The 570,458-nt window shown below is 48.0% G+C and overlaps 11 protein-coding genes, 1 long non-coding RNA gene and 1 other non-coding gene across 43 annotated transcripts in view; 8 read left to right on the top strand and 5 right to left on the bottom strand.

The window, feature by feature from the left end:
* Positions 1–27,087, bottom strand: part of ACOT11 (acyl-CoA thioesterase 11) — a 44,570-nt gene extending 17,483 nt beyond the window's left edge. The window contains exons 1-3 of one of the 2 annotated variants that reach the window (XM_007164398.3): positions 26,975–27,087; positions 2,870–3,071; positions 1,812–1,881 (exon numbers count right to left, since the gene is read on the bottom strand). In XM_007164398.3, coding sequence (XP_007164460.1) covers positions 1,812–1,881; positions 2,870–3,071; positions 26,975–27,007 — 305 coding nt within the window. In that variant the 5' untranslated portion in view covers positions 27,008–27,087. Of the gene's footprint in view, positions 1–1,811; positions 1,882–2,869; positions 3,072–21,430; positions 21,504–26,974 lie in introns of those variants that run through there. The other variant, XM_007164399.3, reaches the window with a different exon arrangement.
* Positions 17,260–17,366, top strand: LOC114236567 (U6 spliceosomal RNA). The gene has a single exon (XR_003622491.1). It is a non-coding gene; the product is annotated as a U6 spliceosomal RNA (small nuclear RNA).
* Positions 27,088–32,821: 5,734 nt separating the features above from the next.
* Positions 32,822–34,502, top strand: LOC130704583 (uncharacterized). The gene is made up of 2 exons (XR_009004980.1): positions 32,822–33,070; positions 33,789–34,502. It is a non-coding gene; the product is annotated as an uncharacterized LOC130704583 (long non-coding RNA).
* A 78,235-nt stretch (positions 34,503–112,737) lies between these two features.
* LOC103000103 (transcription and mRNA export factor ENY2-like) lies at positions 112,738–113,049 on the bottom strand. Its single transcript, XM_057529662.1, has one exon. The coding sequence runs from the start codon at positions 113,047–113,049 to the stop codon at positions 112,744–112,746; it is 306 nt and encodes a 101-aa protein (XP_057385645.1). The 3' UTR covers positions 112,738–112,743.
* A 5,138-nt stretch (positions 113,050–118,187) lies between these two features.
* Positions 118,188–283,154, top strand: SSBP3 (single stranded DNA binding protein 3). Of its 7 annotated transcripts, none has more exons than XM_057540889.1 (18): positions 118,192–118,668; positions 119,688–119,760; positions 119,983–120,044; positions 122,646–122,730; positions 232,742–232,831; positions 255,510–255,590; positions 256,482–256,541; positions 260,718–260,784; positions 260,896–260,972; positions 269,133–269,221; positions 269,904–269,952; positions 270,587–270,622; positions 271,091–271,145; positions 272,490–272,560; positions 279,980–280,058; positions 280,296–280,324; positions 280,440–280,541; positions 281,393–283,154. In XM_057540889.1, exons 1-18 carry the CDS (start codon positions 118,613–118,615, stop codon positions 281,420–281,422), a joined length of 1,191 nt encoding a protein of 396 aa, XP_057396872.1. In that variant the 5' UTR covers positions 118,192–118,612; the 3' UTR covers positions 281,423–283,154. The 7 variants fall into 7 exon arrangements, with proteins under 7 accessions (XP_057396880.1, XP_057396872.1, XP_057396875.1 ...); XM_057540892.1 differs by having other exon boundaries at positions 118,194–118,668; positions 269,157–269,221; XM_057540902.1 differs by lacking the exon at positions 255,510–255,590 and having other exon boundaries at positions 118,194–118,668.
* Positions 283,155–283,231: 77 nt separating this feature from the next.
* Positions 283,232–312,756, bottom strand: MRPL37 (mitochondrial ribosomal protein L37). Of its 2 annotated transcripts, none has more exons than XM_007164406.3 (7): positions 312,351–312,756; positions 308,994–309,177; positions 308,784–308,899; positions 299,457–299,642; positions 296,993–297,150; positions 293,683–293,886; positions 283,232–284,511 (listed from the first exon to the last, which is right to left on the bottom strand). In XM_007164406.3, exons 1-7 carry the CDS (start codon positions 312,694–312,696, stop codon positions 284,500–284,502), a joined length of 1,206 nt encoding a protein of 401 aa, XP_007164468.1. In that variant the 5' UTR covers positions 312,697–312,756; the 3' UTR covers positions 283,232–284,499. The 2 variants fall into 2 exon arrangements, with proteins under 2 accessions (XP_007164468.1, XP_007164467.1); XM_007164405.2 differs by lacking the exon at positions 283,232–284,511 and adding an exon at positions 291,580–291,802.
* Positions 312,757–312,864: 108 nt separating this feature from the next.
* Positions 312,865–339,321, top strand: LOC103000848 (NADH-cytochrome b5 reductase-like). 3 transcript variants are annotated; one of them, XR_009009741.1, is made up of 8 exons: positions 312,865–312,920; positions 317,914–318,189; positions 319,111–319,259; positions 322,285–322,372; positions 326,136–326,240; positions 330,060–330,263; positions 334,059–334,371; positions 339,075–339,321. XR_009009741.1 is itself a non-coding variant. In XM_007164407.2 (7 exons), exons 2-7 carry the CDS (start codon positions 317,998–318,000, stop codon positions 334,260–334,262), a joined length of 942 nt encoding a protein of 313 aa, XP_007164469.1. In that variant the 5' UTR covers positions 312,865–312,920; positions 317,914–317,997; the 3' UTR covers positions 334,263–339,321. The 3 variants fall into 3 exon arrangements, 2 of the variants coding, with proteins under 2 accessions (XP_007164469.1, XP_007164470.1); XM_007164407.2 differs by having other exon boundaries at positions 334,059–339,321; XM_007164408.2 differs by lacking the exons at positions 334,059–334,371; positions 339,075–339,321 and adding an exon at positions 330,439–333,351.
* A 7,566-nt stretch (positions 339,322–346,887) lies between these two features.
* On the top strand, positions 346,888–366,957 carry CDCP2 (CUB domain containing protein 2). Its single transcript, XM_028163099.2, has 6 exons — positions 346,888–346,966; positions 354,863–355,210; positions 358,116–358,451; positions 359,477–359,830; positions 363,288–363,466; positions 366,631–366,957. Exons 1-6 carry the CDS (start codon positions 346,888–346,890, stop codon positions 366,955–366,957), a joined length of 1,623 nt encoding a protein of 540 aa, XP_028018900.2.
* A 45,090-nt stretch (positions 366,958–412,047) lies between these two features.
* TCEANC2 (transcription elongation factor A N-terminal and central domain containing 2) lies at positions 412,048–449,610 on the bottom strand. 3 transcript variants are annotated; one of them, XM_007164412.2, is made up of 5 exons: positions 449,432–449,610; positions 448,637–448,780; positions 435,458–435,599; positions 421,102–421,295; positions 412,048–412,984 (listed from the first exon to the last, which is right to left on the bottom strand). In XM_007164412.2, exons 2-5 carry the CDS (start codon positions 448,736–448,738, stop codon positions 412,796–412,798), a joined length of 627 nt encoding a protein of 208 aa, XP_007164474.1. In that variant the 5' UTR covers positions 448,739–448,780; positions 449,432–449,610; the 3' UTR covers positions 412,048–412,795. The 3 variants fall into 3 exon arrangements, with proteins under 3 accessions (XP_007164474.1, XP_007164472.1, XP_057401949.1); XM_007164410.2 differs by having other exon boundaries at positions 449,387–449,608; XM_057545966.1 differs by lacking the exon at positions 449,432–449,610 and adding an exon at positions 443,438–443,584 and having other exon boundaries at positions 448,637–448,772.
* A 195-nt stretch (positions 449,611–449,805) lies between these two features.
* Positions 449,806–475,259, top strand: TMEM59 (transmembrane protein 59). Of its 4 annotated transcripts, none has more exons than XM_007164413.2 (9): positions 449,806–450,151; positions 454,106–454,138; positions 455,157–455,262; positions 456,692–456,786; positions 459,395–459,547; positions 461,143–461,224; positions 462,104–462,188; positions 465,190–465,298; positions 474,621–475,259. In XM_007164413.2, the coding sequence occupies exons 1-9, from the start codon at positions 449,960–449,962 to the stop codon at positions 474,774–474,776; spliced, it is 1,011 nt and encodes a 336-aa protein (XP_007164475.2). In that variant the 5' UTR covers positions 449,806–449,959; the 3' UTR covers positions 474,777–475,259. The 4 variants fall into 4 exon arrangements, with proteins under 4 accessions (XP_007164475.2, XP_028018975.2, XP_007164477.2 ...); XM_028163174.2 differs by having other exon boundaries at positions 449,807–450,151; positions 462,107–462,188; XM_007164415.2 differs by lacking the exon at positions 454,106–454,138 and having other exon boundaries at positions 449,808–450,151; positions 462,107–462,188.
* Positions 475,260–484,870: 9,611 nt separating this feature from the next.
* Positions 484,871–494,842, top strand: LDLRAD1 (low density lipoprotein receptor class A domain containing 1). Its single transcript, XM_007164416.2, has 6 exons — positions 484,871–485,005; positions 485,514–485,565; positions 488,182–488,310; positions 490,361–490,498; positions 492,260–492,388; positions 493,599–494,842. The coding sequence occupies exons 1-6, from the start codon at positions 484,985–484,987 to the stop codon at positions 493,745–493,747; spliced, it is 618 nt and encodes a 205-aa protein (XP_007164478.1). The 5' UTR covers positions 484,871–484,984; the 3' UTR covers positions 493,748–494,842.
* Positions 494,843–518,217: 23,375 nt separating this feature from the next.
* Positions 518,218–536,243, bottom strand: LRRC42 (leucine rich repeat containing 42). Of its 2 annotated transcripts, none has more exons than XM_028164081.2 (8): positions 536,014–536,243; positions 530,686–531,172; positions 526,633–526,764; positions 525,113–525,231; positions 523,786–523,874; positions 523,500–523,613; positions 520,079–520,151; positions 518,218–518,714 (listed from the first exon to the last, which is right to left on the bottom strand). In XM_028164081.2, the coding sequence occupies exons 2-8, from the start codon at positions 531,156–531,158 to the stop codon at positions 518,440–518,442; spliced, it is 1,275 nt and encodes a 424-aa protein (XP_028019882.2). In that variant the 5' UTR covers positions 531,159–531,172; positions 536,014–536,243; the 3' UTR covers positions 518,218–518,439. The 2 variants fall into 2 exon arrangements, with proteins under 2 accessions (XP_028019882.2, XP_007164479.2); XM_007164417.3 differs by having other exon boundaries at positions 520,079–520,163; positions 536,014–536,241.
* Positions 536,244–536,703: 460 nt separating this feature from the next.
* On the top strand, positions 536,704–570,219 carry IFT25 (intraflagellar transport 25). 15 transcript variants are annotated; one of them, XM_057549128.1, is made up of 9 exons: positions 536,725–536,837; positions 537,488–537,565; positions 546,534–546,622; positions 551,209–551,279; positions 551,990–552,102; positions 563,235–563,341; positions 564,956–565,024; positions 567,880–567,923; positions 569,129–570,006. In XM_057549128.1, exons 5-9 carry the CDS (start codon positions 552,005–552,007, stop codon positions 569,297–569,299), a joined length of 489 nt encoding a protein of 162 aa, XP_057405111.1. In that variant the 5' UTR covers positions 536,725–536,837; positions 537,488–537,565; positions 546,534–546,622; positions 551,209–551,279; positions 551,990–552,004; the 3' UTR covers positions 569,300–570,006. The 15 variants fall into 15 exon arrangements, with proteins under 15 accessions (XP_057405137.1, XP_057405129.1, XP_057405099.1 ...); XM_057549109.1 differs by lacking the exons at positions 536,725–536,837; positions 546,534–546,622 and adding exons at positions 536,846–536,999; positions 549,799–549,901; XM_057549154.1 differs by lacking the exon at positions 537,488–537,565 and having other exon boundaries at positions 536,704–536,796.
* Positions 570,220–570,458: the final 239 nt, after the last annotated feature.

Below are 570,458 nucleotides of genomic sequence, written 5' to 3'. Positions count from 1 at the left end.
GGAGCCAGCTCAAACACCTCCTCCAGGAAGCCACCCTTGACTACTCTCTGTGCCACTCACTATACCCACACCCAGACATATAGGCAATGAGGCCTGTTTGTTACGAACAAGGGCTCTGGGGCCAGACTGCCTGGCTCGTAGTATATCCTGGGTTCTCCACCAGCTGTATGACTCTAAGCAAGTTACTTCACTTCTCTGGGCCTCCGTTTCCTCACCTGTAAAATGAGGGTACTAATAGCCACGACCTCATAGGGTTGTTCTGAGGACTTAAGTTAATTAAAAAGACATTACAAATAACGCATCAGTATTGGCTCATTGTGACAGAAGTACCATACGAATGTAAGATGTTAATAATAGGGAATCTCGGCGTGGGGTATATGGGAACTCTGTACTATCTACAGTGTTTTTGTAAATCAAAAACTATTCTAAAATAAAAGATATTTAGAAAGAGTATTACAAAGCACCCATATGCAGAGATCATTATTAGCCTGGAATTCACTGCTTTGAATTGAAATTATGTTTCTATATCTGCCTCCCTGCAGTCTGGGAGCTCCTGGGGCACAGGGACTATGTTCCAGTTGACTTTGTGGACCCCAAACCCAGCATGGACCCTGGTCCACAAGCAGTGATGAATGACTAAATAAGTGAATACAGGGACCAGCCAAACTTTTCCCCTAACCACAACTCATGGGGCACCAGGAAGTCCTAAATAAGTCCTTGGCACTTGATGTCCTAGGCACTGATAGTTTAAGAGCAGACCTGGAGGCCAAAGCACTGTATGCAGCCCTGAAGCCTGTCCTGGGCAGAGAGCTCAACATGCTCCCTGGGTCCCAGCAAAGCTGTGCAGAGGCAAAGCTCAGCACAGTGTAATGAAGAGTCTTCTAACCAGTACAGACAGTTAAAAGAAATAAAAATAAAAAAACCCCCGGCTTCCCTGGTGGCGCAGTGGTTGAGAGTCTGCCTGCTAATGCAGGGGACACGGGTTCGAGCCCTGGTCTGGGAAGATCCCACGTGCCGCGGAGCAGCTGGGCCCGTGAGCCACAACTACTGAGCCTGCGCGTCTGGAGCCTGTGCCCCGCAATGGGAGGGGTCGCGATAGTGAAAGGCCCGCGCACCGCGATGAAGAGCGGTCCCCGCACCGCGATGAAGAGTGGCCCCCACTTGCCGCAACTAGAGAAAGCCCTCGCATGAACCGAAGACCCAACACAGCCAAAAATAAATAAATAAAGTAGCTATAAAATTAAAAAAAAAAAAAAATGTTAGCTGTTAAAAAAAAAAAAACCCCGAAAACCCAAAAAAACCAGGAGGTAATGAGTTCCTCATCCCTGGGGGTACATGAGCAGAGGCTGAATGGTCCAAACTTCTGGGTCAGGCTCTGCCAAGGCACCTTATCTAGGGACCTCCCTACAGTCTGATGACCAATGACCCACAGAGAATGTCCAAGCTCAAAAAGGCATTCACTGATCAAGTCTAACCCCTTCCATTTTGAAGATAAGAAAACTGAGGACCAGAGAAAGAGACTGCCTTCCCCAAAGTCACACAGCACCCCACGATGCTGCCTCAGCAGCACCCAACTCCAAGCCTGGCTGAGGGAGCTGCCAGCCACAGGGCAGCTTCTAGCCCATCGCTGTCCCAGAGACCTTGCAGACGGGTCACTGCTCACCAAAGTCTGCCCCCTCTCTATCTGCAGAGGCCCTCAGTCAGCTGAGGCAGGTTCCAGGCAGCACACAGGCTGAGCAGGCAGTCGATGGGGGAAGGGCTCTGGGCTCGTGGTGGGGAGACCAGAAGGAAGGGCAGGAGGGGCCACTTACCTAATCGTGTGCTCAAAATAGATATCGTCCATGGAGGCTGTGACACAGGGGCAGCCAGCATGCCTCTCCGCTGGCGTCAGGAGAAGAAAGCACGTGTTAGCAGCCTCCCCGTGACCCAGGCCTCTGATCAAACCTCAGACCGCCTAGCTAAGGCCTGCCTCCTCGCCCGTGCTCCCACCCTTCTTTACTTTCCTCACCGTGATGACGACACCCTGACCCTGTCTTACATATCTGGGTTTTGTCTGTCTAGTGCCTCTCCCTCCTGCTAGACTGCATGTCACTTGAGGGCAAGGATTTTTGCCTGTCTTGTTCACTGCTGTGCCCCAGTCCTGGAGCAGCGCCTGGCATGCAGGAGATACTCAATAAGCAGCTGTCAAGCACCTGTCGAATGAATGAATGATCACACCATGCTATTCTACTTCCTGACCTCCTAGAGTGCCCGTACCCCTGTCCAGTCAACCTCACCCACCTCTGTCTCCTTGCTTGAGTCATTCTTTCTCTGAGGACTGTGCTCCCAGGCCTTAGTCCTTCTAGAATCCCTTCTCTGCCCCCAGGGCTGGGGCAGAGCCTCTGGTCTGTTCTCCCAGAGCCCTGCTTCCACCTCCCTTTCCCAGCTCCCATCAGACAGTGCCGGGGGGCAGTCAGTCTCCTGTCTGGCCCCCCCATCAGACTGTGAACTCTCTGTGGGCTGGAGAATACTGGGGCACCCAAGGCAACGAAATGAGCTCAATCCAGCTCCACTCAACTCTACTCAATGCCACAGGCTTTGCTCACAGCCAGTCCCAGAGCAGCCACATTGAAGGCCGCGCTGTGTCAGAGCAGGGACCTTAGGTTATAGTACTCAGAGCTCTGGGGGCCTCCGGGCAAGAGGCTGGGCCCGAGCAGAGAATGGAGAACTTGAAGAGGGCATCGCAGGCAGGTGGAGCAGCCTGAGCAAAGGCTGGGATGAGGGAGGAGGGTGGCACCTGGGGACGGCAACCGTCTCTGAAAACTGGGGCCCCTCCTCTGGGTGTGTGGTGCCGGGGCTGGGAGGGCAGCTGTGCCGGGCGCGGCCTCACCGGACAGGCAGGCGGTGGTGTCAATCCACTTGAGCAGCTGCCCGACACTCAGCTCGCCGCGCTGGTTGGTGTGGCAGGGCAGCACCAGCTGGCTCATCTGCACCTCCGTGGGGTTCCGGTAGCCCTCGCCTTCTGCCATGTTGTTCCCAGTGTGTGAGGCCGACTTCCGGGATGCACGGTTGGAGAACACGGAGGCCAGGCCCTGGGGAAAAGACGAGGCGGTCAGCTCACAGCAGGGTCTCCCAGATCTGCCAGTCCCAGAGACCCCAGGGCCACCCACCATAAGACCCCAACTCCAAGAGTGGCCACAACCTTCCAGCCCAGGGTCTCAGACCCCCAGGGGCTCTCTGGATGCCCTTATGCCCAGCTTCCTTTTGGCCAACAATTCCGTGTTAACATAACCTTGGACCCGAAGGAGGGAGCTGGGAGAGAGGGATGGAGCAGAGAATTAATTCAGCTGGTGGGCCAGCTTATTCAAGTTTTGCCTCAGATTCTCCTTCATTCTGGAAAGATTCCCCCTCACTCTTCAGGGAGGCCTAGTGAGCCCTACAGCAGTCAAGCCTGGGGATTTGCTCCTATTTCATCCTATAAGAGCCCCTTCCTTGGGCTCCTCATTCTTCAGATGACATCAGTAGCAGCATCTCTGCTGGGTGCTCATCCGTCATCAGCTCTACTGACCGGGAGGGCTCTGGGCGGTCACTGACCAGCTGGCTGATCCAGACCGGGGCTGGAACAGCTGCCAGCTGGAGAACCAGCAGAGAAAGTCCTCAAACTCATGAGTTAGAGGAGGAGTTTCGGCCCAGGGCCCAGCTTGTCTCACTCGCCAGGCAGCAGAGGTGGGGCGTGCCTAGCAGTCCCCTGGATGGGGTGGGATGAGGAAGGGGAGCCAAACTGCCCTCCTATCTCTCTCGCCTGCTTTCTCTCATCACACTGTGAACAGAGGTGGGGAAACCTGCCTGCGTGAGAAAAATGACAGAAGGGACAGGCATAGGGGTTCCAATTTTCATGGCCAATGCCAATTGTGGTGATAAGTCACCGCTAACATTTATAAAGTGCTTATTAAGTATCAGATACTCGTGTAAGCACTTTACAAGTACTAATTCAAATTTTATCCATACAACAAACCTCTGAAAGAGGTACATTATTATCCTCATTTCAAAGATGAGGAAACTGGGACTTCCCTGGCGGTCCAGTGGTTAAGACTTCGCCTTCCAATGCAGGGGGTACGGGTTCAATCCCTGGTCGGGGTTGGGGGGGGCCTCGTAGCCAAAAAACCAAAGCATAAAACAGAAGCAATATTGTAACAAATTCAATAAAAAAAAAAAAAAAAAGATGAGGAAACTGAAGCCCAAGTAAGTGCCAAGCCCAGCTGTGACCCACAGAATCTTAGGTCCTACCCACCACACTACACTGCCTGCAGGACCTCCTGGGGCCCGAGATGAGGAATCTAGGGCCCTGGATGCAGATTCAGCAGCAAAGAGTGCTATGACCCGATGTTGACCCTGCCACTGCTGCAGGATGGGGGCAGTGACGGCTCGGGGTAAGGATGGGTCTCATTCTGGCAGTCTATACCCTTTGGATAACTCCCTTCACAAGGATCCTGTAGCTAATTCAGCAAAGTCAAAACACACGGAGTTGGGCTTCCCTGGTGGCGCAGTGGTTGAGAATCTGCCTGCCAATGCAGGGGACACGGGTTCGAGCCCTGGTCTGGGAAGATCCCACATGCCGGGGAGCAACTGGGCCCGTGAGCCACAACTACTGAGCCTGCACATCTGGAGCCTGTGCTCCGCAACAAGAGAGGCCCGCACACCACGATGAAGAGTGACCCCCGCTTGCCGCAACTAGAGAAAGCCCTCGCACAGAAATGAAGACCCAACACAGCTAAAATAAATAAATAAATAAATTTATTAAAAAAAAAAAAAAAAAAAAACACGGAGTTAAATGTTTAGGTCACTGACCCCCTAAGAGGTAGAACTGGGATTTGAACCAAGCCAGTCTGACCCAGAACAGCTTGTGGGTTCCCAGACAGGCAGCTCATTCCCAAGAGTCCCTGGGTACCAGGCTCAGAGCTAGGGACCAAAAGGAGAGAGAGGAGGGCAGTTGCGCCAGGAGCTCGCAGCCTGGGTGGGGGCCTGCGGGTGCCAGGCTGCCAGGCTGTTGCAGGCAGCTCCCAGGCCGCTGCAGTCCAAGCATCAGGACCCGTCACCATGGTAACCACTGCCAAGGCATTTCCGGCCTGGTGTGCATTGGGGGCCTGCTTGGATGTGGATGCGGGTGGCTGGCTTTCTGGGTGTGGGAGACGGTAGAGGAAGGAGGCAGGCAGACTCCGTTCACCCACACTCTTCCCCACCCCTCCCATGGCTAGAGGTTCTGGGCAGAACATTCCAGAAAGAAGCCCTGGAGAAAGCTAGGGCAATGCGGGAGGCAAAATGCAGAGGGTAAGGGGGCAGAAGAAAAGCAGAGCATGTGGAGTTTCTGGGCAGTTCTGTATGTGCACACAGGGAAAGCCCCCAGCACAATGTCCCTGCTTTATAAGCCTATTCTCATCTACTGCCTCACTGGATCCTCACGAGGCAGGCAGAGGGTGAAAACCGTTTATCCCATTTTACAGATGAGGAAAGTGTGGATGGAAAAAGCCCTAGACCAGCAGTCAGGACATCTGAATTCCAATCCTCTCTGCTTCCCACCTAACCAATACCCACTCCTACCAGCCTCTTATTTCCTGTTGTGCAAAACAAAAGTCCCATCCATTGGAGTCTACATGCCTGGAGGCAGGATCTTTGCCTTACCCATTTGTTCATTCATTCATTCACTCATTCATTCACCGAGCACCTCCTCTGTATTGGATTCTCCCCCAAACACTGAGCATATAAGAGAAATTGTGCCAATCCTTTGCGAAGCTCCTACTCTAGTGCTCATGCTTAGAAGTACCTGGCACAGGGACTTCCCTGGCGGTGCAGTGGTTAAGAATCCGCCTGCCAATGCAGGGGACACAGGTTCGATCCCTGGTCTGGGAAGATCCCACATGCCACAGAGCAACTAAGCCCGTGCGCCACAAATACGGAGCCTGCGCTCTAGAGCCCGTGAGCCACAACTACTGAGCCCACGTGCTGCAACTACTGAAGCCCGCGCGCCTAGAGCCCGTGCTTCGCAACAAGAGAAACCACAGCAATAAGAAGCCCACGCACCGCAACAAAGTGTAGCCCTCGCTCGCCGCAACTAGAGAAAGCCCGTGCGCAGCAGCGAAGACCCAGCGCAGCCAAAAATCAATCAATAAATGAATTAAATTTTAAAAAAAAGAAGTACTTGGCACACAGTTGGACCTCATCAAAGGTTTGTAAAGGAATGTCTAGAGGCAGACTTGAGTTCAAATCCTAGCCCTGCCCCTCAGGTGCTATGTGATCCTGAGCAAGCCCCTCCCCTCCTGAACCTCATCTGTCACTCACCAGGCAGGGGCAGGGGGAGACTGCCAGTCCCCAAGATATCCCACCCTTGATTCCCGGATTCTGGGATCTAATCCTGCAGGGCTCTGGCATGGCCAGCTGAGCTTTCCAGTGAGGAAGCTAAGGAGCCCGGTTACCTGTCAGGCAGGAAATACTGTACTCCGAGCAGGGCTGAGCTCCCACCCCACTCCCCCCCAGGCAAGCTAAGGAACAAGCCCCACTGTGCTGTGCTCCCACTTCCCTCAAAGAGAGGAGTGCAGAGCCCCTGGGCTGGAGCATGGGCAGGGAGGCAAAGCACAGCCTCTCAGACTCCAATTCCTTCCTTGGGCTCCAAGGCAGTCTGCCACGTCAGGGCAGGCAAGGCCAGGCCTCCTTCTAATCCCATGGTGGGCAGGCATCCAGCCCGGGAGGCAGGGGCGTGTATGGCCCAGGCAGGGTTTTGCCAATAAGGCTCCAGAGCCGAGCCATTCCTCTCAGGGCCAGTCACGGGGAGAGCAGAGGCCCTGGTCAGAGTTAGGGCCTGGGGCAGCCAGGCAGGCTGAGCCAAGACAGCTGACAGGGAGGACAGAGCCTGCACGAAGGTGGGGAGGGCATCTAAGGGCCAGGGACATGTGCTCTCAGACAGTAGCCATGCCAGGCGCTGGCTTCCAGCCGTAACAGACCCGGCCAGATTCGATAATCCCAGACTAGGCCCCAGCTGGCTACACTGTGGTCTCTGTGTCCCTTCTCCTCAGCCAGAGTCGTGTGACAGAACTGCTGGGTCAGAGCAAGAAAGGCCACTTTGCTCAATCCCTTCACACCTGGGGAAACTGAGGCACACAGAGGGAAAGGCTGGTCCTGGTAAAGCCCCCTCGGCCAGGGCTCCTTCTGGGCAATTTGACAACAGCCCATACTACAGACTTAATCTGGATTTCCTCCCTCCCCCAAGTAGCCAAGTCTCAGTGACCCAACCTCCTTAAACTCTCAGGCTAGCCCCCCTGCCCTGATGTGCTCAGGCCCCCGCACTGCTCACTCACTGGGTTATTTCCACAGCCAGTCCACAGGCCTCCAGTAGCTCTCCACCTCCTTCCAGGCCTCTATGCAACACCGGAAGGATCTTTCCAAAACCCAAAGCCACCAACTAGACAACCACAACCTACAGCATCCTGCCTTGCAGGGAGGCTGGACCCAGTCCTTGCAACTGGGACTTCGTTCTGTGCCTTAGGACCACACAGACTTTTCTGAAGAGCAAGCCTGAGCAGGCAGGTACCATGCTCAAGACTCCTCGATGGCTTCCTACCGCTCTCAGGATCGAGGCCCTACTCTGTAGCTCCTGCCACTGTCCCCGCCTCTGCTCTCCCAGCTCCAGACCACACTCGGTTCCTCAGAGCACACTCTCACCCCACCTCCGTTCCTCTGCCACATGGGCACTGCCTCTGCCTAGGATCCCTTCACCTGCGCTACCTGCCAAGTGACTGCTTCCTCCTCCTCCCTCTTCAGCACCTCCCCCCGCCTTTTCCCCAGGGAGAGTTAGGGCCTCCCTGGCCCCCACAGCCTTACTGTCTTCATACGGCACTGACCGAGCTGTGCAGTCACTGTTTCAGAGCCACCTGCCCCAGCAGACAGGCATTCCCACAGGACAGGGATGGAGTCAGGCCTGGCACAGAGCAGGTGCCAAATAAACGCCTATGGGAGGGGAGAAGGGTGATGACAAGGGCGGCCTAGGAGCTGAGACTTGATGACGAGGACCATCTGAGGTACAGGGAGGACTGCAGAACAGCAGGAAGGGGAAGCAGGAACAGCAGGGACTCCAGGGACGGGAGTGGCCGGGGCAAAGGGAAGCAGGTGGGGAAAGTACTAGGTACCTGTTTGGGTGCAGACAGAGGGAGGGGCCAAGGAGTCCCCAGAAACCAAGGAAGACCCCTGGAGAAGGGCGTGGCCTCCAATGATTAGCGCAAAAATGTAGAGACCAGCCAGCAGAGACATCTTAGTGCCTTCAAGAACCATCTTGAAGGACTTCCCTGGTGGCTCAGTGGCTAAGAGTGTGCCTGCCAATGCAGGGGGCACAGGTTCGAGCCCTGGTCCGGGAAGATCCCACATGCCGCGGAGCAACTAAGCCCGTGCACCACAACTACCGAGCCTGCGCTCTACAGCCTGAGAGCCACAACTATTGAGCCCACACACCGCAACTACTGAAGCCCACACGCTCTAGGGCCTGCGTGCCACAACTACTGAGCCCGCGTGCTGCAACTACTGAAGCCCACACGCCTAGAGCCTGTGCTCCACAAAAAGAGAAGCCACCGCAATGAGAAGCTTGCACACCACAACAAAGAGTAGGCCCCGCTCACTACAACTAGAGAAGGCCCGCGCACAGCAACAAAGACCCAAAGCACCCAAAAACAAAAAAGAATCATCTCAAAGAACAGGCCTAGAGCAGGGGAGGCCCACCTACCCTGGAGGGGAGGAGCTGGCCTGGGTGACCGCTCAGCTCACCCACCATGACACGGGGCTGCCCTTGGGCATCAGCCTGGCCTGGACCCAAGTCCGGCTCCACAACTAACTTGTGTGACTTCAGGCAGGCTGCTCAGCCTACCTCTGCGGACTACCTACAGTTCCCTCAACTGTAAAAATGGGATTATAATACCTACATCCAGGGTCATCGTGGGGATGAAATTAAACAAGATCAAGTGTTCAAAGCTCCTAGCACACGCCTGCCACGTGGCTCACATTTATTGAGCACTTAGGTTAGCATTATAAACTGAGTTTGGGCTTCCTACAGAAATATAGCTGGGAGACACCTAAACAGAGCTCAAACCAGACTGTCTACCTAGTATTTTCTCATGTATGAGTTCACCAGAACCTCATGGCAACCCCATGAGGAGGCAAGACCGGTAGCCGGTTTGAGAGGTTCTGTGAGAACTCAAAAAGCCAGCAATAGTGGTGCAGGGATTCAAGTGCAGGGTGCAAGATCCTGCACAGCCCTGCCCGCCCCCCCACTCTCCCGCCTGGCCTCTCCCCGGGGGGTGGGAACTGGAAGGCAGGCAGGCAGCAGGGAGAAGTGCCTTGGCCCACCGCCAGCCAGGCCTCATGAAAACCAGGCACCCCTGCAGTGTGAGGGAGCTGCCTAAGCTGGTGCCCTGTCTCCACAGAGGTGGCTCCAGGCTCTCAGAGTGACCAGCCGCCTCCCAGTGGTTTTCCCACCAGCAAGGCAGGAGCATCTGTCAACCTCCCTAACACCCCTTCAAGTCTATTCCCTGTCTTCTTCCCAAAAAAGGCTCTGAGGCAGCCTGCACATGCACACAGACTGCACACACACAGGGGTCCAAAATGCAAACAGAGCTAAGGAACAAAATAAGGGAGGAGCGATTATGTTAGGAATCCAGGTGCACAAAGATGCTGCCATAGAGAACTGCATGTGGCCTTGAGATTCCTGGTAGACAAGGCTATAAAGGACAGTAGTGAAAACCAAACTCTCGGGTAAAAAGAGGATGCACTCGTCCGTGATGCCAGCTTGAGGACTGGGAGGACGTCGGTGGCCTGTTCCATAGGCTTTTGATAGTCATACAAATCAGATCATACCTTCATTCTAGAAGATAAATAATGGTCTCCAGTGCCCTATGCACACATCCTCATTTTACTTCTAGCTACAGGGTGTGTTGGCACTTGACATTTTTCAAGATTTGGGGGTGAGGAAGGTAGAGAATTAAACCATTATTTTTTACTAAGCACCTCCTATATTCCATTCATTTGGTTAGCACTTATTGAACACCTACTATGGACCAAGTTCTATGCTAGAAGCTTCCATACGTATTATTTCAGTAATTCTCATATCTATTCTACAACGCACTGTTATTCTACCCATTTTACTGATGAGGAAACCAAGGCTGAGAGCCAGTGCATTGCTTCTGAACACCTGAGAAGTGACGGAGTTTAAGACAATCCCAGGGCAGTTCCCTGGTGGCCTAGTGGTTAGGATTCTGGGCTTTCACTGCTGTCACCCAGGTTCAATCCCTGGTCAGGGAACTGAGATTCTGCAAGCCATGCAGCACGACCCAAAACAAACAAACAAACAATCCCAGACCTACCAGCCAAAGCCCACATTTATATCTCTATAGCACTTCCATAGGCCTCGGAGATGGAGAAGATGGAAGAAATTCTTCCATCCGAAACTCAGAGAGGGGACGCAAACTACCCCACGTCATACAGCCGGTCAGTGACGGAGGAGAGAACAGAGGCCAGTGCCCTGAGTCCCCACCCAGAGCCCACAGCCTGGGGTAGCCTGCTCAGGCGGTGGGCACTCCCCTTCTGACAGCCAGCTCTTGTGCTCTCCCAGTGTGGACAGAGGGGGATAGGAGGGTCTCCAACCTTCTCATCTTGCCCTGACCCTAAAGCTGTCAAAGAAGGGAAGTGGGGTTGGGGGCATAATTGAAATTCTGAGCTAAGCCTGCCTCCTTTGGAGGCAGAGCTTCATGAGGCATTTCCAGTTCAGTGCCTTCCTATAAAACTGAATATAAGTGGAATTTGTATCAGCTCATCACCCCCAGGAGACGTTGGATGAGTTATTTTACCTTTCTGTGCCTCGGTTTCCTCATCTGTCAAATGGAGCATTTAACTAGAGAGTCTCCAAGACTCTTTTCAACCATGAAAGTGTTTGGCTTATGGGAGGACTTCCTTGACAAGACCCACGAGGCCCCCGGCAGATCGCCGGCCACGCCTCCAGTCTTGATCACACCCGTACCACCAGCCACACTGGCCATCTCTCAGTTCCTCATACCCATCAGGCCACTGCCCACTTCTGGACTCTTCTCACGGCAATCCCTCTGCCTGGTGCACTCTTCCCTCTCCTCTCCACCTCCGTAAGGCCTTCTCATCCCGCAGCTCCATTCTCTCTCCCCCCATCCTCATGCTCCTGGCCCCGTGGACCTCTGCTCTAAATGCTCTCCATTGTGACAACATTCATTTAATTGTGGGAGTATTTGGTGGACATCGGATGCGAAGATCCACCAGGTAGGAGCCCTCTCTCTTTACACCTGGTGTCCACCGGGCCCAGCACAGAGTCTGGCTCACCATGGACCAAATGAATGAGTTTGTTCAGAGGGTCTCCAATTCCCACTGATGTCACCCTATGTAGGCAGGGAGAATACAGGCCATGAGGTCAGGAGAAGTTCTCCACTAGAGGCCCTGCCCCCTCACCCCATTCTTTTTTTTTTTTTTTTTCTTTTTTTGGCCACGCTGCAAGGTGTGTGGGACCTTAGTTCCCCGACCAGGGATCGAACCCGTGCCCCCTGCAGTGGATGCGCGGAGTCAACCACTGGACCACCAGAGAAGTCCTTTTTCTCCCTCTCTTTTTTCCCCCCTTCACCCCATCCTAGAACAGAGAGACTGAACATCACCTGCCTCCATCCATGCCCCGAGGGTAAAAATAGCTTGTCTGAAATCTGATACCTACCCTCAGCTGGATCATCTGGAGAATTCCTCCTGCCCCACTGAAGAGCCAGCCAGGGGCCAGAGAGGGCAGGGAGGGCATTTCCTGAATGCTTAACCATTCCTATCTCATCTGATCCACAGGAAACATTTGAGGTGTTATCATTGGCAAGGTACACAGGGGACCCACAGAAGTCCCAAGTCCAAGGTCCCCCAGCTCTAAACCACAGAGCCGCGGCTTAAGTGCAGGCCTCCTGCCTCTATCTACAAGGTAGCTCTTGCCTCATCACCACAAGACTGAAAAGGGCTTAGAGATTGAATACAACTGCCTGCTGGTATGGACGGGGAAACTGAGGCAGTGGGTGCCATCCAAGGTCTTAAGTGAAAGGGCCTGAAGTGGGGCAGACCTTGAGTAAGTAATTGAGAAGATGAGGACAATCCCCACCCCATCTCCATCCAAGACTAGTGAGGGTTAAAGGAGATCCCGAAACTGAGGGCACCCGACTAACTGTGAAGTGCTGCCAGATGTGAGGGAGGCTGGAGATGACGAAGCAGTTGGGCAGGACCAGACTTGTCTTTCCCCCAGCAGCCTTCTCACTCCTGGAAACCAGAATGTGGAGATGGGAGGAAATGTATAGAAAGTGCCTTGTAAACCACAGTGGCTCAGGCCTCCTTTTATTCCAGCACTTCTTGAGTCTGCGAAGGGCCTGCCCACAGGGACAGGACAGCCCGAGTGGATCCCCTCCTGCACAGAGCAAGACAGGGGTTACCTGGGAGACACTGCTACACAGAGCGGGCGCAGCAGGGGCCTGAAAACAAGGCGGAACCTGCAGGGACTGGCTGTGTGGGACCGGGATTCAAAGTAGCCTCATCCTCAGTTCTGCTTCTCTGCATTGTTTGGGCACTGTCCCCACAGAGTGTTGCAGAACTATGACCGATGGGACGTGAGCAAGTTTTTAAATCTCTCTGGCCCCAGCTTCCTCGTTTATAAAATTGAAAGGGTAGGTATGCAGGTGAGAATGAAAACAATCGTGCTCCCTTGTTTAATTATTAATATGTGCCAGGTGTGGTGCTAAGCATTTTCTGTGCCTTTTCTCTTTCAATCCTCACACAGCCCTAATAGTCAAATGTTGTTATTATTCCCATTTTACAGATGGGAAAACAGAGGCTCTGAAAGGGTATGGTGCACGCGCGTGTGCGCGCGCACACACACACACACACACACACACAATCACACAGCCAGTAAAGGGCAGAGTTGGGACTTGAACCCAAGTCTGTTTAACTCAAGGGCTGAGTCTGCTTGGGCACTTTGCTGTAAATGCCTCTCTCTTGTCTGACAGGCAGGATAGTTATGGCTGCATCCCAGGCATTAGTGCCAGGCACAGGCCCTTCCTTACCCACACATGCCAGGCAGGGCCCTCAGGGAAGCTCTCCTCCCCATCGACCCTCACATCCTCTGCAGGAAACAGTGGTGGTATCAGGACCTCCTCCCGGCACAGTCCAGGGGCCAGGCACTTGTCCTACTGGATGCTCAAGGCCAGCAGCCTGTGAGGGAGTGAGGTGCCACCACCAGTGCAGAAACTGCAAGCTGTCTGTCAGCTGAAAACTGTACTTTCTAAATCCTTAACTTTGGGGAGTGGGAGGAAACCTCATGGACAGCTAGACAGGACCCTCTCAGACGCAGGCATGTCCAGCTACCCCTGCCCCTCCACCACTGACAGCTGCCTCCCTGCAGCTTCCTTCCTTGGAGCTGTGTGCCACCTCCCACCCCCTACCTCCAGCAGACGCCAGAAAGGGGCAGGAGGGGTCTGCACACAGGCAGTCTGACCCCAAGTGTGACTGGCCCCCACTATGTGGCATCTCAGGCAGGCCCCTCTGATAGTATCCAGCATGGAACCCACATTCAGGGGCAACCCCCTGCCATGGGAGCCCCTGGCAGTGGGGTGAGCCCTTCAGGATCCGTGAAGAATAGGGCCAGCCTCTCTCTTCATCAGAGCCCTTCATGCCCTGCCTGCCAGACAGCCAAGGCTGCTGCCTGACACCACATCTGAGTCACCATGGCAACGGGTGGCCAGGCGATGGGCCAGGTCCGGCCATCCTGCAAGCAAGTCCATTTACCTTGGAGCTGGAAACAGTTACAGGGACCACTTGTCCCCTCCAGGAGAGCACGGGGGAGAGGGAGAGAGAAAGAGAAGAGGGGAGGGGGGAGGAGAAAGGGGTTACAGAGAGAGAAAGAGGAAAAGAAGGGAAAGAGAGAAAGGGAATAGAAAAACCATGAGGTCAAAGAATAGACACTGGTAGGGAACAGAGCAAGTGGAAGAGAGGACACACACACACACACACACACACACACACACACACACACACATACCCCAGAGAGAGAAGTGAGGGAGGCAGGAAAGGGCCCCCTCCCAAACTACCCCACTGCTCACATTCCTCAGGCTGGAGCTGCTCTCAGCCCTTTGGGATTCTGGCCACAGCTGGGACTTCCTGCCCCAGGAAGCTGGCAGCCCCGTGGCCCCCTGGAGGCCCCAGTCGCTGCTCCAGTCCCTGCAGTCCCCTCCACTGAGGGATGGTGTCTGCCCTCCCCAGCAGGTGGGGCCCCTGCCCCAACCCCTCAGGCAGCACCTACGGGCTCAGTCCCCTGCTTGGTCCCCACACTCCCCCAAGGCCCCAGCTGGTCACCGGTCACCAGTTCTCCTGTCCTCTCGCCCAGCTCCCCTCCCCTCATACAACACACCAACTTCTTTCCTCCAAAGTGTTCAAGAAATCATTCCTAAGCAGAGCAGAGTGGCGAGAGTGGGTGTGACTTCACCACAGAACGCATTTCCTTTACTCCACAGGAAGAGTGGGCCTCAGGAGGCCCAGCAAGGGGACACCAACCCTCGAGGAGCCGCTTCCAAGGCCCCGAGTCGCCAGGTGGAAGGCTGGGACCCAGAGCTGGGCCTGGCCTGCTCCCTGGCAGGGGCTGCTGAGCTGAGCAGATGCGCCAGTGGTTCTCTGCTGGGCACTCACCATGTTCCAGGGCCTTCCTCGGCCTCAAGCTCTCTGGCTGCAAGATGACCTTATCATTCCTGCCCTAGTCCCACTCCCACCCCCATGTGCCCTAAACTGTCTCAGAGGAATCTGAACCCACAAGAAAGTCTTGCTGAAGAGGTGATGAGCAGGGCAGACAGAGAAGAAAGAAAAACAGGAAGGCATAGGGGGCTGGCAAGCGGGACACAGCCTGCATTGGAATCCTGGCACCGCCTCTGTCTCCCTGGATAAACTTAGTCACTTACTTAAGCCACTCTGACCTCATTTTCCACATCTGTAACATGGGAATAATAATATCATAGTGAGTATTCAATGAGATTATATACAAAGTGTCTAGACCAGGATCTGACCTGTAGAAAATGCTTGAAAAGTGTCAGCTCTCCATGTTGTTAAAAAGCCAAAGCATTGGGACTTCCCTGGTGGTCCAGTGGGTGAGTCTCCGGCTCCCAATGGAGGGGGCCCGGGTTCAATCCCTGGTTGGGGAACTAGACCCTGCATGCATGCCGCAACTAAGAGTTGCATGCCGCAACTAAGAAACCCACGTGCCGCAACTAAGAAGCCCGCATGCTGCAACTAAAAGGTCCTGCATGCTGCAATGAAGATCCCGCGTGCTGCAGCTAAGACCCGGTGCAGCCTAAATAAATAAAAATAAATCTTTAAAAAAAGAAAAAAAAGCTGAAGCATTTATATCATTCTTTTAGATTCCATACAATACATAAATAGACTCATAGACATAGAAAACAAACTTATGGTTACCAAAGGGGAAAGGGTGGGGGGGGAGGGATAACTTAGGAATTCGGGATGAACAGATACACACTACTATATATAAAATAGATAAACAACAAGGACCTACTATATAGCACGGGGAACTATATTCAATATCTTGTGATAACCTATAATGGAAAAGAATCTCAAAGAATACATATATACATATACACACAAGAATACATAGATATACATACATATATATATATATATATATATATATATATATATATATATATATCACTGAGTCACTTTGCTATACACCTGAAACTAACACAACATTGTAAATCAACTATACTTCAATTAAAAAAAAAAAAGCCAAGGCATCGTTGAAGGACACAGGAAATCATCCTAACCAGGAAGGGCCTGCACTGGTCCCAGGGGTAAGAGATCCCCGCCGTGACTGGCCAGGCGGCCCTGGCAGAGCCCACGTCAAGCTTGAGGACAAGGACCCAGGCTTCGGGTGGACAAGAGAGCTGCGGGAAGCTCCCAGTGGTGGCAGACAGGACTTTCTACCCAGTTCCAGGACAGACACTTCCAGGTAAACACGCCAACTGTCTACCACCAGGGCTTCATTTCATCCATGGATCAAGATGTTGAACAGGCTGGAGTCTGTGGTACTCCAAGGAGGCCTCCCACGGATGATCACTCACAGTCTAGCCAGACTCAGCAACTTCTCATCTCCCTGGCCCCTGAAAGGCTCAAGACGCCTCACTAAGGAAACGGCTTCTTGGAATAGAAGGCAGTGATCGCAAGAAACCAGCTCGGGTTCACAGGGAACAAGGCATTCCAGGCACAAGGGAAGAGCTCACTGGGGCAGGAATAGACATATTTTGCATTTGCACAGATCCAGAACATTGTGGGTGCTCAGTAGACATGAGTTAAATTGAACCTGGGAGCTGTCTCCCATGGAGTCCCACATTTGTCTGCTCTGTTCAACTTTTGGCCAAAGGGCTTGAATGAAGACACACCTGGTCATGGATGGCCACCTGAAAGGTTGCAACTTTTAAACATAAAACCAAGCAGATAAAAATGAACATGATTCACACTGTCAGGCTGCATTTAAGTTTTTCTGTTGCCATCACTTTGTTCTAAGCTATATGTGTGCTGGCGTGGCTCTAGCTTAATGGTTGTTTATGCAAAAATGGCCTCATGGTTTCCCCTAACCACAAGCACAACAGTGGCAACTCCTGCTGCATCCAAACAGGGCCCTGTGGTTGCTGAAGGCCTCTGCGGAGGTGAGGGGTGCGGACGTGCTTAGGGCAGGAGTGATTGGGTGGCAGGGAAGAGACAGCCTCTAGCTGGGGCACGGCAGGCAGTGTGAGGCCCAGCTCTGTAAGGGGGAGGCAGAGGGGACAGGGAGTGGCACAGGACGGACAGCCAGGCAGTAGGGGGGACAGCGAGGGGGCCAGGCTACTTGTGGCTTGGGTGACAGCCCTCTGGCTGCAAATGTGAGGGCTGGCGGGGTCAGAGGACAGGAGGGTCCTGGTAAGGAATAAAACCAAGACCAAACAGGAGTGGACAAGGTTAGAAAGAGGCTAATTCTGGCCAGGGATCAACATCAACCTTTTTAAAGACCCAGACTCTCCACTCATGAATAGACAATAAACAAAGGAACGAGATTGTTCTAGAGTAAAAAGTGCTATAAGCAGAAAAACAGTAGGCACTATTCACAATAGCCAAGACATGGAAGCAACCTGACTGTCCATCGACAAAGGAATGGATTAAAAAAGATGTGGTACTGTGCTCGCTTCAGCAGCACATATACTAAAATTGGAATGATACAAAGAAGATTAGCATGGCCCCTGTGCGAGGATGACATGCAAATTCGTGAAGAGTTCCATATTTTTCCAGCAAAACATTGTGAAGCAACTGTACCCCAATAAAAATTAATTTTAAAAAAAGAAGATATGGTACATATATACAATGGAATGTTAGCCATAAAAAGGAAAAAAAGAATGCCATTTGCAGCACCATGGATGGACCTAGAGATTATCATACTAAGTGAAGTAAGTCAGACAGAGAAGGACAAATATCATGATGTCACTTATATGTAGAATCTAAAAAAAAAAAATGATACAAATGAACTTATTTACAAAACAGAAATAGACTCACAGACATAGAAAACAAACCTACGGTTACCCAACAGGGATGGGGGAGGGGGTGGGGATAAACTAGGAGTTTTGGATTAACATATACACACTACTATATATAAAATAAACAACAAGGTCCTACTGTATAGCACAGGGAACTAAATTCAATATCTTGTAATAATTTGTAATGGAAAAGAATCTGAAAAAGAATATATATATACGTATAACAATCACTTTGCTGTATACCTGAAAGTAACACAACATTGTAAATTAACTATACTTCAATTTAAAAGAATTTTTTAGAAAGAAGAAAAACAGCATATGTGATAGAGAGAGAAGGTGGTGGACCTGAAGGAACTAATTTAGGTTGAGTAATCAAGGAGACTCGTGGCCAAGATCTGAATGAATGACAAGCAGGAGCGATTGGGCCAGGTTCTGGGGGCACAGGGTCCCAGGCAGGGGAGCAGAGGGTGCAAAGAGTGCAAGGAGGAACGGGAACAAGCTTGGCTGCCAGAGGAACAGGGCAGTGTCAGGGAGAAGAGAAGAGACCGGGAAGAGTCCTATGTCATAGGGAAGAGTCCTATGTCACCCAAGGCCTAAGGTCTCAGGGGAGTTTGGATTTTACTCGAGGTGTGATGGGAAAAATTGAAGTCGATGAGTGGGGAGAGAGTGATCTGACCTGCATTTTAAGATCACTCTGCTGGGGACTTCCCTGGTGGCGCAGTGGTTAAGAATCCACCTGCCAATGCAGGGGACATGGGTTCGAGTCCTGGTCCAGTAAGATCCCACATGCCGCGGAGCAACTAAGCCCTTGCGCCACAACTACTGAGCCTGCGCCCCTGGAGCCCGTGCTTCGTGACAAGAGAAGCCACGGCAATGCGAAGCCCAGGGACCTCAACGAAGAGTAACCCCCGCTCGCTGCAGCTAGAGAGAGCCCGCGCGTGGCAACGAAGACCCAACACAGCCAAAAAATAAATAGAATTAGTAATATAAATAAATAAATAAATAACATATCTTTAAAAAATAAAAAAGATCACTCTGCTGTTGTGTGGGGGCGGATTGCAGGGTGAGAGAGAAGAAGCAGCGAGACTCCTCCGTGGGCCACTGCAGTCCGAAGAGAGATGATGGACCCAGGAGTATTTGGGAGGTGGAGCCAGCACAACGTGCTGAAGTCTTCCATGTGTGAGAGTGAGAGAACAGGAGGTCGTGGGGAGGATCCAGACTTTGGACAAATGGCTGGTAGATGGTGGTGATGGTTACTGAGTTGGGAGAGACCAGGGGAGAAATAAGTAGGGGTGGAATCAAAAATTTTTGAGATCCTATGAAACACTTAAAGAGAGATGTCAAGGAGGATGAATGTTCAAGTTTGGAGCCCGCTGGAGAAGAGGCTGCACCTGGGGACATGAGATTACTTGGGCTTTTAAGATCCACAGGACTCTGCAACCTTGTGGTCGGTCAAAGGTGGCTGTCAATTCTTTACTACTCCTCCCTAGACCCCAGGTTGGGTCTAATCCCCTCCTCTTGAATCTGGATCCCCCTTAGTGACATTTCAACTGGTGACTTTTTTTTTTATATGTGTTGGGTCTTTGTTGCTACATGTGGGCTTTCTTCTAGTTGCGGTGAGCAGGAGCTACTCTTCGTTGCAGTGCGTGGGCTTCTCATTGCGGTGGCTTCTCTTGTTGCGGAGCATGGGCTCTAGACACGCGGGCTTCAGTAGTTGCAGCATGCGGGCCCAGTAGTTGCAGCACCCAGGGCTTAGAGCGCATGGGCTTCAGCAGTTGTGGCACACGGGTTTAGTTGCTCCATGGCATGTGGGATCTTCCTGGACCAGGGATCGAACTCGTGTCCCCTGCATTGGCAGGCAGATTCTCAACCACTGTGCCACCAGGGAAGTCCTCAACTGGTGGCTTCTGAGACCAGATCATGAGAAGCCTGGCAGCTTCCACCCAGGCCTCTTGGAACTCTTGCTCTGGTGGAGCCCACTGCCAGGTGGGAAGTCTGACCTCCCACTGAGACCTTCATATGGAAAAGGCCCCATGTGGCTGCTCAGAATGACAGTCCCAGCTAGAACCAACCTTCCGGCCATTCCCACCAAGGGGCCAAATACTAGTGAAGCCATGGTGGACTCCATAGTCTAGCCCATCCACTGGCTGAACACCACCAAGTAACCTCCATCAACACCACATAGAGCAGAAGAGTCACCCAGCCAAGCCCTGCCCAAATCCCTGACCCACAAAAATCTCAAGATAAAATAAAACGGTTCTTGTTTTAAGCCACTAAGTTTGGGGATAGTTTGTCACACAGTCATAGTAATAGAACAGACATCATCCAAGGAGAGAGCAAAAGAGGTCGGCTGGGAAGGAGACGCCTGCAAGGGAGCCAGAGAAGGAGCCCTGAGGTGGGAGGAGCACCAGGTCTGGGAGGATCTCCAGGAGGAGGGGCGCCTGCGGGTCCAGGGTCAGAGAAGCTCTAAGGGGGCGGGAGGAAGGGCAAGAGAAGAGCCCATTAGAGTATATCAGGAAAAGGACGAGAGGAAAGAAGTGGAAGCAGGGACCACAGAAAACTCTTTCAGATTCTTGTGGGAATGGGGAAACGAGGGAGTATCTGGGAGGGGACATGGGGACAAGGGAGGGGTTTTGTTTGCCTAGAGGCAGGGGAACAAAGAGCTCATTTGTCTGCTAATGGGACAGAGCCAGTTGTGTGCCTGAGAGCCGCCTACAGCACAGCACGGGGACTGCCCAAGAATTGCTCTCCCAGAAGCTCAGAAAATCCCATTTTAGAAATCTATGGCTGCCATTTACTGTGCACCTACTATGTGCCAGGCCTAGTCCTTGGGGGTCCTTTAATTCTCAAGTCCGCCCCGAAGCAGGAGTCCTCATTTTACGGTTGAGGAAAAGGAAACTCAGGGAACAGGGAAAGATCCACTCAAAGACACATGACCAGTAAAAGGCAGAGCAGAGACTGGACGTGGGCTCTTCTGACTCCAGAGCCTGGCAGGGGTGCTGCAGGGGGACACCAGTCCTAGAGGGAGATCAGATCCCCCAGCCCATGGGACTTATGAGACAGAGCCTGGCACTTGGGAGACCCTCCATCGGTTTCCTCCCTGCTCTCCTGCCTTCCAGGTGATACGGAGAAAGAGCTGGAGGGGAGTGGTCCCTGGCCAGTCCATCCCCCACTGGGCTGTGGGGATCTCACCACCACCCACCATCACCATCCCCCCACGCCTCTGCAGAGGGCCTAGCAGGCACAGAAGTCCCTCCCAGTCTCCTGTTTGCCTCCCTGAGAACCAGTCTGAGCAGGGGTGAGACACATCCTCTCTTAGTCTTGCAGCCTGAAAGCTCTACTTTTATCTTCCAAAGTAAGGGCAGGTGGGTGGGGACCAGGTAATCTCAGTCCCAGGAGGCCCTCAGGGTAGGGGTGGAGGAAGCAATGCTGTACTTGCCCCTTCCCTTGCCCCAAAGTCATTCAGTCCTTGGGCCCCTTCCTCTCCCCAGGCCCATGTGTCCCACGTACCCCACTGCTCTCAAAGCCTGTAGGCAGGCCATCCAATCTCTATGTAAATGCATCATGACACTAACCTCCTTGGCACAAAGCAGGCTCAAATGACAGGGACCATTATTACCCCCGTGTCCACATGTTTCGGATGAGGAAACTGAGGCTGGGAAAAGGTAGCCGCTAGCCACTAGCCCAGAACGAGCCGGAGACTTCTGACTCCAGACCACCATCCCTCCCACAGTTCTGGGGGCAGTATCCCCAGAGAAGGAGAGGAGCTGGGTCTCTCCATACCCTCCCTAAGGGATCAAATGGAAATTGAGACTCACCTGGTTTGGCTCAGCCCTGGAGTGTGCTGGAAATCTGAGGCTGCTTTAGGAAGACTTGAAGGCCACTCCCCTTCCAGATCTCTGACCGGATTCCAGGCCTGGGAGCAGGGCCACACCTGGCTGGGCCGCACCCCCAGGGCGGATCACAGCCTGTTCTACAGGTGGAGTTCAGCACTGCCACCAGCAGTGAGCATACCATTCCAAGCGATGGGCCTCCCTGCGGCACCGCAGAGGCGCTGCCAGACAGCCTGCTGACTCCCTGGACTTCTGAACAACCAGACAAGGTAAAGCACGTACAACCACTTTCTAGACTGTAAAGTGGGTGTACATATGAGGAGATAAACTCCTTGAAGACAGGAGCCAGGCCCATATCTCTCTAGAGTCCCAGGGCCTCACTATATATATATATATATTTTTTTTTTTTTCCAGCTCTACTGAGATATGGTTGACAAATAAAAGTTGTACACATTCAGGTTGCAAAACACAATGTTTTAATATACGTATATATCGTGAAATGATTACCACAATCAAGCTAATCAACACATCCATCACCTCTCAGTTACCCGTTTTTGGGGAGAGTGGTGAGGATGCTTGAGACCCACATTCTTAGCAAATTTCCAGTACATAAGACATTATTGTTAACTACAGTCACCATGCTGTATTTTAGGTCTCCAGAACTTATTCATCTTATAACTGAAAGTTTGTACCCTTTGACCAACATCTCCCCTTTCCCACCCCCCATCACCCCACTATACTTTTTTGAGCACCTACTATGTTCCAGGCATTTATATACATTATATAATGGCTTCATATCCATAATACCATTTAATCCTCACCAAACCCTGTGAGGGACAACTATCCCTCTTGCACAGAAAAGGGAACTGAAACCGGGCTATCTGAGGGCCACGTTGCTCTGGGTGGTAGAGCTGGGATTTTGCTTTTCTCACTACCACAGTTCTTTCTACTCATTCACTAGGCTTCCTCTCCAGAAGAGGTGCTTAATACTTAATGTCTACTGCCATTAATTAGTTAATGTCTGATTTGCTGAGAGAAGATTATTACTATTGAAGAAGGCCCAAGCAGGATACATGTGTTACATGGGCAAGGGGGCCAGGGAGAGACACCTCAGGGGGTTACTGCCAAATGCTCTCCCTCTTCCTTGCGGAAAGAGCTTTTCCCAAATCTCACACACAGGTGCCTCTGCCGGGACCATGCTTCCTAACCTGGAAAAGTTTTCAAGGCTGAGCTACCCCATCACCTCTTCCAGGGAGACTGCCCTGTCCCCTAGGCTATGAGGGGCCACCTCTGGGCTTCCCTCTCTCACAGCCTGGCCACACTGTGCTGTCATCATTGGTTTTTACCACTCTCTGTCTCCCCATCAGCTTGGGGGAACCTGAGGACAGGTCCAGTCTGACTCATCCCTGTGTCCCCAAAATGCCGGGCTCTGATCCTTTCCATCACTGCCCTTGTGCCACCTCCTACCCACAAGGAGGCTGCTTGTGGGAGTGGCAGGAACACACAGGTCTGCAGCCAGGGAGCTGGCAGAGGACCCAGCCGGCAGCACCATCTGTCCCTGGAGGCACAGGACAGAGCAGGCACAAGGCAGAGGTGTCAGTTCCTCGGCTCAGCCAGGTCAGCCCAGGACAAAGCCCAGCTGTAGCTTAGGGTCAGACGAGACTTCGAATTCTCTAACTAGCTCAAAGTGACTCAGTGCCAGAGCCTTGGTTTTCTTAGCTGTAAAGCTAGCTGGATACCAGCAGCCTTGCAGAGCTGTTGGGAAGTTTAAACACACCTGACACTCCGTAGGTGCTCAACAAAAAGCTAACATTTACCATCTCATCCGACCCACTGACCCTGTCATTAACCCACTGAGGAAACTGAAGTCCAGATGAGACAGAAATAAAAGAACCAATATTTACTGTGGCCAGTTATGTGCCAGGATCCACACTCCTCCAATGTCTTTAACAAGACCTGCAGGAACAGACCTGGTTCACAGATGAGGAAACAGGTCTACAGGGAGTGAAGTGTGTGAGCGTCTCTAAGGCAGTTATCTGGACTCTTACCACTGTCCAGCTCGGACCCACTGGACCAGGCACAGGTGAAGGGCAGGGGTGCAGCCTCCCCTCGGCCCTAGGAGGTAGAGGCAGGAGGTCAGCCCTGAATCTGCATTGTCAGTGTGTGAAGGTGGGCAGAGGAGGCTGGCATGGGGTGAGTCTGGGTGTGAGATCGAGGCCACTTTCTCGGTGGCCAAGACAAGGGCTGGAAAAGGGGTCCCAACCTAGCAGGTAGGGGTTCCGAGTCTCTCGCCAGTGGTACAAGCCCAGGCACATCCTCTCCCTTCTCTGTGCCTTGTCTGCACCAGGGCGCTGATCCTATGGCCCACCTCCCTATTGTGAGGGGTCAGAGGTGGATGGGAAAGCAGTGGGGACCCTCATGGCGCTGGAGGAGAGGAACTCTGATGATGTGTTTCCCCGGGTTCCTGAGCTCAGTGTGCAGGGACTGCACACCTTGGCACCAAGACTGGGGACCAGAGGGCCCCCAAGGAGTGCACAGTCTGGTGGGCAGAGCAATAGGGCCCACAGCACTCCAAACCCCAAACCCTGCCTCCGGGGTCCAGGCCCCCAGCCTGCAGCATGTCGTAACCATGTCTCAGCCCCTTCCAGCTGCTCTGCCCTCACTCACTCCACTCTAAGCCACGCCAGCCTTCGTTCGGCAGCTCAGATGCACCAGGCTCCCCCCACCTTGGAGCCCATAAATGAATACTATTCCCTCTGCCTGGAACGCTCTTCCCCCATCTCCTCCCATGGCTGCCTCCTTCTCAGCCACTGTGTCTCCGCTCAGTTGTCACCTGGTCACAGAGCTCTCTTGTGACCTCTCTCATTATTCTCTAACAGTTCTCTGTTCTCCAGACAGCCTGAGTTTAATCTCAGCAGTGCCACTTACTAGCTGTGTGACCTTGGGCAAGTTACTTAACCTCTCTGTCTCAGTTTCATCTTTAATATGGGCATGGTACCACTATCTACTTCACAGAGTTGTTATAAGGAATATATGAATTAATGCATGCTTGGCACATAGCTAGCATTTATATGACATTTATTATTAATATTCACAGCTCTTATCACAGATTTTCATTGTATGTTTCTTTGACTACCTTTTCACTGCGTCTCCCTCATTAGCTGTCAGCTCCACACAATAGCCTGGGCCCATCACAGAGTACTCAGCGCTGACACAGGCTAATCCCTGTAGAGGGAACAACTGAGGCCAGTATAACATCCCGAGGAAACACCATTAATTCTGGGAGCAGCAGGATGGGGGTTTGAAGGGGAATGATGGCTGAGCCAGGTTTTGAAGGATGAAGATGAGTCCTCCAGACTAAGAACACCAAGGCTATCTGCCCATGGCTGAGACTAAGGTTCAAATGTGGCTCCCAAATAGGCTGAAGCTAAGTGTCTGAGTCTCATCTCCTCCTCCAGGAAGACTTCTGGGACTCTTTCAGCCCCCTCTGAGCTCCCATGGCCGCTCATTTGTTCACAAGTTTTTGTGCTCCTGCTACATGAGAGGCACATTATTTTACGTCTAGGGGTCTCCCTTCCTCCACCACACAGCAGGGTCCTTGAGGGAGCTGGGCCCCTACTTTTCACTGTCAGGACCAACCTCAAGGTGGTGCACAAACCCTTCACAAACATCCAGACCCCCAGGATGTCAAGGCTGATGGGGACCTCAGAGAACAACCAGGGATGGGGAGCGCCTGGCCCAAGGTTACTTGTCAATGATGGGGTGAAGATGAGATTCTAATCCAGAGGTGGCCAAATGGTATGCCCTAAGCCTCCCCGCACTCTGAACTAGACCCTGACTGAGGCTGGTGCCGGCAGGGTGGGGAGCAGCACCTCCAGCTGTCCTCGGGTTCAAGGTGAAGCAGGGGGATCGCCACAGGGGGTCAGGAACAACGTGTAAATCTGTGGGTGCGTGAACACGTGCACAGATGCTCACACCTGTTTCTGACCTTCCACCACCCTGTTGGCAGCACTACCCGGGTGCAGAGCTTCTCAGGGGGAAGTGGGACAAACAGCTCCATCCTCATTCCCAGAGTAAATGAAGTTCCTGGGCCCCCTTGAGAGCTGCCCGGACCAGGCTAGAACTCAGGCAGAGGTTCCCAGCCTCCCAGCCTCCCAGCCTCCCACAGGGTACCAGCCCAGGAGTGCGGGACTCAGTGCCCAGTACAGACTGACAGCTTGCGTGGGGAAGGAGAAGGGTCCCCACTGAGAGAAACAGGACAGGTGACCCTTCCAGCACCACCACACAGGCACTCAATGCTCCTGCAACCTCCCCCCCCCAACCCCAGCCTGGCAGGAGACTCACCACCTCATTCATTCACTCATTCACTCACATGTGCTGAGTGCTTGCTGGGTTACCCAGTGATGGGTGAAAGCAAGAACCATCCGACTCCAAAATGCTCACTGTCTGCAGTGCCATGGGATACTGACAAGGGCCCCCAAACCCTGTAAAGCAGGGCATGTGGGTTATCTGAGGCCCTCCTTTAACCCGATTTTCTTTATCCCCAGTGAAGAGTTTGGTGGGTGGGTTTGCTTGCTTTTCATTAACAGCAGCTTTGGTAACAACCCAGAAAATGGTCTCCTCCTGTATTCCAGGGGAATTTGGAGAGTTCAGGAGGAAACAAGGGGAGTCCAAGGAGATCTGCCATGTAGGCAATGATCCAAACGTGGTGATCAAGGCCAGTTATACAGATAGAGGGAGGGGGTGGAGAAGAGATGTCTTTATTTGCCCCTGCCCCTTTTAAAAGGCTTTTCCCAAAAATGTCTTCAGAGGATGGTAGCTCTACACCCAGCATTGCACATCTGCCAGTCTGTCCTGAACGCTTCTCCATTCCCCAGATCAAAGGCTCCCGACAGGGACCACTGAGCACTTGGGTCTGTCTGGTGCCTCAGCATCTAATGTCAGCTCCAAAGTCCCTGTTAAGAGGTTCCAGGAAAACGTTCTCTGCGAGGTCACCTTGCAGAACACCTTTCCAACAGCCCTCATTTGGTCCTGCACGTGCTGTCGCAAAGAGGTCATTGTCCCCAAGAACCCTGGCTTCAGCCTGTCACACTCACTCACACGCACATCCCTAGCCTGTATCTTCTAGCAGCTCTATGGCCCTCAAGCCCTGCATTCTAAGAGTTAAACACTACAGAGCCACAGAGCTCAGCCGTCAGGCAGAAACCGGCACAGAACTCCATGGGGAGAGACACACACCCCCAGAATAGAATTCCAGACGCAAAGAACTTGCCGAAGATGATTCCACTCAACATAGCCAGCCCTCCTAACGGCCCCTGGGGCTTGTTTGGGGATTGTTGCTTATAATAAACCAGCCCAGGAGTTCTGTGATTTCTCCTTGCAAAGACAGCTAGAAAATGGCCCATGGAAAATGAGAGAGAAGATGTAGGACTTCTGACTTAAAATGGAAACTTCAGTTCTCTTTTGGGATCCCCAGCCCCCAATCCCCTCCCCTCTGCCCCCAACCCGCCCCCAGCCCACCCTCCATACCCGTCGCAGGTGATTTCCGACATTCTGGATCATTGCTGCCGACACCCCGCTAGCTGCTCGCACCCTCCTCGGAGAGACACTGGTCACCTGAGCGACAGCCCCGCTCCAGCTCCAAATGAAGCCGGTCCGCCTCTCCTTGCACTCCTCCTCCCCGGCTCCCGCCCCTCCTGAGCCAGCCGTTATCAGTTATCAACGTGTCCCGACCTTTCCTCAGACTGCCCTCGGGCCCCCCTTCCCCTAGCGCCCCGCACGGAGGCTCCTGTGCCAGCCCGCCTGCCTGCCCAGTGCAGAGCAAGGAGGGAGGCTGCCAGCTGGGCCACAGCCATGTCAGGGGGCCCTACGCCCGCCCACTGCACACCCAGCCGGACACTCACTGCACCTCCAGCCACAGCCAAACTTCGTCACCCCCCCACCCCCGCCACTTCCAGCCCCTGACATCCTCCCCACAGGGACTCTGGCTCTGGGATGGCTCCCGGCCCCAGCCAGCGACACTGGCAAAACAGGCACCGGCTTTCCATCCATCCACAAGGGGTCAGGCTGGAAGGTGGCAGGAGTGTGGGGAGCTGCCAGCAGCCTCCCAGAGAGATACCAGACCCACCTGCTCGGACTCTTCACCCTTGAGGTGCCGCCCAACGCTCCAGCCCACCAGCATCCAGCAGCTGCTGGCCAGCGATGGGGCACACCCCCTCACTTCCTTAAAATAGGTGGCGTGACTTTTCTAAAAGTGACACCTGCCAAATTCCACCCATCCGCTCCACAGAGTTCATCCCCCTGGGCTCCCACCCCAGCCCCTAAAAGACTAAAAGGCCATCAGGACTTTCCCTTCTCCCTGCAAGGCACATCGTGAGGCAGCTTTGACACTCACATTGGATTTCTCATGACAGGGCAATAAAATCAAGTGCTTGGTGTTTAAGAAAAGAAGGAGGGGGCTTCCCTGGTGGCGCAGTGGTTGAGAGTCTGCCTGCCAATGCAGGGGACACGGGTTCGAGCCCTGGTCCGGGAAGATCCCACATGCCGCGGAGCAAGTGGGCCCGTGAGCCACAACTACTGAACCTGCGCGTCTGGAGCCTGTGCTCTGCAACAAGAGAGGCCGCGATGGTGAGAGGCCCGCGCACCGCAATGAAGAGTGGCCCCCACTTGCCACAACTAGAGAGAGCCCTCGCACAGAAACGAAGACCCCGCACAGCCATAAATAAATATATAAATAAATAAAAATTAAAAAAAAAAAAAAAGAAAAGAAGGAGGGGAGTGGAATGCAGGCAGGGGAGCTGGGACAGACAAGTATATGGCGAATAATAATGAGTACTTCGCAATAACCCAGCACCCACTGTGTGCCAGGCCTCACCATGTCCTCATTCCACCCCCACCTGAAGGTCGCTTGGAGAGGGTAGGTGAGGTGCCCCAGGTGGCACAGCTACTGAGTGCAGAGCTGTGCTGGAACAGAGGTCAGTCCAATTCTGAGGCCTCTGCCCTTTCCTCTGCCCCTCTAGTTCACTCACCACATCCCTAATAATGTCTCCTCCTGGGCCTAAGACAACTGGTTTCCGGGCCTGTTTCTTTCACTAATGTGCTATGTGACTTTGGGCAAGTTTTCTCCTCTCTCTGGGCCGCCCTGTTCTAGGAGTCAAGGACTCTAATGTCCATCACTGTGAGCTCAGGCCTTACCTTCAAAGAGTTTATGGTCCGTCAGTACTTCAGTGTCTACAAATGCAAAATTAAAGTCACGCCTTAAAAATGGCAAGATGATCCAAGGATGGCACTGAGGATTGGGGCAAGCTGGGAGGCTTTGTGGAGGAGGTAGTGCTAGAGCCGGACTGAAGACTGAATAGGCTGACAAGAGGGGTGAGGTGGGAGGCCTAATGGGAACAGAACAGGATGCAGTCATAGGCAGTGAGGGCCCTCATCTTTCAGGAAAAAGCTGGGAGTCTATCGTGGAGGACCTTGAATGCCAGGCAACAGGGTTTAGGCATCAAGGAGCCTCTGAGGTTGAAGAACACGCTCAGTATGACAAAAGCCATGTGAGGTGAAGAGGACAGGTGTCATGAGACCTTTCTGGACAGGTAAGAAAACTGGCCTAGAAAGGGGATAGCTTAAGTCACTGGATCCCCAATCTCACTGGGTAAGGCAAGCAGTCAGGACAATTTCAGGGTCTTCACTATGCAGATGAGGGGATAGAAACCCAGAGAGCTTCTGGTCCCCAACCCTACCCTCTCTCCAGAGCTGTCTGGACTCAGACTCACTGGACTCAGTCTAGTGTCCCTGTCTTACAGATGAACACATTGAGACACAGGGATGAAAAGTGAGCCAACCAAAGTCAAAGAGCAAGGAAGTTGTCTAGAATCACCACTCCTGACCTCAAGTCTAGAGTCCTGTCCACCCCACACCACAACAAGGCATAAAATATGAAAGACAGCATTCAGTTAGACTTACGAGAAGACTTCCAGCAAGGCTGAATCAAGATACTATCAGGAGCTAGACCTTTCTACAGAGGCCCCTCCGGCCCACAAAGGTCTCCCTTCCCTTTTCTATTTATTACAGAATTGACTCTTGTGTCTCTTTAGCAGCTCTGTTTGGTCTGTTACTCCAATGAATATTTCCAAATATTCTCCCCTTTCCAACTCACTTGGGAGCCCCCTGACGGCTGATATCACATCTTACTCATCTCTGTGCCTATCCCACGAGCCCCCAGACCAGGGCCCTATATGCAGAAGGCATGAAACACACCTGATGAATCATAGTCGTGGAAAGGCGAATCCAGAAGAGGTCTTAAGTGATAGCTAGTCAATGGTTCTCCAACTTCAGCCTGCATCAGAATCACCCAGAGGGCTTTTTTTTTTTTTTTTTTTGGCTGCTCCTCGAGGCATGAGGAATCTTACTTCCCTGACCAGGGATCAAACCAGCACCCCCTGTGGTGGAAGCGCAGAGTCTTAACCACTGGACTGACAGGGAAGCCCCAGAGGGCTTATTAAAATACAGATTTCTAGGCCCTACCTCCAGCAGAGCTGCAGTAGAGCCCAAGAATTTGCAACAAGATCCCAAGTGATACTGATGCTGCTGGTCCAGGGACCACACTTTGAGAACCAGTGAGCTAGGTCAGTCCTCCCATTGTAAGCTGGGGAAAATGAGGCCCAGAGGTTTTAAAGGCAGCAGCTGACAGTATATCACTATACTGTATATCACTGTATCATCATCATCATAATCACTGTCATCGTCATCATTGTCATTTTAGCCCTGTCATTATAGCCCTTCTCACCTGCCCAGCACTGTACAAGCACTTCATGTTTGTTACCATCTCTGGGCCTCACCCTAAGAGGACAGTATTATGATTAATATTCTCCTGCAAAGGAAAGAACAGAGGCAGAGTCATCTGTCCAAAGTCACACAATTGGTAATAGTTAGCACCACAACTTGCACTCTGATCTAGGTCCAGAGCCCAGAAGCTTAACCACCACTCTACATAACCTCTTACAGCTTATGCTGACCAAGGAATTATCTAGAGGTTCTCAAATCCAGCAGGCTCATTTCTGGTGAGGGATGAGCTTGTGGTGCCCTCAGCCCAAAGGTCTGGTTCTCGAGTGGTCCATGTCTGGAGGAACATTGCCTCTTAAGCCCCATGAACCCAGAGTGTTTTCTCACTCAAACACTTCTTTTCCCACATTACATCCTTCATCTGGCCCCACCGATGGGGCCTTCCTGGCTGGAGGACAAATATCTGCATTAATTCTTCAGGTCCATGTCCCAGCTCTACCTCCCACTCAGTGACAAAACACAATAAAACAATCTCCATTCCTACTCCACGATGATACTGGGTTGTCACTGTCAGGTGTGGGTCTGCTCCCCCATCAGACTGGGAGCTCACAGGGGCAGAGACCTCATCTGTGTCATCTGAGTCCTCAGCACAGGATCTGCCCAGACCAAGGGTTTAGTGACTAAGTGATGAATGAATGAATGAATGGATGATTGGGTATAGGGGCAAATGAGGGAATAAACGAGTGAATAAATGAGCAAACTCCCAGGAATTCCCTCTGCTGGACCTTCTAGCCTTCCCATAGGACCACAGACTCTCTAGGTGGGAGGGGACCTCTGACATCATCCACTCCAACTCCCGCTTTCAGCACTGTCCTAGCCGAACCCTTCCAGGGGCCAGAACCTGCAGCTCTCCCATCTCCACACACATACCTAGTGTCCCAGCCTCCATTAACACACCTCTAAGATTGAAGAACTCACTCCATCTAAGGTTGCCTGTACGATTAAAGAGCTCTAATATCCACAAGGATGTTACCATTATCCTTAGCCATGAGGATAAGGCCATTACCTCATGACCAAGGCTCTGTGTCACCCAGAACAAGGCTGCTCCCCTAGCCTGTGACAGCTGGCAGAGACATGGGAGCACATGGCCTGTCCTCTACTGGCCCTAGTCTCCCTGTCCAGACTTCTTTTTTTTTTTTAATTTTTAAAATTAAAAAAAAAATTTTTGGCTGCACCGCACAGCATGTGGGATCTTAGCTCCGTGACCAGGGATCGAACTCAAGTCCCCTGCAGTGGAAGCATGGAGTCTGAACCACTGAACCGCCAGGGAAGTCCCAGACTTATTTCTTCTAATCCTCTCAAGTCATAAACAAAGCTTCCCACTGTTCCCTCACACATCTGGATTTTCCTTTGTTCCTGCTATTCCATCTACCTTGATGCCCTCTAATAACTCAACATCCAAACCCTCCCCCCAGTCAGGGCCCGGCTCAAATGGCATCACCTCCAGGAAGTCTTCTGGGCTCCTCCTAAGTGGAAATTACATCCTCCTCCTCTGTATCTTCACTCCCCACACATAAACACACAGCCGCAGTTCAGAGCTCTTTATTTCTCTCTCACATTGCTTTTTCTCTTAAATTGGACTGACTTGTGCTCATTTCTCCTTCTTGACCTTGAACAAGCAGGTAGAAGGGATGGTGTTGGTTCCTCAGAGTATCCTGCCCCTCTCCCACCAAACACTCAGCTACTGGAACACAGTAGATGCTCAGTAAGTGTCTAGAGAATGAGGGAGTGAGTAATGGAATGGGAAAGAACAAGGGAATGTGTGAGTGAATGGAAGTAAATCCACGTGTAAATGAATGATCAAATGAGTGAATGAAAGAATGTCGTCATGCTCTCCTGTTCTCCAAGCTAAGACTCTCAGTTCCTTCTGGGGGCCCCTTGGGCTTGGCATGGCAGAATAAAGGAAGTTGTGGGATAAATGGAGAGGGGGCAGAAGGGAGGAACAAAGGAAGTAGGTAGTGATACCAGCAAGAGAGGAAGTAGAGATGACTTCATCGTTGCTTCAAGGCCAGGTCCCCCCTTAGAACCACAGCCATTTATGGGGAAGCCGGGCAAGGAGAGCAGTGAGAGAAGCCCAGTGAATGGTCCAGAGGGGAGAAGATACAGCATGGTGGGGATGGAGAGGAGGGAATGCCTACAAGTCATGGAGGCCAGATTCAGGATGTGTGAGCAGAGTACTGGACTTGCCCAGCCAGCCCTGAACTCCCTCCTGCCTAGCGGCTCGAGTGTGCTCTCCCTCTCTCTCTCTCACCACCTCCTCCTGCAGGAGTTGAACCCCCTCCTTGGCCCAGCTGCTGGGGGTCTGAACCCAGTCCGACTTCCAGGATTGGACCCTTGCCAGGGAGCGGCTCACCCACGGGCTGGTGCTCCCCCCACCCCATGCCTGGCCTGAGTGAGTCAGCATTGGCTGCACCCTCTGGGCTCTGAGTCTTGTGGCCCTAGGCACTGCCAAGGGCCAGCCTCCTCATCCTCGTGAGAGGCCTGCCCATCCCAGCTCAAATCCCAGGATGCCTCATGCCCCAGCCTGCCCACGCAAGAGAGCTGCCAGGCACCGCCTGGCTTATCCGGAGCCCGCTCCTGGGGTAGAGGCACGTCTGCCTGGAGAGGCTGCTGGAGTCGAGGAAGAGCCAGCAGCAGGAGGATCTCAAGGAATTCGGCCCTTCCGAGATGGGGAGGTGGGGGCGGGCCTGCGGGCGGCACGGGTCTTACCCAAGTGGTGGGGCGCTCAGGACTCAACAGCTCGCAGAGCCGAGGCCGGGGAGCCTGCTGGGGACGTCGGAGAAGCAGGTCCGTGGGGCGAGGCTCAGCGACTGGGCATCCGAGGTCCCAGAGCAGACCCTGATGGGGGAGGCTGCGGGAGGCTGGAGGGAGGCGCAGGAAGCGGGCAGAGGCACAGGCAGGAGCGGCCCAGGCCAGTTCCCAGACGAGTCTTGTCCCCTCCCCTCCCCTCCCCTCGCCAGCGCCGGTGAGGCGGCCCCGGGCGGCCGCGGCCGAGCAGAGGGCCAGGGCTGCAGGACCGGCGCCAGACACTCCGCGCCGCGGGGCGGCAGAGGCGGAAACGCCGGTGGCGGGACCTGACAGGCTAGAGGTGGAGCCAGGCGGGCGGCGGGGTGCAAAAGCTGTCTCCCTGCCACTGCTAAACCAGCCCCTCAGTCTTGAAAAGTAATACCTGCTACTCGTTCACACCTCATTGAGCACCTACTATGTGCCAAACACGGAGCTGGGTGCTGGGATGAGGTTTTGAGCAGGACACACTGGCCTTGGCCTTATGGACAGTGATAGAAAAAAATGAGAATGTACAGTTCAGAAGAGAACAAAGAAAATGAATACCACCGATGCTCTCTTCACTCAGAGAGAATCACTGTTAGTATTTTCCGGGTATGTGCTTCCAGCTACACTAGAGCTGAAAGAGGAAAATATGCTGACAGGGAGAGGTGGGGACTCCCCTCCCCCTCCCCCATGTGTAAGTACATATGTTATGTTATATAATATGATGTGATTGCAGGCATGAAGGAGCCGCCTAGAAGAATCTCCGTCAGTATTCACATTTGGGATACAGGCTCATTGGCAGACTTGGAAGAAACCTGACAGAGGATGCTGGTGGTCCCTGAAAGACAACTGTCACAGGAAGAGGAACTTGGTCCACACCAGGACCAGAGAGTGGGAAGGATCAGTCATTCCAGACACCTCACAGGGGCTGGTGGTTGAACTCACCCTGCCCCAGACTCTCTCAACACAGAGAGTTACCATGCTGAGCTCACCACACCTGGGGCCCAAGCAGCCCTCCGGTGGGGACCCCTGGCTGGATAACAAGATGGGGGACTTCCCTCATCACTTTGCTCTCGGAGCACCCTAAGGTGTGAGCGTCAGGACAGGAATGGTGGGCACCCCATGCATGGGGCTTTGGCAGCAGCCTGGGCAATAACACAGGCCAACCTCTGGCTCTGCTAGAGGCATTAATGCAGGAGCCTCAACTCAGCAGAGGCCCCAGGTGCCAACAACAGCAAATGACTTCGAGACTGCTTTCCAAGTGCAGTAGACACATTAGGGAACACCCAGAAACATATGGGACAGGTGGACTTTGCAGGGAAAGGGAATTCCCACACAGGCAGGATGGCTCTGGGCTGACATAAACCGTGGTTTAATTTTAATGAGACATTATTTGTAACCAAATGGTGAATCCTGGAGATATTCAGGTTATCTAAAAAAAAAATAAAAAGTGACCGTATTGGATATACTGTTTTGTAATCTGCTTTTTTTTCTTTCAACAATTATCATAAACATCTTTCCATAATTTTTATTGCTACATAGTATTTCTTTCCTTATGGGTCTACTCAAATTTATTGTTTTTAATCACTTTAAAAAAATTTTTTTTAATTTTTTGTCTGCGTTGGGTCTTCGCTGCTCCGCGCGGGCTTTCTTTAGTTGCGTCGAGTGGGGGCTACTCTTCGTTGCGGCGCACAGGCTTCTCATTGCGGCGGCTTCTCTAGTTGCAGAGCACAGGCTCTAGGTGCGCGGGCTCCAGTAGTCGTGGCTCTTGGGCTCTAGAGCGCAGGCTCGGTAGTTGTGGCGCACGGGCTTAGTTGCTCTGCGGCATGTGGGATCTTCCCGGACCAGGGCTCTAACCTGCATTCCCTGCATTGGCAGGCAGATTCTTAATCACTGCACCACCAGGGAAGTCCCTACTCAAATTTATTTAACTAATCTCTTCCTGCTTGCTTTTGTAAGCTTTATTGAAATATCATTACATACAATAAACTGCACATATTTGAAGTATACAACTTGATGAGTTTTGTCATATATGTAATGTATATATATTTATGACAACATCACTACAATCAAGGTAATGAACATATTCATCACCCCCGAAGTTTCCTGATGGCCCTTTATAATCTCTCCCTTCTGCCTCACACTGCCCCTCCCCCACACTCCCCAGGCACCCAATAATCTGCCTCTGTCCCTCTAGATTAGTTTGCATTTTCCAGAATTCTGTATAAATGGAATCATATACTATGTGTTCTTTTTTGTCTGGCTTCATTCACTTGGCATAATTATTTTGCAGTGAATATATACTGTTGCACACATCAGTAATTTGTTCCTTTTTATTGCTGAGTAGAATGTTATCTTATGGATGTACCACAATTTGGTTATTCATCTACTTATTGATGGACTTTGAGTTGTCTCTAGGTACTGACTATTATACAGATAAAGCTGGTATGGACATTCATGTTCAAATCTAGGTGTGCACATATACTTTCATTTCTCTTAGGTATTTACCTAGGAGTGGAATAGCCAGGTCACATGATAGATGTAGGTTTAACACTTTTTTAAACTGCCAAAATTTTTCCAAAACAGTGGTATCATTTCACATTCCCACCAGTAGTGTATGAGAATTCCAGTTCCTCTATATCTTCACCAGCATTGATTTGGTCAGTCAGTTTAATCTTAGTCACTTCAGTGGATTCATAGCAGTATATCACTGTGTGTTTGAGTTCTATTTTCCTGTTCATTGATGTTGTTAAGGATCTTTTTGTATTTGTATTTGCCACAATCTTTGTATCTTCTTTGGTAAAATGTCTATTCAAATCTTTCCCCCTTTTAAAAAAATTGGATTGCTTGTCTTATTATTGAGTTATAGGAGTTCTTTGTATATCCAAAAGAATTGAAAGTAGGCTCTCCAAAAGATATTTGTACACACATGTTCACAGCAGCATTATTCACAAAAAGCAAAATGTAGAAGCAACCCAAATATCCATCGACTGATAAATGGATAAACAAGAAGTGGTATATACATACAATGAAATATTAATCAGCCTTAAAAAGGAAGGAAATTCTGACACGTGCTACAACATGGATGAACCTTGAAGACATTATGATTAGTGAAATAAGCCAGACACAAAAAGACAAATACTGTATGATTCCACTCTATGAGGTACCTAGAGTAGTCAAATCCATAGAAACAAAGTAGAATGGTGGTTGCCAAGGGCTGGGGAAGGGGGAAATGAGTTGTTCTACTGAGTGTAGTGTTTCAGTTTTGCAAGAAGAAAAGTTCTGGAGATTGGTTGCACAACAATGTGACTATAATTAACATTACTGAACACTTAAAAATTGTGAAGCTGGGGAATTCCCTGGCCGTCCAGTGGTTAGGACTCTGCACTTTCACTGCCGAGTTTGGGGGTTCAGTCCCTGGTCAGGGAACTAAGATCACGCAAACAGCGTGGTGTGGCAAAAAAAAAAAAAAAATCATGAAGTTGGTAAATTTTGTTACGTATATTTTACCACAGTTAAAAAATGTTTTAGGGGCTTCCCTGGTGGCGCAGTGGTTGAGAATCTGCCTGCCAATGCAGGGGACACGGGTTCGAGCCCTGGTCTGGGAAGATCCCACATGCCGAGGAGCAACTAGGCCCGTGAGCCACAATGACTGAGCCTGCGCATCTGGAGCCTGTGCTCCGCAACAAGAGAGGCCGCGATAGTGAGAGGCCTGCGCACCGTGATGAAGAGTGGCCCCCGCTTGCCACAACTAGAGAAAGCCCTCGCACAGAAACGAAGACCCAACACAGCCAAAAATAATAAATAAATAAATAAATAAATTTATTTAAAAAAAAAAAAAAGTTTTAAATAAGAGTTCTTCACATATCTAATAAATACAGTCAGCTGCTCCATATCTGTGAATTCTGCACCCGAAGACTCAACCAACTGCAGATCAAAACTATTCAAAAAAATTCCAGAAAGTTCCAAAAAGCAAAACTTGAATTTGCTGCCTGCTGGCAACTATTTACGTAGCATTTATATTGTATTAGGTATTATAAGTCATCTAAAGATGATTTAAAGTATATGGGGGGATGTGCCGAAATGTAAAATACTACGCCATTTTATATAAGGGACTTGAGCATCCACAAATCTTGGTAACCGCAGGAGTTCTGGAACCGGTGCTCTGAGGATACTGAGGAGGACCATATTGTCAATTGTCTTTTATATCTGTCTATTGCTAAAATTTCACATGTGCTGATGCTCCTCCTTTCCAGCCTTTTCATTATTGTGGGTTTGTACCTTTTTATTTCCTTTACTGGCATTTTAATGGACTCGTTAATGAGGGGACATTTTAATTTATTTATTTATTTTATTTATTTTTGGCTGTGTTGGGTCTTTGTTTCTGTGCAAGGGCTTTCTCTAGTTGCGGCGAGCGGGGGCCACTCTTCATCGCGGTGCGCGGGCCTCTCACTGTCGCGTCCTCTCTTGTTGCGGAGCACGGGCTCCAGACGCGCAGGTTCAGTAATTGTGGCTCACGGGCCCAGTTGCTCCGCAGCATGTGGGATCTTCCCAGACCAGGGCTCGAACCCGTGTCCCCTGCATTGGCAGGCAGATTCTCAACCGCTGCGCCACAAGGGAAGCCCGAGGGGACATTTTAAAAATAAATTAAAATGGTCAGTCCACCATCTCAAACCCTGAGTTAGTAATAATATTATTAAAATATCCTAAGATTATGTTTTTGTTGTCTTAAAAAAACATGGCATTACACTGTTGTTTCCATTTGAGCTGACAGCCAACAGAAACTCCTAGCCCTATCTGAATCCCTATTAATCTCTGCATTCTGTTTATAAGGTTGATAGCTGGGCACAGACCATAGGACTTTACTTTTATTTCTTCATGTTGGATTTGTCTGGCTTCTAGTCCAGGACCTATTTGTCTTTGATTAACTTGTTTGTTTTTTAATAACTCTCAGATGTGCAGAACTGGATTAATGATAATACTTGGCTCAAGACACCATGGCTATCTTTTATACTTATTTATTATTCATTTATTCTTCATTTGTTCATCCATTTATTTATTTTTTAATTAATAGACTATTTTTTGAGCAGTTTCAGATTTACAAAAATATTGAGCGAAAAGTACAAAGAATTCCCACCTGCCCCCTCCCTCCCTCAGTTTTTTTCCCCATTACTAACATCCTGCATTAGCAGAACAAGTTGATGAGCTAATGCTGATAAATTATTATTGACTAAATTCCACAGTTTACATTAGGGGTCACTCTTTGTGTTGTACATTCTGTGGGTTTTGACAAACATCCATTTGTTTGTTTGTTTACTTATTTATTTACTTTAAGACTTCTTGGGGACTTCCCTGGTGGCACAGTGGATAAGGCTCCGCACTCCCAATGCAAGGGGTCTGGGTTCGATCCCTGGTCAGGGAACTAGATCCCACATGCATGCCACAGCTAAGGAGCTGGCAAGCCGCAACTAAGGAGCCCACCTGCCACAACTAAGACCCGGCTCAACCAAATAAATAAATAAAAAGACTTCTTAAGAGCAGTTTTAGGTTTACAACAAAATTGAGAGGGAGGTACAGAGATTTCCCATATACCCCTATCCCCACACATGCATAGCCCCCTCCATTATCAACATCACTCACCAGAATGTACCATTCTAGTAATGTACCATTTTTACCAAGGATGAACCTCCATTGACATATCATAATCACCCAAAGTCCATTGTTTACCTTAGGGTTCACTCTTGGTGTTGTACATTCTATGGGTTTGGACAAAAGTATGATGACATATATCCATCATTAAAATATCATACAGAATATTTTCACTATCCTAAAAATCCTCTGTGCTCTGCCTATTCATCTCCCTACTCCCCAGCCCTGGCAGCCACTGTTTTTTATTGCCTCCATAGTTTTGCCTTTCCTAGGATGTCATATAGTTGGAACCATACAGTACATAGCCTTTTCAGATTGGCTTCTTTCACTTAGTAATGTACATTTAAGGTTCCTCCATGTCCTTCATGACTTGATAGCTCATTTCTTTGCAGTGCTAAATAATATTCCATTGTCTGGATGTACCACAGTTTATTTATCCACTCACCTACTGAGGGACATCTTGGCTGCTTCCAAGTTTTGGCTATTATGAATAAAGCTGCTATAAACATCAATGTGCAGGTTTTTGTGTGAACATAAGTGTTCAACTCCTTTGAGCAAATACCAAGGAGCATGATTGCTGAATTATGCAGTAAGAGTGTGTTTAGTATTGTAAGAAACCAAACTGTCTTCCACAGTGGCTGTACCATTTTGCATCCCCACCAGCAACTGATGAGTGTTCCTGTTGCTCCACATCCTCCCCAATATTTGATGTTGTCAGTGTTTTGGATTTTGCCAAATCCAAAAAAGTCCTTGGATTTGCCATTCTAATAGATGTGCAGTAGTATCTTGTTGTTTTAATTTGCATTTCCCTGATGACATATGATGTGGAGATTCTTTTCACATGCTTATTTGCCATCTGTATTTCTTCTTTGGTGAGATGTCTGTTAAGATCTTTGTCCCATTTTTTAATGAGATTGTTTTCTTATTGTTGAATTTTAAGAACTCTTTGTATATTTTGGATAAGTCCTTTATCAGATGTGTCTTTGGCAAATATTTTCTCCCAGTCTGTGGCTTGTCTTCTAATTCTCACCAATTTATTTTTAATAATATAATCAAGACCTGTGAACCCACCACCCAAATTTTAGAACATTAGTGATAACTTTCATCTATCTATATTGTCCTCCTCATCCCATGTCCCTCCCCAGCTCAGGGAATCACTATCCTGAATTTTTTTTTATTAATTAATTAATTTATTTTTAGCTGCACTGGTGCTGCATGCGGGCTTTCTCTAGTTGGGCCGAGTGGGGGCTACTCTTCGTTGCAGTGTGCAGGCTTCTCATTGCGGTGGCTTCTCTTGTTGTGGAGCATGGGCTCTAGGCACGCGGGCTTCAGTAGTTGTGTCACGTGGGCTCAGTAGTTGTGGCTCACAGGCTTAGTTGCTCTGTGGCATGGGGGATCTTCCCGGACCCAGGGATCAAACCTGTGTCCCCAGCATTGGCAGGCGGATTCTTAACCACTGCACCACCAGGGAAGTCCCTATCCTGAATTTTGTATTTATCATTCCCTTGCTTGGAGGAGGAGGTTTGTTGTTATTTTTCTATTACAGATTGCTGTTATGAATATTCTCCTACATGACTCCTGGTGCAATACAAGGAGTATATACCTAGGAGTGGGTATATACCTACTAGAATTGCTGGGGTATAGGGTATGAAAATGTCCAAAGTTACAAAATAATAATAACTTGTTTTTCAAAGTGGTTGTATCAATTTGTGTACTCACAAGTGACATGTAAGCAATCCCACGATCCACACTCACTCCAATCGTCAGGCTTCTGATTTTGGCCAATCAAATGTTGTAAAATGACATTTTGTTGTCTTGACTTTTGTTTCCATGATTACTAGTAAGTTGAGCATCTCTTCAGTTGTTTATTGGCCATACATGTTTCCTTCTCTAAGAAATGCCTAGCCATATATTTCTTTCCCATTTTTTGATTGGGCTTGTTTCTCTTTCTTACCAATTTTGCATGTTCTTGATACTTATCTTTTAGCTACTATATGTATTGAAAATATGTTCTTGTGTTTGTAGTACTTTACTTCCTTCAAGATTTCTTTTGAGAAAAAGGAGTTCTGCGTTTTAATATAGTCAAATATATCAGTGTTTTATGGTTAGTGCTTTTTTAAAATTTTTTTAAAATTTATTATTTTTAAAAATTTATTTAATTAATTTATTTTTTAAAGTTTTATTTATTGTATTTATTTATTTATTTTTGACTGCATTGGGTCTTTGTTGCTGCGTGCAGGCTTTCTCTAGTTGCGGCGAGCAGGGGCTACTCTTTGTTGCAGTGCACAGGCTTCTCACTGCGGTGGCTTCTCTTGTTGAGGAGCACAGGCTCTAGGCGTGCGGGCTTCAGTAGTTGTGGCACGCAGGCTCAGTAGTTGTGGCTCACGGGCTCTAGAGCACAGGCTCATTAGTTGTGGCACATGGGCTCAGTTGCTCCATGGCATGTGGGATCTTCCCGGACCAGGGTTCGAACCCATGACCCCTGCTTTGGCAGGCGGATTCTTAACCATTGCACCACCAGGGAAGTCCCATGGTTAGTGCTTTTGAGGTCTCTTTAAAAAACTACCCCAAAGTCAGAATGATGTTCACTTACATTTTCTTCTCAATGTTTCAAAGTGTTGCTTTGGACCTTTAAGTACTTAACTCATTTGAAATTGACTTTTTGGTAAGAAGTTGGGTATGAATTGTTTCATTTTTCCATATCAACAACTAAGTTGTCCACTTCCATTTATTGAATAGCCCCTCTTTCCCCCCTGGGGAAACTGAGGCCAGAGAGATTCAGCAATTTGCCCAAGATCACACAGCCTGTAAGTGTCAAAGCCAGGATTCAAAGCCAGGCAGTCTGGCTCTGGAATCTGCCATAGTTTGAACCACCTGGTAACTGCCTTTTGCTTCCATCATGCAGATTAAATGCAGAGTTCTATGTCAGGCTCTCAATTCTATTACACTGGTCAATTTGTCCATTCCTGAGCCTACCCACACTGTTTTAACTATTAGAGCTTTATAACAAATACTGATACCTGGTAGGGCAAGTCTACCCACCTTATTTTTCTTCAGAAAGGGCTTGGCTGTTTTTTGGATCTTTATCTATATCTATATCTATCTATATCTATCTATCTATCTATATCTCAAATTCCATAGAAATCCCTGTTGGAACGTTAGAGTTGCGTTAAATATATTTATATATTAATATATTGACTTGGGGACAAATGATACCCTTATCAATGTTAAGTCTTTGCATTTAAGTAGTTTTTAATGTCCCTTGGTTAAGTGTTAAAATTTTTTTCCATGTTAGTCTTACACATCTTTTTTTCCTTAGACACTTTATTCCTTAGATACCTCTCTTGCTACTAGGGTCTTTCTTATTACATTTTCTTAACCTGGGGTCCATGGTCACCAAGGCATGCATGGCTGAGCTCCAGGAGCTCTGTAAATCTTCTGAAACTGTATATGCATTTTGTGGATGTACATAACTTCCATCAGATTCCCAAACAACCATTGCAAAAAGTTCTAAATGCTTCTTATGTGCCAGGAACTCCCCTGAGCACTTTACAAGTCCCACAACCACCCTGGGAAATAGATGCGGTTATTCCCCCATTTTACGGATAAGGACACTAATTCTCAGAGAGGTTAAGTACTTTGCCTGAAGTCACACAGCTAAGAAATTAACGGCCAGCATTCAAACCCAGTCTGTCCGACCTGAAAGCTATACACTGAACCTCCGTAATCTGTAACTTCCAAAGAGGTTGAGGACTTCTGCTCCAGGCTAAGGTACTTGGTCCCCCTGGGATCCTGTCTGTCCATCTATAAAATGGGTAGATGAGGGTTACTGCTCCACCTAATTCTCAGGGCTGTTTGGAGAGACAACTGAGGCCATGGATGGGAAAGAGGCTCTGTAAACCGCAAAGTGCAGCACATGAGGCAGCAGGGATAGTAGAGAAGGCAGGGACTCAGACATCTCTCCCACCACCACTGTCACCTTCCCAGGTGGCCTCTTCCCACGAGATGGAGGACACCCCGGCTGAGCTGGGGAGGGGCTGTCCTGCCTGAGCACCCACTCTGCACCAGGCCCTCTGCTGAGGTGGGGATGCAGAATCAGATGTGATCCCATGGTGGGGAGGTCCGACCATAACAGGTGATGACAAGTGGTGAAAGTGCCGTGGCAGAGTTAGGCCTGGGGGGTGACATAATCACAGAGAGGTGCCTGGTCTAGCCTGGGGGAGCCAGGGAAAGCTTCCTGGTGGAAGTGACTATGAGCTGTCCTTGTACCACCCTGGCCAGGTGCCCTCCTCTAGATGACCATCCCCTGGCTTCCCTTAGGGCCCCCTCCACTGGCCCCTTTGGAGCAGCCATGTCAGCTTCTGAAGATGCTCATTCATGGTGCCACGTCTCTGCCTAGGCCCCCTCAGGGACCTCCGCCACTCTTACCACAAAATCCATAGCCCTCCCCGTGGCCTCTCCATCAGGCACCTGCCCCCACTTCCTGGCCTCACCCTGACACTCTTCACACCCCAACCCCACTGATTTTTTGCAGACTTACCAGCTCTTCCTGCCTCCTGACCTTAGTGCCTAGAGCACCCCTCCTCCACTCTCTCCCTGGAGGGCTCATTCTCATCCCTTGGGTCCCAGCTTAAATGACACCTCCTCAGAAACACGTTTTCTGACCACCCCATCTAAAGAAGGTCTTCCCTGGGCTTTCTAGTCTCTGTCTCAACCCCTAGTTGATTTCTTTCATAGCTCTTATTATAATTCCCAATTATTTTGTCCATTTGTTTTTCTCTCTTCTCTCCCTCCAATTCCTTCCCATTACAAATGCGTCATGAGGGCAGGGGTCATGCCTGCCTATTCTTGGTAGTCTCCTCCGTGCCTAGCTCCAGCAGGCACTCAATAAATTTTGTTGGATGAATGAATGACTTAGTAAACAAATAAATGAATCAACTGGATCTTAAAAGATCTAGAGCTGTGCTGTCCAATACAATAGCCACGAACCACTTGTGGCTATTTAAATGTAAATAAATTAAAAGTGAATAAATTTAAAATCCAATTCCTCAGTTGCATTAGTCACATTTCAAGTGCTCAATCTCTACATGTGGCTCGTGGCTACTGTATGGGGTATTTCCATCATTTCAGAAAGTTCTATTGGACCGCGCTGCTCTGGACGACCTGAAAGGCAGAGAAGGTGGACAAGGGCATTTGGAGCAGAGGGCACAGCATGTACCCAGACCTACAGGTGAGAGAGAGTATGGTGACGCCGTGCTCTGGAATGAAGAAGGGGGCACATGGCTCCATCTTTGCACAACCCTGTTTGCTGTTAGAAAGTTTGGCTTAAAGTAGAGAAGAAAGTCAGAACTGGGAGAGTCCTAAGAGACAGCTGGTCCCATCCATTCCTCTTGGAAGTGGAGACTGTGGCCCAGAGAGAAGAGACTTACCCAGGGTCACAGAGAAAGTCACATGGATGGGGCAGGAACCCCAGGCCTCCTGACTCCCAGTGCCTTAGGAGTCAGTTTCCCCTGACCAAGTTCATGGACCCCTCTCCCCTCCTTCCTGGCCCCTCTCCCCCACCACAGCCAGGCCACTGAGCCTGGAGAGCACCCCAGGCCCGTCCTGGTCCTTGGCACTCACACTGGCTGCTTTTATTCCTCCTTAAAACATCACGAACCCTCCCCCTGCCCCCCCCCCAGCGTCTGACCCCTAGAAATTTTAGACATCCCAAGGAGAATAGCTGCTTATAACCATTTGCTAATTACGTGTATGGATGTCAATTAATTCATTTAGCTAATTACCCACTCGATGGGCACCACGCACCAAAGAACTGTAAAAGACAGGCATATGGTGAGAGAGGGGGGCGACGGTGCTCACTCAGCATGCAGGGGCGGGGGAGGGAGGGCGCCAAGGCTGCAGCAGCTCCCCACCCCCAGATGAGAGGAGGGAGGCAGCTTAATGGCTGGGGGGACAGAACTGCTGCTGCTGCTGCCATAAAGCATACTTAACGGCTTTCCACTAATAGTGCTGGGAAAACACACGCGCGCACCCACACACACTCATGCACACAGAGAAGCACACGTTCGTATATGCACATTTCTGTTTACACACACACTTACGTGCTCACAAACACAGCATGCACATACCCATAAGCACAGTACACATGCACACACGTGGACACACACACACACACGGACACGTGGGGTCATGTGGAATCAATGCACAGACATTTTCTTCAAGTCCTACCTTCATTGGAGGCTGGAGGGTGGGAATTCTCTCTTATTGCACCCAACTTTAATGGTAAGCACTGTGCTCAGCCCTTCCACATAAGTTATTTCATTTAACCTTCACATAACCCCACAAAGAATGAGTTATCTTCACTTCACAGATGAGGAAACTGAGGCTCAGAGAAGCCAAGACACTTGCCCAAGGCCACACAGCTGGTAAGTAGCAAAGGTGAGGCTAATTCCTACACCTCCATGACACATGCAGCAGGGGTCAGGGGAAGGGAAAGGGGGGTTTTCTTTCTTTTTAATATATATTTTTAAAATTTATTTATTCTTTTAAATTTGTTTATTTATTTATTTATTTTGGCTGCTCCGGGCCTTAGTTGCAGCATGTGGGATCTTTAGTTGCAGCATGCAGGATCTTTCAGCTGTGGCATGCAGACTTCTTAGTTGTGGCGTGCATGCTGGATCTAGTTCCCTGACCAGGGACTGAACCCTGGCCCCCTGAATTGGGAGCACCGAGTCTTACTGGACCACCAGAGAAGTCCCAGGCAAGGGGGTTTTCATCTGTTTGCAATTGGTGGAAACAACCAATTGTTTCTTGGGAAAACAACCTCTTTTAGGGGGACCAACTGCTTAAGGAGTGAGGAGAACATTTGTGCCACAAAGATGAGAAGAAAAATTGAACACTGATGAGAAAGAGCATTGATGGGAGGAGAGGGAGGCACACACTTGGGACTCTACCACAAATGTCATTCTCACTGGGAAAGGGATCTCCTGTCATCCTCGGCTTCGTCCCATGAGTCTGCTCTGAGGCCACCTCTGTGCCAAGCCTGGCATTCGGGACACAAGGTAAAGATCTGAGCTCACAGCTCGGTGAGGCAGACAGAGGGACATAGGCTGTCACCAGAAGAGCAAGCATTCAACCTGGCTGTCTGGATCAAGAGCCCAAACTTTCCCCATGTTCCACGCTCCCTCTTTCTTCCTGCATTCCAGGGGCTGGGCCCAAAAGCGTAAGATGAACCCCTTGACTCCCTGCAAAGGACTCTCGCCTCCTCTCTCAGGCCTTCTCCCTGAGGTCCTGCCCTGGCCCTTCACACCCTTCGTCATGCTAATAATGATGGCAGGGTTTGGCCTACCCCACAAAACAAGAATGAAAGTTCCTCTGATTTTAGGGAAAAACAAGAAAATTCTCCAACACCCCTCTTCCAGCGTCTCCGTTTACCAATTCTCATGTCCATTGACCAAAGTAATAATAGGAGACCACAGTTAGGTGATTCATTTATCTACCTATTCGATAAACACTTCAGAGAATTCCTCTGGGCTAGGACTGTATGGTTTCAAACACTCTTTTAAGCCAACAAATAAACAAAAACTTGCAGCTTCTGCAATTTCTATCAGTTAAAAGTCCTTCTGTTAGGGCTTCCCTGGTGGCGCAGTGGTTAAGAATCTGCCTGCCAAGGCAGGGGACACGGGTTCAAGCCCTTGTCTGGGAAGATCCCGCATGCCACGGAGCAACTAAGCCCGTGCACCACAACTACTGAGCCTGTGCGCCACAACTACTGAAGCTCAAGTGCCTAGAGCCTGTGCTTTGCAACAAGAGAAGCCACCGCAGTGAGAAGCCTGCGCACCGCAACAAAGAGTAACCCCCGCTCGCCGCAACTAGAGAAAACCCGCGTGCGGCAACGAAGACCCAACGCAGCCAAAAATAAATAAATAAAATATAAAATAAAATAAATTTTTTTAAAATGGTTAAAAAAAAGTCTTTCTGTTGCAAGTGACAGAAAATCCAACACAAACAAATTTCAGCAGAGGGAATATATTGTCTCGGATACAGAGAAGGCAAGGGGTACCACAGCTTCAGGCACAGCTTGATTCAGGGGTTCAAGCAACATCATTAGGACCTGCCTCTCTTTGTCTCTTGTTCTTAGTCTATCCCGTGTGTGTGCTGGCTTTGTTCTAAAGCTGCACTTGGTAATAAGCTTCTCTTCCTCTCAGATTCTAGTCCACCAGGAAAGAGAAGCTTTTCCAAGAGCTCCTACAGAAGCACTGGGATTGGCTGTGCTTGGATGGGCTCAGGCACGCCTGTCTCTGAACCAGTCTCCACAGCCAGCAGGATGCCATGCTCAGATTGGCTGGATCCGGGGGTGGAGCTCCAGCCAAACCTCTTGAACAGAGTGGGGACAGGTAGAGCCCCAAATGTTGCCAGAAGAAGGGGGAATGGACAGAGGATTATGAGGCAAGCTACCAATACCCACTACAATGTTCTTATAAGCCAAGGGTCACCAACCCCTGGGCCACGGACCGGTACCAGTCCACGGTCTGTTAGGAACTGGGCCACACAGCAGGAGGTGAGTGGCAGACGAGCAAGCAAAACTTCATCTGTATTTACAGCCATTCCCCATCGCTCGCATTACTGCCTGAGCTCCACCTCAAGTCAACATCATGGTAAATTGTATAATTATTTCATTATATATTATAATGTAATAATAGTAGAAATAAAGTGCACAATAAATGTATTGCACTTGAATCATCCCGAAACCATCCCCCGCCCCCCCTCAGTGGAAAAATGGTCTTCCACGAAACCAGTCCCCGGTGCCAAAAAGGCTGGGGACCGCCGTTCTAAGCATTCAAGGTCGGAAGGGTAGGAAGTATCAGCCTCGTTTTGGAGCTAAGGAAACTGAGGCTGAGAAAGGAGATAAGCCTAATAAAAATTATCCAGTGAGTAAGGGATTGAGCCGGGATTTGAACCAATTCCTCTCCCTTCCTCCTTGAGCCCTTCCCCCACAGACAAGCACCCGGCAGCACTCTCCAGGCATCCAGTCTTCAATGAATCACCTTCCCCAGTTCTGCTGTCCACCAATCAGGAGTCTGGGCCACCAGGGCCTCCTGACTGCCTGGGAAAGGCCTCCAGGCTGGGGACTCCGTGAGAGGCGCCTGCTCCATCCATGGGGGGCCCCCATGCCCCTTTGCACTCACTCCAGGACAGGCAGCAAGCCTCAGCGCAACTCTCCCCAGGCTTCTCTCTGCCCAGATGTGGTAGGGGACAGTCCAGGAGGGCCCAGGAGCAGCCCCAGACAAGGAAGGACCAATGGGAGGTGGAGGATAAATGCCAACTTCCTGGCCCCATGGTGGCACGACAAAGTGGGGCCTGTTCTGGCCATAACACGCCCTTTCCTGGCTGCCTTCCCCGCCCTGTCTCACTCCCCTGCTCCCCTCCCTGCTTCCTGGGGTCACCTCTCAAACAGGCTTGCCTTCGAACCCTGGTCTCAGGATCTGCTTATGGGAAAATACAACTTAAGTTACCCCCATTCTTCTATAAAATAAGGGTACAGGACGCCTGAGGGGGTTTGGCTAAATCAATGATTGTCAAATGTTTTTAGTAGAATGCTTTTTCAAATGCTCTTCTTCTCTGTCTGGCTTTCATCCCTCTCCCCCTCCTAAAATCCAGGCCTCTCCCTGCGCCACCCCTCGCCCCACTGAGTTTCAGGTGTCCCACAACCCTTTTTTTTCATGTGGGATCTTAGTTCCCCGACCAGGGATGGAACCCGTGCCCCCTGCAGTGGAAGCGCGGAGTCCTAACCACTGGACCGCCAGGGACATCCCTCCCACAACTGCTTTTGAGTCTTGTGAATCTCTCAGCCCCTGGCATCTTCTCAGTCAAAGGCATTTTCTTCTCTGCCAGGTCATGTGCTGAGGGGAGGCGGAAACTTTGGATCCCTTGGTGAGGGAGGGCCAGAGGGAAGGCCTGGAAACCATTACAGTTCACTCCCTCCCCGAGCATCTAAAAAATCACACAAATTCCACACCTCAAAAACTGGCTTCTTGTCGAAAACCCTCACTGTGTCTACATATTCTTTCTGATAATATAACTCTGGCCTAAGTATGCTACAAGAACTCTCATGCCACTCACTGTGGAAACCTGTACAAAATCCTCTTACATTACCCTGGAGAGTGCCATGCTGAAGGGTCCAGGCTGGTTTCTCCCCCAGCTTCCTGAGGGGATGGGAGAGCTCTATCTTTCTGTCTCGTTTAATCGTCCTCCCCACCCTCTCCCTCTCAAGGATCATCTTGCCATCTTCCTAGGGAGTATTTGGAGATAGAAGTTATCCGTTATCATATGCTGTGTAGCCAATCACACCAAACTTGGTGACCCAACACAATACTTTATTATGCTCCCAAATTCTCTGGGTTAAGATTTCGGGACGCTGGGCCATTCTCACTTGGGTCTCCCACGTGGCTGCAGTCATCTGAAGGCTTGACCAGGTCCAAGGATCCACTTTGGAGGTGACCTGCTGCTCCCGCGGCTGGCCGGGAGTGCTGGCTGTTGGCCCAGGGCCTCAGCTCTGCCCCATGTGGGCTTCTCCACGGGCTGCTCGAGTGTTCTCACGGCCCGGCAGCTGGCTTCCCCAGAGCAGAAGAGCCAAGAACCCAAGGCAGAAGTTGCAATGCCTGTTGTGAACCAGTCTCGGGAGCCACATGGTCACTTTCATCTTATTCTGTTGGCCACATGGGGCCAGCCCGGATTCAGTGTGGAAAGAACCGCACAGGAGGTATGGGTCAGCAGGCCATCTTGGAGGCTGGCTACCACAGGATGCTTCACTGGAGGCCTGTCCACCCCCGGGCAGTCTACACTGCCTGCTCCCTGAGTTCTGCTCCCGCCCCGATGCACCCCTCCCTCCACAACCAGCACCCTGAGTCCCCGGACCACGAGACTGTGGTGTCTAGTAATGTGTACTCAGGCAGCAGAGGCACACGGGCCAGAGCAGGAAATGTCTCCAAAGCCCACGTCAGGCATCGCTGTCATGACACTCACCAGCCACTCCCCTCGGCGTTCCTCTCTCAGGCCATGCTCCTCTTACAAGCCCACTGGGCTCCTGCGGGCAGGGAGGGGAGCCCCGTCATCACCTGCTGCCCTGTGGGGACCAGAAGCCCCAGGAGGGCCAGAAGGAAGACTCAGTTTACTGCTGGGGAGGCAAGATTGGGGAACGGGGTGGGGGGGAGCACCTACCTTCCCCTACTTGTTGGCAAGATGATCCCCCTCTCATCCCCCCAACAACCACCGGAAAAAATGAGAGAATCTGCCCCAGAGGCTGCCTGCATTCCACCTGAGGAGATCCCGAACAAGAACTTCCCAGAATGTGATCCAGGGAACCTGTGAGCAGAATACAGGGTTGCTTTATGCCACTTAGTTATGGGATAATTTGATATGCAGCGTCAAACAGCCCGCTCCCCGCGTCTCCAAAGACACTGCATTTTAAAGCAGTGATTCTGCCCCAGGCTAACCAGGTCCGCGGATGTCAGGCTCCTTGCAATCGTATCAATCAGATGGAGCACCCCTCCTCCCACGCAATATGGAACAAGCGAGAGGAGTGGAGAGGGAAGCCAAGAGTGTTCGTTCCAACACACCTTCAACCTCAGCTGCAAGGGGAAGTGCAGACAGGAGGAGACACTCCTGCAGCCCACGCCCACACACCTGGGCCTTGTTTTTCTCCACCCCTGTGCCCAGCTGCCCATGCACAACCCCAATTCCTGTTGCTTTTTCAAGCAATTGAGCCCTTCCTCCTCTCCCCTCCACCCCTATGCCCCCCCACCCGCCACCCAGGCCTCGAGCCAGCATCTGCAAATACGCAGGGCCTGGCTAAACGAGAGCCTTCCATTCAGCTTCTGCTCTTGGCAACACAACGAACCAGCAGAAGCTGGGACATTACAGCTTGTTCCTGAGCTTACTGAATGAAAGTGGCAGACTACCCTAGGAACCAGCCCTGGCAGTGGGGTGAGGGGGATAGGCTGGGGGGCCACAGGTTGGTGGGAGGGGGTAGGAATTTTCTATTCCTTGAGTTTGACCACACCTGGAAGGAATAGCATCAAACTATTTTTCAGCCCAAAAGGGGATTTCTTGGGAGGTCACCAGGATAGCCCACGGAGCAGGTAGAATCTTGGCAGGGGCCCTGGGAACCAGAACATAAGCCAAACTTTCAAGAATGAGGATGTCTGGGGAACGGGATCGTGGAAGACATACTTCCTCCATATTGTTTGGATTTCTTTCTCAGTAATCATGTATAATCAACAAAAATAACACTTTCATTTAGAGAGAGAAAAGGTTTGAAGCAAAAGGAGTGGGACTCCCAGAGCCCCACAACCTGTGCCCCGACTCAGCCCCCATCACAGGGCCTTGGGGCACCTCCACTGCCTGATTGCTCAAGATCCCCCAGCTCAGATCTACTGTCAAATGCTAGAATCTGGACCTGTTTGGGGTCTGGGCCCAGCCTCACCTGCCCTGACCTGGCCCAGGATGGCAGCCAGAACCTCGGGGCCCCACCAGCACCTCACATATACAGACCTGGGCCCCACTGCTGATCTGCCTACTGACAAATGATCCTGCCCTTCCCACGAGCTGTGACTCCTGAGCCCATCCATCAGCTGCCCAGCCGGTGCAATCGGAGTTTAATGATGTCATGACAGGAGTGATTACAATTGTTAATTACCTTTCAGCCATCAGCAGCTTCTGCAGGCCCTCAGCCCTGTGGCCGCTACCATGGCCACCTTGTGCCTGCACAAACCTCTCCTGGCCTCATCGACCACCCTGCTGTGTTCCCAAAGGCCCTGGGATATGGGGATGGGCAATTCAGAGGAGGATTTCAAGGCACCAACGTGTCCCCCAGACCCTGGCACTCCGAAGGCCTGAGTGCCTTCCTCGCTGGTTTAACTTATCAGGGTCCTGAAGCGAAACACTGACCACATCACTATCTGCTCACGGTCAAGGGCTCCTCACTGCCGCAGCATAAAGTCTAAACCCCTTAGCTTGGCATTTAAAATGTTCCACGAAGGAAGGTTCCTGCCTTCCCCTAGTTCCACCTCCCATTACTCAGCTCCACACACCCCACTCATAGAGCTGCCAGCCACGCTGCATACTTTGCCAACCCCAGGCCTTTGCCCACGCTGTCCCTTCCACCCGGAAAGTCCTTCACCCATGGCTCCATGCATTCAATTCCTACCTGTTCTTCCGGGCCTGCCTCATGCTAACTCTGCAAGATATGGCCCAGATCCTCCCTCCCGCCCCAGGCCCCAACCCCAAGTAATTTTGGCCTCCTGGGATCTTCAGAAGCACTTCGCCTGACCTTCCTTCCCCACACATCAACTCCCCGGTGTAAGCGAGGTATGTGTCCATGTCCTGTCTCTCCCACAGCAGTGAGCACCTCAGCACCCAGCACAGGGCCTGGCATGGAGTAAGGGCTCAGAATCAATAGATGGGTCTTAGAGCTGGCCCAGGAGGGAGGAAATAAAAATGGCCCAGAGAAGGAGGCAGCATGTGCCACTGCTTCCTCTTCAGGGGCGCTGTGCCCACGTCCAGGCCATCACCACCTAACACAGGAGTAATGGGCCCCTCACTGGTCTCTCCGTAGCCCACCTCCACCTCCAGCAGCCAAAGCAAGCCTTCAGCTGTGAATCAGCTTCTGCTACTTCTTGGCTTGAACAACCCCTCGAGGATAAGTCCCTTAGTTTAGCCTTCAAGGACCTTCATGGCCATAGCAGGTACTTTTAGTGCTGCCTGAACAGCTCACTGCCGCCCCTCTCCTCTGAAGACTACACCTCCACACACAGGCCAAGGCCATGACCACCATGTGTGTCCCTCACACCCTCTCCCCCAGTCACAGGTGACAGGGCCCCACTGGACCTACCTGGTCCAAACTCAGCCAATTAGATTCTCTCTCTTCCCCTGGGAACTGAAAGGTGTATAAGTGCTTCAGAGCCCAGATAAGGGAGGTTTTCGTCCACTTGGAGCCCAGAGAGGACGAATGAAAGGGAGGAGCATGAGGAAGGGGCAGATGAGGGGTTCAGAGAGACAAAAAGATTCCAGGAGGCTTTGTAGACCGTGCCCATCCCTCCCCCAGACCCAGTTCCATTGGGTTCCAGCAGAGGCTCCCATCTCCTTAAGTACTGTCCTTTTCTCTCACGCTGGATTCTGTTAAATGTGTAAAAGATGGAGGAAAGTTTGCTCATCCAGACATGTACAGTTTGGAACAAACATCATATGTATTTGGAAGAAATACTCTGAAAAGCCATCCAGGGAGCAGTGGGGATAGGGGTGGTGGGGAGGTTGCCCCCTGAGCGGCAGGTGAGAGCATCTTGCTGCTTCTAGATGCAGTCTGCAGTAGGGGTTCCAGAGGACCAACCATCTCCATTTCAACCCCAGCCCTGCCACTCACTCACGGTGTAGGACTGGACCAGCTCTCTCTAGCTTCAGTTTCCTCATCTGTAAAACGGGCATGCTGATAATAACAGTGCCTACCTCAAGGGGGTTTTGTGAGGATTAAGTTAATATGTGGAAAGCACATGGTAGTGTCTGTTTAGGGCAAACACCGAGTGTTAGCAAAAGTGGGAGACGGTGTGGCTATAAAGTGCCTGGAGTCCTGAGGTAAACTCAGGTGTGCAAATTTAAGCCAGGATCTGGGGCACAGGTGAGTTTGAGAAAAAAAAGAGCTTAAAGTGGATTATTCGCCACCGCTTTGCTGGGGGTGTCCTGGGCACAAAGCTGCCCAAGTCCCTGCTCTCACAGAGCTTCCATTCTAGAAGGGGACAGGCAATCAACAAAGGCCCTGCAGATGAAGACTACAAAGACAACAGAAGCCAGGAAGGTTGGGGGGGGGGTGGCTGGAGGGCTTCCCTGGATCAGGCGGGGACTGAAAAAGGACTAACCACTCCAGGCACCGGCCATGCAGAGGGAAGCCGGCGAGGAGGGAACAGTAGTACCAAGGCTGGCGAAGGTGAGCAAGCCGTCTGTGAGAGGGCAAGACGGGGCAGTGCCCCCGGGCAGGCAGCCGGGCAGGGGCACGGGGAACAGAACATCAAGTATGGATTCTGTTAGGCTCTTTGCTATAAAGCATGACCAGAAACAGCCTTGTCCATCTCTGCCTTAACCTTCAGTCCATCCCACTTGCTTATGAACAATTTCGGGCAGTTCAGTTCTCTTTCAGGAAGTAGGGGAGGTTCTGAATTGAGCGAGGGACAAAAACCAAGGCAACAGGGGCAAGGTACCCAGTAGTGGGGCAGGCCCCTCCAAGACTCTCTTCCTCCAAACTCAGCCCTTCCTAAAAAGGGTCCACAAAATCCCATATTCACCCAGAGCCCAAGTCTGGTTAACCTGCTGCAAGAAAGAAGCTGAGAGAACTCACCTTTGTCCTGTCTTCAGCAGGTCTGCTCCCTCAGTGACCTCTAGTGAGGAGAGGCAGGGGCACTGGTTTGGGAGTCCAGCAGACTGGGTGTCAGTCTTTGCTTGGCCACTTGTGTGCCAGATGCCTGGGCAAGTCTCTCAACTGCCCTGCTGTGGAAAATTGGGGTGACAGTTCCTGGGGAAGATGAGCGGGCCTTGCACACCATGCCAGAAGGTATCCACCTCAAAAGACCCATGCTAGTCGTCCTATTTTCCCTCCTAGGGGACAGAGCCAGTGGGAGAGCATCTTCTCCAATCTGAAGAGCAGTGATAGCTACCCCTTGATGAGTGCCTTCTGGATACCAGACACATGCTAAAGAAAAAATATAGCAATAAACACGTTAAAGAAAAAAAAAAAAAGAATGAGTGCCAAGTGGAACAGTTTTACCACTGAGCGGGTCACCCAATCTGGCAGAGTCCAGGCTCTGAGGGATTCCGACTTTGGTGAAGGAGAAACGAATCAGGTTTTTGGGGGTTTTTTTAAAATAAATTTATTTATTTTATTTATTTTTGGCTGTGTTGGGTCTTCGTTGCTGCACACGGGCTTTCTCTAGTTGTGGCGAGCGGGGCTACTCTTCATTGCAGTGCACGGGCTTCTCATTGTGGTGGCTTCTCTTGTTGTGGAGCACGGGCTCTAGGTGAACAGGCATCAGTAGTTGTGGCACATGGGCTCAGTAGTTGTGGCTTGCGGGCTCTAGAGCACAGGCTTAGTAGTTGTGGCACACAGGCTTTGTTGCTCTGTGGCATGCGGGATCTTCCCGGACCAGGGCTCGAACCTGTGTCCCCTGCATTGGCAGGCAGATTCTTAACCATTGCACCACCAGGGAAGTCCAGGAATCAGGTTTCTTAAAGTCAAATACCAAGCACTGCTTGCCCTGCTTGAGGAAAGCAAAGCCTCTGAGCTGCCTGCAGCATGGGCTTGTCAGCAGGCATTTGCTGTGTGTGAGGGGCCCATCTCAGGATCATGGCATCTGCTGTGCACGGGGCATACCGGGTCCGGGTTATGTGGCCCAGTAGGTCTGCCCCACTGTTTGCAGGCCAGGTGGCCAAGGCAAGGTTTATCACCCTGTACACAGCTCTTCATGCATTATCACTGATCCTCAGTGATAACCCCACAAAACACAGCTTCTTATCCCCATATTAAAATGGGAAATTGAGGCCCAGAGAGGTCAGGGATTCCCCCCTAAGGTCACAGGGGGGCTTAGATTTGAACCTAGATCTGTCTGGCTGCAAAGTACGTAACTGTCACATCAAGCCACAGAAATGCCAGCTCTGTAGGGATGACAAGCAGACAGTAGGCAGGCTAAGCTCAGAATCCTCAGAAGTTTGAGGAAGAGGGGCAGGCAGGGAGGAACCGGGCCAGAATGCTGGAGCCAGAGCTCCCTCCCAGGCCCCTGGGTCGCTGGGAGGCTGCACCAGGCTGGCCCAGGGAGAAATGTTGGATTGCTCCCAGACTGCACCAGCCTCCCGCCTCCCCTCAGCACGCCCCGCACCAGGGGGTGATTTTTCAACCCAGACTTTCCAACCTCACCCCTCCCCGGGTGGCCAGACGCCCAGACCCGCACAGCCCACCGCCAGCCACCCCTGCCTCCCTCCTGGAGCGGCTGGAATCCCGCAGTCACTCTGCAGACACCCCCTGGTGGAAACAGCTCATTATGGGATGGGGTAAATGCGCTAGAACATTAGCTTAATAAATCAAGCGCCTCCGGAGCCCCGCAGCTGCCCCCGGGCAAGGAGGGCCCCTGTCCTCCCCCCTCCCCCCCGCCCTCCTCCATCCTCCCTCCCCCCTCCCCCTCCCCCATCCCCCCATCCCCCCCGCCCCCCATCCCCCCACCCCCTGCCCCGGCGCCCACCCCCACAGGGTTGGAGGAGGAGGAGCCGAGAAGCCTGGGTGAGCAGAGGGCTTGGGAGCTCGGTGATTCTGGGTTTGAATCCCGGGGCTGCCACTTGGTAGCCTGAAACCCAGAACCAGGGAGGGCCTCCTGGAGCCTCAGTGTCATCATCTGGACAATGAGGCAGTAACGGGCCCTACTGATGGAGGGCTTCTATGAGTGGTGCCCTCCATAACTCACTGCAGCTGCGTGAGATCCAAGAGGCCATTTCATTTTTCAGAATGGTGAGATTTAGAGCACGTGGCCGGGTTATTTCCAGTCCTGCCAACCCTCTGCCCAAGGTCACTACCAACCCCCTGGCACCCACCTCTGCCCATAGAGGGTACTCTACAATGAAGAGAGACCTGCAAGGTAACCAGGTCCTGCAGGGTGGCTGGACCTGCAGAGCAACAGGCATCACCTCCTGGGTGCCCAGCAGCCTGGCCACCCTACCAACTCCACCCCCTCCCAGACAAGGAAACCCCAACCAATGGTATAGGGACTGCCAGGGACCAGGAGCCCCAGGTTTCCTGTAGACTGCTGCCCCTGTGTCCCTGCTACACACCAAGGCCTTTGCAGTCTCTGCTCCCCGCCACAATCCTGGGGCAGTTCAAGGGCTGGCCCCAGCTGCCTTCCCTTCTAGTCCTAGCTCAGATGTTAACCCACTTAGGGCCTTCAGAGAATCCCTCCCCTCCCTGGGCCTCAGTTTCCTTCTCCGTGCAAGGCTTAGCCTAGAGGATCCTAAGAAGGCTCCTGCTTGCCACTCCCCTCTCCTACCTGCTGGTCTAGGCAGGGAAGGCAACACCAGAGCTCCTTAGCAAGGAAAACCCACTGTCTAGAGAGCTAATTCCTCCTGCTCTCTGTGGGGTGAAGAGAGGGCTAGAGCCGAAAAAAAAAAAAATTCAATTACTAGACCATCTATTTGTCAACTCCTCCCTCCCCATTGACTTAATTTTCTCCAGCCAGACCCAGAGTCAGAGGAGGCAGAAGGAGTGAGCCCGCAGGCCCAACAAAGGAGGGAGAAAAGAGAGCTGCAACTGCAACAGGGAGGGGGAAGAGGAAGCCCGCAAATGGACACAGGGATTGGCCTAGTGGATGCACATCAAGCCAGGAAGCCTCATTTGGGCCAAGAACAAACAAGCAGCACCAGAGATGAGGAATAATATTCCTGTGTGTCTAGCCCTGCCCAGGGACTCAGAGCAGCACTGCTTCCTCCAGGGAGCCTTCCCAGATCTCCCAGTCTGGGTTAGGAGCCTCCCTGGGCTCCCACATCCCCTTTGGTTCCCCCAACACCATGCTGATATGGTCTGTTAACTTTCATTTATACAACAAATATCTGTGGAGCATAGTACATTCCGGGCTAACTGCTGGGGATAGAGCAGAAAACAGAAACTACAGTCTACCAGGAAAGACTGATAATAAAATAAGTATAAACCCATTTGGATTATCTATTGCTGTGTAACAAATCATATCAAACCTTCCTGGCTTAAAATAACAGCAATCGTTGTCTTCCCTCTCGTGATTTCTGTGGGCAAGGAATTTGGAAAGGGTACAGCTGAGCTGTCCTGGCTCAGGGTCCCCCATGTGATGTAGTTAGACAGCAGCTGAAGATGGAACAGCAGAGGGCTGAGCAGCTGGGGGATAGCCAAGCACCCTTCTCTGGACTTCTCCACGTGATCCCTCCATGTAAAGAGCTTGGGCTTCCTCACAGCATGGCAGTTTTAGGGCAGTCATGGTAGCTGGCTTGCACCACAATGAATTCTCCAAGAGAACAAAGCAGACATGCTTGGCATTTTTATGACCTAGCCTTAGTCATAAAAATAGTGTCACTTTTTTTTTTTTAGATTTAAAATTTATTTATTTATTTATTTTTGGCTGCGTTGGGTCTTCGTTGCCATGCATGGGCTTTCTCTAGTTGTGACGAGTGAGGGTTACTCTTCATTGCGGTGCGCGGTCTTCTCCTTGCGGTGGCTTCTCTTGTCGCGGAGCACAGGCTCTAGGCACATGGGCTTCGGTAGTGGGCTCAGTATTGCAGCATGCATGCAAGCTCTAGAGCACAGGCTCAGTAGTTGTAGCGCACAAGCTTAGTTGCTCAGTGGCATATGGGATCTTCCCGGACCAGGGATCAAACCTGTGTCCCCTGCATTCATTGGCAGGCAGATTCTTATCCACTGCGCAACCAGGGAAGTCCCCAATAGTGTCACTTCTGCCACACTCTGTTGGTCAAGGCAGTCATCAAGGTCCACGCAGGTTCAAAGAAAGGACACACAGACCCCGTCTCTTGATTTGATAGGAGGAGGGTCAAAGTCATATTAAAAGAGGAGCATATGGGAGGGGATTATATTATTGGAATCATTTTTGGAAAATACAATCTGCTGGGGCTTCCCTGGTGGTGCAGTGGCTGGGAATCCACCTGCCAATGCAGGGGACACGGGTTTGAGCCCTGGTCCAGGAAGATCCCACATGCCACGGAGCAACTAAGTCCGTGTGCCACAACTACTGAAGGCCGTGCACAGCAACGAAGACCCAACGCAGCCAAAAATAAATAAATAAAATTAAAAAAAAAAAAAAAGAAAATACAATCTGCTACAAAACCCTCTTCGAATTAAATAAGATCGCCTCCCACCCTCCATTCACCCTTGGAAGTTAACTCCTCCACATTTCACATTTCTGCACATTACCCAGGGACTGACTTGTATTTCCATGATTACCCAATTCCAAATTCTTGCTTTGGCTGTATTTGCTCAGTTTTTGGACTATCTCACTGGCCTGTGGGTGCAGACTTTTGTCATAAGCCATGAAACTTGGCCAGAAACTAACCCCCTGCCTCCATTTCCACAAAACACTCAGCTACAGCAAATGAGGAGGTGGTGGGCTTTGCTAAGGGTTAAGGAGACCGAGGAGTAGTTCCAGTGACTTGAAATTGAATATTAGACATCCCTGCTCATAACTGAGATTTATGCTTGGGCCTCTTGACTCTACAGACCTCATCCCATCTCTTATCTCCTCTCCCCTCTTTTTTTTTTTTTTTTTCTGCCACACCGCGCAGCTTGCAGGATCTTAGTTCCCAGACCAGGGACTGAACCTGGGTCCCAGCAGTGAAAGCCCAGAATCCTAACCACTAAGCCACCAGGGACTTCCCTTCTCCTCTCCCCTCTTCCCTCTTCCTCAGCCCTTCCTCACAACTCCATCCCCTTCCTCACAACTCCATCCCCCTCCCAAATTTTCCCCAGGTAAGCTAAGCTGTTCTCCAAGACCCCTTGCCCTAAACTTGGCCCCAGGCATCCTTTTGGAGGCCCAAAGGGCCTTCCATTTTCAGAGCGGCCTTCCCTAGAAGGTAGCTGTGGATTCCATGCTGCAGTGATAAATTTTTCCTCCATTACCCAAGCCAGGACCATCAAGAGGGACAGGGGCTCTAACGGGGAAGGACTTTATATGCAGCATCTCATTTAATCTTTGGAATAAGTCTCTTCTGCCCAGTCTGCTTCCCTCACTGCACCATGAGTCCTTAGAAGCAAGAGCAGCACAAGTCGTTTGGGTCCTTGGAGCCCAAACAGGGTAAGCACTCAGGGAAGACTTATGAAATGACAGCAATTCGATGGCAACGCCACCCGGGACCAAGGGCAATGGTTTGCCAGAGCTCAGGCCCCTCATGCCAACCTGACCTCCCCATCCCCAGAGGACAGACCTGCTCTGAGGCAGGTGCTGTAGGCTGTCCTCAATGCTGGTTGTGGAGCCCCTGACAGGAAGACAGACCAGGAAACCCAGCAGAAAAATGTGCAAAGGACACAAGTAATTTCCAGAAAGAGAAGCCCAAATGGCCGACAAGTGCGTGAAGAGCTGCTTATACGCGCTAACAATGCAAGAAACACAAATGAAAGTGTTAGCACCTTACATTCATCATAGAGGCAAAAATTAGAATGGTGGGTAACACCAAGTGCTGGCAGGCATGCAGGACGTAGATGCTCTCACATGCTGCTGGTGGGTCATCCTAGAAAGCAGCCTAACAATAGTAAAGTTAAGTAGGCGTGTGTCCCGTAAGGTAGCAACTGTACCCCCGGTGCACCCCCGGGTATGCCAGGGAAATGCTCACACAGGTCCACAAGGGACTCATCCATGATGTATACAAGGGTGTTTGTCAAGGAATTATTTATAAGAGGGAGAAATTCAAGGCAGTGTAGGTGTCCATCACCAGGGGGTAATGAATGAATAAAATGGGGTGGATGTATGCTCAGAAAGCTATAGAGTAACAGGAAGCAACAAAGAGCTCTTCAAACATGTAGTGTTGAGTATGTGTGTGGGGGGGAATGAAAGATACAGAATGAGACCTCTGGCACCCAAAACAATGCTACAAATTTTACAAAGATACATGTATATTTAGGGTCATATATGGAATTCACTGGAGTGGGTGCTCATGGAAAGAAGAGACTGGGGGAGGGGACTGAGAATAGAGGGTGATCAGAAGGGAAAAACCCAACACATGTTCTGTATTTACTGTGAGCCAGGCCCAGTATTCAGAGCTGTGTATGTATCATCTCATTTTATCTTTGGAATATTCTATGAGATAGGTACTATTAATAGCACCATTTTTTTCAGATGGGAAAACTGAGGCTTAGAGAGATCGTTAATATTGTCCAAGGTCACACCGCTGTGGAAGTGAGTAGAAGGGCCAGGTTTGGACCCCAGGCCTTGGCCATAGTGTTCACCTCCTCCCTGCCCTGCCTGCCTTCACCCCAGTCCACGCTCTGCTGAACTCTGAATTCAGCTCCGTGAGTCTGGCCCTGCTCCTCCACCTGGTGCTGTGGCCTTGGGGCGTGCACTAGGCTGCTGGCATTCAAACCCCAGCTTCCTTCAGACCCTGCCTTTCTTCTGTGTGTCTCCATACCCTGGGACTCCCCCTCCCCCCAGTTCTGGCCCCTCCAAATCCAGCCTCACATGAGCCAGCAAGCAACACCCCTCGCCCCCCTCCCCCAAGAATGGATTCATTCCTCCAAGAAAAGCTCAGGTCAGCACTCTCTAGAAGCCAATGGCTCCTACTGCCTGTACACTGAGTCCAGCTCTATCCGGGTGTTCAAAGCCCTCCACAGTCGGACCCCGCTCACCTGGGAGCCTCATCCCCCATTATTCCCCTACATGCTTCTGACGCTGGCTCCACATGGGACCAAGCTTCTGACCTTGACGTGCCATGGCCTTTCACACCCACCTTGAATGTCTTCGCTCAGCCCTTCTCTGCCAGTGGGACCCCGCAATCTGTAGGAACCACCTTCTCCTGGTAAGCCTTCCTGGGGCCTCCTGATGGCTTAGTGGACTAGAGTGATGGCAGACCAACAGGGCTTAGAGAGAGACCACATGGCCCTGCCTCTCACCAACTGTGTCCTCCCTCTATCTCTTTTGTAATAACAACAACAACAACAAAACATTTCTCAGAGTCTTTTCAGACATGACAAATATGTGCTCTGGCTGCTTTCTTTTTTATTTTTAAAAATTGATGTGGGGCTTCCCTGGTGGCGCAGTGGTTGAGAATCTGCCTGCTAATGCAGGGGACACGGGTTCGAGCCCTGGTCTGGGAAGATCCCACATGCCACGGAGCAGCTGGGCCCGTGAGCCACAACTGCTGAGCCTGCGCGTCTGGAGCCTGTGCCCCGCGACGGGAGGGGCCGCGATAGAGAAAGGCCCGCGCACCGCGATGAAGAGCGGTCCCCGCACCGCGATGAAGAGTGGCCCCCGCTTGCCGCAACTGGAGAAAGCCCTCGCACGAACCGAAGACCCAACACAGCCAAAAATAAATAAATAAATAAATAAAATCAAGTAAAACTTTAAAAAAAAAAAAAAAATTGATGTGTAACTTACATGTACAGATTTTAACTTCAAAAAATTCAATGAGTTTTGACAAATACCTTCATCAGTTTGATAGTCAGTTTCCCTCCCTGAGTCACAGTTTCCCCATCTACAAAATGGGGTAATGTCAACCTTATAGGGTTGTAGTAAGAGGGAACAGTAATATGACAAGTGGCCAGCACAGTGCCTGGAACACAGCAGGCAGTCAGTAAATGTCTGTTACTACTGTTCTTCACAAGCAGCTTGTACCCAGTCTTCAACCACAAAAACTTAAATGAGCATCTATTCTGTGCCCTGGGGATGTATGACCTAGAGACCCAGGGGAAATCAGAAATGGAGGCTACCAGCCTCCTATGGATTATTAAACTATACTGAGATGGGTGCTGTGATAAAAAAAAAAAAAAAAAGCACAAGGGACAATGGGGTTTGAAAGGAGGAACCCAGTTCAGTTTTGGGGATCAAATAGGGCTTCCCAGATGGAGTAATGCCTGAGTGGCATCTTGAAAAAGTTAACAATTGGACTTCCCTGGCGGTCCAGCGGTTAAGACTCCACGCTTCCACTGCAGGGGGCACTGGTTTGATCCCTGGTCAGGGAACTAGGATCCTGCATGCCGCATGGCCAAAAAAAGAAAAAGTTAACAGTTGAACGAAGATATGATTCCAGGCAGAGCCAATGGTATGGGCACTGCTCTGATGGTTGGACGGAACACAGTGTATTGGGGGGACTGCAAGTAACTCAATGGGCTGGAGTAATGGGAGTGTGAGAGTTGGGCTGAGATGAGTTGGAGAGGCCAGCAAAGGCCTTGAATGCCACGCAAAGGAGAGGGCTTGCCCCTCAGGACACCCAGGAGCCAACAAAGAGGTTAAGAGCAGGGCCACTAGGTGTGTATTTTAGAAAGTCCTCACTGTGCCTTCTTCATTCTGCCTTGACCCGGTTTATTCTTTATCTACCTCAGTCTACAAGCTCCTTGAAGGCAAGAACCATATCTGATTTTTCTTTAGATCCTTTCTAGAATGAGGCAGGTAAATAAAAATAGTCATTTCTGCATTCCCAGGGCCTGGTTTCAAAAGGGAGGGTGTTCGCAACGTGCAGTCCAGCCCAGGGCTCAGAAGCCTCTTGGGGCTCCCCAGATACTGCACGTGGAAATCACGGCTCCTTAGGCCAGCACACAAGGACCATCTGGATCTGGCTTCCTCTCCAGCCACATCTCTCCCCACTGCCCTCTCTCCTTACATTTCAGCTACACCATCTTCAGTTTCATTAAGGGTCATGCTCTCTCAAGACTTGTGCTTGCCTGGGACTTCCCTGGTGGTCCAGTGGGTAAGACTCCATGCTCCCAATGCAGGGGGCCCGGGTTCGATCCCTGGTCAGGGAACTAGATCCCACATGCATGCCGCAACTAAGAGTCCACACGCAGCAACTGAGACCTGGCACAGCCAAAATAAATAATTAAAAAAAAAAAAGACTTGTGCTTGCCCATGCTGTTGCCTGTTCATGCCTCTCCCTGGACTGTCTTCTCCCTTTGCCTCTGTGTATCTGACCAATTCCTACTTCTCCCTTGGGACTTAGCACAGGCGTCACCTCTTTCAGGGAGCTTTCCCTGATTTCCCCCCAGGTTGGGTGAGGGTTCTCTTAAGACCCCAACAGTCATTATACCACTGTGCTTCTGTGTGCTCTCTGCAGCGAAGGGTGGTCTTGTTCACCTCAGTATCCCCAAAGCCTGGCAGGACCTGACAGTGACAGCCTGTGCAAGCCCAAGGAGCAGGGCAGGCTCCGGAAGTCACATGCAGTATCGCTAGGACACAAAAGATGCTCAAAATGAGACTGTCAAGGTGGGAAGGCCCAGATCACAGAGGGTCTCACCAGCCTGGGGTTGATCCCCAGGGCAACGGAAGGCAGGGCATGGACTAAAGCAGGGGAGGATGTACTTTGTGGCTCAGAAGGCATAGTGCAGGGGACAGTGTGGAGGAAGGCTCAGAGGGGCCAGTTTAGAGCTCCCTGTAGACCAGCAGGCCGGTAGATTAAGGTGGTGGCTGAGGGACGGGGAGAGAGAACAACTGGGAGAAAGGACCAGACTTGGTGCCTGATTGTTCGTGGGTGACAAGGGAGAGGAAGGAGTGGAAATGACTCCTGGTGCAGCTCCCCTCATCTCTAGGGAGAGAGGAAGGAGGCTAGCAGCCAGCTCGGACACCAGTCACCTTGGACACAAATAACCCCCAAGGACCCTGCCCCCGCTGCGCCGAGCTGCAGCCTCTGACAGTGCCCCCCCTCACCCTATTTTCCCAAGGGGTTGACTGGACCCTCTGCTGGCTCCTTGCCCACCGTTCCCTCCCGAAGTCTGCTCTGTGCCTGCCTGGAGGGGAGGGGCGGCCCCAGAGGCCCTGCTGGGAGGGAGGACATCCAGCTGAGGAAACCAGCCCAGCAGACCCCCAACTGAGGAGCAAGGGAGAGCCAAGAAGAGAGGGCGTGACAGACAAAAGAGGAGGAGTAGTACAGCGGCACCAAACACCGGAGACACAAGATGCCTTCCTGATCCTCTTGCCCACCCCCCATTTTAGAGATGGGGAAACTGAGGCCCAGAGATGGCAACAGTTTAGGAGCCTAGAACTCAAGTTTCAGCAGACCCACACTCTTCTGTTGGAACCCCTCGGCCTGGAGCAGCCACCTCCACCCTAGTCTGGGTATAGAGCACCACAGCCAACCCCTCAAGTGGAGGGCTGGCCAGCTAGCTGAGCCTATGATTCAGTCCCCCTGAAGTCCCCATGGTATAGAGGGCTGGACTGAAAGACAGGGGGCTTGAGTTCTCACTCTGCTGTAGGACTGATTTCTCATCTGTAAAATGCCCTATTCTGCTTCTGATAAACCTCTCTACAAGGAGCCACTGAGGGATGAAGGAAGACTTTGTGAATCCAAAAAAGCCGCAGAACCCCAGGAGGATTGGGCAAAAACCCATGTCCCTTAGCAAGTTGCTCCCCTCTCCTGGACTCACTTTCCCCAACTGCTCAAAGGGTGCTAGATTCATTGATCTTAAAGGTCCAATCCATCACTGGAAGCCGGTAGGATGCACCCACTGTCTGCCAAAGTTTTAAATTCTAGAGCCAACATAAAACCTCACGCACGACCGCAGAACTGGCGTTTGGAAGCCCTCTTCAGGCCTGTCACGGGTCACCGGGGGAATCACTGCCACCCCTGCCCAGGTACTACTGGCTCCGTCCTCAAGGCCCCTCGCCACCCCGGCTGCAAACCTACTGCGGTGGCCCCTAGGGGGCAGTGTTGCCCCGAACTTGGGCCGCCGCGGCTGCTGCCCCCGCCCCAACGGGCGCCGGGAGAATACTCGAGTTCTGGGAATGTTTGACACCCCCCAGCATACACACCGCCCCCCGCTGCCAGCCTCAGCCCCGGGGGCTCCCGCGCCGCTTGCAGCCCCGGTGCGGACTAGCTGCTGGCTCTCCCACCTCTCCCAGCAGAATACACTTCGCAAGGACAGGGCTTTTATTTTTGTTTCCTCGCAGGAGTGGGGGGTGGGGGGGCAGGTATTGGTCTCAGGCTGCTCGCGCGGACTAGGATGTCTCTGTGCTCAGAGATCCGAGGGAGAAATTTGTGGGGAAAGGGGGCTTGTTCTCCCAAGAACCTGTCAGCTGCTTCCCCCGTCAACCACGTATCCCTTTGATAAGGGGTTGGCGGGCATCCACCTCCTCCCGCAAGATCCTTCTGCAAGGATCCCCCAACCCCGCCAGGAAGCAGCCCGAGGCGGAGGGTCGGGGCTGCAGGGTCCGATGTCCCCGACCCCACCGCTAGCTTCGCCTTCCCCAGCTCAAGCCCAGGGCCAGGGGCCGGGACACAGCCCGCGTCTGAGGCGCTAGGTTTGGGGGGGTGACTTCTGCTGCTAAGTACCCCCACCCCCCAGCCCCAGCTGTGAGCAGCAAAGTCAGGGTCTGGAGTGGAGACGGTAAAGGGGAAACGCAGGGAAAACCCCATTCAAGTTTGGTCCAACGGTTTAATGGAGGTGGGGGGGGAGTAGGAAGAATTTAAAAGCCCCGAACCCACGAAGCAGACTTTTTAAAAAATTATAATTGAAAACATCTCGAAGTAAGGGCCGCCAGAAGCGGGCCAGCTCCCCCTCGCCGCCCCATCCCCCTCTCCTGCTCCCCGGAGTCCGATGAAGTCATGATAAGTAGGCTGCAAAAAAAAGGGGGGGGGCTTGGAGGGGCTGGGGGCACCGGGGTCCCAGGCTGGGGCCCTGCGCGGACACAGTTTGGATACTATGGTTACGCGATCCGACCCAAACAGCGAAGGCGGACAACAATAGCGGCCGCCAGAGGAGGAAATTCCTTCCGGGGTGGACGGCGCGGGGGGAGGGGCGCCTGGCTGGAACGCCGAGGCGGCGGCTCGGCCAATCAGCGCGCGGCCACCGGCGGTTTCAAGGTGCCCCGCGCCGCGCGCCCCCACCCCCTCCCACCCCAACCCCCCCCCCCCCCCCCGCGCGCTCCGCTCGGGCGCTGGAATTGCTGAGACGTTTCCCTGCACGCGCCCGGGTAACCCTGCGGGGGCTGCTGCCCAGGCCAACCCCCTACCCAGCCCTTCTCCTCGCCCCCCTTCGGAGCCCACCGCCCTGGGAAGGCTGAGCGTTCCGCTGCTTGAGTTGCTTGCAGCTGAGGGAGGTGGGGGAAAAAAATCCCTCCAAACTACCCCTTTCTGTGGGGTTGGTTCTGCACAAGCCTGTTTTCTATTTTAAAGCATAGAAAAGAAAAAATGAGAGAGGGAGAAAGGAGAGAGAGAGAACGGGGAGAGCGAAGATCCACCCCAACTCAAGAAGCCTGGGAGGCTCTGACCCCTGCCTGCCTGGCCGCAGGGGCTGTTACATAAGTTGGGTTATTGATATTGGCGGCCCTGGCCGGGCATCTGGCATGCAGAGGTCCAAGGGCAAAGCTGGCATTTAGAAAAGCCCCCCTCCTGTTACTGTTACCTGCTTTATACTGGACCAGAGGAACCAGGGGCTCCTCTCAGCTGGCGTCTGGGTTATTTATGTGGTGCCCATGAGGTGACCGTGCCCGCTTCTCCCCCCACCTACCAGGGGGATTCTGTGCCCAAGTCCCCCTCCTTTAGAAGCCCCGGGCTGGCTCCCGAGCCTCTTTCCCCGCCGACAGGCCCTCCGCGGTGCCTCCTGCTCTCCTGCCAGCTACCCAAAGCCGGTATCCTGGGCGCTACGAGCACCGAGCTGGTCCCGTTCCTTTTTTAAACTGCACCAGGTTTCTGCTTTCTGGTGCCTCCTGAGCTCGGAGCAGCACTCGGATGAGGAGAAGATGCCTTCTTATTCATTGCCTACTGAGAGATTCACTTCTCTGGAAGGCTCTAACGCTTAAAAAGTATTTGCCTCTCTCCCCCACTGTCTCTCTCCTTCTCTTCATATATAATGGGGATAGCCCTAATCCTCCAGTTCCTCGCGTGTCTCTTTATAAATAAATAATGAGATTTTATTAATTATGCACGTATAGTATCTGCAAGCAGATTGCTCTGTCTCTTGATGCTTAATAATATTTTTTTAAAAAAAGGAAAAACCCTCCACACTGAAGCTGGGTATTTTGGTGTTTGGTTTTTTTTTTTTCCTCCCTGCAAGCAAAAACTTCAAGGGGCCATATGTCCTCCAAGGAGGGGAGAGGAAGGCAGAAGTTGGGGAGTGCATGGGGTAAGAAAGGGAGGGATTAAAGGGGGTCCCTTTGCAGATTTTCAAGGCAGCTGAAGGCGAATTTCACCTAGCCTGCTCATGTTTGTGATTGAGCTGCTGGTCTGAAAACATACCAAGGTTCGCCTGGGCGTTTGTGTGCTAGGCTGGATGGGCAGCTGTTAATAGTAAACAGGAAACCAGCAAGAAGAGAGCTGGCTGCAGCCCAGTCCCTCTCCCAATTCCGTGCCCCTCCTCAGAGCCCCCAAACCCCTGAGCTCTCAAAACACATTGGGTTTCTGAGCACTTGTGCATCAGTTTTTTCCTGGGTGCCCAACACAATTCCTGGCACATAGTAAGGGCTCAACAAATATTTGCACGTTGAACAAATGGAGCTTGGAGAAAATAGCCGGGTGGGAAATGGTTGCAAAGTGGCCAGGGGCTAGGTCTTGGGGCAGTATTCCTTGAAGGCATAAAATTTGGGACTTTAGTCCCCAGACAATGGGGGAGGGGCTCACCCCTCCAGATTTCTGGTCCAGGAAGTGACAGAGCAGAGCTGAGCATTAAAAAACTAATCTGAGCGCGGGAGACCGGAGAGAGGTGCAAAGATACAGGCGTCATTAGGCGGAGTCAGTATGGCTAGAGAGAAAAGGATACAGGGGTAGCCTCCTACCTTTAGCACATGGAGATGAGGGACTGGGAGGGGTCAGAGGTGAGCTTTGATTCAAAACATTCTGGTTCCAGTTCTGAACAGCAAGTCTGTATAGAAATAGAGATTTGAAGGGTGCAGAGATGAAATGCAAGGACTGCTATAGAAGAGTCACCTTAGACTGAAATTTTAAAAACAGAAAAAAATAGAGACCCCAGAGGAGGCACATATAATTAATTGCCCATCAGGTTGTTTGTCCAGAGAATTATCATTTGGGACCCAGAGACCCCAAGAGGATCAGGGGCTAGTCGGGGGTCCCACAGCAAGACCATGGCCCAGCTATCATATCACTCCACATTTTTTGTCTCCTTCTCAAGTAATTTGCACTACACGCACCTCATAGGAGAGAAACAGTTTTCTCACCCAGCCCAGGGCAGACCAAGCTTCGCGACAAAAGGGTTAATTAAACTGGGTGTGTGTTGCGCAAGTTCAAAAATATTTTATTTTCAAGGGAGAAGTTCTGGATGCCATTTCTCCTGCCTGTGAGAGGTCTATATATCGCCAAGGAGTTAAAACATAAAAATAAAATTGTGCTGGCTGAGGTTACCACAAAGCTATCAAGCTGGGTCTTGTTCCCGGAGTCCTGGCATCTGCTGTGTAATTTGGGGAGCACTGACTCTCCCAACCATGGGTGGGGGCGGCTGTCTGACTCCTCTCTTTGTATCCTCCTAATTAAAAGGGACCAGGATCCCTTACCACATGTGTGAAAGGACGTCTCTTGCACCAAGGAAAGGCGAGGAGATGCAGATGCTATGGGCACTTGAGATTTGGGGAGGGGGTACCCGGATCCAGCATGAACCCACCCCACCACCTCCCACCCATACCCCTGGACCGGATGTGTCATGACCTGCTGTGTGACCTGGACCAAGGCTCTCAGTTTTCCCACAAATTAAGTTGAGGAAGGGAGAGGAGGTTGGTTGAAGATCAAGGATCCTTCTCGCTCTCTGCTTCTAAGATATGGGTCCAACAGGACCTCAGGGCTATCTTCCCTCGTGGTCTGTTGGGATGGAACCTCTGCCCCCATGCAGTCAACATGCCTGTATCCTGCCCCCGGTTCCAGTTGTGGGCCAAGGTCCAAAAACACAAACCACCTTTAGACCACAAAGGTTCCCAAATTGTAGACATGCCCAAGCTCCAATAGACAGTGTCTCCCGCACGCAAATGCAGCAAAACCCTAGGTTCAGACACCATCTACGCTGATAGGTCACCAAGCGCAGCTCACCTGGGATGCACATAAGCCCTCTACGACATCCCAGGCTAGTGTTTGTCCAGCCCCTGCTTGAATGCGTCACATGACAAGGAACGCACTATCCCTTGTGAACCCAGCACAGTACACCACTTACTGCTTCTGTCCACCACGAGGTCCTGCTAGGATTTCAAAGCCAGCATGTACCAGGATTGAGTTCTTGATGTTGTCCTCGATAGGCCTGGTCCTCTTGCACTTCCTCCCACGTATCCTGGCACAGGCAACTGGCACCACAAAGTAAAAACTTAGGACTTCTTCCTGATTTCTCGCTCCCCCTCCAATGAGTCAGTCCCCAAGTCCTGACATTCAGCCTTCTTACTGTCTCTCCAGTCAGTCCCACCTCCTCATCCCCACTGCCTCCTCATCACTCATCTGTATGGTAGCAGCTGATTCCTAGCTGGTCTCCCTGTCTCCTGTTTAGTCCCATCCAAATTACCCTCCATGCTGCCTACCAGCGGGCTCTTTCTAAACCCTTAACCTGAATATGACACTCCTCTGCTTATAAATAAATGATGACTTGAGTTGCCCACATGACCAAACTCCAAAATTCCTTAGTACAGTATTCAAAGGCCTTTCTCGATGTGGTACAGACACAACGCGATCCCATCGCCCACTCCTCCCGGCAAATTTACCTCACAACGCAGCCACACCGAATGGCGTGCTGTTCCCTGAAAACACTTTGATCTTTCATGCCGGTGTCTTTGTCCATGCAGTGCCCTCCCCCTAGGACACCCCTCTCAGCATTGAAGAAAGAGATGAAAAGTACAGGGTCCCGGCCCTAGAGGAACCCACATTCTAGAGCTGCACTATCTGCTATGATAACCACTCACCATGCGGACCGATTGAGCCTATGAAATGTGGCTAATTCAAATGGAGGTGAGCAGTAAGTGCAAAATACACACCAGATTTCAAAGACGTATTACAGAAATAATAATAGTAATGTAAAGTAGCTTGTTAATAATTTGTTTATGTTGATTCCATGTTTATCATATTTTTGATATTTGGGGATTCATAAAATATATTAGTAAAAGTAATTCCATCTGTTTCTTTTTTTTTTTTTTTTTTTTTTGGCTGTGTTGGGTCCTTGTTTCTGTGCAAGGGCTTTCTCTAGTTGTGGCAAGCGGGGGCCACTCTTCATCGCAGTGTGCAGGCCTCTCACTATCGCGGCCTCTCTTGTTGCGGAGCACAGGCTCCAGACGCGCAGGCTCAGTAGTTGTGGCTCACGGGCCTAGTTGCTCCGCGGCATGTGGGATCCTCCCAGACCAGGGCTCGAACCCGTGTCCCCTGCATTGACAGGCAGATTCTCAACCACTGCGCCACCAGGGAAGCCCTCCATCTGTTTCTTTTTACTTTTTACAACGTGGTTACTAAAGAATTTAAAAGTACTGGTGTGCCTCCCATTTGTGACTTGAGGGGTATGTCTGCGAGACAATGCAGCCAAGAGTACAGACGTGGAAATCAGTGGTTCGAATGATGATGTTGGGGAGTGACGATGGGGGGAAACACAGAGTGCTAGAGGCCAAGGTGAAGGCAGCGCCCCCCCATCTGATGGTGGTGAGTTTAGGCTTGCCAGCACGGCCGTGTCCTCAGACAGCACCTGGTCCAGCTGGCACACAAGGACAAGTGCTGGCAGAAGCAAGTGCAGAAAGGGAGGTAAGGAGTACATCCAGAGCTCACTCAGCTCCCACCCAGGCACTTTCTCTGGAAGCCATCCCTGACCCCCCTGTCCCATGCCCCAGCCTGGGTGAGTGCTCCTGAGGGCTCCCACAGCCCTTCTGCTTCCTTCCCAGTCACAGCACTGAGCAGTCTGCGCTGTCATCACCTCTGATGCTTGTGACCATCTGCCCACCCTCCCCGCTCAGGCCTGAGGGCGGGCGGCACCTCACGTCCTCACAGTGGTGTCCCAGGGCTTGGCACAGGGGGGACCTCAGTGAATGTTTGTTGAAAGTTGAATGAATTCCTTCGTTCAACAAACATCCATTGACCCTGAGCGACCTTTCCAACTACATCCTTCCACAACCCCACACATCCTGAAACGTGCCTTCCACCAACCAACCGAATGAACCCACGTTGCTGCCCAGAACAGTGACGGTGCTGGGTTTCACTGAGCACCGACCATGGTTACAGTACTTATGCAGGTTATCCTGTTTCATTTTCTCTATAATCCTGTGAGATAGATTCCCTATATCCCCATTTTTGTACAGGTGAGGAACTTGAAGCTTAGAGAAGTGAGGTGACTTGCCCAAGGCCAAGGTCACATGGTAGGTCTGGATGGAGCTGACTTTCACAAATCCACCCTCCAATTCCCAGGCCTATGGCCTAAGACAGGGCTCATGCAGGGTTTTCCTGGGACTATCCCGGTAGACTGCTCTTCACCGTCTCCCTTTACTTGCTTTCTCCTCCTTCTCCCTCTATGTCTCCAGCCTGTGAGAAGGCTGCGTTTAATGCAGACACCAGCAGTAGGGAGAGCCCCTACCCCACACCCTGTGCAGGGGAAGTGCCTCCCCCCAAAGGCCGCCCAGGGCTGAGCACCCCGCCCCCAGCTGAGGAAGGGAGGAGGGAGAGAAAGAGAAACCCACCGGGGCCTCTGGGGCACAGCCCTGAGGAGCCCCGGTGTTTGGTTTCAATTAGGAGGACAAATTCCAGGAAGCCAGGCCAGTGCTGGGGGCGGGGGGGTGCTCAGAGCAGGGTTCAGAATGAGGAGGCCCCTGGAATCTGGCCGCAGGAAGAGGCTCCCTTAGGGTGAGGGGCCCGCTGGGGAAGAAGCCTGGCCCCCAGGGCCCGGTTGAGGTCCCAGTTCATGGCTACCAACTTGCGGTGTGCTGTCAGGCGGGTGGAGAACATGGGTCAGGTGCCTGGCACCCAGTAGGCTCTCGTGGGCCCAGGAAGTGGGGGCCAGCAGTGCTTCTGTTCATGCTTACACTGTTCTACAAGTTCCACCTCTGGGCGTGGGGAAGGGTGCCCAGTGGTTGACAATGCAATCTGCTGCGTGGCAAGCTGAGGGTTGGGCCCTGGGGCCCCCAGATGACTGCAGCTGAGAGCTCGTGCACAGTCCAGGAGCGACAGGTACAAATAACTGCCGTGCCACGTGGCCAACATCAGAACAGCACCAAAAGCAAGGCTCTGGAGGCTCAGAGGAGAATGGAAGATCCAAGAGGGAAGGAGCCTCATCTGTCCTGTTTATGCTGGTGTCCCCGGCCCCTAGCATCACGTCGGGCACAGAGAAAGCACCCAATAGATAGTCATTGAATTCATGGATGAACTCTTCTGGGAAATTTCAGGGAAAGCTTCTTAGAAGAGGAGTGCATCTAAGCAGGGTTTTAAGAAATGAATCAAAGCTTGGAGTGCAAGAAAGGGAAAAAGGGCATTCCAAGCAAAGGAAATAGCTGATGCAGAGATGAGGCAGCAGGGAGCACGTGGCAAAGTGTTCATTGATTCACTCATTCAGCAAATATTGATGTGGACGGACCTAGAGTCTGTCATACAGAGTGAAGTAAGTCAGAAAGAGAAAAACAAATACCGTATGCTAACACACATATATGGAATCTAAAATAAATAAATAAATAAATAAATAATGGTTCTGAAGAACCTAGGGACAGGACAGGAATAAAGACGCAGACGTAGAGAATGGACTCGAGGACAGGGGGAGGGGGAAGGGTAAGCTGGGATGAAATGAGAGAGTGGCATGGACATATATACACTACCAAGTGTAAAATAGATGGCTAGTGGGAAGCAGTCGCATAGCACAGGGAGATCAGCTTGGTGCCTTGTGTCCACCTAGAGGGGTGGGATAGGGAGGGTGGGAGGGAGACGCAAGAGGGAGGAGATATGGGGATATATGTATATGTATACGTATAGCTGATTCACTTTGTTATACAGCAGAAACTAACACACCATTGTAAAGCAATTATACTCCAATAAAGATGTTAAAAAAAAAAAAACAAATATTGATGGTGCGCCTGTGACGGTCCAGGCACTGTGCTCTGCAGATGGCTGTGGCTAGACTGGAAGGGGATGAGCTGTAGGAGGAGGCAGGGGCCAGACCGCAGTGGTAGGAGTGGGGGTGGGCTTGTGTGTTTTATAAGGGAGTCAGGACTCTGCCCTGTAAGGTATGGGCGGTGCGGGGGTGGTGCTGAGGGGGTTGATATCTTCTGGAAGAAATCATGGTAATATAGGACTAGAGCATGGGAGGGGTCCTACCATGCAGATGCGGAGCCTGACGCTCTGAGCTATGTTGGCACTTGCTCAGGGACAGCTAGGTAGGCAGTAGCAGAGCCGGGCCTCTGGAGTCCCACAGCCCAGGGCTCAGCCTCCTGTACCAGGTCTCTCAGCTCTCCCCCAGTCCAGCCCCACCCTCAGTCAAAATCCTGGGTCTCTGGCTCCAGGTGGCTAACTCCCTTTCTGGGTACCTCTCCTCCTCTCTCTGGACCAAAGGGCTTGGACTAAGGTAGAGTCTTCCAAAGTGTGGGTCAGGTCCACCCAGTGGGATGGGGGATGAGGTCAGGGAGGACGCAGACCTGGCCACAGACCATGGAACCTCAGCTCATTTCAGGAAAGTTACTCCTTTTTGATTCTTGCTCCTGACTAAGTCAAGGAGAAGGAGAAAAGCCCATTTTGAGGCTGGAATGTCTTTAAGGCCTCTCTGATGCTTGCTAACCTCCCTTCATAGCAAAGAGAGAGGCTACCTAGCAAGCAAAAGTTATCTAAGCTAGAACTGCTTTGTTTTCATTTAATTAATTCTTGTATTTACCTTCTGTTTTTGGAAAGCCAAAACAGAGTACAAATAGTTTCTTTTGTTAAAGTTTGGTAAAAGTGAGTTAATTTAAGCAGATGAGGTAAGAAGATACAGCAAAAATCATGGAGGCGGTACTAATGACCAGGCTTTAGGGACATCCTGGCTGGGGCACCTCTGACTCTTCAGTTCTGACATCAGACATTTTTCTAGGAAACTTAGAGTTTGGGTGCTGCAGCCTGCGGGATCACGGACCAGGGATCAAAACCGCACCCCCTGCAGTGGAAGAGCGCAGTCTTAACCACTGGACCACAAGGGAAGTCCCCGTTCATCTTTTTTACTTTTTATTTTTTAAATATAAACATATATATATATATATATATATATATTTATTTATTTGGCTGCGTCCGGTCTTGGTTGCAGCACGCGGGATCTTTCGTTGCAGTGTGCAGGCTCTTCATTGCGGTGCGCAGGTTTCTCTCTAGTTGTGGCACACGAGCTCTAGAGCGCAGGCTCAGTAGTTGTGGCGCGCGGACTTAGTTGCCCCACGGCATGTGGGATCTTAGTTCCCTGACCAGGGATTGAACCCGCGTTCTCCGCACTGGAAGGCGGATTCTCAACCACTGGACCACCAGGGAAGTCCCCATCTTTTTTAAAAAGGGGGAGAATGGGACTTTCCTGCAGGTCCAGTGGTTAAGACTCCATACCCCCAATGCAGGGGGCACAGGTTCGATTCCTGGTCAGGGAATTAAGATCCCACATGTCGTGTGTGTGTGGCCAAAAAAAATTAAAAATATAAAAAGGAAAATGTAGGAATTTCACTGGGCATTTCACAATGGAATTAACTCTGTTTACCAAGGAATTTCCCTCAGCACACTTCAATGCCCCCTGCAACACTCTGACCATGCCCTCCGTGAAGGTGGGGATGAGGAAGGTAGCCAATCCTGAGCCATTGTCAATGTCCTTCTCCTGATTCTGGGGGTGCTCTAAGGAGGGGACTGTCTTTCTGTGTGCCCCATCTACCTGGCTGATTCCTACTCCCCTGCTGGGGAGCCCTTTCTCAATCCCCCCAGTATCCTCCAACCTGAGTCAGGGCCTCCTGTGGAATTCCAGCTTCCTTAGCATCCCAGGCACCCTAAGTCATCATTGCCTGTGTGTGTGCCTACTGTCCCATAGATGGGGAGACAGTGCCTATGTTGTCTCTACATCCCAGCGCCCAGCACAAGGTCTGTAAAAGCAGATGCTCAATAAAGCTTTGCTGAATTGAAGAGGGTACTTTTTAGTGTGCATGGTGCTGACATTAGTTCCAATCTCTCTGGGACCTTTCATGGGATTACTTTTCCTCTGTTGAGTCTCCTAAAGGGAAAGCTGCCTGTGAAGAGTAGTGAGAGGCAGGGGAAAGGTCAAGATCTAACATCAGATAGAGGCGCGTTCAAATCCTACTTTGCTGTTCAACTGATTTAGCTGAATCAGCGTATTGTTAAAGGGGATCCTAATCCCCACCACAGAGGAAGATAGGGCATGATGAATACAGGAAACAATGTGAGAAGAGCAACATCCACGGGTCAGGGACACACTTGCTTATTAAAACATGGAAGTGTTAGAACTGTAGAAAGTGCAGAAAGCCCAGACATCTGGGGGAACTCATTCTGCCCAAGGGACTGAAGCAGGGAAAGCTCTCTACTTGAGGGGACTTTTGAGTTGGGCTTTAAAGGATGAATACGAGTTCCCCCATGAGTTTGAGTTCCTCAAACAGGAAATTGAGACGAAAAGGCAGAGTGTCACATAAGGAGAGCACTCCCAGCCTCTACATGGAACTGCAGCAAGAAGAATTTTAGTTAAGAAGAAGAAAGGACTTCTCACTCCAGAGCTTGGGGACAATTCTAGTCCAGATTTGACTAAAGGTGTAAAGTGGCCCAAGAAGGGTCAAGGGCCCCTTCATCATAAGTCAAAGGCCAACTTGTCCATCCCCCTATGGCTAAGCCACCCAATTACTTTGTCCCTAAACCTGCTTCCTTTGTGCTAGAAGGGAGTCCCTCCTTAAGTGAGGAGGGGAAGAAGAAGGAGGCTCCCCTCTGATTCCTGGGTTTATAGCCAACAGTCTGGGCCCAGGGCCAAGCAGCCCCCTTCCCTCCCTCTCCAAAAGCCTGATCCCCACCCTGCCTAGCTCCTTCATTTCTCCCTGCAGCCTTGATCCAGGGCAGTGATACCAAATTGGAAAATAAGCCCCCTCTCCTGGGCCGGGGAGGGACAGAAGGAGGCAGGGCCCATTTTCTAGGTCAGAACGCCTTGTCCTTGCCCTTCCTCCCCCAGCCCATGTTTTTCAAAACTAGACCTTGGGGAGAGAGGGAGAGGGGAGAGTGTGGATGCTTTTGTGTGTGTGACTGAGTGTGTATGTCTGTGTGGAGAGAGGGAGAGGGAGGGACAGAGAACAGAGCCTGGGAGTGTGTGTGTGGCTGTGTGACTGCGCGACTACATGCAAGAGAGACCGGGGTGTATGTGTGTGTGTGTGTGTGTGTGTGTGTGACTCCATCAGCAAGCTCTACCTTAAAGGCACAGACCCTGCCTCTGCCCTGCTCCACTCCACCTCCACCCCAGCCAGAAACACCTCCCACCACCATCAGCTGGGAACCAGAGCCGGCCAGTCCCCAGTGACTCCTGCCTGAGAGAAGAGAAGCAAGCCCCACGCCTTGGCTGAGGCTTTGAGAGCTCAAAAACGGGTCCTACAGGAGGAAGAAGAGAGGGGCTTTATCCCTAAGGAAAGGAGGGCCTCCCAGAGGACTAGGGGCTGGTGTGGGCAGGAGGCCCAGCTCTGGGCCGAGACTGCCCGGTTGAGGGTCCCAGCTCTTCACTTACTAAGGGCGGGGTGGGTGGAAGGAGGCCACAACCTCCACACTCTTTCACAGGGCGGGGACTCAGAACAGAGCTGTGCAGCAGTCCCAGACGGAGACCATGGGCGTATGGGTGGTGGCAGGACACCCTCGAGGGCAGGCGAGAAGGCCCCCTCTCAGGTCAGGCAGCCTTCCTGCCATCTTGGCAGCTGGAGCGTGCAGAACCAAGAGCAGGGGTGTTTGTTTTCCTCCCACAGCCACCTGCCCCTCCCCCCATGCTCACACAGGGTTTTGGCTCCAAGGCAGGAGGTGATGGGTGGAGCACTGAGAGGCTAAGACCTGGTTTCTCATTCTGCCTTAGCCTCCGACTCCTTGCCTGAATCTGGACAGGTCCCCTACCCTCTCTGGGCAGCCGCTGCCTGCTCTGTATAATGCAGACATTGGGTTCAGAGAATCTACCAGCTCTTCTGGCTCTGACATTCCCTGGTTCTGGGTCCTATGACGGGCGTCATGCGATGAGAACATGTCTCCATTGGAAGAGGATCAGAAATTACCCAGCCCTGAATCCTCCAGGCCCTTTCCCAGAGCCACAAAAAAGTAGGGTGCGCTTAAGTGTCCGTGAAAGTCTCCTGGTCCATCTCCTCCATTTCACAGGGGAGGAAACTGAGGCTGGGAGGTGGAGGATGAAGGTAATGATTTGCCCGAGATGTACAGGGACTGGGAGCCCAAGCCAGGACTGGAGCCCTGGTCCCCTGGTCAAAGGGGGTTCCTCCAGCTACTCCGCAGACCCCGAGTCGCCAAAGAGGCAGCAGGAGCCGGGAGGTCGGGAGGTCGGGAGGAGGAGGAGCAGCTGGGGGTGCGCCCAGCCGCCCCGGCCCCGCGGGCCCCTTCCGGCCCCTCCCCCAGCCTGCGCACCGTCCTGCCACCTGCTCCCCCGCCCGCCGGGAGGGGCTGCCGCCCCCCCCGTCCCCATGGCAACGCGCGCCCCGGGCCGGCCGCCCTGGCCTCTTTGCCGCCGCGCAGCCCATCTGGCCCCAAGCCCTCCCCAGCTGGGTCGCCTGAGGCCTCGGCCGCCCGGGGACCCTCACAACACCCCAGGGGCCCGAGACCAGGGCTGGAGCGCCAGCACTCATACTACCTATGCCAGCACCTGGTCTGGCTGCTGGGTTCATCCTGATGGGTCAGAAGCCACCCTGCCCTGCAGGACCTCACATTCCAGAGAGAACCCTCCCCAAAATATCCACCCAGTGTGGCAGGAGACAGCCACGGGATTAGAGGACGGCTTTCTGGAGCCAGCCACCCTGGGCTCAAATCCCCAGGTAGTGTGACCCTAAGCAATTTACTCAACCTTTTCCCCATCTGAAAAATGGAGGTGATCAAAAAAGGGTGGTGTTGAGGGTTAAATGGTTCAATAAAGAAAAATACATGGAGTTAGCACTCAGTAACTATCAGCTGTTATTATTACTGCAGGTGGCAAGTGCAGCAAGAGAGAGCTGGAGCCCAGAGTAAGGGGCCTAACCCAGCCGGGGGAGGGGGGCAGGGATGGGCAGCATGGGTGGCTTCCCAGAGGAGGCCGTGCTGGTTGGAATCTTAGGAAGTAGCAGTTAGCCAGGAAGCAAAAGGGAAGAGGGACCAGCAACAGCAAAGACAGAGAGGTGAAAAATAGCAAAGAGGAGAGTGGGCATGGGGGACGGGGGACTTATGAAGCCCCTCAGTGTTGCTAGAGAGTATAGAAGAGCTTGGCTTTTCGTCTTAAGGGCACTAAGACAGGAGCCACTGAGGAGTCTGAACAGAAGCATGACATGTCCCTTGTTTTCTTAGACATCACTCTGGCTGCCATACATTCAATGGCTTGGAGGGGCCAGTGGTCCTTTTGAGAGATGGTGAGGCCTGAACAAGGGGAGATGCAAGGTCAATGGAAGGTGGGGACCTATTCATGGCTGTTAAGGAAGTAGACATGGCAGGATGGTGACCTGTGGACCGATATAGCTAGACAGGGCAGAGTTAAGGATGGCCATGGACACTCAGGCAGTTGCTTTGGGCACTGGGAGGGCAGCAGGGCCAGAAGAGGGGCAGGTCTGGGGTTGGGGAGGAAGATGATGGGCTGTGAGTGTGGAACAAGGGCGCAGGAGGTACTGCCCAGCTTGAGAACATTTGATTTGGGAGCCAAGACACCTGGGCTGGAGAGACCAGCATGGGAGACATCAGTGCCTGGATGGTAACAAAGAGGCAGCAGGGGGTAAGGACCCTCACCAGGCCACATCCTCTTGCACAGAGAAGAGGACTTTTGCTTCATGATTGAATTCTAAGCTTTGTTTCCCTGGGACCAAGTAGAATCTGACCAAAAGGAATTCAGAATTTTGACCCAAATTCTATGTGTGCCATTATCTCTTTCTGAGGTTGTGGGGTTTGGGAGGGGCAAGAGAGTCCAAGGAGATAGCATGTTGTGCTGAGCTGTCCCAGCTCTGTCGTATAGCAGCTGTGAGGTCTTAGGCAAGTCTCCTTGCCAGCTGGGTTTCCTCCTAGTTACCTCCCTTGCAGGGTTATTGTGAGAATTAAACAAGTTTCTGGACACAAAGCTCCCGGCATGGCCTCTGGCCATCCTTGTTAAACATGCAAATTCCGGGAACTTCTCTAAGACCCAGGAATATGAATTTCCATGGGGGAGGGAGGGTGGGTCTGGGAATCGGCAGGCAAAACTGGCCCATCATTGGATCAAAGCTTCTAACTACCACCCTGGGACTTCCTTGGCAATGGTCCCTCCATAGGGCAGTCCACCCCTAACACTTGCGGCCTGGGGCAAGAGCTCAAATGGCAGGCCACCTGCCAGGTTCCTCCTTCTCTCCCCACCTGCTTCCTCCCTTCTGCAAGAGTCCTTGTGTTCAGACCTGGGGACTCAGCCCCATGTCCAAGCTCGCAGGGGCACCTCCCCTCCACCCCCGCAAACAGGTTCTTTGTCCACCCCACAGGCCTAGGGTTGCATACACCTGCGGCACAGTCCACTGGGAGGACAGACCCAGGTCCTGGGAGTGGGCTCAGGATGCTTCGGGCAGGGAATTCCAGATCCCAGGTGGGCATGTCCCCTTGGCCCCAAGTACACCTCACCTTGCAGGGAGGAGTGGGGCTGGAGGAAGGCAGAGGGGAACCCTACATAACAGGGTTCAGAGCAGAGGCCGAGCTGCCCAGGTCTGTGGGCTCCCCTGCCTCAGTTTCTATCAGCCTTTCCCACCAAGGCCCTCTGGCCAGGCCAGTGGTTCCCAGCAGCCAGATCATGGAGGCTACAGTCATTTGTCCATCTGCCTGCTCCCTGCCCAGCTGAGGTCACCTCAGACTTTGCTTCCAGCCTCTGCTGACCCTGAGAAGTATGGGGTTCTGAGGCCTCCCACATAGCTACCTTGTGGGGCATCACAGCCTGTACATGACCAGTCCCTGGCTTGTCATGGGAGGTTCTATTATTGTTCTCCTTTATTTAAAAAAAAAAATTTTTTTTTAAATTTTTACTTATTTGGCTGCATCGGGCTTTAGTTGTGGCACAAGGGATCTTCGTTGTGGCCTGTGGGATCTTTTCAAGTTGCGGTGCATGGGCTCTTCGTTGCAGTGCGCAGGCTTCTCTAGTTGTGGCACATGGGCTCTAAAGCGCACGGGCTCAGTAGTTATGGTGCGCGGGCTTAGTTGCCCTGCAGCATGTGGGATCTTAGTTCCCCAACCAGGGATCAAACCCTCATCCCTTGCATTGGAAGGTGGATGCTTAACCACTGGGCCACCAGGGAAGTCCCTGTTCTCCTTTAAAAATGAGGAAACAGAGGCTCAGAGAAGGCAAAGGAGCAATTAGTATTATAGAGCACCTACTGAATGCCAAGCGTGAGGTAGGTGTTTTGAAGACATGACCACCCAATGCCCCTGTCAGAATTATCCCCAATTTACAGGAGAGGACACTGTGGCTCAGGAAAGAGAGGTAACCAGCCCAGGGTCACCCAGTTGGTAGGAGGCAGAGTGAGAATTCAGACTCAAACTGGTCAGACCCCTGAGCCCAGACCCCAGGGATACATAGTAGGCCTTCAGTAAGTCTTCCCAAGAGGAGCTAAGGTTGATTGGAAACCTGGGCCTGCAGTCTCCTGTGAGGGCCACGGAATGTGAGGAATGTCCACCCCCAGGTCCAGGCCCTGGGCAAAGTGACCTCTGGGGAGATAAAGTCGAATTCCAGTACTCAGGAGACCAGCAGAGGCAGAGCTGGGAGAGCTGGGGTGGTACTGCCAGGGACCAGGGCCAGCTGCAGCCGGGCACCAGCCCCCTGAGCCAGTAGTTACAACTGGGGCATGTGATGGGGGACACTGCTATACCCCTGCCCCTGCTGTTACCTCAGTTGGAATCTCCTTTCTCCCACTTTGCCAATGACACCTCAGTCACTATGCCTCTAACCCTGTCCCCAACTGTCACCTAAGCATTTCTACTTGGAGGGCCCTGGGGAATCTCAGCCATAACTGTCCATAACTAAACTCACTGTGCTCCTTGACTTCTTCCCACCATCCTCCCTGGCAATGCCACCTCCCTGGCCCAGCTTGGTTGCTCAGATGTCAGGGTGCTAGCCTTGCCTCTTCCTTCTCCTCCTCACTCCATCCAAACTCAATTTCCTAACCTCTCTACCCTCTCCTCACTGACTCTGGCCTCCAGTCTCAGACCCTCCAACCCGACTCCCTGTGGCAGTCAGTGCAGAGTTGCCAGATACAGAAAATAAAAATATAGGACTCTCAGTTAACTTAGAATTTCAGATAAACAATGAATAATCTTTTTAGTATAAGTATGTCGAAAATATTGCATGGGACCTATTTATACTAGAAACAATCTATTTGTTGCTTATCTGAAATTCTGAAATTTACCAGGCATCTTGTATTTTACCTGGCAACCCTAAGCCAGCGTGTACTTCACCACTTAAAACTCTCCAGTTGTGTCCTGGGGGCAGAGAATGGAGAAAACTCCCATGTTTGGAGCATTTTTTCCCCACTGGTCCTTCTCTGACAACCTTCAGCTACCTTTCAATTTTCAGAAGTCACCTCCTCCAGGAAGCCTTCCAAAGAGTTGTAGACTGTGTTAGGGGCTGCTCTGTGCAATTAGAGGCTCCCATACTTCCCTTATCAGAGCCCTAAGTGCACTGCTGTCTCCCATCAGAGGTCCATGAGACCAGCACCTTGTCCTTTTGTTCACGGTGTTCCCCAGCCCCTAGCACCATGTGTGGCCCCAAGAATAACTGCTGTGGAACCCTAGCTAAGCCCACTGCCTTCTCTGGGCCTCAGTCTCTCTAGCCAGATGAGACAAGTTCCTCTAAAACGGCCTGTGAGGCTCCTCCTGGCTCTGATGCCTGCCCATTTTGGCCACCCTGCACTTTGACCCTGGAGATCATGGGCAGGGGTGGCGTAGAGGGCAACTCTGAACTCAGTTGGGAAGACCTGAAGACCAGCCCCAGCTCTGCCTGTTTGCCGCTTCAGGCAAGTTCCCCACCCTCTCTCAGCCTGACTTTTCTCCTCTGCCAGGCTCTAGGGAGGAGGGGGGTGTGGAGATCACACCGCCTGCCTGTAGGGTTGTTAGGATGTTGAAGTCAGAGAGGTCAGAGAGGTAAGGCCTGCAGCACAGAGCCAAAGCCGGCACTTTGGAGGCCCTCAAAGAACACCAGGTGCCTGCCTGCTCTTCCCATTCAACTGGAAGGCCTAAATGCCCAGGAGGGACTCAGGCAGTGGGGGCCGCAGGAGCTCCAGGGGGAGGAGGGAGGGAGAAGCTGGGTTGGGAGCATTCAGGCAAGACTTTAAATCTGGTCTTCAATTTATTTATTTATTTATTTTTAAAGGGCCTGAGCATCTTCCCTGAAAGACTCAGAAATCAATCCAGCCCAGCAGAGGGGGCAAGCTGAAGTCAATCAATCTCCCACTCCTTTGTGGGTAGGGGGTAATTTTTCAGCCTAAGTGGAAGGCAGGGAACATGTGGGTGTAGGGGGAGCAGACTTGGGAGACCTGGGTCCAGGGAGGCACCAAGGTGGGGGGCTTTCGCAGCCTTAGAGCTCCCCCAGTCTCCTCTGGGCTCCCCAGGCCACCCCAAATAAACATGCACTTGACTGAGAACAGGGTGCTCACCTGCTTCAAGACAAGCTCACCCCCCAACCCCACTCCAGTCCCCTTTTGAGCGGTGGACCCATGAGGTGGGGAATTGCTGGCAGGCCCCGGGGCCACCCAGCTCTAGGACCCGCTCTTCTAGTGCTTGGGCAGGGCCTTCCCAAGGACACTTTGGGGCAAGGAGGGGGACGCTCCCTTCCAGGACAGTCTGGGGTTCTGGGGGGTGAGACGGCAGCGAGTAACTCAAGAGCTATGAGCCCCCATTAAATGAATTCTTGCCTCTGAACAGGAACCTTAAGACTCTCTCATGCCACCTCCTTCTCCTCCTCCTGCTCCTGCTCCCCTGCCATGTCTCCCAGCCTCTGCTGAACTAGCTTCCTGTGGCCCATCAATCAGGCCTGATCTGATCTCAAGACCAGAGAGGCAAGAGGAGGCAGGGAGGGAGGAAGAAAGGAAGGGAAGGAGGGAGTTGGCCTCCAGGGAAGCCCGGTCAGCGCAGCTCACCATTGCCGCCACGGTCTCCTAGGGCTCCAACCACCCAACGTGGCAGAACCTATTGTACAGGGGAGCAAACTCAGCCTCCAGGAGCCTCGACATTGTGACAGACACACAGCTGATAAGGAGCCAACCTTCAGCCTAAGTTTCCAAGGTGAAACCCAGGTGCTTCAACTGACCCCAAGGAAGAAGAGAGGCTCCCACATCCTGAGGCTGTGAGGCTTAGGTCTTTCGGGTCTGAAGCCAGTCTGAGCAGGCAGGAGGGCTGGACTGGCCAGTCCCTGTCCCAAACAGGCTCGGTGACCTGAGGCAAGTTACTTCACATTTCGGAAGATCCCTTTGTCCAGTTAAAATGTGTCCTGGAGTGACCTTTGCCCTCAAGGGAAAGGGGAGAGGTTCCTGGGCTTTGGAACTAGACTTGATTTCAAATCCTGGTTCTGCTCTTTCCTAGTTGAGTGGCCAGGGACAAATCACTGCCCTCCTTGACCATCACTTCCCACCCCTGTGAGATGGGGTGATGAGACCATTACATGGGGTCTTTGGAACATTGGGAGAGCACAGTGCTTGGCACCTTTGAGGGCTCCACAGCTGGTGGGCGAGGGGTGGAGAGAACCCAGTGAGAAAGCCTAGTGACTGTGATGTGTGGGACCCAGGCCTACCAAGTTCCCACCTCAGGCAAGTGGCTTTCCCCGCACAAGAGGCCAAAGCACTCTTGGACCTGGGAGGGCAGACTAGAGACTCATTTGTCTGACCTTTCACGCTCTTGGACCCTCAGAGAACCTACCCAGTCCTGGCCAGTACACATCCATCCTGCTCTGTTCTTCCCCATGCTGGCCCAGGCTCTAGTCCCACCCTACCCCCAGAACAAAAGGGACATTTGACATTCTTTGTCCTGTGCAGACTCATTCTCTGAGTGTAGGACCTACCAGGCCTTGCAGCTGGGACCTGCCGCCTCCCAACTTCCCCCAAGTCCTCCCCCCTCCCCCCCAGTCCTGGCCCAGCTCTCCCAAGAGTCTAGAGGAGAGGGAGGGAGGGAGGGAGGGTCCTTAAAGGAGCAGTCTGCTCTCAGAAAGTATTCCCCATGCCCACCACCAGAACTGGCAGGAAGGAAACCAAGTGGGGGAGGGGGACAGGAGAGGTGTCCAAGGAGATTACCGGCATGTGACTTGTTTGGGATTGGGGTGGGGGCTAAACTGGGGCTAAAACCTGCTCTTCTCTGGGCTCCCACCCAAGGGCTCTTTTCATTAACAGTTTTTTTAGTATCTTTTAAAGGAAATGGCCCCAACCCTGCCTTGATTTGCTGTGTGACCTTGGGTGAGTTCCTTTCCCTCTCTGGGCCTTGGTCTCCCTTGTATAAAAGAAGAGAAGGAACTGGAGGATCTCTCACATGAGAGATTTCCTTAGCCAGACCCTGGCCAGGTGCTGGGATACCAGAGACAAGTCATGCCGCCAGAATCTAGTCCTAGGATTCCCCCGGAAAGAGTCACAAAATGACTTTTAAGGTAAAAGCAATATGTTTCCATGAAAGTAGGATCACCCACCCCCCCATCCCCACTGCCAAATGGTAGAGGAGAACTAGCATCCCTTCCCTCAAATTGATACAGTCCTGTACGACCTCCAAAGCTACCCCCACCCCTTCATCTATCAATAGTCTTGAGAGACAAACAAACCGAATAGTGTTCTCCTTTTACAGAAAATAAGGCACACAGAGGACAGGCCCCAACCCGCCCTGAGAGCTGGTGTCTGGAAGTGATGCCTGAGCACGGAGCCCAGTGGGGAGAGATGGGCGATGATATTCTGGTCGAGGGACCCAATGAGCAAGGGAGAGGCACTGACACAACTTGCTGTGGTTCCTTTGGCTGGAGCTCGGGGTTTGCCAGAGGAGAGCAGAAAGAGGAGGCTGGAGGGTCTTGGCTGCCTGGCTTAGGAGTTTGTCCTCTGGGTGCTGAGTAGCTAAGGGGGGATTTTATGCCAGGCGGTATTTGCTCACCGCTGCTGTAGTAAAGGGAATGTATGGTGGGGGCCCAGACAGAGACCAAGGGACAGCTGCACACACAGGTACCTTCTGACAAAGGGGCCCGAGGAGCCTCAACACGCCATGGGGGAGGAGGAATGGAGCAATTCCTCCCGGGAAAGAGGGGAAGTGAGTGGGGAGATGAAGCAGGGGAGAGGAAATGAAAGATTAAGCGCATAAAGGCCATAAAGCTCAGAAACGTCCAGGCTGGATGGATTCCCGGTTTATAGATACATTTATGTTCTAGGATGCCCAGCCAGGCCTGATACCCCTGCAAGAGCAGCCACCCAGGGAGGCAAGGGGACACGGGGCTGGAGGAGACCCCTCATGCCGCTGTGCTCCTCTCTTGCCCCCTCCCCTTCACCTACCTCCAGCTCCTCCAGGCTGGCTGACAGCCCAGCTGGAAGCAATTGTGGGAGCCTCCAGCCTGGAGAGCTGCATCCCACAAAGGGCCCTGGGAAATAGCAGCCCGCACCCCAGACGGCCTGCAGCCCCCTCCCCCCCTGCAGCCCCCTGCCCGGAAATTTAAAACAACTGCTCTACACAGTCTTAAATCCTCCAGGAAGGAGCTGGAGTTGGCAGGAGGGAAGCATGAGGCTGGCCAGGGCCCTGCGTGGAACTCCCTCTCTCTCTGCTCCCACCCTGAATTCCCCCGAAAGACTACCTCCCACCTGCCCCACCCCGCCACAAAGTCTTGCCATGGACTTCCCAGGTCCCGGGTTTCCTATGCTGGTGTTCACTGCAGGGCACCGCAGCTGCAGCCTGTCGGAATCACCAAGTAGGCTGTGAGCACCCAGAGAACAGAATGGTCCTGAGCCTGCTTGCCCCCAGCACCGGGTCTACCACAGAGCGAATGCACAGTGTATACATGCAGAATGAACAGATGAAGCCACCATGTGACCTTGAGCCATTGCTTGGCTCTTTGGGACTCAATTTCCTCATCTATCAGATGGGCACGAGAACTTTTTAACCCAGTCTACTTTCCAGAGTTGTGAGAGTTCAGTGAGAATCTTTGTGCAAGTATTTTATGAACCGCGAAGCTGATGAGTCACAATGATTCAATTCTTGCCTTGCTGGCCTCAATTTGCTCATCTGTAAAATGCGGGCCTGAGTTAAGTGCTAGCTAGGGTCTCTCCCAGCTTTGATATGATATTCTGAGACTTTCGCCAGTGATGAGGATGCCCAAACTTTCTTAGGTTCCTGAAATATCAGCTGAGTGGTAGGGGAAGGGAAGAGGGTGAGGTGACAGGGAAAGAGCCCTGCCTAGGGTTTAGAAGGGCACTATTTTAGTTCCAGCTTGGGCCCTGACTTGCTGTATGATCTTCTCTGGGCCTTAGTTTACTTCTCTGTAAAATGGGTGTGAGTGGACACAGGATGCCTGAAGTGACCTCTAGCACTCAAGTTCTATGATGACAGGACATTATCCAGAGGACAGTGGGGAGCTACTGATGGGCTTTGAGCAGGACAGTGGCATATACGAAGAGTCGTATTTCAGAGCACTCACTCTGGCAGTGGTATGGTTTATGCGTAGAAGGATGAGGAGTCTGGAGTCTGAAGACCTGGAAGGGGGCTACTGCCTTTGCACAGGCAGCAGAATATAGCAGCCTCCATGCCTTTCCTCATGCCATGCCCCAGGCCTGGGCTGCCCTGCCTCTTCCCAATATCTCCTGCTTTTTAAAACTCACCCATCTTTAAGACACAGTTCAAGGACCACCTTGTCTATGAGGGCTTCTCAGATTATCTCTGATGCAGTTAATGAACTCCTCCTCTGCCATCCAGTTTCCTAGCTTTGTGTACCTTCAGCATGGGATGAGTTTGAATTATTGGTGTGTGTGCATTTGTGTACATGCATGTGTGTGCACTCTTGCCTGGGCTGTGAGCTCCTGAGGTCAGGGTGGGTGCCCCGTCCCTTCCCATATCATCTCCAGCACCCATCACCTGGCTTGGCCCAGAGGAGGTGCTCAGCACATGCAGAGGACTGAGGATGCCAGAACATTCTACTCCTTGAGTCCACCTACAGGGTAGGACACTGGGCTTCAGCCCCAGCTTAACTGCTAACAACCCTGTGACCATGGGCCAGTCACTTCTCCTCTCTGGATAAGGGTCCCTTTTGGCCACATGGGAATTATCTCCATTGTTCATTCTCAAGTCAGGACTCTGAAGGGAGAGACCATCCTTGGGCTTCTTCCCTGGCACCTCCCCTCACTCAGCATTTCCTTTTCTGTGCCCTGGATTACAGTGAGCTGTTACAAGTATGACTCCCACTGGAACATGAGCTCACTGAGAACCTCACCCCTGGGTCCTGTACAGTGCTCTCTGCTCGCTCAGGAGATGCTCAACAAGTCTGTATAAATGTCCACTCCTTGGTCCCAAGAGAGGGTGCATAGTAGGATCTCCATAAACAGTGATGTGAGATCAAATGTGCACCTTTGCAAGAGGCCAGCAGCCTTCACTGCCCAAGCCCCGCTGCAGCCCTGCCTCTGTCCACCCACCCTCCTGCCCAGCCATCCACCTGAGAGGTGTGGGAAAAGGGTGCTGTCAGGAGATGGATCTTTAGCCAGCACTGCTCTGCCCCAGGCAAGCCCTGCTCGAAACTCAGCCAGAAACCCCCTCCCACTCCCCCGCCCCCATGGGCTGGGACAGACCTCAGCCAGCAGGCCTCCCAGCTTTGATCAATACAGGGCAAGCAGCCAAGACGGCTGCAGGCTCCATCCTCCCAGGAGGCCCCAAGCTCAGCCGGGGTCACATGGGGGAGGGGGCTGCAGCCTGGCTCAGGGACTCTGGGGGGTGGGGCGGGGCAGGGCAGGGGAGAGCAGGAAAGGCAGGCATCACTCACAGAATCATTCATTCCTTCACCCACTCACTCGTCTGCCCACATATGTTCAGTCCACAAATATTTAGTGGGCATCAACTATGCACCAGGCACTGTCATCGGCACATGGGGACACCGTGAGGACAAGACAGCAGCTTTTGTGGAAATGAATGTTCTAGTGGGGAAGAGAGACAACAGATGAATGAACAAAAATAAGAGGTAGTTTCAAAAGGTGATAAAAATAAAATAGGGTAGGGTGACAGATCGGGGCAGCATTGCCCATGTTGGCCAGGGAGGATGCTTAGCTGAAACCGGAATGCTGGTGAGATGCCCACCAGGTGGCTCAGATCAGACTCCCGGAAGCAGATGCCGAGATGGAGATTTGCACGCAGGCAGCTTGTTGGGTTGCTCAAGGCTGGACACCTATGGGCCAGGGAGGGATGCAGTGCAGAGTCAAGGGAGAAGCTGGGCTACGCTGCAGTCACAGCAAAGGCCTCCGCTCACCCCCATGGATCAAGGAGCAAGGCTAGCCTTTAAGAGTTGTCCCAGCTCCAGGCAACCAGGACAGGCCTTTGTACCCTCACACCGACCAGCCATTGGGTAGCTGCCCCCAGGAAGGGGCAAGACTTTGAGCAAGCCAGCTGTCTTCAGCAGAGAGTCATTACCGGAGTTTCAACTGCCAGCTGCTGCCAGCAACACTCTCAGCAGCTGGGGGAATGAGGACCTCAGCCCCGAAGGGAGACATGGGGGGCACACCTCAGTATCCACTAGGCGGGCCAAGATCTGGAGGAAGAACATTCCAGACAGAGGGCACAAGTGCAAACTCCCTGAGGCGGAAGCGAGCTTAGCCTGACTGAGGCACAGAAAGAAGTCCAGCGTGGCCAGAGTGTGCCTGAGTGAAGGGGGCGTCACAGGACAGCAGTCAGAGAGGCAGGCAAAGGCCAGTCCAGAAGGGCCTTGTGAACCATGGGACTTTATCCTAAGTGTAAAGGGTCACCCCGGGAGGGCTTTAAGAAGAGAGCGATCTGATAATTACCTATTAACACTACCCAGGCTTCTGGGTGGAGAAGGGGAGGGGAGGGAGGTGGGCGGGGAGAGCAGTTGGGAAGCTGTGGGAGGGTCCAGGTGAGAGCCGCTGGTGGTATAACTGTGACGGGCAGGAGTAAGCTACTCGCCAGGACTGGACAGAGCTGGGAAACTTCCAGAAACCTCTGGGGGGCGGGGGGTGGGGTCTGAGCAATGGAAGTGTTGCAACTCAGAAGTGTTGCTATTGGAACAAGATAAAGCCACTACTCATCTATTCATTTATCTAAAATATGTATTGATTGGGCATCTGCTCTTTGCTGGGGACTGTGCTAGGAGCTGGGATGACAGCAGTGAAAAGTACAGCCGTGGTTCTGACCTCACGACGCTTCCCGTCTGCAGGGGGTGGGGGGGATGAGTAGAAGCCAAACAAGGAGCTAATTGCTGTTGGGATCAGTGCTCTGAAGAAAAATCTGGATTTCCTCCTGTAAGCAACGGGGAGACATTGATGAACACTGATGCTTTAAACTTTTTTATGTTTTTTTTTTTTTAGTCTACTTACGAACAGTAGATTGTCCAAATCTTAAGTGCACTTCTTAATGAATTATAACCACCACTCAGATCAAGATTCAGAACATTTCCAGTGCCCAGAAGGCTCTTTCATGTGCCCTCCCAGCCATATCACCTACAGAGTAACCACTATTTTGATCTCTGTCACCACATATTCATTTTGTCCATTTTGGAACTCCATATAAATGGAATCATATAGTATGTACTTGTTTGTGCCTGGCTTCTTTTGCCCAACATTATGTCCAAGGGATTCATAAGTGTTGCTACATGTAGCAATTGCCTGTTCTTTCTCATGGCTATATAATATTTCACTCTCTATATATGTACCTGTATATACACACACTATATTTTATTTATCTATTCTACTGTTAATAGACATTTGGGTCATTTCCAGTTTTTGGTTATTATAAATAATGCTATGAATATTCTTTTTTAAAAAATAAATTTATTTCTGGCTGCGGTGGATCTTCGTTACTGTGCGCGGGCTTTCTCTAGTTGCAGTGAGCAGGGGCTACTCTTTGTTGCAGTGCGTGGGCTTCTCATTGCGGTAGCTTCTGTTGTTGCGGACCACGAGCTCTAGGCGCGCGAGCTTCAGGACTTGTGGCACTCAGGCTCAGTAGTTGTGGCGTGGGATTAGTTGCTCCGAGGCATGTGGGATCTGCCCGGACCAGGGCTCGAACCCGTGTCCCCTGCATTGGCAGGCAGATTCTTAACCACTATGCCACCAGGGAAGTCCTAGCACCAGTTGTTTTTTTTAATACCCCTTTTCTTCTAATGAATTGTCATGGCCCTTTTGTCATAAATCAAGTGTTCATGTATGTATAAGCCTATTTCTGAGTTCTCTGTTCTGTATCATTGGTCTGCTTGTCTACTCTGTGCCAATACTATATTGTGTTAACTTTTTAAGTTTTATAATGAGTTTTTATGTATGGTAGTCTAAGTCCTCAAGTTCTGTTCTTCTCCAAAATTGCACTGTCTGTTTAAGTTCTTTGCATTTTCATATAAATTTTAGAATCAGTGTTAACTTTTAAAAGCTGTTAAATTTTTTATTGGAATTACATTGAATCTACAGGTCAGTTTGAGAAGAATCAGCACCTTAACAATACTGAAATCCCCAGCTATTCACCTGACAACTCTCTATTCCTTTAAACTCCATCTGACCCTCGGGCCAACTTAGATGCTGCTCCTTCTGAACTTTCATTGTACTTTCTATATATTTAGGTATACTGATATTGTGTATAAACTTAGTAGACTGCATAGTAAACTAGATGATTAGATGTCTGTATCTTCCTTAAGAGGTGATCCCTTTTTTTTTTTTTTGGCCGTGCAACATGACTTGTGGGATCGTAGTTCCCTGACCAGGGATTGAACCCAGGCCCTCAGCGGTGAGAGCATGGAGTCCTAACCACTGGATCACCACAGAATTCCCCAAGAGGTGATCTCTTGGGCTACCAAGCCATCTTTGTATCCTAATACTTAGTGAAATGCATAGTATATGGTAAGTGTTTAATATAAGGTTAAACACCTTATACTGAATGAATGAATGAATGGCTGGATAGAATCCAAGTCACTTTACGTCTCAGAGGTTGTCACTTTAATCTCTGCCATTGCCTTCACTCCTAATTCTGCAATCTGACCAGTTCATCAAAGTAAGGAATGAAGTTGGAGACAGAGCAGGTGGACAGCTCAACCATTCAATGCCACAGCTAAAGATAGAACTCAAACTGTATACCCTACTGTCACTGAGTTAGTGAGAGCATCTCCATATATGGACCTCATATTAAAAATGGGGTGATCCCCTGGCACTTTCCATGGCAGTTCTTAGCAATAAAGCTACTTATCATTGATATGAGAATTATTCCTATTTGAATGCCTCATAGGAATAGGAATGAAACATTCACTGTCCCCTTGCTGTAGTCCTATCACCACAATAAAAAAAAAAAAGTACTAAGTCTTCCAATCTATGAACATGGTATATCCCTCCATTTATTTAGGTCTTCTTTTACTTTCTGAAGTACTAATTTAAAGTTTCAGAGTAAAGGCTTTGCACATATTTTATTGCATTTATTCTTAGGTATTTGATGCTTTTTGATGTTATTATAAATTATATTTTCAAATTTCTTTTTTTTTTAATTTTTTGATTTTTTATTTTTGGCTGTGTTGCATCTTCATTGCTGCACGCAGGCTTTCTCTAGTTGCAGCGAGCAGGGGCTACTCTTCATTGCGGTGCACGGGCTTCTCACTGCGGTGGCTTCTCTTTTTGCACAGCACGGGCTCTAGGCACACGGGCTTCAGTAGTTGTGGCACGTGGGCTCAGTAGTTGTGGCTTGCGGGCTCTAGAGCACAGGCTCAGAAGTTGTGGCACACGGGCTTAGTTGCTCCACGGCATGTGGGATCTTCCTGGACCAGGGCTCGAACCCGTGTACCCTGCCTTGGCAGGCAGATTCTTAACCACTGCACCACCAGGGAAGCCCCTATATTTTCAAATTTCATTTTCTAATTGTTTGTTGCTACTGTAGAAAAATATAATTATTTTTGTATATTGTCCTGTATCTAGCAACTTTGCTAAATTTTTTTTAATAAATTTATAAATTCATTTGTTTATTTACTTATTTATGGCTACCTTGGGTCTTCATTGCTGCATGTGGGCTTTCTCTAGTTGCGTCGAGTGGGGGCTACTCTTTGTTGCGGTGCGTGGACTTCTCATTACAGTGGCTTCTCTTGTTGCAGAGCATGGGCTCTAGGCGCGCGGGCTTCAGTAGTTGTGGTGCACAGGCTTAGTTGCTCTGCAGCATGTGGGATCTTCCCGGACCAGGAATCGAACCCATGTCCCCTGCATTGGCAGGCTGATTCTTAACCACTGTGCCAGCAGGGAAGACCTCCCTTTTGGTGTTTTTTAAAATGCTTATTGAATTCACTGAAATACAAAAAGTACCTTAAGAAGCTAACTCCCCAGGGTGAAGCAAAGTCCGTGTGAGTAGTTGGGCAGAATTAGCAACACCCAGGCCTCCCAGGGATGGTTACACCATGCACATGTGAAGCCACTGGCAGGAATGCAGACACCTCCCTTTTTACATGGAATGGACTATTTTTCTAGAAGTACTAGGGTAGGGTGGTGGCCACATATCTTACTCTGCCCCTTCAGCTTTCATTCCCCTTCTTTGGTGGCAAAACCCGCTTTACCTTTCGGAGGAACTCTCTCCGTCTTCCTCTTGGTTCTGATGAGGCTGACCTCACGCTGCCTGGCTGATCAGAGCATTCTATGGCCTTTGAGCACAGGGATGGGGGCCTGAGGTGGTCACTTGATCCACAACAGGCCAATGAGAGGAAAATCTGGGATTCTTGGCAGAGCTACCAGAAGGGAATGCTGCTTTTTCGTGGGACTTACCAAGCTGGAAACATCAATGGCCATCTTGGAGGCTTTTTAGGGAGAGCCTGTCTGAGAATGAAGCTGACACCAAAGGAAGAAAAGCCAAGAGTTAGAAACACATGCTAATGGTGGTGTTTGAGGACCTGGACCCAGCCAAGCCTGCTGCCAGAGCCACCCCTGGGCTTTTCAGCTACATGAGCCAAAAAATTCCCTGCTTTGCTTAAGCCACTTCGAGTTAGGTTGCTGTCAAATCCAGAATAAGTCACTAGGTGTGGGAATCTTTTTATTTCTCAAAAGTCACATTAGGAAAAAGCAATTAAAGTGGTGATAGTGGGGGTCACCACAGAGACCCTCTGGGTGCCTGTGGAACAGGGCTGGGCAGAAGATTTACTTTCTTCATATCTGTCCAGTTTTATATCTTTAATTTTTTGACAATTAGAATGTATTTTCTGTTTATCTTTTTTTGTTTGTTTTTTGGCCATGTTGCACAGGTTGTGGGATCTTAGTTCCCTGACCAGGGATTGAACCCGGGGCCCCAGCAGTGGACGCATGGAGTCCTAACGACTGGACTGCCAGGGAATTCCCTGTATTTTCTGTTTAAAAAATTGAATTGTTTACATTCAAGCCATATAGCTTGTTGTTGAAAGAACAACAGTAATAGTTTGCTCACTTACCTAAACACATTTCCTTATTTCCAAGTTATATTATGCCATTTTAGAAAATTTGAAAATACCAAAATATTGTAAAGAAGAAGAATCAAAGCATCTGTAACCCTGCTATGGTTGCATTTTAAGATATTTCTTTTTGGTCTTTAATTACTTTTCATGTTTTGTTGTTATTCAGTCTTATTTAATCCCCATAGCAACCCCATGAGATAAGAACCACAAGTGCCCCATTTTGCAGAGGATAAAACTGACACTTAGGGACTTCCCTGGTGGTGCAGTGGTTATGAATCCGCCTGCCAATGCAGGGGACACGGGTTCGAGCCCTGGCCCGGGAAGATCCCACATGCCGCAGAGCAACTAGGCCCGAGAGCCACAACTACTGAACCTGCGCTCTAGAGCCTGCGCGCCACAACTACTGAGCCTGCACTCTAGAGACTGCAAGCCACAACTACTGAGCTCACGCGCCACAACTACTGAGGCCTGCGTGCCTAGAGCCTGTGCTCCGCAACAAGAGAAGCCACCACAATGAGAAGCCTGCCCACCGCAACGAAGAGTAGCCCCTGCTCACCACAACTATAGAAAGCCCGCGCAGCAATGAAGACCCAACACAGCCAAATATAAAAAACAAACAAACAAACAAAAAACTGACACTTAGAGAGGATAAGTGACTTGCTCACTTATTCAGAGCTACTAACTGGTGGATACATAACACACAGACACACACCTCACACACACATAATTTGGGAAAAAAATTGTCTCATACTATATAAGTAGTTTAGATTTTATGTTTTTCACTTAAAGTTATATTAGAAACATTCCCCATGACATTGAGTATTTCTTTAAAACATGATTGTTAATGGCTGCAAAATATTCTCTGGTATGGCTGAAGCATTATTACTTTTATCTCATCATAACCTCTGGCTATTACAACTGTTTCAATGTTTCTTTCTTATTCATTTTGTTGTGATAAACTCTCTAGTATGTGAAAGCTGGCTTCTCTGGTTATCTGTTCAAGTTAATTCCCAGAAGCAGACTTACTGGGTCAAGGAACAGGAATTGTCTGCCACCCTGCCCTCCAGAAGGGCTGTTCCCAGCGACAGTCCCAGCAGCATCCGTGAGAGTGTCCTGGCCACCACATCCTCACTAGCACGAGTCACTATTTTACTCACCTGCCCACCCACCCCACATTTCCATGACATAACAAGTGTCCACATTTGCACTTACCCTTCTTGTGTAGAATGTGAAAGGTCTCGGATACCAACAGGACAGCAGGCTTCAGAATTTCCTATTACTTTTGTCTTTATCACCTGCAGTTTGGTCACAGGTCCTCACTCCAAACCTCTCCTCTAAGTTGGAAATAGAAGACTCTCTCTTGGTTAAGAAAATCCAAACATGATTAAACAAATGGAAGAAGTAGTTGGGAATATACAAGACCATGAAGAGAGCAAGTTGCTAGCAAAGTGTGCGCTCAGGAATGAACACATCTAAATTAAATTCCAGATAGAATCAAGATTTTAACATAGGGACTTCCCTGGTGGTGCAGTAGATAAGACTCCACGCTCCCAATGCAGGGGGCCTGGGTTCGATCCCTGGTCAGGGAACTAGATCCCACATGCATGCCGCAACTAAGAGTTCACATGCCACAACTAAGGAGCCCATGTGCTGCAACTAAGGAGGCTGCAAGCCGCAACTAAGGAGCCCGCCTGCCGCAACTAAGACCTGGTGCAACCAAATAAATAAATAAATAAATATTTTTTAAAAAGATTTTAACATAAATGATGAAATCGAAAAAGTGCTAGAGGAAAACATGGATGAATTATTTCATAACCTAGGGAGGGCAAAGACTTTCAGGCATGACACTAACCTAGAAGCTGTTAGAGAAAAAAATAATAAATTTGAGAACATAAAAAATTAAAATTTCCATGTGGCAAAAACTCTGTAAACAAAGTCAAAAGACAATTAATATACATTATATATATATATAATATATATATATGCACTATTATAACTTATTTATAAACAAAAGTCTAATTTCATTAAAATATAAATAATTTTAATAATTTAATGACTAACAGACATAAAAGTAAATAAAGGATATGAACAAGCTGTTTGCATAAAAACAAAAACAAATGGTTAATAAACACAGTAAAAAGATGAGCCCCTTACTTATAATTCAATTAATTAATGCAAATTAAAACAATGAGATACCAGATTGTCAAGATAGTCAATGAGATCCCAATGAGATATCAGATCATCAAGATGAAAAAGGTGGCTAGAATGTTGACAAGGAGGAAAGCTAATGGAACGTTCATACACACTTAGCAACTATATAAATGGGCATAGTAATTTTGGAGGGTAATTTGTTCCCCTATGCTACGCAATACTATGAAGCTGTTAAAAATAATGAGATGTCCCTATATGTAATATGAAAAGATGTCTAGGATATATTGCTAAGAGAAGAAAGCAAGCTACAGAATAGTATACATAACATGAATTCACTTGTTAGAAATTGAAAGGATATACACATAATTTGTGTTTAGAGGTATATAGAGATATTTGGCAGGATACACAAGAAACTTCTACCTATTAGCTGTTACGGTTAACTGAGGGGGTTTAGGTGGGAGGAAAGGACAATGAGGGCTTTTACTTTTCACTTTTTCTGTACTATTTGAACTATTTTTTACATCACACATACGTTTTATTTAAAATATGTAAAACATGCACACGGGAATATTATTTCCCAAATTAAATCCTCAATGGCTTCCTTTTTCCTGTAGAATCAAGTACGACCCTCCTAGCTAACTCCCACCATTACTCTTCACCGTGTCCCCTGTGCAACATGCTGCTTTACACCTCTGTGATTTTGCTGTGCTGATTGCTTGTCTCCCATTCCCTGTTCCCCCATCATCTGCCTGGAAACTCCTCCTCATCCTTTAAGACCCACGCAAGCACTTCCTCCTCTGGGCAGTCTTTCCAGATTTCCCATAATAAAATACTCATTTCCTTGTGATACATTACACATCCCTTCATTTTAGATCTTATAATTTCCTATTAAACTTTATATTTGTGTCTGTCAGCTTTATTAGACACGGGGACCTAATATCTAAGCTTAGTTCATGTTTATAGACTGAAAAAATGAACACACCACTTGGAGTGTCTCTATTCCAAGACTCCTAAGTCTTTACTTGCTGTTCTCTCCCTGCCTTTTCGTCATGGTTCCCTAAAAGTGATACCTGGTCAGTGACCATCAGTACTATCTCTGCTGAAGAAAGCTGGCTTAATGTATATGCAAAGCACACACACACACACACACACACACACACACACACACACACACACACACAATTCATATGTTTTAATTTCAGTGTGATTCCATCCTGTGCCCATAAACTCATGGAGCCCCCCACCCAGGGCCGACACCTTGGTCTAAGCAGGCCCTCTCTCAGTTGTGGTACATTAAGGACCCTCTTTTAGCCTGGGAGCACATCCAGCCAGGGCTGTTGATGAGTCATAGTTATGTCTTTGCTGTTCTCAGACAGGAGTATGGGTGAGAAAGGCAAGAGTGTGTGAACCCCTCCCTTTAGGAGTCCAAGTGCTCTCTTGGATTCAGGGAGGACAATGATGGGGGGGAGCACCCTCAGAAGACATGCCTCAGCCCTCCAACTTTACCAAGGGACTTTTCAAGAAACACCACAGGAAAATGTTTTGTTATTTGCTCTATGACAGTATTTGAGTTTGCTCTCTGTGATGTCACATGTTGCAACCATTCGCATTTTTTTCATCTTAAGCAACAGAAATAGACAAACGTGAGCCTGAAAGGAGTCCACTGGTAGGCTATGATGTGGCATGCAGGTGGACCATCAGGCCTTGGAGAGGACACCGTGGGTATAGTTCTGGAGATCCCGGCAGCAGGAGCCAGCAGACAGCCTTCCGAGGTGTGTATCAGACATCTCTCTGCCTGGCTCACATCCTCTCAGGCTCCCTTCTACTGCCACTGTGGTCTTCTCTGCAAGGGTTTTGACCCAATTTGCACTGACAGTGCTTCGTCTCAAAATGAGATGCGCCCAAGCCTCTCACTTCCTGCCCCAAGCTTCTCTCAGGCTGCCACTTGTGGTGCCTGTGGGACCTTGCTGGGCACGCACTCAGGGGCCACCCAGGGATGCAGGGGTGAACATCTTTACCCAGTAGGGTCAGGAGTCAATGGACACGGGTGTCTCCCTCTACCCCCCTTGCAGGCTGTTCTGAGACTCACGTTCCACTCCTCAGAAGGTTCCAGTGGACTGGAGTATCCAACGTGATAACCTTTGGGTTAGATTTCTCTTCCCAATTCCTCTCTCCTGCTCCTTGGAATCACTTCCCAAATATACTTCCTGCACAAAAGCTCTGCTCAGGCTCTAAGTTCAGGGGAGCCCAGACTATGACAAAATCTCATATTGGGGGATGGATGATTGATTTCTTTGCTTGAGACAGGTCAAGGTTCAGATTCCAAAGGAAGCATTTAATTGTCCAGGCTTAGCTCATGGTCCATCCTTTGGTCAGAATGATGGCAGTTCCCCAAGACTCTATCCAGTGGTGGAGGGATAGTTTCCCAAAGCCAATCAAGATGGTTATCAGAAGAAAGGCGAGAGATGACCTTTAGTAAGCTTGCCTACACTACTAGTATCTTGAGGCACCATGTACATACCATGTCTAAACCGAGCTCTTAACAAAGCTTGGAAACACCCATACAAACCTTCTTCTGGCATTGCCTTCTCAGTACATGGTATCACCATCCTCCCAGACGCCCAAGCCTGAGCCCTGGGAGGTTGCCTCATCCCCTCTCTCATCCCCACACAGCCAGTTCATCACCCAGCCTGGTACCCAACTCTGCCTCCTTACTGTGTCTTGACTTTCTCCTGCTCTCCAACCATCTCACTGCCATTGCCCAATCATCTCTTCCCATCTGCATAAGTCTTCCAACTGATCTCCCTACCCTAACACTCTCTCTCTCTCTCTTTCTATCTCTCTCTCTCTTTCTATCTCTCTCCCTCCTGCAAATTGTTCTTACCTATTAGAGTGATTTTCCTATGATACAGATTTGAACACATCACTTCACTGCTAAAAACTCTTGGCCAGCTCCCCACTGCCCTCAGGATGAAGTCTTGGAAACCTCATGGCATAATCTTGTCATGACCTGGCCCTACTGGCCTCTCCGTTGTCAGCCCTTGCCATTCCCCCTTCCCATACAGCTTCCCCTGCAGCCACACTGAACTACAAGCCACTCTCTCTCATCTAGTCCTGGTGCCTAGAATGCTCTTCTGCAATAGTTAGCATTCTTTCAGCTGCGAGTAACAGAACACCTTGACTCAAACTGGCTTAAACAATCAGGAAATGCCTCTCTCACTTGGCATGGAGGCAAGATGGGTCCTAGGCACTATACAATTAGCAGCTCAAAAATGTGGAGGAGTCAGCTCTTTCGGCCTCATTCCTCTGCCACCCTTGGGAGTAGATTCATTCTAAAATAGAATCCTCTCCAGGTTGGAAGAAGATGGCAGTAGATTTATACTTCACTCCTAGACATGACAACATCAACAGGAAGAAAGAGACCATGCTGAGTGTCTCTTTATTAGGCAGTTGGAAATTCTTCTTAGGAGCCCCCTAGCAGACTCCCCCTCACCTCACATTGTTCAGGATTGGAAACATGCCCATTTCTAAGCCAATCACCAGCAACAGAAATGAGGTTATAATTGGTGGAAGAGACAGGGGTAGGGGTCAACCTCCATGACTACAACACCTCCCCACTTAATGTGTCTGGCCAATTTATTTCAAAACTCAACTCAAGGGGCTCCCCTGGTGGCGCAGTGGTTGGGAGTCCACCTGCCAATGCAGGGGACATGGGTTCGAGCCCTGGTCTGGGAGGATCCCACATGCCATGGAGCAACTAAGCCCATGCACCACAACTGCTGAGCCTGCGTGCCACAAATACTGAGCCTGCATGCTGCAACTACTGAAGCCCACGCGCCTGGAGCCCGTGCTCCGCAACAAGAGAGGTCACTGCAGTGAGAGGCCCACGCACCGCAATGGAGAGTAGCCCCCGCTCACCACAACTCAACCACAGCAATGAAGACCCAACGCAGCCAAAAATAAATAAATAAAAAATAAATAATTTTTAAAAAAAACAAAAAAACAAAAAAACAAAACTCAACTGAAGTGTTATCTCCTCTGGAAAGTCACCAAATAGAAACATTCTTCCTCTTATGTGTCTGTCACCACCACCACCACCACTGCTACCATCCTCACCCTCAGACTGTAAGCTCTTTCACAGCAAAAAGCGAGTTCTTATTTACTCTGTATCCCCAGTGCCTAGCTCAGAGCTGGCATAGGAAAACCTCAATTCGTTTGTTGAATATTTCTGTAATTTAAAAAACTCTATTCTTTTTTTCTTTTTTTTTTGCCATACCATCCGGCTTGCGGGATCTTAGTTCCCCGACCAGGGATTGAACCCAGGCCCATGGCAGTGACAGCACAGAGTCCTAACCACTGGACCGCCAGGGAACTCCCCAAAACTCTATTCTTTAAATCAAAACGTATTTTACCATATATTCTCTCTACAACCAAATTTTTCCATTTAACAATACATTATAAAAATCTTTCCATCATATTATATTGTCTTTTAAAATAGCTACATAGTATTTCATAGTATTGACACACTACCACAAATTATTTAACCAACCCCTATGAGTCTTTGGTCATTTAGATTGCTTCCAGTTTTTCTGCATTAGAAACAATGTTGTGGTAAACTTCCTTTCACATAGATCTTAGCCACTAAGATAAATCCCATAGTTCCCTATGATAAATCCCCACAAGTGGTGTGTGGTCTAAAAAAACAAATAGTTGCAAATTCTTTGATACTCCTCCTATCAAGTTCTCCCACCTGAAATCTGGGAGAACTTGTGCAGCTTTAACCACTAGAATTCAGCAAAAGTGATGCTATTTGACTTCTGAGGCCAGGTCATAAAGATTCATGCAGCTGGGCTTCCCTGGTGGCGCAGTGGTTAAGAATCCGCCGGCCAATGCGGGGTACACGGGTTAGAGCCCTGGTCCGGGAAGATCCCACATGCCACAGAGCAACTAAGCCCATGCGCCACAACTACTGAGCCTGCGCTCTAGAGCTTGCGTGCCACAACTACTGAGCCCACGCTCCCAGAGCCCGTACTCTGCAACAAGAGAAGTCACCGCAATGAGAAGCCCATGCACCGCAACGAAGAGTAGCCCCCACTCACCGCAAGTAGAGAAAGCCCGCGCGCAACAACGACGACCCAAGGCAGCCAAAAAAACAAAGATTCATGCAGCTTCCACCTCGGATTTTTGGAAAGCACCCTCTCAAGACTCTCCCGTTTGAAACCCAGGTGACATATGGTGAAATGCCCAAGTCACACAGAGAGGCCACAACAATCCTAGTCGAACCTAACTTTTGAGTCATCCTAGCCTAGGCACCAGATGTGTGAGCGAAGAAGCATATGGAAGATTCTAGCCCCAGTTGTTGGGGTCTTGCTAGCTGAGTCCCCAGACACCATGGAACAGAGGATGGCCATCCTTACTGTGCCCTGCCCAAGGTGCACAGAATCCCTGAATATGATAAAACAGCTGTTGTTTACACCACTAAGTTTAAGGTTGTTGGTTATACAACAATAGTACCCAGAAAACTGGAAATTCCTCTTCTAAAGAGCATACACATTTTAAAACTTTTGATTCTTTATTAAATACTCAATAAAATTTTACAACTCAGTGGAAGAACACTTTTGCTTCCTTTGAGAAAGTGCCTCCATGACACAGGGGGGCATATGTATATCTGGGTTGATATCTTGAGCAACTACACCAACATGCTTTTGATTGGGTTCTCTGGAAACCAACTGACCCTGACTTTGAGAGTTGTAGCTCAAGGTTTATTGGAAAGTGCTCTTGGAAGATATGCCTGTAAGGAAGGTAGGAAGGCAGGATTGGTCACAGGTATAAGCTGACTTGCAATGTGGCTGTAATTGAGGCCTCAGCTGATCCTACAGAGAGCCTTGGAGCTGGGATGGCCCTTCAGAGGTGTCCCAAATTGAAGCGAGGTAGCTGGGCACGGCAGCTCCACATTAGCCATCCCTGGGAGGGGGCAGACCATTGGGCGAGGACCCCTGCAGCAGTATTCCAAGCAGCTTAGGATGGGTGGGTCAGCCTTAAAGAAGAGATCTAGGTGGGGACCAGAGTGTCCACTACAGAGTGTCCCCTTGCACTGTCCTGATCCATTTGCTTCCGTGAAGTTTGACCCATTTGGGAATCACTTCTCCAAGATTCCAGTTGGGTTTGTTTCCTGGGAAACTTGAAAGAGAAGGGTTAGTAGGGTGAACTACAGCACCAGCTGTGGAAGTTGATCTCAAGACTACAACTGATCCTAGCGATCACTATTCTACCACCTGATCTGGATTCTCCTCACCTGCTAATATCTCTTCTGGTCTAGGCAACTTTCCTGGTGGAGACCCAGACCCTCAACCATAAAGGGTCTGAACCCCATCTTACCACACTCTGCCTGGCTTGCTCATGTACCACGAAAGCCAGGCATGTAGTACACAGGACGCCCCTGTGGATCACCTGAGCATGACACAGATTCTCCTCTGCTCCTACTGCTTAGCCATACCTCCTCCGGATGACCAGGGTCAATCACCTCTGCCAGGATGGGGATTCCTCTCCTTGCTGATGATCTTTAGGTCAAGGAGTTCAAAATAATCAGGCATCAGCCATATTTGAAGTTCATTGTAACACTTCCTGTGTCCCCTGATGGAAATGTTACCCCATTTGGGACCTCTAGACCCTAAGAGCAGGACTAAGAAGTTCTACTTGAAGGGGAAGGGGGGAGGGTGTCACTTTGGGTGAAGTAGTTCCCTGCAGCCAAAGTCAGTTCCCAGGGAGGAATGCTGTTGTGAGCTGTTGGCAGCCAAAATTCCCAGAAGCTGAGGGATGAGTGCATTGGTCCTGGAGAGGACATCTCAGTGAAGCACCATCACAGTATCCACTGCAACATCTGAGATTCATTCTCCTTCCCAGAAAATGGGAATAACAATGGCTTATTGGCAAGGGTACTGGTGAGGAAATAATACTATATATGTTAAAAATACCAGATTGTACTCAACAAAAGTAGTTTCTATCCCCTTGTGTCAAGAGCTCCATAAGTGATGTTTCCCTTTTTGCCTTGGCCAGTGAGGAGCTTATAGCTTTATCTGGTACTCAGTCCCAGCAGATGTATCATTCATTTTTATTCTCTTTTTATTTCCCTGGTCCTGCTTTCTTTTCTCTCTTTAATTAACCTCAAACACAATCTCTTTGTTGCAAGTTTTTTGAACTGGAATCATCTTTGCAAAGTGGCAGAGGATAAATAAATGCCTAGTAGAGAAACTTGCTGCTCTGAAGACAGTTCTTTCTCAAGAAGTGACAGTGCCTCACCTACAACACCGCCCCAGCACCTTGCTCAAACCTAGCCAAGCACTTTGCTACTGGGTCTTTGATTTGTTTTGGCATCTGCCAGCCAACTAGTACCTAGGCGTGGGAATCCCTTCACTTAGAGGGTGACTCACAGCTCTGACAAGTTGAAAAAAATTTTTTAAATGGGGGAATTAGTGTTATCAGGCACTTCCATCAGCCAAAGTCACTGCTGGTAATCTCTATTCCCACTCTCTTTCCAGAAGGAACCCTCCATTCACCCGCAGATGGCTCAGTTAGCAGTCCCATGCTGCTCTCGGAATTGACCTATGTAGAGAGTAGAATGGGGCATATGTGGCCCAGATGTTGTGACTGAGCTGGGTCCTCCCATCCAGGCTATCCATTGGGTTTGAACCCAGCCCCAAGGCATTTGGGGGGCTCCGTCCAGGAGTCTGTAGGCTCCAGGTGTGCCTGGCCTTGTTTTCTGCCATGACATCCTTTCACTGTCTCCCAGGATAATTCTTGTAAGCAAACGCCTCCATCTCTTCCCTCCCTCCGTAAGAGGCCTCGGAGGAGTGCCAGTGGGGTGCCACACCTACTATTCTTGTTTCCATGTCACTATACAAGATGAACCACATTCATGAATAACACTTCCCTGGAACTCACATCAGAAGACACCCTTTTGCTAAAGGACTTCACATGTTCCATTGCTCCTGGCTCCTGGCTCTCCCCACCGCTCTCCCACTATTTGTGGTTCTATGTCAAGTTCAAGAGCTTGGGGTGTCCTGGATGGGCCTGGGTATTTAGCCTCCCAGAGCAGGGGTTTTGCTCCTATAACTTGCTTCCTCTTGCAATCACATCGTTGCCTGGCGACAGTGGGCACCTGAGCTTGTTCAGGGAAGACTTATGGGCTAGGGCTCAACTTCTAAATTTTGGGTGATGATGCCAAGAAAATGGCTGAAGTCAGGATACCCAGGTTCCAGTCCTCACCCTGCCTCCTGCCTGCTGGGTCACCTGGTAAATCACTCCTTCTCTCCAAACCCAGCTTCCTTCCCCGGAAATGGGTGAAATAACACCCGCTTTTAGAACAGCTGAGACAGTCAATGAGCTAACATTTGGAAAACTAGTATCATCTAATAGTTCCTGATCACACACCAGGACAGGTACTTGGCCAAGCACTTATAGCTATTATCTCATTTAATCCTCCAACAAACCTAAAGAGTTGGTGTGACAACTTCTATTTTACAGACAAGGAACCCCAGGCTTACAGAAGGTCAATGACACAGCAGTAAGGGGCAGAACGAGGCCTCACACTTAGGCCTCTCTGACCCCAAAGTTAGAGCTCTTAACCACATAAGACCGGCCTTTACTCCCAGCACAGCACATTTCATATATCTTTACTCCATTTTTTTTTTTTTTTGGCATATCCTGTGTCCTAAGAGAGAAGTGAAAATGGTATTTACTGAGCATGTACTATATGTGAAGTGCTTTATATACTTTACTCTAAATCTCACCCAAAAAGGATGGTAGCCTGACCCCCATTCTCCAGATGAGGAAACAGAGACTCAGAGAGGTCAAGTAGTTTGCCCAAGGCCACACAGAGAAGAAGGGGTAGAGCTGAGGTTGAACCAGATCTATTGTGGGACTCCACATGGTGTTCCACCATCACATCCCACTAGCTTTCAATTAGGGGCTGTCTACAAGGCTGGTTACCTAGGGGTATACAGCCTCTTTCTCTGAACCCACCACATACTGTCCCCTCATGCTTCTAGGGGCCTAAAACACCTCTTCCTGGGGCAAAACCGTTGTCTTCCCCCAGGCCCCCAAGAAGAAAGTTTTAGACAGGCCTCTGAAGAAGGCTGATGGTGACTAGGGTCACACAGGGCAGTAAGTGGTTGCCTCAGAACCTTTCCCTACAGCGGATTACTGGGAGGGGCAGTCTTTTGGCCCTGGGAGGGTCTCACTGGTCAGGAGGGGCGCTGGGCAGAGGAAGACAGTGACTCAGGAGCCAGCTGAAGGCATTAGAAACATCTTGCTGACTTCCCAGTTTTGCTGTCAGCTGCCCCAGTGCCTGGTCCTGTTTATAATGGTAATTGGGGGTGGGGGGAATGTGTGTAGGCAGCTATCTGAGGGTTGAAGCTGAAGGCTTAAAGTTAGACTTCCTAAACCCACATCAACCTAGGAAACATTTACAGGAAAGAATGCCACAGATGGTTTTGTGTGTGTGTGTGTGTGTGTGGGAGAGAGAGAGAGAGAGAGGGAGGGAGAGGGAGACCGGCAGCAACTGCGAGGCAGAACAGGGAGAGTGGGAGAGAGGGAATGAGAGAAACTGAGCAAAAGAGATAGACAAAGACAGAAAAAGAGAGAGAGAAGCAGAAGTTAAAAGAAACACAACAGCTGGGCCAAGAGAGGACAGAGAGGAGGGAAAGATAAGCAGCAAGGGAGAGAGAGAGAGAGAAAAAAAACCCAACAGACATATAAAAAGATAATTCATTCGACAAATGTTTGCTGAGCACCTACTACATGCCAGGTGCTGCCTTAGGCATTGTGGATGCAACAATGGACAAAACAAAAAACTCTGTCCTCGTGGGTCTCTCTAGTGGGAGAATAGAGAAACCCAGAGAGACAGGTAAAAACCCAGAGAAGCCCACAGAAAGACCAAGAGGCAACTGTATGGAGAGACCCAGAGACAGAAGAGGCACAGAGGATAGGAGTGCAGAGATGGAGAGAGCAGTGGACCTCAAGACAGAGACAGAGCAGAGGGACATGAAGGTGTAGGCTGGGAGTGCGGGTGGACGGACAGCATTCCAAGGGTGGAGAGGGCACAGCCCGGTGGACAGTGCCGAGAAGCCTTTCTCCTGCTAGCCTGCTCTGTGCTCCCCCTCACCCCTCCCAGTGTGCTTGGGGGCAGGTCCCCAGCCCTCAGTGAGCAGGAAGCAGATCTCGGGTTCCAGTGACATCAGCCTTGGAGACTGCGGGCTGCTCTAGGGTCAGGATCCCAGTCTGACCCTGAGATGCCCAACAAGCACGTGTGGACTTCAGGTACTATCTTCTCATTATACGGATGGATGGGTGAACTGAGGCCCAGGCTAATGAGGCAGGAGGGCTGCTGGGCTTCCTGGGTTGGGGGCAGCGCTAGACAAAGGACAGAGTGCTGACCTGGGAGCCAGGGCCCCGTTTTTGAGTCTGGCTCTGCCCGTGATGCCTGGCTCTCCTCCTCACAGAGCGGTGGAGGGTGGGCTGCTACCACCGTGGAGTCTATGAATCATGTGAGAGTAAGTTTTGGAAGAGACCCGTGTTTGAAAGCCGGGACTTTGACAGTTGCTGATGTCTGTTTCCGTGGAAACGGAGCTCAGAATGGGAGAATGAGCTGGAGAGCTCTGCTCTGAGTGTCCCAGATAGCTGGGGAAGAGGGCAGCCACCACACCCTCCTTCCTCTGTGGGCTCTGGAGTCCTCAGCGCCCCAGGGGCTGACCCCACGGGAGGGGTGGCTCCCAGGGACATTGACTGAATGCTCACTGGGTGCCCCGGCCCGGAGCCATGAATGACTCGGATGAGGAAAGCCTGTGGTCTACACAGCACTCACCCTCAGGATGGACGTATTCTGTCTGAGCACAGATCCTTCGTTCACTCAACGCACATGTAAGCTAGGTCCTGGGCAGCACAAAGGTGAACAGGACACAATCATTGGCTTCCTTCAGGGTCCCTGGGTGCCTACGCTGGGCCCCGAGTTCCCAGGTGCTCACAAAGTCAATGCAGAAGGTCCCAAAGCTCCCCGGTGCCCTCTCCTTGCACCATGCCACCCCCTCAAACTCCCGAACCAACTGTGGCACTCTGACCTGTTAGCTGTCCTAGGCGTCACGCTGCTCCCTTGCCTGGGATCCCTTTACCACTGCTGGGCTGCCTAGCAAACTCCTATTCAACCTTCAAAGCCCCAGCTCCAAGCTTACCTCCTCTGCAAAGCCCCCTCCACTAGACGGTGAGTACCTCGAGGGCGCAGGCCCAGTCTCCTCATCTCATTCCCAGAGAGGTTCCCATCTGTGTTGGCTGCTACCTTACCATCTTCTTAGGGACTTTGCTCTAACATCATCCTGGACATCTACTCAGGACCTCTGGCCTCTCCCTCTCTACTCCATCCTTCCAATCAGCATTTACACAGGTCTAGTCTCTCCTGTCTTCAACCCAAACACAGCAAAGCTCCTTACCCTGAAGTGCTAATCTGTCTCTTACCCCCTCACAGCCAAACTTCTTGAAAGAGTAGTCTGCACTGATTGTCTCTGCTCCCACGTGTTCATTGCCATGATCTGGCTTCTGCCCCCATTGCTCCCCTAAAACTGCTCTCACCAGCCCACCATGCCCTCTGCAGAGCGCTGTCTGAAAGCCATGTTCATGCACTCTGCTACTCAACCACTGTCAGGCATTCAACATCCTCCTTGCAGCACTGTCTTCCCTGGCACCCCTCCCCAGGCTTCTTCCCCACTGGCCCCTCTGGACAGGCCTCCTCCGCCTCCTTCACAAGCTCCTCTTCCATCAGACCTGCAGGTGCTCCTCAGAGCTCCATCTCCAGCTTCTCCCTGAGAGCGCTTGTCCACTCCCATTAGGGTCCAAGGAAGGCCACCTCCTCCAGGCCACCTTCCCTGACCCCCCAGACCAGCTTAGCACCACTGCAATATGTAAAATGCCTGTATCCTCCGTCGTGACACTTGTCATGTTGTATCATAAGTACCAGTGGAGTTGTCTGCTGCCCCCATAGACTGCAAAGTCCCGGGGATCACGTCTACCCCTGGTGCCCAGGACACTGGTGAGCGATGGGCTGCAGAGGGAGACAGGAGCCAGATCGTGAAGGACCTTGAACTTTTTTACTGAGGACTTTGGGCTTCATCCTGCAGGAGATGAAGATCTTTAAGAGAAAGAGTTTTAAGCACTGAGGAGTCTTAAGCAGGAGCGTGCCATGGCCACACCTGTGCCTTAAACGCATCCCTCTGGCTGTCAAGGAGAGGGCGGATGGTTGGGGGAGAGTCTGAAGGCAGGGAGATCCACTGGGGGCTGTAATCCGGGGCTGGACTGCAGTGATGACAGAGCAGGGAGGGGCTGGGGGGAGCGGACAGAACGTGGGGTGCTTATTAGATACAGCTGACCAACCCTGGTGTTGGCTGGAGGTGAGGAAGAAAAGAAGCAGAGATCCACTCAGGTTTCTGGCCCAGGTAACTGGCTAGGTGCTGGTGTGGTGTACAGGAATAGGGACTGAACAGGAATCAGATCGGGAGAAAGAAGGAGTGCAGTTCTGGATACTTGGACTTTGAGGCACCTGAGGAACATCCAGGTGGGAATGCCTTGTAACTACACAGACACGGTGCTGAGAAAAAGCTCTGGGCCAGATTCAAGAGTCATCATCATGGAGGTCAGGTGTGGTCCATGCCATGTGCATGGCTGAACTTGCCCAGCGAGAAAGAGGTCAAGGACAGAGCCTGAGAGATGCTCATTTGCGGTAGACTGTGTTACTGTTTAGCAAACATCCACCCCCTTTCTGTGGGAGGCATACTCTTCCCTTCCCTACTGAGGTTGGGGTTGGCCATGTGACTTGGGAGCAGATGCGATGCTTGCATGGGTTGGCTTGGCCCCTGGTGCTCTTTTCACCCACTCTAAAAAAACATGCCAGGCAGCCTCTGCCCCTCAGCCTGGGTCCGGGCAGGGGAGACCCACGGAGCAGGTTCGAACTGCACCCTGAAGCAGAGCCATCCAGTTGACTGCGGACCTGTGGGTGAGAAATAAACGGCTTTTATTATAAGCCACTGAGATAAGGGGGCTCTTTGTTATGTAACATTGGATTAGCAATAGCCTGACTAATAAAATTTTAAGAGGAGGCTGGAGAAAAAAGAATCCTTCAGAGGATAACAGGAGCAACAGTCAGAGGGGAAGGAAGGAAATCAGGAGAGAGCTGCATTCCTGAAACTGTGGTAGGAACGGGTTTCAGGAGCATCAGGACTGCTGATGCTCCGACGTCCGCACTGTTTGCACCACGCCTGTTCTTCCTGACAGGTTATGCTTGGGTCACCTTAGCTACCCTTCCAGGCCTGAATCTAAATTCCAGATATTGATGACTCTCCGAACTACATCTTCAGGGCAGGCTGCTCTCCAGGGCTCCAGGCTCATTACCTACCTGTCTCCTGGATGTCTCCATCTGGACATCCAATGGGCTTTTCAAACTCATCACATCCAAGACTGACCTCTTCATACTCCCCACCCACAGACCTGCTCCCCAACCTGGACTCCCTGACTGGCAGCCCCGTCACCCACGCCAGAAGCATAGGAGTCATCCTTAGCACCCTCACATCCTGCTACCCAGCCCAGGAGATTCCCATCCACCAGCTTCTCTCTACCTCGCTGGCCCAGCATCCCTCACCGCCACCAGCTTCTCTCTACCTCGCTGGCCCAGCATCCCTCACCGCAGCTGCCGCTGGGTCCCTCACTGCATTCCATGCTTGGCTCTTCCACAATGGCCCCCTGAGGGCTCTTTCTGAAGCACAAATAGGTCACCCCCTGGTTAAAGCCCCTGTCGGCAGGACAAAGACCAAACTTCTTAGCGTGACACCCAAGGCCCTGAATGGTCCAGCGTCAGCTGAATGAATTAATGAATGTCATCCCTTCTGTCTGAAACACATCCTACACCTGCCCCCACTGCCTAACTCCCACTCAACCTTGGCCCCCTCCAGACAGCTTTCTCTGACCACCTCCCACTTCATCCCCCCCCTCCACACGCGCACACACACACACACTGGGCTAGCTTAAATGCCTCCCACCATTTTTTTTTTTTTTTTTTTTTTTTTTTGCCTGCGTTGGGTCTTCGCTGCTGCTCAAGGGCTTTCTCTAGCTGTGGCGAGCGGGGGCTACTCTTCGTTGCGGTGCGAGGGCTTCTCATTGCAGTGGCTTCTCGTTGCGGAGCACGGGCTCTAGGTGCGCAGGCTTCAGTAGCTGCGGTGCGTGGGCTCAGTAGTTGTGGAGTGCGGACTTTGCTGCTCTGCAGCATGTGGGATCTTCCCCGACCAGGGACTGAACCCATGTCACTGCAGGCAGATTCTTAACCACTGTGCCACCAGGGAAGTCCCGCCTCCACCCTTTTTGGTGCCCCTTTTGAGGCCTCATGATATCTTGTATTGGACCCCTCTTGTGCCCTGCCTCATAGCTCTCAGCCCAGTTTTTTTCCTCTCTCTTTTTTTTCATTGTGGTAAATATACATAACATAGTATTTGCCAATTTTAACCATTTTAAGTGTACAGTTTAGTGGCATTAAGTATATTCATATTGTTGTGTAATCATCATCACCAGAAATTTTTCATCTTCCCCAAATAAAACTCTGTACCCATTAGACAACAACTCCCATCCCTCCTCCGCCAACCCTGGCAACCACAGTTCTAGTTTCCGTGTTTATGATTTTGACTACTATAGGTACCTCATATGAGTGAATTCATACATTTGTCCTTTTGTGTCTGCTTATTTCACACAGCATAATGTCTTCAAGGTTCATCCATGTTGTAGCATGTGTAAGATTTTGTATTACTTTTTCAAGGCGGAATAATATTCCATTGATTGGATATACCACATTTTGTTTTTCTGTTCATCTGTTGATGGACATTTGAGTTGTTTCCATCTTTTAGCTATTGTGAATAATGCTGCTATGATCATTGGTGTAAAAATGTCTGAGTCCTGCTTTCAATTCTTTTGGGTATATATCTAGAGGTGGAATTGGTGGGTCATATGGTAATTCTGTGTGCAATTTTTTGAGGAATCACCATACTGTTTTCCATCGTGGCTGCGCAGTTTTACATTCCCACCAACAGTGCTCAAGGGTTCCAATTTCCCTGCATGCTTGCCAACAGTTGATATTTTCTTTTTCTTCCTTCTTCTATAACAGGCATCATGATGGGTGTGAAAGTGGTCAGCCCATTTTGACTCCAGCCATTGCCTCGCTTCCTGAAGTATTACCTCACAGTACCTCCCCTCAGCTGTGGGAAAGAGCTCTTGTTTTCTGCTCTGGGGATTCTCTGATACCATGGCAAGAGACATCTGCTGAACGGCTGGGCATTCTGCTCCTGCCACGAGGACTAGCTATCAATAACTCCACCTGGCCGGCTCCTCTCTGCTGCAGAGACGTCCCTTCCCAGCCTGGAACATTCTCCCTTTGGTGGTTCACTCTCACACAGCCTTTAGAATTCAAACGTCACCTCCACAGAGAAGGCCTCCCTGACTACTAACCCTTCCCCCATGGGATCATTCTCTACTTGGCACAGTTTGTCAGAACGTGTTTACCTGTGTGCCTATGGAATTAACCCTGTCTTTCCCGCTGGGCTGTAAGCTCCAGGAGGAGACCATGATCATCTTATTCACCACTGTATTCTCAGCACCTACCACGATGCCCAGCCCATGCCAGATGTTCAGGAAGCGTTTGTTAAGTGAATTATTTTATTCAACATTTAACACATTTTTATTGAGAATCTGTTCTAAAAGTGGGGATAAAACTCCCATGCACAGTGCTTAAATTCTAATGAGGGAAATAGGTAAGAAAAAAATAAACCTATGTCAGGTGGTAATGGTTGCTATGGAGAAAAATAGAACAGGATAAGGAGGGGGGGCGGGAGCCATTCCACAGAGGTGCATTAGGGAGGGTTCCAGCGATGTTTGATCAAGGACCTACAGGCAGTAAAGGAACGAGGGAAGCCTTGATCTGGGGGAAAGTGTCCCAGGCAAAGGGAATAGCAGGAGCAGAGGTATGGCAGGTGAGTGAAAACAGAGGCATGCTGGTCCGAGGCAGGGTAGAGGAGGCAAGGAGGAACCCTGTCACGGGACTGGACAGTTTTACTTTCAGAAATAAAACCACAAAACAACACAATCTAATTCAATCTTTTGTTTTTTAAATTTATTTATTTATTTTTGGCTGCGTTGGGTCTTCGCCGCTGCGTGCAGGCTTTCTCTAGTTGCAGCGAGCAGGGGCTACTCTTCGTTGCGGTGCGCGGGCTTCTCATTGCGGTGGCTTCTCTTGTTGAGGAGCACAGGCTCTAGACGTGCAGGCTTCAGTAGTTGTGGCTCGCGGGCTCTAGAGCTCAGGCTCAGTAGTTGTGGTGCACGGGCTTAGTTGCTCCGCGGCATGTGGGATCTTCCTGGACCAGGGCTTGAACCTGTGTCCCCTGCATTGGCAGGCGGATTCTCAACCACTGCGGCACCAGGGAAGCCCTCTAATTCAATCTTAAAGGCTGGCATGCTGAGCAAGGAATGTTCTTATTCTTTGTAGGAGCTCCTTCTTTACACTGTCAGGTACCAGGGCTCTGCCTTTTGGTGTGATTTCAGCCACCAAGTCATCAACAGTAACGTGTTCTAGTCCTTTTTCTTTAATTACCTCTTTACAGTGTGCCTTCAACTGATCCGTCCAACCACATTCAATTAATTTAGCTCTCAGCAACTCTTTGAGGCATTCTCTTTCTCCAGTTTCTATCAACTTTTGGTTAATCGTTGCTCTCATCTGCGCATCTTTGTTTATCTTACTAACCACCATCACCGCGGGTGAGGGCCGTCCCTTCCCAGGGACGAAATGACCCTTATGCTGACGACCGTTGCCTACCACACTCTTCAGCTGCCCGGACCTAGACCCTCCATGGATCCTTCTCCTTGAATTCACGAGAATGAACTCCAGGCTGGGGCACTCTGGACAGGAGGTGAGGGAGGTGTAGCAGGAACCGGGGAAGGGGCAGAGTGTCAGCGTCCTCGCCCTAGCCACCCCTGGCATGAACTTGCTTTGTATATTTTTGTACTTCCCAGTGTCCCTGGCTCAGGGCTCAGCACATAGTAGGTACTTTCTAGACAGAACTAAACCCATCCAAGAAATTGCCTAAAACCCATTTTGCTACAAGGTGGCTCAGGACATCAGAAGGCGTCATCAGAATATGTAAAAACACATTTGATTTTAAACGTAAATCCTCTTCCTTCTTCCTGAGAACCTCTCTGTTTGCTGGCTCTGCTATGCTAATAACATCAGGAGTAATCATCTTTTTCAAGTTACAAAACGGTAACCCAATTACTACCTCCTCGGAGCCTCCACACAACCTTCACAGTAGTGACTCTCCATTGTCCAAGGGTGTCAGAACCGTGGGCTCGGCCAACACTGACGGACAGCCCAGCAAGTGATTTCCCCATCAGTTCCCTCATTTAACATCCTCATTTCACAGACAGACTCAGAGAGAGAATATCATCTGCCCAAGGTCCACCAGCGAGGCCCTGAGCCAGGCTGAAGCCAAGTCTCCAGGCCCTGGATTTTGCACTCCTCCCATGGAAGCCCCCGACGCCCTTGAGGAAACTTCTGCTAAAACTGGGGCTGACCAGCCTGGGCCTGAGCCTCCCTGGGCAGAGTAACCCAAGGTACTGACCCGAGGTGCCTCCTCAAAATCCCAGGACCCAGCGGGGAGGAAGGGGATGGGCTGCATGCTCAGCATCCATTCGAACGTCCCTGGGCGGGGTGTGGAGGACAGTGCGGCAGCCCCCAGACTCCCAGCAGCTGTGGGGAACACAGAAACAGAGCTGCAAACCAGGGAGAGGAAAAGGGATCCTCTGGCATTCTTGGCAAGCACAACCTCCTGGGTTGAGCCCATGGACCTGAAGCCTCATTCCTTTAAGTGCCACCTTCTGGAGGCCTGGCCCCCGCCAACCTGATCCCAGAGCCCAGGATTTCTGCCCCCCCCAGTTTCTGGCACCTGAGTGAAGGAGTGGTCACCTTAGCCTAAGCTTGTAATTCACCTCTCCTTCCCCTCTTCCACCCCACCTGCCTGTCCCTCCACATTCTGGTCACTCAGTTACTCACTTGTTCTGTTCCTTTCACCACTGTTGCTGTGCACTGGAGGTCCACAGGTGAATGATGATCATTCCCTGACCCAGAGGAGAGGCGCTCACATTCCCTTGGGGGAAATGCACACAGGACCACACCCATGCACAGAGGCCAACAGCAATAGGTCATGGTCAGGGAGAGGCAGAGGAGCCACCAGGGGATCCCTAGCCCAGACCAGGAGCCCAGAGATGGCTTCCTGGGAAGGCTTTCCCAGGCTGGATTTTAGAATATTAGAAGTCTGTCACAGGAAGAGCCTTTAGGGCAGAGGATTTCACACCAGTGTAAGCAACATGGCGTAAGGATTTCTGCCTTAGATTATTACCCAGTGCCTAGAACAGTGCTTGGTACATAGTAGATGCTCAATAAACATGCCCTAAGAGAAAAAAAAGGAAGGGAAGGAAAGAGGGAAGAAGGGAGGGAGGGAGGAATAGAGAGGGAGAGGAAGAAAGAATGAGTATAGGGTGGGTGTGTAAAATAGCTTGGTGTATTCTGGGAACTGAAAGTATAGTAGTTGCAAGCTGCTATAGTTTAGGCGGTGGGGCTGAGCTGGGGGTGTGGCCTTATCTAATCTTATTGTTGTTGGTGTGCATTTCTTATTTCCTTACCTGTCCCAGAGCTACTTTGGGGATGAGCTCACTTTTTCCTTTCTTGTTCCCCGTAGCCCCTGGTATGTACATTGAGTGCTAACTGCACACAGGTACTGAACCTGTGCTGGGTGCTGGAGACACACAGATGACTCAGAGTTAGTTCCTGCCCTCCCAGCCCCCCAACCACCTCTGGCTGGGGAGACAGACAGTAAACAAATAGCCACAACAATGGGCAGAATGAATGGAGAGCTATTCTGGAGGTTCAAGCAAAATGAGACCAAGCAGAGGGTTAGAGGGATGGGTTTTACTCCAGGAGCGAAAAGCCGGGAGGTTTTTATGGAGGAGGCATTGGAGGGAATGCAAGCCTTAAAGAATGAGCAAAGAAGGGGGCTGGGGTGGGAGGCACTCCAGGCCAGAAGATGTGTGGGGGAGGGTGGGGAAGGTGGGGATTGGGGGATCCAGTGGGGAAAGATAGCCTGGGGGAATGGATGGGGGACTTGGGGTAAGCGAAGAGAGAGCGACTGCGCCCTAATTTCCCAGGTCTGCCCACCTATCAAGTTAGTCCCTCGGCTTCTCCAGAGAAAGTGCCATTCTGGGGTAGGGTGTTTGCTTCTGATCTGACTGCATTTTGGATCATTGTGCTAGCAACTGCACACCTAGTTGGGGCTGCTCAGTGGTCCTACTTCCTGGGAACCCATCAGCTCCCCTCTCTCCAGCAGGCTGGGAGGTTATGGCACCCTCCCTTCTCGCTCTGCCTGGGCCCTCCCACTATCTCTTTTTGGTCCACCATGAACCTACCAACATTCTGTGTCAAGCCCCAGCAAAGGGAAGACCACAAGGACAGAGAGCCTGGCACAGGTTCCCCAAATGCATGCCACACCTGATCTGAAAGGAGGTGCTCGTCCTTTTTTCAGGGTGGGGTGTGGGGAAAGAAAACTATAGAAAGGAAATCTTAGCAACATAGAACATCAGACTCTCAAGAGATATTAAAGATCCCCCTTCCCATTTGACAGATGAGGAAAATGATGCACAAACAGATATACCTGTGCTGCAGCCCTAACTCTGACACAGCATGGCCAAGTTGGTAGAGACTGTGATGCAGTAGGGCCAGAGAAGGGCAGTGTTTTCCTTTAGCTGGGACCTAACCCACACTCATGACACTCATAATTTGTGGACCTTGCAGACCCAAGATGAGTCAGGCTTCTTGTGAGTCAGTCTGTTGACAAGCCATTCCTGGCCATTCCTAGCCCATCAAAAATAGAAGTCCAGGGGAAGGGTATGAGCAGGCCGATTTAATTAGTGTGGGCTCTAAGGTACCTTAAGTTAGCCCTATTAAATTAAACCGCCTGGGGGAAAAAAATAACTGTAATTATTTCCTTCTCTCCCCTATCGTTGTATTTCAACTCCCTCCCAACCTCCATGCTTCTCTCATTCACAAAACAACCTTTAAACTGGGAGCTAGCACAGACAACCAGAGACTAGGGTTCACTGTTTTCCTTTTTCTGCAACCTTCCCCTTCCAGCGCTAGGTCCCAACAGAGAACACAGTGCGCCCAGAAGCGTCGGTAGGGCCTGGCTGTATTCTAATTTAGGGAGGCTGCTACACTGAGCAGAACATTATTCCAAAATTGCACGCAGAGTCTCCTTCCTGAACCAATGCAGATCTGTTTGCTGCGGGGCATTTCTTTTTAAAGCCCCTTTTTCTCTCTTCGACAAATCAAAATAAGCAAACTTTAATGGTAGTGAATTATACTTGATTTTGTTGAATCTAGTTCTGAGTTTTCCTACTTGAAATGTGTTTCCCCAGGACACTGACCTATCCTTTAATTGTTTGGTGCGAGGCATGTTAGGGGGAGGGGCGTTACTTGTTTATTGGAACAGCGCTGTTAAAAAAAAAAAAAAATCAACCTAGGCTAACAGTTTCAAGGCTCCCCTAAAGATGTATCCAAACAGGCAGCCAATCAGCGCTTACACAGCTTTTTCTGCTTGACTCTTTTAAAGAGACAGTGCCGACAGTGTTTTATCACATTTAAAGAGAACCGCGCTCTAAAAACAGTCTGAAAATGGGGGAGTCTTCTCGTTTGGCTGGTTTCTTGTCTTAAAGAGCCTCTAATGAGGGACACTCAGTGTGTCCTCGGGTTCTCGCCGTGGGCAGAAAGGAGTCAGCAGCAAATAGCTGGGTCACTCTGCTAGCCCCCCCCCCAATTTCCCATTGTACACCTGGGTCACTGACAATGGAAGCTTCCCCTCCCCCCACGCCTGACTCTAGTCCCCCGCTCCCCAATTTAGCTCCATTAATTTGAAGTTCGCAGATTTCTCTGGCGCGCATTCCGCGTAGCGGGGCGCCCAGGTGACGCCCCCCTACCCCGGAATGGCACCATCTCTCGTGGAGAAGCCGAGGGGCTAACTTGCTAGGGCGGGCAGACCTTGTAAATTTGGGAGCAATCACTCTCCGTTCTCTTAGGCAAAGTCCTCAGTCCCTTCCCCCAGGCTCCCCAAAGCAGTCCAAGGGCCATTTTCGCGCGACTCCACTTTGGGGTTTTCCAAAGTATTTTAATGATCTAGTAAAGGAGCAGCCTCGCGCTTCGGCGGCGGCTCGAGCCGCCCAGTTCTCAGCGTGGAGCCCCGGGCCCGGCGCTCCGAAGCCAGACTGGGCGAGAGGGAGGACCGGGGGCGGGGCGGCCAAGGGGGGGGACGAGTGGGAGTCTGGGGAGGGGGCCGAGGTCGGAGCCCAAGGGGAGGGCAGGCGAGGGGGAGGGGGAGATAAGAGCTGGGCTGGCGCAGGGTTGAGGCTGGGGGAGGTGAGGGGCAGATAAGGGAAAGGGACGTGGCGGGGGGGAGCCGGCGGTGCTCCGCTCAGGGGTCCGCGCCCCCTCCCCTCCGACTACGCCGCAGCGCCCCCCCCCGCTCCCCAGCGGTCCACGCCGTGGAGAGCGCCCGTCGGACCCCCTTCTCGCGGGGGCCGGGGGACTAGAGCTCCCCTGTCCCGATTCGTGTCCCCTCCCCACATCTAGAGAAAACAGAGGATCGCGCCCCCGGACACCCCCCCCCCGCCCCCCACAGTTGGCCCGCAAGAGCAAGGATAGCGGCTCCTCAGTGGCGGCCGCAGCGGGGACTGCCGCGGTCGGGCGCTGACAGGGCGTCCCTCCCGGGCCGCCCCGGCCCCGCCCCCGCACGCCGATTGGCCGAGGCGCCTATCAATCGCGGGACGTTGACGCCCGCCTTGCTCCCTCGCCCGGGTAGCCACGTTCGGTTGAGCTCCAAGTAGACCAGCGGCAGCGGCGGCGACGGCGGCGGTGCCGGAGGCGCTGAGGGAGGCGCAGGCGGAGCCGGGCGGGCGCGCGAGCGAGCCAGTGGGCAGCCGGGCCGGCGGGAGAGCGGCGGCGGCGGCGGCACCGGCACCCCAGGCCGAGCCGGCGCGGGAGGAGTTCCAGGGCGATGGGGCCGCGGCCGGGGCTGACGCTTTGACAGCTGGAAAGAGCGCGGAGCCAGCGCCTGGGGGGGAGGGAGGGGAGCGCGGCGAGGAGAGCGCGAGCGAGTGAGCGAGCGAACGCCGGGGAGGGGGCCGGGAGCGAGGGGGCAGCTCGGGAGCAGCCGGAGCGGTAGCGGCGGCGGCGGCGGCGGCGAGGCTCGGCGCCCTCTTCTCTGCAAACCATGTTTGCCAAAGGCAAAGGCTCGGCGGTGCCCTCGGACGGGCAGGCTCGGGAAAAGTAAGCCCTATTTTCCAAGTGGCGGCCGCGCCGCTGCCGGGCTGCGGGCGGGTGGTGGGAGGCAGGTGGGCGGGCGGGGGCTGCTGAGCCCCGGGCCCCGGCGCCGCCTGCTTGGCCCCTTCCCGAGGCCGCGGCAGGCGGCGTGGGAGAGCCCATTGTTGGGAGCCGGCGGAGGTTGGGGCGTCTGGGGGCGCCGCCAGGGGAGGGGGCACTTGGTGGCCTTGGGGCGTGCCGGGCGCGGGGGCCCGCGGTGAGGGGTGGACGAGGTCCCGCGAGCGAGCCTGGGCGCTCGCTCCAGCCGGGGCGCTCGCCGCGGTGACGGCACTTTGCCCACCGGGCGCGGGCAGGGGGCGCGTGGCTTTTGCAGCCCCGAAGGCTCCTTTTGTCCGCCCGCGGCGTGAGGAGTGCGTGCCGGGGGCTTTGTTCGGCCGGGAGCGCTCTCCCTTCCCTGCCCTTGGCCTCGCCGCCGGCCCCGCGCCCTCCGGGGCGCCGGGCTGGGCAGGGACGGCGGCGCCGGCTTGGCCCTAGGCTTGGGGGACAGTTGTTTTGGGGGGAGGTGGTGAGGGCGGCGCTTTGCTGCCCTCTCCAGAGCTCGCGGAGCACCCCAGAGTCCAGGACTGAGTCTCCCCGGACCCTCAAACGTGGGGAGAGGGTGGATTGGTGGCAAGGAGTGGATCGGGAAAAGGAGCGAGGCTCGGGGGTCGGGTGACTTGCGAGTTTGAGAGACCTAGGTGGGTTTGGTCCCGACAGTACTTGGAAGTTCAAGTTCGGGGGCTGTTCTTCAGCCCCCGCGGCTTGAAGTAAACGCGTTTCCTGATACCCACCTCGTAACTGCTGGCACTCGTGGCCCTAGGCAGGACCGAGCTAGCTGCTCACCTCTGGTCGGGGCCACAATGGGACAGCACGGACAGGGTTGGAGGACAGGCTTGGAGGCCGACTGGCAAGGTCCAGGAGCTTGCACCCGGTGTGGTCTGACGCCTTCCCTCTCTCTCTCTCTCTGCCCGCTACCCACTTTCCAGGTTAGCTTTATACGTCTACGAATATTTACTGCACGTAGGAGCACAGAAATCTGCACAGACCTTCTTGTCGGAGGTGAGTGGAACTCCCCCCATCATCCAATTTCTTGACACTCCTCCTCCTCACTATTCTTAAAGCCTTTGTTTTCTGGAGCAGCCACTGTGGCCACCATTTTGAATTTTTATCACCTTTTGGCATTTATTGTTAGTTGGTCTTCACAGCCTTTTGGCTCTGGGAAGCCCCTAGCCCACCCCTTCTCTCTGCTCCTCTAAGCTGTCTCTGCTCTCTCCTTTCTAGATTCGATGGGAAAAAAACATCACGTTGGGAGAACCGCCTGGATTTTTGCACTCGTGGTGGTGGTAAGTTTGTGTGATAGTTTTGTGTGTGTGTTTGTTTTGTTCTGAGCCCCTGGCTCCAAGTGAACAAAGATGGGAGGTCTGGAGCGGGTCCCTCCATGCCTTAGTCTCCAGCGTTGCATAGAACAGGGTGCCACGGGGCCCTCAGGACTGGCGAAGGAGGAAAAGGGCATACGAGGTCGGTGCCTAAGTTTCTGCCTCCTCTTTGCCCACTGTTGAGAACCCTAGTAATCGTGCCTGGTGTTTGGATAGAAACTCCTTACTTTTACATCTCACTCTGAAGCGCTAGGCATGGGCTTGAAAAAAAAACCTGCATGGGTTTTTGTCAATTCTGCACGTTGCTTTAATTAGAGGGAGTGGGGGTGGGGCGGATGGAGGGGTACCAGGTCTGTTTTACAACTGGCCTGCCCCTTCCTTTTTCTTCTGTGAGCTCAAAACCTTGAGAGAGAAATCCATGGGGACCTTTTCCAGGCACCCTGAGAAAGAGCAAGAAGGGGCTGCCACTTCCTTTAAAGATACTGATTTAGACTGACTGGACCTTCTATTCCCCCCTACCCCACCACCACCACCACTCTAAGTATCCCTAAAACCACCAAGTTTCGTTTTACTGAGAATCTGGCAGAGTGCCTGTAGTGGGTAGATGGGGGCTCTTCTCTTGTCCGTGACCCTCTCCCAGGCCCCTGGGCCCTGTCCGGGTGGGACCACCGCCGGTCTGCTCCCGGTTTGCAGCCCGCAGGAGGGAGGCTTAGGGTCAGCGGGAAGCAGTTGCTGTGAGTGTAAGACTTGGGTGTTTTGTGAGACCGATTGGTGGAGTCTTTGACATCCTTTTCAAAAGGAAAAGAGAGCAGAGTGGTTTTTGATATTTTGGTGAAGTTCAGGAAAACGGAGTGCCCTGTCTTGGGATCTTAGTGCGTTTACCTGACCGCCAGCTCGATGGGGTAACTGTTTCAAGTGTCTTTGAAATGCACGGGGATGAAGTGTCTGTTCTAACTTGCACGGAGAAAATGAGGTTTTAATTGCTTTTGCCAACCTCGGAACTGCGGAGTTGGAGGCATTCGGTGTGGTGTAAGGATTCTGTCTGTAGGAGTGGGTGGTAGGTTTTCTGGGGCGGTTTTTGGAGAGGAGTGTGGGGTTGGAGCTGGCAGGTCTGTCCATCGTGGATTTTGCAGAAATTTAGGCTTTTGAGTAAAAGTTACTCAGAAGGGACTGGGGAGTTTGTAGTGTTCGAAATTTTTAGTGTGTGGAGGAAGTTAGTCAGATGTGTGCAGCCTCAGAGCACAGAAAGAAATGTTCTTGAGCCTCCCTCTGCAGTCAGCAGAAGTCCCCGATTATCCTGTTCTAGCCTTAATCCCCCGCAACTTCTCCAGCCTTATCTCAGCTCCGGGAACTAAGAGCGTGTCATGCTGGGCTCAGGCAGTGGTGGCTCTGTGATTTGACACCGACCGTGGCTTTTGGGGTGGCAGGAAGTGGTGGAGCTGATCTGAAGAGGGCCAGGCTGCGTTCTTCACACACCTGGAGTGAGGTGCTTGTCTGGTGACTGGCAGAGCTGGCAGTTGAGATGGTTTCTTCTGTGCTGGCTGTTTGTGATGGTGACAGGAGCACTGGTCTGGTAGTCATAGACTTCCGCTCTGGTGCACATTTTACCCTTCAAGCGGGTTCCTATCCCTGGGCCTTGGGCTCCTGACCTGGAGAGGGTTTCTAAGGCCCCTTGTTGATACCAGTGACTACCCTGTGTTTGTATAGGGTTTTACTGGTTGACAGAGGATTTGTATGTTTTCACATAATGCAAAGTGTTGGGGTGACCGTACAAGAATCATGGAGGGGGGTTAGGCAGGGAAATCCGCCCTCCTCCTTTTGCTGGGCAGGTGGTTGTCTGAGGAGGGCTCTGTTTCAACGTGAAAGAACGAGATACTTGGTTATCCATAACATAACCTTTGGCTAATTGATATATGTTCTTTGGTGGGCAGGGGAGGAATGGTTTCTATATTACCTTGGGCGAGGGCCTGGTTGAGAGTCGGGTGAGCTGGCAGGAGATGGGGGTGTGGGCTCTGGGATTAAGAACCTGTAGATTCCCTTTATTGCCAGAGTCACCCAGTTTGCTGTGCATATGAGTCATAATCCTGACTTTGACAATTTAACCTTTTTATGAAATGCAGCCATTTTGGGTGGAGGTGGGAGGTGGTAACAGGAGCACAGATGAGACAGGCATGGATTCTCATCCAGATTCCTGTCTGTCCCATCTGGGCATCAGTGGGTGGGTTACACTAACCTGCTTGAGCTTCAGTTGCCCCATGTATAACATGGGGATAAAATCACCTGCCTTACGGCGCTGTGGTAGTTACAGGCAGTGTCATGGGCGTGAGGCATCTAGCACATAGTAGGTGTCTGATGGATGAGAGCTATTACTGTTAGTGCAAATGTCAGGCTGTCAGAAGAGGTTGCGTCTATTTTGTTGTTAACGCTGAGTATGCCCAATGAAGGCTGGGAAGGTGGGATTGAGCCTTGGGGAGACGTGGTGTTGTTAGCACCGTGCATTGTACACTTGCTGTTGGGCACACAAGTAATAATTAGTAACCTGATCTTATTTTATTTTTCAACTTGCAGCGTATTTTGGGACCTTTACTGTGCAGCTCCTGAAAGGCGAGACACTTGTGAACATTCAAGTGAAGCAAAAGCCTTTCATGATTACGTGAGTAACAAATTTTTAATCCTGGCGATAATTGCAGGGTTGGATAACTCGAACTTCTTTAGTACCAAAAGCAAATACACAGCCGACTGGCAGTGGTCTTTGTTTTCTCCTTGCCTTTCTTTTTGTCCTGCCCACCTCCCTGCTGCCCTCGCCCCGTACTCTCCTCCAGCAGCGGTCTAACTTGGTGAATGGTATTTCATAATGTTATAATTATGCAAAAGAGTGGAGATACCTATCTGGAGAATTAAATGGCGTTTTGCAGGACTCAACCATGTGGGGTTTATGTTCTGATTGGGCGGTCACCTGGGAGGATGGTGGGGCTGAGCCTCTTTGGTGCTGGTTTATGAAGAAGTTGACCACAACCAAGAAAAATAAAAAGTAAATATGCAACTTCTGTTTTGGAGTAGAAGGGTGTTTGAGTGAGAATTTGGTGAAATAGATTCTTAGGTTACTTTCCAGGGAGCGATATTCCAAATTATGTTTTTGGAAGGGGGGAGCGTGTGTGTGTTTATGGGAGGGGGGCTTGTGTTGTGTCCATTAAGACAGTGTGTACTTTGAGGTCCTTGGCTGGTCCATAAACCTGTTTTGAAAATGTTCTTGTGAAGATAGTTTCATCACATTGTAGTGCTTTCTACTCTATCATTCATTCTCCCTGGGTGAGTTTCTTAAGATTAATGAAATGCTTATAAGAGAGATGTCTGCCACATGTCCATATCCCACCAAGGTCCCCTTAAAAAAAAAAATTGGACTCCAGTTGGGGTGGAGTCAGACGTATGATCAGATGAAACAGATTAGGATCTTCTGGGGGGGGATGGAAGGGGAAGTGTCTGAAGATCTTCCCAGCCTCCTTTGCTTCCTGTTGGTCTTGTAGAAGGTTAAGTGTGTGTGTGTGCCTGTATGTGTGCACACACATGTGCACTTAAGAGGTGATTTATTGGATTTTGCAGTTCTGCATGAGGTGGGAAGAAATGGTCCCAAAGCTCTAGGGCATGGAAGTTGGTGTTTTGAATGTCATCAGAGCCCACCCACTTGGCCAGGCCATCTGCATCCCCTGCATGCAGTTTGAAACTGGCCTGGGAGACCAGAACCCATTTGGTTGAGTTTCACAAGTGGTCAGATCCCATGCCACAAGTATCTTTCTGGTGAAAATTTTTCCTTGTAATATGAGGACTTAGAGACTCCCCTGGGGGCTCCCTGGTTTTGAGAATATTCAGTGCAATGAAATTTTGCTATGACTGTAAGGTTAATACCCTTGGAGTGGAATGCTGAGGAAATTGACCAGTTCTTGTGCCCTCTCCAGGGCTGAAAAAGAGAAGCTGCTGAATGGTACTTATGGCCTGGTGAACTTTTAGTAGTAAAAGGTGAGAGGGCTGGTTCACTTGTTATGTGGTTCTTCTGGGAAAATCGGTGGTGATGATCACAGGGTTTCCTGGGGTAGAGGCTAAGAGTTACATTAGCCGTATAAAAATAGTTGGTGAATTTGACTTTTCTACCTAGTAAAAATCGTGTGTGTGTGTTTTAACCTGTGGACGGCCAATTCCTGTGTGGCCTGTATTTGACAGCTATGCAAATGGTTTCATTTTAGAGTGGGGCGGGGGCTGTGCCTATTTCCAGTCACTCTCTTGATATAGGATGTCTGTGCTAACTTTCAGAGAAGTTAATAATTTGTAACTAAGTTTGGCTCTCTAGTACATAACGTGAGACTCTCTTTGGCAATTTGTGGTTTGGTCCGCCATCTTGGAACAGTATGGTGGTAGTGAAAGTTTGCATGGGTTTTCTTTCAGTAATTTGCTGAGGAAGGGCAGCAGAATTGTGTAGAGATTGTTGAGGTTGGTGTAGACATTTAGAAGAAGCTACCAAGAGCTGAAGTCACAGTGACTGAGGCCCAGGATTCACAGATCTTGGGATCAAAACCCTTTCTCCTGGTTTGGGATCCACTTGGTGTCATGTGGCCTGAGAGTCAGGTCATGTGAAAGGAGGGATGGAGTGATGAATGGGGATGGGGAGGGAACGTCTCTATTGTGAAGGAGTTAAGGGGGGTGGGTATTGAGTTGCAGGGGTGAAGGAGAAGCAATGGGAAAATGAAAAAATATTTAAGAAAATGAAGAAAAGGAACCCTCTTTTCTCTTTGACCTCCTCAAACTTTCATGTGTTCTCTCCATTCTCATGGCTACTATCTTGTTCACCCTCATCTTTTTTGCTAGAGTTATTGCTGAAGCCTCTTTCTGGATTCCCTTCCTTTTGTCTGGGGTGAATGCCTCTCTTATCCGTCACATCCTGTCCACTTTTCAGCTGCTTTGTGGAGGACTTTGGTGATAGTTTGCTGTACACTCTGATCACTCCTTCATCTCGGTGTCTATACAAACCACCTGTACAAAGCCTTTGTTGGTGGCTTTCCATATGCTGGGCCCCTGTGCTGGGCACTCTAGGTTCAGGCTCTCATTTCAAGCTGCCAGTGGCCCTGGGAGAGAAGACATGTTGCTAACTCCATTTTGCAGATGAAGAAACTGAGGCACAGAGAGGTTATCATAGCTGTGAGAATTAGGATCCAAACTCAGGTCATAACTGACTCCAGAATCTGTGTTCCTAACACTGCCAAGACTTGGCCGCACAGGTCCATGGCAAATGTCACCCGTTTGCACCTATTCCTGCTAACTTCTCGTTCAGGTTTGTCTTTCTAACCACAGCTTATTCATTTTTTCCATGCCAGAGACCATTCGTCTAAGAGCTGTTCATTTCTGTAGCTCCCACAATACCTTGCACATAGTAGGCACGCATGCTAAATGAATGAAGGTGTTAAGGAACTATGGGTAAGAAAAAATACTCATTTTTGGGCATTTTGGTAATTTGGATAGCCAGAATATTGGAAGATGTTCTTTTAGTGACTCGTTTTTGCTGGGTCATCTTGAGTCAGGTGATTTTAATGTGGGTTGACTAGTTACCTTAATTCCTTTTTAGAAGATAAAGTGGAGTGTAAATAAGAACATGCGGTAACTGGCCTTCTGTTTTCAATCAAGGAGATTCAAAGATTCTCATGGTTTGTCCGTGCAGCTCAGGTATACCTGCCTGGGCCTCAGTGGGTAGTGGGTAGTGAGTGTGTGTGGGGCATAGGTGAGGAGGGACTCCTGTGGCGCTGGGAAGGTCCTCATCCGGGAAGATCCTGGTCTCAGCTCTCCTAGAGAAATGAATTTGTGTTCCTGGCAAGTGGTCTCCCCTTCCTGGTGGTGGGTCAGTCCAAGCCAAGCTACAGGGCCGGGAATGAACCAGGTGACTCAGCGGAGAGGGGGTTTAAATTTTCTTTGAATTGGTGAGTTTTTATTTGAGTCACAGTCTATTTTCCTCCACACACCTGGAAACTTCAGTTTGCTTGGCTCATTGTGTATAAGCCGGAGCACCCTGATGTGGACCACACGTAATGAAGAGCGATGCAGGGTTTGGTACCCAGAATGTACTTTTCTGAGAAATTGGTTTACCTGAAGTCAGAAGAGCCCAGAGGCCATAGGAGGAGGCTCGCAGGGACCCTGCCTGTGGTTTCCTTGCTGTTCCCCTCCGGCCAGAGCAGAGGTTCTCTGCTCTTGGGTCCCTTGGGTTCTCTTAGATGCCGACGTCTGTCTGGTCCTGGCCTTTTGTGGAGTGGACAGTCCCGCCTACTAGCTCAGTACTTCTGAGTTGAAGGTGCTGGAGAGCAGTGACCCTCACATTGCTGTACTTTTCAAAACGCTTTTTCAGTACATGGTTGTGGTTTGGCTTCACAGCTGCCTGTTGGTCGGGTTTTATTATTTAATCTCACCCCCATTTTACAGATGAGGAAACTGAGTTCTCGAGTTTAGATGGCTTGTCTGAGGGCATGTAGCCAGGAGGTGGCAGAGCTGGGACTAGACCCCCACTCTTCCAAATTCCACCTCTGAGCTTTTTCAACCCTCATTTGATACAGAATTCCTGCAAAACAGAGGGAAGATATTATCATTTGACCCAAAGTGTGCCCATGTATAGTCACTGAAGAAATAAATTTAGCAGAGAATTAAACTGAAGCCCCTGAGAGGTGAATTGCAGAGTCACTGGCAGAGGTGGGACCTGGCCTCTGAGAAGGGGTTTTGTTATGGTGCGGTGGCTCTTTTGGCAGGGAAAATGTGGTAAAATCTATGGCCTTTCCTTCCAGAAAACGCATGTATCCCCACTGGGGAGACTTTGTACATGATTTCAGGAGGTTCATGGCTGCTGTCCCCTCTGTGATCCTCAGTGAAGAATGTGGGGTGCCAAGTCGTTGTGGAGTCCCATGACCTTGGCGAGTCGTGGGCCTCAGTTTCCCTGCTCTGAAGACCTGCGGTCCCTTTCAGGTCAGCCTCAGTGGGGCTGGCTCTCTTACCCCTGTGCTCCCCCCAGCAGGACTCAGCTGACCCCCCCTCCACTCCCAGCTGTGAGCCTGTGTCTCCAGGCGGGTTGGTTAAAGTCGGAAAGTGCCCCAGAGTCCTGGGCGTGGATGGGAGCTGAGGTATTTGTGGCTCTGTGGCAGGGGTCCAGCGTCCTTGGTGGGTTTGAAATAGCAAAGTGATATTTGAGAGGGCTCTCCTTGGATGTGCTGAGCTAAGGTTCCTGCCAGGCAGGGAGCGTCCCCGCCTGCCAGAACCCTTTGGGGGCAGGGGTGTGAGAGGGTGGCAGCGTGGGCAGGAGCGGGAGGAGAAGGCCGCAGCTGGGCTCTGAGGAGCTGGGGGCGTGCTCTCCCCCGCGATAAGCCGTCCTAGCTATCTGCCCAGAGGTCCTGGCAAGTTCACGGCGTTGCCTTTGGCTCTGACCCTTGGCACCCTTGTGTGGCAGATTATAAAAACAAAACATACACACGGTTGTTTCTCCCCCCCCCGCAACCCCCCTCATTGGAGCTCAGACTGTGTGTTGTGGCCTTTCTTCGGGCTTCCACCCTGTTTGCTACAGCTCCTCTTAACCCCAGAGGCTGCCAGCCTCCTCTATCGGTAGCTAATTAAACACTAAATGAGTAACTGGAATTGCTTTTTTGCCAGAACCCGGGCAGTGTGGCCATCTTAATGGGTTTCAAGTGGCGGCAAGACCCCAAATTGCAAATCCTTGCCCTTTATTTCAAGATGGGAGGTGGGGCGGGGGGAGCAGGGGGGACCCAAACAAAGTTTTTGGCAGTGGTCACTTCATTTGAACTCCAAGACCAGCCGTGCGCTCCAGTCTGTGCATAATGCCATCTTTGTTAGCTAAGCCTTTGCAGACTTGGACCAAGAGTTAGCTGTGTGCCATTCTCCGCTCTGAGGGAGCTGGGAGACACCCAGCTCGATTTTCCAAGGCAAGCTGCTTCTGTAGCGGGGACCTCGGGCCAGAACCTCCTCGCCCCTTCTCTTGACCTTCCCGCCTCTGTGGGTGAGTGTGTGTGTGTGAGCTTAAGAGGGAGCGGTGGAGGGGAGGTGTGTGTGCTTGAGGGCCTGTCAGCCAAGATAACAGAAATGTTACACTAGCTGTAGCCTTTATAATAGTGTCTGGGGTTTAGAGTATTTAGAAAAATTAATCTTTTTTAGCTTGGTAATAATTCTGACCACGGCACAAGTGCATTAGACGATTCACATAAACTTCTTTAATACATGTTGCTGGGAGCTTACAGAAAATAGACAATAATGATTGTTTGTTTTTGATTCGCCAGGGTAATGGGGTTTTTTGTAGCCTTGGCAAGATGAGTTTTAGGAATGTTTCTCTCCCATGTTATGCTTTTTTTCCCCCCCTTGGGCCCTGAATCCTCTGGATTTTGAAGGGTTTGTGTTCTGACTGGTGGCTGGGATGCACCTCTGAGTTCCAGTTCCTGCTCTGTCATTTCCTGGAAGGGTGGACTTTTGGAGCCTTGGTTTTCCCATCTGTAAAACGGGGAAATGGTGAATCCTTTATGGGTTTGTTGTGAGGGTTAAGTTGGATTATATATGTAAAATGATTGTCTCTCTGTGGCCAGTGCTTGGTGAGTTTGTTTCCTCTCTTTTTTATATCCCCAAAGTTTTCCCCAGAACCTTTTAATATGATGGCGATAACAGCATGTTTTTCTGGAAGAGCAAGTTGACCCTAGGGAACTGGATACATTAATTTCCCGATGATGCCCTCCGGTGCCTGGGCTCCTCTGATGTGTCATGGAGTCCTCCCCCAAATACCAGTGTCTTGTCTCTCCACCCCCCAGACCCCTGCCAGGGCCAGAGCAGGCGGTCCTGGCATAGGCTGGCACTGATAAATGCTCCCCTGAGACGTCTGTGCCCCTTATCTGTGTCGGACAGAGTGGTCCTGTCCCACTCCCGTGTGTGGCTTCCGCATGGCTGAATGGGAAGAGCTTGCAGCTTGGCACGTGCAGAAACCTAGATGCAAATTTCGGCTTCACATCCCTTGTCAGCTGCGGGGGGTCGCCACTTTTCAAGGTCCGTTCTCTTGACTGTAAGGTGGGCACAAGGGTCATACTTGCTCAGCCCACTGTGGGGGTAACTGTGAGAAAGGCATGGAAAACTGTCCAGGGAAGGTTACCTGTGCAGGGCAGTGCTGTGTCAGTGTTTGCAGGGATGACCAGCCTCAAAAGCCCCGCAGTTGGGGTCTTGTCTTTGTCCTCTTTGGTGCATACGTTGCTCTGGCCGGCCGCGGGCCTCACTTGACCTTTGGATTGAGTGAGGAGTCCCTAAAAGGGCCCTTAAGGAGAAGGTGAGGAAGGGGTGTGTCAGCCATCGCATGTCCACAGGAAGCTGTTTCTGGGTGCCCGAGGCCTTGGTCAGCTGGCCCCCAGACCAGGAGCAGAAGACACTGCCAAGTTTTGAGGTATTGATTCAGTCCAATTACTGAGTGCCCGCTCTGCTCTGTGTCCAGTGGAGGAGACAGATGCTGCCCAGGATGCGCTGCGTGTGCTTAAAAAGCCTTCTCTTTGGAGAGACCAGGATGCAGAGCATCACAACTGGTTGTGGGAGTAGGTAAACAGCCCCATTCCCATGTGGTGGCCGGGAAGGGTATTTAATGTAGTGTGTGTAGTAGCAGGGTTGCAGGTGGTAGAATTGGAGGTCACGTCTTACAAGGAGGTACCCTGAGGCCCAGAGGGGAAAGATGCCCCACCTGAAGTCATCAGTAGGACTCAAACCTGTAAACCGTATCAGATTCCATAACTCTTTCCTTTGCCTTATGCTGTCTTGCTGCACTTACAAGCTGTGTGAACTTGGGCACCTTAATTAACCTCTCTGTGCTTCAGTTTCCTCAGGTGGAAAATGGGGTTAATAAAGTATACCTGCCTCATGAGGTTGTTACAAGGATTGAATGAGTTTATGCACGCACACACACATTAAACACGCACACACACGCGCACACACACACACACACAATACATATTGTGTCTGGTACAGCATAAGTGTCATAAATGTGTGCTATTGTTCTTTTTTTTTTTTTTTTTTTTTTTAATTTTGGCCATGCCACGCGGCTTGCAGGATCTCGGTTCCCTGACCAGGGATTGAACCTGGGCCACGTCAGTGAGAGCACCGAATCCTAACCAGTAGACCACCAGGGAACCCCCTGTGCTCTCATTCTTATTATCTCATTTCAGGCCTGGTATGAGTCCTGGCTTTCTGATGGCCGAAAGGGGGGGCAGCAGCAGAACAATGCTGGTGTGAGAGGTGTGCTCCTGGGATACGTGACCCACCTGTTGGTTGATTAGCACTCTGGACCCCTGGGTTTGAATCCACCTTCTTCAGGCAGCCGCGAGTGACTGGGGGTGGGGTTCACACATGCAGCCTCCAAACCAACCCCGCTGCTCGTGAGGATGAAGTGCTGACGCGTGGACGCTCCTGGCCAGCACCGGCCTGTGGTGTTCAGTCATTGTCGGTTCCCTCCTCTTGTAGCCGTTTCCCTTGCTCTGGGAATCTGGAACTTCCCCAGGCCCCTGTGACCCATCCCTGGTGTTTCTCCTTGATACTTGAGATGGGTTTTTTGCTCCAGCCCTGCTGTAGAGCACATGCCAACCTGGAATGTGGCTGCTCTACCAGGCCTGCCAGGACCGCCCCCAGGGGAACACCCACCTTTTCTTCTGTCTTCCCCCCGGGAACTCTGTGACTTTTACTCATTTGCTCTTTGCTGCCTGGAAGTAGAGTGATGGGGGTCAACGTTGTATCTCTTCCTTACCCTCTTCTAGATTGAAAGCTCCTGAGGGCAGGAGCCCTTATCTCCACCCCCTTTCTGCTGCCCCTGCTCCTCGGGCCTGTTGCAGAGTTTTGAGTAAATCCTGAGGGTGGTGAGCTAGGCTCTGGGCCTTGAAAAGCGAGAAGGGTTTGATCCCTGCCCAGGGATCAAGTATGTTAAATATGCGTTTTAATGGAGATGGACAAGTGGTGAATGGTAACTGTGAGTTGTGACCCGTTAGTGCTTTGTGAAATCAACTTAGTGGGTCACGAACTGGCAATTACAAAAAAAAAAAAAACTCTGGGGCTTCCCTGGCCGTCCAGTGGTTAAGACTCCGCACTTCCACTGCAGGGGGCATGGGTTCGATCCCTGGTCAGGGAACTAAGATCCTGCATGCCGAGCAGAGCAGCGCAACCAAAAAAATCAAAACAAAACAGAACAAAAAAAGAAATTCTGTGTTGCAAAGAGTAAACATAAGCATTGTTTCGGGAAACTTCTGTTTTCAGCAATTTATGGGTGCCTATAAGCAAACATGTGCCCTGGGTTTTCAATGTAAAATTTGCCTTGTTGCGGGTCTCAGTCTAAACTTTGAAAGCCGCTTACCCAGAAAAGGCTGAAGTTGAATCTTGGTTCTTATAGACTGTGTGACTTTGGCCAAGTGGCAAGCGATTGCTGACCTCAGTTTCCTGATGGGTAATAAGGAGGGAGTCATTCCCACCTCTGAGGGTTCTTGGGAGAATTGATTCCCTGCCGTGCTTCCAGGGTGGCGCCTGGTGGTTCCTGGGGACCTTTGCCTTTGGTGTTTGCTGCTGCCATATTCTTAGTTCATGGAGCCTGTGAGAGGTGCCCAGCAGTTGCTTGCTGAGTGCTGAACAAGCAGTGGCTCCCACTTGAAGTCCGTCGCTTCTTTCTGCTGGGTGGCAGCTCCCTCTGTCTGTCTGCAGTTGAGGTGGTGGCGGGGGGGTGGGTGGTGGTGGTCTCCAGCCCCTTGTGGTGGTTGTTGTCTGAACATCTGCAGGGCTCAGGCTCTGGTCACAGCAAGAATCTTGAGAATAGGTCTCAGGACATCCTGTCTGACCCAGGTTGGCCCAGCCTTCCAAATTCCCTGTCCCCTCCTGGTGACAGCTGTTTGCACAGCTCCGAGGCGGGCTTTGTGTCCCCCGCTCTTTGTGTGTTTGGGTGAAGCGCCTGACATTTCACTTCTGTTTTACAGTCCTCTGACCTTAAGAAGCACAGCTGCTCCCTGGGGCCCCCGTCTGAGGCTTTCCTCTGATCCTTCTCTCCCAGTCACAAAAGGCTGTTTGAGAGAGCAGGCTCTGGGGTGGCAGCCCTCCCCGCTGCCCGGGATGCTGGCTGCAGCTTTGCGAGTTCTTGGGATGGACAGAGTGTGGCTTTGCACACTGGCCCAGGATAGCAGTCGGCTGGTGGGCAGTTATTCCTGTGAGCCTGCTGCATGCGTGGCCCTGTGCTGGTTGGTGATGGGACTAAGGCAGTGTCATGGACAGCACAGAGGATTTGGACTTGGATAACCGGGGTTCAGGTTCTGTTTCTTTCAGGTGGCCTTGGGTAAGTCATTTGGCCTCTCTGAGACTTGGTTTATCTGTGATAACAAATGATGTGAAACAAGGCTTGGTTTGTTTGTTTGTTTTTTTTTCCTCTCAAGCTCTTTTTTGAAGCCAGGTGAGAGCAGATAAGAATGGTTTGTAAACTGTGGTCTATTTCAAATGTGAACAAATCATCAAATCATAGAACGTATATCAAGAAAGAGCCTCTCAATTTACAGAGGGGGAAACTGAGGCTTGGGGTAGAGTGGTAACAAATCTGTGACTGGATGGGCCCCTGATATCCGTGGCAGCCACTGACTTTAGAAAACCTGCACCTGGGAGGTTGGCGCCTGGGTCTGCCTCTGTGCCATTCGGTAGGAGTTTGCAGCTTTCTTTGGGAGATGTCGTGGGCTTCCCGTGGCTTTGGCCGTGTGGCCAGTGCTGAGGGGGCAGACGGCCCAGTGGGCAGGCCTGGTGCCGGGCGTGTGCACGCGGCCGCTCTGTTCTGTCTTTTAGAAGGCTTCCAGGAGAAAATGTTATCCTCTCTCTGGAGGCCCTTCCTCTTGGCAGTGCCCACTGGTGTTACACGAGCGGTTCTGGCCACAGCTCTGGGCGCAGGTTTCCCTGCGGGTCTCCGGGCTGCGGAGCCACTTCAAAAGGGGATTTTACAGCATGACAGGGAATTTCAGCCACCGTGTTATCTCCGAATTGGCCAATTGATGGTTTCAGCAGAGCATTTCAGCATCGGGGAAGCCAATACAATTTGAGTTAGTCGTGATGGCTGCCACTTTAAATACCGCAGTGAGTTTCTGTCAGCGGGCTAACGCACAGCACAGGGCATCGCAGAAAACCTGATCACTGGAGTGCTTCAGTCGATTCTGACCCCAAGCTACGGAAAATGAACTTAAATCTAGTGGGCTGTCGCCACATACTTCTTCGGCATTATTTTGCTAGCAGCATCTTTGTCAAAGGGAACTGGAAGGGAAAAGAGCAGGTACAGATCACCGTGTTTGCCTGTGGCCACACCCGATTTGAGGGAGCGAAGATCTTCCAGGGGGAGTGAGCCGCTGGGAGTTGGGGTGGTGGTTTCCTGGTGAGGGATGAGTTACTAAACTACAGCGTCGTGCTTTAATAATGATGACTCTCTAGCGAAGGAGACTGGTGTTTATTGAGCACTTACTATGTGCCAAGTTTTTATTTTTTTTCAAAGTGTTCTTATTCAATTCTCACCCTATTCAGGCTGGGTAGGGGACAGGACATTCTTCCCGTTTCGTGAAGGAAGAATTGATAACAACGAACAATTATTGAGTGCTAACTGTATGTCAGGCACCTTTCTAAGTGCTTTGGGTTTTATCTCATGTTGTCCTCAAAGCAGCCCCGTGGGTCAAGTTCTGTTTTTTTTTTTTTTTTCTTTTAATTATTATTATTATTGTTTTTGGCCGTGCTGTGTGGCATGAGGGATTTTAGTTTCCCGACCAGGGATCGAACCTGTGTCCCCTGCAGTGGAAGCACGGAGTCCTAACCACTGGACCACCAGGGAAGTCCCTAAGTTCTGTTTTTATTCCTATTTTGTAGAAAAGGGAACTGAGGCACTAGAGGGATTCAGGAATGTTGAAGGTGTACTTAAACTAAAGTGCTCTGCACTGCTATACCATGCTGTTTCCCTAAGAGTTAATACCAGATTTGGCATCTTTGCTGCTTAAGTAATTGGTGACCCACTGCCCAGCCCTGGTGGGTCTAGGTGGCAGGACTAGGTGGGAGTGGTCCCAAGGGGGCAGATGACCTGAAGCCCTGTCTGTGGGTTGTGTGGTTCCTTATCAGTGCTGTGCTTCCCAGAGGCAGAGGGGCTGGGCTGGTTTTCAGTGACCTCACCCAGGAAGGAGATATTTTGCTTCAGGCTCATCATATACCTTAAGGAAGAGTTTCCCCATCTCTTCACTTGTAAGGCTCCCTTTTATTAATCCCCTGCCACCCCATGTGGACTCCATGCTTGAAAATATTTCATTTACAAATAGATTATATACATTGTTACGATTAATTTTACTGAAGACGTAGGAAAAACAAGAGCTATATAGTTGCTGATTAGAGCATTTCATCAGCTCAGAAAAAATTGGGAATTCGGGATTTATTTCAGTTGAGGTAGACCCGATTTTGGTGTTGAATTAAAAAAAAAAAATCAGCCCGACTCCAGAGTCCCTGAAGTTTTTGAGGGACCTGGTTGGAGTCCTCAGGCTGGGAACCTCTGACTTAACGTCTGTGCTTCCCCCACCTACCTAGCAGTGTAGGTGGCTCCTTCTAGCTGTGTTCTAGAATGGCCAGAGTTGGGCTCTGGTGGAAGAAAGGCCCTCACGTTCTCCCCTGAGAGTCAGGAGGGTCAGAGGTCAGAGTTTGCTCTTAGGTCATCTACCAAAGTGCAGGCAAGGCTTCCCTGTGAGGGAAAATGTGGGTTGGAAAATGGACACCACAGGTGTAAGCTCCTGGGTGGAGAGCTCCCACCTCTGGAGGATGCTCCAGAGGCCCCATCCCTACACTCAAGTACCATGTTCCCTGCTGTTCTGAGCTGGCATCCAGTGGAGGAGATGGATCACTGGACTGTGAGTCCAGAAATCGTTCTTCTCAACCAAGCTTCCCCACTTATTAACTGTAACCTTTGACTGGCCATTGTCTTCTTTCTGGGCCTCAGTTTCCCCATTTGTAGCATGGGGACAGGGAGGGATACAGAAGCGATTTCTGATGTAGCAGGGACCAGCCTTTATTGCACACTTACCCTGGGTTAGGCGCCGTGCATGGGCATCCCGTCTAGTCCTGTAACTCTACAAGGCAGGGGCTGTTTTTATCCCACTCCTTGGATGAGTAAACTTGAGGCTCCAAGAAGTGAAGTCATTAGCCTTGGTTATGAAGTCATTAAATAACGGAGCCCGATTTGAACCCAGGGCCCCATTCCTAGTCTTTGAGCCACACCGTTATTTTAATAAACTTTAAGATGACTTTGAGAGATGAGGAACCTTGGGGAAAAAAAATGTTCTTAGAAAGAATTGAATCATTTCTGTAGAAACCCGTAAACGTGTGTCTTTAAAAAAAAAAAAAAAAAGAAGATGTTAGTGACAGTTTGCTTCCCAGTGATATGAATGCAGATAAACCTATTTTGACTGTTAACTTATTTTGTTGCTTAAAAGCCAGTGACATGTAGCGTTGAATTTATTTTTCTTCACAGTGTTTAAGTGTTTGCCCCTTCTTGAGTGACGTGTGTGAATCTGGGAATTGCCTGTACTTTGGGGATCGAGGCCGCTGCTTGCACTTCAGGATTTTGCCTTAAGAGGGGTGACTCGGGGGAGGATTTGTGCGGGCGCAGGGTGGAGCCGAGAAGTGGCTTCCAGCCACGTGCTTACCTGAGTTTCAGGGTGCTGTTGGAGCCAGAGCTCACTCCGAAGTTGGGGTCACGGTGGAGAGCTGATCGCAGGAGTCTCTGTGACTAGAAGCCTAAATATTTATTCTGTTCTGTCCCTAATGAAAACAAATTGTCAACAGTTGTTCAGTAACTGACTAAATTAAAATCTGTAATTAGTCAATTGGATTAAAGAGTTGGCACAACCTGATTGTATCATGCTGGTTAGGTTATTAAGAGAAAGGGTGTGATTTTTAATTACTGAATGCTAATTTTGACAGTTTCAAAGAGAAACAGACGTGTTTCTCCCCCTTTTCCTAATTTTGAATGGTTTGGAAAGTAAAGACACTCGATGTGTAAATTATGTTTTTTTGAAGGAAAATAATCCGAGAAGGCCCTTCTGTAGAGTAGAGGGATTTTAGTTAAGAGGCCACATTGGATTTGGTTGAAAGGGTTAGTTGGAAATCCTTCCTTTCTTGAAGGAAGGATGGCCCGGCGTTTGGCAGCTTTGCTTTTGCTTTGAATGAGAAGTTGGATTTCACATTCAAGCAATTCAGTCATTGAGTTAGAGTTCTTTTTAGTGTCTCTCCCAGTCTCTCACCTCAAGGGGGTTTTCTGACCAGCGTCCTGGAGGCGAGAGGCAATAGGAGACAGAATCCAGTGAGGACACTACTGTGTGTATGAAGCACAGTGGGATGGCATAGACACCACCAGCACATGTGAATAACATCGTCAGACTTCTTATAAAGTATTTTCTGATATGCTGAGCAACCCAGTGGGAGGGACAGGAGGAATGAAAGTTCTTACTGCCCTCCTTTACAACTGAGGCAAGTTGAGAGCTGGGACAGGAGGTGCCCAGGTGTGGAGGGTCCAGGCAGGAATGGGCTGGGGGCTGGTGGGGGAGGAGGGATGCCAGCAGACGGGCAGCAAGGGAATTCCGTTAGGTAGTGGTTGGGGACAGACAGAGGCCAGAGAGGAGAGGGACTTCTTGCCGGGGAGGAAGATGGGATCAGAAAGTAGGGCCTGTTTATGGATTTCAAGGCACAGAAAGCCAGCCAGAGAGTTGAGGACGAATTGGGTAGGCCAGTTTTAAAATGGAGCAAGTTCTTCTTCCTGTTTTGTTTTTCTGGGGGATGCTGTGTTGTTGCCTCCGCTGCGAGGCTGGAATATGGGTTGTAAGCAGCCTCGGAACTGGGAGTGAGGTCTGAGCTGCTTCCAGCCACAGACCCCAATGTATAGCCTGGATCCCCTCATCTGCAGAGGGGCCCTCCCTTCTCCCCCGCTACCCACCAGCTCCTGGGAGTTCACGACATGGTCTGCTCTGTAAGATGCTAGGCCTGTGGGTCACGTTAATTGGAGAACCTCAAGCCTCAGAGGAGGTCTAGGGATTACTGCAGGAAGGCCACCCAGCCCTCGCTTCTCCTTCCCCAAGTTCTGGGGGCAGCGAGAGGGTAACCTCGGCCGCTGGGCTGCCAGCTCCTTGCAGCCCTTCGGGCAACCTCCCTGTCCTGGGGAAAGCTGCCCTAGACCCTGTGCGTCCAGGAGCCACACAAATGGTGTCATCGGTATTGAAGCACAGGCTCGACTTTCTGCTGGCTGGGTTTTCCATGATCCTTTTTGGAAGTACCAGTTAAAATGGCCTTTTTCAAGCACCAATTTTCAAGATTTAGTATTAGAGCTGCTGGTGATTTAGAATGAGTCATTTTTTCTTTTTGTTTTTAAAGGAAGCAATTTTGCTTTTTGTGTGTGATGGATATATGGCAGGGATGTTGGGAACCAGGGTGCAGAGAACTGGGTAAAGCCACCTGGGTTCAAATCCCTACCTGGGCCTTTACCACAGTGTGACCTGTGCCAGTTGCTTTATTTCTGAGCCTCAGTGTCCTCATCTGTAAAATGGAGATTGCACTCAACTTGCAGTACTGTTTTGAGGCAGTGGTGCAGAGTGCCCTAGAAGATGCCCGGTAAGTATTTCTGGAATGCCTGAATGAGAGACTGAAAGGTAGCCAGAGTTCTTGGGAAGGTATCCCTTCTTAGGGAGCTGTGCTGGGTATGTTTAGATGCATGAGTAAATGAGAGGAACAGAATAAAAAGCAGGAAGTATTTACAAGTGGTGGATTGGTGTGTGTTCTGAATTTGGAATTTCTCTTTCAGACTCAGGATCCACAGCCAAGGTTAAAGAGGTGGGTGTGTGTGTGTGTGTGTATGGGGGAGTGGGTTGTAGCAAATAGAAGAAAGGAAGTGACAGTGCTGGGAGAGAGTTTATTTTAAAAGCTTCCCCACTGATAGATTTGTAGCTCTGGGTAAAGAGGGAAGCTTGTAAAACTTGATTCATTTTCTTCCCGAAGTCTGTTTTTGGTGGGGACTGGGGGTGAGGATGGAGCTTCCAAATGCTTTTAAGTTAGAAGTGTTTGTGTGTCTCCAGTGCACACCATGTGCAGGGCCAGAGCCGTGTTCTCACCCCTGCTCCCTGCCCCCAGACCATCTTTCCCTTCCCGGAACGGAGTGCCGGTTGCGGGGCTGTGCTCTGGTCTCATCTAGGGATGAGCGAGGACTTCCTGCACTTGCGATGACTTCCTACTTCCTTCCTGGCCTACGCTGTCCAGAACAGATCGGATTCACTCTTCTCTTTGGATTAGGAAACACGCCCTCCCCCGTCCTTGCCCAGGCTTGCTGTGGAGACATGGACGGGCAGCTGGGGTGACCATTGGACAGTGAGGAGCTAGGGTGTGTCCTAAACTGTAGGTCTATGTGAGCTGTTCAGGAATGAGAAGCTCCTGCTCCCAAGAAGCCACTGCAGAAATGGAAAGGTGGTCAACAGGGAGAGCTGAGGAGGTGGTGGACCTTGTATGTTGGAAAAAAAATTGGGGTAGTTTGGAATGTTTCTGTGTTTGAAAATAAAAATTATGACTGTGTATTTCTGTCATTAGGGTGGAGTGTGAACCCTGAGACTTAGATACGAAATGTTGCCAGGCTATAGTTAAGGAAAGGAAGGGCCAGGCTTCCTACCTCAGGGCCTTTGCACAGGCGTTCTCCCTGCTTGGAGCACCTCTCTCCGTTCTCTCTCTCCCTGGGGGATCCCTATTCATTGTTCACGTCTCAGTTTAGATGTCACCTGTTTTTTTTTTTTTTAATATTTATTTGGTTGAGCTGGGTGTCAGTTGCAGCAGGTAGGCTCCTTAGTTTCGGCACATGGGCTCCTTAGTTGTGGCATGCAGACTCTTATTTGCGGCATGCATGTGGGATCTAGTTCCCTGACCAGGAATCGAACCTGGGCCCCCTGCATTGGGAGCGTGGAGTCTTTTTTTTTTTTTTTTTAATCTTTATTGGAGTATAATTGCTTTACAATGTTGTGTTAGTTTCTGTTGTACAACAGGTGAATCAGCTGTAAGTATACATGTATCCCCATATGCCCTCCCTCTTGAGCCTCCCTCCCACCCTCCCAACCCCACCCCTCTAGGTGGTCACAGAGCATTGAGCTGATCTCCCTGTGCTATGCGGCTGCTTCCCACTAGCCATCCATTTTACATTTGGTAGTGTATATATGTCAGTGCTACTCTCTCACTTCGTCCCGGCTTCCCCTTCCCCCCATGTCCTCAAGTCTGTTCTCTACGTCTGCGTCTTTATTCCTGCCCTGCCACTAGGTTCATCGGAACCATTTTTTTTTAGATTCCATATATGTGTGTTAGCATACGGTATTTGTTTTTTGGGAGCGTGGAGTCTTATCCACTGCGCCACCAGGGAAGTCCCTGACATCACCTAACTTTAAGAAAATTCTCACAATCATCTTTGAGCCCATGGGGTAGGACCTGTAAACTCGGGGGCTTGACACCTGCTGGCTTTGATACCCAGTTCATATTTGTGGACTGAAAGAGTGACCAGGAAGAACCCCCGCTTCCCAGGGCCCTGTCTCTGTGTTTGAACAGCTCCCTGAAGCCTCAGTGCCCTCAGAACATGTCCAAGTGTGGCTGCCTGTTTTGAGCCCTGGCCTTGGCATTTGCCTTTCTTTTTTTTTTTTTGGCCACACCGTGTGGCATGCGGGATCTTATTTCCCCGACCAGGAATCAAACCTGTGCCTCCTGCATTGGCAACGTGGAGTCTTAACCACTGGACTGCCAGCGAAGTCCCTGCCTGTCTTTTCCGAAATAGGTTTTTGACGTTGATGGAGCCTTAGACGTGAAGTGTCCTCAGAGATGTGTGCGAAAATGACCGGTATTGAATTATCCCAACTTTTGCCAACTTCTGATGCCTCTCAGGCTGAAAGCCCTGTGACTCTACTCGCCCAGTTTTTGCATTTTGTGAAGAGGATTGAGGAGTGGGTGGGCAGGGGTGTGGTCTGGAATCCTGAACAGTGTTAACTCAGCTGGAGTCTTAGGGGGATGTTAACCCCGGATGATGGGAAACAGCCTGGTTCTGATTCCTCTAACTCCCCCTGCTTATCTGTGCAGGAATATTTTATGATTTGACCCCCTGTAATTCAGGGTTGGTAGCGATTTAATCAGCCCACACAAGTCTACAGTTGACCTTTGCATTATCTGAGAAGACTTGTGTTTGCTTAGCCGCGGAGGATAAACAAGATTCCAGGGGGCGGCTCAAGACTTGGGCTGTGGTTTTTTGTGCAGCAGCAGTGTGGCTTCTAATTGCGAGTGGCTCTTATCTGTGCTTCGGGGAAGGTCTGGCCACACCCTGGCAGGGGCGGGGTGGGGGGAGTGCTTCTTTGGTTCCAAGCTGGCCATTGAGGCTTTTCCTAGGACATGAAATGCTCACTCCCTTTAAATCACCCCTTTCTAGTAAGGCTATCGTAAGCATATCAGTTCAGGAGAACACTTTATCCAGAATCCACTGAGGGGTCAGTGCACATACCTGTTTTTCCCAGGTATTCATCCGGTCAGTCTAGTCTTTCCTTTGAATAGCTGGTGCCGCTGAGATATGGCTCCAGACAAAAGGACATGGGCACATTCTTTGTCCTCAGGGAGCTTACAGACTCTTCTTCCCTTTTATCTGGGGCTCGTGTGTTTTAAGATGCTAACCGAGCATCTTTAAATGGGAGACACATCCTGCAGGTTCAGATGGGCTTTTCCCCCAAGAAGGCACCGGAATGCATTCTAGCCTCCCCTCGGCTGCCGCTGCTGCCCCCGACCGGAAAACAGCCAGGTGGACCCTTGTCTCCACCTGCCCCAGGCCCCTGGCTGTCGTGCCGGCCGGCTCTGTGATTTTTGGACTGGTCGCTTGAAGATAACTTGAGTGTTTGCTTCTTTGTCTGTAAAGTGATGGTAAAGGAGACCTTCGTGGTCCGGGCGTCTAGTGTGTGGCTGCACGGAGCCAAGCCATCCAGGACCTCGTCAAGGTGTGGCTAAGAGTTTGGAGAAAGTGATGATTTGATTGCACCTTGGAGACAGGAGAGGAGATGGAACAAAAATGTTCTTGTACGGCTGTTACTCTAGTGAAAATTTTTTAAGAATTGGTTACTGGAAACACAAATCCGCAAGGACATAAACTAAAAGAATGAAGGGTACGCTGGTTTTAAGGAAGCTTTTCAGGGGTCTACATTCTCTCCGACCTGAGTTAAATTTCCTAGGCTTTACCAAAAACACAATCCCTCTCCGTGCGGTTGGGGGCTGGGCATTGCAGCCAGGCCCAGGCCACCTCCGAGGCACAGGTGCCTGCCACAGTGCCACCCTTTCCGGTGAGTCAGTGAGTTTATCCTGGAATATCCCGCCCTGGGGAGGGCCAGGGTCACGGGCTGGGGCCACTCTGGGCCGCCGTTTCTCAGGAAGCCGTGTTGGCCCCATCCAGAACTGCTTCTCAGACTCGAGATACACATGGCTTCTTTCCTACTCCCTTTTTTCTTCCTGAAAATGTTTTTTAACTCGGAGCATGTGTCACCGCAGAGTTCTTTTCACGAGGACAAAAGCTGGTTCTGATCCAGAGCCGATTGTGGCCTGATCCTTGGTCTGATTATTTGGCGGGGCAGTTGCTGGGGCTTGACCAGGGTGTAAGTGGGACTCGAGCGTTGGGCCGGTGGGTGGGGAGAGGTGAGGAGGAACCATGGGGAGGAGCTGCCGTGACAGTGAAGGGAAGGGTCGGGGGAGGGGTGATTTAGCCTGTCCAGGCCACAGATAGCGCCACTCCCCTCCGGAACAGCAGCATCTGCTGCTCTGGCTGAGGATCTGCCCCTGACCCTGACGCAGGAGCCACGGCCACCACCAGCTTGGCCGTCCAGCCCAGCCCACACAGGAGGGAGGAACCTGGAGCAGCTCTCCCAGCCTCTCTCTTGTTGATTGCCCCGGCTCCCTTCTTCCTCTTCTGGGTACAGGCTCTACCACTCCTCAAGCCCCATTGTCCCCACTTCGAGCCTAGGAATGTCCCTCCCCAGGCCCCAACAAATGTGTGAGCCCCCAGTGCCTGGCACCCAGTCGGTACTCGTACAAGTCTTGGTTTAAAACAGCGTGCGTGAAGGACTTGACGCGTTATGAGTGATGGTCTTTTGGGAGGGCGGGGACCGTACCGCCACGTGTCGTGCCTGGCGCGTCGCAGGTCCTCCACTCTTTGGGTGAATGGAGTGGTGTCCAGAGAAGCAGGGCTCTGGCGTGGGCAGCAGCACGGAGGGAAGGAGCCAAGCTTGTTTGCGTAGGAGGGCTGTGGTCTCTGGAGGGGGCTGCTCCAGTGGCTCCTGGCTCTCTCCTCCTGTCCCTCCAGACAGCCTCCTGGCCTCACCCTTTTAACGGCCCCTTGGTTGGCTGGTTGGCTTGGCCTCCGTGTGGATGTCAGATCTGCTTTGTTAATGTAAAATGCGAGGGCGTCTTGTCTCTCCCTTACTAAAATCAAAATCAAACCCAAATTGAAATAAAACAAATCAGGAGCTGCAAGGAAGACAGCCCTGAGGTTTCCCTGACTGTGGCACTGAGAGCCAGACATTCAGGGTCTTTCTGGTCTGACCTTGCCCGCGTTTCAGATTTTGCCATCTTTATTGCAGACCTCGCCTTGGTGCTTGGCACGTTCACCGTCACTACAGATTAATCATTACAACCTCCCAGTGAGGTAGGCAGTGGTGTAAAGGGGAAAAACCCGAAAGGACCAAGCATGCGGGATTTTAGAAAGCATCTGAGGGTGCAGAGGGGCCCCGGGGTGTGTGTTGCTGGTGAAAGCCCCCGCAGACTAGAAAAGCCGGCACCTTGCTCCTGCCATCTTGCTCCTGTAGAGAGAGTATCACGTCTGTCACTGGCTGACACTTTGAGGGTTTTTCTTTTCTCCAAATAAATAATTCTTTGTCTCTCTTCAGGGTGGCAGATCAGGGCTGGAGAGAGGCAGCCGATCAAAGGCAGCCTTGCTGACTTTGAACAAGTGGGCTGAGGAGGGGGTCTGGACAGGGCGGGGAGGGGGACGATGACGAGGAAAACCAACACACCGCAGAGGCAGGAGGGGTGACACCTGAAGCCACCACCTCCTAAAACCTGTGATCCTGCATTTCTTGCCTGGGGATGTGTGAGTGAAATATTAGGCTCAGTGGAGAGTTCCTTCCTCAGAGGAGAAAGCAGGCTCCCTTTTCCTGTCCCTTTGTCTCTTGTCCCCTTTGTCCCAGCCCTCCAGCTCTGAGGCCTCCCCTCCCCTCCCCTCCCCTCGCCCCCCCCACCAGGTTCCTTCCTTTGTGCCCCCGCCACTCACCATCGAAACTTAACTCGGGCCTCCAGCCGCCTGAGGCCCCTACCTCCTCTGCTCCCCATGAAACAAAAGTAGCTGGTAGGTCCTGGCTTGGCTGTCATCACGAGGACTCAAAGGAACCAGGCAGGGGCCCCGGCCCCCAAAGGTGGTGGTTAGTTTTGAAGGTTGCCACTGGCTGTTGGCAGCCCCTTCAGAGGGAGCAGTGTTATTGGGGGCACCTGCTGCCCTAGTTAGAGCGGTCTGGGGCTGCAGCTGTAGCTGGGGGACCCTCTTCCGTGGTGAAGCCCCTCTTTCTCCTGCTCTGAGTGGCCTTGGGCCTTTTCACTCATGAGTTCCGTGTGCAGCCCCTAGAAATAAGGACATGCTGAGCTCTAAAAGAGCCAAACCTACACTTCTGGGTACGGAAACACCCACCTTTGTTAAAAGATTGTGTTAATCATCTTTAAGCAAGCGTTAGCAATCACCTGGGGGGGGTTAAGCAAAGATTGGGGGAGAAAAACTGAACGTTGGGGAAAAACTCTGTCCATTAACTTAATTTGCTGAGTATATGGGAAAGGGTGGGCTTGATTTCATTTTTCATGATGCAAATGGGAACTTCTGCGCTTGGTTTCTAACCTGATGGCTTCCTGGGTGGTGTGGCCCAGCGCAGGAGAGAGAGAGGGAGAGGGGCCTGAGGCCTGCAGAGGGGGTCGCTGGAGTCTGTGTGCATCTGTGAGGCAGAGCAGAACTGTGGCTGGTCAGTGTGGCTTCATTGTTGCTGGCATGGTTCTCCCTACTTAGAATATTGGAGTTCCTAATTTAATTACACGTGTTTAAAATATGTCCTAGAAGATAATGCGTAAATTTAGAAATATTGTATTCTGCCCTCAACTTGCATAAAAATTATTTTTCTAAGTTTTCACATGCATTTTTGGCATCAGTGTCCTAAATGCTGTCACCAAAGCCACTTTTTATCTTCTGACCCACCTTTCTAATGTGTATCATCCACACTCCATCTAAGTTGTTTGAGATAACATGTTTTCAAATTTACTTATGATTTCTGTCGCTAGGAATTTTATCCGAAAGCCACAGGGACCCATGATAAAGTTAAGACAGTTGAATTTGTAAGATTTGTCTCCTAAGTTTCTATTGCTGGAAATGCTCCAGCAGATAGGAGACCCCTGTTCTGATGCTGGAGAGTGGGAGGGGGACACCCTTCCTGAGCGTCCCTGTGTGACCCTGATATTTCTCTGAGCCCCAGCGTCCTCCTCTGTAAAAAACAGAGGATAACAGTGCCTAAGGCTCTCTTCTCAGGGTTAAGTACGTGAGGAACTCAGGACAGTGCCCTGTATACAGCAAGCACTCAGCAGACGCATCGTTGGAGGTTGGACTGGTTGGAGCACTCTGGCCCTTCCGGTTTGTAGAGTGACTTTGAGGGCTTATCAGGCGAGGCCTGGGGGCAGCCCTTGTGGGGAAAGCCGGGACGGACCATCGTGTGTTTTGGGAGTGGGAACTTGCCAGGGGAAAAGGAAAGGGGTTGCAGTTTCAGCTGATGAGAACCCAGTAATGGGGTGAGGTGAGGCCTGTGGACCCCTCTAATCGTCCCTGTGTCCTGTCCTCTGGCATTCCCAGAGTGGAATGTTTTAAAAGTCCTTGGTTTGGGGCCCCTGTGCCCAGGAGGTAAGAGAAGCCTTTACCAGTCTGTAGTTGGGACTCAGAAAACATTTAGGCTTTGTCTTTTAAAGATCTTTATTTCAAAGCTGGCAAAAGCTTAGCTGGAGGTGTAACAGGCGCTGGGTTCTGTGTGTGCCCACAGATGTCTGTCATCATGGTTGTGGTCATTGTTTGCCATCTTGGGGCTGCGGGTGACAGATGACACTCACATCCCCCAGTTCTTGGTTGGGATGGAAACTCCTGGGATGGACAGTGGCCTCGGTGTGTGTGTCATGCGTGCCCAGGTTTACAGGGCAGATTTGCATCGCCGTTTGTCAATAAGTCCTGCTTTGAATATCCACCTCTGATGCTCCGCTGGTGGAGGAGCTGGGATTCCCAATTTAGACGCTGACGGTAATCTGAAACTGAAACAATCAGAAGTGTGTATCTCATGAAAAAAAGAGCAGGGGGGTTAACAGCTCGGGCCGGAAGTTGTCACCTGGCTGCGACTTCCCAGGTGGATGGCAGGGGTCCAGACTGAGCTCATGTGGAGGGTGCCACCTTGAAGCCAGTTTTCCCTCTTCAGATTATTGTATTTCGTTGGGAGAATTGGCGAAACGAAACGGAAACGGGCAGTGTGTTTAGTTACTTTGCGAAGCTTTGAGCGATGCATCCCTTCTTCCATTTGTGAACTCGATCCCTGGGTTAGCTGTTCCTGGCCCCAAAGTGAGAAAATAGAATGGAGAAAGAGGCTGGCAAGGGTAAAATCAGGGTAAACTTAATTTCAAAAGACTAAAGGTCTTACAGGAGGGGGTGGGGGGCAGGAGCCTGTTTCTTTTCTGAATGGGTAAGGCCTCAGGGTCCCTGTGTGTGTGTGTGTGTGAGAGAGAGAGAGAGAGAGAGAGAGAGAGAGGGGAGGGAGGGAGAGAGAGAGGGAGGGAGGGAGGGAGGGAGGGAGGGAGGGAGGGAGAGAGAGAGAGAGAGAGAGAGAGAGAGAGAGAGACTGACAGACAGCAGAGACAAACCTAGAGACCCAGAGCGGGGTGGGGGGGGGGGGGAGGTGCCTAGGAGTGGTGGATGGCTCAGGCTGGGGGAGGGGTCACTATTTGCATAACTGATTGTTGCTCTTGGGGATTGTGATGGGGGATGGGAGGCTAGCACAAAGGCGCTTTCCTCCCTCTCCCCTCCCTGACCCCTCCTTTCCCCGCCCTGCTTCTTTCCCTTTTCTTCCCCTCCATCCCCTCCCCTGCCCCTTCCCATGCCAGGCCCCTGAGCCTGGTCAGCACCACCTGTGCCCCCATTAATGGCACAGGGTTGGCCTTGCTCTTGTTGCCCAGTGGACAAGGTTTTACTGCCCGGTCTCCAGTTGCGGGCAGGGCTACCGCAGCCGCCTGTCAAGTTAAGATAAAGTCCAAAAGGAAGGCCTCTGGCTGTGCGCGTCTCTCTTTTAAGGCTGGTACTTTATAAAAACGGTTTCTGTGTGAGCTCTCAAGTTCTTGCCCCCATCATCTTTTCTGCCTAGAGGCTGGAGGCTTTTGGAGGGAGACCATGTCTGGTGTCCCCTCACATAAAGTGGTTTTCCGGGGCTATTTCCTGTGACCCACAGCTTGATACTTGCTGGAAAGGAAGGGGGCTGGTAACTGGGCTGGCCCGTAGCAGCTTCAACCAAGCCTCAGGGAATCCCACAGAGATGAGGTAGAGACCCGTGTACCAGCGTGGACGTGAGACTCACCCCTGCAGACCCTAAACAGTAATATCTGGTGGGTCCATCACGCATCTTTGCTAAAGCAGTAAACGAATGGGCGCATGTGGTGTGACCCCAAACAAAAATACATACTACCTAGCAGTTTGTCATCCACTTCTGGGCTTTTTTTTTTTTTTTTTTTTTTTAAATTATTTATTTATTTATGGCTGCGTTGGGTCTTCGTTTCTGTGCGAGGGCTTTCTCTAGTTGCGGCAAGTGGGGGCCACTCTTCATCGCGGTGCGCGGGCATCTCACTATCGCAGCCTCTCTTATTGCGGAACACAGGCTCCAGATGCGCAGGCTCAGCAATTGTGGCTCACGGGCCTAGTCGCTCCGCGGCATGTGGGATCTTCCCAGACCAGGGCTCGAACCCGTGTCCCCTGCATTGGCAGGCAGATTCTCAACCACTGCGCCACCAGGGAAGCCCTGGGCTTTTCTGTTTAGCATGTCTGTGTATCAAGTGCCGTCTCCCTGTCCGGGCCTCAGTTTCCCCATCAGTAACATGGTGGTGATATTTCTTGGTCAGGCTGTCATGAGACTCAACTGAGATGCCCCATGATGATTATTGCCACAATGCTGAGCACATTGAGCCCTCCAGGCTCTGACCAGAGGGTCCTGCCCATTATCTGGGGACATAGGGACAGAAGCAGGCCCTGAACAAGTAGAGAACCACGTGGCAGAAAGCGGTTGGGCAGTGCGGGAAGATGACTTGAAGGGGCAGGCCAGGCCAGCATCCTCTGCCCCCCTGTTTGTTTTGCCATAGGACAAGGTTATCTGTTGTGAGGTCAGACTCCTAGGTTGTACTGAGGAGGTAGGTACCGTATTGCCATTGACATCTCCCCGGGGGTGCCCCCTCCCCCACCCCACGATTGATCTTTGTATTTATGCTCAGGCTGTGGTCCTTTCACACAGTGAGGACTGAAAACGTTTTAAAGCAAGTTCATGCCTTAGCTGCCAGTTAGCTCCCTGACACCCCAAGTTGGGTTGGGTGGGGATGGTATTTGAGCCATCAGCTTCAAATCCCTCTGGGTTCCTGGGGGGCTGGGGCTGTGTGCTTGGTATTCCTGGCAGGTCCCCTGCGGGGAGTGTGGGGTTGCTTGGCATCCTTGATGCCAGGCCGGGTGGAGGATGGAGGAGAGGGATGGGGAAGCTTGCTCCACATGGTACAGCTTCACTGACTGCTTGGTTTCTCTGAGCCGCAGCTTCTTTACCTGTGAGGTGGGGAGAATGTAAGTATCCATTGCAGGATGGGTTGAGGGTGGTTGGTGAACAAATTTCACTCTGGAAAACGTTAGGTATTTGGCATTGATAATCCTGGAAAGGCTTGGACAGGTCAAGAACTGATGGGTGGGAGGGGTAGGGACAGTGGTGCTTGAAGGAATTGATGACGCTGCCCTTTGTGGCTTGCCGATGGGATTAATAACAAAGGTCACTGGGATGAGACAGCTTTCCCAGGGTGTTTGCTCAGAGGGGCCATCTTCCTGGAGCCCATGCCGCCTGGTGAGTAGCTGTAGGAGTGGGGGGGTCAGGCCTGCCAGCCACCTGGCTGCTCTGGCCACTGGCTCCACACACCCCATGTGCTGCCCACCACCCGATGCCTGCACACATTCCTGCTCCCCTGCCTCTTAGCTGCTCCTAGAAAGCTGCTTGGACGGCTTGGCACTCTCCGAAGGTGGGCTCCCAGCCCCATGCCCATTGGCCCTTTGAGCCCTTCAGGCAGCTTTTCTTGGGAACTTCCCGGGTGCCGGCTCTCAGGGGAGGCATCAGTAATAGCCTGTCTTTCCTGTTGAGTAGGCTTACAGTCTAGTAGAGATGACAGAATGAAAGCAATGGTTGCTCCAGCTCCAGTGGTCCCAAATCCCACACAGCCCAGAACTGGCTCAGCCCAGGGTACTCAGCCTGGACACCTTGGTGTGTAGCCCCTGGGTATAAATAGGCTGGTGGGGGAGGGGGTCTGCTGAGCTAAGGTGCTGAGAGGCATTCCTGTTTTTTAAAAACACTTGCCAGGCCATCTAAATCCATCCAGGGCACCCCCAGAGGCCTGATTGACTGGATTCCCTTAACCCTTCCCAGCTCTATAACCAGAATCATGGAGAGCAGCACCTGCTTTTTATAGAAGTGGAAACTGAGGCCCAGGCAGGGAAGAGGCTGCCTTGAGTGACGGAAAGGGGCCCCAGAGGCTGTTGAAAATTTCCCTTCAGCCCTTAGCAGCGGGCTGGTAGGTCTCACCTTGCTCCCAAGGCCGTTACCATTAGCAACCAACTTCCCCTGTTGGTTCTGGGGGCCCTCGAGGGGAAGAGGGAAGAAGGTGGAAGCCAGGCTGTCAGTCAGGTGACATTTGAGTGTCTGTGTCAGTGGGTTAGGGCTGGTGACACTGGGCGGAGGGCTGGGGCATACCAGAGTCATCCAGTGCACAGGCGAGGTCTTGCTACTAATTGTTCCCGGTACTGGGGAAATTACATGCAGGGACGCCTTGCTTTGTGCAAAAAGATGCCTTCCTCCCCACTCCCCCCCACCCCCACCTTATACACACAAAAGAAATTTGAAGAGAAGCAAAGACAAAGTAAAGGCTAAAAGTAAGGTCTCCTTGGGTCAGGCAGACTTTGCTCTTGTCCTAGCCCAGCTGGTCTCCAGCTTTGTGGCCTTGCATTAATTGCTTGGCCCCTCTGAGCCTCCGTTTACTCATCCATAAAACAAGGATCAAGGCACGGGTGTCCATTAGCAGTGCTTAGCACTGCCTGACACCCCTGAGCCCTCAGTAAGGGGTTGCTGCTCTAAGAATTGGCAACCTGTGGTGGGTGGGTTACCGTTTATTGAGTGACATCTAGGTCCTGCCAGAGGCTTGACACCCAGGGGATTCAAAGCTGGGTGAGGATCAGGTTGGTTGTCGTCCAGAAGGGCAGACAGATCAATTGACGATTGAATAGGCAGGTCATGGTCAGTGCTGGGAAGGGGACACAGGCAGAATCTGAAGGCAGCCCAGAAAGGGGTGTTGCTGGCTGTTTCAGGGGCTGGGAGGGCTTCCTGGAGGGGACGTTGCAGCTGGGCCTCAAAGAAGACAAAGAGGAGAAAGTGGAGAGGAGGGCCTCCGAGGCAGCCGCAGAGCTTCGTCTTGGAAGATGTGGACAGTGGACGTTGATAGCAGCTGACATTTCTTCAGCTCTTAGTCTGTGCTGGGCCCTGGTCTGAGTGCTTTGCATGTGTGAAGTAATTTAATTCCCATAACGGACATTGTGAGGCAGATATGATCCCATTTTGTAGTTCAAAAACTGGGCCATAGGGAAGTTAAAAACGTTTTCCAGGCTCACACAGCATGGAAGACCTAGTGTTCAACCCCTGAGACGCAGGCTCCAGAGAGCCCACACACAGGCTGCTTGAGTCACTGCCTTGCCCTACAGGACCCAGGACTGGTTGTTGGGAGATAGATGCTTGTTAGCTAGTGGTATGACCCACTAGTTGGGCAGGTTGAGGAGTCCCCCACCTCAGTTTCTTTATCTGTACAATGAGAATCACCCATGTCCGTGAAATGAGATGCGGTTCTTGGGTAGAGTGTGCTCTGTGGGCTGCATTCGCCGTCAGCCCCAGCTGCTTGAGCAGGCCGTGGTTGCAAGGTAGCTGATATTCAGTCTTCAGGCAGCCCCTGCCGGCTGTCCTTGTTCGGGAGCCTGTGGGACTGGGGCAGGATTAGATGGAACGTGGGCAGAGTGCCCAGTACAACACTGGGAGGCCATAGCCCCTGGAAGCAGTAGTCATTTTCATGATTCTGTCTTATCTCTTCATATTAGTAATTACTATTGATGGTCCGCTCATCAGTCCTGTGGCGTGATTTTAGCCACACTTTATAGAAGAGGAAATAGCTTGGTGGGTGAATAACGCCTCCAAAGTCACAGTAATTGGCAGACACGCTGAGACTCCAAATTGGGCGTGTCGCACCCCTGTCCTGTGCTCCTGTGGTACATCACGGGAAGGCTCCAGCAAAACAGGGCTTCCTCGGAGATGGCCTTCCAGAGCACGCTAGTTGTGTAAAGTGAAGCATGCTCATGGCACGTGGTGTGCACACACGCTCTTTCTCTCACTTGGGCGCTTGAGCTCGTGAGAGTGTCTCTGCTCCACCAGCAGCACAGAGATCCTGTGAGCCGGTGTGTGAGCACGCCCTAAACCCAGTCCGGACCCTGGGCTACTGAGTCTTCCAAGAACAGGCTGCTCCGGCCCAGAGAGTGCGGTGTTGACCTGCAGGGCGGCCCGTGTGGTTATAAAAACAAAGCAGTGGGAGAAGTGTCCATAGCTTAGGGGTTGCCTGGAGACCCCCACCCCCCACCCCCGGCCCTCTGGTGTGCCCCTGTGGGTGGTCTTCTGGCAGCCCCATCAGTGCTCTCCTCCCACCCCACCCTGCTGGGAGGAGGTGGTTGGTCCCATCGGCTTGCAAACTGGGCCCTGTGGCCTTGCGTGTTCCCGTCTCGGGCCCTGTGTGCCCACAGCCCTGTGCCAAGCAGCAGTGGGAAGAACCGGTGAAGACACAGGGATCCCAGCATCCCTTTGTCCCGTGTGACACAGCAGAGAACCAGGCCCTGAGCCCGTTCCCAAGGGGAGATTCCAGGCTCGCCTCCCTGAGGGCTGCCACCGCTTGCAGCCAGCACGCGCTCCTGCTAATTCTCTGTTGATTTAGAAGCCTCTTCAGGATCGTGTAGTGCCTCGGGGCCACTCTTGTGGAGAGGAGCTGTAATCCCTTAAATATAATAATCCCCTGCGCTGGACATGTTTAAGAACAGCCTCCTATACGTGAGCCCGTTGGCACCCTCCCTCCAGCAGTCTTCCGGGGGCGATGGACCAGGCTTGTTATCCAATGTTATTGATGGAAAGGCAGGTAGGTGGCTTTTGTGACTTTCCAGAGTCACAGGTCCAAGTATATGATGAAGCTAAGAGTCAAAATCCAACCTGAAGGGACTTCCCTGGTGGCACAGTGGTTAAGAATCCGCCTGCCAATGCAGGGGACACGGGTTCGAGCCCTGGTCCGGGAACATCCCACATGCCGCGGACCAACTAAGCCTGTGCCCCACAGCTACTGAGCCTGCGCTCTAGAGCCCGTGAGCCACAACTACTGAGCCCACGTGCCTAGAACCCGTGCTCCCCAACAAGAGAAGCCACTGCAATAAGAAGCTTGCACACCACAACAAAGAGTAGCCCCCGCTCGCCGCAACTAGAGAAAGCCCGCGCGCATCAACGAAGACCCAACGCAGCCAAAAATAAATAAATTAATAAATAAAAATTAAAAAAAAAAAATCCAACCTGAAGGCTAGTCCTGGCATCCAGGACAGACGGCAGATGCTTGGCACACAGGCCGACGCTCCTCACTCACGTCAGATGTTGCAAGTGGATCACAGTAACTCTCTTCCTTCCGACCCGGGTTCAGAATTCTTTCCAATACAGCATTCTAGTCAGTCATCATCAGTCAAACAACATCAGCATGCGAGATGAGTTCCTTGTGTCACACTCCAGGCTGGAAGTTGGCCAGTGATGTCGTGCGAGTTTCCTGGCTGTTCGAGTTTCCAGATAGGTGAAAGTTGGATGCAGAGCATCACTGAATTCCATTTGGAAGCCCCGTACCTGTCTGACAGAGCCAAGCACCAGCTTCCAGGAGGGCCTTGGAGGATCTCGTAGGGTGTGTGGTGTCTGACTGGAGAAGAGCTGCTTGAATTGGAGTGCCCGCTGGCCAGCCAGAAGCGAATGGACGGGGGGACGGGCCAATTGCCGAAATGTGATTGAACCCTCTTCGTTGGAGGAAGCACGAATGCCCTTCTCTTCCAGACACGCTGAGTTCCACTCCACATTTTGATTTATCTTCGGATGTTCCCAGGATGACCTTTCAAACCACACAAGACCCTCCTAGGATGTGGCGATCCCGAGCAGTAGAGGAATGAGAAAGTCGGGGTGTGTGTGGCTGGCATGGCGTTGCAGGTACCATCCGTGGGAATCCTATCTCGGCGAAAATGACAAGGTCAAGTTGTGAGACAGGTGGGCGAGTCTGAGTTCTAATCCTGTTCTGGTGATCTTCACGTACCAGGTTTGAGCTTTAGGTTGAGTTTGAAGTCCTCATTCAAGTTGAACCTTGGATTCTGCAGCTGCCCTTGTATAGCTGGACCATGAGCACAGGTGACCGCAGTGCTTCTTCTCCTCAGCCTTTCCCCCACGCTGAGTCACAGAAACTGTGCGCCACGGTCACCTAACTAGTGGCTCTCTTGTTTTGATCGTGTAAGTCTTCAAACGTTAGCCGATTTCTTGCTGTCAGCCTCCACATGGATATTCTTGACCTTGGTTTTCAAGATGCCTTTTCATCCATCCACTTAGTTGCACAGTCCCTCTCATCTCCCCCAGCAGTGTCACCACTGTTCGCTGCCTTCCTGCCCATAGGCAGGCTCCTTGGTTCATCCCCAACCCTAAACGCGCAGAGCCTCTTTTGCAGTAAGTTCAGCTCAAACCCTCGCCTTTTCCAGATAGCCTGGCTTGGCTCGGCCCCTCCCTTTGAGAGGACTTTTTCCCACCTGAAATACAGATTTAAAGAAAGTCAACTGTAATGGTTAGAGGGACCTTACAGGACATAGGCTTCAGGAGTTTTTAACTTACCTTCTTTTTCTTTTTAGCTGGAGAGCCCTTTCTTTAAATGAAATCTTAGGTGGAAGGCCAAATAATAAAACAGAAGAACAGAGCCATCTAGCAGTTTAAGGGGAGTGGGGTGCAAAGGGTCCTGCCTGCTGAGCTTCCCACCTTTATGCCTCCCCCTGTGGCCCCCGTGGCCCTCTGATTTAGTCCAGCTCCCAGATGGAGAGGTTGTGCCCAGGATAAGGAGATGACTTGGCTGAAGATTCCCCAGGAAGTGAGAGGCATGGGGGTCCCCAGGCCTCCCAGCCACATCCAGGGTGCTGTCAAGCTGTCAGCCTTCCCCAGCTCTGTAGTGCGATGTTCAGACATGTTTCAGTAAAGCGTCTGCAGCGGATCTTGTGGGAAATGCAGGGTTCAGCAGTTTCTCTAATGTAGGGCTTCTCAAGAGTTTGCAGTGCGTTAGGATGCATTGCAGATCTCAGAAGTGGGATAGGATATAGAGGGTGGATAAACAGTGTAAAATATGACGAGTCTGACAGTTATTTGACCATAGGACCTCATCTTGTTGAGGAATCCTAAAACTTTCATAAATAGTGCAGGCTGGGAGATGACTGGGTTGTGAGTTAGTCCCCGAATTTTTTTGAGATAACGGACAACTGTGGGTCCAGTCGGCACTCACGTTTTCCTGGGCTGTATCTCCATCCTTTAGAGCCGTCTGTCTGTCTTCACTAAGCACCTGTTTTGTTGGGTGAAGGGCTCCTGTAAGCCTTTGCCCTTCCGTGTCATTAGATAGTTTCCATCTTTTTCAGTGATCACCAAGTATTCTGCTTCTTGGATGTGACATAATTTATCAGTCCCTCACTGTGGAACGTTAAGATTGTTTCCAGTTTTCTCATACTGTAAACAACATCGTGGTGAACACCCTTGTGGCTAAGTGTTTGTGCACATATATGTGATGACGTTCTTAGATGTGGAGTGGTTGGGTCGTACGGTATATACAGCACACTTTAGAAACAAAAACCTGGGGACTTCCCTGGTGGTCCAGTGGGTAAGGCTCCGTGCTCCCAATGCAGGGGGCCCGGGTTCGATCCCTGGTCGGGGAACTAGATCCCGCATGTATGCCGCAAGTAAGAGTTCGCATGCTGCAACTGAGTCCACATGCCACAACTACCAAGCCCATATGCCGCAACAAAGATCCCGCCTGCCACAACTAAGACCTGGCACAGCCTAAATAAATAAATATTTAAAAAACAAAAAACAAACAAACAAAAAAAACAAAAGCCTGTCATAACTGCCAGCACATTGCTTCACAAGCTGAGTTTCACCCCCCGGCTTTGTCTCTGGTGAAGTTACTCATGAGTGCCTTTGGAAGGGACCTGCTGCAGAGGTGGCCTAGCCCAGGAGCCAGTGCTTGGGAAGTCAGAGCCGGCCTCCTGTCGTTGGCTGTGCTGCGCTGTCTGGCCCGTCTGGCACTGGAAGGCTGGGATCAAGCTCGTTCTTTGTGCTCTCACCCTTCCGATGTTGTCTCCGGGGCATGGCTCTGTGGGGACTTCATACATATTAATTGATTTAGATTTAGATGCTTTTCCCTGTGTAAGAGCTCGGTAGTGGAGACCCATTTATCTGAATGCTTTTTACATCCCTGAAACCTTGCATGAGAGGCGCAGATTGGACTGCAGAGACAATGGGGCATCGGAGACCTCACTTGCAAGGTTTCTGTCGCCACTTTTATTGCCTGAATCTTGCCTGACTCCGAAGTGAGGGCTGGTGTTCTCAGAAGGGGAGTCTTGGGGGTGGGGATTTATGGGCAGGAGTGGTTGGTGGCATTCTTTTTTTCTTCCTTTCTTTTGCCCAAGTAGATCATTTTGGAGAGGGACCGACTCATGGATATAGATTAGGAATAGACTAGGATTAACCCTTCACAACCAGGGGGAGGCAGCCATACTCTGGCCTCCTGTGACCGAGTGCCGGAGCAGGACTTCAAGTGAAGCCTCATGGAAATCCAGGGGTAAATTGGGTCCCTCTCCCTTTCTGCACAGGGATTCAAGACTCCAAGAGGTTTAGAAACTTGAACAGGGTCCCTCCGCTGTAAGGAGAGGGGTGGTATTGGGACTGGAAGCCACGTTTGTCTGAATCCAAAGCCGGTTCTTTTTTTGGGGGGGGGGGAGGGCGCTGAGCCGCATGGCTTGGGGGATCCTAGTTCCCCGATTCCCCGACCAGGGGTCGAACCTGGGCCCACGGCGGTGAAAGCGTGGAGTCCTCACCACCGGACTGCCAGGAAATTCCCCCAAGCCAGTTCTTATCATGCTTTTTATCCAGGAAAATCGAACACTTCTAAAGTTTTATTAGAATTAAATCTGAATGGTTTCAAGGTCTTTTATTTATTTATGAATAAACTATAAATAAGCTATAAATGTCATCAGAGAGGTATTAGCGACACTTGGAGCTCCAGCCTCCAGGAAAGAGCAGTTAACCCACAAAGGGAATTCGGGAAGGCATTCTGGAGGAAGTGCCCTCCAAGAAGGAGGGGTGGGGACATTAGTAATGTTATTTAGCTCTCGCTTTGTTCCATGCAGTGTTCTCAGTGCTCCATGTAAATTAAGTCATTTAACCTACACCAGTAACTATGAGGTCAGAACTAGAATTAGTTTCCTAGATGAGGAAATTGAGGCAGAGAGAGGTTAAGTAACCTGCTCAAGGTTACACAGCAGTAAATGTCTAAGCCGGGATTTGAGCATAGGCATTCCATGCTCTTAACAGCTGGGTTGCACAGCCCACCGGATTTCAAGGAGACTGTGGCCAGAGCAGTGTAGGAACAGTGTGAACGAGGCTGGGGAGCGAGACAGCTGTTGGCAGATCTGGGAAACAGCAGGGTGTGCAGGCGCATGGGAGTGGTGGTTCATGATGCGGTTGGATGGGGTGATCGCAAGCAGATCAGGAGGCACCCAGAGTTCCCAGTACCTGTCATCGTTGGGCCTCATCCCACCCTAGCTCTGTCACTTGAGTGGAGGGCACCTGCCCTCCCTGGCATCCTCCATGGCAGTGGCTACTCCCAACGCCTGGCTTCCTCCCACAGGCCACTCGGGAGCTTACAGGCAAGCCTTGGGGTGCGCAGTTCCTGAGCTGTTGTCTTTCACTTCAAGTTCTCAGATAGAAGAGTAGCTATTATCGGCATTTTGGTTATTGCTTTTTTGAAAGTAATTTAAGGAAATCTTAACTCCAGACCTGTCTTTCCACTAGCCATTGCACACACGCACGCACACGTATGAAAACATGCCTTGCCTTCCTTTAGGGTGCCATGTTGGTGACACGACAGAGCATGTCCTCACCTCTTGTACCCGCGGCTGCCACGGCGCTTTCAGCATTGTGTGTGATGCCCTTGCACTTTGACTGCTTCACCGCACAGCACAACGGAGCCTCTGTCGACGTGCCAGCTAATTAATTTTAACTTTGTGATGTCGCCCCATCTCCATGCACCGTTCACATTGTCTGGTGTTTTCCTGGTGCAGATTCGAGGAAAGGTCTGGAAACGGAGGATGTGGATTCTGACCCTCCCTCTGGGCCCCTCCTCCCTCCTGCCCCTTCTGTGAGGGGACCCAGGGGGGTCCTTTCCATCTGCGTTTGCCTCTCTGCCTGATTTTCCACAGCTGTTTTGGGGGAAATGCTGGGCACTCCTTTTGGGAGAGGTCTTAATTACTGGGGAGTGTTAAAATTGAGCACAAACCTCACTAATTTGGTCTCTACAAGGGCTGAGTTGTGTGAGAACCAGGAAAAAACTGAAATTGCAGACAACTGGTTAAAAAAAAAAAAAAAGGCTATTTGGGTTTGGTACTGCCAAGTTCACTGTCTACGGGGAGGCGGAGTGCCTGGGCTGGATTTGTAATTAGCATATGTGCTTCGGGTATGTGGAAGGGGTATTTCTTAAGGGCTTAAAATAGTCTGTCCTATTGGATATTAATTTGCTTAGTGCATCCCATGTTGTCGTCCGCCCCTCCCCATTTTTCACATTTCTGATGTTAAGCTTGGGTCAAGCATTAATATTTGTTTGTAGGATTTGGTTTTCTATTTATATTTTTCCCTGCTGCTGGTATTTTGTTTTGAGAAGGCTCACACTTTACTTTGTGTTAAATGGAGTCTGGGCTGAAGGGCAGGTGGGACCTGTCTGTCCAGCAGTTGGACCCTGGCAGGTACCTCCTCCTCTCCAGGCCTCAATTTCTACATCTGTAAAGTGGGGATGCTGGACTAGCTGTCTTCATTCTTTAAATCCCGTCTACTACTATATCCTTTATAATGGAGTGCATTTGACTCTGGAGTAGGGCTCAGCAAACTGTTTCTGTAAAGGGCCGGATAGTAAATATTTCAGGCTTTGTAGATTGTATGGTCGCTGGCACCACCACTCAGTTCTGCGTTGTAGCACAAAAGCAGGCACAGACAACGCAGAAATGAATAGGTGTGGCTGTGTTCCAATAAAACTTTATTTACAGATATAGGTGGTGGGCCAGATTTGGCTCATGGACCTTAGCTTGCCAACCCCGGCTCTGACGTGTTCTCTTTGGATGCTATAACATCTTCTCATACACCAGGCTAGTCTGTAGGAAAGAAGTACTTGAATTAAGGACTGACCGCTTGAGCCTTCCTGAGGGCCGACCTTGCCAGGAACCTGGTCTGTCGCCCGTGTTTCCTCTTCTGATAGCTGGGGAGGTGGCCCATCCAGACATCTCTAGAGAGGAGGTGTGCCTACCTCTATGCAAATCTCCGTTTCCTGAAGGATTGTTAAGATTTGGTAAATCCCAGGTTAAATCCGATTAAGGAAACTATTACAAAATAATATACCTTTCCTTGTGATATACCTGTACAGTGGGGGGGAAAAAAATCAAACCTTGTTTTTTGCTCTTGTCAATGTTGTGGTTTTATTGACATTAAAAAAAATTGGTGGTGCACAAGGTGGTTTCAGGGACAATTGTACTGTGCTCTCCCCCACATAACCAACATAACTTCTTGGTTTTTTTTTTTGTTTTTTTTTTTTTAATTTATTTATTTTTGGCTGTGTTGGGTCTTCGTTGCTGTGTGTGGGCTTTCTCTAGTTGTGGCGAGCGGGGGCTACTCTTCATTGTGGTGCGCGGGCTTCTCATTGCGGGGGCTTCTCTTGTTGCGGAGCACGGGCTCTAGGCGCATGGGCTTCAGTAGTTGTGGCACTTGGGCTCAGTAGTTGTGGCTCGTGGGCTCTAGAGCGCAGGCTCAGTAGCTGTGGCGCACAGGCTTAGTTGCTCCGCGGCATGTGGGATCTTCCCGGACCAGGGCTCGAACCCGTGTACCCTGCATTGGCAGGCGGATTCTTAAACACTGCACCACCAGGGAAGCCCCAACTTCTTGGTTTTTTAAGAGGCTGTTTCTTTGAGAGCCAGAGAAGACTGGTTAGTGGGGGGGAAAGGAGTCTAAATAAAGGTTATCCCTCTTCTTTGTAACTGTTCAGTGTGGTATCAGATGGCTGATCTGGTAGCAGGATTGTCTCTCATTTCCTTGAGTTGTGCTAAATACTTTTCTTCCAGGTGAAGAAATGCTCATTATTCACATTATTGCTGAAGGCCCTGTGTGTCCTCCTTTGTGTTGGGGAGAAGGAACACTTATCCCCTTTTCCCAGATTGGTAAAACAAGGCAGCATGCAGTTAAGAGGTTTGCAGTTCTGGATTGAAAATCTCACTGTGATAAGCAAAGTGTCTTTATCATTTTCCCTGTGGAAACAGAACCGTGACTTAGCAAACAGTTTCTGGGCGTTCAGGGGTGCTGTGCTGGCGGGGGCTTCCTAAGGCCTGGTGCCTCCCTTCCCAGGAATGCCCTCCAGAGAGTGGTATATCCTGAAGGTGGTGGCTGGGAGGATTATGCCACACCCCTCTTTCCAGACTCCCCGTGTAAATATGCAGTCTAAGTAAAACAACAGTGTGCTATGCAAACCCACTTTGAGACAATTCCCTCTGTCCCACCACCCCCATCCAATAAGATTAAGACCCCTGGGAAGCGTACAGCTCTTGTAAATATGAGGTATTGCTGTTATCTGGGGGAGAGAATGAGGGGAAAAAAAATTCACCACACTAAAAGCACTACTAACCTCCGGGGCAGCCTAACATGTGGCTGAGATGTTCTGACGAATGTTTGGACAGCTTAAGAAGATAAACTAGAACTTAAAGAAATAAAACCCCCTATCTGGTCTATGAAAAATTAGAGTTGGGGGCCTGCTATTTCCTGAAGCTTTCAAGGCCAGGAGCTTATGGGGTAGGAAACCTACCATTCCCGATGGAATAACCTCTTCCCTGGATCTCTGGAGCCTGTGCCTGTGCAGGGGCCACCTAGAGGAGCAGGGGTGGGGTGGAGCTTCCACCTGTTGGGTCCTCACTCACCAAGTGGACGGCCACTCTTTGTGGCCTTAAGAGGGGGAGGGGTGGGTCTGAGCCCAGATGCCCCTCCCCCATTCATTAGCTAAGTCACTCTTTCCACAAAGCAACCCCTGGTGACCCCCACTCTTTGCCAGGTTGTTTTGGGGACATGAGGACTGTCGGTGTAGAGAGTCTGCACGCCTTGGCCATGAGGAAGTTTGTTCTTTTATAGGTTTTTAAGTTTTTTTTAAATTAATTTATTTTTGGCTGCGTTGGGTCTTCGTTGCTGTGCGCGGGCTTTTCTAGTTGCGTTGAGCGTGGGTGGGGGGCAGGGGCTACTCTTCGTTGCGGTGCGCAGGCTTCTCCTTGTGGTGGCTTCTCTTGTTGCGGAGCACGGGCTCTAGGTGCGCGGGCTTCAGTAGTTGTGGCATGTGGGCTCAGTAGTTGTGGCTCGTGGGCTCTAGAGCGCAGGCTCAGTAGTTGTGGCGCATGGGCTTAGTTGCTCCGTGGCATGTGAGATCTTCCTGGACCAGGGCTCGAACCTGTGTCCCCTGCATTGGCAGGTGGATTTTTAACCACTGCGCCACCAGGGAAATTCCTAGGAAGTTTGTTCTTACTTGAGCAACTCCTTGGTGCTGGGAGTGTCTAGGGGATGCAGTGCTGGCAGTAACCTCCTGGTGTGCTCCTGGGAGCTCCTGGTGTAGAGTGAGGAAATGAGTGAGTAGTGAGAAAAGAGAGAGGGTTTTTTCCTCACTAGGATATTTTTGTGGATGTGTTTATTTGTGGTCTGCTCTTCTTGTCCTTACCGTGGAGATGAAGACCTGGATGAAGATGATTTAAATAAAATGCCAGCCTGCGAATGATAAGATGTAAATTCTAAATTTTGCCTTAAGCCACCCGAGAAACCTTTGTCAGGCCTTGAGCCCTTTTCTTTCCTGATCTCTTTTAATTATTCCCACCCCCCCCCCCCCCACCGCCCAAGTCCCTGTCCAGGAGAACTTCTCATTGCACCCTCTCTTAGTGAGGAAGGGAGAACTGAACCCATGGTGGGGGGGATGGTAACACCTCCCAGTCAGGGAGCGTTAAAAATGAGGCGTTTCACTTTTTAATGATAACACACATTCCTGGCAGCATCACTGTGGTGTGGTGGTCCTGAATGCATCCGGTGTGTCCAGAAGGGTCAGTTATCTTGATTTTGGCTGTCACTTCTGCTGCTCATAGATGCTGTGTTGATATATACCCCTGATGAGGGCCTTGATTGTTTGCCTGGCTGCCAGGCTGTGGGGAGGAGGGTGGAGCGGCCCCTGCTCTGTGAGAACAGGTTCCATACCGCCTCTCTGAGGCCACGCTGGGACCAAAGCTATCCTAGAGGCTCTTCCTAAATGCCACACCTCCTGGGAGGGCCTAGCTCTACTGGGGGCAGCAGTCAGTCTCTGCTTTTCCCTTGCTGGCCACCAGTGTGGGTTGAATTGCAGCTTCAGAAGGGCTCTTGTCTTCTTTTTCAGGGTGTTCCATTTTTCAAATGTTTCTCCTTCTCTCCTTTAAACTTCTGTCTGTTCAGTCTTCTGAGAAGGGAGCAAAAAGCTCAAGATGAACTGTTATATAAAAATTTATGTCTTCATCATTAGGACAGGTCAAGTTACAGATCATGAATCTTTGAATAATGATATTTTGTGGACTGGTCTTGATCATCCTTTGTCTTGAATTGGCTTCTCCCATTGAGGGTAGAAGTAAATTGTAAGGTTTAGAGCTGGAAGTGACATGGGTGCCTCTTTATGGGAGGGTTTGTAGAGCCTCGCTCTCTGCTAACCTTAACCCTTGCAAGGTGCTTTTCTATGCATTATCATCGTGTAATCCAGGCTGCAACCTGCAGAGGTACCTAGGCATGGCCCCCGTTTTGCAGAAGAGGAAGTTGAGGCTCAGGGAAATTCAGTGACATCCCTAAGGTTTCCGTATCCTAAGCTGAGCTGGGACTTGAAATATTTGGGCTCTAAAGCCTGTGCTTTTTCTGTGGGACCACACTGCCTCCTAGCTTCCTCCCTTGTGGAAACATGGGGTGTGAGGGGAGGTGGGGGCGAGGACCCAGGCAGGCTTTCTCTGATCAAAGCCATTCCTAGGCCAGCTTACCTGGATCAGAGACTTTCAAACGCATTAGAACTGGCTGGGGACCCCTGAGCCCCTCTAGCGCTGTCATTTTATGGTTGAGAAAAGGCGGCCTAGAGAGAAAAGTGAGTTGTCAGGATCATACAGTGGATATACTTGCTGATTCTTTTTAGATACTTGAGTGCATACCGAGCGCCAGTATTATACCACATCGTTGAGGATAAAGCAGTGAACAAAACAGACAAAAATTCCTACCCTTTTGAAGCTCAAACTGAGCGTTCCACATCCCCACACCACAACTCTTCTCCCCAAGCTTCTAGATAGCTAGCTCCTTTATCCCGCCATGGACTCGGGGAAGGCAAAATAATTTTAGTTTAATATTTTGAGCTGAATGCAAAGAGATGGGTGAATCAGCTGGAGAAAAGAAGTTATGTAATTGCTTCCAAAACAAGAGAAAAAGAGATACTTGGATTACTTATTCGTTTACAGAGCACAAGTTGTGTGCTGGGCCCTGTTCTAGGTCCTGAGAATTCAGCAAGTAAACAAAGCTCTGCAGGAGTTGCCACTTAGGATAATGCACTTGATTCTCTTGGAGACCCGGTAGTGGTCGGAGGTCCCCCTTTGCCTGCGTGGTGATCACTGATTTGTGATCTGAACATTTCCCCAGGGTAGGCGGTGAGTGCTTGCTGTGGTCTGCCGTCCATGTCAATAGGCCAGGCTGGGTGCTGCTGGTGTGGGAGGACCGGGGCCAGCTCGTCCTCCTAGGATGATGAATGCTGACCCACTACATTTCTTACATAGGGTCTGCTGTCCGAACTTGTTTTCTGATCTGATTCTCTGCTCCACAGAAGCGGCGTAAACATTTGAGTCTTTACATAATGGAGCTTTTCTTACTTATCCAGCATCTCCGTCACCACCTGCAGCTTTTGCCACAAAAACACAGTGACCTCTGCAGCCGGGAAGAAGTGTGGGTGGAGTTTGACCGAGGATATTGGGGAAACCTTCTGTTTATCAAAAGCCCTCCTGCAGGTTAGTGAGAGGCAGGCAGAACATTTCCATATCCCCTTAGGAGTCCTATACTCTTTTTTTTTTTTTTTTAAAGGAAAAGCTATTTTAAAACATGAAGGACTTGAATGATCCCCTTTGTATTTTTCTGCCATCAGCATTTTATCAGTTGATAACCTTTAAAGTCCCTTCTGAACATGAGAGTCTTTTTGGCTTAGGTTTCCTCTAGAGCCTCTGCTTCGCCTCCAGTGACGGGGAACTCATTACCTGACAGGACAGCACATTTCAGTTTTAGACGGTTAGAATGTTAGAAGTCTGTATTCTCGGTATTACCACCGTCAAGTGGAAAGACTTCCTCTTCCTTATGACAGCTTTTTCTGGGGGTTAATTATAGCAACTCATTCATGTTCTCTGTTCTTCCCATAAAACTCCTCCGCCTCCACCAATGGGTTTCCATTTAAAATAGCTCCTGTTCTGTTTTGGAAGGCATCTCGCCTGGCTTCTGGTTTGCCAGTGTTCTTCTGAAAGCGTAGCTTCCAGAACTGACCTCCAACCCCTATGCTTTGGCTGGGCACCCTCGAAGTATCTGCAGTTGGCAAGAGGGAAAAGTGTGGCAGGGGCCGAAGATGCTCTTGAGTCAGGAGCTGGCTGTGATCCGCTTTACTCTGTGGTAGGTATTAAGTACGTTCCCAGGCCTGTTTCCTGCTCCCAAATGCCAACAACTCTGCCTCTTAAGTGAGGTTTAGTTTAATCCCCAACCTTACCTAAATGTTGCTTCTATTATTATTCAGAGCCGTGGGTAGAGTTTGCCTGTGTCGTTGAGCACATGGGTGGGGACGTACTAGTGGGATGCCGGCTCTGCTTGGAATCCTCCTCCTGCATCCTTTGTTCCCGGAGCCCTGTCCAGCTCGGATGGTACTGTTCTCCTGTTGTTGTTTATTAGGATGTCTTTAGAGATCAGACTAGACAACCTCCTCAGTTTACCAGCAGGGGAAACCGAGGCCCAGAGGGTCAAAATCCACCTGTCCCTATTCTCCTGTCACACGGCAGGTTAGCCTTTGTGGCTGGAAGCCAGGCTTGTCTCTTTCGCTGGTGCTCTCTCTGCCCTGCAGTGAACCCCCAGCTGCACTCCCTAAAAAATTGGGGCTTTAGTTTAGCAGTTGTAGAATTGCTTATGAAGCTTCTGGTTGGTTAACAGTGGGACTGGGATGTGCACAGAAGCCCTGAGACTCTACCCTTGTTTTCCTCTCCACCTGAGCTTGGCGTGCTGACCAGGCCTTAGGGGCACACATAATGAGAATCCAAGAGTTCAGGGTATCCATTATATACCGAGGGCCTACCGTGCACGAGGCGGGAGTGGAGAGCTGTCAGAGCACGACAGTGAGCTGCCAGATAAGAGGTGCTCCTTGAGGGCAGACAGGTGTGTGAGTCTTCGTTTTTGAATGCACTGTGCCCGGCACATAGTAAGTGCCCAATAAGGATTTGTTGAATGAACCAAAGGTTTTGTATAAATGAGACCAAACAATGCATAAGCTTGGTGGCAGCCTTCCCATCTGGTTGGTTAAAATGGAAAAAACAGATTCCTTTTTCTCTTGCAAATGTTCTTGGAGCTCCTGCCCGGTCCTGGACGCTACAGAGGGATATAAAGGTGCGGTCACAGCCCTGCCCTCGAGTAGGTTAGGGAAGGAGACCCTAAGATAAGGACTGTCCCATGCCTAGATGGTACAGGAGGTCCTCTGTAAGCGCTGGTTGCCCACCGGCCTTGGCTGTGGAGGGTCCTCCCTTGAGGGTCCCTCCCCAGCTGCTTTTATCAGTGTCGCATGTGTAACATGGTGCCCAGATAGGTGCCTGTTAAGCGTGCAGCCTGATGCTAATACTCCAGTTGAAGCTGCGCCCTCCCTCTCCCCAAGGGCAGGGCCCACCCTCACCCCCACCCCCACCCCCACCCCCACCCCATGGCCTCTCCTCGGCTCCTCTTTAACCCAACTGACCTCTCTGCATACAGAAGGGCTGGGTGACCTGTGAACATGCTAATAAAAGTCATCACTCCTCTCCGGGCGCCAGGCCGTTTGTGGTACGTCTCGTTAATTACTTGGCAGAGAGAACATTAGGACTTTAATTCGCTGGACTGGCCTTCCTCCCAGGTGTCCCCCTGCACGGGTGAGAGGTGGAGGTGGCCAGGCCAGCCAAGCAGCAGGGGGTGCGGTGGTGGGAGGGTGTGCGGGGTTGAAGTTGCTCCTTTTTCTCTGCTAATAGTGTCGGCACCGTCTCCCTCTCCCCCCAACCTTACTGAAGCATGGCCCATCCTGCCCTGCGTCCCCCTGCCCCATTCTCAGTGGATCCCGAGCCCTCTGTTGGGAGCAGGGCTGTGAGCTGTGTGCGGCCCAGCGGCCTCGTTTATCAAGGGCCTGCTGCCGGGGGGGTGGGGGGAGGCACCGTGCCAGGCTCTCTGGGGACATGCTGGTGGGCCGCCCCCCTGCCACCACTGCCAGGGCTTTCGCTGGAGCCCCGTTTGCCCCTGAACCTTCCTCGCTCCCTGGCTGCCTGCTTCCTTTCCTCCCCTCCTCCTGCCCTCTTTGGCATCTTTTGCCTCTCCTCTCTGCCTCCCCTCCTTCCCAGAGGCCCTTTCTTGGTCCTTCGGGGAGCCACACAGGCCTCCCGCTGGTCCGTCCCTAGGCCAGTCAGTCAGGAGCCTGTGCTCCCACCAGGAGGCCCATTCGCTCCCCCCAACTCCCCCCTGCCCCCAAGAAGGTGAGGTGTGAACTGGTGGGCTTCACCCCCAGTGGTGAAGCCATGGCCAGCGTTTTTCTGCCTCTGGGTGGTGGTATTCAGTGTCCCCCGTCAAATCCGAGAGGCCGAGGAAAGTCGTTTTAAAGATATATTCTTGAAAGACCCCAGGAACTTTGGTCCCTGAGCACAGAGAGGGCTGAGTGGTTGGCGGGGAGGAAGACTTCCTGTGAAATGGAGAGAGAGTACGGGGCAGTTCAGGGGGGCCCCCGGGCACACCTCGCAGGGCTTGCAGATGTGGGGGTCAGAGCGGGAGAAGCCGGCTCCCCTGAGCCCCAGCGCGTGGCCTGGCCTGGCGTCCGTGTCCCTCAGAGCCCGCACTGCACCCCCGAGCTGTGTGTGGGGTTGGGGGCTGGGGAGGGCTTGTTTGGCAGCAGGCGCCTATCAGACAACTGGAAAGTGCCAGTGCTTGCCCGGCCATCTGTCCCCGTCCGCCTGGCTCCTGGCCGCCTTCTGCCTACCCCAGAAGGCCCGCAGTCGTCTGCCGGCGAGGCCGCGGAGACTGGCCGGGAGGGGCAGGCGGAGGCCCATCTTGCCTTTGTTTATTCCCATCTAATTTTCGGCTCCTGCGCTTTGGACGATTTGCCAGGTGCATGAAAAGTTTGCTGCGCGACCGCATCGCGACGGTTTTGTGGCGTGGAGGTGGACAGGAAAGGTGGATGTGTGCCGCGCTTCCTTTCCACGGTTTGTCTGTTGGCTTAACTGGGGACCTTCGCCCCACACCCGCACCCCTTCCACTCCTGCTGCTGTTTTTCTTTTTTCTTGCTTTAATTTGTAAAAGCGCAGCCTAGAGCAGGCCAACTCTCCCGCCATTTGGGTTCATCCGCACACCACCCTCTCCAAGCTAGTTAAAGGGTTAAAAATTATGGGGAAGTTCAGCCGGCACTTGCAAGATATGGTTGCCGTGGCAACAGGCCTTCTAATCTGGTAGGTGACCTGAAAGACTGGAGAAGATGTAGGGGTTGGTTTGGCATTTCATTATTTCATGAGGCTGCCTCTCCAGCTGGTTTCTCTGCTGAGCTTAAAGCTTGCTGTTCCTGCCACTAGAATTACTGGCACATTCCAAAACAACAGTGTTGATGGCACGAGCAGTGCATTAATGGGGGTCTGGCCAGGCCGGGTGGGCAGAGGAGAGGGAGCTGGGTTCCAGGAGCCCTAACATGGGACTGTGTCCCTCACACAAAGAGGGGGGTGTGGGTAAAAGGGTGTGCACTCAGGTTCGCTTTCTGCACACAATAGCTGCCTTCTTGAAACACCACCGTGTAAACTGAATCCTGTTTTTTAGTGCCCTGAGAGGGACTGACTTTTTAGGAGGATTTTAGGAGAACTTCTTTAGTTTGCCAAGAATCCTCCTTAGATTTGGGGGGGGGGGGGCGCTGTTTAAAGTAGGGGGAGACTCCCATTGCAATTTCTACACTTGATGCCCTCCTCTTTTATTTACCTTCAGCTGGATGTTGTCCAGAAATTTGGTTCAGTTCAGCACATTAGCTGCGTGTCTGCTGTGGACCCGGCCCCGTGCCTGGAGCAGAGAGGCGCAGGACGGAATACCTAGTTTCATTCATTCACTCGGCAAATGTTGGTTGGATGCCACATTTGGGAGAAGGGGCAGCTCAGATCACTGTCCTGGCGTGAGGGGCTCCAGGTGTGTGAGGGGCTTCTGCCTACCTTGCCCCTTACTTTTAGAGGGACCTTGTATCGAGGACAGGGAGGGGTTTTTTAGCTTGGAAAGGCATGAGGCATTCACATTTCTCAGCCCACCTTTCTCCGAGGGGTCTGCTCTGTTTGTCCCCTTTTCCTCTTGCCTGTAATTACACGGAAATCCATGGGCCCGATAAATGGCACGTGTAGATGGCGTATTCAGAAGTCCAGACCTTCCTAAACACAGAACATGCAGAGTTCTGTGTTAGCCTATGCCCAGGTTCTGAGGGATTGACAATTGGTGGCTCCCTGGGTTTCTCGCTTCTCCGGATTTCTCCCTTCTGGAGAGGTTGAGGGTTCCTGGGATTTGTGAGGGAATTTTATGTGACTTACTCCCTCTTCCCATCGCAGTCGTGAGCTCTCTGAAGAGAGGTGTGTGGGTTAAAGGCCCAGTGGACAGTTTGGAGGATCACTGCTTCCACTTCATAGATGCAGAAGCAGAGGACCAGAGAGGCGAGAGTGTGTCTATTTTCGGGGCTCTGGGATCCCAGGCAAGGACTTGCCCCACACTGTACCGTGCCCTCGATGGGCTGCCCACCCATGTGTGTGCAGGTGCATGGGAAAGGTTGGGCCAGAATGTGATTCTTGATGGGCGGGAGTTTGGGGGATTAGGAGGTGCACCTACACTGTAGATGGCAAAGGGACACGCCCCCTTGTAAGACCAGGGGTGTCCATGGACAGCAGGATGCACTGGCTGCGGGCTTCAGCTTTCTGGGTTCAGAGGATGGGGCTGGGGGCAGTGGGATGGAAGATTCAGCCCTTGCTGGCCAGCCTGGCCTGGCGTTGGGACACACCAGTGTTCTTGGGAGGGGACATGGTCTGCCACCTACAGCTGAGACACATGGTCCAGCTCATCTTCTGGTCCCCTCTGCACCACAGTCTCCTGTCTGTAAAACACAGGAATTAACCTCATCATCCTCGGCCCCTTGGGTCCCTCGGTCCATTTCCGTGGATGGAAAAAGCATCTTGGCCAAGTCTCTCTCCTCTGCTGTACCTCAGACTGGCTTCTCAATGTAGAATGTGGCTTTAGGGCTTTGTCTAGTTTTTATCTGTAATTTCATCTGATTCAATACATTTCAATAAGGGTTTGTTGAGTGTCATCTCCTTTGTCTTTGAGCTGTAGCATAGGGGAGAATGGGGGTCAGCCCATACCTTGGGGGCATCGTCGGGACCTTGCCCATTTTTGTTGACTTACACGGGGCCTGGGAGAGGGTGGCTGGAATTGGGTTCCAACTCTGCGTGTAGTTCACTTGGATCCTCCAAACTCTAGTTTTCCTATGGGGAGAGATCTTCTTGGCTTGGGGTGGTGGTGGCGGCGAGTGTAGCAAGTACACAGGGCCTTTACAAGTGGAAGCATCTCAGAACAGCTAAAAGGAGAGGTCTTCAAGGTTGAAGCCTCTGGGATTGGGCTAGCTCTGCGTGTGTGTGTGTGTGTGTGTGTGTGTGTGTGTGTGTGTGTGTGTGTAAGTCACGGGGTGGAGTGGGGTGGGGGGAGGGGTGGCTTGAGCTGAAGATTTCTGGGACCTTTAGGATGTAAAAGTAAAGGTGACCTGCATCTTTCCCATTTTGGCTTAGATTTTGGCCCAGAGTTCTTCCTCTCACAATGGGCCTGATTTCTATGGAAGGAATGGATCTGCCCTGTTCTAATTAGAGGGCCGAGGTCTCATTAGATGCAAAATAGATAAAACAAACTGTGTATTCCACTCCAAAGTTGGTCGAGGCCCTCGGAGAACTGCCTTCCCCATTGCGGGCGTGTGGGGGGAACCTTAGTGGATTCCTTACAGATGAGGAAACCAAGGGCCACATGGGATGGTCGACCACGTGGGGATGCATTACCTGCAGGGCCGCCAGCAAAACCTGGGGCTCCTGAGGGTCAGCTCCTCACTCTCACCCAAATCTCAAGTTTCTCCTGCAGTTCTAGGGTTTGCCATTCAGAGAGTGCCCCTCAGAGTCTGCTTATGTTTTGTGGGGGTGGGTGGGTTTTGTGCTCTGCTGTGGGGGGTCCTGGTTGAGCCTCATGGGCTTTGTTGAGGTTCTTCTACCATTAGTCATCCTCTGTTTCATTTTTTAATTTTATTTATTTATTTTCTAAAATTAATTAATTTAGTTTTGGCTGTGTTGGGTCTTCGTTGCTGCGTGTGGGCTTTCTCTAGTTGTGGCGAGCAGGGACTCCTCTTTGTTGCGGTGCGCGGGCTTCTCATTGCAGTGGCTTCTCTTGTTGGAGAGCATGGGCTCTAGGCGCGCGGGCTTCAGTAGTTGTGGCTTGCGGGCTCTAGAGTGCAGGCTCAGTAGTTGTGGCGCACGGGCTTAGTTGCTCCGCGGCGTGTGGGATCTTCCCAGACCAGGGATCGAACCTGTGTCTCCTGTATTGGCAGGAGGATTCTTAACCACTGCACCACCAGGGAAGTCCCAGGCAGATTCTTAACCACTGCACCACCAGAGAAGTCCCCATCCTCCGTTTTAGAGTAGGAAAAATTGACAAAGAATTTACCCCCGTATTGAAATTCAGAGCAGTTACACTGTCCGCACATTTCTGTTAACAGTAATAATAGTAGTGAGTACAATGCTGATCATGGTAGATGCTTGGATGGTGAAAAAGAGGAGTGAAATGCAGCTGCTTCCTGCTACGGATCCTAGCGAGATGAGACTCATCAGATGGTAGCCACCCACATTTTATGTTTGCCTTGTTGTGTTAACGTTGCCATAGTAAGGCACGACATGGGTGACTTTCTACTCTAGAGAGTGGGAGGTGAGGGGAAGGGAGGAAAGGGTTTGGAGAAGATATGGAGCCTCAGAGGAAGTGGGGGAGACCTGGTGGGACAGTTTCTGACAAAGGTTCCCTAGGGATGTTTTGCGGAAGTTTGACTTCTTTTCACTGTGTCACTTGAAGAAGCCACCTTACTTACCAGCCGAGAAATTTGGACCCATTTGGCTTTTCTGGAGGATGTCACTTCCTAGGGTAACAAGTTAATTCCTTGCTAGGGGAACTAGGGCTTGAACCAGTTCCCTTCAGGCTTCCTAAGGTGTCCTGTGCTAGTTCTGAAGCTTTGGGCTTTGATGAGCAAAGTCGTGTCTCTAGGCCTTTGGTCCTTTTATGTACCTTGAGCCCTGTCTAGCCCAAGGCTGTGCAGAGGCTACTTGATGTGTTTTGTCTTTCATAATAAGGAAGACTGTTAGTTTGCTGGGAGTTCCCACTGCTTGGCTCACCCGGAGTTCCTTGTGGAGAATAAACTTGATGTTTGCATGGATGGGTGGGTGGATAGATAGATTGGGTGGATGGGTGAGTGGGTGGCGGGCTGGGTAGAGGAGCAGTGCTCATCCAGGCTGGGTTGAGTCAGGAGTCCTTCTAAAATGCCACGTTTTGTTTGAGGACTTCTCTACAGCTGAGTGTACGGGCAGCAAGCAGGTCCCGAATCTCACGAGGGTCCAGCACAGTTTCTGATCATTCCCTTAGGGTATCTGCTGGAGATTCCTTCCTAATGCCCTGGTCCGTTGAGGAACCCTGTCTTACATGAATATCCCACATGCCAAAGGAGTATGGAACGATGAAGGAGGACTGGTTTTAAAGCTTAATTTATATTTAAATTATTACAGCATTGCTCTTGAGATCTGTGAATTTTAGCATTTGTAGCTTCAACAATTCACAAGTGACAGGAGTAATTTGTAACCTCCCTGAGCATAACTTTGATTCTTGGCCCGAGAGAGGCAGGTGGGCTCATGAGTCGCAGAGCTGGTGGGGAAGTCTGGTGCTCTGTCCGGCGCCCACAGCTCTTGGGTTCTGGTTGTTTCATGCGTGGTCTAATTTCATCCTGACAGTAACCCTGGGAATCGGGCATAATTGCTGTGGTTTTACACCTGAGAAAACTGAAGAAATTATGTGTCCCGTACATGCTCATTTTGAAAAGGAGAAGGAAGAAAAAGTTACCTGTCTCTCCACCACCAAGACTAACTTTGTGCTAACTTTTTGGGGGAGTATCTCCTTTCAGGCTCTTTTCCTCCTCTTTCACTTAGCATTTTTGCATAATCATGTTCCAGTCAGAAAATTCTCATTGCGAAAAGTAACATTTAAGAAGCTGTGTAGGCTCTGTTTCTGTTTCCAGTCTCTGAGTCATTTTTGGTGTTGGCGTGGTTTTTAGAGGGTCTCTGTGTGGGGCTGTCTCCGTGCCCCTGGGCTGAGCTCACCGGGGAGCCGGGGAGCTGGAGTGTTCCTTTCTGCTCAGCGTCCCTGGCTCAGGCATGCAGACCCAAGCAGGGCCCTTTGTGTCTAAAGCAGTAGTTGATTGGAGTGCTAATGAATCAATTAGAAAATTACTTGCTGCTGAGATCCTCAGCCAAAGGAGGGTTGTGCACAGTCTCCGAAAACCATGGAAGGCCATACGCCTATAAATCTCTCTTGGCTGTGGCCCTCGTAAATCGCATCCCAGCCTTTCTTGGACCTGTTAATCACTTGAGAAAAATGGGACTACTACTGCTTTGCAGGGCTGCCTTTTGCTTGGCATGGTTTTCTAGCTGGTACTTCTGTCCATTCTTCCACGGGTGAGAAAGAGAAGACTAGAGTCCCTAGGAACAGCGTTTGTTCCGCACTTTTAAAAAAGAATCGTTTAGGGGCCATTCTCATGTTCTTACCTGGAGTCCCCTACACCAACCCTTTGGGAGGTACTGTTGCTCTAATATATATGCCCATTTTTAGGAATGGCAGAACTGGAGCTCAGAGAGGCTTAAGCATCTGGTCCTCCAGTCACACGCTCGAGGAAGGCAGTGGATCAGCCTGTACACTGTCCCTCGGTCATAAAGCCTTTTTCACATGGATGCCCCCTGAGTCATACATCTGAGTGGGTCTTAATGGCCCCAGGTTGGGAGTGGCATGTGGGGCACAGCCAGCAGGGATGGATATGGTAAAGGCCTTCCCGGTGAATTACCCAGGGTTGGGGTTTGGTAAGGTTTAATCTGGGGCAGATCTAGAGTTGGAGTGACAGGCAGCAGCCACGGCGGAAGGGCCCCTGGGTGGGTGATGTACCAGGGGGTTCCAGACGGCACCATTTTGTGTTATGTGTTCCAGGACACTCACCAGATATGTTTGAACCTGAAATGGAGATGGGTAAAGGAGAGGGAGGTTAAAGTGGATGACGTGGCCATGAATCCTGACTGAAGTGGAGCCATCTCTAGATTTTGATATGTTTTTCTGGCCCTCACTTTATGAATACAATGAAGGCAGCACTAACCTTTACCTGGTTTCTCCAAGAGGAGCTGGCATGCTTCTTCAGAGGCAGTGCAGTGCTGGGCTCCCTTTCTAATTTGGCTTCACTGGGAGGGAACCACTGGGCACCAGGGCCTTTTGTTCCTGACTGGGGGGCAGGACTGCTTGTTTACAACCTCATATTCTGTCCTTTCATCGCCAGGATGTTCAATGTGTCATGGCAGTTCTGATGCTTCTGCCTTGGATAGCCAGCAGTTTTTTCATTCGTATAACAAACATCTGAGTGCCTACCATGTGGCAGGCACCGTTGTAGGCACTGTGAGCACGGTGGGGAACAGCACAGTTGACATCCCTGTCTCTCCTCGTGGGGCTGACGTTCTAGTGGATGGTACAGAAATCTGTTGTGGACCTTGGGTCTCGAGCTGATTTGGAAGATAGGACTGTAATAATTCTAATCTCTCCTTCATAGTGGCTCTTTTTTTATACCCCACATTGTGCGGGGCATCTTAGGTTTGCCATCATGTTCCATCCTCAGATGAGCTCTTTTAAGGCAGGTATTGTCACCCCATTTTTGCAGATGAGGCCTCAGAGAGCACATAGCAGGTGCTCGATAAATCCTTGTTGGCCAGCTGAATGGCGTGCGGTTTGCAGATAGTGGAGCTGGGTTTCTAGCCCAGCCCAAGTTCTCAACAAGTTGTCGGGCTGCCTTTCCAGTGCTGCACCTGTCCCGTGAGGCTGGCTTTATTTTGTGGACTGGCTTTGAGTGTGAGTGCCAGAGCCCAGGAAGATTGTGGTACAAGGTCTTGGTGTGGTCTCTAACCAACTAGATCTGTATTATCGATCATCGCTGCCACTGCCACTGCTGGAGGATGCTTTGTTTCTGGTGGTTTTATAGAAGTGGAGGTGAGATTTAGAGGCCACTTGCTTCCCCGGCGACTGCTGTCAGTCTCCTGCCCTCTCCACTTGAGGCACATTGGTACTGCCATGTGAGCTGTGAGTGTGGTAGGGGATTGAGACTGGGATGCGCCTGCCCCGATGCCCCAGGACCCCAGGTGACTCTTCTCCTTAAGCGGGCACAGGTGAGGCAACGTGTGGAACCTTGGGCCCCGTTCATCTGCCCAGCCAACTCTTTGGCCACCTGATGTTGACTTGGCCCCCTCAAGTTCCAGGTATTGGAAATACAAAACAAATAAAGCCCAGCTTCTGGACGGAAGCGGGTTGGCTTTCTCTTTGGGGAAGCTCAAAGCGCAACAGCTGTGTGGGTAGACTGCTCTCCGGGTGTTAACCTGCTTGGCAGGCTGTTGGAGTAGAAAGTTCCAACAGGCGTCAGGCGAGTGGGGGAGGCATGTGGCTGGCCATGGGGAGCAGGGGAGATGGGCTACCTCCTTCGCCTCTTGTCTGTGCCCTTGACCTTCAGGCTCTGTTCTGAACTTTCTCCTTTTCTCTCTCCGTTTCTGCTGACTCTGCTAATTTCCACTTACCTTCCACCCCCTCCCCACATCTTCTCTATATTTCCTAACACCTTGTGCATTGCCTCAGACACTCCTTGGCTGTTCTCAGTTGACAGGGCAAGGGGCAGAGTCCACCACCAAGTAAAGGTCACCTTGTGTCACTGTGACCCAGCCTGGGAATGGGGACTCTGACCTGTCCCAGATGATGTTGGTGGAAAGTCAAGGGTGGTTGCACAGTTGTCAAGGTGGCTCACATTACCCTGAACTGGGAGCAGTGCAGAGAAGGAGGAGAGGGGTGGGTAAGGGCGTAGCTGGAGGTTGGCGGGTTGGAAATAATTCAGGGTGTATAAGTTTCCTAGGCTGCAGTAACAGACTGTCACAAATGGGGTGGCTTTAAACAGCAGAAATTTATCCTCTTGCAGTTCTGGAGGCTAGAAGTCCAGAATCAAGGTGTCGGCAGGGCCACGTTCCCTCTCAAGTCCCTGGGGGACAGTCTGTTCTGTGCCTTTCTCTTATTTTCTGGTGTTGCTGGCACTCCTTCGTGTTCCTTGGCTTGCATCTCTCCGATCTCTGCCTCTGTCATCCCATGGCGTTCTCCCTGTGTGTCTCTGTGACTAAATTTCCCTTATTTTATAAAGACACCACCAGTCATTGGATTAGGGCCCACCCTAACCCAGTACAACCTCGTCCTAACTTGATTACATCTGCAAAGGATCTACAGACTTAGAACATAGTAGTTGATGGTTTGACTTACAATTTTTTGACTTTACAACGGTGGCAAAGCGATATGAATTCAGTAAAAAACCGTACTTCAGATTTTGAATTTTGATCTTTTCCCAGGCTAGTGATGGGAGGTAGATCTTCTCTTGTGATGCTGGGGCAGCGGCAGTGGACGCAGCTCCCAGTCAGCCCAGCAACCACAAGGGTGAGCAAGATAACGCTGACCGCAGTTCCATTTTTGGACCACCACTCTCTTTTTCACTCTCAGTACAGTATTCAGTATGTTACATGAATTAGCTTTTCAACACTTCATTTTAAAATAGGCTGTGTGTGAGGTGATTTTGCCCAACTGTAGGCTGAAGTAGGTGTTCTGAGCACGTTTAAGGTAGGCGAGGCTAAGCTCTGATGTTCAGTAGGTTTGGGGTATTAACTGCATTTCTACTTAATGATATTCTCGTAACCCCATTGTAAGTCGAGGATGATCTGTATTTCCAAATAAGGTCACGTTCATAGGTACTGGGGGTTAGGACTTGAACATATCTTTTAGGTGGACACAATTCAACCCACAATACAAGGCGACAGTGCCTGTATCCAGAGGAGGTATTCAAATTCCTATTTTAAGGGGCCTTAAAGATCCTAATCGACTCTGTAATTTCAGCCAGTCCAGTAAATTTATGTAAGGAATCCACTATGTGCCAGGTTCCGGGCTTGGCCCTGCACAGAGATGAGATGCCTCCTGGCCCTTATGGTGAGAGGCTACTTCTGTGGAAACCAGGGTTTTTAAAAGAAAGCTTAAAGGAAATGTTCATGCAAGTGCCTCGGGGATGACCTTAGAAACACCGACAAGCTTTTCCTTCCGGCCCTATTAATTTTGAGGCCAGCTCGATCAAGCCAGGACTTACTCTCCCTGCCCTCTGGCAGAAGGAGATGGGGAAGGTGGCCGGGAACCCGTGGATCTGGAGGCCTCTTTCTGTGCTTTCGTTTCTTCCCTGCCAGTGAGGGTGGGACTTAGAAGGTCTTTGAAGTGTGCTTCTTGGCGTTGGCTGTTCAGGCAGCCTTGGGAGCTAGGAATGGTTTTATTGGAATGGCAAATGCTGGGCAGGGTCAATAAGGAAGTTTTTTAATAGTGGTTCCTGTGTTTTTGCTGTGGATACACGTGGGTCAGCATCTGATGGCTCAGGCCGGTGCCTTGTCTTCCCTCACAGAAGTTTCCGATTCAGGCAGAAGGATCTGACACTGAGTCTGAAAATTCTTCCCATGACTTTACAATCTCCCTGGTCTGAGAAGGATTTCCACACAGGCAACAAGAGTGGAGCAGAAAGCATTTGTAGCTATTGTGTTGGTGAAAACCAATGTAATGTAAATAGGAAGTCTGGATTATATGTATCCTCAAGACGCTGGGACTGAAAACCACATGCACCAAAAGAAATTTACAGTTGTGCACGGTTCAGAGCGCTGTCTGCTGTAGAGGGCTCAGGTGGTAGGGGTACGTGTTCTGTTCTCCATCCCTCCCCTCCTTGACCTGCCCTCCCCCAACCAAAAAAAAGAGAGAAAAATTAATTAGGCATTTCCCCCAATTCTGTCACCTCTTTACCAGACCATCACCTCTCAGAATATGTGAGGTCAACTAGATCTACCATCCGTTCTAGCCATCATTACAGAGAGGCAGAACTCTTTATGTGTCCCTGAATGACCACACCACAGAGGACCCAAGGAAGTATCTGGAATATGCTTTAGTCTCCCCACTCGCCCCCCAGAATGATACCTTTCCCATTCCCAGAGGGGGCCTTTAGGAACCTGCTTTGGGCAGAAGCATAAGTATTTATTAGGCCAAGCCTGATTGTGTGCTTTACCTAGGTAGCTTTTTAAGTAGATTAGTTTCATGTCTTATTTACAAAAAAGTTCATGGATGTATGTTCATTGTGAAGGGAATTAGATAGTAAACATAAAATTCTGGCACTTCTACTCTCCAAAGATTAATGTTGTTAAAGCCCTGATCTATATCCTGTTGATGTGGCTTATTTCCTAAACATGTCCCTGCCCTCAGGAGGTAATATCTGTCCACTTGGCTGATTCAGCCTATCACCTAACCAGAGGTACCTCTTGAGACTCTAGATGGTGGATCTTGAGATTCTAGAACCTGTGTAGCATGTGGCTTCCCTTCCAGGGGGCTTGCCCACACACCTAACTGCCTGTGGTTCTCCCGACTCTTTTCTCTGGTTGGGAGCTCTTGTAACTGATGTTGCCAAGAACTACTTTCTTTCCCTTGGGGGGAGGGAAATGGGGTGTAATCCTTGCTCCAAATCCTAGAGTCTAGGACTGCCAGGTGGACCTCATGTGTCGAGCAGACAAGCTTGTATGGAGCTATGGTTTTTAACCTTTACGGGCCCACGGAACCCTGTGAGACTGATAAACTCTGGTGCCCTCCGGTACTGCACGTTCACATGTACAAACGACTGTGCATAATAGGCCCAGGGGTTTGCAGACCCTTTGAAACCCATCTCTGAGGCCCTTCAGAGGCAGACATGCCACCCCCCCCACCCCGCCCGCCGCTGGCTGACATGGCCTCTCGGTGTCCGTTTCGCCTTCTGTAGGACAGTGGCAACAATAGTTACCCGACAGTTATGCGGTTGTGACAAGGACTGTGGTGGTTCTAGCTGCTCACATTCGGTTCTTTCCCCAGTGCTCACCGTGACCCAGTGAGGGAAGTCTTACCAACCCCATTTCAGAGATGAGAAAACGGAGGCTCAGATAGGTAAAGCCATGTGCCTAGGGTCATAAAGTGAGAGTCAGGGTTGGAACCCCGGCTGTGTGGCTTTAGAACGAGTGCCGAACGCCTGATTCGCATCAAGGTACGTAGTAGGTGCTCAGTAAAGGGTATCAACGATATTAAAAGCGGCAGAGGGTTAGGGCACAGCCAACCTGTTGGTAGTGGGGCTCCCCCTCCCCCACGGCCCCCACCTGTCCTAAGTATCCTCCCGATGCAGGATCCGGGCTCCGGGGTTTGTGGGGCGGGCGGAGGCGAGCGTAGATCCGCCAATCCTGGGAAATGTGTAAAATCCTGTTCCTGAAAACCGGCCGGGTTCTCAGAGTGTCCCGGCTGGCATGTTTTGCCAGTCACGAAACATGATCCATACGCTGTATTTTAGGACTCCCCATCTGTCAGCATTGGGGAGGGCTTTCACTTGACGGAGCTCAAAGCCTGCCAGCTCACCCGGGGCGGGTGGGGGGTGGGGGGGTGGGGAGAGGTGGGCAGGAAGGATCTGTGACAGCCAGTGGATATGTTCCTCCAGGGAGGGTGCCGTCTACCTGGTTGGGGGGCCGGGAGCCCGAGAGAAGGGGTGGGGCGTCCTTGGGTGCCTTGGCCAGCAGCCTCGCAGATCCCTTTTCCCATTATTCACTCCTTTTTTAGACAGATCCCCACTTGTTCCTTAAGCAAATTGAGGTACGGGGGGTTAAGGCTCTTGTCCAGACTTTGAAGCTGCTAAGAGACCAAGCTGAGATTGAGCTGAAGTCTTTAGGTTCTGTCCAGTGCTCTCTGTTAGCCGAGGCTCTCCTCCTGTTTCCTGGGTTCTCCGGCTCTGGGTGGTGCAGGGCTGGGTGGGAGATGCTCCCTGGGAGAGGGAGGCAGTGAGGAGAGGGAGGGGGTAAGCCTTGCTCTCAGGCCCACCTGGCGGGGCGTACTCCAGGCCTGCCCCCCGCCCCACCCCTCCGGCCTGCTGGTGGTAGAGGAAAAAAACACTAAGAGGGCTATTGATCCACCCTCTCCTCTGAGGGAGGGCCGCAGCACATTCAAGCTTTCTTTTTAAAAATGCATTAACCTGACCGTAAGCAGGCCCCAGTTTAAAAATAAATAAAAGTAAGACAAGAAGCAAAACAATTGGGAATGGGGACAGGAAAAGGGTGTTTGAAGAGGGTCCTTCTCCATGTCTGTGCCAGTTCCAGGCTGGGATGCCATGCCTGGATTTTGGAGCTCGGGACTGCCCTGCTTTGCTGTGCCCTGGACCATCTGCATCTCTCCTGGTGACATCTGTGCAGAGGAAATTTCCCCAAATCCAGAGGTTCCAGGAAACCCTTTGGGGGTGAGGCAGGCTGGAGTGTGGAGGCAATCCATGTTTGAAAGCCTGCCTTGCCAGCCCCCGATCTGGGCAGTTTGGTCTCTGTTTTGGCCCTCAAGCCACACTGGCCTTCTCTTGGTTTCTCAGAAGTGCCTTTGCACGTGCTGTTCTCTCTGCCTGCTGCCTGGAAGGGGTGTCCATCTCTTGCCTTTCTCCCTGGGCTGCAGGTTAGCACCTGCACTCATCTTTCAGATCTCAGCCTAAAGGGCACCTCTTGACCCTGGTGGGTCAGGCCTCCTGTTATATACCCCCGAGTCTCCCAGTACTTTCCCACTGTAGCTCTTACCACAAGCATAATAAAAGAATTAACTTACATTTTACAGCATTTAGTAATGAAGCTTGAGGAAAGCAGGGACTGGTCTGTCCTGTTTGCTAAGTATTCACTGTCCAGCTTGGCACTGAAAAGGAGCAGTAAATCCTCACGGAATGGGTGGATGGTGGGTCAGGGTCTATTCCATTTGGCTCATAGATACGGTTTGGGTGAGGGTAGAAGGAATAAACGTTGTAATCAAAATTCGCTGCGATTTTCTAATGTTTCCAGAGGTGTGGGCCCACTTTCAGGTCAGGATATGGTTTCAGAGTGGAGCCCCCAACCCTTGAAAGGAGGAGACTTCTGCCAACAGAGCAGTAGTTAGGGTGCAGGGTCCCCGAGCTGGTGTCCCTCAAAGGTTGCCCGTTCTCTTGGTGGGTGGGAAGACGTGGGGTCAGAGAACAGAAACCACTTGGCTAGGATCACACAGCAGAGCCTGTGAAGGCTTTTACTTGGGCCCCGGTTTAATTGTTAAAAGGTGATTAATCAAGCACCAACTACCTACTGGGCAGGCATCGTTTTACTGCCCCGTGTGGTGACACCAGTTCGTGGAAGAGGAAATGGAGGCTCGGTGAACTTTGGTACCTGCTTCAGAACACAGCAGAGGCAGCATTGGAACTCAAGTCTTTCTGATTTCATAGCCCGGTGCCTCCCAGTGAGCGGGGGTTGGAGACAGCCTTGGGTCTTGGATTGGTTCTGGTGGGGACCCCCTGCCTCCTACTAGCCAGGGGAGTTGTGACCACTTGTAGGAGCCTCCGTTGCTTCCAGCCATCTGGGCTCAGGGGAACGATGGTTCCCGGAGAACCCCCTCTCCTCCTCCACCTGGCTCACCTCCTTTTTCTGTGTCCTCCCTCTCCTCTGCTGAGGAAGCCTCAGAAATTCCTCTCTCCTCCTACCAGTCGCCATTTCCCTGGGAAGCCACTGGGGATCCTGGGAAGGTTCTGAGGGTGATAAAGCAGAATTTGCACCATTCCGGGAGTAACTTTCCATCATTTGTGGCTAAAAATAAAACGTGTCCTTGCTCCTCACTGCTTGTAGGCTTTCTTATGGGGTTTCAGTGGGAGCCACTTTTCCGTTTGTCCCCTTTCCCCATTGACTCTCGGCGGGTGTGGGGCTTCCCACAATTTGGGGACATGGGTGGGCTTGATGCCACTCATCGCCTCTGAGAGCAGCGCCCCTGGGGCCTTTCTGAGGAAGCGCTCTGCTTCTCTGTGGCAGCAAACAGCCGCATGGTCGGGCGGGCCCTCTGGCACACGGGCGGCCACCCGGGGAGGTCTACTCCCTTGGCAAATATTACCACAGCCGAAGAGACAAGCCACCTTTCGAGGATTTTCTTTGTGTAGCCTGCTTCTTTTTGATATCAGGAATGCACAGAGGCAAGAGAGATAAATTAATTTGTTCAATTAATTTTGTAAATATTGACCGAGCAGAAGTTTTATGCCAGTCACATGTCAGGGACCCAAGGGCTTACCAACAAGCAACATGACACAGTCCCTTCCTTGAAGGCACTTATCCTCAGGGTCGGGGGAGAAAGATGTGAGCTTTCAGACAGAACTAGAGCAGGGGAGACACAGAGTCCTGCTCCCCTCACCACCCTTTCTTCTAGAATTCACTTACGATGTGTGCCTGAGTGGGGAGCTAAAAGCTGAACCGTACATTGTGCCTTTCGCTTTTTTTAAGACACTTGCAATTCCCCTCTCCCCCAGTAAATACTTTTTTGTGTGTGTTTACTATGTGCTGGGGCTGGGCACCCTGCTAGAACTTCACTTGTTTTTATTTCACTGGACTCAACGTGCTTGTGTAATTACTACTATTGTCCTTATTTTCCAGTTGGTGAAACTAAGACCCAGAAAGGTGAATTAACTTGCTTAAGATCCCACAGCTAAAATGTTGCAGAGCCTGGATTCAAATGTAAGCAGATTAATTCCAGAGCTCACTCTCCTAACCGCTAGCTGTATAGACACGTCCTCACTGAGAACGTCTGTCGGCTAAACATCCACTATCTGCCCAGCATGAAGTACTCTAAATAGATGCTTTCTCTTTAAAAATCTTCATTATGCTTTCTATTTGGTCTTTAATATTCCTAGTAACCCTGTGGGATGAGAGAGCACTCCCTAACCCCAATCTGCACACCCCCCTTTAATCCAAGGTCTCTGTAGAGGGCACTGTACTTAAGAGGCTGGAATTAAACCATGTTGTCTTAATCCAGAGCCTCTGGGTGAGAGAAGGGCCCTGAAATCATTCTGCAAACTGTAAAGTGCCCCATGAAATGAAGGTCACGGGAGAAAAGGTATGTGTGTAGAACACTGACTTGTAACACCAACCTCACGTGTCATACTTGGGGATTTCTAGCACGGTTGTCACGGTCTGGTTTCAGGTACCTGTGAAAAATTATGGTAATTAAAATGTAATTTGGAATCCCCAGTTGGCTCCCAGCAGCTGGTCCAGATGTAGGAGGCTGGGGCTGTCTGTGCTGGAACAAGCTGAGGCTTGTTAGGGGTGTCACTTTGTTCTGCCCTTTGTGTTGCTGGGTAGAAGGGTGGGGGCACAAGATACAGGAGCTATTTTTACACCATTCACGTCATGTTCAGTATTACTGGATGTTTGTGGTTGGGTCCCTGTTTAGCCTCAGCCGGGAAGCGAGAACTCCCTTGGCTGCCTGGGTCTGTATGGAAACTCAAGCTCATGCCCCTTGGGTACATATATTTCTCTAAAGGCTGTGCCGTCACCCTGGGTAGTTTGGAGTTGTCTTCTTAGGTTTAGATTTTCCAGGGCTCTTCAGACTCCTTCCTGGAGTGGAGGGGGCAGCATAGGTAAGAGACCATAGGCTTATCCCCTCCCTTATTGATTCAACAGATGGTTTTCCAGTTTGAGGTACATGCTAGATCTTTTTCAGGTACTTGCAAAGTGAAGTCAAATAAAGTATTATCCCTCAAGGGTTTTATTTTATTTTTTAAAAAATTTTATTTATTTTTATTTATCGATTGATTTTTTTTTTTGGCTGCGTTGGGTCTTTTGCTGTGCGCGGGCTTTCTCTAGTTGCGGCGAGCGGGGGCTACTCTTCGTTATGGTGCGTGGGCTTCTTATTGCTGTGGCCTCTCTTGTTGCGGAGCACAGGCTCTAGGCGCACAGGCTTCAGTAGTTGCAGCACGCGGGCTCGGTAGTTGTGGCTCATGGGCTCTAGAGCGCAGGCTCAGTATTTGTGGCACACGGGCTTAGTTGCTCCGCGGCATGTGGGATCTTCCCGGGCCAGGGCTCGAACCCGTGTCCCCTTCATTGGCAGGCGGATTCCCTACCACTGTGCTACCAGGGAAGTCCCCCTCAAGGGTTTATAGTCTGGTTGGGGAAATGGAAGATAAACGTTTGCTTTAGCTTATGCAAGCCGAGCATATGTGCCAGGTTCTGTTGGAGGTCCTGCAGATCCAGTGCTATCATAGTAGGGGGAACAGGGCCGGTGGGAACACAGAAGAGGGGCGCCCAGATCACACGCATGGTCAGAGACAGCTTCCTGGAGGAGGTGATGAGTTGCAGGAGTTGACCTAATGCGTTGGGTTTCACGTGTGTACATGGGTTTATTTGCTGTTGAGCTTCATTTGTACAGTCGGTTCCTCAGTACCTGCGGGGGTTGGTTCCAGGATCCCATGGATTTGGTGGATGCCAAAATCCATGGATGCTCAAGTCCCTTATATAAAAGGGCCTAGTACAGTTGGCCCTCTGTATCCACAGGTTCCATTTCCGCAGATTCAGCCAACCTGCGTATCGCGCGGATGAGGAACCTGTGCCTGTGGAGGGCCGAGGGTATACATATGTGACATTATGGTTATAGTCATTGTATCTTATTCAGTTGAGGTCCTGGAATTTTATTTTTATGCCCAAAGGGCTCGCTGCCTTTGAAAAGCACTGTATGTCACCTAAGCCCTTGTTGCTTCAGAGGTCAGAGATGGGAGGTCAGCCTCAGCCCCGCAAAGCCTGCCCTTGAAGTCTCTGCCTCCTCTGGCCTCTTGGCACTTCCTGCCCCTCTTCCTCTTAAAAGGGCAGGCCAGAGTGGGTTATTGCACAGCAGGGGTCAAGACACCCAGGTCCACAAACCCTGGGCCCTGGCCTGGCTGGCGCACAAGGCCTTGAGTATGCATGCCAGGGACGGGCATCGGGTCCTACCTGCGTATCCTGCTGATTGGGGTTTGTGGCCCTGGGGGAGGAGGGTGGTTGGTGGATCTCACTGTTTAGACCAGCTGTGGGGTCTGTCGCAAAGTGGAAGTACCAAGAAGCAGAGTGCTCACCTGAGGCTGCTTCAGAGCAGGGCTCACACCTGGAGTTTGCAGAATATGTCCTGGTTCAGTGCTCTCTCCACTTCCACTCTGTACGTATGCATTCATTCATCTAACATAGGTTCCTGCATCGCATCTCTCCTCTGCCACGCCCAGGGCGGGGTGTTGAGGAAGCCAGTGAATTAGGTACAGCCCTGCCTCTGGGGTAGCTGACAGTTCTGGGTGGTCCCCGCCCAGGTGGCCACAGGGGCCTGACCCGACATGTGCCTTCTGGGACCCTCTGCAAATAGCTGGAATGTCTGGAGTGTTCCCACCATCCTTGTGAGCCACATGCTGACACTGCAGCATGCCAGGCCCTGTCCTTGGCGTGGGATTATTTGCAGTTAGTATTCCAAATGTCAAGTTCCCCTTGACTTGAGCTGAGCAGACGAAACAAAATGGCAGGCAGATTAGAAGGGGCTTGAGAAGCCTTTTAGGATTTGAAAACCTTACTTTGTTGACTTTGAAAAGCTGCTGAACCGGGCTGCTCTGCAGAGGTGGGGGCGTCTGTCAGGTGCCCACTGTCTTCCTGGGCCTGGGAGGGCCTGGCCAGTGCTGCTCTCTCCTTCAGGTACTTGGGAGCTGGGCGGTGCCCACTGAGCTTGCACAGCAATTGAGTCCAGTCCCTTTTCCTTAGTGAGAGCAGAGGGGAGGAGGGTGGGAGGTGAGGAGCTAGAGTCTCTGAGGTTTCAGAAGGGGTTTGAGTGGGTCCCCCAAAGTAGGGGGGGCATGTCAGTCAGTATCTGTTTAAACTCGTGTTTGCGTTGCCTGATGTTGAGACTGGTAGGTAAGAAGGGAAGTAGATGGCCTGCCATATTATAGTCCCTCTGAATGGATGGTGAGAGGTTTAAAAAGCTAATGCTCACCAAAGGTGCAGAAGTACCTGGCTGGGACCTGGAGTGTCATTGCCTTCTTTCTACAGATGTGCAGAAAGATGTGGTAGCTGAAGCTCAGAGAGGTTAAGTAATTTGTGCGAAGCCACACAGGAAGTGGTAAAGCTGGAATTTGAGTAGTCTCTCTGGCTCCAGTGCCCATGCTTGTCCCATGACATCACATTGACTCCTCCCTTCTCGTGAGACTCATTTCTCCTGCCCTTCCCCCAACTGCTTCCTTTTCCTGCCTGCATTCTCCAGGAATCCCTCTGTGGGTGCTGCCTCATCCAGCCTGGGAGAAGTAGTAAGAGCTGAAAGTTTGAGAGAGAACCCCGCCCCCAACTGCTTTTCCGCCACATTCCAGGGGACAGAGTGCTTGTCTTCCTGGATCTTACGTGCATACTTGGCTCCTGGGGACAGGCAGAGATGAGGCTCACGCCTTGTCGGCCCTCTCAAGGTCCCAGGAAGGGTTTGTGAATTGATGCGTCTGGGATCGGGGAGATGGACTTTAAGCGGTGTGAAGCTTCTGTAGTCTGTGGTGGGCAAGTTTTAAGGCTGGCCTGACACATGGCCTTGAACCCCACCCTTAAATTGGCCTCTGTTTCCTGCAGCCATTGCGGGCTGATTGCATAAATGTTCTCGCATGGTGCACAGTTGCCTGGCCCCAGAGTCTGGAAGGTGGTTTTTGCCCTTTCTCTCCTTTTGCTTTGCCCACGTATGCGTGAGTGCCTTTTATTCCTAAGAAACGCAGCTTTCTCAGTCCCCATCCTGGAAATATTGCTGGAATGCAATAAATCTGATTGTGTTTATGTTGAAGAAATGAAACACATTACTGTGTGGGGAGGAATGCAGGAGATGCCTTGCAAGGGGGCCGTGTTTATTGACAGCAGTTTGCACATGTGGCTTTATTTTTGAAAGCATGGTTACCCCTCCTCCCCCCACTTCCTTGATAGAACCCTGGTAATAAGAGCTGTCTCATGTATCCGGGTGTTGGGGTGTTGGACAAACAGAGGGCAGAGCTGGCCAAGACCTTCCCAGCTGTGGCTGTCACCTTCTTAGTTCTGAGAGTCTGACTTCTTTGGACCCTGTCATTTCTCGGGATTTTCAGCTCTTCCAGGGACAGCGCCTCTGTGCTGGTTGAGTCAGAGCTGATTAGTGAATCTTCCCGCTCCCATTCCAGCTTGGAAACAACAGGATGAAATTTAATAGGCATAAATGTAAAGTCCCATAGGTGGGTTAAAAAAAAAACAAACCCAACTTCACAGGCACAGGATGAGGAAGCTTCATTTGAATGGCGAGCAAGAAAGTGACCCTCGAACGTACCAGTCAGTCAGTTCTGTGTGCCAGCAGTTGGCCATCACTGAAAGAAAGTGACGCAGACTCGCTGAATGAGGATTGTGTCCATAAGGAGAAGGATGATGTTGTTAATAATTCATAATAATAGCTAGGTGCTTTACACGCATTATCATTCCATCTTTAAATCCATCCTTTGAGGTAAGTCAGAGGATCTTCTTTTTTCGGAAGAGGAAAAAAGAAGTTACACTGTGCCCAGTGTTACACTGCAAAAAAGTGGCAGAATCAGCTGGAACCCAGAGCCTGTGCTATTTTGAGTGAAGTAGAGGGTCAGTAGATGGTGGAGACTCTGAATGAAGAAACGCTGAAGGAAATGATGGCATTTAGCTTGAAGGCAGTTTTAATAACGTCTGACTTTTGTATGGTCCTTGCTGTGTGCCAGGCACAATTCTAAACAGTTGATGGATGTGTGTGTGTGTGTGTGTGTGTATGTGCATATATATATATATACCTCAACTCCATTATTATTTCTGTTTTACAGAGGAGGAAACTGAAACACAGAGAAGTTAAGTGAGTTGCCCAAGATGATATAGCTTCTAAGTGGCTGAGCTGGGAATCAGAGCCAACTAGCATGGATAAGTGTTCTTAATTTTTAAACCATGCAGGCTTGGGGAGACTGGCTGGGGTGGGGAGAGAGCCGACTGTCCTCTTTGTTCTTTGCGGCAGACTATCTGCAGGATGCTGGCTGCTGTGTTTGGATCCAGGGCAGACCAGGGCCTACGGGTGAGTGTGTAAATGCGAGAGGGTCAGCTCTCCTAAATCTGGACACCAGGTGCCTGTGGAGTAGGCCCTTTGAGGGGAGGCAGTGAGCTCCCTGCTGCCGGTGACTCCTCATCCGTTGGGGCTCCTGCAGAGGCGAGAGGGTGGAGGAGACCACCTGTGTGGGGGACGAGAGACACCCCACCAGGGCCCACCCATGTAGCTGTCTGGCTCCCAGCCTTTTGTTGAGGACAAGCCCAGCTTTCCTGGCACGTCCCCCACCCCAGGCAGTGGTGTGTCCCTGTGGACCGCTGGAGGGGAAGTGACCGGGTGTCTGCCAGGTCCAGCCTGCCCTATTAGGAAGCCCCGGCTGTCAAGCCCAGCAGAATTGCTGACGGAGGCACCGGGAACAATGCTGCGTGGGAGGAGGTGTGTGCATGCGTTTGCTCGCCTCCTGACCTGTGTGCCAGCAGTGACACACTTTATTTGTCCCCTCTGGTCCCCTGTGGGCACTCAGCCGGGCTCTCTGATGCTTTTGACTCCCACTTGGGCTCCTGGTCCAGCTGCAGCTTTGGCTGCAGGCAGGGAAGCCAGTCAGCTGGCCCTAGTCCCTCCTGATGCCAGGGGAGCTGGGGGCACTGGCTCTGGTTTGTCCTGATTCCAGGGAAGTTGGGAGCACCCCTTCGGCTTACATGGTCTCCTCAGAGCACTTCCCAAGGAGGCCTGGGAGCCTGGCACCTCCTTGTCAGGTCAGGGAATGGAGGCACGGAGAAGCGGAGTGACTTATTGGACGCCACATAACCAGCGAGTATGGCTGAAGCTATAATCAGGTCCTGGTGACTTGAAACAGGGATCATTTGGCTGATGAGAAAACAAGGCCCAGATTTGCAGCTTGACCTGGCCAAGGCATCTCAGGTCATCAGTGACAGAGCCAGAGCTAGGACCCAGGTCTCCTGCCCCCAAATACCGTGTCCTCCCTACTCTGCAGCCCCCTCCTCCACTTTTGGTTTCCTGGCATCTCATTTCTGCTGGTGCTTCTCCTGCAGGGCTGGTACAGTGACTGTGACTGCCACACAGGTTTCCTCTCCCCCACTGCTTCCATTGCCTTCTTTGACTGCCAGTGTCTGATTATCCCAGTTGTCACTTCCTTTGCCTCCTAGGACTGGTAGCAGCAGCTGGCTTATAGGAATTTAGCCAAGTGGAGGGAGCGTAGCCTTAGCCAGGCAGCTTTGGGATCCAATCCCAGCTCTTCTACTTGTGAGCTGTGTGACCTTAGGCAAGTTGCTTAACATTTCTGAACCCTGGTTTCTCATCTGGGAGTTAAGATGATTTGGACTAGATAACCTCCAGTGGCCTTCCAGTCCTGCAGGTCTTTGACTAGTGATTTTCATGAAAGTGAGTGTGACCCACATGGACCTGCGTTTGGAGGCTCTTGGGAAGGGCAGGTGACATAGACTAGCGGGATAAGGCCTGTGTTGGGAGGCACAGGGCATGCATGCGTTTAGAATTCTGGCTTCACTGGAGGCTGTTGCCTTGGCTTTGGGTGCTGGTGGGTGATCGGGGCAAGGGACCCCGCCATTCTTTGTCCCTTCTTTGCTACTTCTTTCTCTGCATGCATGCTGTGGGCATGGACACTGTTTGTCCTTGGTGGTGACCACTCAGAGTAGAGAGGTTGCCAGAGGAGGGTTGGCCAGCTGATTGGCATGGCCTGGGCCAGCCGGGCACAGGCAGGTGTCAAATCCTGCAGCCTTTCACCTGGATTGAATGCCGCTGGATTTTGTCGTGAGAGGAACTCAAGCCCTGTTATTAGGCCCAAGAGATCTCTACTCCACATTAGATCACAGGTGTGAGGTGCAGGGAGGGGTGTCAGCGTAAAACCAGAAGCCTTTGGCCTTTCGTCACTGTGTTCAGTCTTGCAATTGTGTTGGCTGTTTACATGGTTTTCATTCTTTGGTTTTTGCCTTGGCTGTGAAGTTGTACTATTTTCTGAATTAATCCTGTTTCATGTAACCTGAACCCAAGTATCTGGCCATGAAGGGCAAGTTTTTTTCTCCTCTTCCTTAACAAAGGATATCCTAGACTGCAGCATCTGGAAATGATTTGGCATCTGGTTTAAGTATGTGTGCGTGCATGCACACACTTCTAGAATATAACATGCCCTTACCCACATAATACGCCTTTGTCTCTCCATATACCTGTGTTTCTTTCTATGTAGATGACTTTACATATGGAGGTCATTATATCGGGACATATGCTTACGTGTGTATACATGTATAAACCTTTATTTCTACTTAGAATGAGGAAATTTTCAAGGGCTTGATGTGTGTTGTGCGGTGCAAGGGCACTTGCACTGATGGATGTATTTTTCTTTGAGAGGTTTAATAAACCATTTAGCACTGCCTTCATGACTGTAATGAGCTGTTTCCGCATTATTCCTAGGCTCTGCCTTAACAGGCCTCCCAAAACCCCGTCCCCACTATAGTGTGGCGGCCCCCACCCAGAGTTGGGTGCTCTAGAGAGATGGCATGGTTCAAGGTGCCCCTTGTTGACCATCTCTTAATGGTATCTCTTCGCTGCCTGGTGTTGGCGTGGATGGGAGCCTGTCCTGGGGATTTCTGGGCCCGTTGTGTCCCTCAGATTTGGGCTCAGGGAAGGAATGTTTTGACGGCACAAGGTTGGAGCTGTGGGTTGTATTGAGATTGGGCTGCGTCAGCAGGTAGAGCCTGTGTCCTCACCTCGAGGGTGATAGGCAGGGGGCTCTGAGTACCTCTGTCCAATCTGGTGGAGGATGGCCAGGGGAGGCAAGTGAGATGACGGTGGAGAGAGAGGACACCCCCCTCACTCCCCCATGGACTAGGGTTTGTCCTTGCTCCCTTTTGCCCCAAGGGACTGCTGGGAGGCTGATTTATAGTAACATCTTAGACTCAATGCCAGGAAGACTGTGGTAACCACAAGGGTGAATAAAACAGGAATGGGCCTTGGAGTAGGCAGGTGGAGGTGAGCGAGGCCGGGTGGATGATGCCTGGGGCGTGTTATTAACTCGTCTCTGAACTGCAGGTTAAGGTGGGGGGGGTGTAAGGTAAAGTGGGGTTGGTAACAGTCCCTCATGGTCACCCTCTAGTCCTCTTTCCCCTGGCACTAGTGCCCCCTGGGGTAGCCTCCCTCCGTGGTGGCAGCAGTTCCATTTATCGATTTTTGCTTTTTTTCTGGTGACAGTGGAGTTTGGCCCAGGTCTCCCTCTGGCTCAGGTCTGATGAGAGCCCTTGAGAGCACTTTCTTATGCATTTTCAGTCCTGCCCTCTCTGCTTTGGGGACTGCCTAAGGGGAGAATAATGCAGGTCTCTTTCCTCCTTCTGCTCAAGGCTCTGGGTCGGGGGTGGGGGTATTAGGGGCCAAATGATTCCTAAGCCAGGATACTTTCATAACAGGCCATGCCATGCATCATTGTGTCAGGGCAGCAGGTAAACCCGGATTGTTTGGGATGTACAGCTCTTTAGTGAATGTCGAAGGTTCTCCCCGCAGCTTATGGAACATTTGACCAAAATCCACCTGAAAAGCAATCCAGGGTTCCTCTCCCTTGCCCACCCCAGCCCTAGCAGCCTGACGGGAACTGTGAGGTGAGGAGGGCCTTCCCCCAGGTCTCAGGGAGAGGTGCACCTGTGTTGTGTACAGCATTTGCTGCCGTGGCATCCAGATTCTAAGAAGCTGGGGGCTCCCTGCTTGGGATGGTGCCTCGGAACAATTGATGGGGAGCTGGTTCCCTGAATTGGGTCTGGAAAATGTCCATTTCTGGTGAACCCTCACAGAGCCTATGGTTTCCTTGAGGCTTTGTTCAGCTCCCCTGTAGCGTGGGGCCTGGGCTGAGCCTCAGGGCCCCCGGGGGAGGCAGAGGCCCTTGACAATGGGCCATGTGTGATTGCAAGCCCCAGCCTGGCCGGCCAGCCTGCCACCTCCAAAACATAACTCAATATTGATTGTGCAGGAGGCCCAGACTCAGTCATATACAGTAATCCTCGCTCTTTGAAGGGAGAAAGGAAGTGGATTTGTCCCTGGTACAACATGCCTTGAAAAATGAATCTTGATTTAAGATTCACCTTTTTGCAGCATATTTTAAAATGTCAGAGAGATAAATATGCAGGTTTCCTAATGTGTCTGCCTTGAACAGCCTTTAAAAAAAAAAAGTCTATCATTCATCCTCAGGGTCACAGGTGTGTTCAAACCGCCCCCCCCACCTCCCCCGCTCCTGCCTTTGATGGTGTGGTGTGTCCATCTCTCTTCCATGAGCAGAATTTTGTTTGGGCCTCAAAGTCCCTTTGTCCCAAAAGTCCAGGAGATACATTTGTTTCCCCAGTTTAAAGGTGTACAGAGAGTTTCCAAAATATTTTTTGGAACTTTCTGTTGGACCTGTGAAACAGGCACTGGCTTCTAGCTACTTAATCTATCAGGGGACCCTTTTCACTTCCCAACCCACCAGCCAGAGGAGCCAAAGAGGGAAAATGCATGCTCCAGCCCCTGCCCTCTGAGATGGGCATGCACCGGCTACTGTGGCAGTAGAACTGAGGAAGGTGGGCCTGGTGTGAGGGGAGCCCCATTCTTGTGGTGGTGCCTTTGGCCAGCACTTCACTTCCATGGTTGGGGTAATGGCGCCTTCTAAGCTCAGTTCAGATTTGGAAGGGCTTTGGGCCACAGGTGAGGGAGATGCTGCTGGAAGGTGAATCGGTCGTGGGGTTTATATCCTGTTGTCATTGTGTGTGGCTTTTAGCAAGATACCCTGGCAGCCCCGCTGGTGATTTTTGTCCCAGAAGGAATTAGAGGAACCCCAGGGTTTTTCAAGATGTGAGTGTGGATGTCAAGACATTGTTAGGCTGGCTGAGGAACTTAGAAACCTCAGTGGCCAATGCAGCCTTGTGCCTGGGGGAGAGCTGCCAGGGGAGCTTGTGGTTTGACAGGTAAGTCATGAAAGGTTAGGCCTGGAAGGAACCTGGAGGGGTCTCTCTACTCTAGCTCCTGCCATTATGTAGATGAGGAAATGGAGGCCCAGAGAGGGCCAGTGACTTGGCCAAGGTCACACAGAAGATCAGCTGCCAAGCCAGAACCAGAGCCCAGCCCAGCCCAGGTATCCTGACCCCAGTCTGATGCTTTTCATCACCTTGATTTACTATCTCAGGTGGGCCTCACTGGTGACTCAGAGGTCCTGACTGCAGCACGTGAACAGAGCTTGGCCAGACACCGGGCTCATGCAGGGCCGCCTGCCCTATTCTGGGTCAGTGGGTTAGATTTCTGAGGACTGTCCCTTTGGCATTGAGGACCTTGCCTGTGCTCATTGTTCCCCTGCTGGGTCCCCAGTGTGTTGCTGTCAGGGTGCAGGGAGAGAGGATGGGAGGGTGGGAGGCATCTTCCTGCATGGGATCTGCCTGGATATGAGGTCGAGGTGGCTGTGGAACAGAAGGGGGAGACCCTGGGGTAAAAGCCCCCATTCTCCCTCTCAGTCCCTCTAGTTGCTCTTCCTGTTCCCTGAAAACCATTTTGAGGATCATAACATTCATCATGAGCTTTATTATGGGCGACTCTTCTTCATGTTTAAAAATAAACGCTGGCATACAGAACTATATTTGGTATATGGAAGTCTTTTGCATATAAATGTGCTTAAAGGACAACTGCTTTATTGAAGAAGCAGAGTGAGCCCCAGCTAGCGGGGCACGTGGGGGGTGGGTGCTGAAGGGACCCGGACCGAGGTCTGCCTTGCTCAGGACATTTGGGTTGTAGCCTTCAGTCCTGTTGAATCTGCCGTCCTTTCCCCGGGGACAATTGCAAAACAGGATAACTGGTACTTAAAAATTCATAGAAAATGTTCTTATCACAACGTCATAATTGTTATGACTCAGAAAAGTAGAATTGCCAATCTACTCTGCCTGTCTGCCCTCACTTTTGTTGCCTACCGAGTCCCCAGCAGCAGCTGCAGAATCATAAAGAGAGAGAGGGAGAGAGAGAAAGGAAGAAAGAAAGAAATCCAGGGCAATGCTTTATTTATGTTAACGGCTACATTTGACTTGAAAATTCCGTCCCCTGAGCCTTGAGGTCAGCACATTACGGAGTGATTGATGGCTGTCAGGAGCGGGCAGGGCGGCAGATTGCAAAGGGGAAGTGGACAGATGATGCCCTGGCTTTCGAGGGCTTAGCAGAACCCAGGCCTTGAAAGGAACTCGGTGGAAAACAAAGCAGATGGAGAACTCTGCCTTGGCCCCTGCCTTTTCCTTTATTCTCTCTTTCCTTTTTCTTCCCTTTTCTGTTGAACGTTAGGAAGTAGGGGGGGCACCTCACTCCATCAGCACATGCCAGGAGTATCGCTTTTGGGTGTTACGCCAGGTAGGATCCTAGAGAGGCCGGACCCAAGAGGGCGCCCCCATTCGAAGCAGGTGTCTGCTTAAAAACCACCAGGCTCTTCCATCACGTCACCCGTTGTTAAAAGCCCCGTAAGCATCCCCCACCTTCTCCTTGGCCCCATCTTCTGAATCTGAAAACCAAACAGGGAGGACCAACTCTTGGGGCAAATCGTTCCCACCATACGATCTGGGCTACTGAGGATTATGTTTCCAGAGGGCTTCCCGGCTAATCCTTGTGTGTTTTCACCAGTAGAAACAAATGGTATCAGACTCCCAGGCCTGTTTACAGATGGGGAGACACGGGAATGATGGAGGAGCTTTGAATTTTAAACATTAGCTAATGAAATTGCAGACGGGGGCACTGGGTGGAACGGCCTGGGTATTCCCGTGGAACGTTTCTCCGTCAGCTGTGAGGGAGAGGCCGGCCGGGCTTGCTCTTGTGCTCCACAAACATTTATGAAGCCCCTTCCCTGTGCCAAGAGCTGCGTGAAGTAAGAGCTCTCGGAGTCCTGCCCTGGGGTGTCCCAGCTCCGTCAAATAGAGAACACAGCCTCTGTGATGGGGACTGCGGGAGGAGAGGCACAGCTCAGGATGCCGGGGACTTTCTGCAGGGAGGAGGGCGCTGCTGACACCTCCCGAGGAGGAGGGAAGGGAGCCTGACCTGGCTAAAAAAGGGAAGGCACTGGGGAGGGGAGGGCATTCCGGGCAGATGCTGATGGGGGAGGTGCTGGGGGAGTCGGAGGTGGGCCTGGAGCACTTGTGTCTCCGCTCTAGAGGCCCCGGCAGGATGACGGGAGGCTGGAGTTCGTCATTTCCCCTGCCTGCGCCTTCCCCTCTCATTGCTGCTCCTGTGCCGTTGTGTCAGAGACAGGACTGTCTGTTCATTCATCCGCTAATTGTTTTGATAAGAGACTCTAATTATCCACTGCGATCATCAGATTACCCTGAGCTCCAGGAGGGAGATTTGAGTTTGAGCTGCTGTGGCAGCCACCAGCAGCACCATCTCCACTGAAAGGGACCCCGCGGTAGCACCTGACCCACTGTGCCGCTTCCCAGTCAGTGCCTGCAAAGCCATCGCATGAAGGGGTCACAGGTGCCCGGGGATGGGCCCTGGAAATCCACCCGAAAGCTCAACCTCTGATGTCAAGCAGGACTTCCCCTTGGATTATCTTTGCCACTGTGTTAAGTCCACAGATAAGAGGTTTGGTTCTGGGGATTTCAAAACAAGGTTGAGGAGTGTGGAGAAAACCAGAGAAGCAGCAGTAATGCCTCTAATGAATTGACATCAGCAGTCAAGACAAATTCAAATGCCTTTTTGGACCGTTCGATTAAGTTCTACTTACATGTGATTTTGGTATAAAGAGAGCAATAGGCAAAAAACAACCAGGAAGGCAGATTATAAATTAATCCAATCATTGAATCCTCCAGCAAAGGTAATGGGGAATGATGGCATCGTAATTGATCTGATACGGACTCTTACATCAGTGGGAGCTGCAAAGTAAGGGAGCATCACGAGTGATGGTGAGTGACCCATGGGAAGATTTGGTAAGGTATGTGTGACCTTACCCCACAGGGCTTGTCAGAGGGGAGGGGCCCACCCTCGGGGCCCACCCTGGGGGCCCACCCTCAGCTCCCGTGTTCAGGCAGTGTCTGTAGATCCCAGAGGGGCTGGAGAGCCTGGTGATACTTGAGCTAGAAAAACATGTTTCCATCCTGCCTTCTCTCCATGAGATCAGAGGCTGGCCTGGGCTGTGGGGTCTGGCTGGGATTTGGAGGGGCGGGCGGGGTGCCGTTGCCTACGTAAAGTTAGGTCCTGGCCTGAAAGAGTGGCTGCCGTGTGTGCTGGTGTCCGGGGCGTTCGTTGTCTTCCCACTGATACAGTGGAGCTGCAGTAGGTGATCACTCAGTTCCCTTTTGGCTCTACGCTCTGAAGCTCCTTTATTCTTGAAACCCCTCTCCCACCAAGGCAAAAAAGGCAGAGAACTTCAGTCCAGCTCTCATTGGTTCCACAGTGCCTGCCGTCTGCTCCGACGTACTTTCCTACATCCTGGAAGAGCGGGCACTCTCCCTTTGTCTTCATATTTGGGTCTCAGCTAGCTGGGAAGTTTGGCAACACGTCAGGCCATATATCTTGAAAACTACCCTCCAGAAACTACCTCGTTTAGCAGATTTACTGACGTATTGGGCCTGCCTGTTCTCGAGGGCTGCCATCCTAAATCACAGCAGGTCCACTGGACTTGGACGCCTCAACGCAGAACTTTTCAAAAAAAGTTCAGGCAGGATATATCACTGCCCCATTAACTCCCTGCCATTAAGCTACTCCTCCTAAAAACCTGAAGTTTTCCCAAAAGGACTGGAACGTGGTGAAAAACGGACCCATTTGGTAAATTCTGTAAATCAGGCTGGTTTTCTCCTCTCCTCACTCCCCAGCAGGCCTGCCTCGATCGCCTTGGTGATGGGATACCTGGGATGCCACGTGGGCGGGTGAAGCTGCAGCCTCGAGGGGTTTCTGGGGAGTGTCCTGGGGATGGACAGCACTCTTCAGGGGTTGCTGCTCTTTAGGCCACCCTGACCTGTGGAATCCCTGAGTGAAGTGTTCTCTGGGTGAGGCTTGGGGCCGCCATCAGGAACGGTTACAGAAACTTGCAGTGGGCCCCTAGTGAGGGCACAGAGGCTTAGCTGAGCTCAGTCTTGCTGAGGGGATGGGACCCTGTCAAGGACTGTCTGGGAGGGGCAGACCCGTTCACTGATTCATCCCTGATTGCTGAAGAGGGCCCTAAAGGCTAGTGAGAGTCTGTCCACACTTTTTTTTTTTTTTTTTTAACATATATATGTATCTGGTTTTTTTTTTTCAAATTCTTTTCCCGTTTAGGTTATTGCAGAATATTGAGCAGAGTTCCCTGTGCTATACAGTAGGTCTTTGTTGGTCCATCCACACTTCTGGTTCCTATGACTAGACGCTTCCTCCTTTTGGAAGAAGATGATATCCATGAGCTGGGGCTTTGGAGCCCACTGACCTGGGTTTGAATGCCAGCTTTCTTGGTCAGTAACCTCAGGAATTCAGGGGCATTTGAAAAAGAAAAGATACGTGACTTGGAAGTGAGGGGGCCAGGGCTGAGCAAAAGGAAGACAAGGAACAGCCTCCAAGTCCCCCGTCTCCCCCTCCTCCATCCTGCATCTATAAAATGGGGATGAAGCTTATTCTGCAAGCATGCTTGAGGATTATATGAGTCAATTCTTGTAAAATGTTTAAGATAATACCTGGCGCAATGCTGGCTTTCTGTAAATGATACTCTGAAAATCTGATGGGGGGCACACAGCATACCTGCTGCACCCCACTTGCTCATCCTGCTGAGATGGGCCCATGGCAGCCTGAAGGAGGAAGTCCTCTATTTTGCTAAGTCCCCACTGCCCTCCCCCCAGTCTTTGCAGTCTCACTGTACAGGTAGAAGAAGCAGAGCTGGAATGTCTCCGTAGGTCAGGGCCTTCCCTGGCTCCTTCCAGAGTCAGTCCTTTTCACCTGGAGAACAGGTGAGAATTCTGTGAATTCAGTGTATGTCTCTGCTGTCACTGGAATCCTGGCTTCTGGAATCCAAGACGGAGCTTTCCCCCCAAGCACCTGCTGCCTCTGCAGGCTTTTCTCCCTGCCCTCTGCTTGCCTGAAGGCAGATAGCGTGGCTGTGAGGCCAGGACCAGTCCTCTCCTGCCTGTTGGGACAGGGTCTGGAGAGCAGGCCAGGACAGGAGGCTGGAACACCCCCTTCTCCAGGGAAGAGGGGGAGCCTCATTCCAGCAGGACACCTTGGCATCCCGCCCTGCTGGAGGAACTGGTTTCCAGGGCCTGACTCCCAGCCCCACCTGCTGTAGGGGTCCTGGGGGCTGGGGCCACGGATCTGGTCTGTGTTTCTTGGAGTAGTTTACTTTTTCCTCCCCCTTTGGCGAAAGTACCTATTATCTGTGCATCTCCTGGCCTTTTGCAAAGCTAATTAAGCCCTAGAGGCAGAGTTTTGGGGCCTAGATTTTTTTTCTTTCCCAACTAAAGAGTTATTTTAGGTGCTCTGGGAGCTTAATTGACTTGCTCAAGGGCTGATCATTGGATCCGGGGGCTGGGATGGGGGAGGGTAAAGGACCCAGAACCTTTCCCCTCTGACAGCCACCCTCCTGCCTCCTGAATGTCCTAATAATTCAAATATCCCTGTCATCTCTTTGTCCCGGTAGCCTGGAGTCACCTCCTGAGTTCCTTGAAATTCTTAGGCTAGAGTTCAGTGAACACACTGTGGAGTGTAAGTCATTATTTATCAGTATTGTCCCGGAAGGCAGGGATCTTCTGTGTTTTTATTCCCAGTGCCCCAGTAAGGTATCTGGTGCAGTTTTGGAGGAAACCAGTGATTGTGTGGGGTGTGTGCCCTATGACAGGTGCTGCGTTGGACTTTCAAAGCCACCTGATAATGCCAGTTGACCTGGAGGCATAAGTGGGTTGTTGGTTTTACCTGAACCTGGCTGAGTTGATTGGAGTGCTGAGGTTGGGGGTGGGGTATGGACAGCTGACTTGTTGCTTGGATGGAGCCCATAGCTTCTTCCTCTGTTCATCCTGGGAGGAAGAGCCTTGTCTTCTGCATCTGTTTAGTGGACACCCTGCTTGACTTGGCCTGGCTCTTACCTTTCGGTATTCGGTAGGTGCCGTCTTACATTTATGTGCCAGATGCATTATTAGATGGTGGTGATAAGAACGAGCTACATTGTGGGCGGGCCCTTGAGGGGCTTGCCTCCTGGCCCAGGGGCAGCGGCTTAGTGTGGACCTGGATCAGAGAAGCCTGGCCCCTGTCCACGCTGGTGGCTGCTGGCCGTGGCTGCTCGCGCACGTACACCTCAACCCACTGATGCGTTCTCCTTGCCTCGTGCTGCTTAAGATCTCAAGTCCACAAGATTCTTTAGCCCTCGTCAACACTGTTTACCACCCCCTATCACCGGAACTGTGTATTACTCTTTCTTGCCCAGTCCACCTGTCCCGGCAGCCAGGGACATGGGGGTAGAGCAGAGACACGTGACCAGACCAGCGCCTTCTTGTGCAGTGATCTTAAAAACTGCTCCTTGGGAAGGCTGCAGCGAGGGCCACACCTGTGGAGCTGTGCCCTCTCCCTTCCCCACCTGCAGCCTTGGATGTCAGGTGGACCTACTAAGTTTTTGGTCCTGGAGCTTTGGAAGGGGCACGGTAGAGCAGTTGGCATTCCATTTTTCTAGCCCCTTTCCTGACCAGCTTTCTGTTTTTTTTTTTTTTTTTTTTTTTTTTTTTTTTTTTTAATAATTTATTTATTTATTTATTTATGGCTGTATTGGGTCTTCGTTTCTGTGCGAGGGCTTTCTCTAGTTGTGGCAAGCGGGGGCCACTCTTCATCGCAATGCGCGGGCCTCTCACTATCGCGGCCTCTCTTGTTGCGGAGCACAGGCTCCAGTCACGCAGGCTCAGTAGTTGTGGCTCACGGGCCTAGTTGCTCCGCGGCATGTGGGATCTTCCCAGACCAGGGCTCGAACCCGTGTCCCCTGCATTAGCAGGCAGATTCTCAACCACTGCGCCACCAGGGAAGCCCCCAGCTTTCTGTTTTTATGTCCAAGCTATCAAGCAATGCATAAAACTTTATGGTTTTACTTTCTTCCTTGCTTACCTAACCCCCTCACTTTATAGACCAAAGGGCTCAGATCTCCTCTCTCCCCGAGTCCTCCACTGTGAGGGCCGTTCTATCTATTTGTACCTTGGTGGACTTCAGCTCCCTTTAACTTATCCTGCCCTGAATGATCAGAACAGCACAGAGTAGACACTCCAGGATGTTTGAATGAATGAAGGAGTCTAGTCTGCTGTCCTCGAAGGGCTCATTGTGTGCAAGTCATCGTGCTGAAGTGGTACACATCCTTCATTTGATGTGGTCAGCAGCTCTCAAGGGTTGGCATCGATTCCGCTGTTTTGCACAGGAGGAAGAGGCTGGGGCTCAGGCAGGTGAAGACCCTTGCAAGCCCCTGGCCCAAGGGCTACGCTGCAGTATCTGTGGGATACTTCGGTAATGCAGTGAGAGCTTTCAGGATGGAAGCCCCTGGACGGAAGCCAGGGATGGACACCATCCAGCCACTTGACCTCAGGCAAGTGAGGTCCTGCTTGAGTTCTCAGTTTCCTCATCTGGAAACTGGAGGCACTGGGATGAATAGGGACTGCCAAGTGTCGCCAGAGTTCTCTCCGAAATGCCCATCTGGCTCTGCTACACCTGTGTCTGTATATCTCAAGGAATCTCTGTCTCCTCTGCTTCAGGATGAAGCAGACTCCCCCTTAATCACGGCATCCCTCATCTCTCAGGCATGAACAGAGGGGCTCCTTGGAGTTCCCTGAATATTGCACATTCCCTCACACCACGGTACCTTTGCACATGCAGTCCCCTCTGCCCAGGATGCCCGATGCTCCTTCTGCTTGCTTGGAGGGCAAGTGTCCCTTGACAACTGGGCTCTAGGTTCTCTTCCCAGCAAACCTTTTCTGCCGCCTCAAGGTAGAGTAAGCTGCTCATTTTTTTGTACTTCATTCATTCCACAAATTCACTGGTTGAATGCCTCCTGTATGCCAGGTGTGGTGCTAGTTGCTAGAGTTACCGAGACAGCCTCTGGAGCTTACCTCTGTGGATAGAAGGTATTTATCTGTTTGTCTCCCCCACCCAGTTTCCTTGAAGTTGGGGCCCATCTCTGTGTCTCTGCCCCAGATTCTTAGCATCTGAATGATGCTCAAGATCCTGACTGACTACCCAGCAACTCGGGTGTTAACTCTAAAACCTGTTTGGTGTTGTCTTTGGCTTCTTTGAAGTCGGACCTCTCCCCTCCTCTGTCTTTTTTTTTTTTTTTTTTTTTTTGGCAGTGCCAGCATTTCTAACCTCAGAAATGGGCTCTTCTTCCACATAACTTTTACTTGGTGCTTTTCCCCCCCCAGAGTCACTGGTATTTGCATTGACTCTCTCCTCCCCTGGACTGGAAGCCCCTGGAGGCCAGGGGCACGGCTGAGTCACCTTGAAGTCCCGCTCCCACCCACCTGCCTGGGGTGAAGCAGGTACCCAGCGCATGGGTGGATGGCAGGAGACAGGGGTTGTTGCATTGCAGAGGCGTCTGGGAACTGAGGGAGCGCCCCCTTCTCCTGTCAGAGCCTGAAAAATTGTGAGGTCTCTCCAGACTCTTGAGTTTGAGACCAGTTTCCCCAGCATTAGTCTTTGTGGTTGGCTCAGTCTTTGGACCTCCCAGACCACCTGCCTCCTTCAAAGAGAAGGGCCAACAAAAGAACAATAAAAATACCGGAAGCAGCATGTCTTAGCTGCCTGCCACCACGCCCACGTGCCCCCCCCGCCCCCGCCAGCGTTCTTCAGGACCCTGTTTTACAAGCTAATAAATTGATGCAGAACCTGCTTTTGGCCATTTTTCCTGGAGGTGGTCATTGTCCCTTTGGAAAGCTGGCGCCTGCCTGGAGGGTTGATCATTAACAAACTCAGGCACGGTCTGGGTGGTAAAGGCAGTAACACAGAGAGTGGGCTTGCCCTGGGAGGGGGAATGTTAAGGACCTTTCCAACAGTTGGGCTAAGAGTGGGTTCCAAGCAGTTATAAGGTTCAGTAGGAAGCTGAGCCATGAGGCAGTGCCCTCCTTCCAGGAGAACCCCTGTTAGGGGGAAGACCTCGAGGGTTCCCCTGCCCTGCTTTTTACCTCCCTTCCTCCCCAACAAAAGCACATCTGCGTACCTACATGGTGGCTGGTGTAGACCTGGCTGGGAGCTACACACGGGTTTACAGTCCCGTTCCTGGAGGAGCTTTTGACGATTAAACAGTCGCCATGTGGGGGGACATGGGCTTTATCTCTGATCTAGTTGCACTCAAGTCCAACTCATTACTTAGAAGCTCTGTGAGATGGAAGTCGGCTCATCTCTGAGCCTCAGTTTTCCCATCTAGAGGTTGGGGATGAGGATGTAGTCCCTGCTTCTCCTGCTTGTTATAAGGATTAGAAAAAATGCAGGTAGAAGCACTTGACACAGACTCGGTGCTAATACTGGTTGGTCCCCTGCTCTTCTCCATTGAGCATGGTCTGCAGCAGCCAGTGTGGTGATGAAAACCTAGAACACTAAGGATTCTGCCACAGAATTGCAGCGTTTGCAAGCCTCAGTTGGCTCATCTATAAAATGGAAATACTCATCAGGTTGCTGAGGGGAGAAAATGAAATCATGGGAGGAAGGTGCTGGGTATATCCTGGGACAGGAGATATATATATATATGTGTATATATATACACACACACACTTCCCATCACTCCCTCAATAAGTTTTAAGGATATATTAACTGGTGTGTAGGTCAGGTTGGTGCAAATAGTATAATAGTCTAGAAGATTTTTGCAGTAGGAGAGCAGAGGAGGGGGGAAGATTCCTGACTGGGGGTAGGGGATCTGGAGAGACTTCTGGGAGGTCGTGCCACCTGCTTCATCAGAAGGAGACCTGGTGGGCGGGGGAAGGCTAGGGATGTGGTCCTTTCCCAGCATCCTGTTCCTTTAAGCCTGGGCTTCCAGCTTCTCCACCAGGAGGTGAGACTCTGCAGAGAGCTGCTTGGAAAGCTTCATCTTCCCCCTCCCCCAAACTCTGGGGGTGTGAAGATGAACTGGTGTAACTATAGCTTGGTGTTTTGGTGTCTGTGAGAAAAGCAGAATTGGCTCAAGCTGCTTTCTCAGTTAAGGGGATTTAAGAAGAAAAAAAAAAATTAATCCAACCCTGGTGATCAATCTGACACCTTCCCTTTGAGCCCCAGATGGCTGATTGGTGTAGAAAGTTGGCCACTGCTGCTGTTGGGGAACGGAATGGTGTCTCTGTCTCTCTATATTGAAAATGATGGCTCTCTGTACGTGCTTGCACACTATTTATAAAGCCTGCCTGCCTGGTTTGGTTTTTTGGAGGGTATTTCAATATTCCCAGAAGGATCCTGTTGGTTAAATGTCATTCTTGGAGGTGTCATGTTAACAGGGCTTGAAACCAGGTTCGTTTGCCATGGTTCAGAGTCTCCCCCACCTCTTCTCCCCTTGCTGAAGTCCCCAGCCAGCCTGGAGATGAGGTAGATGGCTCGGAGCAGGATGGAGACCCAGGTTTTGCTCTCCTCCTACCTTAGGTCTGATGCCCCTTGTCTTTTAAAGACAACTTTAGTGGAAGTTTGGAAAGTGAAAGGAAAACATTCACTCTACCATTATCTTATCACAACTTCTAGACTTGGACAAAACGCTCTCCCGGTCTGCACATGTGTTTGTGGTCTGCTGCTTTTTCTTTTGATAAGCGTGTTTCCAGTTATTCCTAATTATCCTCTGATGGCTGCATAGGCTTTATTTAACCATTCCTCTATTACTGGATATTCCTTCCTGTTCTCCCCCTCCCCACCCCACCATTGTATATATAACACTGCAATGAACATCTTTGCATTTCATTTTGGATGATTTCCTTGGAATAAATTCCCAGAAGGGAAATTACTAGGTCAGAAAGTATGGACCGCTCCTTTCTAGATCCTTGTGTCACTTTGCCAGATTATTTTCAAAAGGATCATCTTCATGTATACTGATGCTCGAACAGATATAAATGGGTATTCTAACTGCATTTTTACTTGTATTGGGGATTATAAAACAAGTTTTTAAAGGAAGGTCTTTTTTTGCTCTAGATGAAAAATGTTATAACCCGGACTTTTCTACTTTTTGTACCAGCCACCAAGTCCAACTGCGGTGTGCTTCTCGTAGTGCCAAGGGGAGCATGGTGAGTGAGTCCTTTCTGTTCCCTGACTGCCAGGGACTCACAGCCGCCCAAGAGAGGAGAGACAGGTGGCCGGTGGGAACAAAGGTAGAGCAAGGCGCGATCTCGCGCTGCTGCCTGAGCTGCCTGTGCTCTCAGAGACTGAGGAAGACCAGGAGAGCCATGGCCCTGAGGAATGGGCACAGCCGGTGCTTGCTCTGTACAAGAAGGCTCTGGGAGTGCCCTGGTTCATCATTTTGTTCAACAGTGTGTATGGGGCCTCCTGGGCACCAGGCTTAGTGGGGATAGGGAGATGGATAAGAGCCAGCAGTCTCTCCAGGCAGACAGAATTTCACAGGGAGTTTCTATATGATGTGACAGATGGCTGGAGAGGGTGCCATGGATGATCAGGGCCGGAGTGACAAGCACTGCCGTTCTTTTGTTCTTCAGATTTTTGACTCCCTTCTCCCTTTCCTGAGCACTGGGGGCTTCCCTTACTTAACCAGCAAGGAAGGTTGGGCAAGTCAGCAAGTATCCCCTCCTCGTCCAGTGCTTGTACCCAGCTGGCTTTCGACCACATGGAATTTCCATGCTGGGAAGGGACGTCGGAAGCCAGCACCCCAGTCCCTGCTGGGGTGCTTGCTACCTAACTAGGCTCACTCCACAGACTTTTTCTCCAGAGCCCTTGGAGGTCCTTTTTAGGAAGGATCTCAAGAAAAATGTAAGGTCATAGAATATTTGTCCTGGGAAGCAGGGTTAGAGGTTTCAGACCCAAGGGCCACGTCTCTTGGTCACACTGTGATGTATAGAAGTGTGCTTATGTCCTTTTCCTTGTGGGTCTGTGAAGTGGGAAGTCCTTTATTCTTTCTGCTTCTCCGCAGAGTTTGTGCTGCATGGTGGGTCCTCAGAAGAGCTCACACATTGGGTTGGTGTGGTTTGTCATTGTGTGGTCACCCTCCCCTGCCCCCGGCAGAGAACCAAGTGATCCCATCTCTCCTTGCGGACTGGGTCTAGGGTTACATGTTGGGGGTGGGTGCTCTTTGGGTTCCTGGGAAGAGCCCTAGGATAGGAGGGGAAACCTGGGTGCTGGTCCTAACCCTGCTACTTATTAACTGGATGGCAAGGCCCCTCCCAGCCCCCATTTTCCATCTTGGCCCTTCTGGTACCTTCCAGGCCTGAAAAGTAAAAATCTCAGAGTTTGTGCTTACCAGCTGCCTGAGGTTTGGGAAAGCTTAGCTATCTTGACCCTTAAGTAGCATCCACTTAAGACCTCTGCACAGAGGTGATGGGCAGTCTGCAGCCATCGGGGAGAGGGGGCCCTCTAGGCCTCAGCATGTTCGTATAGGACCCCGGGGGACTTGACTGTGGATGTTAGGAAGCAGCACACAGCAGGCTTTGGTGTGGTCATCTTCCCCCTCCCCCCACCTTCCCCAAGTTCCTGGCTGTGGAGCAGGGAACCTGAGGCAGGAGAGAACTGCACAACCTGCAGATTGTGCTGGGAGAACGGAGGGTCATAGGACCCTGCTCCCAGCTGCCTTCCATTGTCTGATGTGGCAGTGACCATAGCGCGCCACCCCCCCCATCCTTTTGAGAATAAACATATCAACAGGATTGATTACCCGATTGGTCCCTGGGCAGCTGGCTCTGGCCTGTATCTGGAGCCGATTTCTCCGCTGTCACACACCTATTGTCTTGGATCGTTCACTTCCACAAATCAGAGGTTGGCTTCACCGCCCTAACCCTACCACGACCCCCAGATGCTTGTTTGTCAGTCGAATGAACACTTCCTGCTCAATGTAGGGAAAAAAAAAAAAAAAAAGCCTGAAGCACACAAGGGCAGCCCTCACGTTCCCCCCCTCTACTCTGATGCAGACAGGATGTTCCCATCCCAGCCCCTCCCAGGCCTCTGCCCGCCCTGGGCCTGCCTCTCTAAAGTGGATTCAACGGGCAGGAGTTTCCAGGAAACTGGACCATCACCCCCCACCCCCCCACCCCCACCGGAGGGGCAGCTTGGAGGGGAGGAGACACCCAGGGACTTCAGCTGTGTGCTGTACCCAGGTGGGACCAGCAGGTCGTGAGCCCTGGCACCCCCCTGGCATGGGGGTTGGTCTGTCTGAACACTGGGTTCAGGATCTAGGACAATAAGATGGGACAGCCTTAAGGGCCCAGGGACGGTTGTCTCTCGCCTTTGGGCTCCGGGTGGGGTCTGTGAAGGAGTGCATGGAAGGGGTTCTCTGGTCCTCTATGAAATCCTGCCATTCTTCACGGCTTATCGTGAGCGTCACCCTCCTTGTGAACGGAAGCCCCCTCTGACCACTTGCCCCAAGCACTCTCCCTTTCCTTTGAAATACTGCAAAGTTCAGAGCTGGTGCTGTGTGCTGGAGCCCTTTTTCCTGTGGGCCGCTGCTTTGTTGCACAAGAATGAGAAAGGCCAATTGGCCAGTGAGTGCTGGAGAGAGGCAGTTGGGTTTAGGCTAAGATAGACGTGTACCGGAGCCTCCACCAGCTGTGGGGAGGCCTGGCTGCTGTAGATGTGAGGCCACAGAACCCTGGGCTTTGGTAGAGTAACACAAGGAGTGTTTCTTTGTGCCGTCTTCTTGCTTTTTCATAGTGATGATAATTTGGCTCGTTCTCTAGCTGTCGATGGATGCACAGGGTAGTGGGGCTGGGGGCAGAAGGGCTCAGTGCAGTGGGGCTGCTTTCCTGAGCCCGCTGACGTGTAGCTCCCTCCCTGAGAAACCGCTGTGACGGTGGTGGTGACACGGCCAGCTGTCGTCACATCTTCCCTTGTGGGCTGCCTGTCTGGCTCACGTGCTTCTGATGAGGGCCCTATGAGGTAGGCGTGGTAGACTCGATGGGGCTCTTGTTGGTACGGTCCTTTATAGTTGTACAAGGCCTTTGCTCCTCCTGTCCTTCGTGAGCCCCATAACAGTCCCACAGATTAGGCAGGGTGCTTGTCTTCCTTCACTCGGGCCCCGCGTCCCCCAGGGCGTGGGAGTCTAGTGGGGGTTGGAGCCGGCTTTGCCCTCCAGGTTCTCCACACCACCTCGCTGCCCTCTGGCTTTTGTTGAGGAGCAGAGTGTGCTTCCGGCTCGGCCCTTCCCGTGGGCATTTCCAGCCTAAGAGGACCTTGGTCCTCACTCAGAGCTGTGGGTGGGTTTCTGCCTTGAGCCCAGGCTGCCCGGGGCCAGACTGTCACTCTGCTGCCCCCTTCTGGGGTGGCCCGTTCTCTCCCCGTGCCTGTCTCCACCTTGCGTGGCGGGAGCAGGGGGAGAAATCTGTCACTGGTGGGTGTCGGTGAAACAGACCCCGGCATGTGTGGCTTGGAAGACCTCAAACTGCTCTAGACCCTGGAGAGATGAGGGTGGGGACCTGGCTCCTTCCAGCTGCCATCAGCCCTCAGTGCAGAGACCCAGACACGCAGACGGCAGGCAGGCTCACCGTCTCCCTCAGCTCTCCTCGTCCTGTAAAGTGCAGTTGTTCCCCTGCCCATCACGTGTTGTAGGCATTTCAGTTGTCTGACAGACCAAACAGTGAAAATACCGGAAGGGGGGACCTATCCTCTTCCCAGGAGTAAGAGAGGCAGGGCCCAGTCCCCGGCCTTCCGACTCCCATCCCGGGACACTGCCCACCCCAGCCCTGCTTTTCCACTTAGCTCTCATTCTCCCTGTGGTCTGGACTAGTACTTTGCAGATCGCATCAGGGAACCACTTACCCCAATTAAAACAGCCAGGGTGGGAGCAGGAGGAAATGGGCTGGGGTGTGTTGGGGATGTTTTAGCTAATGCAGGGAGTGCTTTTTAAAAGGCAGGTAGAAAACTTTTTCCTCTTTCTAGATCAATTAAAGACCCTTCTTAAAATTAACCCCTGGAAGGTGTGTCAGTGGGCTCTGTTTTCCTATGTATACCCAACTCTGTGCAAACTAATCCCCCCGCCAAAACCTCCATACTCTCAATGCCTTTAGAAATTTCTGTGAAAGGTGACCAAGTGTTTTTTAAAAGAGCTCCCCCTCTGCGATAAATGCCAGGTAGTGACTGAGCCCGCTCCCACCCCCCCCCCCCCCCACCCCGGGGAGAGAGAAGAAAGCCTGGCTGAGTGTTGAAGAACTGGCGGAGAGAGGGTGGGAGGCTGGCTGGGCCTCCCTGAAGTCCCCGCGGCCTGCTGGCAGCAGCAGGCATGGAGACGGGCATCTCATCAGAGCCGGGCAGATGGCGTTCACCTGCTCGGGATGCGCTCCCTGGTGCTGGGGCCCTTGGAGTTGCCGGGATAATAACAGACAGCAGCTGCCAGCTCTGGGCCAAGGTCTGCGGGCATTCAAAGGCTGGGAAGTGTGCGGGGAGAGGGAGCGGCTCCCTTGCTCGGGGCCTCCCCACCCGCACGGCTCGCCTTTTGTTTTGAGATTTGTACCCCCCTCCCTCCCGCATCAACATCCGAGCAACAAGAGCGTTTTAATAGAGGACAGTTCTGTTTTGGAAACGACAAGAAAGCGCCTTGTCGAGTGTGACCTGGCCTCTCCTTTGTCCGGCCTCCCCTGCTTTGTGTGCGCCTGCAATGGGTTTTGTTCCAAGGGGCAAAGGAGTTGGACATGGATTTGGTGTGTTCCTGGGGTTTTCTTTCTTTTTCCTTTCTTGGCAGCAGCTAAGGCTTTTGGTTATTTCTGAGCATAGGGCATTTGGGGAGTTGGGGATTTTCGGGACCACTCCAGGGTCTTTGAGTTACCGTGTGGTGTCAGGAACAGTGAGCGGCAGAGAAGACAACTTTCTGACCACCTGGCGTTTTCTCAGCCCATTGTGTACGTGTGTAAGGGACAAGTAATTTCTCACAGCGCGGTCGGCCTGAAATCCTAGTAGCAACATTTCCCAAAATGTCAGTGGAACTCAAGGCTGACTGTTTTGAGAACCACCTTCGTTTCCCTTCTCTATCTGCACGGAGAAAGGATGCTAGTGTTTCCTTGGTTACCTGGTTACGACGTCTTGGTTAAAGTCTGTGCAGGCCAGCGTTGACTCCATCTGGCGTGTCACGGCAGCAGCATCCACTCTCATTAGGCTACTTGCAAAAATGTGTATTGTTTGGGGGCCGCTCAGCTTGATGGGGTCTGGTAGAAATTTTATAACCTTCCTCAAGACAGAGCTCACGCCTCACTCCTTCAGGCCGAGACTGGAAGGCAGGTTTGCCAAGCAAACTAGTGGTGTTGATAAGATGAGGAAATCTGCTTGATGATCTTTGGCTGCTCAGAATCAATGTGTTCTGTGTGCTTACGTGCACTGTGTGTGCCTCATACAGTCTATCAAAAGTGCGGTATAACTGTGTTACAGTGGTAATCAGACCAGCCATTCATCTCCTATCCCTAATTATTCCAGATCAGTGGAATTTTTCTTTTACAAGCCACTGGCAGAGATTGCCTTTTTCTCAGATATTCTCTTATTTATTTATTTATTTTTTGGCCGCACTGTGCAGCTTGCGGGATCTTAGTTCCCTGACCAGGGATCGGACCCGGGCCCCTGGCAGTGAGAGTGCGGAGTCCTAACCACTGGACTGCCAGGAAATTCCCTTTCTTATGTATTCTTAATTTTCAGAATGGACCTAGCAGTGAATCCCTGCCCTCCTGATCAGTGGCCTAGCCTACTCTTCTGTTAATTATTGATGAGCAACTCTGGTGAGGGGCTTGGGAGTTGTTTGTTTGGGGAGGGTGGAGATGTGCTTTCAAATATTGCTTAGTTTACTCTTTTTTTAAAATTAATTAATTTTATTTTTGGTTGCGTTGGGTCTTCGTTGCTGTGCGCAGGCTTTCTCTAGTTGTGGCGAGCAGGGGCTACTCTTCATTGTGGTGCGCGGGCTTCGCATTGCGGTGGCTTCTCTTGTTGCAGAGCATGGGATCTAGGCACGCGGGCTTCAGTAGTTGCAGCACGTGGGCTCAGTAGTTGTGGCTCGTGGGCTCTAGAGCACAGGCTCAGTAGTTGTGGCTCGCGGGCTCTAGAGCACAGGCTCAGTAGTTGTGGCGTACGGGCTTAGTTGCTCCGCGGCATGTGGGATCTTCCCGGACCAGGGCTCGAACCCGTGTCGCCTGCATTGGTAGGTGGATTCTTAACCACTGCGCCACCAGGGAAGTCCCTGCTTAGTTTATTCTATAAACTAGGGATTCAAAGATAAATGAAGACAGGGTCTCTGCCCTCAAGGGTCAAGCCCACCATCAAGTAAAGGCAGACAGCACTGAACGCAGTACAGTGGTGTAGGTTCCATGCAGGGTCCGGGCCAGGCTACGTCGGGCAGGGAGGATGGGGAAGGTTGGTTCTGCAGGGTCGGGGGAGAGGTGGGGTTGGTATAAAGATTGGTGGAGAAGGTAATTACTTAGGAGTTGAGAGTGGGTGTTTGCTGAGCAGCCAGGACGGTGGGGAGGCAATGTGCCCTCGATTCTGGAGCTGGAAGAGCAGGAGGAGAATGTGATGGGAGTGTAGGGTACCCTGAGGTAGCAGGGCCTGTGTGGCTTCTTAAAGCCTGGGCTTCATTCATCCTGGGCACTGTGGGGACAGGGAACGGCTGGAATCCTATCTGAGTCTTCATTGTTTCACCATTAGAGTCCCGAGGTTGAGTGTCAAGGTCAGTAACGGTGGTGGGCCCCAGTGGAAAAACCTGTGGGTGTCAGGTAGACGCCAGCTCTGCCAGCTACCACCGTGTGATCCTCAGTAAGCTAAGCCTCAGTTTCCTGCTCTGTGGAATGGATCTTCTAAAGTATTTATCAATATATCTTGAGGTTGGTGGGAAGGTTGATAAAGAGAAGTGATCATAAGTGCTTGGCACTTGGAAGCACCAAATAAACGTGTACCATGATTATCATCTATGTAATGATACTACCAGTAACAGCTCCTAAGAAATGTCAGGGTGCTAGCCTCACTCTGCCCATCCAGCGTCTTTCCCATTCATCCTAGGGATAGCCCAGGTCAGGGGTGAACATGGTTGGGTGAGGCCTTGATGTGACTGTGGCACTCTCCTTCTGTTACACAGCCTGGTTTCGAATAACCTGATGTTTGCCGATAATGAGCCTGGTGTCCTGGCCTGAAACTCTATGCCTGTTTGGACCTGTAGCTTTCTCCCAGTCCTCCAGTGGATGCGCTCTGTGACACATGGCCGACACCGGGCTGGGGCTTATCACGCCAAGGTGTGCATTATCGTTTTCCTCCCATTCTTTCCCTTAGCACTGCCTCCTTGGGAAGGCTCCTTGGGTTCTATGCAAGCAAGACTTGGTCCTGTCCTGGGAGGGCTTCCCATTCCAGGAGGAGGAGTAAGAAAGGAACCCAGGAGCTGCCAGACTGGACAAAAGGGTGCCAGGAGTTGAGGACAGGATGGGAGCGGGGAATCCATTCAAGTAGGGGGGAGTCTGGAGAGGCTGCTGAGGAACGTAGCGTTTCCAAGGACCTTGAAGGTTAGGGAGTTTGCACACATGCGGAGGATGGGAGGGTATCTTGGTAGAAGATAAAGATAGATGGAAGAGAGGAAACAGCTAGCAGGTAAGGGTGACTGGGCTTGGGACAAAACTGGGAGAGAAAAAACAAGGTCTGCTAGATGGAGAACCAGATAGTAATGACCCTCTTTGCGCCCTAAAACCAAGTGAGAGTTTCCTTCTGTCTATGGTGCATCTTTTATAAAAATATCCAAACTTGAGACCCCTTGCTGCTTCTCTGTGTCTCCCAATTGCCTAGCCTGCAAAGGAAGCCAGTGGCCTCCGGCTTGAAGCTTTCTTCCATTTTTAGGAACCTTCCATCAGCCTGTGCTTGCTCACTAAGGTAACTTTCTGCTCTCCTAACTAGATCTAATTTGCTGTTCCTCAGCCGTGACATCTGATAATAGAAATTTGACTCTTTATTGAATGCCTATTGTGTGCTGCCCACCGTGCTAGGCAGTTGCTGTGACCCCATTGACTAGGGAAGGAAGGCATTTGGGGGACCAGTGACACTGGGAAGGGAAGGGCCTGGGTCTGTGCTGGGTAATTCACATTTACTGAATCTCTTGGTTCCTCATAAGGACCCTGTGGAGTAAGGTAGCAGTTCCCTTCTTACTCGGTAAACAGCCTGAAGTCTCTCAGCTTGCAAACGTAATCAAAGCTGGGATATGTTACCTCTAGCTGTGCTCCCGTTGCCACACCTCCCCCTAGATGCACTCAGCCCTGTTCTCTGCCCTGTCTTTCTCCTGTCGTGTACGTGCTAGCCTAAGAGTCCTCCACTGAGAGCGGCACCAGGTCCCACGCATCCTCGCCCCTTCACGGTGGTGGTGTTACGGGTTTTTCTGTGTCGCCTTCTCAGCAGCTGCTGTAGTGGACCAAGGCTCATCTCAGCAGAGGACAGCTCGGGCCCAGGGGTTGTTCCCATGAAGTGAGGACCAGTCTGTTCTCTGAGAGCATCCCCAAGCTCAACCTTCAGCCTGTACCAACAGTATTCCCTATTAGCAGAAAATCCTGGGGTCTGGCTCCAGCGACCCCTCGGCACTCTGCTTTTCCAACTCTGCCCCGGCTGCCCTCTTGCCGCCTGCCCCCTGTGCATGTGACCTTTGCACATGCTGGACCTTCTGCCTGGAATGATCTGGTTTTCTGGAGCCCCACCTGCTGCACCCTTTGCCTGCCCCTACTTCCCAAACCCTCATTCAGGGCCCTCTTCCTCTGAAAGGCCTCTTCAGCACCCCTGTGGCCCACATGTCTGGTGCTCAGTTGGAATGTGTGTTTCTTGGTCCTCAGGAGAGACCCGCTCTAGAGCTCTTTAGCTCAGGAAGTTGAGGCATTGCTGCTGTTTTCTGGAAGGCAGCTAGGTGGGTGACTGGTTCTAGGCCCCTGGAGTCACATGGAGTCATTGTTCCCAGCTCCCAGCTCCTCACGGTAAACAGCTTGGCTGCCTGTTCTTCTTAGCAGAAGGCCCAGGTCAGAGTCCTGCCCACTTCCCATGCCTTCTGTCATTTGGCTCCCACATACCCCAGCACGCCCTCCCCCAGTTATATTTAGATCTCACCCCTGCCCAGGCATCCTGCACAGGCTCAGGGTCCCCCTGCCCCCACCCCAAGCTTCCCCCTGCCCTGTCTTCTTCTTTCTCCTTTTCTCTTGTCTACATCGTCATTCATTCAGCAAACATCTTGGAGTCAGTGCTGTCCCATAGAAATAGAATGGGAGCCACAGATGTCGTCTTAAATGTTCTGGTAGGCACATAAAAAAGGTAAAAAGAAACAGATGAAATTAATTTTAAGAATATATTTAGTCATAAGCAAACATGTCCAAAATATCGTCATTTTAAGAAGTGATCAGTATAAAAATTATTGGACTTATTTTACATACTTTCTTCTCATACCAAGTCTTTGGGATCTGGTCCATATTTTACACATCTCAGTTTGAACTGCCCACGTTTCAAGTACTCAGTAGCCCCTTGGGGCTGGGGCTTCCACGCTAGACCTGTGGGTGTGGGGAGTTAAGAGCACGAGGTTTGTAGAGTGGTGGGCTTGTTTTATGTTGTCTCTTGACTCTGCCGTTTATTAGCATTGTGGCCTTGGAGGATGACGTCCCCTCTCTGAGCTGGTTATCTGCAAAAGCATGCACCCTCACCTCATGGGGTTGTCGGAAGAACTGAATGAGACAGTGCGTGCACGGGCTCAGCACAGCGCCCAGCACATAGTATTGGTGATTGTTTATGTTGGAACAATGACCCCTTGAGTGACTACCAGGGGCTGGCTTGGTGCCAGGACCTACCCCCTGGCCACTGGGCTGACCATCAAGGTGGTCGATATCGAACTGCCTACACAGGGGCCATGAGGGGCAGAGAGATGGGCCCACTCAGGACAGGAGCTAGCAGGAGCATAGAGGAGGGAGTTGGTAATCAGGAGAGGCTTCCTGGTGGAGGCGCCACCACCCCAAGCTTACCTTCTGTTCCTTGGCCTCCAGAGCCCTCTGTGACAACACTGGCGCCCCTGCAGCTCCTGTTTGCTAACTCTTTGTCCTGTGTAATTAGTGCGGTGTGCCTCCCTCTTGTCTCTAATTCTGTTGTACAGCATGTACTTTATTATATCAGGGTATAATACTGTGAGGCTGGCAGTTATCTTGTTCACTAATTGTTTCACGTGTCTGTCTCGTCTGCCCTGCCAGATTACCTGCTCCTTCTGAGCAGCCTGCGCTGTCTTCGTGGCTTTTGTCTCCCCAGCCAGGGAGGGCTGGGCATCAGGGACCAGGTTCGAGTCCTGCATCTACCACGCTGATTTGGCCTGTGGCTGCAGACAAGTCACTCTCCCTCCTTTTACAAACAAGCAGGGTAACACGGGGATATTTAAGCCCCATTCAGCCCTAACATCCTCTGATTTAGTGGGTATCCCTCCACTGGTTGATCTTGAATGTGCTCACAGTGGTGCACTGTCCTCCTTTGCTTAACAAGTAAATATGGAGCATCCACGAAGTGCCAGGTGTTGGGAAGATCATGATGAATGAGACAGATTTCTACCCTCAGGATGCTTCCGGTTTAGAGAAGGGAACAGATGTAAAGGAGTAAAAATGTCCATATTATATTTAATCAGAGTTTTGATCTGTATTCGTTTAGAAGATCTGAATACATTTTGCAGAGCCTTGCCCCGTACTATGCACTGGAGGTGCCCTCATGCGTACCGGCTGGAGGGGAGAACAGACACACGGACACATGCACAGGAAGATGTCATCACGCACGTGGGAAGGGTCGGGGGCACCAGGCTAGAAGAATGGGGGCGGGGGGCTCCTGGGGGGGTTTTGCGCCTCCTGTCCAGAGTCCTAAGAGTCGCAGAATCCAGAGTGAAAAGCACAAAGTCGGTGCCTCCTTGCTTCCCGTGGAAGCGTCCTAAGGCTGGGGTGTTTTGCCGCCGCCTTGCATGTATGATTTGGGGGAGGCTCGGAAAGGGCTCTAAACCCAAACCAGATGAAGGCGTTGCCTACGGGTGCCTGGGAGCTGGGGACGGCCCCGGGAGCATGTGGCTGGGTTACCCTTTATAATTACAACACTGTGGTGAAGGCCCTGGAACCCGGGGTGACGGCGGCTGGGGGATGCCGGCTTCCCATCTGCTTGGCCTCCTTTGGCTCTGAATGGATTAGTTCTGTTTGGGTTGGAGCTTACTGTTGTGTGTGTTTTTCATCCCCCTCCCGTTTGTCCTCTCTCCCTGGCCTGAGCGCCCGCTCAGAGCTGCGAGGGTCCCGGCATGGAAGGGAGAATTGTGAAGTGGCCATTATTCAAACAAGAAAGGGAATAATTGGAGTTTGTGTTCTTTGGGGCTTCTTTGGAAACTGGGATGTGGCTGGGGGCGGCTGGGAGTGAGGCCTCGGGAAAGTGAGAAGGTGGGAGCGGCCGTCGAAACTGGGGTATGGTATGGTCTGTGTGAATGACCCCACCTGGTATGGGGTGCCCCTCAGGTTAGTTGGTGCTGGGAAAGCAAAGTTGATCTGGTGTTCTTGCAAGTGGGGTGTCTTGAGTGGGCTCTAATTCATACCAGGCGATCCTGGTGAGGCTTCTGTTGCAGGCAGCTGTTGGCAGAGAATGGGTCCTATGGGCTGTGTGATGTGGTAAGAGACTCCGTGTGGGCCTGCCACTGACCTCGTCAAGGGACCTCTGTCTGAGCCTGTCTTCCCAGTCTGTCAAGTGGGAATTGTGATTCCTATCATGCAGGCTTGTTCAGGGGGGGATGTAGGTCAGTGTGTAAGATACCCAGCGCCACCCGGCAGACCAGAGAAGTGTTCGGTAGAGCCTAGGAGTGCCCATGTCTTCATGCCACTCCGGGGACACAGGGCACATGGGGGTGTTGGTAGTGCCCGTGGACGCTGCTGGGTTTCTCATTGGGCTCAGGAAGCTTTTGCAGGTAAAGCAGGCTTGTGGGGAACCAGCGCTGGTTTTACCTCCTCTTTGAAATAGAAGGGCCGTCCCTCTTGTCGGGGTCCCTCAGTCTCTGCTAGGAGCCCTGCTGTGGAATGGGTGTTTTGGAGAGAGGGACTGGGGAAGGCAGGGGAAGCAGCCGTGGTCTCGGCCTCTTGGAGTCCACGATTCTAGCTTAGAATCAAAATTTTACACATGTAGAGCAATTAGAGAAAAATAACAGATGGGGTCTGATCAGATGTCACCGCCCCAGACTGCCCCACACCCCAGCAGAAATAATCCTCCTTTCTCTGGGATCTCGGAGCTGGGTGCAGGCCTGCGTGGTATCCTGTGTTGCGTTGGTATGTAATTGGTCGTTCGTGCCATTAATGGTACAGCAGCACATGTTTCTTGAGTGCTTCACGTGCCAGGTCCTGTCCTCAGTCCTTCCTCCTGTTTTGGTTAAGCACCTGCTCAGGACACTTGGGCCAGTGTCTCCGCTTGGGGCTTCCAGGCTGCCCAGTGCGTTCCCTGCTGCTAGGCTCCAGAGCCCCTGAGCCGGCTCTTCCCGTGCTGCCTCTCGACCTGTCTGATGCCCCTCTTTCTTGGATGTTTCATCCTGGTAGCCATCTCCTGAGTTGGGTCTTGCTGTAGGAGCTTTTGGCCGACCTGGAGGAGTCGATGAAGACCCTGGCCAGCCACCGGTCCAGCACTGCTAACCAGCGGTGTGATGTCGACGCTCCCCTATCCTCCTCGGGCCTTCCTTCTCCTGACTTTAAAAAGCTGGAATTGGAGTAAACCATGTCTCTGGTGTTGGTTCTGAGACTTCAAGTTTCTTTTGGAAGTTGTGTTGGCCTGGAAATGCCTTTGGTGTGCCGGACCCTTAGCTGGGTATGGAGATGCCTAAGAGGCCATCTGCCTTCTGGAATCTGATGGTCTAGTGAGAAAGCCGGATGTAAGCAGATGATGATGGTGCTGCATGGGGCCCCGTCACTGCATGTCCCAAGAGAAGTCTCTCCTGGCTCGACCCAGAGGGCTTCCTGGGCGCAGTGGCATTTTGTGTGGGTCCCCAAGAGAAAAAAAGAAGCAGAAGATGATGACTGAAAGGGAAGAGTGTGATGAGAGCATTCCAGGGTAAGGGAATAGTCTGTATAAACGCTTGGAAGGTTGACATGGGACCAGTGCCTGCAGTGTGCTAGCCTACCCCCATGACTGCTGCCTTTGTTTCCAGGGGTTGGAGGATCATGCAGGGCAGGGTGGCTCCGTTCTTGGCAAGTGGAGTGGGAAATGCCAGTGTCTTAAAGCGAGTTCCAGAGGGGGTAGGGATGGGTGTGTTGGGTGTGCCCCCAGGCATCTCCCTTGGACAGGGCATCTGTGCTCATCCAGCTTGGAACCTGCACGGAGTCCCTTCCCTTCTAAGATCTCGTCTTCCCTGTTAAACATTAATAATAACTGACCACTAAGACTGAGCCCCCAACACACTCTGGGCGGTTATCGCCTGTGTGTGTGTGTCTCCACGCCTGTCCTTGACCCAGCATGGCACCCAGAACAGAGCAGAGTACGTGCGCGTGTGTGTGTGTGTGTGTGTGTGTGTTTTGTTGTTGCTACTTTGGAGCCACTGCAGAATTTCTCATCACTGCCAAGTTACTTCCTCGGGATATATTTAGATAGCGCGAGATGAGCGAGAAGTGGGCGATGTGTATTTGCACAGGGATGTTTGCACACGTTGACCGTGGTGTTTTTGGAGCCGATGTCCAAGAGCTGGCTCCTTGCTCAGCCCTCCTCACATACTTGTCGGGGAAGGGCTGTGTGTACCTCCTCTCAGGGAGACGGGATGGGTGGGGTAAGGGTGGGGGGCAGGACAAGCCTTCTCTGCCAGAGGAGCCATGTGGACCCCAAACCCCAGGCCTCTGCTCTCTCCCTCCCATTGTGAATGAAGTCGGGGTCGAGAGCTGCAGAACGAATGGGGGATGGCAGCTGTGAGGCCTGCACTCTGCCCAGAAGGGCTGCTGTCTCCTGACGTTATTGCGCCCTGATAAGATGAAGACAATTACTTGGTGGTTTGTATTTATTGCGAGTCGTGGAGACAGCGCCGGCTCTCCAGGGTGGGGTAGGCAGGTCTGGCCCTGCACCCCTGCTCTAAGTGCTTTCTCCCACTTCCTTCCCTCCTGCCCCCTTTGCAGTGTGCCCTTCTCCTTTCAGTCCGAGTGTGTGCCATCGGCATGGCAGCATGGCATGGTAGGGCCCAGAGGGGTCCGACTGCAGCTGGGGGCCTTGGGTCCAGAGTGGTCCTCTCGGACCTCCCCAGACCTGATCAGCTTACAGTGGGGCGGGGCAGTGCTCTTCTGTTATTAAATTCAGAGCCATGGTCTGCATGATGGAGGCAGCTTTAATGAGATTAGAAAGCTTAACCGAGAGGCCAATTAAATCTGGGCCCATACCTGTTTGGGCGGCTGTCTAAGCCCCGACCTGCATCCAGAGGCTTCCTGCAGGCCTCCTGGGAGCCTAGCTGGGGAGGGTGAGGGGCAGAAGAGGCTGCCCATCTGGCTAGGCACCCCCAGACCGGGGGCTGGTCAGGGCGGAGGCCGGACCCAGGAGGGATCTTCTGGGACATCTGATCCAGGAGCTCCCCAAAGCTGGATCCCTACCGCCTCGGGAGAGCAGCGGCTGCGTTGTTGAGAGTCCCCAGGTGATTTTTTTTTGGCTGTGCCACATGGCATGTGGGATCTTAGTTCCCTGACCAGGGATCGAACCCGCACCCCTTGCCGTGGAAGCACGGGGGTCTTAACCACTGGACCGCCAGGGAAGTTTCCCCCCAAGGTGATTTTGATATGCAGCCAGGTTTGGGAACCAGGAGTCGAATCCACCCCTGTTGTTTTATAGGTGAGGGGAAGGGACTCATGGGGGCAACCAGCCAGTGACTCCTAGCCACAAGCCTTTGTCACTATAGTGTCCTCCCTTCCTTTCCAGCCCCTTGGATTGTCTGGGGGCAGGGGATGCAGTTGCCCTTCCATTCATACCCAGTTTCCTGTTTGTTTCTTCACACTCCTGTGTCAGGTAGGCCAGGCAGGGAATGGTGACTTCCCATTTCACAGATGGGCACGTTAAGGTTGAAGAAACCTGCCTCACACTGGTGCCAGCACTGGAGGGCCTGATTGTAGGGTTAAAGTCTTTCCTTTCCATGACTGAAGTCTTCCTTCTGGTTCCCACTGGAGGGAGTATGGTATGTAGGTGTGTGATGACTGGACCCAGCCAGGAAGAAGCGTGACCTTGTAAAGACACTTAACCGTTGTGGTCTTCATCGGCAAGATAGGTCGGATAGGAAACAAAGGAGCAGGCTATTGGGAGGATTAAGTGAGACCAGCCTCCTTTGGCGCCTACGTAGTGTGGTGGGTTACTTCTGTTCCTGGGAAGCAGAACCAGCAAGCTTGGGGGGGCAGAGATGGGAGCACTGAGAGGCTCTACAAGTAAGCAGTTCCCACCTGGTCCCTACAGGGCATGGGCCTTCCTCAGTGGAGAAAAAGTGGAGAGGAGGGTTTAGAAGGAGTGTCCATTCAACAAAGTAATTATTGAGCACCTGATGGATGTAGGCCTGGCACTGTTCTGGGGGAAGCAGAAACTTTACTTTCACAAACTCTGTGAAGCAGGGCGTATTATTCCCATTTTCTAGATAAGACTGCCAAGGTATGACGTCTTGGGAGACCCAGGTCTTAGACCTTTCCTGCCCTCCACCCAGGTCCGTGGGCCCGAGGCTGTGTCTATTAGCAGAGGGGCTGGGGGACTTCTTCCTGTTCTAAGGTTCTAGATTCACATTTTCTGGAGGCCTGTGGATTACCCAAATCTGATTAAAAACTCCTTTCTTCAGTGGAGAAGACCAGACAGACCACAGCCTCAAACGCAATTAGACAAAAGTAGAAGAAAACCAGACTCTTTTAGACCAGATTTGCAGCAGAGTGGAAAGCTTGGTCATCATCCTTTAAGGATGGTCCTGCCATGTCTATGTGACTTAACACCTTTCAAGCTAGGAACAGAACTAAGATTCATATTCAACCCTTTTCCAAGGTTTCCGTGTTTCTCTTCTCCAGTGATTGCTTGAGAAGAGAAACATGAAAACTTTTAAAAGATAAGGCCCCTCTTTGTCCCTTTTGACATTTGGGTTTATGAGAGTATGTTCTGTTCTTTAAAGTTGCATCTTTATAAAGGAGAAAAACAAGAAGAAATTTCCCAGAAGAGCCAGACCTAGCCTTGTCCAGAAGCTCTCTCACAGCCCCGAGTCATTCAGTGGTTATTGATTATTAGACATAATAAATATTTGGATTCTACTTTTTGGAACCAGTAGTCCTTCAGGGAGATAGCCTTTGTCCATGTAATAAGGCCAAGTAGATAGTGTTGGAGGAGTCACAGAGTTTCACGTGGACTTGGAAGAAGAAAAAATCATCCTGCCCGGTACCCAGGGCAGCATGAGGGATGGATGGATTGGAATGGCAGACACCAGCAGGGAGGTGGGCATTTTGGGTGGAGGGATGGCATGTGCAAAGGCTGGGGACCAGCATGTGCTTCTCATGGCTGAAGCTTGGGGAACAAGAAAAGAGAGAGGTTGGGATGGGAGGAAGAGAGAGGCTGAGATGAGATCATAGCCCTTCCATTATCTCCTTGTTTGCATTAACTCATGCCAACCCCAGTAGAGGTATTGTCTTGTATTGGGGGAGAGCATCTCAAGACAGAAGTGAAGTGTCTGCCTCTGAATTAGCCAGGGAGCTGGGGAGCTGAAGCTCCTCCCCTGGGTCCAGTGCTCTGTTCACTTTACCATGGCAGCCCTTGGTTAGGAGTTCATTGGTATTGAATGTTCTATTGGATGCCTTGTTGAGACAGTTGCAGGTGGAAGCAGGTATCTTCTAACATGGAGTTCTAGCTCACGAACCTACTCAGGGACTTTCATGCTTGCTCTGGGCTGGGAAGCAGGGACATTTGAGCTGGGCGTGGGTAGGTGACTAGGAGTTCTATAGGCAGATAAAGGGAAGGTGGTGGAGGAGCTTGTTGAGCAGAGAAAGTAAAAGTAGCACAAACAGTGTCCTGCGGGGGTGGGGGGGCGGGCGGCGCTGAGACTTGATTGGTGAGGAGCTGGAGCCATTCTCAGGACATGGTAAGCACAGAACAGGGGTGCAGCCAGAGGTCCCTGTAGGCTTAGAGAGCCTGGTCTTTGCCCACCCTCCCCCCCTTCTCTCTGCCTCTTACCCTTCTCTTTTCTCTGCCCGGTCAAGTGAGGGATTGAATCAAGGAGGAGGAGGAGGAGGGGGAGGAGGAGGGGGAGGAGGAGGAGGAGGAGGAGGAGGAGGAGGAGGAGGAAGACGCATTCCTACTGAGTGAGCTCAGGGCTTGCTCTGTGGCTTGTCTCTGATTCCAAGAACCATGTCTTTTTTAAACCTGTGGCTTGGAGGGTCCAGCTGTGAAGGAAAGTCGTCACATTGGCAGAGGATTCCTCTGTCTGTGGGGTGCATTTTCTAGGACACAGAGAAAGGCATCTCAGGGTGAGAACTCTGCCTTGATGTCTTCCTCACCTTCTGCCCAGGCCCAGGAGGGGCCCCTCCCACCTCTGCCTGTCCCCAAGCCCTGAGGTAGTAGGCCAGTTCTCTGGCCCCTCTAAGAAGCCTGTGGAAAAAGTGGCTCCCTGGGCCAGCGGAGCAGACATCTGCCTTCAGGGAGGCTGAGAACCGGAGCATCCAACCTGTCTGAGAATAAATAGCTGGCTCTGCTTTGGAGATGGAAGGGAGGCTTGACCCAGAGGGCTGGGAGAGGTGGCTAGATCTCAGCAACTCATAAAGACCATGCAGTCCCCTCAGCTGCACCCAGCCCGCTGGGCCCAGGCTTGGCTTCCTTCCTAAGTGGGAATGATAGACAATGGCAGTTTAGCTCCTAGAGGCCACCCTACTCCCTCACATTGCTTTTGTCCTTCTTGGAACTACAGATGCTTTGCCCAGATGTTAACCTAAGCTGTCTCCACAGCTGTCTTGGGAGGGGAGGTATAATGATGATCTCATTTTACTGACCTGACTCTAGGAGAAGTGGCCACCCAAGTCATTTGCCAGAAAGACCGAGCAGCACCTGCGCCCAGGTTTTCTGAACACCCAAAGCTTGGGTTTTACAGGCAGAGGAAACGGCCTGTTCTAAGATGTGTGTGGGGATGGTGGGGTGCGCGCATGTGTGTGTGTGTGGGTGTGGGTGTGTGATCGTTTGGAGAGGAGAAGGTAATTGTATGGATGTAGCCAAATGGTAAGTTAGTTGCTGACTGAGTTAGCTAGTCTTGCAGTTTGACCTTGTGGACATGGCGACTATTCTTGATAAGCAGGATTTCTGCAAGAACTTGATTCATCCAAAAAATATTTACTGAGCCAGCACCTTCTCTATGCTGTGCACACCATTCCGGCCCCCGTCCCTGCAAAGACAGTTGGCTAATTTAATAAGGAATTAACAGTCAGATGTGACACGTGCAGTGATGAGGAACACATAAAGGATGAAGAGGTATCGCCCAGGGGGAGAGAGTGCAGGAGAGTGTTCCAGAGAGAGGGGCCGGCCTGTGCGGTGGGGTGGTTGAGCATATTCATCAAGTGACTTTGGGTGAAAGAAAGGCCTTGTAAGCTAGAGAGTACTAAATATATGTGAATAGTAATAGGTTATTCTTTTTCTAATGGGGCTTAAAGGATCTAATTTGTTGGACCCTGATGAAGGTCTCTGTATAAAGACCTTCCTTTGTGCTTTCAATACCGTATGGATTGATGGGGGGAGTTGGGGGTGGACCACTGTGGGAAATCTCGTGTATGTTTCAGAAGCCAAGTTTGGGTCAGAAGTCTCAGTAGATAAAGTCCCCTGGCCCCTCCGAAACCTTTGACTAGTCAGGTCATCTCTGGTCCTTCCAGGCTGGGCTCCTGGCCCTACCCCCTTATCAGTGTTCTCACTAGGATCCAAAAGGCTGAGTGTGCCCTTGCACGCTCTGGTCCCATTTTGGGGGACGCTAACAAGAAAGCCCTGCCTTGTGTGCCTGGTAGACACTCAACAAATATCTGTGGACCTCTTTGTGATGACCTCCGAAGGGCAGCCCCACCTTGCCCTGCAGCGCTCCGGCCAGGCCTCAACAGGCCGCAGAAACCCGCTCTGCCAGCCGGCCTGTGTCAAGGACTGAAGTAGCGTGCGTCTTAGTTCATTCAGGACCTACCTCTTTAGCCCCTCTGCATCACTTTTGGAGCAAATTAAACAGTCCACCACCCTTAGTGGGCCTCCTGCAAGCTTGCCAGGGTAGGCTCTGTTCTAGAATGCCACCAGGCAGCGTGGGGTATGAATTGTCTTTGAGGGGCTGATACCTGTAATCACAGAATTTGAGTCAGTCAGACTGGCTGTGTTTGGTTCCTTAGGGACACTGAGTTCCAGAGGTATTACCGTTCCTGCCTCAGAGACAGAGAGAGACACGTGCACACACAGACGTGTCCAGGATCTGTGACCTCGTGAATCCTCTTGTTGGGGGTGTTAACAGTTCTGTAAATGCCCGTCCTGGCTCCCTCGTCTCAACACCACTCCCTATGTTTGTTCAGAGCCCCGGGGACTGGGAGCAGGGCAGGACACGGGTACTTTTCTCCGGTCTCATCCAGTGCAGCAAACCTTCATTGTGCACCTACTGGGTGCCTGGCCTTGTCCTGGGAAGACTTCCTGTACCTGCTGCATTTAGGTTTGAAGGGCAGGTAGGGCAGCAGGGGAAACCATAGGGAAGGCAGGAGCCTTCACAGAAGGAAGGGAGCGCTAGGCGTGTGTTGATGGCACAGCCAACCCGTCAGCATCACAGGGGGCCAGGGCAGTGGGTGGGGAGTAGAAGGGACTGAGTTCTGTCGTCTCATTCCTCGTGTAGCCTCAGGGCTCACCCACCTTAACCCTGTCGTTTTATAAATGAGGTACCTGGGGCTCCGAGAAGGGGGCGGGGGTTGCCCTGTTCTCATTCACCTAGCTAGTTTTTGGGGCGTTATCATTGAGGCCGAACTGTAGTGCCGTTTTGTGTGAGCTAAAGAATTTGATAGAGGGGAAGCAGTGTGGGCTTTGAAGTCAGGTAGACCTGGGTTCAGATCCCAGGACTGCTAACTTCCTGGCCTGCTGTGGACCCATGGGCAGATCAGCTCTCTGAGCTTCGGTTTTCTTTTCTGTAACATAGGGATGATAATGCCACCTGCCCCCTGGGACTTTGAGGGGATCAGAGATAAGTACAAAAGGGCCAGGCATTAGGAGTTGCGTGTTACTGTCAGCTGTTGCTGTCCTGTCACTCCTGTGGGCAGTACAGGGAGAGAGGGAAGGTGTGGCCAGAGCATGCCATCTCCGGAGGAGTAGAGCCCTGGCTGGGGCCCTCTCCCTGGCTTCCCCCTGTCCTGGAGGGCCGAGCCACAGGCCCAGCTGTTGCAACCCAGTTGCTGGTGACCTTGCCTGGCAGATGCCCAGGAGCCCTCCAGATGAGCTTCTCCACCTTCTGCCTCTTGGGCAGCACTGACACCTGAGCTGGAGGCAGGCTGGCACCCGGATTGCAGGCAGGAGAGCCTGTCCCCCATGTGACAGCTGGGCATGGAGGGCTGCCCAAGTGGACAGCGGCAGACTCTAAGTGCCCAGCTTCTCGTGGCATTGTTTGGTCCAGTTTCCTTTGTGTTTTGACCTACATCATTCCTTATTTGCTAAACCCTCTGAGCAGGCAGCAGTAATAAATCAATTAATGACTCCAATGAGTCGTTCAGTGGCTGACAAAATAACAGTAAGGCCAACAGCTTGCATCTCTCCAGCAGTACCAAAGGACCCTGTTTGACCGGCATGGGGGACGAAACAGAGACTGTTAGCTAAATTAGCGCAATTAGTGCTCGCTTTAAAGGCTTAGGCGGCATCTGCTCAGCGCTGAGCCCGTGCGCCTACAGACCTTCCTGGCCCGTCAAGAGAGCCCAAGGATTCCCGGCTGCTTCGTTTACACACCCCTCCCCAGCCAAGTGTAAACTTCCCCACTTTGAGGTCAGGGGACCCGGGTGAACTTTTCAGACTGTGCACCTTGTCCTGTCAGGACAGAGGCTGAGCCGAGGGAGGGTGACCCTGTCCCCGCTGAATCTGGTGCTAGCTGAGCAAAGTGTGGGTCCCCATTCTTGAAAGGTGTTCCAGGGGCCATACCTTTAACGATTTCTCTTAAACTTAAAAAAAGAAAGTTTCTGAAGTGGGTGGTTTTTTTGTTCTCTGCACACCTCAGTCCTGGCAGGATTAAGTTGTCATTGGAACTGAGCATGTGTGCAGGCCCATGCCAGGGAATTTTCCACTTTGCAGAAGCAACTGCCAGTGTTCTTGTTAAGGAGCTGTCACTGGCCTACTATGACATGTTTGCAGTTGTAAGAGGCTCCTTTAAGACAGTGGGAAGTGTGTGTGTGTGTGTGTGTGTGTGTGTGTGTGTGTGTTTTGCTAATGGTGTAAACCAGGGCCTGAAGCTCATCTCTCTTTAAGAAGAAAATCAGCGTTGTACAAACAGCGTGCTGTTGATCCACTCCTCACTGTTCATTTGCAGGGGGGACCTATAGCCCTTAATCTCCCTTGTCTCACGTGTACACGCCTAGGACCTGCGCCTTCTGCCACGCAGCCCAGCTGGGGAGGTGTTTGCACACGGGGGAGGGCACTCTGGCTGGCATCCGCAGCATAACCAGGTATTAATTACATGGGGCTCCACCTCTCACACAAGCGATGCCCTCTGATCCAATTCCAAGAAGAAGCTGAGTGCTTCCTGGGATGGATGGGGAGGGCCCGGTGGGATGGTGGCCATGATCTTCTCAGCACAGAGAAGCCAGCTCCTCTTCCTCTTGGAAATGTTCCCACTGGGGTGCCTTTGTTTCATTTTTTAAAAAAGTAGAGAGAGGTCGCTCCTCAGAAGACTGGGTTCTGTCGAGCCGAGGATGTTGTCTTCTGATGGCCCTGACCCTTTCCATGCTCTGGCCTGCCCCATGTTCATGGAATCGTAAAAAGCAAACGTGCCTGTCTTCCACCTGGTGCTGTGTCGCTGGCTCAGGAGTTTGAGCCCCTTATCTGAGGAGTCATATTCAGGTTCCCCACACCCCTGCCCAGGGTAGAGACCCCCCCCCCCCCCCTTAATAGACGATGATGAAGGGCTCAGAAAGGTAAAGTGAGGTGCCCGTGTACCCCGGCTGCTGGAGAATGGAGGGGCTGGGCCTAGAGCCTGGACCTCTCCCCCCACCCCTTTGGGCAGCATCTTTAAGCGTCAGTTTCAAAACAGACCAGAGAAGCCGGAACACGGCTAAAAGGTCTGGGCTTGACTTCCAGTTCTGCCTGGTCAGAGCTGAGTGACCTTGGACAAGTCCCTGAGCCTCTGTTTTCTCATCTGTAGTCCCTGCCGGGTTGTTGGGAGAATGGGGATGAGCTGCACCAAGGTTAGCTGGCGAGCTGGGTGGGCAGCTGGCCCCCCTTCTTCTGAAGAGCCTCCCTCTGGGGGAGGGGAAGTGGGTAAGCCCCACGCCCACCCCGTCAATGAGATGGAGTGGAGCTCTGGGGAGGGCAGAGGCCTGGCGGGATATATGCTCTGAAGGAGAAGCTGTCAGAAGGCCTGGTTCCAGGGGAGGGCTAAGATGACAGCAGTAATCTCTCACCTCTCTATCACCTCCTGCATCTCCGAGGCTTGCCGTCCTTTAAGGCCCTGGCTTGAGTGCCACCTCTTCCATAAAGCCTCCCTGATCCCCCTAATCCCCGCCTCGCGGCGCCTGCCCGGAGCACCTTCCCACGTCCCTCAGTTCTCTCGCGGAGACTCATTTCATCCCTTAGACCTTAAGGGCAGAGCCGAGCCTCTGTCATCTCCCACCCCGGCAGGCACAGTGCATCCCTGGCGGCCCAGGAGCCAGTGTCTGCTGAACGCATGGACATGTATAAAGCACTCGTAACCTTTTTAAACTCTCCACCTCCCTTGTTTCTCCTTCTCTTCCCAGGGTAATTTGCCTATTAGATCCAACAGACTCTTCACCGAGATCTTGCATTCCTACACACACGCGTGCACACATACACACACACACACACCCTTAGTGGAGGCCAGCTCAGTGAAATACTTGCCGGAAGGAGCAGAGTTAGAAGGCCAGTCTACTTTGGGAAGAGAAAAACATGTGGATGATCTCAGATATAGAGAATGCCTTGTGCTTACCTTATGTTTGTAATGATGTCTGTCGTTTCTTTTCATAAGCATCAAAAAGCACACAGAACTCTCCTTGAGAACTGCAGGGGTTGGTGGCAGAGTGAGGGGGGGTGCATTATTTGGGTTTCTCAGGCCGAAATTGGGGGTGGAGGGACAGAGAGACTAAAGTTAGAACACTTAGGATAATGCACTTCTCTGGGCCTGTTTTCTTACCGGTAAACAGCAGTGACACCTTCCCAGGGATGTTGAGGAGTAAATTGTACCCCCCTCCTTCTCTCCTGGTCTCTGGGATCAGGATAAAAAGGCGTTTGCTTCTCTCTGACCTCTCTGCGTTCCTGCATCCATCCTCTCTGCCCAGGGGAGACAGAAGTGAGATGAGGACTTTGGGGAAGAAGCTCTGGTGTCAGGACAGCCCTCACTTGGGCCTGATGGCCTGGCTGTGCGAGCTGGGGCTTTTGTCACCCTTTCTCAGGTTGCTTGGCTGAGAGCTCAGTGTGATGCCCACTTGGTTCACTGTAGCAGCAGGACCTCAGCCGCCTCGCTTGGAGCTGAGCAGAGGCCCGGGGGCAGGGCTAGCAGGAAGGCTAGCCCTAGTCACACAGCAGGTGGTTTGCAGCCTGAGCTGGAACCCTGATCCCAGGATCCTCTGTCCAGGGCTCTTTCCTCTCCTAATAATCCCCAGAAAACGCCAGGCGGTGCTGGGTAGTGTGGCTCTCCCCTTTTCAGAGGGAGGCTGAGGCAGTCCCCATGGCTCTGTTGTGGCCGAGTAGAGATGAAACCCAGGTACTCTGACCTTGAGTGCGCTTGTGCTCTGTCCCCGCTGAGCCACCCCGAGGTGGCGTGGCCCACTGCTTCCTGTGCTTTCTGTGGCTCGGAGCATCTACCTCTGGACCCAGGGCCATCCCGCGGCAACGGGAGAGACGCCCATTCCTTCGTGCACGTGATGACCCCCTGGCTATTTGGACCCTGTGTCGCTCACTCCCGTGTGTCATCCGAACCTATTTTTAATGCCAGCTGGTTCTGTCTCTTCACGTAGCAACAGCTCTGTGTTTTCTCACACATTCCCTTCTGTGGTCTGCACACAAAACCAAGAGACCTCTTCCTTACCTTTCCCCTTTTGACCTTGCTTCTGTCCGTCTTGGCCTTTCCGTCTGGGTGATGAGATTCCCTCCATTCCCTCAGCTACATCTTCAGTCAGTTGATACTGCTAAAATTCCCTCTAGGAAACTTGGCCCAGAGGGCCCCAGGTCACTCCAATATTTTGCACAGAATGCTGAAGGCTCTGTCTTGATGACACGTGTGTAAGCATCCCTCCTTCCCCGGGACATGAGCATCCCTCAAAGGGCCTCATTTCTCAGTGCAGGAGTGCCCCCGCCCCTCCGAGATTCCTCCACTGCCCAGCTGCGAGCACACAGCCACACACCACACACCACGTGCCTCTGGTGTCCTGAGTGCTTGGCCACGTGGCCTGTGTTGAGTTTCAGTCAAGGAAGGCTACACTTGGTGGTTTCACATGTGGGCCCCGTGCTGCTACATGCCTGAGTATTGGGGTGGGGCGAGGAGGGAGGGGATTTGCAGAACAAAGTTCCATTTTGCAGCCTTGTAAACCAGTCAGGAGGGGTTGGCCGACCTGGCAGGAGTCCCGCCGTTCACTCTGAGCATGTTTTTATTCGGTTTTCCAGGAGTTTCATGTGCATAGAACTACTTTAAAAAGAGAATAAAAACGGGTGGGGGGATTCCCATGCTAGTTTGTGAGTGAGGCTAACTGGGGGTCTCAGGGTAAGGCTGGAAGGTAATATCTTGTAGGGAACATCCCCCAGGTCTCCCCTTCTTGAAGGAAGCATGAATGTTTGTCACCTACCACAAGATACTACAAGATCTGAGGTGGGAGGCTCCTGGGAGCTTGTCACTTGGTCCCTCTGGACTGACCCTGTTGTTGTTCCTTGAGCCGCAGGGGACTCCTTGCTACGGAATGAGGAAAAGGCCCAGCACCACATCCAGGACTTGCCAATTCCATTCATTTGTGGAGCCTTGGGTACTCTGGTGGTGGTGGGTGGGTTGTCAGTGGTGCATTGGGATGCCTGGCACGGGGTAAGATGGGGTCAGGTGGGATTCTCAGAAGTCCTGGGCCTCTTCTGCTGGGAACTCTTCCCTGTTGCCTAGAGCAGCAAGTCCAGATTCCCTAGCACAGCTTTCAAGCCTCCTCCCAGTAGCTCAGATCCCGAGGCCCCAGGTTTGAGCCCTGCATCTCTACGGGGGGGAAGGGTGGGTGGGGGGAGAATGTGCTTATTCTGGCTGGCGCACACCTCCAGGGGAGGTGTCTGGATCTCCCCTCACTATTGACAACCATATTTGGATGGCAGGGGAGGCCTGTAGGTGGAGTGGCATGTGTGAAACCAGCTGACGTGTGTCTGGAGCACACAAACAAGGCTGAGGGGCTGCAGGGAACCCCTAAGCCCCGGTGGCTGTGTAACCGCCCTGGGATCATAAAGAAACCCTACTCTTTAGGGAGAAAGTTGTAGGATGAGCCCTCCTTGGAAGTCTCCCTGGCTGTGAACAAAAATAAAATACTTCACAGGGAGGAGAATTTTCACAGCTTCAGGCAGATGTCTGAAGGCACCTCAGGCTTTCCAAGTGGACAGTATCCCGGAGGCTTGGAGGAGGCAGCTGGCTGGAGTGGGCCACACCGCTCAGTGCAAGGCCTGTTTTCTATTTAGAAAAGAATTTTAGTTAGTTTTTAAAAAATGCCTGAGTTACCAAACTGCGTGCCCTATTTGATTCTGCTTTTTTTAGTCCATGTATGCACGTATGCATATATGGGTAAAGGTTGGTGAGGGGGGCTCCTAGGGGGTGCGGTTGGTGCAGGGGAGAGCCCAAGTGTCATCAGCTGTTATCTGCAGGCTTCAGTAACAATAGGTTTCTAGGCGGTTTTTAAGTTTTGACCTCTGAGTGTTCTATAATGAACGGAGAAGAGTTGAAATTCAGGGTCTTCCTGTTCATGCAGGAGCTGCAGTTTCCAGTCCCTGCCCACCCTGGGTGTATGGACTGGGCTGGGGAGAGCACCTTGGAAGAAGAGCCCTAGAGGTCACCTTCTCTAATTCCACCATCCGACACGTGGAAAGACTGAGGCCCAGAGAGAGAAGGGACTTGCCCACAGGCTCCCAGCCAGGACCCGAGCCCATGCAGGTGGTCTCTGGCTTCTGACTCCTTCCTCCCCTGCTCCAGTGGGGAGTTCCATCCTGGGCACCTACCGCAGCCCCGATGTGTAGGCCTCAGTGAATGTCACGGGGTTTGGGTTTGGGTTTTGTGTTTTTAGAGAAAACTCACATGAGACGCTTTGCTGAGTGCTTTAATGGAGTTCTAACTCCAAGTTGGAAACCGCAGGGAGAGGCCAATTCCTAGCAATCCGGAAAAGCCTGGCTTCAGATGTCCAGGTTTGAGCCGGTCTTTGACTAATAAAAAGTTGTAATCATTTATTGAACACCTGCTGTATGCCTCACATTGTGCTGGGTCTTAGAGATGGGTAAAACAGCCCCTGCAGTTGAGGAGTGGGGTGAGGGCAGTGTCATGTTGATGGATGTGGAGGGGGGGCCCTTGGATTGGGTTTTATGTGCAAGAATTATTTCTTAACCCTTTTGTCACCCTATGACACTGGTTGCTGCTTTCATTCTGTTCTTTGTCCTTTTCTGCTCTTTTGAAAGTTTTCCATTAGGAGCACACGTTCACTTCAAAATCAAAGAATAGCAATGATTGTCATACTCTAGGACACAGGGTTAAGCACTGCAGAGCTACTTAATTTTACAGCTGGAAGAGCCTTTAGAGGATAAGGATAAGTTATCTCCTCAGCTTCCTGACACTTGAGTCACCATTAACATGAGCTTCCTTTCATTGGAGGATAGCAAAAGTCCATTCTCCACCCAGATGTCAATGAATTATACTATCCATTTACTAGAACCATGGTTATTCCAGCCCTGACATTCAAAGGACCACGGGCTCACTCCTGATTTCGTAGGAAAATGAGATCTTGGCGTGAGGGAGCCTAGTAAGTCATGAGCCCAGGTTCAAGTTTTCATTTAAGAGGTTTTTAAAAAATTGTTAAGATATCCATATGTTATATCCTTAATATATAAAGAGCTCTTATATATCACTAAGGAAAAAAGTCAAATAACTAAATAGCAAAGGACATGAATGATTTGCCATTTGTTTTACTAAATGGCCAGTGTAAACCGTTTCAAAAGGTTAGTGATCCAAAAGATTAAGTCAAAATACCAAAGAGATCAAAGAGATAAGATTTTGTACCTACTAAGTTAGCAAACACGAATGCAATGCCCTGTTAATTAAATTGGTTGAATAATGATATTAGGCTCATTGAAAAATCATGTTTTCTTTGGCCATTTAACGAGAGGGGGACAAGTGCTTATGACATTATTTAACAAAATACAGTGACTAATTTTCTTTTTACTTTGCTATGTTTTATAATAGGCAAGTGTTTTATATTAAACGATAAATGCTAATTTAAAGAACTGAGTTGCTGAAGCTTTCCAGATCTTTCTTTAAAAACAAAGCATAGTTTCTGAGCTGAAGGCTGAGGAAGAGTAGATGTGGACTCTCAGGAGGACAAGTAGAAAAAGGCCGCCTTCAGCCTGCTCTCCATATAGATATTTGTTTTCTTATCTGTAAAGTCGGGGTTCTTATGTCTGCCTCAGAAGGCCGCCTGGGGGTTCAGGGAGAGGTGGTGTGAAAATACCCTGCTCGTTTCTGAGCATCATGCCAGATGGCCCCCGCCATCCACCCCGCCCAGGGTTGGGCCATCCACTCCATCCTTCTCACACTGTTGTCAGGAGCTCCATCTTCTCCATCCTCACCCTGAGAACAAGTCAGTGCCACATTTGCCAAACAAAACATTTAGTCAGGGCAAGAGAGGGTTTTGGTTTTCCCAGATGTATCGCCTACACTCACCCGCCTTTCTGATCATTGCCATTGGTCCAGTCACCATGCTTGACTGGTGACTTCAACAAAGATGTGAATAATTGGAGAAAGATCACATCCTGGGAGGATCACATCCTGCCTCTGTTTGGGAAAGGTGTCAGTTCTCCAAATTTTTATATATATAAGAACTCTTTTCTTTTGGTAGGAAGATGACTTTTATAAACAATAGGAAGTTTGGGGGGATAAGTAAATAAAAATAAACAAGAAAACTTCCACTAAAGAATTGAAGGAGATAATAAAATACATTGTAAAACTCTGTTCATTAGAATGGACAGAATTTTAAAAGCTCAGAAACAGACCCATGCCTGTGTAGGAATTTTTGTCTCTGATTTCAAATGATTGGGAAAAATTGTACTGAGCCAACTGACTGAGGGGTAAAATCCGTATTCTTTACCAAAATAAGTTCCTGAAGGATTAAAGAGTTAAATGTAAAACCGATCTCTGAAAAAACTTGAAGAAAATATAGGAGGATGTTTACCTCCCCCTATTTAAAAAAAAAAACTTTTCTGCTTCTGCTGCTGAGGAGTAATCGTTGGCTGTAAATCATGAAAAGTTGCATTTTCACAGAACCACCAACCACAAACAAACAATGCAGCTAATGGATAACCTGGCACATTCCCCCAGGCGACCCTCATCCTGGATAGTCCTGGGGCAGGGGCTCGGCCTGGGTAGGTGTGGCTTCTCCTCCAAGCTGAGGAGGTGGGAAGGGGAAGACCTGATCCTGGTGTTCTGGGGTGTTCGTAACACATTACAGGATAGTTGGCAGAATCTCTTTACAGGGAGTGTTGCTCTTCTGTACGCAGGATCATTTTGAAAGGTTGGGCCGGAGTAGCCAGCCCCATCCCACCCTGTTTTTTACCTGGGGTCTGTTAAAACAGCCACTGTGGGCCTGCTGAATCCTCTTTGCTTCCACATTACCAGCTTTCCTGGTTTACAAAACACAGCCCATCCCATTGCTTAATCCTCCCCAACCCTTATGAGGAGGCAGGACCACAGTGACAGGAAACGAGTGCAGAAGGGCTGAGTGGCTTGCCATCGTCGTCCCTTGCTAGTACAGGCAACAGTGCTTGAACCCCAATGTATTGATTCCCGGGGCTGTCTGTTTTCTTGCTGCATGCAGTGTGTTTGGGGGATTCACACATTCCCTTATTCCCTTCCACCCAAGTTGGAAGTTAGGCGTTCTGGGTCCTGTTTTCTGGCTGAGGAAGGGACAAGAGAAGTGACTCCTTCAAGGTGTTGATGGCAGGCTGCATTCGTTTCGTTTCCTGACCCCAAGGGGCTCGCTCTCGTCCCAGAGAACCAGTCAGACCCCTGGGAGATGATTGGTGATTCAGAGGCTCAGTCCTGGTGGGGTGTGGGAACATTCGAGGTTGGAGGTGGGTTTCCTGCAGGAGGAGCCCCTGGGAGGTGTAGAGTCGGTGGGGAGGAGCAGGGCCCAGGTGGGCCAGTCAGGCCTGGGGCTTCCTGATCAGCCTCACCCTCCCATGTGAGCACAGGGCCAGGCACAGACATGCCGGCCACGTGAACAGGTGGGACACAGATTGTCTGGAAGGAGGCCAGGCTGGGAAGAGCAACGTCTGTTCACCCCGGGAGGCATTTGTTGAGGCAGATGTACCAGGTAAATGCCAGAATAGCAGCATTTAAAAGGAAAAGTAACGACAGTCTCCCCATCGTGCAGCCTACCCCATCTACGGCACCCAGGACCCAGACGGTGCCAGAAACATGCCTGTCTGCCCCCACCCTCTCTGGGGACGTTTCCCAGCTGGGCTGTCTGTTTATTCACTAAGTCGTGCGTATTTATTGATCTTCTCCTCTGTACAACATGCCAGCCTCTTGGAGAGGGCACAGGCATTTATGAAGCACCTCGCCTGCCCTGAAGGAGCTTCGTAAAGCAGCCGAGGGGGAAGCCAGGGCATCCTTGGTCAATAACAGCTACTGCTGCTCGGCAGCGTGTGTGCACGTGGTGGACATTGTCCTCCCATTTTAGAGATGAGGAAATCGAGGCTCAGAGAGTTCATCCCTCGCCCACTGAGTGACACACCTGGGAAGGTGGTGTTTGGCGGGGGGGGGCGGTCTGTGGAGGATGTGGGTGGATGGGGGTGGGGTGGGGGTGGGAACTCCCCATCTCTCGATGTGGGTGCGGCCTCTCACTTTCCACCTTCTCTTCCCCACAGAGCGCAGCCGCCGCCCCGAGCCCCGTGCTTGGCAACATTCCCCCCAACGATGGGATGCCGGGAGGCCCCATCCCGCCAGGTTTCTTTCAGGTACGTGCTGGGCCCTCCATCCTTTGCTCCTTTCACTCCAGGCCAGGCCCCGGGCAGGCGGGAGGGAGGGAGAGAGAGAGAAGTAAGTGGTAGCTCAGTTTGCCATGGTCTAAATACAGTTGCTTTATGCTGGTTCAGACCCTTCCCATCCCATCCCTCTCTCCACCCCTTCCAAAAACCGAGGAGGGGAGAAAAGAAAGATGGAGAGCAGACACCCTCCTGCATGTGCTGTGTCACTTCTGCCGGAGTTTGTTTTCTTCACACCAGCTTCGCACTCACGACACAGCCCGCCCCTGGTCGGGGCTGCGGCGGGCTGCTTCCAAGTCCGTGTAGAGCTGTCTTTTAACAAAAGGCTTTTTTTTCTTTTTTAAACAAGTAAACTGTTCTTTGTTTCTGTTTTGTTGCTGCTGTCGTTGTCACTGTTTACTTTGCCTGTCCAAAAACTACAAACCTTAGGCGTAATCTAAAAAAAAACAAAAAACCCACCATCCTGGCAGGTCTGGGAATCCTTTCCCTCTGGTTAACCACTTGATTTTTTCCGAGTGTGATCACAGACGGCGTCCCACAAGCATCTGTGCCCATGCTCTGCCCGCCAAGGCAGGAGCAGCTCTCATGTGGGTTGAGAGCCTGGTCTTCTCTGAAAGACACCTTGTTGGGCTGTCTGGGTGCGGGGTCTGGGGAGATGGCTTTCTGATTTGCTGGGGTGGGTGCACCTGCCTCACCCTCACCCTGCCTCCTCCTCCATCTCTGCTGTCCCCTCCGGGAACTCGTTGGATTTAAACCAGACTGAGACTGGGAAAGGCCGTCAGAGAGAAATCGGCATCTGGGGCCAGAAGGAACTTTTATGATGAAGCTCTTGAGTGTGACATTCTTTTCAACCTGTCTGCGGCCGGGTTTGAGAATCTGCCTGAGTTCCCCACACCTTTTGAAAGGTTAGCTCTTCCAGATAAGAGTATGGAAAGAGTTGTTGTCTAGAAGAGAAGGCAGAGATTTCTCTGTGTAGCTCATGAATTCAAAACTGGAACCAGTGAGGCAAAGTCTGAGGAGCCTTTGGCTTGGTGACAGCCAGAATTTCACGCCGTGTGCATCTCGCCGTGAGCCGTGGGCCACAGGAGGCAGGGGCTCCCTGGCACTGGAGGTATCTTAGCGAAAATGGGACAGGCACCTCTAGGGAATGTTAACATGACTTCCTCCCAGGATAGGAGGTGACCTGGAAGACACTTCTGCTTTGCAAGGTCTCACATTATGGTTGATGTTAACTCCCAGGAGAGGAGGGTTAGGACATGCTGCTTACCAGCCAAGAAAGGGAATCAGTGAAATATGGGTGTTCTCCAACAGAAACAGCAGGTCGCCTACCAAGATGGCGGTGAGAGGAGTGAGAGGGATTTAGGGATGGAAACTCAAGGCACTGGATGGCCATGCATGTGTCTATATGCATTCCTAGCATACGGTCCACACTGGGACCTTGTCCCAGGGATGGAAATGGGTGTATAGGCTTCAGGTTGGACCAGACCAGGCATTGCCTCAGGTGAGGCTTGGGGTAAGGGCACAGACATTGGGTAGAGGGACCAGACTTCGAAGAGAGAGTGAGACGTTCAAAGCCTTGGAAACCCATGAACCCAAGAGAGACAGGAGCCTGACAGGCTTCTCCCTTTTCCCCAGAGGAGAAACCCAAGGGGCTACTGCCTGAGAGGGTCATCCATGCCAAGGGGCAGCCGCCTTCCTGGCCACTGCAGACGGGTGTTCTGCACCCAGCTGGTGGTCTTTCCCGTGGTGTTCTCTCTGGTTGGGACTTCTTTCCCAGGCTCACATATCCTCACCAGTGATGCCATGGCTGCCCTTCACACAGTGCGGATGTGGCTTTCCTGCCTAGTGGGCAGAGCTCACCCAGGTACCAGGCTCCACCTGTGTGCATCCCTCTTGAGGCTGCTTGCTGGCATCTGGGTGCCCAGTGCAGGCCACTGTGGCAGGAGAGGTGGACAACAGCCAGCTGTATTTTTTTTAAATAGGCCGTCGTCGTCTTCTTTGGCCTGAGTCTGGGGCAAGGAGAGGTCTGCCTGATATGTGGGCAGCTCCCAACTTCCTGCTTTGGTACAATTGTCCATGGTTAAGGCCTAATTCCAGACATACTTCTTAGGCCCTCCCATGTGACATTCAGGGGTGTGTGGTCAGAAAGCCCAGACTGATTCCTGTCCTTATTAAGCCACTACCAGCTACCATCAAACAGAGGTAACTCTCGGATCCGCCCCCTTTTTTTTAAAAAAAATATTTATTTATTTGGCTGTGTCGGGTCTCAGTTGCAGCACGTGGGATCTTCATTGCAGCATGCAGGATCTTCTGTTGCGGCGTGCGGGCTCATCGCTGTGGGGTGTGGGCTTCTCTAGTTGTGGCGCGTCGGCTCCACAGCATGTGGGCTCAGTGGTTGTGGCACGCACAGACTCTCTAGTTGTGGCGCACAGGCTCAGTAGTTGTGGCGCGCGGGCTTAGTTGCCGCGCAGCATGTGGGTTCTTAGTTCCCCGACCTGGGATCAAACCTGCATCCCCTGCATTAGAAGGCGGATTCTTAACCACTGGTCTGCCAGGGAAGTTCCTGGACCCACCCTCTTGACTTGAGGTCTTCTCTGATCCCCAGTTAGGGTGAACCATCAAGAGCTTGCTGGATCATTGAGCAGGGGGCTGTGTCCCAGCCTCTCTGCTTCCTGGGTGACTTTGGCTAGACCCCTACCCCTATTCCCACCCCAAGGGGCATCATTTCTCCATCAGTCAGATGAAGGTGGATGAGGTCCTTCCTGGTCAGGGTGCTGAACTGCTCGGGCTGGGTCACTGTTGCGGGGAAAGGATATCTCTCTGGAAGGAGGTAGTGGCTGCCCATTTCCGGAGCAGGCCGGCTCCCAACAGGAGTATTAGCTATTGATTGCTGGCCCTGACCCTCGCGCACCTTGCAGGCGGCCACTCTGATATTAGAAGGGAAATAGAGATGGTATCATGGTTTTATCTCCTGCCAACAATTGCACTTCTTCCCCTACTTGGTCACGGCCTGGCAGGCAGCTCTGCTGCAGGAGGGACTTTGCACCAAGGAGCCAGCCTGGGTTGGCTGATCCAGCTTTGGCCAAACCCTGCCCCAGGGTGGCCAACCTGGTTTTCTGGTCAGGACTCCAACCCTAGTTGGTGCTAAATTTAGTTGAGGACTCCAAGGTGGGTGTGAGGGACCAGCTTTTCACCCCCACTCCTGGCCCCTTAGAAAGCAACACAGAGGACTTCCTGCCTCAGGCCTCTGACTGTCAGGCTGCGAGGCTCCACTTGGGGTCAGAAGGTTTGGCCATCTTCACATTAGGTCCCATCTGTTTGCTCTTCCTTATTCGGTGTTGGGGTTTCCGAGGTGGACAGTGCCCGTGGTCCTGTGGCATGAGATGTGTTTGGAAGCAAGCTGAGGGCTGAGGGGGTGATGGTTTGGGACCTGACCTAACCACACCTCTCTGTTGGGGAATATTGTGGGGTTCTATGGGTCATGGGAGACCGTAGCAAGGACATTCTAATTCTTTGTGTTCCTTACAAAAAGACCGCCTCAATCTTGGCATCCCCAGCACCTGGTGTGCACTGGGGACCCAGGAAATGTTTGAACTGAGTTTGTGTTGCTCGTGTTACTAGGAGTGGAGCCCAACCGGCCCCCAAGCTCTAGGTCCAGCATTCTGACCAGGCTAGGCGGGTCCAGGGGTGGTGGTGTGGAGAGTGGGGAAGGACTTGGAGTTCTGGAGCCTGAGGACACATGTTCTAGCCCCCTGCTTGTCCATGTACTTGCTGAGTGACCTTGGGCAAGTTGCTCCCCATCTCTGGGCCCCAGTTTCTTCAGCAGTAGACAGAGCAGGGTGGACCATATGGTCTCTGAGGGCCCTTCCCACTTGGATTTTCTGCTTTGGATCCAGATGGATTTTACATAATCAAGCAGTGGCATTTTTTTTTCACGCAGCTGAAGTCAGTTGGGCTGCACATCTGGCAAACTTAGCTTGGCTTTGGCCAGGCCTACTGGTCTGGGTGGGTCCCCAGCTCCTTGGCCTTAAGGTGGTTTGAAGGGAGGCGCCGTCCAATGAGGATTTCTAGGTCCAGAGCTGGAGAACTGCAGGAGGGCAGGGGGTCACGGAGAAGGGAGCATTGGGTACAGGCTGTTTTTGTTCTTGTTTTGTTTTAAATTCCAATAATTGTTTTCAGTTATGAAGTGTTTTTAGACATGCAGCCTGCTTTCATTCTGATCACAGCGTTTCTGCAGAGGAGGCATGGCTGATTGGGAAAGTGAGACTCAGAAAGGTGAATGACCTGCCCAAAGTTATCAACCGAGGGCTGGAATCAGAGCCTAAACCCAGCTTCCTGGTTCCTGATCCTCGTGTTCTTCCACAGCAGTCAGGGTCCTAATGTAGATACATGTCTGATTGTCTAGGAGAAGAAGAGAGAATAGAGAACAAGAGAAAAGGGGAAAAATAATGGAAGGAGAAGGAGAAACTCTAGCCATCTTCTCTTAAAAGTAGCCACGGCTTCCCTGGTGGCGCAGTGGTTGAGAATCTGCCTACCAATGCAGGGGACACAGGTTCGAGCCCTGGTCTGGGAAGATCCCACATGCCACGGAGCAACTAGGCCCGTGAGCCACAACTACTGAGCCTGCGCATCTGTAGCCTGTGCTCCGCAACAAGAGAGGCCGCGATAGTGAGAGGCCCGCGCACCGCGATGAAGAGTGGCCGCCGCTTGCCACAACTAGAGAAAGTCCTCGCACAGAAACGAAGACCCAACACAGCCAAAAAAAAATAAATAAATAAATAATTTTTTTAAAAAAGTAGCCAATGTTTCCATTCAAATGCCAGCAGAAGTCATAGGTCTACAGACTGTGCCTTCTCTGGAAAAGACAGCCCTGGGGGACCCAGCTCCCTTTGCCAAGCTCAGCCCGTCCTGCTCTGAACATGCCCAGATACTTTCCGCCACGGTGGGGGACATGTAGGGCTTGACATGTCCCCCGTTCCAGTGAGTCCTCATTTCTGCTGGCCCAGCCCACCCACCTTTGAAGGAGGTAGAGGTCTGCCCCAGAGAACCCCTCCCCGTCAGTTACAGGGGGGAGAGAGAAGAAGAAACAAATGATGTGTATAGCCCAGGAAGCAGAGAAATGATCCAGAAATAAGAGGGAGAGAGGTACACATGACCTTGGTCCTTTGCTATTGAGATTATAGGATACACTTCTCTGCTTATCTCCCACTGGAGTAGCTGGGATTTCTCTGGGAGAGAAGCAGCCTGAGGAGGGCTCTGATGACTGACTTGAAGTATCTGAAGTTCTGCCATGTATAAGATATTCAGCCCTGCCTCTGTGAGGTCAGCCCGTAGATCGCAGATCCTTCTGAGAAAAAGAGAGGGAGACCACTTGAAGTCTTTGTAGGGAAGACATTTCTACCACCTGCTAATTTAATGATGAAGTAGTGAGCTCCTTGACACTGGTGGTAACCAAACAGAGACTAGATGCCCAGCAGAGAGCCTTGAGGACTGTGAGCCTTGGGGTGGGGTGATGTGTTTCCAGGGAAGATCAAAGCCCAGCAAATGAGAACATGCCGGCAGCAGCAGCTCGGGCAGTTCGCAAGAGCTGGGCCGTTTCCTGCCTTCCTGTCCAGCGGGAAGCAGGCAGCAGCAGAGTGAGCTGACATTCTTCCTGCCAGAAAGCTGCTGCAACAGGAAGGACTACTCTGTGCTGATGAGGGCAAGTCTGGGACTAGGGGAGACTTGGGAAGAATTAAATGACCTTGTTTTTGTGGCTTTGAAAGCCTGCTACTAGGGAGGACTTGAGGGGTGAGGGCCCAGATCCCCACTGGACAGCTGGTGAATCTGAGGCTAGAACCATGTGAGGCCTGGCCCTGGCTTGTTGTTAACTCATCGGCCAGACATGGTCTCTAAGGGCTCAGCGACCTCCCAACCACCCAGCCGTGCTGAGCACTGCAGACTAAGGAGGCAGCCAGGGAACCTGCCCTCAGTGGCTCACACAGACTGTCTGGTGAAGGAGGCAGGGGTGATTACACGGAGGGGCCATTGTGCCTGGGCATGGATGTGAAAGGGCAAGTTTGGAATGGCAGGAGGTCCGGACAGACACACGAAGGACTTGAACTTAAAGACAGTGGGGAGCCGTGGAAGGTCCCTAAGAAAGGGAGTGATATGGTCCCAGGAAGAGCACCAGTGGCCTGGAGGGGCTGGGCTCATGGCAGGCTGGCCAGCGTGGAGGTGTGAAGCCCAGGCTGTGGTCCCCATGGGAGGTGGCCAGGCCTGAGCTGGAGTGATGACTGAGCGCGGTGGCTGGTGCCCCCTGCCCCCGACGGGTGACCCCTGCGCTGGATGTTTTAGCTGGGGTGGGGGGCGCGGGGAGCAGGGTCAGGAGGAGGCCTGCTTTGGACTGAGGCGCGGGGTGAGGCCAGAGCAGGAGGCAGGTGTGGGGCTGAGAGTCAGCCTCTTGCCGAGTCTCCGGTACCTCCTACCCTGTTGGAGCCTTCCCTCTGCAGGGGACGAGACCCCGTATGTGGTCTCGTGGCCTCCCAGGCTAGCCCTTCCTGGCCTCCCCAGCCGTGCTCCCAGGTCCTAAAGTGGAACTGGCCGAAGCCCTCTCATAGTTGCTGGTGGAACGTCCTCCGGATCAGTGAAGGTGCCCCCTCTGTGATCTCATTTGCCTGTTAGGTAGGCCTGAGAGCTGCTAGCATTCCCATGGTCTGGATGAGGAGAGCGCGGCTCAAGGTGGCCAGAGTGCTGCTCAGGGAAGACAGGCCTGGGCGGGGTGGTGGGGTTTGGGGCTTCTTGATGAACTCCCTGTCTGCTGGGGAGCAGATTCCTCCCCTTTCTGGGCCGGCTCTCCGACCCCAGCCCCTTGCCCTGTCTGCTTCCCTGTGGGCGGAGGGGGTCTGATAGGTGCACCGGTCTGTGGGAGAGGACAGAGGAGCTGTGTCCGGGGTGAGCACGCCGGGTCCTCCGGGGGACAGAAGCACCCCCTCGTCCCCGCCCCTCGCCCTGCTGTCTGCCTCCAGACTGACAGAAGGCAGGGTCACCCCTGCTGAGAAGGATTAGAGTGGAGGCGGGGCGCTGCAAATGCTGGGCCCTGGGCCACGGCTGGAGGTGGGAGCGCTTGTTGTTCCCACCCCGAGCCCCCGCCTCTTCCAAGCTGACTTGCTGCCAGCAGCAGCGGAACCCCCCCCCACGCCCCTCCCGTTACTGAGATGAAGCCAGGGGCAGCCTTTAAGCCTGAAGACCCCTGCCCTGGGAGTTGGACGCCTGCTTTGAGTCCAGCCCCGCTGCTGCTAAACTGCTGTGTGTCCTTGGGGGGCCACCCTCCCCTCTCTGGACCTTAGTTTGCTCATCACTCTAGTGAGGGGTGCCCAAGAGGCCTTTATGAACCCCTGCCACTCTGAAGCGTTGTGCACTGGGCTGTTCCTCCCTTCCCTGCTGTGGACCCACACGCAGACCTCGCCCCACGTTCACCCGGCCTGTGCGGAAAGGCCAGGGCAGGAGAGGGGGAAAAAAAGACTTTCTTTCTTGCCAACACTACTTCCACAAAGGTCAGTCTGTGCTCCCGCCCCGCCCGGCAACCAGCCTGGTGCCTAACGTCTGCCCAGCGGCAGATGACCAGCCAGGGCTCCTAGCAACCGTGGACAAAAGGTTAGTCCTGACGTGCCAGGCTGCCTCGCCCCCTCGCCCTCCTTCCTAAAAAGGGTAAAAAAAAGTTGCCACCGTGACCGGTGCTTGTGCCTGAGTGCACGTGTGGGCATGTTTGTGTCTGCACACGCAGGCCGCCTCCCCCTCCCCAAAATGTGAACTCCACTTTCGCTGATGAAATGGAAAGTTGAACATAAATCAGTGTCTGCCACCCTGTTAGCTATGCATCAGCAGTCAGTGCCTGGGAGGTTTGCTCAGTAACAAAGCACCCGGCGGCTCCTCAGGCCTCGACCGCCCCCTGTCGTGGAGCCAGCCCCACACCCGGGAACGCGTGGGCTGCAGCCGGCCCTGCCGCCTGCCCCTGCCGCCCGCCCCTGCCGCCCGCCCCTGCTGCCCCAGACCCGTCCTGGCTCCAATCCCTCTCCAGGGAGAGGCCGGGGAGCGGCTCCGGAGGGACCCTCAGACGTGGGAGGCCCGGGGGCTGTGCTCAGCTGCTGCTCTTCCCACCCCGGGAGACCCCAGGGGCCATGACCCCCGCTCTGGGCCTCTTCTCTTGAGCTCTAAACCGACTCCCGAATCTCTGACTTTTATGGATCTGATGCCGGAGGATTGGTGTCAGCAGCGCCTTCACCTCTGGTTTGTTAAGAGCTTGGGCTGGTTTATCCTTCTCCCCTTTGGACCTGGGTTTCTCTTAGAATTGAATTTCTCCCCCTGTGCTGGAGAGCTGCTCTACCATGGGTGCCTCCGTTCCCCCAGAAGATTTCCCCACCTCTCATGGGTGGGGGGCAGGGGGTGGGGTAGACCCTCCTCGGCTCCTGCTCCCTTCTCTACAAATCATGCTGAGATGTTTTTTCCTTTTAAAAAAAAAAGATCAAATTTCTCAGCCCTGTAGCAGAAGAGGTTTGAGGAAGGGAATTCCAGCGGAATCCTGGAATTAACACACCTTGGCATTACGTGGATTGAGATAGACCCCCTGAATAAGATTGTGCTGCCCTGAAAGGAAAGTGCCCTTTGAGGAGTCTGGGCTGGGCCCAGGGCCTTGGGCCCAGACCGGGTGGTCAGAGGGCTTTCTCTCATCTTGCTGAGGTGCTCTTCTAAAAGCTGGGGGCATAGCAGGAGACCCATAGTATGGATTTTGGGTTCATGTCCTGTTTCTGCCTAGATTAACTCCCCAGCTGACCTTTCCCTGACAAGCTCCTTCTGTTAAATGAAGGCCTTGGAATCAGTGAAGCCCCTGGCCTGGGCCCACCCCTAGGTTCCAGGAAGCCCCATCTCTTGCCAAGACCAAAAGGGTGGGATTAGACTTTTTAAGAGCATGGGTGGGGCCATGGCTTTCATGAAGTGTCAGTTCCGTGCTGGGCTCTCCAAGGGGCTCCCTGACCCTGGGGACACCACTTCAGCTGTGTCTGCAGTGGAGGGGAGCAGAGGGCACCCAGCTGCAGGAGAGGCCTGGCCAAAGAGGGTTGTCAATGCTCAGTGGCTGTGAGCAGGGGCTTTGGAGCAAGACAGCCCACTGCCACTCCTGGTGACGTGTTCTGGGCGGGTTATCCGAGCTCTCTAGGCACTGATCTCCTCGGCTGTGCTGGGAAGCAGTCATTCAGCACATTGCAGTGCTTCCTTTTCAGAGCGCTGGTGAGGATGGCCTATACACATGCACGTATACTCGTGTTCAGTGATGGTTTATTGCTGCCGTGGAAACGTGACCCAGTGTTGACCAATGGTCAGAAGCCCAGCGGCTGGGCCCCTGGAGCTCCCACTTGCCTGTTAGCTCATCTGCCCCCTGTGTGTCCCATCCCTCCCTCACCCTCTCTAAACGTGCTTCCTGACAGCCCTGGGGTCATGCAGCCTGGGTTGGCACATTGGTTGCCTTGGGAAAGTCCATTAAGCTCTCTGAACCTCAGCTGCTTCACCTGACAGTTTGGGGTGAAGATAACCCCTACCTCTTGGGGCAGATATGAGGACACCACGAAATGATGCCTGTGAAGCCCTGCCTGGCGCGGGTAAACATTCTGGGTCCTGTGTTGTGGACACAAGCAGGGGTGTCCTGGGCTGTTCTTTTCTGTGAGCTAGAGGCCAGGATGGAGGTAGGTCTTCAGCTCAACCAAGAGCAAGGGTCGCCGTGAGTTTTCTCCTTTTTCCATAAGGAATCTCGGGCTCAGTACAGCCTTGGTGGCAGTGAAGTGTGGGAGAGGTTCGGGTTATTCTCGAGATTGATTGGCTTTTTAGTGCTTAACCCTTCGGTTAGACTGACGCTTTTGGCACCTGCTAAGCACCGGGTCTTATTTGGCCCTCTGATGTGTCACCTTACTTAACCCTGCCCACGTGGCTGTACCCTTGGGCCCTGCCACCTTGACTCTTTGTCCCTTGTCCACCGACAGGAGCTGACAGGGGAGGTGGAAGCAGAGAAACAGGTTGTATGTCCAAAAGCCTCTGACTCTGTTGCTGCCAAGCTCATCAGGGTGAGCTTGCTATTGTGAGTTACTGTCAGCTCTCCCACCAGGGGGCTGGGTCTTTGCTTCTACTCTTGTCCCTCGGTATCCACGGGGAGATTGGTTCCAGTACCCCTCACCGATACCAAAGTCTGTGGATGCTCGAGTCCCTTATAGCAAATGGCCAAGTGCAGTCTGCCTCCCTATCGTTGGGTTCTGCCTCCATGGATATGGAGGGCTGACTGTACTCCTGAGTTCTGTCACTAGTGACTCACCTGGGCATCACTGGAGTTTCAGTTTCCCCACCTGTGAAACAGGAACAGCTCTACCTGCTTCACCAGCTCTGAGTTTGGGAATGTGTTCAGAATGAAAGGCAGATCAGGTGTCTGCACAAGGGCTTCTTCCCAGGGGCTGGTTTCTGGGCATCCGTTCCTTCCGCGCACATCCAGGAGGGACAGCTCTCCGCCTGGCCCTGCTGGGCTCTCAGGGCTGGGAGGCAAGGCAGTCCCTGGCTCCAGCTGTTCCTGGTCCACGTGGCAGACTCCAGCCTGGGCTCACTGCAGGTCAGTGGAGTGGCTCATCCCCTCCGTCAGGTGGTCTTCTTCTTGTCAGTGGTGTCCCTTCGTTAAAAGAATAAAGTCCAGGCTCTTTTTAAGGCATCCAGACCTCTTTGTGATCTAGCCCCTACTACCCTCACCCCGTTGTTGAACCAACTCTTGGTCCCTGGGACAAGGGCCAGAGCTTTTGCTCTCAGACCCAGCCCTGCCCCGCCCAGCACGTCTGCAGGGCCTCTTCTGCAGATTGCAGAATTCTCCCCTCCCCTTCTTGAAGCCTCTTCAGTCTCGGGTCATTTTTATTCAAGAAGACTTTGACAAAGTCTTGTCCCATCCTTGCTTCAAGGTAAAAAAATATACACCCAAAATGTGAATCTGATTAAGTGCCTCTTCCCAAGATTAATTATAATATCTGACCCCGAGAGACTTATTCTGGAGTTATGGAAAGGGACTAAGAGTTTGGAGACTTGCAGTCTATTCTGGGGCAGTGCCTTTATCTTTCTGGGCCTCAGTCTGCCCATCAGAAAAATGTAACGTTAGAAGGAGTAGACATGGGAGGTGCAGTGGTAAACAGAAGAAACCCAGGCCCTGTCCTCTGGGGGCATCAAGGGCTTTGGGGGCAGAAGAAGTAATGGAGCACTTCGAGGGCCAGATGGCTTTTGTGGAGTTAGCTGAAGAGCACCCCACATCAGGTGGGGTTGGTGAGGGCCATGAGTCCAGCCTGAGACTAGCTCAGATTCGGACGGGTTACATGTTAGTGGGCAAGGGGGCAGCTCCCTGGGAGTGGGGTAATAGGAAGGTTTAGTCAGGGAAAGAGGGGCTTCCTGAAGGATTCCTTGGGGCGGGGAGGATCTGAGCACAGCTCTGTGTATCGGCAGCTGCCCTGTGGTGAGGGCTGGTCCCCAGCACGGGACTAAGTACTGGACGCTCGGTATCTGTGGCTCTCTGTGGGGAGGTGGGGTGGCCTGTTTTACAGGCGAGGTTAGGGAGTTCGGGAGGGGATTGCAGACGTGCCCCTGGCCCATGAATCTGGAGCTCTTCCACATGGCTGCCCCTCGTGTTGCCACTGAGGTTCTCCAGGTTTCATAGCCCACTGCCTGGGTGACAGTGGGCAGGCTTCCTCAGCCAGTCTCTCCCTGGTGTCCTGGTTCTTTCCCTCACCCCATCCTGTTGCTTCTCCTTAGCCGAGGAAGGAAGACGAGATCTTGGGCCATTCCCCAAGCTTCTCAGGGGAGAAGAGGCACGAGAAACCACCCAGTCATCCTGGAAGCCACAAAACTAAAGGGGGAACCTTGGCCAACTTTCCTCTTTCCTTCTCAGCCCTCTTCTGCCCAGTGGACAGTTGGGGTTGAATTCTGGCATCTGGATTTATAGCTTCCACAGCCTTGGTCTCCCTGCCCTAGTTGGTATGACGAATCTGTACCTTTTGGATCGCCTGTCTGGGCATAAGGGGGTAGGGCAGGAAGGCTGTGTGCACGCATGTGCCCGGAGAGCTAAAAGTAGAGCAAGAATTCTCTGGGCGGACGAGGCAGTGCCTTTTTAACATGCACCTCGCCTTCACTGTGCTGCCGTGATTAACAGTGGAGCCTGAGTGTTGGCGAGAGGTGGCGTGGAGGCTGGCGGGCAGGAGCGGGATGCGTCTTTGCAGCCCTGTCCACTTTCAGAGCGAAAGGCAGTCTTTTGTTGGGTGGGGGGGAGATTTGGTTCTCTTGGCAAGGTAGGCGTGTCCTCCCTGTGTTGTGCAGGATTGGCATGGTTCTGGATCCTGGGTGTGTCTCTGCCTCTCCCACTTACCCACAGAGCCGGTCTCTACTGCAACCAGTAGACGTCTGGGAGGAGAGAGTGTGCTATCCGGATGTTGGCCAGAAACCCACATGGCTGGGACTGGGTCTCGGAAACCCTCGCCAGCATTAAAGAGGGCTGGCTGTTCAGGGCTGGAGTGTGGCTTAGTGGGGAAGCAGGTAAACACTCCATGTGTAGTTAGCAAGAGATGGGAATTAGCACCCCAGTTGTGAACTCACTGTTTTCCAGTGGCCACAGGTCTTTATTTCTAACTCGGGGAAGGGCACAGAAACATCTTTGGAAAGGAATGGAATGGATGTGTGCTTCCCAAGACATAGGTCTGATCACCACTCCCTTGCATGAGCTCCCAAAGGTAAATGACCCCACTCCTCAGCCTGAAGGTCCCAGCCCCAGGGTCACCATCTTGTGCATGAGGCCCCACCCCAGCACCATGCCCACTCTTGCCTCTGCCACACAGATACCGATCTCAGCCCAGAAGCCCCTTTCATTTCTGCTCTGCCAGAGGACGCCTGTTCATCCTTCCACGCCCTGCCTACGCAATGTGATGGTTCTGTAATCGCACACCTGGTACCTGCCTCTGTTGGAATGCTGCTCTGGTCACAGTTACACCTTGCTCTCTCCACACTGCCTGGGACTCTTTCAGGGAAGGCCAGAGTACTGCTTATTTTTGTGTCTCCAGCGCTTAGCGCACACTCAGCCCAGGGTGCTGGGACCCAGTGGCTGGGTGCACTGCCAGGTGGACGTGGGTTCTGCCCATAAGTTCTGCGTATTAATGCTTTTTCCTGTGTCCCTGGAAAGAGTGCTGAGTTCTGTGGACACAGGCACATACGAAGAATCTTCAGCAGGGAGGCCTCAAGGGTTTAGCAGCAGCGGCTGGAAGCACAGTCGCCTCTCCTTGCCCCTCCCCCACCCCAAGCACAGCCTTTCAAGGTAGATAGAGCCCTTTCCTGAGATAACCCTAGAGAATTCTTCTGAATTCACTGCATAGGTGAGGGTCAAACAGCACGAACCTGCTGAAAGAATTCAGGGTTGGAATCAAGCCCCCAGAATGTTTTGTGCTGGCAAGCGAGGGAAGAGTGTGTCCCCCAGCATTGTGGCAAGAATGAACGCAGGGAAGATGGTGAGCAAGGAGATGCTCTGGGACCAAACAACTGGTCATGAATGCTGGTTATTGTGTTATAGTAATGAAAGATCATTTTGTTTAAGACCAATGGCCCAGAAAACCGGGGCTCAGAGATTGGTCACATGGCATGTTGGTGGGGGAACCAGAACTCAGGTTTGCTGACCCCGGATCCGGGCACTCATTCTCTTGTCGTCAGTGGGATAGATCCTGGCTCTGGTAAATAATGCTGTAATGTCGTTGGACTTCAGTGTTCTCCTTTGTAAAATGGGGTTAATTTTTGCTTCATTTATCTTATTAAAGAGATGTGAGGTTAAAATCAGAAAGTAGATCTAGCACTGTTTTGCTTTTCCTTGAGAATTTAAAAAGACTCCAATTTTTTCCCTCTTCAGTCTTGAAAACCATTACTAAGCTCAAGGGTCAGCAAACTTCTTCTGTGAAGGGCTGGATAGTAAATATTTCAGGCTTTGTGGGCCATCTGATCTCTGTCACAACTGCTCAACTGTACTGATACAGCATGAAAGCAGTCTCAGACGGTACACAAATGAGCATAGCTGTGTTCCAATAAAACTTTATTTACAAAAGCAGGTGACAGGCCAGATTTGGCCCTGAGCCATAGGTTGTTGACTTTTCCTGTAGCTCAGCCACAGTGGTGGCTGTGCTCTTGGGGTCCTCGCGCGGCTGCTGACCCCAGCCTCCACGCTGGGTGTGGTGCAGGGCGCCAAGCCAGGACGTGGGACCAGTGAGCCCACGTCCCTGGGGCTTGGCTTTCCCGTCTGTGCGCGGGGCTGAGGCAGAGTCAGGGAGCAGCACTGGGGCGGGGGGGGGCTCTGGTTAGGTCTTGGACGCCGCCTGTACTTTCATTTGCCATGTTTCCTCCCTTTGTTTTGAAAACCGTCGCCTGCTGATTCTGCGTCTCTGTCTCCATGGGACCTCTTGAGTAAAACATGATCTGAGTGCCTCCTGCGGGGTGTCCTGGCAGCCCGTCCCAGGAAGCCAGATTCACAAGCGCACAGACCTCTCGCCCTCGCCACCTGCCCAGCACTGTCCTGGCTCCTCAGAGAGGCACGGGGAGGAGGGGAGGTCAGCCGGGGCGTTTGCTCAGCCGGAAATCAATGAGTCTTTCACTGATCCTTGCACAGAGTGGACCTCGGAAGCTGTGAGGATTCCTGAGGTTATGCAGAGGTGACTCCAAGGGAGACACGTCGTATACTGTCCTGCTCCTCTCACTGGCAACTTCCCCACCATTCCAGGAAGATGGGCTACCACCACTTGCCAGACCTACCCCCCTTACCTGGTGCCCACGGAGGGCCGTGATTGCTGTGGGCTCATCTCCCGGAGGCCGGCAGCCCCCTGACTGTGAGCTCTCAGGGTTGTGCTGCAGCCCGGCCATTGCTCCACGGTTGGGTGTGGCCCAGCTCAGCCCCCTCTAGCCTTGAGTTGGTAACTTCAGCTCTGTCGCCAGCCTCTACTGCCCACGTACACACATAAAGATGCCTCTTCCCCGTAGGGGACAGATAGAAGCAGGATAGGAAGGCAACTGTCCAAGTCACTGCCAAGTTCGTTCCCATGGATCGAAATGAAGAAATAACTTTTTCTGAGACGAGCTGCATGTCAGAGGGAGGGGGTTTAAAGCCCTCCCTCCATCACCCCTCCAGGTGGTCAGCCTCCTGCCACAGGGAGGCTATGGGTGGAGGCACACCGTGTTGACAGATTTGGGATGTCGGTGGCACACGGGCACACCTTGGCCCTCTCCCCAGAATGGGCTTATGGCATTTCCTGTCAGCATTCGTGTCCAAGGAGCAAATTGGATTGTCTGTTGCATGCCTGTTGCCATGTGTATAATTAATGTAATTTTATATTCACTCAGTTACAGTGACACGCCCAACGGGCGGATTGCACAGGCCACCAGTAATGCGGGTCATCTGTCTCCCGCTGCCAGTTGATGAAACCCACCCCTGCATTCTTGCCACACCACTGGCCAGTATCCCCGGGAGTCGGGGGGTGAGGGGAACAGGGATGTGTGGAGCGTTTTGTTTCTTGGCAACCTAAAACTTCAAGTCCCCTTTCCCCAAAGGCCTTCTGACTAAAGGCAGATTTGGCCTTGATGGTAATGACGGGGTGTTCAGCTGTTCCCAGAGCACTGTCGCAGCTTTTCTGCAAGGAGAGTGTCACCTGGATTCCTCGCTCCTTACAGAGGAGCAGCCCCATGCCCGGGGCTGTCAGGCAGGACTCCAGCCCCAGTGCCTTGGGCTCTGACAGCCGAGTTCTCCCCACTGGCCCACCTCTGCACACAGAAAACGTGGGACTCAGTCTCATCTCTGTTTCTCTGAGAGTCCATGATGTCCAGGCAGGTTGAAGGCAGCTTTGAGGAGTATGGGGTGGCATTTGGCGAAGGAGCCGTGAGTTTTGGAAATAATAAACTTAGCACATAGCTTTTATTACCTTTCTCCTTTAAAAAAAAAAAATTTAATACAGATTTTCTTTTTTATTTGGTTTTTAATTTTATGGTACTGTCCTCCCTCATTCCCAAGAGTCTTTAGGTCAGAAGACCAGCGTGGTCATTCCTGTTGTTACTAACGTTTCCTCCTGGTTCCTTGAACCCAAAAGTGTTAGATGTGCCCACCCAGGGGCTGGCTGACCATGGCTGAGGGGTCCGCCTGCTGGCCACGCCTCACTGCTCAGCTCGGGCCCTGCCCTGGATGTCCACGTGGAGACTGTCACTGCCCTGGAGGAGCCCACGTAGCATCCACAAATAAGGCAGGATGTCCAAAGAGGATGCCGCATGTTTGGAGTGCACCTGGCTGGGTAGAATAGGCCAGGCTTCGCAAAGGAAGATGCGTGGGCTTTCAACAGGCTGAGGAGGGCGATCCCGCAGAGTATGTCTAGCTTTCGCTTTCCCTGTAAATGGGCTGTGAGTGGCTCTGGAGCATCAGGCGTGGGGACTGTGGAAGCTTGGGGACCTATGCCTAGCACCGTCAGCTGTACCACCTCCCTGCAATACCTGTAGAATATCCCATTTTCCTTATGAGGAATCTGGACTCACAGCATGTCCTGGAGGAGCTGGGATGGATGCGAGGAAGCTTTCCCCATCGTGCACAAGCGCATCTCTCAAGGATAGCTTCGGGGGGCGGGGGGAGTGCATAGGTGGGTCCTGCTGACGGTTCTGAGGTGCTTTTCTGCAGAGACCTTGGATCTGTTGTACTCTGCTCCCCACCATGTCGATGATGGCAAAGGCACTTTCACTCAACTGTCAGCGTCTAGGGTTTTAGTGGAATGGTCCATAGCAGAGCCTCCCCGGGCCCTGCCTTGAGTGGCTCTCGGAGGCTCCCACCCAGTGCCAAAGTGGCAGGAAAAAGAATAAGGAAGTGCGGGAGTTAACGTATTTCCGTAACGTCTGAGGGGAATGGCAAGTCCATTAACAGGGTCTGGGGCAGAACGAGGCCCAGACAGGAAGTGGGCAAGTCACCTTCCTTTTCCCAGATTCAGTGTCAGGGATTTTCCAAGTTGGGGTGTCCCTTCGGCACAGGTCTCCTTGCCGTCACTGTACGATGGAAAGAGTTCTGACCCGCCAGGGGTCCCCAGTTCTCATCCCTTCTCCCTGTTGGCCTCCATTCTGTGGCCTCCCTGGGCCTTGGTTTACCTGTTGCCTTCTCTTGTAACCCGTGGCAGTTTAAACCAGCACTCCAGCCTGTTTGTCACTGTGTCCTCATCCTTCTCCCCAGCTAGCCTGGGAGCTTCCAGGGCCAAGACGAGTCCAGTGCACTTCTGTGACCCTCCCTCACCCCAGCATGGGCTGGCCAGACGCATGGGAGGTCAGTACCCAGGATATGTATGTGGGTGAGTGGCTGGATGCACCCACAAGTCCTTCAGCCTCTAGGAGCACTGCTCACGGGCTTGTAGAATGGTGGACCAGCTCGGCGGCCCAGGACTCTAGAATCAGCCTGGACCCACCACTTAATAGCTTTGTAATCCAAGGCAGGTGGCTTCGCCTTGCTGAGCCTCAGTTCTGTGGCTATAAAATGTAGCAATTAAGAGCCCTTCCAGTGAGGAGTTGAGATGACATGAGCTGATGCAAGTGAAGGCCATCTGTACTGTGTGGCAGGTGTGGCTTCATTATTATTACTGTAATTGTTCCCATTTCACTGATGAGAGAAGTGCAGTCAGTGGCAGAGTCAGGATTTGAACCCAGTTCTTTCCAAAGCCTGTTTCTTTGTCTGCATGGATGGGGACATGATATCATGAAGAGAGCGAGCCCTGGGCTGGAGTTAGGTGATGTGGCTCAGGTGGCTCAGCCGCCAGCTTCATCTCTGTGGCCTTGGACAAGTCACACCTCTGTCCTGCGCCTCTCTTCCCCTCCCCCCCCACCCCCCCGATGAACGAAGAGCATTGGAAGAAGTGATGATCTTTCAGGGCCGCCAACAAACAGGTGACTGCTGGGCAGGTGTGGTTCTCCCCAAGCTTCTGGTGGGACCCCCAGCCTGGTCCAGCCCTATATTCTGCTCACCTCAGATGTCTGCCCGTATCCATCTCTCTGGCATGTCAGGAGGGTTGATTGGGCAGCACCTAGGATGGAAAGCCTCCAAGGTCTGTGAGGAAGATGGTCTAAATGGAGCTGGATGCAGAGGGTCATCCTGGCCAAGCAGGCTTCCAGATGCACCTATTTTGGGTTCTTCTAAAGCTTTCAGCAAGTAGAAGCCAGGAAGGCCCCACTGGCGGGGTGAGGGCGGGTGGGAGCGGGGGAGAGTTGTCCTGTGTGAGAACACTCAGTATTATCAGCTTTAAGACTCCCGCCCTCTCTCACCTTCCACCTCCGTCCTCTCCACCTGCCTGCCAGATCTGTGCAGCATCTGGGGAAGAGAAAAGCCAACATCCCAACAAAGGTCAGAATCTTAAAACAAGTTCTTTTTTTTTTTTTTTTGGTCTGCCTCCTACATAGCCTTTTGCTCGAGTGGGTAACAAGTTGAAAAGACTAAAGGTCTGTTTTCTCTAAACCTACCTGTCAGTCTCTTGTTGAGAATGCAGACTAGAAAGAGAAGAACACGTTTTTGTGGTTTAATAAAGCACAGGGCAGCAGATGCCATACCTCCTCATGGAGATGGGCAACACGTCCGTCATCATCTTTACACGAGCAAACATTTTCCCACTGTGGAGCCCCGTTCTCAGCTGCTGAGAACAAGCCAAGTGTGCAGGGCCCTCCCTGCGCTGTTGAATCCAGTCTCAGGGACAGAACCTGGACACAGATATAGTGACGGAGAGCTGTCAGGCTGAGTGGAGGTAGCAGAGATACAGAGGGTGGAGATTTGGGAGGATGTGGGTGACCCATTGGCAAAGGTGGGCTTCTGGCTCCGTGGAACAAAAGCTTTCTGGCTGTGACGTTCCCAGTAGTGCTGGGGGCCATGCTGGGAGGTATATAAGCAGAGCCTGGGCAGCCTGACTGGGCCTGGGAGAGGAGCTTCATGCCCTGGGAAGGTGAATGCTGAGCTGTATCTTCGCCTGTGTCCAGACTGTGGTGGGCTTTTCTCTCTGGGTGACTGGCTGGCCTGGGCTAGGGTTCTCGTGTCCTCGGCACTCCAAACCCCAGCTCCAAGTCAGAGGAGAGACTTCAGAACCACTGCTCCCTCTCAGGGCTTATCAGTCTGCTCCCCACGGCTCCCCCCAGGACAAGGAAGTTGCTGGGCTAGGGCCTCACTCACCAGCCACACTCACTTACTACTACTCCTTGTCATTTGTCTTGAAGCAGTGGCATGGACGCCAAGTTGTTCCCTGTCCACTCATCAGGGCCCAGGCAGCAGGGTCCTGCAGAGAGCTTCTGGGGGAGGTGCAGAGGTGAAGCACACACACCAGCCCTGCCCTCTGGACCTCCGGGGGCCCAGGCAGCCGGAACGCAGGGCCAAGGGGCAGCTTGGAATGACAAAACTCGGGTTTGAGTGCTGGCCTTTAGCAAGGACTGCTTTGACTGAGGCCCCTTGTCTGTGGCTGTCTGAGGGGCTTTACTTACTTTTTCTCTGATCACTCAGTGAGTCAGCTGCTCCTGACCTCCCCTGGCTGCCGGGGTGCACAGGTGTGAGGGACCTGCCCGAGCCACACTGCTGGCCCTGAGGGTCACGATGTTATCAGGGAGAGCAGCGAAGGATTGGGAGGGAGGAGGCACTCCTTCCTGCCAAGAGCTGAGGACCTGACAGAAGGCCTTTGCCCCCTCTTGGAGACTGGACCTCACCCTTGAACCCTCCTCCTCCATTCTTTTCATTTTCCTTTTTTTGGGGGTTGGCTTCAAATTATCTTATTTTGTTTACATTGCACCCAAGTTTCACGGTACAAAAGACTTGCAGGTGCAAATGTGTCCCGCCTTCATTAACTTCCCCTCCCTTTTTAATTTATGTGATTTCAATTTTCCTTCCCTGTACTGTTAATTAGGGGACCCTCTAATCAGTGCCATTATCACAGTGGTATTCATGTTTAGGAAAGCCGCTAAACAAATGCTTGCAAAATTGCTAAATGGCTAATTAATGTCTGTTAATTAAGAAAATTGCTCATGGTAACAAACCATGCCGTTGCTGGCAGCCGCTAGAAAGACACACACTTGTTGAAATTAGTAGCGTGGCAGGTAGGGGAACATCTGCTCCGCGGAGCTTTTGGGAAGTGAGCAGCCCCTCACTTGGCCGAGAAGCTCCAGGCCTGTCCTGGGCATGGCCCCCTCGCCTCTCTCTGCACACCTCTCTGTCTCCATGCCCGCCGGCCCGAGCCCACCCCTCCGCCCGCTCCCAACTCTGGGCTTTGGTTCCTGAGCCAGCAGCAGGCTGGGCAGCCTGGCTTCGAGGGAGGAGGCTGAGGAAGAAAACCCTGCCTGGGTCTCTCAAAGAGCCCTTCTCCCTCTCTTTCTTAATGAAACCACACTCATCCCCCCCCCGCGTGTTTTGAATTTTTCTCAATTTCCAAGGGTAGCAGCACAGCCCCCAGTGCAGAGTGAATTAGGGTGTGCCCTCATCAGCAGGACCAGCCTCCCACTCCCAACGTCCCGAGTGGGCAGCAGGGCACTTCCCCGACTGGATTTTCATGCTTTTTGACTGTGACCCGCAGTAGAAAATACATTTTTTTTAAAAAATATTATTTATTTATTTATTTTGGCTGTGTTGGGTCTTCGTTTCTGTGCGAGGGCTTTCTCTAGTTGCGGCAAGTGGGGGCCACTCTTCATCGCGGTGCGCGGGCCTCTCACCATCGCGGCCTCTCTTATTGCGGAGCACAGGCTCCAGACGCGCAGGCTCAGTAGTTGTGGCTCACGGGCCCAGTTGCTCCGTGGCATGTGGGATCTTCCCAGACCAGGGCTCAAACCCGTGTCCCCTGCATTGGCAGGCAGATTCTCAACCACTGCGCCACCAGGGAAGCCCGGGACCACTCTTAATTGCGGTGCGCGGGCCTCTCACTATCGTGGCCTCTCTTGTTGCGGAGCACAGGCTCCAGACGCGCAGGCTCAGTAGTTGTGGCTCATGGGCCCAGTTGCTCCGCGGCATGTGGGATCTTCCCAGACCAGGGCTCGAACCCGCGTCCCCTGCATTAGCAGGCAGATTCTTAACCACTGCGCCACCAGGGAAGCCCAGAAAAAATACCTTTGATGGAGTGACCCAGTACACACACACACACACACACACACACACACACACGTATGTTTATAAACAGAGATTAATGAAAAGTATCTGCCTTAAAACACACAAGGCTGTCCAATATTTTCTATTCTTTTTTAAAAATTAATTAATTTATTTATTTTTGGCTGCGTTGGGTCTTCATTGCTGCATGCAGGCTTTCTCTAGTTGCGGTGAGCGGGGGCTACTCTTCGTTGCGGTGCGCGGGGTGCTTCTCGTTGCGGTGCACGGGCTCTAGGTGCGCGGGCTTCAGTAGTTGTGGCTCGCGGGCTCAGTAGTTGTGGCTCATGGGCTCTAGAGCGCAGGCTCAGTAGTTGTGGCACACGGGCTTAGTTGCTCCGCGGCATGTGGGATCTTCCCGGACCAGAGCTTGAACCTGTGTCCCATGCATTGGCAGGCGGATTTTTAACCACTGTGCCACCAGGGAAGCCCTCTATTCTTTTTGTTGTGTTCCACGTTTTTAAAAACAATGGCTGCAACCCACTGAATTGATTTCACCATCCACTAATGGACTGCAGCCCACGGTTTGACCAACTCCGTGGTTTAAGGGAATTCATCTGCCCACCTCTTCTGTGGGGAGTCGAGGCTAGCATAGCCCAGGGCTTCAGGGGTCAGCTTGGGATGGGGGTGGCTGGAATGGAGAGCCCCATCCCACTGCTCCCGCACACACCCGCTCAGGTCTGGCTGCAGGGGTCAGGGTCAGCCTTGGACCCATCAGGCTTCTCCTCCCCTCTCTGCCATCTACCGGTTATGTGGCCATGGCCAAATCTCCTCATCCTTGAGACTCAGTTTCATCATTGGTGGAAATAGGAATGAGAAACCCATGTCACGGGACCAATTGCAAGTGAAGGCATGTTAATGAGTGCGCTGAGTGGGCGCTCGGTGACCGTCTCCTCCTCTTGTCCCCCATGTGTTCAGTCTCTGGCACCACCTCGCTCCTCCTGTCTGTTCCCATTCATCCATCAGGGCCCCTCCCCTCGGTAGACTGGTCACTGGTCCTGGCCCACGACCCGTCTCCATCCACCCAGCCCGGGAGCTCCCGGAGGGCAGGGCCTCCTGGTTCTTCCGCAGCCCTGGGGGGCGGCTCGTGGGTGCCCTGCAGGGTGGGTCAGTTTCTGTGCGTCCCTGCGCTCTGTCCTGATCCCATCTCAATCAACGTATTTAACATGGCAAACTCCGCTGCAACGGCAGACCATGCCGGCCCGCTCCTGTGTGCTTCCACAAAGGAGCTTGATTTTATTTGTCGTGCCTGTAAATCCCCCGTGAATGTGTTTATCAGCTTCTCTCCCTCCTGCCCGCCATTCACACCGTTGAGCTGGCGACCCAAGCAGCAGCTTGCACCTCCCCGCCAACCAGAGCCCTCCGCCTGCACGCCCGCCCTTCGTTTTGGTTTAATTTTTGTTCTTTTAAGCTTCTCCTGCGCTTCTCCATGTGCTGTGATCTATAACCTGCCTCTACTGTCTGGCCTCACAGGGTCCTCCGGGGTCACAGCCCTCGCCGCACGCACAGCCTCCACCTCACAATCCCAGCAGCATGATGGGACCCCACAGTCAGGTAAACGCACTGTGGCTCGCCCGCCCGCCGGGGGGCGCGGGGCACCAGGAGGACAGAGCCAGCAGAGGAAAAACAAAAATCAAAATGTGCTCTAGCCATTGCTTTTGAGGAGATTTGACCAAGGAGATTTTTTTTTCCCCCAAAAAATATATCTTTTTTTTCCTAAAGATAGTCTTCATTCCTTGGACATCACATCCGCTTGGATATGAAACCAAAAGAAAAGGAAAACTATTTCTGTGACCTTGTCAGCGACCTTTGCGTTTTTGTTTTTTCCTCTCTCACTTTTGGTTTGGTTTTTGAGTTTGGTTAACCATTGTTTGTAACCAAAGCTGCATCCCTGGCCTTTTCTTTGTGTGCTCTCGCTGCTGAGAAAGCTTTCTTGCCCATTCCCCCCCGCATTGAGTTAGGGCGCCCGCTGTCCCCTCACTGTTTTCATTGTGTACCTCCTCCCCCGCCCTCCCACCCGCACTCCCCTTCCCCACCCCCTTTGTCGGTGTTGTGAGTGCGTGTGAGCGCGCATCCAGCTTTGTCTGCACGCTTGAAAATTTTCTGTACAAGTCCCTTTCCGATTCTTTCACTTGCCCTTACCAAGAGCAGAGGTCTCCTCCTCTGCCCTGCATTGCTGTAACCGTTCCTCCGCGTCCTGTGCCAGGTCCCAGTTGCTGCCCCGGCAGGCATCCAGAGTAGATCTCCGCCAACAGGTGCAGGGTGTATGCATCTATCACTCCCTCCACCCAAAGGAAGTTTTGCTCGGAGGGAAGAGGCCACCGGGAGGAAGAGAGTTTAAAAGATGACTAGTTGTAACAAAACTGGACTTTGTGGAGAGGAGCGCATTTCTGTCTGTCACCGTTGAGTGCAGGCTGTCATTGAACTAATGCCCTGTAATTGCAGCCTTTTATGTCACCGCGATACGCAGGCGGCCCCCGGCCCCCGATCAGAATGGGAAACCAGGTACTGTACCTTTTCATGTTCTCTCCCCTCACTCGGCCACCCGTGAACCCGGCTGGATTTGGACTCAGATCACAATCTGAGAGAAGGGCTGGGAGGTGGAGGGACAGTTTTAACGTGGGAGGCTTATAAACAGGTCCCCATGCAGCCCCTCCCAACATTTCACCTCCCTCTACTGGTGGGCTTTGGGCAGTCAGTTCTGGAGCAGCAGGCCGGGAATGCAGGGTTTCCACTCTCCTAGAGAAGGTGGTAACGCCCCAGCCCCTCCCTTCCAGCCCCTTCTTGGAAAAGGGTCTTCCTTCTTAATGAAGTTAATTGACAACGTGCATTTTTTTCCTGGAAGCTTTTGAGAACTGCCAAGGCTGGTAAATATAATCCTGCTATTAAGGGGAGAAATGGCCAGTAGGAATACTTAGATCAGGAGCCTGGATGCAGCGAGGAGGACATTTGTGAGTTTTTAAGCAATGTGTGCCTGCTTCGCAGACCCAACTCAAAATAAGAAAGGATTTGTTCATGTAATTAGAAAAGTGGTCTGCTTACGGGGAGGGGTTTTCAGCCTGGAGTTGTGGGCCTTATGCTGGCCCATTAGGGTTGGCAATTCGAGGTGGTCTGGAGAAATCGGTCCCCAGCTGCCCTACCTGATTCAGCCCATCCAGGGGCGGGAAGAGAGCTGCAGAGGTAAAGATGAATTATCTTCTTTTTAGGGTAAACAGACTTAAACTTTAAATAAAAAATCAGGGAAATTTCTTTTCATACCCATACATCTTTGTGTACATAATTCTTAGAGTGACCTTGCAGAAGCCCTTCAGAAAGTCTGACCAGAAGTGCCAGTACATCCAGCCCTTGTTGCCTTTGGAGCTGGGAGTTAGGTCACCAGCTAGACTGGCATTACCTGAATGTGATCCCTTTCATTCTCAAGGCTCTGCAAGAAAACTCCTGAGTGAGACAATACAGGGACTTTGGAGAGATGCTCATAACCAGGGGACTCCGATTTTAAAGTTAAATCGCCTACCAGTTTCCACTAATTCTTTTTCTCCAGAAATCTTTTCTTTCCTGTTTTCTCTGACATGAAGGGGAAAAATTCGGACAAGAATTAGAGACCCAGCTTTTTGAGCAAAGAGGGACCCTAGGATAGATATATCATAGATGAGGAAACACAGGGTCAGAGTGGAGCAGTGACTTCCTTAAGTGTCTCAGTGAGCTGGGCTCGTGTCAGTCTGCAGCTCCTGGCCCAGTGCTGTTTCCTCTCCACCTCGCCAGGTTCAGTTAGCTTTCATAGGTGTAAAATTGCTGCCCCTTGCTTTTGGTTTTAACAGGCCATCAAGTGGGCCTTCTCTGCCATCACATGCACGGACCCCAGCAGCAACTTTCCCTCCTGCCCACCCAGGGCTCTCCTTAGCCCAAACTGGCCTCTGCCCCAGGGACGGAACAGATGCTTCCTTATCATATATTGTGGCCCTTCCTCTAGCAATTAAGGGACACGAGAGGAGACGTTTGTTTCTATTTATCAATTAAGCATGAGCAAGTGCCCAAGAGGGCACATGGAGAATAAATCCATCATCTGTACCTTGCATTACAAATCAATCAGGCCAACCTCCCCACCACTCCCCCATTGGAAATCTATACCGATTTCCAGCTTCCTGTGGACTCAAGACATTTCTGTCCTCCAAGGGGGGATGTGTCCCTGTCCCAGGAACTGCCCCTGGGCGTTTCTTGGAGAATGCCTCAGTTGGGGCTGCTGGTTCCACAGAAGCCTCTATGCCACCCGTTAGCTCAGCCTTCCCCAGGGCAGGAGGAGGAAGCAGAAGCAGCTCAGGCCCACGTGACCACCTGGGTTAGAGCAATGAGAAGGGCACTTAGGGAGACCAGGAGCTCAGGGTCGTTGACCTGGCCCTAAAGCCTTGCAAGGCCGTCCTCCATCTGCCTCCCTGGCTAGGGGTTTGGAGCCTTGTACAGAGAGCATTGTGGTGTTTCAAGCCAGGGTAGATGGGTGGGCGGTGAGCAGTGGGGTTCAGCAGGGTTAAGGAGAGGAAAGCTAGAGTCTGGGGTTGTCAGGCAGCCCTGACATCACATCCCAGCGGAGCCCGTACCCCACCCAGCCCGCAGACTCGGGCAGGCAGCTGAGTGACCCAGCAGATTCTGGTGGGATTTGTCCATTCACTGGGCAGACACTTCCTGCGCCTGCCCCATGGTGCTGTAGGCGAGGCGCTGGCCTACTTCCAGGAGCCTGTGGGACAGCCCCAGAGCACCTCTCTCCCCAGCAGGCCCCAAGGGTGTGTGCACGGCTCGTGCTTGCAGTCCCATATATGAGCCGTTATTTTTCTCCTTTCTCACGCCTGAGGGCTTCAGCCCTTGCAGTGCGGCCCCTTTTACCTTGGTTGTTGCACACCTTCCTTCCCTGGTAGAGGAGGCCCAGACTGCCTCATTTCAGGGTCACTCCAGTGAGGGAAGTGACTCCCGGGTCCCTTCTGGGCCTCCGGGAAGCCCTGCTCTGCTCCGGAGTTCTGACACACAGCAGGGTTAGGGGAACCCAAGGAAGAGCCTCCGGCCAGAACCTAGTGGTCAACACTGGGCTACCTGGAAAGGAAGTGGTTGTCCAACCCCCTACGGCCGCTCCATCAGAGTTAGATGGGGGCTTACCAAGGCCTGGGGTGGGGGTCTCCCGGCACCTCAACATCCCAGGAGCCCCCAAACCAAACAGCCTCAGTGGCAGGTCTTCCTGTGTCCTCTCGGAGTCCTGAAACCAGGCTCGAGAAATATCCCAGACCCCCAAGTGGGCAGACACAAACCAGCCAAGTGACTCAGAGCTTGGGAACTCGGGAGAGGAAGCAGAGCTGGGAGAAAGCAAGAGGTCGGAACAGCTAAAACCCAGGGCCACAGAGAGGGACTCTCCGCAGCCCCAGGCAGATGGAAGCAGCAGGTGCCAGATGCCACTTCTCAAACAGCAAGTACCCGCAGGCTTGCGTGGCCCTCCCAGAAGCTTTCCCCTCCCCAGACACACGCACACAGGCCATTCTGAAGCTAAACAGTGAAAAGTTGTCCCTTTGTTTCCCACCACCTCGTTCCAGAACTGGTTTGGAGTTTACTGTTGGGCCAGCCGCTCCCCACTCGGCCATCATCCCCACGGCACAGTCGGGGCTGGGGGACCCTGGGCGAAGCGGGGGGCGGGGGTGGAGGTCCCCATCACAGGTGCCTAGCTTTCACAGAGGCTTTCCTCTCCAAGCCAAGGGCCCGTGCTTAGTCCTAAGGCATGGGGTTCAAAAGCAAAGTTCCCTTTCCCTCCCCCTCCCCCAGCTCTGCTTTCCTCTTTTTTCATATCGCAGCTGAAATAACTTCAGCCTCAAATAAATCGCTTTGAAGGGGTTTTCGTAGCTGGTGTGCCAAGCGTTCACTCAGGAAACCCCTAGCCCCTTCCTCACCTCTGTAGTAGTCACACCAGCATGCGCCACGTGCACCAGGCTTTGGGCGGCAGCTTGTCACTCAGCATCCTGCTCACCCTCTCCTAGAGGTCGCCTCCTCCACCCCTGGGGTCCGGAGTCCCGGGTGTTCTTCCTGGCTCTGCCAGCAGGTGACTGAGGGCTGACTTGAGGGCCCTCAGGCCTCTGGACCTCAGCTCCCTCGTCTAAATCTCAAAAGCCGCCTCCTCCCCTGCCCCCTTGAAAAAGGACCTCCCACGGTGGCAGGATTTTTAGGTAGTGGGTCTCTCAGGTCCCCACAGTTGGGAGTTGGGGATAAAACGAGTTACATCTCCACTCTCCACGAGGCAAAGGAGAGACAGGGTTTGGCCTAAACTGCATTAGCTGGAGTTTGGGTGATAAGATAAAAGGGAGGGAGGGAGCAGCGCTGCCTCTGAGGGGGTGTGGCTGGTGGCCCGGCCAGAGTGTGACTGGGCTCTGGCAGGTATGCAAACCTGCCAAGATGGCAGCGCTGGGCCGTGGTTCCTCTCCCAAAGATGAAGCCCCCATGCTGACCTACCCATGCTGCAGTTTTCCGTAACGCCAGTTGGAGCTGACTGCTGCTGCCTGGGGGCCCCCCAGCCGGCGGGCAGCAGGAGCGGTCTCGGGGAGGCCGTGAGTGGCCCTAAAGGGTCAGGTGGGGAGCCTGGGCAGGCAGGTGCATTCCCCTCTGTCCCCAGCTCCGGGGGGCAGCCACTCACCTCGGGTCTTACGTCTCTTTCAGCCTCCGGGAGGAGTTCCTGGGACACAGCCACTGCTGCCCAATTCCATGGATCCCACGCGACAACAAGGTAGACAAGGCAGGGTGGGCCACCGGGGTGGGGGGGCATCGGGAGGGGCTCCCCCCGCCACTGTCTGCCTCCACCTCCTGCCACTCACGGCTCACCTGCTCTGTCACGCAGGGCACCCCAACATGGGAGGATCAATGCAGAGAATGAACCCTCCCCGAGGCATGGGGCCCATGGGGCCCGGCCCACAGGTAACCGACCGCCTGTCTGTCTGTCCATCTCCCGGCCATCTGTGTGCACCCGCCTTCTCTCCTCTTTCCAAGTCTGTTAGTCTTTCCATGTCTCGCAGCTCGGAGGGGTGAGGGGAGAGGGCGTGACCAGGGCCCCAGCGGCCCGTTATGCCCACAGCTGGGCAGCCCACCTGGCAGAGTTGAGGGGACCCCCAGCGAGCTGGGGAAGAGGAGCATTTGGGAGCCTTCCATGGGAGGGATTTGAGGAATTTGGAAGGCAGGGGTCTATGTCCCCGAGCAGCAGTGTGGGTCCCCAAAGCTTCCTCCCACCCTTGGGAGGTGGGGTGGGCCTGAGCTGGCTCAACGGTCACAGTTTGTTGGGACCCGAGGCAGGATATTACATTATTCTGTCTGCAGCTCACCACTTGTCTGACTTTGGACGAATCACTTTCACCTCGGTGGCCCCAGCAGGCCCCAGCGTCCCTGCCAGTCCAGTGGGGGGTGAATCTGTGGCTGTGGCTCTTGGTGGTACCACCCGGCTGCGAGGAGCCAGGTCTGCCAGGGCCCCGGCACTCCCTTCAACTCAGAGCTTTTGTCATTTTCATATACCAAGCTCCTGCCTAAGCTTCCTTTTGCCCAGAGGGGCTCCACTGCCAAAAACGACAGTTTAGAAACCTCTAGAGGAAATTATCTCAAGTGCCCTGCCCACCCCTTTATAGCAGCAACACAGCGGTCGCTCCTTGGGACACAGCTCCATACCCACAGGTCCGGGGTCCCACAGCACCATCAGGCAGGGGTCTGGCAGGCCATTCCTATTCCAGCACCTTCTCACAGTTGGCTCCCGCTCTTCTGAGTATTTGAACGTGGCTCTGGGTCCTGCAGGCGCTGTGGCAGAGAGTTTGCTGTGCTCTGTCCTCCTTGGGATTTCTCTGGTATCTGACTATCTAAAGCCAGAAGTCTGAGTAAGGAGAGGGGCATTTCACAGTGAGAGCAGGAGGATTTTGTTCTAGGGTGTTCCTTCCCTTCTTTTCTGCCCTGCCTGGAGGCCTGCTTGTCTCTCCCATTCCTGCTTGTCGGTGTTGGGATGCTCTGGGCCCCTGCAGAGGTTTCCGGTTCCCTGGGGGTGAGGTCATGCCCCCACTCACGCACACATGCCTCCCTTTTGGAGGAAGAGGCGTCTGCCACACCCCACAGCCCTCCACTCTGTCTGGAATTGTATTTACAGCACACCCAGCTGCCGCGTTCTTCTCGGTGATGGCAGCAACATCTGTGGCGTTGAAAGATTTTTAGGGAGGTCCTTGTCTTTCGTTGGCCCCTTAATCCTAAAAGGAAGCAAGCCCACACCAATTGCAGCTCCAGTTTTCTTTTCTTTCCTCAAATCCCCCAGAGCTTGTGTTTTCACCAGCTCCTTTTAAGCTACCAGAGTGGCCCCTTCCTGCCAGGCGGCCGGCTTGAGCTGACCTCCGCAGGAACCCGTGGGAGGGGTGGCAGGGTCTGAAAGCCAAGTGTTCCCTCTCCTGAGTCAGAAACTCTCAGATTCCTCAGCCACACACTAGAGATACTCTTGGTGTGGAAATAAGCAGTGGTCTTGGACTTCAGGATGTCCGGGGGGTGGGGGGGTCTAGGGGACACAGGAGGATGGAGTAGTCCACCACCCACCCCTCTTGATTCTTAGAGACTGAGCAGCTGCATCTGTAAAATGGGAAGGAGACCAGTACTTGCTTGTACGGTTGCTGAAAGGAGGAGGCTCAAGTTCTTGGCGCGATGCTTGGCCCAGGGTAGCCTCTTAGGAAGCAGTTCGTGTTTTCCAACTTGGGGCCTTAAAACCAGTGTTCAGGACTCGAGCTGCTTGGGTTTGGTGATTGCTTCGCATTTCTTTTTATTTTTTCTGGCAAAGGCCATTAACAGCTTGTTAAGTCTGTAGTAATACTGAGGTTCCAGAAGCTGGGAATGGATAATTATCAGACGGACCAAGGGCAGAGTGTCCCGAAGTCTAGGACTTCCTGCTGGCTTAGCGTGAGTTTCGTCGTGTCCATGTCCCTGAGCAGCAGTCTGGCACACTCTCATGGCACGTTTAAAGAGGGTGGGGGTCCTGAAGGCTGAGGTCTTGCTGGAAAGGGCCCTCCTGGCCTCACCAAGCAGGGTACAGGGGTGGAGCTCTCGTAGGCTCGGAGGTCGGTGCCCAGAGGGGAGGGAGAGGCTAGCCCTGCGGTGAGGCCAGCTGACCCTTTCCACCCCGCCAACCTCAGGGGCTCTGAAAACATCTCTCCTTTTTTTTGTTTTTCTTTTTTTCTGGTTTTATTGAGATACAATTAAGATACAGCACTGTGTAAGTTTAAGGTGTACCGCATAATGATTTGACTTACATACATCATGAAATGGTTATCACGATAAGTTTAGTGAACATCCATCATCTTATATTGATACAGAATTAGGAAATAGAAAAAAATGTTTTTTCCTTGTGATGAGAGCTCTTAGGATTTACTCGTAACAATTTTCATGTATAACATAGAGCAGTGTTTATTCTGTTTATCGTGTTGTATGTTACATCCCTAGTACTTACTTATCTTGTAATCGGAAGTTTGTGCCTTTTGACTGTCTTCATCCAGTCCTCCCCCCACAACCTCCTCAGCCCCACCTGCTGCCAATGGTAACCACAAATCTGATCTCTTTTTCTATGAGTTCATTTGTTTTTGAAGTATAATTGACCTACAACACTGCGTTAGTTCCTGTTGCACAACATAGTGATTCAGTATTTCTGGACATTTCAGAATGATTGCCACAGTAAGTCTAGTTACTATGTGTCACCATACAACGATATTATGTAGTTAACTGACTGTGTTCCTCACACCATACATCTCATACCCGTGACTCATTTTATTTTGCAACTGGTTGTTTCTACCTCTTAATCTCCTTCACCTATTTGTTTCCTCCCCCCACCCCCCACCCCCACCCTCCTCCCCTCTGGCAACCACCCATTTGTTCCCTGTATCTGTAACTACTTCTGTTTTGTTACGTTTGTTCATTTGCTTTGGTTTTTAGCTTCCACGTATGAACGAAATCATACAGTATTTGTCTTTCGTTATCAGACTTATTTCACTTAGCATGATGCTTTCAGGGTCCATCCATGTTGTCACAAATGGCAAGATTTCAGTCTTTTTTATGGCTGAATGATATTCCTCTGTGTGTGTTTACCACATTTCCTTTATCCAAGATGAATGGATAGGTTGCTTCCATATCTTCGCTATTGTAAAAAATGCTGCAGTGAACATAGGGGTGCATGTATCTTTTCTAATTAGTGTTTCTGTTTCCTTCCTTTCCCGTATCACTTGTGCCCCTCTGGGTAGGGTGCAGTATTAAATTCCAGAGCCAAACCTCCCTTAGAGCAACCCGGATGTCCTCACCAGCCCCTCACTGGGGGCAGAAAGGCCTGGCCTTGAGTGAGCCTGGGCCTGGGCAAGATTGGGGTATGAGATGGATTGCAGGTTCTGGGGTCAGCCAAGGAGTGGGCATCGTAGAGCCTGGAAGTTTTAGACCCCCAAGCTGAGGGTAGGGAGAGGACAGGACCTACCCCCCAAGCCCTTTCTCTCTGTCCCCTGAGGGTGCTGCCCTGATCACTCAAGAGTGGACAGGAGAGGGATGAGCTTAGTGCTAGGAACACCGTCCTGGCCTCAGCTCAGCCTGTTTGGGCCTCCAGTCCCTCATCTGCAAAATAGGTGGCCGGGTGATGACCTCACAGGGCTCATCATGGGGCTGCGTGAAACAGCAGCTGTGAGACAGACCGCAGCACAAGGCTCCGCAAAGCATTGCATGGATCCCATTCCCTCCTTAGAGCCTGGGCCCAGGGAGGGAGCCCTGTCTCTGCCATGCCTGGACTGTTAAGAAAGGTGACCAAGCCCCTTCAGGCAGTCTTTAGTAAGCACCACTGCATGCACAAGGCTGTGCTGAGACTGGACACAGAGGTGGGAAAACTTCAGCCTGTTATTCCAAGTGGAGAATAAGATTTCTAATAGTGGGACCACTCTAGAACTTTCTGAACAAAGAATAGGTACAGTGTGGTCTTGGGGCTACTTTATAGGTTTTAAAACCGAATGGAGTAACATCATACTTTTTGAGGTTGTGTATCATTTTGACCTAAATGTCACAAAGGAACCAGCAAACTAGGCATCACCCTGCCCTTTGCCCTCAGTGCCTCAGGCAGATTTTATTCTGGTTTTGTGAAGCAGCCAGTGGAGAAAGGAGGTAGTATTTCCACTTAATTGTATTCTCTCTTTAAAGAATTATGCCTATGCCTGTGTCAGGTGAGAACTTCTGGCTCAGTTTTTCAAAAGTGAATCCTGTTGGGGTGAGGCTGAAACTGGCAGGGCTCTGAAGGCTCTCGCGGATGCCACTTGCAGCGCGTCTGGTATTCTGGTTGGGGTGGGGTCAGCACAGCCTAGAATCAGATGCCAACCTGGCTTGTCTGCATTTCAGAATGTTCAGGTGAAGGATAATCCACCATCCCTAGAGACAGTCCTGTGCCACCAGGAGAAGCTGCATCTCCCCAGTGAGCCAGGACAGTCCAAGCTCAATGCCTCTGAGCAGAGACCCCAGAAAGAGATGGAAGGATCGTAAACCAGGCCAGGGCACCCTGGGCTGGTGAGGAGAGGGTGGAGCCACTCAAGGCACTTTCCCTGGTGGCTCCTCGGAGACCTTCCAGTGGGGCTGGCCAGGCTGCTACGTGATTAGAGGTGGTGGAGGGCAGGCCCAAAGCCCAGGAAACTGCCCAGCAACCTGGAGACCCCTTTGACAGGTCTGTCCTAAAGACTATTCTTTTGGGCCCCAGGCAACATCAAAAAAGAGCCCCTGTGCCAAGGAGTTGCAGGAAGCAGAAGCAGCCCCCAGCCCCTGCCAGCTGCAGGGTGCCTTTCTGCATCGCCTTGGACCTTGCCCAAGAGCGCAGAACTGAGACCACGAGGGTGGGGCCTGACCCTTTATAGTTCCTGACCACGGATCAGCCCCTCTGCCCAGGGTCTGGAGCGCCCTCGTCGGGACAAGGTGTGGGTGTGGGGAGGTAGACAGACACACACATGCACACACCCCTGTGGATGTGGCTGGCTCCACGGCTGCACCAAGGACTCCTCCCAGGTCTCCAACTGCCCCGTCCCTGCAGAGTAGTGCTGAGGACAGAGGAAGAGGGGGTGTCTGGCTATGGCCACACCTCAGAACCCAGTGCTGCGGGCAGGTGGGCACTGGGAGAAGAGAGAACCATTTCTACTGAGTCCGTGAAGCTGTGCTTCTAAGCCCTCCCATCCTCTGTGAAAATGCCAGTGTCTCTGATTTGAAAACTTGCCTCCAAAACCTGACTGTCAGCCTTACTTTCACCCCTGATTTACTGTATGGCCTTGTGCGAATCTTTGGCTTCTCTGGGCCTCCAGCTTGTCATCTGTGAAGTAGGAACATATAAGTGGTGGTCAGGGTCTGGGCCTCTGCAGGAGGGAGGACCTGGCAGGCCTGCTCCCTCCTGGGCAGCGGCCGTGCCGGCTTTTGGGAGGCTCCTGAGGGGGTCGGGTTAGGGCAGCAGGTGGTGCACCCGGAGCCTCCCCTGAGGGGCTGCATGTCCAGATGTCTTTCAGGAGTGAGCACCCTGCTTAATCGTCTCCTCGCCGCACTCTGCTGCCACGTCCTGGGCTCCCGCCGGCCCCCAGGCCAGCCTTCCACTCCATCCCCACAGTGCCGGCCGCTCTCCTGGGTGTGAGAGGGAGCAGGGTGCAGCTCAGCCCCCGGAGGAGATCTCACTCTCTATCTGGAAGACCTTTCTGGTTGGCCAGGCTGCACACAGTGGAAGAGTAGGCTGCCTGGGGAGGTGGTGAGCTTCCTGTTCTGGAGCAGCGGAAGCGAGGCTGAGATTTGTACAGGGGATTTAGTAACTGCACGTGGGCTTAGAAAGGGCCCTTTAAGACCTCATGCTTAAGGCAGCATTAAAGGCTTTGGCGTTTGCTCTGCTAACATCCCAAATCAGTACACACCTCTGAGGGCTGAGGGAGCACTTCAGAGCCATCATTTCATTTGATCCTCACACGGCCCTGTAAGGCTGGGGGCTCTTTGTCCCCATCTTATGGACGAGGCAGCACAGCGGAGGGGTTGCAGCTCTGAAGCCATGATCATAGCTGCACGAGGGGCCATCACTCTGCTTCTGCGCCTCAGTGTCTTAATCTTTAAAGTGGGGATAGTAGTGAGGTGGTGGTGGTTAAATGTAGGTGATACTAAGCCCGTAGCACAGCCTGGCACAGAGGAAGCATTGTTATTTGTGTGGTTTGCCCAGAGTCAGACTGTGCTGGCGCAGGTTCTCCATGTTCTGACCTCAAATCTGTGGCTCTGCTTACCACGAGTGGCATCGTCTATAGGGAGGGACTGGCCCCTTTGTTCACTGATCTTGCCGCATATTTGCTCCAGGGCAGGTGAGTGTCTTCCGGCCCAGGGACTCAGCCCTGAGCAGGCACGGGGGATGCCGGCTGCCCGAGGAGCCCTCCGTGGCCACCCTCCCCCGACTGCAGGCCTTGCTGTCTGCCAGCCAGCCTGGCGCTGCTGCTGTCATTGTGCACACCCTGTCTGGACACTCTCACTCCAAACTCCTCTCTGGGTGACCAAGCCAAGGAGGTGGTCCCGAGATGGTCCCTGGCTGGAGAACCTGCCACTAGCCTGATGGCGGCTCTGTTTGTCAGCTCTGGCCCTTGAGCCTCCTGTTGTGTCCCCACTCCCACCCTCCTCCCCACCTCCCAGATGTGTGGTGTAGAGAGCAGACCCTGAGGCTTGCAGATCCAGGATTAAACCCCAGCAGAGACATTAGCTGACTGTGAACTTGGGACATCTTTCTCCCCCCAGACCCTCAGTCTCCTCTTCTATAAAATGGGAATAATACCAGCTTCATGTCATCGTTACAAGGTCCAAACCAGAGACTGTATGTGTTATGTGCTCAGTAAAAAACGGCCAATGCTGGCTGTTCCTTTGCCATCAAAATTCCACCAACCTACTACTTTCTCCTACAAAGGCGGAGCTCAAGCTACAACCAGCCTCATGTTACTTTCCACTCATTCACTTCTTCACTCCATTGATGATTCAGCGCCCAGTCTGTGCCAGCTGATGTGTGCAGTGATGGGGAATATGAAGATCAGTAAGATAGAGTTCCCGCCTTCCAAAGGGGTTCAGAGTCCAGTGGGAGAGATGGACATGTGGCCACGATCATAAGCCAGAGTGCTGCAGGCCGTTGGGGGAGGACATTACAAGGCACTCTGGGAGTGACTAGGATGGAGCAGTTAACCCCACGGGATGAGCAGGGAAGGCCTCACAGAGGAGGTGCTGTTTGATCTGGGTATTGGAGGATGTGTAGGAGCCTGCCAAGTGGAGAAGGAAGGCAAGATATTTATTCCTGCAAAGAAAATAGCTCTGGAAGAGGGGAGTCGGGGAGCAGTGGTGAAGGAGATGAGCCAGGTGAAAGGCCTGGGTGCTTGGTCCGGTTGCTCTGACCCATCCCACTGCCATGGTGGGTTGTGCCGAGCTGAGTTGGGACTCCTGCAAGTTTCCAAGTTCTGTGTAGACTTTTCTCTTAAATGGAGCAGTGATTCCCTTGAGCAGGGAGACAGAGTTTTCCTCCTGCTCCTCCAGTACTGTGCCTGTTGAGGGCCGCACGTGCTGACACCTGAATGAGGTGACTGTATGGGGGGACAGCCCAGACCTGGGGCAGGGTGGGGTCTGTAGACGCCGGGCTGCGGGACAGGCCTTTTAGGAGTACGCCTCCCCTTCCACGTACTGACTCAGCCCTGCCCCCAGCCTGCTGGCGGTTTCTTCTCCCCAGATTTCTAAGGTGGGTGGTGGTCACCAGCTGGTCCTGTTACTGCGTCTCTTCCCCTTTCCTGCCTGAGACCTGAGGGCAGGTGCCAACCAGCATCATGAGCTCCTTCCTGGATGCCCGTGTGCTTTCGAGAGACCCATCCTGAAACCCCTGAAGATGCATCTAAAGCTGTGACTGTCCCTCTGTGCTGGCTTGTCATTGTGGTTCCTGTCAGTTGGTTCCCTCCCCGCATTTTTTTAATGAATGTATTACTTTCTCATCAGATCCTTTTCACAGACTAACTCTCTCGCTTATGTTCTGTTTGTTTTTCCCCCTCCTTCTCTCTCCGGTTCCCCTTCTCCTTCTCATAGACTGACGCTTGGTTATCGTTGCAGAATTACGGCAGCGGCATGAGACCACCACCCAACTCCCTTGGCCCCGCCATGCCCGGGATTAACATGTAAGGCCAGCCGCCCTGCTGGCGGCTCAGAGCCCATGGCTTTCCCCGCCCTTTGCTCCCCCTGAGAGGCGTGTGATGGGAGTAATTACTGGCACCTCTCTGGACCTCAGTCTCTCATCAGTAAAGTGAGGGTGTTGAGCGTACCGGTGATGAGACCTCATACACCCCCATGTAGTGCTTGTCTGTGCCGGGCAGTCTTCCAAGCTTGCTACATGGATTAGCTCACCTAATCTTCGTGATAACCCTGTGAGGTGCTTATTATTACCCCTATTGACAGATGGGTAACTGAGGCACAGAGAGGTGAAGTAACTTGCCTAGGCTCACACAGCTCTATAAGTGGCAGGGTCAAGATTTGAAGCCCTGTACGGTTGATCACTCTTTCAGGGCTTCAGTGGTGTAGCCCCTTTGCGGTAGTTGATCCCTATGAGAATCTCTGTGTTCCCTTCTTAGGAAAATGCATGTGCAGAGGAAATATTATTTTCACAAATTTTGCACATAATTTATAGGAATCTGTAGATTTCTACCCACGGAACTACACATTATTACCCCAGAACAGCTCTAGGACTGTATGAAGGACTTCCTGTTAGTGATTTCAGCCCTCTTGTTCTGACCCCGCTGGTACCACCCCCTTGGTGCTTACAGCATCTTTCTCATTGTCTCCATCTCTCTCTCCCTCTGTCAGGGGCCCGGGAGCTGGCAGACCCTGGCCCAATCCTAACAGTGCTAACTCAGTGAGTACCCAGGTTGGCGGGGGGTGCTGTCTGCGAGGGACTGGGTTCTAGGGCGCAGGGTGGTTCCTGTCCCCAGGTTGGAGGTGTCATGGGGAGTTGGATGCGGCAGGATTCCACCTGATGCCTCCAAGGAGAAGCCCACCTGTAAGGGGAGGCTTGGGAGTATCACGCTGGGGCCATCAGGGGCTCTCCCCACTGCTCTGCAGAAGCTGAGGTGTGAGCTGAGAGCCGGGCTCAGAGCCCTGTCCGTGTAGAGGCTTCTGCCGACCCTCCCCTTCCTTGGCCGAGCTGGCTTCCAGCACTCAGAGGAAGGAGCTGGGAAGGGGCTCAGCACAGACAGTCCAGGGCAGGAGGCGGGGGGTGGAGGAAGCTCTCACTTTCCTGTCCTAGAACTGGAGGGTCTCCCGCGCCTATGGCCCCCCAAGGCTCCCTGCCAAGGCTCTCAGGATCGGTTCAGCATAGGAACTGGACTTGGCTCACATCCCTGGCCCCCCTAGAGACACTTACCAGCTGGCTCAGTGTGTTTCCCATCAAGAGTGGGGTTGTGTCCCCCAAAGGATTTGGAAGGTAGAGCACTCATTGCCTGTCAGAGGAGGTGTCTCTGAGGTGTGGCTCATCCCCCTCTTGTTTCTAGATTCCATATTCCTCCTCATCACCCGGCACCTACGTGGTAAGTGTGTGCAGGTTTGGGGCATTGCATGTCTAACCCCATGTGACTGTGTGTACAAGAATACTTGGGGCGGGGGGGGGGCCCTGTCTCTTTCCTTTCACAACATATTCTGAGCACAGATTCCAAACTGTGCTAGAACTTGCTGTCAATATTCAGGTATCTGTACTTTCTGGTGGCCCAGAAGTCCCCAAACAAGACCCAGAGTTGGGACCCCCATTCGGGGGACTGACCAGTAGGCCAGTCAGCTTCCACTACAGGCCTCTGGTTTCACTGGTCCCCATGTGTGTGAGCATACACGCACACCCACAGCTACCTCTTGGTTTAAAGACAGGAAAGGGGGAATCCAGTGCCCTCAAGCCTTAAACACCTGGGCCCCGGGTGAGCACTGGCCGCTGATCTCCCCACGTGTGTCATCACCATGGGTTTTTTACCGTGGGTTTCTGATGTCCGTTTTTATCTCATCTCCAGGGACCCCCTGGTGGTGGCGGCCCCCCAGGAACACCCATCATGCCTAGTCCTGCAGGTAAGAATGCTGGGGGAGGGGTGCCGCTGAGGGAGTAGGGAGTCCTGGAGGGGCCTGGGTGCAGAGCCAGGGCTTGCAAGCCGCTCTTCCTGAGCAGTGCGCCCCCCACCCGGCATCTTGGCAGCAGGGATTTAGTGGGCAGGAGGCCCCGGTGCCACCAACCTGCGATGTGGCCTCAGCCGGGTCACTCCTCATCTCCAGTGAAAGGACAGGGCAGAGCAAGGAGATCCGAGAACAAGGGGTCTCACCGCTTTCGGCTCCCGCTGATCAGAGAGAATCCTGTCCTGGTTGTCATTTCTCTAGATGACTGAAAAGGGGCTTTTGGGTTTTGGCATCCTGGGACCAGGACTCTACAGCGTGATGCCTCTTGGGTGTCTAGAGCTATTGGCTTCTGGTCCTCTGTATCAAAGATCCCTTTTCCCCTTTTCTTTAATCAGAAGAGGGCATGTGCTCATACCCACCACACACACACACACACACACACACACACATACACATGCACGCGCACACACTATCACAACTGTGTTTTTTGCCTGCTAAGAGTAGCGTACCATCAACTAGAAGGAATTCAACATACTATCTTTACCCACCCCCAAAATAAAAAGTGAGAGGTAGTTGGATTTCTGCCCGAGAAATACGGTGCCTGCTCCTGATATAAACATGTTAGCTGATTTCCTAAGGAGACTTTTCTGGCTAATTGGGGACACGGAGGAGTCCCTCTCTCCCATCCCCTCAGCTCCCCGTAGCAGGGAAGCTGCTCAGTGGCAGGGGTGGATCTGGCGGCGACCGTGATATTCCCGCTCCTGCTCCCTCTTTCTGCTGCTGCATTTTTATGAGCTGCATGACCTACATTCAGACTGGGTCACATTAAACCACTCCATATGTTACTGCGTCTCCAGTCCCATCCCTGCCTCTCCCTCCTGCCCCATCAGCTTGGCAGGGTGGCCCCATCAGCTTGTGGTGTTTCTCTTTCCCAGTTTGATTAACACTGCCGGGCGGGGTTGCGGGGAGAGCACAGGTGGTGGTCTGGCCGCCCCTGCATTGCCAGGCAGTGTCTGGGGACCAGATTTGGTTTGCGATGGGGGAGACGGCTTTGCCGTGTCCACATTGCTTTCCAGGCACCCTGAAATCCTTCCTTTCAGGGTTGAGTGGTTTTCACAGTTGAATTTTCTGTGATTAAAAACTTTGTGAATCTTCATTAAATACAAATTAGCCAGAAAATGGTGGTACTTAGAGGAAATTTTAGGTGATAAAATACAAAAGAATGAGTTCAAGTGCCATGAGTTTGTTTTAATTAAGAAGTGAATTAATCACCCCGACTTGCGGGTTTCCACTGTTCTACAGATTCAACAAATTCCAGTGACAACATCTACACAATGATTAACCCGGTGCCGCCTGGAGGCAGCCGGTCCAACGTAAGTCAGCTTCTAATAATTTACACATCAGGTACTGCGACAGATCCAACTGACTTCGTCGGCTGAGCGGAAAGCAAGCTTAGCTGATGGCAGCCATTTGTTACCAAAGATGGATAAAATAAACCATCAGAAAAGTGATTGACTCTTGGGCAGCTTGGTTCCCATTTCATAGCTGGCAGCGGGTGGGAGAGAAGTGGGTGGGCTGATTGCCACACCTCTGGTCAGAGTGGGGCGCCCAGCCTCACGGTGGGGACCCCTGCTGGCCCGAGCCAGCTGTTGACGGGGGAGAGCAGCAGGCTGCAGGTGGGCCTGGGCCCGTCCCTGCTCGGCTGACTGTGCACCTGGGCGATGTCTCAGGTCCGTATCCTTGGCTGTGGAGCTTCGGGGGGAGGCCCCCAGGGGCCTCCCTGCTGTGTGCCTCTGGGAGCCCTCAGACCCCCCCATCTTGTAACCGCTCTGCCTCTCCTCGGGCCCTTCCCTCATCTAGAAGCCACTTCCTCCCTTCTTGGCCTCTCAGAGTCCCAACCCGTAATGATGTTGTCGCTCAAATTCCACTTGTTCTGATTCCTGCTCACCTACTCCCTCGTGTTCCCGCGCCCATGTCAGGACTGGACTGTGCAGTGGCGGCCTGTCTCCCTCTCCCGGCCGGGAGCTCCCTAAGGACAGGGCTGGTCTGACCCACAGACAACCCTTCCTTGCCAGGCAGGGGAGGTGAGTCCCACTGGCCTTGCCCTCCGGGAGCTCAGGGTCTGGAAAGGAGGCTGTCACGTGACCAAATCAGTAGTTTGTGGGCTGCAGAGCCAGAGGGCGGGCTTGTGGCCCCAAGGTTGGCTCGGGCCCTTAGGGATGCGCAGTTTGGTTTTGCCAGTTCGGTTCCTGATGTGCCTCCTGAATCACCCCATGTGTTAAACCCTGATTATGGGCTGCCCTGTGCTGGCCGCTGGGCGTGTTTCGTCCTCCAGCAGCCTCTGGGTGAGGGTCATTGGCCTGCCTCCTGGGGGTGCCGAGAGGGACCTTACCCGGGGTCCTGGGACTGAGAAGTGTGGGAACCTGGCTCCTCAGCTGCTGCCCCACCACCATCTCTCCGCCTCTCCCGGGCAGCCAGCGTCTCCCATAGCCCCTGTTTCTCCCTAGGGTGGCCAGCCATTTGGGTTTCAGCACTGAAAGCCCTGTGTCCTGGGAGATGACTTCCCAGGACACAAAAATCCTGGGTTTTGGCAATGGATGCAGGTTGGGCAGAAAAGTGTAAGACCCATATGGGGGCCCCAAAGACAGGACTGAGCACACGAAAGTGGCATAGACTCCCCACTTCCCATGGTTGCCGTCACCATATTTTCCTGAGCACAGATGCCCACAGTCGTGGTCTGTGGCTCTCAATGATGGATCATCGTGTTGCATCATTCCGAGGGGTACGGCTCAAGCGCGCTGCATCCGGGCCCTGGCGGAGTCCACCTTTGACTCTGCTTGCGGCTCAACCGTTTGTGTCAAGATAGTGCAGTTTTCATTTTTCACATTGTGAGTATCACGATCATGTTTTCTAAGAGCTCAGATAATGAAAATGAGAACGATGAGACCACCAGCACCAGCGTGACCCCGACACCTCCAAAAAAAAAAAAAGGGGGCTGAATGAATTTTAATGACAGGTGTGAGGACACATACAACTGGGTCAGGGAGGCAAATAACCAAAACGGAACATACCGGCAAGTGTACCGAAAAGATGAGAAGGGGTGTGGGTTGAGAAAGGGTGGGAGAGCGCATTGTAGACAGAACTGCACAGTCTGGGACGAGACAGGCACATCCTTCTAAATCAATCAAAAGTTTTGTGCGTCCTCCAAAGAGACACCAGTGCTCAGTGCAAAACAGCAGCTGCCACATTGGCCGGGGCATGAACACTGTTGGCCCTTGAATGAACACCATCGCCATGTTGGTCCATGAACTGAGATGACTCCATGAACGGAGAAGGTTACATTTCCTGACTCAGAGGCTGCAACTAAGTCCTGTGGGTGAACAGAAGGGGGAATTTTGATGACAAGTGTGTTGGTCCTTTACAGTGTGCAGCTGATTCTATTGCATCTTCAAGAAAATCAGGGAGCTTCCTTCATCATATCACACGGTTCATCACACCATGGCAACAAAACAGTCTCCCCAGCTTTTAGGTACTTTGACTTGAAAACTGGAGCTTCAAATCATAATCTTGATTTCTACAAAGAAGATGTTAATGAAACTGCAGAAAACAAATAAAAGATTGTTGTTCTCCTTGTCCAAATGCAAACCAGACTTTGCTCGTTTATCTGCATATATGGCAGACAGTGCAGTTAATTTGGCAAGTTTCATTTAGTCTATAAACTTCTTACCTACTAAATGCCCCACACACCTTGTCCCCGACACTGCTGTCAAGGGGGGAGATTTGCTTACCTGTGATAATCCAGCTTTCAAAATGAAACGTTTTGGTCACTTTGTCAATTTGCTCAAAATGTGCAGAAGCACTTAGTGAGATTTTTGAGTTTATAGGAATGGAGAGAGCCTTGGACACACACCCACAGATGGCTGTCATTGTTGCTGGCCACAGAGAAGATGTTAAAATGTCAGCCTGCTGTGATGCTCTTCTCTGATTTGGAAATATGACGAGATGAGAATGCAGAAAGGAATTACAGTAAAGTAGAAATGTAGTTGCTGCTTCTCCAGAACTGTTTGATAATCTTTAAAGAGGCCATGAGGAGCCCAGATGAGGCTGAGTGGACGGCACTTGAGCTGTTCCGATTCGTGGGGGGTTGTGATAAAGCCTCATACAGCCAAAGTAATGGCTCACCTTTGGAAGTGTCACCGGTAAGGGCAGCCAAGTTAGGACTTTCCCAATTTCTTTCTTAAAACTGTAACTTATTTAGAATCCAACTTAGATCTCACAAGTTCAGATTACCTTTGTGCTTTAAAACCAGTTTCCCTAAGAAAGAGAGGTTTAATCGATAATGATATCCAGTGTGCTCGAAATGTTTAGAAATGATGGACATCGTAGGCAGGCATAGCCCATCTGATGAGCTTCTAGAGGAAAAGGGCCTGACTGACAAGCAGCTGATCTTCCAAAACCCGCCTGTAGATACAAAGTGGTTGGACATCTTTGGAGAGCTGGAAGCGATTCCTACAGATCCAAAAACCTGTGCACGTAAGCAAAATTCTAAGCACTCTATGTGCAGACTTGTTTTTTTTGTTTTGTTTTTTTGGCTGCTTTGGGTCTTTGTTGCTGCGTACGGGCTTTCTCTAGTTGCAGCAAGCAGGGGCTACTCTTCGTGGTGGTGCGCGGGCTTCTCCTTGCGGTGGCTCCTCTTGTTGCGCAGCATGGGCTCTAGGCGCACAGGCTTCAGTAGTTGTGGCTTGCGGGCTCTAGAGCGCAGGCTCAGTAGTTGTGGCGCATGGGCTTAGTTGCTCCGCAGCATGTGGGATCTTCCCAGACGGATTGAACCCGTGTCCAGGGAAGTCCGTGCAGACGTGTTTGTGGAGAGGACAGTCTGGTGTTAACCACGTTGGACTGACACCAGGGCTTGATAAGAGCAGAGCGGCACGTCAGTGCATTTTCCATTTGACCCTGTATTCAGTTTTGCCACTACATAAAAGGAAAGAAGGATGCCCGAGAGCCTGCAGGCAATTCAGGGAAGTATTAGTGGAAAAGCAAGCGCCATTTGCCCTGTTGGACCCCTGAAAGCAAGACGGGTCCCCAGCAGCTCTAATGGACACCACCCCCGCCACAAAAAAAAAAATCGGCCAGGCTCTTGCTTTGGCCATGTCTTCTCACACTGGCATGGTCTGGTCCAGAAACGTGGCCTCAGGAGGTACCACCAGTGTTCCCATCAGTACACAGAGGATATAGGACTGAATGATCTTCCTTGAATGGATTATCCAAGACATCTACCCAATGAAAGAAACTGCTAGCTTTTTGTACGTAAAACCTTTTTTAAAATCTTAAAAAAAAAGGCAGAGCAAAAATATCCTATTGTGATACAGGACAGAAAAAAAGTCAGTTCTTAGAAACTAAATATAGGTAGTATCTGTTTAATCAGTCTTATTGTATTTAGGTTCTCTTTTGAAAAAATCTTACGTGTGTGTTCAATAAATACACAGTAATATAGCCTACAACATTTAAATATCCAGTAAAGAGTTAAAATAATTTACTGTGTCAGAAGACAGAAATATTATAAAAGTGTTGTGTTTTTTCCACACGTCATTTGTTTAACTAGTCCTCCTACTGTTTGCCCCTATTAACTAGTTCAGCTGTTCTTTAATTAATAGCATTTAAGTAACAGAAAAGTAAATACAGAATAAAGAAGTGGTGCTGGGACAACTGGATATCCACGTGCAGACGAATGAATTTGGACTGCTTCCTTACAACATACACAAAAATTAACTCAGTGTAGACCCTAGGCCTAAATGTCAGAGCTAAAACTATCAAACACTTAGAAGAAAATGTAGGAGTAAATCGTTGTGACCTGGGTTAGCAAAGCCTTCTTAGCTACAACACCAGAAGCACAAGTGACAAAAGAAAAAAGTAGCTGCACTAGACTTCATTAAAATTTAAAACTCGTGCTTCAAAGGACACTGTCAAGAAGGTAAAAAGACAACCCACAGAAAATATTTGCAAGTCATATGTCTGGTAAGGGACTTGAATCCAGAATATGTAAAGAACTCTTAAAACTCAGTAATAAAAAAACAAACCAACTTAAAAATGGCCCAAGGGGACTTCCCTGGTGGTCCAGTGGTTAAGAATCCAACTTGCAATGCAGGGGATGCCCGTTTGATCCCTGGTTGGGGAACTAAGGTCCCACATGCCACAAGGCAACTAAGCCCACACACCACAACTACAGAGCCCGCATGCCGCGACTACAGAGCCCACACGCTCTGGACCCTGCGCCCCACAACTAGAGAGAAACCCACGTGCCACAACTAGAGAAGAGCCTGCGTACCACAACTAGAAGCCCACACGCCACGATGGAAGATCCACATGCCGCAACTAAGACCCGACGCAGCCAAAAAATAAATTTAAAAGCAAATGGGCCAAGGATCTGAATAGACATTTCTCCAAAGGTGTGCAAATAGCCAATAAGCACATGAAAAGATGCTCAGCGTCAGTTATTAGGGAAAAGCAAATGAAAACTACAATGAGATACCACTTCACATCCACTAGGATGGCTAGAATCAGACAGATAATGAGCGGTGTTGGCAAGGATGGGAAGAAATTGGAACCCTCACACGTAGCTGGTGGGAATGTGGAACATGAAGTGGTGCAGATGCTGTGGAAGAGTCTGGCAGTTCTTCGAAAGGTTAAACAGTTACTCTGTGACCCTGCAATTCCACTCATAGGTATCTACCCCAGAGAAATGAAAGCATGTCCACACAATAATTGTACACAGATGTTCACAGGAGCGTTAGTCATAATAGCCAAAAAGTGGAAATAACCTAAATGCCCATTGACTGATGAATGAGTAATTAAATGTGGTATATACATACAGTGGAATGTTACTTGGCCGTAAGAAGGAATGAAGTACATGACACATGCTACAACATGGATGAACCTTGAAGACATTTTGCTAAGTGAAAGAAGCCAGCCACAAAGGTCACATATAATTCTGTTTGTATGAAGTGTCTAGAATAGCTAAATCTGTAGAGACAGAGAATAAATTTGGTTGAGTGGGCCTGGGGATTCAAGGGGGGGATGGGGAGTGACTGCTAATGGAGGCAGGTGATGAAAACGTCCTAAAATTGATGGCGGTGGTGGTTGCACAACTCTAAATACACTAACAACCACTGAATTGCATAGTTAAATGGGTCAGTTGTATGGTATGTGAATTATATCTCAATAAAACTGTTAAAAAGAATAACAAAAATACACATGATATGTAATTTAAGATACCTGTTTTTTAAATATATATGTTACAGTAATAACGCATGTGCATAATTGTTTATTATCACATTTTGGGATTCTTTTGGTCTGGTATGACTGTGTCTGGGTTTGGCTCCTTAAAAAGTTGGTCACCCTCATCCTCCTATCACTTGGGTTCATAAGCATGAAATTGGTGGCCAGATGGCAAAATGTGCCCGAAAGCCTGTGAGTGGCCCTGGGAGGCCACTGGGGAGGCAAGGATCCTGCCCCCACGGGGTGTGTGAGTGGGCGGCGGGATGAGGAAGCGGCTGGTGCCCCAGCCCCTCCCCTGCAGTCTCGTCACATCAGTTCCTGCTCCGGCCACTCCGTGCTGCCACTTGCTAGGAGGCCTCTTACTTCTGCTCAGGCAGGACCCCTGCTGAGAACAAGGCCATGGTCCATCTCTGCTTGTCCAGATTCTATCCCTCAATTATTTTGGCGCTCTGCCTCCTCCTCCATGCAGTCTGTTCTGATTTCTCTGCCCTTTCCCCAGTGCCTTTTTTTTGAAGCTGCACCCGTGCTTTGTCTGCAGCTCTCTTTGGATCTCGGCATCCTGTGGGGAAGTTGGGTGTCCGTGGCTGTGCTCCTTCAGACTGAGGCCCAGGTGTGACTCAGCTCTGTGTCCTTACTGCCCAGCACAGGCCTCCATTCTGCCACTTCTGTCCCCTGTCCACCCTGGCATCCAGTCTGTATCCCTGGGCCTTGGCTCTCCAGAGTGGGCTCAGCCATCCCTTGGTGGCCATGTAATGTGACCTCTGGCCTTTGGTTGCTGCTTTGCTGAGATGGGGGGGTTAGTTCCAGACAGACCTGAGGAGGCGGGTAGAGCGGATTACACGTCTGGTGTCTGGTTTGTCTGCACCGTCAGTTCTGCTCATTAGTGAGCTCCCCCACACAGTCCCAGCGAGAGAAGTCCTGCCACTCACGCCCCAGCTCCCCACACGTTTCTGAGGAAGAGCCTGGAGGAGGCTAGTGTGATGGTTCCAGGGCCAGGCTGCCCGCGGCCCAGCCCCAGCTCCTCCATCTCTCCTACCTGGGAGATCGTGGGCAAAGCATGGTCCACTCTGTGCTTCAGTTTCCTCATCTGTAAAATGGGGAGGAAAAGCACTAATGTTTTTGTTGCCTGGCCTGGCAGTTGGTCACTCAGTCTGTGTGAGGTTCTCACTGGCGAGACCCGCACGCTGCCCCAGGGATGGAAAGAGCCCGGGATGGGATCCAGCAGGCCTGGTTTGAGAGCTGTCTCTGGGTGGCCTTGGGCCAGTCCGTCTCTCTCTTCGGGTTTGTTTCCTCCCGTGGTGCATAGGAGTGAGCCCTTCTGCCTTGCACAGTTCCTAGGGCCGAGGGGAGGCACCGGCTCCGGCCTCCTGGTGTCATAAATTAAATGCCTGCGTGTGTGAGAGTGACCCCGCCAGAATGGAAGCTCCCCGGGGATGCAGCTGGGCGTGGGAGCCCCGCGAGGGCTGCGGCCGAGCCGAGGGCCCACTCAGCTGCCACGCTCTGTGCTTCTCCCACAGTTCCCGATGGGTCCAGGCTCGGACGGCCCGATGGGGGGCATGGGGGGCATGGAGCCACACCACATGAACGGCTCGCTAGGTGAGTCGGCGCCCTGACCTCATCGTGCTGTCCCCTGCCCGACCCTGCCGGGAAGCCTGCTCTGCCTTGGCTCCTGGCTCCACTGGGCCCTGTCCCCACAGGAAGATGCCAAGAGGAAGATGTTGCCTAAGTAGAAGATCCTCTTTGCAGAGATGTTTGGGCTTGGGTGGAAGGGTTTGGAGGCCCCTTCACGGAAGGGTGGGCAAGAAACTGAACTGGATTCTTTTTTCCTTTCAGGGTCAGGTGACATAGATGGACTTCCAAAAGTGAGTGTGTATTCCATGTCTCCTCCCTGACAGCACCACCCAGAAAGCCTTTCCCCCATCTGGGGGGGCAGGTTGCTGGGGGCACGGGGGCTTACCTCCTCTGCTCTCTCTGCAGAATTCTCCTAACAACATAAGTGGCATTAGCAATCCTCCAGGCACCCCTCGAGACGATGGTGAGCTAGGAGGGAACTTCCTCCACTCCTTCCAGAACGACAATGTAAGTGTGCCTGCCACCACCCTCATTTCACCCCTGGGTCCTCACCGTATCCCCTGGGGCCTGTTGATTTAAGTTTCAGAGTCTCCTGGCCAAGACCTGCCTGCTGGGCCAGTGTCCTGGCAGCTGTGTCGTGGGCCTTTCACCTCGGTTATCTTTCCACACAAAGTGCAGAGCCCTCCCCTCCCCCACCCCCCCCTCCCCCGCTGCGTGGCGCTGACCCCTGCTACCTGGATCTGACCTTCCCGAAGCATCCACATGGAGGCGCAGCGCCTCCAGCACTGAAGAAGCTGACGTGGCTGGCCGAGCCCTGGGCTCTGGCCCACTGGGTCTCCGTCCCAGTCTGTTTCCTCCCGTCCTGGGGAGGGAGTCTCACGCAACCAGTGACTTCCCGGGGTCTCGGTGCAGAGGAGCTGGCCGTCTGCTTTTTCACACTGGGCCTCTATTTACAGTCTCATCTGAGGAAACGATGTCATGGTTAAGCAGCTTTTGAGAACCCCAGGCCGGCTCCCACCCCAGGGCACGCTGTCTGTGCTCCGGCTCGTCAGACCCCAGTTCTCTGCAGTCGGTGGCCCCAGGAGGGGAGGGCAGGGGCTGCTGCTGCTTCGCTTGGAAAGAAGGGGTGATGTGGAGAGGGAAAGGGGCCAGGGGAGAGGAGTCAGGGACACAGGCTGGTGCCGAGAGGTGGCTCCTAAGTCCCTACTGCTGGCCCCCTGCCCACCCAGTGCCATCATGGGTGTCTCAGCCCAGCCACCCCCACACAGGCCCAGTCCAGCTCTGTGCAGTCAGACCTCCCCAGGGCTCTCCCACACCCTGGCCCTCATGACCCCCCTTCTCTGCTTCTCCCCTTCCAGTATTCTCCAAGCATGACGATGAGTGTGTGATCCCCCCTCCTCTTCTCTGAGACGCTGAGAGAGCCGGCATTGCAGGCGGGAAGATGCCAGAAATTATGCAAGAAGAAGTGAGGTGTCATTACCCAGGAGCTGGGGGAGGGGCATCTCCTGCTCCCCCTCAACCCTCCCCCTCCCCTCCCCCAACCTTTCTCAATTTTAGTTTCATGCAATAAAAAGGCCGAACTTTTTATTCCATAAAACATGAAGGACAAAACTCAAAAATATATTTCAAGTCAATGACCAGAAAAATCCCACCCCTTGCCCTTTCCCAAAAGGACCTTTTATGTACATGACACATTTTTGTTGTTTTTTGTTTGGGGTTTTACCGTTGTTGGGATTTTTTTAATTTGTTTTCAGGGGGGTTTTTTGGGGGAAAAATTTTTTAAAATGGAAGCTTCTAGCAAGCCCCCCCGACCCCAATCAACCTCTTTGCTTTCTTCTTTAAAAAAAAAAAAAAAAAAAGACAAAAAAAAAGCGAAAAACGAAAAACAAAAAAACAAAAACCCAAGCCCTGTTGTCTGTCTGTACCCAAGCCCTTCCACCAGGAAAGCTAGTCTAGGTGTGAGATCTCACCTGTCTTTGTAGCCATCTAAAAATAATAATAATAATTATAATAAACTGGGCAGTTTACAATCGGTGGTTTCTTTCAAACGGCCTTTTTGGGAAAGAAAAAAGGAGTCACCCTTTTCCACTTGGGGTTTTTGGTTTGTGCTGACGGGCAAGGGAAGGGCAGGAACCTGTCTTGTTTCTGCTTGGTCTCCTGGCGAGGTGGCAACAGCAGCTGCACAGCTTTGACCCCAGACCCCCTCCCCCGTTACGTGGCCGGAGGGGCCAGACCACCGACCGCTTTCAGGATCCCGCCCCAGCGGAGCCATGCTGCGACCCAGTGGCATGCACTGTGTTCCCAGGACTGCTTCCTCTCTCTTCTGGACCTCTCCCCGCCCAGCGTCCCGCCCTCCAGCCCCCTCCTCAGCCCCCACCCCAGTCTTCCCAGTGAGAATCCTGCCAGCGGGGTGGTGGCCTGGAGCGGAGTGGGGGAGGCCGCCCCGACAGGATGGCTATGACCTGGGACATGGAAACTGTGACCTCCACGTTCTCATCCCTCGAATCGTCCTCCTTGTGTGTGCAGGCAGTGGAGGGCTGGAGTTTGGGTTTTCTTTTTTTTCCCTCTTGATTCTTCTTTTTCAAAAATGGGATATTGACCAGAATTGCTCTGTGTGCGCTTGGAACTGGACAGAGAGACTTTGGAATAGCTGTGGGGGGCAGGGGGGATGCCAGCAACCAAACAGATGTGCTGTTTCCGGTCCTGTTTTTATTTTCAAAAACCGACAAATGCGACAGTGGAGCCTGTCCCCTCCCAGGAGGGGTGACTTGTGGCCTCCCTCACCTCACCACCCCCCATCGAAACCTCTGTGTCTTGCCCTGAAGACACCAGAATTCTTTGTACATTTACAGCCCTCCTCCTCCTCCTCCTCCCCTGTAGCTGGTCTTTGTTTTCGTCCCTCCCTTTCTGATCCATGTATATCATATTATGTGAGATATCATCTGCCTGAAAAAAGACCTTGTGCGGATTATTGAGAACATTGTAGCTGTTTCTGTGTTTTTTCTTACCTTGTAGTCTGGTTCTGAATTAAGAGAGGAAAAAAAAGTAATTATGATACATTGTAGTTTGTGTACGATATATGTTGATAACGTTTTATTAAAGGGACATCTTTTTTCCGCAGCCCTTCCTGACATGTTTCAGGGGAACGTGGGTTGGAGTTCATTATACTGATTACAAAATGCCAGGCAACTGGTTGGGCAGAATTTTTGTTCCTGGTGCAGGGCAAGATTTTGGTTTGTGCTGTTTCAGGAGTCGGCCTTCTTTTCCTGGGTATGTTAATCTTCTGTGGAGAGTTGGGGAAGATGGGTTGGGAGGACATTGTCTCACTTCAAATTATTCGGGGACATTCTAAAAGGCAGTTGCGGTTTTTCATCTCGCAAACGCATTTTGGTTTGCCAGAGTATATTTTTCTGGATAAGGTTCCCGGTGTGCTGTTTTCAGTGGAGAGTCAGCATCGGCTAGGCTGGCCCCATGGGCTGCAGCCACGCCCTGCTTTCTCCCTTCAGGTGGAATTTGCTTCACAGGTCCTAGGGTGCCGGGCCACAGGGGCATTGAGTTTTATTTTTTCACCTCCAAGGCAACAGGGGGCCCTTGAAAGATTTGAAGAGTGGCACACTTTGACTTGAATTTTTGAAAACGGTGCAGGCTGCATCCTGGAAGATGGTTGGGTGGGGCTGGACAGATGCAGGGAGACCCAGTCCCAGCCGCCGTCTAGGCAAGAACTACTGCGAGCCCACCAAGTCAGCAGCTGTGGATGCTGATTTGAACAACATTTAGAAAGTAGAACTTTCTGCCTCCCTGGAGCTCTGGGGCCAGGCCCGCAGCAGGAGGGGAGGGAAACACACGATGTCTGAGCAAAGTGTGGCTTTAGCCCGCCTTTACAAGGTCTGAAGGGACCAGTTTCAGATCCTGCAGGATCTGTGTGGCCCTGAGCAAGTTAGTTCAGAACCTCTGTCCTCAGTTTCCTCATGTATAAAATGGGGATAACGGTTTACCTATCATGTGGTGGTTGTGAGGATAAGTTGACATTTGTAAAGTGTTTAGAACAGTGCCTTTTAAGCAGTAAGAGCAGCAGTGTTAGCTGTTGGTGGTATTACTCTTTTGGGGAGCATCTAAATGGGTGTGATGATTAGCTGGGAGGGCCTAGAAAATTCCATTTGTCCTTCCGTCCTCATCGGGGAATAAGGCTTCCTAGGCTCTTCCTCAGCACAGACGCCTTTGAACTACTGGGAAAACATCACTGTTGGACACATGAGGAGACGCAGGCTGTTACTGACCTGCACTGACATTCCTGAAGAGGTGTTTGTTCACCAGCACTGAGCATCTGCCACGTGCCAGCCCAGCGCTGAGCAAAGAAGGTGGAGATGACGGGCAAGCATCCACTCCATACCCTCGCTGCCCTTGTGCTCCCCAGAGCAGGCCTCAGGCGCAGGTGGGAGCAGTGGCCTGGAGAAGGGAGCCCAGGTCACAGGGGTCCCTGCAGAGAGGAAGGAAAGGGCCCCCAGCCTGTAATGAGAGCCTGCTGTGGGCCTCACTGCCCACCTCTGCTGGGGGCGGGGTTCGAACACCGGGCACCCTAACACACCCCTCAGCCTGTGATTCCCCCCAGCACCCCCAGAGTTGCCTTTGCCACACTCATGGCCCTGATGAGGGCTGGTTTGGGGTCGGCCTTCTCAGCAAGAGGTCTTTGAGAGGACAGGCTCCTGTTACCCCCAGTGTTTTCACCACCCTGTCCTGTCCAGGCCTGACTGAGCAGGGCCGGGCCAGATCCAGGTTCTGCAGCCAGGATGAGGGTCTCAGAGTGAGAGGCAGAAGGTGGGTGTCATTCCTATGCTTTCACAGAGGAGGGCTTTAGCCCATCACTGAAACTTGGGCAGGAGTGGACAAGCCAGGCCAAAGGCCCCAGCTCAGCAGCTGCTTTCCTACTACTCATCACTACCCACAAGGGCCTAATTATAGTGACCAGCCAGCCTGGGGGTCGAAGTGAGGACCCTGTCCTTCCTGGCTGGGCACCCCTCCCTGGATCCAGAAAAGGAGAGCCTTGAGGCAAACTAGCTGATGCCGGCGGGGCCTGCCTGGGGCAGGGGACAGGTGTGTGTGGAGGGGGCTTGGAAGGGGTGGGTCAGCAACTACCAAGGCACAGAGCCAGAGCAGGACTCCAGTTTGGGCTCAGCTGGGGCCATTCAGCCTGATGCCCTGGGTGACCCTGGGGAATCTCTGACTCCCAGCCTCTGCTGTCCCTTGAGGATTCCACAGACTCCAGGGGCCTGAGCCCAGAGTACATCCCAGGCTTCTGGGAGGGCTCTGCCCTGAACTGAATGGAGCTGGAGCTCCCCTGGGCTCACTGGGTGGGAGCGCTGGAAACAGAAGACCAGACCAAGCGAGGGGGTGCTGAAAGAGGGTCCATCCTGCCCTGCGCTGGCACTCTCCTCTCCATTCCCAGGTGTCTATGGATCCCCCGTCTTTGGCATCTGTTACCTGGACATTCAGCTACCACCTTGGTTTCCTGCCTCCATCTCAGCCCTTCCAATACCACAAAGACCTAACTCACTCACTCACTTCTGAGCATCCTTAAACTCTTCCATCCATCCGTTCACATATTTATGGGGCACCTGTTAACATGCCAGGGACTGTCCTAACACTAGGGATACAGAGGGGAACAAATGGCTGTGGGAGGCTGGCGACGCCCGTCACTGAGGTGAGGGGGGCTGCGGGAAGAGCAGGTTGAGGTGACGCTCCACGAGATGCTTGTTCAACATCCAGGTAAAGAAGTCAAGCAGGCAGGTCTCGGCTAGAGACATACTTAGGGAGTTGTTGGCCTTCAGATGCTCTTGAAAGCCATGAGACTGAGATCATCTGGAGAGTGAATGGAGAAGGGCCCAGGGACTGGGCCCTGGGAAACAGGAAGAACCAGCAAAGGAGGCAGTGAAGAGGCGAGTGAGGTGCCCGGACATCAAGGGAAGAAAGCTGCAGAGAGGAGAGTGCCGCACATGGCCTGGGATCCAGGGCACGCTCCTCGCCTCATTCAGGCCCTGCGGGCCTCTCCTGCTCGTTCTCAACCCTCAGCACTGCATGCTCCGGTGATGCAGAACTCCTCAGGGATCGCTGCCCACTGGGGCCTTTGTTCCTGCTCTTCCCTCTCGGCACGCCTGTCCTACTTGCCCTTTAGAATCCAGCTCACGTGGGCCGCCTTTCAGGAAGCCTTGTAGGCTGAGGTGAAGGCTTTCTTTGAGCCCCCACGACCCCTATGCTGTAAATGGTTCAACGTCTGCCTCCCCCATCAGACTGGGAGTTCCTCGAAGCCTGGGACCATACCTGAGTGTTTGTCCCCAGAGTGAGTGACCCAGCACAAGGCCTGGCACCCAGCAGGTGTTCAGGGAGTGTTCACGGAGTGAGTGGATGCTTGCTGAGTACAGTCACTCCTGCACTCCTCCCCACTGCATGCTGTCACCTGGGGGTAGGTGCTCAGGTGTGGGGAAAGAGGTGGCCTTTATGGCTTCAGCAGATCCAAAGAAGACTGACTACCCTGTCACTGCCCACCCGCCAGCTGGGAACTCCTGGAGGACCATGTCTCATTCTGTATCTGTCTCTGGCTCCCAGCACAAGGCCTGGCACACACTAGGGACTTATAAAAGGAGCTGAATTGCTGGATCCCCTAGAGGTCTGTAGTGGGGAACCTCAGGGCTCAGTCCCCAATTCTAGCCTATTCTTGGATTCCATCAGCCCAGCTGAGGATGAGGAGACAGATGTGTTTTGTGGGGTGGGTGACAGAAATCTGGGCGGGGCTACGCTGCTCCTGACAGGCTAGACTCTTGCCCTGGACAACAGCCCGCACCCTGGATACGGGCTTTGGGTATGAGGAGACATAGCCAGGTCGTCTGGCATGGGATAGACTGAGGATCTCAGGTGGCAATAGCCAAAGCAGTGTCCAGAACAGGGGAGAGGCTGGCCTCACTCCACCCTGCCATCCTCAGCCCAGCTGAAGCATTGGGTCCCTGCTCTGTGATACAGCCTGGAGCAGGTGGCCGAGGTAAGCTGTGGATTGAGAAATGGCTTAGAGGCTCAGTGGGAGGCAGACACTGGGCTATTTTTGGCTTTGAGGCCTATTATTCCCAGCTTCAAATCTCCCCTGGCTCAGAAAGCAGATGGGGGTGTGAGGCCCCAGCAGTCAGAGCTGGGACCCCGGAACTGAAGCTAAAGGAAGACATTCCTCCTGAGGTGTGAGAACGCTTAGCAGCCACAGTGAAAAAGGCTGCTTCGAGAGGTAGTAAGTTCCGCATCGCTGGAAGTGTGTGAGCCAGTGGGGAGGGGAAGAATAGGGGGCTACCTGTGTTGGACAAGGGGGCGTTGGTTCCCGGGGTCTCAGGTGGAGGGCAGAGGGAAAGATAAACAAACCCCTTCTCAGGAGCAGAATTGGGGTCAGAACCAGCTCACTCTGACTTCTAAGTCCCTCTCAGCTTTTCAGCTGTTCCATGACCTCTACGAGAGATCTCCATAGACTCTGCTGATGTGACTCGTATTCCTTCTGCCGAAGACCACACCAGGCCCGGTTCTGCGAGCTCTGCAGAGAAAGGCGGGCTGGCGGTTGCAGGCTGGGTGCGGGGTGGGGTTCTGGTGGCGGAGCCAGTGCTCCAGCAGGGCCTCCCCGCCTCCTCGCTACTCCACAAACGCACCAACCCCATGTCCATCTCAGAGCTGTCGCGTTTTCCCCAGCGCCTTCCCAGCCTGCCCCACACTTCGTTCAGTCTCTACTCAAACACTACCTTCTCACAGAGGCCTCACCCTGTGAGGTAAGGGCCGACACACCCCGTCCCCAGCTGCTGGTGGCTCGGTGTCCCTTCCTAGGTGCTGCCCTGGGCCCCAGGGGACTGCCTCACCCAAGGTTTCACCTCCTCCCAGACGGTGGCCAGTGGCCAATGGCTGATGTGGGACCTCAAGGCCCCACACTTGGCCTCGATTCGGGATGGCTCTGAAGAGCCACCCGGCACCGAGCTCTCTAGAGGACCCGCGGGGGTCTCAGCTCCCCCTGCCCAGTCACGCCCTCCTCCCTTGCTCATGGGTCTCTGGGGAGTGCGCCCCAGTAAGCCTGCTGCCACAACTCTCAGTCTCAGAGTCTGTGCCAGGGAACACTTGCCTTCGGATCCTCTGACATACCTTTCTTTCTGCACCATCTCCCCACGTTGGAATGTAAACTCCATGACAGTAGGGACCTTGTTTTGCTCAATGCTCTCTACCTGGGGCCTTGCCTCATGCCTAACACATACTAGATGCTCACACACACCCGTGGAATGAACCAAGTGGCTAAGAGCTTATCATCCTGAGCTGAGGAGGGGACACTGGGATTCTCTGCAGGTTCCCAGACATCTCTGGGGACAGGGTTCCTATAACAGGGTGGTCTTCCAGCAGCCAAGCAGGTAGGCCCCATGAGTCCCAGTGATTTGTGTATTCACGTTAAAGGGAAGACGGTATGAGACACCCAGGTCACATACACACTTTAAGGGACTTTGTCCCGCCACAAAAGAGGAAGCAGGGAGATGCTGTCTAAAGCCTGAGGTGACCCTGGCCTGCTCCTACACCAGTCTCGGGCCTGCTGCTGAAGGACAGAGCCCAGCAAGTCACAGAGCCTCTGGCGAGCACCTGCCCTATGTCCAGCCTGAGTCAGCCTTGGGAGAGGACAGAGACGGCCTAAAGGGCCCCCCGAAGTAATCCCACCTTTTCACGGAGCTTCTGAAAACCTCTAGACCCATCTACTTGAAACCTCCTGGTCAAATGCAGCCTGTTAATCCCAAAGTAGGGAAAACCTGAAAGGGAGGTGCTTAATTCCCACTCTGCAGATGGGAAACTCAGGATCTGAGTGGAAGGTGGAATATAGGAGACTCTTGGAAATGGCGTTCCCCAGTCCACTGATGCCTGCCAGAAATGAACTGAGCTTTCTAATGGATCAACATGACACTTAAATACATGACCAAATGAGAGTATGTTCACATGTGCTCACAATGCCATTGTCAAAATTTTGGTTCCAAATGCCTGTTGCTTAAAAGTCCAAGTCCATACGGGGCGACTTTCATACTAACAGTGGGACATCCCCGTCCACCCTCCTCACACAGTCCTCCTCCTGCCTCCTTCTCCCAGACTCGCTCTGACCAGGTGAGTAGTCTGTTCTCAAGTCTAAGGCCAAATAGGGTCTGAAAATCATCCTGTATTTCCTCCCTCCCTGCGTTTAACGAGGAAGGTAAGAGGGTGGGGAGGATGAGGTAGGTGGGCGTTTGGGATGTGGGGAGGTAGGCACAGCTCTATGGAGGAAGCAGCTGTCATCACATATGAACTTCCCAGTTCTTCACTCTACACCACGTGGGGTCTGAGCCTCAGTCTCCTCACCTGCATGGGGAGGACAGAAACGCCAGTCCTGCCTGCCTCACTTTGCAGACCGGCTGCAAGGGGCTTGAAGGGAGAGACCAGTGGGTGCCAGACTCCAGAGCTTAGCTGCAAGGTCCAAGCGGAAAGACCAAGGCCAACCACTAGGGCTGTCCTCACTCCAGGGGCTGGGATGAGCACCCAGGCCTGCCCTGTAACACTGGCACCTTCCAGGGCAGTCCTCAAGCTGCAAGGTCACCTGCTGATGGCCCACTTACTTGCAGCCTTTGACCCACACACTCAAGACCCAGGCTGGCTTCGCCCTCTCACTCCCCACTCTCCCACCAGTAGCAAGGGGGCTTCCGCCCCTCAGCCTGGCTTCAAGCCACCACCATCACTCATCCAAGAATGACCACAATGGCCTCCAGCTCTACTCGGTACATTCACCCTGCCAATTCGCCCTCCACACGCCCACAGAGTGTTCTTTAAAAAAATCCCTTTGACTCAGCAATTCTGCTTAGGAATTTATCCAGTGGCTGCGCTGGCAGAAGTACTCTAAGATATGTGAACAAGGATGCTCGCTGCAGCATTATTTGTAATAGCTAACAACTAGAAGTAACTCCAATGTCCATCGACAGGTATTAATGCAGCTGCTCAAAAAAACAACATAGCTCATATGTGCTGATGGGGCAAGATCCTGCGATCCCAAGGTATTAGGTGAAAAAAGGAAGGTGCAGAATGGTCTATAAATAGGATGACACTAAGCAATGTAAATATATGCATCCTTATTATACATACACATTTTAATGGCGCTACATGAGAAACTCTAAGTTGTGGTTACCCTTAGGGAAAAGGACCAGGGTTGCCTTGGGTCGGGGGACAACTTTTATCTGGGGAAGCCTGATATGCCAGCATTCAAGGCCCTTGAGAGCTGGCCCCTCCAGCCTCACCCCCGACCTCCCTGCGCTCCCCATTTCCAACCACTCCCCAGTGCTCCAGGATCTTCTTCGCCTCCCTGCTTTTGCACACCCGCCGCCTTCCCCAGTAACCCCTTCACACACACCACCACCAGCCCAATCTGTCCTCTTCCTGGTAAACCCTGCCCCGCCCAGCCTCAAAGGTACCTTGTAAAGTGGAAGGAGCACAACCTGGGAGTCAGGGACACGGCGCTGGAAACAGCACTGTTATGGATGGAGGTGACATGGGCTCCCGGACCCCTCTTCAGAGTGATCCTCCCACAGCAGAAAAGTGTCCTGGCTGTCTGCTCTCAGTAAAGTCCCTCGGGAATTGCACTCAGCCCAACAAAGCCACCTCACCCGAGGTCTCTCCCACATTGAGAGCAGTGTTATCCAGTGACTGGTGACAAGTCACTGGTGTTTGTAGAAAGGCTCAGCACCTCGGCTCCATGAGGACAACTCTGTTCCAGGGGGCCCACAGAGCCGGGAACCAGCCAAGGCCTCAGGTGCAAACTCACTGAGCTCAGTCCCTCCTCCACCCGGTGCTGCTATCATCACTCCCCGCAGGTGCTGATCCTCAAGGCTCTCCCCAAGCTTTCACCTGCAAATCTCCATCTCAGGGTTTCCTACGGGAGCCGACCTACAACACCAGCTGCATGACCTTCAGCAATTCCTTACACTATCTGCACCTCCTCATCTACAGGGCCCAGAATGCTGCCCGGCACACAGTAGGAATTCAACACTTTTCTTGAATATGGAAACATCTACCTTGCAAGGGTTTTGTGAGGACTGAACAAGATGCTGTGTATAAGCTGCCTGGCCCAGAGCAGGACTTGATGCTATCTGAACAGAGGCCAGCTGAACCAGGGATGTACTCAGTCCATTAACCAAGGTACTAGTGAGAAATTTACAATGAATATTCTATTCAGATCTTCTGCAGTCATTGTGGAATGTGTCCACAATTTAAGTAATGCCATAGAACCTAGCGACCATCACAGAACACCTAATATGAAGCAAACAGTGTAGGTCATATTAGCCTCAAGTTTCAGATGAAGAAACTGCAACTCAGAGAGATGAAGATTCTTATTTAAAGTCACAAGATGAGTCACGGACAAAGCTGGGGTAGGTCAGGCTCCAGGGCCAGCACTTGTGCAGAGGCAGGCTCATGGCAAGGGCGAGCACGCAACTGTGGGTGCCCCTCCTGACGGCACCCCCACAACAAGCACAGGCTCCAGTGCACCGGAAGGGCTCTTTATTGTCAGCGAGACCACCAGCCAAAGGAGCACTGGGCTCCGAGCAGGCCCCAGGCACCACCCAGGCCCCCGGATCCTCAGGGGGAGAGGGGCACAGGGAGCTCCAGGCCTCAGAACGGTCCTTGGCTCACACAGCACCGTGCAAATACAGAGCTAAAAACTTCCTGAATGTCTCTGGCTGGAAACCAGTCGGCCCAACAGGTTCCTGGAAAGAACACAGCCCATTAGGATCCTGCTACTAGTTTTAATGGCAGCAATTAAAACAAAGGTCGGTTTCATGCAAATCCTAAGTGCCTGGATAATAACTGTTTCTTTCTCTCACGACCAAGGAGGAGCACTGGGGAGCTGGTGCCAAGAGATGCCGGGGGCGCTGGGCTAGCGAGGAGGATATGAAGCATCCCAGCACCTTTCAGCCAAATCGTCTGTTGACACTGCCCTGATCCCTAATCCTGCTCACCTCAACCACCACAAACAAATGTTCTGTTGCCCCTTTTAATTGCCAGGGACAATAATCCCTCACTCCTTCCACACACATTTATCAGGCACCTTCTCTGTATCAGAGCTGTGCCCAGTGCTGGAAACCCAATAATGACTTGAATCTGGCTCCCACCCTCAAGGAGCTTCCAGCCAGGTTTGCAGTAGTGATAATACAAGGTGATGGGCCTCATAATAGAAGTAGGAAAAAGACGCTAAGAAAACAGGGGAGAAAATAACTAACTCATTGACTTCCATACATGGAAGAGAGCATGTATGAATGAGTCTTAAAGGGCAAGTACAACAGAATGGGCCAGAAAGAGAAAAGAAAGGAGACTTCAGAGAGGCCAGTATATGCACCGGTCCGGAGGCACGAATGAAGGTGGGAAGAGCTAGGGCGAGGCTGGAGCCCAGGGTCCGTGCTGGTGGAGGTGGGGTGGGTGCGGGAAGAGACAGGTAAGGAGGAGTCACGTGAGCACACCAGCACAGGCCTGGCACTGAGTCACTACTTTGGAAGGAAGAGGCTGAAAGAAGAGGACCTGAAGACGTGACAGGGAGACGGAGAGCACAACTAAGCACAGAGGGACGCGGAGGAGGCTGGCGTGGCCGCAAGGGGAGGGACAGTGAATGGTGTCTGGAGCCAAAGAGAAGGGACCAGACCAGTAGGCATTTCAAGGGTAAACGATACTGACAAACGCTGGAGAACTCATCATTCCACTAACATACAGATAATGTTCAAAGGCTCAACAACGACATTTAAACAAATCTACTCAGGCCCTGTGTGGGACATGGCTAGTCAGCCACAGATCCAGCAGTACCCCACCCTGTTCTCTCTCATCCCCCAATCCTGTTGTGTCTCTTCAGAGTGCTTATCACTGCCTGATATTATATTATGATTCTATTTAGATACTGCCACTGCCCACTACACAGAACACAGGCCTGGTCTCTGTCAGCTGAGCACTGGAGGTGCGGCAGTGAGTGACAATGCCATGGAGGAATGAAATGAACGCATCATTCATGGACTCAGCCTTTGAGGAGCTCAGTGCTCATTTTAACAGAGGAGAAGAACACATAAACAGATAACTATAGGACAGCAGCATGACTGTGCTGTGATGGGGGGACCCAGGGGCTATGGGAACCCACCCAAGGTACACTTAAGCAAGGCTGGGATTGGGATGGTGGGTCTTTATGCTAAACCTGGAATGACAAATAGAGGACAACCAGATGACAGAGAAATGGGGGAGGTTGGGTGGGGGAGAGGGAGGAGGGAGCAAGAAGGAAGCAGCCTCCTCTGTAAAAGGAACAGCACCTACTGGGATCCTGAGCTACTCAGGCAGCGGCGCGTACTGGAGAGCTACAAGGAGCTGGGCGTGGTGGGCGCTGAGGAGCGCGGGAGGTGAGGTGAAGAGCGGGCTGGGGCCCAGGGTGGAAGGCGCTGGTTTAGGTAATGGGCAGGGCTGAAGTAGCCCTCCAGGCAGAGGTCCTGAGCGTGAAGACCCTAAAGCCGGGGCCCCACTCACAAGCATCCCGTCAACCCCAAGCCAGGCTCACTCTGGGGAGGGTGAGTCCTGGCCCTGGGCCCATCACCAGGCCAGAGGTGGCTGGACTTACCACAACTGCCTTCCTTCTGACCACCGGGAGACACCAAAAATGCGCATAGAGGAGCTGATCCGAGTCTAGCCAGACTAGATTCTTGACACCCTCATCAGAGGCCAGATCTGTGGTGTTCAGCTGTAGCACCAGGAACTGGAAGACACGTCCATCAGTGCCCACACTTTGCACGACTACTGGCTGCTCCAAAACCTTAGTGTCGTTCTGAAAGGAAAACAGGACAAGTAAATCAAATCAGAAATGGTGGGCTGAAAGGAGCAGCACAAACCAGGCAATTTCTAGTTCTGGCCTTTGAAATAAACCCCCACCCCTCTTTAGTGGTTCCCCCCGCAGGACACTGAAAACAGAATGCGGAGTTGAGGGCACTGTCCAGGGCCAGGCCTTCTCACCCGCACCCAGCCTGGCTCTGCCTGGCCTCAGATGCCTCGTGGCCCCGGGGTACCTGCTCTTCAACTTGAGCACATTAAAGTACTGATTCCTGCCACTGAGAGGTGATTGCCAGGCAAGCTGCACAGTACAGAAGGATGAGCTGGGAGGTTAATGACGGCGAACCCCTCAAACACATGGCCGTAACCTGACGGTGACAACAGTGATGTCTATCAAATGTTAACCTGGAGGGTCAATTCATATAATATATATAATCTCATTCGGTTCTCACTCCATTTGACAGTTGAGGAAACACACTGGGTGAGGCAGTGACTCATCTGAAGTCACAACGATGTGTGGCATCAGAACCTACAATGGCTAGTGCTAGACCAGTCACACTTTCCATCTGCCTTACTTTACTCCTCAGGGCTGGGCATCTGGAATGCCCTAAGCCTACCGGCAGGCATCTCACCTGAGCTTCAGCCTCTCGGTGCAACTCTGAGTATGTGTCAGATTCCTGAGTGTCCACTCCAGATGTGTTGGCCCCAGGATTCCAGCAGTCAACACATATGCTGATTACCTCTTTCAATGAGTGCCACTTGGTAACAGTAATACTACTAGCAACCATTTACTGAAGGCCTCTCATGTGCCAGGCATCACACCAGTTTCACATAAAGTCACCTCTAATCTCATAAATCCAGTGGTATATACCCACTTAACAGATGAGGAAACTGAGGTTCAGAGAGGTGGTATAATTTGCTCAAGGTTACCCAGGATCAGACCCCAGGCTATTAAATCACTTGGAATCTTATTGTTCTGGTCTACACCTAGTGTCCCATTGTATCTGATAGTAGCTCCTCTGCCATTCTCAAAAGTATCCCAGTCTGGATGACAAATCATATGTTCACCCTACTGAGCCTGCAGGAATCCAGTTTGGTGACTGCTATCCACTGGACAAAGATTCAATAGGCAGGCCCCATGAAGCAAAGCATCCTTGATTCAAAGATGCTGCCTACATTCACCGCTCCAGGGCTGAATCTGACATTAGGAATAGCTAATGTCAGACCTCAGTGTAGGCCACACTGGGACTGTTGGCCTTAGAAATACCTGTTTTTAGCTGCATGAGAAATAAAAAAGAAAAGTACCTCTAAGTGTTAGCTGAGAATTCTGTATTGACTCTTATCTCCCTCTACAGATCAATAAAACTGCAGGTAGTACATAAATTTCTCAGCAATTTTACCTTTTACACAGAGGCTCTTCCCATAATTGCTCAACTTCACATCCCCAGGAATAATTTGTACCTGGAGGGGGTGGGGGAGGCCTCCTCTCCTACCCAACTGGGTGGCAATTAGTGACAGCACTGCTACCCATGCTCTGCTGGCACAGAAGCTACGATGAGCCTGCAGGCCTGGGACCTGGCATGTGACTATCTCTGCCTCCCTATCCTCCCCCAGAGTCAGGAGGCAGCATGTCCTTTGAAGCTGGAGAGATCAGGGCTCCAATGCTTGCTTCCCTACTCATTAGCTGTGGGATCTTGGGCAAGTTACCAAACCTTCCAGAGCCTTCAGAAAGTATGTCAGAGAATGGGAATTAAGATAACCTCCCAAGAACTGGAAAGACACAAGAAGGTCACATAAAGATGTGACAGCTGCTAATCTCTTAGCTGTGTGACCTTGGGGAAGTTATTGAGCCTCCCTGAGCCTCAGTTTCTTCATCTGTAAAATGAAGCTAATAGTATCTGCCATGGGGGGTTGCTACAAGGATTAAATAATGCAATGGTTCTCAAATTTTAGTGGAGTGGTTTTCAAACTTGAGCTTGTACCAGCATCACCTGGAGGGCTTGTTAAAACAGACTGCCAGGCCCCACCCCCAGAGCTTCTGATGCAGGATGTCTGGGGTGGGTCTGAGAAGTTGCATTTCCAACAAGTCCCCAGATGATGTTCACGCTGCTAATCCATGACCATATTTTGAGAACCACTGCTATAAAGAGCCCTAATTAAATGTTTGGCATGTAGCAGATGCTCAATACAGGCAAGGTCCATACTGCTATCTCATTAGGCTAACCACACAGTACCAACCCCACCGAGACCAAGTAAGATGGGAAACAGAGCATTCTGAAGTTCATCACTCCTCCAGGAGGGCCTTAGGCTCTAACCAAGACCTGGGAGCCCGACAGCAGCCCTCAAAATCATCCCTCCCCTCCCGCCCCACAACACACACAAAAAGCCAGGGATCTGGTGTCCCAGGCCTGCTTGGGGACTCCCATATTGCCATCCCCTTCCTGAAGGCCTTCGCTTCCCCGCCAGGCTTTCCTCCAATCTTGGGACAGCACTGTGTGACAACCACTCAGCCTGCACTCTGTAACATCTAGGTCCCTGAGACCTCCTCTTAGAATCAAAGGGCTACCATCCAAGTGGTATCTTGGGTCCTCAGAACCTGTCCTGAGTGGGCAGGCAGGCCTGGGCCATCTCCTGCTTCACTTCCTCCTGCCTGCCTGATGGAGCCTTGTGCTCTGGGCTCCAACAGTACAGAACAGAGGCAGTGTGCTGCAGCACAGACAAGTGAAGCCTTAGGAATTGGGTCTACCTAGTCCCAATCCTTTCTCCACCACTTACTGCTGCGTAATGCTGGACAAGCCTCCCTGGGATTCAGAGGCATAATCTGAAAAATGGGGATCATAATGAAACCTTGTGGGTTATTGTGATAAAAAAAAAATGAGGCATCTTATGTTAGAGACAAGCACATCGTAGGCCCCCAGCAGACGGCAGCTCATCTCTGTAGGGTGAGTGGCAGCGCCTCTCCCTAAAACTCCTCAGTCAAGCAAAAAAATAAATCCCTCCATGCCCCCTTTCCTTTGAGTAGCGTAAGGCAGGAAACCAACACAACGTAAGGCAGGAAACCAACTCAATATAAGGCAGCTTGGTGGTCTTCCCCACATACGTACCCCATAGAGGAGCCGAGCCTGAGCCAGGGCATTGCCAAAGGCAAACAGGATCATCTTGGCCCGCAGCTGATCTGGTTGAAAGCGGTGTGGTCGTAAATTGGCTGACTCCAGCAAATACAGGGTGTGGGGATAGGGGTAAGGATAACCCTCTCGGAATCCTGCAAGACATGTCATCATGTGGAGGGGTAGAAAAGATTAATCAGCCTGCCCCAAAGCCTCAGGAAAGTCACCCGACCTCAGCTTAGTGCCAGGCACGACAGAGACTCAGCAGAGGTAGATATTATCACTATAGCTCAGGGGCTGGCAAACGTCAAGCTGCCAGCCTAATCTGGCCTGTTTTTGAAAATAAAATTTTTACTGGAGCACACCCACACCCACTCATTTACATATGTCTATTACATAGCTGTGACAGAGACCATACGTGGCTTGCAAAACCTAAAATACCATTTGGTTCTTTACAGAAAATGTTTGCCAACCTGTTCCAGGTGATTCTTGCAGGCTAGCTCTAACTCCACCCCTTTCTCGCTCATTCAAGCACACAGTTGATAGTGATATTAGAAGGATAACCTGAAATCTATGATAATTATTATTTTAAAAAGCAAATCACTTGCAAAATTCAATACTTGATTATTAGTAACAAATGACTTGCCTCATACCTCACAACACTATGCTGAGCATCAAAGTTCAGCACTTGTTCATCTCAGCCACAATCCTGCCAGGTCACCACTGCTTCCCCTACATGGCCATGAGCAAACCCTCGGAGGCTGGGGGCTTCTAGAGTGAGTGACCTGGATTAGCGAAAGTGGGTGAAACAGAGGCAGACAGAGGCTGGGAAAGTGTGGGCTCTGAAAATCCCAGAGGAGGGCACTACTTAAGAAAAAGAGACATGACTTTCCTGTCTGCCTCAGTTCCTCCGCACGTGTGAGTGCCCAACACTCAGCACTCACTCTCTGCCAAGCTCTAACACAGGAACCAGGAACAGAGTCCACGTGGTGCCTGCCGCTGCCTTTGAGGGGCTCACCAAGTCTAGAGGGGAGACAGACAGGAAGACTGATCACATCCACACAGAAGGACAGGTCAAGACACGAGGGAAGCCAGGGGGCTGTGTGAGGACAGACGAAAGGCCCCTGACCAGACTGCGAGGTTGCAGAGCATTTCTGGGAAGAAGTGAGTCCTAAGATGAATTGTGACAGATGAGTAGTCATTAAACGAAGACAAAAAGAGGTGAATGGTCAAAAGTGTAGGCAGAGGGAAAAGGGAGTGCCAAAGCACGGTGGTGAGAAAAGGCACAGTTGGAATACAGGGGGCTTGTGGGGGAGGAGACAAAGATGAGGCTGGAGAGAGGGGCAGAGGGCAGATGTGAAGGCCTTCATGTGATAAGCTAAGGAGTCCAAACTTTATCCAACAGGCAATGGGGAGGTGGGCACAGAGAGCAATGGGATTAAATCTGTGTTCTATAAAGACTACTCTGGGGCTTCCGTGGTGGTACAGTGGTTGAGAATCCACCTGCCAACGCAGGGGAGACATGGGTTCGATCCCTGGTCTGGGAAGATCCCACATGCCATGGAGCAACTAAGCCCGTGAGCCACAACTACTGAGCCCGTGTGCCACAACTACTGAAGCCCACGGGCCCTAGTGCCCGTGCTCTGCAACAAGAGAAGCCACCACAACGAAGAGTAAACCCCCGCTCTCCACAACTAGAGAAAGCCCGCGTGCAGCCAACGAATACTCAATGCAGCCAAAAATAAAATAAATAAATTTATAAAACAAACAAACAAAAGACTACTCTGGAACTTTGAACTAGAGGGACCAGAGAGAAAAACAGCCTGGGTCAGACTAACCGGTTGAGAGGTTGCGGTAATAGGCTGGATGAGAGACAGTAGGGACTGACCGAAGTGTAGCTGTGGAAATGGAGAGAGGTTAAGGAGAAAGGTGCTACCTTAATGACTGAGTGGACGGCAGGAACTGCAGGCCTGCACAGCCTGACTCCCTAGTTTCTGTCTTGGCTCACTGGGGAGGTGGTGGTGCTTTGTTTGACGGAGGTGGGATGAAGAGCCCCATTCAAGGTCTGTGGGGCTTCCTCCATCCTAGCAGGAGGTTGGCAGAGTTTACAGGGTACACAGAGAGGGGGTGCCTTTCAAGGGAACTATGAATAAAGGAAACATTTGAGGCCTGGTCAAAAGCCCCTCAAGCTACCCATTACAACTGATGTAACAGAATTACCTCTCAGGGGTCAAAAGTAAAGTCAGCCTTTGAGCCAATCCAAACCTCCCTGAGTCTCAGTTTCCTTGCCTATAAAATGGGGTTTACTGGTACCTATCTCACAGGGCTGCTACATGGCTCTTAGGAGAAAATGCACATGAGGTGCCTAGCAGATACTAAGTACTCAGTGTTTCCTTTCTCTTTGGAGAAAGCTTGTCCCTCATCTGCACACTGCCTAAAAGTCAAAGGCTTTGATACTTACCTGTGTCATCGTTCACATCATAAACATTGCACTCCTGAAGACCCACAGTGGGAGATATGGGATAGAAGGTCTCAAGAACATGATTCTTAGTAGCTTCTACTTCCTCTCGGGAGGCTATGGGGGGCAGAGGATCCTTGGCATTCAGTTGGGCTCCACTGGAACCATGGACCTGAATAAGAGTAGACCCTAAAGGGGGAGAAAGACGATTAGTCTAACCTGGTCTAAAGCCTTAGCTAGGCAAAGTCTAAAGCTTTCATCCTGCCATGCTCCTCCAGTCTTTTACAGCTTTACTATCTGATCGGCCTCATCACAGAAAACAGAACTTTGGAAATTCATCCTTGCGCTTATCATGTAAGCAGGTGAGCCTCCTTCACTTGACGTCTGGGTGCCACCCTCTGCCTCTGCCTCCGCCTCTGCCGGGCCTTGGAGTAGACAAGGAAACATCAGATCCAAAGGACTGAGTAGCCTGGCTGAAGTCACAGAACAAGCATGTCACAGGACTGCAGTTGAAATGAAGGTCACATCATTCCTAATCTAGTGATCTTCATTCTAAAGTCATTCTAAAGAATAGAAGGGGACACGAGAACAAGATGGTGGAGGAGAAGGACCTGAGCTCACCTCCTCTCACAAAAACACCAAAACAACTGCTGAACAACCATCGACAAAAAAGGACTGGAACCTACCAAAAAAGATATTCTACTTCTAAAGACAAAGAAGAAGCCACAACAAGATGGTCGGAGGGGTGCATTCGAAATACAATTAAATCCCACATCCACTGAGTGGGCGACTCACAGACTGGAAAATAATTACATCACAGAGGTTCTCCCACAGGAGTAAGAGTTCTGAGCCCCACAAAAGGCTCCTCAGTCTGAGGGTCTGGCATCAGGAGGAGGAATCCCCAGAGCATTTGGCTTTGAAGGCCAGTGGGGCTTGATTGCAGGAACTCAACAGGATTGGGAGAAAAAGAAATGCCACTCTTGGAAGGCGGACGCAGGGTCTCGTGTGCACCAGGACCCAGGGGAAAAAGCACTGACCTCATAGGAGCCTGGGCCAGACCGACCTGCTGATCTTGGAGGGTCTCCTGGGGAAGTGGGGGGCAGGGGGCAGCTGTGGCTCACAGCTGGGTCAAGGACACTGGTGGTGGAGGTAATGGAGAGTACTCATTGGCGTGAGCTGTCCTGGAGGCCACCATTTTGATGCCAAGACCTGACCCCACCCAACAGCCCACAGGCTCCAGGGCTGGGATGCCTCCAGTCAAACAACCAACAGGGCGGGAACAAAGCCCCGCCCATCAGCACACAGGCTGCTTAAAGTCTTCCTCAGCCCACAGCCACCTCTAAACACACCCCTTGACACGGCCCTGCCCGCCAGAGGGACAAGACCCAGTGCCACCCACCAGTGGGCGAGCACCAGTCCCTCCCACGAGGAAGCCTGCACCAGCCTACATGTAAGAATGGATACTACAAAACTCGTAGAGGAAAACATAGGTAGAACACTCTGACATAAATTGCAGCAATATCCTTTTTGACCCACCTCCTAGAGTAATGAAAATAAAAACAAAACAAACAAATTGGAAACTAATCAAACTTAAAAGCTTTTGCACAGTAAAGGAAACCATAAACAAAACAAAAAGACAACACACAGAATAGGAAAAAGTATTTGCAAACGATGCGACTGGCAAGGGATTAATCTCAAAAATATATAAACAGCTCATGCAGCTCAATATCAAAAAAAAAACCCAATCAAAAAATGGGAAGAAGATCTAAATAGACATTTTTCCAAAGAAGATATATAGATGGCCAAAAAGCACATGAAAAGATACTCAACATCACTAATTATTAGAGAAATGCAAATCAAAACTATTAAGAGGTATCACCTCACACCAGTCAGAATGGCCATTATCAAAGTCTACAAACAGGGGCTTCCCTGGTGGCACAGTGGTTGAGAGTCTGCCCACCAATGCAGGGGACACGGGTTTGAACCCTGGTCTGGGAGGATCCCACATGCCACGGAGCAACTGAACCCGTGCGCCACAGCTGCTGAGCCTGCACTCTGCAGCCCGCGAGCCACAGCTACTGAGCCCGTGTGCCACAACTGCTAAGGCCCGCACTCCTGGAGGCCGTGCTCAGCAACAGGAGAGGCCACTGCAATGAGAGGCCAGCGCATCGCAGTGAAGAGTAGCCCCAGCTCGCCACAACTAGAGGGAGCCCGCGCACAGCGGCGAGGGCCCAATGCAGCCAAAAATAAATAATAAATACAATAAATAAATTAAAAAAACAGTCTACAAACAATAAATGCTGCAGAGGGTGTGGAGAAAAGGGAACCCTCCTACGCTGTTTATGGGAATGTAAATTGGTACAGCCACTATGGAGAACAGTATGGAGGTTCCTTAAAAAACTAAAAATAGAGCTACTACCATATGATCCAGCAATCCCACTCCTGGGCATATATCCAGAGAAAATCATACTTCGAAAAGATACACGCACCCCAGTGTTCACTGCAGCACTATTTACGATAGCCAAGACATGGAAGCAACCTAAATATCCATAAACAGAGAAATAGATAAAAAAGATACATATATACAATGGAATAATGGTACATATATACAATGGAATATTACTCAGCCATAAAAAAGAATGAAATAATGCCATTTGCAGCAACATGGATGGGCCCAGAGATTATCATACTAAGTGAAGTAAGTCAGACAGAGAAAGACAAGTATCATATGATATCACTTATATGTGGAATCTAAAAAAATGACACAAATGAACTTATTTACAAAACAGAAACAGACTCACAGACTTAGAAACAAACTAATGGTTACCAAAGGGGGAAAGGTCGGGGGTAGGGATAAATTAGGTGGTTGGAATTAACATATACACACTACTATATATAAAATAGATAATCAGGGGCTTCCCTGGTGGCGCAGTGGTTGAAAATCTGCCTGCCAATGCAGGGGACACGGGTTCGAGCCCTGGCCCGGGAAGATCCCACATGCTGCGGAGCAACTAAGCCCATGTGCCACAACTACTGAGCCTGCGCGTCTGGAGCCTGTGCTCCGCAACAAGAGAGGCCGCGACAGTGAGAGGCCCGTGCACTGCGATGAAGAGTGGCCCCTGCTCGCTGCAACTAGAGAAAGCCCTCACACAGAAACGAAGACCTAACACAGCCAAAAACAAACAAATAGATAAATAAATAAATAAGACCTCACCTCAATCATCACCTCCTCTAGGAAGCCTCCCCCAATTCTTTCCATAAAAAAAACCAAAAAACAGATAATCAACAAGGACCTACTGCAATAATGTATATGGGAAAAGAATCTGAATAGATATATGTATATGTGTAACTAAATCACTCTGATATACACCTGAAACTAACACAACATTGTAAGTCAACTATACTGCAATATAAAATTAAAAATTAAAAAAAAAAAGGATTAGTTAAGAATAGTTTTTATCCTAAAAGAAAAAAGAAAAAAAAACATTTGTTAAGGTGTTAATCCCGGGTTTCTTGAGAGAGGGACTGACCAATGCGCTCTTCTTCCCATGTTCTCTTTCCAATGAGCCTTGAGGCCTGGGGATCTCTGTGGGCTCAGAGGCTGTGGGTTCAGATCTTCCCAGGCACCTGCGTTAAGCTGGGGACGCAGAAATGAGTGAGAGTAACTCTCTGCTTTCACGGAGCTGGCTAGGGAGTACAACAAAAGTATGAACCACACTCGGAGATAGCAGAGGTGGGGAAAACTGACCTCTTCTGGGATGCCTGAGAAGCTTCCTGAAGGAAGCAATGCCTTTAAACTTGCTTCTGAAAGATGGATAAGAGCAGAGCTTCTCAACATTGGTGCTCTTCACATTTTGGACGAGGTAATTCTTTGGTGAGGGAGGCTGTCCTATGCACTGTAGGTATTTGGCAGCATCCCTGGCCTCTACTCACTAGATGCCAATAGAACTTCCACTACCAGCCCCGCCTCTGGTTCAAGTTATGACAGACAAAAATGTCTCCAGACAATACCAAATCCCGCCTAGAGGGTAAAACCGCCCTTGGTTGAAAACTGCTGTGCCAGAGTTTGCCAGGCAAAGAAAAGGGAGGAAACTGTTCTAGTGAAGGAGGAGTAACATGTTCCACAGCACAAAGCACGCTGCTCCATGGCAGAGCTTAGGGAAATAAGTCCAGATAACTGGAGTATGATACGGTAGGGAAGGAGGGATGGAGAGAGAGAAGTACTGAAACTACAGGCTAAGGAGAAAGGCTACCAAATCCAGGAAAAGGGGCAGATTGCCCTCAATAGCTCAGAGTAAAAAAAAAAAATAGAGCCAGTCAGAAAGCCTCACTTAAGTCAGATTAGCATATTTGCCACAGGGAGACATAGGTGTATGAGGAAATGAACTGACATCTGACCGAGCAGCAAGCCTGCTCGCTGTGAATGTGTCCAGATGCCCTTCATAGAGGTCCCCACAGGAGGCCAAATGCCATCTGGAAAGACTCCTGGAGAATGGCCTCCTAAGGATTCTCCATGGGGTCAAACCTTCCTCGTGGTGCTTGGGTTTTGAGAAATACAAATCAAATACTACAAATCGCAATGTGATGGTAACTGACCAAGGCTGATGATCCTATCTGTCTAAAAACTGGTTTGGCCATAGCAAAGATCAATAAAACTAAAAGTTGGTTCTTTGAGAAGATAAACAAAATTGATAAACCTTTAGCCAGATTCATCAAGAAAAAAAGGGAGAGGACTCAAATCAATAAAATTAGAAATGAAAAAGGAGAGATTACAACTGACACTGCAGAAATACAAAAGATCATAAGAGGCTGCTACAAGCAACTATATGCCAATAAAATGGACAACCTGGAAGAAATGGACAAATTCTTGGAAAAGTACAACCTTCCAAGACTGAACCAGGAAGAATTAGAAAATATAAACAGACCAATCACAGGTAATGAAATTGAAACTATAATTAAAAATCTTCCAACAAACAAAAGTCTAGGACCAGATGTCTTCACAGGTGAATTCTATCAAACATTTAGAGAAGAGTTAACATCTATCCCTCTCAACTCTTCCAAAAAACTGCAGAGAGGAACACTCCTAAACTCTTTCTACGAGGCCACCATCACCCTGATATCAAAACCAGACAAAGATATCACAAAAAAAGAAAATTATAGACCAATATCACTGATGAACATAGACTCAAAAATCCTCAACAAAATACTAGCAAACAGAATCCAACAACACATTAAAAGGATCATACACCATGATCAAGTGGGATTTATCCCAGGGACGCAAGGATTCTTCAATATATGCAAATCAATCAATGTGATACACCATATTAACAAATTAAAGAATAAAAACCATATGATCATGTCAATAGATGCAGAAAAAGCTTTTGACAAAATTCAACACCCATTTATGATAAAAACTCTCGAGAAAGTGGGCACAGAGGGAACCTACCTCAACATAATAAGAGCCATATACGGCAAACCCACAGCAAACATTGTTCTCAGTGGTAAAAAACTGAAAGCATTTCCTCTAAAATCAGGAACAAGACAAGGATGTCCACTCTCGCCACTATTATTCAACACAGTATTGGAAGTCCTAGCCACAGCAATCAGAGAAGAAAAAGAAATAAGAGGAATACAAATTGGAAAAGAAGAAGTAAAACTGTCACTGTTTGCAGATGACATGATGCTATACATAGAAAATCCTAAAGATGCCACCAGAAAACTACTAGAACTAATCAATGAATTTGGTAAGGTTGCAGGATACAAAATTAATGCACAGAAATCTCTTGCATTCCTATACACTAACAATGAAAGATCAGAAAGAGAAATTAAGGAAACAATCCCATTTACCATCGCAACAAAAAGAATAAAATACCTAGGAATAAAACCTACCTAAGGAGGCAAAAGACCTGTACTCAGAAACTGTAAAACACTGATGAAAGAAATCAAAGATAACATAAACAGATGGAGAGATAAACCATGCTCCTGGATTGGAAGAATCAATATTGTGAAAATGACTGTACTACCCAAAGCAATCTACAGGTTCAATGCAATCCCTATCAAATTACCAATGGCATTTTTCACAGAACTAGAACAAGAAATTTTACAATCTGTATGGAAACATAAAAGACCCCAAATGGCCAAAGCAATCTTAAGAAAGAAAAACAGAGCTGGAGGAATCAGGCTCCCTGCCTTCAGACTATACTACAAAGCTACAGTAATCAAGACAGTATGGTACTGGCACAAAAACAGAAATATAGATCAATGGAACAGGATAGAAAGCCCAGAAATAAACCCACGCACATATGGTCACCTTATCTTTGACAAAGGAGGCAAGAATATACAGCGGAGAAAAGACAGCCTCTTCAGTAAGTGGTGCTGGGAAAAATGGATGGATACATGTAAAAGAATGAAATTAGAACACACCCTAACACCATAAACAAAAATAAACTCAAAATGGATTAAAAACCTACATGTAAGGCCAAACACTATAATTCGCTTAGAGGAAAACATAGGCAGAACACTCCATGACATAAATCACAGCAAAATCCTTTTTGACCCACCTCCTACAGCAAGGGAAATAAAAACAAAAATAAACAAATGGGACCTAATGAAACTTAAAAGCTTTTGCACAGCAAAGGAAGCCATACACAAGACAAAAAGACAGCCCTCAGAATGGGAGAAAATATTTGCAAATGAAGCAACTGACAAATGATTAATCTCCAAAATATACAAGCAGCTCATGCAGCTCAATATCACAAAAACAAACCACCTAATCCAACAATGGGTGGAAGACCTAAATAGACATTTCTCCAAAGAAGACATACAGATGGCCAACAAATACATGAAAAGATGCTCAACATCACTAATCATTAGAGAAATGCAAATCAAAACTACAGTGAGGTATCACCTCACATCGGTCAGAACAGCCAACATCAAAAAATCTAGAAACAATAAATGCTGGAGAGGGTGTGGAGAAAAGGGAACCCTCACACACTGTTGGTGGGAATGTAAATTGATAAAGCCACTATGGAGAACAGTATGGAGGTTCCTTAAAAAACTAAAAATAGAACTACCATATGACCCAGTAATTCCACTACTGGGCATATACCCTGAGAAAACCATAATTCAAAAAGATACACGTAGGGGACTTCCCTGGCAGTCCAGGGGTTAAGACTCCGCGCTCCCACTGCAGGAAGCGCAGGTTCGATCCCTGGTCGGGGAAGTAAGATCCTGCATGCCGCACAGCATGGCCAAAAAACTAAAAAAAAAAAAAAAAGATACATGTACCACAATGTTCATTGCAGCACTATTTACAATAGCCAGGACATGGAAGCAACCTAAATGTGCATCAACAGGTGAATGGATAAAGAAGATGCAGCACATATATACAATGGAATATTACTCAGCCATAAAAAGGAATGAAATTGAGTTATTTGTAGTGAGGTGGATGGACCTAGAATCTGTCATACAGTGAAGAAAGTCAGAAAGAGAAAAATAAATACAGCATGCTAACAGATATATATGGAATTTTAAAAAGCAGTACTGATGAACCTAGTGGCAGGGCAGGAATAAAGACACAGACATAAAAGAACGGATTTGAGGGCACGGGTGGAGGGGGAAGGGGAAGCTGGGATGAAGTGAGAAAGTAGCATTGACATATATACACTACCAAATGTAAAATGGATGGCTAGTGGGAAGCTGCTGCATAGCACAAGGAGATCAGCTCAGTGCTTTCTGACAACCTAGAGGGGTGGGATAAAGGAGGCTCAAGAGGGAGGGGATATGGGGATATATGTATACATATAGTTGATTCACTTTGTTGTACAGCAGAAACTAACACAACATTGTAAAGCATTGATACTCCAATAAAGATGTGGGAAAAAAAAAAAACTGGTTTGGCCAACAGCACTGTCATTTAATTAGCATGTGTCCTCCCTTACTGGGTATGCAAACATCATACCCACACCTCAAGAACAGTTTTCTCAAGTATTTCCTGTTACCTCACACATAATATGCAAGGAAGATAAATGTGCCTGGACCTCTCCTAACCTTGGGTTTTAGATTCTCCCCACAGACCACTCTACTGTGGTTTCCAATTCAATTCCCTCCACATCCCTCCTCCAGCAACAGCTCCAAATGGGGCAGTTTAATTAGAGGTAATACTTGATAATGGGCCAACAAGTACTCCTCTATTAATGAGGTTCACTAACTTCCTTAGCGGTGCCATTACCTCTACAAAGCTGACTCCTTGCCAGGAAGTCCATACTCAAAGGGCAAGTTGGAGAAACCTGACCAAGCAGATGTCCTGAAAACCCCAAATTACTCCACAGCTGGTTTTCCTGCTCCAGGATTCCACCAAAGACAGCACTTGTGATCTCAGAACATCCCTGTCTAAAACATCTGAGGTTTGGTATTAATTCACCCGTCCCTTCAGTCAGCACCTTTTGCGTGGCATGAACTGTTAGACACTGTGGACAAAAATGAATATGACACAGTCTCTATCATCAGAAGTTCAGTTTAGTGGGGCAGACAGAAAAGATGTTAGATAATCACAATATAGTATAATGTGTGTTATGATAAAAGTAGGCATATGGACACAAGGAGCTCAGAGCTAACCTGTGGATTCACATGGGAAGGGGGCTTGAGCTGAGTCATGCAGACATGTAGAATTTAGTCAAATGAGGAAAGTAGAAAAGAGCATTCCAGACAGAACGTACAGCACATGCAAAGGCAAAGCTTGATGCCAAAAAGCTGCAAGTGGCTAAGTGTAAACTGGGAATGGAGGTGGGGGCAGGAGAGCAGGAGATAAGACTAGAAAGACCAGGTGGTGGCCAAATCACAGAAAGCCTTGGACACCACGATAAATGGTCAAGCTATTGCGAGACAATAAAGGATTTGAAACAGGGAAGGGACATAAGACAACCTGCACTTTAGAAAGATCACTCTAGCAGCTATGTGGAAAATGGATTTGGAAAATGAGAAAAGCATGAATGGAGTAAAAAGGCTCTTGCAGTAGAATACGAGCTTTGGAGCGCAGATTGTATGTTTTTTTACTTCCTTATCTTCAACATTTAGGCACTGAGAGGCACTCAACAGATACGGTTTGAATTAAGTCTTGAAAAGAAATGATTAAAAATGAAAAAGGCTGGGTTATGGCTAATGAAATGACATTGAGGATGTCATTTCAATGTCTGAGCCACAAAACTGGACCATGAAGGATGGGAGTGAGAATAGGTATGGCAGCAGGGAAGGGAATATAAGCTGGTGATGGGGCTAAGAGCAGAAAGACAATGAACAGACAAAGGCTTTCTGCTATACAGGAGGACCAACCTCGATTCCAGGTGGTGGATAACATGTTGTTTTGGGCACAGATCCGTCTGGCCAGAGAAGGATGCTTGAGAATCTGGGATTTACACAGCTGTATCAGACTGTCCACAATGACTGGGCTTGGAGAAAAGAAGAGACATTTGGAGATGTAAAGCAACAGGCTGACTCCAAGATCCATCAGTTGGAAACCTTATTGACTTGGGGGAGACTTACCAGTAGGTCTCTCTCTTGGGGATGTCTTCAGTAGAGTGCCAGAGACGAGCGTGAAAGATTACATTCAGAACACATTCATCTTGGTTCTCTATGTGGTTCCTTGGATCGTCAGCAAGGCTAAGCACTTTCTCAGGAAGGCCTTCTATTAACTTGGTCTTGGTAAGCCAGAGAGCCTGCTTTACACCTTTAGAGTCATCAGTCACAAAAAACCAAAACCAAAAAAAAAAAAAAAATCATTCAGGAAGAGATGCTTACCCCTGCCGGGTAGCATTTTGGGGAAAAAGCAGCCTTGAGAGAGAGATGGGATTTGTTCCAACATCTGAGGGGTGAGAACTAAAAGAGCAGAAGCTATGAGAGCCAGATTTCAACTCAGCTTCAGGAATGACCATCTAGTTAAAGACAGTTAACAGTTGACTGAGGCAGTGAGTACTTGCCCCAGGAGGAATTCAAACAGCCACTAAGATGGCTGAGATCATGAGGCTGAATCTTGCAGGCAAGGATTTGTTTGTTACCTGCAGAATTCAGACCCCAGATTACAGGACTAGATCAATAGATGCCAACCTCTCAAAACCTAGATCCTTTCTATTAACCCACACCCTAGTCCTTGACTGGAAAAGCTCATGTCTGCCAAACATACGTCATTTAATAGATATGGGCCCGGGATTAAGTGCATACTGCTCTATCAAGGGAAAGAGCTTTTGGAAATAATGGAAATAACTTCTGGATCATGAATAACTTGAGGAGCCCTGAGTTTGGGAGCACTAGATAATCTTTAGCATCTGACTCTGAGATTCTGTAACAAGCTATTTTATAAGCAGATTTTTGCATGAAGCCCTATGAAATGTACGGCTATATTTGTCAACAGAATCATACTGAGGATGTTGCTCAATTTATTATGCAGGGTCCTGCCTGAGACCTTCTGAACTTCTCCCTGGCCTCTGTACAGGAAGGTTGGGCTTTTCCTGGGTAGAGTACTGTTTTGTCTTTTGGACATGGTGAATTGCATAACTCACAATGTTTCTCTATACCAGGGGTCAAACTTTTTCTTAAAGGGCCAGACAGTAAATATTTTCAGCTTCTGGGCCGCACAGTCTCTGTCACAACTACTCAGCTCTGCCACTGTAGCACGAAAGCAGCCATAGGTAATAAGTAAACAGGTGTGCATGGTTTCGGTGTAATAAAGCTATTTATAGAAAGAGGCAACTGGCCTAGTCAGCGGACCCCATCTCTGTACCATTTGTTGACTGCTAGCAAGCTGAGGGTCAACTTTGGGGCTCCCCTGGACAAGTACAACCTCACAGAATGGATTTTTTGTATTCACTTCACTGTTTTATTTTTCCTTTGTGCTGATCCCCTCACCTATTTTTAATTTAATCTGGCTGTGCTACAAAATTTCTGTAAGATGCCCAAAATACTTTTAGGAAAAGGAGTATAAATAAACTAAAAGATTTGAATCAGAGTGCTTAGTCTCTAAAAACTAAACTAATTTAACCCCCTTACTCTCAGCGGGATGGGCTGTGGTGCAGGCTACTCATCTCAGTTGAAAACACATCACTCGACTCAGGGTTATATCTTCATTTGAAAAACTATGTCTGGGATTAAAGCAAACTTAGCACACTTTGAGGGAAACACCCTCAGACAATTTCTTCTGTGGTGATAAATGAAAGGTAATGAGACTTTTCACTTTAAGGCTCATAAGACATCAGAAACACAAATATTTAGAAATGTTAACTTCTGGATTTTGTGGTGCAGCAGGAAGAATGCTGGACTGGGGGTCAGGTAACCTGACTTTTAGTCCCAACACTGCCACTGTCCCTTAAACTTGAAAATGGATAAAATACAAAGAATTTATGGTTCACTAGTGTATGAATAATATGTAAGAGCTGCCATTTACTGAACATTACCATCTACTCTGTGCCAGGAGCTTTAACTACAAGTTGGATGGGATTTTATGGAATGGAGGATGAAACTGAAGAGACTAAGGAATTTGTTTCAAGTCCCAAACCTCGTAAGCGATGGGGCTGGGAGGAGAACCTGAGTCTGTCTATGTTAAAGCCCATGATCTCTCCATTACCCCAATCTGCTTCTCTAGCCCTGTATCTTGCAGTTTTATTACAGACTTTACAGGACCTCTCTGCATATGGTGAAAGCATAGCGTATGTTTTCAGCCTAGTCAAACAAGTTAACCTTAACTTCTAAGACACAGCTAATGCATTTCATCCACATGGTAATGTTACCAGGGTCACTCAAGGGTGCCAAGTCTTGTGAGGTCCTTCACAGCACCCTGTGAGGATACTGGAAGTGTTTAAAGGCCAAAAAAACAGCTTTCAGGAATGGGTTTGAGCAGCTTAAGAGGCTGGCCAGTTGACATAAGTTTTTTTCAAACCTAGGATTTATTATCTGGCTTAGTCCCCAAATCCTGCCAGGTCTCTTTCTTTCCTAATTACTTACTGGAAAATTCTGCTCCCACTTACCTGGACCATTTTGTGTTTTCAGGACCAGTCCTAACCCCACTCTGATTTAGGGACTAAGGAAGAATGAGGAGGAAAAAATGGGTAAGAGGACTCTCAATAAACAACCCTCTCCAGGGACTCTGGAACATAATTTCCGGTACTGCCCCAGACATACAGATGGTTTTGGCTAAAGTCATTTTGACCTGTTCTTAGTGAGAGTGAAAGGGAGCAGAAGTGGACTAGATGGATTTTAGGTCCAGATCCTTTCCCTGAAAACATCTCAGCTCTGACCAATGACAAAGGACATCGACCTGGGAAACCAGAGGTGTAGCCCTGGCTTCACTAGTAACCCACAGTGCACCTGTGAGCAGATCACTGGCAAATCACTTCCCCTCTGTCACAATTACCAATCCCAATTACCAATTAACTTGTTTGACTAGCCTGAAATGAGGCGATAGGCCTGCAGATTAAGCACTGTTTCTGTTGTCTCTTTGCACTATAATCCCCCTCCAACTAGTTCTCAAACATAGTTACATCTCCAGGGTGCAAGAGCTGGGTCAATGTGAACCACCTAGTCAAAACCACTCATTTTACAGGAAATGGAGGCTTAGAAAGCTTCAGCCACTTGCCCAAAATCACACAGAGGGTGAGGGGCAGGGCTAAGCCTAGAAACCAGATCTTTTCACTTGGCCACTAAAACTCTAATACTCCCTCACACATACTGCTCTTTACATCTCACTTAATCCTAACAATTCACGGAAGATGAGAATCAATATCGGGCCATTTCGCAGACGGAGAAACCGAGACCCACAGAATTTCAACGTCTTGCCCAAGGCCACAGAAGGTCGGCGTCAGTGCTTGGGTAGAGGACCAAGGTCCCCTCCCGCCCGTCCTGGGGCCTCACCCTCGAGGAGGCGGCAACGCTGGTGGAAGACGTAGCAGGCCTGGTCTTTGTACAGCGGGTGCTCGTGAAGCGGGGGCAAGCGGCGGAACTTCGGGGGCGTCCAGCCAGGGTCCCAGGGTGGGAAGACTGGCCGCGCCAGACCGGGCATAAAGTGCATCTTCCCCGCGTAGGTGATGGGCTCCAGTCCAGGAATCTCATACACCCTGTCCGGGGGAGGAGGCTCGGGCTTCCGCGTGGAGCGCACGCCCCACTCATACGCCCCGCGTCTTGGGGCCCCGCAGCTCCCAAGACCGAGCCGCCCGGGGCGAGCAAGCGCCAGCCTTGCTGACCCCGACGCCAACGCCATACCGATCCGCTCGCTTCAAGATCTCCACCTGGACGCCGCCATCTTCCCGCGCTCAAGGCCTGCTGGGAACGAAAGGAGCCGAACGCCGAGACTCGTTTTATAAGTGGCAGCCACTTTAACCAATCATCGTCAGGGCATCGTTGTCTTGCCCCACCCTGCAGGCCGTCAGCAATTTCCCACAAGTGGAACCCTGCCTACCTCCCCGGGGAAGCGCAGGAGAGTAGGTGAGTGCTTGTGATGGGCAAGGGGACTAGGAGAAGAGCTTCAGGACTTCAAGCCTGAACTCGGGACGACCTTGATCGCTTACGAGCAATTGGAGCTTGGACAGGGCACTTCCTTCTGAGCCTTAAAGTCACTCGCTGTAAAAATAGCGATAGAAATGCCTAAACTAGCGCGTCCGCTCAGCACCCGGCGCGCGGTGGGTACGCCGTAAATTTCCTTGCCTCTCCAGCCCTTCTCACGCGGAGCCTGAGCGTGGCCCTGGCACCACGCCGGCGCCGCATCGACCGCGCTGCACTGCACGCCTCCTCCCCAGCGCCCAAAGTTAGTTCCTTTCCTCGGAATGTCGCGTTTCGCCTCCTAGAAGCAGGGCCAGAGCGGCGGAGGTGTACCTTGCTCCTTGCGCAGACGTATTTATCAAATGCCCACTGAGTGTCAGGCACTGCTGAGCATCGGGTTTACACTGGTGAATAAAACAGTTGTGCGGTGTAGAGCGTACAGTTTAGTGGGAGATACAGACAGAAAGCAAGCAAAGTAAATAAATAGCAATTGCAACACACACCCACACTTCATATCCATTTTCCCCAGTTATTTTTGTCTTCAGTATTTAACACTAACATAACATGTTTTCTATTTTGATCTTATTTAATGACGCTCTCACTAGAATATAAGATCCATGAGTGCAAGGGTTTTTGTTTCTTCACTGCTGTGAAGCCTGCTCCTAGACCAGTGCCTGGCACATAGTAAATATATGTTTAATGAATGAGTACATAATAATGTGATGAATAAGCAAATAGGGTACCTTCTAGAGAATGAGAAGGGGGTGGTTCAGGGAGGGCTCTGAGGGCAGGTGACCTTGAAGCAAGGCCTGAGGGTGAGGAGAGCCATCCAGGCCGAGGCAACAACATGTCAAGGCCTGGCTTCTTAGACTGAAAAGGTAGAGGCTGAGAGAAGATGTGAACCTGGTCTTTAAAATTCATGACTGACGTGGCCAGCTTCTCTACTAATTTCCAAAATACTAGGGAGAGTGGGATTAGTAAAACATGGAGAAAGTAAATTTAAGGCAAAGAAGGATAAATAACCCTCACACTGTACAGCAGTTTACAGTTAATAGGGTTCCTTCACTTACCTCACTTTATCTCTGAAAAACCTTTTGGGAGTAAGAAATCAGCATAAAGAGGGAATCAGATCTCATTCACTCTTAATACAAACCTGGTACAAAACATGCAAGAAAAATTGGTTGAACTGATGTGACACTAAGCTAGGCTGCAAGCTCTGTGAAGGTAGAGCCCATGTTTTATTAACCTCTGCTGTATCCCAGCACCTAGCACTGTGCCTGGCTCCCAGACCTTATATGTAAACTGAGTACTCACCACTCACCTGAGCCTTCCATATGCCAGGCCTGTGCTTGGTGGTAGAATACAGAAAGAATAAGACACCTGCTTGCCCTCAAGGGGTTCTCAACCTGCTAAACCTTCCTGAAATGATAGAACCAGCAGTAGAACCAGGTTTTCTTTCCTCTATAAGAGAAAGATTTATTGCACACAGAGGAACTACCCTTCTAAAACCAATGATAGTAAGTGGTAAGAGAACTTGGACAAGTTCTGATCAGGAGAACACTGGGCACCACACAAGGAGATTGGATTGTATCTAGTAGGCAGCGGGGAGCTATTGAAGGTTGCTAAGCAGGGGACTGGTGTGATCACAGCTGGTGGGAGGTGTGCTGATGGATCGTGTAGGGGGAGACTGGAAGCACATCGTTTGGGCCCATGGGAAGCTCCAGTGTAAATGGGTGTGGAAAGCAGGAAAAGTGGGAAAGATCTTAAAGGTTAGGGCTCCTGGGAAGTGATTGGTAACCAAGAAACGGGACTTCACTGTCTTCTAGCAGGTGTGGTGGTTTGCTCCTCTGCTTTTCCACAGACTTGGCCCACACCTTGATTCTAGCACTTTATGCACGAATGAAGCTACTGCCCTTGGGAGGCTCCAGGGTGCCCATAAAATTCAGTGGCAGTTTGGCAAGTTGGGTCTCTGTTCTGTGCCAGCCCAGTGCCAGGCACTGGGAATTGGAGATGAAGACACTCTCCTCTGCCCTCTAGAGCATGAAATCCAGGGAGAAAGAGCAGCCTGGAGTCTTAAGAGACCAGGTATGTGCACTAACTTTACCACTCCTGCTTCCTGGCCTCAGTTTTCTCCATTGTGAAATGAGGAAGAGCATGGCCTACTTATGTACAGCTGTTGAGAGGACTGAGTGAGGCAGTGCATCTGTTCTTATCCCGGTTCTAATCTGTTTAGTGGATGACTCTTCCAGGACAGAGATGAGTGTCAGTCACCTCTTGTGTCCCAGCACCTCATTCAGCAGCCCCTGCCCAGTAAGTGTCTAAGAGGCAGGAATGAATAGGAGGAAATCAAAGACTGGAGCTTTTATTTTTTTAATTTTATTTACTTATATTTTTAAATATATTTATTTGTTTATTTTTGGCTGCGTTGGGTCTTCATTGCTGTGCGTGGACTTACTGCGGCAAGCAGTGGCTATTCTTCGCTGCAGTGCACAGGCTTCTCATTGCGGTAGCTTCTTGTTGCGGAACACCGGCTCTAGGCACGTGGGCTTCAGTAGTTGTGGCTCACGGGCTCTAGAGTGCAGACTCAGTAGTTGTGGCACACGGGCTTAGTTGCTCCACGGCATGTGGGATCTTCCCCGACCAGGGCTCGAACCCGTGTCCCCTGCATTGGCAGGCGGCTTCTTAACCACTGTGCCACCAGGGAAGTCCAAGACTGGAGCTTTTAGAGGAGTGATATTTACATCAAATAATGCTCTGGGACATCAGACTTCCCCTAAGTTCTGTTCTCAGACAAGAGGGAGAGAAGACCCTCTTTTACTTTGATTTGCCTGTGGATTTTTTAAAAATATTTATTTATTTATTTGGCTGCGCCGGGTCTTATTTGCCGCACGCAGGATCTTCATTGCCGCGTGTGGGATCTTCATTGCGGCATGCGGGATCTTTAGTTGTGGCATGCGGGATCTTTTAGTTGCAGCATGCAGGATCTAGTTCCCTGACCAGGGATCAAACCCGGGCCCCCTGCATTGTGAGCGCAGAGTCTTAACAGCTGGACCACCAGGGAAGTCCCTGCCTGTGGAATTTTCAGTGAATAGTTTCCTTACAGGTGAGATGACCAGGTCTATTTCTATATAAACTGTAGAGGTCCACATATAAAGACAGAGAACCTTGATAAATCCCAAACTGCCCTCACAGAAACATCTCAAAATAAATCATAACCATTTAAATTTTCCTCCCTGATCTTTCTTTCAGACAATGTTTACCTAATGGCCCTGAAACCAAGCTCCTTTCCTTCTTTCCTTCCTTTCATATAACATCCATATTTTTAAATGTACACTGTGCTAGTTCACAAAATGAATAAAAAACAGGTCTCTGCCCTCAAGGAGTTCACAGTCTCAAAAGAAGAGAAAACCACGTAAACATGTAATTTCTGAACAGTGTGAAATGCTATAGGGTAGAGATTCATTGACTGGAAGAGCATTTATTGAGCACCTGCAGTGACCAGGGCTGGACCAAGTGCAGTGAGTGCTGCAGGAAGCAGGAGGCCAAGCAGGCCTTCAGAGGCTCCAGCCTGTTCTCTTCCTTTACCCACTCATCCCTCCCTTGTTGTCGGTTACCCAGAGCTCCATCTCCAGACTCAGGTACCTAGACCTATTTAATCCAACTGGCAGCTGGATTTTGCCCTTGGATGTCCCACAGGCACTCAGTGTACCTCAAACTGAACTTAACCATTTCCCCCACTTCCTCTTTCCCCTAAAACTCAACTTCTCTTGGACCCACTATCCACCCACGGATCCAAGCCAGACACCTGGATGTCCCTTCAACCCCTCTATCCCCCTCACCTGCTCACCTCACAGCCATCAGTCTCTGTGTCCTGTTAATTACTGCTTCAGGATTTCTCTAATTGACCCCTGTCCTCTCGTCCTCCCTGAAGCTTCCCTGAAGCTCTATCCCCCTCACCTGCTCACCTCACAGCCATCAGTCTCTGTGTCCTGTTAATTACTGCTTCAGGATTTCTCTAATTGACCCCTGTCCTCTCGTCCTCCCTGAAGCTCCCCTGGTCCAGGTCCTCATTACCTCTCACCTGGACCATCATGACTTCCTCCTCCTCCTGTCTTCCTGTGATTGAAGAACAATATGTTCTGAAACCAGACAGAGCAGAGTTAAAGTCCCAGTGCCATCATTTGGGGACCTTTGTCACCCTGGGTAAGTTACTAAACCTCTCCAGACCCCAGTTTTCCCATCCATAAAATGACACCTCCAGGACTGGCCTTGTTGTAAAGATTCAATGAGATGCAGCAATTTGATAGGTGACTCACCAACAGTGGTGAGTAAAAGAAACCAGACACAGAAGAATGCATTCATATGATTCTGTTTAAAGGTAGAAACTAAGCAAAGCTGATAAATAGTGGATAGGGTTGCAAATAAAGGTGGCACAACTAAGGAAAAGCAAGGGAATGATTATATCAAAAGTCAGGGTGGTGGTAATGGGGAGCGGGGGTGTGATCAGGAAGGAACACACATGTGTGGCTTCTGGGATGCCAGCAAGGTTCTTTTTACTTGAGTGAGTGGTGGTTACAAAAGGGTTCTTTTATTTATTTTTATTTATAATTTATCTATAATTTATTTTTATAACTTTTATAAATATTAAGTTGTACATAAATGTTGTACTTCATCATTTAAAATATTTTAAAAATTCAATGAGATTTTCTATGTAATCTTAATCCAGCACTCCTCAGAGCACAGGAAGAGGTCAAGAAACCGTGGTTGCCCGTTCTGATCGCTGTGCCCTGTCTCCCTCCCTCCCCCACCAGGCAGCAGATCCCAGGATTGATTCATCCCTGTCCCCAGTGCTCGCACAGAGCTTGGCACCTGCAGGCCTCAGGGAGAATGAGCGGAATAGAGGTGACCAGAGTGTAACCACATGTTTTCCCTCTCCCAGGCTGGCAAGGGAGCAGGGCCTGGGCCTACCCTGGGAAGAGCACCCAGTTGCCCGCACCCCCTGCCTGACCAAGGCCCACTGACAATGGACAAGGGGGAGGAAGACGACGAGGAGGAAGCCTGGCTGCAGCTTCGGCCGGTGGAGCCCTTGCCCTCCCAATGCTGCGGCAGTGGCTGCTCGCCCTGCGTGTTCGACCTCTACCAGCGAGACCTAGCAAGTTGGGAGGCAGCCCGAGCCAGCAAGGACAGGAGCCTGCTGAGTGGAGAAGAGACACAGGTGAGGGGGAGCCGCTCCTCAGACATGAGGGCCAGGTGGCAGCGTCCACCTGGCCTCAGCCCTGTGCAGTGTACCTGCTCGGGGAAGCATCCTCTGACTCTCTACAGCAGAGAGAAAAGAGTGGGCTTAATGGAAGCAGACTGACCCAGGTTCAAAGCCTGGCCTTGAGCTGGTGAGTGGGGCATGGGGCAGGTGGCGAGGGGAGGTCCCAGGAGTGAATTGGGTGTGGGCATTTTACAGGAGAGGGAGATCTGTGAGTCGTGGCATTCAGAGAAGACTTCCCGGAGGAGGTAGAGGTGGGGTGGAATATTAAGGACAGTGGCCTGAGACTTGGAAGACATGAATTTGAGTCCCTGCTCATGGTGTGACCTTGTACAAATAAGTCACTACCACTCAGGCCTCAGTTTCCCCACATATAAAATAAGGATATTGGATTAGATCATCCGTAAGGTCCCATCAATTTCTAAATTGTGCAAATCTGGATTTTAGCGGGTTTGAAGGATGGGTAGATCTTTCATACACTGGAGATGAGTGTTCTGGATAGAGGGCATAGCTTGAGCAAATAGACTCACAGGTAGGAAGCCGTAAGTTATTCTTAGGGGTACAGAGACAAGTCTGTTGTCTGATGCCTGGGAGATAAAATGAGCCTTGGGGCCCATCCACAGGGCCCTTGAGTGTCCAGTTAAGGACCTTGCACTTTATCCTGGGGCTGAGGGGAGCCATACAAGGCTTCAGAGCAGGGTGAGCCCAATGTAAAGTGTTCTGGCATTCTTAGAGCCTGAAAGGGAAGTAAGGTGGGACTACGCTATTACAGAGAAAACTTATTGGCCTTGATAGCCTCTCCTTATGGGGAGGATGCCCATGGATGCTTGCATGTCTCTGAGTCCCAGCTTCTAGCTGTTGAATCTTTTCCTGTTGCAGAGCTGTCCTTCCAAACTGAGCCCAGAGACCTTCCTGGCCTTCCTCATCAGTGCCACAGACAGACTCACTAAGGACACCTACCTTGTCCGGTTTGCATTACCTGGGAACAGCCAGCTCGGCCTGCGGCCTGGCCAGCACCTCATCCTACGGTACACTCAGGTAGTGGGAGGACCCAGGCTTTGCAGCCCTGCTCTGCCATTTGCTAGCTGTGTGGTCTAGGGCAACTTGCTTAACCTTCCTTAAACCTCCATTTGTCATCTTCAAAATAAATGTAGTAATACATGACTCAGAGAGCTCTTGGAATTGAACTAGATAATGCATTTTCATAATAAATAATAATAACAGTAACAGCAAACACTTTTTTAGCACTTAGTATCCAAGGCACCGTTCTGTGTGCTCATATGTATAAGCTCATTCATTCCTCACAAAATCCTGTGTGGTAGACACCATTATCATGCCCGAGAGGAAACTGAAGTCAGAGAGGTTTAGTAACTTCCCCAAGATCACACAGTTAGGAAATGTTGGAGCCAGGATTTGAAAGCAAGCAGTGTGGCTCCAGAGCTTGTGGTATTAACCTCATAATGATTAGCACCAGTTGATAGAGAAGACACTGTTGTTGAAAATAAGGGAGTTGCCCAGTCTCACACAGCTAATAAGGATTCAAACCCAAACAGCCCGCCTCCTGAGTTACACCCTTCACCTCCTCTGAACTTCCTTCTTCCTTCCAGCTTACATTTGTACTCTCCTCCCACCTTGATCCCCACCTCCACCTACACAGGGACAAGACCCTTTGGGACCTCCGATGGAGGTGACTGCCAGGCAGTTGACTCTCTGGGTCTGAAGCTCAGCAGAGAAATCTGAGCTGCAGACGTGGATCTGGGAATCATCCAGGTATATTGTTATGCCTGGATGGCATTTGGGAGCATGTGGGGCATGGAAAGAGGGAAGGAGGTAGGACCGAACCCTGGCAACTCCAGCATTTATGGTGTTGGCAAGAGGAGGCAGAGCCAGCAAAGGAGACGGAAAGTATAGCCAGAGGACGAGGAAGGAAACCAGGAGAGAGCTTATTACTCATCACACTCTGGTCACTTGCCTCGCACTGACCCCTGGTGTTTGTGCCCAGCTTGTTCTGGCCTGTGGCCTGGCTGACGGTCCTTAAAGGTCACTGTTCCAGTGGACAGGAGGGGCCACAGGACAGGTCACAGCCCCAAGCAACCCTCCATCCATAAGTCAGGGATGCCCAGAACTACCTGCCTCTAGTCTGGCCCCTCTCTGTCACTCCAGTGACATTCCTAACACATGCAGCTGACCACATCCCTCCTCATTCAGCCCCCTTCTGGTACTCCACAGTGCCTCCCCAGTGACACTCTAACCCAAGGCCCCCGCCTCCTTGCCCACCAAGTTCTTCTCCACCCACCCCCAACCACCCCGATACGTGCCCCTTGTTCCAGCCCCGAGGTCCACTCGCCAGTTCCTGGCTTGCCCTACATTATCCTACCTCTAAGCTTTTGCCCAGGCTGTTCCCTCTGCCTGGAATTACTTTACTTCCTGCCCATTGTTACCTGTTAGTGGCCTGCTTGTCCTTTAAGACCTTCTGAGCTCAAGGCCTTCTGAGGTTCCCTAGGTGAGAGTGCCTGTCACTTTTACCTCTGTCATAGCAAATGTCACAGTGCCCTTTGCATCTGAGCCATGCCATATGTTCTGTTCGTTATTTCCTTGTTTGTTCTGTAAGCATTTATTGAATATTTCTGCCCAACTTTTGATACATTGGGACAGGCCTTTTTAATCTTTGCATACCTCAAAGAAGAAAATTTTGTACATAGTAGGGCTCAAGAGAGGAGTGCTTAGGTGCTCCAGGGAAGCCTTGGTTTCCTCATTTTGGTTATTGTTTGAAATAAATGAGATACTGCATATAATATGCTTGGTGCATCATAGGCGTTTACTACAACATGGCTGCTCTTATTATTACTCATGACTGTGCTCCTGGCCCCCTTGTTGATAACACTGGAGGGGATTCATGCATGGCGTCAGGCTTTGGACTAGGGCACCTTTGAGGATCCTTTCACTTCTGATGCTCCTGGCATGCGGTCGTGTTTGATAAATGTTAAACGCTTGTTAAATATAGTTGTTTTTTGGTTTGTTTTGTTTTTATTTATTTATTTATTTTTGGCTGTGTTGGGTCTTCGTTTCTGTGCCAGGGCTTTCTCTAGTTGTGGCAACTGGGGGCCACTCTTCATCGCGGTGCGCGGGCCTCTCACTATCACTGCCTCTCTTGTTGCGGGGCACAGGCTCCAGACGCGCAGGCTCAGCAATTGTGGCTCACGGGCCTAGTCGCTCCGCAGCATGTGGGATCTTCCCACACCAGGGCTCAAACCCGTGTCCCCTGCATTGGCAGGCAGATTCTCAACCACTGCACCACCAGGGAAGCCCAATATAGTTATTTTTATCTTGATCATTCTGTGGTCTAGGAGAGGTCAGGAAAAACCCCAGTGATGTCCTAAAATAGCTCACATCATCAGTGTACTTTTTTTATTTTTTTATTTTTTTAATTTATTTTGGCTGCATTGGGTATCCGTTGCTGCACGCGGGCTTTCTCCAGTTGCAGTGAGCAGGGGCTACTCTTTGTTGCAGTGCGCGGGCTTCTCATTGCAGTGGCTTCTCTTGTTGTGGAGCACGGGCTCTAGGCGCGTGGGCTTCAGTTGTTGTGGCTCGTGGGCTCTAGAGCACAGGCTCAGTAGCTGTGGCGCACTGGCTTAGTCGCTCCGCAGCATGTGGGATCTTCCCGGACCAGGGCTCGAACCCATGTCCCCTGCATTGGCAGGTGGATTCTCAACCACTGCGCCACCAGGGAAGCCCATCATTGTACTTTTTGAAGCACTTTTTCATCTGTGACCCCTGTGGAGCCACACAGCAGGGGCATAGACAGTTGTCCCCATTTTACAGAAGGGGCAGCTGAGGATTTAAATGACCTGCCCAGGGTCTCACAGCCAGCACGTGGCAGTGGGGGGAGCCCAGTGCTATTTTCTTCTGCTCCATCTTGCCTTCCCCTCAGTGAGGACCACTGGGGATGACTGGGCCCCCACCTTCACTTTCACCAGCCTGGCACAGATTCGGTACTCTAAGGGTTTGTTGAATGACTGGCTGACTGCCTGACTGAGTGCTTCTCTTTCCCAGAGGGATAGTAGATGGCTTAGAAATTCAGAGAGCCTATACGCCCATCAGCCCTGCCAACGCAAAAGGATACTTTGAAGTTTTAATCAAGGTGAGCCAACTCACACGGATGCTCTAAGAGGCTGTGGACTGGACCTCCATTTGCTTGGGCAGGGTGGGGCACTTCCCTCTGACACGGGAAAAGCCAGCGCTCACATGGGAGGAGGCTGGCTTGAGGGAAGAGCAAGGACAATGAAAGAGGCCTTTTCTCATCTCCTCCTTTCCTGGGGAAAGGAGGCTACTGGTCCACCAACAGAGGGCATGTTCCTGATAGATTTTACGAAAAACAGGCTTGGACTGAGAAAAGTAAAGCTGTTCCTCCTCACCTTCTTCCCTATTGATGGAGCGTAAGCACTGAGCTGGGGAAAGGGGAACCAAGTCATGTGCACCTACTGTGTGCTGGGCACGGGTGTCCAGGGAGAGTCAGACACGGCGCCCACCCTCAGACGGGCCAGACTGGGGCAGTACAAGGTGGTAGATGCTGTGACAGGAGGCCCCAACCCAACTCAGGGCAGCTGGGGCTGCAGGGAAGGTGAGCTGGGCTTCCCAGAGGAAGCTGTGTGTCTGAGCTCTATGTTTAAGCTCAGGAGTGGGAAGGAAGCTCTGAGTGCTGTATCAGCACATACAGCGGCGAAGGAGGCATGATTTGGGGAACTGTTAGTCATTTGTCCTGGAACACTTTTGTAGGCAAAAGATGGGACGTGGAGGACCTTGGGGGCCAAAGTAACTTGAAATCATCTCACAGGTGGGTTGGCAGGGGTCGGGGCATTTGAGTTGGGCCTTGAGGAAGGAATACAAGTTAGCAGTGGCATTCCAGGGGGACGGATAACCGAAGGCAGGGAGGGGTGAAATAGAGCAGGGTCTTCTGGGAACTGTACCCAGTCTGAGTGGCGGGAGGAGAGTTGCTTGTAGGGGCAACCGAGATGGGTGGGGAAATTGGTAGAGATGAGATGAACAAAGTGGGCTGGATGCAAAATATCCCAGAGACCCAAGGAATAGGCAACAAATGTATAAGACCTCATGAAGGTCCAATTATGTGCAAAAATAATTAGGTTGAAATACATGAAATTGCTGACATGCTAACATTTTTGACTTACAGAAACAGCAGTTTCATATGGATCAGCCTAATACATAGCTCTAGATCATTTCCCAAATGGAATCCTAGGGAACACCTATATTTAGGAATAGTTTTCACATCCTTTGTCTCCCTTGTAGGACGGGAATTATCCCCATTTCACTGATAAGCAAACTGAGGCCCCAGGAGGGCCTGAGGCTCCCCAGGTAGTAAGAAGTACAGCTGGTAGGTGAGCCCTGGCCTTCTGACTCCAGGTCCCCAGCACCGTGTCTGGCTCCCAACCATCCCCACCTGCCTTCAGAGCTGGAGTATTTATTCCCTCACACATAAGCTTGGATGGGATCCCTTTTCCACGCAACTGTTTGTCTGGGAGATTCCACAAATCCTCTCCAAATGGCCTGCTTCCCCAAGCTGCTTGTCTGGGTGTGTTTCTATTGAAAGGATAAGCCTGGAGACAGTTCTTCAGGGCAGCTGGATCTCTCCCAGCTGTAAGGCTGATTTTCTCCTTCGTTTACCGGAAAGCCTCTCTTTAGAGAGATGCTTGATTATCCCTAAGCTGCTGGCTGGGAAGAGCTGGAAATGTCTTTGCAAATTGGGAAGGCAGGAGGGTTTTGTAAGGTTTACCCTCCCATGTAGGTGGGAAGGAGGAGCTCCCACTTCTCTGGCACCTTCTGGGCACCAGGTACTGCTTCTAGCTCTTTATTTTAATTACCTCGTTTCAACCTCATAATCACCCTGCAGAGTAGATCATATTCTCCCCACTTTACAGATGAAGAAACTGAAGCCCAGAGAGATGATGTCATTGTCCCAAGGTCCCTGGGGTAATACGATCTCAAGTGGAAGAACAAGTTCAGTGTCAGTTCTGTTTAACAAGTGTGTATTGAGCATTTACTCTGTGCCAGGCTCCGTGTGGGTGCCAGAGGCACAGAAAAATCCTTCCTTTCTCCTTGAGTGCTGTCTGTGCCATAGGGCCACTAAGGCCACCCCTGGGGCTGTGCCTCCCCGATACTGGGGCCACAAAACAAGGTGTGCGCTGAAATACAGCCTCCAGCAAGTTAGGAGAAAAACTTAGCCTCCTCCCCAGGCCTCTTCAGGTAAGCGGAAGACTTCCCTTGCTTTATGCATGTGGTGCCTAAGGAAGGCAGGGATGGTACCAGAAGTAGCTGTGGGTGCTTAAAAGCATATCTGGTGACCAAAGCCCAGTCTCTCCTTCAACCCTGGTTATAATTTCTCCAGACACCCTTCCTGGGCTGTCTTACCCCTGACCATACCACACCTGATGCCCAGAATTCTCTCTGCCCTTCCCGCATCCCCAGTGAGTTTGAGTCTACCCAGTCTTCAAGGTCCAGCTTAGCTTCCCCCTCCAGGAAGCTGTCCTCGATCCCACTCCACTGGAAGTGACTGCACCTCCTCGGGGCTCTCCTAGCACTTCATCCTTCTCACGGGGGGGCTAGGTAGTCTCTACCTTGTATATGTCTGAGACTTAGGTCCCTCTTAGATTGTGAGCTCCTTAAAGGGAGGGCCTGAATCTGGGTTCATTCATTCAGATGTTTAAGTCCTTTCCATGATTCAGGCACTGGCTGCCTCCATGGAGCTTAAGGTCCAGCTGTCTCCCCTGCAGCCCCAGCATGGTGCCTGACACAGAGTCAGGGCCGTGTGCCCTTCCCCCATGGAGGAATCCCCTCCACAATCTTCACTTTTTTCATCCAGCCAGAAGACAGTGCAGGGATATGCAGAGATTGCAAATGAGGTGGACTCTAGCCCGTAAATATATTTGGTCTTGGCCTGCACAGTGTTTTAAAATTTTGAATTAATTGCCAACATTTCAAAAATGGGAAAATTTTCACAAAAATATGGATTTCATGCCCCTCTTAAGAGAGTCAGAAGATCCGGCGTCGCTGGCCCCGCGGACTGTGTACTGGAATTTGCAGAGTGGTTTCCTCCTTTAGAAAGAGTATTCAGGGCTTCCCTGGTGGCGCAGTGGTTAAGAATCCGCCTGCCAATGCAGGGGACACGGGTTCGAGCCCTGGTCCGGGAAGATCCCACATGCCGCAGAGCAACTAAGCTCGTGCGCCACAACTACTGAGCCTGCGCTCTAGAGCCTGTGAGCCACAACTACTGAGCCCAAGTGCCACAACTACTGAAGCCCATGCGCCTAGAGCCCGTGCTCCACAATAAGAGAAGCCACCGCAATGAGAAGCCTGCGCACCGCAATGAAGAGTAGCCCCCGCTCACCGCAACTAGAGAAAGCCCGCACACAGCAACGAAGACCCAACACAGCCAAAAATAAATAAATAAAATAAATAAATTTAAAAAAAAAAAAAAAAAAAAAAAAAAAAAGAAAGAGTATTCACTCACCAATTTACTGTAGTCCCCACCACTCACTCTTGTCTCCCTGACGCTGAGACTGTTAGTTGCCATCAGTCATCTCATACCCAGTTCTTCACTCAGTTATGTTACCCGCCTGGCCCTTGTAGTTATTTGGTTTGAGACCTCTGTAGTTAAGGCTGTAGGTCTTACGGATTCTCATCCCAGTCTTACCATTTACCTACTGTGTAAGCTTCTTGGCCTCATCTGAAAACGGGGAATGACAGTACCAACTTCATGGATAATTAGGATTAAATGAGACAACACGTGTAAAGCACTGAGAGTTCAGGAAGGGCTCCACTTTCGAGGCTGACATGGTTTGTATTGGCAACATGTGCCTGTCTTAATGAGGTCTCCCTTCGTATCCTCCCAGTGCTACCAGACAGGGCTGATGTCCCAGTATGTGGAGTCCTGGAAAGCAGGAGACACGGCTTTCTGGCGAGGACCTTTCGGAGGCTTCTTCTATAAACCAAACCAGGTCAGTGCCCGCACTGAGCCCTCAGGCGACCCCTCCCAGCTTAGCTTCCAGGAATGTGGTTCTCATATTTCAGGCCATAGAATCTCACTGTGCCATTCTTCTTGAGCCCAAACCTAATCCCAAGAGTATCCTTGGGGTTGGACATGGGAGGAGATAGGAATAGGCACCAAGAAACAAAACTGCCTGCCCATGTTCCAGAACCATCCTCGCCTGCCCATTGCTTGGAAAAATTCAGACTATGAGCTAGGTATTTAGGGCCCTTATGCCATCTGACTCTCAGATATCTTTCCAGTTTCACATTCCATTTACAGGACTATGAGACCACTCCCTAAATACACCCTGTGGCTCACTGCTTGGGAGCCCCCTGCTTCTCAACTCAAAGGCTCTTCCCCTCATCTTCACGGCATGTTCACATCCTCCCCTGACATTTCCAGGAAGAATCAGTAATTTCTCATCAGTTGGTGCATATCTGGAAAGCAGTTTGCCAATATGCACTGGGAGTCTTAGGAATCTTCACACCCTTGACCCAGTGCTTCCACTTCTGAAGTCTGTCCTATGGAAAGAATCCAAAATGCTGCCTCTTGCACATGTTCATTGCAGCTTTATTTATAATAGCAAGAAATTGGAGACAACTGAACATCCAACAACAGAACAGTTAAGTACACTGGGTTACAGATACGTGATAGACTACTATCTTGGATTTTAAAATTATGTTTATAAATGATGTTAATGCTTAAGCTGTAAGATCAAGTGACAAACACTAGGTAAACTGAATATACAACGTTAGGAAACTAAGTTAAATTGCACAGAAAATATATATATATTTTTAAAGAATTCCTTTTCTTTCTTTTTTTCTTCCTTTCCCTCTCTTTCTTTTTTTTGGCCACACCGCATGGCATGTGGGATCTTAGTTCCCCAACCAGGGATTGAACCCAGGCCCCCTGCGGTGGAAGTGCAGAGTCTTAACCACTGGACCACCAGGGAAGTCCCCAGAAAAAATATTTTTTTTAAAAAAGCAATAAAATGTTAGCAGCTCTGGGTAGTGGAATTATGGGTGATTTTTTATTTTCTTCCTTATGTTTTCCAAATTATCCGTAATGAGTACCTATTACCTTTACAATTAGGAAAACAATGCAAAACAAAAACAAATCATTTTTCCTCTCCATTCTTTTTTTTCATTGAAGTACAGTTGATTTACAATGTTGTGTTAGTTTCAAGTGTACAGCAAAGTGACTCAGTTATACGTACATATATATGTGTGTATGTGTGTGTGTATATATATATATATGTATATATATACATATACATACACATACACACATACATCTATTCTTTTTCAGATTCTTTTCCCTTATAGGTTATTACAAAGTATTGAGTATAGTTCCCTGTGCTATACAGCAGGTCCTTGTTGGTTATCTATTTTATATACGGTAGTGTATATATGTTAATCCCAAACTCCTCATTTATCCCTCCTCTCCCTTCGCCTTTGGTAACCATAAGTTTGTTTTCTATGTCTGTGGGTCCATTCTTTTTGTTTGATTTAAAAATAGCTTTTATTGGTATTTTCCTTACTACAAATGCAGTACCTGTTCATTACCAAAAAAAATTCAGCAGATATAAAGGAGCTAAAAGAGACTTCCCTGGTGGTCCAGTGATTAAGACTCTGCACTTCCAGTGCAGGGGGCACGGGTTCGATCCCTGGTCGGGGAAGTTCTGCATGCTGCCTGGTACAGCCAAAAAAATTTTTAAAAATAAATAAAGAAGCTAAAAGAAGAAATAAAGAATACCTGCAGGCCATCTTCCTGGACATACCAGTCTTACTACCTTGGCATCCACAGACCCCACTGGAAAGCCCTGCACTTCCTGTCTGGGAGGGTGTAGGGCCCGGCCATGAGGGAAGAGACATGGTGTGTCACACGTGAACACTTGGCTGCTGAAACTGTGGCTAAGGCTCGGCTCTGCGCCTGTGAGGATGCTGGGATGCAGCCCAGTCTTGCCACTCTGCAGCCATCTTCAATGCAGATGGATCACGTCAGCCCTGAGACTGACACATTAGAATCTGTCTTGCATTCGTTCCACAGACTTTCATAGGTATTCACCCAGGGCCAGGCCAGTGCTGGACCCTGGGGGCTCAGAGATGTGTCAGATGAGTCCTGTCCTCCAGAAGCTCACAGTCTGATGGGGAGAGAGGCGCACAAATAGACGACAACAACACAGTGTGACAAGTGTGAGGAGGGATGCACAGAGGGCTTTGGGAACACAAGAAGGGCCCCTCACCTGCCCCTGGCTCAGGGAAGGCTCCCCAGATGAGAGCCTGAGCAGTGATGGGAGAAAGGGGGAGCACGGCACGCTCCGTGACTGGGAGGCTGGGAGACCATGAACACAGGACAGGATGATGGACTAGCAGTAGGGCTCAGTGAGGGAAGGAATCTAATTGTATTAAGCCCCAGGCTCCATACCAGGCACTTGATTATTTTTTAAATTTTATTTTAGAATTTATTTTATTTTATTCATTTTTTTTGGCTGCGTTGGGTCTTCGTTGCTGCACGTGGGCTTTCTCGCTAGTTGTGGTGAGTGGGGGCTACTCTTCGTTGCGGTGCAGTGGCTTCTCTTGTTGCGGAGCATGGGCTCTGGGTGCGCGGGCTTCAGTAGTTGCGGCATACGGGCTCAATAGTTGCGGCTCGTGGGCTCTAGAGCACAGGCTCAGTAGTTGTGGCGCACGGGCTTAGTTGCTCCGTGACATGTGGGATCCTCCTGGACCAGGGATCGAACCTGTGTCCCCTGCACTGGCAGGCGGATTCTTAACCACTGTGCCACCAGGGAAGTCCCATACCAGGTACTTTATGTCATCTCTTTAATCCTCATGACAGTTCTGAGATAGGTGCTATTCTGGGGAGGTGCTGTTATTTTTTTACCAGTGAAGAAACCAAGGCTCAGAGAGGTGAAAGAACTTGCCCAGATCACATGACTGGGGGTTTACCCCCAGATCTACATGACTCCTGGTACTCCAGGAAGCATTCCATGCAGTAGTGTGGTGTGCAGCGGCTGTCACTAAAGCTGGTGAACACTCAGACTGCGCACAGAGGCCCAATCTCTAGAAGATGTCGGTGAATACCTCACTGTGCGGGTCAGGCACTAACCTTCTAGGCACTGATCTTAAGGAGGCCTAGAGCCAGGAAATAGGTTCGGTGATGGGGAGCTGATGGAACAGGTGCCTCTTGGGGGCTCACTTTGATTGCCTGGCTCTCTGTGCCAGGCACTGAGGTATAGTATCTCATTTAGTCTAGAGACGAGCAGGCTCAGGGTCCAAGCCAGGGCCCCCAGATCTCTGCAGGGTTGCCCTGGGGCAGAGGAAGCAGCCCGGAGGGCAGGGCTGGGATGAGGGTGGGAGGGCAAAGCTTTGGTGGGAACAGGTGTCAGCTCAGTGTGAGGTGGGAAGCCTTCCCTGGCAAGGGGAGTCAGTCTGTAATGCAGCAGACTTGGGAGGTAGTGGACTACCTATCAGCAGAAGTATGTAAGCAGAGTCCCGTGGGGATGCTTTAGAAGGCAGCCAAGCCACTTGCAGGATGACTGCACCATCATGTTCCCTTTCAGCCTCCAGATTCCATGACTTCTGTTCCATAGACCTCAGAAGCTGTAGCCTTTCACAGGCAAGGATGGTTTTCTGGAGGAGGTAGAGAGGCGAACTCAGATGGGTGGGACACCCAGGAAGGGCAGTGCCATCCAGTTCAAGCAAGCCCAAGAAAAGCCCCCATAGTGGATGGGTGGGGTCAGACCCCTTCCCAGCCCACCCCTGTCATGTACCGTCCTGTTCCCTAGTACGGTGAGCTCCTCATGCTGGCTGCTGGCACTGGCCTGGCCCCCATGGTGCCCATCCTGCAGAGCATCACAGACAACGCAGAGGATGAGACCTTCATCACCCTGGTCGGCTGCTTCAAGACCTTTGAGGGCATCTACCTGAAAACCTTCCTCGGGGAGCAGGCTCGTTTCTGGAATGTCCGCACCTTCTTTGTACTCAGCCAGGTGAGCCCAGGGGGATGATTTCCTTCCCTGATTGAGACTCTACTGTCCCCTGCACCCATCTTGAGGACACGCTGTGGGCTCTCTGCCCCGTGCCGTAATAGTCATCCCTGCCACTGGTGGAACCCCCAGTGTGTGCCTGGCAAGGAAGGCAGGTGTTGCCGTGTTCATTATGCAGATGAGGAAGCTGACGCTCAGAGGTGAAGGCACCAGCTGGTGTCGTGCTGCCAGACAGGGTGAAGCCAGGATATGAACCCGAGACTGTCTGCTTCCAGAGTGCCAGCTCTCACCCACCATGCTATGCTGCCTGCCATCCGCCCTCTGGCATCCTCTGTTGTATGGGCGGGGGACCTGGTTGCAGAATCAGCGGGCCAGGCACAGACGTCCTCTGGCTGTGATAGCTCCTTGAGGCAGGGACCACGTGTCTGGATCACCACGCTCTCAGTGCTTTGCACAGCACCAGGCACGGAGTAGGCACTCACCCCGGCAATGGTGGGTGGAGTGAACCGGATCCAGTTCACTGCATTTGTTAGGGTCTTTTCCGCATCACTTTGTTCCTGCCTGGGAACAAAGCTGCTTTCAAATCTTCCAAGTTACAGCCACTCTAGCTGGAAGCGGCTTTGCCTCCTGAGCCCTCTTCCCTCTGGTTCCCCATCCCCTCCATTCATTCAAGCCACCCCTCTGGGCCCTCCCCACAGGGCCGCAGCATGGAGGTCTGTCTTGCCCCTTACCCCAAGCCAGGCCCTCAGCTATCTTTGTTCACTGGCCTTCGCCTAGTCTGTAGCTTTATTTCTCTTTCCTGCACGCCCTGGGTTGAGGTTCCCTGCTGGTGCCTCCCCTCCATTCTCTTGGTCAGGGTCAGCCTCATTGCCCTGTACTTTGGAGCACCCTTGTCATCAGTTTCCTCTTGAGACAGCTTTAGAGTGTCCCTAAAGACTTACATGATCCTCGACATTGTGGCTGGGTGGGGGAGGGTGTCAGGAAACCAGAGGCCCTGAGGTCCCCAGGGGCCAGAGTCCACAGGCCTGTGCATGGGACAGAATGCTCAGTGGCATGAACACCGAGGGGGTCGTGCTTGGTGAACATTAGCAGTGACAGCAGTGCCCAAGGTCAGGGATGAAGCAGAGGGGAGAGGGGCAAGGGAAGGGCCACTCCTGCCGGGAGCACGCTCAGCCCTGCCCAAGAGCTGGTCAGGGAAGGTGGCAGGAAGGCAGGCACCTGGCAGAATTGCCCTGGCTGTTGGCCAGCCTTCCTTTCCCCCACCACGTGCCAGGAGCCAGGGATTTAAAAATGAAAATGGGACGTCCCTGGCCGTCCAGTGGCTAAGATTCTGTGCTTCCACTACAGGGGACGGGGGTTCAGTGCCTGGTCAGGGAACTAAGATCCCACATGCCACACAGGGCGGCCAAAAAAAATGTTTTTTTTAATAAATAAAAATGAAGATGACCTCTTGCTGCCCTCCAGGTGCTCATCTGTATATGAGGAGACAGCCACAGAGATGGCTGACAAGGGCTCCCCTTCATCGAGCACTTTCTCTGTGCCTAGCACTGTTCTAAGCACTTTATGTGTGTTAACTCATTTAATCCCCACCACAATCTTAGGAGGCTTATACTGCCATCATGACCTTTTAATAGATGTGGAAACTGAGACACAGAGAGGTTAAGAACCTTGCCCAAGGTAACACAGCAAGTTGGTGGCGAGGCCATGCTCTTATTGCTTGTCAGTGTAAGACAGCACAGGGATAGGTGCTGTGGAGGATGTTCAGGGTGCTGGAGGCAAACAGAGAGGGCTTCACAGAGGAGATGGCATTTGAGCCCGGGCTTGAGGGCAGAGTTAAAGTTCACCAGCAATAGGGGACCTTCTACCCTGGGCCGGGGCTTTGATGAGGCCAGTGCCCTGGGGTTGGGCAGGCGAGTGGGCTGGCTGTCAGTCGCCGGGGAAGGTGAGGGATGATGGAGTGAGAGGTGCCTCCTGCCTGGCCGTGCTCCCTCCACTCTGGGTGCTGCCTGGGCCATAGCGACAGCATCATCAAGGGTCTCCCTGCTCCAGCCACTCCTTGACGATTTGTCCTTCATCCTGCAGCCGGAAGGGCAGCTCTGACCACACCACTGCCCTGCTTCCTGTCCTTCCCTAGCTCCCCACCGCTCTCAAGACTAGGTGCCAGCCCTCCACGGCCTCGCCTTCTGGCCCACTCCCGCTGCATGCTGCGTTCTGGTGTCACTGGTCTGCCTGTGGTTGCAAGCGCTCTGTGCTTTTCTGGCTCCTGGGTCTTTGCTCGTACGGTTCCCCCTGCCAGGCACACTTTTTCCCACTTCTTCACCTAACACCCACTCATCCCTCACATCTCTCTGCTAAGGTGTAATTCCATCCTGGGAACTTTCCCTGAGCCTCCAGGCTGGTGTAGATGTTTCTGCTGTCACGGCCCAGGCTCTGCTTCCTAGCACCCACCCCACTGCATCATCATTGTTTATGGGTCCCCTCCCCACTTGAGCAGCAACCAGACCCCGTGCATCTCTGGCTGCACAGTCAAGGTCAGCTGCACTGAACCTAACTGGCCTGGGGGGATCGGGCATTGGGAAGGAGGGGCAAGGCCAACGGGCCCTACTCGTTCCTGCCCTCGAGGGCCCGTCGGGCAGGTCAGAGCACGAAGGGCATGCAAGAAGGTGCAGATCATCAGAGAGTGTCAGCAGCACAGCACTGTCCTCAGAGGCCCTCGGGGTCTGATGAGCTCTGTGAGCGCGCCTGAGATTCGAGGCCGGCACTCATGGAGCCTCTCTCAGCGCTTCCCCATCCTCTGCGCTCATCTCAGTAGCTCAGAGAGGTCACAGCTCCTCACCAGAAAATGGTGGCAAAGCTTGGATTCCAGCCCCAACCCCTCTCTCTCCGTCCTGTCTCTCTGCTTGGCCCCAGGAACCAGAAGTTCATCTCAATAGGGTCTGCAGAGGTGATAGTCCTGTTCTGTTGGGGGTTTTGTTTTGTTTTGGACGCTGGTTACATGGTTTCTTCTCTTTGTTAAAATTCTCCAAACTATATAAACTTTATGATTTTTATACATATGTTATACTCCAATAAAATGTTTACTTAAAAGATATTCTTCTAAGTAGTGGAGATTTTCTTTTGTGATCCTGGGAATGAAAACCACAAGCTAAGTCTAGAGGGGCAGAAAGAGAAGGAGCCTGGGGCATTGCACACCCCCAGAATACTACCTCTAGCCTTTCCATGTGAGAGAAATAAACCCTTCTCTTGGTTAGGGCAGCCCGGGATCTCTGACACACACAGCCAGATGGGGCCAGGAACCCTGTCTGTTTAGGGCAGCTGCCGTATCCCCATTGCCTAGCACCAGGCCAGGCACAGAGTCCACTCAGTAAACATTTGTTAACTCAACAAACTAATTGAAATCTTAAATGAACAAAAGTTATGCTCCGAGGGTGATGGTGATGGATAACCTTGGAAAGATGCTAGGAGACCCACAGTCATGGTGAGAAAACATTCCCCCCAGAGTGACAGGTGCAGTGGCCCCAGGTTCTGGTCCTGCTGCTGCCCCTGCGTCATCGTGTGCCCCGAGAGGCGTCCCTCCTCCCTGTGCATCAGCTGTTGTAGAGGATAACTACCTATGCACAGTCTTCTGTGAGGGTGATTTGAGTCCCAGGGTGAGGAAGTGCCTGGCCCGTGGTGGGGCTGGGTGAAGGTTGGCTTCCCACCCCCTCTGCCTCAGCTTCCTTGTTTGCCAGAGAGGAGCTGACCATGTGAACTCTGAGGACCCCCAGTAGTCACCCCCACTGTTTCTCATCCTCCCAGGAGAACTCCCTAGAGCAGCTTCCCTGGAGTTACCGGGACAAGACCCACTTTGGCCGCCTGGGCCAGGACCTGATTGAAGAGCTGGTCGGCTCCTGTCGGAGAAAGCCGTTTGCATTGGTCTGTGGCTCAGCTGAGTTTACCAAGGACGTGGCCGGGTACTTGCTGAGCGCAGGCCTGGCCGAGGACTCCTACTTCCTCTTCTAGGCCTGGCCTCCCTTCTAAAGCCCAGGCCAGGGGCCTGACACTGGGACGCAGGAAGGGACACAGACTGGAATCCAAAGACATGAATGGAAGACCGCTGCTAACTCTCCAGGTGACCTGGGACAAATGTCTTTGCCTCTGCACACCTCCATTTCTCATCCACCCCACGCGGTTCCTGACTGCCTCAAGCAGGCATCCTACTGGGAGGAGGGAGATGGAGCTGTAGGAACCTTGGGGAGGAGAGTATCCGGCCGGGAGTCAGGGAGGACTCCCTGGAGGGAGCCAGGTCCTGGCTGGGTAGGAGTTGGCAGGAGAAGGACTAGGAGGGGCTTTCCTGGTTCCTCAGCTTCAAGGGTTTGAGAGGGGCTCCCACTGGGCCCTGCCCTGTAATGCCTGTGCCAAAGCCTGCTTTCCCTGGAGATGTGTGTCTCTTATGGCCTCAGGGCTGGCTCAGATGAGGTGCTCACTGGTTAGGGAATGACCATAGCGGAGGCTAGAGGAGGCACTTGCTGTATGTACCTCCAGTGCCGTGAGCCTGACACAATGAAGGTCGTGGGTTCTGTGACCTGACCATGTCTCAGAACAAGGTGGGGCCCTAGATTACCTTTATTTTGGCACCAGGCCTTTGGTGCTGCAAAAGGCTTCACTCTCAGTCTCCTTTTCCTGGCTCAAGAGCCCAGCCCAGAGTCCTTTCCCCAGCAAAAGAGTTGTGAAAGCAAATGCCCCTCCCTCCTGCAGGCAGCCAGCTCAGCCGTGCCTTCAGCTGCAGCGCCCTGGTGATGGTTGCTATGGAGATCTAAAGATAGAGCAGGAGTCCGGAGACCTGGGTCCTTCTCCCTGCTCTGCCCACTAAGCTGCTGCTGCTTCTGAGCCCCCCACCCCTCCCCTCCACACCCCGCCCCCTCCATCCTTCATGGGACATATGCCCTCCGCAGGGAACCTAGCAATCCTGGGCAGCACACCGCAGTTAATGAATTCTGCTTTCTGTAGCCTGGGCTCCAGTGTGCTGCACCAGCTCAGGCTGGCTACGGGCAGTCCCAGAGTTGGAATATTAAGCCATGGAATCTCAGAATCAAAGAACCATAGAATCGTAGAGTTGGAATTTTGCAGTCATAGAATCACAGCTCTCATCATATCAGAGGTTAAAGCTCAGGACTCCAAAAAGCATCCCATCTACCAGACTCATCGTATCAATGGGGAAACCAAGGCCCAGCGAGGCCATGTGACCTGCCCAAGGTAAAACAGTTCATGGCAAGGCCAGGGTCAGAAGCCAGGTCTCTAATGTCAGCCCTGTCCTCAGAGTTCTGTACCAGTGACTTTTAAACTGGGCTCTGCAGGACACTACAGTTCCTGGCACGACAGCAGTGAAGGAATGGCCAGGTGGGATCTCCAGGCCCCCTTCCAACCAGAACAGTTTTGTTTTTATCCCATTTATATCTTGGAGCTTGGAGTCATTTTCATTTGTGAAACAGGGTTTTCCTGCACTGCCCAAAAAGTTGCAACAAATCTCCTTGCTGTGCCAAGTTCAATAAATAATTATGGCAAGCAGTTGGGGGATGGTGCCAAAGGTTTCAAACCAAGTTTCACAGACAGAATTCCATGGTCAAATAGATGTGGGGAATACTGCATGTGACCTTCACCAGGAATCACGTACACACGAGCATATTAAAGGCTCTGAAAAGTCCAGTGGTGAAGAAACATTTTTCATTTTACTTAACCCAGAGTTTCCCAAGCTTATTTAATTAGAGAACACTTTGAGACCAGCATTCCATGGACTACTTCAGGAAATGCTGGTCTGTTGCAAAGCCTCTTTTCAGCATAGCATAATCAGTGGGGAGGCCCTTCCCTGAGAGGCAGAGGTCCTGAGCAGGAACTGTGATTTCGTTCGGCCTCTCCTGTGACTTGAGCAAGACTCCTTCTCAGGGCCTCTGAATCTATGCATCTTCCTCCACCCTTTCCTCTCCCTCAGTTAGTGTGTCCTATTGATTCTACTCACAAATACTCCTGGAGGGCCTGTTAGGAGCCAGACTCTTAGGCACTGAGGGAAGAACAATGAACAAGGTGGGTACGGTTCTGGGAAGCTCCATTGGGGAGCTTATAGTCCGACAAGGAAGGCAGAAATTAAAGTTGTAATTCTAAAAGGGATGAGTGTGCTGAAAAGGGAAGTACGGCGCGCTAGGAGAATGGATGGCAATGCTCTAGCCTGGCCTAGGGGAGGCCAGGGCGCACCACTGCCCTGAGGGTAGAGGCCTCTCACGCACAGTTAGGGGTGGTAGGTGGTCCCCACTTAGGGGGTGAGGGGTCTGGGTCTGTATTTCTGTCTTTTCCCATTTTAGATATTTGATGTTTAGCTATTACCATCCAGTGATAACCAACAGCCCCTCTTACCCTAGAATGTGTCACTCTGCCCTTCCCCTCACTCCGTGTGGGATCTGTGCGGTCTAGATGCTGGTGGGGTTCCGTGTGGGACATTGGTGAAGACCCAGCCACGCCCTTGGTGCCAAGATGCCGAAGGGCTCATACCATCCGGAAACTTGAGAGCTCATGGCTGGGTCCTGTGCCTCGAAAGATGATAAGTGAGTCCAAGAAGGGGACTAGTTGGAGTGCGTGAGCACGAACCTCTTTGAATCAGGGTGAGGTTCCCAGCTCAGGGTGAGCTGGCCCATTCCTCCCATCTCTCCTGGTGATGCTGTCAGGGCGTTGGTGGCAAAATCAATGGCTGCCTTGGTTCCGCCCTCATCATGCTTTGCCTGCAGCATTCCCGTCCTCAGCCTCCAACCTCCGGCCTCTCCCCTACACCCCCTTTCACACTGTGGCCAGACCCATTTTTTTAAATTGTAGTGATAACACTGTGCTGGCCAAAAAGTTCGTATGGGTTTTTCCGTAAGACGTTATGGAAAAATCGGAACGAACTTTTTGGCCAACCCAATACTTAACATGAGATCTACCCTCATAACAAATTTCTAAGTGTAGGATACGTTGTTGTTGAGTGTGAGTACAGTGTTGCAGCTCTCCAGAGCTTATTCAGACTGCTTCTTCTAACACGCAGATCTGAGCCTGTCACTCCCTTGCTTAAATCCTTCAGTGGCTCCCTGCTGCCCTCAGGGTACAGCATCCTGGCTCTGCTTACCTCTCCAGGCTGATTCTGTCTGACTACCCCTCCCCTCAACTCTTATGTTCCAAGCACGTTCTCTTGCGTCCTTCAGTCCCTTCACATTTGCTGCTCCCTCTGCCTGGGCCAGCCTTCCACCCTCCCATCTTCCACTCGCCTAAGCCTCCTTGTCTTTAGAGGACTTAGCTTAGTGTCACTGCCTCTCGGGAGCCTTGCCTGCCTCTATACTCCAGGCTAGATTACTGAGCAGAGTCTTGCGCGTTCTTCTGTTGCTACACCCATCAAACTGTCTCTTATGCATGTGAGCACATCAGGGGTCGTCCCTGTTCATTGTGTCCCCAGCGTGGAAAGGTGCTCAGTACATCCTGGATGTCAAACACCTGAATGATAAACAGCTAACATTTCATGGAGTCCTTTACAGGTTGCAAAAGGCTTTTCACCTACATTGAAGCATGCAGTCGTCACCAAAATGCATGCTATTTTATTACCCCAATTTACTGATGAGGAAACTAAGTTTCTGAGACATTAAACAGTTCTCCAAGGTCACGCAGGGGTACATACTGCAATTGTCATAAAGGCTGTATGTGACACGAGGGTGCACCATCAGACGTGTATAAAGACTTAGACTGCTGTACTGTTTGAAACCGCAAAGAATGGAAACTACCTATATGTTCGGTAAGAAAATGGAGAAATGCACTGTTCTATGTAGACTCACAGTGGAATACCATACAGCTGTTAAAGTGAGTAAAGTTTAAAAACACAAAATAATACCAAACGCTCAGGAAGGAGATTCACCAACTTCAAGGACAGTGGTGACCTCTGACAGAGAGAAGGGAGGGGGATGGGATGGGATGAGGGCTTTTATCTGTGTCACTTTACTATAAAAATATTTGAAATGAATATAGCAAAGTATGATCATCTGGTAAATCTGGGTGATGGGTTCACCGTTGTCTGCTTTATTAATGTTCTGTCTTTTTCTGTGTTTGAAATAGTTCCATACTTAGAGATTTGTTAAAGTAAGATTAAATATGCCTGGTCAAAGTGCTTCAGAAACTAGAGGCTTAAAAACATTCATTCCTTCTCTCCCACCTCAGGGTAGGCTGTGCCCTTTTATGCCTCCAAGCTTTTCAGTCTTTCATTTGAAACTACTGCGAGTACCTACCGTGTGCCCTGATTAGTCACAACAGTCAATAGTATAGACCATGCCCAGCACCCATAGCGTACATGCTGTTCCCTCTGCTTGTCCCTCTTCTTTTCCTCGTAAACTCAGACCAGAGTGACTTTCCAGACACCACAGTTTTGGACTTTTTGTTTTGTTTTATTGTGTTTTGTTTTCATTTTTTAAGTGAGGCAGACCTAGGTTCAAATCTCTGACTGATGCTGTAGGTATACAGGGCAAGTAACTTGGCCTCTCTGGGCCTCAGTTTACTTACTCATCTATAAAGTGGAGATGGTACCGCCATCTCCCAGGACTGTGTGAGGATGAGGGAAACGTATGTGATGCCCAAGCACAGTGCCAGGCCCGGAGCGAGTGTGAGAACCAGCCCCCTTTCTCTCCTCTCCCTGGAGGCCCTCCCCAGCAGTGCCCGGCTCATGCTGGCCTCTGGATGACGGCACTTGTTCTCAAACTTGTCACTATCAAGAACTCCCTTTTGTGGACTTCCCTGGTGGTGCAGTGGTTAAGAATCTGCCTGCCAATGCAGGGGACAAGAGTTCGAGCCCTGGTCCGGGAAGATCCCACATGCCGCGGAGCAGCTAAGCCTGTGCGCCACAACTACTGAGCCTGCGCTCTACAGCCCGCGAGCCACAAATACCGAAGCCCGTGTGCCTAGAGCCCGTGCTCTACAACAAGAGAAGCCACCGCAATGAGAAGCTCATGCACCGCAACGAAGAGTAGCCCCCGCTCGCCACCAACTAGAGAAAGCCCGCACGCAGCAACGAAGACCCAATGCAGCCAAAAAAATAAATAAATAAAAATAAATAAATAAATTTATTTTTAAAAAAAGAACTCCCTTTTTTGTTATTTTCCCCATGCTTTGGAAGATTTTGATCCCAAATTGCATGTATTAAGTCATTATTAATTTATTTCCCATTTTTTATTAATCAAAGACATAGATAGCTGCCCCTCAGAGCTTCTGATCTGTGCAGCCCGCCAGGAGCCGCACGTGGATGACATAATTCCAGCCAGAGGCAAAAGAACTCAGCGGTGTGTGTGGTCTGGGTGGCCCGAGGAGGGCAAATGTAGATGCACCTTACTCATTTCCTTTTAATTGACCAAGAGCGTGGAAGCGGCTGGCCTTGCCTGGGTGGGTGCTGCTTTCCCAGGTCACTGACTGATGGGCCCGGGGCTGAGTTTTCCCTGCCAGGCTCTAGTACAGGGCCCCATGAAGGTCCCAGACCCTTCATCCCTCAGGGCTCACTCCAAATAGATGGCATGCACCAGTGCCATGCTGAAGAGCGTGGGGTTCACGTAGTGGGAGATGGCAAAGCTGTCTGCATGTGGGTCCCACAGGCACCCGCTGGAGACCACCACGCTGTCCTGCCCCTTGCTCCCGATGCTGACAGAGCACACCAGCCTGTAGTGGGGCGGGGTGACAGTCTTGACCAGGTCCTGGATCTCAGCACTCAGCACAGCGGCCAGGTGGGCACACAGGGCCGGATGGTAGGCCACACCGGCCAGCTTGTTGGGCAGGTGAGCCTGCATCAACTCCTGCGCCCGGACCCAGAGGAACTTCACCTCCGGCCTGGCCGCCCGCAAGAGGACATGGAGAGAGGGGAGGAGGGGGGTGATGGTGGGGAGTCTTTGCAACAAGGCATACAGAATTGGGGCTTGAAGCCTGTATGTTGGACATAGAACCCTGAGTCTGAGCAGTGGGGTGGACAATGGAATGTAGAACCTGGGACACAAGAACGTAATTGTACAACTCTGTAGTCCTATGCTTCCAAGGGGCTCAGCCTGTGGTAGGTGCCCGAGCGCCCACGGCCCCGACTCCCCTCCCACTCCCTGCATCCCCAGGCCTCTGGCCCACACCTGCTCCTGGATGATGCTGATGGGCAGGTGGCGGTTCAGCTGGAGTCACGACTGTGTTCTCGAAGACGTCCAATTCTGGAAAAGTAAGCATGGAGGTAAGTAGCACCTGCTGAACGTCTCCTGAGCTCCAGGTCTGAGTCATCTGTTTCAGGCTGGGTGTGCCGCAAAGCTGACTCTGAGCGGGGATGTGGATGCAAGAAGTTTACGTGGGAGGGGATCCAGGGAAGCACGGCGAGGGAGTGGGGAGGGAAGCCAGCACAGCGTGTGTTGATGGGCAGCTTTTCCCTGCACAGCTGGAGCTCATCCGCTGGGGTCCTGCCACTGACCGCAGAAGGCACTCAGAACTTCCCCACCCAGGGGCGAGGGAGCTGGGGTGTTTATCCACCAACATCCGTTGTCTCTCTGGGACTGAGGCTTGTTCCAACTCCTGGCGCTTGTGGCCTCCCAGGTGTGGGCTCAGCCTGGCAACCAGAGAAGCCCCCAGGCAGGGAGACGCAGGAAGCCCCCGGTGCGTGTTCCTCCAGCCGGGCCAGGGTGACAGAGGTGGCACATCAACAGTGTCCACTAAGTTATCTCACTTAATTCTCACCATCTTTTATTTATTTATTTATTTATTTTAAAGTATTTATTTATTTATTTATGGCTGTGTTGGGTGGGTCTTCGTTTCTGTGCGAGGGCTTTCTCCAGTTGCGGCAAGCGGGGGCCACTCTTCATCGCGGTGCGCGGGCCTCTCACTATCGCGGCCTCTCTTGTTGCGGAGCACAGGCTCCAGACGCACAGGCTCAGTAGTTGTGGCTCACGGGCCTACTTGCTCCGCGGCATGTGGGATCTTCCCAGACCAGGGCTCGAACCCGTGTCCCCTGCATTGGCAGGCAGATTCTCAACCACTGCGCCACCAGGGAAGCCCTAATTCTCACCATCTTGAGAGCAGTAGCTTCCCTGTTTTATAGGCAAAGACACGGATGCTCACAGGGTAGAACAGCTGATGGAGAAAGTGGTGTTGCATGAGGGCAGGCACTGTAGCCTGCCCCATCCCCACCCACCATCCCATCCAGCACAACGTCTGGCCAGTGAGTGTGGAAGGGGCATAAGAGATGTGTGCAAAGGAACAGGTATGAGTGGCTATAGTCACAAAAGGGCATATTCACACTCAGCAATGGACAGTCACCCACAAAGAGATCAACATACGTGGTGCCCCATGCATAGACACTAAAGTGGGCTCATGAGCCCAAGAAAACAGCGTGACCAGATGGCAACACAGGTGCACCCAGAGACAGACAAATATGCACAGTGACAGATACAGCATGGCAGCACACCACCCCCGGACATACTCACAACACCGTTTCAGGGACAGCTCTGTGCCCAGTAGCTCCAGGGTGCTGCAGAAAGGAGGGTCCTCTCTACACTAAGACACCCCCTGGGAGTTTGAGGTGGGTCCTCAGGGCTCAGCCGTGGGAGTCTGCACAGCAAGACACTGGAAGGCCCCCGACTGCGCAGGGTGACGGTCCTGTTGAGGGCACAGGCACTCCCCAGTGACCCTGGCGGGGTGGCGGCGGGTGGCCTTTGTTCCTTCTCCGCCACCTCCCCTGGGGACTGGGAGAGCAGTTGAGGCCAGGCTGCTGATTGGAGGGAGGGGCAACCAGGCAGGGGAGGCCCCGCCCAGAGGTGACTTCAAGGAGAGATGGGTTAGAAAGACACGTGCGAGACCTGGGGTCTGTGCAGCCTCTTTGCAGCCTTTGTTTTTTTGTTTTGTTTTTTAAAATATATTTCTTATTTATTTATTTATTTTTGGCTGCATTGGGTCTTCACTGCGGCGCACAGGCTTTCTCTAGTTATGGCAAGCGGGAGCTACTCTTCATTGCAGTGCGTGTGCTTCTCGTTGCGGAGGCTTCTCTTGTTGCGGAGCACGGGCTCTAGGCATGCGGGTTTCAGTAGTTGTGGCACGCGGGCTCAGTAGTTGTGGCTCACAGGCTCTAGAGTGCAGGCTCAGTAGTTGTGGCGCATGGGCTTAGTTGCTCCACGGCATGTGGGATCTTCCTGGACCAGGGCTCGAACCCGTGTCCCCTGCATTGGCAGGTGGACTCTTAACCACTGCGCCACCAGGGAAGTCCTCTGTGCAGCCTTTGGCGTTCACACAGATGGAACATAGGATAAGGGAAGACACGCATTCCCAGCTTACTGTGTGCTGGCACTCCTCCCATGCCAGAGGTCCCCACCCACCTACCCTCACAACGCCTGGCAGAAATGTCACAGGCAAGGAAATGATGCCTGTAGAAGCAAAGTGACTTGTACAAGGTCGCACAGCTGGTAACTGCCAGAGTTGTGATCTGAACCCATATGGTCTGGGTTCTAGGGGCTCTGGGCTTAACCACCACACCAGACCACCCTGCCACCCCACTGGGCAGGGTTAAAAGCACACGCTTCGGACACAGAGGAACATGGGCTCAAACAGACAAGGACACTTCCTGGTTGTGTGTCCTTGAGCAGCTCAATCTATAAATGGCTGCTGAGCACTTAGCATGTGCTGGGGGAGGACGTGCAGTTGGACGGAGACAACGAAAGAATATGCTCTGGGTGAAGCTTGTGCTGGGCGGTGGGATGAAAACCCAAGTAGATGGAGAGTATTCACAGAAAAACCAGGCAGCCAGAGCACGGGTGGTCCCCTCTGTGCTAGGGGTGCGCCCAGGGAGGGGCACACTTCCAGCTTGGGGTGGGGTCAGGATGACTCCCTGGAGGAGGTGACAATGTTTTGAAGGATGAGTAAGAGTCTGTCAAGGGAAGATAGAGCAGAAAGAAAGGCAATCCAGGCTCAGGGCACAGCGTGTAGGAGAAGTGAGAGAGATGCGGGTAGCTGGGATGTGACTCTCAGGATGGGGACAAAGTCTGAGATGCGCTCCATGTGTGGGAGGGTAGTGGGTTGTCCTGAAGAGGCATGAATGCCAAGCAGAGAACTTTGGATTTTATCCTGAGCAGAGGGCTGACATGGTCAGATTAGCATTTTAGAAAGATCAGAGTAGAGAGTGGGTGGGGTGGGCAAGAAGCAGGCAAGAGCGGAGACACGTGGGCCGGTGAGATGGAAGAGCCTGCTGTAGAAATGCAGAGAGAGATGGAGAGGGGGTAGTGATGGTTTCAGAAGTTGTGTCAGAGCCTAGAGTGGTGACCAAACTCAAGTGTGACTGTCAATATGGGGATAAGGGGAAGTCGAGGCAGCTCCTGCGTTTCTGGCTTGGTGGGTTGGTTGTGCTGCCACCTTGAATAGGAAACCTGAGGGAGAAGCCAGTTTGGGGGAGGGGCGGCGATAAGTTCAGCTGGGAGCTGTGGGGGACCCGAGGGGCGCTCTGGTGGTTACCAGCCCAACGGCCATCCTTGCTCTTGCTAACCAAAATTCTGGAGCATGGTGGAAGTGAAATGCCTGGTCTTTCGGGATGAATCATGCTAACCTCCTCTTGCCAGTGATGTTCTAGGAGTGGGCGTGCATCCCAGTTTGGGCTCTCCCAAAAGCAGACCTTGAAACAGGATTTGAAAGCACATGGTTTATTTAGGAGAAAGGGGGAACATTGATGGGACTTTAGTGACCAGAAATTGTTGGTGACCAGGACATATAGTTTGACTGCAGTGGGGGAGTGCAGCCCAGCAAACCTTGGAAGAGGGAGAGGAGGGAGAAATGGAAGAGATAAGTGTAGACACTGCTCTCAAGAAGCCTGGGAGTGAAAGCCAGCAGATGGGTAGGGTGAGAGCTGGAGGGAAACACAGGCTCATGGAAAGGGTTTGTATCCCCAGCCATGGTGGGGAGACCTGCATGCGCTTAACTGTGGATGGAGAGCGCCAGCTGGGCAGGAGAGGCTCTAAGGATATGGGGAAGGCAAGAGCTACTGGAGAGCTAGGTGCCCAAAGCAGTGGGAGGACTGGGCTCCCGGCACAGGTTGGAGGGATTGGCCTCGGACAGGAGGTGGGAACACCTTCCTCAGAGGCTGCAGGGAGGGATGTATGAGCACAAGGTGAGGTCTGTAAGGCGAAGGGGCTCCTACTTTACTGTTTGCCTTTTTCCCTCCACGGGAAGGGATGGGGTCATCTGCAGGAGAGGTGGGGATGCACTGTCTCGGGGAGACTGGTGACCGCCTGGGATGGTGTCTGTGGAGAGTCACAGAGAGAGTCACCTGGGGAAACATGGAAAGGCTGGGGGGCGGAGCCGAGACCCTAGACGAGGCTGGAGACCATGAACAGCGGGTGCTGGTGCTGACTACATGGTGACGGGACTCTGCCCAGCAGCGCCCAGAGGTCCAGACACCTGGCGGAGAGTGTGGCCAGGGGGACTTGTCCAGCAGATGTCATGAAGGGAGGGCAGGATGACCCTGAGCCTGGAATCTCAGCCCAAGGAAGAAGATGGGGTGAGGGATATGCGAGGCGGGGCGGGGAGAACAGCAGGGAAAGGAGACTGGAGCTTCACTGGGGTGCAGGGAGAGAGGCGGTTGCTCCAGGGGTGGGACAAACACTTCACAGATGAGGGATTCAGGGGGTAACAAGTGGATGCTGTCACAGCCCTGCCCACACCCTGTGGCCCTCACCATTCCCAAGTTCCTGCTGTGACCCCTGGACACTGGGGCATACACAGGCAGGTTGGAAATGCCTGGGAAAGGATGGCCTCGAGCGGCCGTCACCCAGGGGCAGCTGGCAGTGGTGGACAAACACGCTGCCTCCTCCTGCCTCACTGAAACACCATCTCCCAGAGGTGCCCTTGGGGGTGGAGCCTCGGTTGCCCACGGTGGTCAGCTGCTGGCTAACATACCCTGAATCAGCTTCTTCTCACCCCCGTCTCCCTGCCCCCCTCCCCTACCTGTGCTTCCGGGGATCACCTCCCGGATAAACTCCTTGTCCTCAGCTCCCTGCCACAGGGTCTTCTTGTGAAGCAACTCAACCCACGACAGTGGCTCAAACCGTCTGCACTTCAGCTTCCTCCTCTGCAAGATGTAGGGTCCCATATGTGCCTCTGAAACTGGGGGGACACAAGCACAGGTCTGGGAGGCTCAGCACCATGCCCAGTACTCAGCAGGCACTGGGTTAGCGCCCTTACTCATACACACAGCAGGTGTTTAATAAAAGCTCCAGTCCCCTCAGACGGCTCAGTACACAGAACCTCTCTGTTCTGGCCAATCAGGCCCCACCGGTAAGCCAGTCCCTCAGGCCTGACCATTCCCGATGCTCTTAGCTGAAAACCTTCCAGGTGGCCTCCCTCCCGTGCTGGCAGCAAAGGGCTCCCTGGGGACCTCCTGACAAAAGGATGGGCCAGAGGCAACACGTGGTCTGGCAGATGGACGTCTGAGCTCCTCAGAGGTCAATAAATATCCTCCTATGCACTGAGCCAGGCACTGGCTTGGGCTTCCCCTACATTATCTCATCTAATCCTCTCCACAAACTGCAGGCACTGCACTGCTCTCCTGTCGTGGTCCAGGAGACTGGGCCTCAGAGAGGCCCCCGCAGCCCAGCAGTGAAGGGTAGAGCCTGGATTCAGCCCTTGTCTGTCAAGCCAGAGCCCAGGCTCCTCACTGGGAGGCAGGAACATGCCATGTTCACCTCGGATGCCCTGTGCCTGGTGCAGGCTCTGCACAGAGAAGGAGCTTAGGAAATGAGCCTTGGGCCCAAGGCTCATTCATTGACTGAACCAAATAGGGCTCCTAGAGTAAATTGAAAGATCCTGTTTCCTGTTGGACACGGCGCCCCTGAGGGTATTGCTGCGGCCCAGCTCCTAGCACAGGGCCTGGCACATAGTGATGTTCAAGCCAGGTTTGTGGATCAATAAAAAGGTGAACATTTAATATCCTTGGCCAGAATTTACACTGTGGCCCAGATCCATGACTGCATTAGGAGTTGTCCTATACGATTTTCCCATTCTGTTGTTCCTGCTTCATTCTTCACTTCGCTCTCTCTCTGAGCTCATCTAAGCATGTCTGAGGGATGCTTGTCCCACTCCCCCATCGGTGGAGGATAGGGAAACCTATAGCAAGCACTCACTGTGTGCTTTAGTGTATGTTACCACATTTCATTTCCACAATAGCCTAGAGGCAGGGCTAAATGGCCCCACTGGACAGATGAGTCAGGTCAAGACCTAGAGGAGTTGGATGACTTGTTCAAGGTCACCTGGCCAATCGGAGGCTGACCGGGGATGATCTCAGGTCTGCCTAGCCCCAAAACTCGTGCCCCTTCTCCACCACTAAATTCCCTCCCAGCCCTAAGGTGCTTCCCTTACCCATCCAGTGTGGCCAGTGCAGACCTCCGAAGTGTCAACCTGGTGACACTAGATCCGTCACCTTAGGGTGGAGTGAAGGAACCACCTGGGGATCAGCTTACTAATTCAAGGTGCTGATGAATTATTCACACCACCATTAACTTGGAGGCCCTTTCAGCCTCACCTCTCTTTCCCCTGCTCCAGACCCTCAGGTCCTGGCCTGCCCCGAGCTCGGCAGACCTGCGGGGCCCCCAGCGAGGAGATGCTGGCAGAGCTGGAGTTCTGTGTGCTGCTGGCAGTGACACTGCTGGGCCCAGTCCCCAGGGCCCAAGCCATGAAAGGTAGGAGCTGCTGGGGACAGGCAGGAAACCTGGAGGGGGGCAGAGGGGTGGCAGGTAGCAGCGGGGTCTCAGGAGTTTTCCATGTGGAGGGCCAGAAAGCGGAAGGCCCTTTTGGGGGCAGTTGGCCGAGTTGAGGATGTATTGCTTCTGAGATGGGGAAAGACAGTATTTATCAAGTGCCTACTATGTGCTGGGTGCTTTCCACGTATGAATGCATTTAATCTTCACAACTTCAAAGTGGGTATTAGTCCTCCTTTTTACAGATGAGGAAACTGAGGAAGAGGGCGGTTAAGTAACCTGTCCAAGACTACATGCTTACCAAGGGCGAAGGGAATGGCTCAGAGAACAATTAAAGATTTGTTGCTGGAATGAGTCCTTATTTTCCTCCTGAGAGCCTGCTGTACTTTCCCATCGCCAGCCAAGTGAAATCAAAGTTCCTTATAAAGGCATTCAGTGCCTTCCCAGGTTTGGCTCCAATCTCTATATAACAACCAGCCTCAGTTCCCAGAGTCCCTCGGGCATCACATGCTCTGGCAGAGGATCACACCCCCTCCTGGAGATGCTCCACTCTCAGGGCTTTCACCCCCTGTGCCCTCTTCCTGGAAGGTCCCTTTTCTCTTTTTCCACCTGAGAACATCTGGCTCATCCATCAAGCTCAGGTCAAACACCACCTCCTCCAGGAAGACTTCTGCATCCCTTCATCAGCCTCAGAAACTCCCCCCTTGGAGATCTTAGAACCCTCTGCTGGCACCCTGGTCCCAGGTTGCTTTGTGCTGCTCCAGCCCTCTGAGCACTGTGTGCCTGTCTGCGAAGCCAGGGCAATATCACTTCACCCGTCTTCAAGGGGCGTGTGTGTAGCAGGGGCTCAGCCAGCGGTTGCCAGTGCCTTGTCTTCCTGCAGGTTCAAGGGGGGCTCAGGAAGGAAACGTAACTTTCCAGTCACCTAGTTGGTGGCAGAGATGGCCTGGGCACCCAGGTGTCTCACCCCATGCCTGGGTGGTGGGAGAAGCTAACTGTTCCCATTTCTAGCCACTGGGGCTTCAGCGGCCTTGGGGTGACCCAGGAGTTCAGGGTGCCTGCCGGACAAGGTCTCACTTGTGCTGGGACACAGGGCCTCCTGGGCCACCAGGAGTTCTGCTCCAACCTTCTCACGGCTTTTCCCGTCCAATGGGCAAGGCTGGGGGAAGGACAAGGACAGGCAATGAACAGGATATCCCTCTGTCCTCTTGCCATAGAGGCATGAATCAGACATTGCTCCCGCCCTGGCCTGCCCCCAGGGCCAGACAGGGAGCCCTGATGTGAACTGGATGTGCATCTTGTAGCCTCTGCACTGCTTTCTCTCATCCGTGTTCACTGCCGCCCAGCAAGGTCATTATCCCCATTTCACAGATGCGTGACTGAGGCTCAGGGAGGCTAAGTGATTGTGAGTCTGAGCCTTTATTCATGCCATTTCCTCCCTCCAAATCTTCCCCAACTCACAAAGCCTTCTTGCTCCTTCTAGCCAAACTCAAACATCAACTCCCCTGTGTCCCTCCCCTAACAGTGCTGGCCCTGGCAAGACTGCCCCCCTCCCTCTGGACCCCAGAGCCCGTGTGGCCCCAGCACAATCACGCCACATGGCTTTGTCTCATTTGCCTAACTGCCCCCATCTTACCCCACAACTGGGAGCTCCCCAGGAAGGGGCCCATTTTGAGTCAGCACAGGTCTGTACAGGGCACATGCTTGGCAAGTGTGTCTCTCTTACAGGAACTTTGGTTAAGTATATTCTTCAGGATGCTTCTGGTTGCAAGGGACAGAAACCTAATCTGGATGAGTTTAAGCAAGAAGAGAAAAGCAGTGGCTGGTGCCAGGGAGGCGGGAGTAGAGCTGAGTTGGGCAGCTTGGGTTCTGGGCCATTTCCTCTTTTCACATGGTTCTTGCCATCTGCTGACAAGCTCTCTCAATGGGCCCTGAGTGGGGCCCACCCAGGGCTCTCACTCCCAGCCTAGGTACCAGGGAGGAAAGGGTTCTCATCCAGGCACTCAGCAGCAGGACTCTGGTGGCACAGGCCCACCCCATACGCCAGTCGCTGTGGCAGTGCTGGGGGCCCCAGGATTGCCCAGCTAGGATCCTGTGTCCTCCTGTGGGCCTGGGAAAGATGAGGGAGGGTTACACATGGAGGCAAGGGAAGGGAGCAGTGTCTAAAATCGAGGGCATGTTCTTTCAAGAGGTGAAGGAATGAGAGCTGGGTGGAACAAAACAGGAGATGTCAGCTACAGCAGTAACTTCCCTTTTTGGACCTCAGTTTTCTCATCTGTTAAATGGAGTCAATAACACCTGTGCTGCCTATTTTATGGGGATATTGTGAGGATGATATAAGATTGTTCACCGATTCATTCACTCAGCAAATATACACTGAGCACCTGCTTTGTACCAGGAGCTCTTCTAGGTGCTTGGGAGACAGCAGAGAACAAAACAGACGAGAATCCCTGCTCTCATAGAGCTTACAGTTTTGTGGAGAGAGACTTGGCAGTGAACCAGACAAATAAGGAAATAAATAGTACATTTGACGGTGATGGGTGCTATGGAGAAAATAAAGCAGAAAAGGGAGAGAAGGGGTACAGGGATGGGGAGAGGGTTTCAATTGTAAATAGGGTGGTTGGGGAAAGCCTCACTGAGAAGGTCATTTTTTTCAACTTTTAACTATGAAAATTTTCACACACAAAGTGGAGAAAATAGTATAATAAATCCCGATGTCTCCATCAACCATCTTCAACAGTTATCAACATTCTGCTTTTCTTGGCTCTTCTATCTTACCCCTACCCCCATTTTAGGGGGGCAGATCAGAGAAATTTAAAGACAATCTCAGATATCACACTATTTCACCCATAAAAATTTCAGAGTATATCTAACAGATATATATATAGATAGATATTCCCAATATTATTATAATGATATAATAATTCTTTAATTTTATCTAATACTCAGTTCATGTTCAAATTTCCCCATTATGGCAAAAAAAAAAAAAAATCCCATTGCAATTTTTTTGTTCAACTCAGAATCCAGACAAGGTCCATACATTGCTTTTGGTTGATATTTGACTCAAGTCTCCCTCCCTCTCTCTCTCTCTCTCAGTCTCTCTCTCTCTTTTTTAATCGACTTCTCCCCTGGCAACCACTTTTCTACTCTCTGTTTCTATGAGTTTGACGTTTTAGATTCCACATATAAGTGATACCATGCAGTATTTGTCTTTCTCTGCCTGGCTTATTTCACTTAGCATAGTGTCCTCAAGGTCTATCTATGTTGCTGCAAATAGCAGGATGGGTGCCTTTTTCAAGGCTGAATAATATTCCATGTCATATGTATCTCCATTCATCTGTTGATGGACACTTAGGTTGTTTCCATATATCGGCTATTGTGAATAATTCTGCAATGAAGATGGGAATGCAGATAGCTCTTTGATACCCTGTTTCCATTTCCTTTGAAATATACCCAAAGTGGAATTGCTGGATCATATGGAGTTCTATTTTTAAGTTTTTGAGAAGCTTCCATATTGTTTGTCATAGAGGCTGCACCAGTTTGCATTCTTACCAACTGTGCACAAAGGTTCCTTTTTCTCCACATCGTTGCCAACACTTGTTACTCTCTTGCCTTTTACATAATAGCCATCCTAACAGATGGGAAGTGATGTCTCACTGAGGTTTCGATTTGCATTTCCTTGATGATTAGTGATGTTGAGCACCTTTTCATGTACCTGTTGGTCATCTGTATGCCTTCTTTGGATAACTGCCTATTCAGTTTCTCTACTCATTTTATTTTTTTTTATTTTTCTCTACTCATGTACCTGTTGGTCATCTGTATGCCTTCTTTGGATAACTGCCTATTCAGTTTCTCTACTCATTTTATTTTTTTATTTTACATTTTAAAATTTATTTTATTTTATTTATTTATTAGTTTTGGCTGCGTTGGGTCTTCGTTGCTGCACGGTCTTTCTCTAGTTGCGGCTAGTGGGGGCTACTCTTCTTTGCAGCGCGCGGGCTTCTCTTGTTGCGGGGCGTGGGCTCTAGGCATGCAGGCTTCAGTAGCTGCAGCACACGGGCTCAGTAGTTGTGGCTCACAGGCTCTAGAGCACAGGCTCAGTAGTTGTAGCGCATGGGATTAGTTGCTCCGTGGCATGTGGGACCTTCACGGGCCAGGGCTCGAACCCGTGTCCCCTGCATTGGCAGGCAGATTCTTAACCACTGTGCCACCAGAGAAGTCCTCTACTCTTTTTTTTTTTTTTTTTTAATGGTGAAGTGTTGAAAGCCTTCCTCTTTATATTTATTTATTTATTTATTTTTGGCTCTGTTGGGTCTTTGTTGCTGTGCGTGGGCTTTTCTCTAGTTGCGGCAAGCGGGGGCTACTCTTCATTGCGGTGCGCGGGCTCCTCACTGTGGTGGCTTCTCTTGTTGCGGAGCAGGGGCTCTAGGTGTGCGGGCTTCAGTAGTTGTGGCACGCGGGCTCAGTAGTTGTGGCTCGTGGGCTCTAGAGCGCAAGCTCAGTAGTTGTGGCTCACGGGCTTAGCTGCTCTGCGGCATGTGGGATCTTCCTGGACCAGGGCTCAGAACCCGTGTCCCCTGCATTGGCAGGCAGATTCTTAACCACTGTACCACCAGGGAAGTCCCTATTGATGGTTTCCTTTGCTGTGCAGAGCTTTTAATTCAATGTAGTCCCACTTGTTTATTTTTGCTTTTGTTGCCTTTGGTGTCAAATCCAAAAAATTATTGCCAAGACCAATGTCAAGGAGCTTACCTCCTATGTTTTCTTCTAGTTGAGTCTTTTTTAATATAACAGTTGTGTCTCCCCACCACCACCTTATTTACTGTTGATGCACCTGGGTCATTAGAATTTCCCACATTCTGGACTTGACTGAATGTGTCCTCATGGTGTCATTTAGATTGTTCCTGTAGCTTCCATATTCACTCTAACTTGTAGACAGATCCAGAGACTCCATTAGGTAAAGGTTCCTTCCCCCCCACCCCACCCCCCCACCCAAGAAGATGTTACAGGTGTTTCATCAGGGCACCGATTATCCAGTGTTTCACTTTGACGTTAAGATTGGTCAGTAGCTTCTCTGGTGGCGCAGCACAGCCATAAATAAATAAGATTGGTCAGTGAGTTCAGGGGTTGTTAGCCTGATCCATCCATTATAAAGTTCCCTATAAAGGTAACTTTTTTGGCATTTTTTAATTATAAAAATTTTCAAACATTAGCAAAGGTAAAAGAATTTTACAGAAAATATTTATCTACTCAACCATCTAGGTTTTACCTCTCATCATATACCCTTTTTCTCAGTGATTAGAACAGACAATGATAATGATGATTTCATTAAGGTTTGCAAAGTTATGTTTTTCTAATGTTGTTATTCTTTCTGTAGTCTTCTTTTTTTTTTTTTTTTTTTAAAGGATTTTCTTATTTATTTATTTATTTATTTATTTATTTTTGGCTGTGTTGGGTCTTCGGTTCGTGCGAGGGCTTTCTCCAGTTGCGGCAAGCGGGGGCCACTCTTCATCGCGGTGCGCGGGCCTTTCTCTATCGCGGCCCCTCCCGTCGCGGGGCACAGGCTCCAGACGCGCAGGCTCAGCAATTGTGGCTCACGGGCCCAGCTGCTCCGTGGCATGTGGGATCTTCCCAGACCAGGGCTCGAACCCGTGTCCCCTGCATTAGCAGGCAGACTCTCAACCACTGCGCCACCAGGGAAGCCCTGTAGTCTTCTTTAAATAACAATTTTTCTTCATCAGCTATTTGGTTATCCTGATATATATAGTTTGTAATAGGAAAGGCAAAGTAAATGCTTAATTCTTTCTCCATGTATCAAGAAGAAAATAAGTTCGTGCCCGAGCAATCTCTAAAGGAAATCAATAAGTTCCTTTTTAATTTCTTTTAGTTGTATTATGAATTCATGAATTTTTATATATTTGATGGGTTTCAACCCACTGCAATAAATTTTTTTTTTTTTGGCCACTCCCCGCGGCATGTGGGATCTTAGTTCCCTGACCAGAGATCGAACTCGCGCCCCCTGCATTGGAAGCACAGAGTCTTAACCACTGGACCGCAGGGAAGTCCCTGCAATAAAATTTTTTTAAGTTCAAATTATACCTTCTATAGCCAGTGGGAGCCCCTTCAAGAAGGTTTCTGTGTCTTTTGACACAATCCCAGCAGTTCCGATAGTTTCTTTACTTTCTGGTGTGACAAGATATCCCAAGTGTGTTTTGTATATTTACTGCCCTAGACTAACTATTTCTCTAAGGAGCCCTGCTTCATTTTAGTTGGACATAACGATCCTAATCTAATTTAGTTGGACATAATAATCCTAATCTAAGTCCAAGTGGTACAAATACTACCGGAATATCATTGCTTTTAGGGTTTTTAATGAACAAAGCTAGGAAATTAATATTTTTAGAAATAAAAATAAATCAAATTCGTACTGATGTTTTCAATTCAAATTAAGGCTCTCAAGAGTTCTACCTAGTTTTTTAATTTTGTGCTTGTATCACTCTCCTCTTACACTGCAAATCTTAGTTTCTATTGACATTAACATACTTCCTTTATTCCAATATATAAAATATTGTAAAATAACAGTATTCACTATTACTACTAATAGTAAGTCTACTGAATATAGTTTAATATTTCTTTGTGTTTCATTTTGTTCTTGGGATCTATTCCACTAGGAAGGTACAGTCAAAATAGTGTATTTCAACATCATTTGAAATCATTTTTCCCATGTGAATGTGCCTCCAACTTGACATATAGTTAAGCTTATTTGTTTTAGTTTGGCATATGGGTTACTTAAATTTTTTTGATAATTTAAAAATTATATTAAAAATTACTCATGATTATAAAGTTAAAATTATAAAATAAATTGCGTTTAAAGAGGTCTAGCGGTCACGCCTGTTTCCTCCCCTTGGCTTACATCTTCCCGTGTTAGAGAACAATTTTTATTAGTTTCCTTCCATTGTTTTCAAAATATAAGCAAATACGCACATATAACAATGTAGTTTTGGGGACTTCCCTGGTGGCGCAGTAGTTAAGAATCCGCCTGCCAATTCAGGGGACATGGGTTCGAGCCCTGGTCCAGGAAGATCCCACATGTCGCGGAACAACTAATCCCGTGCACCATAACTACTGAGCCTGAGCTCTAGAGCCCACGAGCCACAACTACTGAGCCCACGCACCGCAACTACTGAAGCCTGCACGCCTAGAGCCTGGGTTCTGCAACAAAAGAAGACACTGCAATGAGAAGCCCGCATACTGTAACAAAGAGTAGCCCCCGCTCGCTGCAACTAGAGAAAGCCCGTGCGCTGCAACAAAGATCCAACGCAGCCAAAAATATAAATAAATAAATAATAATAATAAAAAAGAATGTAGTTTTAACTTTGTAGTAGACTGTGCACATTTTCACTCAGGATGGGAGCAGGTAATATTATTTTTAATTTTCGAATTCCCCAATGCACATCTCTAGTGCCTAGCATTTGGTACTATTTTATCTAAAATTATAGTCCCACCTGACACTTCTTGTCTCCTTTCCCTGCTTTATTTTTCTCCAGATCACTTATCACTAGTTAATATGCTCTATATTTTCCTTATTTTGTTTATTGTTTGTCTTCCCCACCAGAATTTTAGTCTATTTGTTCCTGCTGTAACCTCAGCACCTAAAACAATGCTTAGCACTCAAACAATATTTCTTGAATGAATAAAAGAATGTTTGGCAAGTGTTTGAAGAATAAGTAAATGAATGAACAGCTACATGAATAAATGAATTGACTTAGGGCCATGACCTCATGCTCCCTCATCCCATCCCAAAGAACCCGCTTTGGAGCTGGGCCACTACCCAAGACCCCAGGACTGACTCTGAGACATTCTTTCCTCTCACCACAGGTGTCAAATGTGGGGGTGTGCTCTCAGCACCTTCTGGAAACTTCTCCAGCCCCAACTTCCCCAGGCTCTACCCCTACAACACGGAGTGCAGCTGGCTGATCGTGGTGGCTGAGGGCTCCTCCGTGCTGCTCACCTTCCACGCCTTCGACCTGGAGTACCATGACACCTGCAGCTTCGACTTCCTGGAGATCTACAACGGGGCCTCCGGGGACCAGGGCAACCTGCTGGGGAGGTTCTGCGGCCAGGTGCCCCCTCCACCCTTCGCCTCCTCCTGGCACGTCATGTCTGTGGTCTTCCACTCTGACAAGCACGTGGCCAGCCGAGGCTTTTCCGCGGGCTACCAGAAAGGCAAGGGGGACTTGGCAGTGGAGAGGGTGGCCCTGAGTGGGGATGAGGGGAGGGCGGCGGGGTAAGGTGACGGGCAGGGTCTCAGCATCTTAGCGTGTAGGCTGCTCTTTAACCTGGATGTCCCTGCTCTCATAGCTCTCGGGGCAAAGGCAGCCTCTGTTGGTAGTCTTTTTTTTTTTTTTTCCTGTTGGTAGTCTTGGTGGTTGTGTGTTCCCACCTTCATGGCAACACTCCCCACGTCTCCCTCCGTTATTCCGGGAGTCCTCGGAGGGTCACACTGTGCTCAGGAATGAGGCCTCTCGCGCTCTCCTATCCTTGTCCTTCTCACCCCATACTTGGCATCAGGACACTGGAGGGGACACCGGAGGGGACACCGTGCTGCCACTGCTGCTGACCCCTCTGTGGCATCTCATGTCATGGGCACAGGATTCTCTCCCCCTCCCCATCATGTCCTCAGGAGTGCAAGGTGCATGAGCGTCTGCGTGGAGCTGGTGACGCGTTCCCTCCCAAAGCCTTTCCTGAGCTTGCCTCCTATACTGTGGTCCCTAACCCCTCCCTCCCCCAGCCAGGCTTGGAGCCTACCCCTCAGGCTAGTGAGGGGAGCAGAGGCTTCACCCTCCTTGGCTTTCTTTCTCCTTGACTCATTCCTCTTTCCTCAGGCTTCTCTGCACAGACTCAGACCTCCTACCTTCTCCCAAGGCCAAAACCAAAGGTCTTCCTCACAACAGCTCAAGCAATAGGCTCCACAGAGGCTCCTGGTGCACAGGGTTCACCAGCAGCAATCAGGGCCGGGGCAAGGGTGCATATAGTTCTATGCCTCCAAAGCCAGACACACCAGCTCGCACTGGCTTTGGAGGCATAGTATTGTAGAATGGTAAAACACAAGAACCACAGACCGATCTAATCATAGCAGTGGAGTTTTAGATCCCTAGATTTTTAGACTCTTAGGGTATCAAAGTTATAATACCATGTGCAATGTTTTCCAATATTTTTTAAAACAGGAGTACCCTTATATCAAATGGAACCTTATGTTAATCCCTGATATGTAAAAGAGATAAAGGCAGCATTTTTTTTAAATAAATTTTTATTTATTTATTTATTTATTTATTTATTTATTTATTTATTTATGGCTGCGTTGGGTCTTCATTGCTGTGCGCGGCCTTTCTCTAGTTGTGGCGAGCGGGGACTACTCTTCGTTGCGGTATGTGGGCTTCTCATTGTGGTGGTTTCTGTTGTTGTGGAGCACGGGCTGTAGGCGCGTGGGCTTCAGTAATTGTGGCACGAGGGCTCAGTAGTTGTGGTGCGATGGCTCAGTAGTTGTGGCGCACGGGCTTAGTTGCTCCGTGGCATGTGGGATCTTCCCGGATCAGGGATCAAACCCATATGCCCTGCATTGGCAGGAGGCTTCTTAACCACTGCACCACCATGGAAGTCCCAAAGGCAGCATTTTTGTTGTAAGCATTTATAAGTTCGTATTTTTAACATTTACTTATTATAAGCCAGTCATTGAAAACGTAAGTAAATATTGATGGCCTCTGATTAGTTAAATTTTTACATATAAGATATGTGACTGTGGATGCTATCTTTCATTGAATTAAAAAATAGTTTGAATACAGAAAAAGAATGACATTTACACCAGATGTCTGCAAATAGATGCCCTGGGGCCACCGTGGAGCCCCAGAACACATTTTGAAAGTCTCTGCTAAGGGTGTTGACAGCGGACGGGATCGCACAGACTGTCAAAACCTGCCCTCTCATTTGACAAACAATACACCTGAGACCAGAGAGGGAATGTGACTTCCCAAGGTCACACATCTGGGAATGGGAAACTGGGACAAAAAGTCAAGTCCTTCGCCACCCAGCACAGTGCTCCGTTCACACAGCCATGCCATGGAGTGAGATTCTGGAGTCTCAGGAGACACAACCGAGTGTGCCCCTCCCTGCTGGTGGCCTCCAGCTAGTACTGGCATTCATTATCACCTAGCTCCCAGTTGTACTGGCTACACTGGGTTCCAAAGGGCTTTCACCAGAAACTTCTTAAACTCTGCATGAGTCTGAACCTGGTGGATCAGTCTGAACAGGTCTTATGATTTCTAATATTCCCATGAGGCTCAGAGAGGTTGAGTTACTTGCCCACGGTCACACAGCAATAGAAGACTGAGCTGAGAGGAGACCTGTCTTCAGACTTCGAGCCCAGCTCTACTCCTTCAGATCTTCCCTCTAAGCCTCAGTTTCCTCATCTGTTCGGGAGATTTGATAATGTTCCTGGTCTCAGGTACCTCAGCCTCTATGCTCCACTGGCCTGGTAAGAGGGGACAGTGAGCCTGATAAGGTCAAATGCACAGACTCTGAAGTTAGTCAAATCCTGCCCTCCCTGATACCAGGGGGGTGACCTGCTCTCAAGGTCCTACCCTGTCCCTTGGGGGCTTGCCACTGCAATGGCTCTTGCCAATCTCCACATCTCTTGCTTCAGGGCTTTTTCCAAAGCTTTGGCAGGTCACCTCTACCCCCAGCGGCCCTCAGCCTCGATTCTGGGGAATGCCCCCGCTCCCCCACCCTCTCTCCCTTGCTGCCCATCTGCGGTCCTCTGTCTCTCCCAGATAAACTACCTGGGCTCAAATCCTTGTCTCGGGCTCAGCCTGGGTGAAGCCCAACTCACACAGGTAAGTTATTTAACTTCTCTCTGCCTCCAGTCTCTCAGCTGTAAAATGGGGGAAACCACGGTGCGTTCCTCATGGGGTTATGGTGATGACCTAGAAAGATGGCCTGTGCCTGTCACTTACCAAGCGCTCAGTGGGTGGTGACAAGATTCCCGTGAACACCTGTGGGCGTGGCATTTCCCAAGGGAGGAGATGGGGGAGCCACTGGGAGGGAGAAAGTTCGGTTCAAGCGGACTCCCTTGCAGATGCGTGTGGTGGCGTCCTGACGGGCCTGTCGGGGGTCCTCACCAGCCCCGAGCACCCCAACAACTACCCCAACAATGTGGAGTGCCACTGGGTGATCCGAGCCGCTGGCCCCGCCACCGTCAAGCTGGTCTTCGTGGACTTCCAGGTGGAGGGCAGCGAGCAGTGCACCTACGACTACGTGGCTGTGCTTGGGGGGCCCGGCCCCGCCCGTGGGCACCACTACTGCGGCAGCTCCAGGCCCCCCACGCTCGTGTCACTGGGCCACGAGCTACAGGTGGTCTTCAAGTCTGACTTTAACATCGGGGGCCGGGGCTTCAAGGCCTACTACTTCTCAGGTAGGAGGGCCGGAGCTACACCCTGAGTGCGCTGTGTGTGCTGGGCTCCTGCCTCCCCATCACGCTTGCGGCGGGGCGGGGAGGGGTTGTACTCTTCTGCCTCTGGGCCTTACACTTCCTGCTCTTTCTCTGCCTGAAATGTTCTAGCACACTCTTTCCCGTCTGGCCGATGCCAAGGCACAAGCATGTCACCTCCTCTGGGAAGGCTCCTTGATTCACTCAGAATTATTCCCTTCCTTCAACTCCTTAGAGAAGTTTTCTCATAGCGATGATCTAACACATCACTTCTGTACCTGGTTTGCATGCTGATTTCCTCTGCTTGACTGTGAGTTCCTATGGACTTATCTTTGTACCTGCTACATAGAGGGTATTCAATTAACGTTTGTACGAATGAATGAATGAACCCTTGGGAAGTAAACTGTCTAGTGGAGGAGATAAAGAAGGAAACAGACAATGACAATGCGCTGTGATATGTGCTGTCTAACAGTAAGAATCATGGATGACTTCTGGAGGAGGCGAGAATTGAGCAGTGCTTTGAAGGTGTAAGCCAGTGGCAGAAGAAAGGGAAGGGTGTTCCAAGCAGAGGGATCAGCATGTGCAGAGGCGTGGAAGACAGAGAGGGTTTGTGTGCTTGTATTACTAGGAAATGTTTGGTGAGGCTGGAAGGTAGGGCTGGATGAGGGGCAGGGAGAAAAAGGGCAAGGTCAGGTCATGAACCACCTTGTCTGTCAAGTCCAAGTTGGACTCAACTCCGAGGACAGCTATTAGGCATTGTTATTGAATTCCTATCAGGGTCAACACTCATGAAGTGGTTTACCAATTGGAATGACAGTCTCAGCTTTCAGCTAGTTTCAGTTTAAAGCAGGCTTTGGGATCAGTTGTCTGGTCTTCTGGCCATGGTGCCGACAACCTGCCAGGGTGGTTTTAGGACCCTTTAGCGCCTACTGCCCAAGCTGTAGCTGCAGAGGGTGACAGTCTACACCCTTCTCACCATTGCTCCTTCTGTCCTGCTCTCCCCAATCCAGGAGAATGCCAGGAGGTATACACGGCGGTGCGGGGCAACTTCTCCAGCCCACAGTACCCCAGCTCCTACCCCAACCACATCCGGTGCCACTGGACCATCCGCCTGCCTCTTGGCTACCGGGTCAAAGTGTTCTTCCTGGACCTGGAACTGGAGGGGCCCAACAGCCTGACCAGGACCTGTGACTTTGACCATCTGACAGCCTTCGACGGGGCCAGCGAGGAGGCGCCCCTGCTGGGGAGTTGGTGTGGCCACCACCTGCCACCACCGGTCACCTCGAGCCACAACCAGCTCCTGCTTCTGCTGCACACAGACCGTAGCACCACCCACAGGGGCTTCTCTGTGGCCTACATTGGAGGTCAGCTGGGGTTGAGGGTATGGGTGTGCTGGTGGGGGAAGGTGAGGCTGGGGTTCCTGGTCTTTGCAGCCTCCTTCCTCCATCTCACCAACTTCTCGGTTGGCTACATCACTGCCGACTCCCGCCCTCGGACCTCTGAGGCTATATCAATATGGCCCTTGCTTATTTTCACTATTACAGTGCCCTATTTTTCCAGCTTCCAAATCCACAATTCCTAATTCCTCCCTATCTGTCACCTTCCTCCATGGGCCCCTGGCCTCTCTTGTACTATGATTAATCCTCTGTATCCAGGGGTAATACACAAGATATGGTAATACTATTTATGGAAAACAATTGATATAATCATGGAGATGCTGACCAATCTTGCTTGTACAGTCATAAGTCCTGACTGACAGAGATTTGAAAAAATGACATTTGGTTTCCTTACATAACAAGAAGCCTAGAGCTAGGCAGCTGCTGTATTGGTTCAGGGACTCAACAGTGTCCCAGCTGGTATGTCTGAGATTCTCTTGACCTCATGACTACAAGATGGCTGCCACAACTCCAGGCATCATGTCCATGTTCAAGGCTGGAAGAGGGTAGGGGAGGTGCCAGCCACAAATGTTCCTTTATCAGGAAAGTAAAAGCATTTTCGGAAGCCCTCAAAAGACATCTTCTTGTTCTCATTATTTTGAACTTGGTCATGTTGTCATGCCTAGATGAAGAGCTGGCTAGGGAACTTGGCACTCAGCTTTTCCATCCTCCATAGTGCTAGTTAGATTTGCCAGCTGACAGCAGCTATCATCTATCCCCTCCTCTCATCACCCTTCCCTGGGCCACGGTCCCAGAAATGCCTGTGCTCTGGACCCATTTTGCCCTCTGCCTGACTAAGCTAGAGCCTCTTGTTGTGCAGGTGCAGAAACAGCGGTGCAGAGAGGAAACGACTTTCACTGCTGTCACACTGGCAGTGGGTGGCACAGCCAAGGCTAGAACTCACACCCTTGCCTTTTGTGTAGCTAAGCAGAGCCTGGGGAGGAGGCCCAGGACTGAGCTCAGACGGACGGGGGCCACATCCAAATGCTGCCATTTACTGACCATCCAATGGTGCTCACCTGTAGGAGGGGTTGATGAATGCTCTAGACAGGTGGTCTTTAAGATGAAATGAGGTAACACAGGTCACAGTGCCTGCCTCGGAGGGCATCCTTGCTGAGTGTGGATTTCTTTCCCTTATGTGTCTCAGTCCTGGTCTGCATTCAAAAGATCTTTCCTCAGGACTTCCCTGGTGGTCCAGTAGTTAATACTCTGTGCTCCCAATGCAGGAGGCACAGGTCTGATCCCTAGTCAGGGAACTAAGATCCTGCATGTCACACGGCGCAACCAAAAAAAAAAAAAGGTATTTCCTCTTCTTTCTTTCTTCCTTTTTTCTTTCTTTCTTTCTTTCTTTCTTTCCTTCCTTCCTTCCTTCCTTTTTCCTTCCTTCCTTCCTTCCTTCCTTCCCTTCTTTCTTTCTGTCTATTTATTTTTGGCTGCGTTGGGTCTTCGTGGCTGCGCACAGGCTTTCTCTAGTTGCAGCGAGCGGGGGCTACTCTTCGCTGCAGTGCACAGGCTTCTCACTGCGGTGGCTTCTCTTGTTGCGGAGCATGGGATCTAGGTGTGCGGGCTTCAGTAGTTGTGGTTCGCAGGCTCTAGAGCGCAGGCTCAGTAGTTGTGGCGCATGGGCTTAGTTGCTCCGCAGCACGTGGGATCTTCTTGGACCAGGGCTCGAACCCGTGTCCCCTGCATTGGCAGGAGGATTCTTAACCACTGTGCCACCAGGGAAGTCCTTCTTCCTCTTTCCTTACCCATGTGCAAGAGGAGTTTGGGGGCCCAGCAATGGTGAAGGGAAACAGTAGAGCTGCAGCAAGCTAGTGGCAGCAAAGTGACCTGGGCAGACGCTCCCTCTGTGGGCCTCAGTCATCTCCATCCATAAACCTGGAGGAGGACTGTCCCTCTGTTAGAGCAACCCCTTTCCCGGAGTGCACTCAGAGAGCCAGGTGCCAGGTGGGGCTCTGCCACAGCTAGCTGGCAAGTCGCTTTCTCTCTGCGGGTCTCAGTAAAATGAAGATATCAGTTGAAGGAGCTGTAAAGTCCCTTTTGCTCTGATGGTCTGATGGTCTTGCTCTGGGTCCTCTCCCAGCTGTATGTGATCTTGGAGAAGCTCCTTCTCCTTTTGGTGCCTCCAAAGACACCTCCCCGATGGCTGTGGGAGCCCAGATGCCTGTGGGAGCCCAGGGTCAGACACGGCACTAGTGCTGGGCCAGGCTCCAGATGTGGCCCAGGCTGCAGGCGGCCTCCCAGCTGGAGGACAGCCTCAGCATCAATCAGGGGTGACACACAGTTCACCATCGCCAAGATCATCGTGGGAGATGGCGGGCCCATAAATCCCCGACTGCCCAGACACCAGAGGCTGAAATATGTCTGAGGCATTTCCCGGAGAGGGGTTGAGATTTCCAGGCCTCTGCCTACCAGCTCTTTCCTTTTCCTCCCGCCAGCCACCCCGCTTCCTTCCCCCTACCCTCACCCCTGCCCCAGCAAGCACTGCCCCCGTACACACACGCGTGCTCACACACACAGGCTCTCACGATCCCAGACACTTAGAGTCACACAGGCCTGGCTGGGAGGGGCTGCAGGGGGCCACCACATAAGGTGGAGAGACTAGGAACTGTGGGATCTTACAGACGCAATGATTAAAATCCTGGCTTAGCCACTGCTGACAATTTCACCTCTCAGAGCTCCGGGTTCCAAAACTTTCAAATGCATTTAGTCATGTCCACCTCAAGTGGTCATCATGAGGAGGGAGAGTGGGGCTTCCTTCTCCACCCTTTTCAAACTGCAGCCACCGCAACCCTTACCCACACACATTCTCCTCTCTCTGCTCCCCGTCTTTCTTTTTTGCTTGATTTTCCTTCAGACTACTCTGACGCTTAGGTGTATCTTACATATTTACTGCCTCCTCACTCAACTAGAATGTAAGCTCCAAGACAGTAGGCATTTGTGGCTGGTTTTTTTCTTTTCATTTCTGTATCTGGTGTTTAGAATAGTGCCTGCACATAGTGGGCCATAAATACTAGTCAAATGATTAAATGAATTGCCTGGTATATGGCAAACATGATCAGCAAATAATAGCTTTCATTCTGATTAAGAATATTCATTCAGTCAGTCAGTCAGTCGTTTATTCAGCATTCATTGCACCTGCCAAGCTCTGTGCTAGCTCAGAGGACGCTGAGAAGTAGGCACGGGGCCTGCCCTGGAGCTCATAGTTTGATGGAGTTAAATGGACTAACACGTGTAAAACGTCCTCGTAGGACTGCTTAAGAGCTATCCCCTCTCTGGGTCTCGGTTTTCCATCCACCACCCTTTGGATAGGGGCTTGGAGAGGGTGGGGGTCAGACCGCCTGCCCCCATGGCCTCCCAGCTCCCCGCTCCCATCCATCCTCAGTGGTCCCCATGAACGTGAGTTGCTCCCGCACGGACTTCCAGATCCTGATCTCCGCACAGGCACTGGCCCCTCTAGAACGGACCAAAGTCTACCTGGGCAGCCGGAGCTGTGCTGCTCAGGAAGTCGGCAGCAACTTCCGGATCCAGGCCCGCTTTGACACCTGCGGCACTGAGTCTCAGGTAGGGGCTGGGGGAGGAGGACAGGCACGAGGGAGGGGCTCTGATCCCTGGGGAGAGGCACCTGCCAGACCTGAGAATTCAGCTTCTCTTCCTGGCTCTGGTCACCCCACAAGCCAGGATGCAGAATTCAGCCTCTTTTGATTTTACCTCAACAAACTTGCTCAGTGTAGACACAACAAAGAACTCAGGTAGGGGAGACAGAGAAGAGGTGTCCTGCTGCACACGCTGGCGACAACCAAAAGCCCCTACTGGAGGCCCCTCCCTCAAGGTCCTGTGAACTGACTGTTCCTGGGGCCTTCCTGCTGCACCCCCTCCCCACTGGAGCTCCCCAGGGCCACCCGGTCCCCACCCCTCTAATGCACAGAGCTGTTTGAGCGCTGCTGCCTCCTGCCCACCCCCTCCCCAACCTTGTGATCCAAATCCATCGCTGGGCTCCACAAAACAAAGGGGCCCTTCAAGAGACAGGATCCACCTCCCTCCAAAGGCAGCGAGGTGTACAAATGAAGTTTTTCTACTATCCTTGTATTTCGGAGGCCTAGAACCCAGGCTTGGGGCCCTCAGAAGTCACCTGGCAGTGGCCCAAGAACCCTGGATGTTTGTATTCTCAGGGACAGGTTGGGAAGGGGAAAGGGGGAGAAGGCACAGTGGTCTCCATCGGGGACAACACCGCAGCCTTGGTGACGAATCTGGGAATTCGTCAGACTGCCTTGGCAGAAATCACATGCTTTCCAGCAAACCGTATTTCCCCACCACCCAACATTAACCGAATGTATGCCTCTGGCCCCTCAAGTCCACCCTCTGCTTCCCCAGCCTCCTGGCGGGCACCATCCTTTTAACCTGAGTAGAGGAGAAGTGGGAGTCTGTCTTAGCTGCCAAGATAATCTGCCCTCACCTCTACTCCATGCCCTAAATCCCCCTGGGGTTTTCTTTGGGGACAGAACCACGTTCCATAGAGTCATAAAATGATGGAGACAGAGAACCCCAGAAGCAAGGAATCATGAAATCTAGAGCAAAGAACTCACAGACACTCAGGGTCTCAAAGTCACAGAACCACCACTAGAACCTGGAGCCGCATAATCATAGAATCTTGGCATCAATATCATGGAAACATAAAAGCTGAGAACCTCAGACTCATGGATTCTTGGTGTAACACTTATTAAGTCCTAGACCCATGAGGACCAGTCTCTGCATTGAGTTGCTTTCAAAGATGCACAGTTCAAATGGCCAAAAGCCATGACAACCTATCTGTGCATCTCTTAAAAACCACAGAGACTTGATTTCATAACCGTAACACCACATTTGTGTGGACTTTCTTTCCTCCTCAAGTCTCATTCATCAAAGACCCCTGAAACTTCCCCGCACACCTGTTTTGTGTGATTTTTCCCTCCCTTCTTCTTTTTTTTTTTTTATAATTAATGTTTTAACTCCCATAGGCAATGTTTTGTCTTTTTTTTTAATTTTTTTATTTATGGCTGTGTTGGGTCTTCGTTTCTGTGTGAGGGCTTTCTCTAGTTGCGGCAAGCGGGGGCCACTCTTCATCGCGGTGCGCGGGCCTCTCACTATCGCGGCCTCTCTTGTTGCGGAGCACAGGCTCCAGACGTGCAGGCTCAGCTATTGTGGCTCACGGGCCTAGTCGCTCCGCGGCATGTGGGATCTTCCCAGACCAGGGCTCGAACCCGTGTCCCCTGCATTGGCAGGCAGATTCTCAACCACTGCGCCACCTGGGAAGCCCTCCCTCCCTTCTTTATTATGTAGATTCACTTCAGCCCTTTCACTGCGTCCCCTTCCACTCTCAGGTTCTGTCTTTCTTTTTCTGATTCTGTGTCACAAAAGTCCAGGACACCGGTTCTCCTTAGAGGGTGCGGTGGTAGACAGGCTGAGGGCGCAATGCAGAAGGCTCCTCTGGGGACATGGACGCAGAGCCTTCTGGAAGCCCAGAGTTGGGAGAGACCCACAAGGTCACCTGGTCCATGAAACTCCAGATCCGTGATTCCCCTTCACTGCCTTCCCCAAAAGGACCACCCAGTGTCCAGTGATGGCAGCTTCCTGCAGGTCACGCCCGTTTGCTCTGTTCTAGGCAGCTTTGGTTTTTAGAGAAGCCTCAGCTCAGAAGAGCCATGACTGGACAGGGGCAGTTGGGTGGCCTGAGGAGTGTAACGGCTGCTCTAGATTAGAGGTGGGTGGGGAGAGTAGCCCGGCATCACTGCAGCCCTCAATCCAGACCACACCAGACTGCCCGTCAAAATGCTGTCCCTCAGTCCCCAGCCCAAACACTCCACTGTCTCAGGGCATCCTAACTCCTGCCTCCTTCATCCGTGGGGGTGGGGAGGGCAGCAGCGTGACCGGCTCCCCACATCACACTCCTCAATGGCTCTTCCCAACCCCGGGGTGGTGCTGCTGGGCTGAACAGGACTCAACCACAGGGACACATAACTGCTGCAGACATAATTGGGCAAAACAATTCCAGAAGGAAAGTCGCGTAACACCAGGGACAGAGCATCTAACTGGGAGGCAGGAGACTCGGCTTCTGGATCTAGCTCTGGGCAAATTACTGCCTTTGCTGGGTCTCAGTAGCCACATCTGTAAATTGCCAAGGAAGGGAGATTGAACTAGATGTCCTGAAACTCCCCTTTGGTTCTACATTCTTTGGTTTGAGTGAGGTGTGATGGCTGAGAGCACAGTTAAGAATCAGGCAGATCTGGAAGAGAATACGTTCCCTGTCAATTGTGTGCTGTGTGACCTCAGACAAGGGATTTAACCTCTGGGCCTCATTTTCCTTATCTGGCAAATGGGGATATTAATGGCACCAATAAGAGAAGGTTGTTGTGAGAATTAAATGAGATAATGCCCTCAAAATGCAGAGCCTGGAACATGGCGAATGTCCCTGTTGTTACTGTTACTATCTTTCATAGACACCACCTCCTTCAAGCCAGAGCAAACACTGACCCATCAAATATATATTGTCCTTTCAGACACCCTCGTAGTGCCCCTTTTACAGGTGGGGACACTGAGGCTCTGAGTGGGAAGGGAGTCAGTAGCCAAGCTGGGACTGGAAACCAGGCTCTGGAATTCTGCCCCCCTGGCACTCAGTGCCTACCTATCCAGGGGAACAGGGTCAGCCCTGGCCCCTTCAGGTGTGAGCAAGTGCCCCTTGACCCCCACAGAGAAGAAATAACACTTCAGTGATCGTCAGCGTGCTGTACATCGACTTCTCAGCTGGTGGGCAGGAGGACATCCACGAATACGAAGTCCGCTGCGAGCCAAGGCGAAAGGAGGCCTCTGTCCACCTGCTGTCGGGCTCCCACTGGCTTGGGCCCTATGCTGCCACGGCCGAGCACCTTCAGGAGGCACCACCCAGGGACGAGGCAGAGGCACTGGAGGGCCCCGTGGCCGTGGTGGCCCAGGACACCAGTGACATCGTCTTCCTGGGCCTTTGCATCCTGGCTGGAGTTCTCATGGTCATTGCCATAGTGGTCTTGATGCTGCTGTAAGTCGGGAGGGTAGGGACGTGGCATCTGGCATCCCTGGGCGGCAGCTTGGGCACCTCACAACAGGGGCAGGACCAGGGCTTTTTGACTTTATGACGACCATGGGCAAGTCACTATCCCTCTCTGAGCCTCAGTTTCCTGGGGACCTTTACTCTGCCCTGCTTATCTCACAGGGCTGGCGTGAGGCTCAGAGAAGAGCATGGATAAGAGCTGTATAAACTATAGCATGCCATGCATGTGTGTGCAGTTGTTGTTGTTATTAATTTTGAAGATTTTCTGCTATAGAAAAGAACTCTCCTGTGTGTATATGTCAGCATAGATAGTTGTGGTCACTGGTGACAGAGTTGATAAAACTGACTTGTTCTATAACTTGTACGACTGCTTCACCAACTCAGGATACAAATAAGGCCTCTCCTAATTTTCTGACTAATTGCTCATCCTAAGCGTTCATTAGCAGGAAGTTCGGTATCCATCCAGGGGCCTCCACTCTCCTGAACTGATCCAGGAACCCTGAGGACTTTATCTAAAGCAGATTAGTCCTGCCTCCAAACTCCAGGAACAGAGAGAAAGGAAGCTGAAACCCCACCTAGTGCTGTTGCTTTAGCCCCTGCCACATGGTGGCACTGTTGAAGACTGGTCTTGCGCATCCTGGTGGTTGCCTGTCCACCGGGTGGACAGACCCCTAGAGTATAAACCACAGGCAGGCCCATACTATGCTCAGTAGTGAGGCTGGAGGCTGAGGACTGGTGTCTCTTTCATGATGGCATTTTTCCCTAAATAAACCATGATCCTTGACTGAAAAACTGATTGAAGTCCCATGTGTCTCTGTCCTCACCCTGATGTTGAGCTCAGATTACTAGCCCATCCTTCTCCTCCAGCTGAGCTCTCTTTGGAACCCTCTGGACTTTCTCCTGCCATTGGACTTCACTCAGAGCTACTCCAGTCCACCCACGTTTTTCTAAGTTCACACCACAGTGAGCATGGGTTGGATTTCCAATGCTCCCCTGTGAGAAGACCTCTGGCATCCTTATGCGAATTGGTCCAGAGCCCTATATATCAAGAAGTGGAGCAATCTTGTTAATGAAAAATAAACAAAAAATACATTTATAATACATGACTTTCCCCTGTTCACCTTTATATTTGCATAATGAATCACTCAAGTGAGTCCTTTCATAATAACAAAAATCTCCAAATTGACCGTGCCGACCACTGACATCAATTTAAAAAATTGTAGTCCAATTACAATCCCTTCAACAATCCAACAAACATCCACTGGTTTCTAGCCTTGTGCCTATTGCTGTGATAGGCTCCAGGCATACAGAGGGGAGCAAGTCAAAAGAGATTCCTGACTTCAAGAGGCTTACAGTCAAGTGGAGCCAAATCAGGGACAGGGAGGGCAGATAAGTTGGTAATTTGCAGAGAAAAGACCTAGAGAGAAAAGAGCTGATAAAGCAAGAAATGAATTAAACAAGGGAAAAAGAGTAGCCTGGACAATGGGAGAACTGGGTTCAAGTCCACACTCTTCTTTTTAATTGAGTGAGCTTGAGCAAGCCACTTCGATGCTATGAGCCTTGATATACCCACCTGCAGAATGGGACCACAGTTCCTGGTTTGTTGTGAGGGCGTAGCAACATGATGAATTAGAGGTCTGTCAGGGTCATGTGCCAGCAGGAGACTCTGGGGTGTTTGGAGCAGAGGCCCCAGCCTCTTTCTCTCCCACCCACTTCTTGCTCTCAGACTCCTCCAGCCACTGAGCCAGGCTTCCTCCACCAGCCTGAGTTGTGAACACCTCATAAACTTCCCAGGTCTCAATTTCCCTGTCTGGGCAGGACTGGACACACAGCATACACTCTCTGAGGACGACCTTGGGTGGGGTTCTGCCCTTCAGGGCCCATGAGCTGGGTTTTGGGGTGGCAGCGGGACCTAAGCTTGCCTTGCCCTCATCAGCGCATCAGATGGGGGAGACGATAGGCCAGCCTGGGGCAGGGCCAAGGGCGTCTGCACACAAAGCTGGGAGCCTCGATCTCCACCCTCAGCAGCTGATCTTCAGGGGCCCCAGCATGGAGGCTGGAGCTGCGCCTCTGCAGATAGACCACCTGGGTTGAACTCAGGCTCCGCTACTTGCTAGCTGTGTGACCTTGGGCAGGTCACCTCATCTCTTTGAGCTGCAGCCTTCTACCTGCAAAGTAGGAATAATAATAACACTGACTTCATCAGTCCATTGTGGGGATTAAATGAGATAATGCATGACCGTGCCTGCCCATGGAAGGAGTCAACAAAACTCACTTATTACCATTGACCTATGAGTCAATGGTAATGAGCAAAGGCTCTGGCCTCGAAACCCAAGTTCTAGGCCCAGCTTTGGCACTGACTTGTTGTGTGACCTTGGGGGAGCCCATTTTCTTCTCTGGCCTCAGTTTCCCTATTTTCAAAATGTGGCAGGCATCACTATCACCCCTAGCACCATCATTTTCATAGCCACTATTCTTAAGCACCCCTACATGGCAAGGGTTTAAGATATATCATCCCACTTAAGCCACCTTGTGAGGCAGACATAGTTGCCCCCATTTTACAGATGAGGAAATTGAGGTTTGGGGAGGGAAAGTGCTGTGCCCAAGGTCACATGGCTATGACATGTTGAAACTAGGCTAAGAGGGACAGTTCTTCCCTGAGCTGGGGGGACTGTGCAGCGATCTGGGGCCTCTTGGGACCCCAGGCCAATGCTCTGAAACACGAGGGCTGTGTCTGCTTGGGAAAGGACTGGAATGGCAAAGAAAGAGAGGATGGTTTTATCTTCCTGAACGTGCCCAGATACTGCCGTTCCCAGCCCTCCGGGCAGCCAATGCATTGATCATCCTGCAGGAAATGACAGTCTTTATGACAGCATAGTGTCTCCAGAAATGAAAGGGCTGAAATGATACCCATTAGCCACTGCGCCCTGGCCCTGGAAGTATGAGGCACGGGGTGGGGTGGGGGGGGGGGGGTGGAGGGGGCAGGCATGGGGCTGCTTTCCTGCTCACCTACCATTTCCCCTTTTCAGAGGGTAGGGGGCTGTGGAAAAAGCCAGGCTTAGACCCCAGGTCCCTCTCTATTGGCGTATGGCTTTGGGATTTGCCTCCCCCAGCCTGGAGCTTTGGTTCCTCCTGCCAGCCTGTCCCTGTAGGGCCAATGTTATTGACGAGGAAGCCCTTGGCAAATGGCTGTGCTGGTCCTGGGAAAACCTCTCCTGGCCTGCAGGTCAGGCAGACCTGGGTTCCTTTCCAGTTCTTTCTCTATGTGACCTTGGGCAAGTTGCTTAACCTCTCTGAACTTCAGTTTCTTCATGTGTGGAATGGGGGTAGAAAAACCCTCCTCATGAGGTCATTGTGAGGACTGAGAGAACAAGGGAGTGTGCCCCACATGGGGCCTCCTCCTGGACCATTCAGGAGGTGGTTGCTGGCCGGCCCTGGGCTCTTCTCACATCCCAGAGCTGGAAGGGCCTTACAAGAAAGCAAGTTCCCACCCACTCCTAGGAGTCTCCCCTGCACCCAACCTGCCCTGGCCTCCCGGCTTCCCTGCTGTTCGTCAATAGACCGAGGTCGTTCCCACCCCCAGCGTTGCTCGCTCCTGGTCCCTCTGTGTGGAATGTCCTTGCACCGAGCGTCCCCTGACCTGGCTCCTGCACATCCTTCTCTGCCCAGTGGGCCCCCAACCACGTGTCTAAAACTGCACCTCCACCCCATCACTTTGTACCCCTTTGCTTTGCTTTGTCTCCTTCACAGAATGAACTGTCACCTGAAATGGTGTAAGGACTGTGCTTGCTGTTGCCTGTCTACGCCCGCTTCCCTCAGTGCAACGCCAGCTCCGTGAAGTCTGTCTTCCTCTGAGCCTGGTACGCGTGGCCTTCAGTGAGCACTTGTGGTTGAATGAACGAACAAACAAGTGAATGAATGGACGATTTCACGCAACTCCCTTCATTCAACCCCACGTGTGTGGCAGTACTGGTACTTTGGTGCTTTCTGAGTCAAGGACACTTCCCATGTCTTCTGGGTACTGGACCTGTGCACGGAGATGAAGACTGGCTCAGACACGACCCCTCCCTTCAGGAGCTCACATGTGGGGGGACGAGCCAGCTGTAAGGCACACAGTGCTCAAAGGGACTGTATCAGCTATGTCAGTCAGGGTTGGCAGGAACCAGCAGATAGCCCACTGAATTCAGGAGTCTGAAGCGAGTTTAATAAAGGGGCTGTTTACAAATGTGCATGCAGGGTGCAGAGAAACCACAGGGGAGTGTGCAGAACCTGGGACTAGTTAACAGTGGGGTCCTTACTGTCCTCTGGCTTGAAAGGTGAGGAGAGGAGACTTGTGCTTGGAGGGACACAGCCAGCCAGGGGACCCCTGGCTCCTCCTGCCCTCTAGTCTTCCGGGGAGGCGGGGGGCTCCTCATTGGCTGAACCCAGAGGGAGGGGCACAGAGAAGCGTGGAGAAGAGTGACAGTGGATCTGGAGCCACAAATGGAGACTAGCACAGAAATAAGCAAAGTACTTTCCTCTCAAAGCCTTTTGGGAACAAGACAGGGTTAAAATTACTGACTCAACTTGTGTAAGTGCTAGAGGAGCCCAGAGAGACTCCTGGCGCCAGGAGGCTCAACAGGCGGAGGAGGAGGAATGGCATGCAGGCACAGGGAACTGCATGTGCTAACACAAGAGGCACGAAAGAGCACATCATGACTGGGAGACAGGAAGGGTGCGGGGGGCAGGGGCTGGGAGGGATGCTGGGGGGGGGCGAAGCTGGAAAGGCAAGCTGGGAAGTTATTATTTAGGGCACCTGGATGACACCAGCTGCTTCTCTCAGAACAATGATGGAAGCAGCCCCTGTGTCCTTGGCTTCAGAATGAAACCCACTGGACCAAGACGGCCACGTGGCCGCTCTTAGCTGTCATTGATGTCTTCTCCTGGGACACAGCCCACCACGTAGAAAGGCTCTTAAATCTGTTGGCACCACGCACGTTGCTGGGGAGTAAACCAGCTTAGCACCGTGAGTTGAACCCTAGATTCATGTCTGTCTCTGCCGCTTCCTGGCCAAGTAACCTCGGTTTGTCCATCCACCAGTTCTCTGGGTCCCCTTCAAGAGGCACTTCCCCAGCACCCACCACAAGCCAGGACCTGGGCCAAGGCGCTGGTGTCCAGAGAGGAATGAGGCACAGGTGGTGTCAGGAGTTGGGCTTGGGAGTGGGGTTCCCATCTTGGCTCTGCCACTAGCTTCCATAACCTCTCCAAATCTCAATTTCCTCATCTGTGAATTGGGAATCATAGTAGAAGCATTTTTTGAAGTTTACTCTATGCCAGGCATTTTTCTAGATTTTTTTTTGCATTTACTTTCTCCTTTAATTCTCTAAACAGTAACTATTATTATTATTTCCTCAAAGAAACAGTGGAGGCAGGATTGAAACCCAGGCACTAGGTCTGTCTGCAGAGCCCAGACCTTACAGTAGAGCAGGTGAGGAGAGTCAATGAGAAAAACAGATAACAACTGTAACTCACGCTTGTAGCTCCGACAAAATACATTTTAGATATTAATACTGAACATTTTGTGCTTGATGTTCTTCTAAGAATCTAAGCACTTTCCATAAATTAGTCCCTTTGATCCTTATAATAATGCTATGAGGCATGAGTACTGTTATGAGACCCATTCCACAGATGAGGAAACTGAGGCACTGAGAAGTTGAGTAACTTGTTTGAGGTCACAGCTTGTAGCTCTCGTTAGGTGAAGGCTAATACTGACAGCAGGAATTGTTCTAGACACGTCACGTGGATCAGCTTGTTTAGGCCTCACAGGAGAGGAGGTTGGACAGAGAGGGTGCGTGTCTTACCCACAGTCGTATCACTAGTTAGTGGTGCTGCCAGGCCTCAAATCAGGAGTTCTGATTTCAGAGTCCAGCAGCACTAACACTTTGGGGCACAGTGCCTAACGCAGAGCACGAACTCGGTAAGTATTGACCAGTCCCAGCCTGAAGCTGCAAAATGATTTGGGGCTCCTGAGGTCCCAGAGAGGCCCTGACAAACTGCTGCCCCATCATGGGTGCCTTGTCAAAGGCTGCTCCCGGTGGAGCCTTCCAGGAGCCCTTGGCTACCCTGGCCTGCTGTTCTGTCCCTGCAGACCCCGGAACACACAGTGCCCGAAGCCAGGCCCAGCTGTCCTGGACACTGAGCCTCAGCGCCTCCCAGGGCCACTCTACATTCCCCTCCAAAGTCAACGAAGCCCCAGCTGGCCTCCCTCCTGGAAAATTAGTGGGCTCACTGCCCTCTGCTGGCTTCCTCCAAGCCCACCCAGGCTCTGAGAAGGCCGCTCCGGCGATCTCAGCACCCTGGCTCCACCTGGGCCTGGACCCCACAGCTACACTGAACATCCCTGGCTGCAGCTCTGGGGGCTGCACTGCAAAGAGCCTGGACGCCATGTCTTTCAGAGTTGCTGCAGAAATGCAGACATAGTAGCAATTGCTCCTGCTCACTGAGCCCCCCAGGGACATGGGTGCTTCACCCACCCTATTCTTCATGACTATCCCACTTTACAGATGAGAAAGCTGAGGCTCAGCGACGCTGAGGAGCTTACCAAAGACCACCTGACTGGTAAGTGGTGGAGGGGGAACTTGAGCCCAGCTCCTTCTGGGGATCTTTCCACGAAACCAAAACCATATGGATTCTCCCAGATGGTCCTCCTGCTGTTTGTGCCAAGAGGACACTTCAGGGGTATTTATTCATGCCTTTGGGTGCCTGGCCCTGAACTTACGGGTGCTGGGGAGACAGGGCGATGTGAGTGGTGTGGGTAATCTGCTCCTAAACCAACAGTGACACAAAGCAGGTGAGCACTGGGGCCAGAAGAGGAGCCCCAACACTGCCTGGAAGCAGGGAGGGTCCCCTTAAGGCAGTGATGCCTGGGCAGGGTCCTGGGGGATGAGGAGGCGTTAAACAGGTGAAAGGGGAGAAAGGGCATTTCAGGCAGGGCACGGCTGTAGATCAGAGATTTGGGAGCCTCGAGGGAACCCCAAGTTCACCAGGTGGGACAGCACAGAGTGGGAGCAGAGAATGGAGGTGACAAGGCCAGAAAGGCAGGTGGGGACAACACCTGGATGTCGAAATTCTTCCCACACAGCAAGGCCAAGGCCTGGGGGATCTTGGGTGGCCACGTCAGCTCTTGGTCCCCATTTGGTGCTGCCAGACTCCATGGAGTATAAAGGGCTCCCCAAATCATAAAGCCTGTGCACTGGCTTTATAGTCGAAGCCCAGAGAGAAGGCGATTGGCCTAAGGTTACCCTGAGGAGCCAGAATCATACCCAGGTCGCCTGACTCCAAGGGACACTCTATCCCTGCAGTGCAATCTCATGACCCTTCTCCTTCCTGGGGGGTGAGTTTCCACCTGATCACCGTGGGGGTTGATCAGGGCCCCCAACCCCTGGGATTCCCCTGGCAACTCTGTTGACCAGGCCCCACCCATATCACCTGGGTGAGGGAGTTTCCCTGTCTTTGAAATCAAACACAAACAAACCCCAAACAGAAACTTCCCCACACCTGAGCTGCAGGTAGTCACAGACCAAGCCTATGGGGTGTACACACCTTCTGGCTCACACCCAGGAGAGGGAAGGAAGCTGTTTGGATAAAAACTCCCCTGGATGGGTGCCCAGCATTTTACAGTTTGCAAAGTGCTTTCTCCAAATATTCTGTCTTTTTGATCCTCACACCTGTCCTGAGAAGGAGGTGTTGCCCATTTTTAAAAAATTTTATTTATTTATTTATTTATTTTTGGCTGCGTACGGGCTTTCTCTAGTTGCAGCGAGCAGGGTCTACTCTTCGTTGTGGTGTGCGGGCTTCTCATTGCAGTGGCTCCTCTTGTTGCGGAGCACGGGCTCCAGGCGTGCGGGCTTCAGTAGTTGTGGCTCGTGGGCTCTAGAGCGCAGGCTCAGTAGTTGTGGCGCACGGACTTAGTTGCTCTGCGGCATGTGGGATCTTCCCAGACCAGGGCTCGAACCCGTGTCCCCTGCATTGGCAGGCGGATTCTTAACCTCTGCGCCACCAGGGAAGTCCCAAGGTGTTGCCCATTTTGCAGAGGGGGAACCTGAGGCCTGAGAGGTGAAGCGATGTGCTCAAGGTCACACTGAGAGTTGATGACAGATCTAAGGTTAGAAACAAGCAGCCTCAGGAGGCTGCACCTGCTGCCCACACATCGACCAGATGGCTCGTCCCTGATGAGGGTGGTGGGTAAAGCCAGGAGGCATTTGGTCTGAGTGGGACAGAGGAGGTGCCACTGAGGCCGAGTCCTTCAAAGACGCACAGCAGTCACCAGGCAGAACGGGGGAAGGGATTTCTGAGCAGAGGGAACAGAGCGAGCAAAGGCCTGGAGGTAGGAAAGCAGGTGGACAGTTCCAGAACAGGGAGTATTCCAAGGGGGCTGGTGCACAGGGGGTGTGGGGATGTGGGAGGTGCTCTCCCTCCATCCCAGGGGCCCCCTTCTCCCTTCCTTTGTCTCCAGCTGCCTCTCTCAACATCTGCTTTGCTGTCACTGTCAGTGTTCAGATCTGTCTCCCCCGTCATTCTGGAAGTTCCTGGAGGTCAAGGACCCTGTCCAGTTCATCTCTGTGTCCTCAGCCTCCAGCACAGGGCTGGCCTGGCATAGAGATGGAGTAAGTGAATGAATAAAAAAGAATAAATGAATGAGTCCACAGTGCTGGGGCTGCATATGAAATAGCAGCTAACAGCTTTTTGAACACCTACTGTGCACCACCAGGTGCTTGGCTAACTGCTTTCTACACGTATCCTCTCTTTAATCCCTTGAGGCCTGTGCTAGCATTGAAATTGTATTATCATAATAATCTCCATTTTATAAATGAGGAACCAGAGGCACAGAGAGGTGAAGTAACTTGGGCAAAGTCACAAAGCCCAGAAGTATCTCTGGAATTCAAACCCAAGCCACAGGCTCATCGGAGAAATTTTGCACATGCTCTCAGGCATGTGGAGAGATGTCCTCCTGCACACGTGTGCGCACACACACACACACACACACACACATACACAGATATGGACGCACACAACATGGACGCCCAGGCCACAGCCCCATGCTCAGGTGGGCTCTGAGTCTCTCACCCACTTCTCCTTGGGTTGCAGCTCCCTGTCCTTAGGCAACTCTAGTTCTGTCAGGGTTGTGGAAATGCTTTCTTTACAGTCGTCCCTGTCCACACAATCCCCAGCACAAAATGATGCTTCCCTATCATGAAGGAAGCAAAGATTTCCCATCTGCCTCTGGCGTACCAGGCCGTGTGCCAGACCCCTTACTCACAGTGTCACCACTGGAGAGCGTACCCAAGGTCACCCAGAGTCAGAGGTGGAAAGGGAGTTCCGATTTAGGTGGATGGGACCCTCCAGAGCAATGTGTCCCTCACTGCCCAAGTTTCTCACCAGGACCCCCAAGCCCCTTTAAGGTCTGTAGAGGGCAATCCAGTCTCAGGGAACAGAGGAGGGACCAGAGAGGGGAAAGCCTTGCCTGAGGTCACACAGCCAGTGGAGGGAGCTAGAACAAGGGCTGGCGGTGGGGGACAGGTCTCAAGAGCACACGTCCATCCAGAGCTGAAACTGAGGCTGGCTGGGGGCTTGTCTGGAGGTTTGGGGAAACCCTGCCTGGACAATGGCTCTCTTTGCCAACTCTGTTTCAAAGCTGAAAGGGACCCTGGAAGGGAGGGGCCCGCTGGGTGTTGGGTGTCCAGACCAGGCCTGCAGTTCTGAGCAGCAGGTGACTTTGTGTGCATGAGTCCCTGTGCCGGCCTTCACACGTGCGGCTGGACAGGATTTCCCTCGCGTGTGGCTGGGTCACAGGTGCGAGAGGCTGCATGTTGCTGCGTGTGCAGGTGTGTTTGGAAATATATGTGTGTGTCTAACATTACCCCCACTGCACTCTCATGTGTGCCCGACCTGCTTCGCTCTATGAAACCCCATATCCTCCAGCGTTTCATTTGATCCCCACCAAAGGGCGGTGAGGGGGTCGTGGAGAAAGGGAGGTTGAGAGGGAAGCGAGGGGAGGGGCACTTGACGGCAGGAGACAGCTACATGTGTTCATGTACAGGGGTGTTCCCATGTGTGTGTGCGCATCACTAGACGGGACCGGAAGTGGTGATCCCTTAGATCCCTCCTGGCTCTGCCGAGCATGTTCTTGCAGGGCTGTCGGGTTTGGGGTATTTGGGGAGCCTGTGTGGACAGGAGAGTGTGGAGTACATGCCTGGTGAGAGAGAAGAGAGAACCCCTGTGTGCACTGTGGCTGCATTGGGGTGTCTTCCTCCACCAGAGGTTTCCTAAGGGCCCGAGGCCTGGGGAGAATGGGGGAGCCAGCCCAGAGGGTGGGCTGGAGGCTCTGGAGGCCCCTCTGCCCACCTGGCAGAGGCCTGGGCTGGCGTTGGGCACAGCGCCACCTTGTGGAGCCGCAAGGAGGGATCCGTGGCATCACCAGGAAGCTGATGGCCTCCCTGCGGAGGACGGGTGGTGATGGGGAAGCGTGGCCTGGGGGACCAGGAAGGCCAAACCACCCCTGGAGCCAGACTCAGCCACTACATCCGGGTTGTGCCAGTTTCCCAGCAGGAAAAAGGTTTGAAATGCCTCCTAGAGGGTTTTCTCCAACATCCCAAACACAGCCCTGAATCCTCCTGGCATCCTTCTCCTTCCCCTGACTCTTAAATCCTATTACACTGACCAAATCCTTAAAACTGGGATATGTGAAAGCTGACCAATTGTCCTGGCTTGCCTTGGTTTGCCAGGACTGAGGGGCTCCCCAGGATGTGGAACTTTCAGTTCTAAAATAGGGAAGTCCTGGGGAAACTGGACTTGCTAGTCTCCTGGATGAGTGAGTGTGTCAAAGGGAAAACAGCCAGTGTAGTGGAGACAACTTCCCAGGAGCTTAGCTAAGTCTGAAGGGTCAGAGGAGGCCTCTGCCCTCACCCAGTAGGGTCTTGGACAATCTTGTTTTTCCTGGGGGTTTTGGTACCATCTTTGTGGTATTTGGTGACTCCCAGCCTGTGTCTCCACCCAGACCTCTCTCTTGGGTTCAGTCCCCTCCTCCGCTGCTTTAGATGACAGTTCCAGGCTTCCCCACAGGCAAAGCCACCCCGTAAGCCTCAAATGGAATCATTATGTTCCCCAAGCCTCTTCTTCCTCCTGTGTTCCTATCTCAGTGAGTCACCCCGACAGATACCTGGGCTCATCTTTGATCCCTCCCCTTCCCTCGCCTCCCACATCCAGCCTGTCAATTCCATGTGCCCGCATGTCTCCAGTTTGTTCCTGTCTCTCTCATCCCCACTGCCACTACACTGCCATCATTAGCCTCGCCTGCCTCCAGCCATTGCCTGGAGTTCATCTAGACCATGGGCAGACCATGGAGTCTGGACACAGCATAAGGATGAGTAAAAATGTTAGCTTGGACTTGGTTCCAAGTTCTGGGTCCTGAGAATTCTTGCCATGCCAGCCTGAGGACACTCCTTACCTACCCTGCACTGGAGGGGCTGTGAGGGTCCCATTTCCATCCTTTAGGGCCTCTGTCTGGGCAGGCTGATCCTGGCTGCGGGCCCCTCTACTCCATCCCCACACTGAAGTGGAGATCTTCCTTCTGAGACCCCACCATGGCTCCCCACTGTCCTCAGGATAAAGGTGGAGCTCCTCAACCTTGCCCACAAGGCCCTGATGACCAGCTCGCATCACTCTCAGAGTGATGCTTATATCCATTGCTCTACCTGTACCTGCTATGCTGCTGATTTTCCTTTAACTTAATTTAATTTATTTTTTTATACAGCAGGTTCTTACTAGTCATCAATTTAATACACATCAGTGTATACATGTCAATCCTAATCGCCCAATTCAGCACACCACCCCCCGCCACTTTCCCTCCTTGGTGTCCATACGTTTGTTCTCTACATCTGTGTCTCAATTTCTGCCCTGCAAACTGGTTCATCTCTACCATTTTTCTAGGTTCCACATATATGCGTTAATATACCGTATCTGTTTTTCTCTTTCTGACTTACTTCACTCTGTATGACAGACTCTAGCTCCATCCACGTCTCTACAAATGACCCAATTTTGTTCCTTTTTATGGCTGAGTAATATTCAATTGTATATATGTACCACATCTTCTTTATCCATTCGTCTGTCGATGGGCATTTAGATTGCTTCCATGTCCTGGCTATTGTAAATAGTGCTGCAATGAACACTGGGGTGCATGTGTCTTTTTGAATTATGGTTTTCTCAGGGTATATGCCCAGTAGTGGGATTGCTGGGTCATATGGTAGTTCTATTTTTAGTTTTTTAAGGAACCTCCATACTGTTCTCCATAGTGGCTGTATCAATTTACATTCCCACCAACAGTGCAAGAGGGTTCCCTTTTCTCCACACCCTCTGCAGCATTTGTTGTTTGTAGATTTTCTGATGATGCCCATTCTAACTGGTGTGAGGTGATACCTCATTGTAGTTTTGATTTGCATTTCTCTAATAATTAGTGATGTTGAGCAGCTTTTCATATGCTTCTTGGCCATCTGTATATCTTCTCTGGAGAAATGTCTATTTAGGTCTTCGGCCCATTTTTGGATTGGGTTGTTTGTGTGTTTTTTTGTTTGTTTGTTTTGTTTTTTTAAGATTTATTTTTTTATTGATTAATTGATTGATTGATTGATTGCTATGTTGGGTCTTCGTTTCTGTGCTAGGGCTTTCTCTAGTTGTGGCAAGCGGGGGCCACTCTTCATCATGGTGCGCGGGCCTCTCACTATCGTGGCCTCTCTTGTTGCGGAGCACAGGCTCCAGACACGCAGGCTCAGTAATTGTGGCTCACGGGCCCAGCCGCTCCGCGGCATGCGGGATCTTCCCAGACCAGGGCTCGAACCCGTGTCCCCTGCATTAGCAGGCAGATTCTCAACCACTGCGCCACCAGGGAAGCCCAGGGTTGTTTGTGTTTTTAATATTGAGCTGCATGAGCTGTTTGTATATTTTGGAGATTAATCCTTTGTCTGTTGATTCGTTTGCAAATATTTTCTCCCATTCTGAGGGCTGTCTTTTCATCTTGTTTGTAGTTTCCTTTGCTGTGCAAAAGCTTTTAAGTTTCATTAGGTCCCATTTGTTTATTTTTGTTTTTATTTCCATTACTCTAGGAGGTGGATCATAAAATATCTTGCTGTGATTTATGTCAAAGAGTGTTCTTCCTGTGTTTTCCTCTAAGAGTTTTATAGTGTCCGGTCTTACATTTAGGTCTCTAAACCATTTTGAGTTTATTTTTGTGCATGGTGGTAGGGAGTTTTCTAATTTCATTCTTTTACGTGTAGCTGTCCAGTTTTCCCAGCACCACTTATTGAAGACACTGTCTTTTCTCCATTGTATATCCTTGCCTCCTTTGTCATAGATTAGTCGACCATAGGTGCGTGGATTTCCTGCTGATTTTCTAACTGCGTTCTGTAGAGAAAGAGGATATGTGTGTAATGGTGTGTGTGTGTGAGAATGGTGTGTGTGTTGGTGGTATTTGTGTATGTGATAGTTGTGATGATGGTGTGGTGTTTGTTTGGGACGACGGTGTGTGTAGTGGCTGGGACGATGGTGTGTGTGGTGGTGGGGACAGAATAGGGCTTTCAGACCCCTCAAGTCTACTTCAACCAGAGCAGATCCACTTGCATCTGTTTTAAAGCATTGGTTTCTCACATGACTTCACTTGTAAGGAGGCTTTTGCAGCTCTGAAAGGCTTATGAAGAATCGCTGCCCTAAGATGACTTGCTGTTCTCTGCTCCTCCTCCATGCCAAGCGGGTTCCCATCTCTGTGCTTTACCCACACTCTTCGAAGACCTCCATCTCTGTCTGTAGAAATGCTACCCTCTCAAACGCCCCTACCTCCAAGAAGCTTCCGGGGCTCAATGGCAGGGATGGGATTGCTCCCTCCTCTGTACACCCTGCTTGGCTCTACCTCCTGTATTCTTGTCTTACTCACATGCCTAGCCTGAGAGCTTACCGCCTCAGTAATCTCCACTCTAATATTCCTTCTTCTCTGCTGACTCCTGCACAGAGATGAACAAAACTTCGTCAGGGTTTTCCTTCAGCACAAAGCCTGGGGGGCAGGGGGAGATAGACACATAACTGGATGGTACTGTGACATGAGTATCGTATGATGAAGGGGAGCCCAGAGGCCCTGGACCAGGGACCAGTGGAGCAAAAAAAGTCTTCCTAGAGAAAATAATCCCCAAGCATAATTTAAAGGACGGCACGTGAGCCTGAAGAAATGGGGAAAAGTGTCCCAGGCAGAAGGAATAGCATGTGCAGGGCACCCAGAGCGTTAGAGAAAATGGTTGGCTTGTGTGACAAACTATAACTAGGATGTGGACTAAAGAATGTGTGTGGCAAGAAGCAGAACATGAGGCCTCAGAAGTGGGTAGGGAGCTGGGTCACAGAGGGCCTTGGCTGCCAAGCTGTGGAGCTGGAACTTAATCTTAAGAACAATGGGGCCTTTGCAGGGAACTGAAAAGATAGTGACAAGGTCAGATTTACTTAAAGAATTTTTTTATTGTGGTAAAATACATATAACATAAAATTTACCATCTTAGCCATTTTTAAGTGTGCAGTTCACGGCATGAAATACATTCACATTGTTGTGCAGCCATCATTACCATCCATCCCCATAACTCTTTTCATCTTGGAAATCTGAAACTCTGTACCCATTAAACAAGACCTCTCCATTCTCCCCACCACCGACCCCCCAGCCCCTGGCAACCACCATTCTGCTTTCTGTCTCTATGGTTTTGACCACTCTAAGCACCTCATATAAGTGGAATCATACAGTATTTGTCTTTTTGTGACTGGCTTATTTCGCTTAGTATAATGTCCTCAAGGTTCATCCATGTTGTAGCATATTGCAGAATTTCCTTCTTTTTTTAAGACTGAATACTGTACGTATGTACCACATTTTGTTTATCTGTTCATCCTTCTATAGACATGTGGGTCACTTCTACCTTTTGGCTATTGTGAATCATGCTGCTATGAACATGGGTGTACAAATATCTCTCGGAGACCCTGCTTTCAGTCCTTTTGGATATATGCCCAGAAGTAAAATTCCTGGGTCATATGGTAATTCTATTTTTAATTTTTTGAGGAATCACCATATTGTTTTCCACAGCAGCTGTACCGTTTTACATTCCCACCAACAATGCACAATGTTCCAATTTATCTACATCCGTGCCAACACTTGTTATTTTGCTTTTTTGATATTAGCCATCCTAATGTGTGTAAGAAGGTATTTTAAAAAACAATTTACTGAGGTGAAATTCACATAACATAAAATTAACCATTTTAAAGTGAACAATTCAGTGACATTTAGTACATTCACACTGTTGTGCAACCAACATCCAATTCCAAAACATTTTCCTGACTCCAAAGTAAAATCCCTTACCCACTAAGCAGTTTCTTCCCATTCTTCCTCCCCTCAGCCTCTGGCAACAATCAACCCGCATTCTGTCTTTATGGACGCTTATCTATTCTGGACATTTCATTTATAGAACCATACGATATGAAACCTTTTGTGCCTGTTTTTTTTCCCTTTGCTTAATGGTTTCGAGGTCCATCAGTGCTGTAGCATCTATCAATACTTCATTCCTTTTTATGGATGAATAAGTTCCATTGTATGTACAGTCATTCTTTGGTATCTGTGGGGATTGGTTCCAGGACCCCTGTGGATATCAAAATGCACAGACGCTCAAGTCCCTTATATAAAATGGCCTAGTATTTGCATATAAACTAGGCACATCTTCCCGTATACTTTAAATCATTTCTAGGTTACTTATATTATCTAATCGAATGGACTTAGTTGTAAATACAGTGTAAGTACTATGTAAATAGTTGCCAGCCCTCAACAAATTCAAGTTTTACTTTTTGGGAACTTCTGGGATTTTTTTTCCCCCAAATATTTTCGATCCACAGGTGGCTGAATTCACAGACGAAGAACATGTGGATACAGAGGGCCAACTGTATAAACCACAGATTGTTTATCCATTTATCCACTGATGGCCCTTTGGGCTGTCTGGGTTTACTTTTGATCCCTCTAGCAATGTCCATGCAATGGTTTGGAGGGGACAAGACTGGATGAGGAAGATGGGCTGGAGGCTGTGTCTGTGATGCAGACCTAGGTCACTGACTGTGGGAAGACAGAAGGGCTGCATCGGTATAAAGGGCAGATGGTTGTAAGATGCTGGAGGGAGGAGTTCAAAATGACTCCCCAGTTCATTGCTCGTGAGACAAGCTATAGGGGAGGAGAACTTTGAGGAGAAGGTCATGAGTTTTGTTTGGACCTTGCAAGTTTGAGTTGCTTATGGACCAGATGGAAATGTCCTCCAAGCAGTGAGAGGTGTGGGCCTGGAGCTCAAGAAGAAGGTCTGGGCAGAAGATTGGAGTCTGACAGTCATCAACCTGTAGCTGAGATTATCAGGAGGGAGTGGGGAGGTAGCAGATGGGGGGAGGCTCAGAACAGGACCCTGAGGGTCCCGTTACACTGTGTGCTCTGGAAGGCAGGTCTTGACCATCTTGCTCACCACTGAGTCACCAGGCTGAAGCACAATGACTAACACATAAAAGTAGCCAAATAAATCCTAGTTGAATGAATGAAGGAATCCACAGAAGCCCAAGAGACCCAGGAGGAGAAACCAGAAAAATATGATGTTGGAAAAATCGAGAGGAATGTGTTTCAAGGATGAAGTGGTCAGCGGTGCTGATGTTGCAGCCATCATTCTGTTAAGAACCAACAGCTTTGACTTATATTTAGGAATGAGGAGAGCACTGGTGACACAGGCAAGTGACATGGTGAAGGCGAAGGTCAATGCCCAGTGAGCGTGGAGTCAGATTTGCAGTGGTGCAAAGTTGGGGCAATCCCGAGAGCCCTTGTAGGAGAGGTGCTCGGAGTGGAAAGGGTGAGCTGCAAGGTCCCATCTGGTCAGCCTAGGCCCTGGTCAGGAAGCCAGGATCTGACAAGGTGACTTGGCTGAGTCCCCTCCCCTCTCAGGCATTTGAACGGCTGCTCCTGGAGAATCTGCAGTGACTCTACTGCATCCTCACTAGCTGCACATCCCCCACCCCCCGACTCTCCCCAGGACCCCTTTACTTGGGACTGTGACCCAGGCCCCTTGACTCTGCATAGGGAAGGGCTCCCTACCTCAGGGAACACTGATGGGTCCCCTGTTTTGAAGTGGCCCTGGGAAGCAGGTAAGTGGAGAAGGCAGAACTAGAAGCTTCTGGCTGTTCTCCCAGAGTTTCTAGGGCTCCATAATAGCTTTCCTTCTCTTCTCGGAAGCTGAGATTTTTCATAAGCCCCAGGCACATCAGATGGGAAGAGGAAAGGCATCTGGGAGAGGCCGAGAGACCCCAGGAGCACCTAAAGTTAAAGGGAGGGCTGGCCTTAAATCCAGATGGCTCACAGGACCCCCACTCCCACCTGCTGCTAGCCCAGAGATGATGTCCACATCGGTGGTAGGAGCTGAGGGAAGAATATGGACACCGGGGTTTTGGATCTGGCTTCTCACTTTCTCACTGGGTGGCCACAGGCTAGGGCTCCTCTTTTCCAGGGCTGTTTCTCGTCTCTACCATGATTCACTTGACTGCCTAATGCCCTGACATGCTAGGGCTTCAAACTGCCATACAGAGACCAACACAGACACAGCACAGCAGATCGCAGCCAATGAGTGGCGGACACACATCCCAGCTCCCTTGCTCCTTGACTGGGACAACTTTGAGTCACGTTCTACACTATCATCCAGAATCCCTTGGTGGAATCCTTGCTTATCAGAAACTTATTTGATAACATCCTCCACTTCTTTCCCTTCCTTGTCTCACCTTCCAACATGTCTACAGGTGCTTCCTCTTGTCTCAGATCCTTGTTTCAGGGACAGTTCCTGGGGAAACCCAGCCTCAGACAGTATAATAATGATAATGATAACTGCCTTTTATTGAACACCTACTATGTGCCAGGCTTCATGTATATAGGCTTCATGTGATCCTCCTGACAAACCTTCCAGGTGGACATTATCACCTCTATGTCACTGTTGAGATGGCTCAGGTTCAGAGGGGAGGTGGCCTGACCAAGGACTCTTAGCTGGCAAGCTTTCAATCCACAAGGAGGTGGGGGTCCACTCCCTGCACTTGGTAGGACTGGGTGCCAAGAGCCCTGGCCGAGGGGCCCAGCCCCAATGGTTGGTCGCACCCAGAACAAAGGCAGTGTGGGGCACTTTTAAGCCCTGACACAGTCCTCACGGCAGGCATCATGAACAGTGGCAGCAGTGGGTTCCTTCGAAGGGTGTCACTAGTTGAGGATATTGATGAAGATGTAGCCCTGAGCTGCAGAGGAAGAACAGGCAAATATCTTATGATGACTGCCATCGACAGGCTGTCTTTTGGCTACTCTTGGGGATTCCCAGGAATAGCCAGGGGACCCTTTGAGAAGGGTAAGTTCCCGCTTATGTAGAAGGAGGCTCAAGATAATTGTTCTTTGGACAAAAATGGGACTCCATTTTGTAATCACAGGTTGGTGAAGCCAGGCAATGTTTAGTTTGTGTCTAGTACATTCTTTTTTTTTTAATTAATTTTTATTTTTTTAAATTTTATTCAAACAGAAAGTCACAAAAATTATAATCATCCTCATCAGTTCACTCAGTCCCATGTAATTAATTTTTTTTTCATCTTGATCTCTTGTTAGCACTTTTATGAATTCATCAGTTTTCCATTAGAGTTCTGAAAATGCTTATTCATTCAGTTCAGCAGTGTAGTCAGTTACCAGAAACCTGTACTTGTCAGAGTCTTTTCCATGAATTCCTTGAAGATGAAACCCTTTTATAGGAACATTTTTGCAAAAACATCAGAGTACACCCAGAACTATCTGTAAATGACAAAAGACTTAAAAATGACCACGGTTAAAGATTTGATGAAAGTTCATAATAATGCAGTTGACAAGGAAATTTAGTTTTTTCTGAGATATACATTTTAAAGTAATAACTAGAATTATGACTTATAACATTATACCAGAACATATAAGATTTTTAGAAATTTCATGTAATGTCTGAAACATTTATATTAACATATTTCCATACAAATAACCCAAAGAAAGTTTAGTATTAGTTGTTTTTTTGTTTGTTTGTTTGTTTGTTTGTTTATACTGCAGGTTCTTATTAGTCATCAATTTTATACACATCAGCGTATACATGTCAATCCCAATCACCCAATTCAGTGTCTAATACATTCTAAATGTGTTTGTGTGGACAGAATATGATCTTTGTTTATGGCAGTCAATGTCTTGCTTTAGGTTTAAGTTTTAAAGCATGGTTCCATATAAAATATTTTGCTATATAAAAAGAAAGCTATCGAGACTTCCCTGGTAGAGCAGTGGTTAAGAATCCGCCTGCCAATGCGGGGGACACGGGTTCCACCCCTGGTCCGGGAGGATCCCACATGCCGTGGAGCAACTAAGCCCGTGTGCCACAACTACTGAGTCTGCGCTCTAGAGCCCACGTGCCGCAACTACTGAAGCCCACGTGCCTAGAGCCCGTGTTCCACAACAAGAGAAGCCACCGCAATGAGAAGCCCGCGCACCACAACGAAGAGTGGTCCCCGCTCGCCGCAACTAGCGAAAGCCCTTGCACAGCAACAAAGACCCAACGCAGCCAAAAATAAATTAAAAAAAAAAAAAAAGCTATTTGGGTAATAATGAAGTCATACGCTCATGTACAGTAAAATAAGCTCCCTTGACGGTACTCAGGGATCCACATTAGACTTCACACTGGGCCCATTTTCCCAAGAGGAGCTTGGAATGCCCCCCCCCCATTTCTGGCCTCAGTTTCCTCATGTGTAACAAGTGAGGCAGCCAAATGAGCCCCAAGCTCTCTGAGGTCCCAGGTTTGGCCCGTGGCTTTCCCTTGGGGCTGTTTGGCAAATCTAGGCAGGTTCCTGCCACCGTCTAGCCTAGAAGCAGATCTGTAATTGAGCCTGCAGGGTCACTGTGACAGGCACAGCCTGCAAATCTCAGCTGGGGAAGCGGCCCAAGGAGCTAAATTGTACTGCGGCTGGCTCTTTCCTGGCTCTGGGGGCAGCCTGTCTCTGGGGTTAACATGGAGAGAAGGCGAGCTGACAAAGCCATTCCCCATGGATGAGACACCCAACAGAGTGGGCGGCACGAGGACCCAGGACACCGCGGGCGGGGAAGGAGTGGTTGCAGAACGCTCTTTTCTACTCGGGGCCCGTGAACAGGGGCACGTGAACAGGGGCACAAGATGATTTAAGCAAAACAGCGATTTGGTCAGAATGAATGCTTTGTCATGGAGTGTTTACACGCCTCTTTCCTCCCCTGGACTCTGAAGCCAGACACTGTGTGTGAGTCAGCTCGTGGTGCTCAGCACAGGGACAGGGAGAGGAGAGGCATAGCTGAATACCAATAATAGACAATAGCAATGATAACTAATATTGAGTGTTTATTCTGTGCCAGACCCTGTGCTTATTGTTCTACATATATTATTTACTCCTCACAACAGTGCCAGAGGTTACCCTCATGAGAATAGTTGAGAACATATAGCACAGAGATGTTAAGTAAATTGCCCAGCATCACTTAGCTAGTGGGTGGCTGAGCCAGAATTTAAACCCAGGTAGTTTGGCTCCAAGTCTGGGCGCTGGATCACTCTGCAAAATGGTCCATACAGTAGTAATGATAACAACAGTGATAACTTACTGTGCGGGGCACCCATCACAGGGACTACAGGAGGAATTGATGAAGGATGGCAGGAGTCCCCCAGGCAGCCTGGCAGAGGGAACATTGGGTACAAAGACAAGGGACTGAGAAAGGTCATTGCATGTTTGAGGAACAATGGTACACTTGGAAGATAACAGGGTCTGCTGAGAGATGCATGTGCGGGGGGAGGGCAGGGGCCAGATCCAGATGAGCTTTGGTGCCAGGCTAAGGAGCACAGGCTCTCTCCCATGGGCAAGGGTGGGGCAGTGACATGGCCGGGTGTGAGGACCTCCTCTCACCAGCTCTGTGACCTCGGGCAAGGCACTGCCCCTCTTGGAACCTCGGTTTCCTCATCTGTAAACTGGGGGAGATCATTCCTGTAGCATTCTGCCTCTCGGGGCTTGGGCAAGGACTAATAAGACAATAGACCAAACGGATTTTATAAGCTGTAACAGATTTGACAGATGCAGGTTTGTGGGAGGGATGAAAAGAAGTGAACAGACAGCAGTTGTGAAAGTAGCCAGCTGTTTTTATCTAGACTACCAGATTGCCTCCAGCTTTTATTGTTATTAAAAGTAACAGCATTTGCATGAGGCTTTGCTACTTGCCATTTGGCCTTTATCACCTCACTTGAGGATCCTCAAACCTTTTAAGTTAGATGTAATCATTCCCATCTTACAAGTGAAGACACTGAGGCACAGAGAGGTGACGTCACCCGTCACAGCCAGCGCAGGTCAGGGGCAGAGCTGAGGCACGAGCTGGGGTTAAAGCTGCACAGTTGCGTTTTTCACTGTCTCACGTGGCCTTGCTTACACTGAGCAGCTTGTCAGAGCTGACACTTCCAAAGGGCAAACCAAGGGCCCGAAGGTACAAGGAGGCAGGAAACAGCAAGGACTGATGACTAGAGCTATTCAGGGTTGGAATAATAGGTCAGTAACCTCGAAGGTCTGTGACAGGTCATAATTTGTCATTTTACTGAGGCCCAAATTTGAATTCTTTGCTGCAAAACCAGTAAGTGGGGTAAAAGCCTGTCAGTGAGCCCGTCCAGCTGACTGGCCAGTGGACGCTTCTCAGCCCAACTTTCCGGTTTTCCCCTTCTTGTGGGAGGCAGGGTGGCCTGGGGTTGAACGCACACAGGGGTACAGACAGTCCCAGCTCTGCCACTTGAAGCTGTGTGACTTTGAGTAAGTAGCTTCCTGTCTCTGAACTTGTTTCCTGATATGTAATACAAGGATACTAGTACCTACCTCCAAGGGCTGTTGAGAGGACTAAATGAGATAGTAGTAATTGACGGGACTCTCAGGATAACCAAGGAACTGGGTGGTGCAGTGTGGCCTCTGGGAGAAGTGGGAGACGGGTGCAGAGGAGGGAGAGAGGTTTACTTCTCCCCATATACTCTTTTGCAATCTCTTGTTTTGTTTTGTTTTAATCATGTGTAGGGGGTTCCTTTTCAAATAAATTAATAGAATTTCAAAAAGTGAGATAATACATATAAAGTACTTAGCACAGTCTTGACATTTAATACTACATAAATGTTAGCTTTTATAGTTATTATACATGTTAGTATAAAGCACTTTTTATGAACTCTGTTTCTTTGTGGAAAATGACTCCCTCCCCACCAAAGGTGAAAACCTTGATGGAGCTGAAGAGGAAGAGGCTAAAACCAGGGATGCTTCTTAGCCAGAAAACAGGAGTTTCATGGGGCAAATGCCTGCCTTTGATTGGGCTTCTTGCTGAAGCAGGCAAGGCTGACACCTGGGCACCTGGAGGATCATGGCAGCTTCACTGGAGGGGGAGGTTGGCCTTGAATGTGTGTCAAACAATCGGTCCACTGGCCTGGGCTTGGCACCTGTCTCTGCCGCTGGCTGGCGGAGTAACCTTGGGCAAGTCAAGGAACCTCTCTGAGCCATCAGATTTTCATTTGACAAATGAGGGCAATGAGACTGGTCTGCCTTGCAGGGTCGTTGGGAGGGTTTTGAGAGAGTTATGTGGTACCTACCATCATCACATCTTCATCTTTATCATTGTGAGGCATTTGGCCTTCAGCCGGGCACAGTGGGGGCCAGTAAAAGGCTTTCCCCCCGGTGCGGTAAGGTTGGATTTTAAGCATTCTTAGAGAGGTTGCTCTGGAGGTCAGTGTGGAGAGGGGACTGGAGGGGGAGAGCGAGGAGGGGACTGAAAAGGATTCTGCTTGTGACCCTCACACCCACCCCATCTAACCTCTCTGAGCAGCAGCCCCAGCCATGAATTGGACTCGCCCCACAAAAGGAGAGTTCTGGAGTGTAACTAAGAGAGCTTTTCCTTATCCGCTTGCCGGGGACGGTATTTATGCTAATCCTATTCCCAGCAAAATCATCTCACTAATAAAAGCGGCGCCTTGGCTCTGGCCTCCACTCCGTCTGTCTGTCTCGCTCAAGAGGAGCTCTTCCTGGGTAGCAAGGGCCCTACCGCTGGGCTGCGTGAGCCCTCGTGGGCCAGCCTGGAGGTGCCATTCATTGAGCACATATGTACAGAGCCCTGCTGGAGGCCAAGCCCTGGGCCAGGCGCGGGGGACCCGGTGGAGGGAAAACAGACAAGGTCGCCGCTCCCATGAAGCGTGCGCTCTGATGGGAGAGGCGAAAACACAAATGAATAAATAAGTGACTAAGGTAAGTTCAGATGGGGTTAAAGCCCATGAAGAAAAAAATGTGTCGGAGAGTGACCTAACAAGAGGGTGGCCAGGGGAGACGTCACTGAGGAGGTGAGTCACCCGGGCCCGTCAGAGTGCGCCAGGCGGAGGGAACAGCAGATGCAAACGCCCCCAGGAAGGGCCACGGCCGGCGAGTTTGAGGGACAGAGACCAGAGCACTGGAGCCAGGGTAGGAGACAAGATGGAGACCCCTGGTGCCACGTGGGACCCTGTAGGCGGCAGTAGGGACTTTGTGTGACGGGAGCCACTGGAGGGCTTTGAGTGGCATGACCTGCAGTTTGTTTTGGACGTTCATGCTGGCTGCTGGGTGGAGAATCCATTACAGGAGGGACAAGAGTGCCCCCAGGAGACCAGGTAAGAGGCTCTGGCACTGGAGATGGGGGAAGAGTTAGGATCGGGGTTACCTTTTGGAGGTAAAAATGTGAATAAGATACAGAGCGTGGCGTACATAGCACAGTGTCTAACATGCAGCAGGAGCTCACTCCATGACGACTGGGGTTTTGATTATTTTGATTTTCCTCTGCCACACAGCCTCTCCAGAATAATACCCTTTAAGGGCTTCCCTGGTGGCGCAGTGGTTGAGAATCTACCTGCCAATGCAGGGGACACGGGTTCGAGCCCTGGTCTGGGAAGATCCCACATGCCGCGGAGCGGCTAGGCCCGTGAGCCACAGCTACTGAGCCTGCGCATCTGGAGCCTGTGCCTCGCAACAAGAGAGGCTGCGATAGTGAGAGGCCCGCGCACCGCGATGAAGAGTGGCCCCCGCTTGCCGCAACTGGAGAAAGCCCTCACACAGAAACGAAGACCAAACACAGCCATAAATAAATAAATAAATAAATAATTTAAAAAAAAAAAAATCCTGATATTTGGTCAGCTCGAGTACTGGCCCCGAGGCCCCCATGACAATGCTCTGGGCATTTTCCCTGGTGGGCTGGCCTCAAATCATGTCTCTGAAAGTCACATGGGCTGCTTTCCTCTGAAGTGAACCTCCCAGGGGCCATGCGATCATTTTCTGGCTCTGAAGCAATCCAACCTTTAGTGCTTCCTCAGGGAGACTTGCTCTCTGCATCAGGCAGGAGGGGATGGGACTCTTGAACGTAGAGAGATTTACTGACCCAGCACAAACTTCAGAATCAAGAGAAATCCACAGCTGAGGGAGGGTTTGGCCCCAGGCCTTCAAGGGGAGATCCCAAGCAGGACCCAGGTCAGGATCTCCCCTGGTCTTCCAATCACACTCATCCGGTGCCTGCGGACTGAGTTCCTGCTCTGTAGCAGACTATGCTGAGGACCCAGAAAGGAACCAGACACAGTCCCTGCCCTGGAGCTCGCATTAAGGTGGAGGGGGAAACAAATAGTGCCTGACGGTGCTCAATATTAGTAGGTGCTCGGTATTTGTTAATTAACAGTTACCCATGCAGTAAGCCCCTGATACTGTACCTATAATTTTACTTTGGTATTTCCTCGTCTCAAAATCTTTAAAGTTCTCCAAGTAGAAACTCCCAGCCCAGAATCCAGGCCCTTCATAGATTGGCCCCCACCTCATTCTCCAGTCTCACTCCATGCCATTCTTCCTCTTCATGCACTTTGCCTCCTGCCACACGACACTTATTATTGTTCCCTGTTCTCTGATATTTCTCTGACTTAAGCTACCTTTCCTCGTACCTGGAATACCACTTCTCCCATTCACTATCTGGTAAACTCCTATACACCCATCAAAGCCCAGCTCCAAAATTAGCATCTTGGCAAAACCTTTTTGATTGGCTCCAGACCAGGCCCCTCCACAGGCACAGTTAGCTCCCTGCCCATGATGCTCCCACAGTCCTCCACTCATCGCTCTAGTACGTCAGATTGCTACAGGTCAGTGACTCAGTCCCCACATTGGACTGTGAGCTGTGATAAAGAGCCCCTATCCGGTTCATCTCTGTGGCCTGGGGCCCATCACAGGGCCTGGCGTAGAGGAGGGAGATAGTAAGCATTTTTGTTGGGTGATAAGCCCATCAGTGTGGCCATGGTTTTAGGTGGATGAGAGGAAAAAGCATGAGGCCAAAGAGGCCAGAAGACACCTGCTAGGGCAGGGCCTTGAATGCCAGGCCTTGGGGTGGATTTCAGCCACTGGAGAAAAAGCTGAGGAAGAACAGGAAAACCAAATCCCACTTAGAGAGATGAAAGAGCGAGGAAGGAGAACTATTTGGGATTATGATAGGGGATATAAATATTAATTATGTTTACACAATGTTCTCAAAGGCTATTAGCTCTGGGTCCATTTTCCAACATAAATAAGAGACGATAACCCTTGCCATTAAGAACTTAAGGTCTATTAATAGACAACAAAACACCTGTACATCTATAAACATAAAAAATCATCCCTTTCTTGGCCTCTGACTCCATCTCATGAAACATTCCCTCATTCAGAAGCAGAAATCAAGTCATGGAGAGTTGAAATAGCTTGCCTAAAGTTGTTAGTTGAACAGCAACAAGCCAATGACTATTTTACTCAAAGGCAGTCATGAAGTGCTTTGGAAGAAAAAAATCTCGCCAGTCATAGAATTTATTTTTCCCACGGCATCATTGTTTATATGTTTTCTGCATTAAAAAAAAATACAATACAGGAGTCGATATTCACTGTGAAAAAAGTCAGATTGGATTACAACCCAAAGTATAAAGTCCATACTCATATCAAATAAATAATAAATAGGGGAGAACGGGCAAGTCTTCCTTAGGGAAGAATTCCAAATAATATAAGTAGATACTCCACCCTCCCCCAGGAGGTGGAGTTTAATTCCCATCACCTTTGAGTAGAGTCTGGACTCAATGACTTATCTCTAAAGAATAGAGTATGGAAAGGGAAAAAGAGAAAACTTCACAGGGGAGAAACCTGGCAAACTCCACCTCAACAAAGCAGTCAAGGTTAACATCACCAGTGATAAAGTCTGAGGACATCATGTACCCCCGGAAGTGACGTGACGAGAAAGGCACCTCACCTCTGTGGTATTCTTCCCCCAAACCCATAACCCCAGTTTAGTCATGAGGAAATCATCAGACGAAACCAAATTTAGGAACATTCTACAAACTACCTGGCCGGCCCTGCTCAAGACTGTCAAGGTCATGGGAAACAAGGAGAGACTGAGACACTGTCATGGAGTAGGGGAGACTGGAGCGGCATCATGACTAAACGCAACTCAAGCTTGGACTGAATCCTGGAACAGAGACAGGACATGAGGGGAAAAACTGGCGAAGTCTGAATGAAGTCTGGAGTTTAGTTAACAGTAATTATCAATAGTGGATTTTTAATTTTGACAAATGCACTACATTAATGTATGATGTTAACAATAGGGGAAACTGGGTGAGAGCAGATAGGAACTCCCTGTGCTATCTTTGCAACCTTTTGTAAGTCTAAAATTATCCCCGAATAAAAATTTTTTTAAAAAAATCAGTAAGGAGGGCTTCCCTGGTGGCGCAGTGGTTGAGAATCTGCCTGCCAATGCAGGGGACACGGGTTCGAGCCCTGGTCTGGGAAGATCCCACATGCCGCGGAGCAACTGGGCCCGTGAGCCACAATTACTGAGCCTGCGCGTCTGGAGCCTGTGCTCCGCAACAAGAGAGGCCGCAATGATGAGAGGCCCGCGCACCGTGATGAAGAGTGGCCCCCGCTTGCCGCAAGTAGAGAAAGCCCTCGCACAGAAACGAAGACCCAACACAGCCATAAATAAATAAATAAATAAATACCCCCCCCCCCAATTCTTTAAAAAAAAAAAAAAATCAGTAAGGAGAGAGCAAGTCCCCCCGCCGCCAGACCAGCCCCACTCCATCCAAAGCCTCTCCCTAATTAGGGTATATAGCTGTATACATCTTTTTCTTTTTTCTCTTTTTTTTCAATATATTCCTATAGAAATAGTTTTTTTCACTTTACATAGACGCATCATACTGTACGTATTATCCTGTAACTTCCCTTTTGCACGTAACAATGTCTCAGTGGTGTCTCCATGTCGGTACTTACAGACCTGTGCCGTCCAATACAGTGGCCACTGGCCACAAGTGGATACTGAGCACTTGAATATGTACAGATCTCCCTCGACTAACGATGGGGTTGCTTCCTGATAAAAATACACCTAACCTACCGAACATCAGAGCTTAGCCTGGCCTACTTTAATCGTGCTTAGAACACTGACATGAGCCTACAGCTGGGCAAAATCACCTCACACAGAGCCTATTTTATAATGAAGCATTGAAGAGCTCATGTAATTTATTGAATACTATACTGAAAGTGAAAAACAGAACGGTTGTCTGGGTACTGAATGGTTGTAAGCGTATTGGTTGTTCACCCTCGTGGTCACGTGGCTGACTGGGAGCTGCGGCTGACGCCCAACATCGCAAGAGAGGACCCACCGCACATAACCAGCCTGGGAAAAGATCAGAATTCAAGCTTCGGAGTATGTATCGCTTTCACACCATCTTAAAGTCGTAAAATCTTAAGTCAGCCAGTTGTAAGTAGGGGACCATCTGCAGGTAGCCCAAAACGAGATGTGCTCTAAGTGTAAAATGCACATCAGATCTCAAAGACTTGGTACCAAAAAAAGAATGTAAACTATCTCATTAATAATTTTTATTTTGATTACATGTTGAAGTGATGATATTTTGGGTGGATAGGGCTCAAAATCTATTACTGATTTCATCTGTTTCTCTTTACATTTTTAATGTGGCTACTGGAAAATTTTAAATTACCTATGTGGCTCACATTATATTTCTATTGTACAATGTTGTTACATAGATCTAAACTCATTCTTTTTATGTGCTGTATAGTATTCCAAAATCTGCATGTACCACAATTTATTTAACCATTCTTCTTTTTCTTTTTGAATTTTTGAATTTTATTTTATTTTTTTATACAGCAGGTTTTTATTAGTCATCCATTTTATGCACATCAGTGTATACATGTCAATCCCAATTGCCAAACTCATCCCCCCACCCCCCCACCCCCCCCCCATGGCTTTCCCCCCTTAGTGTCCATACGTTTGTTCTCTACATCTGTGTCTCAATTTCTGCCCTGCAAACTGGTTCATCTCTACCATTTTTCTAGGTTCCACATATATGCGTTAATATACCGTATCTGTTTTTCTCTTTCTGACTTACTTCACTCTGTATGACAGTCTCTAGATCCATCCACGTCTCAACAAATGACTCAATTTCATTCCTTTTTATGGCTGAGTAATATTCCATTGTATATATGTACCACAACTTCTTTATCCATTCGTCTGTCGATGGGCATTTAGGTTGTTTTCATGACCTGGTTATTGTAAATAGTGCTGCAATGAATATTGGGGTGCATGTGTCTCTTTCAATTATGGTTTTCTCTGGGTATATGCCCAGTAGTGGGATTGCTGGATCATATGGTAATTCTATTTTTAGTTTTTTAAAGAACCTCCATACTGTTCTCCATAGCGGCTGTATCAATTTACATTCCCACCAACAGAGCAGGAGGGTTCCCTTTTCTCCAGACCCTCTCCAGCATTTGTTGTTTGTAGATTTTCTGATGATGCCCATTCTAACTGGTGTGAGGTGATACCTCATTGTAGTTTTGATTTGCATTTCTCTATTAAATAGTGATGTTGAGCATCTTTTCATGTGCTTCTTGGCCATCTGTATGTCTTCTTTGGAGAAATGTCTATTTAGGTCTTCTGCCCATTTTTGGATTGGGTTGTTTGTTTCTTTAATATTGAGCTGCATGTGCTGTTTATATATTTTGGAGATTAATCCTTTGTCCGTTGATTCGTTTGCAGATATTTTCTCCCATTCTGAGGGTTATCTTTTTGTCTTGTTTATGGTTTCCTTTGCTGTGCAAAAGCTTTTAAGTTTCATTAGGTCCCATTTGTTTATTTTTGTTTTTATTTCCATTACTCTAGGAGGTGGATCAAAAAGGATCTTGCTGTGATTTATATCAAAGAGTGTTCTTCCTTAGTTTTCCTTTAAGAGTTTTACAGTGTCCGGTCTTACATTTAGGTCTCTAATCCATTTTGAGTTTATTTTTGTGTATGGTGTTAGGGAGTGTTCTAATTTCATTCTTTTACATGTAGCTGTCCAGTTTTCCCAGCACCACTTATTGAAGAGACTGTCTTTTCTCCATTGTATATCCTTGCCTCCTTTGTCATAGATTAGTTGACCATAGGTGTGTGGGTTTACCTCTGGGTTTTCTATCTTGTTCCATTGATCTATATTTCTGTTTTTGTGCCAGTACCATATTGTCTTGATTACTGTAGCTTTGTAGTATAGTCTGAAGTCAGGGAATCTGATTCCTCCAGCTCCGTTTTTTCCCTCAAGACTGCTTTGGCTATTCAGGGTCTTTTGTGTCTCCATACAGATTTTAAGATTTTTTGTTCTAGTTCTGTAAAAAATGACATTGGTAATTTGATAGGGATTGCATTGAATCTGTAGATTGCTTTGGGTAGTATAGTCATTTTCACAATATTGATTCTTCCAATCCAAGAACATAGTATATCTCTCCATCTGTTGTTATCATCTTTAATTTCTTTCATCAGTGTCTTATAGTTTTCTGCATACAGGTCTTTTGTCTCCCTAGGTAGGTTTATTCCTAGGTATTTTATTCTTTTTGTTGCAATGGTAAATGGGAGTGTTTCCTTAATTTCTCTTTCAGATTTTTCATCATTAGTATATAGGAATGCAAGAGATTTCTGTGCATTAATTTTGTATGCTGCAAATTTACCAAATTCATTGATTAGCTCTGTTTTCTGGTGGCATTTTTAGGATTCTCTATGTATAGTATCATGTCATCTGCAAACAATGACAGTTTTACTTCTTCTTTTCCAATTTGTATTCCTTTTATTTCTTTTTCTTCTCTGATTGTTGTGGCTAGGACTTCCAAGACTATGTTGAGTAATAGTGGTGAGAGTGGACATCCTTGTCTTGTTCCTGATCTTGGAGGAAATGCTTTCAGTTTTTCACCATTGAGAATGATGTTTGCTGTGGGTTTGTCTTATATGGCCTTTATTATGTTGAGGTAGGTTCCCTCTATGCCTACTTTCTGGAGAGTTTTTATCATAAATGGGTGTTGAATTTTGTCAAAAGCTTTTTCTGCATCTATTGAGATGATCATATGGTTTTTACTCTTCAATTTGTTAATATGGTGTATCACATTGATTGATTTGCATATACTGAAGAATCCTTGCATCCCTGGGATAAATCCCACTTGATCGTGATGTATGATCCTTTTAATGTGTTATTGGATTCTGTTTGCTAGTATTTTGTTGAGGATTTTTGCATCTGTATTCATCAGTGATATTGGTCTGTAATTTTCTTTTTTTGTGATATCTTTGTCTGGTTTTGGTATCAGGGTGATGGTGCCCTCGTAGAATGAGTTTGGGAGTGTTCCTTCCTCTGCAATTTTTGGGAAGAGTTTGAGAAGGATGGGTGTTAGCTCTTCTCTAAATATTTGATAGAATTTGCCTGTGAAGCCATCTGGTCCTGGACTTTTGTTTGTTGGAAGATTTTTAATCACAGTCTCAATTTCAGTGCTTGTGATTGGTCTGTTCATATTTTCTGTTTCTTCCTGGTTCAATCTTAGAAGGTTTTACCTTTCTAAGAATTTGTCCATTTCTTCCAGGTTGTCCATTTTATTGGCATAGAGTCGCTTGTAGTAGTCTCTTAGGATGCTTTGTATTTCTGCAGTGTCTGTTGTAACTTATCCTTTTTCATTTCTAATTTTATTGATTTGAGTCCTCTCCCTCTTTTTCTTGATGAGTCTGGCTAATGGTTTATCAATTTTATTTATCTTCTCAAAGAACCAGCTTTTAGTTTTATTGATCCTTGCTATTGTTTTCTTTGTTTCTATTTCATTTATTTCTGCTCTGATCTTTATGATTTCATTCCTTCTGCTAATTTTGGGTTTTGTTTGTTCTTCTTTCTCTAGTTCCTTTAGGTGTAAGGTTAGATTGTTTGTTTGAGAATTTTCTTGTTTCTTGAGGTAGGGTTGTATAGCTGTAAACTTCCCTCTTAGAACTGCTTTTGCCGCATCCCATAGGTTTGGATCGTCGTGTTTTCCTTGTCATTTGTCTCTAGGTATTTTTTGATTGCCTCTTTGATTTCTTCAGTGATCTCTTGGTTATTTAGTAACGTATTGTTTAGCCTCCATGTGTTTGTGTTTTTTACGTTTTTTTCCCTGTAATTGATTTCTAATCTCATAGTATTGTCGTCAGAAAAGATGCTTGATATGATTTCAATTTTCTTAAATTTACTGAGGCTTGATTTGTGACCCAAGATATGATCTATCCTGGAGAATGTTCCGTGTGCACTTGAGAAGAAAGTGTAATCTGCTGTTTTTGGATGGCATGTCCTATAAATATCAATTAAATCTATCTGGTGTATTGTGTCATTTAAAGCTTGTGTTTCCTTATTAATTTTCTGTTTGGATGATCTGTCCATTGGTGTAAGTGAGGTGTTAAAGTCCCCCACTATTATTGTGTTACTGTCGATTTCCTCTTTTAGAGCTGTTAGCATTTGCCTTATGTATTGAGGTGCTCCTATGTCGGGTACATATATATTTATAATTGTTATATCTTCTTCTTGGATTGATCCCTTGATCATTATGTAGCATCCTTCCTTGTCTCTTGTAACATTCTTTATTTTAAAGTCTATTTTATCTGATATGAGTATTGCTACTCCAGCTTTCTTTTGATTTCCATTTGCATGGAATATCTTTTTCCATCCCCTCACTTTCAATCTGTATGTGTCCCTAGGTCTGAAGTAGGTCTCTTGTGGACAGCATATATATGAATCTTGTTTTTGTATCCATTCAGCAAGCCTGTGTCTTTTGGTTGGATCATTTAATCCATTCACGTTTAAGGTAATTTTCAATATGTATATTCCTATTACCATTTTCTTAATTGTTTGGGGTTTGTTTTTGTAGGTCCTTTTCTTGTCTTGTGTTTCCCGCTTAGAGAAGTTCCTTTAGCATTTGTTGTAGAGCTGGTTTGGTGGTGCTGAATTCTCTTAGCTTTTGCTTGTCTGTAAAACTTTTGATTTCTCCACCGAATCTGAATGAGATCCTTGCCGGGTAGAGTAATCTTGGTTGTAGGTTCTTTCCTTTCATCACTTTAAGTATATCATGCCACTCCCTTCTGGCTTGTAGAGTTTCTGCTGAGAAATCAGCTGTTAACCTTATGTGAGTTCCCTTGTATTTCGTTTGTCATTTTTCCCTTGCTGCTTTCAATAATTTTTCTTTCTCTTTAATTTTTGTCAATTTGATTACTCTTTGTCTCAGTTTGTTTCTCCTTGGGTTTATCCTGCCTGGGACTCTCTGTGCTTCCTGGACTTGGGTGGCTATTTCTTTTCCCATGTTAGGGAAGTTTTCGACTATAATCTCTTCAAATATTTTCTCGGTCCTTTCTCTCGCTCTTCTCCTTCTGGGACCCCTATAATGTGAATGTTGGTGCATTTAATGTTGTCCCAGAGGTCTCTTAGGCTGTCTTCATTTCTTTTCATTCTTCTTTCTTTATTCTGTTCTGCGGTAGTGAATTCCACCATTCTGCCTTCCAGGTCACTTATCCATTCTTCTGCCTCAGTTATTCTGCTATTGATTCCTTCTAGTGTATTTTTCATTTCAGTTATTGTATTGTTCACCTCTGTTTGTTTGTTCTTTAATTTTTCTAGGTGTTTGTTCTTTAATTCTTCTAGGTCTTTGTTAAACATTTTTTCCATCTTCTCGCTCTGTGCCTCCATTCTTTTTCCGAGGTCCTGGATCATCTTCACTATCATTATTCTGAATTCTTTTTCTGGAAGGTTGCCTATCTCCACTTCATTTAGTTGTTTTTCTTGGGTTTTGTCTTGTTCCTTCATCTGGCATCTGCCTTTTCATCTTGTCTATCTTTCTGTGAATGTGGTTTTTGTTCCACAGGCTGCAGGATTGTAGTTCTTCTTGCTTCTGCTGTCTGCCCTCTGGTGGATGAGGCTATCTAAGAGGCTTGTGCAAGTTTCCTGATGGGAGAGACTGGTGGTGGGTAGAGCTGACTGTTGCTCTGGTGGGCAGAGCTCAGTAAAACTTTAATCTGCTTGTCTGCTGGTGGGTGGGGCTGGGTTCCCTCCCTGTTTGTTGTTTGGCCTGAGGTGACCCAACACTGGAGCCTATCCAGGCTCTTTGGTGGGGCTAAGGGCTCACACCAAGGAGTACTTCCCAGAACTTCTGCTGCCAGTGTCCTTGTCCTCACGGTGAGACAGAGCCACCCCCCAGCTCTGCAGGAGACCCTCCAACACTAGCAGGTAGGTCTGGTTCAGTCTCTATGGGGTCACTGCTCCTTCCTCTGGGTCCCGATGCGCACACTACTTTGTGTGTGCCCTCCAAGAGTGGAGTCTCTGTTTCCCCCAGTCCTGTCGAAGTCCTGCAATCAAATCCTTCTAGGCTTCAAAGTCTGATTCTCTAGGAATTCCTCTTCCCGTTGCCAGACCCCCAGGTTGGGAAGCCTGATGTGGGGCTCAGAACCTTCACTCCAGTGGGTGGACTTCTGTGGTATAAGTGTTCTCCAGTTTGTGTCACCCACCCAGCAGTTATGGGATTTGATTTTATTGTGATTGCACCCCTCCTACTGTCTCATTGTGGCTTCTCCTTTGTCTTTGGATGTGGGGTATCTTTTTTGGTGAGTTCCAGTGTCTTCCTGTCGATGATTGTTCAGCAGTTAGTTCTAACCTTTCTTTTTCTAATGTATATTTAGCTTGCTCCAAAAATTTTGTTATCACAAACCATGTTGCAATTAAAATCTTTGTACTTGCCTACTCTGTGCACATGTAAAAATATTTCTCTAGAGCAGGGGCTGGCAAACTAAGGCCCATGGACCAAATGCAGCCCACTGCCTGCTTTTGCAAATAAAGTTTTATTGGAACACAGCCACACCCATTCATTTACATACTGTCTATGGCTGCTTTAGCACAACAAGAGCAGAGTTGAGTAGTTGTGACAAGGACCATAAGGCCCACAGAGTCTAAAATCTTTATTATCTGTCCTTTTTTAAAAAAGTCTGCTGACACCTGCTCTAAGAGTTGTTACCAACAACTAGAAGAGCCATGTTGCAGGCCCAGTTCCCTGGGAAGGAGTCTCTGAGATGGAGATTAGCATACAGGAAGTTACTAGTGGTTGCTCTTGGGTGGTGGAAGGGAAAGGAGCAAGATTAGGCAGAGACCAATAGTAAGACCAGTAGTAGTAAGACCTGGTGCAGTAGTTTTACTACCACAGTAGTAAGATGCAGTAGTAAGACCTCAGCTGGTGCCACAGAGCTGGGAAGCCCTGGTCCTTCAGAGCTGTGCTGAGTTGGGGCAGTGGAAATAGGCCTTTATAACCCTGAATCAACCTGCCCTGGGGGAGGGGTCTGACCTGCGGTGAGGTAACTCTCTTGAGCTGAGGGAATCCCCTGCTAGCTGCTAGCTGAGGGGGAATGGGTGCATCGGTCATAGGGTTGGGGGTCTGAGAAGCGTAGAACAGCATCTTCTAGAGCCCACACCTTGTGCCATCCAGCCCCGCTTCTTCATTTAAGTTCTGGGAGCATCTCTTCCAGGATTCTGGTGGGCTTTTTTTCTAGGGGAAACTTACAGAGGAAAGTTAGTGGAACAAACTGCAACCCTCACCACTGTGACTGGTCTTGAGGCCGCAACTGACACTCATCATCTTCCTCTTCTGTTATCCATTCGAGATTCCCCTTACCCTTGGCTAGCACCTCTTCTGGTCTCAGTGACCTACATGGTGGCATGATCTAGACCCTCCGTCCTGAGACGTCTGAGCCTGTGGTCACCTTATCCTTCTCAAGCCGTGGCCCCTGCACTTGTCTATTTCCTGTAAGTATTGGGCAAGGGAGTACCAAGGGGTTTCCAAATGGATCAACTGGGTACCAAAGATATACCTCCCTGCTCTCCAGTGCTTAACAACAGCCTTACCTCCTCCTGATGATCAGGGTTAATTATGCCTGAAAGAATGGTGACTCTACTTTTTGCCTGCTGGTCCCTTGACACCAGGAGCTCAAAATGCCTGGGTGTCAGACACGGTGAAAAGTTCAATAGTCATCTTGATGTTTCCCCTGGCTGAAGAGTTGCCTCTTTGGGAACCAGGACCTCTAAACCTGCAGAACCCAGAGTTGTGGGGACAGGAAGCATAGATGCTTCCTGAGAGTGATGGTAAGCATGAGACCACTCCTGCTTTCATCCCTTAGTTCCTGGACCCATGTATTCTATAATACCTATTGGAGACAAAGCACTGTGTAATGGTCTTTGACTTAGAATATATGCTGCTTATAGGAGGACGACATCCTGTCCTCACAGAGTATTGTTTCTGAGCTGGTACCTCAGCCATGCCTTCTACAGATAGTTCCAAGCTGGCAGCTTAAGGATAGTGTAGTATGTGAAGGGATGAGTTGCCTCCATGGCCATGCGCCCACTGCTGTACAGTCATGCGGGATCCCATGCCAGTAGATTAAACACTCTGTAACCCTTGGAGAGTTACACAGGATGAAGCCCTACAAGCAAAGCAATACCGAGGATATATGTCTATTTCAGTGAAGATGAATCACAGCTCTTTCCAGGGTAGAAGGGGTTTAATATAATCAACTTGTCAAGTGGCTGGTTGTTTTCCTCAAGGGAAGGAAACATATCTGAGATTCAGAGTTGGGTTTTGTAACTGGCAGGTTGAACACTTAGCATCAGCAATAGCTAGATGAGTCTAGGTGAGAGGGAACCCATGCTAATGGGCCCATACGTGCCCTTTCTCCATGCCATCATGGTTACTCTGTTTATAGGCACCTCTTTTGCCAGCACTGGGGTGGCCTTAGAGGCTGGCTGATGTCGACTGCATATACGTGGTTGTTTAATGCTTCTTCCATGGTATACACTGTCTGGTGGGTGTTAACATGGAACACAATGACCTTCACGCTTGGTGCCCATTTCCATAGGTCCATCCACATGCCTCTACCCTAGGTCTCCTTGTCCCCGGTTTTCCAATCTTATCCTTCCAGATCCCTAACCAACCAGCCAAACCATTCACTGCTGCCCATGAGATCCAGTAATAGTCCAACCTTGGGCCCCTTTTTTTTCTCCAAAAAGTAGATGACTACACGTACTATTCAAAGCTCTGCCCACTGAAAGTATTTTCTCCTCCACTGTCTTTCAAGGACACCCTTATGTGGGGCCTGCAGTGCAGCAACGGTCTATTTTTGGCTTGCTCACATGTACTGAGCCGACTCACTCATGAACAAATTTTGGTTTTTTTCTCCTCCAGCTGGATATAAGGAGCTCCCCAGACAATCATAGGTGAGCTGAGGAAGACACACCGGTGCAAATGTGGTGGGTGACATAGGTGTCTGGGCCACCTTTTCATGCAGCTACCTTCTGCCCTGTGGCCCTGCTGTGCCCAATCCCACTTGCGCCAGGTCTATCTCATGACAAATTGCTGCCGGCCTTGTCTGACCTTATGACTTGGTGGATCTGAAGGAATCCAGCTCACGATGAGCAGCTTTGGCTGCGTGGTCAACTTGATGATGCGTGGTCAGACGATCTGTCTCTACCAAAACCCTGTAGCAAATCAGGAGCTGTATTTTGTTTTTTGTTTGTTTGTTTGAGGGTTTTTTTTTTGAAATTTTATTTTATTTATTTTTTGGCTGCGCTGGGTCTTCATTGCAGGCTTCTCTCTAGTTGTGGCGCGCGGGTTTAGTTGACCCGTGGCATGTGGGACCTTAGTTCCCCGACCAGGGATTGAACCCATGTCCTCTGCATTGGAAGGCAGACTGTTAACCAACGGACCACCAGGGAAGTCCCTGGGAGCTGTATTTTGAAAAGTGTGTCATTCCTGGCTACAGATGACATGGCCCTGCTCCAGAACCCCAGGGGTCTAGACTGTGACTCCCCTACTAGGCCTTGTCATAAACTCCATAGGCATCTCTTCCCACTACAGATACCCTCAGATACAATGGGTTCTGCCAGATCATATGGTCCACACAGCAGGGCTACTTGTCTTATAGCCTAGACCTGCTGCTGAGACCTTCCCCACTCTGGGTCCCCATCAAAATGGGCAACCTCTGTGTTATCCAGTGTATGGGATGAAGCAGTATTCCCAGGTATGGAAGGAATATGCTACCTCCAAAACCCAAAGAGGCCTACCAGGCATTGTGCTTCCTTCATAATGGGGGAGTAGATGCAATACTGTCTTTTACTTTGGAAGGAATGTGCCTGGCCTATCCCAGATGACAGGTCCCTAAAAATTTCACTGATATGTCAGGCCCCTGAAACTTCATAGGGTTTTCTCCCACTGTCTGCAATGCATGTGTCTCACTAAGGCTTCTGATATACTCACTGTTTTTTCTCATCTGGTCCAATTAGCTGATGTCTTTAATACAGTAGATATGTGTAATGTTCTCCAAGATACCTAGGCAGTACAGGTCATTCCAGACTAGGTTGTGAGACAGTGGGAGAGTTAACAGTCTTGCAGCAAGACTAAATGTATACTTTTGTCTGTTCCAAGTGAATACTAACTCTGATCTTCCTTTCTGATAGGGAAGGAAAAGAAGAACATTCACTACATCATTGGCTAAATACTATGCACCTGAGAACATGTTAATATACTCTAGGAAAGATGCCACATCTGCAATTAGAACTACCACTTGGTTGATCTTGCTGTGGTCCACTGTCATCTTTCAGGATCCATCTGATTTTTGTAGGGGCCAGACCAGTGAATTAAATAGAGAGTTAAAGGGAACACTATCCCTGCATCCTTTAGGTCTTTAAAGATGGCATTAATCTTTGCCATTCCCTGATTACCAGTGAGGTTGAGCATCTTCTAATATGTTAATTGGCTTATTTCCTATTTTTTAGTTCATAATTCATAATTGTCTGCCTTTTAAAAAATGGTTTATCTGTCTCCTTCACTAGACTGTGAGCTTCCTGGGGCCAGAGACTGTTTTATTTATCCCTTTGACCCTTGGGCTTGGCACATGAGAACTCAGTAAATATGCCCTGAATCCAAGATTTTTTTCTTATTTTTTTTTTTGGCCATGCTGTGTGGCTTGTGGAATCTTAGTTTCCCGACCAGGGATTGAACCCGTGCCCTCGGCAATGAAAGCACCGAGTCCTAACCACTGGACCACCAGGGAATTCCCTAAATCAAAGATTTTAACAAGATGAAAAAGTAGCATTTGATTGGACATCCTGGTCTTCTTGGATTTTGAAACCAACCTCCTTAGCTTATGGGTAAGCCTATTCCTGGCAGCAATTGTATCATTTTGGTTGATTTAAAAGAAAATACAAAGTCATCCAATCAAATCATCTCTCTTCTGAAACCAAGGCAGTGTCACTAAACTAATCGAAGCTCCAAAGCCTTGTTTTCTGGATGGACTCCCTTCGATAGCAATAATGGGCAGTAACAAACTGAGCCCTTGGCCCATCTGGCTGTGATAAACGCATCCAAAACACATTACAAATCTCAGAGTGAGGCTCTGAGGCCTGAGGCTGTAGCAAAAGAAAACCAAGGTTGACAAGCACAAGTTTAAAAACCTGATATTCTATAAATGAAAAAAGGCCAGCTGCCTGTTCCTTCACCACTGAACACAGTAAATGCATTATCTCAGCTTTCTGCCATTTTTCAAACTTGGGACTCTCTAATGATATCTGTTTGGTCAACTCTAAACTTCATTTGTCAAAAAAAAAAATCTCTTACTGAATCTCAAATGTTTCTTTCCTTTGCCTTAAATAGTTGTGTTTTTTTTCATTAAATTTTTTTTCTTAAATATCTGTTTATACAGGAACATTTTTATCTTTTTAAAACACACATCTTACTAGGTCCCTCACCTCCTCAGAAACTTCTCATATCTTCCCATGATCTGAAGGCCAAAGTCCAAACTCTTTCACAAGCCCTCCAGGCTTTTTTTCGCCCCATTTCTCTTCATTCCTAAGACCCTTATGCTTCGACCACCCATTTTATTTGCCTTTACTGAAACAAGCCATGTACTTTACACCTCTGTGCTTTTGCACACATACTGACCCCTCTGCTAAGATCTCATAACTGCCCTTAGAGATGTGGTTCAAACGTTAACTGTGTGAAGACTTTCCTTCCCTTAGAATGGTGTTAATCACTGCTTTCTCCACTTCCTCAACATTTTAAATATCTACAGTAAACACTTAATATGCTATACTGTAATTATTTCCCTACCTGTCTGTCTCCCCACCAAACTAAGAGTTCCTGAAGGGTAGAAATTGTATCTCATTTACTGCAGTTTCCCCAGAGCCAGTCTAGTCCCTGGAACAGAGGAGCTGGGCAACATTTTTTTGTTGAGTGAATGAAAATAGACAAGCTCCCTACTCCAAAGACCAGGACCTCCAATTTAACGACCACAAGAAAAGGATCAATAAGCTGCTGGAGCAGATTCTAATGGTATTTAGTCTCCCAAATTTCCCCTAGCAACTGAACACATTTAGAAAACATATTCATGCCTAGGCTTACAGGCAACTCAGAGGTCCCAGGAACTTCTCTCACCTCATTTCACGAGCTGACCCTTTCATTTTTAAGAGGCTGGAACTCAGAGGTGCTTCTTAGTGGGTGGGCAAGTTTGGATGGATGTCTGCAAGCCTCCTTCCCTTCAGCAAGCACTCAGAATAGCTCCATTAGTGTTCATGGAAATTCTGCACATGCATCAAGGAGAAAACAGCCACAAATAACATAGTCTGCTTTCCAAATCTCCAAAGCACATCTCTGCAATCATTGCAGTTTCCAACTATCACCACTGAAGCCTTTCAGCCAGAGAGCAATTTGTCTTCAACTTACTCTGGGTTCCTAAGTTAACAGAACCTTTTGGTTGTTTAAAAATGAAGCTTCCCACTTCCGGTCTCTCTCCCTGCTCCAGCTTCTCTTCTAGACAGCCCCTTAACCAGAAAACTAACTGCATAGTTCCTGCATGGAATCAGTCCAAACGCCTTCGCCTAGTGCTCCAAAGACCCTTCAAATTTGATCCTGGTCATCCAGGGTCTGAAACTTGGGGGACAAGGATGGTTTGAAGATACAAACTGGAGTTGTCATCAGCATGTAAAAGCTGCTTGAAACCATGAGAGTGGATGAAATCAACCTGGGAGGCTATATACAGGCAAATAGACCTGTTGTTTTTTTTTTCTAACATCTTTATTGGAGTATAATTGCTTTACAATGTTGTGTTAGTTTCTGCTGTATAACAAAGTGAATTAGCTATATGCATACATAAATCCCCATATCCCTTCCCTCTTGCGTCTCCCTCCCACCCTCCTTATCCTGCTCCTCTAGGTGGTCGCAAAGCACTGAGCTGATCTCCCTGTGCCATGCAGCTGCTTCCCACTAGTTATCTATTTTACATTTGGTAGTGTATATATGTCCATGCCACTCTCTCACTTCGTCCCAGCTTACTCTTCCCCCCTCCCCGTGTCCTCAAGTCCATTCTCTACGTCTGTGTCTTTATTCCTGTCCTGCCCCTACGTTCTTCAGAACCTTCTTTTATTTTAGATTCCATATATATGTGTTAGCATACGGTGTTTTTCTCTTTCTGACTTACTTCACTCCGTATGACAGACTCTAGGTCCATCCACCTCACTACAAATAACTCAATTTTGTTTCTTTTTATGGCTGAGTAATATTCCATTGTATACATGTGCCACATCTTCTTTATCCATTCATCTGATGATGGACACTTAGGTTGTTTCCATGTCCTGGCTATTGTAAATATTGCTGCAATGAACACTGGGGTGCATGTGTCTTTTTGAATTATGGTTTTCTCAGGGTATATGCCCAGTAGTGGGATTGCTGGGTCATATGGTAGCTCTATTTTTAGTTTTATAAGGAACCTCCATACTGTTTTCCATAGTGGTTGTATCAATCTACATTCCCACCAACAGTGTAGGAGGGTTCCCTTTTCGCCACACCCTTTTCAGCATTTATTGTTTCTAGCTTTTTTGATAATGGCTATTCTGACTGGCGTGAGGTGATACCTCATTGCAGTTTTTTGTTTTGTTTTTTTAACATCTTTATTGGAGTATAATTGCTTTACAATGGTGTGTTAGTTTCTGCTTTATAACAAAGTGAATCAGCTATACATATACATATATCCCCATATCTCCTCCCTCTTGTGTCTCCCTCCCTCCCACCCTCCCTATCCCACCCCTCTAGGTGGTCACAAAGCACAGAGCTGATCTCCCTGTGCTATGCGGCTGCTTCCCACTAGCTTTTCTATTTTATGTTTGGTAGTGTATATATGTCCATGCCACTCTCACTTTGTCCCAGCTTACCCTTCCCCCTCCCCGTATCCTCAATTCCATTCTCTAGTAGGTCTGCATCTTTATTCCCGTCTTGCCCCTAGGTTCTTCTGACCATTTTTTTTTTTTAGATTCCATATATATGTGTTAGCATACAGTATTTGTTTTTCTTTCTGACTTATTTCACTCTGTATGACAGTCTCTAGGTCCATCCACCTCACTACAAAAAGAAATGGATTAAAGACCTAAATGTATGGGCTTCCCTGGTGGCGCAGTGGTTGAGAATCTGCCTGCTAATGCAGGGGACACGGGTTCGAGCCCTGGTCTGGGAAGATCCCACATGCCACGGAGCAGCTGGGCCCGTGAGCCACAACTACTGAGCCTGCGCGTCTGGAGCCTGTGCCCCGCAACGGGAGGGGCTGCGATAGTGAGAGGCCCGCGCACCGCGATGAAGAGCGGTCCCTGCACCGCGATGAAGAGTGGCCCCCGCTTGCCGTAACCAGAGAAAGCCCTCGCACGAACCAAAGACCCAACACAGCCAAAAATAAATAAGTAAATAAAAAAAAAAAAAAAAAAAAAAAAAAAAAAAAAAAAAACGTACATTTAAAAAAAAAAAAAAAAAAAAAAAAAAAAAAAAAAAGACCTAAATGTAAGGCCAGACACCATCAAACTCTTAGAGGAAAACATAGGCAGAACACTCTATGACATAAATCACAGCAAGATCCTTTTTGACCCACCTCCTAGAGAAATGGAAATAAAAACAAACAAATGGGACCTAATGAAACCTCATTGTAGTTTTGATTTGCATTTCTCTAATGATTAGTGATGTTGAGCATAGACCTGGGTTTTGAATCTTAGATCTGCTATTCACTATCCGTGTGACCTTGAGTAAGTTACTAAACCACTGTTGAGCCTCACTTTTCTCACCTTTAATTGGGTATTTTTTAAAATGTCTAGCACAGTGCTGAGCAATTATTATTCCAGCTCCCATAGTTACTAGCAGTGGGAAACTGAACAAGATACTTCTGCTTGGTGAGCCTCAGGGTCTCATCTGTAGTTCCTGCTAGGTATCCACAAGGCCCCATGGAAGGGGTGCTCAGCAAATGGTTGCTGAATAAAAGAAGAAATCTAAAAAACTGAAACAATACCTACTAATACAACGACATGATTCAACAGGATTTTTAAAGAACTATATAAAGATCAATGTAAATGCTAATAAATTATCTTAGGAAAAGTATCTAGCACCTAGAAGGTAGACAATGTTAGTTCCTTTCTTTCTGTCCTTGCTTTTCTTAAATTTCTCTAAAATAAATCTCTGATAAGTTTAATCCATTAAAAGAACAAAAATATAAACATAAATACACACAAAATCATATGAGTGTATTCAACATCATTACATTGGCAGATTTCATCTTGCTACAGACTTTTTTCTTCCCCATCTCCTATCTCCTCTCATGCCATCTTGACTCCCCTCTCCTCCCTAAGGCAGCCAATGGAAATGACCTGATATATATCGTTTCATACATTTCTCTGTGCTCATATAACCCTGTACATACATTCATATATAGGATTTTTTTGTTTCCTTTTTATAAAACTGGGTTCTTATTAAAGACATTTCTCTATAAATTTTTTTTTCACTTAATAATACATCTTGGTCAACCCTTCAGGTCAATGGATACAGAAGTCATTCTTTTTTTTTAAATTAATTAATTAATTTTTGGCTGCGTTGGGTCTTCGTTGCTGCGCACAGGCTTTCTCTAGTTGTGGCGAGCAGGGGCTACTCTTCGTTGCAGTGTGTGGGCTTATGGCGGTAGCTTCTCTTGTTGCAGAGCATGGGCTCTAGGCGCGCGGGCTTCTGCAGTTGTGGCATGCGGGCCCAGTCGCTCCGCAGCATGTGGGATTTTCCTCGGACCAGGGATCAAACCCGTGTCCCCTGCATTGGCAGGTGGATTCTTATCCACTGCGCCACCAGGGAAGTCCCCTCCTTTTTAATGACTACTCATTGTCAGTCTTCCCCACACACAAATAATGCTGCACAAAACATCCTTGTATGTATTATGTGTTTCTTTAGGAAAACTTTCTGCTGGGTCAACGTACATATATGTTTAAATATTTGTAAATATCAGCAGATTATTTTCCAAGAAGGATGTGGTAATTCATATTCCCACCATCAGTGTATAAAAGTGACCATTTCCCCACATCTTCACCAGAAGTTGGCTTTTTTTTTTTAACATTTTTATTGGAGTATAATTGCTTTACAATGTTGTGTTTGTTAGTTTTTGCTGTATAATAAAGTGAATCAGCTATATGTATACATATATACCCATATCCCCTCCCTCTTGCGTCTCCCTCCCACCCTCCCTATCCCACCCCTCTAGGTGGCCACAAAGCACCGAGCTGATCTCCCTGTGCTATGCAGCTGCTTCCCACTAGCTACCTATTTTACATTTGGTAGTATATATACTATGACATATATACTATGTCAGTGCTACTCTCTCACTTCATCCCAGCTTACCCTTCCCCCTCCCTGTGTCCTAATTTAAAATGTTTTCCAGTTTTATCGGTGAAAAATGGCATTGTATTATTGCTTTATTTTGCATTTTCTTGAATATTTTTGAGGTTAAGCATCATTTCTTTTTCTTTTTTTAAATATTTATTTATTTATTTGGTTGCACCGGGTCTTAGTTGCAGCAGGCGAGCTCCTTAGTTGCGGCTCACTGGCTCCTTAGTTGTGGCATGTGAACTCTTAGTTGCAGCATGCATGTGGGACCTAGTTCCCTGACCAGGGATTAAACCCAGGCCCCCTGCATTGGGAGAGCGGAGTCTTATCCACTGTGCCACCAGAGAAGTCCCTAAGCATCATTTCTTGTTTATTGGTCATTTGGGGTAAAGATCTGTGATGTATGCAACTTACTGTCAAAAGAGTGTCAGAAAAAAGGTGAGTGTGTGTGTGAGTGTGAGAGAGAGGGTGTCCTTCCTTTTTAATCCATCTCTTCTTTTTCTGGATTTTAAATCTCTCCCTTTTTTTTTTTGGCTGCACTGTGAGGCTTGCAGGATCTTAGTTCCCCAACCAGGGATCGAACCCGGGCCCCCAGCAGTGGAAGCACAGAGTCCTAACCACTGGACTGCCAGGGAATTCCCTAAATCTCTCCCTTTCTACTGGCTCCTTCTTTTCAGATTACAAACATGCTCCAGGCTCCCCTAACCTAAAAAACCTTCTTTGGGTCTTGTTATCTCCCTCAAATTCCTGTCCAATCATTCTTTATTTTCACCAACTATACTCTTTCTCAACCCAAAACACTTTTCAGTGAACAAACCATACCTTTGGTTTTAGGGACAAAAAAGCCCCAGTTTATTATTACTTTTTAAAAAAAGCAAATATCACTTACATAATTGTTCAAGCAAGTCTATATACGGGTATTTCATTTGAAAATACATATGTATATAATTTTTCTCCTACAATAATTCATTTCAAGAGCAATTTCATTATGTATCTTCTACAGAGCCCTAAACCGAGAGAGCCAACATATTCAAATAAACCCCAAGGTGTGGGGATGCTTCAGGCCAGTTCCTCATTAGAAGCCTCAGCATGGGGGCTCTGGAGACCAACGCAGAAGGTCTTCCAGGGAGAGCTGAAACGTTCAGATAAGTGAGTTCTGGGAAGAAGGGGTAGTTGGCGGGCTCCGGCAGGCTCACCCCTGGGGTAGAGCAAAGAGAACAGACAGGGGAGTTCTGAGAGGCACTGGAGCTATCTAAACTCAGGGGGATGGAACCGAGTGAGCAGCTGCGGTAATTGAGTTTCAGTTACCTGCAGGGTGGCAAAATAAAGTAGTAACTTCATCTGCCTGACACGGGGGAAGTTTAGAGGTGTCCCTGGCACATTCACAGTGGAATCCGTCACCCTTTCACTGTGTTGGGTGATGGCAACCGTACTGCGCTTCCTAGCGACAGCAAGCGCACATCCTGTTAGGCAGCGCCAGCGCACTCCAGCTAATGAAGCATTTCCTGCAGGTCTGTCTCCCGGGGCTCTCTGTATCCTCTGTCTGAAGGAATGGCACCATGGGAAAATTCAGCACCGCCAGCATCAGCCATCGCCCAAACTCAAAAGAGTCTTTGAATGGCAGAGAAAGGCCCATTTTCCTTTCTGCCCAGCCCAGGGTTGGAACCATCCTCAGGTCACTTTTTGTGGGTCTGTACAAACGTGCCGACTGGCAGCGTGCCGTTCTTCACCTGAGCCCGGATTTCAGCTCGATGCTTTAATGTGAAGACCAGGGCTCTCACTGTCCGCCGGTATGGCCCATTAATGAGGCGGGAGCAGAGATGAAACGTTTCCCGTTCAATATTTTCAACCAGTAGGTGATCCATCTAAAAAAACAGCAAAATTATCAAATTAGGGTCTTGCATTGCATAAGGATTAAAAGCAAGAGAGGCTGGAGCACTTTGCTCAGAGGCCTCCATTAATCAACTGAAATTCAAGGACATCTACTTCCTGTCACAAAAGAAACAGGAAGAGCAAATTAATTCCACCCTGGCAATTAAGGAACAAGGCCATGTGCTTTGTGACAGGGACCTCATTCACAACCCCTGCCGGGTGGTAATATTTGCCATTATAACAGGAAACTGGCTTGAACCAAGCAATGGGTTCTGGGCCCTGGGCCCTGTACTTTACCAACCAGGAAACGAAGACCAAGGATAATAAATCAGTATAACAGTTTATACTTTTTTGTTTGTTTGTTTGGTTTTTAAGTGCCTTTTAACCCCTTACAGTATTTTAAAAACACTGGGTCTGGATCCTAATATGTGTGTAAAGCAGTTTATAAATCATTTTTCACATTTACTGCTCACAAGTCCTATTATCTCATTTTATAGATGAGGAAACAGGTTCAAAGGTAAAGGAATGCTCCAGATCTTACAACTATTAAGAGGCAGAGTTGGGACTCTGACTCGGAGCCCCCGACTCCAACACGCATGTTTCTTCCCTTTCACCATACTCACTGCCCCCTTAACCTTCTGAGAGACCAGCTGAGTCTGCAGAGACCTCTGCAGGGTCAGCTAAGCAGAAAGGGGCCTAGAGGATAGGACCTGTGGCAATTCTGGGGTGGTCTGGCTCAGGCCCAAGCCCTGCTGAAGTCACAGGCCTAATGAAAGCAGGACAGGTCTGAGACTTTTGCCCGCATGATCTGGATCCAGGCCAGACTGGGTTGCTGGTCAGGGACCCCCTCACTTCGTTCCTTTCCAGGTGCATCGCTCACTATTCGCCTCCCTGGTCCTGACCCCGGCCCAGCCTGAACAACCTCAGCTGCTTTTACACACCTCTACGCCTCTGCACAGGTACACGTTTCCTCAGCAAGGCGCAACTTCCCTAGGAAACTCATTCCTATTTGTATGTCAAAGCTTAGCTAAAAAACAAAAAGCAAAAAAAGCAAATCCTAGTTTAAAGGACTGAAAGTTCCCCTTGGGGCTGCCACAGTGTCCCGAGCTTCCCTTAGTCATTTTCATAACATATTATAATGATCTATTTTTTTGAGTTTGTCTTCCCTGAGAGTGAGTTCCTTGAAAACAGGAAACAAATTTCTCTCTCACTTGCTTTTTTCCCTTCACTCTTTCCCTCCCTACCCTACCACACATTCAAATACTTACTCAGCACTATGTGCCTGGGCTGAGGAAAGAGCAGTGAACAAGGTCAACATAGCTCTTGACTCCACAGAGAGCACGGGTTGGCTGGAGACAGATAGAAGCAGGGATTGCAAGTGTACCGAGGGCTGGGAAAGAGGACAGGAGCGACTTCTGGGGCACAGAGCTGCAGCAAAGGGACCCGACCCAGGAGGGCAGCTCCTGGCCTCAGGAGGGAATGGCATTTGACGTGAGACCTGGAGAATGAGTAGGATCAGGCCAGGTGAGGCGGGCACTTGCTTGGTGATGAATTCAGTGGGCTGTACATATATCTTTTGTGTGCTTTTCCATACATGTACTATACTTATATTTTAAAAAGGAAAAGTTTAAGGAAAAAATGCACCAAAATAAAAAAAGGATCACCAGACATTTGATAAGTGTCCTAACAAAAGAGAGAGACCAGCACACCAAAATGAAAATAATAAAGAAACCTGGAAGAAATGAGGACCACGCAGGGAACAGAACAGGACTGAGAGAGACAGAGAGAAAGGGAGAGAGAGAATGAATATCCAGGTCCAGACATCTGCCTAGGTGTAACAGACAAAAGGTGTTCAGGGAAGTCTGGGGTCCTGATGACTGACTGATTATCTCCAAGGCTGGTGCTGGAGTGAGTGGGCGCGGTGCCATGGCTCTCCAGAACCCAGACTCCTCGAGCTTTTCATGGCCTCCTTGGTGGGCACTGAACTAGCCCCCAGCCTGCGGCATCCCGGGTACCAGACTACTTTACAAGGCTATAAGGGTGGCTGGCCGTCTGCCCAGCATTTGTCCAGCAGCGTTTGCAAAAGAGGCTCCTCACCCCAATGAGGGTTCCTCGTCCCAGTGTGAGGATGGTTAGTCACTGACTGTTTAGAGATTCACTTAATATGACAGGCAAGAAAAAAGGCTTTTTTTTTTTTAATTTTTCTTTTTTTGAGGGGAGTGGTTGTTAGGGGAAGAAGGGTATGTGTGCATTTGCAAAAATAAGTCATGGCCATTCCATCAAACTGTAGTATATATAAAAAAAGAACCTTGAGAGTGCCTTGAAATTCACAGAACTGGATACTTATTCATACTTCATTCAGCAAATAGTTACTGAGTCGCTACTCTGAGTATGGTCTGATCTAGGTATTAGAGACACCCAAGCAGAAAACACCTGACCCCCTACCCTCTAAGAAGTCACAACCTAGAAAGGAGAGGCATGTACACAGAAAACCAAGGGGCAGCAGGATAGGTGCTATACCAGCAATGTGATGGGAATAAGAAGCAAGTAGCTAACAATTCTCATGCATGCTTCTTGTTAAATGAAGGCCAATCGGAATGAAGAAATGAAGAAAAACATTTGTAATATTAAAATGTATACCATAAGGGAAAATGATTCATCATGCATCCTTGTGTATAACATGTTCATTGAACAAAGTGAAGAATGCCTACCTTATAACTGCCTTTGGATAATCCAAACCTACCCAAGTTGAGAGTCCTTCCCAATGGGTTCTAATCTGATAATTTAGGTAAGCCCTTTTGGGTGAAAGGACCAGAGTCTTACTGAGACCTTGAGAAAAAGGGGATTTACTATGAGATACATGTGTATGAATGGGAACGAGAATGCTGTAAGAAACCTAGGGATTTATTTATGGACCATATCCTTTCTCTGTGTCTCTCATGATTTGCCTGGTCTCTTTTTCACATGTTTTTGTTCCTCTACATTTGCTTTTTTTTTTACTGACTATCAATTCTAACTGCCTTATTCTCTCCCCCTATTCTACACATCTCTACCCATAGCTTCTGCTTCCTCATAACTCCTCCAATATCCCTTCTGTTTCAAAACTCCCACTGTTGCTTCTTGGTATTTCCTAGTTCAATTTCCCAGAGACAGAGAATCTGATTTGCCTTCCTTACCTATTTGTACCTGTGAGTTGAGTATGTGGTATTCAGTTGTCCAATCCTGGACAAACTGGCAATAGCTGGGTGAAGATATAAAACACATCCACCCAGAGCTGTCTTTTGTCACGGATTCTGAACTCAGGAGAAATGGTGCCATAATCAATTAGTGATGTTTGCCACATCTGTAAGCTCTTTAAAAACAAGGGAAGAAGCTCTTCTTCATGTGTTTACCTTAAGTGCAGAACTTCCCACACTGTATCGTAACTATTCATTTGCCTACTTCCCTCAGAAGACTGTGAGCCCCTCCAGGGCTGGTACCATTTTGGATCCACTTCTAAACTCCCCATGCCTAGTAGCATAGGTACTGGCACATATTAAGTGCTCAGTAAATATTTGTGAAATGAATTTCCTCTTTCCCCACATATACCTCCCTCCTTTTCTGCTCTTTCAGTAACATCCCATACATAGCATATGAAATATGAAATATGTTTCTATTTTATATGTATTTTCTAGTTAGTAAAATCCAACCACTCTTTCAAAGGCCAGTTCAAGTGCTGTCTTTTTCATGAAACGTTCCCAGATTTCCCCATCAGATTTCATTGTTCTGTCCTTTGTGTGTTTATACCACTTGCTAGTAACACTATTTCAGACATATTTCATCCTGCCTCGTATTTAGTCAGTCATTTACAGGCTCTTAGTCAGGAGACAGTAAGCTTTCTTAGGATAAGGACTGCAACTCATTCATGTTTGCATTCTCCTCTGGCACTAGTAGTAGTAGAACTAAACATTTGGTGAATTGAATATCCACTAGAAGCAAACTTTGTATGAGTTTCCCAATAGCATGATTGGATTTGTACATATATACCCACACTCCTTTTTGACCACTTGAATACATTTATTAAAGAGTTGGTCAAAGCCAGAGGTACAGTCTGAGGCCATTAAACAAAAAAAAACTAACAGTCCCATATGGGGATGTACCCCTGACCTGGATCTCATTAGCACCATCTGACAACCAACTGGGCCAACCAGCCAGTGTTTCATAACTCTTAACGATAACAGGCTCACTTTGAGAATCAGATTCATTTTTTTAAAATGACATAATAGGAAAACGATCACAGGCCGTGAGGTAGGAAGGAGAGTGGATAATGAGGAAGGGGAAGTAAGAGAATGACACCACAGGGGACGTTCATATGAGGAAAGATCTAAAAGACAGGGAAGAACAAAGAAGATCTGGAAGGGAGAAAGTAAAGGGGAATGGAGTGTGGGTCTCAACAATGGAGTTTTTATTCATCTATTCCTTTATTCCAAGAACAAGGAAACAATCCATGAATCTGGAAAGCAAGATCTGTAGAGTAATAAAGAGATGCACTTTTGGGCTGTGTGTGTATATTCTTTATCTGTGGCTTTCACTACTAAAGGATAAGACCAAACAAATAACAGAAACATTATTTTCTATAAAAATGTAATGAGTGGATTTGAAAAAACACATGCTAAGATCAAATTGCAAAAGCTTTTTAGTTATTGGGCCAATAACTTACCCAATGGTTTACTACTGCCTGATAAAGTACATTTATGGAGATCTGATGTCTGATTTGAATGCACTCAACACTGGTTACTGTCAAAGACCAGATACTGGATTAGATGGTTCACTGATTTGCCCTAATATGAAAATGTTTCAGATGATGATGGGTGCTAAGAGCTAACTTTATGTAAAAAGTGTCTGTATTTATATTTTCTGACATACCAAACTGATAAGAAAATACTATAAAATGTTGTTTATGCAGGGAAAACAGATTGATTTTCTTCGGCCAAGGAAGATGGCTAAGATGCACACTTTTAATTTTCAAAATTTACTCTTTGGGAACAAAACCATTCAACTATGCTTAATCTGATATTTTTTCCAATTACACTGGAAAGCACTAACGAATGTATCACACTTTTTTAACTTTGCTTTGTAACACTTGAGTGCTTACCACTTGATGTGCCAGTTAAAGGATAATTAATGGATAAACTAAAAGGATAATTATTATTGAGTTTAATATAGCAGGCAAACTGCTCATTACTCCTTACAAGCAGAGCTTCGTTATTATCATTTACTTGAAAAGATACCACAGGGAACTGGTATTTACCACCACATTAACTACATATTATATACCCACACTCTATGTTTCTGCAATAATTTTGGTTTATTTAAAAAATAAACTTCTTTTAAAACATCAAATAGCGAGTCTTGTTGCCTAATCGATACTCCAGAAAATTAGACTTACAACCTTTATATTTTTTTTCTCTCTTCCAAGGGCTTAATATTCATATTAATACTTTCTTAGGAAAAGTTAAGCAAACTTAAAGTATATTAATTCACTGAACCACCAAATGGACATTAAAAATTATAAATATAAGAATAGAAATATACAGAAAAGTATATACAAAATGACACTAACTGATATTGATCAAGATTAAAAATACAACATAAATGTGAATAATTGTCAATTTTCTGCAATGTTATTTAAATAATCAATAAAAATATCTTATGTAACAGTTGGTACATAATTGGCTCTTAATAAGTCTGGGATAATCATAACTTGCCCAGTATTCATTGAAAGAGCTACAGGGACTTCCCCGGTGGTGCAGTGGTTAAGAATCCACCTGCCAATGCAGGGGACACGGGTTTGAGCCCTGGTCCGGGAAGATGCCACATGCCACGGAGCGACTAAGCCCGTGCACCACAACTACTGAGCCCACGTGCCACAACTACTGAAGCCCGCGTGCCTAGAGCCCATGCTCCGCAACAAGAGAAGCCACCACAATGAGAAGCCCGCGCACCGAAACGAAGAGTAGCCCCCGCTCACTGCAACTAGAGAAAGTCTGCGCGCAGCCAAAAATATAAATAAATAAATAAGTTTATTAAAAAAAAAAAGAGGGCTTCCCTGGTGGCGCAGTGGTTGAGATTCCGCCTCCCAATGCAGGGGACACGGGTTCGAGCCCTGGTCTGGGAAGATCCCACATGCCACAGAGCTACTGGGCCCGTGAGCCACAATTACTGAGCCTGCGCGTCTGGAGCCTGTGCTCCGCAACAAGAGAGGCCGCGACAGTGAGAGGCCCGCGCACCGCGATGAAGAGTGGCCCCCGCTTGCCACAACTAGAGAAAGCCCTCGCACAGAAACGAAGACCCAACACAGCCATAAATAAATAAAATAAATAAAATTTAAAAAAAAAAGAGAGTTCCTACTCTCGCTATAAAAAAAAAAAAAGAACTCCCACAACTTAACCACAACAACCAAACAACCTGATTAAAAAATGGACAAAGGACTTGAATAGATATTTCTCCAAAGAAGACATATGAATGGCTAATAAACACATGAAAAGATGTTCAACATCTCTAGTGATTAGGGAAATGCAGATTAAAACCACTTCATACCCATCATGATGGCTGTTATTAAAAAAAAAAAAAAAAAAAAAAAAAGAAAGAGCTACAATAATTTACCAAACAGGAAATGCACCAAAATGTTAACAAGACTATGTCTGGATGGTAGGTTCAATGGTGATCTTATTTTTCCTTTCCATATTTTTTCATTTTCTATCATAAGTTTGTATTAAAAAACCCAAAACTTTATTTTTAAAAAGTAAATAATATACCACAAGCCCATTTGCCTTCCTTTTGTGGATACATAATAGAGATAGAAAGGTTAAAATATTTTTTCAGAGAATGCAGTGACAGATCTAGTATTTAAATCAGACTTCTGAATTGCTTCTTTTGTTAATAATATTAAGTTATTCTTTAAGGATACATTATTAGGGATACCCTGAGAAGAGGGAAAAATATGGATGTTATATGTCTGATTTTTCCAGAATATTAATTGACCTATAAGATTTATTTGATGATGATGATTAATATTATTGCTAATGAGCAAAAATTCTTCTTCCAGCATGTGTACCTCAAACCACTAACACCATCTAACTGTTGGTCATGAAGATGATAGGGATTGCGCAATTGACTATATGCATTAGAACTAAAGGTATGAGTGCTGACCAAAAATGGAGTACAGTCTTTTCAAAAGACAGCTATTTATTTTGCCATTGATATTCCGTAACAGAGTCCATCTCAGAATTTTTGCTTCAGTGGAAAGAGAAAGAATTTTATTTATTTATTTTTATTGAAGTAGAGTTGATTTACAATGCTGTGTTAGTTTCTGGTGTACAGAAAACTGATTCAGTTTTATATATATATACACACATATATATATATGTGTGTATATATATATATTCTTTTTCATATTCTTTTCCATTATGGTTTATTACAGGATATTGAATATAGTTCCCTGTGCTATACGGTAGGACCTTGCTGTTTATTTATTTTGTATATAGTAGTTTTTATCTGCTAATCCCAAACTTCTAATTATCCGTCCCCTAACCCCTTTCCCCTTTGGTAACCATAAGTTTGTTTTCTGTGTCTGTGGGTCTGTTTCTGTTTTGTAAATAAGTTCATTTGTGTCATATTTTGATTCCATATATAAGTGATATCATATGGTATTTGTTAGGGTAAGAATTTTAAATGCGAAGGAACCAACATTCATTAAGTGACTTCTAACCACCAGGCACTATCCTATTCTTTTGTATATATGGTTCATTTAATCTTTCCAATAATCTTAGGTTAGGAATTATAATCTTCATTTCACGGATAAAAAAATCAAGTCTCTGAAATGTTAAGAGATTTGCCTAAGGTGTCACACCAGCACATACTAGAGCCAGGGTTTTAATCCATGTCTTGCTAGTTCCAAAGCCTGCACTCTTTATACAGTACTGTCCCCCAGAATGTTTACAAATCCAGAATCTTTAAAAAAAAAGTTAGAATAAAGCCATAGCACTTAAGACTATGAAAGTTCATTATGAAAATATGAAGGTCATTTAACCCAGAGTACCTAGTCATCACATTCCAACCAGGACATTACCTCCAATTCCAAGGCTTCCGAGAGTAATTTCTGGGCGTTTTTCCTAAATGTCTCGGTTTTGGAATCACTTCGGACTTCTATAGAAGGTCTATCCACGTGTTTTTCAATGAAAGTTCTCCACTCAGTGTAAACTTCTCTGGCAAGACAAGCCACTTCTGAATCTGAGTGTTGACGCATCTTGTTCACAGTGTGACCTGGAACAAGAGAACAGAAACCAAAGAAAAGATTGTTCTGTATTCTTCTGAAAAGTACAGAACTGGAAGGACTAATGTGTGGCACTTAGCAAGTCATTCACACACCTAAGGATGTAAAGGCTCTTGTGCAAATGAAGACTTGTTTCTCAAAGGCTGAGATAACAAGATAATCACTGGGGGAGAATCACTGGGCTAGCCAATGAAATAAGTCATAAAACAGAAGCACGATCAATAGATACTTAAAATGGAACACCTAAGGTACCAACTCCTTAATCCAAAAATTGCAATAAAAGAAAATGAATTAAGCATTTATCTTGTCTTTTCAGTACATATTATATTTCAGGACAACCAAACAGTTCTAGTTATTGACAGAATGTTCTTTATTCAGCTAATAAATGTGATAAAATTGACAGAATTTTTTAAAATTGTGTGGTCCATGATGAAATAATTCATTCAGGTGACAATCAACAGTGGATGAAATCAGTCAATGAAAAGTTGATGGGGAAATGTACAATGGAAAGGTGAGATGTCATCATCTCCACTGATCAATCTTAGCATCCCTAAGAGTGGCACTATCAGATAGAGGTAGTACTTCACAGCCCTACCTATGAAGTAGTCTTGCACCCTCCTCCCAAGGAAAAGATGAACCATAACCTTAGTAACTAGTCATTCAAAGCTAACCTCCAGCTTATAGAAAATACGAGAGACAGAGGAATAAGTTAAATTATAGCCTAAGAGACAAATCCAGAATGTGGGACATTCTACAGGACAACATTCAATCATCAATGGCACTTTAAAAAAAAGGGAGTAAGGTTATGGATTGCTAAAGATTAAAGGAGTCTTTTGAGTCCAAACTATCAAATGTGATGTGTGATCCAAATCCTGATTGGAATAAACTAATTAAAATATATTTTGAGATAAACAAGAAATACGAATATACACTGGTTATTAAATTATATCAAAGAATTATCGTTGATTTTGTTGAGCATGATGATGGCATTGTAGCTATGTAAGAAAACATCCATATTTTTTAGAGATGCATACTGAAGTATGTAGAGCTGAAATGACAAAAGGTCTGAGCTTCTGCTTTAAAATACTTCAGTAACAGCACAAAAACACAAAAAAGGGAAAGATAAAGTGAATGCGACCAAACCTTAATAGTTACTGAATGTAGGTGAAAGGCCTATGGGGGTTTGTACTATTCTCTTTATTTCTGTGAATGTTTGAGATTTTCATAATAAAAATGGAAAAAGAGGAAAGGGTCAAAAAATATCATATGCAAAAGTACTTAGATAAAAATAAACACATAGAAAAGCCAAAGAAATCAAGTAAACATTTAGAATTAAAGTTCAAAAAGTGTTAGAATATAAGATAGGTATACTTAAAAAAAAAAATCAATAGCTTTTTTATGTCAGCAATAAACAGTCAGAGTATAATAGGGGGAAAATCATGCTTAAACTAGTAAAAACCATAAACCACTTAGTAACTCATTAACAAGAGGGGGTTGCATGCCCATGTGCTGTTTGTGTATGTGCCTATCTCCTTAAATAGCTCTGGAACCACTCAAACTCCATCCCCATCACCACTGACCTTGCCTTAGGGCATGTTGCCTCCAGATGACTCCAGCAGCCTGACTGTCCTCTCAGCCAAAGTCTGGAACCCTTAATGCCACCTTCCACACTGCAGCCAGAGTGGCCTTTATTTAACTTTATTATTTTCTCTTTCAGGGATACTTTTTAAAACATTAATCTGACCGTTACAGTCCACCACTTAAATCTTTCAATCCTATATCCAAATTCTTATCTAGTCACACAAGTACCTTCACAATCTGCCACCTTCCCATCTATCTTCTAGCTTCATTTCCAGCTATTACCCCACTGTCATCTGATACTCTAGCTACCTGCAGCTCCTAAGACACTTCAATATTTTTCTCACCTCTTTACTTTTGAACATATACTCCAATGAGCATTTTGTCTGCCTGGAATATTCCTTCTTCTCTCTTCATCTGGTTAACTTACGTTCTGCCTTTAAGACTCAGTTCAGGAGTCCCCTTCTCCAGGAAGTCTTCCTTAATATAATAACCCCCAGTCTTGGCTGGTACCTCTCCTCTGTGCTTCCTTAACACCTCATGCTCCTGTTCATCACAATAACTATTACAATTAGTTGTAATTATCTGATCAGTTATCTCTCTTGCCCACCAAAGAGAGCTCCTTGAGGGCAAGAGCTGTGACACGTTAATCTTTGTATCTCCAGCAGAAAACAGGGGCAGGAGAGGGGGTCGGGAGAGTGGGTGTTTGGTAAATGTTGGGGAATGAGAAACCCAGATGAGGAAATACATATGTTTTTACTAAAATATATAACAGAAAATTTGAATGAAAGGGGAAAATATACCATATTATATGATGGAAAGACCAGTACAGAGATGTCAATATAGAAATTAATTTGTAGGTTTAATGTAATCACAATAAAAAAAATCTCAGTAGGCTGCTTTTATTAGAATACATCCAAATAGCTTTAGAAAAACAAATGGGTAATAGCAAAAAATACTCTTATGTATTATGAGGTATAACTAGCCTTATACACTATTGGAACATATTATAAAGCAACTAAAATTATATGGACTGGCACCAAAAAAACAGATGGATAGATCTGTGGAATAAAAAGTGAAGCTCAGGGGACTTCCCTGGTGGTGCAGTGATTAAGAATCCACCTGCCAATGCAGGGGACATGGGTTCGAGCCCTGGTCCGGGAAGATCCCACATGCCGCAGAGCAACTAAGCCCGTGCACCACAACTACTGAGCCCACGCGCCGCAACTACTGAAGCCTGCACGCCTAGAGCCCGTGCTCTACAACAAGAGAAACCACCGCAATGAGAGGCCTGCGCACTGCAACGAAGAGCAGTCTCTGATCGCCACAACTAGAGAAAACCCGTGCGTAGCAACAAAGACCCAACGCGGCCATAAAAAAAAAAAATTAATTAATTAAGCTCAGGAACAAACCCTATTGTATATAAAAATTAATATACAATAAAAGAGGCATCAATGAACAAAAGGAAATGGAAAAGAATTCAATTTTGGGAAAATGGTCAAAACATTTAGAAAATTTCTCAGATGACACCAACTGCATAGCTCAACACTTGCTTGATTTATTTACTCCTCACATGTCAACTGAAGGCCTACTCTTTGTACTGGGTACGCTAGGTACTAGTCATGCAGGGCTGAACAAGAAACTGTCCCTGCTTTAAAGGTTCTGTGAAGAGCATGCTGGAGGTAACTTTGAAGGGAAGACAAGATTCTTTAACTTCTCTCTCTATCCAATTATCTCCCAAGAATTTTTATCTAGTCTTTCTACTGACCAGGGAAAGAAGTACATCAACACTCATCACAAGGAGGAAGGCGAAGGGGAGGAATGCAGAGCCCTCATTAGAAATATCTCAAGGTGCTTCCTAGCTAGCGATGCTTAGTGAGGTGCTTCTGAAACACATGCCACTTAAAGCTGAAGTCACTACTCAACACTTTCCTTTTCTGGCTGGAATTCTCCATATCCTTGAGATTATTCATTCAGAAAACAATTTTTTGTGCTGTTGGTCACTGTTGTGGATGGTAAAAACACAAAGGTAAATGAGATACTGCAGGACCTCAAAGACCTAAATTCAGGGCATTTTAATACTGTTACAGAGCACCTACTTAATGCCTGGTGCTGAGGATACAGACATGAATGAGACATAGTCCCTGGAATTTAACCTACACTCACCCTGCCAACGTGTGCAAAGAAGATTCATGTATAAAAATATTCATTACTGTGCACAGCAGCAAAAAGTTAAAAACAACCTACAAGCTCACCATTAAGGGTCCAATTTGTTAAATGAATTATAGTCCATTCAAACAATGAATACTTGGCAGCCATTAAAGACTGCAATAGCTCTACGTGTAGTAACATGGAAAGATGATTACTTTACTCAGGTTCTCAGAAGAGCACGCACAGTATAAGCCAATATTTATTTTTAAAATTACATTTGTATATATATATACATAAACAAACACATATATTTGTTTATACACAGAGAAAAAGAGTCTAAAAGAATTTATAATGAAATTATTAACAAGGGTCTCCTCTGAGCAGTGGGACTGTATGTATCTATGCAGTCCAGCTCACAATCTCATGGGCTGGCTCAACCTGTAAGCAATCCTAACAGCACGGGATATGCTATACTAGAAGTGCATTCAGGTTTCTTTGGAATAGAGATCCTTCCCTTCATGTGTTCCCCACCTTATCCTTTTCTCTCCCCAAGACAGGCACCGTTGATCCACCTTTATATACAAGAAATGAAGATGCACAAGTTCCACAGAGAGTCCTTCTTCTTGTCGAATCCAATGGACCTTTTCCATCGTGACATTACTTGATACCTCTGTGGCATCTGACACTGCTGCTTTTTTCCTTCTGAAATAGTCTCTTCCATTGCTTTTTTTTTTTTTTTAAGAATTTTCTTTTTTTTTTTAAATTTATTTATTTATGGCTGTGTTGGGTCTTTGTTTCTGTGCGAGGGCTTTCTCTAGTTGTGGCAAGCGGGGGCCACTCTTCATCGCGGTGCGCGGGCCTCTCACTATCGCAGCCTCTCTTGTTGCAGGGCACAGGCTCCAGATGCTCAGGCTCAGTAACTGTGGCTCACGGGCCCACTTGCTCCGCGGCATGTGGGATCTTCCCAGACCAGGGCTCAAACCCGTGTTCCCTGCATTGGCAAGCAGATTCTCAACCACTGCGCCACCAGGGAAGCCCTTCCATTGCTTTTTGAGATACCGCCTGTTACTGATTCTCCTCTTCCTTCTCCATCTCTTCTGCTGGCTGTATATGCCTTGCCCAACCTTTAATTACCTGTGAACCCCAGCTGGGACATTGGCCTTGGCCTCTTCTCTTCTTTCTTCACCTGTTTTCCCTGAGTAATCTTACCCACTCCTGTGGTCCAACTACCATCTGCAAGCAGATGACTCCCAAATACGTATCTCTAGCCTAAAGGCTCTCACTGAGCACAATACCCAAATATCTAGTCCCCTACTGGACATCTCTACCTGCTTATTTTGCAAGCACCTCTAGCTCAACACTTCTAAAATGGAAAATGGAACTCATTATTATCCCCCTCAGTCCCTCCTCCTGTATTTCTTGTCACACATGGCACTAGCATTCACCCATTATTTTAGGCTCCTTAACATTTTTTTTTAAAGATTTTTTTTTTTGATGTGGACCATTTTTAAAGTCTTTATTGACTTTGTTACAATACTGTTTCTGTTTCATGTTTTGGTTTTTTGGCCCCAAGGCATGTGGGATCTTAGCTCCCCCACCAGGGATCAAACCCGTACCCCCTGCATTGGAAGACGAAGCCTTAACCACTGGACTGCCAGGGAAGTCCCTAGGCTCCTTAACATTTCTTGCATCTTTTCCTTTTCCTCACGTCCCTCTTTATTCTCCCTGCTGCCCTGATTCAGGTCCTCATCACCTCTCCACAGGTCTACTGCAATGACTTACTAATCAATCTTTGTCCCCAGAGTGGCCTTCTCCAATGCATCCTCTATATTAAAGTCAAATTAACCTTTTAAAAACACAATTTGATCACATCATTCCCTTACCAGAAGCCCTTCAATGGCTCTCTCCTCTGTCCTCAAATTAATTTCTAAGTATAGATTCAAGCCCTCGATGACCTGGAACCTCTTTGGCCATACCTCTCACCATATCTCTCTTTCCTTCCTCTCCTCAGTCCCAGCCCTCCTACCCCTTTGGCCTCCAGGTGCTAAGTTCTAGCCATAGAAAGCAGTTGGCGTGTCCTTGATAGGGTCAGGCTGTCTGGCCTTCTTACATTTCTGTACTTAGCTCACACTGCTCCCTCTGCCTAGAAGGTTTAAATGCCCACTTTTCCCTCTAAACTTGACATAAACATCTTGGGGGCAGAACCCCATACCTTACTCCTTACTCCAAGATACATTCCCAGCTCCCAGCATAGTGCCTTACCACAAAACAATCAAGAAATGTTTGCTGAACTGAATCAAACAGTTATATTACAAAGAAAAAAAAAGTTTACATTTGGCTTTCAAATTGGCTTTGTACTAACATTTGAATATGGATGCAGCTGATTGGGAAAATCACACAACTGCAAACAAAATAATGGAACTATACTGTAAAGAATTGAATGAAAAGTTTCTAATTCTTACCCATTGCTAAGAATCCTTCCTGCTTACTACTCCAGATTTTATAGCAATTATATCATTTAATTTTTTATAATTGCACAATGAAGTAAATACTATTATTATATCTCTTTTTACAAAGAAGCTCAGCCAAGCAACTTGCCCAGGGCTTCACAGCTAGTAAGCATGGAAGCCAGGATCTGAGCACAGCAGCCTGACCCCAGAGCCTGCATACTTAACGCCCCAACACCTTGTCCCTCTCTGTTATTAGGGACTGGCACACAGAGAGTGTCTAATAAAGTTCTGTTGAGATAATGTTGTTCACCTTCTTGATATTCCTAAATCAGAAGAGCCAAAGGGCAGAAGTCTTCGACTCTCAGGCCAGGGCAAGGGAATCACTGCTCTTGGCCTGCAGGGGGCAGTACACCTCACAGATACTCCCACAGGAGCCCCACCTGGACTGGTCAGGAGGCTCTCCCAACACCAGGGAAACCACTCCAAGAAGGGCAGGGGCTATGAGGAGACCTGGGGGATGCAAGCTTTGCAAGCAAGAGGGTGACAGAAGGAAGAGTAACAGCAGGGAAGGCACTGAGTCTGGGGCAGGAAAAGAGGAAAGAGGGGGCCTAGGGAACACTCTTCTATAAAAAACAAGACAAAATGACAAACTTTAAATGAAAAAGGGAATTTCATGATAACAATAATGACAGCCACTGCACTGAATGCTTTACCTTTAAGTCAAGGAATTCTCAGAACACCCTACGAGGTAGGTGCTATAATGATTCCCCGTTTAACAGGTAAAGAACTAAGGAACTAAGAGGTTAAGGAATTTGTGCAGGACATGGCAAGTAAGAAGCAGGGCCAAGTTTCAAATGCAGGCAGTTTGGCTGCAGAGCTCACGTATTAACCCTATACTGTTGCCCCCAGTGATCAAACAGTCCTACCTCCTCCTGATTCAGATGGAAAAAATGAGGCTCCATGACCTTTCCCCAAGGTCACAAGCTGGTCAGTAGCTACATCGAGGAAGTTAATGATCTGAAAAAAGTCATTATTTGCTCCATGAAGTTTATGTTAAAGCAAGCAGTGCCACTGGCTGGTCTTATGATCTAGGTCAAGTCCCCTGGGTTTAAGAGTACGGGGCTTCTGCATCCCAGCACACTGTTAAGACAAATTCCCTGCAGGAAGCGGTCTTTTGCTCATTTAACAAACATTATCAAATACTTAGTAAGTACCAGGCCCTGTGCTAGACCTCGGGATAGAATGTTGAACAAGACACAGCCCTTTACTCAAGGAGCTCCAGGTAGGTCTAAGCACAGGAGAAGACACCTGAACAAAAACAGTGCACCAAAGTGTTACAGGTCCTAAGATAGTATTGAAGGGGGAAACCAAGGGAGGGCCAAAAGGACAGAGGAGTTAATTTGGGTGGCAAACGGGCCAGGGAATACCATGAAAGAGGCAATTCTCGTCCTGAGTCTTGACAAGCAGTAGAGTGAACAAAAGCATAGAACCTGAAAGAGCACAGAGTAATTGGAGGGCTGTAGTAGGCAAAATTATAGTCCCTAAAGACATCCATGCCCTAATCCTCAGAACCTGTGAATATGTTACCTTCCATGGAAAAAGGGACTTTGCAGATGTGATTCAGGTTAAGGACCCCGAGATGGAGAGATGAGCCTGGATTACCTAGGCAGGCCCAATCTAATCCCATGAGTCCTTAAAGGCAGAAGAGACAGAAGAGCGGGTCAGAGAGATGACGTGTGAAAAGAATTCGACCCACCATTGCCACCTCTGGAGATGGAGGAAGAGAATCACAAGCCACAGAATGCAGGTGGCTTCTAGAAACTGGAAAAGGCAAGGAAACAGATTCTCCCTTAGAGTCTCCAGAAAGGAATGTAGCCCTGCCAACACCTTGATTTTAGCTCACTGAGACGTGTACTGAACTTCTAACCTATAGAAATGTAAGATAATAAATCTGTGTTTTTTAAACCACTAATTTTCTGGCAATTTGTTATGGCACTATTCATAGATAATGAATACAGGAGCTTATCAGCAGTTCAGGATTGCTGAATCTATGGGACAACCTAAGAACAGAAGGCCATTTGAAAATTCCTTGCCACTAACTTATCCCATGAACTTGGGCAAGTCAAATCACATACCCATTCATTCACTCACTCACTAACTCATTTATTCATTCAACAAACATTTTTAGCTTTACCAAGAAGATTATGTTTCATCTGGGTCTTAAAAGACAAGTAAGAGCTTGCCATGGACAAGGGTGCATCTTTGGGTTTCAGGAGGTGGCATGACATGGCATAAGTCCACCTTAGCTTTGTCGCTTATTATTTGGTTTCCCGACCTGGGGCAAGTTACTGTAAACTCTCTAAGCCTCAGTGTTCTCATTTGTAAAATGAGGAAATAATAATATTTACCTTGTAGAATTGTTATATGGATCAAATGAAGTCGTAGATGTGAAAGCACTTTGTAAGTACAAGGTTTTTTTGTTGTTAATCAATTATAAATGAAAATCAGATCAATATGATGGACTTAAAACTTCTCCCAGAATATTTATACCTACAGTATTGCAGAAGTGGGGCATGCTTGCCTACCAGGTTGAGTGCAAGGTCTAACTCCACTGCCTCATCAGCCATTTACTCAATACCCACGCCCACTGGTTTCCTTTATAATAAAGGTATTCGGTCACAGAGGCCCCATTAGGTGCCAGATCCAAAGGCTTTTGCCCAGCTGGCCCTCAACTCCCCAGACCACTTGAGAGCAGTGAGGTTACTCACTTCCCCTGCCTCTCAAAACACTCTCCTCCTCATCCCGCGTGTCACTGCACAGCCCTGGCTCTCTTCCGCTCTCTAATTACACTCTTGCCTCTTCACCGGCTCCTCTTCCTCCTCCCATTTCCCTGCCACAGATATTCTCCCCAGCTCAATCCTTCAGCCCTTTAATCTTTTCTTTTACTCAGAGAATTCATCCACTTAAGTGATTTTAAGCAAATGCTTCCAGGCGAATGTCTTCCAAATACATATTTTTAGTCTAGATCTCTCATCTGAGCTTCAGTCCTACATCTCCAACTGCCTGCTGGACATTTGCACCTAAAGAGTTTATGTCAGAGCAAACACTGACTAAAATGAAAATACTAGGAGAAAACTCCCATTTGAAGTACACAAGAAAAGGCACTAAATTCTGATTTAAAAGAGGTGAGCTTGAGCAGATGGCAGAACCCATAGAGATGGTCCAGTAAAATAAAGGCACATATGGCTGGGATTCAGGGTACAATGGCAGTCTGCTAACCAAGAAAGAACACTGCCCCAAGAGACCTGGGTTCTCATTACATCTCTGGTGCTAACTCACTATATGGCCCTGGATAAGTCACTTCATCTCTCTGAATCTGAATTTCCTTGTTTATAAACTGAGGTAGCTAAATGGATTTAAACGTTTATGATATTGACATTTATAAAGTTCAGAAACAGAAAACAAAAACTATAAGATCTCAACAGTAAATGGACAAAGAACACAAACAATTCACAAAAAAAGGACAAAGTGCCAATAAACAAATAGAAAACAATCCATTCTATACAGCAAATGAAAACAAGATGCTATTTTTACCCAGTAAATTAGTAAGATTTTAAGAAAATGGTAGCAATGTAAATTGGAACTGTATTTCTAAAAATCTAAGATTCAGAAATGGATCAGGACAGGAGATGCATACCCAGGAGTTGTCTGAATTAAGGCCTCAGTTAAGCTGGAGAAGTGGACGGCCTCTCTGGCTAAGTGCTCTAAAGCAGCAGCCAAAGACTGAGGTCTGAGCTTTCTGGAAAAGTACCTCCTGTGAGAGGAGAGGGGACAAAGACAGAGGAAACACAGAAAGGCAAGAAACAGGAATACAGAAAGCTAGAAAGCACCATGGAGAAAATCTTGTTTGATCCTGTCATTTTCATTAATTTGATGAACATATCCTGAGCATCTGCTATATGCCACACTAATGCTTGAAATGCATTGGTGAATAAAATATATTGCATGGTCTTGCTGGCATAGAGTTACTATACAGTAAACAAAAAATAACTCAGTAAATAATTAAATAAGTAATTACGAACTCAGATAAGGGCTTGAAGGAAATAAACATTTAAAAAATAGATAAAGAATTAGCAACAAGTTCAGTGTCATTCATACTGACAGAAAAGAGAGTAATCAATGGTCTCAAGTTCATGGTTCTGGGAAGATGAGAACTGAGACAAGACTACTGGATTTGGATAGAATGAAATAACTTGTGTCCTTAGAGAGAAGAATAGTGTTTGTGGGAGAAGCCAGCATGGAAATAATTTAATGAAGGAGGGTAAGGGGCAGAAATGGGAGTTGTGATTATTAATCATATTTAAAGGAATTTGGTTATAAAAGGAAGAAGTGAAACGAGGTATCTGGAAAAGATGGCAGACAATTAAAGGAGAAGATTTAAGTGTATCCGAAGGTAGAAATAAAGAGCCAGTAAAGGGGGTATGGGTGACAACAAAATGAGAGGCATCATGCCATCCTCATCTCCACAGTCAATCCTTACAAAGTCTGGTCCATTCTCCCTGATAAGGTCTGCCTACGAACCTGTCACTCAACAGGTTAGGTTCTCTCCTAATTTACAAATTAGAACTTTCTTCAATTCCACATTCCTTTCTGATATTGCCACCTCTCTCTTTCCTTTCAATGCCAAACTTCTTGAAAGAGTTGTCTATTTTCACAGTTCATTTCCTTACCTCCTCCTCACTCCTCAAGCTTCTGCCCTTAATCTTGCCTTTGAAACTGTCCTTACCAAAATCATTAATGACCTTACTTTGTAAAATCCAATGTGCAATTTTTAGAATTAGCTTCTTTGGCCCTTTGACAATGATGGACACTGCTGACGAATCCCCTCTCAGAAGCCCTCCTTCCCATTCCATGACAGCGTTCTCTCCCATTTTCCCGCTCACACCTTCTCCATTTCCTGTGAGCCTCATATATTGATGTGCTTCAGGATTTGGGACTTGGCTCTTTGCTTTTCCTACATACTCTACCTGGGCAACTGCCTCAGTTTCTAACTATATGCTGATGATGACTCTCAAGTATATATTTACTGTCCCTCCTTAACTTTAGCCTTGTACATCCAACATTCTGTTGGACATTTCCTCTTGGATGTCCCACAATAGTGGGACACTAAAGAAACTGCCCAGAATTTTCTGAGAGACAAGGAGACATATGAGCTAAGGGGCATGGAAAATAAAAGATCTAACAAATTTCTAATTGTAGAATCCCAGAACAAAGAGATAGAGAGAATAAAGGAGACATGCTTTTGAAGAGGTAATGGCTGTAAAACTTCTACAAATGAACATAAATCTGCAGGTCCAGAAGTAGAATATATCTAGGTTAAATTAAAAGAAATACATGCTGTGATAGCCTGTCTACAAGATAGCCCCCAATGATCCTCACCTCTTCGTATTCATAACCCATGTGTAGTTGTCTCCCAACTGTACCCAGGTTGGTCTGTGTGATCAACAGAATATAATAGAAGTGTTGGTATGTTACTTCCAAGATTAGATGATAAAAGACACTATGGTTTCCATCTTGGTTATTCTCTCTTGGATCACTTATTCTGGGGAAAGTCAGCTGCCATGTCATGAGCAGCCCTATGGGGAGGCCCAGGTGATGAGAAACTGAGGTCTCCTACCAGCAGTCCCATAAGTGAGCAGTTAGGAGCAGGTCTTCAAGCCCTGGTCAAGCTTTCAGATGACTACAGTCCCAGCCAACAGTTTGACTATAACCTCTTAAGAGACCATGAGCCAGAAGCACCCAGATAAGCAGCTCCCTGATTTCTGACCTTCAGAAAACCTGTGTGAGATAACAGACACTTAAGCTGCTAAATTTGGGCATAATTTTTACACAGGGACAGGTAACTAATACGCATGCTAAGACCAAACAGTTTTGAATGGCTTACAAAGAGTCTTCTCCATCTGGTCCAGACTCTGTCTCCAGCTTATTACATTTCAAGTAAACAAAACTTCTTTTAGTTTTTGCAATGTACCGTGCTCTCTCCCACCTCCAGCCCTCTGTACAGCTCACGTGATATACCCAGGCCTGACACATTCTTTAACATCTTTTCTACTCCCAACACATATACTCCTTGGGCTAACTTCTCCTCATCATCAGAGCACTCATTGCATTGTATGATAAAGTCTTGTTAAATTGCCTGTCCTTCCACTAGACTGCAGGCTCCAAAAAGGTGGGACAGTATCTGTCTCCTTCATCATTATGCCAGCATAGTTCCTAGCACAAAGAAGGTACTCAGTAAATATTTGTCCCTTACAGCCCACAGGATAGGGACAGGCAGGAGGCTAAAGGTGGAAGAATGTAAACATTCTCAGGCAATGATCCAAATGAATCTTCAGGCTAGCAACTGACCAAGGAACCTGTATATTCCACACAACCTCAGGTTATGGTAAGGCTTGGGATAGGGTCAAGACTCAAAAGTTGGATGGTTTCCAGCTCTTCTTAAGTTATACCCCCTTGTTGTGGTTTCATTATGATTCTTGAATTGAAATCTCTGAACATCAGACACACCCATTCTTGAAAGCATATTCACAATGGTACTCAAAGGACAAATAGAAATGATTTTTAAAAAATTATCATCTGTTCTGTATTTGTAGGACAATTCCAGACTATTATGTTGATATTTAAGATCTGATTGTAAGTGGTATTTGTGGTGTGCTTAAATATGAACAGATACATACACATATGTACATGTATACATGTCATAAAATATTAACCACTAGTACCCTCTACTGGTGGAAATACCTTATCTGCTCATATGAATGGTCTTATTGCCCTCTAGTGACCACAACCTATAAAGAGAAAATCTAGCAGCAGATGGGAGACTCTCCTTGGCTATAATGATAGGGTTTTATGTTCTTTAAGCATCTAATTTTCTCAGATTCTGGTTTATATTACAGGGGTGCAACTCTCCAGACTCTTGGGGGAACCTCGGGGGAATTTCACACAGCTCTTGCCAGCTGTTAGCGCCAGTCTGAAGCTGCTTTCTCTCCTGCTTCTCATGAACAAGAGGTCAAGGGGAGGCAGAGAAGGCAATGGCTGCACTGGTGAGGGCAAGAACAGCAGCTGTGAACGACTACCCTGGACTCCCTGGGGACTTGGGAGCAGCTTGAGGAACACATGTTGGCCCTCCCTCGCATATTATTCACAGTTGTGTACTGTACTAAAATGGTAATTCAACGTAGTTCCTGACTTACCTCTTAAAATATCTCCAATGCTGTAATAAATGATGTAGCAGCAAATGTTGCTATTATGTTGTTTTTACAAACCATGCTTTGGAAGTTATTTCTACTCAAGACGGAAAAGCCAAGATTTAAGTGAAATGTCGCCTCTTCTATGGAGCCTTTTCTGACTTCCCCAGATGTAAGACTACTCTGTCCTCTGTGCCAGCATATACCTTGTACAGATCAGAACGGTACCATGAGCATTATTTATATGCTTTTATTTTTAACCTATACTATTTTACTACTCCCATTTGTCTACCTGCTTGTTTCTCCACCAAACCCTAAGTTCCTTGAGGTCACAAATCATGTCTTCTTCATTTTTGCACACCTAGCATCAAGGACACTCAAAACGTTATCCACAGATCATGCTAGTTACAAGTTCATGCAATAAGTACAGAAACTGAAGTAAGCATTTAAAACTTCTATAGCAGTTTGACAAAGTACTTCTACATTTGTTGAGTATAATTTTTTTAAAAAGTAGGGCTTACATTTTGTATATTTTAATTTCATTTTTCTGGTAATTTTTATTATATTTTAGAAGTATTAGTCTGCAACCAATGGAGAATTTTTTAAACAATGATCTCTCACCACAGATAGTTTGAGAAGCACTGATATGATAATGTCTGAGGGAGGGAGGAAAGGAGAAAGAAGGAGATAAAATATAAGCACTTATAAAATTCGGAAGGAACATACCTATCCTTGTTGATTTTAACACTTCCTTGGAGGGTATTTTCTTCTTTAATTCTTGTAAGGCTTCAACTAGATTCTCTTTGGTTTGATTAGGAAGCTCCAACATAGTTTTCCATCTTTTTATGTCTTCTATAACCACAACTCTCTGAGAAAAAGAAAAGTCATTTGGAAAATGGAACATTTTCATTAGAAAGACATCTGCCTTCACCTGAGCTAATGGGGTTCCTATTGACATATGAATTATTGATTACGACCTGAACCAAAGCACAATATATGTGATGGCCCCAAATGATGGGTAATTGCTTAAAAGCAGCTCCTGCTTACTGCAAATCAGGAAGAGAGTTACATCTATTAGGAAAAGTGCAAGTTTTAATCTTACCATGTCAGACACCACTGGGCACTTAGCACTGAGAGGCAGTAAGGAGGGGAAGAAAAGAAAAACGATGCTGAGGTGAATCAACCTTATAGCTCACTTAAGTATCTTAATTCATAGGCAAGGACAGAGAGCAGAGAAGTCATAAAGAGATATTTATTTCAACAATAAAAAGCACACTTCAACAGCTCCCTACTTCCTAGATGGTAAAACTCAAACCCTTTCTTGTTTGAAGAATTTTTTAAAACTTTAAACACATAAAAAGGTAGAGTAACTCACTATTTATACTGAAAAAAAGTTAACATTTTGCCATTACACATAAAATAATAAAACACCGTAAAGTTCAAGTCTCCTTACACCTTTCGCCCTTCATTCCCTTCCTTCCGTTTCTGGAAGAAACCACTATCTTAAAGTTGACACAAATCTTTCCATTAAGTGTAAAATATTAACAATTAAGGAATCTGGGTGAAAGGCATAAGGAAGGTCTTTGTACTGTGTTGCAACTTTTCTGTAGTTTTGAAATTATTTCAAGAATTTTTTTTTTAAGTAAATTGGGAGACAAAAAAAAAGTCGCTTTTATAATTACACAAAATTTTTTTTTCTTGTTTTTATCATTATTACCCTGGGGAGGTGGGCCCGGTTAGGGACTGGGAAGGGGCACAGGGGCCTCTGATAAAATGTCCTGTTTCTTGATCTGGATACTGGTGACACAGGTGTGTTCTCTCTGTGAAAATCTGTTAAGACGTACATATTTGTCTACTTTTCTACATGCATGTGATAGTTCAATAAAAAGCAACCCAAAAAGTCTCAACTCTCTCCCTGGCTGGGGTCTAGCCTAGCTGCCCGTGGTGGGAGAAGGGGATGTCTGGGGACTTCTCTATTTCCCCACCTTTGCTTCTCCTCCTCCCCCATCTGCTTGTTTGCTTTGGTCTTTGGCCCTTCCAGGTTCGAAACTGGGAAAAAAAGCAGTAAGGGAAAGCAAAAGCCTTATTTTTGGTTGTGATGCTACGCTCATCAGGTTTCAGTGCTCTCTAGACTTGGCAGATATCCATGAGGTGTTTTTGTGGTTCCGTAGAGAGCGCCCATGGTTGAGATCTCACCTGCAGTTCCCACAACATTGGCAAGGCCTCTTCCAGGCAGCCGCTTACAGGTCCACCCGAAGTCTCCAGTTTCTGGCAATTGCTTCACCCACTCTCTCTGTAGGGGTTCCACTGCCCTTCCAAGGATCCTTGTGAACTGAGCCTCTTTAATTCAACTCCAGGCCAGTTAGCATTTTCTCCACTATGCCCATATCTTTGCCCTGAAAAACTCTGTGCATAACAGCTTTCCCACAGCAGCCACTTCTCCTTCTTGTGGCATCAGTTGCCACCCTGTTTTTAGACTTTCCCAGGCACAGGTCTGGTCTCTGTGTCCACCAACTCCAGGAACTGAGGTCACGTTCTCCAAGGGAAAATACCATAGCCCTCCCATTTTATCCAAAGGAATTCTATCTCCTCTCTTTCTTTACTTTCAACTTTCTTTATTGCCTAAGGTAGGTGATAGGTTGAGAATTCCAAAACTGGTCTTCATTTTCTGCCTTCACAAGTTCTGTATAGATGGTCTAGAATAACATTTGGGAACACATTTTATAGCTATTCCTTTGTTCTCAGCCTTTAGGAGCCCTAGCCAAAATTGAGACAGAGCCCTTTTTTATGATCTGTTACAATATAAAATACTATTAGTGTTAAATGGTATGACAAATAAATCGATGAAGCCAGGTAAGGGATATTTTCAGTAGGAAGAAGTTGTAAATATAATATTCTGCAGCTTGTTTTTTTCACTCAGTATAATTTCTTGATTTATCCATACTGATACGTATAAACCCAGTTGATCTATTTTAATAGTATTGAATATTATTCCATTATTTTTATATACAGTGTCTTAGAATTTTAAAATCTAGTCCCCTAATGGATAATTAGGGACGTTTTCCCCCCTCACATTTTCCCTATTATAAACATTGCCTCAATGAACTCCTGCCCAATATACATTCATATGTCTTCCATCCTTTACTTTCAACTTTTCTGGGTCATTATGCTTTAATAGCCTATGGCTGCTTTATTTTGCTCCTCCTCCCCTATCCAATCTGAGAGTTTCTATCTTTTAATAGGCATGTTTAATCCATTTGCATTTATTATGATTACTGATACACTGGACATACTTTCTCTTTGCTTTTTTCTTCTTTTCTTATCTTTTATTTAACAGCCTGAGTTTTCTTTCTTGTTTTTTCTTTCATGGTTTGGAAGTTATACATTCTATTTCTATCATTTTAGTGTTTGCCCTTACAATTTTTAAGATACTCAATGAAATCTATACCAGTATCCTCCTCACAAGTCTCTACCTTCTGAAACGCTTATTAGAAATATACTTGGTCTCTGCCTGTCCTCAAGTCTCTTAACTTTTCTGTCATATTTCTATTTCTGTGGGATGCATTCTAAGTGATTTCCTCAGATCAAGCTTTCAATTCAGCATTTCTCTCCGTAGCTATGACTTACCTACTTTTAACCTGTTCAATGTGTTTCTTTGTCAACAAATATGCTTTTTCATTGGACAAATTCTGTTTTTGTTTTTTTCTCTAAATCTGCCTGTTTTCTTTTCATACTATCCTATTCTTATCATTTCTATTACTTTCATTATCCTGTGAACATTTTAAACATATTTAAGGTCTCTTTCAGACTGTTATCTCTGCTTCTTGGAGTAGAAATTCTATTATTTACATCTACCTGCTCATCCTCCCTCCTGGTAATTTATTTTATTGTAGAGTTTTGTAATTTTTGACCATGAATTCATCTTTAATGGGGACTGTTTTCCACAGGAGTCCTGTGTACTCTAGGTTGTGAAGTGTCTTAACAGGGAAATCTCACCTTTGCCTTTGCCAAGGCCTTTGGATTTCCCTGGTTCTGGGCCAGTTTTTATGTTAATTTTCCAGCTTTGCAGATAGCACGAAGTTAAAAATATATATACACACATAGTAATAAGTGTGAGGTTCTAATTTATTATGGTCAACTCTTTTTGAACTCAAACCCTGAGATGATACAATCTTCATGCTGTTTTCTTGGACTGGTGGATAGAATTTTTCTAGTTCATTTTTCAAAAGCATAGTAGCCCTGTGTTGACTCCCAGCTTCATGTGGCCTGAAGCCTTATCTGCTGTCCCCATACTGGCCCTAAAACCCCAGCCCCTAAACTCTGTACCTGATTTGCATAGAACTATATACAAGCATAACTTGTTTTATTGCACTTCACTTTATTGCACTTTGCAGATATTGCATTTTTTTTTTTTTTTAACAAATTGAAGGTTTGTGTCAACCCTGCAACGAGCAAATCTACAGATGCTATTTTTCCAACAGCATTTGCTCACTTCATGTCTCTGTGTCACATTTTGGTAATTCCTGCAACATTTCAAACTTTTTCCATTATTATTATATTTGTTATGATCTGTGATCAGTGACCTTTGGTGTTACTATTGTAATTGTTTTGGAATGCCACAAACCATGCCCATACAAGACAGCAAACTTAACTGATAAATATTCTGACTGTTCCACCAACCAGCCATTTCCCCATCTCTCTCCCTCTCCTTGGGCCTCCTTGTTCCCTGAGACACAACAATATTGAAATTAAGTCAGTTAATAGCCCTACAATGGCCTCTAAATGTTTAAGTGAAAGGAAGAGAAGCACGTCTCTCACTTTAAATCAAAAGCTAGAAATGATTAAGCTTAGTGAGGAAGGCATGTTGAAAGCTGAGACAGGCCAAAAGCTAGGCGTCTTGCATCAAATAGTTGGCCAAGTCATAAATGCAAAGGAAAAGTTCCTGAAGGAAATTAAAAGTGCTACTCCAGTGAACACACAAATGATAAGAAAGCAAAACAGCCTTATTGCTGATATGAGAATATTTTAGTGGTCTGTACAGATCAAACTAACTACAACATTCCCGGGGAGGGGGAGTGATGGTGTGATGATTGGGAGATTGAGATTGACACGTATACACTAATATGTATAAAATGGATGACTAATAAGAACCTGCTGTATAAAAAAATAAATAAAATAAAATTCAAAAAAAATAAAGAAGTATAATTGATATGTTGAGAGGAGAGGGCTTCCCTGGTGGCGCAGTGGTTGAGAATCTGCCTGCTAATGCAGGGGACACGGGTTCGAGCCCTGGTCTGGGAAGATCCCACATGCCGTGGAGCGACAAGGCCCGTGAGCCACAATTGCTGAGCCTGCGCGTCTGGAGCCTGTGCTCCGCATCAAGAGAGGCCGCGATAGTGAGAGGCCCATGCACCGCGATGAAGAGTGGCCCCCGCTTGCCACAACTAGAGAAAGCCCTCACACAGAAACGAAGACCCAACACAGCCATAAATAAATAAATAAATAAATAAATAAATAAATAAAATTTAAAAAAAAAAGAGAGGAGAGATATCAGAATCATAAAAAAAAACAAAAAAACTAACTACAACATTCCCTTAAGCCAAAGCCTAATCTAGAGCAAGGTCCTAACTCTCTTCAATTCTATGAAGGCTGAGAGAGGTGAGGAAACTGCAGAAGAAAAGTTTGAAGCTAGCAGAGGTTGGTTCATAAGGTTTAGGGGAAGAAGCCGTCTCCATAACATACAAGTACAAGGAAGCAGCAAGTGCTAAAGTAAAAGCTGTAGCAAGTAATCCAGAAGATCCATCTAAGATAATTAATGAAGGTGGCTACACTAAACAACAGATTTTCAATGTAGACAAAATAGCCTCATATTGGAAGAAGATGACATCTAGGACTTGCATAGCTAGAGAGAAGTCAACGCCTGGCTTCAAAGGACTGGCTGACGATCTTGTTAGGGGCTAACGCAGCTGGTGACTTGAAGTACAAGCCAATGCTCATTTGCCATTTTGAAAATCCTAGAGCCCTTAATAATTATGCGAAATCTACTCTGCCTGGGCTCTATAAATGGAACAACAAAGCCTAGATGACAGCAAATTTGTTTACAACATGGTTTACTGAATATTTTAAGCCCTCTGTCGAGACCTATTACTCCGAAAAAAGATTCCTTTCAAAATATCACTGTTCATTGACAATACACCTGGTCACTCAAGAGCTCTGATGGAGATGTACAACAAGATTAATGTTGTTTTCATGCCTGTTAACACAACATCCATTCTGCTGCAAGGAGTAATTTTGACTCTCAAGTCCTAGAAATACATTTCTAGGATACATACATCTAGAAATACATTAGAAATACATTTCATAAGGCTATAGCTGCCATAGATAGTTGATTCCTCTGATGGAAAAGTAAATTGAAAATCTTCTGGAATTCCAGAATTCACCATTCTAGATGCAATTAAAAACATTCATGATTCACGAGAAGTCAAAATATCAACATTAACTGGAGTTTGGAAGAAGCTGATTCCAAACCTCATGGATGACTTTGAGAGGTTCTAGACTTCAGTGGAGGAATTAACAGTAGATGTGGTGGAAAGTGCAAGAGAACTAGAATTAGAAGTGGAGCCTAAGGATATGACTGAATTGCTGCAATCTCATGATTAAACTTTAATAGATAAGGAGTTACTTCTTATGGATGAGCAGAGAAAGAGGTTTCTTGAGATGGAATCTACTGCTGGTGAAGATGCTGTGAACACTGTTGAAATGACAATGAAGGATTACATAAACTTAGTTGATAAAGCAGCAGCAGGGTTTGGTAGGATTGACTTCAATTTTGAAAGAAGTTCTACTGTGAGCAAACTGCTATCAAACAGCACTGAACGCTACAGAGAAATCATTCATGAAAGGAAGGGTCAATTGATGCGGCAAACTTCATTGTCGTATTTTAAGAAAATGTCACAGCCACCCCTACCTTCAGCAACCACCACCCTCATCAGTCAGCAGCCATCAACATCGAGGCAAGACCTCCACCAGCAAAAAGATTCCAACTTGCTGAATGTTCAGATGATGGTTAGCATTATTTAGCAATAAAGTATTTTTTAATTAAGGTATGTACATTTTTTTAGACATAATGCTATTGTACACTTAACAGATTACAGTATAGCAGAAATGTAGCTTTTATATACATTGGGAACCAAAAAATTTCGCATAATTGCAGTGGTCTAGAACCGAACCCGCAATATCTCCAAGGTATGCCTGTTATCTCCAGCTCTGGGTTTGGATTTCCTCTTTCTTCCTGGCACCTGAGGGTTTCTCTTTCTTATTTTCAAGCTCAGCTCTGTATTGGAGACTTTTTTTTTTTCTTTTTTGGCCACACCATGCGGCATGCAGGATCTTAGTTCCCCGACCAGGGATGGAACCCACGCCCTCTGCAGTGGAAGAGCACACTCTTAACTGCTGGACTGCCAGGGAAGTCCCTGTATTGGAGACTTTTTATCAAGCATTTCTACATGGCTGGAATGAGGTTGGGGGTTTCAGGTCAGATCATTCCAGCATATGGAACTACAGAAGCCTAAGCTCTTTAGTATGGCATAAAAGGTCTTAACAAACATGACTTGGCTCCTGACATCCTTTTCAGCCTCACCATTGGCTCAACATACATCAAACTATTTGAAGCTGCCTAAACAAACCACAGTATTTCACATCCTCTGCCTGGGATGCTCTTTCTCTGCCTGAACCACATGATAACACCTACTTATTTTGAAAGCCTCTTCAAGAATCACTTCCTGTATGAAGCCTTGCTTGCCTCTCTCCAACCACATCTGACCAAACTCCCTTTTGAGTTTGTAATCTGCACAGGCTTCAATTACCCCATCTGTACTTTCTGCAAATAGTTATGTACAAGGCTGTCTCCTCCATTAGACTATGAACAACTTGAGGGCCAGAACAATTTCTTATTTTTCTCTCTATCCCCAGTGTGCAGTACATGTAATTGAACAAAGTTATATCTACCCTCAAGGACTAAGTACAGTACAGTCTTCAGATCTGAAATATTAGGGCAAAAATAGAAAAATATAGCAGCCCGTTCCAGAGAAGAATTCCATGTACATACAAAGAATGTTTCCCTATTTCTGTCCACATACGGGCCCCAAAACGGATACTACAAGTTCTTATCTGAATTATTTAGAGGAAAAAGGGAAGTGGAAATAAAATATGAATGGGGAAGCTATAATGAGTAGTGGAATGGTTACTGCCAGAAAGAAAAGGTGCTCTCCAAAATACCATCTGGTCTTACAGTTGTGGATAGCTGGAATATCAGGTTTGGTAAAACCAATTAAGGAAAATGCTTCGCTCATAAGCAATAAAATGGGCACCATTCCACTGGTGGGGGCAGGGGACAACATATTGGCTAGTCAATCCTACAAAGGGAGTAAAGATTTATAGAGCATTCTTAAGTGCAGAACCTAAAATAATTAGCATCTTTTCAGAATCTTTCCATTTAAAAAAATCTCCTATTGCAACCAACAGAAGAAATCACTTTCCCTTAGGGAGAAAGATGAGATTAACCAAATTAACCTTTACTATTCAAATGTACACCACATGAGCTTATTGAGTGTCACTTTTATTGAATGTGATAAGGCTATGGCAAAATTACTTGCAATATGCTGGTAACAGAAGTACAGTGGTCCTAATATTCCAAGATTTTTATACCTCCTCTGCTGGCATTCAGAAACCTCCACTTTTTTTTAGTTCACAGACTGTGGAACCAGATTTTCTAGTTCAAATCCCAGCTCTGCCACTGAAAGCTTCATGACTTTGGACAAGCTACTTAATCTCTCTGTGCTTTAGATTCTTCATCTGTAAAATATAAATGATAAAAGCATCCATTTCACAGAGCTATTATTAGAATTTAAAGAGTTAATATATGTAAAGCACTTAGCACAATGCCTGGCCCACAGAAATGGGCTCAATAAATGTAAGCAGGAATCATTATTACTATATCATCACCATCATCATCATCATTCTCAGCTCTAGTTTTACTACACAGCCTCTTTTTTTCCATACAAGAGAGAACTATTTATTAGTTTTTATTATGTGCCAGGCACAATGCTTAGCCCTTTCAATATGCATTTATTTATTTAGCCCTCATAACAACCCTGCAGGTTAAATATTATTTCTGATGTTACTGATGAGGAAATTGAGGCTTGAATATTCAGCAGATTCTTGTCATTAAAATATGATAGTGGTGTGTGGGAATAGTCACTTGGCAGAACGTGGACCTAGTTAACTCTCTAGAATTCATATTTAACTCAACTTGTTTTTAATTTGTCATTGTGTACACAGGAAAGTAAGCATGCGTGCATGCATAAACGAAAGAGAACAGCAAGTACCACTTACTGAATGGTTATGTCGCGACTTCCCTCTACCTAGCCAAATCTTTCCATCTCTTTAAGGTGCTCTGACCACTAAAACAGATGCTGAGCTCTTTCCTCTCTTAACTCTTTTTTTGGTCTGTGTTGGGTCTTTGTTGCTGCATGTGGGCTTTCTCTAGTTGCAGCAAGTGGGGGCTACTCTTTATCGCAGTACGCAGGCTTCTCATTGCAGTGGCTTCTCTTGTTGCGGAGCACGGGCTCTAGGCAGGCAGGCTTCAGCAGCTGCAGCACACAGGCTCAGTAGTTGCGGCATGTGGGTCCTTAGAGCGTGCGGGCTTCAGTAGTTGTGGTGCACGGGTTTAGTTGCTCCGCGGCATGTGGGATCTTCCCGGACCAGGGCTCGAACCCGTGTCCCCTGTACTGGCAGGTGGGTTCTTAACCACTGCGCCACCAGGGAAGTCCCTCCTCTTTTAACTCTTAACCCTTATTGTCTAATCAACAATTTTGTAATGGAGAACATATGATTTTGTACCATTACTTTTTCATTTCTTATGATATGATGCCCTAATAGGAAGTCCCATAAAGGTTCATACTTTATTTTTTTTAAAGGCTCATACTTTTATCTTAAATTTTTCTTATGTTCCCTAAAGTACCTAGCATAGTACTGAGCATAAAGTTGTTTCACAATAACATTTGTGGAGTAGCTTACTATCCAGACCCAGCAAGGGCATCCCCAAATAATGATTATTGTTTATTCAATACATTTTTACATACAACGTAGCAGGCACTGTGTTAGGTCTTAAAGCAGAATCAGAACATAAGAGACTGCAGTCCCAGTCCTAATAGTTCATAATAGATTGGGGAAACTACAGGTAATCAGATAATTACAATACAGTAAGGTAAGTGCTACAACAGACATTTGAACCAAGTGCCAAGAGAGTATCGAAGAGGGAAAGATTAATTCCCCACAAAGGACCCAGGAAGCATTTCATCATTCACTTATTTAACAAATATTTATTGACCACTAAGTATGTGCCAAGCACTGTGATAGGTCCAAGGGTGGAGAGGTAAATGAAATGTCCAAGGTCCCTGTACTCATGAAACAATCTAAGATTCACTTGAGCGGGATGACAAATGGGTAGGAATTCACTCTGTAAAAGATGCAGGAAAGGGGACCAGCATCAAGTCAAAGCCCTGGAGACATGAAAGAGAATAGCTTAGATAGAGAAGAGCAAGAAAAGGGGTGTGGCTGGAATGCATTCCCGTGAATGGGGAGCTATAAGGGATGAGGTGAGATGGCACCTCAGACAGAACAGAATGGAAAGGGTCTCATATGCCATGCCAAGGCTTTTAGAGTTTAATTCATTTGGTCATTCAGCGTGCCGCAGGGTGCAGCCAAAAAACAAAAAAACAAAAAACTAACCATTTGGTCATTCAGAAAAATGCACCATGGCCTTCTATATGCCAAGCCCCATGCCAGCTACTGGGGCCACAAAACCAATAAGACATAGTCTTTCAAGAAGTTGAGAGTGTCGCGGGACACAGGCATGTAAAGAAACACTTATTATACAGCACAAGTTAAGTGCGATGGTAGAGGCATGTTAAGATATAGGGATGGCTTAGAGAAGGGAGAGATTAGATTGGCTCTGTATCTGGGGGACAGAGGGTGGTTAGGAAAGACCTTATAGCAGAGGAAACTCTTGACTAGGTCATGGGAACAAAGGATTTCATAAAGTAGCTGATAACAGCAAACACTTACATAGTATTTAGTATGTGCCAGGCTCTGTTCCAAGCACTTTACATACATCGACTCACTCAAACTTCATAACTACCTTATAAAATAGATATTATTACTAATCCCATTTTATAGATGAGGAAAGACACAGAGAGGTTAACTTGTCCAAGGTCACACAGGTAGTTAAAGTGGCAGAGCCGGGATTTTAACACAGGTAGTTTGGCTTGAGTCTGTGTTCTTAATTACTATACTATATTGCCTCCAAGACAAGAGAAAAAAGCCGTTCAAGGCAAACAGGACAGCATAAGCAAAAGTACAGAGGTATGAAAGAACACAACATCTTTGGGAAATTGTGAGTGGTTGACACTGGATGGAATGTAAATAAGAAGAGCAGCCCGGCAAGCAGGTACCAGGTCACAAGAGGGCCTTGGGTACCACGTAAAGAAATGTCTTTATCAAAAGGTAATTTGAAACCACTAAGGGAAGTGGTTTCCTGGGGCAGGAAGGTGACCTGAGTAGATTTTCTTTTTTTTTTTAAAGACTTATTTCTCTGGCTTAAGTGTGGAGGCTGGAATGACAGGGGATGCCAAGGGCACGGAGACAAGTTAACAGACCACGGCACTGCTCTAAATTCAACAAGATTTTAAAAAAAAATAAATTTACTTATTTATTTTTGGCTGAGTTGGGTCTTGGTTGCTGCGCATGGGCTTTCTCTAGTTGAGGCAAGCGGGGGCTACTCTTGGTTGCGGTACGTGGGCTTATTGCGGTGGCTTCTCTTGTTGCAGAGCACAGGCTCTAGGTGTGCGGGCTTCAGTAGTTGTGGCTCGCAGGCTCTAGAGCGCAGGCTCAGTAGTTGTGGCACACAGGCTTAGTTGCTCCGTGACATGTGGAACCTTCCCGGACCAGGGCTCGAACCCGTGTCCCCTGCATTGGCAGGCAGATTCTTAACCACTGCACCACCAGGGAAGCCCTCAACAAGATTTTGAATTTAAAGTGGGAGATGTTAAGGGCAAAAAGGATTTTTAGGAGACAGAATCGAAAACTAGATATAAGAGAGAAGAATTAAGGATCGTTTCTAAGTTTCTAGTCCCAGTTTCTTGGTATATGGATATAAAATAAATACAGGAGAATAAAAAACAGGTTTGGAAGAAAAACAATTGCATTTAAAGAGAATGTTATTCCATATGCCTATTGTTTATTCTGATTCCATAATCTTTACTTGGCTCATTCTCATCATCACACACAGTGATTCTCAACTGGGGCCCACGTGGGGACACAAAGGGCAGAAGGGTCAGGTGAAGGTATATTAGAATCTGGGTATTTGTATGTGAGTGTACATGTAGTTCAATTACTACCATCCTCTTTTTCTTCCAGACAGTCTGATATCACAATCCTGCCCACCACCATCCCTCACTGAGAATCACTACTGTGTACAATTATCCATGGATACTCTGACAAACAGTTGAAAACCTTGAATGTGTTCCAGGAAGTCACAAAACTGCAAAACTAGGAGAGATTTTAAAGACCATCTAGAGCTCAGTAGGTCTCAACCAAGGGGTACTTGTAAATATGTAGGGCATTTTTGGTCATCACAATGGGACATTGCTACTGACATTTACTGTCTGAGTGCCAGGGATGTTAAATTTTGTGCAACTCACAGGACAGTTCCAAATGATGAACAATTATCTTGCCCCAAAGGACAACAGTGTTCCTTTGAAGAAACACTGCTATAGGTCAAACACCACAGGTTCTAGATGAGGACAAAGTGAGATCCCAGAGAAAGAAATGACTTGCTAAAGATCACACAGCTGCACATTAGGGCCTAGAACCCAGGGCTTTTGTTTATACTCCCCTTTACTGCTTTCTAATCTGGGTCTGGTAAACCTGTGGGACATCTAGAAGAGAAATCCAACTGAGTATATCAGTCAAGTACTCAGAAGGCTACCTTGTTATCACAGCCCTTTGTACATTTTCTCTAGCCCCAGATCTCACTCTCACCTTCAGAGATCTAGTCTAGAGGCCCAAGTTTGGCAGTCAGCAGCATGGGAAGCCTTAAGATGAATAAGATCACCCTGGCCAAACACGTAAAATGTGACAAAGCTCTGGGGAGCACAAACATTAGTAGTCTAGATGAGAAAATAGGAAGCAATAAAGGGAACCGAAAAGAAAAAGTCAGTAATGTAGGAGGAGAGGTTCAAGAAGACAAAGGGAACTAATTACAAACGGTTTTTTGTTTGTTTTTAGTGAAGTAATAATTACCACTAATTGGGTACTTATATCCATTGATTCACTGTTGGTTGTCTATCCTGTATCTATTCCTTGCCTCTTCCTTGCTAACAGAAATCAGACAGTTTGAGGTTGCAAAGAGTATTTTAACAGTCTCTCTTCCAGTCTCAGCTGTCGCTGTGAAGGCCATGTGATACGGTTCTGGTCAATAGGATATGAAGGTATGGTATCATCACCCAATCTTACTGAGTTTGTACAGGGAACACAAAATCATATTTGGTACTTTAACATTCCATTTAATAGACATGAAAATTTTGCAAAAGAAGAATAACTTAGGGGGCTTATCCTACCAGCTAGCAAAACATACCACAAAGCCAAAGTAATTAGAAGAGTGTAACGTAAGTGCAGGAATTGATAAACAAGGTATGGGGGGAACAAACCTGGAGTGGTCAGGAACACTCTGGGGAGGAGGCACAGAAATAAGTAATTCATAGGTCTTCCATAGTAGAACTCCTCCAGACCTCCTGGCTATCACAGTCCTTTGCACATTTTCTCCACTCCCAGATCCCCTCTCACCTTCAGAGATTCAATCGTGGCCTGCTTGTAAATCTTTCCTCCAGGAGCTTTCTTCTGAGGACTATTCTGGATTCTGGGTGTTCGGAGGACGAATTTATCCATTGCTAGGGGACTCCAACTACCTTCACGTGTTTGCACCGTGTTCTGCTCAAGAAAGAGGGCAGGTTCTAAAACGTCATCAAAGCTTCTGTGATGTGTGTTCCCTAAAGTGACACAATTGGGTTCTACACACTCTGGAAGCATTCCTGAATTATTAGGACTCTTGGGTGCAATTCACAGGAAGATATCCTCCTGAAAAAGAAACATCTTCCTAAAAAATGAAAACTGTATACAATGATGGGTCTACTTCCTGAATTAGGAGGTGCCTAGCTTTCAGAAGTGCACACTGTAGAGGGGCTTCCAATACTGGGCCAGGCGTTGAACCTCGTGACTTCTAAAGCCTCTTCCAACTTAGGTTGGGTTGTGGCAGGGTTAGAGTTACCCCGGGTTCTATGAAGCTGTCTTAATTACCACACCATAGCCACAACCCCAAGGGTTCCCCTAGTAACCAATAACCAACAACCTCCTCCAGATCTCAGCAGGGTCCTCACAGCAACCAGTCATCTCCAGGAACTACTCCGTGGTCAAAGGACCCTAACCACGACTGTCCTGCTCTGATCCCAGAGCAAAGGGAACCACCACCTTCCTCTGCCCTCAGCACTCAGGAGCCCAGGAAGGGGAAGCCTAACAACGATGTCATGTGAGACCCACCAGGAAAAGCAGCCCTGCCAGCAGCTGGGCCTCTCCAGAACGCACCCTCCGAGGGCCCAAGCCTAGACCTTGGGGGTCAGAACTAAACCGACGCTTCCTTCCACGGCTACAATTTCTCGTTTGTGGCTCAGCCAGCCGGGAGATCACCGACGCCCGTCAGCGGGGTGGAGAGGGTGGGTGTGAACCAAACCACATTCCCCAGAATACACCGCGAAGGGGCGGGCTCGGGCGCACCTAGGACGGCTGTAGTTCTCCGAGACCAACTTTCCCAACCCACCGTGCGCCTCCCGCCTACGGAGAACTACATGCCCCAGCGTGCCTCGCGAAGCTAAGGTGTCGCTTCGCTCTAGTACTCGCGATATTTGGACCCACTTCCTCTCGCGAACCTAGAAGTTCGTAGACCTAGAGGTGGGGCGAGAGGCGGCAGTTTCGGGCGGGTCGGGGCGGAGCTGAGAGGACGGCAGAGGCGGAAGCAGCGGCCCGCGGGACTGGGAAGGGGCTGGTCCCGGAAGGAGGAGGAAACCTGAAAAGAAAACAGCAACAAGCTGAGGTGCTGTGACAGAGGCAAACAAAATGGCGGCGCCGAAGGGGACCCTCTCGGTCAGGGCCCAACTGGGGCTCTCGCCGCTGCTGCTGCTGCTGACTATGGCCCTGACCGGAGGCTCGGGGACCGCTTCGGCTGAAGCTTTTGACTCGGTCTTGGGTGATACGGCGTCTTGTCACCGGGCCTGTCAGTTGACCTACCCCTTGCACACCTACCCCAAGGTAGGGCCCGTCCAAACCGGGCTACAACCCTTCCGTGGTCTCCCATCTTTCCGCTCTCCCGCACCTCTGTCGGCTCTGGGAGCCTGACTGTTGAATCCACCCTTCAACCGCTGTCTCCCATCTGTGTGGCTCCTGTTTTCTTCCCTAATCTTACCCGCACCGCGGTTCTGCTATAATTACCGGAAATTTGTGCCGCACCTACCCTGTAATAGGCTGGGGACACAAAAATAAGCAAGACACAACCCCTTTCTCTGGGGCCTTGCGGGGCAGCAGGGGAGACGAACACTCGGAGGGGGAGGAGTATCTAGATGATTAATGCGGGGTCCTCACCTTCCAGGGACGGCTGGGGGGAGGGGGGCAGTTGCAGATACGCCAGCCCAGAAAATGTTAACTCTTAACCCCTGTTCCCTGAGCGCCTCTCTGGGCTGGGAGCCTGCAGTCTGTTCCTGGAGTGAAACAAGTAGACAATTCCACCATAGTATGAAATACATCAAGGAGTTGGGAGACGCTCAGGAAGGGCTTTCCGCCTGTGTTGAGTAACTGTACAAGGCGCTCACACTGGGACTGGAATGGCTTAGAGAAAAAGCAGTTAGGTTGCTGCATTCAGAGAACTTACCATTCAGTGCAGCAGAAGACAGAGGGAATAAGTGGAGTGGGAAAGAAATGAGACTGCCCTTCGTAGGGGGATCACAATTTACAGACAGTGACCCCTCCTCCCCTCCTTGTCCGCCCTCAGGTGCTGCCTTTCCTTTAATTCCATTCCGCTAATCGAGTTGTTTTGCAGCTTCTAGAAGAACTGTTGACTCAACATCCTAAATTGCGTGGTGACTCCCCCACCCTTCCAAATATATAATTTGGGTATATCATCCTTCCTCCCCCGCCTTTCCTTATGAGAGCTTTTGCTGGTCTTTTTGCCCTTGCTTTTCCTTCATCTTCCCTATGCTGTATGCTTAACTGTGTGGCTAGCCCTCTTTGCTCTCTCAAACTACAAAGTGACAGGTTTAGGATGTTCCTTATTGGCAAGTGCTTTCAGGCTTTTGAAATTCTGAAGTTCTAAATGCTATCACTGCCCGTATGTTTGTTTACTGCTGGATTTTACATTGCTTGAGGATTATCAATTTTCAAGAAAAAGTGTGGGAGAGGGGATTATCAAATTTTCAGTCAGAGACAAATATAGCAGTCAAGAGAGAGAAATGAGGAATTCTGACTTCCAGACTTTCAAATCCATGTGTACTGCTCCTGGATACATTATTTTTTTCTCTTCTTATAAACCTCTCATAAGTAAGAGGATTGTATGAGGAAACTAATATTGCTTTGGCCTGGAATTGGGCAGAGACTTATTTTGTATCTTTCTAGTGTTTGGATGTGTTGGTTGTTTTGGTTTTTTTTTCTGAGATTTTCCTAGCAAATTTGTAGTTTTTTGAATACATATGCTACGAGAATAAACAATTCAAAAGGATAAACATTTCTGAAACCTCTAGGTATTTTTATAATATCCACTAGTTTCTAACAATTGATGTGATATCTAAGTGTTTTTTACTTATTCAGTAAAGCTGTTCTCCCCAGGAACTCTAAATCATCTGGCTCCCTGTGTGTCCTGGCCTTAAAATTTATTAACTGTCTGCTCTCTGTTAGCCAGTATGATGGGAGATTTACCTCCATTATCCCCAATTCTCACCCTGCAAAGTTGGGTTTTACAGTTGAGGGAATCGAGGCTCTGAAAGGTTCAGTGACTTGCCCAAGGTCACATAGCCAAGAAGTAGTGGAGTAATAGGAATTCAGTCCTAAAAGTGGCTGTATTATGGTGCCTTCTGTTAATAAAGTTGTATTATGACAAATATTTAATTTACTTATTTCACTGATGTCTGTCAGTCCTCCTTCAAATTATTGTGCTTTACAGTTCAGGAAAAAGCAGTGTGTGTTATAAGAAATTAGGTGAATTTACAAGGTCCTGTAGCCTCTCTTGGTCTGGTATTTGTGACTGGCAGATAGAGCTCTCATTTTAATGACTCTTTTTCAGAATTAATTATTTGTTTCAAGAAAGTAGGATACTTTACTTGTTTGTAAGTAGGTACTTAAAATTATTATATTTTACCCTTTAACTTTCCTCAAAAGTATAATTGCTTAACTTGTCTGGGTCCAAATGCAGGAGACATAAGTCATGTTAATAACAAAGATAATTATAGAGCTAGCTTGGTCATTTTTTAACAGAGTGTGGGCTCTGGAACCATACAAACCTGGGTTCCATTCCCAGCTTCATTTTTTTTTTTTAGTAAATTGATTGATTGATTGATTGATTGATTTTTGGCTGAGTTGGGTCTTTGTTGCTGCACGTGGGCCTTCTCCAGTTGGCGGCTAGCAGGGGCCACACTTCCTTACAGTGCGCGGGCTTCTCATTGCGGTGGCTTCTCTTGTTGCGGAGCACGGGGTCTAGGCGTGCAGGCTTCCGTAGTTGTGGCACAAGGGCTCACTAGCTGTGGCTCGTGGGCTCTAGAGGGCAGGCTCAGCAGTTGTGGCGCACGGGCTTAGTTGCTCCGCGGCATGTGGGATCTTCCCGGACCAGGGCTCAAACCCATGTCCCCTGCATTGGCAGGCGGACTCTAACCACTGCGCCACTAGGGAAGCCCCCCAGCTTCACTTTTACTATCTGTGCGTCCTTGCTGATTACTTAACTTATCATGACTTCATTTTGTCAACTATAAAAAAAAAACAAAAAAAAACACCTCACACCTTGCAGAGCAAGTGTGAGGATTAAAGATAGTATACATGGCACTCTTAGCACAGTGCCTAACACATGGCAATAGATAGTTATTTCCTTTGCCCAGTGTCATAAAACCAATTTGGTACATACAGTATATTAGTAATACTGAATAAGAGGGAGAATAATTAGCCTGACTTAGCTCAGGAAAAGAAAATGCATGTAAAATCTATAGATAGTAGGGTTCCTTCTTTAAGGAGGATTCATTAAGTTTCCTTCTAATTATTTAGCTGGTATTCAGTTTGGTGGGGAGCACCATTTCCTTGTGCTCTAAATTAGGGAAGGTCTATTTTATATAAGCTTGCCAGTCACTTTGGATACATAGGGCATGAAATATTATCTAGAACATGAAACACTTACTTGGAATAAGGTTATGATTTTTAATAGCTATCAATTGAGTGCCTGCTCTGTGCCAGGTATCCTATGATACATTAAGTGTTAGCACCATGCCTGGCACATTATGGGTGCTCATGAAATATATTATTAATGTTATGTCTACTTATTAGTTAGTATAGCATAATGTTAATTATGTAGATATAAGATAATATATAAATAAAATAATAAAGTATAAAATAAAATCCTCATATTTCAAGATTGGCATATGAATATTGTCACTGTTTTACAACTAAGGAGTTGAGGCTGAGAGAGATTAAGTCCCTTGCCCAAGGTTGTACAGAATAAGTGGTGAGGCTGAGCTTCTAACCAGGGCTAATTCCTGAACCTAGGCTCTTTCACCATGCTACAGTCTCTTCTGAAAATGGTACTGGAGGGCTTATTGGATTGGTTTAACAAATGAAAACATATCTGAAAATGAAATGGTATGCAGTATAGCTCATACTAATGAGCTCATGCTTCCCCTATGCAATATAAGGAAATATGTGGTGCTCCAAAGACGTAAGAGAATTCTTCCACTGTTTTACAAAGCCTGCAAAAGCTACTCAGGTATGAAATTTATTTTAATTGCTAACTCTTTCAATTTCACCGTAACAATAAATGCAGCTAGAACTGAAGTCCAAAAATGCACTACCTTCAAAGTTGTGTAATAAAGCTTGTTTAATATTAGACTGCAGCCATCTCCTCTTAATGAATTGTTGCTGCTACATAAATTTTACTAATCCTGCTGGAAAGAAATGCATACCTTTGTATTCCGTTGGTTGCTAACTGGTATATGCACATGCTGTTTCCTTCCTTATTAGGTGCCTGCCAGTTTGTACACAGTGAACTACACAGTAAGTTGAGGGGGCTCCCCCACATGTACTGGTTTGTTTCAAATACTATACATTTAACCAAAGAAAAGCCTGTTGAAAACGTTGTCATTAGTCTTATTAAGCAGTTCACATTTTCCAGCGATGAAGAGTCTTTCCTATCTTGAGCTCTCACACATATGCAATGATGCTTATAACTGTTGTTTTCTATTTTTAAAACCAATTATTATGATTAACACTACTACCATTTATTGAGCACCTTCAGTGTCCCGGGCACTGCACTAGGAATAGCTGTCTTCCAGCATTATTGAGGGGTTTGGAGATAATTTATAGCTTTTATTTCCTTTTTGAGATTTAGATATGTAAAGTAACTTGTACACACTGACCTAAAAGGTTTTATTCCAAGTCTGGCTGACTCCAGTGGCCTTTCCCATATGTCACATGTTGGCCTTGTTTGTGTTCTCAGTTCAGGTAAACCAAGTTTAAAAAAATTCTTTCATTTAAGCATTTTTTTAGATGTATACCTCACTTTGTGGGGGCCTTTATGGCACTATTTGCCACGTGAAGCTAGTCGTGATACTTTTCCTGATAAGCCTGATGATTCATATAAATATTTATGTGGCAGAAGTACACCATTGGTCCCTAAAGTACTTGTTTGCTCATTTCTACCTCTATTAAAGTTCTGATTATGTCACTGTTATTTTTATTTTCAACTTTTCCCCCCAAAATATGACTATGGAATATGGGAAAAGGGTGATGTTTTTACCCACTAGGTTTGTTTCTTGGATATCACTTTTATTATTTATTTATTCGTTAGTTTATTTATTTATTTTGGATGTCACTGTTAAAATAAGAAACTAAAACTTATTTGTATGGCTAAGGTCTTGGTATTACCTGGCTCCTATCATTTTTCTTTCAGTCATAAATCTTTTGTTGGACAATTATAATAAACCCTATTAACTTTGCTTTCTTTTTGACCTTTTTTCCCCCTGAAGGAAAAATGCTAGTTTTTGGTAATCCTCCCTGTTCTTGAACTCCCTAGGAAGAGGAGTTGTACGCATGTCAGAGAGGTTGCAGGCTGTTTTCAATTTGTCAATTTGTGGATGATGGAATTGATTTAAATCGGACCAAATTGGAATGTGAATCTGGTAAGATGCTATGCTAATGACATCAGCAGTATATAACATTGGTGTTTTCTTTGAGTTGTGTTATGCTTTTTATGTGTTTTCCTCAGAAAATGACAGGCATACTGTTTAAACTATTCATCCAGCATACTTAAATTATTATGAAGTTAAACTTTTTAGTAGCTACTGCTAGAAATTTCATGGGCTTTAAATTTCATCTATTTATTGAGACAATGTTTATTTTATGCTGTGGATAGGACACCTTTGTTTAAGTAAGCATTTGGTTTAGACAAATGCAATAGTAATTACCCTTCTTATAATTCATCACTACCTTTTCAATGGATGGTATAATTTTCCTAAGCCTTTCATTCATAGGCTAGTTGACTTAGCTCCAAGTTTTTTACTGAATCAGGCCTTTGACTCAGTATTTAATAGTGTATTCTTTGTGGGTCATGCCAATAAAAGAAGTAACCAGAGTTTTTGTCGTCTCTTAAACCACTATTCTTACCTTTTACCAAAAGTGATGTGTTTAATAAAATAAACCTGTAATCAGGACAAAATTGACATTTAGCTTTTTAAAGAACTGTAATGGAATTTTCTCCATTCATTACCTTACACTGTTTATTCAGTGTAGCAGGAGGTACCTTTCTCCCTATCACTATGCCAGTACTCACATTTAGCCTCTGTGATATCATAAACTTTTTTTATGGCTTAGTCTCCTAAATGGCCATCTTTATATGTGCATAATGCGGTTCAGTTTATTATCTAGCACCTTTGGGAAGTATATTACAAATGCATGACTGGGTGGAAAGAAAAATAAAATTGTTATAGTGGTAAAGTGTTATATCACAGGAAAGAAATGGCTCTAGTGAACTAAATGAAGAGTATATATGGTAGAGACTCATTCCAACTTTAGAATCCTGCTGTGGAACATTTTCTAAGTTCAGTTTTCTCAGAATTTAGGATGTTAGACTGATTGCTTTGTTTTATTTTTTCTTGCCATGTGAATACCCTTGCTTCTCAACTAAGTGATTCAGTTCCTAACAGTAATATCATATATTTGTGTAAATTACTACAGTATATTATTTTGTTCAACCCCATGAAATAGGTGGTGGTAGTTCAGTTTTAGACATACAGAAATCAATAGAGAGGTTAAACAGCTCCACCTAGGTCACGTACACAGCCAACAAGTGGTGAAGCCAGAATTTCAGGATGCCAGTTCAGTGTTTTTTCCACTATGCAAACCTTAGCTATGAGGATCACCTCATATGAATGTCATCATGTAGCCAGAGCCTGAGTATGTAATTAATAGATTTATACCTGGAAGATCTGACTTGTGGGAGGCAGAAGATATGGAGTTTTATAAAATTTCTTTATAAGATGCCAATGTTCTCTCCCTTTTCTTTCTCTCCTTCTCTTTTTTTCTTGTAATTTGACTGTTTTTCTCTTCCAGCATGTACAGAAGCATATTCCCAATCTGATGAGCAATATGCTTGTCACCTTGGTTGCCAGAATCAGCTGCCATTCGCTGAATTGAGGCAAGAACAAGTACGAAACAATTCTGCCTTTCAGAAATGACTGCTTAGATGGCACTTTGTATTGAAATGTATATTGCCCACATGATCCTATTTTAGTGTTGTATTTTATAATTAGTCTTCAGCAAACAAATGATATGTTTGCAAATAGAAAAGTCAATTGATTTAATTACTTTTGTATAATGCTCTACTGTTAAGAGGTATGTTCACACCTATAATCTCATTTTGGTTTTTTTCTCGGTCCAGTGACAATATTATCCCCATTTTGCATATGAAAAAACTGAGGCTCAGAAAAATTGAGAGTTCCTTTTTTTCATCCCATCTGCCATTGCCTTAACTCAAATCATCATTATTTCTCATCTGTATTACTAAATTAACTTCCAATCTATTTTCCCACTTCAGCCCCCTCTAGTCCATCCTTTAGTCTGTGTCCAGATATTTATTTTCTGTGTCCAGATATTTATTTTCTAAATGGAAGTCTCGTCATGTCATTCTCCTATCTTACATACTTCAGTAGCTCCCCATTACATACAGGTTTAAGTCCAAACCACTTATCACAGCCTGGCTCCTGATTACCTCTTCTATATCATCTCTTATAATTCCCCACCCCTCATACTCTATCCAAACATGCTGGGAAAAGTTTTTTAATTTTATTAACTCTGGCATAGGAAGTACAGCCACGTGGTACAAAACTCAAAAGGTTAAAAAAAAAAAGTATACAGTTGACCCATAGTACTACTGCACTACATGATCTGCAGTTGGTTGAATTTCTCAGATGCAGAATCGCGGATATGGGGAGCCAACAATAATTTGTGTATATGCACAGATTTTGGCACCCCTAACCCCTGCATTGTTCAAGGATCAGCTGTATAATGAAAAGTCTCCTACTTCTGTATCTCTTAGCCACTCCATTTTGCTCCATTAATGTAGCCAGGGTTACCAATGCAGAGGTAATTTATATATATACAAGAATACATGTATTCTTTCTTTTCTAAAATATAAGTAATAAATAAAGAATGTCTACTCATTTTTTTTCACTGCATACATGTTTCATTGTATGGATGTATCATTTATTTAAGCAGTCCCTTATTTGTGGACATGTAGGTTGTTTCTAATTTTTTAAATTTATAAATGATGTTGCATATTTTTCACATTTATATCTATAGAATAAAATCACAGGAGTAGAATTGCTGAGTTAAGAGGTATATGCATTTTTAATTTTGAGAAATAGAGCAAAACTGCCCTCCATGGAATTTGTATCAGATTTAAAAATTGACATATAATTCATTCTATAAAATTCTAAAGTATTCGGTACAGTAGTTTTTAGTATATTCACAAACTGTGCAACCATCATTACTACCTAATTCCAGAACATTTTCATCAAAAAAAGAAATCTCATACCCATTAGCAGTCACTCTCCTTTCCTCCTCCTCCCAGTCCTTGGCAACGTACAACTTTTATTACAGTTTTAATTTGTGTTTCTCTTATGAGTAACTTTAAACATAATTTCTAATATTTAAGACCCATTTTTATTTCCTTTTCTCTTAATTATGTACGTACTGAACAGTTCTTAATGTTTGTAATATGACATTATTTCTTGCCTCTGTCCCTTCTACTCCCCATCTGCTCAGTGAATCCTCTTGACTCAGGGCAGGTGTCATGTCCTTTGCGAAGCCTTCTTAACCACCTCTCACCCTAGTTTGGGTTATGTGCCTTTTCCCTTACACATGTATCACCCTGTGTTTCATCTCTGTCCTATACAGATTAAACACAGATATACAGTGATAAATAAACACACATGGTTTAAAAATCTTAAAATTTATAATCTTAACGAATGCTTGTTTAGTGAACTAATCAATGAATGATTTCACAGCTATTAAGTGGGAAAATTGGATCATGAATACAGATCTTCTGACTCTAAAAAATCTTCTCTCTTAATACCCCATACTGCCTCTCTTTTGGAAGATAGCAGAACCAAAGCTATTCCTAGAGTTCAGCAAGTTGTATCCCACACTTGTGCTCTAGAGGGGCCCACTGCTGCTAAATAAGTCAAGAAGTCAGAATTGGAGGGGAGGTGATACCAATTAATGTAAAAATCTCATCAGTAGCTTACTGTATATAGTCAGCCCATAAATACTTCCCTCACTCTCCCTGTTATCAGATACCTCACATTTTATGATGCATATATTCTTTTGATTGATTTTTCCCTTTTTTCCATTGGTGTTCATTATAGCATGGTTTATTTTACATGAAAGCATTAAAGATGAGAATAGTATGATTTGTCCCTTCCCCTTCTACCTCTTGAGGACTAGCTAATCCTTATTTAATCAAATCTTAAGATTCTCCACATTTTTGGACCTAATTCAAAAGCCTGTTATTTTGATAGAGGTGACAGGTAGCTTATAAGTGTGTTTGGTCACAAATTAAAGGATCCTGGGATTTTAAGCTTCTCATAGTTAATTTGCATAGGTAATGAAGAGTTTACTCTAATGCTGATGACTATGGTAGAATCACTTAATGGTTTATATACTCTGTCCCAATAAGGATTTGATTATGTTGCTCTCTTGAATGTACATATATAAAAAATAATATATTTCTCATGATTTAATTTTTTTTTTAAGCTCATGTCCCTGATGCCAAAAATGCATCTACTCTTCCCTCTAACTCTGGTAAGGTCATTCTGGAGTGATATGATGGACTCTGCACAGAGCTTCATAACGTCTTCGTGGACTTTTTATCTTCAAGCTGATGATGGAAAAATAGTTATATTCCAGGTGATGACTGTGCTTCATAGATTCATTTAAATACCGACAATAGTAACGTATATGTCTTAAATGAATGTCTTAGTATAGAGCCATGTACTTAGTCCCTTACAAATATTTATCATCAAATAATAATTATTTACTAACCTACATTAAAACATTGGTCATCAGGACCCAATGTGACTTACCCTTCCCTCTGCCCATTGGAAACCTATTTAAAGCCTGTTGTTCCTTATCTTACAAGAACTCTGAATCTGCTAAATTTTAGAGTGGTTAAATTGATAAAAATGAAACCTCTAGATATGAGACATAAGAAAAATTAATGTAGTTTGAATATAAATAATGGTGTGTATTTATATCACATATGGATATTAGGGAAAAGCAATAGAACATAATTTTTAGTTGTTAATAGTGCTTTTTCTCATAACTCTTATAAGAGAGCTTGTTGAAGAAGCATATTGCCTTCTAGAGAGGTAACTTTTCTCCTACCTCATTATTTACCATGTGATATGATAATAATAGCTGCTGTCTTTGAAGGGTCATGTGTACTAGGCATTTACATATATTATCTCAAATCTTCAAACAACTTCATGAGGTTGTATTATCACTATTTTATTGATGAGTAAACTGTGAGTCTAACTTATTTAAGGTCACGCTGCCAGTAAGTAACAGAATTAGGCTTCAAACCTGGGTTACTTTAGCTCCAAGGCTCATATACCACCCTACCATGCTGTCTTCCTTTTAATTTGGTTGTTAAATTCCTCAAACTTACCAGCCAACAAATTATGTTGTGATGCTTTCTCTCAGGTAATAATTAAAGTAAACCTTTTAATTATTATTGCCAATTGAGTGGCTTACTATAAGGCTAGTCTGTGATTTTTAGCATCGTCCTGAGTCTTGGGTCCCCTGTACTTAATTTGGTAATATGTAAAACACAGAAGGAGTTTTCTCTCTTTAAGTTCATGAATAAGTTCTGTGTCTGAAAGCTACTTAAGTTAAAGCTTAAGTTGACTCTCAGAGCGGAGTCCTCCTTCATTCCTGATTAGAAGTGAGATTAGCTCTGTTTCTCTCTTTATGTCAACTTAAGTGTGGCTATGATGGAGAAAACACCACTCCAGAGAATCAGTGCTACATGGAAGATGTAAAGTATGGAGAACTGAGCTATAATTTATGAATTACTCATACTTAGGGAAGAATGGAATGTTTCAGATGAGAAAGAATAGAGATAATATGTGTTTAACCAGAAAATTTGGCAGTCTGCTAAATTATTCCTGATCAACCAGAATTAGAACTCAGTTTTGCATGGTATGATACTTAATGTACTATGTTGTAATTTGTCCCTCTTTTTTTTTTTTATGTTGTCAGGAAATTAAACTGACTAAATTCTTGATGATGCTAGAAGTCTGTTTCTTTGCAAGGCACTGGATCTAATGTTTAGCAAGTGCAATTAAAATATATTGTGGTTAACATGTTTTATTTTTTATACCATACTTCTGTTACTTTTTCTCAATTTGAATGTTTGTAGAGATGATATGTTATAGAACTTCCTACTGAGAAAAGCTTAAGAAGAAGTACAAATGACTTAATTGCTTTCATTATCATTTTAGTCTAAGCCAGAAATCCAGTATGCACCACAGTTGGAGCAGGAGCCTACAAATTTGAAAGAACCGTCGCTAAGCAAAATGTCCTGTAAGTTTTATTTTAAGTAGCTTGGGATTAAAAACATTAACAGTCCAATCTGGTGGTGGTAGAATTGGTTGTATGATTGTTTTTACACTAATGGAAGGTGAATAAATAATTTTTAAAACTGTGGTTCTCAAACCTTAATATGCATTGGATCTGTAGAGTTTGTTATAGCAATTTCTGAGCCCCACCTCCAAAGTTTCCAGTTTACTAGATCTGGGATAGGACATGAGAATTTGCATTTCTCACAAATCCCAGGATTCTGTTGCTGCTGGTCTGGGGACCACACTTCAGAATCACTATTCTAAAAACATTTAGTTTGCTTTGAAGGGTGTTTTGAGTATGAACTAATGAGAGATTCTGGTATCTCCCAACAAACTAACCAAATAGTGAAACTACCCTGAAAATATGTTTTTATTCTATTTTTATTTCTATGCTAGAAGAGAATTTAAACTTATAGGAATAGAAAACATCAGGCTAAAACGGCTTACCTTTTAAAATGTGCTAGCTCATACCTTATTTTAGATACTGATTTTATTAACTTTTTAATTATTTTGGTGGGTGGATAATGACAGCACATAACACAAGGCCATCTTTAACTTTAGACTTGAACAAACCAAATTCTATTATTACATTCAGAAATATAATTAAACAGAAAGCATCAATGTCAATAAGAATTTGAAAGTAAAATAGGAAATTCATAATGTTGTATAATATCCAGTTGGTTTTTAATGTGCCAGAGGAACTTGGCATTCATTATAAAATATGTCAGATTACATTTACAAAAGCAGCTGGATATCTGTACAGTGTATATATCTAGAAGCAGTCATTTGAGACTAGCTTTTGGAAAATAGAATATCATAAACTTGTACCTTATTATTTCAGCAGATCTGCAAATGAGAAGTTCACAAGCACATAGGAACTATCTTGAAGATGGAGAACGTGATGGTTTTTTAAGATGTCTCTCTCTGTATGTATTCATCTTCACTTATGCATATAGGAGATAAAATCTGGCTTGTATCAGAGAGGTGCAGTCCTTTTTATTATTTTAGAGTTATATTAGCTGCTCAAAAGTAGAAAACTTTTTTTTACCTTTTCCCTTTTCCCTACCAAATCCAAAGTTGTACTTTTGGATATTTTAGTTTGTTTAAAAGGTAATTCTCATACTACTTTAATCAAACCCAAGGGGGTAGTTTTTTTCACAGCACAAAAGCATCCTTGTTCTTATTGGGAGTCTTTGATTTATGTTACGATATGTGCTTCTTCAGACATCTCAGTTAAGCTTTAATTTAATATTTATTGAAAAAAATTCACATATGAGTAGACCCACACAGTTCAAATCCATGTTGTTCAAGGGTCAATGGTATTTACATAGCATTTACATTTTATTAGATATTATAAGCAATCTAGAGATGATTTAAAGTGTACAGGAAGATATGCATAGGTTATATGCAAGTACTACACCACTTTATATAAGGGAATTGAGCACCCTCAGATTTTGGTATGGGAGGGGGCAGCAGTCTTGGAACCAGTGCCCTGGGGATACCAAGGGATGACTGTGTGTCTGAATGGTTTGGGGGTTGGATTTTTGTTTTTATCTATATGGCCACACAGGAGGCTACGGGAGGTAGATAAGGGCTATAGATAAAGGAGGGCTTTGTGTTCTATACTGAGTGTCATCTCCATGCCAAGGATTCTTTTTTTTTTTAATTTAATTATTTATTTGACTGTGTCGGGTCTTAGTTGCGGTGTGGGCTTCTCTCTAGTTGTGGCACACGGGCTCTAGAGCACGAAGGCTTAGTTGCCCCTCAGCATGTGGGATCTTAGTTCCCTGACCAGGGATTGACCCCACGTCCCCTGCATTGGAACGCGGATTCTTAACCACAACGACCAGGGAAGTACCCATGCCAAGGATTCTTTTTTTTTTTTTTTTTTTATTTTTTTATAAAGATCATTCAGAATACTCCATTTTTGTTTTTGTTTTTGTTTTTTTATTTTATTTTATTTATTTATTTTTGGCTGTGCTGGGTCTTTGGTTCGTGCGAGGGCTTTCTCCAGTTGCGGCAAGTGGGGGCCACTCTTCATCGCGGTGCGGGGACCGCTCTTCATCGCGGTGCGCGGGCCTTTCACTATCGCGGCCCCTCCCGTCGCGGGGCACAGGCTCCAGAAGCGCAGGCTCAGCAGCCGTGGCTCACGGGCCCAGCCGCTCCGCGGCATGTGGGATCCTCCCAGACCAGGGCTCGAACCCGTGTCTCCTGCATCAGCAGGCAGACTCTCAACCACTGCGCCACCAGGGAAGCCCCCATGCCAAGGATTCTTAAGGGTGGCAAGAGAAAGTGGACAGGCGAGGGTAATTGGTACCTTGTGCCCTCCTGGGAAGGAATATCAGGCCTTCTGAGGGTGAGAAGGGTTTTATCAAAGTATGCATGCTTCTACTCCTCCAAGGAGTTCTGATATGAGCCTTCTCCCTGCAGCCACTCCCCACCCCTCGCCAAAAAAAAAAGAGAGAGAGAAAGAGACAGTAGGCCATAGCACTTGGTGATAATTATCTACTCTGTGTCAGGTACCAGACCAAGCACTTGAGTAGAGAGGTGAACAAGTGTGTATATACTCTAGTGGACTGTTCTGTCTCAAGTGTAACACTTCAGTAGTCCACACTACATGCTTCCTGTAATTTCTTAGAGTAGAAATAGTTTCTTAAGAGGTTTTATCAGATATCAGTAGGGTTATATTAGAACCTAAAAATTAATACTTTTTACTGAATAAACTCTTTAAAGACTGGATAAGGAAATGAGAATTTAAATTTTCCCTTCCTTTCATTGCTAAACTTGCTTTTGACCTTGTACAGAAAAAAAGGCAATTTTTCTCTCTCTCTCAGTATTTTGGATTTTTGTTGCAGTTTAGTAAGTTTTATGAAACCTAAGTAATTATCTAATCTTAAGTTACAGTTTATTCTTTTTTTTTTTTGGCCGCGACACGCGGCTTGCCGGATCTTAGTTCCCCAACCAAGGATTGAACCTGGGGACCCGGCAATGAGAGCACTGAGTCCTAACCACTGGACTGCCAGGGAATTCCCTACAGTTTATCCTTAATACTGCATTACCTAGCATCTTATTGATGCCTTATTGCCTTTTAACATTTTGTCATGTTTTATGTTATTCTTTTAAATCTAACATTTTAAAAATAGCTTCACTTGTTCTTTAAATCTTAATCTATAGTTTAGTAAACAATAGGTCACTTATGGAAAAAACTCCAGTTGCTGATTCTTGTAACTGGCCTCTACCCTAAGATATTTTAATCATAAGAAAAATATAACTATATCTTTTTAAGATATGTGCTAATGGATACAGAATGCTTCATAATAAATATGCTCTTGTAAGTTGAAATTCAAGTAAATTGTGCTAAGTTAAATATTTGAAATGTAGTAGAGAAGCTAACTTCTGGAAGCCTGTTGTGAATCCATTTATAAAACAAATGATCATTTCATAATTTACCTATTATGTACCTTAATTCTTCGGAATATGGGTTTTCTTAAAGCAAGTATTATCTTAATACCTTGCAAAATAATATATGACATTTGTGTAGCACTGTACAGTTTATAGGACACTTTGATTTGCCTTATCTCATTTAGTAATTAAAAAATACCCTTAACAGTAATTTGCTTTAATTTCATATATTTAGTAGAAAGCCAGTATGTCTGATTTTTTAATTTATAAAAGTAACGTAGCCATGTTATAGAAACTTGAGTAATGGAGGAAAGGACATCATATCACCCTAATATAATAGCTATTGTAATATTTTCTTCTATAAGTATGTTTTTTAAAATAGTTTTAAAGGTAGTACACATAAAGTTTTAATTATATTATTAAGTAAGTACACAAGGTTGATTGCCTGTAATTGTTAAGAGCCTCCTATTTTTTATATTATGCAGTTTTAACATAACTAATTGTTGATTTTTTTTTTTCCCCCAGTAACTCCGGCTGGATTTTAACCATGACTCTTGTCCTCTCCGTGATGGTATTGCTCTGGATTTGTTGTGCAACTGTTGCTACAGCTGTGGAGCAGTATGTTCCCTCTGAGGTAAATTTAATTCCAACTCTTAGGCCTTTTGAAGACTGAGCCATATGATTTACTTTTTTTAATGCCTTATTGGTTTAGCTAGAAACGCAAAACCTTTCTACTAATAGAAGGAGAGAAGATTTGGTGGTTTTAATCACACACCGGGGTTGGCACACATGAGAATTACAGGTTCGCAGCACAAGAATCACTTACCAATTTTCTGTGATGCTAACTACCATAATGACCAGTGTATGCCGGCTGGTTTGAGTACAGTGTCTCTCTTCTCCCTAGATCTTTGAGACTGAAAAAAACCCATTGACATCAGTTTCTAAGGTGATATATAAGAAACAAGACTTGTAGAACTACTTAAAATTTTAAATTTAACATTGCCACAAATGTTAAGGAATAATTGCTGCTTTAGAAGCAGCAAGGCTAGAGCTTTTGATTTTGAGTAATGTGTTCTGGTATACCCTGAAAGAGATGGAAAACTGTCTTGACTTTCTTGGTAATTAAAATTTAACTGGCTCAAGAAACATACTGTTAAGGTAAAGGATTTTTGTTTCAGAAAAAAGGTCTAATTTCAGTATGGTACTGGCACAAAAACAGAAATATAGATCAGTGGACCAGGATAGAAAGCCCAGAGATAAACCCAAGCACATATGGTCACCTTATTTTTGATAAAGGAGGCAAGAATATACAATGGAGAAAAGACAGCCTCTTCAATAGGTGGTACTGGGAAAACTGGACAGCTACATGTAAAACAATGAAATTAGAGCACTCCCTAACACCATACACAAAAATAAACTCAAAATGGATTAAAGACCTAAATGTAAGGCCAGACACTGTCAACTCTTAGAGGAAAACATAGAAGACTCTATGACATAAATCACAGCAAGATCCTTTTTGACCCACCTCCTAGAGGAATGGAAATAAAAACAAAAATAAACAAATGGGACCTAATGAAACTTAAAAGCTTTTGCACAGCAAAGGAAACCATAAACAAGACAAAAAGATAACCCTCAGAATGGGAGAAAATATTTGCAAATGAAGCAACTGACAAAGGATTAATCTCCAAAATTTACAAGCAGCTCATGCAGCTCAATATCAAAAAAACAAACAACCCAATCCAAAAATGGGCAGAAGACCTAAACAGACATTTCTCCAAAGAAGACATACAGATGGCCAACAAACACATGAAAGAACGCTCAATATCACTAATCATTAGAGAAATGCATCAAAACTACAATGAGGTATCACCTCACACCAGTCAGAATGGCCATCATCCAAAAATCTACAAACAATAAATTCTGGAGAGGGTGTGGAGAAAAGGGAGCCCTCTTGCACTGTTGGTGGGAATGTAAATTGATACAGCCACTATGGAGAACAATATGGAGGTTCCTTAAAAAACTAAAAATAGAACTACCATATGACCCAGCAATCCCACTGCTGCGCATATACCCTGAGAAAACCATAATTCAGAAAGAGTCATGTACCACAATGTTCACTGCAGCTCTATTTACAATAACCAGGACATGGAAGCAATCTAAGTGTCCATTGACAGATGAATGGATAAAGAAGATGTGGCACATATATACAATGGAATATTACTCAGCCATAAAAAGAAACAAAATTGAGTGATTTGTAGTGAGGTGGATGGACCTAGAGTCTGTCATACAGAGTGAAGTAAGTCAGAAAGAGAAAAACAAATACCGTATGTTAACACATACATGTGAAATCAAAAAAAAAAAGAAAATGGTTATGAAGAACCTAGGTGCAGGACAGGAATAAAGACGCAGACGTAGAGAACGGACTTGAGGACATGGGAAGGGGGAAGGGTAAGCTGGAACGAAGTGAGAGAGTGGCATGGACTTATATATACTACCAAATATAAAATAGCTAGCTAGTGGGAAGCAGCCGCATAGCGCAGGGAGATCACCTCAGTGCTTTGTGATCACCTAGAGAGGTGGGATAGGGAGGGTGGGAGGGAGACGCAAGAGGGAGGAGATATGGGGATATATGTATGTGTATAGCTGATTCACCTTGTTATAAAGCAGAAACTAACACACCATTGTAAAGCAGTTATACTCCAATAAAGATGTTTAAATAAATAAATAAATAAATAGAAATAAATAAAAACAATGACTTTTGAGCTCTAAAAAAAAAAGTCTAATTTGATGATTCAACTTAGCTTTCAAGGAAGGAAAATTATATAACTAAACATAAGATAATAAATTCTATTGACATCAGATCCAACTGAAATAAACTTTAGTTCTCATATGCCTCCAGAATGCAATAGAAAAAGAGAGAAAAGAAGAAAGGAGGGAAATTTGAAGAATGGTATGGATTAGCAGAGACAGGAGGGTGGACAATATTCCCAGGTACAGACAAGAATAAGCTACTATCAGGGAAGGACTGTAAGCAGCTGACTTGATTAAAAGAACTTAAATTAGGAAATGAAACCAAATGAATAAAGTTAGACAGGATTGGGAAGAACCTTGAATTGTGGAAGTGTTAGACAATGGGTAAATTTCTGTAGAACTCATCTGTTTATGATATGATCTGAACATCCTCTTGCTAATTACCTATTTGTGTTCTTGTTTAGTTCTGATATCCATATTTTAATCATTTTATTGTTCCTGATAAAGTTAAAATTACACATCTTACATAGGATTGCCTTTGCCTATTACTTGCTTTTGAACTGCCCCATGCACTCTAAATCCTCATGGCAACAAAGCTACAAACCCAGAGTAGTAAATCTTTATGGACACTGTGGTACTTTATTCCTTCCAATAAGCACAATTCCTTCTCTTTACTTCTAGGATGCCCCTTGTAAAAGAAAGATACACGTAGAGATTGGTGTGGTTATTTCCTGGAAGGATTGAATTACTGGCCTCAGGTGGAATTTACCTTGATAAAATCACCACTACCTGGCTTCTGGTTCCCAGGACTACTGACTAATGTTGAGCACTTTCTCCTAGACACCGTTCTAAGCATTTTATATGAATTAGCTCATTTAGTCCTTTCAGTAACTCTGTGAGATGGCTGCTATTATTATCCTCTTTTCCAGATACGAAAACTGAAAGAGAGAACGTATTATTACCCCAGTGTCACATAACTAGTAAGTGGTAGAACCAGAATTTAAACCCAGGTCGTCTGACTCCAAAGCCAGTACCCTTAATTTTTTTTAGTTAACCTGGAATCATCACTAGGGAAGTTGATTATGTTACTTGTATCAGGAGCTCATCTTCTGTGTAACCTCTTTTGACACTAGGAAGTTGAACACCACTGGGACCACATGTTTCATGTTTTTGAGCCAGGATGCTCAAACTCTCTTACTGAAACAGTTCTTAGATGGACATTTCATAGTTTTTCCTCTCTTATCTCCTTACTTGACTTATGGAATTGACCTCCTCTTCTGGTGTTGTTTAGACATAACAGTGCTTCACATTGTGGTTTTGGTTACATCTTACAGACCTGGGGATCTGTCCCTCCCTTTCAGATTACTCTTGATCTTTTTCTTCCTTTTAGATGTTGTCTCTGCTGTGATAAATTTTGTCTTGATTGTATAGCTTTAATTCTGTGAGAAGTTCTTTCCCCTTATTTTTAAGTTGTTTGTAGGACGCCTCGTTGTTCCCACATATGCCCAGGCCCCTGGATCATAAAGCCTAAAGCATCAGAACCATACGGGGAGTCCTGTTGGCAGCTATTACATTCCCTCCTGATATCTGCATATGGGTGTCACTTTCTTTCCCCTCTCTAGAAATCTTCTTCCTGTCCTTAACAATCAAAAGTATGGTGACACCCTCAAAGAGCCTATGTTTTCCTAAGATACATTTTCTAGAAAAATATAGCGAAAACACTCATTTGAATTCACTGCTTTTAGGCTTTACTTTGTATCTGAAACCACACTTTAGCTAAGTAATAATGTTTTTTCAACTATTTTTAATTATAAAAATTCTATCTACTTGGTATAGAATTTATAAAGTTATATATAAAGAAGCAGGAAAAAAAATCACTCATCCAGAACTATTTCATATTGCCATTTTAGTGGATTTGTTTTCACAATTAAAAACTGTATAGGACTTCCCTGGTGGCGCAGTGGTTAAGAGTCCGCCTGCCAATGCAGGGGACGTGGGTTCAAGCCCTGGTCCGGGAAGATCCCACAAGCCGTGGATCAGCTAAGCCCGCGCTCCACAACTGCTGAGCCTGCGCTCTAGAGCCCGCGAGCCACAACTACTGAGCCCGCGAGCCACAACTACAGCTACTGAGCCCGTGAGCCACAACTACTGAGCCCGCGTGCCTAGAGCCCATGCTCCGCAACAGGAGAAGCCACCACAGTGAGAAGGCTGTGCACCACAACCAAGAGTAGCCCCCGCTCACTGCAACCAGAGAAAGCCTGTGCACAGCAAGAAAGACCCAACACAGCCAAAAATAAATAAATAAATAAATAAAGTATATTAAAAAAAAAAAACTATAAACTGGGACTTCCCTGGCCATCCAGTGGTTAAGAGTCCGTGCTTCCATTGCAGGGGGTGTTGGGTCAGTCCCTCGTAGAGGAACTAAGATCCTGCATGCCTCACAGCGCAGCCAAAACAAAAAGGAGAAAAAACAAGCTGTATAAACTATTTCAATATTAATGTTTCTTATTTTAAAATATTGCAGTGTAAATACTTCTTCCCTGGTATTTTCTCCTTTATTTATTGTAAAAGTAGCTGAGAATTTAGCATTAGGAAAGTTATTCAGATTTTCTTAATCAAAAGCCACCTATTTTAAACTTTACTTTCATAAAACCTTTTCATTGATTTTATTATTGGAACATAAGTTACTTCTGACCTCTCTCCATAGTAACATGAGACTCCATTTTAAGTAATACAAGCAATGAGCAATGTTATTTATATTTTGTTATATTATTTATATATATAATCCTATGTGTTTATAGGAAATCATAAACCTGCTGAGAGAATGTTTCTCTTCAGTATGGACCTGGTATCTTGAGCTCAAACATGAAATATAAAAAGCTTCCTTTTCAGTCACTACAAATAAAGCTTAAAATGGTGCTAATAATAAGGGCCAGGAATGTGGTCTTGGAAACTTATGAGCAGCTTTATTTTTTTTATTTAGGAAAGTTCTGAAATAATTTATCCTTAGCCTGTTTTGTATATAGTAGGTACTAATCATATACCATTTGATAGTAATGCCAGAAAGAGTTGGCATTTGTTGATCTTAAAGCAGTATCATTTTGAGTGACTTACAAAGATTTTGATCCTTTTTTCTCCACTGTTTTTCCCTGTTCTTTCATATTTATGATGTCGTTTTTTTGAAACTTCATGAAATAATGCTTTTCTCTTGTTGAGCTGTCTATTTAAGATAATAAAGAGTTGTCATTCACAGTGGTCCTTGCCAGGCAGGTCAGACCTGACTTATAAAAACAAGGTTTAGCAATATTGGATATTCCTTTCTAGAGACCAGGCAGCCTCAGAAAATTGCCAAAGCAACAAATAATAATATAACTGCTGCCTCAGTGTTATCTCATTATCTGTTTGCATTCTTTTTTCTTATTTGTCAAGACCATGATCATCTGATTTCAAATGGTTAGTTAAGAAAGGTTTTAGAAGACTTCAAATAACATTCATGTTAGTAAATCACGGACACTTACGGATAACATACTATGTGCTAGGCCCTGTTCAAGAGATTAGAGGTACAATGAAGAATAACATGAAGGTGGAACAAAGTTAAATGTTAAAGGCTGCCACGACTCAAGAAGTAGGGTGAGGGCTTCCCTCATGGCGCAGCGGTTAAGAATCTGCCTGCCAGTGCAGGGGACACAGGTTCGATCCCTAGTCAGGGAAGATCCCACATGCTGTGGAGCAGCTAAGCCCGAGCACCACAACTGCTGAGCCTGCACTCTAAAGCCCACGAGCCACAGCTACTGAAGCCCGCGTGCCTAGAGCCCGTGCTCCGCAACAAGAGAAGCCACGACAATGAGAAGCCCGTGCACCGAAACGAAGAGTAGCCCCCGCTCGCCGCAACTAGTTAAAGCCCACACACAGCAACGAAGACCCAACGCAGCCAGAAATAAATTAATTAATTTAATTAATTTAAAAAAAAAAGTAGGGTGAAACATGTCTTAAACTATAGTAAACATTATTTGTCTAAAAAAAAAAAAGACTAAGAATCTTGCTGTTTAAAATCTTTAAGTCTCAAGAGAGACAATCAGAAAACGATGTAAATGCCATAGCTTTTTATTAATTAATTTATTTTTGGCTGTGTTGGGTCTTTGTTTCTGTGTGAGGGCTTTCTCTAGTTGCAGCAAGCCGGGGCCACTCTTCATCGCGGTGTGCGGGCCTCTCACTATCGCGGCCTCTCTTGTTGCGGAGCACAGGCTCCAGACGCGCAGGCTCAGTAGTTGTGGCTCACGGGCCTAGTTGCTCTGCGGCATGTGGGATCTTCCCAGACCAGGGCTTGAACCCGTGTCCCCTGCATTGGCAGGCAGATTCTCAACCACTGCGCCACCAGGGAAGCCCATGCCATAGCTTTTTAATCTAAATTTTGTTAAGAAAATGAGTTTTAGAAAAGATTTATGTAACTTATCTAAGATTGCATAACTGGTTAGTGGCAAAGGCAGGCCTAAAGCCCAAATACATACTAATTGAGTTTATTTTTAACTTTTAGAAGTAATACATGTGACATAAAATTGACTTCCTCTTCCTCACTTCTCAGATAAACCAGTCAATAGTTTTTAAAAATTTTTCCAAGCAGTTGCCATTTTACAATTTTATCTTCTATTTTTTGTTTTATCAATTTTAGACATTATCTGATGTCCTCCTACTAAAGGATGAGTTTAGTTCCCTTATACTGTCTCTCACTTCCATCTCTTCAGTTGCTGGGGGGTTTTTTTTGTTTCTTTTTAATATAAATTTATTTATTTTATTTATTTATTTTTTGTCTGCGTTGGGTCTTCATTGCTGTGCGCGGGCTTTCTCTAGTTGAGGTGAGCGGGGGCTACTCTTCGTTGCGGTGCGCGGGCTTCTCATTGGGGTGGCTTCTCTTGTTGCAGAGCACAGGCTCTAGGTGCACGGGCTTCAGTAGTTTTGGCACGTGGGCTCAGTAGTTGTGACTTGCAGGCTCTAGAGCGCAGGCCCAGTAGTTGTGGCGCACGGGCTTAGTTGCTCTGCGGCATGTGGGATCTTCCTGGACCAGGGCTTGAACCCATGTCCCCTGCATTGGCAGGTGGATTCTTAACCACTGAGCCACCAGGGAAGCCCCCAGTTGCTGGTTTTTATAATGTATATTATTATTTTGTATACTTTTAGTGAGTGCTTTACAAATTTCTGTTGATTCCTCATTACTGCCTTTCCTTCTCCCTTTTCATACTGTGTCAATTTTCATTAATTATTATGATCCTTGACAATAAAATATACTCATTCTTCTGTATGTATACTTTCCTACGTTGATCTGAAAAATTAAAATCTACTAGGCAGCATTTACAATATTATGATTATATAAATATTCAGAGTAGAACACTGGTTCTATTAGAACACTGGCAAATATAAACCTGAATTACTTAAAAATGTTCCCAGGAGAATCTTCCATATATCTGTTTTATGGATCCCATTTTTGTTTTTGTTCTGGCTTTCTTCCCATTTTCTAAGTCATCTCAGTTGCTACTGTTTCTTGTATGTTATTTTCTTTCTTGATTTCCTCTTTACTTTTGCTGGACCTCCTTAAGTAATTTTTTTCATAAAGGGTACTTGGGCAATAAACTTCCCAAGGTAACACTTTTGAAAATACCTCTATTGTACCCTTGTATTTGATTAGTAATTTGAGAATACAGAGTAGCCACAGAATCACTAAACATACTGGTTAGAGGTTATCCATATGCTCCCATCCATTTCTCTGCACGAATTTTACTCTTTCTCCCTGATCTTCTAGATAGCTTCTTCCATATAGATGTTTGAAATCATTTAAACAGTTCCTGGTCGCTGTTTCAAGGTTTTTAAATGTTAGAGTTGTGAAAGTTTTTCTTTCATTGTGCCCCAGAGCAAATTATCACATGTTAATTTGGGTTTTAAGGAGGCCTTAGTGTATCAGATCCATGTCCAGTCCATCAACCACTGAATTTGTGTTGAAAATATTCTCTTACTGGAAAAGTGTCAGGTACTGGGCCACCTCCTTGGTGCAGGATAGTTGTTGCCTTGAAACAGTAGACAGCAGACCACATCTGAAATGCCTTCAAGTAAGCAGCCGTCATGACAATCACTTTTAGAACATTTTTATCACCCCAAAAAGGAAACTCATACTAGTAGTTACTCCCCATTTCTTCCCAAGCATCTTCACCAGCCATAGACGAACAATATGTGTGGTCTCTTGTGACTGGCCTCTTTCACTTAGCATAATGTTTTCAAGGTTCATCCATGTTGTAGCATGTATTGGTATTGTAGATACTTAAACTTTTGAAGGTGCTCTTTATTCAGCATCTTCTAAAAGCACCTTTCCAACATCAGGTACTTCTGTGTGGGTCTGTCTTTTTAATATAGTCAGTTGCCCTGTCAATAATGTCAGCACTTCAGTTTTTAACTTACAGAATCAGAGATTTATTGCCATATGCATTAACAACAAAATTTATCCCATTTGTTAGTAAAAACTTTTCATTTTCTTTTTTTTCCTTCAGGAGATAGACCTATATCTAAATAGACCTACTCTCAAAAGATATTAGACATTTCCATTATACTTCAGTGAGTTTTATGACATTTGCACTGATTCTGTGTTATGCTTTCATTCTTTCGTTTTAGTATCTATCTTCTTGGATATGTTAGTAATAATTTGAGCTTTTATATGTTTCTGAAGACCTTTCTATCAATGTTAAAGTATTTCATGTACATTCTTTGTTCTACTCACAGCCTTTTAAAATAGTACATACCATTTTCCATATATGTTAATTTAGAACATTTAGTAGCAGAGAAACTTACCCCAAATCATTTGACCACTTGGTTGGAGAGCTAAGATCTTAAAGGAATTGATCACTTAAGGCATCAAACATCCAGAATCCATGCTCTTGTATGACCACACTTATACTCCATTTAAACCTGAGCAATTTTTCTTGATGCTAAGTTGTTAACTTCTAAGTATTTTAAGTCAGTACATGTGGAAAAGTTTTCTTTGGCCATCCACTGGGAACGGAATCACGTATCTGTTAACACTTTGAGTAAAAGCATTTTTGAGGATGTTTATAGAAATTTTTTTTTTTTACCAAATAACCACAGATTAAATTGCTATTTGAAGACTTACTTGGAGAGGTTCCTAATTATCCAAATTGCTAATGTTCATTGATTGTTTTTTGCAGAAGCTGAGTATCTATGGTGACTTGGAATTCATGAATGAACAAAAGCTAAACAGATATCCAGCTTCTTCTCTTGTGGTTGTCAGATCTAAAGGTGAAGATTATGAAGAAGCAGGGCCTCTACCTGCAAAAGTGAATCTTGCTCATTCAGAAATTTAAGCTTTTTTTTTTTTTTTTAAGAAAAGTGTATAGACATCTAAATTTCCATTCCTCATAGTGCTTTTTAAAATGGTTTCATTGGCTATAGGACTTAAAAATCACTATTAAATGCAAATAAAGTTACCCAAATCTGTGACGACTGTATTTGCTGTAACTTTACCTGTAATTTTTTTCTAGTAATTTAAGAGATGGATATTTGGGATTGTATTTTTATTTTACTAATATCTGTGCTATTTTAATTATTATTTGCATTGTTTTTGTTTGTTTCCTTTCTTAGCCAAATTCTGTGAGCTGATCATTGTTCTTCCCCACCTCCTACCATGTCAATCACCTTAGTTAATAAGTTGAATACTCAGTAGGATATGACACTCCTGCTCAGCAATGGCCCACAACCTGTAATTTGAAATTTAGTAGAAAATGCCCTTTAATACACTACATTTTCAGTTGTATTGAACTGAAATCATTAAAATTTTATTTGAATAATTATGTGCTGAAATTTGAGTTAATATACTCCTAATTTTCCAGATCTTCCCTTTCACCCCTACCCAACCCAGAAGATAATTAAGAAATGTTCTATGTCTGTTTATTGCTATATGATGATCAGGGAGCAAATTAAAGCAAAAATGATTCTCTCACAAATGCATTTTATGTTATTTTGCACAGGCTATAGATTTTTTTGTTGGATGGATCTTTCCAAAGAACTATTTTTCTCTGTTAGAAAGCATATAAGTTAAAGATATTATCAGAGAAAGCTTTTCATTTTGATAGTAAGAATTAGACTCTCGTGTTGCACAATTAAGTATAGAATTCACTTTGCAAAAGCTGTTATCATTCCTTTATTATTATTATCAATAATACAGATACAAAAATAAGAGTGACATCAAGTAACATAGTACACCACAGTCTTAATGTGATTCAGTGTCATTAGACGTGAAATGTTAAATGACTTTGCTAACCAATACTTTCCTCACTCACATGGGCATTACTGGCAACTGCAGTAGTGCTGTTTGAATAAAGAGTGAGTCACACACTTGCCTTCAGCCTAGTCATTAGCTTTCTCTGAGTCAAAAGAAAATACAATTAACTAATCAAGTAAGGCTTTGGTCACAAAATACAGGTTTTGCTTTTTTAAATAGTAGGTTGTCTAGATTTGGAAGAGGGTTAGAAAGTATGTCAGGCAGTTGTCTCTTTCTGATTTTTTGTGAGAAAACAGTTATAAAACATGAGAAATGGATTGGATTTACCTTAAAATAAGCCCAGTTGTCTTATTTACCACCCATGGTATACACTTATATTCATTAATCAGACACACAGGGGCTTCCCTGGTGGCGCAGTGGTTGAGAATCTGCCTGCCAATGCAGGGGACACGGGTTCAAGCCCTGGTCTGGGAAGATCCCACATGCCACGGAACAGCTGGGCCCGTGAGCCACAACTACTGAGCCTGCGCGTCTGGAGCCTGTGCTCCGCAACAAGAGAGGCCGCGATAGAGGCCCGCGCACTGCGATGAAGAGTGGCCCCCGCTTGCTGCAACTAGAGAAAGCCCTCGCACAGAAACAAAGACCCAACACAGCCAAAATAAATAAATAAATACATAAATAAATTTATTTTAAAAAAAAATCAGACACACATTTAACTGCAGTGCACCCAGTGAGGCCAACTGAGGGGAATATATTCAAAATGCTGCAGATTTACAGGAGTCAGAGATCCCACTATTAGGAAAGGCCTCCCTTATAAAAACAAAACAATACGAAAGAATATCTCGATAAGAAAGAGCAACTGTATAATTGTCCTATGCTCTTCCACCTTCCCTTGGTTTTGTTTCTCTTTGCTTCCCGAATGAGATACCCCTGAGATACCCTCATTCCTCTTGAAAGCATTGATCCAAGTTTAGACAAACTTTCCCCTCTTGTTTGTAAGAGACAATTCCTTGTATGAGGAAATACCCAATCTTTCCTGTTATTTAGTAGGCACTCAAATATTTGTGTCCTGCCTTTTTATTTTTGCATGATTAAACCGGACTGACGTTTTCAAAAACAGTTTTACTTTTAAAACAGAAAAGAAAAATTACCACCACCACCACCCCCCAAAGGTATACAGCATAAAAACATGACTTGAAAATTGCAACAAAAGCAAGGAAACTGGCCCCTTCTAAAGTAACAGTTTAGCCCTTTGGGTGGGCCCAACTTTACTTGTTTCCATTAGACAGGTATCACCTTTCCTACCACACAGCATCTTCTTGGGAAGCTTGCCTTGGTGCTAGGCAAATTATCAAGACCCTTGAGTCTGGTTCAAACCTCCCAGACTCCTAAGGTCCTTCTTGCTTGGTTCAGGTCCCTGGTGTAAGAGATACACTGATTCAGGCAATTACAAACACAGTAGTAATCACCATAATGAATGATTTAGGCCCAAGATTCCCAATCTTTTCACAAAACTTCATGAATACCTTTTATATATGATATATTTTTTGTAAATCAGAAATTACCAGATTATCTGGTCTATCAATCTTATCTCAGAAATTCTTATGATGTATTATCAGCCAATTTGAGCTGCTCATTAGCATGTGAAACCTGGTACTTTCACTCTGAGCCAAAAGCAAACAACTTTATCCCTTATTATTAGTCTGTGTGGCTTTATCTTAGATAAATGTGCCATTTCCATTATGATTTTTTTAATATATAAAATAGTTCTATTATAATTTTTGTGGGCTCTTAAGTATCTTAGGACCACATGTGGAGAATCAGAGGGTTCTAGACCTTTTTTGATAAAGCTAATCCCCCAACCTTTGGTGCAGTGTATATAACATTCTCAGCTGAGTCCCCACAGCATGGTAGTGATTTTTGCCAAGATACCGTATTAGAGATCCACAGTTTAACCATTCAACAACCACTTGAGAGCCTGAGTGCCAAGCCCCATGCTGGGAGATGGGACTGCAACAACAAACAAGACCCAGTGCCCAACTCTGGTCACTCAGATTTTAAAGAGGGAGACAGACTAGTATTATTTTTTTTTTTTAATTTTTTTTTTTTGGCTGCATTGGATCTTCTGCTGTGCACGGGCTTTCTCTAGTTGAGGCGAGCGGGGGCTACTCTTCATAGCAGTGCGCGGGCTTCTCATTGTGGTGGCTTCTCTTGTTGTGGAGCACGGGCTCTAGGTGCGCGGGCTTCAGTAGCTGTGACTCACGGGCTCTAGAGCACAGGCTCAGTAGTTGTGGTGCATGGGCTTATTTGCTCCGTGGCATGTGGGATCTTCCAGGACCAGGACTCGAACCCATGTCCCCTGTGTTGGCAGGCGGATTCTTAACCACTGCGCCACCAGGGAAGCCCGGAGACAGACTATTATTAATGTGGTAAGTGCTGTGACCAGATAAGCATGGAGTACTGTGAGGGGACCCCTAACTTCTGGGAGGAAGTGATCTCCAAGCTTAAACCTAAAGGAAAGCCAAACAAAATACAGGGAGCAGTGTTCCAGGCAATGGGGACAGTATGCTCAAAGACCTAGAGGCAAGAGGGTGGGGAACAGCAAATTGTTTAGCAGGCAGACATAGAGCATACAAAAGTATAGCTATAGATAGGGCTCGGCGGATCACATAATAAAGGACCTCATTACACCTGGACTTGGTCCTGAGCAAGGTGGAAAGCATAGAAAGGTTTTAAGGAAGAGTTGCAATGCTTTAGAATGATGCACATGGCAACAGCGTGCCCGATAGACCAGAGGGGCAAGTCCAGAGGCCAGCAATGTCTTAGCTCTATGGTAACCACCCGGGTCTATTAAATTTTGTGCTTATCCAGCCACAGAGAAATGGGAAATTCCATTCCCTTCCCAGGGTTTTGTTTTTGGTTTTCAATGCCCAGTAATCCTATTTCATTTTGTTTCACGTATATGTTTGAGCTTTTATGTATAAGGCTGTCTGTTCCTCCACCTTACTGTTTGGATGGTAAGCCTAGTCTTTGGGTCACAGTCACAATCTGAGTATTGCCAAGCAAACTGGGAAGGCTGTCCCATGCATTCCTAAGCTTCTTACCAGATTTCACGTTGGGCTAAATTTTTAAACCACAATACTTGGTCAACTTATCACCGTCCTCAAATTCTAGGTTTGCCAGCCCAGCCTCAACTAACCCAGGTGTTCCTGAGCCCCTCCCACCACATTTCCAGTTGCTGAGCAGGTTATGTTTGCATATGAGTATCATCAGTATGAGCTACCTTTTTTATCTTTCTTTCCTTGACTACTTGTTCTAGACTAGAGTCTGGGGGTGGAGGTATGTACAGTGACAGAGATAAAAGATTGAGATAGTGGGAAATGCAGCCTTCTGTGGAAAGCTAGATTGTACAATTAGTGTGGATTTTCTGACTCCTTGCAATACTGTAACTAAGTTCTGAAGTACAGTTTATATACCTTTTCTGAAATGTGTAATTGTTGAAGCCAGCTTTACATATTTCACTATTAAGTATTCTCTTCCTGTGATGTTAATGACTTATCTCTTTAGAGCAGGTGTTCTTAACCCTTTCATGCCATGAACCCTTTTGATAATCTGGTGAAGCCTATGGACTGTTCCTCAGAATAATGTTTTCACATGCATAAAACTAAGTATGAAGGATTGCAAAGGAAACTGTATTAAAATACAGTTATTAAGGTATTTTCAAAATTTTGCAATTATGTATATATGTACTTCTTTATTAACACATAAAATAAGGCCTACTGGTGGTTCTAAATCTATTGGAATTTCAAAGTAATTTCAAACTATTGTTTTAAAATCTCTGCAACATCTGTGATATCTACATGTCTGATTTCTATTAGTGATAAAGTCACAGTACTGCTAACAGCCCTGTCATTTGTTGCCTATGTTCATAATTGAAGGAAATGCTATATTTCAGTACGAAGTTAGTGAAAATATTTAATTTTTTTCTCATCCAATTTCACTGAACCCCTGGTTTAGAGGTTGTCTAATTTTACTTTGTCGTTTTAAGAGTAAAATATTTTTGTTTGCCTCTTCAATTCTAAATTATTTGGGTTCATTTTACTGTTTCTTGTATGCTTTTCATACTTGAATTATTTTGCAACATTGCAGCAATAATTGAAGGCTTGGATGGAAAGAAATCAGCAACTGATTAGAAATGAGAGGTTTCAACAAAAGCTCTTGATAATGTTACCTCAGGATATACCATCATGCAGTCATTATTGGAGCCCCACATCTGATTATTTCATAACACTTAAGTCTGTAAGCATCAATAAAATTTGAATCATCTGCACTAAGCAATATTATAATGCTATCTTGTAAAAGTGTCTACTTAGATATTTCATGATGAAGTTTGTCTATTGATTCCCCATGACTTTTGCAAAGCCCTTTATAGCACTCTATCATTTTAAATGGGTCCTTACAGCATCGCTCTAGGAAAGCAGAATGGGGTTTAACATCTCCATTTTAGAATTAAGGAAACAGTCTCAGAGAGGAGGTGGCCAGCCAGGGCTCTCAGAGTTATGGAAGGCACAGGGGAGGAGTGGTAAATGTTGAGGCAGGGACTTGGCCTCACCTCTAGGCAAGTCTGGAAGCTGATCTCTCAGGTCCCTGGGTCAATCTAGTTGTGGTGCCCACTTAGCATTGTCCAACCCAGAGCTGGGCACTGGACTATGAAGCAGTCCCAGCCCTCAAGCAGATCTCTTTGTAATTATAAACAAACCAAGTCATCCAGAAACAATATTGCACCCTCCCAGGGTACAGAACTCTTTCACATATGTGCACTCGCTTCGTTCTAACCACAACTATTTGAGGTAAATATTCTTATCCCCATTCTTCAGATGAGGAAACAGAGAGGCTGTGACTTGCCATCTTAAATTAGGTAGGTATTAATTTAGCAGAATCAGGATGAAAACCCAGGTTTGCCTGACTGAAGGTGAGGTTTACTGATCTCATGTGCAGAGGGTCTCCGCTAGCCACAGCCAGGGTAAGATGGGGCCCTAGACCATAAGGAGTATAGGGAAAGGTAAATCCAGGGTAAGGGGGAGAGTCGAAGAAGGCTTCATGAAGTGAGATTATTGCCTGGTTCTGGGCAAGAAAGATGGATTTAGAAAGGTGGAGGGAGCCAGCAGAAATCACTCTAAGCAAGTGACAAGCTGCAGACTGGGAGAGAGGTGTATGATCCATGCAACAAATGGTTCAAATCCAACATAAAGAAATCCATAAATCAATAAGAAAAAGATAAACCACCCATAGAAAAATGGGCAACAGATAGGAAAAAGCCATTCACCAGGGAAGAAATCCATATGACCAATATACTGGGTTGGCCAAAAAGTTCGTTCGGTTTTTTCCATAACATGGAAAAACATTGTTAAAATGCAGGTTCTGGCTTGGTAGTTCTGGGGTCAGACCCCATCTCTCACAGATGATGAGGATGCTGCTGGTCCGAAGACCACACTTCTGAGAAGTGAGGGGATAGGTAGGAGTAGAGTGTGAACTTTTCAGCCACCCAAGTCTGCATCCCAGCTATGCCTCCTTTCAACTGTGAACCTTGGGCAAGTAACTTATTGTTTCTGTGCCTCAATTTCCTCATCTGTAAAATGGAGATAATAATAGTTCCCATCCTCTGTGGTTGGGAGGACTAAATGAGTTAATATATGTAACACATGTAGTACAGCATGTGGCAAAATAGGTGTTCAATAAATGTTAGCAATTGGTGGTGGCCATAAGAATTACTAGAGAAATGCAAATTAAACCACACTGAGGGCTTCCCTGGTGGCACAGTGGTTGGGAGTCTGCCTGCCAATGCAGGGGACATGGGTTCAAGCCCTGGCCCAGGAGGATCCCACATGCCACGGAGCATCTGAGCCCGTGCGCCACAACTACTGAGCCTAAGCTCTAGAGCCCACAAGTCACAACTACTGAGCCCACGTGCCACAACTACTGAAGCCTGCGCGCCTAGAGCCCGTGCTCCGCAACAAGAAAAGCCACGACAATGAGAAGCCCGTGCACCACAGTGAAGAGTAGCCCCCACTCGCTGCAACTAGAGAAAGCCCGCGCACAGCAATGAAGACCCAACACAGCCAAAAAAAAAAAAAAAAAAAACCACACCGAGATACCATTTCACACCTACCAGACAGCAGATGGATGTCAGAAAGTCTGACACTCAAGACTGGGGAGACAGAAACTCTCACACGCTGCTAATGGAAGTGCAAACTGTACAGCCACCTGGAAGAGCAGTTTGGCCATATCTGGTAAAGTTGAGGGGCCCCTGCACTGTGATTCTAGATGTATGTGTATGTGTGTGTCTAGAGAGTGTGTAAAACCCAGCCATTGGAAGCATGCAAGGCATATTCAGGAAACTGGTTGACTCTGGGGAGGGAGGGAAGGAATAATACAACTGGGGAAAAAAAGAGACCTTCAATTTTTGCTATGCTTGATGGAAAAAGAAGTCTGAAGCAAAAATGACAAAAATTTTAATGTTTGTTATCTCTGGATGGTGGATACATTATTCTTCCAAGTTTTCTGTATTAAGTTTTTGAAACTTTTTTCCCAGGGAAAGGGAGCGGGGAAGAAGGGAGAGTTTGGAGCAGGTGGGCCAAGGGGGCCTGATGCAGTGTTGGGTACTGAGTGGGGAGGGCGAAGAGGTCCATCTACTGGGGTACCACCTTTCTTCAGGAATGAGTGGAAAAGAAGTTTATAGAGGTAGATGGGAGAGCTGAAGCTCAGAGAGGTTAAGTGACATATCAGAGGTCACACAGCTAGTGGTGGGACCATTTGGACGGTCAGCTCCAAAGTTCCCTCTCTTGCTAGAAGTTTACCCAGGTGTGCCATGGCCCAAGCAGGGAAGGGAGCCCAGCAGGGTGGAGGTGGAGGTTGTACAATGCAGCCCAAGTCCTTTCTCTCCTCAATATAACCTGGCTGTGACACCAGGAACTTCAGGGATTGAGGCACCAGGGCCTCTCCTCCATCTTTCCAGGACCCCCTGTTGCCCTTCACTCAAGGGTTCTTGGTGACAGCCTGAGCCCTGGAGAGATACAATGCTGCCAGCACAGCCAGGTGTGGCTGTACCTGGACTGGAGCAGGAGTCCAGAGGAAGGGAAATTTCACATCCCTGAAGAGTCTTTTCATAAAGGAACACTAAAGAATCACAGTCAAGAAAGGCCAGGGCTTCTCTGGTGGCGCAGTAGTTAAGAATCCGCCTGCCAGCGCAGGGGACACGGGTTCGAGACTTGGTCCGGGAAGATCCCACATGCTGTGGAGCAACTAAGCCCGTGCGCCGCAACTACTGAGCCTGCGCTCTATAGCCCGCGAGCCACAACTACTGAGCCCGTGTGCCACAACTACTGAAGCCCGCGTGCCCTAGAGTCCTTGCTCCGCTACAAGAGAAGCCACTACAATGAGAAGCCTGTGCACTGCAACGAAGGGTAGCCCCCGCTCGTTACAACTAGAGAAAGCCCGCAAGCAGCAACAAAGACCCAATGCAGCCAGAAATAAATAAAAATAAAATAAAATTTATTAAAAAAAAAAAAAAAGGCCAGAGTTGAAGGACATGTGTTGGTCCCAGAATGGCAAAATGGTCATCATGCATGATACCACTCTCCATTCTTATACCCATAGCAGACATCGCTATTCAATCACAACGCCCTGAGTCCTGACCTCAGAATCCTTCTGAACCTCATGTTCCAGACACTCTCAACAATCAATTGGAGTTGGCATGCAAGGCGAAATCTCGATGCATCTTCAGCACGTGCCATGAGGGTCCTGCCCGTACCCCTCAGCCCTTTCCATTTCAGGGCACGTCAGCCTAGCTTGCAGCTGCCAACACTGGCATCTCTTTGCCTAAGGCGGGCCAAGGGGTGCCAGGAATAAATACCCTCCAGCAGTTCTCAGCCAGTGACTGGCAAGAACTGGCAAATGCATACCTCAGTTCCCTTACCCTCGGGTGGGGTGACTCTGAGGTGCATCTTCTCCCGAATTCCTTAGCAAGAGAAAGTTCCTCTTGCCCACAGTGGGACAAGTGTGATAGCACTCCTGTTACTGGAGCCTCACTTCCCCCACTCCCCCGGTGTTTCCCGGAATTGCTCCCTCTTAAATCTGCTTGCCTTCAAAACTGGTCTTAGGTCTGATTATGGGGATCCCCAAACTAAGACATCCTCTTCATCCAGTCCAATTCCTTCTTTTTCTGGACAAGAGAACTGAGGCTCGGAGAAGGGAAATGACTGGCCCACGGCAGAGCCAGTGGCAGGGCCCTCAGGAGAACCGCGTTCCCCTGACCTATAGCTTAGCCCTTCCCAGCGCTGCCGCCTTCTGAGGGCTGCCCCTGAGTCTGTCCATTCCACCCCCAACCCAACCCCCATCCCCATGGACTTGGTAGTTTATATCCCAACAAAAAAGAAAAGGCTGGTTACAGGTTAGGCAGCCCATGGGCATCAGAGGCAGGCTACGTACAGAGGGACCCTCCCTGGAGCCCCCAAGCTCACTTCTGGAGGTGGACACCGCTCCTCCCTTGGTCCAGGGCTTCCAACCAGACCCTTAAGCTCCCAGGACCTTGGTCTCCTCAGCAGAGGGATGAGCTGAATTGGTAGAAGGCATTATTCAGGGAAGCAACCTGCCCCCACCCCTCCCCCATCACAGGCATCATCTCCGGAAACATTAGAAGTACATGGCCACTTTTTTAAAGAAAATAATTTAAAATTATATTTGCTTTATAATTTTAGTGGGAAATGCATATTCTTTCCACCTAGGTTACATATTTAATTGAACAAACATCAATGAAAAAAATGACCCCTGCTTTTTAGCCACTGGAACATTAATCCTGGGTATTTCTGCCTGGATCTTCATGCAGTTGGGGGCCTGACATCCTCCAGTCTCATAACTGATGTGGAGGAAAAATCACACCCTGAAAAATTCCTGGGTTAACGCCCCCACCAAACCCACACTGTGTGACTTGAGGGCAGTTTCTCCCTCTATGAACCTCAGACTCTCCGCCTGTAACATGGGGATGAGAACTCCAGCCTTGGAGTGTGGCTGTCAGACTGCAGAGTGGGGAAGGGCCAGGCAGGAGCAGGGCCCTGCTGCCCTTTCCTCGGCATGGGAGGCAGCCGGGGAGGGGCCTGCCCACAGGGTGGGTGCGGCCAGGCGAGGCCTTCTGTCATCCCTCCCCCAGGCTGCCCCTGGTGACAGGCAGGGAGCCTGCGCTGAGTTCTCTGCACCCACCCAGGGCCCCGGAGACTGTAGCCGGGAGCCGGAGACATGAACAAGATCGTCCCCCAGGTAAGAGCTGCCCTGAGACAGCTCCTGACCACAGGGAGCCAACCTCAGGCTAAGGGTGGGCAGTGAAGAGGGGAGACGCTGAGGTGACTCCGGTCCTCCACCACCCTGGAGGCTCTCTACCAGGTTGTATGGGGACCCAACAGGTGAACCAGGTACACGGTTCAGGTGATACGTGCTGGGAGGGGACAGAAGGCCAAGGGAGAGGACGATCGACATTATGGGAGGGGGCATCAGGGGGATCCTAGGGGAGCCGCCTGAGCTGGTTTGAAGGATGAATGTTTGCCAAGTGGACAGTGGAGGAAAAGGCATTCCAGGGCACAGTACAGGCATGGGTGTGGGAACGTGACGTGGACGTGATGAGTTTGGGGCATTCAGCATGCTGGAGTGGGAGGGCCCGTGGTTTCCCCCGAGGCTCTTGGTGACACTTCTGAAAAACTTTTCAGTCTGGATCCCTGAGGCTGGACCTCGCCTCACCTCAGCCCACCCCTCACTCTGTTCTCTTGGGCAGGGGGATGGCAATGCTGCTGCCGCTGGAAGCCAAGCCCTCCCTGGAAGGGAAGGTAAAGGACGGAGGGCCTGGGGCCAGTCCCTCCCCCACGTGGGGCTCCCTTGAAGCTGGGCTGTTGCTACAGAGACACAAAGGGGGATCCCTAAGGCTCCCGCTCTCTCAGACAGAGCTCTGTCCCACTCTCTGTCCCCTTGCTGATGTCCCCTTGCTCCCAGCGTCCTGGCCAACCATGATGACAGCCATTTGCTTAATAGGGTGGTTCATTCTCTCCATGCACAAGCATGTGTGGAGCACCTACTGTATGCTGCCCACCTCACAGGCACAGAGCCACATACAGTACCCCCCGGTAACCTATAGAGGAAAGAGCTCTGGAGTCGAGTCCCTGGCTCAGAGGGTGACCTGGGTGATTCTCTTTACCTCTGAGGGATAAAATAGGCAGGATTACGCACTTATTTAGCACCTGCTCTTGGCCACTGGCTCACCATGTGACCAGGACAGTTTGCTTTACCTCTGTGGAATAAAGGAAGGAAAGAACACATTTATTAAGCACCTGTTATGTGTTTCCAATCTTGGCCTTCATTTGATCGTTTAAGGAAACAGCCCCAGAGAGGTAGCTACTATTAATAACTATCAAGGATCAAGGCCCTGTTATGTGCCCAGCATCACAGGGCCTGTTTCAACCCTCAGGACAGCTCTGAGAGGGGCTCCTATTAGGGGGCAATAACAGATGAGGCAGCTGAGGTGAAGGGAGGTCAGGTAGCTCAGCCAAGCTGGGATCCCACACGGATGGGAGGAGGGAGGCAGGGTTCAAATCCGAATCAGGGTCCCTCTGGTTGCAGAGCCCCGGTGCCTTTGCTGCTCCACACTGGCGCTTGTTTATTTCAAGCCTGGCTCACGGTGGGCGTGATGTGGGAAAATGGCCTCCTTTTCCCGTCTGTCCCCTGGGGCATCGGCACCTAAGGGCTTTCAGGCTTTGAAGTGCAGCCTTCATCTGGCCGTGGGCCCCGAGGCTCTCCTGTGACCCCACCCACCCGGCCTGTGCTGCACAAATGTTTGAGGAGTGGCTGCTTGGCCAAGCATGCTGCTCCTTGCCAGCCTTCCCGCTGTCTCCCTGGTTACCTGAGTTTACCAGGGAGCCACGGACCAGGGCTGCAGGGAATATGGGTTTTAGATTTATGCTGCATCTCCTACAGCATAAATCGGCTATCGTCTCCCTTCCCAATGCACGCCCACCCCGGACTCCAGACACACGGGGCCACTTGCTGTCCCCCGCATGCCATCCAGGCGCTCTCTGCCTGGAGTGCCCTCTCCTTGCACCTTCCCTTCGCCTGCCTGTGGAAATCCCACCCTCCTTCAAGCACCCATGACACCTTGTTCACGCTTTCTTAACCACATTTGCCACCTGGTTCTGTGAGCAGCGGGTGTACAGGTATAGTCTGAGTACAGAGTAGGCAGCTCTGGAAATGTGAATGGATTACATGGAAATGACCTGAACTGACCTGAATTGGGCCCTTCCCTTGTTTTCTGGATCTCTAGATCAGAGTATTCAGAAAGCACCTACTGTGTGCCTGCCTACTATGTCCCCAGGCTGGATCCTGGGGACGTAGATGCATCAGACCCGCTCCTGCCCCCTCTCTGAGATAATTGTGCCCCAGAGGACAGCAGGAGTGCCCACACTCTTCTGTCTACATCTTGTCTTCTAAGTGCAACTACAAGCTTTTGGAGGGCAAGGGGATCAGAGCTGTGACTGCTTTTGTGTCCTCTACAGAGCAGGGCATCTAGTAGGATCCCAAGAAGACTTTGTTTCATTATTTCACAAGCAGGCAAATATTAAAGGATCAAAGTTAGTTAAAGGAGGAGGACATCACCTATTTCCACAGTACTTCAGATACAGAATGGCACATAGTAGATGCTCAATAAACATGAATAGTAGCTAAAACCTTTACAGCACTTACTATGTCCCAAGCACTGTTCTGATACAGTACCTAGCTTAATCCTCTCAACAACTCTAAGGTAGGCATTATGACCCCCATTTTCCACTTGAGGAAACAGACACAGAGAAGTAAAGTGGCTTTTCAGTGTGGCCCAACTGGAAAGTGGTGCAGCTGGGATTCCAATTCCTGACAGGCTCCAGAATGAGCAATCAGTTGGCATGTGGAAAGGGCACCCATTTGGGCGGCAAATAGGTGTGGATTCACATCCCAGCTCCACACAAGGTGACCTGAACCCTTTCTTCTCTGAGCCTCAGTCTCCTCATTTATAAAATAAATGTTGTCTTGGAAAATACAAATAATGGCTATGAAGGGCCTGCTTTGGTCTCTGCCCCATGGTAGGGGCTTGATACGCAGGTGTACATCTCTCCCTTCCTCCTGAGGAGACAGCCTCATGGAAGGACAGGAGGGTGAGGGGGGTGGAGCAGAGACCTGGGACCCTTATCCTGACTGCCACTCACCAGCAACTGGACCTGGGCCAGAGACAGGTGTTTGGTGGGGGTGGGCCCACAGGCAGAGCCGAGAACATCATGGTGGGCTTGGGAGCCCTCTCCTCCAGGGAAGCCTGTCCTGCCCCCCAGGACCCCAGTGGGGAGGGACCACTTGCAGCGGTCAGGGCAGGGAATCCCTGGGCCCCAGCACTGGCTGCTCCATCACTGGTTTCCCACCCCACACAGCCGACTGCAGCCCTTTCTGCTGCTCGTGCCGAGGGGCCTGCCTCTCAGCCTTCCTGATGCTCCTGCTGGCAACTCTTGCAGCCCTGATTGCCCTGGTCGCCATCCTTGGACCCCCACCTCGCACGCCAGGTCAGGGTGGGCAAGAGAGGGTGGGTCAGACTTGTTGGGAGGGGATGGGGACACAGAGAGATGGGGGAAAACTGACCCTGCCTGGCTTCTCCATGAAATGACTTTTGGACAATTCCTTAGGGTGCATGTGCAGATACACACAGACACTGACATATACACATCTCTGAGCTTCCATTTGCACATCTATAAGCATGAGCTATTGAGAGGACCCAGCTCTGATGCCACCTCCTCCAGGAAGCCTTCCCTGCCTGCCTGGTTTAGGAGCCTTGTCTCAGCTCCCATAACTCTCACACCTCCTCTTCCCCCAGTCTGGTCACCCTGGGTGGTGCCATCCATCTGCATGTCTGCCTTCACCACAGAGGACAGGGACCTGTCCAACATATCCCTGAGGCCCGGCTTCAGTGGTGAGCCCCAACACCGACCCTGCCATCATGCAGCTAACCGTTTGGAAAGTGAGGCAGATATTAATCCAATAAGTACAGTAAGGCAGGGTTAATGGGGGCTCTGAGAGTCTGGAGCAGGGCTCTGACCCAGTCCAGGAGTCAGGAAGGGCTCCTTGAGAAGTGAAAGGGGGCTGAGGCATGAAGGGAAAGTGGGATTGGTTAGTGGAAGGGGTGGCAGGAGAACCACAGGGAACACCCTGTGCAGAGTCCCTGGGATGGGAGGAAATGTGAGGAGAAGGTCAGTGGACACGAAGGACAGAGCAGCAGGTGGGGCCGAGGCCCAGGACCTCTAAGGCTGCACTGCGGAGGGAGGTCACCATCCAGAGAGCCATGGGCGGGGATTAAGCTGGGGGCAGAGTGTCAGCAGACCTACCTTTCTGAGAGATGGCTCTGTCGCCTAGCAGGAGGTGCTAAGGGGACAGGTGGAGTAGGGGGTAAAATCCACAGTACCCTACATGCCTGAGCATGGGCACTGGGGATAGATGTGAGCACGCAAGGAGTTGCCTGCGTGTATGTACCTGTGTGTGTGTTTATGTGTGTGTGTACGTGTGTGTGCAGGTGTCTGTGTATACGCACGTCTGTGTATGCAGGTACATATCTGTGTGTGTGTGCACGTCTGTGTATGTGCGAGTGTACTGAAGTATGTGTGTGTGTGACAAAGTAACTCTCTCTGAGGGCCGGCCCCCTCACACTAGCTAAGGCAGTTCCAGGAGATGAGCTGTGGTTCACATGTGCACAAACACACAGGCACAAACCTGCTCCCACCTCCAACCTGCACTCACGCGTGTATACATGCACAGCCTGCGGAGCCGGACCTCCCAGCCCGTCTGTCAGTTTCTCTCCCCTAATTCTTTGGGGGTAGCCCCAGGGTTGGGTGTTCCCCGCAGTGGGATGGAAGGGAAGACTCTCAGAAGGATGGACACTCAGATGGTCCCCACCACTCCTGGACACTGGGGAAGCGACCCGGCCTCAGGAAAGAGCAGAGGCAGCAGCCTGGGGTATCAGCCGTGCGGCCGGGCATGTTGCACCTCTCTGAGTCTTACTTTCCTCATCTATGAAATGGGGCTAATGATCACACCTCACAGAGGTTTTTGGGGAAACAATAGAATAAAAATGTGAAGGCGCTTTGCAGCCCGTAAAGTTGTCCCAGATGTAAGGGATTGTGGCATAACAGTCCCCAGCCAGCCCCAGGAGGTTGCCTCTGACACCTTCACCTGCACCAGGAGCCCCACCATGAAAGCCACTTCACTGACTTGAGCACTGTCCTCAGGAACTTCCCGTGAGACAGTCATTCAATAAACCATGACTTTCTCTGCACTCTCTCTAGGGTTATTCACACAGAGGCTTTTATGTAATCTCCCCAACTGTCCTGTGGGGTGTGTGCTATGATCCCTATCTTGCAGAAAAGAACCTGAGGCACAGAGAGGTTGGGTCATCTGCCCATGGTCACACAGCTGGCAAGTGGTTGAGCTGGGGCTTGGAGCTCAGTGTCCTCCCCACTGCCCAAGCCTCTCACCCCAGCTCAGGTGGGGCTCAGTGGGGAGAACTTGGTGATGCCCTTGTAAACACCACCCTTGACCCTTCCGGGGCTCGCCCTGCCCACTCAGGGGCCCAGCCCTGCGTGACACAGATGAACAGGACGGGCTTCCTATGCCATGACCTGAGGAGCTGCATCCCAGCCAGCAGGGTCTGTGATGGCGTCCGCACCTGTGCCCACGGCGAGGACGAGGAGGAGGCCTTGTGCCGTGAGTAGCTACTCCAGGGCCCCTTGGGAGCTGCCCCCCAACTCCAGCTCTCCCTGAAGCCATGCTGAAGCTCGACCACCCCTGAACATACCAGGCACCCTGATGTCCTCAGGCCTTTGCTTATATGCTGCCCTCAGCCAGGAACATCTTCCCCTGCCCTGTCCCACTCACACGCACACACATGTGCCCACACTAGGGGATGCCTCCACTCTGTGCATCTCCGTGCCCAGAGAACCTGTGTACAACCCTCAAGGCAGATTTCAAGTGCTACCTCCTCCAGGAAGCCTTCCCTGACGCCCGAACTAAATTAAGTTCCCTCGTTTGGGCTCTCACAACTCCTGTGCTTCCCTGCACCCCAGCCCTAGTCACACTGGTTGTCACTCTCAATTGGCATGTTTGCCACCCCCATCAGACTGTGAACTCCTCTGGGGCAAACCTAATCTGCTTGATATTGGGGCCCAGTGCCTGGCATAGGGCACTGCACAGAGAGGTATCAGGAATAATTTGCTGAATAAATGATGAAATGAGTGAATTAATGAATGAATGAATGGGAAGGTCTAGTCCCAGACCTTAGAGACCTGACAGTTCTCAAGAGAGAGGGGCGTGGCACTTGCCACAGAGGAGGGAGAGAGCCTGGTGAGCCGGAGTGGTGGAATGGGGTAGCTTATGGGGGGAGGGTCATTGCATCATGGACCCTCAAGACCAGAAGAGATCTTAAAGGTCATCTAGTCCATGTCCCAGCTCATGCCCAAATCCCCTCTGCCTCTACTTGCACACTCCCAGGATGGGACGCTCACTAGAGTTTGAGGCAGCTGCTCCCGTCATTGCCTGGTTTTTCCATGGGAACGTCTCCCTTGTACTGAGTTTAGAGCTGCCTCCCAGTAGCATCCTTGATTGCTTCCAACTCCCTCTCATTAACCCCTGCACCCCAAGAACCACATTTCAATCTGTCTCCCATGATGATGGCACTGCATGGATTTGGAGATTGTTTTCTTGTCCCCCATGAGTGTCCTCTTACCCGGGCCACCCTCTGAACTCCCAGTCACCCCCTTATGATTGGTCTTCCCCACTCCACCAGCACTCTACAGAACACATACCAAATGCCCATGTCCCTCTCCCTGGACTGGCCCCAGAAGCATCCATGACACTTCTGGCTGGCTCTGGTGAGTCCAAGGAACAAAGGCTTTTCCCCTCCCAAGTCTGGGTTATACCTCCAGTGATGTGGCCTGAGTTTGTGTTAATTTTTGGTATACCTGTCACACTGCTGTCTAACGCAGAACTCACTTTCAAGAAAGATGCTCTGACTCTCTTTTACAAAGCATGTGATCCCACATTCCCTGAGTTCTGGGACCCAAGTGCAAGGCTTCATATTTATTCTTGCTATGTTCCAGTCGGAAGAGGCTTCCTGGAGGTGAAGGAACTTGAACCTGGACTTGCAGGTGGAATGGTTTTGGACAGGTGTCAAGGAGGACTTTTCTGGAGGGAGGAATAAAGCAAGCAATGGTGTGGAGTGGGAAGGCGCAAGAGCTGAGTAGGGAGAAGTGGCTCTGGGCATTCTATTGGGTGAACAGGGAAAGAACCCTCCTCTCTCCTTGACTTGACCTCCTCCCCAAGAAACCTCCTTTTGCCCTTCCTGGATAGATGGGCAGTGACCCCGAGTTTGACAGCTGCCAGGGTGGCCAGGACAATCCACCTCCGGATAGTCCTGAGGCAGCTGCAGCCAGATGTGGACTTCCTCCTGCCTCATCTCTCCCTCTGCAGGAGACATGCCCCAGAGCCTCCCTGGCTTCCTCATGGCTCACTGCGGAGACCCCGCTTCCTGGATCTACTCGGACCAAAAGTGTGATGGGATCAACAACTGTGGGGACTGCTCAGATGAACTGAGCCCAGGTGGGGGTCTGGGCACAAGCTTGGCTGGGGCAGGTGGCCAGGCAGTGGCCAGAGGGCAGAAGTTAAACAGAGAGAATCTCCGAAGTTCCCCCTGCATCCCCTTCTTGCATCCTAGGAAGAAGTTTTCCACTCCTCCTTGAATGCCTCAAGTGGTAGGGTGCTCACTACCACTCCAAGGGGCTCCTTCTGGAGAGTTATTCTTCTGTGGTGGGAAACTTGCTTTCAAGGTCGCAGATGAGGAAACTGGAACCCAGAGGGCAGTCATGCAAGGAGTACGTACATGGCCCAGCCGGGGTTTGAACCTGGGCTTCCTTCATCTTTTCTGCACCACCCAACAACCCTGCGAGGAAAGGAAGGCAGGAATCACTGGCCCCAATTTATATGTAGGTAAACTGAGACCAGAGAGGAGAAGTGACTTAATATGATGAGTGATAGGAAGGGGGCTTGGGTGTAAACCCAGGTCTCCTGACTCTGAGACGAGTTCTTTCACTGCTCCAGAGTTTCCTTTCAATTTCTTCCCCAGTGTTCAACCCACAAACATGTTCTGAGCACTGTTGGGGGCTGGCCTGGTGCCAGGTTCTGCTGGGGCACCGTCAGGAGTCAAACATATGTCCCACCCCCAGGACTCACATCATGCTGATGCCAAAAGGAAGTGCCGGGGTCCTGGAGAGGTTTTTTGTGGAGGGGGCAGATAGGAGAAGTAATCATCAAGGGAGACTTCTCAGAAAAGGCAGTATTCAAGCAGGCCTTAAAAAATGGACAGGGTTTCAACAGGCAGAGGCTGGGTGTGCAGGGAAGAATGCTGGAGGCCCAGGGTCCAGGGCAAAGGAGGGAGGTCTGCGAGGTGCCCTCAGAGAATCGTAAGCGGGCTGGTGGGACCGAATCAGGGTGAGAGAGGAGGATGGGAGACTATATACGCCCATTAGTAACTGAACACTGACTGTGGACCTGGCACTTTGCCTATCTTCCTTAATAACAACCTTGAGCACATGAGGAAACTGAGGTTCAGACAAGGTGAGAGACTTGCTTGAGGTCGCACAGCCTATGAGCTGGGGAGTCTAGATTCTCTCTTCTCCAGGGAAATAAGGAATATAGTCAACCCGTGTCAGATGGGGCAGGGCTGTGGAGGCAATGGTAGGTTTCAGAGCTAAGGAGTGCCCTGCTGCACAGGGCATTCCAGGACAGAGCAGCTGCTCTTCTGTCTTCCCAGTGACTACGTGCCCGCCCTGCGGCCCTGGCTGGTGGCGCTGTCCCTCGACTGTCTTCAAATATTGCAGCTGTATCCCCAGGAGCCTCTGCCGTGATCAAGTGCAGCACTGCTCCGACTGGTCTGACGAGTACTCCTGTCCTGGACCCTGAATGGGTCACCCAGGCCAGAGTGGGAGGCTGGTTGGAATGGCACTGATAACCCATCACATGTGCTATGAATCCAAGTACACAAGGGCAGGAAGGGGCCTTCGAGATCATGTAGTGGGATCTACACACCGTTGTCTCTGAATAGGAATTGCCTCTCCTGCTTTCAAGATTTTCAGCCTCTGCTTGAATTCTTCCAGTGACGGGGAGCTCACTACCATGTTAGGCAACTCCTAACAAAGACAAAGGGAATCTGCTTCCATGATTGGAGGCCTGACTCTGGGGCCGCACAGAGGAAATCTGCTCCTCCACTCCAAGACAGGCTTGCAGATACTGACCTTGTCACCCCTTGAAGAAAAGATAAGTCTTGGGCTTAAACACCAAGCTGAGAAGTTTAGCCCTTATGAATGGCACATATATGAAGTATATGCCACTTCCTGCCCTTTTGGTACCTAAGGCAGATATTGCTGGGCTTGGATGCAGCCTCAGTGTTTTCTCAGCTCAGTAAGCCTAGCAGGTCCCACTGATGGATCACATGAGATACACATGAGATGGGGTACTTGTCATCCTGCCCCTAGGAAGCCACCCCAGGAAGCTCTGAGCTGTAGGAAGAACAGCTTGAGGAGCCCCCCCGCCACCGCCCCTTCCATCCCTTCTCTTCCCAACCACTCCCACCCTCATCCCGTGACCAGCTGCCCAACAAAACAGCCCAGGTTCCTTCAAGTAGGGATTGTATTTGGGTTCTGGAGCCTGAGTGAAAGAGTTGTCTCTCGGCGTACATTTCCAGTTTCACAGCACCCAGGCAGGCAAGGATGGATATCCCCATTAAACAGATGAGGAAACTGTGGCCCAGAGGGAGAAATAACCAGGATCATACAGCAAAGTAAGGGCTGGAACTGGGACTCAAATACCATCCATGGTGTCCCAACCCCAAAGTCTTTCCATCTACCAGTGTGACTCTATCTTGGCCAGGGTGGAGGCAGAGTCTCTGTAGCGTATTTTAAAAGGTGGCTTGAGAATCAGAAAGTGCCCCACCCTTATTCTGAAAGATGGACTTGGAATCTGGCCAATAAGGGGACTCCTGTTGAGGGAGATGGACATATCCCCACTGGAAATTAATAAAATCAGTTCTGTGTATCAGTCTCACGTGAGTTTTGAAATAAACATGGGCACCAAGAGAGACGGGTGAGCTCTAGTTCATTCACTGCCACGTTAATTCATTCACTCACACACTAAACAGACGCTGTGCGCCTGCTCTGTGCCAAGCCGGGCGCCAGGCACCCAGGAGTGAGCAGGCCTGGGTCCAACGCTGGAGGAGCACAGGATCCCACGGAGGAGGCACCTTACACTGGGAGGAGGGGTGGGACAGCAGAAAATGCTGGGCTGAGGGCACCAAGGAGGGGCCTTCGGGAGCCAGGACACAATCATGTTTTGGGCTCTGATGACCTGAAGATCAGTTCCCGGAACGGGATGCCTCAGGGATCCTGCCTGAGGGAGCCTCAGCCCTGGGCTCTGGCATCTTTGGCTGAGTTTCTCTCCAAGTGCGGCACAAGTGAGGTACTACGGGCACACTCAGGGCATCCTTGTTCTGAAGACTGATCCAGAGCAGCCACTCCTTCCCAGAGGCGGGGCATTTGGGCTGGCTCTGGAGGGCAGGAGAATTTCCAGTGGTACAGGTGGAGGAGAAGGCATTTCCGGCTGAGGGGCCTCATGAAGAAAGATGTGGGAATGCCCAGCAGGCCACGTGGCCAAAGCAATAGGACAATAGGAGGTGAGGAGGTGGGCAAGGACATGATCCTGGAGGGCATAGTGTGTCACACTTCATCCTAAGGGCAGTGGGTGTCATCAAGGCATGGTAAGCAAGGAAGTCACCTGGAGCTACAGTGACCTTTAATTACAACAGTCCAAGAAGAACATGCCAGGGCATGACCAAGTGGGCAGAGAAGAGAGGATGATCAAGGGCTATTTACTGGTGGAACACGTGTTGGGGGGGGGGGGGGTGGGAAGTAGGGAGAATGAGGACAACAGGGGCCCCGAAGCCTGAGAGAGGACAAGAGAGTTGAGCTGACTCACCCCTGAAGAACTAGAAAAGTTTCAGAAACTCATTCCAGCGTTCAAATACCAACATGTTCCTGACATCCTGAGCATCGGTTGTTGAAAACAAGGTCACTGGGGAGAGGCCAAGGAAGAAGGAGCCTATGTGTGCTCATGCTGAAACTGCTCAACTCACATTGGGATTTGAACCCACTGTCTTTTCATTGAGATCGCATACCTGGTCTCAGGACTTAACGAACCTCAGGTTCTTTATGTCTCTTGGCAGAAAGAATTCAGTGAGAGACAAAGTGATAGGTAACAGGTGGATTTATTTAGAGAGATACATATTCCATAGACAGAATGTGGTCCGTCTCAAAAGTTGAGAATGGCCCTGGGAGAAGCACTCCACAGACAGAGCGTGGGCCATCTCAGAAGGCGAGAGGCCCCAAAATATGGGGTGGTTAGTTTTTATGGGCTGGGTAATTTCATAGGCTAACGAATGAGAGGATTATTCCAACTATTTTGGGAAATGGGCAGAAATTTCCAGGAATTGGGCCACCACCCACTTTTTGACATTTTATGGTTAGCCTTGGAACTGTCATGGCGCCTGTGGGTGTGTCATTTAGCATTTGCTAATATATTACAATGAGTGTATAATGAGACTGAAGGTCCACTGGAAGTTGAATCTTCCACCATCTTGGACTTAACAGTTCTAACCAGTGTTTGTTGTATCCTCAAGGGCTATGTCATTCTATTATAGGTTGTGCCCTGCCCACTTCCCTGCTGTTTCAATATCAGTCAGCCTCGGTGGTTCAGGTGCAGGTGAGGCCCAGTTCCTGCCAGGGGCTGGTGGTGCTGCGGTTGGTCCCCGCAAGAGAGAGACAGGGAGACCTCAGTGGTCATCCATTCCTGGGCTTCTTCACTGGGCTGTGGCTTTCTCAGAAAAATGCCCAGAGGCACTGGCACCACGGGTTGCACATAATTCTGCCCTCCCCTCCCAACCAAGCCCATCTATGGGCCTGTTGCAGGAAGGGGACCCCTTCCAGGGCCTGAGAATGGGCCTCTTGTCTAACACTTGGAAATGAATTGTCTGAGGAGACATGTGTACTTGAAATAGGAGGGAAGGGGTTAGGGCACAACCTTTGAAAGAATGACATAGCCCAAGGACATGACATAAACTGATTAGAACCAAATGGGTCCAAGATGGAGGACCAGTCAACTTCCACTAGACCTTGAGCCTCAGTATACGCTCACTGTAACACATCAGCAAGCTAAATGACATACCCACAGGCACCATGACAGTTCCAAGGCTGACCATAAAGATCAAAAAGTGGGTGGTGGCCCAATTCCTGGAAATCCCTGCCCCTTCCCAAAATAGCTGGAATACTCTTCCCACTCATTAGCCTATGAAATTGCCCAGCCCTATAAAAACTGACAACCCCATACCCTGGTGCCTTTCTCACCTTCTGAGATGGCCCACACTCTGTCTGTGGAGTGTGTTTCTCTCTAAATAAATCCACTTCTTACCTATCACTTTGCCTCTCACTGGATTCTTTCTGCGGTGAGACATCAAGAACCTGAGCTTCATTAAGTCCTGAGACCAGGTGTGTGATCTCAGTTGGAATACTATGGGTTTTGACTGGGGTCAAGTCCTGGCAGTGTGGGTTCAAGTCCCAATCTGGGTTTTGGCTGGGTTTGAGTCCCGGCACATGGGTTCACATCCCAGTCTGAGGTGCATGGTTTCATACCGACAAAGCAAAAGACTTTATTGGGAAGGGGTGCCTGGGCAGATAGCAGGAGAATAAGGGAACCCAGGAGAACAGCTCTGCCACGTGGCTCACAGTCTCGGGTTTTATGGTAATGGGGTTAATTTCCGGGTTGTCTCTGGCCAGTCATCTTGCTTGGCCCATATTTGGTCTGATTCAGGGTCCTTACTGGTGGGACCTCTTGTTGTGAGACAACCCATGAGTAGTTATCACCGTGTCTGGCCAAAGCGGGCGGTTTCAGTCAATGGTTCCCTAACAGGTCCATGGGGTTAAGATGCTTCATTTTACAGGACGGAGAAACCAAACCTGAGACCAACTTTCCCGAGTCCATTCAGCGTGTCAGTAGCAGGGGGAAGACCAAAAGCCAGCTTTCTAGGTGCACACAGTTGGCACTTGCTGAGCACTTACTATGAGCCAGGCACTATGCTAAGTAGGAGCTTTACCTCTCATCCTCCAACAAGGCTCTGAGGGTGGTACTGTGTTTATATGAGGCTTAGAGGGGCCAGGCAGCTTGTTGAAGTGTGTATGACTGGTAGGGGCAGAGCCAGGGAAACTGAGAAGAACCCTGCAGGGCCTCCCAGGAAGGCGAGGGGGGAGCCTTTCCGTGCCCCACCCCCTCATTTCTTGCTTAGTCTCCTAGGCCTTCCCTGAGTTCCAAAGAATGGACTCAAGCAGTTACTAACTAGGGCTGTGCGGGAATATAGAAACAAAGGAAAAGCAGTTAAACAAGAAAAGTAATGATAATAGTTTAGTGAAAACAGAGTCCTAGTTCCTCCTCAAGGAATATACGTAACAATCTGATGCATATCTTTAAGTTGTTCTACAGGAACTGAGAGCCCCGCACTCAGGTGGAGGATGGCGACTACCTGCTGAGCACAAGCACGAGACCCCAGACTGTTCGGAACCAGAAAGTTGATGATTAAGATTCCTAAAACACCACACTGTTGCTTCACAACATATCAGTGAGAAGAAAGTCATGAATCCTGCAGCCTTCACCCCCAAATGTTGCATTTAAAAATGCTCCCTTGAAAGCCATTGGGGAGTTTGGGTCTTTGGAGCATGAGCTACCTGTTCTCCTTGCTTGGCTCTGAAATAAACCTTTCTCTGCTCCAAACTCTGTTTCCGTTTGTCTGGCCTCACTGTGCCTCAGGCACATGGACTTGGATTTGACAACACCAGGAGTCTGGGCACTTAGCCACGGCAGTTGGCTATTTCGTGCTATGTCTCAGGAGGTCTGGGAAGCTTCCAGTGGCAGTGATGCCTGAGCAGGGTGATGAAGGAGCCAGGGACAGGGCAGACCAGGCTGAAGAGCCACAGGGGCCAGTGCAAGAGGGGCACCTAAGGGCACGTGAAGTTGTCCCCCGTGGCTGGAGTATGAGGAAGAGTCTTGGATTCTGGGTGCTGGCAGAGGTATTCAGCAGGAGAAACACATTTGATTCTTCCTTCTGAGGAGAGGCTGCAAAGAAGGCTCTCCTCTGTACAGTAGGAATAAGGATGTCATGATCAGACTACTTTGCAGGCATCAGGGGGAAAAGTGATATCCAAAAGGTGAATGCCGCTGGGAAACAGTAAAGCTTCAAGCAGAAGAAAGGAGAGGGCCTTTAATGAATACGCCGACAGAAGAAAAATGCACAACTAAAAGTTGCAAGTTAAGTTTTATCCAGGGACCTTACTGAGGACTATAGCTCAGGAGACAGCCTCTCAGACAGCTCTAGGAACTGCTCTGAAGAGGTAAGGGAGGAACCAGGGTATATAGGAGGTTTTTGCTGAAAAAACAAAAACATGTTGTCTAACACCAAAAGATTACTGCTAATCACAAAGAGCAGACATCACAAATGAAAGATTTTGTCACTTTTCTATGTATGGAAAAATGAAAGGATCTGGGTTCATTGAAATTATTCTTTACGTATGCATCTTAATTATTTAGGCCTGTATTCAAAGCCCAGAATGCTTCCTGTTTTTCTCCATCCTGAATTCCCCTCAGGGTACACCATCGGTGGGAGGTTGCAGTGCCTAATGGCTTGATCTTCATAGAATTGGGATGGTGGGCAACATTCTTTGTTTACTGGACTGGCGGGCAACAGTCCCTGTCCACAAATATTACCAGGCAATATTTAGTGAGCATTTGGTACATGTCTTAGCTCTTGTATCCCATTTTCTCTTATCCTCACAACCATTCCAGGAACCCGGTTTGGTTATTTGTACCTCACAGGGGCTAAGAGAGATGAAGTTGCTTGGCTAAGATCACACAGTTTTTAAAGGGTGGAGTCAGGATCAAAGCTTGATAGGCTCAAACCCAGAGTCCACCATCCCCACTCCTTGATGGCTCACTCTTTCTTAGCCAGGACTCCCTAGAAGAGAAAGCTGGAGTCCAGGCCAGGGGGAGGCAGCCTGTAAACAGGAGGTGGCTGGTGCTGGCGGAAGAATGGTGTTTGTTCTTTTCTGCTTTATTGGTTCTTCCTTTCACAAAGAAGCAGGTGCTGTAGCAACCTCCCAAACAGCATTCCATAAGCTAGGTCCAGGAAGACACAGAGCCCGGGGCGGCCAGCCAGGCCGCTCCCTTGGTTCACATCAGCAGAGCAGGGGATTTAATGCCACAGCCTGCAGAGAGAACTTAGGTGTGGAGAGTCAACATTTGCCATCTCCCAGCCTCCCTGGCCCTGGCTCCAAGATCAGTACCTTAAGTACAACAGGTTCTTTGCTGTGCAAACACGCAGGTACAGATGAATGGAATTTAAAGTGACTCAGGCTTCACCGCAGGGTTTGGACTGGAAAACTGGTCTGGTTTAACCTTCTGCCATCACTGTTTCCCGGGACTCTCCATTCATCCTTAGACTAACGAAACCACAGACATCAGAGCTGGCGAGGAGCTCAGAGCCCAGCCAGACTTTTGATAGGAGGACATTGCTTCTCAGAGAGGCAGAGAGGGAAGGGACCAGCCCAAACTGGCACTGCCTGGTAGCTGTCACTGGGATTCTGAGGGCCACCCAGCAACTTCAGGTCAGGTAGAAGTGATTTCTTTGATTCCATTTTTTTAAAAAAACATTTATTGAGTTGTAATTTACATTAGTGAAATACACAGATCTTAAGTGTATATAGTTCAGTGAGTTTTTTTTTTTTAATTTTATTTATTTTATTTATTTATTTTTGGCTGCGTTGGGTCTTCGTTGCTGCGCACGGGCTTTCCCTAGTTGTGTCAACGGGCTTCTCATTGTGGTGGCTTCTCTTGTCGTGGAGCATGGGCTCTAGGCGCGCAGGCTTCAGTAGTTGTGGTGCGTGGGCTCAGTAGCTGTGGCTTGCGGGCCCTAGAGCGCAGGCTCAGTAGTTGTAGCGCCCGGGCTTAGTTGCTCTGCAGCATGTGGGATCCTCCCGGACCAGGGCTCGAACCCGTGTCATCTGCATTGGCAGGCGGATTCCTAACCGCTGCGCCACCAGGGAAGCCCAGTGAGTTTTTTTAAAACAGCTTCATTGAAGTATAACTGACAAACAATAAGCTACACATATTTAAAGTGTACACTTTCATAAGTTTTGACACATGTATTGATATATACCCATGAAACTATCACATAGTTTCATGTCCATAGTGAACATGTGCATCACCCTCAAGAGTTCTTGTGCACCTTGGTAATCCTTCACTCTCACCCGCCCTGATCCTCACTCCCATACTTAGACAACCACTGATTTTCTGTCAGTATAGATTAGTTTGCACTTTTCTAGAATGTTATATAAGTGAAATCATACAGCATATACTCTTTTTCTTTTTGGTCTCTCTGACTTCTTTCATTCAGAATAACTATTATGAGATTTATCCAAGGACTTCCCTGGCAGTCCAGTGGTTAAGACTCTGAGCTTCCACTGCAGGGGGCATGGGTTCGATCCCTGGTCGGGGAACTAAGATCCCACATGTTGAGAGGTGCAGGCAAAAAAAAAAACATATAAAGATTTATCCATGTCGTAGCATGCCCATAGTCATTCCTTTTCATTGCTGAGTAGTATTCCATCATGTGCGTGTACCATGATTTGTGAATTCCAGGCTGAAGAAATGCATTCTTCACTTATCCATTCATTTGTTAATAGACTTTAGGTTATTCCCAGTTTGGGCTATTACAAATGAAGCTGCTCTGAACATTTATACACAAGTCTTTACATGGTCATGTTAGGGGAACCACTGACTGAATTCGCCCACCCTGGCCAGGCACCACAGCAACCATTTGAGTTATCTTGCGACAGGAGGTCCTCGTAAGGAATGCGGAACTAACAAGCCACCACCAATCGGAAGAATCCGGGAAAGGTCAAAAGGAGAAAGGAGAAGCCAGTCCATATGTCCTACCAACCTCTCAGATCCTCCTCACTGGAATCCATCTTTGCTGAGCAATGTGTGCACCACCAGGAAGGTCCCTGAGTCGGAATGACTGGCCAGAGGCAACCCGGAAACTAATCCCATCACTATAAAACCCAAGACTGTGAGCCACATGGCAAAGCAGTCCTCTTGGTTTCCCTAACCCTCCTGCTCTCCACCTGGGTGCCCTTTCCCAATAAAGTCTCTTGCTTTGTCAGCATGTGTGTCTCCTCGGACAATTCATTTCTGAGTATTCAAGTCCACTCTCCTGCAACAGACATATGCTTTCATTTATCTTGGAAAGTAAATGGCTGGATATGGTAGGTGTATGTTTAACTTTTTATGAAACGACTTGTTTTCTAAAGTGGTTGTATCACTTTACATTCCCATCATTGGAGTAGAAGAGTTGAGTTGCTCTATATCCTTGCCAACACTTGGTATAATCAGTATTTTTAATTTTAGCTATTCTGTTAGGTGTGTGGTAGCATCTAATTGTGATTTTACTTTGCATTTCCCCAGTGACTAATGATGTTGGGCGTCTTTTCATGTGCTTATCTTCCTTGGTGAAAGGTTTGTTTAAATATTTTAAAATTTTATTATATTGCTTGTTTTTTCATTGTTGGGTTTTGAGAGCTCTTTGTATACTCTGAATACACACACCCTTTATCAGATTATGATTTGCAAATACTTCTTCCAGTCTATGGCTTGTCTTTTCATTCTTTGGACAGTGTCTTTCAAAAAGCAAAAGTTTTTTATTTTGACGAAGTCCCATTTATCAAATTTTTTCTTTTATGGATCATGCTTTTGGTGTTGTATTTAAGAAATAATTGCCTAACCCAAGGTCACAAAGATTTTATCTTATATATTCGTCTAGAACGTTTATAGTTTTGGTTTTTTTTTTTTCCCTTTCCAAGAAAAATTCCATTTTATCATGGAATGTTAAAAATGCTCCATTCTTTTGTTTAGATAAATTCCAATAGTGTTTTGCTGATTTCTCCACAGGGAGAAAAAAGAGACCATTTCTCTGAAAAGCCACTGGCAAAAATATATTCAAGTTCAATTTGGTTTCATCCTGAAGGTTTGAAGTCAAACAATTCTTTGTAAGGATTTATAAATAAGACATTCATTAATTAAACTTCAAAATATTACTTTGAAGTGAATGCTACTGAATTCATTTAACCAGTGGTGAAATTCTGGCGAAGAAATAGAGTAATTAGACTTGTTCAGTAAAGCATTTTTAAAGCCTAGAAAAAGAATCCAGAAGTTTCCAATGCCTCATCCTCCATGTTGAATTACTCTGTTTTGGAATCAGATACTCGGTGTGTAGTTGCAGTAAGGGTATTCTGCTGTGACCTAGATAGAACTCTAAGTATAACCTAAACAAACTGCTTAAAGTATCAGTATTTCCTATTTGGAATGGCTATCCAATACATATCACATCTGGAAGAAGAGGCTTCTGGGAAGTCCATGAGTGCTTTCAGTCTTTTCACAGAGTTGAACATCTGTCCTGACCTCTCTCCAGTTATGAGGCAACCTTGGTGTTTTAGGTTTTATAATTAGGTCTGTGATCAACTTTGAGTTCATTTTTTATATGGTGCAAGTAATGAATCAAAATTCTTTAAAAAAAAAAAAATTCTTTTTGTTTTTGTTTTCGCACATGGAATCCAATTGTTCCAGCACCATTTGTTGAAAAGACGATCCTTTATTGAATTGTTCTTGCATCTATGTTAAAAAAAACGGTAATTCATATATTTGTGGTCTATTTGTTCCATTGACTTATTTGTCAGTCTTGATGCCGGTATCACATTGTCTTGATTCCTGTTGCTTTACAATAACCCTTGAAATCAGGTAGTGTTAGTCCTCCTACCATTTCCCTCCCCCCACAAAGCTGTTTTGGCTATTCTAGCTCCTCTGCATTTCCATATGAATTTTAGAATCAGTTTGCCAATTCCTATAGAAAAGTTCTGCTGGAATGTTGATTGAGATTGCATTGAAACTACAGATCAAGTTTGGGGAGAACTGACATCTTAACATTGTTGAATCTTCTCACCTGTGATTACATCTCTCCCTTTATTAGTTCACCTTTAATTTTTCTCAGCAACGTTTTATAGTTTCCAGTGTACAGGTTTGTACATCCTTTGTCTGATTTATTCCTATTTCATATTTTTTGACAGCAAGTCATATTTTTAAATTTTAACTTCCCATTTTTCATTGCTAGTATATAAAAATACAGCTAAATTTTGTACATTCTAGTAGATTTTCTTTTTTGTAGATTTCATCAGATTTTCTATATATATAACCATATCATCTGTGAGCGAAGACAGTTTTCTTTCTTCTTTCCAATCTGGATGCCTTGCATTCAGTCTTTCACCATTAAGGATAAGTTAGCTGTAGGTTTTCATAGATGGCCTTTATCAAGTTGAGAAATTTTCCTTCTTTTCCTACTTTGCTGAAAGTTTCTATCAGGATTGATGTCAGATTTTGTCAAATGCTCTTTCTGTGTCAGCTGAGATGATCTATGTTTTATTTGTTTGTTAATGTGGTGAATTACATAAATTGATTTTTAAATGTTAAATTAATCCTGCTTTTGTGGGATAAACCCCACTTGGTTGCAATGTATTAAGCTTTTTATATATATTGTTGGATTCAATTTGCTAAAATTTTATTAAGAATTTTTGCAGGGTGGGAAGGGATAAATTAGAAGTTTGAGATTAACATATACATACTACTTATACATAAAGTAGATAATCAACAAGGATCTACTGTACAGCAGAGGGAACTATACTCAATATTTTATAATAACCTCTAAGGGAAAAGAATCTGAAAAAGATTCAGTTATATACATATATAACTATATATATGTGTGTGTGTATGTGTATGTGTATATATATATATATATATAACTGAATCACTGTGCTATATACCTGAAACAAACACAACACTGTAAATCAACTATACTTCAATAAAAAATAAATTTAAAAAAAAAGAATTTTTGCATCTGTGTTCATGAGGGATATTGGCCTGCATTTTTCTTTTCTTGTAATGTCTTTGTCAGAGTAACACTAGCCTCATAGAATAGATAGGGAGTGTTCCCTCCTCTCCAGTGTTCTGGAATATTTTGTGTAGCATTGGTATTATTTCTTTCTTAAATGTTTGGTAAAATTCATTAGTGGAGCCATATGGGCTTGGAAATTTCTTTGAGGGGAGGTTTTGAACTACAAATTCAACTTCTTTAATAGATACAGGAATATTCAGATTATCTATTTCTTTTTGAGTGAACTTTGGTAATGTCTTTCAAGGAATTTATCTATTTCTTCAAAGTTGTTGAATTTATTGGCATAAAGTTGGTTGTAATACTCCCTTATTATCCTTTTAATAGCTGTAGAATCTGTAGTAATACTGCCTCTCTCATTCTTGATACTGTAATTTGTGTCTCCACCCTTTTTTTCCTGATTGGTTTGGCTAGAGGTTTATCACTTTTACTGATGTCTTCTCTCTCTCTTTTTTTGTTGGTCTTGGTAGAAATATACCATTCTGTGTGCACTTGAGAAGAATGTGTATTCTGCTGCTGTGGGATTCTATAAATCAGGTTGGTGGTATCACCTACAAATTGGCACTTGCCATCTACCTCTACAAGGATCAAATTATGAGCCGCTGAAGCTGCTGACCTTCAACACCCCCTGAAAGGAGTTCAGGGTGGAGATCAGGAATGAGGCACTCTGTGCTCTGGGAAAAACCGGCAGAACAGGTCTTCAGATAGTTATTTTTAGGAGAGGATTTTATGAGCCCAATTCTTGCATCTCCTCATATCTAGAAAAGCACTAAAATCCTTCATGGTGACGTCTGCTCCTTGTGACTAGCAGTAACCTGTACGAGACTAGCAGAAACCTTCTGCAAAATAATATGTGCTTGGGCTTCCCTGGTGGTGCAGTGGTTGAGAATCTGCCTGCTAATGCAGGGGACACGGGTTCGAGCCCTGGTCTGGGAGGATCCCACATGCCGCGGAGCAGCTGGGCCCGTGGGCCACAACTGCTGAGCCTGCACGTCTGGAGCCTGTGCTCCGCAGCAAGAGAGGCCATGAGAGTGAGAGGCCTGCGCACCGCGATGAAGAGTGGCCCCCGCTTGCCACAACTGGAGAAGGCCGTCGCACAGAAACGAAGACCCAACACAACCAAAAAATAAATTAATTAATTTAAAAAAAAAAGAATAGCTCTTTAAAAATATATATATATATATATGTGCTTGATTGCATCCCCTTCTCCAAAATCACACATATACTGACCTTCACCCCCTACCTCTTTGAAGCAGTTTCTCAGAGCTATCTGGAACGCTGTCTCCTAGGCTGCAGTCCTCATTTTGCCCCAAATATCAATAAAACTTAACTCACAACTCTCAAGTTGTGCTTCTTTTTTCAGTCGACAGTGGATAGCGTTGTTCAAGTCTACTATAAACGATGATTTTCTATCTACTTGTTTTATCATTTTTTGAGAGAGGGGTAATGAAATAGCCAACCAGAATTGTGGATTTGTCTATTTTCCTTGCAGGTTTATTAGCTTTTGCTTCATGCATTTTGAAGTTCTGTTATTAGGTGCATACACATGTAGGATTGTTATATCCTCTTGATGAATTGACCTATTTATCACTATGAATTGATCTTCTTTATCTCTGGTATATTCTTTGCTCTGAAATCTATTTGTCTAATATTAATTTAGCCACACCAGTTTTGTTTTTAATTAATGTCAGTATGGTACATTTTCCCATTCTTTTACTTTTAGCCTATTTGTGTATTTATATTTAAATTAAATATAATTTAAATATATTTAAATATAATTTAAATATATTTAAATTAAATTTAAATATATTTAAATTAAATATTAATGTGTTTCATTTAGTCAGCATATAGTTGAGTCTTGCTTTTTTATTCAATCTCACAGTCTCCTCTGCCTTTTAATTGGGATATTTAGACCATTTACATTACATTTATTGTGACTATTGATATGGTTGAAATTATATTGCTATTTGTTTTCTATTTGCCCCATTTGGTTCTTTCCCCCCTTTTTCCTTTTTTTCTGATTTCTTTTGGATGAAATTCTTTTTATGATTCCATTTTATCTACTTTGTTGGTTTATAAACAAAAACTCTGTTTTGTTATGTTAGTGGTTCCTTTAGAGTATGTAGTATACATTTTTAATTTAGCACAGTCTACCTTTAAGTGATTTTACACCAATTCACTTTTAAGAACCTAATAGTATCAACAGTATAATCCCATTCTCCCTACCTGAACTCTGTGTGCAATTCTTTTTTTTTTTTAATTTTATTTATTATTTATTTATTTATTTATTTATTTATTTATTTTTGGCTGTGTTGGGTCTTCGTTTCTGTGCAAGGGCCTTCTCTAGTTACGGCAAGCGGGGGCCACTCTTCATCGCGGTGCGCGGGCCGCTCACTGTCGCGGCCTCTCTTTTGTGGAGCACGGGCTCCAGACGCACAGGCTCAGTAGTTGTGGCTCACGGGCCTAGTTGCTCCGCAGCATGTGGGATCTTCCCAGACCAGGGCTCGAACCCATGTCTCCTGCATTGGCAGGCAGATTCTCAACCACTGCGCCACCAGGGAAGCCCTCTGTGTGCAATTATTGTCATACATTTTATAATACATTGCTGTTATTCTCATTTAAATAGCCAATTGCCTTTAAAGAGATTTAAATAGTAAGAAAGAGCCATTATGTATTTAGCATGTAGTTATTTCCATGTGCTCCTTATTTGTGTGTGTGTGTAGATTCATATTTCCACCTCATATTATTTTCCTTCTGCTTGAAGGACTTCCTTCAACATTTCATGTACTTTAGGTCTGCTGGTGATAAATTCTTATAGTACTTTAAAAAGGTCGTTCCACTGTTTGCATTGTTTCCCATGAGAAACCTACTGTCATCTTTATTTTTGTTCTTCTGTATATGAGGCACTTTTTTTCCTCTGAGTGCTTCAAGATTTTATCATTACTTTTTTTTTTTAATATCAATTTTTTCTTTATTTTCTTTCTTTACTTTTAATTATTTACTGATTTTATTTATGGCTGTGTTAGGTCTTTGTTTCTGTGCGAGGGCTTTCTCTAGTTGTGGCAAGTGGGGACCACTCTTCATCGCGGTGCGCGGGCCCCTCACTATCGCGGCCTCTCTTGTTGCGGAGCACAGGCTCCAGACGCGCAGGCTCAGCAGTTGTGGCTCACGGGCCTAGTTGCTCCGCGGCATGTGGGATCTTCCCAGACCAGGGCTCGAACCCGTGTCCCCCGCACTGGCAGGCAGGCTCTCAACCACTGCGCCACCAGGGAAGCCCTATCATTACTTTTGAACAATTTGATTATGATATGGTGCTTGGTGTGGTTTTCTTCACGTTTCTTGTGCTTATGGCACATTGGGCTTCTTGGCTCTCCTTTCATCAAATCTGCAAAAATTTTTACCATTATTTCCTTAAATATTTTTTCTGTCCCCTTTTCTCTTTTTCTTCTTGATTTCCAATTACACACATATTGGCTGCTTGAAGCTGCTTTGCTCATCTTTTTGAAGTTATTTATCCCTATGTATATTTTGTTTTGGATAGTTTCTATTTTTATGTCATCAAATTCACTGATGTTTTCTTCTGCAATTTTAAACTGCCATTAACGCCGACAATGCGTTTTTCATCTTATACAATGTTATTTTCATCCCTAGGAGCTGGACTTGGGTTTTTTTCTGTATCCTCCATGTCTCTGCTTAACTCTTTCAATACATGGAACACAATTATGACTTTTAATGTCCCTCTCTGATGACTGTAATATCTGTGTCAGTTCTGGGTAAATTTAGATAGATTTTTCTCCTCACTATGGATTATAGTTTCTTTCTTCTTTTCATGCCTGGTAATTTTATTTTCATATACTGTAAAAGCTATATTGTAGTATAATTTATATACCATTCAATTCACTCCTTTAAAATGTACAATTGTCTTTAGTATATTTATAGAGTTGTGCAACCACCACTATGATCACCTTAAAAACATTTTCATCACCTGAAAAAGAAACCCCATACCCATTAGCAGTCAGTCCCCATTTCTCCCCAACCCCCCATCCCTAGGCAACCACTAATCTACTTTGTCTCTATAGATTTGCCTGTTTGGGGCATTCTGTATAAATGAAATCATACAATATGTGTTTTTTTCTGGCTGATTTCTTTCACTTAATTATTTTTGAGGTTCATCTATGTTGTAGTATGTATCAGTACTTTATTCCTTTTTATTGTTGAGTAATATTCCATTGTATGGATATATCACATTTTGTTTATCAGTTCCTCAGTTGGACGTTTGGGTTGTTGCTACTTTTGGGCTACTGTGAGTAATGCTGCTAAGAACATTCATGTATGATTTTGTATGGATGAACATTTTAATTTCTCTAGGAGTGGGACTGCTGGGTCATATAGTAACTATGTTTAACCTTCTGAGGAAGTGCCAGATGGTTTTCTACAGTGGCTGCATCATATTACATTCCCACCAGTAGAGTATATACAAGGGTTCCAATTTCTCCACATCCTCACCAACACTTGCTATTGTTTCTTTCTGATTATAACCATCCTAGTGGATGTGAAGTGGTATCTCATTGTGGATTGTGATTTTGATTTGCATTTCCCTGATAGCTAATGATGTTGAGCATCTTTTTATGTGCTTATTGGCCATCTGTATATCTTGTTTGGAGAAATGTCTACTCAGATATTTTGTCCATTTTTTTAGTAATTTAACTTTTTATTGCTGAGTTGTAAGAATTCTTTATATATTCTGGATACTAGATCCTTATCAAATACATGCTTTGCAAATATTTTCTCCCATTCTGTAGGTTGTCTTTTCACTGCTGCCCATTGAAGCATAAAAGATTTTAGCTTTGATGTAGTCTAACCTGTCTTCTTTATTTTTTACTTTTGGTCGATTGTGCTTTTGGTGTCATACCTAAGAAGACTTTGCCTAACCCAAGGTCATGAAGATTTATGCCTATATTTTCGTCCAAGAGTTTTACAGTTTTAGCCCTTACATTTAGGTCTATGATCCATTTTTAGTTAAATTTTTATATGGTATGAGGAAAGATCTAACTTTATTCTTTTGCTTGTGGCTATCCAGGTGCCTTGCATCATTTGTAGAAAAGACTATTCTTTCCCCATTGGATATTTTGGCACCCTTGTCAAAAATCAATTAACTGTAAATTGAGGATTTATTTCTAGACTATATATGGTAATTTTTTTTAATTAATTAATTTATTTGTGTATGGCTGTGTTGGGTCTTCATTGCTGTGCGCGGGCTTTATCTAGTTGCGGTGAACGGGGGCTACTCTTCGCTGCGGTGCGCGGGCTTCTCATTGTCGTGGCTTCTCTTGTTGCGGAGCACGGGCTCTAGGCGCGCAGGCTTCAGCAGTTGTGGCACGTGGGCTCAGTAGTTGTGGCTTGCGGGCTCTAGAGCTCAGGCTCAGTAGTTGTGGCACATGGGCTTAGTTGCTCCACAGCATGTGGGATCTTCCCGGGCCAGGGCTCGAACCTGTGTCCCTTGCTTTGGCAGGCAGATTCTTAACCACTGCACCACCAGAGAAGCCCGGTAATTTTTTATTAGATACTAGACATTGTGAATTTTAATTTGTTGGGTGTTAGATATTTTTCATTTCCTATAAATATTCTTGATACTGCTCTTGGATGTGGTTAAGTTACTTGTAACACTTGATCCTTTAAGGTCTTGCTTTTAAGACTTATTGGGCAGGACTAGAGCTGTTTAGCCTAGGCTAATTACTATTTATGACTAATTATTCTCCACTACCGAGTTAAGACTTCTCTGAATTCAATACCCACGGATAATGAGGCTTTCCAGTATTCCCAGCCCTGTGTGGCCATCAAGCACTGTTTTCTCTAACCCTTCTGGGCGGTTCTTCCCCTGGCCTGATGTAGTTTCCTTACATGCATGTGCTGATCAGTACTCTACTGAATACTGAGGGGCACTCTCTGCATATCTCCAGAGTTCTCTGTGTCTGCAGCTTTCTCCTCTCTACTACTCTGTCCTGTGAACTCTAGCTGCCTTGCTTTCCCTGAACTCTAAGTTCCAACTCCTCAATTCATGGATTCTGTTAGGCTCTGCCTGGACTCCCTGTCTTTGTGCTGCAGCCTGGGAACTCTCTCTAGGCAGTAAGCTGAAGCAGTCGTAGGGCTCACTTTGTTTCCTGTCTCTTGGGGATGACTGTCCTTTATTGCCTGATGTCCAGTGTTTTTAAACTGATGCTTCATATATTCTGCCTGGTTTTTCAGTTGTTCCAGGCAGAAAGGCAAAGCTGGTCCCATTACTGCATTGTGGCTGCTTTCTGAATCCTTTGAGCAAGGCAGAGGGAGACACTTTCCCAGAGTTTTTCGGCCCCACCAGGCCACGGGTCTATACCTCCAGATTTGTTCTACCTCCTTCATTGAGAAGACAGAGTCCAACCATCATTATTTCATTTTAAAGGTTGGGAGACTTAGGCAATGACTCAAGTGGTGTTAAGTGGTATCTCACTGCGGATTCTATTCTCTTCAGATGGGAATGTGGGAGTGAATGAGATTAAGGCCTGCAAAACTCCATTTAGCCTGCTCAACGCCGTGGGGAAATACTGAACCTGAGAGTCAATCTGAGATTACATCTTGACTTTCCCAGCAAGCCCCCAACACGTCTGAGAGTAGTTTCCCATCTGCAAAGTACACTGAAATTACAGAGCACTTTACTTGGAGGATCCTTGTTACCCTCATTCCACACCTTCATTCAGTTTCTCAAAGACAGTCCTAGGATCTGCCACATCAGATTTTGGGAGGGGTGGGGATGTGTTGCTTAATTAAAATGCATTATCTCAGTGGTTAATAATTGGCAGGCGGTGAGGGGGAAGCGCACATCTTCTCCCCTTTGAGACCGTCATGACGGCTATGGATCTACTTCACAGGGAGGGGGTAAACCCACATGATCCAAACACACAGCATTTTTGCATACAATTCCAGGTTCTTAACCTGACGTCTGTTCTTCCTGTGTGACTTCATTCCCACCCCCAGCTTCTTCCCAATCTTTCTCCCAGGCCCAAATTCTACGAGCTCCAAAACTGAACTCATCTGACCCGCGAACTTCTTCCTGCTCCAATGCTCCCATCTCAGTGGTTACTTACTTCAGGCTAGAAACCTTGAAGTCCTCTTTGACCCCTCCTCTCCTGTAAGTCAATGCCAAGTCCTTTCAGTTCCACACCAAGCTCCACAGCAGCAGAGTCTGTGTCCATTATGGATCCCCATCACCAAACAGAGTACCTGGCTCGGAACAGATGCTCAACAAGTATGTATTGAGTGAACGATCACATCTCACTGCTGCATCCCTACGCCTTGGCTTAGGTCTCCCTCGGCTTCTCACCGGACTTCCCCTCCTGGTCCGCTTCCACCTAGTAGCCAGAGGCATCTTTCTAAAACACAGACATCTGTCACCCTACTTTAATCCCTGCATGGCTCCCTATGATTTTCAGGATCAAGGCTTTCCCCTAAATGGTTCCTGCTCACTGCTCTGGCTTCATCACTCAACCCTCCCCAACTCCCATCGCTCCAGCCACCCAGAACTCCTAAGGGACTCACACGTGGAAATGCTGTCACTCTTTTCCACACTCTATAGAGCCCGAAATGCCTGGTCCCTCTCTTTGATTTGCTAACTCATATTCATCCTTCAAAACTCACTCAAGCATCATTCAGGAAGCATCTCCTGCCTCAAAGGTCTTGGTTATCCATTTGAGCGTTCTTTCACTGTGGTCCCAAAGCTCCCAAAGCACACCCAAATCACAGTAATGATCACATTAAACTGTACTTGGGAAATCACTAGTCTGCTCCCTACTTGAGGGCAGGGCCCCTGTCTTATTTGCTCTGACAAAATCCACAGTAGATACCCAATAACTGTTTGCCATATGAATGAAAGAATGAATATATTAGTAAGAGTTCTCCAGAGAAACAGAACCAGTAGGGTGTGTATGTGTATATGCGTATTCTCAAACAGAGAGAGAGAGAGAGAAAATTTTATTCTAGGGAGCTCAGTCTTTTCTCTTAGGCCTACAACTCATTGGATGAGGCTCATCCACATTATGGAGAGTGATCTCTTTTATTAAAAATCTACTGGTTTAAATGTTAATCATATCTATAAAGCACTTTCACAGTGACACCTGGACTGGCTTTGACCACACAACTGGGCATCACAGCCTAACCAACTTGACACATAAAATTAACCGCCATAATGAGTAAGTTTCTTCTCTCTGAGCCCTAGCTTCCCTATCTGTAACATGAAGAGCTGTGGTAATGTTTTAGGATTCTACAAAGAAATAAATAATTAGATAACATCTGAATTAGACTCTATAGTTTAAAGCACTTTCACTCACATTATATCATTTAATTCCTATAACAATCCTATCAAACAAGTAGGTTTATTACATTCTTTCACAGATGAGGAAATCAAGGCCCAGAGAAGGGAAGAGATTTGTTAGTAAGTGACAGAACACGGACTAGAGCCTGGGTTTTCTGACTCCTAGTCTAGAGCTGATCCTTCACAGCCCAAAGAACTATCTTTGAGAGTTGATAGAGAGAGGAAGTTGCCAGGAACAAGAGGCTGAAGCAGAAGCAGAGGGGAAATTTTTGCTACAGATACTGAGAGCAAGACCATAACAGCAGGATGTCAAAATCAGCCAGGTCAGGCCAATCTAAGAATTCCAGAATATAATTTCTCTTCTCCAATTGAGAGGATACAGGTATGGCCAGGGCTCAACACTGGTATATCAAGTACTAACTTGGGTTTTAGGATAAATTTCAAAAAATAAGGATGGCCAAAGACACATGGTTAAAGGTGGCCAGAAAAGCTGTCGCTGCTCTTTACTACCCAGAAGTCATACTGCATTTAATGTTGCCAGAATATTCTCTTATAAATCTATTGCAAAGCTAGGCCTTCATGTTATCCCCAAAGGTATGGAAAAACCTTCAGTGGAAGGACTAGAAACAGAGCAAGGCCTTCTGGTAAGATGTTCTATTTATTTTGACATGGTATTACTTACAGGACTCTAGAAGATCAAAGCTAAGTTTAACACTAAAAAGGCAGTGGGGAGAATCTCAAGACCAGAAAAAAAGCTGCAAGCTAACTCTGCAAGACTTGTCAAGAAGCTAAGTGTCCCAAGCACTTCCATTATTAGGAGAGCTAATTCCTTGCTCTTTCTTTAACACTCCTCATGCTTTCTCATTCTCATGTATTTTCCCTCTGTCTGGAGGCTTCAGGGGAGAATCCATTTCTCTGCCTTCTTCAACATCTAGAGGCCGCCTGTCTTCCTTGGTTTGTGACCCCTTCACTGTATCACTCCAACCTCCTGGATCCGTCGTTACATCTCCTGCTTTTTACCCTGATCTTCCTGCCTCCCTCTTAGAAGGACCCCTGTGATTACATTGCCTATCTGGATGACCCAGGATAATCTCCCCATCTCCAGATCTTTAATTTGATCACATCTGCAAAAAGTCGCCATTACCATGTAAAGTAACATATTTCCAGGGGTTACGACCTGGACATTTTGGGGGGGCCATTATACGCCTATCACAATGAGTAACAAGCATATGAGGGTTTGCTCTATTCTCTCTACTTTTAAATGTTTGAATAAAAATCTACAAAAGAAAATACTTCTTTGACCCCAAGACCCCAGTTACTACAAGAATTTGGAATTTATACTCCTTTACATAGTACAGATAGAAAAGAAACATGGCCTGAGGAATTTTTTCTGTGGTTCTTATTTCCACTTCCTCATCTCCCACTCTTTAATCCACTCCGGTTGGGTTTTTAACATTCACCTCTCCCCCAAACCTAATCAAAGCCACAAACAACCTCCAAATTGCCAAATCACCTGTCCTCATCCAATCTGAAGTATTTGACACAACTCACCACTCCCTTCTTATCAAAACATTTTCACTTCTAGGCTTATACTCTCCTGGTTTTACCTCTGTCTTCAACACCCATTCCTCTTTTGCATGATCTTAAGTGTGGGAAGGCCCCAGGCCCCGTATCTCTTTTCTATCTACACTCTCCCTAGGTGATCATATACAGTCATGGGCTCCAAATATCAACTCTATACTGTAGAACCCCAACTTTGTATCTTCAGTCCTGATCACTCCCCTGAGCTCCAGATTCATGTGTCCAACGGCCTATTTGTGCATCTCATTAGGCCTCTCAAACTTGTCTAAAACATAAGTCTTGATTTCCCCACCCACCCCAAACCTATTCCTCTCCTGCATTTTACCATCCATTCAGTTGCTCAGGCAAAACCTTAGGAAGGAGTCACCTTTGATTTTACTCCCTCTGTTCCTTTACTCCCTGACACCAAATGCATCAACATGACCTATCAGCTCGACCTCCAAATTAGCCCCTGTATCCAACCTCTCATCATCACTACCATCGCTACTATCTAGTCCTAGCTGCCAGCATCTCTCACTTGGACTTCTTTAATGGTCCTGATTGGACCTCCCTGCTCTACTCTTGCCCCCACTGTGATCCATGCCCTACACATTGGGCCCATAGAGCAGCAAAGGTTCACTCTTCAAAAGAGAAGTCAGATGACATGTGATTTATGCTTAATCAGTGGCTTTCTGTTACACTGAAGTAAAATTCAAATTCCATGACCCACAAGGCCTAGATGATCTGCCACTTGTCTCTCTCCTAAACTCATTTTTACCACTTCTTCACTATGCACAAGCCACCTGGCTTTCACTCTTTTTCTTCTTTCTGTCCCTAGAATGTGTCAAGCATTTCCCATCTCAGGCTTTGCACTTGTTCTTTCCTTTCCTCAGACCCAGATGTTTGCATGACTAGCTCCTTCTTGTCATACTTCTCAGCTCAAACGTCTCTTCCTCAGAGAGGCCTTCTGCAACCCCCTAAATTAATTAAAAACCGAACTCTCCCCATCCCTGTCCCCCAGTATCTCATTACCAGCTCCACTTGATCACTATGTGAACTTAGCTTGCTGACTTACTGTCCTGTTTACTTACATGTCTGTCTCACCTCCCTTGAATGGAAGCTCCTTGAAGGCATAAACCATCTTTTGTCTTGTTCAGTGCTGAATCCCCAACACTTGGCACAGGTTAAATGTTCAATGGATACTTTTTCAAATGAATAAATGAATGGCTCAGCATTTTTTGGAATATATGTATGAAAAGAAAATTTGGCTTAATGTCAGATTATTACATAATTCTAACAAACTAAAAGATTCTGATTCAGTAAATATGGGTGGCGTACAGGAATTTTCATTTTAACAAATACCCCAGGAGACTCTGGGGCAGCGGTCCACAGACCATACTTTTGAGTAACACTGATTTATTCATTCTTGCAAGCATTATGTAGGTAGGTGGCCTAGTTTTAAAGAGGTAAATTGAGTGTTAGCAGAACTGAGTCACTTGCCCAAAGTTCATAATGAGTCAGAAAGTGAATTCTAAGAAGAAACAAGAAATTCTAATTAAAAAAAAAAAAGTTAATCTTACATGTAAGTTAAACACACACACACAGATTACCTCATCTATTTTATACTAGTCATAATTTCTTGACCTTCATCATTTGTTTCAATCATTAAAACAAAGACTAGACTTTCATAACTCCATCTGAATGACTACAATGAACTGTTCGGATCAAACAAGAAATATTTGCTTAAAGGACTCACCAGCAGAGGAAAATGAGAACCTTGAAAGAGAAAAAGGATTAAAGAAAATGAAATCTTAGCTTCAAAAGTATACTGTGTTTATAAAAGAGAAGAAATCATAAGTTGCTTTGAAGGAAGATTTGCCCTCCAAAATGATCAGAACAGGTGGGATGTTTGAAGAGTAATCAGATGCCACTTTCTGACACAGCACTGCACCACAGCAACAAGGGGGTGGTGATAGCGGGGGGGTGATCAAATTAGACTCAGGTTTGACTTACAATATATGTTAAGTTTGACAAGTAAGGCTGTCTGTACTAGGAATTTGGCAAGCTGTGCTCCTGTTCACCCAAATGACATTTTAAAGCTCAACTCTACTTCCACAACAAAAAACAATCTGCACTGAATCTGCTTTTTCATTGGATAAATTTCAAAAATCAGAACTTTTGACATGATCCTGGGCAACAGGCCACACTTACAGAGTAACACCTTGACTAGCTCTGAATAGCAAATAGAACACATATCAGATCCAAGATCTACTTTTATTAAAATCTTGGTCAAACTCCAGAGCATTTCCAGATGTCAAATCTATCACACCGATATTCTCAATTCCTCGAGGCATTCTCTCCCTTCCTTTTACTTGCCAGTAAGTCTTGCTTTAAGCTCACCTTTTATGGATGGAATATGGTCTAGAGCAGCACTGTTCAACAGAAATATAAGGCAAATCACGAATGCAAGCCATGTAAATATTGTAGTAGCCACATCAGAAAAACAAAAACAGATGAAATTAATATTTTAACCCCCAAATTACCATTTTAACATGTAATCAATACTTAGAAATGGAGATTTTTTCATTCATACTTTTGGACTCTGACATCTGATATCCAGTATGCATTTTACAGCACATCTCAATTTGGACTAGCCACAGTTCATGTGTTCAGGGGCCACATGTGAGTAGGGGCCACGGTACTGGACAATGAAGGTCTAGAGTCTTGCTACTCCAAGTGTAGCCCACAAATTAGAAGCACTAGCATCATCTGGAAACCTGTTAGAAGTGTTCAATGTCAAGCCCAACTCCAGATCTACTGAATCAGAATCTACAGTTCAAAAAGATCCCCAGGGGACTTCCCTGGGGGTCCAGTGGCTAAGACTCCTCACTTCCAATGAAGGGGGCGTGGGTTCGATCCCTGGTTGGGGAACTAAGATCCCACAAACCACGCAGCGTGGCCAAAAAAAGAAAAAAATCCCCAAGTGATCTGCATGCACAATAAAGCTTGAGAAGCACTGGTCTAAGGTGAGTCATTGGTCTCAGGTTCTTCATCTGATAAGGAGGTGATAATCCTTACTTGGCAGGACTATTGTGAAGATTCTTGGTGGTTTACTTAATAGACCTAATATTTGAAATTTTAATGAATGGTAACTATTATTTAAGAAGGCAATGTAATAGAGTGGGCTTTACAACTGGACAGAAAGAAATATAAATTCTGGTTCTTATAAGCTCCGGACCTTAAACAACTCACTTGAGGCTGGGCCAAACTGGAGTAGTAACAAATGACGCTAAGCTGCCTTGTTGGTTCACATGGCCTTCGTCCCAAACCAAAGTGTTACTTCCTGTGGCTCCAGTCTATTTTTCACAAGGAGAACCTAAGGACAGCAAAAACGTTTATTTGAAAAAATTACTATGTATTGAAAATATACATTAGAAATTATTACATACTTCCATAGCTTTCCCCTCCCCCACCACAAAAGTAGAAATGTCCGCTTGCTATGCTAATGCCATAGGTAAATTCAAACAAAAAGGAAAACATCATCAGCCCCCTTTCCTCATACATTAGAGTTGGAGGGAAAAAAGGTCAACTTATATCTGCCAATCAATAGGAATTTAACAAGTCCCAGTCTTCCACAGCAAGACACACATATTTCTGCTTTGAAGACTGTGGAGAGTTGCTCTGTTCCTTCTCTGGCTCCTCAAAAGCTCTCTTCTTGCTCTTCTTTGACTCCTGGCTTGAGAGGGCTTCGTGTTTCAACAGTGGTCCATGGCAATCTGGGGCTTTCTCTTTATAGAACTGGAGTTTCTCAGAAGAATTCATGTGGGCATCTGCCAGGTGACACTTCACTGGGGCTTCTGTTCGAGCCCGCTTCCCATCTGTAAGGGTGACAGACGGAAGGGCAATGAGCTTTCCTATGCTGCTGCTAACGGTTGCCTAAGTCCAGAAAGATGATCCAAGGGAAGTGATAAGAGGCCCAAACAGGGTGAGGTTTGGATTAATTTTATTCCCTTTTGAGTGCCCTGTAAAGTAACTTACAGCAAATGCACCAGCACAGGTTGAAGGTATGTACTCACACTAGAGTATCACAGATTTGGATTCAAATCTCATATCTGCCACTTCCTGGATAAATGACCTTGGGCAAGTGACTTGTCTGAGATTCAGTTTTCTCATCTTTAGAGGGATATAAAACCTATTTCATAAGGGTGATGTGAAGATAAAGTAATATAAGGTGCTTAGCACAATGCTTGGCACAATAGTAAAAGCTCGAAAAATGTCAGCTATCATTACTCAAAATCTGGACTTGACTCTGTCTTCTAAAAACAGTCAAGTTTGCGGCACAACTCTAGCAAATGATACAACCTTATCCTATATTTTTTGGTTTGCCCTGAATTTTTCTTATTTTTCTACCTTTATTTTTCCTTCACTTCGATTTCATCCTTTAACTCCTTACAGAAAAAAGTACGGTAAAATACACATAACATAAATTTAGCATTTTAACCACTTTTAAGTGTATAGTTCTGTGGCATTAAGTACATTCACATTGTTGTGCAAATATCACCACCATCCACCTCCAGAACTTTTTCAGCTTGGCGAAACTAAAACTTGGTATCCGGAAACTAAAACTTGGTATCTATTAAACAATAACTCCCTACCACTCCTCACCTCAGTCCCCAGCAACCACCATTCTACTTTCTGTCTCTATGAACTTGACCACTCTAGGAATCTCGTAAGACGACTCATACAACATTCGTCTTTTTGACTGGCTTATTTCACTTAGCAGAATGTCTCTAAATTTCACCCATGTTATAGCATGTGTTAAAATTTCCTTTCTCCTTAAGGCTGAATAATATTCCATTGTATGTAAACACTACATTTTGTTTATCCATTCATCTGTCAATGGACACTTGGGTTGCTGGTCCCTTTTGGCTACACTTTAATTCCTTTTTAATGTTCTGTATCTATCTACTTTTGTACCACTGCAAATCTTTTCTGGAACAAGATGGGATATCAATAAGCACATATGTACATACATACATACATTTAGTAAGTTATTTTCCTGGTGCTGGTACTCAAAGCTAAGTGTGAACTTACACTGTAAGCTGTGCTGACAGAATACAAGTCTCAGTGATCTAATTAAGTCAATGCTATCATAATTTTCCCACTGAGTGAAGATGAGCTAAGTGCTTTAAGGGCAAATAACCTAAGGGCAAAACACTCCAAAGGAAAGGGAATTTCTCACAGAAATGCTGAGCTGCTGTTCCAGGCTCCGAGGTTTCTCGTGGCTTCACAGCTTCCGAAGTCACACGCTCCCACTGCAGAACAATCTAAAATGTATTTGGAAAGATCTGAATCCAAACAAAATCTCAAGCTTTTAATCTCAAGCCTTCCTTGTTCCCCACCCCTCTCTTTCCATAAACACAAACCCCCGTGGTAATCTTACTTCAGATGATGGTGATAAGAAAAAGAACCAAGTCAAGTCTGGATTTTCTGTTTTAAGGCATGAGTTGGTCAGAATACAAACATGCTGGATATACATATTTGCAAGACTCAGAAAAAATCTACAAAGCTGACTCCCTATTTTCATCTCTATTCCAATCTAGAAATAAACTGCATATCCTTAAACTAAATACTAAAATTTAAAACCTTTGTCATAATACTTTTCACACATTCCTAGACTCATTTTCATGCCTTAAACTATACCAACCATAACTCACTCTTGTACGTGTGTGAAAGGACCATGTTTCCATATTCTCATGACACTTCATGATCAGTTTCCATTTTTTTAAACTGCTACAAATATATTTTTATTACAAGCTACTACAAATTCTTTTGAGAATTTGGTTTAGTATAAACTACACATAAAGTAAACAATTATTTCACATATAGCACAAGTAGCAAGAACTTTAAATTCAACACTTCTCATGGTATGCAATGAAATGATCATAAAAGAAAGTCAAGACAAACATTTTCAGGTCACAGAGGCAGCACAACACATAGTTTAAGAATATTGTTCCAGAGTTAGTTCCACCACTTACTAGCCAGGGGACCCTTGGCAAGTGATTTAATTTCTGTCTTTCAATTTCTTCATCTGTAAAATCGGGATTAATAATAGTACATAGCCCACTGGGCGGTTGTGAGGATTAAATGAGATAACATACATGAAGGGTTTAGCAGTGTCTGGAATATAGGAAGCACTCAATAAATCTTAGTTGTCATCCCCTCTATGATACCTCCCTGAGCATGGAAAATGCGGACAGATCTAAGAGAATGCTAAGATGAACTGAATCTGGTGGCTCAGGGGACAATAAGGAAAACTGTGCTTCTACTAACAGAAATAAGAATGTCAATTAGGAAGAGCTGTTTGGGGATGGGGAAGAAGAAGACAAGCCTGGTTCTGGACAAGCTGAATTTGAGGTGCCTGGCAGAGATTTATGGTGAATATTTAGGAACAGGTCTAACGTGTAAGAGAAGGTGATATCATTCCCGCAGGGACAGTAAAGGCTCTGAGAACAGTTCAGATCACCAGGACAGTGGGTGGAGATAGAAGAGAAGAGAAGAGGAAATGAGGAATCAGCAAGAGCTAAAGGGAGAAGCGAGAAAGTTAGGGGATACTGAGCAAGAAGGCCAGAGAGAAAAAGCATAAGGTATGCATGTTTATATCAGAACTGCAGAAAAGCCAAGGAAGGTAAAGAATGAGATCACATGCCACCTTCAAGACAACACCTGCAGCAGAGCCGTGGGGGCCAGAACTAGATTACAAGGGCTTAAGAACTGAGTGGGCAGTGAGGAGGTGGGAAGATAAGAAAAGAAAACAACTCACAATCGCAATGGGGGATGAAGAACATGTTAGAATACAAGTAACATGTTTATACACAGAAAGAAAATGGCTGACAGAGAGCGAGATTGAAGATGTAGTGGTGGGGCAGTAGAGGAGAAATAATTATTAGTAAAATATCACAGAGTAAGCTGGAGATCTTAGGGAACAGAACTGAAAGGAAAAGAAGCCACTAAAGGGCTTATCACTGGAATAAAGAGGCATACCTGTTCCCTTAGATAGGAGGGAAGTGGGGTATGTTGCAGAATTGGAGAAATTTTGAGACAAAGGGAAGTAAATGGACTCCTGTTAGATGGCCTCATTTTTCTGTGTCACCTGCTGAGAATGAGGCAGGAGGAGGATGGAGTCGGCCTGAAACAGTTTCAATAAGGATCAACAAAAGAAAGATAAAGCACTGCTGCCAAGTCCTAGGGCCCAGCTGAGATTGCATGGTGCTTTCAGTCCAGGCTGTTAGGTATTTTACTTCATCCTTAGCTCTGCAAGAAAGGTCCTGGTTTCTGCATTTTACAGATAAATAAACAGAGACTCAATGTTGCCTAAGTCGTATCCCTATTGGGTTGCTGAGCCAGGATCCCAACTCAGGCCTCTGACCCTACAGCCTGTGCTCTTTCCACCATGTCACCTGCTACCATAACCAAACTACACCAAGTCCTTGTAAGACCATCCCACACCTGTCCCAAGTCTACTGGATGTATCTAGGATTCTTCCAGCACTATAAACTTTGTCTGGCAATGAACTGTTGTAATGATTTCAGCATGCATTTTCACAAACTTCAAAGTGTTTCTGAAACACTGATTCACCAGCACCCCTTCTTGCTTACTTATAGAGAGGTGATGCTACAATCAGGTGGTTGGATAGGTCCACCACCATGCATTATTGCTTGGAGCCAAGGAGGGATCCAGAACAAAAAGTTTGGTGGGTCCTCTAGGCCTCTACCAATAAACATTGGTTTAAAGTGTCTGAAGGAGAAAGGCACCAGCCACAGGGAGGCTGGCATCTACTGGTGCTCTACTACTTGGTTACCTTCTGACTCTCTACTTAAGTCTGTATTTTACCAACTTAAGGAAGACCATCAAAAAGACAAGAGAGCATCAAAGTTCAGCTAAGAAGCTGAAAATGGAAGGGCTCAGTCTGCTCAAACTAGCATGGTCTGATCTGGAAATCTGGCCTCAATACGTGTCACCAGTGCTTCTGCCAGTACTCAGAGGATATCGGCTTCACTGAGTTGGACTAAGCGAACTTCCTTGAATGGTTCATCCAGGACATCTACCTTTCCAAAGAAACAGTCCTAGTTCTTTGTACATAAAATTTTTAAAACTTCAAAAAAAAAGAAAGAAAGAAAGAAAATGGGAGAGCTCAGGATAAAAAAAGATGTTTCTTCACTAAGGCTCTAAGAGTTAAGAAATTTGCCCCCAAAAAGGGAAAGAGTTAGATTTGAATTCTTATCAGTGTGACTTATTCTCTTTCCAGTATACACACACTGCTAAGAGAATCTGTCCTTGTGAAGTTGGGTCATACTGCTTTTTTGCATAGCAAGCAAGAATTCATTTATTTTCTGAGTCATTTATAAGAAGGCGTTTTCTTCTAGGTCCCATATGGATGAAGCACAATCTAACAAACAGAGCATGAGATTTAAGGACTGGCATCTAACACCTTTTCTTAAGTAACTGGGTTAGTTACAAGGCCATCAGTGTCTCGGATCTGACTGAAGATGACAATTCAGCCAAGGAATACCAAGAGGATTAACATTTCTTCAAGTGTTGAATAAGACACTTGGAATTAAAATGAAGCCACATTAACTGTAGGGGAGAAAAATCTGCCTTACCTGGTCAGCCCAGCCCTCTGTCTTGCAGTTACTGTGATCAAATTCCTTCAAAGGCACTTTGGAGTGAACGAGACCTATGCGGGTCTGAAGCTTGTGTTTGACAGCTTTGACGTCCTAGTAAGGGAAAACCAGAACACTAATGCACACACATCTGGTTAACTCTTACTTGCTTTCAGTAGGAAATAAACACCATCACAGATACCAGTCCTTTCTAAATGTCAATTAGCAGAAGCAAAATATCAAATTGTAAGTTTGGAAAAGTAAGAGAAGGGAGTAGAAGTCTTACCTTGAGTCCCGTCCCAGAGATATCTAAGCAGTTTAGTTTTCTAAAAGAAAAGAGGTATCCAATCCCTGCATCTGTGATCTCAGGGTTACCTAAATGTCAAAACATAGATAGTATTCTGTTATAGTTATAAGTATTGCTACAATGCCAACAATAAGCTCAGGAAAAAAGGTCAAACAATGATAAAATAGAAAATACTGAGTAAACAAGCTTTTCAGAGTAAATTGAATATAGAAATCTTATCTTTCCTATTGTAATGTGAAGGAGCCACACTAGATGATCCTTAAGATCCTTCATAGCTTTAACTTTCTAGGAGTTGGGGGTTAGCAGAAAAATTAATGAAACAGATAGTTATTCCAAAGGGTTTAATTTGGAACCATATGAAAACAACATACATAAACATGTATTAGAATGGTATATTAGACTTTGTTCACAGCCATTTTACCTCCAAAGTAAAAGATTTATTTTAAAAAGATTTTCAAGGATACTGAGGCACAGAGACTATTAATGTCTCACTAACCTGCATTTTTTTTTTAATCCTTTCTTACATATCACCTTCTCATATCAGAGAGTACTGCATTTAGCACTGAGTCCTAAAGACCATGAGCACAGTGCCTGGCACATTGTAGACACTCACAAAATATTTGTTAAATGAATACACTTCCCTGGGAGGAAGGGAGGGCATTCATTATTATCTTCATTTCACAGAAGCCAAAACCAAGGCTCAGAGAGGTTAAATAACTTGCGCAAGGGCACAGAGTAGCAGAGCAAGGAGTGTCCTCTGGCCTCAAACCCCTGCTCCTTCTATTTTTTTGACACCATACCATCCTGCCACATATTTAATAAATGCTCAGTTAAATCATAAATCATCTTACCATCTTTCTATTACTGGAGTCAATAACTGGCTCATTCTGAGTAAGTTATCAAAACTGTGAATTTCATCCTGATTTTCACCAAGCAATTATTGATAAAAAATGACCTAGCTGACAGACACTATGGATCAGCAACTCAAAGAAAGTAAAAATGAGCCAAACGTCCTTTATACATGCTGTGAATATGATGAAAGGTTGCTCTGTCTGCAGAGAGTAAGTGGCATGGGTGAATCTGTAAGGGCTTTTACTACCTTACAGAGGTGGCACCATGCCAGGAAAGGTATTTGGCCAGAAGTCAAGAGCCTCTGGCTTTAGGTCCTGCTCTGCCATTAACTTGTGGCACCTAAGAAAGTCACCTCCCCTCAATTTTATCACCTCTCAAACAAAGGGGAAGAACTAAATGATTTCTAAGTCTGTTCTTCCAACATTAATCATCTATAACTTCTAATAAAACTTACAAGATAAATCTAATAATGTTAGATTTTCAAGGCCTCTTTTCATCACTCGAACTGGTGCCGTCATTTTCCGCACCCCAGCATCAGATAAACAATTATCCTTCAGGTGGAGTTGAGTTACACTAGAAAACAAAGTCCATAAGTAAATTGCTTAAAGAGCATTTGAGAAAGTCTAGTCATGAGAACATACTTTCATAAATTTCATTCAAAAATATATCTTCTAACCTCTGCTATTTCACACATAATGCATTTAACAGAGTTAAAGATCTTTTGGTGCTACTTCAGTTGCTAAGTGAGGGTTAACTTACAGATCAAAGTGTCATGTAGTACTAGTCTCAGATGGCAGAGGGCACTAAAGGTATATGGTGGAATGAGGTAAACAGGGACTTCATTAAGGATATAAATACACTTGTTTATCACAAAAGCTGCATTCCTGACAAATGCTGTGTGAAAACCAAAACCACTCTAAATATACTGGGAAAGTCTGCTAAAGAACTCCTCTGAGAATTCTTTATGCAAAGCACAATTCTTTCATTCTAATTATTTTATAAATCCGATTTCAGACTGAGTTTATAAGGTACAGACATAACCCAATCCATTCAGCTAACCTGTAACTGGTGTTATTAACGTGTTCCACTGTCCCCCACGCAAGAAATCCGAACCTTTACTAACCTTGTACAAAGATACCTTTGTACAGGATGAACCGGTTTGCAGGGCAGAAATACAGACACAGATGTAGAGAAGAAACGTATGGACACCGAGTGGGGGAAAGTGGCGGGGGTGTGGGTGTAGTGCTGGTGGTGGGATGAATTGGGAGATTGCAATTGACATGTATACACTAATATGTATAAAATAGATAACTAATAAGAACCTGTAGTATAAAAAAATAAAATACAAAAAAAAAAAAAAAACATTTGTACAGGGCAGTACGTAGGTGTCACTGTCCTAGGCAGGCCCCAAGAAACAGGTTAGACTCAGGTTTGTAGTACTGTTATCCTTCTGGGTGTTTATTAAACCACAAAGGAATCCATCTGGCCTTCTCTCTGCTGGCCATACTGAGATCAGTCGGATTATTTGTGAATGGTGTGAAATGGATGATTTCTTTAAATTATGGTTCTTGAAAAGGATTTATTTGTCTGTCTTTTAATAGTTCACTTTTTAAATAATTTATAGTTCACTGGCAGTTAAAATAGAAAATGATAATGACTGTGGAAATTGTATAACTTCTCATCTCTTGCTAGAATAAACCAGGGCAAAATCATTTTTCAACGCAGGTAGCGTCAAGTACTATATGTTGAAATAAAGTTTATTTAGGTAAAGAACCTAGTGACTTACTTTCCTAAGAGTTGTCCAATCTATACTGCTTGTACCAAGTAAATGGAGATTGAATCGTTTTAGAAAAAAAAATTAGCAAATAAACACAGGATTGGGAAGTAATCAACATTCTTCAAGATGATCCCATTGGATCATCCTTTAAAAAAAGAAACTAAACAATTCATCTACAAATGGTGGCAGGTCAATACCTAGACAGGGCCTCATTGGTGAGATGTTCTAGAAGTTCATGCTCATCTCCAAGCTTGCAACAGGATAGATCCAGGCAGGTCAGCTCCCGGAAAGACTTAATCTCCTCGAGTTTTTCTGAAATCACCAGATATCTGTGGGGCGTGGAGAGCAATCAACAGCTTTTCTTTTCCTTCTTTTAAAACATCACTGTTTGTGGCTTTGTGACACATCAACATTCCATCAGGACAAGGTACTATGTAATGAGCAGACTTTACTGATTACTATGTAGGCACAGGTTGAATTTTTTAAGCTAAAAATCTTTTTACGTGATGGTAGAATAAAAACTTTAAATAAATAAATAAAAACATATGAGCAAAGGCAGGACACGAGAGAAAAAATCTGCTTTGTTAGAAGTCAAACAGACCTTGGTGTCAGTGCTGGGATTTTATCAGAGAATTCCCAAACTTTAGGATACTCAAAATTTTAATCACTCATTCTTTTAAGGTTGCTTTTTATCTAATACTCAGTATCTAGTGCTTTGAAAACTGGAACAGACCAAGAATTCTGGGTTCTAACCTGCACATCCCCAAGAACATACCAAGATATATTTGACAGTCAGGTTTTATCTTTTCTATTCAAACACAAGTTTGAGTAGCTGCCCACGTCACTGTGCCACTGTTATCCTGCTAACTTTACTCCGAAAGTATGTGCAGCATGACTATTATAAGAACTCACTCTCAACTAGACGGTTATTAAGGCAAACCTGTGAGCATGAACACTTTAATTACACTGGGGCATCTTGCCAAACTGCTATCGGGAAGTATCAGGAGGCCTCTGGAGAGGAAAAGATCAAAAAGACACTGCACAGCCCAGGCTATGGCCTCCACCCTGCTTTCTAGTTGTCCATCTATTTCATATGATGTCAGTGAGAAAAAATGAAAAGGGATTAGAAGTGACAGGAAACAGGAGAGGAGTCTAAGAGAACAGGGAAATGCTTGTGGGCAAGAGCATGCCTTTCTCATCCACTTTTCTCATGGATGTCTAGAAGTTTCCACAGTGAGATGGTAAGCTAGGATCAGTGGGGTTATACTTAAAAGTGTTCACATTTCTCTACTGTGGCCAGAATCATAATTACCAAAAACAGCACTGAATAATCCAAGGACAAGAAGGGAGTTAGATCTCTTTTCTTCCTACTTCCAATCAGAATAAGATGTACTGAAGCTGATCGCTGGCCTGACTGCTGGGTACAGATGGCCTGGGGCACTGATACCCCCTCTAAGCTGCCTGGTGACTGAGCTCAGCTGGGTACACAAATGAGCCTTATTTACTCAGACATATTTTAATTGCATTGTAAATAAAGCTGCTGTTTTCCATCTTCCAATCACAGAGTTGAAGTGGGTTAATGGGAATTTGGGGAATTACTGGCAATTACAGAAAGGAAAACACACATCCTTTGATCAGTTAACCAAAAGATATTTAGTAATTCTGAAACAAGGGTTATCTGGGAAGGACACAACAACGGATAACATGATTAACAAACATTACAAAAATCAAGGCTGAGAAACGAACATGCAAAACCACAGACACTACTACATGCTTATCTAGGACGTAATTGAAGTTCTAGGGTCTCGCTCAAAATTAGTCTTCCAACTTGCCCCTTAAAAAGTTCAGCAGAGTGTAGTGGAGAAGCAACAGAAACAGCACAGATATTTTAGTGTCAGACCTGAGTTTGGATTCTAGCAATGCTAATTACTTGTATGATTGTAAGAAACTTACTTAACCTCTGTGAGCCTCAATTTCTCCAGCTAGAAAATGGAGCTGATGATCACTTCCTTTAAGGACTATTAAGAAAATCAGAAAAAATGTTCCAAAAGTAAACGGCATCTCATAGGCCCTCATTAAATGGTAGCTATTATAATTACTTCGGTTACACAGGGTGATATTTTAAGGCAAATAACTTGCCTCCCTGTGACCACCAGTGGGATTAAAAATCACAGGGAGGAGACAGTTTTGTCGGGTTGAAACCCAGTTGCAAAGACACTGGCTTCTCCTTTTGGCAGGCAGCTTTGTGACCCAACCCCACAAAGCAAGTGCCTGTACCTACACGATTATCTTATTTTTCAATTATTTTCTCAAGCTCTTTCCCCATGATCTGAACCCTTTGGTGCTGGTAAAACCTTTGCTGCTGCAGCTTCAGCTGAGAATTGCAAATGCAAACCCAAATCTCCTGCCTTCTTCCTATTTTCCTCTGGGGATTCAAAAGAAGGAAAGTTTTTGATCACAACTGAAAAATCTTACTCTTATATCTGAATAAGGCAGCACTGTCTTAGTTATTGTCTTATTTGTAATTGTTGCAATAAAATATGAGCCAAAAGACTGTTAAAAATGTTTCTTATATTTTTCTGATTATAAAAGTAATACACATTCCTTGGAGAAAAAAATTAAGAAAATCTGGAAAACTATGAAGAAAATTAAAACCACTTTCAATCTCATTACCTAAATTACATTTCAGTGGGTTTCTCTTTTTTCCCCCCTATATATGCAATACATATAGAACTTTCTATTTTTTTTACAAACAAAATTGGGATCATACATATAATTTTAATTTTTATTTTTTTCATTTATTATATAATGAACATTTTACCACATCATTTTAAATGATCTTTGGATATTATCTTAAAAGTTATACTCTATTTCATTATATGAATGTACTATAATTTACTTAATTAATTTCCTCTTGTTGGATATTCAGCTTTCAGATTTTCACTATTACAAATAGTACTACAATGAACACCCTTATGTGAAGTATTTGTTCTCATATCTGATTACATTAGAAATTAGAACAGACTCTTAATAAATGGAATTAATGGGTCAAACAAATGATATGAATATTTTTAAAGCTTTTGATACATATTGCCAAGCTTCTTTCCAGAAATGCTACATTAATTTATGTGCTCATCAAATGTGAATGAAAGTGCTATTCTCATCCAATTTGACCACTGGAACAGTATGCAGACATCATAAATGGATAAAAAGCATCTTCACTATTGTGAGAAATACTTAAGGTATAATGGTACGTGGAGGAAAAAACAGAATACAATTTATAGAGTATATTCCCAAATGTATAAAGATATATATAATGGTATACTATACTGCTATTTAAAAAATCTACACATATTGATGGTAAATGATTTTCAAAATATGTGAAGAAAGCAAAGTGCCTACCAGTGTGAGCACTGTGCTGCCGTTTGTACAACAAAGGGGACAGCTATACATGCATGTATATGTTCAGAATATCTCTGGAATTATGTAAAAGAAACTGATAACAGTAGTTGCCTCTGGGGAAGGGAAACAGGAGAGAGATGGGAGGCTTATGTTCCACTTTATACCTTTTTGTTTGTGTTTAAATTCTTTTCTGTGTATTTTTTCAAGTTTTTCTTTTTAATTAGTAGATGCCTTGAAAGTCATTTTACATGATGGTGGTATAAAAATTTTAAATAAATCAATAAAAGTATATGAGCAAAGGCAGGTCATAAGAGAAAACATCTGCTTTGTTAGAAAATAGACAGACCTTGGTTCTGGTGTTGGGACCTTACTGAAAATTTCCAAACTTTAAGACACTTGAAATTTTAATCACTTATTCTTCTAAAGTTGCTTTTTATCTAATGCTCAATATCTAGTGGTCTGAAAACTGGAATAGAGACGGGAACTCTGGTTACTAATCTTCACATCCCCGAGAGCACATCAAGAGATATTTAGCAAATCACATTTTGTCTTTTCTATTTTCTCTTTCGAGAAAAGTTGGTAGAGGAGTATTTTCTACCTAATGGAGGAGCTGTGGCAATCAACTAATCCTTGTAAAGTGTTTTCAAAATAAACCTAAGTGTTGTCTGGGAGGGTAAGGGAAGGGAGAAAGACAATGATTTTTCTCAAAATGGCCTACCACTTTGTGTATGGAAATTCTAAACTCAAGTGCTGTTTGATGGGGAAAGTACCCAAGCCCACTAAGCCCCAGAGCTTGACAGAATTCACACACCCAATAAAATACTCACTATCGTAATCAGAACACCCACCTGTTTCGCAAACACAAGGAGCAAAGCACCAGACTTCCATAGGCCTCTGTAAATTTCTGTAAAGCCCTCAGCCCTGCACCTGGCTCTGTGAATTTCTGTCTGGCTTCAGCAGCAGAGAACAGCTTTTCAGCAATCTGCTCAGGAAAGCCAATAAGTGAATCAATGTGATCAACATTGTCAGAGATGAAGCCCAGGACGAGGCTGAAGAGGGATTTGGCAGAGTACCGAAGATTCCCCTCCCGGGTGTATGTGAAGATGAAATGATCAGTCTTCTCTTTCTGTGCAGTATCATCTTCCCTGTTCATGCAAAGCTCCACCGAAAAGCCTTTGGGAAACAGTCTGAAAGGCCTTGGTTTCTGCAGGCTACTCCTGACACCATCCAAGGCCAGATTGACCATGTGCAGTTGCCCATTTTCTCGCACGTAGACGGGCCCTGGGTCCAGGTGGTTTTCTGAGTTGAGGTAGTAAGACATTGCCTTGGTTGCAACTGTAAAAGCAAGGCACAAGGAAATCAAATGCAATTAAAATGCCATTTGTAACGTGTAACTTCATCTTGCTGTGCCCAGAGCTTTATGAGCCTTCTAGGCAGGCCCTGTGGCTGCTTTGGGGAATCAAAGCTTACCAGTTGCCTGTGAACTCTGGCACTGGAGGTTACCTCTGTTACCTCGACCTGGAATGCCCTCTCCTATGCTTCCCCTTTTCTTGTCTATCTGGTGAACTCCTATTCATCTTTCAAAAGTCAGCTCAGATCTCATTTCTAAAATTCACTCTAAGGGAGTTATCACAGAAGTGGTCAAAGAGTCACCTACAAGGAAAGTCATGGCAGCACAGCTGATATTAGCAAAACAACTGAAAATAACCTAAATGTTCAACAAGGGTGTTATTATATAAATGATGATACATCCACACCATGGAATGTTATGCAGCCATTAAAATGATAAAATTTTTTATTGATTTGCAAGTTACAAATCATACACGTGGAATTTATTTCTGTTTTTTTAAATTAATTTATTTTTATTTATTTATTTTTGGCTGCATTGGGTCTTCGTTGCAGCACGTGGGCTTTCTCAAGTTGCAGCGAGCGGGGGCTACTCATCGTTGCGGTGCACGGGCTTTTTATTGCAGTGGCTTCTCTTGTTGCAGAGCATGAGCTCTAGGAGGCGAGCTTCAGTAGTTGTGGCACGTGGGCTCAGTAGTTGTGGCTCGCAGGCTCTAGAGCACAGGCTCAGTAACTGTGGCACACGGGCTCAGTTGCTCCGAGGCATGTGGGATCTTTCTGGACCAGGGCTCGAACCCATGTCCCATGCACTGGCAGGCAGATTCTTACCCACTGCGCCACCAGGGAAGTCCAACTATTTCTGTTTTTTAAAACATGTTTACACACAGAACAAAGGCTAGAAACTAATAGCTCCCTTGCTACCTTGGCACCTTCCACACATTTCTTTATTGCACTTGGCCCACAGTTCTGCTACTGATTTATTTCTGGGCGTGTTCTGCTGATTTGAGCTCCTTGAGAGCAGGGATCATGTTTAATTCATCCACCCTAACAACATAGTGCTCTGGCATGTAATAGTCCCTGAGTAGATATTCATGGAACTAAAGTTTACTCCTTTGCTAAATCTTACACAGACCACAGGCAACATGGTTTTTTGGATCCACAAATAAAGACCTCCACCACAAGAGCTAACTAAAAGCTATTAAGGTGTGATGCTTCCAAGGGCTAGAATAGCTTTTAGTTAGCTCTTGTGCCTTAACTTCTTCAGTTAGCTGGCACTTCCGAAGTAAGGCAACATATCAAAAACAGCAGGGTATTTATGCAATCATATGGGTGACATTTTGGTCTAAGCGTTAACTGAAATAAACACTTGCTTTCCTGAGGAACCGTGAGGTTTCAAAATATTCGAGAAATTGCCACGTTAAATAAAATGAAAGTACATGATTATCATTGCTACAATTTTTAGGTAAAACTTAATATAAGTCAAAATGCCGCTATTATCTCTAAAAGACTCTGACGTTTAGAGTGAACAAACCCAGCTTCTTCTGCATCAATGCAGGTCTAGGATGTAGCTCTGAAGCCACTTAAAAGTGTCAACAATCAATCAAGTCAGTGATCAAAAATGCTGAGTCTCTGCAGATCAAACACTGATCCTGTTTGTGGGTATCAGTATGATCCATGTTTCTCCTGAGGATAATTATGTGTGTAAAAGCACATCAGAAAAGAGGGCCCTGCCACGCCCGAGAGCTTCTCTCCTCCCTGCCCATCTCCTTATGCCCTACTCTCTGGCTAAGCCATACCTACCCAGGTAAGTTGGCTGTGCTCTCTTGTCTCACTGGTCTTTGCACATCCTGCTCCCTTTGGCTGGAACACCCTTCTCTGCTTCCCTGACCTAGCTAATTCCTAGTTATCATAAACACTCAGCTCACCCACCATCCCTCTCCTGGGAAAATTTCCTAACCCCTGCACTAGTGCACATGTCTGTCTGGTTTTCCCAGAGCACCAATGTCTCTTTCTACATAGCACTTTGCACTGTGTACTGTCCGTTCACTTGCTAATATTCCCAAAGCTGTGAGCTCTTTGAGTACACGGCACTTAACTTGATTCATCTCTCTTTTCTTTTCCAGGCCCAACACAGAGCCTAACTTGAATAAATCCTCAACAGATATTTGCTGAACCAAATGAAGAGGAAGGGTGAGACCTCAAAAGGACAGACTTAGTACTCTGAGCTGCAAGGCCTGCTGATACTGTTGCTAGGAGCCAGCTCCTCTACCAGGCAACAGCTGCAGACTCCTCCCCCTCTCACCAGACCCTTCTGCAGGTGGTAGAAGCAAAGAGGATGATGGGAGTATATTGCTACTGGTACTACCAGGGAGGAAAAAAAAAATCTAAAAACCAGAAAAAAAAAATTGGCTAGCTCTCATAACCCATACTCTCGCCAGTATTCAGTGCCTGCTGCTAAGGAGATACTTCACTTATTCTAAGCTTTTCTTCCAGGAGTAAGCACCTGGCCCCTTCAGTCTCACAGAGTTTAATCTTGATAAGGAGATAAAGCAGATCCCTTTTGGTCTTTATCTCTGGATTTGGACATTCAGAGTCCTACTCTACCTGTAGATCAGAAAGTATGGCCCCAAACCAGGTATGGCCCCAAACAAGAATGACTTAATTTTAAAAGTAGAAAGACAAATTCCATGGAAGATAACATATTATAAGTAATCAGCACACTATAAGCTTCCTGGCAACGAAATAGGGTCTGCCTATCTGTAGTACCCCTAACCATCACCTGCAATAGTGTCTTCCATAAACTTTGGAGTAAAATGGACAAATGGATGAATGGATGACCACTTCCGGTGAAAATCCGAAAAATCTGATTCCATCCAGCAGAGGGCACAAGTAGCTTGGGACCAAAGTGAGGACACTTACCCAGGCTGCCTCGGCTTCCATGGATCATTTTCAAAAACGGCACAGTTCTGGCTATATTTTACCTTTAAATTACTCATCAAATGCTAGTTCTCTTTCTAAACGATGAAAAAAATCAAATATTTCCTGAAGAGTAAACCCACATCATCTGTCCAGAAACCCCAAGGGCTCTCTGTTCTTCAACTATGATACCTGAGGAACTGACCATGGTCAGGAAATCCTGGTGACCTTGGATTTCTACTACTAAATTTGTGCATCTTGCACTCTCACAATAAGGAGTTTCCTGAGAGTTTGTGAAGTACTATAAAATGATCTAAGAATTGAATTAATGTTTAAGTCTTTCAAGGTTAAGAACCATAAAGGTGAGAAAATTCCAAACAAAGCTTCTGTAACTTGGCTTTGCTTGGGCCTGGCTGTTACACAGAGTGATCTATTATAAGGGAGCCCCTCAGGAGACAGGGCCTATTCTATACCATGGCACAAATACTACATGAAAGCTCAAGCTCTTTCCACTGCATGATGCTGTCTCTCAAGAATAAAAGTATGACATCAGCCTTAAGGATAAAAAAATGTTAAAAATTAATCTCACCCACCTGTTGGATCCCTCTGGTATTCACTGACTCAAGCTGGGGTGGGGGGGGGGAGGTGAGAGAGGGAGGAGATAAAAAAAAAAACAGTGGACAACTGAGGAAAGAGTTGGTGGGAACAGAGCCAGGACAGAGCTACATTGAGGCCTCCCCTCCTTCCTCTGCCAGGGCAGAAATTACCCAAATCCACGCACCAGGAAAACACCTGTCAATCCATGGCCTTCATCCCAAGGCTGCAGACACCCTTGGTTTATTTGAAAATGCAGTATTCTGAAGAAAGTTTCTAACATAAAAACCTGAACAGAAACTAGTTCCAAACCACCAATAACCAACTAACAATCTCAAGTTTATTGTTCTGGGTCACCACCATTATCCAGTTTTCAACTCATTTCTGTTGTCCTATATAACTTGCACTTTCCCACCTGCCTTCTCACCCATACCTAGCTCCTTACTTCCCTCTTAGAACAGGCCAATCTCTCCTACATCCTGACATTTCACAGCTTTTCTACCTGCCAACTCTAAGCTTCTCACACAAAATCCAATCTCCACACCAAAAATCCTAATCCGTCCCCTTCACCCACGCCCAGCTCCCCTGCCCCCACCTCTCAAACCTCACGCCCTTCCAATCCTTCCATCCCTTCTGAAATGCGGCTCCCTGTCGCCCAGCTGCAAGCCCACCTCCACCTGGCTCTCCTTCCTTCCCCACCCCCCACCATTCCACCCGTGCGCTCTCTAACCCCCATGCACTCTTTCTCTGTCCTTCACCATGTACTCCTCCCTTCCTCCCATTCTGAGATTCCCTCTCCCAGGACCCCAAACTCTCCATCTTTTTCCTTGTCTTCTGCCCTCAACCTTCAAAATCTCCTTCCTTCACGGCTCACTATGCCCAACTTCACAATCCACAGCCCCAACTTCTTCTCCCTGCCCCCAAAACCCCACCCCTTCTCCTATTCCCATCCTAGATCCTTTCCTCCTTGCACTCCTCTAATCCCACTTTCCCCCTCCCCAGTACTGCAGTTCCCCCTCTCTCTCTAAATTCCCACGCATGTCCCTCCCCAAATCCACCCCAGCTAATCCTGCTCCATTTCCCACCCAGGCCCCGAACCCCAAGTCTCACACGCCCCCATACACTACCCCAGCACCCCAACTCCACCCTTAAACCCATCTCTGACAACCCTAGACCCTCACACCTTTCACCCAACCACACCCCAGCCCCGTCCCTCTCGGTCTTCCCCTCCCCCATTCCACCCCTCCCTCAAACCTCACACCCGCCCCCACTCGCAGCCCCGGGCTCGGTGAGCGGCCCAGCCCGCGGCCGCCACCTACCTGTGCCCCTGCCTGGGGCAGCCAGCGGCAGCTCCTCGCTGACGGGTCCCTCCTCCCGCGGCGCGGCTGAGGGGGGAAGCGGCTCCGCGCCCCCGGCACAAAGCTAGGGAGGGTGGGACAGAAAGTGTGCGGGAGAAGGGAGGGGGCTGGGGGCAACCTGCGCCTTGGGACCGCGGGGCCGGCGGGGGCGGGGGGAAGACTGGGCAGGGGAGGCGCGCTTGCGCGATACCCGGCATGAGGGGCGGGGTCGCGCTTGGAGGCGGGGCCGGACCCGGGGCCGGCGACCTGAGGGCCTAGGGCTCTGAGCAGGGAGAGGTGGGGATTGCGCGTGCGTGCGCGCGAGGGCGGGTCCCGTGGGTCTCACAAGCCCCAGGGATCCAGCTTAGCTGGGGGAGGGTAAGCAGCGCGTGTTCAGGCGCTTGCCTAGGGAAAGGCCCTTGGGCGGGGCTGCGGAGCTCAGCCCGCGCAGTAAGGAAGAGCACGGGGGCGTGGTCTGGGGGCGGAACCTGAGGGAGACTGGGCGCGTAGAGCCGGGAGTACAGCTGTGCGCGACCGGGATCTCGGAGGAGGCTGAGCGGGAGGGGGGCGGAGCTGGGGACCGGCGCGCCGCGCAGGGTGGGGCGGGACGGGGCAGAGCCTGTGGGCGGGGTGGAGCGAAGAGCCGGGAGTAGGATTTGAGCGCCCGCGATCTCCGCGGAGGCCTGCGGGAAGGGAAGGGGGCGGGGCGGTAGGGAGAACCCGAGGCCCGACAATCAGCGCGCTTGGAGCTAACCGGTGGCCCAGGCGAGCAGGGTGGTTCGGCGGGCTCGGCTGGCACGGGGGAGGTGGGAGCCTGGCTAGGCGAGGCCGACGGAGTTGGGGGGATGCTGGTGGAGGAGAGAGAGAGCGAGCGTGGCTGGGGGTTGTGAGGAGACGCGCGGCGCGGAGGCGGACGGTGGGCGGGCGCTGAGGTGACCGGGATGGTGGAAGACTGACGCATGACGCAGGTCTGTGCACTCCCCGGAGTCCTAGAGACACTAGTGCCATCCCACGAACTTTCTGGAAGCCAGAAATAATGTTTTGACCCCCAAAAGGGAAAATCAGTTCCAAATAGAAATTAATAAAGTATCCAAATGTAACCTATTAACTGGAACGTAACCCATATACTTAAGAATTATATTTGATGTAGGATGTGGGTTCATTTAATATATTTTATGTAATTTGGGGCCGGGCGTCCAAAAGTATGTTTAGGGCCCTTGGAGCTCTTGAAATGGTCTTGAACTGAGTAGAAGGGTTTGGGACGGAGGTGAAAGGGTGTTGTCAGGGCTGGTTGCCTTTCAAGTGATACCAAGCTGTAGGCCCTGGCCCTGGGGAGGCAGAGGATGGCCGTTTTCTATTTACACAAAAGTTCCCAGTGGATGATGTTATGGGAAAGGGTTTGAGGAGTCTGATTCTAAGAGTACCAGACGCAAGGGGTACTCTTTCCTGACCACAGGAAGAAAGTGAACTGAAGGCTTGGCGCAGAAAGCTTTTCAGAAAGAAAGGTTACGTGAACTGGAGGTGAAAGGGTTGGGTAAGTGGCACTGGGTTTAGACGAGGATAAGGCATCAGGGAAGTCCAGGGTCAGGGAGTTTTAAAAATGCAAAGGATGGCACCCCAGAGTGCACCACCTTTGATGAACTGAGGCCCTGTGTGAACACGTGTGAGTTAAGTAAGGCATCCCAGGATGGGGGGTTAGATTACATCCTGAACCTGCATTTTGGAGTTAAGGAAGCAACATATATGTTGAGTTGTTTTATGGGTTTCTTCGGGATTGGTGTGCCTCTTTCGCATTAAGCGCAACAAAGGAACCTTAAAGTGAACCCAAATTCTGCCACTTCTTACTTGTTATTTAAATAATTCCACCCAACACAGGAAAAAGGAAGGGTATTGGTGGCTATAGGAGGTATGAAATGAGTTTTGTATTAAAGTACATGTTTGCTTCCTTCAGACAACTTAGGTGGTAAGAATGTGACGTAAGAAAAGAACTGAACATTTGGAGAATACACTCTCTTTATCTACTACACGTCAATGCTAGATATATTCCCCTAAAACATATTACTTTTTTAAAGCAAATTCTCTCCTTAAGTCTCCAACCCCCACATAATTATTTGTTTTGGGGGACTGTGCTGTGCAGTGTGGAATATTTAGGAGCATCATGAAATGCCCACTAGATGCCAATAGAATCACCCCCCCACCCCCAGTATGACAGCCAAACTGGCTCTAGACATTGACAAATGTCCCCTGGGGGGCTGAATCACCCCCAGTCCAATTGAGAACTACTGGACTACAGGCTAAAGCCTACCATCTTTACCTGGCTTTCAAGTTTTTTCATTATCTGTTCCTAATCTACCTTTCCTAGAATTTCATTCAGGCTAAAAGAACCCCAGTGCAAGAATTCTTTCTCTGGTTCCCTCCGTAGCTTATCACCTAGTCTTCTTGGACACTTTCAGGGATGGAAAAGATTAAAAATCTTTACTTTGCTGGAAAGTTCTTACATATATGATGTCTTCCTGCTTACAGTTTGTATTTGTTGAGTCCAGTTCAAATCCTTTTTCCATTTGTGAAGACTTGTGATATTAAAACTTGTAGTCACATTTCTCTCACTAAATTATCTCTTCTTGAAACGATATTCTTTCAACTCCCTCCATGTAACATAGTTTATAGATCGTCATGAACTTTCTGTTCTCCTCTGAACAATATCAAGCCTGACAATGTCCTACTTAAATTATACTACCTAGAACTGAACACAGTATTCTAGATGTGGATCACACTATTTGCACATAACAAATTATTAGTTTCATGTTTGTCCATTCTCCCTGACTCTGAGCTTAAAGGCAAAAACCAACTCTTACGTCACCATCTTTGTCTTAGGTTTACATAGTCAAAGATTACTGCATAGTGTCTTTGCATTAATAGCACAGTGCCTGGCCCTTAGTTGGTTTTCAAAGATTTTGGTAGAATGTAGTTCCTTCTTAGCTACATTAATGTAATTTAAAATAACATTCCTTTACCTTTGGGGGCAGATATAGTACACTCTTGCCTTATAGTGACTTTGCAATCAACTAATCCTCTACATGTTATAGATGAAAGGTTGGCAAATTTTTTATCTAATAAAAAAGATAGATAATAAATATTTTAGGTTTTATGAGCCTCATAGTCTGTCACGGCTATTCTGCTCTGTCACTATAGCACAAAAGTAGCCATAGACAATATATAAATGAATGAGTGTGGCCATTTCTAATAAAACTATTCATGGACACTGAACTGTGAATTTCATATTTCACATAATGTTCATGTGCCACAAAGTATTTTGATTTTGAAAAAATATTTTAAAATGTAAAAGATGTTCTTAGTTTATGGGCCATACAAAAGCAGGTGTCAGGGTAGGTTTGGCTCACAGGCAGTAGTTTGCCAGTCCCTGATCTAGGCCGTTCCTTGATTTTTTAAGTCTGAGATATATTAAATATCTTATTCATTGCAACCTATCTTTCCAGGTTGCTCAGATCTTTTTGTGTGCTAATTCTTTCATCCAGCATATTAGCTGACATCACAACTTTGTGTCATCTGCAAAACTGATAAACATATTTTTTCCATCCTTAATTAACAATAATCTTGAATGGGATAAGGATAAAGGTCTTCTGTAGTTCATTTTGTTCCATTAATCACCATTCTTTGAGTACTACCATTCCAAGAATTATAAATATCTACCTAAAGTACTGCCTATCACCCATCCCATATTTATTCATCTCATCCACAGGTTGTCTTGGGATGCTTTGTCTGAAGTTTTGTTGAAATGTTCAGAAATATCCCTAATAGTTAGTAACTCTGTCAAGCAAACACAAAGAAATATGTAGGTTTGGTATAACTTGTGAATTAATGGTACTGTTGCTTTCCAATTTTACTACTTTCTTGTTTAGATTTTCATAGCCATCCTTTTAATAATAATGAAATTTAGTAATTTTAGAATTTTGTTGAAAATTCACATCCAAGTACATCAGTCTCTATTTCCAGGAATTCACCGTATTTTTTTGACTTCAAACTAAATGTTAACAGTGTTCATATAACACCTGTTCTCTGGTATCAGTAGTATTAAAAGCTGTAATAAGATTGGCAAGAAAAAAGGCAAAATAACAACATATTAGAATATATGCTTTTTTCTTGACCACTGCTTTTAACATTTGACCAATCTTACCACAGCTTTTAACACTATCAATACTAGATTTTAAAAATCTAGAAAATGCACTTTGTGCCAATAAATATAAAAACTAGGAAGAAAGAATTTTCTCAAAATACAGATTTCAAAATTGACTCAAGAAAGTGTAGAAAACCTGAAAAGAACTATTGAATTGAAAATAGTCAAAAATCTACGTACAAACACTTTACTAGGCTTATAGGATCCAATAACCCAGCAAATAGAAAAATAAGGGAAGCTCTCCAACTTCTTTATGTTTGGGGTACAGTCTAAATTCCAAATCCAGACATGGACTAAATAACAACAAAAAAATTATAGGCTAATTTCACTTAGAAATATATTTGCAAAATTTCTAAAAATAATAGCAAACTGAATCCAACTATGGATAAAAATACCAATACACCTTGGCTGTGTAGAGTTTATGCTGCAAACTGGGGATGCTATAACAGAAAATCTTGATTTAATTTATCACATTAACAACCTGTAGAAACATCTATATGATCACCTTAGTAAATGTTAGAAGAGCATTTGATAAAATTCAACGTTCATTTGTGCTTAAAAAAAAAAAAAGCTAACAAACTAAAAAGAAGGGAATTTCTATAACCCAATGAATACTGTCTAACAAAACCTTCAGTGAGCATCACATTTAATGGTGAAATGTTAGAAATACTCCTTGTATGGTAAAGAATAAGATTTTTTTAAAAATAATGTTATTTTTTTGAAGCTCTCATTTATAGTAGCAATGGAAATGATGAGGTATCTAAGAGTGAATCTAATGAAAGAGGTGAAGATATGTTTGTAGAAAACTAAAACAATTTAAGGACTTAAAAGAAGTCTTAAATTAATGAAAAGATACTCCAGATCCATGGATTTGAAAACTCATTATCGTAAACATGTCACTTCTTTCCTAATTAATCTATAATGGAATTGAATTATAATAACATCTCAGAAAATGTTTTAATATAATTTAACAAAACTATAATAATCAAGTATAAAGCATAAACCAAAAAATTTTTGAAAATTAAGTAGGGGAATTTACCTTACCAGATATTAAGATTTATTCTTATTCTATCCTTTTACTTTCATATTTAGAGTGTGTCTCTTGAAAAGAGTACTTAGTTTTGTTTTTTTTTCTTCAGTCTTAATAGTGTTTAGTTTACTAACATTTAATGGAATAATCTGTGTGTTTGTACTTAAATCTGTCTTCTGGCTATTTATTTTCAATTTGTCCTATCTGTCTTAATTCTTCTTTTCTTCCTTTTCTACCTTCTTTCAAATTTACCATGTATTTTATGGTATTCAATTTTTTCCTCTCTGTTGGCCTCCTTCCTATAACTCTTTATGTTTTTTAGCGGTTGCTTTATCCTAAGTCTAGGATTATAACATGTATCCTTACTGTTTTTTTTCTTAACATCTTTATTGCAGTATAATTGCTTTACAATGGTGTGTTAGTTTCTGCTTTATAACAAAGTGAATCAGCTATACATATATATATATCCCCATATCTCCTCCCTCTTGTGTCTCCCTCCCACCCTCCCTATCTCACCCCTCTAGGTGGTCACAGAGCACTGAGCTGATCTCCCTGTGCTATGTGGCTGCTTCCTACTAGCTATCTATTTTACATTTGGTAGTATATATAAGTCCATGCCACTCTCTCACTTTGTCCCAGCTTACCCTTCCCCCTCCCCGTGTCCTCAAGTGCATTCTCTACGTCTGTGTCTTAATTCCTGTCCTGCCCCTAGGTTCATCAGAACCATTTTTTTTTAGATTCCATATATATGTGTTAGCATACGGTATTTGTTTTTCTGACTTACTTCACTGTATGACAGACTCTAAGTCCATTCACCTCTCTACAAATAACTCAGCTTCGTTTCTTTTTATGGCTGAGTAATATTCCATTGTATATATGTGCCACATCTTCTTTATGCATTCATCTGTCGATGGATGCTTAGGTTGCTTCCATGTCCTGGCTATTGTAAATAGTGCTGCAGTGAGCATTGTGGTACATGACTCTTTATGGTTTCCTCAGGGTGTATGCCCAGTAGTGGGATTGCTGGGTCATATAGTAGTTCTATTTTTAGTTTTTTAAGGAACCTTCATACTGTTCTCCATAGTGCCTGTATCAATTTACATTCCCACCAACAGTGCAAGAGGGTTCCTTTTTCTCCACACACTCTCCAGCATTTATTGTTTGAAGATTTTTTGATGATGACCATTCTGACTGGTGTGAGGTGATGCCTCATTGTAGTTTCGATTTGCATCGAAAGGATGTTGAACATCCTTTCATGTGTTTGTTGGCAGTCTGGATATCTTCTTTGGAGAAATGTCTGTTTAGGTCTTCTGCCCATTTTTGGATTGGGTTGTTTGTTTTTTTGATATTGAGCTGCATGGGCTGCTTATATATTTTGGAGATTAATCCTTTGTCAGTTGCTTCGTTTGCAAGTATTTTCTCCTATTCTGAGGGTTGTCTTTTCATCCTGTTTATGTTGTCCTTTGCTGTGCAAAAGCTTTTAAGTTTCATTAGGTCCCATTTGTTTATTTTTGTTTTTATTTCCATTTCTCTAGGAGGTGGGTCAAAAAGGATCATGCTGTGCTTTATGTCATAGAGTGTTCTGCCTATGTTTTCCTCTAAGAGTTTTACACTTAGGTCTTTAATCCATTTTGAGGTTATCTTTCTCTGTGGTGTTAGGAAGTGTTCTAATTTCATTCTTTTACATGTAGCTGTACAGTTTTCCCAGCACCACTTGTTGAAGAGGCTGTCTTTACTCCACTGTATACTCTTGCCTCCTTTATCAAAGATAAGGTGACCATATGTGCGTGGGCTTATCTCTGGGCTTTCTATCCTGTTCCATTGATCTTATATTTCTGTTTTTGTGCCAGTACCATACTGTCTTGATTACTGTAGCTTTGTAGTATAGTCTGAAGTCCGGAAGTCTGATTCCTCCAGCTCCGTTTTTCTTTCTCAAGATTGTTTTGGCTATTTGGGGTCTTTTGTGTTTCCATACAAATTGTGCAACTTTTTGTTCTAGTTCTGTGAAAAACGCCATTGGTAGTTTGATAGGGATTGCATTGAATCTGTAGATTGCTTTGGGTAGTATAGTCATTTTTACAATGTTGATTCTTCCAATCCAGGAACATAGTATATGTCTCCATCTGTTTGTATCATCTTTAATTTCTTTCATCAGTGTCTTACAGTTTTCTGCACAGAGGTCTTTTGTCTCCTTAGGTAGGTTTATTCCTAGGTATTTTATTCTTTTTGTTGCAGTGGTAAATGGGAGTGTTTCCTTAATTTCTCTTTCAGATTTTTCATCATTAGTGTATAGGAATGCAAGAGATTTCTGTGCATTAATTTTGTATCCTGCTACTCTACCAAATTCATTGATTAGCTCTACTAGTTTTCTGGTAGCATCTTTAGGATTCTCTATGTATAGTATCATGTCATCTGCAAACAGTGACAGTTTTACTTCTTTTCTGATTTGGATTCCTTTTATTTTTTTTTCTTTGATTGCTGTGGCTAAAACTTCCTAAACTATGTTGAATAATAGTGGTGAGAGTGGGCAATCTTATCTTGCTCCTGATCTTAGTGGAAATGGTTTCAGTTTTTCACCTTTGAGAACAATGTTGGCTGTGGGTTTGTCATATATGGCCTTTATTGTGTTGAGGTAGGTTCCCTCTTTGCCTACTTTCTGGAGAGTTTTTATCATAAATGGGTGTTGAATTTTGTCAAACGCTTTTTCTGCATCTATTGAGATTATCATATGGTTTTTATCCTTCAATTTGTTAACATGGTGCATCACATTGATTGATTTGTGTATATTGAAGAATCCTTGCATTCCTGGGATAAATCCCACTTGATCATGGTGTATGATCCTTTTAATGTGCTGTTGGATTCTGTTTGCTAGTATTTTGTTGAGGATTTTTGCATCTGTTTATCAGAGATATTGGCCTGTAGTTTTCTTTTTTTGTGACATCTTTGTCTGGTTTTGGTATCAGGGTGATAGTGACCTCATAGAATGAGTTTGGAGTGTTCCTCCCTCTGCTATATTTTGGAAGAGTTTGAGAAGGGTAGGTGTTAGCTCTTCTCTAAATGTTTGATAGAATTCGCCTGTGAAGCCATCTGGTCCTGGGCTTTTGTTTGTTGGAAGATTTTTAATCACAGGTTCAATTTCAGTGCTTGTGATTGGTCTGTTTATATTTTCTATTTCTTCCTGGTTCAGTCTCAGAAGGTTGTGCATTTCTAAGAATTTGTCCATTTCTTCCAGATTGTCCATTTTATTGGCATATAGTTGCTTGTAGTAATCTCTTGTGATCCTTTGTATTTCTGCAGTGTCAGTGGTTACTTATCCTTTTTCATTTCTAGTTCTGTTGATTTGAGTCTTCTCCCTTTTTTTCTTGATGAGTCTGGCTAATGGTTTATCAATTTTGTTTATCTTCTCAAAGAACCAGCTTTTAGTTTTATTGATATTTGCTATTGTTTCCTTCATTTCTTTTTCATTTATTTCTGATCTGATCTTTATGATTTCTTTCCTTCTGCCAACTTTGGGGGTTTTTTATTCTTCTTTCTCTAATTGCTTTAGGTATAAGGTTAGGTTGTTTACTTGAGATGTTTCTTGTTTCCTGAGGTAGGCTTGTATAGCTCTAAACTTCCCTTTTAGAACTGCTTTTGCTGCATCCCATAGGTTTTGGGTCATCGTGTTTTCATTGTCATTTGTTTCTAGGTATTTTTTGATTTCCTCTTTGATTTCTTCAGTGATCTCTTGGTTATTTAGTAATGTATTGTTTAGCCTCCATGTGTTTGTATTTTTTACAGTTTTTTTCCTGTAATTGATATTTAGTCTCAGAGCGTTGTCGTCAGAAAAGATGCTTGATACAATTTCAATTTTGTTAAATTTACCAAGGTTTGATTTGTGACCCAAGATATGATTTATCCTGGAGAATGTTCCATGAGCACTTGAGAAGAAAGTGTATTCTGTTGTTTTTGGATGGAATGTCCTATAAATATCAGTTAAGTCCATCTTGTTTAATGTGTCATTTAATGCTTGTGTTTCTTTATTTATTTTCATTTTGGATGATCTGTCCTTTGGTGAAAGAGGGGGGTTAAAGTCCCCTACTATTATTGTGTTACTGTCAATTTCCCCTTTTATGGCTGTTAGCACTTGCCTTATGTATTGAGGTGCTCCTATATTGGGTGCATAAATATTTATAATTGTTATGTTTTCTTCTTGGATTGATCCCTTGATCATTATGTAGTGTCCTTACTTATCTTTTGTAACAGTCTTTATTTTAAAGTCTATTTTATCTGCTATGAGTATTGCTACTCCAGCTTTCTTGTGATTTCCATTCACATGGAATATCTTTTTCCATCCCCTCACTTTCAGTCTGTATGTGTCCCTAGGTCTGAAGTGGGTCTCTTGTAGACAGCATATGTACAGGTCTTGTTTTTGTATCCATTCAGCCAGTCTGTGTCTTTTGGTTGGAGCATTTAATCCATTTACATTTAAGGTAATTATCGATATGTATGTTCCTATTACCACTTTCTTAATTGTTTTGGGTTTGTTTTTATAGGTCTTTTCCTTCTCTTGTGTTTCCCACCTAGAGAAGTTCCTTTATTATTTGTTGTAAAGCTGGTTTGGTGGAGCTGAATTCTCTTAACTTATGCTTATCTGTAAAGGTTTTAATTTTTCCGGCAAATCTGAATGAGATCCTTGCTGGGTAGAGTAATCTTGGTTGTAGGTTTTTCCCTTTCATCACTTTAAATATGTCCTGCCACTCCCTTCTGGCTGCAGAGTTTCTGCGGAAAAATCAGCTGTTAACCTTATGGGGATTCCCTTGTATGTCATTTGTTGCTCTTCCCTTGCTGCTTTTAATATTTTTTCTTTGTATTTAATTTTTGATAGTTTGATTAGTATGTGTCTCGGCATGTTTCTCTTTGGGTTTATCTTATATGGGACTCTCTGTGCTTCCTGGACTTGGGTGACTATTTCCTTTCCCATGTTAGGGAAGTTTTTGACTGTAATCTCTTCAAATATTTTCTCAGACTTTTCTTTTTCTCTTCTTCTGCTGGGACCCCTATATTTCGAATGTCGGTGTATTTAATGTTGTCCCAGAGGTCTCTGAGATTGTCCTCAATTCTTTTCATTCTTTTTTCTGTTTTCTGCTCCCTGGCAGTTATTTCCACCATTTTATCTTCCAGCTCACTTATCTGTTCTTCTGCCTCAGTTATTCTCTTATTGATTCCTTCTAGAGTATTTTTAATATCAGTAATTGTGTTGTTCATCACTGTTTGTTTGCCCTTTACTTCTTCTAGATCCTTGTTAAATGTTTCTTGTATTTTCTCCATTGTGTTTCTGAGATTTTGGATCGTCTTTACTATCATCACTCTGAATTCATTTTCAGGTAGGTTGCCTATTTTGTCTTCATTTATTTGGTGTTGTACGTTTTTACCTTGCTCCTTCGTCTGTAATGTATTTTTCTGTCGTTCCGTTTTTTTTTTTGTTTTCTTGATGGGTGGTGCTTGTATTCCTGTCTTACTGGTTGTTTGGCCTGAGACATCCAGCACTGGAGTTTGCAGGCAGTTGGATAGAGCTGGGTCTTGGTGCTGAGATGAAGACCTCCGGGAGGCCTCACTACGATTGATATTCCCTGGGGTCTGAGGTTCTCTGTTAGTCTAGCGGTTTGGACTCGGAGCTCCCACCACAGGAGCTTGGGCCCGACCTCCAGCCTGGGGACCAAGATCCTGCAAGCCAGTCGCTGGGGGTTCCTCCCGTCCCCTTAGGTGTCCGTGGTCCCCCACCGGTGCCTGGTAGGTGCCCTAGATGTGAGGAGACACGAATTCCGTATCCTCCTAGTACGCCATCTTGATTCCGCCCCATCCTTACTATCTTACTCTACTTTGAATTAATAGCATATCACTTCATGTTCAACATAAGAACTTTACACAAGTACTTCACAGAAAGCAGTGTCATTTACTTTTCTATTGCGTTTTGTGTTATTATTATATTTATTACTTCTACATCTATTAAATTTCTACCATTCATTAATATTGTTTTCACTTTAGTCCGTAGTCTTTTTTTTTTTTTCCTTTTGGCCACGCCATGCAACATGTGGGGTCTTAGTTCCCTGACCAGGGATCAAACCTGTGCCCCCTGCAGTGGAAGTGCAGAGTTTTAACCACTGGACTGCCAGGGAAGTCCCCTACTCAGTAGTCTCTTAAAGAAATTTTAAGAATATTGTTTTATGTTAGCAATATATTTGCCATCTCCAGTGCTCTTCATTACTTCCTACAGATCCAGGATTCAACTTGGAATCATATCCAGCCTAAAGTACTTCATTTAATATTTTTTGTACTGTGGGTCTACTGGTAACAAATACTTTATGGTTTTTTTGTCTTTATTTTGCCTTCATCTTTTTTTTTGGCTGCGTTGGGTCTTCGTTGCTGCATGCGGGTTTTCAGTAGTTGCGGCAAGCAGGGGCTACTCTTTGTTGCAGTGCACGGGCTTCTCGTTGCAGTGGCTTCTCGTTGCAGAGCATGGGCTCTAGGCGCATGGGCTCAGTAGTTGTGGCACTCAGGCCCTAGAATGCGCGGGCTTCAGTAGTTGCGGCTCACGGACTCTAGGGCATGTGGGCTTCATTAGTTGTGGCTCGTGGGCTCTAGAGCGCAAGCTCAGTAGTTGTGGCGCACGGCCTTAGTTGCTCCATGGACATGGGATCTTCCTGGACCAGGGATCGAACCCATGTGCCCTGCATTGGCAGGCAGATTCTTAACCACTGCACCACCAGGGAAGTCCCTGCCTTCACTTTTAAAGGATATTTTTGCTGGGTATAGGATTCTATTTTTTTTTTTTCAGCACGTCAAGGATGTCATTCCTTTTTCTTTTGGCTTCCACTGTTAATGATAAGTCAGTTTTGATTCTTCTTGTTTTCCTGCATATAAGGTGTTTTTTCCTTGACTGCTTTTAACTTTTTCTCTTTTCTTTAATTTTCAACAATTGACTAAGGTGTGCCTAGGTGGGATCTTCTTTGTACTTATGCAACTTATGGTTCACTAAACTTCTTGGATCTGTCGGTTTATGTCTTTCATAGACTTTGGAAATTTTTCAGCCATATCTCCTTAAATTATTCTTCTATATTATTTTTCTCCTCTCCTTTTGAGATTCTAATTACATGTATTTCAGACTAGTTTGATATTGTTTCACAGGTATATGATGCTCTGTTATTTTCATTTTTTCCCCCTCTGTTTCATTTTGGATTATTTCTATTGACCTGTCTTTAAGCTCACTGACCTTTTCTTGTGCTGTGTCCAATCTGATGTTAAACCCATCTAATGAATTCTTTATTTCAGATATGGTATTTTTCAGTTCTAGAATTTCCACTGTGTTCTTTTTTATAGTTTCCATTTCTCTGCTAAAATTCCCTTTCTGTTCACCCATTTTGTCCATCTTTTCACTGAATTCTCTGATCAATTTATAATTCCAGCACCTGGGTCATCTGTAGATCTGCTTCAAATGACTTTTTTTTAAGTTCTTAATTTTTAAAAAGTTTTTATTTTTAAATTTTTTATTGAAGTATAGTTTCTATACAATATTATCTTAATTTCAGGTGTACAATATAGTGATTCAGTATTTTTACAGATTATACTCTACTAAAAGTTATTAAAAGATAATGGTTATAATTCCTTGTGCTATTCAGATGACTTTGCATGTTCGACATTGTGTTTAAAAGAACAGTAGACACTGAAGTAGATAATGTTTTTTTCCCAGAGAGAACACACCATTTTCTTTGTCTGGTAGCTAGGATAAGGGGCAGATCATTTCAGTCCAACTAGGGGTTATGCTGGGATTGTACCGAGTTGTAGTTTTATTTAAATTGTTTCAGTTTACCTCTGATTTCACATATTTGAGAGTGAGATCAGTTCCTTCCTTCATCAGGGCTTTGGGATCTAAGTACCCAAGGCCATAGAAATCTTTCTTTGCTTTTTAGCTCACACCCAGTTTCCTGTGAAGCTCCACTTAGGGGTTGATTTCCTTGATCTGATTAAGAGTTGAGCTGGGTGGGGGCTGGGTTACTTAGTTGCACTTCAACTCTGCTATACATAACAACATGGATAAATCTCAAACACATAATGATGAGTGAAAGAAGCCAGATACAAATGAGTACAAACTGTATGATTTCCATGTACATAAAGTTCAGGTGAAATTAATCTGTAGCATTAGAAATAAGAACCACACTACCTTTGGGAAGGAGAAAGGGGTAGTGACGAGGAGGGGGCATAAGAAGGGCTTGTCTCAAATGCTGGTGATGTTCTGTCTCTTTACCTGGGTGGTGGTTACCTGGGTGTGTTTACTTTGTGAAAATCTATTGCACCACATACTTAACGATTTGTGTTCTTTTCTCTATGTGTGTTATAGTTCAAAAACGAAAAAGAAAGTGTGTATGGTGGGGGAGGAGCTCTTGCACAAAAAAACAAAGTTAAAAAGAAAAATCTAGCTATAGAATAGAAGATATTTGCAATTCTATAACAAAGGACTTGTATCCAGGATATTTTGTTTTAAATTTTTCTACGAATCAAAAAGAAAAGGACAGAAGGAGAAAAAGCAACCCAATAGAAAATGAGCAAAGGATAAGAAAAAGCAAATAAGAGAAGAAGAGGCCTGCATAGCCCATGAACATGAAAAGGTATTCAACCTCACTAGTAATCCTGGAAATACAAATTAAAACCTTATTGAGGGCTTCCCTGGTGGCACAGTGTTTGAGAATCCGCCTGCCAATGCAGGGGACATGGGTTTGATCCCTGGTCCAGGAAGATCCCACATGCTGCGGAGCAACTAAGCCCATGTGCCAGAACTACTGAAGCCCTTGTGCCCAGAGCCTGTGCTCCACAACAAGAGAAGCCACCGCAATGAGAAGCCCACGCACCGCAATGAAGAGTAGCCCCCGCTCGCCACAACTAGAGAAAGCCCACGTGCAGCAATGAAGACCCAACACAGCCAAAAAATAAAATAAATAAATAAAATAAATTTATTTAAAAAAATAAACTTATTGCGATACCATTTCACACCAACGAGATTGGCTAAAGCTAAAATGTCTAACAATACCAAGTTGGTGAGAATATGAGGGAGCAGAAAGTTTCATACACTGCTAGTGGTAATGTAAATTGTTATAATTTAGAGATCAAATAGATCAGTTATTGACTTGGAGATACAGTGATTCTAAATTTCTACAGTTCTACAAAGAAAGATACTCTTTATTATAAAGATCTTGTCCCACATTTGCCAATGGATACATGCACAAGGATGTGCCTTGCAAATTTGTTTTTAATAGCAAAAAATTGGAAACAGACCTAAATATCCATCATTAGAGAAACGGAGAAATACCTTACAACAGTTAAAATGAATAAAGTAGATTTACATGTATCAACATAATAAAATCTTGAAAACATAATATTGAATGAAAAAAGCAAGTAGCAAGGGGTATATATACTGTGAAAACATCTAAGTTTTAAAAGAACTGTACCTATTGATACATATATGGTAAAAGTATAAAAATATAGTCAGGGACTTCCCTGGCAGTCCAGTGGTTAAGACTCTGCACTTCCGCTGCAGTGGGCGGGTTCGATCCCTGGTTGGAGAACTAAGATCCTGCATGCTGCATGACTTGGCCAATAAATAAATAAATAAATAAAAATATAGGAAGGATATTCACCAATTTCAGAATAGCTGTTACCACTGGGCAAGGAAGAGAATAAGGACAGTAAGGGGCTACTTATTTCTTAAAAAAAAAAAAAAGTACATATGGAAAAATGTTAACATCAAATCTGGGAAGTCAGTACATAGCTGTTTAATAAGTGTAATATTCGCTCTACTTTGTTGTTTGTTTACTTGAAATAGTTTTTTTTTTTAAAGTTAGACTGGGGCTAGGGTATGAGGTGTATTGGAAGCCTTTCTTCCTTTTCCAAACACTCTTCATCTTTTAATTCTTTATAGATACAGCTTTCCCCATCACTTTACATCTATATATTGGTTTGTGCCTTATCACCAGTAGATCAAGGAGAAGGGTGAGTTCTGATGTAATCTTCTATGGTCTTCCTTGTGTCTTACCCTCCGGGGTTCATAGTAGAGCTCAACAATATCTTTTCAGTATGCTTTTTATCAGACTTAAAATATTACTCTCCAACAGAAATGTGTTTAAGTTCAAGAACCAAGTGACTGATTTAGAATTTAAAAATAAGTGAAAAGTTGTCTTTTTTCATTTCACACTTCTGCTCAACAAAAAAAATACCGATTGTAAAGTATTATTTAAGATTTAAATAATATTGCTTGCCATTTCAATTGATAAGTGTATGGATAAATAGTTATAAAGTGTCTGTTTTTATACTCTTCATTTTTTAAAATTTCTGAATTATAACTATATAAACACTTTTTAAAAACTTACCTACTAAGTCGTGTCACTCTAGCGTATTAACTGTTTCCATATAATTATTGAGGGTTTTTAATTTTAGAAACAGAAAAATTATGTTGGTGTCAGGGACTTCTTTTGTGGAGTAGAGTAGTGTAAATACTCATATCTCACAGATTATCCCTGGGAGAGGTCAGAAGTTTACATAAGTAAATAAACATGTTAAGAGTCCCTCCCACTTGTTGAATAACTTGGTTGGTAAGCTTTGTGCTAGGCAACAGGCTTTCTCTCTCTTCCTTTGCTCAGATAAAATTCAGAGAATAAAAAGGTTGCTTTTGTTGTTATTGTTTTGTTTTGTTTTCCTTGCAGGTTAAACACTTTAAGATGAGAAACATTGATGTTTGTTTGAGCTCTGAAGGGACTGAAGTGATTTTAGCTACATCAAGTGATGAAAAACACCCACCTGAAAATATAATTGATGGGTAAGAGTTACTGTTCTTTCTTCCTTAAAGTCTTAATATTAGGTCAGTGAACCCCCTGAGTACTGAGATTATGTGTTTTACAACAACTAGCACTGTTAAACATAGTTTAATAAATGTCTGGTGAACTAAATTACCTGACTACCCACTTTAGTACCATCCCTGGAGCTAATTCAGTTGTGTATATTTAGGGTCTTGATCCTTTTTTTTTTTTTAATTTCTTTATTTAATTTATTTATTTTTGGCCGTGTTGGGTCTTCATTGCTGCGCCCAGGCTTTCTCTAGTTGTGACAAGCGGGGGCTACTCTTAGTTGCGGTGCATGGGCTTCTCATTGCGGTGGCTTCTCTCATTGTGGAGCATGGGCTCTAGGTGTGTGGGCTTCAGTAGTTGTGGCACACGGGTTCAGTAGTTGTGGTGTGTGGGCTCTAGAGCACAGTCTCAGTAGTTGTGGTGCACGGGCTTAGTTGCTCCACGGCATGTGGAATCTTCCCGGACCAGGGCTTGAGCCCATGTCCCCTGCATTGGAAGGCGGATTCTTAACCACTGTGCCACCAGGGAAGTCCCTGATCCTTTTCTTTATAATTCCTAAACTGAACTTTTTATAAAAATAGTTTTTAAAGATGTGGTCTAACAAGGCAAAACTTCAAACAACAGCTACCTCATTTTATGGAAGTATACATTTTTATATCTGGTTATGGTTTTATTCCAAGTTTTTCTTGGTAAATAGGAATATAAACAGTGTGACTTACTGTCTACTGCCTATTTTCTTTCTGGTCTAAGCAACATCTTTGCTGAACTGAATGCTTCACTTCTTGCTACCCACCTGCATTGTTTGGTTCTCAGCTTCTTGATATCATTCCAGTTACTGCTCTTCACTGTGCTAGAGCTTATTCTAGGTAGAGATAGATATCATTCTCAGACTTCTAAATTCCAGGAAAAAAGTAGTTAATGGAAGAACTTCCTTTTTTAAAAGATTGAGGTATATGGGACTTCCCTGGTGGTTCAGTTGTTAAGACTCTACACTTCCATTACAGGGGGCGCGGGTTCAATCCCCAGTAGAGAAGTAAGTTCCCGCATGCCACAGCCAAAAAATTTTTTAAAAAATTGAAGTATAGTTGCTTTAAAATATTATGTAAGTGTCAGGTGTACAGTGTAGCAATACACAATTTTTAAAGGTTATACTCCGTTTATAGTTATTATAAAATATTGGCTATAATTCCTGTGTTGTACAGTATATCCTTGTAGCTTAATTATTTTATACATAGTAGTCTGTACCTCTTAGTCCCCCAGCCCTATCTTGCCCCTCCCCACTTCCCTCTCCCCACTAGTTTGTTCCCTTTATCTGTAAGTCTCTTTCTTTTTTGTTACATTCACTTGTCTGTTTTATTTTTTAGGTTCTGCATATAAGTGGTATACAGTATTTGTCTTTCTCTGTCTGACTTAATTCATTAGCAAATACCCTCCAAGTCCATCCAAGAAAAACTCCTTTTTTAATAGTTCTGGCAATTTTATTACCCTCTTGAGTTCTCTTTCTTCGTATTTGTACAGTGATCTGAGTTTGACTCACGGGATCATATAATTTTAGAGCTGGAAGGACTTATGAGTTCATCTTATCGAAACCTTTCATTTAAACTTGTGGTAAGAGAGGTCTAAAGAGGTCAGGTACTTGTTTTAACTACTGAAGGCAGAGCCAGTTGTAACATAGATCTCGTGGCTCTTTGTGTTCTATTGTGAGGTCCATGTATCTGTATAAAATTCTAGTAATTGGACCTGTTCCTTTAAGCCCAGTTGTTACCTCCTCTCTGACTGACATCTGTCCCTTTCCCTCAGGTAGGATAGTTTCCCTTTTTGGTGGGCTCCAGTAGAATTTGATATATACCTCTATTATCTTATTTATTCCTTTATTATATAATTATTTATTTTTAATGTATGTCTCCCCTCTCAACTGGAAATTTCTAGAAGTCAGAGACTATGACTTCATCTTTGACTCCACAGTGTCTTAAAATATTTGTGGAGTAGCTTGTGAATTAGACCATCAAAGATTAGTCATACATACACGTATACACATATACATACACACATACTTACATATATTAATACATATTTGCATAGGGCTTTATAGTTTTATAGATGTTATGTCATTAGACCCTCACAGTAAGCTTGGGGAGTAAGAGGCCAAAAAAAAAAGTATTTTCAACCTCATTATAAAGACGGCGAAAAAAATGATCAGAGGTAAAATGACTTACTCAAAATCATACAGATAAGCAAGTGTCAGAATCAAAACTAACACTCATGTCTTCTAACTCCCAGTTTCTAAAACTTAAGGTTTGAATAAAAAACTTAATATATGTGCCTCTTAATCCTTCTTAGTTTTTTATTTTCTGAAATTCAGGTAATAGTTATTTATCTCACTCTGCCTTAGAGTAGAGATATAAATGTGGGAACTGCTATGAGGATCACAGACCTATAGAGATTTACCTTAAATCGTTTGCCAGAAATAGAGATCTTTCCAAAAATACTCCTTGTCTTTGATTGGAGATAAATCAAATTTTCAAGGCAAGATCAATTTACCTTACACCCTTTTGGTGACCTTTCTTTCAAGGGAATATGTTTATAGATCATTAAATTGGTTGTTATATGTAACATAATATTTTAGACTTTATCAGTCTATACTAATGAATAAGTACATAATATTTTTTAGATTAGACAAAGACCCTTAATACAGAAAACTATATGGAGTAAAGTAGTTACTGACCCGATAACTGAACAGAGCACGTCAGAGACTTTTAATTCATATGCATTTCCAACAAATACAATTAGATTTTATATAGTAGATAGTAAAATTTATTCTCTGCTCATAAGTTGATTTATCTAAATGGAAGTAACAATAGAATTATTCGGAGAAAACAGTGCTATAAATTTGCCCCTAATGGATAGTGCTCCCAATTCTCAATTTCCTCAGAAATAGAGTTTTAAAAAGTGATTATATTTCTACTTCCTCTTGACTCTACTTTTGACCCCTGGTGTTTAACGTGTCAATGAAAAAGGAGAAAAATTCTACACAAGAAAAATAATGAGTTAGAAAAAGTAGAAGAGAGAAAGAATTGGTTCCTTTGGCATAATGTAAAAGAATGAGAGATTCACAGTTAAAATTCCTGGGTAAGTGAACTATGTGTGTTACTTTGGGCTAAGAATATATGTGTTATTCTTTGAGCCTCAGTTTCCTGATCTGAAAAATGGGAATAATACCGCCTTCCCTGACTACCTCAGAGTTGTGAAAAAATTACATGACTTTTTTTATTATCACATGAGATGATAGATGTTGAACAGTCAATGGCTATAAGGTCTTCTTTTAAAGGAAACTACTATTTTGATGACTTCATATTACTTAATTACAGGAATTCAGTTATATGTTATTTTAAAATCCAAGTGCATCTCTACATATCTTTATGTCATTGCATTGATCATGTTCATTAAAAGCACCCAAGAAAACACATAGGGCAAGTAAATATTGTTTAATTTATTTAAATAAATAAAATTTTAAACCATATAAATATAAATAAAAAGAAATTATGAAATAGTAAGCATAGTATAAAAAAAATCAAGAATTGTGAGTTAGAGACCTGGATTCTGTTTTTTTCTTTTTTTTGTAACACCTTTATTGACATATTATTCTCATACCATAAAATTCAACCATTTAAGACATACAATTCAGTGGCTTCCAGCATATTCAGAGTTACACAGCCATCTGCACAATCCATTTCAGCACCCCAAAAAGAAACCTCACACACTTTCATTGTCATCCCCTATCCCCATGAGCCCTAGACAACCACAGATCTACTTTCTGTCCCTATAGATTTGCTTATCCAGACATTTCATATCAATGGAATAATATATATGTTGTCTTTGGACTGCCTTCTTTCACTTACATGTTTTCAAGGCTCATCCATGTTGTAGCATGTATCAGTGCTTCATTCATTTTTATTGCCAAATAATTCCATTGTATGTATATGGAAAATTTTATTTACCCATTCATCAGTTGATAGATATCTGAATTGTTTCTACTTTTTGGCTGAATTTTCCCCAGTTTTATTAAAGAATACCAACTTACAGATCCTAGGAACTCAGCAAACCCCCAGCAGGATGAATAAGAGACCACATCATAGCCAAACTGCTGAAAAACAAAGATAGAGAAAATTTTTAAACAACTGGAGCAAAAAAATACATTACATACAGGAGTACAGTGGTACCAGTGACAGCCAACTTTGCATCACAAGCAGTGGAATTCAGGTGACAATGGAACCGTATCTTTAAAATGCTGGGGAAAAAAGAGAAACAAACAAATAAGAAAACTGTCAACCCAGAATTCTGTGTCTAGTTAAAATATCACTAAAAAATATAGGATATAAGAAAGACTTTTCACTTACCACAAACAGACTTGCATCACAGGAAATGCTAAAGAAAGTTCTGCAGGTTGAAATGATAAAATACTAGATGGAAATTCAAACATTCAGGAAGAAAGTAAGTGCATTGGAAATGGTAAATATTTCAGTAAATATAAAAGACTATCTTTTCTTTTAATATTTTTGAAAGGCAACTAACCACTTAATGGGAAAAAACAGTTTGTATTGTGGGATTTATTATATATGTGTGTATAAAATATATTAAAACAGTGGCACAAAAGTGGAGTTCAGTGCAAATTGACTGTCATGAGGTTTGATAACCTTGAGAGCAGCCACTAAAAATAAGAGGTATAGTTAAATAACTCATAAAGGAATTAAGCAGCATTAAAACTTTTTTTGATTCACTCAAAAGTAGATAGGAAAGGAGGGAATTACCTGGTGGTCCAGTGGGTAAGACCCCACGCTCCCAATGCAGTGGGCATGGGTTCGATCCCTGGTTGGGGAACTAGATCCCGCATGTGTGCTGCAACTAAGAGTTCACATGCCACAACAAAAAATTCTGCATGCCGCACCTAAGAAGTCTGCATGCTGCAACTATAAGCCCACGTGCTGCAACTAAGAGCCGGCACAGCCAAAATAAATAAATAAATATTTTTTAAAAAAAGTAGGTAGGAAAGGAGAAATGGTACAAGAAAAAATAGATGGGAGGGACAAATAAAAAATGAATAGCAAGACTTAAACCCAACCGTATCAATAATTATATAAAATGCCAGTATTCTAAACACTTCAATTAAATGGCAGAGAGGGTTATACTGGGTAAAAATGAAAGACCCAAGTATATGGTGTCTGCAAGAGATGTACTTTAAATATAAAGTCATGAATATGTTGAAAATAAAAGGATGAAAAAGATGCACGCTATCAATAGTAAGCATGGGAAAGTGGCTGTGGCTATAGTCATATCAGACAAAGTAAAATATAAGATAAGGAGTATTTCCAGATATAAAGGGGACATTTTATAATGTTAAAATATCAATTCTTCAGGAAGAAATAACAATCTAAATGTACATTGACCTCATAATTGATATTAAAAATACATAAAGCAAAAACTGACAGATGGGAACTTCCCTGGTGGTCCAGTGGCTAAGACTCCACCCTCCCAGTGCAGGGGGCCTGGGTTCCATCCCTCGTCAGGGAACTAGATCCCACATGCTGCAACTAAAAATCCCATATGCCGCACCTAAGATCCTGCATGCTGCAACTAAAGATCCCGCATGCTGCAACTAAAGATCCTGCATGCTGCAACTAAAGATCCCGCATGCCACAACTAAAGATTCTGCGTGCCACAGCTAAAAGATCCCGCATGCCACAAATAACGGTCCTGCATGCCGCAACAAAGACCTGACACAACCAAATAAATAAATAAATACATAAATATTCTGACTTGCCTGGTGGCACAGTGGTTAAGAATCCACCTGCCAATGCAGGGGACATGGGTTCAATCCCTGGTCCAGGAAGATCCCACATGCTGCAGAGCTACTGAGCCTGCATGCCACCACTACTGAGCCCACGCACCGCAACTACTGAAGCCTGTGTGCCCTAGAGACCGTGCGCCACAACTACTGAGCCCACGTGCTGCAACTACTGAAGCCCACGTGCCTAGAGCCCATGCAGTGCAACAAGAGAAGCCACTGCAATGAGAAGCCCATGCACCACAATGAAGAGTAGACCCTGCTTGCCACAACTAGAGAAAGCCCGCATGCAGCAACGAAGACACAACACAGCCAAAAAAAAAAAAAAAAGAATGTTTTAAAACCAGTAATTAAATTTCTCCCTTAGGAAGCTAGATAACAAAGAACAAATTATACCAAAAGAAAGTAGAGGACAATAAATAACAAAGGTAAGAGCAGAAATCAATGAAATAGAAAATAGACAAATAGAAAAAATTATCAAAGCCAGAAGTTGACTATGTGAAAAGGTTTATAAAAGTTATAAACCTCTAGCAAGACTGACTAAAATAAAAAGAGAAAATGCAAATTACTAGTACCAGAGTTGAAAGAAGCAATATCACTAGATTCTAAAACAATAGTCAATATCAAGAACAGATTTAGGCTAATAAATTTGACAACTTAGATGAAATGGACAGATTCCTTGAAAAACTCAACCTATAAAAATGACACAAGATGAAATTTAATAATTTGAATAGTTTATATTGATTATAGAAATTAAATTATATAAAATATTTAGAGAAAAAATAGTACCAATCTTTCAGAAACCCTTTCAAAAATAGAGGAGAAACATTTCCCAGATTGTTTTATGAGAACAGCGTAACCCTGATACCAAAACCTGACAAAAGACATTACAAGAAAGGACAATTACAGAACAGTATTCTTTGTAAACATAGACACAAAAAGCCTTATAAATTGAATTCAGCTAATGGAGTTTATCATAAGAATGCAAGATTGGCATATTCACCACATCACAGGAATACAGATTGAGTGTAATTTACCATATTGCCAGAACAAGGGAGAAAAATAATCATATGATCATTCCAAAAAATCATTTGACAAAATTCAGCATCCATTCATGATAACAACTCTCAAAAAATTAAAAAGAGAAGGGAGTTTTCTCAGTTTGATAAAGGCATCTACTAAAAATTTTCAGCGTAATAGTGAAATAAATGCTTTCCCAATAGAACAAATGAGTATATATAACAAAACAGAAACAGACTCACAGATATAGAAAACAAACTAGTGGCTATCAGTGGGGAGAGGGATGTGGGGAGGGGCAAGATAGGGGTATGAGATTAAGAGATACAAACTACTGCATACAAAATAGATAAGCAACAAAGGTATATTGTACAGCAGCGGTCCCCAGCCTTTTTGGCACCAGGGACCGGTTTTGTGGAAGACAATTTTTCCACGGACCAGGGGTTGGGGAGGGGGTGGTTCAGGCAGTAACGCAAGCGAGGGGGAGCGGCAGGTGAAGCTTCACTCACTTGACCACCGCTCACCTCCTGCTGGGCGGCCTGGTTCCTAAAAGGCTGCAGACCGGTACTGGTCCGTGGTCCAGGGGTTGGGGACACCTGTTGTACAACACAGGGAAATATAACCATTATTTTGTAATAACCTTAAATGGAGTATAATCTATAAAAATAGTGAATCACTGTGCTGTACATCTGAAACTAATATAATATTGTAAATCAACTATGTTCGGTTAAAAAAAAATGCTTCCCCCCAGTATTGGAAACAAATCAAGGATGTTTGTTCTCACCATTTCTATTCACTATTGTCCTGGAGGTCTTAAACAATGCAATAAGGCAAGAAAAGATATAGAAGTCTTAAAGATTGGAAAGAAAGCAAAGTTATCTTTATTCAGTATAGTATGATATCACTTATTTGTGGAATCTAAAAGATACAACAAACTAATGAATATAACAAAAAATGAAGTAGACTTACAGATCTAGAGAACAAACTAGTGTTTACCAGTGGGGAGAGGAGAGGGGGAAACTATTGGGTTTAAGATAGGCTCAAGGATGTATTGTACAACATGGGGAATACAGCCAATATTTTGTAATAGCTGTAAAAGCAAAGTAACCTTTAAAATTGTATAAAATTTAAAAAAAATTTTTTTAAAGAAAATTAGTAGACATATTATAATGAGGATAATGATCAAAATGCACCCTTATGGTATTTCCCCAAAGAGCTTTCCTCTTCCAGATGGCAACAAGGAAAACTAAGTTTTGGAATGAGTCCTCTTTACATATCTTGTAACCAAGTAGCCTTTTGAACTATTCATAATATTTATTTGAGTTTCAGTTTCTCCAGGGATGTGTGTGTGTGTGTGTGTGTGTGTGTGTGTAAAGCAAGAGCTATTGGCCACTAAAAAAAAAATTGCCTTTGTTCACAGATTATGTGAATCTACATAACCCTAAGGAATCTGCAAAAAACTGCTAGAGCTAATAAGTAAATTTAGCGAGGTCAATACACAAAAATCAATTGTATTACTATATACTAGTAGGAAACATTTAGGAAATGAAATTTTAAAAAATTCCAATTACATTAGCATTTAAGACATTAAATAGTTAAAAATAAATTTAATAAGACATGCAAGACCTTTACACTCAAAACTATAAAATGTTGCTGAGAGAAATTAAAGAACTAAGTAAATGAAAAGATATACTATATTCATGATTGGAAAACTCAATATTGTTACAGTGGCAGTTTCTCCCTTAAATGACCTATAGATTCAGTAAATCTCAATAAACTTTTACATAGAAATTAGCAAGTTGATTCTGAAATGTGTATGGAAATGCAAACTAATCTTGTCAAACTAATTTTGAAAAGAAGAAATCTTAAATTATCTGATTTCAAGATTTAAAATAAATACACAGTAATCAAAACAGCAAGGCATTTTTGTAAAGATAGATCTATATAGATCAGTGGAACAGACTAGAGAGCCCAGAAATAGACCCACACATATAAAGTCAATTACTTTTTGACAAAAGGCTAAGGATACAGAAACAGATCAATGGAATAAAATGGAGGGGCAGAAGTACATACACCCATAGACAGTCCATTAATTTTAGGAAAAGACACTAAGGTAATTCAATAGGAAAAGGAAAGTTGTTTTTTTTTTTTTTTTTGGCTGCATTGGGTCTCTATTGCTGTGCGCAGGCTTTCTCTAGCTGTGGTGAGCAGGGGCTACTCTTCATTGTGGTGCACGGTCTTCGCATTGTGGTGGCTTCTCTTGTTGCGGAGCACGGACTTTAGGTGCATGGGCTTCAGTAGTTGCAGCACACGGGCTCAGTAGTTGTGGCATGTGGGCTCTAGGGCGCACAGGCTTTAATAGTTGTGGTGCGCAGGCTCAGTAGTTGTGGTGCATGGGCTTAGTTGCTCCGCAGCATGTGGGATCTATCTGGACCAGGGATCAAACCCATGTCCCCTGCATTAGCAGGCAGATTCTTAACCACTGCGGCACCAGGGAAGTCTTTTTAACGTGTGCTGCTGGAACGACTGAATAAACATGTGGATAAAAATAAACCTCAACCCCTACCTCATACTAAACACAAAAATTAATTCAATATGGATAATAGAACTCAATTCAAAGCTAAAATAATTAAGTTTCTAAAAGAAAATCTAAGAAAGTACTTTTGTGACAATGAAGTAGCAAAGATTTCTTAATAAAGACACAGGGTTTCCCTGATGGTGCAGTGGTTAAGAATCCTCCTGCCAATGCAGGGGACATGGGTTCGAGCCCTGGTCCGGGAAGATCCCACATGCTGCAGAGCAACTAAGCCAGTGTGCCACAACTACTGAGCCTGCGCATCTGGAGCCTGTGCTCCGCAACAAGAGAGGCCGCGATTGTGAGAGGCCCACGCACCGCGATGAAGGGTGGCCCCCGCTTGCCACAACTAGAGAAAGCCCTCGCACAGAAACAAAGACCCAACACAGCCAAAAATAAATAAATAAATTAATTAATTTAAAAAAAATAAAAAACAAGCTATAGCATAGTCTATGGTGATAGGAATCAGAGCAGTGGTTGCATAAGGGAGGTTGTTTGGAGGGAAGAGAAGGGAAGTTTCTAGAGTGATGGAAATGTTCTTTATCTTGATTAGGGTATTGGTTACCTTGCGATATTGGTTACATAAGCATATACATTTATCAAAACTTTGAATTGCACACTTAAGAGAAATTCCACTGTAGGTAAATTTTACCTCCAAAAAAGAAAGAAAAACCTTATATAATTAAAATAGAAGTGATTATTTCTGTAGTCAATACTATATATGTGTGTGTGTGTCTAGGTATATATGTAATTTTACATAGTATATGACCCACATTGAGTGCATGTTTTAATTTTTTTCAACAAACATCTGTTGTGTATCTGCTGTGGGTCAGCCGTTGTGATTGTTGCTGGGGATATAAAGGTGACTAAGAGAAAGTGGCTGGACTTAAAGAGGGTGTAGCTGGAGCAATAAAAACACAAGAGAAAAGTGCTAATGTAAAAATGGATGCTGTGTGTGAGGTGAGTGCAAAGGAGGGAGAAAGTTATTGTGATTTGTTGGGGTTAGAGAGATGTGACCAAAAAGTGAATAAACTTTTGCACGGGAAGAAGGGCTTTTTAGGTCAAGAGAACCTCATGGACTAAGGCACAGAGGCATGAGCCTACATGACATGTTTGCAGAATTTTAATTGGTCCAACGATAATGGGAGATGATATCATGATGGGGGACGATATACTTAATGATGGGACCAGATTGTACAGGGTCATAAAATGCCATACTGAGGAGTTTAGTTTCATAGTCAATAAGGGGTCACTGCTTTTACACAAGAGTGACATCAGTTCCATTTTTTAAAAAATATATCTGGTAGTAGTAAAGAATTATTAAAGTTGGGGAGAGATTAGAGGTAGAGTGAACAGTTAGAAAGGGGTTGTGGGACTTCCCTGGTGGTCCAGTGGTTAAGACTCTGCGCTCCCAACGCAGGAGGCCCAGGTTCGATCACTGGTCAGGGAACTAGATCCCGCATGCCGCAAATAAAGATCCCATGTGCCACAACTAAGACCCGGTGCAGCCAAATAAATAAATAAATATTTAAAAAAGAAAAAAAAAGAAAGGGGTTGCAAGAATCCAGTGGTCGTTTATTTTTTTAAATAGTTATTCACTAGAATTTTGTGATTAAACATTTCTAAACATTTGGCTATTCTTTTCTCTTTTTCTTTAAAATTAACAATAGAAATCCAGAAACATTTTGGACTACCACGGGAATGTTTCCCCAAGAGTTCATTATTTGTTTTCACAAACATGTAAGGATTGAAAGGCTTTTAATCCAGAGTTACTTTGGTAAGCATGATATTTTCATTTCACTTCATTTCATTAATTTTCATCATCTTTCAGATTTTCCATAGGCAGAAGACACATATGTAAACTTTTGGCAAAACACTAATTTTTTTTTACCGCATGGAATCCAGTTTTATTGCTGGGGTTGATGGGTGGGGAGTATGGGTTAACTGCCTTGAACACAGTTAGCCTCTCTGAAACTGCAAATTTGAAACCCTTCCAAAGGACATCATAATTTCCATGCAATTTACTACGTGAAAGCCTTTGGCAAAAGACCGTGTTATGAATATAAGAAGCCAGCTTGCCAGAACACTAGGTTTCTTGACATCTTTATTCCAGATTCTTTTGACTAGGGGTTCTCTGTCAAATTATTTCTGAAAATCTGATAACCCTGATTATTTGCATTTGGTAATTTTGATTCTTTTATTAATAATGGCATTTTCTGAGGGATTTAGGAAGAATATCTCCCACTGGAACATCATCCTAATCCTGTCTTTTGTTTATTTAAGGATAAAGTATGTCAGACAAAATCATGGCAGGAAACAGGATATATCCCAGATGACTCAAATGAAGAGACCTTATTGATGGGACTACTTACAGAATTATGGCCTGGGTTAAGGGAACAAACTAGGGATGGTGAGACACCCAGAAAGTGGCTACAGCAGTAAGCCATTACCTCCCCTGGACCAAGGGAAGGAAATAGTATTGGTGGAGCCCAGTGAGTGCTGGAGCCCATGCATAAGAGCCTGCCCAACAGGAGCTGTAACCATGAACGGACATAACAACTGTCAGACACGGCACTGAAATGGGAAGGGCGCGGAGGAAATACAACCTGATGTCACTTCCCCACTGCTCTTCAATTTCCTTCCAGTGCCTCCAGTTGGCCAAATACAACCAGTAGTCAGTGGGCAAGTGAGTCCAGGTGAAGCAGCCCCCGGGGTCCTCCCCGCAGGGCACAGAACAGAGAAGGGGAAGAATGGATTTGGGGTGAAGGGAACTGGTTTAGGGGTAAAGGAAAAAAACCAGTGCAGAAGGAAGATGACTGCATTCTGTCTTCTGTCATTAATTGTGAAGGCTCTGGAGTCAGACCTAAAGTCTGAATTCCAGTCTGGCACTTACTAGCTCTATATCATTGAACATTTCACCTGACTTCTCTAAGTTGCTTGATTTCTTTAAGCCTGTTTCCTCGTCAGTAAAGTAAGTTAATAATACCGTTCTCCTAAGAGTGAAGTCAAGAGTCAATGAATATGTCTGACTCATAGTAGTTTCTCCATAAAGTTTTATGATCAAGACCACTAATGGTATTATTTACCAGTGTACAAAAAAACCCCCCGAAAACTAGATGATTCCAAATGCAGAAAGGCCCTACTAGTTTTGTGTTGTATTCTTGCAAACACTTGTACGATTACAGTTACACAGTCTGGATTTTACCATAGGGACTTATGGAAAAAACAGAGTGAGTGAGTGATTTTCAGAACATGTTGTTCCTGATCCCAGTACTTTGTGCAGTCCCACCAACGCCTGACGGTCTCAGACAAAGGAAAAAAGCAATATAGGGACAGCAACATAGAATTAGGTAGATAATTAACACTTTATTTTGTTTATTTACAATGTCAGTGCGGACCTTGAGGATTGAAAAGAGCACTTCTAAAGAGCCAGTTGATTTTGAGCAGTGGATTGAAAGAGGTATGTGCTGTTTCGCCAATGTGGTTCTGATCATGAGGAAGTAGAAAATTGTCCTTTACTCTGTATTTCCAACTGGGCTGCATTTTGGTGAATAAACATGACTTGAATGATTCTTGTGACATATTTAGAGCCTAGAAAACCCAGGTTTGAATACAAAGATACTTCTTCACTTACTGGTTATGTAATTGTTAGCATGTTACTTAATTTTTCTGAGTTTCAGTATCCTTATCTGAAAAAATGGAGATGATACCTACTATTTAAAGTTTTTGAGAACACAGTGTCTGGCATATGGTAGACAAACATAAATATTAGTTTTTCATCTTTCCGTCCTTCCTGATTAATGGTACTATTTAAATATCATCAACAGAATTGGTAGCCTCTAGTTAAAAACAGCATATTGCCTTCATATGTCTATCTCCGTTCCTTCCCAAAATACCATGAAAATAATAATAAAGGAATAAAAAGAGGCATAAATCTACAAGGGCAAAAAATAAAAACAAACAAAAAGCCAAGAAACCAAAACAGATGTGAGAGATCAATATATATTATGGAAGAGAGGAAGCAGATGAAGGAGTAGTAACTTCTGTAGCAGAATAGAGTATAACCTAAGTACCTGCCGAGGAGAATATCAACTGAGAAGCAAACCAGTTTATCCAACAGAATCCCAGAAAGGGCTAGAACTTGAAGGCAAAGTTACCATGGAAAGTGTGAGTGAGGCATGGTCCAGAAAACAAAGGTGATTAGTTGAACATCTATATACAAAGTATATATATGTATATATATATTAAAAAGGATCCTAGGTACCTTCTCCTACCCTATAAAGCTAGTGACCAGTCTTTCCTCCCACAAACCACCCCCAAGAGGTGACTAGGAACATTGAATGTTGAGGCTCAGGACTCAGGGAGACCAGGCATAGTAAAGAGAGTGAGTGAGACACAGAGTGGAAAACAAGGGATTTAAGTGGAAGCCTACATAATGAGTGGTGGGAACTCCAGCCTCCTTCCTGTGCTCTGTTCAGCAACCAGGGATATAGCCCCAGCCACAGATTGGAGGATTCATCTTTGGAGAAACTGAATGGTCCCAGAAGATCTATGGATACTGACACAGGCTAGCTCATTCCTGGTTACCCTATCAAAGTCCAGTAGTCAATGAGTCTGGCTCATGCACATTTTTCAAATGATCTATTCATGAGTAACAGAAGCCAAAAATCACCAGACTTATGATGAAGGCCTTAAAACCTCAATATAATGAAGCCTTTAGCTCTAATTCCAATCTGTAGGAAAAGGGGATAGAGAACAAATTAAATGAAACGACGAGAAGGCAATATGAGAAAATGTGGGACATTTTACAGGACAACTGACCTGGTCTCTTCAATAAGTCAGTGGTGTGGGGAAAAAAATGTGTGTGTGGGAGAGAAAGCAGTTCAAGATTAAAAGAGACTTAATTCTGATTTGAATAAACCAACTATAAAAAGACATTTAGGGGGACAATGGGGAAATTTGAATATGGACTGGGTATTATATTAAAGCATTTTTTTATTGTAGTATGATAATGGCATTGTAGTTATATAAGAAAATATTCTTATTTAGAGATAGATAACCAAATATTTAAAGGTAAAATGTCATGATGTCTTAGACTTTCTCTAAAATACTTTAGCAAAAAAAATTAGATAAATCAAGTATGGTGAAATGTTAGTAATTGCAAATTCAAGATTGTGGGTATATATAGGAGTTATATCCTGTCCTTTTTATGTATGTTTGAGATTTTCCAATTTTTCATAATTTAAAAAAATGAAGCAAATGAAAGAAGAGGTTATTATTAACCTCTAGTAGAGGAGGAGTTGTCTAAGAAAGAAAATGTGTCACAATTTATTACTTATTTCAGCAGTAAATAATGTTTATATAGATAATAGTATAACCATCAAGTATTGATTTCAAAACTGAGAGGATGGTAGGAGGGAAAATTTGCAGGAGGGGGAGGAAGAGAATATTGGTCCAAGAGACATAAATTTTACCTACCGTAATATAAAGTCAGTAAAAAATTGATAAATCAAGAAAAGGAGTATAAAACATAATTCCAGGAAAAACAGCTTAAAGTGTTGAAAACATTTACCTTTAGGGAGCAGGACTGGAGGAAAAGGGGTCAAGCAGGGAATTACTATTTTTCATTACCTCAGAGAAAGGTTACGAAACAGAAAGAAAGTCATACATAATCTTACTTCCCAGAAACTTCCCTTTTTTGTACTACATGCCTTTTAAAATTATGTACACTATTTTGATACAAACAAAATTAATTTCTAAATAATGTTGACATTATTATATCAATTAAATATTTCATGTTTCCAGAAGAATGTTTGATGTGATTAACTCATGACCAGATAAGTTAATCTGTCCTAAAATTAAACAAGTAAAGGTTTTCTATAGCTGGACACCAGAAAAGATCAATTCATGGGTGGCGTAACTCAGCATCACAGTGAAAATTCATTGTGAGAAGCTGAGCCCTAGTCAGTACCCATGAGAATGGTAAGATGGCTCCTTTCAAGCCTGCAATTACTCTTAGTAACTTGATCCTTAAAAAGGACTTTCACATTTTATCAATTCTTCACTTTATATTCCTTTACTGTAATTTACATTTACTTTTATTTATACTCACTAGAGATGTTTTATAGCTCATAGTTTATCTTTCATACCTTTTATATCAAATATCTCTATTTTTATATTGAATTTTAACCCCAAAACACTGGTAAATCTGGTCTGACTATAGTTTACCAGATACCATGTGTTGCTGAATATAAATTTCAATATGTCCTCATGCATTTTGAGCCCTACCTCAATTCTGTTGAATTTGTGTTTTAGATCTGGTACATACAGAGGGGCAGCTTCAAAATGAAGAAATTATGGTAAGTAAATATACTTTGAAGAGATAAACATTATCTTTAGCCAGCACAACGTATTTAAATTTTAAACCTATCTCCATAGTCATAAAGTTAATAAATACCCTCATAATATTATAGGTTCTGTCTCATCAACCAATAGAGAAGGTTATTCTCAATAATATATGACAGCATAATAATAATATGACAGCAAGGATAGAACAGAATTCACTTGTTTTTGTTTTATTTTGTTTATTCATTTATTTTGAAGTATGTACTTGCTTTCCTTTCATTTGATTCTGTAGGCCTTATAGAATAGGAATCAAAAAAGGTTGAGATGCCAAAATCGGATGTTAATTTAAGCATGAAAGGACAAGGGAGATTCAGATAAGGGAACTGGAGCATAGGATCAGCAACAAATAAGCCAAAGAGAGATGAGGTGAAAAGAGAACCAGCATTTTCCAACAACATTCCATTGGGCTTTGCTTGTCAAGTGGAATGAATGCCCATTGATGAGGAAGCTGCTGCCTCATCAGGAGTTTCTCTGTTCCTGCTAGTTTGTCAGGCCCTGGTTTTAGACAAACACAAAAAGCCAAACAACTGTGAATATGTGCTTTTTAGGTGGTAGTGTTTATTTAACTAAGGTGTCTCTAAATAAGGGTTAAAGAGTACTTTGTCCATTAGGTTTCCTTCTTCACAACTTACTGGCAGCTGCTATGAAATCGGTGTTTCAAATGCTTCTGTAGGAGTTTTTGAATCCTGTTAATTATCTTCTCTACCACCTAAGTGTGCCCAATGACTGGGGAGGCCGGTGGGGAGCAGAAAAATGATTAATTAGACTGAATTTTATCTTCCTATATTTCTCCATATTTATTAATGGGTTATGGTTAGTAAGCCTTTGCTGAGTATTTTGTTTCAGGACTCACTGTGGATCAGGGAGGGATGCAGCATCATAGAGCATTTGGAGAAAAGTAAGGGGGAATGGAAGGCTGTAAATCACCCAAAGTTTAGTACCCTGTCACAACAGCTTTTACTATACTTATTTTCTTCTAGTTGTTAACCAGATGCATTACATAGTTACAATAGTATGTATGAAAAAATTTGTATCTTTTAAAAATTTAATATTGTATCAAAAGCTTCATAATTATAATTTTAAAATTAAGTGTATGCAGATAGACAGATGTTAACTGATTTCCTTTTTCCTCTCTCTGTCATTATAACTAATACTACAGGGGACATCTTATGCCTGTTCCTGCTACCACAATGTTCACCTTTTTAATTATTTTCTAAAATTAAATTTCAAGGAATGGAATTACTGGGTCCATGGGTATAGACATATTTATAACTTCTTATATATACTGCCAAATTGCTTTTCAGAGACATTTTTTTACATTTTTATATAAATGTAAAAGTATAGTAATATTCAGGGTAGTGTATTCTGAGGCATCATCCAACAAATGATATCTCTTAATTATGAAAAATACTTCAGAAAAACACTTTAAAAAAATTAATCAGGGCTTCCCTGGTGGCATAGTGGTTAAGAATCCACCTGCCAGTGCAGGGGACACAGGTTCGAGCCCTGATCTGGGAAGATCCCACATGCCACGGAGCAACTAAGCCCGTGTGCCACAATTATTGAGCCTGCACTCTAGAGCCCGCGAGCCACAACTACTGAGCCCTTGTGCCACAGCTACTGAAGCCCGTGCGCCTAGAGCCCGTGTTCCGCAACAAGAGAAACCACCGCAATGAGAAGCCTGCGCACTGCAACAAAGAGTAGCCCCCACTCGCCGCAACTAGAGAAAGCCCATGCGCAGCAACAAAGACCCAAAGCAGCCAAAAATAAATAAATAAAATAAATTAATTTTAAAAAATTAATCAGAATTGTACAGTGCAATTTTTAGCTCCACCTGATGTTCTTCCTCAAACCAAGGCTGATATTTGGCTGCTACATATCAGAATAACTGTACCGTTACATGTGGCTGGCTTCTCTTCTGAACATTATATCTTATAAATCATTATATATTTAGAATATTATTCTTGCATCAAACACTTTCTTCTGCTAACTGCTTGTTTAACAGTTAACTAGAATTCTAAATCATCTGTATTGATTTTTCCCCTACAGGCACGTGATGGCCACGCCACTTACTTGAGATTCATTATTGTATCAGCCTTTGATCATTTTGCATCTGTGCATAGTGTTTCTGCAGAGGGAATAGCAGTCTCAAATCTTTCTTAATAATTATAACAAAATACCCTTGCACTATTTTTTAACAATATATTTATTTAAACATGAAGTTGTTATTATTAAAGGGATTTGTATCAATCTGTTTCAGTTTTTATTTATTTTCTCTTCAACATTTTGTAGGAATTTGGTTCATCAGACAGCAGTGATGGCCACCATGTAGGTCATAAGAAAGCTTTTGCTTCGGTATACAGCTTAATCAAGGACGTGACTATACATGAAAACAACTGGTAATACATTGTGTCCCCACAGCATCTAACATAGTACCCTTCAGATATCATTGCATTAATTTTTAAATTTATTGATTGATTGATGCAAAG

Source organism: Balaenoptera acutorostrata, chromosome 1, assembly GCF_949987535.1.
Source record: "Balaenoptera acutorostrata chromosome 1, mBalAcu1.1, whole genome shotgun sequence".
Taxonomy (NCBI): Eukaryota; Metazoa; Chordata; class Mammalia; order Artiodactyla; family Balaenopteridae; genus Balaenoptera; species Balaenoptera acutorostrata.
The sequence above is the reverse complement of the archived record's forward strand: the minus strand, read 5'-3'. Positions and strand labels throughout refer to the sequence as shown.

Excerpts from the sequence above, each read along its gene's own strand:
- LOC103000103 (XM_057529662.1), bottom strand. The coding sequence starts at position 113,049 with ATGGTGGTTAGTAAGATAAACAAAGATGCGCAGATGAGAGCAACGATT.
- SSBP3 (XM_057540889.1), top strand. The coding sequence starts at position 118,613 with ATGTTTGCCAAAGGCAAAGGCTCGGCGGTGCCCTCGGACGGGCAGGCT. Across the intron at positions 119,761-119,982 it reads CACAGACCTTCTTGTCGGAG|ATTCGATGGGAAAAAAACAT; the intron begins GTGAGTGGAACT and ends TCTCCTTTCTAG. Across the intron at positions 256,542-260,717 it reads CGATCAGAATGGGAAACCAG|CCTCCGGGAGGAGTTCCTGG; the intron begins GTACTGTACCTT and ends CGTCTCTTTCAG.
- MRPL37 (XM_007164405.2), bottom strand. The coding sequence starts at position 312,696 with ATGGCGTTGGCGTCGGGGTCAGCAAGGCTGGCGCTTGCTCGCCCCGGG. Across the intron at positions 299,643-308,783 it reads ATCCACCACCTGGAATCGAG|GGTCTACTCTTATTCAGGTC; the intron begins GTTGGTCCTCCT and ends CTCCCCCTTTAG. Across the intron at positions 293,887-296,992 it reads AGGCTCGGCTCCTCTATGGG|AACGACACTAAGGTTTTGGA; the intron begins GTACGTATGTGG and ends TTTTCCTTTCAG.
- LOC103000848 (XM_007164407.2), top strand. The coding sequence starts at position 317,998 with ATGGACAAGGGGGAGGAAGACGACGAGGAGGAAGCCTGGCTGCAGCTT. Across the intron at positions 318,190-319,110 it reads TGAGTGGAGAAGAGACACAG|AGCTGTCCTTCCAAACTGAG; the intron begins GTGAGGGGGAGC and ends TTCCTGTTGCAG. Across the intron at positions 322,373-326,135 it reads ACTTTGAAGTTTTAATCAAG|TGCTACCAGACAGGGCTGAT; the intron begins GTGAGCCAACTC and ends GTATCCTCCCAG.
- CDCP2 (XM_028163099.2), top strand. The coding sequence starts at position 346,888 with ATGCTGGCAGAGCTGGAGTTCTGTGTGCTGCTGGCAGTGACACTGCTG. Across the intron at positions 346,967-354,862 it reads CAGGGCCCAAGCCATGAAAG|GTGTCAAATGTGGGGGTGTG; the intron begins GTAGGAGCTGCT and ends CTCTCACCACAG. Across the intron at positions 355,211-358,115 it reads TTCCGCGGGCTACCAGAAAG|ATGCGTGTGGTGGCGTCCTG; the intron begins GCAAGGGGGACT and ends ACTCCCTTGCAG.
- TCEANC2 (XM_007164412.2), bottom strand. The coding sequence starts at position 448,738 with ATGGATAAATTCGTCCTCCGAACACCCAGAATCCAGAATAGTCCTCAG. Across the intron at positions 421,296-435,457 it reads GTTAAAATCAACAAGGATAG|GTCACACTGTGAACAAGATG; the intron begins GTATGTTCCTTC and ends CTCTTGTTCCAG. Across the intron at positions 412,985-421,101 it reads CGGAAGCCTTGGAATTGGAG|ATGGATCACCTACTGGTTGA; the intron begins GTAATGTCCTGG and ends CTGTTTTTTTAG.
- TMEM59 (XM_007164413.2), top strand. The coding sequence starts at position 449,960 with ATGGCGGCGCCGAAGGGGACCCTCTCGGTCAGGGCCCAACTGGGGCTC. Across the intron at positions 455,263-456,691 it reads CAAATTGGAATGTGAATCTG|CATGTACAGAAGCATATTCC; the intron begins GTAAGATGCTAT and ends TTTCTCTTCCAG. Across the intron at positions 461,225-462,103 it reads GTCGCTAAGCAAAATGTCCT|CAGATCTGCAAATGAGAAGT; the intron begins GTAAGTTTTATT and ends TTATTATTTCAG.
- LDLRAD1 (XM_007164416.2), top strand. The coding sequence starts at position 484,985 with ATGAACAAGATCGTCCCCCAG. Across the intron at positions 485,006-485,513 it reads TGAACAAGATCGTCCCCCAG|GGGGATGGCAATGCTGCTGC; the intron begins GTAAGAGCTGCC and ends TCTCTTGGGCAG. Across the intron at positions 488,311-490,360 it reads ACCCCCACCTCGCACGCCAG|GGGCCCAGCCCTGCGTGACA; the intron begins GTCAGGGTGGGC and ends CTGCCCACTCAG.
- LRRC42 (XM_007164417.3), bottom strand. The coding sequence starts at position 531,158 with ATGTCTTACTACCTCAACTCAGAAAACCACCTGGACCCAGGGCCCGTC. Across the intron at positions 525,232-526,632 it reads ACCAATGAGGCCCTGTCTAG|TGTAACTCAACTCCACCTGA; the intron begins GTATTGACCTGC and ends TTTGTTTTCTAG. Across the intron at positions 523,614-523,785 it reads TCTCTGGGACGGGACTCAAG|GACGTCAAAGCTGTCAAACA; the intron begins GTAAGACTTCTA and ends TTCCCTTACTAG.
- IFT25 (XM_057549091.1), top strand. Across the intron at positions 552,103-563,234 it reads CCTGAAAATATAATTGATGG|AAATCCAGAAACATTTTGGA; the intron begins GTAAGAGTTACT and ends AATTAACAATAG. Across the intron at positions 563,342-564,955 it reads TTTAATCCAGAGTTACTTTG|TGCGGACCTTGAGGATTGAA; the intron begins GTAAGCATGATA and ends TTACAATGTCAG.